The sequence below is a fragment of the Lissotriton vulgaris genome, chromosome 10, assembly GCF_964263255.1.
Source record: "Lissotriton vulgaris chromosome 10, aLisVul1.2, whole genome shotgun sequence".
In the NCBI taxonomy this organism is placed as follows: domain Eukaryota; kingdom Metazoa; phylum Chordata; class Amphibia; order Caudata; family Salamandridae; genus Lissotriton; species Lissotriton vulgaris.
This window is the reverse complement of record NC_141698.1, coordinates 199864561-200440201: the sequence shown is the minus strand read 5'-3', so window position 1 is coordinate 200440201 and position 575641 is coordinate 199864561. Positions and strand designations below refer to the sequence as shown.

Genomic DNA, 575641 nt, shown 5'->3' with positions numbered 1-575641 from the left:
GATAGCGATTTGAAGGGTGCCAGGGGTGTCCAAAGGACACCCTGTAGCACCCCTTAAATGCACATTTCAACAGGTGTTGCGCACACACATGTCCTAAGGACATGTGTGTGTGTAACATGCAACTTAGAAAAATGCTTTTAAAAGCATTTTTCTAAGTTTTTCGCTATTTACCACGAGGTTTGACCTCGCGGTAAATAGCGGCCGAAATTTGCGATTTTGCTATTTTAAAATGTTTCAAGAATAGCATTTAAGGAATCTCTAATAGAGATTCCTTAAATGCTATTCCTCGCAAATTTGCGAGTTTCTAAATAGTGATTTTTGCATTTGGGATGATGAATCCCAAATGCAAAAATTGCACTCGCAAAGGGCCAGATTCTCAGAATCTGGCCCTTTGCGAGCGCAAATATGATTGATGAATCAGGCTGTAAGTAACTTGCACAGAATCACAGGATGTTGAGCCGACGCCGAGGATCGCACCCGGGTCCCTAGCTCCAAAGTCGGCAGCGGTGTTGACCGATGACCTATAAATGCTTTCAATCACCACGTGACACTACACATTGAATTGAAAGGATTCTACTAATATGAGATAAATATCGGAAATTATCTAGTTTATGAATTCAAAATTTGCAAACATTCGTGACAAGAATTTTCAATTCTATTAAGGACAAGGAGGCGAGGATTATGCTATTTCATTTCTTTAATAGAAATGCCCAGCAGCCATAGAAACAGATAAAAAAACACAATACCCATAAACACTTGGGATATAACCATAGCATCTCTGCTATATAAGGCCATGTAGATAGTCCCAGTTCCTCTTTCTTTGGTGAGAAATTGGTCAAGGAAAACAGAAAGTCAAACACGGAAAGTCAAATAAGGAACACCATCTCCAAGCCAGGACAACGCAGGAAAGTCCAGAATGGCAGCGGTAGAAGAAGACAGGAACCACAATCCTCAAAAGAGCAGGCAGGAAAAACCAGGCCTCAACGAAGACAGGATCTGACTTGGGATCAGATCCTGAAAAGAGACACAGAGCGGTAATACACATTCTGTGCAACCATGAGCATACAAAAGAAGGGCGGGTAGAAAAAACAAGGCAATGGTATTTTGTCGACATGAAAAAATCCATGAACATATGTACAATAACAATAATGAATACAGAACCGGTGGGATAATCCTCGCATCCTTGTCCTTAATAGAATTGAAAATTCTTGTCACGAATGTTTGCAAATTTTGAATTCTATTTCAGGACAGGAGGCTCCGATTATGCTTGTTTAAAGCTGATCCACCACAACAGAAGCAACATGATTAATAGGCTTATAATAAAAGGTTTTGAAAACAGAATCAGAGGACCAATTAGCGGCCTTCATAATATCAAACAACGTAACACCCAATGAGAAGGCTTTAGAAGCCATAGCCCCCCTAGCTGAGTGAGCTCCAAACACAGACACATCAATACCAGCCTCTGCCATGAGACAACGTACCCAACGAGCCAAAGTAGCCGGTGCAACGGGGCGAAAGGGCTTCTGTAAAGCGATCAACAATTGACCTTGCATATCAGAACGAAAAGAAGAAGTACTTCGTAATCTTTGAGACATTGAACAACACACAGGTTAGGATGTGCGGGAAAAGATGGATAGGAAATACACGCAGTATTGGTCTTGGTACGTCTAGAGAGACGAAACATGACGCCGTCAGGAGTAAAACTGCATCCGGCTAGATCCAAAGCACGGACATCTGAAACCCGTTTGCAGGAAACGAGACACAATAACATAGGCAATTTGGCTGACAGCTGTTTGCGGGACAGCAAAGAATTGACCGGCCAAGCTTCCAGAAAGCGCAAAACAATAGACACGTCCCATAGGAAAACGTATTTAGGGCGTGGGGGATTCGCAAGGGGAATACCTTTGAGCAATTTAGCAACTAAATGATGCTCACCCGCGGGTTTACCGTCTACGTGGAGATGACCCGCTGAAATAGCCGAACGGAAATTGTTCACTGTGCGATAGGCCAGACCAGAAGAATCAAGCGAGGCCAAAAAATTGACCATCACAGAAACATCAGCTGATGTCGGATCAACTTGCCGTTGAACACACCAGTCACACCAACGCTTCCAATATCCTCTGTAGCGTTTGTGGGTACCAGGAGACCAGGCGTCACTGATGAATATGGAAGCGTCAGCCGAAAGGCCCGGGATCGCCCAGCATTCCCCGAAATCCACCACGCCAGAAGAAGGAGGGAGCCTGACAGAATCAGTGGATGCGGATTCTGAAGAGGATCCAGCAGGAGATTCCACTTCTGGGAAGAAGGAACGGTACAGCGCAAGCCAGTTCCAGGAGATCCGAGAACCATGCTTGAGCCCTCCACAGAGGAGCAATCAGAATCAATTCTGCTTGGAAGAGCTTCGTGTAAGCCAGGACCCTGGGAATCATCATGAACGGGGGAAAGGCATAACACAGCGCTGTCGGCCACGGTTGGAGAAAGGCACCCGTGGCTAGGGCCTCCGGATCCGGCCTCCAACTGAAGAACAGTGGAAGCTGAGTGTTGAGACGGGACGCAAAGAGGTCTATCTGACATCGTCCCCAGGTCCAGAGGAGATGACGGAACACGCGAGGATGAAGCCTCCAATCGCTGAAGTCCCTCAGATGCCTCGAGTTCCAATCCGCAATGAGATTGTTGGAACCAGGGAGACACTCTGTAATAACCGTGATCTTGTGTTGCAGACAAAAGTGCCAAAAATCCTTGGCAATCTCCGCCAGTAACCTCGACCGAGTCCTCCCCAGTTTGTTGATATAGCGGACTGCTGATACATTGTCCATACGTGAAAGGCAACAAATCGCAAATCGCAAATCGCAAAGGATCCCGCCAGGAGCTCCAGACAGTTGATGTGGAGGGAGAGCTCCTGGGGAGACCACCGTCCCCCCGTCGAGACCGGACCACACCGGGCCCCCCAGCCCCACCGACTGGCATCCGACTCGATCACCACCTCCGGCGTGGACCCGAACAGAGCCCGACCATTCCAAGCCTCCATATGATCCAGCCACCATTGCATCTCCGACCTCGCCTCCTCCGAGAGAGGAACATGATCCGAATACCTGAGGCCGTTTTGGAGATGACGAATCTTCAGGCGCTGCAAGGCTCTGTAATGCAGCGGGCCGGGAAGATTGCCTGAAGGGAAGAAGCCAAGAGTCCGACAACTCGTGCTAACGATCTCAATGACACAGTCGGTTTCGTAATAATGGCAGTCAATTCCCTCTTGATATATCGAATTTTTTGATTGGGTAAGAGAAGTTGATATGTAAGAGTGTTGACTTTGAAACCCAGAAAGTCTATCACTTGAGTCGGAAGCAACACAGACTTCTGGACATTCACCAGAAAGCCGAGAGATTGCAAGAGCTCTATGGTCCACTCCAGATGAGACATTAGCTTGAGCGGACAATCCGCCAGAAGGAGGATATCGTCCAAGTAAATGATCAACCGAACTCCTCGACTGCGAAGAGATTCCACGACCGGCCTCAAAAGTTTTGTGAAGCACCAAGGTGCTGACGAGAGGCCGAACGGGAGAACTTGATACTCATACCAAGTCCCCCGCCAGTGGAACTGGAGGAAGCGACGATGTGGGCGGTAGATGGGAATGGACAAGTAAGCGTCCATGAGGTCCAGACGAACCATCCAATCCTTCTCGCGCAGAAGATCCCGCAACAGATGGATTCCCTCCATCTTGAAGTGTCTGTAGACCACTCCCCCATTGAACTCCTTCAGATTGAGAACCAATCTTTAGCACCCTCCCTTCTTCTCCACAAGGAAGACCGTGTTGACGAACCCTTGTGGATGACGCAGGGTTGGAACAATCGCCCCCTTTAAGAGAAGAGACTGGAGTTCCTCTGTGATAAACTCCTGATCCTTTTGGGAAAAACAAAGAGGAGAGGGAAGACGAGATTGACCCTGGGGCTGATAGAACTTAATTTTGTACCCTTGAACCGTTTCCAGCACCCATGCATCGCTTTAGATCAAGCGCCAATTGTCTAGGAAAAAACGAATCCTGCCCCCCAGAACAACACTGCATGCAGGAATCAGGCTCATCTGAAGTTGCGGAATCTTGATATCCACCGGAACGTCCCTTTCTGTATTGGCCGCGGCCTTTTCTGGAGGGATAAAAGTTGGATTTTTGCCTGAATCTTGATTCCCTCCTCTGTGGGACTGGTACCCCCTCTGATTGGGCTGTTGTTGACCACGGCCGAACGAGCGCCCCCTGTATCGTCCGGCCTTGTTAAAAACCGGACGCAAGGTCCGGCATAGTGAGGCCTGGGCTTTGTCTAATCCACTAAAGGTGTTGACAAACTGGGTCAGTTCTTTCAAGAAAGGCTGACCAAAAAGCAAGCCCTGTGCAGCAGGGCCTGACTCTGAAGTGGAAAGCTCTCCTAGTTTGGGGTTGAGTTTTAAAAGGATAGAACAACGCCTCTCACTGGAGAGTGCGCAATTGGTGTTGCCAAGTTGGCAAATCGCCCTCTGAGCCCACTCGATAAGCTCATCCGGATCCACCATCTCCGATGACTGTTTGGCCATGAAACCAAGATCTAAAATCTTCGTAAGGGGACCCAGCATGTCAAGGACCTTGTCCTAGCATGACCGCCAGGAACGATCCAGACCCTTCTTCGGGTCCTTTGCAAACTTGCGAAGATAAGTCACCATTGTGGGATCCACCTCTGGTGTGTCTGCCAAGTTGTCCGCCAGGTCCGGTCTAGGGCACTCCGAACGGAGACGTGCACGGACCTCTTTCTCAAAAGGTTGACGTATGTGCTGCTGCACATACTCTGCCACCGCGGGGGATGGGAGCCAAGCTGTGGAATTGGGATGGACAATCTCTGTGGGATCAAAGGTGAGGACCGGAGGATGAGTGGGGGCATCCACAAAGTGTTCTTTGCACTTTCTCTTCTTCAGAGGTGGCTGAGTGTGTTCTGAGGAAGAGGAGGAGAGTTGGTCGTCATCCTCTACATCAACTGCCGCAGATGAGGGCTTTGCGGCGGACAGAGATTTAGCCAATCGTTGAAAGTCTGAGGAATGAGGTTTACCCGGGGGACTAGAAGACTTATGCGATGTAGGGACCCAACCCTGTTGTTGAGCATACTGGGTTAAATGCCTCTTAAGAGGATGTATTGCACAAACCAATGCCCTGTTCATGGAATGCTGTACACCCTTATCAAGGGCTTTCACCAAGTCACATTCAAAAGATTCCGAGGCCTCATCCTCATAGTCATTGTCATCTTCATAGTAATATTCAGCCATGATACACCAAAAGTGTAATTCTGCCCACAAGATGACTGAAAATAGAATTTGCCGAAGGAAAAAGTCAGGGGGGAGTGACAAAAACCCCACAGCAAGCCAAGGAAAGCCGCAAAACGCTTCAAAATCAATTAAAAGGTGGAGGGAGGGCTTGCCGTTTAACAAAATGCACTCTAGGCAGAGCCTATGCCAAGTTATTCCTGCCTGAAGCCTCTTCCAGCAACCGGCGTTCATATGGGGTTAAATTAGAGGCGGTGGGCGTGAGAGTCACATTGGACGTCCTTCAGGAGAAGCTCCGGTTACATTCAGTCACACGGAACGCCGGAAATCCCTACCGCGCATGCGCGGATACCGGCAGCCTCAAATCAAAGAAGAAGAGCTCGCACCAGCAACCCCAACTCCCACTCCACGGCAAACGACCCGGGCACAAAGCGCCCGGACCGCAAAGGAGGTGCACACACGCTCCCAGCTGCGCAACGCCGAAGCAGCACAATGAAATTGAAAAGCGGCACAGACACGAAGAAACGCGGGGCAAAGCACAGCACAAAGCGCGAGCAAAGCGCATATCAATAAGCAAGCAAAGCACATCAAAATGTAAGTAAAGAGTAGAAAAACACTTAACTGGCAGCGGAGCAGCAAAGAAAGAGGAAGTGGGACTATCTACATGGACTTATATAGCAGAGACTCTATGGTTATTGCCCAAGTGTTTATGGGTATTGTGGTTTTTTATCTGTTTCTATGGCTGCTGGGCATTTCTATTAAAGAAATGAGATAGCATAATCGGAGCCTCCTGTCCTGAAATAGAAATGTAACAGTCTAGCAGGAGAAGATGTGGGGTAACGGCTAGAGCTGCCTACTTTGGAGCTCGAAGAGCAGGTTCAAGTCTCGGCTTTTGCGTGTAGTACGCCAGACCAGTATTAGTGTTCAGCTTCCACAGGTCCTGCCTCGCAGCTTTTTTTTTAATTCACAGAATGTCCCTAGGTCACAGTTGCAACCACAGGGACCTAACCGTAAAGGACATCTCAGAAAACACCCCTCCCTGGAGTTGACAGGGTGGGGGAAGCCCACCAACACAAAACATGACGTTCCTCCTTTACCCCCAAATGATATAAACCAAGGAGAACAAGAAATAAACAAAAAGAAAAACAAGCATTTGCAATGCAACAGGTCTCGCATTAGTTAGAGTTAGAGAATTTGTCATTTTTTACATTTAGCTGGATATGTTTGCTGGTTTGTCTACTGTGTGTGTTAGGGAATGGCAGGTTTGTATGTATCTGTGGAGTAAGTATGTGTATTATAGCGTTCCATGCCATGTTTACATTGCCAGTGAGGCTAACAGTAGACATACACAGACACAAACATACAGAGAGACACATGCACCCATACACACATAGAGACAAACACACACAAACGCTCACAGAGAGACAGACACGCACATAGAAACATACACAGAGACGCACAGACAGTCACGCACACATAGAGACTGACACACGTATAGAGACACACACACAGACAGAGACACACATAGAAACAAAGATGCACACACATGGAAGAGACGTAGTTACAGAGACAAATGCACATATAGAGACGCCCACACAGATAGAGACGCACACACAGAAAAATACACTCAGATAGAGACACGCACACCGAGACAGAGATGTGCACCGAGAGACAGAAACACGCACATAGAGATGCACACACAGACACAGATACAGAAACGCGCACAAAGTAAAAACACACGCAGACAGAGATATGCACACAAGAGAGGATGTCACTGTTAGGGGATGCCATGACAGAGACGTGTGAGGTGGGCTGGCATGTACAGGGAAGGAAACATACATTCATTTTTTTTTTAAATTACAAGAGAACAATGGGAAAATACAGAGGGGGTGAACAAATACAAACAAGAGAGACAGGACATTCGTTCCTGAAGGTGGGAGCAATGCTGACCCTTCACACCGAGAGTGTTGTATTTCTATCTAGGACCCTATTCCCGATTCATGCCTGTGAGAAGGTGGCCTGATATGCAGTGGTCACGATTCTAGTGAACACTATGTATCAGTCCAGCAACCCTTATTGATGAATGGTTGTAAGTCAACCTTATAGACCAGCTATCCTAGTAGCGTGGATACGAGCAGTCTAAGGCTAAAGACTCGAGAGGGCGTGTTAAGCCAGCTGTTATACCACATATACCCCTTGAACACCAAGTGAAAGGACACCACACAAGTGTTATGAAAATAAACAGTTATTTATTAAGAATCACAACAGCCCTGTACTCTTTATGAGGACAGGGTACTAAGCACAAACCAAAACTCTTACAAAAATACTTAAGTTAGCACAGTATATACAAATGTCCGAGGGGCACGGAAAACCATATACTTGAAAAGTGGAATGCGAAATTACTAGCAGGTAAGTACAGTACTAATAGGCTTTAGAATCGCTAGGACTTGACTATAGAATCGTTAGATTACTTCTAGGAGACCCAGGGGACTCGGGTGCAGTGTGTGCACTCTCACGCGAGATGCGGGACAAAGTCTATGGTAGCTAGAATTTGCAAAGTTAGTGTTCTCGGGCGAACCCGACCTGGTAGGGAGAAAACGAAAGTAGATTCTGACCCTTGGATAGTGAGGCTATGCTGGGGCACCGAAATGCCGAAGTTACCTAGCCCAGGGGCTGCAGCTGCATAGGACTCAAAAGACGTCGGGAATCCTCGTTGACGGACCAGGAGCCTGGAAGAAAGAAGTTGCTGGCAGGCGACCAGTGAAGAAAGTTCGGTGGATCCAAGCCTGGATCGATGGAAGATGACACCTGAAAGCAGAGGGGACCAAGTTCGAGACTACTAGCCAGTAGTCAGTGGGCACCAGGAGGGCACCGGATGGTAGCCACCTCGACAAGGCGTGTGGGTGACGCTGGGCTCGGAGATCTCACGGACCAGGAGGCGTTGTCGGCGACCAGGAAGGAGGATCGAGCTGTCCCACGAAGATAGAAGCTGTCGGCGTCGCTGGACCCAGGATTGGGCCACAAAGCCTTGGCAAATTCAAGCCCACGCGGTGGACCTAAAATGGCGTCTGGAGTGGACCAGGATGGTCCGGGGTGCCTCTCTTAAAGAAGGAAGCAAGGGCCAGTCTGGAGCAACCAGACCAGCAGCAGTGATGTCGTCGGGCGTCGTTCAGAAGGCCACAAGCCAGCCGGCTAGTAGCCAAACAACGCGGTGCACAGCAAACAGCAGAAGGGCCCCACGCAGATCGTGGAGATGCAGGGAGGCTGACCGTGGGTGCTGGAGCTGCGCAGGGTCGGGGCTTCTCGGACCCCAAAGCACTCACCCGTGGAGGACACGGTGGGCTTGCAGTAAAGATGTCGTGCAGTCTTGGCGATCGTCGGTCCCTCGAGGTCTCGTCGCACTCACGGTTCTCAGCTTAGCTGTAGAGGTGAGTAGAGGTCAGAGGTGCCATGGAAGCCGGGTCTCGTCGAGCTGGGTCGTCGGATTCGTGATGAAGGACTTGCAGCAGACCGCAGTGTTCTTTAGGATGGTGCCTGCGGATGCAGGGTGACTACTCCTTAGCCACAAGGGAGAATCTTGATGAAGAAATCGTGAAGTCCTTTCGCAGAAAGTCGTGTCTTGATTCCAAAGATGATCTAATTTTAACAGGGGGCCCGCTCCCATCTTTATACTAAAAAAGGGGGCTGACCCGGTGACTAGGTCCTGCCTATGGGTGGGACTAGGAGGGGGGTGGTTACACCCCTCTGCCATGCCGGACTTTCCCCAGGCCAGGGGCTGGCGTGCCCCTGGAACTGGTTCAGACCGGCCTATGCGTAGTGAGCACCGGGGTGCCACTCAGCAGTCACCTTCCTGAAAAGCCCTGCCTACCCAGGATACACAAAACCATGTCTGGGACGGTGCTAGCACCGCCCCGGACAGGAAACCCTTTGTCCAGGCCTCCCTCGCTGGAAGGACTCCCAGCAGCAGGAGGTCAGACTCGTGTCTGTGGTGGCAGCATCCATTTTGTGGAGCTGAGGCTTCAGTTAACTTTAACCGGGGTTCACAGTTACATACATGTCGTGTCCCTCTAGAAGGGTGGAATGCTAACCCCGTCGCCAGAATTGGCGAGGGGTTAGTATTCCAATTCGTATGACACCTTACTCGACATGTTTTGATAAAGCAATACCAAAGATAGCATTTAACCGCGAGGATTATAATGCACTTAAGAGTATATGGTATGCGATATCATGGAACAGCTATTAGGACTTGGTTCCGCAAGCTGCAGACAGGCTCAGCTCATGCCAGAGCACCATCTCACTCGATTCCAAGCACTCTGCCTTCAGGATTGTCAAGGCCTGCCATAGGAGTGACTGATAGGAATCCGTGTGTCCATTTTAGGGTTAGGTATAGGTATACTACACCTACAGCAAAGGGTGGTTACACGCCTTTGCCCCAGCTGTCGTGCAGCCAGTTGTGTCAAATTTAGGAGGCCAGCCAGGGGTGGCATAATACATGCTGCAGCCCCTGGCAGCCCTGGGTACACCTATGCCCTGAGTTACAGGGTCTGATAAGGTGGCCCAGTACCAATTGGTAAATGCACCTAGGGTACATGTCGTAATTTAGAAAGAGAACAGCCAGGCTGTGGGTCTGATTGGCAGGCCCACAGCCAGAGGAAGTCGTAAACCAGTGAAACAAAAGCAAAAAATCTGGGTGATCATAGGATTGCAGACCCTACTCTCCTACATGACCCCCCCCCCAAACTTTGGGACAATAAGCTAACCTTGACCAGGTGAGTCTTCTTGTTCTAAGTGGAAATATCTGGAGAGCCCATCGGCATTGCCATGATCAGTACCAGGTCTATGTTCCACTGTAAAGTCCATCCCCTGTAGGGAAATGGACCACCTAAGCAGTTTGGGGTTTTCACCCTTCATCTGATTTAGCCACAAGAGGGGCTTATGGTCGGTCTGAATCTTGAAGTGAGTGCCAAACAAGTATGGCCTCAGCTTCTTCAGGGCCCAAACCACAGCAAAGGCCTCCCTCTCAATAGCTGACCAATTCTTCTCTCTGGGGGTCAGCCTTCTGCTTATAAAAGCAATGGGCTGGTCTTGACCATCAAAATTCAGTTGAGAAAGAACAGCTCCCACACCCAACTCAGAAGCATCTGTTTGGACAATGAATGGTTTGGAGTAGTCTGGACTCTTAAGGATAGGTGCTGTGCACATGGCCTGCTTTAGGTCATCGAATGCTTTTTGACAGCCTGCTGTCCACTGAACCTTTTTTGGCATTTTCTTACTTGTCAGTTCATTTAATGGTGTCACAATTGAACCATAGTTCCTGACAAACTTTCTGTAGTATCCAGTCAGGCCCAAGAAAGCTCGAACCTGAGTCTGGGTGGTTGGAGGAGCCCAGTCCCTGATTGACTGTATTTTGCTTTCCAGTGGCTGAACCTGGCCTCCACCTACAAGGTGGCCCAGGTATACAACCTGTGTCTGCCCTATCTGGCACTTGGTGGCCTTGATAGTGAGGCCTGCTGCTTGCAGAGCCTCTAACACTTTCCTCAGGTGGACCAGGTGATCCTCCCAGGTGGAGCTAAAGACAGCAATATCATCTGGATATGCTGCACAGAAGTCATCCAGCCCAGTAAGGACTTGATTCACCAACCTTTGGAAGGTGGCAGGTGCATTTTTCAGACCAAAGGGCATTACCACAAATTGATAATGCCCACCGGGGGTTGAAAATGCTGTCTTGGGCTTGGCATCCTCAGCTAACCTGATTTGCCAATACCCAGCTGTTAAGTCAAATGTGCTTAAGTAGTTGGCAGAAGCCAATCTATCTATCAGCTCATCTGCCCTTGGTATTGGGTGGGCATCAGTCTTAGTGACTGCATTGAGACCCCTGTAGTCTACGCAAAACCTCATCTCTCTCTTACCACCCTGGGTGTGAGGCTTTGGCACTAGAACTACTGGACTAGCCCAAGGGCTATCTGAGGGTTCAATGACTCCCAACTCCAACATTTTCTACACTTCAGTTTTTATGCAGTCTCTAACATGATCAGGCTGCCTGTAGATTTTACTCTTAACTGGCAGACTGTCACCAGTGTCAACCTCATGGGTACACCAATTGGTCTGACTGGGTGTCAGAGAAAACATATGTCTGAAAGACTGAAGAACCTGTTTACAGTCTTTCTGTTGATGCTCAGAGAGGCTGCCACAAAAGACAACACCATCTACTGACCCATCATCAGGATTCTGAGTGAGCAGGTCTGGGAGAGGGTCACTCTCTTCCTCCTGTCCCTCATCTATGGCCATGAGCAAACTCATGTCCTTCCTGTCGACATATGCTTTGAGCCTGTTGACATGGAGTACCCTGTGGGGACTCCTGGGAGTTCCAAGGTCCACCAGGTAGGTGACCTCTCCCTTTTGCTCAAGAATTGTGTGGGGCCCAGACCATTTGTCTTTGAGTGCTGCTGGGGCCACTGGCTCCAACACCCACACCTTCTGTCCAGGCTGATAAACAGTCAGGACAGCCTTTTGGTCATGCCAAGCTTTTTAAAGTTCTTGACTGGCCTTAAGGTTTTCTGATGCCTTCCCCATATACTCAGCCATCCTGGAGTGGAGACCAAGTACATAGTCCACTATGCTGGTTGCAGGCTTTTTGAGAGGTCTCTCCCATCCTTCCTTCACCAAACACAGGGGGCCTCTCACAGGATGCCCATACAAAAGTTCAAAAGGGCTGTAGCCAACCCCCTTTTGTGGGACCTCTCTGTAAGCAAACAGAAGGCAGGGAATCAGGACATCCCATCTACGCCTGAGCTTTTCAGGTAGTCCATGAATCATCCCTTTTAGGGTCCTGTTGAACCTTTCAACAAGCCCATTGCATTGTGGATGATAGGGTGTAGTGAATTTGTAATTGACACCACATTCCTTCCACATAGCAGTTAAGTAGCTTGACATGAAGTTTGCACCTCTGTCAGAGACAACCTCCTTAGGGAAGCCCACTCTGGAGAACACTCCAACTAGGGCCCTTGCCACCACAGGTGCTGTGGTGGTCCTAAGTGGAATAGCTTCAGGATACCTGGTGGCATGATCCACTACCACCAGTATAAACTTGTGCCCTGATGCTGTCTGGGGTTCCATTGGACCAACAATGTCAATCCCCACTCTTTCAAAGGGCACCCCCACCACAGGCATTGGTATAAGGGGGGCCTTTGTTGTGCCACCTGACTTACCACTGGCTTGGCAAGTGACACAGGAGCGACAAAACTCCTTGGTATCCTCATTCATGTGAGGCCAGTGAAAGTGTGAGACAAGCCTGTCCCAAGTCTTTGTCTGGCCTAAGTGACCTGCTAAGGGAATCTCATGGGCCAAGGTAAGTAGGAAACCTCTCTGAGACAAGGGTACAACCAGCCTCCTGGTCATGCCAGGCTTGGGGTCTCTTGACTCAGTGTACAGGAGTCCATCTTCCCAGTATACCTTGTGGGTACATGTGGCGTTCCCAGCAGCCTCAGCAGCAGCCTGCTGTCTGAGGGGTTCAAGAGAAGGGCAGCTTAACTGGTCCTTCCCCAGGTCTTCCCTTGAGGGTCCCCCTGAACCCAAGAATTCAACTTGATCAAGTTCAAACTCTCTGGGCTCAGTTTCCCTCAATTCCTGTAGGTCAGCCTCCTCTGAGACTTGATCCTCAACCTGGGGCAAGGGGGAAGGCACAGCCTTAACCCTACTGCTCTTCTTCTTGGGAGGTGTCTGGTCCATTGTCCCAGGATCCAGCACCTGTTCAGTGGGGCATTTCCTGACCTGTGACCTAGTCACAGCAAACACATGTGCTGGCAAACCTAACATTTCCATGTGAGTCCTCTGCTCCACTTCTGACCATTGTGATGACTCCAAATCATTGCCCAACAAACAATCCACTGGGAGGTCTGAACTAACTACAACCTTCTTTTGGCCAGTTACCCCTCCCCAGGAGAAATCTACAATTGCCATACTGTGATTGGTAGTGACATTGCTTGCATTGGTCACCAGGAATTCTGTACCTGGCATGATCTGTCCAGGGTCCACAAAGTTAGGTGTCACCATTGTGACACTGGCACAAGTGTCCCTATAGGCCTGAGCCATTTTTCCATTAATGAAAGGTGTCTGTCTGTATTTGCCCAAAGTATTGGGACTTATATCAGGGGACATATCCATATCCCCTGTACTGACAAGGACAGCCTGAGTGAGTGTACCAACTAAGTTGTCACACCCCTCAGAACCCAGGGTTAACCCTACTAAACCCTTGGGAGGTGCACTACCACTGCTGGCTGTACTAGGGGGCACAGGTGCCTTAGGGGCTGCAGTGGCAGGAGTCTGCCCTCCTCCTTTCTTGGTGCACTCACTAAACCAGTGAGTTTTACTTTTGCAGTATTGGCACCACCTTTTAGATTGGCCTTCTTTCTTCTTTTGGGGAGCCTGACCCCCACCCTCTTTGGGTTGTTGGGGACCTGTCGAAGACTTCTGGTCATTTTGTCCCCCCTTAGAATCTTTACCCTTCTGGTCTGCTTTCTTCTGACCACCTTGATTCTGGCCCTGGTTCTGTTTAACTCTTGTTCTAACCCATCTGTCTGCCTTCTTTCCCAATTCTTGGGGAGAGGTCAGATCTGAGTCAACAAGATGCTGATGCAACAACTGGTTCTGACAATTGTTTAAAATTTGTTCTCTCATCATCAAATTATACAATCCTTTATAATCAGTAACCTTACTGCCCAGCAACCAGCCCTCAAAAGCCTTAGTGGCACAATCTACAAAGTCAGACCAATCTTGAGACTGAGTTTTCTGGGTATCCCTGAACAGCACCCTGTACTGCTCAGTGGTTAGGCCAAACCCTTCAACCAGTGTATTCTTCAAGATTTTGTAATTGTTAGCATCCTCTACCCTTGTGGTGAGGAGCTTGTCTCTGCCTTTACCTTCAAAGGAGAGCCACAAGATAGCTGCCCACTGACTCTGGGGAACACCTTGCACAGTGCAGGCCCTCTCCAAAGCAGTAATCCATTTGTGGATGTCATCCCCTTGTTTAAAGGGGGGCACTATCTTACCAAGGTGCTTTGTATCAAAACTCCTTTCCCTATTGCTAGGTACAATGCTGCCACCAGTGGGGACTACCCCACTTAACTGTTGCTCTCTAGCAAAGGCAAGCCTTTCTTTGGCCAGGGCAAGTTCTTCCCTTTCAATCCTCAGATTGGCTGCCCTTTCTTTAGCTTCATATACTCTCCTCTGAGGGGATGTCATCCCTCTTTGAGAAGAGTTGTGAGAGCCATTGGTTTGAAGGGATCTGCCAGAGCCTCTTGATAGAGATCTGGCTCGTCCATTCCCAATGTTAAGCTGACCTGATAGTGGCCCCAGGGGTCCCCCAGTACCACTGTCATGTTTGCTTAAGTTGGACCTGGTTAGTCTACTGACTTCTACCTGTCCCTTGTCTGCCTCATCTCCAGAGGGATCCTCATTCTCATCCTCCTCCACATCTTCATTCTCAGTTGAGAGGTGGATGAGGTCAGGGTCACCTCTGGTTCCCTCAAGGGGAGGCATGCCTCCTTCTGGATTAGAAAGGCTAAGAAGCTTCTCAGCCTTTCTGGCATCATAAGTCTCTAGGAGACCAATCAGAAAGGAGGTGGTGGGGTTAGCCCCTTGCTTAATCTTCCTAGAGGTACATACTTGTCGTAACTCATGGAAGCTAAGCACAGTATATCTTGAAGGGATGACCTGTGGAGGGTCAACTGACACAAGGGGAGACTCAGAGTTTCCTCCTTTGTCCGACATACTGTTTCTAGTGTGGTGTAAGTGATGCACCTACCTACACTATGTGTTCACCTACTGATCCCTTGCTAAGAGTTGCAGCCAAGGTGTGCTAAGCCTTGAGGAGCTGCAACAGCTGGTTCAGTAGAACTCAGAGTATTCTAAGCTTAGTTATATGTACTAACAGTACTTATGTGATCTTTCAACAAGATATTCTTAGGATACGTGTGGTAAAACAACAGCAAGCTCAAATCCCAACCGCTGCTCACCAATGTGAGAAGGTGGCCTGATATGCAGTGGTCACTATTCTAGTGAACACTATGTATCAGTCCAGCAACCCTTATTGATGAATGGTTGTAAGTCAACCTTATAGACCAGCTATCCTAGTAGCGTGGATACGAGCAGTCTAAGGCTAAAGACTCGAGAGGGTGTGTTAAGCCAGCTGTTATACCACATATACCCCTTGAACACCAAGTGAAAGGACACCACACAAGTGTTATGAAAATAAACAGTTATTTATTAAGAATCACAACAGCCCTGTACTCTTTATGAGGACAGGGTACTAAGCACAAACCAAAACTCTTACAAAAATACTTAAGTTAGCACAGTATATACAAATGCCCGAGGGGCACGGAAAACCATATACTTGAAAAGTGGAATGCGAAATTACTAGCAGGTAAGTACAGTACTAATAGGCTTTGGAATCGCTAGGACTTGACTATAGAATCATTAGATTACTTCTAGGAGACCCAGGGGACTCGGGTGCAGTGTGTGCACTCTCACGCGAGATGCGGGACAAAGTCTATGGTAGCTAGAATTTGCAAAGTTAGTGTTCTCGGGCGAACCCGACCTGGTAGGGAGAAAACGAAAGTAGATTCTGACCCTTGGATAGTGAGGCTATGCTGGGGCACCGAAATGCCGAAGTTACCTAGCCCAGGGGCTGCAGCTGCATAGGACTCAAAAGACGTCGGGAATCCTCGTTGACGGACCAGGAGCCTGGAAGAAAGAAGTTGCTGGCAGGCGACCAGTGAAGAAAGTTCGGTGGATCCAAGCCTGGATCGATGGAAGATGACACCTGAAAGCAGAGGGGACCAAGTTCGAGACTACTAGCCAGTAGTCAGTGGGCACCAGGAGGGCACCGGATGGTAGCCACCTCGACAAGGCGTGTGGGTGACGCTGGGCTCGGAGATCTCACGGACCAGGAGGCGTTGTCGGCGACCAGGAAGGAGGATCGAGCTGTCCCACGAAGATAGAAGCTGTCGGCGTCGCTGGACCCAGGATTGGGCCACAAAGCCTTGGCATATTCAAGCCCACGCGGTGGACCTAAAATGGCGTCTGGAGTGGACCAGGAGGGTCCGGGGTGCCTCTCTTAAAGAAGGAAGCAGGGGCCAGTCTGGAGCAACCAGACCAGCAGCAGTGATGTCGTCGGGCGTCGTTCAGAAGGCCACAAGCCAGCCAGCTAGTAGCCAAACAACGCGGTGCACAGCAAACAGCAGAAGGGCCCCACGCAGATCGTGGAGATGCAGGGAGGCTGACCTTGGGTGCTGGAGCTGCGCAGGGTCGGGGCTTCTCGGACCCCAAAGCACTCACCCGTGGAGGACACGGTGGGCTTGCAGTAAAGATGTCGTGCAGTCTTGGCGATCGTCGGTCCCTCGAGGTCTCGTCGCACTCACGGTTCTCAGCTTAGCTGTAGAGGTGAGTAGAGGTCAGAGGTGCCAGGGAAGCCGGGTCTCGTCGAGCTGGGTCGTCGGATTCGTGATGAAGGACTTGCAGCAGACCGCAGTGTTCGTTAGGATGGTGCCTGCGGATGCAGGGTGACTACTCCTTAGCCACAAGGGAGAATCTTGATGAAGAAATCGTGAAGTCCTTTCGCAGAAAGTCGTGTCTTGATTCCAAAGATGATCTAATTTTAACAGGGGGCCCGCTCCCATCTTTATACTAAAAAAGGGGGCTGACCCGGTGACTAGGTCCTGCCTATGGGTGGGACTAGGAGGGGGGTGGTTACACCCCTCTGCCATGCCGGACTTTCCCCAGGCCAGGGGCTGGTGTGCCCCTGGAACTGGTTCAGACCGGCCTATGCGTAGTGAGCACCGGGGTGCCACTCAGCAGTCACCTTCCTGAAAAGCCCTGCCTACCCAGGATACACAAAACCATGTCTGGGACGGTGCTAGCACCGCCCCGGACAGGAAACCCTTTGTCCAGGCCTCCCTCGCTGGAAGGACTCCCAGCAGCAGGAGGTCAGACTCGTGTCTGTGGTGGCAGCATCCATTTTGTGGAGCTGAGGCTTCAGTTAACTTTAACCGGGGTTCACAGTTACATACATGTCGTGTCCCTCTAGAAGGGTGGAATGCTAACCCCGTCGCCAGAATTGGCGAGGGGTTAGTATTCCAATTCGTATGACACCTTACTCGACATGTTTTGATAAAGCAATACCAAAGATAGCATTTAACCGCGAGGATTATAATGCACTTAAGAGTATATGGTATGCGATATCATGGAACAGCTATTAGGACTTGGTTCCGCAAGCTGCAGACAGGCTCAGCTCATGCCAGAGCACCATCTCACTCGATTCCAAGCACTCTACCTTCAGGATTGTCAAGGCCTGTCATAGGAGTGACTGATAGGAATCCGTGTGTCCATTTTAGGGTTAGGTATAGGTATACTACACCTACAGCAAAGGGTGGTTACACGCCTTTGCCCAAGCTGTCGTGCAGCCAGTTGTGTCAAATTTAGGAGGCCAGCCAGGGGTGGCATAATACATGCTGCAGCCCCTGGCAGCCCTGGGTACACCTATGCCCTGAGTTACAGGGTCTGATAAGGTGGCCCAGTACCAATTGGTAAATGCACCTAGGGTACATGTCGTAATTTAGAAAGAGAACAGCCAGGCTGTGGGTCTGATTGGCAGGCCCACAGCCAGAGGAAGTTGTAAACCAGTGAAACAAAAGCAAAAAATCTGGGTGATCATAGGATTGCAGACCCTACTCTCCTACAATGCCCTTGTGTGGTTATAATTAATAATATCCTTATAAAGGCATAAGAATCATATCCATATTTAGTAATAGCCCATGCAGTCCAAAACACGGCAAGGCTACTCCCATAGACTCCTAGAAAGCGCAAGACGCTCTTTAAACAAACCAAGCCTCCAGCAGCCAGGGAAAACCCCCTGCTCTTGTTTTGATTTGCACAAGAACTCCTAGAGTCCAGGAAGAACTGTTAGTTCTTAGTGACATCTTATGTCCAACCTTACGTCAAACCCGGCACCTTTCAGGTATAAATATACCAACGTTGCCTTGAGCGAACACACGGTGGTTGGGAGCAGAGCGAAGTTCTACTTGCCCGGGAGCCCAGCTGTTATGAGAGCCGACGGAAACCGTCCCTCCCCTTGACGCACTGAGAGAGAAGCTGTCTTTTTCTTCAGCTGAGAAAATCCAGCTCCGGTGTTCCCAAGTCACCCTCGCGGGTTGCTGGGAGATCGAGTCCTGAGAAGCGAGATACAAGACCTCCTTCATTCTATAACCAAAGTACGGAGCTGATTACAACCTTAGAGAGAATTCTTGATTTCGATACTTGGCAAAACTTAACTTAACTTAAAACTGCAACTTACTTACTCCTTCCCAAGTATTAGGCTTAGGTCAGGTACACTGGGGTAGGCGTATCTTAGAAGCACCAGTTGAGTTTTTATGTATGTATATATTTTATCCATTTTAAAGTATCATATGGCTAAGAAACCATATCAATGCTTTTACAGTATTATTTCATAATACTACTTTTACTGTACGCACTTTACTTTACAATAAGTATTGCAATTGTGGCAATTCATTTCTCTTGCATGAGAAAGAAGACTGCTCAATAAAATAACACCTTTTATTGAAAACACCCGTCTCTCTATTTCTCTGCAATCTGGTGGAACTAAGCATGCACGACTGACTGAGTGAAATAGCTGTCTATTGTTTCACACGACTCTGAAGATATACTCTTTATTCTGGGGGAGCAAAGTTGTCATGTTTATGTGGTTGTCAGAAGCTAATCCTTTCTTGTCTAAATCAGGACGGTTAACCCTTTCCTGAACATTCGAGAAAGTTTCTAGTGACCTCTGAGCTAGCTGGCAAAACTAATTAAGTCTAACATAGTCAGTAGAGACCTAGACGACCTCAGTCCTACGTCTACACTGCTGTTTATGTTATTCCAATGAGCCTATTGGGAATATAGGAACTACACTACAAGAGAACTTTTTAAACTCCTTGCTTGGAAGGAGAGACTGTGTTGGCTCATTAGTATGAGGAGGAAATAGTATTAGAGAAGCTGGTACGCGAGCACTTAGTATCACTCCTGAAAATATTTCTCGAGCGAATGAAGAACACCCTTTAAATTTAAAGGAACACCTCTCGTAATTAAAGAGGCCGCTTTATGGCTCAGGGTGGTGCATGGGCGCAGGCACTGAAGGAATCAATAAAAGACTGATTTACTAACTGCACAGCAGGGAATCAATAGTAAGTGAAAGAGAATGAAATTGCCATTAGCGGGAGGGATAAGCGCTTGTCAGGCCACAGCTGCCGAAGCGAGGAACGAGTCACTCCCATTTCCACTTGTGCTGGGAAGAGAGAGAGAGACAGAGAGAGAGAGAGAGACAGAGAGAGAGAGAGGTAGGTTAGAAAGTTAGGTTGACACTGTCAGGCTCCCGAGCTGCAGCGGAGGCCGCAAAGGGGAGGGATGACTGGCGGCGGGCAGCGGTGCACACATCATTTCAACATACTGTGGTAAATAAAAAACCAATTATTTACGCCGTTCGGAATTTCTATAATTACCCAAGAAAATGGTAATGCACAAAATGAGGAGCAGAGTCCGTGGTCTTCGAGTTGAAAGGGCTTTATTCCAGAACTCGAGTTAAGGGAGAGCTCCTTCACCAAGCGGGTTCAGGAGTAGTCTACTTTACTTGGAACATGTCAGCACTTTTATACAATACGAGTACAATCAAAAAGAAGGAGTTTCCCTTAGACTTGATTCAATCATTTCATGATGTAGTCATACAGAAGACATAGCATGCTTGTTCTCGTTTAAAGAATAACCTGAATAGCATTTACACATAGACAAACATATTGCATCGGGGTGATTGAGGTAACAAGTTACAGGGTTGCTAGTATCTGAGGACAGAGAATCGAGGCATTGTCACAGGGTCATTTCTGTCGGAAAGGTAAAGAGGACGAGGCATTGTGCGTTCTTTACTTCGTACACAAGGGCGGTGATGTCTCACAATGGTATGTGTGTGCAACGGGGAAGAGGGAGAATGGGCTGTAGTAAACTATTCTTCTTCGTGGCTGTCTCGTGTGCTTGATTAGTCTTTCCCTTGGTTGTTAACCCAACCCGTGGCTGTCCTCGCAAACTAGGAGATCATTGACGAGCGAGAGCTGCTCGTTTGGTGACAGAGTTAGGGAGGGGGTTTTTCGAGTCAACCATCTGACTGACTCCGTTCGGGTCCAAAGGAAAATATCGAATGGGACGGAAACCTGTAGGCTACATGGTAGCCGGTTATTATTCTTTGTATGTGCCAGTACTATGAGAAAAAGAGCAGGCAAGAGGGGGTATAACGGGATTTGTGCTTGGAGTAGGAGAATCGGCTTGCCTGGTCGACGTTAGGGTGGATAGGGTGCATGATGGGACACCAGGCGGAAAAGGGAGCTTTTTAGTCAAATTCCACATTCCCTCCTTGTCCCATAGAAACCCTATTACAGAAATTCTTAACCAATTTCTATATTCATCAGGTCGTATACTTGTTCTTGCAACATGATCATTTAATTTTTCTTTCCTCTGTTTCGTGGACGAGGAGTACAGGAAGTGGCACACAGTCCACAAAGGGCGGGGCCACACTGGACACAGAGACAACAGGTGAAGATAGTGGCCAAAGCGAGTCCCAGGACTGTTAGTGCCTTCCACCCCCAGGTGGACAGGAGATCCCACAACCAGCCGGTCAGGGACCATGTGCCGGTGTCCATATCCAATTTGTCGGATAGAACGTGAAGGCGGGAGATAGCAGAATAAACTGATGGGGCGTTGTCTGGAATAAATACACAACAACTGGACCCTATTACCTTACACACACCACCACGGTTGGCTAACAGGACATCTAAAACTATACGGTGCTGCAGTGTCATGAGCCTGTCTGCAGCTACCTCAGCTGTAATGTTATTTAAGGCGCCAGTTGTTTCATCTATGACGGCCTGAACTACACGAGTTAGTTGCCGGATGTGGCGACTATTTGCCATAGGTCCCCAGAAAGGGAGAAAACCTTTAAAGAAGTCTCCAGCTTCTTGTCCTGTAGTATCTTCTGCATCTATGACCCCCCTTCGCTGTCTTCTGGCTTGGGTCAGAGGGTCAATCAGTTGGTAATTGGCAGGGGCTGTGTAAGTCGGTGGTAATAGGAATGCGATGTAGCACTTTCCAGACCAGCCTTGGGGCAACCAGGTGCGCGCATGGGGTCCACAAAAGAAATAAGTGTTTGGGGCAGTTACTATGGTCGGAAAATCGGGAGCAGGCAGTGTGTATGTCCTGTCACACTCGCTGTTCCCCATTAATTCCCCTTTTCCTTTCCCCCTTATGCAAAACCGGCCGTTTTGTGGTATTACCCAACCTCCTTGATCTGTCCGTCTTTGATCGACGGAAAACATTTCTCTGAAGGAAGCAATGTCATGGAACTGAGAATAACTAATATTTTCGTGATCTTCGGCCCTCCCCCAGGTAACAGTGAGATCCACCATTTTAGAAACAGCCTTTACTATTTTAGTCTTTACTTTGTTCCAATTACTCTTGTTTTTCAATTTGGTCGGGGGAATGTTTCTGACTGAGGCAGAAAATATCATGGCTAAGGCATAGGCGGACCCTGAATGACCAAACGGGAGGGAGAAAAAGGGCATTCCCTTATGTACGGAATGTGGCATCAAGCCACAAACCCAACAGTTTGTCTTGTTGACTATGAGCTGGTGTTTATGGAGGGTGGAAATGAATGTATTATTTATAAATTCCTTTCTTCTGTCCTCGAGGTGTGGGGGAAGATCAACATGGGAATGCATAGTGGTATTCTTTACAAGTGTGGAAGAATGCGGAGGGAAAACTGTACATAAGATCCATCCCGGACAGGCTGCTAAACAGCAAACAAGTAACATTGTAAATAGAAAGATCGAGAACCTGCTATGCAGTGATTTTATATAATTAGTCTTTTTCCATTGGCGCACCGCATCATTTCTCTTCATAATGTTTGGGGATTTAATATCAAAAGGTCTCTGTACACAAGATCAAAACGTCTCCCAGCAGCCGCTTCACCAAGAGCTTGTTCCTGGGCTTAATTAGCCACCAGTGCGTTATGATCAGATGCAATGTCGTTAGTCTGTTTTTGGTGAGATCGTAGCCGCGATCGGTATTCCTGTTGAGGAGTGAGTTCTGAAAGGGGTGGAAGTATATCCGGGGCGATTATAGCCGTTGAACAGGGCACAGTGTCTGTAGGTGTAGGTCCAAAAGATTTCTGACAGTGGCTAGCGTGGAGCCACCCTTTGCGTCCTTCTACTTTGACGGCCGTCCTTGTGGTCAGGAGGACTAGTTTGGGAGCTGTCCACCTCTTCTCCAGGGGGCTGGTACGATCGAAGTTCCGCACTAGGATCCAGTCGCCGGGCCTGATGGTATGTTCTCCAGGCGTGGTGTGGTCTGGAAATGCTGCTGTAACCTGTGAACGACAAGATTGGAGTGCAGACATCAAGGAAGCCAGGTAATCTGTCAACATATTAGAATCAATGTCAGTCAGTTTTCTAGGAGAAGGGACACCCCAGATGTTAGGAGGTCTCCCGAATGTTATTTCGAAAGGGGACAGTCCCGTCAGCGAATGTGCCACCATCCGCATGTAAAAGAGAGCGACCGGGAAGGGCAGTGACCCAGTATATCCCTTTTTCTGCACATACTTTGGCTAGTTTTGTTTCCAAAGTCTGGTTGTGCCGCTCGACTAGGCCGGCTGCTTGAGGGTGTCGGACACAATGAAATCTCCAGGAATATCCCAATAGTAGAGAAACAGCCTCCATTAGTTTGGAGGAGAAGGGCTGTCCATTGTCTGAGATACGAAAGCATAAAAGGGAAGGTGCACACAATCAAAGTCCAAAGGAAGTATAGTGTATTTTGTATCTTCTTTATTTAACAGTTTTCAAAAACAGGCACAGCCAACGCGTTTCGTTCCATTAGCCTTGTGGAACTTCGTCAGGGCGGAATAATTTAATTTTCGAGTTTTTGTCAATCTGTTTAAACAACCACTGTGGATAAGGCAGCAACTAGCACTGGGATTTCAAGGCATGTAACCTTCTTATATGCAGCGATGTTATTTAAGCTGGAAACGAGTGGGAAGGCCCAGTGGGTATTCAAATGCTGAATCGAGCAGAGTTCAGAAATTTGGAAGCTCAAGTATGGCGATTGTTCAAGGTGGTGTGGGCGTCTGTCAGGGAGTCTAATTTTCGCAAGGAAAGTTCCTTCCATTGTCTGAATAGACGAGCCTCGGTAACCCATACCTGGGGATGAATTCTCTCACTAGTTGTTTAGCGGTTGTCTGGGCACCATAGTCTGGGACGGGGTATGCTTCAGTCCATCGTGTCAGTGTACACACTACCACTAGAACATATTTGTACCCTCTGCATCTGTCCATCTGGATATAATCCATTTGGAGGACTTCGAAAGGATGGTTTTTATCCTGCAAATATGTATTGTGATTTTATGGTAGATTAATTGTTTTGTTTTAAAATTGATGTATACTTTTATGATTTCCTTGTGGAATCGAAATAAAGTTATTTGAATCGAATCGAAAGGATGATCAGGAGGCTGGAATCCACCCTGTTCTACTGGTACTCCTTTACCAGGATTAAATTGGCAACATATCATGCAAGTTTTTACTTTCTGTTTGGCTGCAGCTCTCAGATGTTTGTTAAACCAGATGTTCCGTAAACTATCCAGCATACCTTTCTCGCCTAGGTGAGCGGGGCTATGAACCGTGTCAATTATGACTTGCACCATGGAATCAGGGAGAAACCACACTGTTCGGTCTTTGGTCATCCAACCCTGATCAGTCTGGACCCCTCCTTGTTCAGTCCATTTCTTTATTTCCTCTGCGGTGGCATGTGTATGAATGTCTAGCACATCTTTCAAGGGGTCCCTCACTACCATAGTGACAGTCTGTGTGGGTAACTGAGAGTCTGATGTATTCACTGGATTCTGGGCTGTCTGTTTAGCAGTCTGGTCTGCTAAGTCATTTCCTTTAGATATGGTGTTTGTAGCTTTGGTATGTGCTTTGCACTTCAGAATAGCTATGGCTATAGGTAGGTGTATGGCATCTAGTAGGGCTTGAATCAGGGGACTATACTGTATTTTGGCCCCATGTGAGGTAAGGAAACCTCTTTCTCGCCATAACACTCCAAAATTATGAACTACACCAAATGCATATTGGGAATCGGTGTAAATGTTCACTTTCAATTGTTTTGCCCATATGCAGGCCTGTGTCAGGGCGATGAGCTCTGCTGCTTGGGCTGACAGGATGTCTATTCTTTGGGTCTCTATAATTTTACAGTCCGTTGTTACTGCATAGGCTGCCACTAACTCTCCAGCGCTTGTCCTCATGCACGATCCATCCACATAAAGTGTTACATCAGGATCTGGGAGTGCAACATCTGTTAGGTCTTGTCTTGGTTTTGTCACTACATCGATCATCTCCACACAGTCATGTTGTGTCATGTCATCTGAGCTTGAGGGCAAAAGGGTAGCAGGATTCAATACGTTGCATCGTCTGATCTCTATGTGTGGCTGAAAGAGCGTTAGTTCGAATCCTGTCAGTCTTGCTACAGTCAGGTGTTGTGTCTGTGTTCTGTTCAGAAGGACTTCCACAGAGTGTGGTACTTGTACTATCAGGGGATGTCCTAACACTATTGAATCGCTTTGTCTTATAGCCAGGGCTGTAGCCGCAACGGATTTCAGACATGCAGGCAAAGCTTGTGCTACGGGGTCCAATGTGCTAGAGAAATAAGCACAGGGTGTATTTCTTCCTGCTTGGTCTTGAGTGAGGACGGATAGTGCTGTTCCGTCACGTTCTGTTACGAACAGGGTAAAATGCTTGCTATAGTTCGGGGTGGCCAAAACTGGTGCTTGACACAGAGCTAGTTTCAGAGCTTCAAATGCTTGGGAGTGTTCTGATGTCCAAGGGAGAGTCATATGAGTGGCTGCTTCCACTGTGGTTAACTGTATGAGTGGCTTGACTATGTGGGCATACTGAGGGATCCATTGTCTGCAATATGAGGTGAGACCAATGAATGCACGGACTTCTTTCTGTGACTTTGGCTGAGAAATTGTCGAAATCAGTTGGATTTGTTCTTGTGTCAGTTGCCTACCCTCTTTGGACAGCAAATGTCCTAAGTAAGCCACTTGCTGTGTGCAGAACTGTAATTTTGAGGGAGACACCTTGTGACCTTTGTCTGTCAGGAAATGTAGAACTGTGAGAGATGCTTTTTCACATTCTGGTTCTGTCCTTGCTGTGACGAGGATGTCATCTACGTACTGTATCAATGCTGTGTTGGTGGGCATATTGATTACTGTCAAGTTGTCTTTTTAGTGCTTGGCTGTAGATGCTTGGACTCTTGTATAGCCTTGGGGAGCTCTAGTGAATCTGAAACTTCGTCCCTTTTTTTTTTTTAAGTAATTTTTATTGTAGACACACATTGCTCAGGCAAAATTCTCATATATACACAGTATCGTTCAGAGTGCTGTATCACGTGGTTACACTTCACATTTTACACAGCCTGCTGGCCCACATCCCGGAGGCCGGGCGGCGATAAGTTCTCAGCTCTCTCATGCCTGGTGTCAGTGTTGCAGGAGTAGCGTTCCGCAGTAGTGTGCGTGTGTCCACTTTTAGTCCCTCTTCTAAATCAACTGCTAAACTCCCCTCCAAACCCCCTCCCACTTACATAGAAACCCCCCCCTCCATCCCTCCTCCCCCCATCATCCGCTTAAGGGCCGCTTGATGTGGACTTCTAGGTTTAATCGCAATTCTCCTACGTCTACTGTCTCTGCCCTCTTTTGATTAATTTAAGTTGAGGCCCCTGCCCGCACTAAGGACCTCCATCTCGTCCATCACCTCGCTATCTCTGAGGGCCTGCACCAGCATCTCCCAGGCCGTCGTCAGTTCCAACGCCCTCGTGTTAGTGGTTCTGCGCGCCATCTGATATCTATGTGTACTATCGCAGGCCGCCCATTTCAGGAATTCTTGTACCACCGCCTATGTGTTGGGCCCGATCTTGCTTTCCAGTTTCTGGTTATCTCCCGCTTGGCTACCATCAGACCCATATCAATAAATTTGCTTGAGAGCTTGTTTTTGGGGGTATGTGGGAACCAATGCAGGAGGCATGCCGCTGGGTCAAATTTGACTGATCGTTCCGTCACTTCATTCAGGGTCTCTCCCACGTCCCGCCAGTAGTCCCAGAGGGCCGGGCAAGACCATAACATATGTACCAGCTCAGCGCCCTCAGCAGTGCAGCGAGGGCACGTCGCGTCAGTCGCGCCAAAATATCTCTGAATTCTCCCGGGGGTCATGTACGTCCTGTGTAATATATAATAATGGATAAGTTGGAATCTCGCGTTCCTTGTGCTGTTACGCGCCCGCCGCACTAACTGTGCCCACGCCGTGGCAGGTATGTCCCTGCCCAAATCAGTTTCCCACTTGGTTTTTAGCGTCTCTAGGGGTGGCTAATGTTCACGAAGCATCCTGTTATATAAACAAGTCACCGCCTTGACTGTTCCCTCGGCCATCATGGTGAATTGGCAAGCCATTGCCGTTTCAGGCTCCGCCAATCCCATTCCCCAGTGCTTCTGTATCGCTCTTGGTATTGCTGCGTGAAGGAGGTAACCTCCCCGTGGAAGGTCGAAACGTTCCTGAAGGGCCGGGAACGGGAGGAGCTCCCCGTTTTCAAAAAGGTCCCCTATTACCTGTACTCCCACCTCCTCCCATTGCTGCAATCGGGACCAGGCGCCTCCATGCGGCAACGCTGTTAGCATGCCCAACGGCATTTCCGGGGCATATGGGTGACGTATCCCCGCTCGCCTCTGCGCTCGGTTCCAGCACTGCCGAAAAGTGTTCTGCTCAAGGGTCAAGTCCCGGACCGCAATTTTCTGTCTCAGAGCAATATAGGCCAGTACATGCCGCGGCGTGCCTCCCAGTCTTCCGTCCTCCGGACCCCGATATACTCGCGCCACTTCCTGCGTGAATACCTGCAGTTGGGCAGCGAGATAGTAGAGCTCGTAGTCCGGGACTGCTAGACCCCCCTCCTCTTTCGGACGGGTGAGTGTTGCCAATGCCACCCTACATCTGCCCGCTCCCCACAGGAATGTGGTTAGCTGTGTTCAGAGTTGTCGAAAAAAGGAGCCGGGAATCCAGATCGGAAGCGTTCGGAAGTAATATAATAGCCGCAGCAGAGCCACCATCTTCAAGAGGGCTATCCTACCAGCTATGGAGAGTGGAAGCGTGGCCCAGAAGGCCATGTTGCCCTTCAGCCCTCGTACACACCTCTCTACATTGCCCTCGAACAAGGCCGTAGCTGAGTGGTAAATATAAACGCCAAGGTAATGGGGACAAGTCGGCTCCCAAGCAAGCAATGGCCGGTGATCAGGCCGAGCGGTATTTTCCCGCATCGGAAAAAGATTTGTCTTGGCCCTGTTAACCTTCAGCCCAGAGAGCCCACCAAACCGTTCAAGTAGCTCCTCCGCGCCGTCGAGCTCTGTTGTGTCATTTTCAAGAAACAAGAGGAGGTCATCAGCGTACAGGGAGATAAACTGCTGCTCACCTCTGGCCTGCACACCCGCAAAATACCGCCCATTCGGGCCTCAGCCGCCAGCGGTTCAATCGCTAGCGCGAACAGCAGGGGGGACAGGGAGCAACCCTGCCGGGTGCCTCTCTCCACCGGATACTGGTGGGAAACCGATGTCCCAACCCTCACTCTCGCTACTGCCGCTGCGTAAAGCACCCTCGTCCATCGGATATAGCCCTCTCCTAAGCCGAAGCGCTCCATGACCGTGTATAGATAGTCCCATTCTAGGCTATCGAAAGCTTTCTCGATGTCAACCGAAAGAACTAATGGGGTTCTGCCCTCCTCCTGCGAGTCCTCCATGAGGCGAACAAGCCGCCTAATATTGAGTGTTGTGTTCCGGGCAGGGATAAAGCCATTCTGATCCTTATGGACCAGGGTGGGCATGTGCTGTAAGAGCCTCCCCGCCAATATAGAGCTCAAGATTTTATAGTCCGCAGTTAGCATGGAAAGCGGTCTATAAGACGCGGGGCTGCTGCTCTCTCTGCCGGGTTGCAAAATCGGTATTACAATCGCTTCTCGCATTGATTGGGGGAGCCGACCTACATCTCCGGCCTCCTTGTAAACGGCTTGAAGCCGCGGCGCTAAGATGTCCACATACTTGCTATAAAATTCAATGGGCAATCCATCCATACCCGGCGTCTTATTACGGGCCATTTTCTTAATAGCCCCTCTGATCTCTCCCAAGTCAATGTCTTTCCCCAGTTCCTTCGCCTGCTCCTCATCTAATCGCGGCAGGGTAAGGCCATCGAGGAAAATTGTCGCCTCGTCTCCCCGGTCGCCCTGGACACTTCGGTACAGGCCCTCGTAATATTTTTGGAAGCCCCCAACTATGGCCGATTGGGTGTAGGATATACGGCCCTCCTCATCTGCGATGTGCAAAATGGGGGAGCGTCGTTTCGCAGGGTTTGCAAGCCACGCCAGCAGGGTGCTTGACTTATCCCCCTCCACATGAGAGCGCAGTGTATATGCCCGATGGTCGAAAGCTCGAAGCCGCTCTACCTCGACCGCCACCGCCTCCCTAGCCAAGCTAACCGTCTCCTGGAGCTCCGGGCGGCCTGGTCATCTCTTCTCTGCCTCTCGCAATTTCGTGTCTGCTCTGTCCAGATCCGCTATCAACACCTTTCTCACACCCACATACTTTGTTATGCACTGACCCCTCATCACCACCTTAAAGGCATCCCATTCTATTGCTCTAGAGGTTGCGGACCCCTCATTGTTAGTAAAATACTGGATCAAGCTCTCCCCCAGGGGCACCCCGAAAAGCGGATCCTCCAGTGTTTCCGGCCGGAGTTTCCAGGTCGGCACTCTGGGCTTTTCAATCACCCAGGCGAAATGAATCAAGAGCGGATTATGATCCGATATTGTCCTTGTTAAGTATTCAGACCAGGTAACGGACGGTAGCACTTCCTGCGAGCACAAAAACGCATCTAGTCTGACGTGGAGATCGTGCAACCCGGAAAAGAACGAATAAGGCCGATCGGTTGGATGTTGCGCGCGCCATGCATCAGTCAGCCCCCAGCTCTCCTGCCATGCACGTCTACACTTGGTGACTCGATGCACCGGGGAGTCCCTCAGGGGCGGGTGTGATCTATCCAGGTCCACATCCGCTATGGAGTTAAAGTCCCCCCCTATAAGGATCGGGCCCACTAGGAAGCGCGCTAGCGTCCCTGAGAGCTCTGCATAGAAAGCCAATTGTTCTACATTCGGGGCATACACACTACAAACGACAATGTCCCTGCCTCTCAGTTTGCCCTCCACCGCTACATACCTCCCCTCTGGGTCTATCAGCTGCCGTATCAGTTGGAAGGGTGTCCCCGCTATAATCCATATCAGGGCTTCCCTGGCATAAGCAGAGTAAGAAGTGTGAAATATCTGCCCACTCCATCTCCTCTGCAGTGCCACCCCTTCCTGCTTAGTGATGTGTGTTTCCTGTAGGAGCGCAATGTGTATCCTTCTTCTCAGTAGATAAGCGTGCACCTTATGTCTGCGCTGCATCGTGTGTAGGCCCCGCACGTTCCAGGTTATGCATTTCAATACGTTCGCATCAGCCATTGTCCCATAGATCAGAGTATTGCCTCCCCTCCACTTCCATTCCCCTGCGGATGATGGTGTCCCCCCCAATCCCAACATGAACTCCCAACTGCCCAGCCCCGAAACATTCCGGGGTCGGTGTCTTCAAGAAAACCCAACAGTCCCCAACTGTGTAGCCCCCCCCCCCTAGAACAGGCCCCAATATCGAGATACCAGACCCCATCCAAACTCCCTCACCTGATCAACCCAGGTTACTAGTACACGGCCGTAGCCGTGGGTGCCTTATGGGCTAACGGAGCGAGGCTTCGCCTAAAAGGGAGCCACGTGTCCCAACCCCGCACCCCTCCCCCTGTCCCCCATAACAGTGCCTAGCTGTTCGCCCAGCGCTCAGGCCCGGTTCAGCTTACCCGCTAGTCGGGGGAGTCCCCTCCAGTGTCCTTCTCATTACTCATCAGATATAAGTCAAATGTTCAGGATCTCTTCCGCTGTCTGCGGCGTCACCAATGGGCCTTTAGCATCATGGATCACTGATAGGTCCGACTCCGAACCCGAGGCTGAAGCATGCGTCTCTGTGTCCGTGCCCCGTTTAGACTGGGAGTCCTCTCCTCGTGCTAGGGTTTCCACCGCCTGCAGCGCCGCCCTGCGCTCAGCCTCGGTTTGCGAGGCGGTCGGTTTTCTTGCGCCATGTCTCCGCTTGCGCAGTCTTTGTGTCTTTCGCAGGTTCGCCGGTGCTCGCTCTCGCTCTTTTTCTCTTTCCTCCCGGACCCTGGCTCCGTCCGTTCCCACCTTGTATATTTCCCACCAGTCCCAAGCGTCCGCTGCCGAACTGAAGAACAGCGTTTTATCGTCCACCACTATTCGGAGTCTGGCCGGGAATAGCAAGGAGTATGAAATCCCCTCATTTCGCAGCTCCTTTTTAATCGTCAGGAAGGAGGTTCGTAGTCTTTGCGTTTCAAACGTGAAATCAGGAAACAGCGTGACTTTATTGTTCGCAATCTGAAATGGGCCAGCGTCCCGGGCTCTTTGCAGCAGCAGATCCCTGTCCTTGTAATGCAGCAACTTGGCCACAATCGGTCTCGGTGGCAGGCCAGGTTTAGGCGGTCCGGATGGAACACGGTGAGCTCTCTCCAAGGTGAAGAAGGGCGACAGGCCCTCTGGCGCCACTACAGCCTTAAGCCAAGTATCGAGGAAGGCTACCATGTTAGTCACTTTCTCGTTTTCCGGAACACCTACGATTCGCACATTGCTACGTCGACTCCTATTTTCCGCATCCTCAGCGCGCCGTTCCAAGATCTGGATCCGGTCTAGGGCATCCGTGAGTTTGCTCTCCAGGGATTTTTGAGCGGGAGCCAGGTCCTTCAGGGTGATCTCGGTTTCCTTCACCCTGTCTTTCAGCTTGTCGTGGTCTGCTCGGAGTAGGCCAAGCCCCGATGCCACTTGCGCAATGTCATTGTGCAGCGTTTCCCGCATAGTCGTTATGGCCTCCAGGATGCGGTCCTGCAGCCGCTGCAGGTCAGTGGGCTCTCCCGTGTCACCCTCTCCTGTCTCCGAGGTCGCCGCACCTTCCTGCTTGCCTCTCGGTTTCCCTATGGTATATAACATTCCACCACGTGCTTTTGCCCAGTGGCCGGTACCTCCGCAGGCTTCTCAGCGTTTCACAGGCACCTCCAGCGGCCGGCCAAGCTTCGCTGCCTGTTAGTCGCAGTCACAGTTGCAAACCTCGCTGCCCAAAGTCTGGATGATCGGGGATCCTGCGCTTGCTTCTCTTCTCCCTCTGCTGGCAGCGGGTAGGCGCCGCTTTCCGCTCCTTATAGGCCCCCCGGCTCAATCTGATCGGCTTTAGTTAGTTGGCTCAGCAGCAATGTCGGGCCCCCTGTTCTGAGGTTATCTAATGCCGCTTCATGTGGCTTATGCCGGCCGGAGCCCCAGCCGACTTGCTTGGTCGCCTCTCCCCCACCGTGTACCCGGCTCTGGTAGCTGCCCAGGTCTCACCAGTTCATCTGCTGTCTGCGCCCATCCCCCCGCTGCCGCTATGTAGGGCCTGGCGTCCCCGCTCACCGTTAGTCTCTGGGGGGGAGGGTTCAGGGCAGACACTTCCCTCTGGGCAATCAGAGCTCCGGTCGGATCCCCGTCCTCATGGCAGCCACTGGCACCCTCGAGCAGCTTCCTCCAGTCTGCTCAGCCATCCGGGTCTGTTCACTCGTTGGGGACCGGCCTCTCCGCGAAGCTGTAGAAGGGGCTCTCGCAGTCCCGCTGAGCCCTCGCAGGGCACCGCTTGTCTGGTCACAGTCGACGGCAGTTCTCAGCCGCAGCGCCGGTCACTGGTGAGCAGTCGGATCAGCCGGGGCGCAATCATCTTCCACTCGCGGTCGCCATTTTGGGCGCTCCGCCTCCTCGGCTCCGGTGGTCTCTAGTCGCGGCAGCTGAACTCAGTAAATCAGCGCCGCCGGCGACCGCTCACACGCTCCGCTCTCGCCCCTCAAGCTTCCGCTTTCAGACCACTTCGTCTTCGGGTCTGCGCTGGGCTCTTTTCAGCTTTATTCAGGATTATCCGGGGGTATGGGCGCGGAGCTCCGGGCTCACGCAGCCATTACCCTCGTCCCTTTATATTGAATCTGAATAGATATTGACTGTCAGGATGTATAGGAATGCTGAAAAACGCATTCTTCAAGTCGATGACTGTGAAAAATGCAGCTTCGGGGTCTATGGCAGTCAATAGTGAGGAAATATCTGGGACCACTGGATATTGTGGGATCACACATTTGTTCAGTTCTCGAAGATCAACCACCAGTCGGTAGACCAGGGGTGCCTGAGGGTCAGTCCTTTTGAGGACTGGAAGAACTGGAGAATTACAAACATTTGAATCAGTCTCTATCACCACTCCATGTTCTATGAGTTCTTGGATTATTTTTAGTAAGGCTTGTTCAGCCTCGGGTGGAATCTTATATTGTCGTATACGAGGTAGGACTACACCCTCCTTGAGCGTGACTTGATGTGGGGTGATGTCCATGTATCCGACATCAGTCGAGCTTTTTGCCCACAAATGTTGTGAGATGTCATTTAGTCTGGGGTCGAATTCTTTTACCGTGAAATGTCCTTTGAAATCTCGTAGGAACAATTTTACACCTTCCGGCGAACAGCATATCACTGCTCCTAGTTCTTTAAGTGTTTTAATTCCTAGTAAATTCTCTGGGCACGTTTCCGTAAGGACTAGATCAGTAGTACGTGTCAGAGGGCCTACTCCTAAAGAGACTTGTTCAGATACTTTGTTTATGATTGGTTTTCCTGAAAAGCCCAGAGATATATTATGTGAGCCAGAGAGAGGAACCTCTGGGACTTCCTTATGACTTATGGTAGTCCTACTCGCCCCCGTGTCTATGAGGAATTTTCTGTCTTGTCCCAGTAAGTGAGCTTGTACATATGGACCTTTCTGATCCACTGGAACTGGGATAAGGGGCAAGTCACTTTCTCTCTTAAGGCTGTCTCATGCACATGGTTCAAACTCGGGGTAATCTGACTGTGCGTACTGGTACATCTGTGTGGCAGCAGTAGTGGGCGTCTGAACCGGTGGCGGCATAATGGTTTGAGGCTGCTGAGTGTTACCTGGTCTAGGAGTGTGAGGGCGTTCTTTCGTCTTTCCTGTCGCTATGTTATGTTTCAGAACTGGACATTCCCTCACAAAATGGCCCTGCTGCTTGCAGTAGTTGCAAGTACCTTTATTGGCCCCCACATTACCTTTGGGGCCCGTATTTACTGGTGCCGTCTGTGCAACCAGAACCTTCATTTTTGTGTCTTTTACTCTTTTCTTTTCCTGTTCCTGTTCTTCCCTTATTCTGTTGTGGTGGTACTGTAACATCTGTAACATTTGTGAAGGGCTATTTGCTTGCCAGGTACTCTCAATTTCCAACACTCTATTTCTGATGGGGGGTAAGGCGTTGTCCACCAATTTGGACACAAAAAGATGAGGATATGCCTCGCTGCTATTTGCGAGTCCACTATTTATAGAGAAACATTTCTCTAATCTGGTGTAGTAATCACCCGTGTCCTCGTCTGGCTTTTGTTTCCAGGCAGAAATGGCATCCCAATCTTCCTTTTTCGTTGTCAATAACAGAGGCAAGACCTGTAGGAGGAGACTAGGCAGCTCTTTTACGCATTCCCCTAGACCTTCACCTGGTTTTCTGTCTGTCTCTTCTTGTTCTAGGGCAGCCCACGTAATCTTTTTACCACCCACCTCCCAGTCCTTTTCCTTCAATTTGTCAAATATGCCGGTAGGTAGAATTACCTTGAGGAGTATTATTATATCTGGATATGTAAAACTACCCATTTGGAGGATATCCTTCAACTCCCTATAAAATCCTCCGGGATCTTTTTCGTGGGAGGGCACCATCTTTTTCATTTCCAATATCTCTAACTTGGTTAGGGGAGTATACACATGTATTCGTTGCAGTGTACCATCTGGCTGGGGTATGGGGTGGACTTCTCGTAAGGGATATTGGCCTATACTGTAAGGTTCATGATTTGATGAGGCTAAGGTAAGTTGGAGAAAACGGAGGCGCAGGTCCAGAATGGTGTTGATCAATTCTGGTCCCCGAGACCTCCATCTATCTGTTACTACTTCCTGTAACAATTTGTATAGCTTGTCTGGTCGGTGGGAGTTATTCGCGTATAAGGTAGCCAGTTGTTGGACCATATAAATACCTGCTAGTCGTTGTTCTGCTCGGGGAAGAGCCAGAAACATTTGCACTACTATATCTGGGCCGTATACCCGGTGCTGTGATATCCAATGGGTAGCAGACCGGGCCAATTCTTTTTCTTGTTGGGTAAGGGGAGGCTCATTGTCCATCCATTCATCTAGGGCTCTTTCTGTGGACTGAAAAAGATCTTCAGTCCAGAAGGATCTAATCTTTTAATTTTTCGTGACACTCGCGGGGTTCGCCACTTGGAGCCAGGACAATGTCATGCTACACCCAGGAAATTCATTTTATCTAGTGTCGGACCCTCATCTTCCTCTGAGTCGTCCTCCTGTGTGACTTTCTCAGAGTGGATGGTGACAATTTTCTTAACCAGTCTTTTAGGTATTTTGTCGATCTGATGTCCCAGATCGTGTGCTCCTCTGTGCACCTGATCACTAAGGTCTATTAATTCAGGGTCTACGCTTCCATTATTTGGGTCTAGTTCCCGGATCAGACAATTTATGATGAACCGCAGGAGCAGTCCTCTGATGGAAACTTTTCTGTTTTTCATGACCTGAACCAGAGTATCCGGACCTTCACCTGTCCGTATGAATTTGTAAACTCTGTCCAAATGCTTCGTTATATCAGGGACCTTTTGGAGTTGACCCAGGGCTTGTCTTAATCTTTCCGATATCGTGGTCATTGGGCCACTACCGGGTTCGGGGTCGTAAGGACACTCAAGGGGCGGGACATTGTCTTTATCCTCAGCCCCGTTCCCGGACACTCCTAAATCAGAGGTTGAACCACCGGCTACTAGTTCAGGAGCACAGGTAGACGGGCGTGCTCTAGGCATGTTTACATAAGCGGGGGGTGGTTCGGACAGATAGGCAGGGAGGAAATTTTCGGGAGCAGTGGGAATTACTTTCACTGGGGATTTTGGATCTTCTTCTATAATTTCTTCTGACAAAACAGGATAAATGCCAGTAACAAGGGCGCTTCTCTCTCTATCTGCCTGTTCAGCTAAAACCTTCTCACCTTCTTCTTGTAATTGCTTTTCTTTAGCCTGTTCTGACATTCTCTTACTTTTCTCGACTTTCCCTAGTTCTTTCTGGGCCCTCCTATGTGCTTCCTTACGCCATAACTCAATGGCTTCTGTCTGTTAGGGCCTCGCCTTTCTTTTCCAAAACTCTTCCTCCACTCTCATAATGCATTCTATATCCCATGTACCCGTGGCAGGCCACCTATACGCCATTTCTAATTTCTCGGTATAGTCTACCCAAAGGTCTAAAAATAATATGGCACTCAATCCATGTTTGTTGTACATGAAATATCCAGGCGTATCTCTAGGCGGGATTTTAACTGGTTTCTCTAACAGATTCTTTTTGGTGCCTATTGTACGTAATTGGGAAAACAGAGGCATTCTTAAACTCAACAAATTACGGTTTTAAAAGACTTGGAATATACAAAAACAAACAAACACTTTATACACTAGAGTATAGAGCAACCTTACCGGGTCTCACGAATGAGACTCGTCTTTACCGTTTCCCAAATATGGAACCCGTCTTTATACTATCCCAGTGGTACTCACCAAGAAGCAAAACTTGAAGACCTGGTCATCGGACCCTTGACGCTTGCGCAGGAATTCGGGGCTCCAAAGACCTCGGACTCGGCGCTCTCACTGGTCAGGCTCTGGGTTGGGACGCTCCGCAATCTTCTTCACCGCCTCGTGTGGATGATCAGTCGCAGTCTGTCTCCTCCTCGTCTCGAGGGAGTTCGCGGGAACACCCCGCTGTTGTGCACTTGAAGTCCGTCGAAAGTGTGGAAGGGACAAGGACCCGACTTACATCGCCAGCGCGTAGGGAAGAGGGAGCGCCCCTGTTCAGGCGCCAATTAATGTGGTGAATAAAAAACTAATTATTTACGCCGTTCGGAATTTCTATAATTACCCAAGAAAATGGTAATGCACAAAATGAGGAGCAGAGTCCGTGGTCTTCGAGTTGAAAGGGCTTTCTTCCAGAACTCGAGTTAAGGGAGAGCTCCTTCACCAAGCAGGTTCAGGAGTAGTCTACTTTGCTTGGAACATGTCAGCACTTTTATACAATACGAGTACAATCAAAAAGAAGGAGTTTCCCTTAGACTTGATTCAATCATTTCATGATGTAGTCATACAGAAGACATAGCATGCTTGTTCTTGTTTAAAGAATAACCTGAATAGCATTTACACATAGACAAACATATTGCATCGGGGTGATTGAGGTAACAAGTTACAGGGTTGCTAGTATCTGAGGACAGAGAATCGAGGCATTGTCACAGGGTCATTTCTGTCGGAAAGGTAAAGAGGACAAGGCATTGTGCGTTCTTTACTTCGTACACAAGGGCGGTGATGTCTCACAATGGTATGTGTGTGCAACGGGGAAGAGAGAGAATGGGCTGTAGTAAACTATTCTTCTTCGTGGCTGTCTCGTGTGCTTGATTAGGTTTTCCCTTGGTTGGTAACCCAACCCGTGGCTGTCCTCGCAAACTAGGAGATCATTGACGAGCGAGAGCTGCTCGTTTGGTGACAGAGTTAGGGAGGGGTTTTTTCGAGTCAACCATCTGACTGACTCCGTTCGGGTCTAAAGGAAAATATTGAACGGGACGGAAACCCGTAGGCTACATGGTAGCTGGTCATTATTCTTTGCATGTGCCAGTACTATGAGAAAAAGAGCAGGCAAGAGGGGGTATAACGGGATTTGTGCTTGGAGTAGGAGAATCGGCTTGCCTGGTCGACGTTAGGGTGGATAGGGTGCATGATGGGACACCAGGCGGAAAAGGGAGCTTTTTAGTCAAATTCCACATTACACCTATAAAACATGGTACAGGCGAGCTAGACGGGCTGTGCCAGCGTACTGCACACGCACGTGTCCCAAAATGCCTTGGCTCTGCCAACCTGAACGGACCTGCCCCGCAGAACAAAAGAGATGGCCAGGGGTGGCTCTAGGCTCATGGCGGCCCTGGAGAGGGAGCATGGGTAGGGGGCCCCGGAAGAGGGGGTCCAGGTGGGGCGGAGCGCGGATGCCAGGGTAGAGGGGTGGGTCAGGGTGTTTGGAAGTGGAACAGACCCGGAAGCCGCCAAATCCCTGCCAGGGGCCGCCACGCAAATATGTATCCATCCTCAGACGATTATTATATTAAGGATATATATTGGCGTGATGGCCCCTGGAGTTTGGTGGCCCTATGCAGGCGCACAGCTTGCACATGCCTAAGGATGCCCCTGAGATGGCTGAAACACGCGTTTCAGACAAGCACCCACATTCTGGAAGTATTACCCCTCAGCAGCACCCCAACTAAAGTGCACGCTCGTGCCAAGTGTGCCCTGGCAGTGCCAATCGGTGTCCTCGTATGCATAGCCAGGGTGAGGCAAGTGGTGCCATCAGGCAGATACACGTGGAGTCACAGTCTGCAAAGGCCGTGACCACACCACGACGGCACACTGGACTGGCATTCTAAAGCCAGGGCGCATTGGCAGTGCCACCCTAAACTATGCAGAATGCGGAGGAGGCGAGAGCACGCTTTCTAGACACAAAGGAACGAAACTTTGAGAATAAGGGGTCCAGCTTGAAAGCAGCGCACGGCGTGCCCACGAACATCACGAAAGTGCCCAAAGAGTGACACCCTGTGTCTCCTTCAAAGCCACGTTAAGGAGAGACATGCCAGGCTGGCGCATAAAACAGCAAAAAGCACGTTGTGAAAAGTATAGCCCCCACCCCCGCGCTAGACAAGCGATAAGGTGCACTGGCCATGCCAACCAGTGGTCCCTGCGCAGCGCCCTGGCGCAGAGACGGTGCCATGTTATAAACACGTCTCTGCAGCACCCCGCGCGGGTCAGAGGGCACAGACAGCAGCCAGCAGTGACTGGCAGTGCCAACCCTGATGGCTTCTGCAGAGCCCACGTGCGGCCAGGCGTTTCCCTATCAGAACACGTATGTTCAAAGTGTTACCTAGCACCTCACTGGCGCACACGTGCCTTCGCAGCGCTCCTACTCAGGGAAGTAGACAAATAGACACACATAAATATTTATGTTACCACACCCCCAGATGCACCACACCGGCATATTCACCCCCCAGTGCGGGCACCGGAATAGTAATCCGGGCACTGCCAGGCGCTCCCTGTTGCCAGCCCAGGCCAGACGGGTGTACCTGTCTGGCGCGTCATAAAACAGAAAAAAAGAATACTTTTTGACAAAAATGCCAACCTTTTACAATAGCATCCGCCCCTTTCACGAAAGTACAGAAACACATGAAAAGTTCCCTTCCACTGCCAACTTTTTGCCCCGTATTTTTTTATCCCAAAAGGGGAATTATTTACATCCACATGAAAAAAAATAGATGAAATATTGCTCCCGCATGCCTCTTAGTGCAGTATACATTCAATCCACCCGCCAACCGGGAGCTCCCAAAATGCCAGGACAGCGAGTGCCAACCCCTGCCCGAGGTAGGTGAAAAGCTGGATGCCAGCGAAACACACAGCGAAGTAAATATTCTTTTCAGAAGCGAAGCCCCTACCATGCCAGAGAACCTAGCTCAGTCCAAACACATCCCCAAATAGTGCCCTGGCACTGCCAACCTGCTGCTTCTGCACAGCCAAGGGCGGGGGAGGGGAGGAGAGGAAAGCCCGCCCTTTTCTCTGCTCCAAAAAGTACTAGCATGGTTCTGGAAAAAGCCCAAAGTCTGCAGTTTTTGGGGTGATGCCCGGCTTTGAGAACCGTGTCCGGAAGGACCTTCCTGGAGCATGAGCCCCGGGGGACCCAATCTGTCGTGCCTCTCAGTGGCGTAGCAGGGAGGCCGTGGGACCCAGCGCGAGAGGGGAAGCGGGCTCCTGACTCCAGTATGGATAGTGAAACCAGCAATGGTCAATAGTTCTTTGGGCCCCCCAGACCTCTGGGCCCTGGTGCCACTGCACCAATGGAAGTTAACAAGATTGGGAAGTAAAATACAGCTATGATCAGGGTTCTGTGTGCCACTCTGGGTCTATGTGCCCCAGTGCCACTGCACCTGCTGCACTAATGGAAGTTACGCCCCTGATTTCAAGTTTGATAAATAAAATACAGCTATGATCAGGGTTCCGTGTGCCACTCTGGGTCTATGTGCCCCGGTGCCACTGCACCTGCTGCACTAATTGAAGTTACGCCCCTGATTTCATGTTTGGGTAGTAAAATACAGCTATGGCCAGGATTCGTGTGCCCCTCTGGGTCTCTGGCTTTCGGTGTCGCTGCTGCACCAGGGACAGTTGCGCCTCTGGGGGGCACGATCGCCTGAATGGTGGCATCGCCCTGATGTGGCCTCTTTACAGCACGTCACCACTGCCCTAGGTAGGGTTCAACACTACTCTACACTGACCCGTACACGGGTAGGGCAGCACCCCCATCAATCCTTGGAGCATTAAAAACTCTCTATGAATACCCCCTGTGTCCTTGAAGGGTCTGGGGCCCGAGCAGCGCCGGTAACTTTGGTTTCCAGCACTATACGGTAGGGTGCAAGACCTGTGCACCCGTTGAACCCCTGTGCCCCCGTGTACGCCATCGCTCCCGTGCACCCTTACCTCCAGTCTGTCACTCTGACCCCTAACACCTACGGGGCGTCCTTTAACTGTAACTCCAGGCGTTACCATAATGCACAGTATTGAGGCGCACCACCCTTGTGTCAGGGTTCCCCTGTACACTTCCGTAACCCCTGCATGTGCATTGTGCCCATAACTCCCTACCGCCTCCTGGGACCGCCTGCATGTCTATGCGCTCACTTAACTGTCAATCTTTCTTTAATTCTGACAGCTGCTGTCAGAATTAAAGACGTCAGCGCTTCGCTGTGAAATGGATAAAAAAAAAAAAGCTTGTGAGTGGTACGCGCCCGCGCCACTGCGAGCATATGTCTTCAATTATCACGGCCGTGATAATTGAAGATATATGGGCTTTGGTGCTCGTAACAGACACCAATAGGCCATAGGCGGAGCTACGCGACCGCCCATGGCCTATTGTGTGTACTGTTAAAAAACAGCACGCATGCAAAGCCCAATCAAAATGGACCTTGAAATGCACACGCACGAGCTGTGTGGAATTTCAAGGTCCATTTTTGAAACCCTAGTAAAAGGGCTTTTCGCTTGCGAGCCCTAAAAAGAGAGAGAGATAACAGAACCAGGACCACACTTCAGTGCAGTATAAAGTCCATTAAATGAGATGATCTTGCAGGGTATGGTCGAAGATGATATGTCTCCGTTCCTTGCCAATTGGCATCTCTCCCCAGTTCATCTTACATGACAGTAGTTGGTGAAGTGCCTATATCAGACGGCACAGTCGGCAGACAGCATCTCAATGTTTTTGGACAATGAGGGCTCCCGCCCCTGGTGACTCGAGTGGAACAGGAGGTTCAACGGGGAACACCTCTTCATCAATTGGCATTTACAATCTACCCAATGTATCTAGATCTTCCCCGGATCTGCTCACAAGGGCTAGCAAACATTTAAAAAACTAGACATTCCTTGTGATGGTCTCACCAGCTATATGAGCAGTGATAATGGTTCCTTTCACTGTTTGCACCTTCCAGGGATGAGGCTCAAAAGGTAGCATACATTTTCCTAGGAAATGTCTATTCGTTCTCTGTTCAAATCAACGTGTAAGTCGCGGTTGCATATTTAAAGGAAAAGGACCCTTCCCAGTGAACCTTGAAGAAACCCTGTAGAAGGCAGAAGTTTGGAAAGCCACCCCACCCGTGAATACCCTAGTACCCACTTTACCTGCACCAGGGAAACATAGGTGGGAATTAGTGTCAGAAACCGCAATCAAACCCAATGGAGCACTGCAGTAAGATGCCACTGCTGGAGAAGGAAAAAGTGTCCGGTGGAATCCGAAGGTGGATTCAGGATGAGAAGTACCTGCAAGCAGAGGGGACAGAGTCTATTTCACTCAGGAATTACCCAGAGACCTGGAAGACGAATCCCCACTGATGTCGAGTGTTGCAGGAGAGTTGACCGTGACCTTGACTTTGCAGCTGTGAGGACCATGCAAAGCTTAGGAAGCCAAGATCAAGAGCCGTGCACGAGCTGTACCACGTAGGATGTCGAGAGCAGAGGGATCGGTGTCCCTTGTGAGCACTGAAAAGCCTTGGCAGCGGCAACCAACATAGACGTCGAAGAAGGTGCAATGTCGTAACCATCAAAGTGCAAGGGACTCACTGTAGGAAGATGGCTCTGTATATACTATACCAAAGTGAGGTATAGTGTGCACAGAGTCCAGTGGAACCCCAATGGTAGGCAGAGGTAGAGTTTGATAGTACCTCACTCTCTATTTGTGGTAACGTCGTCGAGCAGTAAGGCAGTATCAGAGGACAATATTAAGCATTTGTTGTATTTCTCACACAAGGGGGTCAGGAGGAAGATTATGCTACACAATAGAACAATCTATCCTATATTACTTCCAAGAATCATTACTCACACAGGATATAGGGTAGCAATATGCAACTCAGAAAAAGGCTGTGACAGGGGAAGGGCACATCTGTGTTTTGGACGAAAACCCTCACTCACCCGAGGGTGACATACTTCATCATTGGGTTCCTCCAACACACTGGGACCGCAAGGTACCCAGTGTGGGCTACAACTTACCCAAAAGGAAAGGAGCGGGAGTGTTTTCTAAAGTTCTAAAGGGACTTAACCTAGACCCTACCAAGACTTTTAGTAATTTTGCAAATAATTGCTAATTTCAAAAATCAGAATTCTAAAGACAATTTAAGAGTTCTGTTGGGTGATCAGGTCTTAACCAGGTAGTCCAACAAATGCAAAGTAGTATATCCCACCGCTGATCCACTAATGTGGGAAGCTGGCTCTGTATATACTATACCAAAGTGAGGATTAGTGTGCACAGAGTGGAGTTGAAACCCAAAGGTAGGCAGAGATAAAGTTAGATATCACCTCACTCTCTATTTGTGGTAGTGTGGTCGAGCAGTAAGGCAGTATCAGAGGACAGTGTTAAGCAGTTGTTGTACACACTCAGTCAGCAAATGAATTAACACACTCAAAGACTGAACTTCAAACCTATTGTTTTTGTATGAAAATATTCTTTTAGTTATTTTATTTTCTAGAACCAAGGAAGCCTGGCACAGGCAAGCAATAAATACTTTACAATAGTAATGCAGTTTGTAAACAGTTTGAATTGAAATTGTTTATGCCCTTTGGTTTGACTTACAGTATGGTTTCAGAGAAATGCAATACTTTGTTAATACAGTACATAGACTTGAATGGGCTTTTCAGAAAAATTACAGGTAAGTTACTTTTGAGACTACTTTTCTTACTCAGAGTAGTATACCTGGATACTACTCTGGGACATTTCCTGTAAAAAGGTAAGTATAATCGTTTTTGTTAGTTAGTGTATTTCTAAAGAATTTCTATAGGTTTTCAAACTCCACACCTAGAAACTTTTCCAAGAAAATCAGTCATCATCATCAACAAACCTTATTCAGTTTTATGGGTAAAACCATAAAAGTCAAACAAATCTGATTAAAAACGTGTTCCATAATACAGGTTAACAGCGGTTAATACATCAAATTACACTGGGTTTATACATAAAATACATAGAATGCAGTGCCAAAATTAATCACAACTTGACCTGATGTCTTAGGGCTGCCCTTTAAAAATACAGAGTGTACAAAACAGTATCTGTAGAAAGAAGTTGTACAAGATAAAAGCTGGTCTAACCCTCCTGACATCAGCCTTTTTCAGGATAGCGATAATGACAAAAATTCTGTTCAGAACATAAAAACAGCAGAACATTAAAAAGTACATCATGTCCTGAAGATACTCTCCTTCGCCTCCACAGGGCATGAGACACTGACCTCTGTGGGAGCCACGGAGTTGAGCAAAGAGATAGTGGAAAAGATCGAGCCGAAACCTCGTCAATAAAAAATGATCGTAAATGTGTTTGAGCCCTAAAAGATATGGTTCAGTGGTTGGCATAGTTTTTAACACAATGTGCCAATGCACACTGGACTTGCACAGCTCTACTTACTCTCTTTTGCTATGGCTCCTTCTTAAAAAAAACTCTGGCCAATGCATAGTGCCTCTTACATATACTCACCGGATTAGTGAATAGTTGTGCTCTGCCTAGCCTCAAAAAACCTACTCTTATGTACTGAAGCCATCGAATACGCAACAGATGGGCAAGCGAATGACCTTCCTTTAAGATGTGTTTACTAAGTGTGTTTTCCTGCTTAGCCCAAATCCTGAGCCAAAATGCCAGGGGATGAAAAGACAATTCATATGAGAGAAAAGGTATCCCAAGTTCTTCATGTACAACGTACGAAGAAATACTTAGCGGCACAGAAAGGGCCTGTAGCAGGAAAGAATTTTCGGCGATTTGTAGGGCACGACCCCAATATGGCCCCAGATCTCGGTCCCGTAACTGGCCTTTGAAATACATTTTGCTTGGTAAATCTTCAAGATTGCCCCTATTGGTTTGCCGTCCACTCTGGTGGCAAAGTTAACAAGCATTTGCAATGCAATAGGTCTTGCATTTGCTCACTTTTGACCAATTGGCATTGTAAAGGACAATGCCATTTATTTATGCATTTAAAAAACACCTGTAATAATAAAAGGCATACAGCTAGATGCATCAAGCGAAATACAATTCGCAAAGGGGCAGATTCTCAGAATCTGCGACTCTGCGACCGGTATTTATGCATTTGGGATGCATCATCCCAAATGCATAAATGGTTATTTGCGATTGCATTTAAGGAATCTCAAATTGAGATTCCTTAAATGCAATGCATGAATGGAAAATAGCTAGCGATTTTGCTGATAGGGGTCGCTATTTACCGTGAAATCAAATTTATTGGTAAATAGCGAAAACTGTGAAAAATGCACTAAAGTACATCTTTCAAAGTTGTATGTTACACACACACATGTCCTTGGGACATGTGTGTGCGCAATACCAGTGTCCAGGTCAATTTAAGGGGTGCAACAAGGTGTCCTTTGGACACCCGTCACCCTTGAGATTGCATTCTCAAATTGCGATTAGCTAATTGCTAATCGCAAATTGAGAATTCCTCCCCATTCATTCCTATGGGCCTCTTGGCCCATAGGAATTAATGAGATGTCATTCCTTATTTGCGAATCGCACTCTGCGAGTCGCAGATAAGGAATATTTAGGAATTGCTAATATTTTAGCAAATCCTACATGCATCTGATTTTGCGAGTCCCTAAATGCGAATCCTTAAACTTTGCAATTAAGGACTAGCAAAATCGAACGTTGATGCATCTAGCAGTTAATCATTTACAATACCAATAGCTCAAAGCGAGACCTATTGCCTGGCAAATGCTTGTTTGCTACGCCACTGCCTGTCCCTTCAATATGTTGACATGATTTGCTGCTGCCAATACTAAAACCTCCTAAACAAATTGTTTTTTTGCAAAAAATTATTTGCTTTGCCAAGAAAAACACGTTTTGCAGAACTCGTTTGTTCCTGTGTTTAGCCATAGGAATGTGGCTCGCTCAACCCTGCACCGGAAGTGTCCGTTTTAACAATGGCTCTGAAAAACAAAAATGCAAACTGCAATCTGAGTCAATGGGCTTTGAAAGGCAGAAATATGAGTGTGAAAAGCTGTGCCTCTGATGTAGGCTTGGGAGAGGCTTGTTTCGACACGTCACATGGCAAGAAGTATGGGGGAAACTGATGTCTGCTCAGACCTATACTTTGCCGCTTGATCCAAGAGGGTCTGGGGGGAACGAAAAAATAAAAATACTCTGCTATTGGGGCGACGCCGGCTTTGCACATGCACACAGGTACACACCAATGGGACACACATGACGCTGCTTGCAATACAACCAGCAAACACGAGGTGAAGAGTGATCATCTCAGATTGCATTGCAAGTGGTGGCACCAGAGCTGTGGCTTCCACTGATGCAGCAGGGGCAGTGGCACCGGGGCCCACTGAACGCTGATCATTGCTGTACTGCATACTTCATAGAGAGGCCATGGGGCCCACGCCACACAGGTAACTCCACGGCCTAATATAATGTGATGGTTTACATGTTAATATTAGGAAACAGCAGGTTTGACAATGACCAGTATCACCCAGGTCATACTGGACCAGTAGCCTTTCTGTTTTCCGCTTTTGAATTATACAGCCCGCAAAATGCTTCACACGCACAGACACGCATGCGTGACCATCAATACATCATCTACTGAACACCTTATGTTTTTTTTCCAATGTAATTTTCTAACATTCCTTTCTCGTGGACAACTAAAGTACAGTATGTGGATGAACACAGCCTGATGACTGAGTGCACGGGTTACACAAACCTTAACTCATAGACTGAACAGAGGCGCCTGCAGACTGAGGCCCAGGAGATACCTACACCAACAAAAAAATGAACAATTGATGGACGGCAACACTGTCAACTCCCTTACCTGTCCAAACAGCCACCCCACCAGGACCCCAAACGCACAGAAACACAACAGCTAAGAACAAGCTGTCTCCGTCGAGCCGCAGAGGTACAGAAAGTTAAAGCGCACGATGCCCGTGGGAGCGCTCGGTGGGAGCCAGAGAGGAGACGCCATGCGTGCGCGCTGGCGGGAGCCTGGAAAGCAGAAGAGACGCCATGCGCTTGCACATCGGATGTCCGTGCGCGCACATGGTTTGTCTCCCGTTGCTACCAAAAGCCACAACAATAGAGTCTCGCCAAGGCGAATCAGCGCATGTGCTGTGTTTTCTAGGTGAGACCTAAGAGCTGCAGAAGATTTTACTAAGGGAGACCCGCTCTAGGAGTCATCAAACAAAAACCCTAAATAGGAAAAGACGTTAGTCGTGGGTATTGGTGATATTCTGCTTTTGTGGCCGAAAAGGCCTTCTCTTGAGAGTTAATATATAAGTGAAAAAGGAAGGGTGCTAGGATGCACCCCTATCCTAATGTTTATTTGCCGGGTCACTTTTGTGTCTTTTGTATAGAGAACAGCCGCCCTTGAGTCTCGATGAAGGTCCTGGACAAATAAGATAATGTTACTATCAGTGCCAATGGTATACATCAACTGCCATAGCTTAGACCTATTGACACAATCGAATGCTTGGGATAGGGCCATGATGGCTAGGTATATGGTGGTGGAACGTCCCACAGTATACTTAGTCAGACCCATGTACAGATTTAAACATTGTTCCACGGTGGAACGGCCTGGGCGGAAGCCATATTGAATGTCACTTAAAAACTTATTTTCATCAACCCAAGATACAAGTCTACCCAAAACAATGCGACCCACCACCTTTACCACAGAGTCCAGAAAAGAAATGGCCTGTAGCAAAGGGTACTGTCCCAGTCTCCCTTTTTAAAAATCGGGACAATGATCGACAAGGCCCAAGAGTCTGGGCGACCAACCTGGATTGCAGCATTAATGGCAGAGGTGAGGAACGGTGTCCAGGTGTCTACATGGGGGATGTAGAGATCAGCGGGGATCCTGTTATGCCCAGCGGCCATATTTTTAGACAACCCTAGAATACCGGCCCTTACCTCCTGCGTTGTAAAATAAGGTCAACCTTGCCTACCTCCCTTTCCTCCCTCTGTGTTAGCGGGATATCCGACCGAAAAATGCCTTCAAAGTGGTATACCCAGTCGTATTCTGTAATGTGGGCATCCAAATAGGTGCCATTATCCCCAGATAGAAAGTGACTATTAACCATGCCCCAGAACATTGAGCTATTGCGCGATGTGCTAGCCTCGTCTAAACCAGACCATGCCCCCCCTTCAGGTCAGACTTACGGGTAGCTAAAGCATCCTTATATGCTCTTCGGAAGCCTTTATCGGCCACCTTGGTCCCGCGGCCTAGCACCCAGACCCTTTCTCAGGGTCCTGGAAGCGTGGGAACACTCCAAATCGAACCATCTTGGCCCTAACTGCTTCCGGCCCCCACCTGGGGCCTGTAGTAACTTCCCTATAGCAGTAGACATTTCCCCAAATGCGTCCATAATGTGCCCCCTCTTTAAGCTTCTTCCTGCTTCTTCCACTTTTATTGGGGGAGCTTTTAGGCTCCCAGTCCATCTGCTTGAACTCACATACCCTCACAGGTCACACCTAACTCCTAATAATTCAATGTGCGTCAGAGAGACTGGAGTGAATTTGCGGAATGGTTTTTGCGTGAGCTCACAGCTCAACAATACTCAGTAACACTGAACTAACCACCAGTGGCAGTTGGTGAAGCGAGTGGGCAGCATAAACACAATAAAAAAACATCCTAATAAACAAAAACATTTAAAAGTGAAAAAAGAAAAGGTTTACTTACCTTAGCCTGCAGCAAGTCCTCCGTGTTCTTCAGTACCGGCTTCAGACTCCTTGGTGCGCGAGGTACCACAGTTCCCACAGGTGCTCATCCAATCCAGAGGCTGCTCTCATGCTGTTAAGCAACATGAGTAAAGCGTTTGGATTGGCTGAATCAGCCTGCCTCAGGGCTCCAAAGGGCACTGAAGGTCTGTGTCTGCTCTTCAACCCAGCTGTATAAGACAGCTAGGTTGGAGAGTTTGAACTGTGCATGTCAGTTTGGCCATAGCAAGGTAGCCGGCCCAACCGACATGCTCACTTTAAGTGAAGGGGCTACTCATCATTGCTGCCAATCAACACCAATGACGCACTGGACCCGCCCTGCCTTCTCTGTTAGGCTGAAAGTTGGTAAAATGAAATAGTAATACAATTCTTTGATTACCATTTTATTTTTCTATCTTTCTGCGCAGCAGTGTGTGGGGCAGCGCTCTTCCGCTCCTAAGGAGGAGCCGCCCCTGCTAACTACGCACTGGTCAGCGTAAAGCTCTTTAATACTTTCTCAGGGACAGTTAGCACTATATAAATACAAATCTTTGACACTACATATAGCATTTGTACATGTCACAACCTTAACCTAAATAAATTAAAGAAGAACTTACAAATTCAGATTTAGATGTTTTCATAAGAAATAACTCGATAAAATAGGGACCTGATAGATTTCTTCCAACTTTCGTAACATTTGAATCAATATTCACATGGCTTTGCTTTATACTTGACTTGCGTATCTTTTTTTAGGAATATGTTGAAAGTGGTTTAGCCCGGTTTGCACAAATTACATTTTTGTTTGGCTTTCTCTCTCAGTCAAACTAGTCGCCAAAATGCTGTTAACATGCACCTCATCTCTGGACATCAGACGTAGAGTGAGAGGAGTATATCACTATGAATGGAACCACACAAGGAGGTAGCACATGAAACATTTATTGTTGGATAAAGAAACCTCACCCATTATATTGTGGTTTGCTTCATCATCGCTATGCAGACCCCCTTCAGCTAAGATAGATTCAACATCTTTTCGAGGAAGTACTTCTTAAGGGTATTGGACGGATCCAGATCAGTAATATTACCTCAGGGTAAGCTCAAAGATATACATTTTTAATAGGAGTACCATATGCTTAGATTAAACATTATAGAAGGGATGTGAATAAATAGAATGGCATCAAGGTGCTTTTTGAGCATATTTTTAATTTGTACAGAGTTTTATATAGCGCGAACTTGACCCTTAATCGGGTATCAGAGCGCTTTACATAGCACCAGTTGCATTACATGAGGACACCGTCTTTTTTTTGCGATAGGCCCAGGGAGGTTAACAGGCACATGCATCAAAGAATTTTGCGATCGTAAACGGTGCGAATCGCAAAAATCGCCCGTTTGCGATTGCAAAAATTGCTTTTGGAATGCATGAAACAAGAAGCCCCTCGCCATTTAAACAAGCATTTACAATGCAACGGTTTCGCCTTTGTAAAAGTTAGAGCTATTGGCATTGTAAATTACAAATTTTTTATTTATGTGTTGGCTTTGAAAACAGATAAATCAAGCATTTACAATGCAACGGTCTCGCCTTTGCAAAAGTTAGAGCTAATGGTATCGTAAATGACAATGCCATTTATTTATCCTTTTTTCAAAACCAATACATAAATAAAAATGTTGTCATTTACAATGCCAATAGCTCTAACATTTGAAAAGGCGAGACTGTCGCATTGTAAATGCTTGTTTACCACTGGTCTGCTGCCTCAAATATGTTCTAGACTTATTTTGTGAAAAGGGGGTGAGGGTTGAAGAGGGAGAGAGAAAATAAGTGAGAGAGAGGAAAATAAGTGAGAGAGAGGGGAAAAGAGGATGGGGAGGAGAGAGGTGAGAAGAGGGAGAGGGAGGTGGGGAGAAGGGAAGAAAAGGGAGGAGAGAAAGAGGAGAGGTCTCTCCTCCCACGCTGCCCTGCACTGTCAAAGTCCCTGTGCAGCTTAGTGCACACCTAGGATGTTCGATTTAGATGTATAGAGTTTAACCAATCAGGGAATGTTCCTTACTCTACATGGAATTAAAGTACATGTATTACAAACGCATTGTGAATTAAACTCAAACATGTTTAAATCATTTGTCACTTCTTATTGCAAAGTTGATGAGGCAAGTCTTAGTGGATAAGTCTTAGGGAAAAAGGGAGTAAAACAGCAGGCAGCTTGACTTGGGGTTATTGGGTTCCACTGCTGTCGGTGCCAATGTTAATTGGAGACCAGCACTGGCTCCATTATACAGTACATGGTTCGCTAAAGTGACGGGAACAGTAAAACATCCTGCTATGGAGACAGTGACACATATGTGTTTATTGTAGTGGATATACTGATTTTGAATGTATTCCTAAAATAGGAACATCACTAAGTGTGCATTTTCCTTTACAAATTAAAAAATACTAGAGCCATTCTCTGCAGCATTGCTCACAATAACAATGTAGAAATGATGGGACCATAACACAGATGAAATGTCGGCTTAAGAAAAATTTATTTAGGTTAATATCTGTCAATTTCTTTGTTGATTTGCTGACACTCTTTTTATTGAGTTATTTACTTTTCTAGCAGATGGGAAAACAGTCACTTTCTTAACAGATGTTCTTTCCTGCAAAACTTTCCATAGCAAGAACTACAACTTCTCATACTGTCTCTAGTGACGTTGAAGTCAAATGGGTAAACTCTGTCTGAACCCTGCACACGCTGTATCTCTGCCAACCCTGGATACCATGATGCCCACGGTGGGGGTACAGGTGGGTTCCAGTAGTAAGAGGGTGCATGAACGCGCGTGGAATCGGGGCGTCGCTGCGGAGAGGACTTTATCTGTTAGATGCACTGTGCACAAGTACCATGGCAGCATCTCTCCTGTTAAAAGGAACCAGGCACCCCAAAGTCTGGTTTGCAGGTCAGACATCCAGTGAGTGTTGGGGTTGTGCACACTTCCCCACCTTGTTGCGTGAAGAGATGTAAGTGCTGCTAATGATACCAGCAATTAGATGGACCATTTATCGCAACGTTCAGGTAATGAGCTCGCTGACAGAGGTGAACACGAGACATCATTTAGCCAACAGAACATATGCTCGAAGAGCTGCTGGCATGACTCCAGAGCGGAACATGTGTAATGCAGGTGTAATACAGGGGCACTGACTTCTCATTGTAATTAATGCGGCGATCCTGACAACACTGCCAGGGAGACAACCTGGGAAGTAACGAGTGGACGCCTTCCTCTAGCACCCAGAGGCACAGAACCTCAACACAAAAGAGGTGTCCAAGAACGCAGGTTTGTCTGTCAATGGTTTTAGATGCCTTACCTTGGAATGTGCAGGCAGAGGTCCTGGGAACTCAGTGAATGAGCACTGTCTGTGGTATTCAGCAGCGCTCCTGTGTGATGACAGTATGTCAGGGTATGCTGCACATTATCACGATAAAGTGCCACCTGTTGTTTGACAGCCAGTATACTCCGTGCACGGGAGGCTGTCCGAGGTAAAACACCCCGTCATTTCTGCTCCACGTAGCCTCGCTTTAAAGCAGCGTGTCCATCTGCAGCTCGTCCGATATCATACTCCGTGCACGGGAGGCTGTCCAACATCAAGACTAACTGCTCTATAGCACATTTAAACGCGAGCGCTCTAAAACAAAAAACAAAATCACCAGACTCTGCGTATTAAAATATTTCCTTAGAGCCCCTAACAACATTTATCACTATCGCTTAGAAATAATCACGCTAGACAGAAAAAATTAACAAAACCTCATAACTTTACCTTCAGTATCGAACTGAATAAAAAAAAGTCAGGTCCCGGGCCGTCAGCCAATCACAGCGCGGCCCGGGGAATGACGTCACGGGGTGTCCCGGGCTGGCAGCCAATCACAGCGCAGCCCGGGACACACGGCAACAAGGGGCGGGACACTTTACAAACGTTTAACTAAGGTTAACACCATAAGACTCCGCTTCGGTTAGTAACAAGACATCAAACATGCGTGATACTATACAAACTGTAAAATTTGATGCTAATCAACGTCTCTGATCAGTGCCAGGGTTCACCTACTCATTTGGTTAAGCTACTATACATAACTACAACCGCCGTTTCACTAGCCCCAGCTAATTTCTAAAATACTCAACAACGGTCAACCCAAAAGCAGGAATTCTCGGCATCCATCTCCAGAGGTTGTAATCAGGTGCGGACACCAATGGTTATAACGTTCCATACTTTATGTTGGATATCAGAAACTGACGATTAGACCATCAATTACAGGGTTAGAGTGAACTATACAGGTCAAATCGCCAAAAGTAAGCGGACATTACTTAGCAGTGTCATACTTTTAGGCAACAGTACTAAGAACATGTGACACAGTACTGGATTTGCACAAACATGACCTTCCATATCTCCTCCTTTAATATTCGCCCTTAGAACCCGGAACAAAGTGAACAAGATGCATGCTGGGATGGGATCTGACTCCTCCAGCCGTAGCCCATCCAGCATCTTTTATAAGGCCCCCCTCTCCTCGGCCAGATCTCACACACTGACGCCACATTGTGCTTCTTTCTCACTGCTTCTTTTAATGAAACTTATTTCCCCCGTTGGCCAGAACTGAAGAAAACAGGAATCAATAGCTCTCCAGCAGAATATACGCAAAGGTCCTTTAACACGTGCCCAGCCCGCCTCTGTTCCTCGCTCGCCGCCCTCACCCGCCTCCCTGCACGCTTCCTAATGAAGAGGCGGCCCTTCAGCAGGACTGGCGCTTTCAAGCAGTGTTGTGGAAGGCAGGAGAAACGCTAGAATACAGTGCCGCGCTTGTACGCGGGTTAGAGACAATTAGGAAATGCGGATTTATACGCTGCACGACCCCTCGAGATGTGTGGCAGCCCTGGGATAATAGCTTCAGGAAGACCATGGCGGGTTGGCCCAGAAAGCATCCGAATAAGCGAGAATGAGGATGCATTTCCTTGTACGGCCAGCACTGCTGTGTGTATCCCCTGTAGCACACGGGCACTTATCAGCTGGGGGGTTGATCGAAATTACGCGAGGCAAAAGCCCTAGAATGGACCAGGGTACCTCAAAAACTTGCATACAATTTATTATATACATTGTTTTGTTTTTAACACAAATGAGTAATTAGCAGATTTATATAGCGCGGCTTAGGTGGTTAAATACAATTCGCGTTCTGACCGGGAGAAAGTGATTGACACTGATGTCTTCCAATGGATAGCCTCCATTTATGGAGCTAGCCAATGGAAAACAGAGGCGGGACCAAAGCCCCATATGTAGGATCATAAGATTTCGCCCTGGGCGGAGCACCTGCTTCGCAGGTGCTACGGCCAGGGCGAAACCTAAAAATCGCAAAATTAGCAATTTCTTAAATTGCGATTGCATTTAAGGAATCGCCATTTGCGATTCCTTAAATGCAATGCAAGAAAGTAAAAAGATTTGCGATTTCGCAATTAAGAATCGCAATTTACCATCACATGTAAGGTGATGGTAAATTGCGATTTTCTTGAAAAAAGCATCAAAGTGCATTTTTCAAAGTCTCATGTTACGCACACACATGCCCCTAGGGCATGTGTGTGCGTGACATGGGTGCACATATAAATTTCAGGGGTGCAACAGGGTGTCCTTTGGACACGCCTGCACCCTTGAAATCGCATTCTCCATTTGCGAATCGGTAATTGCGATTCGCAAAATGAGAATGTCTTCCCATTCATTCCTATGGGCCTCAAGGCCCATAGGAATGAATGGGGAGGGATTCCTTAATTGCGCCTCGCAATTAAGGAATGTTTAGAAATCGCAAATTTTTCAGCGATTTCTACATGCATAGACATTTGCGATTTCTTAATTGCGATTCCTTAAAAATCGCAATTAAGAAATCGATAATGACTACAATTATGCATGTACCTGTAAGTGATTTACCCAGAATCACAGAATGTACAGCGTCATTGCCGAGACTCGAACCCAGCTCCCCAGATTCGAGGTCGAACGCCCTAGCCGTTAGGCAAACTCCTGTCCCCTGAGGTTTGGGTTAGCTTAGAAGGTCAAGGAACCGACTGCAGACATTTATGCATTTCCAGTAAGTTGTCAGGTTCCTTTGTGTGTGGTTTTGGCAAAGCCATTTGAAGTGAAAAGTTGGGCTTGGTATAATGCCAGTAAGATACCCTGGTGATAAAAGAAAGTGCCACCAAGATGGGGTGTGTAACCTCTGGTCACCAATTTTTGACTCAACTTAAATTGCTTTGAGGATTAATGTGTCTGCAGCAAAGTGTAGTGTGTAAAACCTGAAGGTCACAGATTTGTAATCTATGTTAGACAGCTCAGTGGGTTTCTGTGATGTTAAGTTATATGTTATGTATTTTTATGTTATGTTAACAGATATTAGTTGCAAAGATTATTACACAATGTAAGAGTCGCCAGTTCCAATCCCGGTCAAATTGCTCCAGGGTTATGGACCCACTCGATACGCATGCAACCTAGAAGGTATGTATTCAAATCCTTGCAGGATACAACTCAAAAGTTTGTTCTTCTACGGTACTAAATAAAGGGTATATTGTGATGGGTAGTAATAATGACATAATATTAAGTTTAGAGAAGAATTCAGTTTGTGCTGTGTGCCTCTAAATGGCCATTATTAGAGTAGTTACAAGCAAGGCCCGCCGTTTACATGCAGAGATTGAGATGCCAAAATGCTCTCTTGATTTATATGGTGGACTCTATTTGAAGCAACATGATAGAGTGTGTCTTTGTTTTCCCTTGTGCTGTCTTTGTTTTCCCTGGTGGCTGCTAAGTCTGGCAGCCAGGTGCGAGTGTCCAGCTGTGGTCCCTTTAAATTCAGAGATGCTCCCAGCCAGGACGTACCTTGGAGAAAATGACCAATTGCAGGGACGAAGCTTAGTCAGTGAGGTTTGGGGGATGTGAGTCTCAAATTTCCAAACTATAAAGCAGTAGGCTGTAGGGTGAAATGTCCAAGGTTCTGGATGGACTGTTTCCATGAGGGTCAGTAGTGATTTGCATTAGGTGGGTCTCAGTCTAGAGTGACACAGTGGGGGCAAAAAGCGATAGGTTGGAATGCTACACCGAGTGATAGACAACACATTTCCCCATATCTGCGGAAACTGCATTGGCTTTCCATCCCTAAAAGGATTGAGTTCAAAGCCATGACCCTGGCTTTTCGGACTACTAAAGGCCTAGGACCAGCCTATCTTACTTCGAGTCTTCGCCCATATAGTCACTCCAGAGCTCTCCGCTCTAACACCAAACTGTTACTAGTCACTCCCAGATTTAAAAAGGCCCGATCTGGAGGTAAAACCTTTAAAGTGTGCGCCATCAATCGCTGGAATAAACTTCCGCTTTCCCTCCGCATGATTCAGTCGGAACCTGAATTTCGCAGATCCCTCAAAACCTTTCTTTTCTGCTAGGATCCCCTTGCTTTGTACCCACATTTGTCTGCTCATCAGCGCCGGGACACACCATTGGGGTAGCTGCGCGCTTTATAAAATACACAAATAAATAGCCACTGGTGATACTATTTACAGACATTAATCTCATCACTTTGTGGGTGTTTGATTGCCAGTAGTATGCCTGTCCTGTGCTCTCCATGCCACTGGAGTAAAGCTATCCTGTCTGATGAGGGGTGAAACCCCGAAACCGGTCCTAGGATGCTTGTTTACAGTCCAGGGAGGACCTGGACTGGCAGTTCGGCGGGACTGTTCCCATTGGGCGCAGGGTCAAGACTGATTTGCATATAGCTGGGTTCAAACTGGAATGGCGAGCAAATAAGCGATGGATTTAGGCCCAGATCTCTGTACTGGGGTGAATGTATGACATTGTTCTGCATTCTGTCCATCAATTGTTCTTTTTGCATTTGTCACCCTGAGTGGGAGGGGAATGCCCAAACGTGAGTCCTGTGCTCTCCATGCCACTGGAGTCTAGCTATCTTGCTGATGAGGGCTGAAACCCCAAAATCGGTCCTAGATGCTTGTTTCCAGTCCAGAGATGACCTGGCATGGCAGTTCGGGCTGGACTGTTCCCATTGGGTGCAGGGTCAAGACTGATTTGCATATGGCTGGGCTCAAACTGGTAAGGCATGGGGAGCAAAAAAATATGGATGTAGGCCCAGATCTCTGTACTGGGGTGAGTGTGTGACATTGTTCTAGATTCTGTCCATCAATTTTGTTGTTTTTGTAAAGTTGAGACTGGCACAACTCTCTAAACCTACTTCTGCCAATGTTTATGAATTCCAAAGTAGTACACTTTGCACCCATTCAAATTGTACTTCTATAGATGCAGATCTACTACTTTTTTTAGTAAACAAGTCACTATGTATATTTAAGATCCCATCCAAAAAAAACAAGTTAAAATCTCAAACCTCTTCATGACATGAGAACGATGAGAAAAACAGACACATACATAGTTGAAACCCTCTTAGGTCCCCCAGATTCAACCCTCAAACTATAAATGTATTTGAGGGGTGTGTCATTCCAAATACCGCAGCTGAAGCTACGTCCCTACTCATCCCGCCTGGTAGTTCGTCCTAGGAACTCATGGCTATGGACACGTACAACACAATGCATTAGAGTCCCTGCCCTTGGATCACTTATTTAACATGTATTTACACTGCACGCACTCTTCTTTGTCACCGCTACAACAAGCCTTAATGGTAGAGTTGTAAAATCAGTGCATATGGGCAGGGCTCCACGTTTCTAGGTTTTAGCTTTTAAAACATTTTATCAAGTGACTGACGGTCCAGTGTATTAAGCCTGAGTTGCAAATAGAGGAGGACGAGTAGGCAAATTAATATGGTGAGCTGAGCTAGAGCCAAGCCATCTGGCTTGTCTCCAAGAGTCCGTGCATGAACTGAACCATGAACACATTTAGCATGTATATCGTGCAACAAACACATTGTAAACATGATACAATCTCTTCAAAATTCCAAAAAAGGGTATTTCTTTGAAGCGTTTCTTCATAGTACATTAGATGATTTCACTGCATAGACAGACATTTTAAAATTGAACGTTTTCAAAAAAATAAATGCCCCCCCCCCCAAAAACAATGCCATTAGTGAACTAAGAGGCAAGTCAGTAGTAATGTAAACCCTAATCGTAGCCTACATTCTTATTATGGATGGAGTAACATTAATATTAGTCTATTAAATCAAATATAAGAGGTACTTGTACAGCGCACATCCTGAACTCAAGTATTAAAAAGCACGCTCGCTCATATTGGATAATAAAGAAAAAGGAGGGTCTGTGAAATAAAATATTTGTCTAGAGTCACACAATGTAGACAAGCACTGAAGCTGGTATTGATTCCAATCAGTGATGTAACACTAGCCCCCGCGGTGCGGGAGGCTCCCGAGCTCCAGGGGGCCCCCTCTGGCACTGTGCAGGAACAGCAGGCTTGAATGGGTCCGGGGTAGGCGTGGGCGGAAAATCCGTTCCGCTCGCGGATTTTGCGGATTTTCGGGAAATCCGCAATCCGCGAGATTTGCGAATTTCCCGCAAAATCCGCAAATCCGCGAGCAGCGGATTTTGCTCGCACTGCTCGCACTGTTCGCGTGAGTTCGCGCCCCGCGAATAAGTGCAAAATTGCAGAAATACGATTTTAGCAAAACTGAAAGTAACTACTTACCAGGTTCAAAAGTTCAGGCTCATCATTAGTAGCCATTTCCTGGAGTGCTTCCTGAGGGGCCCCTCCAGAGTTCAGTTGCCAGTTGAAACTAGTATGTGACCCTGCTCTGAACCTCAGAATAGTTACACATATGCCACAAAGGTCCTGAATTACAGCTAAGGGAGACAAGCAGGAGCCAGGCTGGAAGTTAAAATCCATTAATCAGCCCCTAATTCATTATTGTCAGTTGGGGCAGGGCAGGTGTTGTAACTAATTTTGCAACAATGAAAGCACTTAGCAAGTGCAAAAGATCACTAATCAGGGCGCACTAAGGAAGCAGGTGCCAGCTAAAAAAATATTCTGTGACACATGAATCAGCCCCAAATTAATTCAGGTCACTTGAGGCAGGGAAGGTGTGCTTTGCTTTGCCGAAAATAATGTACACTGGACAACCAGAGGGTGTGGTGATGAAACAGAGGGTGGCATGGGTGGGCCAGAGGGTGGCATGAGTAGTCAGAGAGTGGCAGTGGTGACAGAGAGTGGCAGTGATGAAGAAGAGTGTCCCAAACAGGCTGGACACGTAGAAACAACAAGTTCGCGAAACTTGCGACCCGACAGGTAAGTTCGCAATTTGCGAAAGTGTACAAAACCCTCGCGAACTGGCAGAAACACGGGCGAACACAAAAAAAAAAAAAATCCGCAAATTCGCGGGAATTCGCGGATTTTGCGGATTGCGAATCCGCAAATCCGCAAAATTCGCGAACGCGAGATCCGCAAAATTCGCTCATGCTTAGTCCGGGGCGAGGGGGCACCCCCTCCATGTAACTTGCAGGAGGCCCCCTCAAGTATCGTTATGCAACTGATTCCAGGTTATCTGGTTTCACATTCTGAAACTAAGCCACCAGGTGGGCAAATCACTTTGGGACATATTACCAAGGAATAGCAATATTTATTGCAAAATGCGCTCAGCGCATTTTTTTTTTTATCGCTGCCTATCGCTGGATATGTTAGCGGAGAAAACATGCTATTAGCAAAGTTTTTCTCCATTCTGCTAAAATATCCAGCGATAGCGGCGCAATGCGTGAATATCGCTGAGAATACAGCGATATTCACGCATTAGCAACAAAATGCTCTTAGCCATGTTATCCACCTCCCATTGGATAACATGGCTAAGAACTGGTCTGGGCAGGTGTTAGCATTTGGAGATATTCGCGCTTAGCGCAAATATTTCCATCGCTACGTCTGCCTTGCTAATAGGCGATAGTGACGTTAGCGACTGCTTTCAGTCACTAACTGGTTGGGTACACCCACTTTGCATGTCATTAGCGATAAACATCGCTGACATGCAAAGCGGGCCCCAAACCGCTCGCTATCGCCTAAAAGCTGTCGCTAACATCGGTTAGCGACAGCTTGCTAATAGGGCGATAGAATTATCGCCGCTTAGAGGCCTAAAACGGCCGATAAAGCCGCGATAATTGCCTATCACCCTGCTTGATAATATGCCCCGTTGTTTCTCTCTATCGCTTATATTAAAGGTTGCTGTTTAGTCTTCTTTTCTTGGCTCAGGAAGAAAAAACCAACACAGACATAGCTGACCTGACTTAGGGCCCTCAGACCGGACTACCAAGAATAAAATGCATTTATTGGGGGGTTGAAGCTATTGACTAACTGATTGCCCTTAATGGAAGGTATTTGGAGCTGAGTGGTAGTGGGCAAAACAGCCTCGAATTCCCCTTCAACTTGCAGGTTGCTACACATGGCACTCATATTGAATGGGTGCAAGTCAATGCCTAATTCAGCTTGTTGTCGCAGGTATGGCCGAACCACCACTCATTTTGGGGGACTTGCACTTCCTTTTCCTCATCAGACCTTGTTCCATAACAAGAAAAAGAAAAAAACAAAAGGAGGAAAGGAGTAGGAAGGTAAAGACTGAAAAACAAAGACAAAGGGAGAAAGCAGGAATGAAAAAAAACATGCATGAGTGAAATAAGGGGGCAGGGAGTGTTTGATGGTGGAAGAAAGGGGCGCTCGGCCCCTCCCACCTCTGAATCTTTAAAAACGCCAACTTGGAGCGCATGCACCGATTGACAGTGTGCATGTGATTGTTGAGGTCCTAAGGCGGAAGCCGGAACTGCTGCTCGAGTGAGTTAACGAACTATCATTCTTTCAGACCACCTTTTAAAAGAATTAATTTTTAAAAGTGTTATGTGTATTTAATGTGTACTTAGCTTTTAAAAGATTTAATTTTTAAAAGAGTAATTGTGTACTTGATAGGAAACTTGCGAACGCTCACTTGGCCATTAAGTTTCACTCCCCCTGTTCCCGCCCCAAGAACCCTGCTCGCCCTATCACAGCCGACTTGGCGCTGCCGGGGACTAGAACAAAAACCACCATCTTTGGTGAGGAGCAGGCGAGCGGCACAGCGCTCGGCCCCTCCCACCTCTGAATATTTAAAAACGCCAACTTGGAGCGCATGCACCGATTGACAGTGTGCATGTGATTGTTGAGGTCCGGAGGCGGAAGCCGGGACTGCTGCTCGAGTGAGTTAACGAACTATCATTCTTTCAGACCACCTTTTAAAAGAATTAATTTTTAAAAGTGTTATTGTGTATTTAATGTGTACTTAGCTTTTAAAAGATTTAATTTTTAAAAGCGGAATTGTGTACTTGATAGGAAACTTGCGAAGGCTCACTTGGCCATTAAGTTTCACTCCCCCTGTTCCCGCCCCACGAACCCTGCCCGCCCTATCACAGCCGACTTGGCGCTGCCGGGGACTAGAACAAAAACCACCATCTTTGGTGAGGAGCAGGCGAGCGGCACAGCGCTTGGCCCCTCTCACCTCTGAATCTTTAAAAACGCCAACTTGGAGCGCATGCACCGATTGACAGTGAGCATGTGATTGTTAAGGTCCTGAGGCGGAAGCCGGGACTGCTGCTCGAGTGAGTTAACGAACTATCATTCTTTCAGACCACCTTTTAAAAAAATTAATTTTTTAAAGTGTTATTGTGTATTTAATGTGTACTTAGCTTTTAAAAGATTTAATTTTTAAAAGCGTAATTGTGTACTTGATAGGAAACCTGCGAACGCTCACTTGGCCATTAAGTTTCACTCCCCCTGGTCCCGCCTCACGAACCCTGCCTGCCCTATCACAGCCGACTTGGCGCTGCCGGGGACTAGAACAAAAACCACCATCTTTGGTGAGGAGCAGGCGAGTGGCACAGCGCTCGGCTCCTCCCACCTTTACGGCTACAAATGAACACACCTCACAGGAAGCGCAGCGGACGCGTCAATGGCGCGTCGAAGACGCGCCAAAGACAAGCCCGTCTGCGCCCGTCCGTGCCTGCACGGGACTAGGGGCTGAAAACCCTGCCTCACCGGCCAGTTATGGATCAGATCTATTGCGACTGACCTCTTCCAAAGACAACCTTATGCTTCTCAATACAAAGCCCCCACAGTTGTTAGCGGGCTCCATGCGCCAAAGTGGAGCCCGCTAACATCATGGGCCCGTTTGGCTGTCGGACATGCAGGTGGGTTAATAAACCTAAAGATGATCTAACATCAAGAAACTCTCCTAATCTTGAAATATCTTGTATTTATCTGAACACAAGATTACTCCCTAAACACTCAATCGAAATTTGGGACACTCTATATCAATTGAAACCGGACCTAGTGTTCCTCACGGAGACCAGGCTTGACACCCACAGTACTCCGGATATTGCAACAGCGCTCCCCATAGGGTATAAAATCTTAAACCTCAATAGACCCAAAAAGAAGGGTGGAGGGGTAGTCTTGTTATTTAAAGAGAAGTTCACTTGTATCCAAGAAGTACCCAAACAGGATAGCAAACATGAAGTAATGATTTATTCAGTCTTCTTAGGCACCTATCTATTGATGGATGGAGCTATCATTTATAACCCTTCAGGGAGCACAGCTGAATTTAGTACCCAGCTTCTCTCTCAGATTCTTCCTGCTTGTCTAAAACATAAAAACATTTTAGTATTAGGAGACTTTAATGTACATTTTGAGTTGCATACTAATTCACTTACTAGGCATCTTGCAGATAACATGAAAATCCTAAATTAACACAACTGGTCAACCAGGACACACATAGAGCGGGACACAGGCTGGACCTGATATTTACGAATATCGAGACCACTACTATTAATAATATTGTGCCTCTTACATGGACTGATAATTATAGGATAGATTTTAATATCAGCCTACCTATAAAAAATTCGAGACCATTGATACAGACTCCAGCTACAACTAAAAACTGGAGTAAATTCTCATTGGAGAAGTTCCAACAGCACTTTCATTTTAATATTAATCCAAGCTCCTCCACTGAACAAGAAATATATAATCTACAAAAAAGTATTGGTGAAGCACTTGTACATTGTTCAATAAATACCACTAAATATAAAACCAAGCGAACGGTGTCAGAGAAGTGGTACGGTCCAGATCTCAAGGCCCTTAAAAGAAAATGTACTACGCTGGAACATAAATGGAGGTTAAGTAAAACCATGAATGACAGATCCATTTATAAAAAAGAACTGAAAGCCTATAATGCAGCTATACGGAAAGCAAAAAAAGATTATTTTTCACGGCAAATATTAGAACATAAACATTCCTCTAAAGAACTTTTTAAAATTGTCAGCGAACTCTGCAACCCCCCAGCCTCACAACAAATCTGTCCCCTTCACAGGAGGGATGTAATAAAATCAGCAATTTCTTTTTTGATAAAAAAGATAAAATTTATTCATCCTTCTCCAGTAATGACCAGGAAACGACCGAGCACCATGTTGATGCAGAGCCTTTCCCACTGGCCACCTGCTCTGTCTTTGGTCCTTTTTCAGAGGAAGAAGTAAACAAAGTTATGTCAGAAATTAAATCGGGTTCCCCATTGGACCCATGCCCACACCACATTTTCTTACAATTAATTCCTTTAATTGGTCCAATAATGACGCAAGTACTAAACCAGTCACTAGACCAAGCGGAATTTCCTGCTATCTGGAAAACAGCAGTATTGACTCCCTTATTTAAGAAAGTGGGTGCGGACATAAACAATCCTGCCAACTATCGGCCCATCTCACAGTTGCCATATTTTTCAAAAGTATTGGAGAAACTAGTGAACAAACAGCTATCAAATTTTCTGGAAACGAATGACTTGCTAGATGTTTCGCAGACAGGCTTTAGGTCGAACAACAGTACGGAGACAACTCTCCTGGCATTAATGGATGATATCAGAAGTCAGGTTGATGTAGGTAAAACGGTGGCCCTGATATTGTTAGATTTATCAACGGCTTTTGATACCGCATCCCATAACCTTTTAATACGAATGCTAGCCGCAAAAGGATTACAGGGAAAAGCCCTGACCTGGTTGAATTCTTTTTTATCCGACAGATCGCAATCTGTCCGATTAGGCAGCTATACCTCCACACCCCGTAAGATCAAGTATGGTGTACCACAGGGGGCATCATTAAGCCCAGCATTATTTAATGTTTATGTGTCATCATTAGCCACTATTGGAAAGAAGTGGGGTGTTAACATCTGCTCATATGCTGATGATACACAACTAATGATTGCCTTAAATGGTGAAGAAGATCCCAAAAACAGACTGCGTAGCTGCCTCTCCGAATTATCGAGCTGGATGCATAATCACTGTCTGAAACTAAATGCCGATAAATCGGAGATTTTATTGTTCGGCGGCTCCCAACAACCTTGGGATGACACCTGGTGGCCCAACATTCTTGGTACCCCCCCCAAACCAACTCAGATGGCGAGGAATTTGGGAGTCCACATCAACAATGTTTTGTCAATGAAAAACCACGTAACAACTATTTGTGGTAAAGGCTTTGCGCTACTGAAAATGCTACGAAGAGTGTTTCCATGGATTCCGTTGGAATGTAGAAAGATCTTAGTCCAGTCACTACTAATTAGCAGACTGGATTACGGGAATTCCCTATTCGTTGGCATGGCGGATTACCTATTTTCAAAATTACAGCTCGTTCAGAATGCGGCAGCAAAAGCCGTATGCAACAAAAGAAAATATGACTCCGCTACAAGTTGTTTAAGAGCCTTACACTGGCTGCCAATGAGAGAAAGAGCCACTTTTAAAATACTGTGCATCACCCACAAAGCACTGCATAATACCGGTCCAACCATCCTAAAAAACAGAATCAATTTCTATGTACCAAATAGAAATCTTCGCTCCCAATTTACAGCAAGAGTGATAACTACCCGAATAAAGAAGGTTAGGACGGGTGGCCGTGCCTTCTCACACTTAGCTGCAAACCTGTCGAACAATTTACCGACAGATCTGAGACTTATTGATGACTACCTTACTTTTAGGAAAAAACTTAAAACCACGCTGTTCCCTAACACTCATTAAAATTCTCATCGACCAGTGCCAGCTTTCTGTACATTGTTTAATTTTAGCGCCATGATATCCTTTTAGAATGAATGTTAGCGCTTTAAAAATACTTTTACCATTACCAAAGAGGCATGAGGTGGAATCAAGACACAGTGTACTGGCTCACTGTGCCAATTAATTGCTTGCCCTTGCCCTGATCAAACAGGCAAACAGTGGCTAACACTCTGCCCAGCATTTCACACTGCAAACCACTTGAACATTCCTTCTCTAAACTATGGGAGGATAAATAACATTTTTCTGGTTCTCTGCAATTTTTTACAACTTGCAGCAGCCACCCATAAGGGCTACTTTTAATTACAAACTAAGCTGTCTGCATGAAAGTGAAGCATTCTATTTTTTTTTTTATAATTCTATTTTATTTTGACAATGAAATAACACATAGGACATAATATGAATACTTGACATGATAAGTTGTAGAGCAATTTCAGTCGGCCAGTGTTCATAATAAATATCCACCATTGAGGGACATGAAAGATCCAGGTGCCCATAAATCATGACATCAAACACACACACATTTCCTGTTCAACGCCAAGTGGGTCATAATAAACCTCATTCAGGGTTCTCTCCTCAGCCTCCCGGACAATGAACCCTCATTCTCTGTTTTCCCCACCAACTCCAAGCCATAATATTTCATCCACGGTGTCCATATTTTCTTACATTTCCGCTGGCAGCCCCTAGCTTTGTATGTCACCTGTTCTGCAACTATGTACAGGTACAAACCTGTCCTCCATTCCTTTAGTGTGGGCGTTTGTTGCACACCCCAATACTCCGCTATGTCACGCTTGGCCACTACTAGTCCCAGGTTAGCTAGTAGTAATTTACGTCGTGGGATATCTACCTCTGTGGAAATACCCAAAAGGAGGAACTTCGGCTCCGTTTCTATCTGGACCTCAAGTATACTATTAAGCTCATCCACGATCTTCCCCCAGTATTCCTGAATTTCCCTACACTGAAAGTGAAGAATTCTTAACCTGTATTGCCCTGCAGCATGGTCCCAACCGTGGCAACTCACTATAGTGTTGTGAACCCCCATAAATGTAGGATACACCCGGATAGATTTCCTTTGCCCTGACCTGTATTTGCTTAAACCCCCTCTTTGGGCAAAATGAAAACAGGCATGTCTCTCTCACTCTTCCCTATAATTACTTAGGCTTATCTACATTTAGAGTATTATTGTGGGCTAGAAAACCCTGTCGGAGAACCTCTTATCATCAGGGCTTACGTGTAGTTTGCGGGCCCTCACCTCGATCGATGAAAGTAGCCGACACAAACAGCAATTGGTGTTTATAGTGATTAGATGTTTATTATGTACAATCAGCACAAAATCTTGTGTCTACTAATGATAAGACCTATGATTATTATTTCAGCAGCCATCTTGTAAAACAAAATGAATATTAGAAAAACCCAAAGCCTTTTATATCACAGATTCCTATTGTCTATAGTAATTAGTCGGAACCATACATATAAATATACCTATATCATTGCCAGCCTCTCAATAATGGTTTTGACTGAGTAGTTATCTCCATTTCATTCTATATTTATGCTAAACCATGTATTATCCCCGTATATCTCTAAGAAGCTTTGCAGTTGAATTGAAGCTCTCCAGCATTTTCCCCAAGCAACCAATCTTAGCATCTGCTCCTGCCTAATTCTTGGACCACTTTATACTTTCTTCATCAATGATTCTGTATGGAGAGAGGGGAGTAGAGTTGTGAGTGCAGCCTCTTGCATCTATCCGGCTTTATGAACAATGTCTACTAGAGACCTATCCAAAAGGCAGGCAACTGCATGAAAGCATGCTTTCTTTCACAGTAGCTCTGTGCTCGGCTGGACAATCTTGCTTGGCCATACAATCTTGCATTGTCGCGTAGAACGGATAGCTTCCTAGAAAGTAGAATGGAAGATTTTCTTTTTCTTCATTTTCAGTATTTTGTTAGCAAAACTAGTGTCGGCCTGTTTATGAAATAATATGGTGATCTAGCACACTCTGTTAGCTATTTTCACATTCCATATATTTGTTTCCTGGACCCTAATCCTTCCACACATACACTTTAAAGTTTTAGTTCGGTCGTGTTTAATGTACATGTGGGCCTCATTTCTATGTAACATGAACAGTTTGTAAGGGAAAGTCCTGCCACTAGTTCAATTATTTTTGCTATATGTTTGAGGTAAAAATAGAGGGAATGTAATTTTTTTCACTCACCTGGATTTTTTGCTCTGAAAGGCTGAACTGATGCAACTGTGTCACTGATACAAATAGGCAGACTATTCAGTCTCACTCATTTAAAATGAGTCTCCCACCTGCAAAATGAAATCCAGTCTCACTCCTGCACAATCTTAATAGCTCACTGAAATGTAATCTTGCCCACGGTTAACCTTGTTTACTCTTAAAACATAAAGGGCCAGTGGTCACAAATGAAGAATTGGGCCATTTGTGACAGCTAAAGAGCATTTTGGAATGTACTAACCCTATTTTGCGAGTCATTAACCTATTACCGACTTCCAAATAGGGTTTGCGCGTCAGTATTAGGAATGTCATTTCAAGGGCGTCCCTTCCTAATAACAAGTCGGAGGGGCATGTATGAATTGTTTGTGACCGGAATGCATCACAAAACATTCACATTTTTCAGATTCCGTGAAGGAGGTGGTAATTCATTTGCAAACGGGAAGAGATCCCCAAGGGACCCCTTACCCTTTTTGAATGTGGTCACCAACAATTTTTAAGATCAGGCAGTGGTCCCATGGACCACTGCCTGCTCTTAAATAATGAAAAGGAAACTTTTAATTTTTTTCTTTTTTAAATGCAACCCATTTTCCTTAAGGAAACAAGCTGCATTTCCCCCCCCAAAAAAATTCCTTTATTTAAAAAGCAATCACAGACATGGTGGTCTGTTGACCCCAGCAGGCTACAATCCCTGTGATAACAGACCATTCTCAATGGGTCGCAAAATGCAACCTACCTCATGAATATTGATGAGGAAGGTAATTTGCGATCCCATTTGGAATCGCTAAATGTTTCTGAGACACATCAGTACATCACATTTTGCGAGTCCCTAATTGCGACTTGCAAAACATCACAATTAGAGACTCGCAAAATGAAATGGTCATACATCTAGCTCTAAATTTTGTTCCAACACCACCCCATAACCTGTGGTACAAGTTCTCCCCAGATATTAGGGCTAGATGGATGTGAATCTGACGAAACTGGCAATCTTTACCCATGATCAACATCTTCTTTACCAGGGAATGTAAAAAAAAGTCTCTCTACCCTAACTCACTTTTCTGTCTTTGTAATGTTTGGTTAGCTGGTGCCTAATGTTAGTATTTGGTTTGACAGAGACCTTACTGTTAGTTCTACAGAATGTGGCGGCTTCTCCGCTAAGGCGGAGGAGCGTCGCCCCTCTGCTTTGAAGCAGTGAAAGAAAGGGAAAATGAAATGATAATAACTTGCTGTTATTATCATTTTGTTTGTCCTGGTTCGGAAGCTTGGCGGCATTGCAGCATTGTGATTGGCTCAGGGGAGCCTGTGTGCTTACGGATCACTGCACTGCATTGCAGCATTGTGATTGGCTCATGGGAACCTGGATGTGCTTCCTGTTTGATGCATTTGGCCAACCGAGGAGAGCCGACATAGGAGAGACACAGCAGAAGGTAAGTGTATTTTTTTTTAAGTCCCCCTTACCCCCCGGCACTGCTACTCCAGATGCGTGACATTGAACCGCTGATTCTACCCTTTAGCAGTTGCTGGCTATTGTGTCACTTTCCACCTCATTATCACAGCACAGGCTTAATAGGGGCAACAACTTTAACTCTGTCAGTTACATGTTAGTTTAGTTTGGCATTACTCATGAGATCTATGGGGTTTGTAGTCACACAGATCCAGTTCATAAGAAGTTGTGATTCCTTTGCTGTGTGGGAGGACCGACGTTGTTGTTCACAGGTTATGCAGTCTTTTTCTTTAGTGAGGACTTGTAGCATGTCGTGCAAAGCTGGAGTTATATGGAGCAGATTGTGCCAAAGCAGACCCATGGGGTAGGTGGATGTCTTTTAACACCTATATCTTTTTCCCCTTCAAATAAGCTACTGGGAATCATGAGACTAGGGATGCTTCCAAGGAGGTTGATCTTTAGGCAACAAGCGAACAGGAGTCTACCCACGGAGAACAGGAACAAACTCCAACCTCCAGCATGATCTTTGTGAAATGGTGAGTGCTGTCAGGTGGAAACATCTTTAAAATAAGGCAATAACCAAGATATCAGGTGAATGTGTAGTGTTTCAAGTGCTGGCGTTCCTGCGCACTCCCACTTTGGCTGCCAGGCACTTCTTTCAGGAGTGCTACTGCTAAAACATGTCAAAACATTGAAGCCACGGCGGTCCAGATAGTGGATCATCGCTTGCGGGTCCTAAACACCCCTCTATCTTCAAGGCATTCTTGGTAGACAGAAGGATAGTGCAGAATAAGGTATACTTATGTCAGTTACATATAACTGGTGTATTTCAGTGTTTTTTTTTATGTTTAAAAACGGTAGTGCTTTAGCGTAGGCTGCTAGCTTCACCGCCACGCCGTCTATAGGAATTCCTGTTATGTCTTTGTTCGTTCTTATCATATTGAGCAGTGGTTCTATCGTCAGTAGGAAGAGGGCCGGTGATAGCGGGCATCCCTGTCTAGTGCCGCGTTCTGAGGTGAGTAGTTCTGATGTCCCTCCATTTGCTACAACGCGTGCCTTGGGCTCGTTGTAGAGTGCAAGTACCATCTTCCTGTAGTTAGGTCCCAGGCCAAATTTCTGCATGCACTGGTCCAAGAATGTCCAGGACACTCTGTCAAATGCCTTCTCTGCGTCTAAGGCTATCATGACTGCGGCGTTGTCGCTTTTGGAGGCATGGTTGATTATGTGGCAGAGCAGTCTAGTGTTGTTGTGGGACATTCTGTTTTTGAGGTAGCCTACCTGTGAGCATTGTATGAGTTTGGGTAGGTGTGCATTGAGTCTGGTCGCTAGGATTTTCGCATATATTTTGCAGTCCACGTTTATGAGGGAGATTGGTCTGTAGTTCTTGGGGTGTTGCTTGTCTTTCCCTTCTTTGGGTATTACTATAATGTTAGCTTCTGCCATTGTTGGTGTCATGCGGCCTTGTTGAACGCAGCTTGAGAACACGTCTGTCATCATGGGCTTAAGTATGGGTAGGAATTGCTTGTAGAATCTCGCTGTGAAGCCGTCTGGGCCTGGGGCTTTGTTATCTTTGAAGCTGCCTACTGCCCTTTCTATTTAGTCGCCTGTAATGTCTTTTTCTAGTGTATCTTGCTGGGCGTCAGTGACTGCTGGCGTTGTGATATGTTCAAGGAGTGCCTTACCTCCGTCACTGCCTAAGGTGGTGTCTTTTTTGTAGAGCTGCTCATAGAAGTCTTTAAAGACATTGAGTATCTCCTTGTTTGCTGTCTGGGATTTGTTTTTGTTATCTGTGACTGCTGCTATCGAGTGTTGTTTCTGCTTGCTTTTGAGGTAGGAAGCTAGTGCCTTCCCTGCTTTGTTGGCGGTGCATAGATTTATGGCTTTGTACTTGTTTATCCAAGTTCCTGCCCTTTCACTAAGAATTCTTTTTAGCTCGTACTTCTTTTTCTTGAGTGTTGTGTGAGCATTTCTAACTTTTAGGTTGGCTATGTGTCCTGCCTCCACGTTTTTGATTTCCTTTTCCAGGTCGTCAATCTTTTTATTCCTCTCTCTATTAAGTCGGCCTTTGATGCAGAGTATTTTGCCCCTGATCGTGGCTTTTAGGGCATCCCATAGGGGGTTTCTGTCCATATCAGGGGTATCGTTAAGTACAAGGTATTCTTTTATAGCAGCCTCTATTTCTGCCTTGGCTGTTGTGTTCTTGAGCAGGTCATCGTCAAACCTCCACCTGCGTGTTGGGCGACATCCTTATCACAACGGAGAACCCAGAAAAGTCAATAAAGGCCCTCATGGACACCATAGAGTAGTATGCACATGTATCAGGATACAAACTAAACAGAGAAAAATCAGAATGCAAACCTCTGAACGTACACACCACGAAGACTGTAGTGGGAGAATCAGGGCTAACATGGCAGAAAAAATCCATAAAATACCTGGGCTTCTCTTCGAGAGAGATCTCAAGTCCACATTAGACCAGAATGAGCAGGTGATACTACGCAAACTGAAAGAGAGAGTAGAAGGATGGTCACCCAAACTCACCACATGGTGGGGGAGAGTGGAGACAGTCAAAATGATTCTCACGCCGATAGTGAACTATATGCTCAACATGCTCCCGCTGATTAACACAGTGGATTTCCACAAAAAACTGGATAAACTAATCAAAAACTTCTTATGGAAGGATAAAAAACCCCGAATTAGCCTGCAAAAACTCAAACTAGCCAAGGACCTGGGGGGCCTAAATAAAACAAATTTCAAAACCTTCCAAACTGCATGCATAGCGAAACAAGGGCTGTATTGGCTCGCCCCCAAACAAGACTACACCCCAGCATGGCACTCACTAGAGAGGAGACTACTAGAAGGAATGGAGCCCATCGCCCTCCTCACGGCAACCAAACACACCGCAATCACGCACAACCCCATACTGAGGAACACCAAGATGGCCCTCCTCAAGATAGACAGGATGTTGGACACAAGCGTGAGGAACACTCAGTGGGAGTCCATATGGCACAACCCCAAGATCAAATACAGGGATAGAACACTAGACATGCACTCCTGGTACAGGCACAGCATCTCCACAGCTAGTTAACTATACACCCAAGGGACACACACCACCTTTGACTCACTCAAGAACGAACACAAACTAGACAGCATTGAGCTATACAACTTTCTTAATATCAACGTAGCGATTAGCAAAGCAGACCTCAACAAACAAACACCTTCAATACTGCAATACCCTACCAACCTAAATAGAACGGGACACCAGGTAGCATACCTCTACAAAGCCCTGTGCCCAAGATCCACCAAACTTAACAACAAGGCCATGGCCTACTGGGAATCACTAATGGGCAGGGAACTCAGTGAGAAGGAAAAGTCCGTCCTCTGGACATCCACCTTGAGAAAGAAAGTAACGACTGCCCTAGACCAAACCAAATTCTGGCTGATACACAAAGCGTACTGGACCCCGCCCGCCTAGCCTCCATAGGAATCCGCGAAAATGACATGCTGGAACTGCAATAAACAGAAAGGCGACCTAGCACACCTGATCTTTCACTGCCCCAAGGTTAAAAAATTCTGGCGTAAGATAGGCAAACTTATAAACGACATAACAGGCACCCCACTCCAGCTCGAGTTTCACAGCTTAGCCACAGGCTTTATGACCCCCACAATCGAATCCAGAGAGGACAGAGACCTGATTGACCTCCTACTAACAGCGGCGGTCAAGACAGTACTGAACAACTGGAAAGACACAGGGAAGGACTCTTTCAAAACCTGGTTCAACTGGGTCACCTTCCTAAGGGGGGCAGACACCATAACGGCCAACCACACACCGGAGACACACACAAAGTGCGAAATGTGGCTCTCTCTGGACAACTACCTGTCCTCGCACAAGCCGCCGTAGACATCGCAGCAAGCAACGCTCCTGCAGGAGTCATAATCCGGTCCTAGAATAGTAACGCACGCCCTCCAGTACCATAACCAAACTAAACTCTCCCTATACCTCCCACCTTTTCCTCCTTCTCTTTCTCTTTTCATGCCACTTTGGGGGTGGACAATCAATGGCCGCGAAAGGGACAATCTCACCGGCCACACGAAGGCATACATAGCCCGACCGCAAATGCGGGGAGGGTGGGAAGGACGATGCAGAAAGCCGAGATGTAACCCACAAGAAGACACGAACAACAGGGCGCAATGCCAAGACTACGCAGCCAGTCAGAAATGCCAAATGCCAATGTTATGTTATGTGATATTGTTACTTCTGTGCCCCCCCCCCCCCCGGGCGTCTCTTCTGCCTCTCGTCTAATTGCTACCCATGTAAGTGTAATGCACTGTGTATATATAATTTCAATAACATTTTTTACTGAAATAAAAAAAAAACGGTAGTGCTTTGTCAGGGAATTTCTAAGGTTTTTATTTTAACAAAAGTTAACATTTTACTGTCTTCCTCACATAAAACTACATTTTAGCCTCTGTTTTTTCAGTGAAAACATATGTTACCTCCTAGTACTTCCTCCTAGCATGACCTCAAAGAAATTCAATGTTACATTACTTTGCAAATAACATAAAGGAATAGAGATCTTCGATTAATTGTGAAATGGTTTATGGGACCAAAGACAAATTATGAATCGCATAAGATCACAATTTACGGAATTGGTATTACATGGCTATTTTCAAGACAGAGACGCTGTTGTTAAACTTGTTACATTTTTAAGATGTGGTTCGAAAAGAGGACGTGTTATCACACTTTGGTTTTACTTCGTTGAGAGTCATGCTTTGTGAAGTAACATTTACAACCTGTGCTGGCATGATTTAGCTAATGAGGTTTGAATTCTTAAAGCAGGCATAAAAATAAAAATAAACTCTGTAATAAATGAATAAATAATGGAATAATAGAACATGCTTCATCAGTGTTGGTGTTTGTTTCTAGTCAAATATATTTTGTTACATTAAAAATTCCACATCATTTCAATGTTCAGGAAATGTATTGGATAAGGTCTCCAAATATCACTTCTATTAAAATATTTAAATGATTTGCTTGATCATCTCAGATTATTCCTATAAATAAAATTGGTTTTATTCAAGGCATGGGCACAGCCTGAAGACAAACTCTTCTTTATATCTATGTTTTTGGGGATTTCTAATCTGCTTTTGAACGAATTTCTAGAAATGTATTATGGGAGAAAGTCGCAAACTGGTGGATACCAGCAAAGCTACAAAGGGCCATACCTTGTTATCTTGCGGAAAAGTAGAGCACTCAAATCTCATGCACTGATTCCAAGGGAGGTGAATTTCACAACAATGCTGAATGAGCAAATATATTCTATATACTTAGGAAGTTTGACCTACAATCAAGAGTACCCATGACTGTAAGAGAGGGTTCATCGCCTCAGAGAGAAAAGGAAGGTTTATTGTTTGACAGAAATTATCAAGAGAAGCAATGTATGTGTACCAAAGATGAAAGATATAGAGTGAGAGAAATTTGACGAGGCCAGAGAAGGAGGACCCAATGCCTGACACCCAGGTTATGAAGGTCCACAACCCGGCAGTGAAAGCCCAGCAAATCAGGGTAACTTTTTGAGGCAAAGGTGGCAAGTCAGGGCATTGGTCTGGCATTGGGAGTCTGGTGGGCATTGAGTCGACTAGAACAAACATAACAGCTCAATATAACATGAGTGCACAAGTGGGAATGGGCGACACACCTATGTTCATGGTGGGCCGAAGTAAACCGCCTTCTGCTCTCAAGGTGCTATGAAGACTTTCACCGACCAATAGTTGGTTCCGACTGAGAAGAGACTACAAAGCTATGCTTTACAAAAACATCAGCTAGATCATTTGTGTTGCCAAACTCTCGAGGCTAGACAAATATCACCTCATGAAAAGGACCTGTACTTATTCTGTAAAGCAAACCTCACCCACTTTCCACATATTTAGGTCTGGATAATTTACAATTAATTGACCACAGCTCTCGGTATTTGGGGCACAAAGTGCTTTATTCTGGCATAAACTGCAGGTGCCATGTTTGGATCTTGCCTAGAGTAAGCTGCTGCCTTGCCAAAGCCATAAAATTATAATTAGTACAAACAAACAGAAGGGCTTTGTGTCAGTCCACTTCATCCATTGGTCTGTTCAGCTGTCATTCACATTTTGCTGCCTATCACACCGTACAGCATCGGTCCATGGGTTAGCCCACTTCAGGCATTGGCTGCCTCGCACATTGAGTGACAGCATTTTGCTTCATCACATATGTGTATCTGCCTCAAAAGAGGTGCACTTCAGTGCACGAGCAGACGGGCTTCTACATTAGTTCATCAAGGTTTTTTCTTTCCATTTATTATCCTTTATATTTTTTGTCATTCGTGTGTATTTGAACAATGTCTTTGGGTTATAATTCAAAGCCAATAGTACCTTTCATTTGTGCCAGTAAGACCCATATTTTCATTTGATGTCCCAAAAAATTGCAAGGTTTCCATACCTGTTTTAGGTACACTATGTAAGCAAGCATACGGTTCTAATAAAGCGCAAGCTAGGTATTTTTTGTTTTTAATAAAATATTTCTATTTCAGGTACATGGGCGCTACATTTCGTGGGTAGCATGTGTTTTTCTTCTTCTACCTTTTGTGACATATGCTTGCAATATGAACAATTAACCATCCCACACGCTTGAAAGGCCAGACCTATTGGCTTTGCCAGTGCTTGTTGTAGGTAGATATTTAGGCAAGGGTGATATTTTTGTACTTTCAGTTGGGGGTCATGTTTTCTGGGGTCCATGTCTTCATGTGGTACACTACAGGCTTACTGAGGCGCTAGGACCGAGGCGGATGGGGGGTGGGTTGCCATGACGCCCGGATCCCCCTGTCCTAATTCCAGGTTCATTATGTTCAGAAGATAACGAGTCGCCAGGGAGCCTTTTATCTGGCAGGGTGGCCCCTCATTTTTAAGCGGTTTATATATTTCTGTTCTCAGTGGTTGAGGCGCTTTGGGGATTTCAGTCCAGGTGCTTGGCGAGGCTGCACTCAGGCTATATAATTTATTTTTAACCGAAGGTGTCAGAGCATGAGGCCAGAGCGCTTTACATAAGAACCAGTTTCAATATGCTGACGACACCCAGTTGGTGCTCGCAATTAACAATAACTGAGAAAGGGTAGCAGCCAGCTGCCAAAAGGGCATGCTGGTCATCAGTAATTGGATGGCCAGCAATTGCCTTAAATTGAACTCTGACAAGACGGAGGTTATGACCTTTGGCAAGCTATTCCCCACCTGGTCCCACTCTTTGTGGCCCCCTGCACTAGGCCCCACTCCGATCCCAGTCACGAAGGTCAGGAATCTGGGCATCATATTTGACGACAGATTGACCTTTGCATCACATGCCAACTCGGTAGTTTCGGCCTCATTGCATAAACTCAGAATGATCAAAAAGATTTTACCATTTCTTCGATTGAATGCTGAAAAACCTTGGTCAGCACTATGGTTATGTCTTCCATAGATTATTGCAATGGGCTGCTTGTAAATGCACAGAATAGGTCATTCAAAAACTTCAAACCGTTCAGAACGCGGCAGCCAGAATGCTGTCTGAAACCCCCAAGTTAAATCCATCTCTCATGTCATCAAGAAGTACCATTGACTTTCTGTGAAAAATCAGATAATGTTCAAGGCATTATGTATTGCCTACAATGCCTCCCGCAAAACAGGATCCCAATTTCTTTTCTGTATTATTATTATTATTTTTTTCTTCCAAATATAAAACAAAATAAAACAAAGACTTATCTGGAACATCACATTCAGTTACAATAATAAGCAAACATTTTCAGATATCAGGATTTCTGTAAAAAACAATGGGCGGGGTCATTGAAACATCGTCGCGTAGATCGTTCAATAATGGTTCACTGCACACAATTAAGCTACGTTTGATGCGCTACGGTACTCAGTCCCCGCCACCCAACAGAACAGGATAAAGAAAGGCGTAGTGCCCCCAGATAGGAAAAAAACTCAATCCAGATAAATGACAAAAATATTCACGCCACAGCCTAAACTAACAACACTAACACCCATCCCCCCACCCTGCACCCCTGCATATGGCTTTCGCCGAACCCCAACTAGTAGTGTGCCTGTCGCCCCATCTAACTAAATAGTAAAAATAGAAAATGGAGGAGGGTACCTTTCGCACGTGCCCCCGGTCCCCCCTCCCTCCCGCCAGAACCAAGAATCCCCCAGAGTAAATCCACAAATCTATTAAGAAGCTAATGCAGTATGCAACAGGGGAAACTGTAAACACCGCCCAACCTTCTGCAAGCATCATGGTAGCAAATCCCACATCCATCAAGACCACGATGTCAAACCCAGTCAATCAGTCTCATCCTTGACCCTTCCGATCGGACAAGCGAACCCCTTCCGGACGAACTGCAGCCTCCACAGGATAGTCAAAATACAAGAAAAGTGCAGCAAAGTTCAAACTGAGATCAAGCTAAGATGTTAAGTCACTGAGAACTCCATCAGGTCCAAAGACTCTCCTCACCGTCATGAACTCCCAACGTTGTTTCCTCTGCCATCGTAATGGAACTGGCGGATCGGGGAGGGACGCGGTTTCAAGCCCAAAACAGTTCTCATCAAAAGTCTCCGGAAAGGGAACACCGATTAGTCCTTCCACAGTCGGCGCTGATAGTATGCTTGACGATCCATCCGAAGCACCGATCTCGCTCCTATCGGCCATCACACCGGCCGGAGGCTCCGACACCTCTCGTTGCACGGGGCCCGCTTCCTCTATCAAAATGGCCATCGTGGGTATCTCGAGCTGCTTCATTCCTTGTAGTGGAGCAGGATCCGGTCCAATCCACCCAATTTCAAATGAACGTGCTATCATTTTATGAATAAGGGCTTCCAAATTAGTATGAAGAGCCCCAATGGCCGCCAGCACAGTTCGCAACGACAGTTTATTCTCAGTCGGCTCCACCGCTCCTCGCTCGATAACGACCATTTTACACGTCCCCCATAGTGCCCGGTCTCCCCAGGGGAACAGTCAAAAGTGGAACGGACAACAGCATAGAGGGACTCAATGTTCACAGCGGCATCGATCTTCACTTCGCCACCGCAAACGAAGATCCCAACCCAGCGAACGCTGGTGGGTGGCTAACCGAGCCACTGGGTCAGGGACCTCCGCCCGCAGCCTCAGTCATGCATCGTCACCCCTCCTTCGATGTTTACCAACTCAGCAGACCGCCATCAAAATCGGGCCAAGAAAACCTTCACAGTAATAGACCGGACCCTGCCACACGTTCACGGCCGATGTTGTTCAACTGGAACCCAGCTGGGCCAGTACTCGAGACCCCGGCTTCCAAGCTGGGCTAGGCCACAAACTTTAACACAATATAACTCTGTCTAGCAAACCGGTAGAAATCTCGGGATCGCACCATCGAGCTGTAGTCCAGTTCATACACACGGAGGCAGGGCGTAAAGACAGGATAAATGACAGGATCATCTGGCAGGAGAAGGAGGTCGGCGGAGCCGGGAGCCTAAGCAGCCATCTTGTTCTCTAGCGTAGCTCCTCCCTCAGGATCCCAATTTTTAACGAATATTTTAGCTACCTATATTCCAAATAGGACACTCCGCTCGTCCACCGAATTTCATCTAAAGGTACCGCATACCAAAACCGTTTCCTGGGGCGACAGGCACTTTGTTCTCACCGCTGCAAAGCTTTGGAATACTCTTCCTGTGGAGATCAGATCATCTCAGTCCTCAACACGCGCCTATCCTTTTACACCCCCACCCGCCAGCTGCGATTGTCCAGCCAAGTCCTCGCCGCTGTTCCGCGCATCCACAAAGCCACCATGGGGGGTAGATCCTTCTCCTACCTAGCGGCCAAAACCTGGAATTCCCTCCCCATCCACCTCCGCCTTACACAAAACCACCTATCCTTCAGAAAACAACTAAAAACGTGGATATTCGATAAGTAAAATCCCCCCCCCCCCTTCCTCAAGCGCCTTGAGACCCTCTGGGTATGTAGTGCGCTATATAAGTGCTGACTTGACTTAACTTGCTTATTTTTAGAAAGATGATAAAGGCTGTTCAACCAATAACATACTCATTACTGTTTCTGCTTGTTGTCCGTAGCGCCGAGACACCCTCGGGTATTTGAGCACTTTCTAAATCTTAAAAATAAATAAATAAATAAATAAAGGCTTCAGTTGCAGGTGAACCCAGAAAACCACAACCGTGGTCGCAGCCATCAACCCCTGGACCGCCAACCAAGTCCGAGCCGGAGGAGACTGCCGACTCAGGAGATCCCTCAGAAGAAGCTGCAGAAAAGTGATTCGAGCAGGAGGGAGAAATACCGCCCCAAACATGATGTTGAAAAGTCCTCCGATAAACTGCAGTCTCTGAACAGGGACCAGATGAGATTTCACCAGATTCATCGTGAAACCCAGACACTGAACATGTCTAGGCCGCTTCCATTTTCAGAAGAGCCTTAGGAAGAGAGATAGCAGAGATACAACAATCATCAATATAGTGAAACATCGAGAAGCCCTGAAGATGTAAAACAGCCACAGAGGAGCCAATGCCTTGTTAAAAGTCCGGGGAGCTGGAGAAAGGCAGAAAGGCAACACCTGAAACTGGTAATGGACCTGTCCCCCATAAATCTCAGGAACCATTGGCTTTCAGGGTGGACAGGGATGTGAAAATAGGTGTCTTCCAAATTCAGGGAAGCCAGAAAATCACTCTGTTGGATGAGGGGAATGATGGGCTGCAACGTGGTCATCCAAAAACAATCCAGCTTCACTAACTTGTTCAGAGCCTTGAGATTCAGAATCCGCCAGTAATACCATCTGGATTTGGGACGAAGAAGAGCGTGGAATAGAAGTCCAGGCTGTATTCCATCTCCAGAACCTGGAGAACGACGCCTTTCGCAAGCAACACATCCACTCCAGACAACATAGCTGCTCTCTTCATGGAGTCATTTGACAATGGAGTAACCCGATAGTGGGTCTGAGGGGGAAAGCACTGGAACAGAATTTAGTACCCCTGACCAATGACTGACAGGACCCACTGGTCAGAAATCAGACTGGACCACTGATCCATGAACAAACCTAGCCAGGCCCCCACACTGGCATAGTCACTGCTGCCCAGCACATTGTGGATGCTGCATCTGAGGCTGGGACTGGTTATGGAAAGCAGCCCCCTGACCACGGGCCCATCCATGAAAGGGCTGAGAAGAGGAGAGAACACCCTGAAAGTTCTGCTTATGGAAATATGACTTCTTCTGGACACACTGAAACGATTTCAGCAACTTCTTCTCCTCTGCAGAATAATGCAACATTGTGTTCAATTCGTCTTAAAAAAGCCCGGGAACTTCAAAAGGCAGCTTATGAATCAAGGCCTTCTGAGAAGCCTCAAGGCACCAAGGTTTTGTCCACAGTGACTGTCTACCAGCCACCCCTGCCCTGCAGCCGAGGAGAAGACCCACAGAGTATCAAAAGTGACATCAGACATAAACTGTGCCAAGATAGGAGTGGGATCTCCCTGATCCCGAAGACAATCAAATAACTTCTCAAAATCCTTGATAAAGACCTGGGATGCGGAGTAAGTGCTAGCACAAACCCAAAATGAGAAGCGGCGTATGAACGTTTCAAGGCCGTCTCCATCTTCTGTTCAACTAGATCAGAAAGGGACGCCTCCTCTGAAGACAAAGAAGAGGAAGAAGCCATTGAGGACAAAATTTAATTGACCTTAGAAACCTGAGGGAACTGGACATCAAACTCCACCAAGCGATACCTCTTGCCCAGAAAGCGAGAAATCCCCTGCTTGTTGACTTGAAGCCATTCCTTAGTCAGAATCTCCTTAATGGCATCATGTAGGGGTAAATCATCCATCACCGAGGTACTATACTTGAAATAAAAGCCATCATTCACCAAAGATTTAGGATCAAATCCCAGGACCTCACGAAAATGGCCAACATGTCAAAAAATATTTTATCCTGGATATATTTCCATTGTCCATAGACAATTCCAAATTCCAATTTGGAATTGTCCAAGTCCTCATCTTCATCTTGTTTTGATTTCTTTGCAGAAGGCTCATTCAGCGCAGCCTGACCGTTGAATTAATTAAATCCTGCAAATCCGACCTAGAGATCTGCAACAGGTCATCTTCCTGCAGGTCCTGCACATGTTTCCACTTGGAAACAGATTTGGCAGGCACAGGGACCAACTCCTCATCCCCCATGATACCAAAACAGGAACCAAAATTGAAAAGAGGAAGTGCTCAGGGACCACACCGTATATATACCATATCCTAGCAATCAAGTCTCAAAAACCCACGAGAGTCCCCCCAAGCCATTTACAAAGAGACATGGCCAGAGGAGCCAGGAGCTGGTGGAAGCCCTCAGCACGGGAACGGTTGCCCTGACTGCAAAGAAATCTCCCCCGCCGCAGCCCAGCACAATCGATGGGAGCGCGGTCGGGAGCAGAGAAGGGACACAAGCTACCAGGACACCGGTAAGGGCAGAATGTTCACATATACAAAGCACACAAAAAACACAGTCAAACGAAAGACTTACAGTACCGCAGACTGTCACAGAAGAACAAACCTAGCGCTCTGACAGCATGCCGGTCGGACAGGAAAAAAGCAGGCATGGTGGTGGGAGGTGTTTATGTAGGTGAACAGACAAAATATCGACTCCAAAATATTGACTGGACATAATATCGAGTTTTAAATATAGACTGGACAAAATATCGACTGGACATAATATCGACTACAAAAATATCGTTTTTCAGGTAAGTGAAGTAATATCGACTGTTTAAAATATAAATAGCAAAAATATCGAATTTTTAATAATATATAATATTTTATAGTGTATTTTTATGTAATAATATGTGTGAAAAGTGTGTATTAATGTTATAAAATATTTTATTAAATGGAATTAGTTTTTTTAATAATTGCGTTATGTAGTTCTGTAGCGGGTTGTGGGTTTATAGGGGAATAGGGTGGGAAGTAATTTAATAATAATTAATTAATTAATATATGTTTGTAAATATTTATAATTAATAATTAATTGATAATTAATAATAATTAGTTAATTAATTAATATAATTTTGTACATATTTTGAATTAGTAATTAATTGGTAATTGATTAATTGTAATTAGTTAATTACATTAATTAGAGTACATTTTAATATATATAATTTTGTGTTATTGTTAAGTAATTAATTGGGAAAAAATAATATTAATTATTAAAATAATTACAGCTAATGTGCTAATATATTTACTTTATTGTTATTGTTAATTAATAATTAATTGGTAATTAAATAATATTGATAAATTTTGGGTAAAGGAGTATTTTTAGGGTTCAGGGTCAGTTTTTAGTTTTTGGGTAAAGGGGCATTTTTAGGGTTCAGGGTCAGTTTTCAGTTTTTGGGTAAAGGGGCGTTTTTAGGGTTCAGGGTCAGTTTTCAGTTTTTGGGTAAAGGGGCATTTTTAGGGTTCAGGGTCAGTTTTCAGTTTTTGGGTAAAGGGGCATTTTTAGGGTTCAGGGTCAGTTTTCAGTTTTTGGGTAAAGGGGCATTTTTAGGGTTCAGGGTCAGTTTTCAGTTTTTTGGGTAAAGGGGCATTTTTAGGGTTCAAGGTCAGTTTTCAGTTTTTGGGTAAAGGGGCTTTTTTAGGGTTCAGGGTCAGTTTTCAGTTTTTGGGTAAAGGGGCATTTTTAGGGTTCAGGGTCAGTTTTCAGTTTTTGGGTAAAGGGGCATTTTTAGGGTTCAGGGTCAGTTTTTAGTTTTTGGGTAAAGGGGTATTTTTAGGGTTCAGGGTCAGTTTTGGGTTTTTGGGTAAAGGGGTATATTTTAGGGTTCAGGGTCAACAAATAAGATTGTAATTTTTTTTTATTATTTTCATTCATTATTTAATTATTATAATTTAATTTAAGTATTTTTAAGTATATTTTAGTAATTAAAATTTAATATTAATTTAATTTAACACTGTTTTTAATAAAGTCGATATTTTTTACATCTATATTATTGTTAACGATATTTTGTAGTCAATATTTTTGTACTTACCTGTTTGTAGATAGAAAGTCGATATTTTGTCTGTCGATATTTTGGCAACGATATTTTTGCAGGTCGATATTTTGGCAGTCTATATTATTTCAGTGATCCGTTTTTGTAGTAAAGATTAAAAAAAATACTAGTCTGTCGAGAGACCGGATTGCCTCACTTGTGAAGGACTGGGACAAGGAGGACATATGAGGGGCTAATGGCAATATTTATGTAGAAATGTGAAAAAGATTTCCCAGCTATTACAACATGGTTCGATAAACTCTGAAATATGGCATGTGCCATAAAGGAAAGACCCAAACTTGAAATTTGCATCCAAGGACCTGGAATGTTGTTTTCTCATCTGCTACAGAGGTTAAGCAAATTTACCTGAATCCAATAGTCAAATCAAGAGTGCCCAAAAAGTAGTACCCCTCCAATTTATTAGTAAATTCATCATGCACGCATGAGCTGTGTATGATCTTGCAAGAGTGTTGGCATGCAGTGCCACCCCAACGGCCAACTTTTAAACAACGAGTAGAAGACTTGGACCCTGTCCTTACGGAGACATCCACTGATGTACGTATCATTTGCGAGGTATTTTAATGGGTTTGAAGGACTTTTGGTGCAGCCAACGGTAGAATGAGTACCCCGTAGGCATTAAGTGAATCTGATCAGGGTCTCTAATTTGTTGATGCGCTGTTGCTCTCTGCTCTCAACAGTGGGTTGCCAAAAGAACTTAGGGGAACTTGTTCTGTGAACCCTTCATTTTTCTATCTCTGCAGGTCGAAGGAGTCTAGTTGGGTGGGTGGGTGGTGGGGCTCTGGGCATATATGTCTGAAATGCGATTCAGCATTATGGTCTTGGAGCTGTACACCTACATGTCTACAGTTTCGCCACTCTCTTACCCATCGGTACTCTATAGAGTTGCACTAATGGAAAACACCCTTGGCTTAAAGAGCAGGCTTATCCTGCCCGAGTTCGGCTGCTCTGGTGGGGATTGGAGTTGTGCGTCATTGAAGTTGATGTACTTAACCCGCACTGGAGAACTGTCGCAGGAGAGCAGAGTTTTGCCAATTGCCCCCTCCCTGTTCGTTGCTGACGCGCAGGGTTACTGCTGACGAGGATTTCCAGGTCCGGTCTGACGCCTGTGGATATTCTGGGGTGGGGACTGTAACACTGGCTACTGTTTCTTACAGATGTATCGTTGCTGAGGGTGAGTGACTTGTGCGTTTGGCCTGGAGGGCCTGGTCTCTTGCCAAGATTTAAATATGTGTGTATGTTTTTAGGGGCAGAGTGTTCCATCTGGAGGTGTGGACTGCTTGACCTCTAGTGATGTGGTGTGGTGTGCCAGAGTTGCCGGTCTGTGCCTGAGGGCGCCAGGAGAGGCGGAGTTTGGAGAAGGGGAGACTATGGAGGAAAAAAGAAGCTATAGCAGGGGTGGCATTACAGGAGATTGGCTTTGTGTAGGAGGGGAAATTAGGTCTCTTGTGATGGTTTGGATCTAGTTGTTCGTGTAGCCTCTGTGCATGTGGGGCGCTCTGGTGTCTGCGGGGATCTTGTTTGTGCTCTATAAAACTTTCAATATGAATAAATAAAGGAAAAAAGAAACTATAGCAACAATTGAATTACAGGAGATTAGGTTTGTATAAGAAAAGAAATGATGTCTCTTGTGATAATTTGGATCTAATTGTTCGTATAACCTCTATGTGTGTAAAGCACTCTGATGTCCGCAAGGATCTTGTTCGCGCTCTATAAAACTTTCAAAATAAAAATAAATAAAATAAAAATAAAAAATGCCATACTGGTCCATTTCACATATATCACTTTCATAAGTAAGGTATCCGCTGAACCCGTTTCAGTGCAGCAAAAACCTCTGAGCAGGAAGAACCTAGTTTTCTTGCCCACCTTGGATGTAACATCCCTTGGCAAGCTTCAGGACCTTGCCCTGGTATTCTAGAAGTGGACAAATGACGAAGACCCACTTTTCCACAATTGCTGGGATCTTTTTTTAAGTCAGTCCTTACACCGCTAGAGCAAACGTCTGGGCACTAGATCTCTCTCCAGCCAGGGATTCTGCAAGGTTGAGTCCTCTGTGGTCCTCTGGGCCTTCTAGTAGTCAGGAGTACCTCTGCTTTTTGTGCCTCTCAGATAGGAAAACAGGAGACCAGCCACTTGACCCTTGGAGGCATTCCAGTCCCTGGGTGCCTACAGGAAACTCAGTCGTCTTTTTCCAGCAAGAGTCAGGAGTCATCTCTTTTCCAGCAGGGCCTACGTCCTCAAGTGTATTCTTCCCAGGTTCAGGAACGTTCTAAGAATGTGGTGGTGAGATGCTAGTCTTATCCTGTGCACTAGCCAGCGGAAAGAGAATTTTCCCAACCCAGTGTTGGCTATTTTAAGTGCCTACACTGCTTCCTTTTGTAGCACCACTTGTTCGCCTTACTGTAAAATTACACAGGAGCCCCTGTTTCAAGACAGCAGATCCATTTAGCCGCAACAGGCCTCTCTCCAGCTCCCTGGACACTCCCCTATTTATATGACCTCTCCTCCTACCTGACAGAGTGAGGCCTGGTTCTTCCTCCTGGGTTTGGAGAGTGCATTGCCCCTAGTTATGTGCCTGAGCAGTTTCAGATTGCACTCTGCTAGCCAATCCATAGTATGTGTTCCTCTTTTCTTTCCCACTTCCTGTATCTCTTGCTGTCTTTAATGTGTTGGGATTGTGTCCCACGCAAAGCAAAAATATTAATTAATACTATATAGACCACAATAGGCTGCTATATATTTTTCCTTGCCCAGCCGGACAAGGAATTTATTTTAAGTTGAATCAAAAGTTTAGAGTCTGAATACATTAGCAACAAACAATTTTTGCAGTAAGGCACAGTCCTGCACCGTACTGAAGAAGTAGACACAATGAAAGGAAAAGAAAGAATACAGTAGGAAAAAAGGTTCTTCGGGCAAAAGGAGTGAGCGTTCTGGGCACTTTTTAAATCAGTCTTAACAGTGTTTACCAGAGTAGCACATATATACAATAATATACAATGGTCAGATGTATGTCTACTAGAGAGAGTCGACGTTTCGATCCCGCGCTCCAGTTACAAGGGGATCATCATCAGGACTTAACACAATTAATTGCCTGGTTTATATAATACATACGCCTGTTGGAGAAAGAACAGGGAAGAAAAGAACAAAAAACAATGTGATTTAAATTAGGTTTGAAAAAATAGGGAGAAGTCAGCATGACCACGTTTTGCACACTATTTACAATATCCGTATTCGCAGTGATAAAGTGCTATTTACAGTTTTTCCAGTGAGCGTGCTATTTGGATTAAAAACAGTGGTGCTTGGTGGGTTTAAGTTGGCTCTAATGGTGACTAGCTTGGACCTCCGTGGTTGTGAGGAGGAGGCCAGCGTGACCAGGTACTGAATATGGCAGTGGTTCACTATTTACAACATGGCAGTGAACGATAGTCGGGTTGTGGAGGGTAGCGTGCAGCAAGAGCTCGCACTCGCATATGTAGGTAGGTAGTACCTCTGGCTTTTACTGTCACACAATGGGTGGTTGAAGCAGGCTCGAGTGCTTACCTCTGCGGGGGCTCGAGGAGGGGCACAGGGCGTACGGTGACGCTGCGTGTTCTGTCAGGGCTGAGGGAGCTCATAAGTCAGAGCTCGTGGTGGGTCAAGGCGTGCGGTGAAGCTGTGCACTCTGTAGGAGGAGGAAATGGTTAAGGGGCAATGCTCTTCACGGAGGAAGTGACTTAGTGTTGGTGTATATAATAACAAACATACCAGGGGCTCTTTGGGTGGGAGAGAATGACGGCATTTCAGGTGAGGACAGTCGTGGTGGCAACGCGGGCTTGGATTCCCGACGGTTGCAGAGCGGTCAATTAATTCAAGCGGTCCGCTGGGGAAGAAATGGCAGCGGGGGTTAATATCCAGGCTGGCGAAGTGTGAGAGCGGCAAGCCTAGGGAATAGAGTCTTACCAGAATGCTGAACGATGTCAGGATGCAGGCGGGCCAAAGCGCGAATCCGCTTCAGGTCTTGTGCTGCTATGGAGTCTAAGGACAGACGGGGGCCATCATGCCCCACGCAGGGTCTGACACATCCGTCAGGGAGGGGTAAAAAACAGATGGCATACTGCACGCAATTAAGTGTGAGTGAAGCGGACGAAAACCTGCAGTTAGGCGCCGCTGCTTCGGAACTACACAGAAGTTGCCATACCATCAACAGCCAACATAAATCAAGAAAACAACAGCAATGCCAGACTTAAACCAATCGCAAGAGGTAGGAGAAATTACACGGAGTTGAAGCCAATATGCAGATCACTTTAAGTCTTGTTCTGCCAAGGCGAGACCTAATGACGTATTACTATTAATACAGCGCAAATCTAGCAATAGAGCAATGGACAAGCTGTACATTAAGGACATGCTGCGTAATATGGACAAGCTGTACATTGGATAGGGGGGTTCTAAGAGGATCCACAACAACGTGTACAGCAAGTGAAGATTACACATATACATGTCACACACCTTACACTTGCGTTATTAGGCCCAGGGAGAATACACAATTTACCTAGAATCATGTAATGGTAAGTGCTGGGACGGCCACGTGGCAGCTCTAGCCGCTAGGCCTCATCATAACTTTGCCTAGGTATAGCCAGCTTCTAAACTCTGCCGTTATGCAATGAATCTGTCAGCCATGGCCAGGTGCTGGGATGTCACAAACTGCTAATTCCCCCTTGTGATCTCACCATGCCTATATGCTTTTTCCATCACCCCCAGAGGTCATCACAGACCCGAGGAAACAAGGAGAAAGAAGGGTGTCTGTTGGTTGCCCACTTTCTCCAAGCTAATTCCAGATGGTAATAATAGTTGCCGCTTATCTCTCTTTGCTACTTATTTTGAATACTCAGTGCTGGCAAGTTGGGAAATCAAGCTTGAACTCGGTTCCAGATGCTATTTTTAGGCCAGATTTAGCATCCGACTGATCTAAGGAAACATGTTGAATTTGCCCTGGTGTCATTTTCTGACACCAGGAAACATACTGCAGCAGCAGCAGCTGCACTTTGTCTACATTCTTTGCGGAGGAGCAACATGCAGGCAGTATGGGGACTTTCTTATTGTCACTGCCAGGTGGGCCCAAATCAAAAGCCCATTCAAAGGGCCATCAACCCTTCTTTTGTTCAAGTATTTCCCTGGGCGGGAGCTATCTGTAAACTATTACCTGGATGCCAAAGTACCAATGCAATGGAAAGCAACAAATGCACACAGCTTACTACTTCACAAGTAATTTAGCGAAATTATGACTTAGAAGCAGACTTTTTACTTTGTTCAGGCCCCCACGTCTACCCATTTAAGAGATGTACATTCACTGTAAGAATGCAAGACGTATCTGTGTGCATGAGTAATTACACAACGAATGATTTCAATGGCACCAACTATTCTTTTACAGACCTATTCATCCCAGTCTCAGGTGTCAAGAGGGCTTTACATCTCACACAGAGGCACAATAAATCATATAAGTGAGTAAATCAATATACAGGAAATGTTACATAGGATAATGTTTATTATAAGGGGTAAAAATCACATATCGTCCAAGGTTGTAAAATTATATGTTAAGAGTTACTGATTGGGAGAAACATTAAGTCAGGATATAAAACGTAACACAGTGATTATAGTTATCTGTACTAGCAAGATTTTACCACGTTCCAAAGGAACCCTTTCTGCAATCTTAGAAAAACTACAGATTGGGGAAAAACAATAGAATCTAAATCCATGTCTAGCAGCCCCTTGATGCTGGTAAGTAGATCGCTGTGCTATATTACAATGATTACAATAACAAAACGATCTCAGTGTCAAAGGCAGCAGCCCATTTACCTTTCTACATAAAAAACAAATCTGTGGTCTGCATGTTACATGATGTGCTTTGCATCAGACAGATTAACCCTCTATGTTAATTTGAGGTAAAACTCTGACTGCAAAATACACAGAACTCTTCCAGAACTGCATTACGCACCAGAGTTATTTTACCACTATTATAAACCACTCAAAATTACAGGGCACACAAAGACCTCTGCAGCAGGTGTCTGGACCCTATAAAATATTTTAAAATGCAGTCACTTCGTGGCAATTAAGTCATCTAGAACAGATTTGCTGCCACATTTGTCCTTGTCAATTTCCTTGCAGCAGATTTTTCTAAATTGACTGATAGACTCTGCTTGTCAAGCTCCTCCCCTTATACCACTGCCTTTACTGAGCCAATTCTTGACCCCCAATGTATGGGTTGGTTCTTGGAGTGTTTGCTTTTCCATTTTCAGAACTATGAAGGCCCATGGTGTCAACTCAAGGAGGTGCCGAAGGGAACACGGTGTGTAAGGAACTAGGGGGCATATTCGCAAGAACCTCGTTAAAATTATCGCCATTTTAGCGGCAGGAAACTGCCGCTAAATAGGCGATAATGGGCTTGCTAATATAGGTTATAGAATTCCCATAGAAGCCCAGGTTAGATGTCCTGCACATCTAACCTGGGCTTCTATTGGAATTCTATAACGCATATTAGCAAGCCCATTATCGCCGTTTTAGCGGCAGTTTCCTGCCGCTAAAAAAGCGATAATTTTAACGAGGTTCTTGCTAATATGCCCTTATATTCCAAATGACATTGTACTTAAACAAGTATCAGCTACAAGGGTGTCTTTTTATCAGAGCATTCCAAGTGAAAATCCATGAGTGGAAATCATTACCATTAAAAGACACAGAACGCAAACCAAAAGTCTGGGCGACCTACACATGCATAGACCTCATTATTAGAGAGCTCTGTAAAAGCTACAAATTGAAAAACATTCGTGAAAGAAATGTAACCCTGAGATCTGCTGCTGTGTCTCTTCATATACCTATATTTTCAAAAAAAAGGGCGAAGGAGATGCGATAAACAAATCTCGAAGGATACCAAGTAGTATGACGCCAAATCCCTTGGTGTCATACTAGACAAAAAACTTAATCTAATTCCCCACATCAATTCCATTGCGAAATCAGCTCGATACCAACTGCGCCTTCTTTGGGGAATCCGTCGCTTCTTCGCGGAGCGGGACCTTATAACCCTGGTGCAAGCACTGGTCCTCTCCAGACTCGACTACTGCAATTCTCTTCTTACTGGCCTCCCCAAATCCCACGTGTCCCCACTTAAGTCTGTTTTCCACTCAGCAACTCGTTTCATTTATGGGGCCAAAAGAAGCGATCACATCACACCGATGTTATCTACCCTCCGCTGGCTTCCCTTGGAGGCTAGAGCTATCTACAAGACCGCTTGTATCACCCACAAAGCCCTGCACTCCTCTTCTCCTCTCTACCTGGCGAATAAACTGAAACTCTCTGGAGGTTCTAGACCTTCACGCAATGCGGAGAATCTACTGCTTGAACCTCCCACTTTCAAGAAGGAAAGAACGATGGCCCAATCATTTTCAGGCAACGCAGTGAGAATCTGGAACTCATTGCCGCCTCAGCTCCGGACCACAGCCTCCTCCCAGGCCTTTAAAAGGGACCTCAAAGCTCTCCTCCTCCAGAGACACCTCCAAAAGTAACTCTCGTCTGTCTGTAGGAAGATCTCCCACTACTGATAATTTCTACTTCTCATGTCCATGGAAGTGCCTTCCCAGTGTGTTTTTGCGGTTAGAGTGTTTGCCTTTTATTGCAGTATTATCCATGTACTTGTGTTTGGTACCCTCTTGCAACTTGCACTCACCACTTTGCCCCTGTAACACACGGTTTGCTTCCTCTCACAGGTTTTTTACCTTTGATACTTGCACAAGTGCTACTTTTGCCTACGTAATCGTTTGTTCTTGTGCTTGAGTGTGTAACATATACTGCAGTATTATACCACAAATTATACTCTATTTTCTCTTGTAGCCTGCACACTTGTCACTTTTCCCTCCTGAGCACTTTTTACTACCTCATGTATTTTTGGTAGCCCACATTTTTACTACCTCATGTATTTTGTTTGCTCACAAGTGTCACAATTACCTTGTCTACCTCATGTATTTTTGGTTTCTCACAATTTTTACTACCTCATGTATTCTTGGTTGCTCACAATTATCACTTTACCGTATGTAACATAACGAATGCCTCTGCAATCTGTTGCTCGTGTAACGTTCTCAGTTTGTATCTTTTCTGTTCCTATTGTGAAGCGCTCTGACACCTTCGGGTAAAGTCCGCGCTATATAAAATTGCATAAATAAATAAATAAATAAATATGTCATATTCTTAAGCAGACAGGAGATGGCGCTCTCTGGATTGCTATTATTCTATTGTAGGGGAGCGCTAGCTCTCTTTTCTAATGGTTCTTTTTCTTCTACATACACCTCTCGCTCAGCTTGGTGGACTCTAGTAAAAGGAGAAGAGTGCGATCAGTTTCTAGTACTCGGTCCCTGATCCGGTGTCTCAGTATCATCAAGAAATACCAGGGCAGCGACTTGTGTTTAGTCAATACATCTGACTTGAGTATGTCACCATGGATGGGGTGGTAGAGCGCATGCTTCGCATGTATGGGACCCCCAGGTTCAATCCCCGGCATCTCCAGATTACATATCTGTGTTTCACGAAAATTGATTAATGTTAAACCATTATGCCTCCTAATAATTATTTACTATGCACGAAATATAAATTAATTCAGTAAACAGGAGGAAAACAGTGTTGAAAACGTGAGTTTGCTCGCACAGATTGCAAAAGCTTGCGGCCGTTTACCTATGACGCATTTCATGCACGTTTGTAATGCCTCAGAAAATGCCTCAGAAAAAGATGGCATACTAGCTGAACTAATAAAACCAGACAATGCATGTTTTCAATTTACGCATGGTTTCAGAGGAGGCTGTTGTGTTGGCTGGGGCAGATGACAGCTAGGGGCACGAGCTAGGGGGCCTACTCTCAGGGGGCACCTGGGGCTCTGTCTGCGGCCTTCACTTGGCCTGTACATTATTGAGGCATGGACACTGGGTTGTCGTTGTGGCTCTGCGCCGTAGCCAAGTGCCGGCGTACGTGCGGGCCCCCTTTATTAAACTCCGGTCACGTGGTGCACACGCTGCACGCCTGTTACGTCACAGGCGTGCAGCCACTAGAACACAACAGAGGCTCGTTCCACAGAATGAATTAAAGTCTTAATTTGCTTCAGTTCCTGCGTATCTGCCTGCTAGTGTGAGTGCGAGGTGGGAGTGTGTGAGGCAGAGGAGACACCATGCGTGTGCACATCGCCTGTCCTTGCGCGCACATGGTTTGTCTCCCTTCCGCACCAAAGCGACAACACTAGAGTCTCGCCAAGGCGAAGCTTCGTTCGTTAGACGAGACCTAAAAAAATATGGTTTGAGGATTATATACTCATACTGGTTCCTTCAGGAGAATATAGAATGCCTTCTGCCTTCCCTGTTTTTATGCAGAAGACGACTCTTTCGGTTTCACTTTCACATCTATCCAGGAACCAGTAACTCATGTGATCTCCAAACCTTCATTTTGATGATGAGAGCACAGCGCTCCAGAGGAGTGAAAATTGGGGTCGGGGGAAGTATGTATATATCTCGCCTCAGTGCGGTTCATGTCAGTACCGAGACTGAACCCTTTCGGCGATTTCTGTATTTTATGTCCCCCGTCCATGAGGATTCTTGGTGTGAAATAACTCAAGTAAATGGACTGGCAGCACTTGTGGCGCGCTAGCGCTATTAATAAAATTTAAAGCACATTTTTAACATGCCCGCTTGTTCGCTCAATCTGTCAGCGCTTTCCAATAAACAACAGACCTTTCGCTAATTGCTACGCGAGTTGTTTATAAGGAGGCATCTGGTTTTCTGTTGGTCTTGAGACGCATAGTTATTAGTGGGGAAGCAAAGTTTACTGGAAAGCCTTGCTCCGGGCTCGGCCCTTATTAATTAGTTCGGACTGGACTGTTCCCATGGGGCAACAGGGTCAGAGCTGATTTGCATATCGCCATTGTCTAACCCAGGGTGGTGTGGAGTGCAAAAAAACGATGGATTTGGGCCCAGATCTTTTGACTGGGGGAGTGTGTGACATTGATCCACATTCAGTCCATCACTTGTTGTTTTTGCAATTGCCGCCCTAAGTGCGCTGGGGATGCCCAGACGTGGGTCCCAGGCACTCCACACCACTTGGAGTCAAGCTAGCCGGGCTGATGAGAGGTGTTACCTCGAAACCGGTCCGGTCCTCGGATGCTTGATTCCGTTCTGGGAAGGACATGGCTTTTGTAGTTCGGACTGGACTGTTCCCATGGGGCAACAGGGTCAGAGCTGATTTGCATATCGCCATTGTCTAACCCAGGGTGGTGTGGAGTGCAAAAAAACGATGGATTTGGGCCCAGATCTTTTGACTGGGGGAGTGTGTGACATTGATCCACATTCAGTCCATCACTTGTTGTTTTTGCAAGTGCCGCCCTAAGTGCGCTGGGGATGCCCAGACGTGGGTCCCAGGCACTCCACACCACTTGGAGTCAAGCTAGCCGGGCTGATGAGAGGTGTTACCTCGAAACCGGTCCGGTCCTCGGATGCTTGATTCCGTTCTGGGAAGGACATGGCTTTTGTAGTTCGGACTGGACTGTTCCCATGGGGCAACAGGGTCAGAGCTGATTTGCATATCGCCATTGTCTAACCCAGGGTGGTGTGGAGTACAAAAAAACGATGGATTTGGGCCCAGATCTTTTGACTGGGGGAGTGTGTGACATTGATCCACATTCAGTCCATCACTTGTTGTTTTTGCAATTGCCGCCCTAAGTGCGCTGGGGATGCCCAGACGTGGGTCCCAGGCACTCCACACCACTTGGAGTCAAGCTAGCCGGGCTGAGAGGTGTTACCTCGAAACCGGTCCGGTCCTCGGATGCTTGATTCCGTTCTGGGAAGGACATGGCTTTTGTAGTTCGGACTGGACTGTTCCCATGGGGCAACAGGGTCAGAGCTGATTTGCATATCGCCATTGTCTAACCCAGGGTGGTGTGGAGTGCAAAAAAACGATGGATTTGGGCCCAGATCTTTTGACTGGGGGAGTGTGTGACATTGATCCACATTCAGTCCATCACTTGTTGTTTTTGCAATTGCCGCCCTAAGTGCGCTGGGGATGCCCAGACGTGGGTCCCAGGCACTCCACACCACTTGGCGTCAAGCTAGCCGGGCTGATGAGAGGTGTTACCTCGAAACCGGTCCGGTCCTCGGATGCTTGATTCCGTTCTGGGAAGGACATGGCTTTTGTAGTTCGGACTGGACTGTTCCCATGGGGCAACAGGGTCAGAGCTGATTTGCATATCGCCATTGTCTAACCCAGGGTGGTGTGGAGTACAAAAAAACGATGGATTTGGGCCCAGATCTTTTGACTGGGGGAGTGTGTGACATTGATCCACATTCAGTCCATCACTTGTTGTTTTTGCAATTGCCGCCCTAAGTGCGCTGGGGATGCCCAGACGTGGGTCCCAGGCACTCCACACCACTTGGAGTCAAGCTAGCCGGGCTGATGAGAGGTGTTACCTCGAAACCGGTCCGGTCCTCGGATGCTTGATTCCGTTCTGGGAAGGACATGGCTTTTGTAGTTCGGACTGGACTGTTCCCATGGGGCAACAGGGTCAGAGCTGATTTGCATATCGCCATTGTCTAACCCAGGGTGGTGTGGAGTGCAAAAAAACGATGGATTTGGGCCCAGATCTTTTGACTGGGGGAGTGTGTGACATTGATCCACATTCAGTCCATCACTTGTTGTTTTTGCAATTGCCGCCCTAAGTGCGCTGGGGATGCCCAGACGTGGGTCCCAGGCACTCCACACCACTTGGAGTCAAGCTAGCCGGGCTGATGAGAGGTGTTACCTCGAAACCGGTCCGGTCCTCGGATGCTTGATTCCGTTCTGGGAAGGACATGGCTTTTGTAGTTCGGACTGGACTGTTCCCATGGGGCAACAGGGTCAGAGCTGATTTGCATATCGCCATTGTCTAACCCAGGGTGGTGTGAAGTGCAAAAAAACGATGGATTTGGGCCCAGATCTTTTGACTGGGGGAGTGTGTGACATTGATCCACATTCAGTCCATCACTTGTTGTTCTTATTAATTACAACACTTAAGCCAGCCTCGTCTCCACGAAGCCCGAGAAATTACAAGTAAACACAACTTATTGACCAGCGGGAAAGAAACAACTCTTTGAGGCAAACTAAAAATGCCTTACGCACTTTGGAAATGCTCTCCCAAACAAAAAGTAGTGAAGAAACAATACAAAAATGGCTGTGCGCATTGTTAAAAAGAAGTGAGGCCAATCACTCGGGCAGGGGAGGAAGACAAATGGAGTGACAATGGTGCCAGCCAATAGGAAGGCTAAGTGACAGGGCATGTGGGCCATCTAGAGCCAAGACCTAAAAAGGAGAATAGGCAGGATCCCACATGTTACAGAGCAATCTCCCTGTTAAACTCAGTTGTGTAGGTGGTAAGTCATATAGTTTTAAAATGGGTAAAAGCATGGGCCCAAACTCATGATATTATTTGCCCTGTCCAATATGGATTTAGGGAAGGGATGGGCACCCAGGAACAATGTATGAACCTTAACCACTTGATAGTTAAATATGTAGTGGCGAAAGAGAGGTCCATTTTTTTTGCATTTATGGACACCTCAGTAGCTCCTTTGACTGGGTACACAGGTCAAAGCTTTGGGATATCCTGAATGTATTAGGACTGCCTTCCCATCTGGTAATTTCTCTTAGAGTCCTACATATAGATGTAAATGCTTGTGTTAGATATGGTATGGAGGGGGAGTGTACCCAAGCATTTAGTCCCCCTTCGTGGCTAAGGCAGGGTCGTGTGATGGCACCAATTTCATTTTTGTTATATATAAATAGTTTGAATATCTGACTGATGGACAAAGGGGTTGACCTGCCCAAGATAAAATCAGTTAGTGTGCCCTCCCTGCTCTATGCCGATGATGCAGTATTGATGGCTAGAACAGCAAATGGGCTAAAGCGATTGGTTGATCTTTTTGTTGCTTTTATGGATGGCTTGGACCTGGACACTACCATCTCCATGACTCACTATATGGTCTGTGGGAGGAAGACTTCAAAAACTAGACCTATTGATATCAACGGGCGAACAATTAGAAGGGTCCCTTATTTCCAATATTTGGGAGTGTCTTTTGACTACCAGAACAATTGGCTTACCTGCATATCTAACCGCTGCTCTAAATTTAGTCAAGCTTCCAGCGCTCGGTTTAGATTTTCCTCGTCAATAGGCAACACACCCATTCTGCCCCTACTGCAAATTTATAGAATGATATGCCTCCCAGTGTTGACTTACGGTGTGGCAATTTGGGGGTACCGTAAATGCAAGGTGATCCAAAACGAAGAGGACAGATTTAGTTGAAAATTATTTGGCCTGGGCATAAATAGTGCATCCTTTTTCATTCATGAAGAATTGGGACTGGAGTATGTGGAGGATCTAGTTAAACTGGCACCTTTGTTACTTTGGATCTCAGTATGGTGTGACAAGAGATAGAATTTTAACAAGACTGTGATTGAGGATTATCTCGCATATATGTATGGTCACAAGATACTGTGGTTAAATTATATCAAAACTGCCGCCCGCTCCTTAGATTGTATTGACATTTTTATTAGGCACAGTTTCTTAAAAAAGGCGATTGGAACATCCTCAGGGAATGTTTTTTAAACCACTTGAAGGGTGAGAGGGAAGCTAGGGCATTGGAGAAACACACCAATAGATCCTTTTTGCTCCGAAAATCAATAACAGTTACCAAACCCCACCTCACTGCTGTTGGACATCCTTGGGACAGATCATTGCTTACAAAATTTCATTTAGTCTCCATCCGTACAATTATCTGTTTTCCCCCCGGGTCAGTATGATCCCCATACACTCTTAACTTGCCCTTGTGACGGCTGCTCCCCCAAAACCTTGACACATTTGCTTTTATTTTGTAAATGTTATGAATTTGTGCGTAAAATGTATTTAATGCCGCTTTTAAAATCCAGGGGTTTCGACCAATTTTGACCCACCTTTTTATATTTATAGCTATTACCTGACCATGTGGTGATACTAGCTGTTATAGCCTATCTAAAAGGAGCCTTATATTGGAATAAAATTATGTGCGCCTAACTTACAATGATGTGACAATGATGTGACATATAGGTTGGCTTCTTTTCCCCTAAATTGTACTTAATGTTTATAGATTGTGCAATCTGAGTGTATGATGGTGGAATGCATATTTTAATGTTTCTAATGTATTTATTTGGATCTTATTTTTTTAAATCTTTTATGATTATGATACATAATCGAATGAGGATTAATTACTACTACTACTACTATGTTCATTTATGAGCAATTACAAGTCAGATGTTTGGGCATTTTAATTAATGTAGGCGATTACTTTTGTCCTGATATTCAGTCATGTATATCAAGAGAATCTTTTGAAAACTTCTAAAATGTGGATTTTGAGCCTTTAAATGTAAGACTCAGACAGCAAAATGAAAACACTCAAAAATTAATATATCTGCTTTAATTACATTTATAATCAGCAACTGAAAATAGTGAAAGGCCACTTTCAAAAGACAAAATTGCAGCTGCACATGGTTTCTACTAGATACTGTTGCTGACAGATGTTTTAGACTGCAAAGAAAAGGCTGTTAAGAAAATTCCTTTTGTGTAAAGTGTTGTCTTGAAACTGATTACTGGTGCCTGTTGTTTTCCGGGGGAGGTTTTTTCTCCCCGGAATTTTATATAGCGCGAACTTGACCCGGTATCGGGTATCAGAACTCTTTACATAGCACCAGTTGCGTTACATGAGGACACATAAATTTTTTATCCGGCACGGGGAGATTACGTGATTTGTACAGAATCACAGGATGTTCAGCATCATTGCCGAGACTCAAACCCAGTTCCCCGATTCGAGGGCGACCGCCCTAGCCCTTACGCCAACTCCTCTCCAGTGAAGATTTTTATCATGGAACATCCATAATCTCATGACGGAAAGCCCATATGCCACTGCCTGACCTAGAATTTTGACCATGGTTAATGACATTATGCACCATAGTAGAAATGGTTCCAAAGGTACAGAGATACATATGTGCAAGAGACAACTATGTGTGTCACTTCCTTATTTTTGTGGTAATGATCCGCACCCCCACGTCTAAGGCATCTCACACCTAAGATTCAAGCTGCAAATAAATGACACATTTAAATATCTGATAAAGAAGATACTGTTGTACAATAGGTGTTAAGGGTTCTAGCTTTCTCATAACAAAATATTGGCACCACAAAAGGTGTCAAACCGTAAGGGTGCATTGGCAGATAAAGTGGGGGTTGGTGAGGTGGGCGTGAGGAGAAATCATGCAGTTTGGAAAGAGCTGGAAGAGGAGAGTGAGGATGTTCATTCTAAACCTACTATAGGTAGTTCTCCTCTTTGAGAACTCCAGGATAAGCATTGAAAAAGTTCAGCCCAACAAAATCCTTCCTTTAAGGTCCTTTTTGTCTAAGTCATCTGGGTATATCTTTCAAATTTACAATTGTTCTCTGTTGGGTTCTATTTGAAGATTTGCTTCTATAGATACCCAAGACTTGCGTGCTGTGTAGAATACAATGAATTGGATCCAAACCTCATTGGGAATATAGTGAATCCGGTCCAGGAAAGGACTTCTGGCTATGCTCTTGACAGTTAAACCGCAAAATCGAAACTTTGGGGCTGATTACGACTTTGTCGCAGTTGTGCCAGCTCTCCCCGGCACAACTGCGCCAAAGCCATGCAAGGACCGCCCCCCCCTTAATACTAGTTGAACTTGTGTAACTAGAAACAGGAACTGCAATGGGAACAGCAAAAAAAGTTCCAGCATGGCATGGACAGTGCAGACCATGCCAAGCTGGAACTTTGGGGCAATACAGACAGGAGGCCACATTTTGTGTCCCTTTGAATGTATCCCTGTGGCGGGGGTCTGGAGGCCCTGTAGGGCCCCCTTTGTTCCTGCACCACCAGCGTTTTCATGGCGGGCTCCCGCCATAAAATGGCTGGTGGAGCAAGAACTTGAAATATGCTCAACGGGACTGGCGCAGTACCGCTGAGCATTTTAGCATTTTACATTGTGCAGCAGCTCCGCCACCGCCAGGGAACGACCTCCACACTCGTAATCAGGCCCAATTATCCAAGGATTCCCAGCTTTCCTGTTCGACTAGTTGTGGTGTGGTAAATGACTTTATTTTCCTGTGTCTGTGCCTCTTATTTGTGAAAATGTGATATGTGATATGCTTCAATACAAGCTAAATGCTAGTATGAACAACTGCACAAAGGGGGAGCATTTACAGTGATGATTGTCGTAATAGCCAGTGATACCAATGACAAGCATGCCCCGGCAACCTCAGGCGGGCTTGAGGTTCACAATAACCACTAATTATGTACATACTTTCAGTATTCACTGTATGTACATTTGTATTGCATGGATAGTCTGAAAATCTGTAATGGATCTGGCACTCTTGCATCTACTTTGGAAATCCCTGACCTAAATGATTAATTTGTTTCATTCCTCAATTAGTGCAAAGGGCATGATTTGATGTATAAAAATAGCATTTTTTATCTTCACACATATATTCAATGTCTCTATGATCTGCTGTTCTCTATTTCTGCAAATTTCTACCAAAAACACACATTTAGATTTCTAGCATATTGGTCCTCTTATTTTATAACACCTTTTGTCTTAAATTTTCATTAAAATTTCGGTGAAAATTGTGAGGTAAAAAACAGATATGGGATTACCGTTACCACTGGGCTTCACCTTCAAAACAAAGGGGACGATTACACTGCGATCAGAAAAGGCTCCAGATGGCATTCGGTTTGTCCAACCCGTGTCGGAATCCATGTTTCCGACCGACCCAGAAGCATATCCGACCGACCGATTACAATACAAGGTAACCAGTCGGTCATTCCGAATCAGTGCCGATCAGCATTCAGAGAGTCTGAATCGGTTGGAACCGAATCGTACAGTTCAACTGCTTGCGTTTCCGACCGACCGATTACGATGTCGGATTCCGACAGCCTTTCCGAATCGATCTGTCTGACATAACTTGGCTGTCGGAAACCGACTTTGGGGCCCAGAGCAGGCCCCCCTTCACCTCTGGGCCTCCAGTTGAAGACTGTGGGGGTACCAATGGGTCCCCTCTTTCCAACCATGCACAGTGTGGCAGGCACCATGGGGTGCCCGCCAAAGGGTGCAAGGTTTTCTACAACAACCCCTTTTTTCAATGGAAGACTGTGTTCTCGGTCGGAACACAGGCTCCCATTGAAGTCAATGGGAGTCCGACCAAACGGTGCTCGGAATCATCGGAAATGGTCAGTCTCCCCGAACCTGAGTCAGTCGGAAACGATTCCGGACAAGGAGTCTTTGGGAAGGCTTACTGACCAACATCCTAATAAGGCCCTAAGGCCCAGCTGAGAAAAACTATGCATAACACAGGTATCATGACTGTTCACATATTTTTCCTTGTGCAGTTACCACCAGTGTTCTGCTCATGGTAAGTGCGGATGGCTAACTCTAATATGGTTTGACTGTGCCACCAAGGTGTTAAACCATAAAGATAAGCAGTTTTCACACTGCGTTCCTAAATAACTCATATGGTAATGGGTGTAAATATGATTAGGGCAAAACTGGACAATTTGCATTGCACTGTAAATACCTGTTCGGATGTTCACTACTCTTGCACATTCTGTGCCTCAATAAAAATGTCAATTTTGTGGAATGCCATAAAAAAACAAACACTTAAAAAAGACACAATTAATTTATTGAAATACAATTTGATATCTTTCGCCAATAAAATAGGCCCCTTAATAAAACAAAATTAGGAAACGTGTAATTTCATGCAAAAAAAGGTTTACAGCGCTTTGCAAAGTACATTCAACAAATTTTGACAAAACCGCTGCCTATATTCTTTTAATGCACAGTGCGTCATTGGGCTTTCTTTAGTAATGCACATACATTTCAAAAGGGTTTAGAAAAATGACATCAGATACATGTATTACTTTACAGCATTACATTATTGCATAGTTTTATAGCAGAATAATACAAACACAGTAAAACTACTATTGGTCCTTTTAAATGCATTATTCCTATTGGACACAACAGTTACAGCTACCACATGACTTTATGTCATAAGTGACCACATTCTAGTCGTTTTCCTTCAACGATCCATTGTAACCTAGTACAGCTTCCCAAACTTTTTAGAACCAGGACCCAATTTTTAGAACAAACTTTCGCAACTGACCTAGCTTTAAAGGCCATGAGGCAGGCAGGTATTTTTTAATGTAATAACAGCAATTGTTTCTAAACGTCAAAACCTTGACCACATCCTTCAATATCAGACTGTGGCCAAAATATTGATCTGCCAATACAAATGGCAGATGGTGAACTGTACTGGACTCTGGAGCAGTTTTTAGAGTGGGATGCTAGTGGCATTCGTTCACTAAAATTACAAGGCTAATGAAAAACTTGGCGTTGATAATAGTGATTTTAGCAAATTTGAAAAACCCTTTCTGCAGCAGAGTATAGGGTAAGGCCCATCAATTTTTGGTTAAAACAAGGCCCAGTGGTGGATTCTGATAAATATATATATATATATATATATATACACACACAAAGTCATATTAATTTTATTTTAAGCATAGAAGATTAAGGGCCAAATTACGAGTCTTGTGGTTGAGTGGTGGTGGCGGTCCAGCAACCACCGCACTGGCGGTCCGACCACCACATTTTTAGTTGGGCGGTCGGACAGACCTGGGACTGCCGGCACCACCAGGGAACCGCGGTGGAACGGCAGTCAGAGTTTTCTCTCTGCCGGCAATGACATGGAGGTTTCTACTCCATGTCAACCCTGGCGGAGCGGAAACAAAGGGAGCCCTAGTAAGCCCCCTGTGCGTCCTCTGCTTCTGCATACACACAGGGGGGCATAACATGTGCCCCCTGTGTGCATGAACAAGAGTTTCTGCACGGCATGGACTTTTCAATCTATGCCTTGCCGGAATCTTGTGAGGCATTCCCATATTGGTGCCTTTTTCAAAGGCACTGCAGGCTTTGAAAGAGGCACTGCCCTGGGACTGCCATACCGCCTGCCAGACAACAATAACTTGTAATCTTGCGGGCAGGTGGCGACGAGTCTCGGATCGTGCGGGGAGCGACAGTAAAGTACTGGCTGGTCCACACCGCCGAAACTCGTAATCAGGCCCTAAGTGATTTCCCAGAATCAAAGGCTGTTAAGTCACCAACAGGAATCGAACCTGCTTCCCGTTAGCCAAATTCAGCAGCTCTGGCTGTTAGTCCACATCCACATTTCTCAATTTATAATAATATTAATACTAATGACACTTTTAAAGCACATAGTTACTTCTAACTAAGTGTCCCAGCGCTGCAGACCAAGATTCCCTGTACTACATACTTGTAGAAAATAACAGATCTATTCTTTCCAATTAGCCATATTTTTTATTTCTTTCTAAAAAGGAGTTCCATGGGGACTTGACGGACAGAAAGAGGCAGTGAATTCCAAAGCTTTGAAGACAGGAAACCAAAAGAGCTGCTAATAAGGCACATTCTTCTCACTTTTGGAATACAAACCCTGCGAGCCCCCTAAGATTCCTCCGAGGAGTATAGAGTTTGATGAAAGGCTGTATGTTGCTAGGGCCACTGTATGTCAAGGCTTTGTAACAATAGCATAGAGCCTTGAACGAGAGATACTCTGCTTCACACAAAGCCAATGTAGCTTAGCAAGTGAAGATCCCATAGAGATGCATTTTAGCGAGAATGAGTAGCAGGGGAGATGCCTCAAAAAAGGAAAAATATATTTAGATGCCGCTGGTACAACAATAAGATCATGAAAACGTATGAGGATTGAAGTCCATTGCTAGACAGCTGTGCATGTGTGTTTTTTTTTATTTAAAAAAAACATCTGTGAAAAATTAATTGTACTTTTCCATATTTTGTATTTGATGAAATTGACATCTTCCGACCATTTAGTTCTGGTTCGTTAGTGGGAGTGACAGGAATTTCCCCCGCTGTTCAGAACTCTAAATATCGGCAAATGTTAGGTCTTGAAATGTTCTGTGTGAATCTACTCCAATATTATAAATGGAAAACCAGTAATTATTATAACTGTGAAGTGTATCCTAATATGCACTCATACATTTACTGTGGTCAGATAACATTTCACAGAAATTGTTGCAAAGAGACATATTTCAAGAAACGCATTTCAACTGCCGCTAAATTTTTCTACATTTGCCTAAAGTGGGGAACTAGGTTAAACTGAGACTCTCTCTGACCAGCTGAATATAGTTCTTGAGTTTAAAGGGAAGGACTGGCGCTTTCATGATGTTATGCGCTGTATGAGTTGCTTTGTCTTTTCCATGATCATATAATATAAAGAATAATCCTGGGGCTGAATGTGAGGTGAAAATGCTGCACCTCAAAGACAATGAACAAGTAAAGAAAGTAGTTCACTGGTACTTCATTTCAAAGTTTTCTCCAAAGAAATAGAAATAAGAGGAAAATTCTGAATGGATGAAGACGTCAATCTATAGACTGCAATGCTTAGTTAATCTTTACTTGGACTGCAAATGTTAGTTTTTATTTGCTTAAAAAAAGGGATGGAAACATTCTAGCATGTCATTTAGGCATTATCCTCTACTCCTTTAAGTGGGATATCACACGAAGAGCCCTCTTACTTCATCACAAAGCAACCTCCTGTGTGGGAGGTTTTTTGGTCATTTGTCGAGCGTGACAACTAGTGAGATGTGCCACGAGAGAGACATTTACAGTAGGTAGAGAATGCCATAAATGTGCCATCACACTCCTAGTATTTAGAAATGACAAAGCAGTAACTGAGGTTGAGTAGAGTGGCTCTCTTTCAACACTCTCTCCTGCCCACAACCGCCGGCATGCAGCATTGGACTTCAATGAGAAGCGTTGGTGGTGCTGAATGTCTGAAAGATCAACAAGTCACCGGAAGGGCTGCCTGAGACCCAGGACATGTCCCAATTATTTCATGTCCTCAGAATCATGTATGCAAGTTAACTCCTGTCTCTGCATCTAAGACTTTCTCAATTGATTATATGATTTTACCACACAGTTTAATATCAGAGATTCATTTCTGACCACATGCTGGCAGACTAAGTGGCTCATAATCAGTACCCCAGTGCCAGCTCAGTTGGCCTCCCAGAGTTGCTGAGATTGGAGGGCATTGGTAACTCAGGGAGGTGGAGTTAAATATGATTATAAGTGGGACACTGAGGGTCCCTTTAGTAATGAGCATTTACAATTATTGAGAGAATTGGTAATCCCAGCCCACATTTCACTGGTAATTAATTCTACATTAATCCTTAGTACTTAAGCAAGAGATTTAGATGGTTTCCAAGTGAAATGCACAGGATCTGTGCATTTACCATGGATCACTCAATTTAATTTCGATGAGGCCAGTTACTACTACCTTCTGGATCATGGGGACTCTATGTCACATAAAGTTAACAATGGAAATTGACTAGACTTCTTCGGACAATGTGTCTTAAAGTATGCCAACCTTGTTTGAAGTGCCACCTAAAAAATATTGCACATCAAAAAAGAAACACCAGGGCAACCTCAAATCATACTGGATGTGGTGGAGAAGAACTTTGTGTCAGACATGTAGAAAAGACATATTATTGATATTGCTTTCAGGTTACTGCTAGTGTTACAGAAGTCATAACAATTAAACGTTTAAACATTCAGCAACATCTGTGATATAATTGCATATTTTTCACATCCTATTGATTATTTACATATTTATTGAAAAAAAATGTACATTTCAATTGCTCCATCGGGTCAGTCACGCAAAGGTAGGGCCTACTTCATACCCCATGGATCTATGTTTGCCTTCCCCACCAACTTCAGTTTGGTATGCATTGTTTACAGTGTGGTTATATTTGGCTTGGTGAGAAAAAATTACAGACTTTCTCAAATACAGCATAAATCGGCTGATATACAATATCACTCTCCATTATTTTCCCACTCCGGGAAAATTTCAATATCTAAAAATGATTATTTATCAAAAATCATATTGCAAAAATAATGCAAATTGCTACTATTATATATTACATGAATGCATTTTCAATACAGTACATATGAAAATGTAAATATATTTAACATTCCTTTCTAAAGTTCCATTATGTACATCAAAACACTGTAAGGTTAACAAAAAAATATAGGAATTGACACCAAAAGTATGATTCACATACATGAAAAACTTCATATTACATTAAACAGTTTTGTAAGTATTTCACGCCCAAAGTGGAAAATGTAAGTTCCAAACAACATACTTCATATAGCCCCATCCCAGGAAAGGCACTTCTCTCTACCTAGATTGGTAAATGTCATTTTGAGGGAACTGGGAAGTTTTGGGTTCATTCATATAAGAGAAGGTCATGTCTGTACGTTTAGCTGTCATTTCAAAGGCTGCAGAAAAGGTAAAAGTTCTGTAGCTATTAAGGGGCCTTCTTCAATTTGAAAAAAGTGTTGTAGAATACCACTTACCATCACATTAAAGAAGAAAGTGCTGTTACAGAAAACGAATCAGGAGTCCAACCAGAGGAAAAAAGTAAAGCAACAAGAAGTAGGAGAAAAATTACAGGGCAGACAAAGCATGCACAGGGCTAACTGATGCCAATGGGGGAACAGTATTTGTGAAGGACCCAGTGTGAAAAATTAAGATAAGGTTCAGAATGTAGGGGAAATTTGCAGTTTGATTAGCTGGCATTATCGTGCCATTAACTTTATATTTAAGGTGAACAATATGTAAATTGTTATCCTGAAATGGCAACTGTGTCCATGACTGGAGCAGCTTTGCGGTACAAAATGTGGTGCCACGTCCACCATACCATATCATTGTGTTCCGGGTGTCACTTCCATTATTTACAAAGATAGAACACCTTATGCCACCCCCCGCATAGCTTGCAACTAACTTTTGCAAATACCATATCTATTGTCTCCAACCTGCAAGGAGATTTCTCCCAGTGTACAAGTAGTATTTCTGGCTTTTTCTTTTCTAAGAGGCTATGGTAAACATGGCAGACCTGGAAAGAGAGAATGCCTGTAGGAATGATATCGAATGACCCTAAATTGAGTGGTGCCTCCATAGCTACTTCCTCTAGCATCAGATCCGCCACAAACGTTTTTGTGGCGTTTGAGCGGATGGTGGCTTCGCCATGAGGAACAATGCACTCCCCCATGTTTCAACTTAGGTGGGGAGAGAGAGATAAGGGTGGACAGCAAATCTGACAAATGTTCAGTGGATGGCTCATTAATGTTCTTCTTTAAGTGAGCTACTAAGTCTTTAAGGCGGGCACTTTCATGTTGAAAGTGACTGCTGCATCACTATATGTTTGGTCCACAAAATGGCACTTCAATATATCAAATTTTGGATTGGCTGTATATAAGTGGTTCTGTGAGGCATTTTTAAAGGGACTCAAGCCTTGTGCCATCTGCCTCAACAGGTAGTGAAGGCTACCAATACAGGGCTGCAAAACAAATATTCATTTCATGAGGACAAAGTTATGAATGCCCTGAACAGAAACCCGCTGGGCAAATCCCAGCTCGCCTATCTGCACATGCCTGGGTTTGGTCGTGAGTAAACTAAAAAACCTCTAGGTTCCAAAAGACCTGCTGCTTGTCTGTATAAGGCCGCATGCACCTTATTGTCAAATGCCCATCAACACAGATTGGCCTATCTCGAGGCATGTGCTTCTATTGTGGAATCATATATATCCAAGCCAACCAATCCATCAAGATGTCAAATAATCCAATTTACTTAACAGCCAATATAAGATGGCAAATATAAATCTATATTATCTTTACTGGCATACAGAGGCATCGCTAGCGATAGTGCAGCAGGTGCATGGGCACCACTACACCCTAACGAAGGCTAGCTTAATTTTCCTAACTTGTATTATAGTGCAGCAGGTGCATGGGCACCAGGGCATGAAGGGCCCACTACACCCAAGGAAGGCTAGCTTCATTTTTCTAACTTGTATTAGGGCCCACTGAACTCTTGCCCTGCCACCGCTGGCATGAAGACTGTACTGAATAATTCTGCAGTGCTACCACTGCTGCTGCCCATAAACCTTAGACAATGCATAAGTGCATATACCTATGTATTTTGTGTAGGCATGACTAAATGTGGATGGGTTTTCTATCTCCAGTCTTCCAATAGGCAAGATGTAGCAGACAGACAGATACATGAACATGGAACTGGCATGCAACCCAACACAAGTAATGTAAGCTTGAGAAGCAAAAGGCAAATCAAACATCACCCCGCATACAAACACAAATTCAGCACATTGATTTTGCATCAGCTATGAGTTTCAAAGACTATTTTATTCTTCTGGGAACTGTTAAAGGCACAAATGTGTTTCAAGCATTTACCGAACTGCTGAGAAGGTTGAAAGACAAATAAAAAAACATTTCCCCATGGAAGCTTGTGAGGAATGGTTTCTAGAGGGTCTTTAAAGGCAAGAGGCTTCAGTTGAAGGTGTTCATGGTCCTTTGGCTTGATGAAAGTGCAAGTCTCAAACAAAAAGCCATACATGAGCCTCAGAGTGGCTAGCATTTGATATAGTAATGTTGTCTTATAATGTCAATAGAAGCTCAAACTAAACGCTATTTGTTTTCCCGAAAAGTGATCAGCCAGACCGTGATCTTCGGACAATACCAATGCCATGTTTGTGTTTTGGGCTCTAGTGCTCATTTCTGCCTGCCGACTCATGCATTTCCTTAAACTGAGCCTTTTGTCTGCTGAAATCACAACAAAGTCCACTATAAAGACCGAGACCAGACCATTTAACAGTAACCTTGACTTTGCTTCTTTACGCCGACCATGACGCTCTCCGTGGATTGCTTTACACAACATAATTCCAGACCTCCTGTGTTCCTCTGGAAATGCAAGCAAAACGGGCTTACTTTAATCTATATTTTTAAAAAGTGTTGCTCAGTATGTGCATTTTCACAGGTGTAATTTGGATTTGAGATTTTGCTTCGCTCCACACCAATCACGAATGATGAAACAGTGGCGATTTTTCTACCCTGCCCAGAATCTCAACCAACTTCACTGAACACACTGAATTTGACTGGCCTTTGGGTTTGTTTCTCAGATGAGGAAGTGTTGGCATTTGGAACTCACGAGTGATCAAAGACTTGTGGATTACCAGAGGGGCGCCTGGATTTTTTTCACTCTTCCTATTTAGCCGATAAGCATCTAAATGGTACAGTTCACAAACGGGTGCCTCAGAAGTTCTTCTGCTGTGGGCCGCCTTTTCTCCTCCACAAATGTCTGTTTCAAGAAGTTTTTACAGTAGTCTGAGGCACAGTCTGGAAGCTTTGGTTTTGTGGGCTGAGTTGCAATTTTGAAAATGGCGGCCATGGCTTCATATTCGGCCCAAGGTGGCTTCTCTGTTAACATTTCTACCACGGTGCATCCAACACTCCTGAAATGACAATGTTTTTGAAAGAGTTTAGGGAACTGCTTGAAACAGCAATTGCAAAGAACACAGAAGTAAATAATAATTTGTTATAGCCATATATACTAATCTTATAGATAATCACAGCATGAGAATCTCAGTTGGTTCTCTGAAATTTGAATCTGTGAGCTGAAAGGAACACATTGATAGATGCAGGAGGTACATCATATATATACATAAATATATATATATATATATATATATATATATATATATATATATATATATATATATATATATACAAACACACACACATATATAAGTATATATATGCTATTTGTACAGTGCAGGCAAAAAAGGCTTGTGAGCTCCCACGCGAACCACAAGTCTAATACATTCTTTCTGCTGGTATCAGCGTATTTTCCTACCACACATGTTTGCATACATTGGCCTTATGGACAACTTCCAGGATCCAGAGAGCACGAAAAGTTTTTTTCTATTAGTTATAATTAAACTGAAAAACACTAGAAATAAGTATTTATAAAAAGTGTTATCAAAAGTGAGACTCCCATGAGCGGGAAGAACTTGAATTGCAAACATTACATTGACTAATGAGGGAGAACCTGCAAATAAATATCCTAAAAGTACCTTCAACGTATCTACTGTCCAGATCTAAACCTTCACTTTCTGGCCAATGTGCTCGAAAGCTGTGTCTAAACCAAACTAACAAAATTTACGAACAATCTACTTGACCGGCTATAGGTCAAGGTTTCAGAGTGGGCAGCAGTAATGAGATGGTAATACTTCAAATTGTCGATGATGAGCTCTTTATCATCGACAACGTGGAGTCATGCGTTCTCACCCTTCTCAATATCCAGTTGCATTTGACATGGTCAACTCTCAGACCTTTCTCAAGATTATTGGAGAGAGGATGGATCCGACAACATCAGTAACCTGTTGCAAACCATATAAATTCTAAATAGCACTTCTAACCTCTTTTTCCTTCAACAACCTGTCCCACAATTATACATTCTCTCTCCCACGCTTTTCACTTTATAAATGGAACATCTTGGGGCACCCCCCTAAACAACTCAAACATCTCCTACCACTTCTACCCAGAAAACTCTCACCTTTACCTGAAAGACTCCTCACTCAAGGACTTTGAATTTCTTGCTCAGACTCCAGAAAAGTTGGGTGTCTCACCCCCAACTCAAAGTTGGCTTTGTTACTTATCTCTCCTCCTAACAGCACTACTCTTTTACAGTATTGCCTAAACGCTGACGACGTGCTCCCCTGCCAACCCACCATCATCCGATATGCTAAATCTCTGATTTCCAACAAAGCAAGTACCTTAATCTTCAATCCCACATAAGCAATTCAGCAAAAGGAGGTCAACTACAAGTTAAACTCCTGCATAAAATGAAACATTTGCTTCCACCTGAAGATTTTAAATATATTGTCCAATCACTACTCTTTTTCAGATTAGACTATGGCAATTTGCTGCTAGTTGGGATCCATAAACCCCACCTTGCTCCCCTGAAAGGAGGCGCGCACTATGCTGCTAGGCTAGCTTTGGGATCCAGGAAGCACTATCACTTGACAGCTATCTTGATAAACTTGAATTAGCTCCCGATCGAAGAAAGAAGTATCTTGAAATTAGCATGCAACTTCTTCTAATCTCTAAACTTGAAGACCCCAAACTATCTGTACTGGAGGACAGTGCCTCCTTTGCAGCACCAACACCCTCTTACTAGATGTCTGAACTGCAAAAAGAACTTTTAAACAATCCAGAAAGTGCATGCGGACGCCATTTCCTTATCAATCAGAACTAACGTCACATCTGAGGTGTTCAAGTCTGAGATGAAAAGGTTATTGATTAAACAATTTCTCCTGAATAGGCCATGTCACCTTCTCCACTGAAACTGTCTCTCATGGGCCCAGTACTTATCTTAAGAGTTGGTGCTATTCATCAGGCTGAGTAACCTACATCTGTCTATATGCCTTCCTCATTTCTAAGTGAAATTATGTTTCTGTATTTAGATTTCTGTTATCATTACTGATGTTTTATCTGCATTGACATTTTATAAAGTGGCACAACACCATTGGGACTGTGTTTGCGCCACTTCCTATGAACATTATATTTATGGTAAAGTATACAGTTTCCATGTCTGCTGATATTGTCTATAAAGCTTGAAACTTAGTAAAGGACTTTGACACTCTTTAGGTCAAGTTTGCACTATCTAAACAAACACCATGAATAATCTTAGCACCCCCCAAATACATGCATCGATGCAGCCTCATACTGCACATCAAAACCTTCTCCATATTTCGCCAAAAGCTTTTTCGTAAGATATTCCAACCTCTTGCAGTAAACCATTATATGCAGCAAGCTTTCCAGACTTGCATTGTATTGTATTACAACATTTATATAGTCCTTACTACAACTGTGTGTGGCGCTGAAGCGCTTGCCTACTTGGGTAGCATTCTACACTGTATAGGGTGTGTGGTTGGAAGAATGTTGTCTTTGTTTTGAATCCATGTCGGAAGTGTTTCCACATTGTGCTTGAGGATCACCAAGGTGTGGTTATTGTGGTATATGATGTAGCACTTAGCAGTGTGATGGATGGGGAACTATGAGAGACAGGCGTGCAATTTATGGTTTTCAGTAAGGTGGCAGCTTAGAGCAGCTCTGCAGGTCCCTTTATGATATTTCTTATTTTCTTAGTTCACATAGCTGGTAACTGCACTGGGTTGTCTATTCAGAGACATTTTGTTTAAAGTTTCTGGTCCTGAGAAGGCATAGGTTTAATAAAGGCATGAATCAGAGATCTGCTTGGATGGCATATCTGATTGCCATTGTGAGATATCAAAAGGCAGTTGTTAGACCTGGCATACTTAGGGTGGTCCTCTCCTGGACTTTTTGCCCTTTACCTCCAGGTTCTGCTGATTCTTTTGTTGGCCTTAGGACTCTCGAGCACTTTACCACTGCTAACCAGTGCTAAAGTGCATGCGCTTCCACCCTAAACATGATGACATTGGTGTATACCTGACTGGCAAATTTATTGTACTAGTAAGTCCCTTGTAAAGTGGTATACCATATGCCCTGTATTTCACATGCTACTGTTGGTCTGCAGCACTGACTGCGCCACCCACAGAAGTAGACTTTCAAACATGTATCAGGCCTGCCACTGCAGTGCCTATGTGTGCAGTTTACTGCCACTTCAACTTGGCATTTAAAACCACTTGCCAGGCCTTAAACTCCCCTTTTACTACATATGAGTCACCCCTTAGGTAGGCCATAAGTAACCCTAACGGCAGGGAGCCATGTAAGTAAAAGGTAGGACATGTACTTTTATGCGTTGCATATCCTGGTAGTGACAAATAACCTATTTTATTTTTCCCTACTGTCAGGCCAACCACTCTCATAGGCCAGCACTGGCAATTCCTTAATATACTTTTTTTTGTTAAACTCTTTTTATTAAAAGCAAAGAAAAAGACATTACAGAAAGAAAAAATAAAGCTCAGGTGTGCACACTATATTCCAACACGTGAGGCATTGTGGCAAAGTACAAAATCAATTACACAGACTCTAAGGTAGGGAGTTTGGAGAGTCCCGTGCCTCTGGCACAAGTATCAACGTAGGTGGTTCACAAATTCCCCCTCTATGACTATTCCAAGAATTCCATATCTTGCCCCACTTCCTTGGGCAGCCCCATGCCACATAAATGGCTCTTTCTCTAATCATGCACCAATCAAGGTCCTCCACCCATTTGATGACTCGGGGCGGCCAACTGGCTCTCCAGTGCTGCGCTATGTTTCGTTAGCCACCATGTATGCCAAGGTCACCCACTGTTTCTGGTATGCATTCAAATCTGTAGGCTCCCACACATTCAACAGACACCTCTGGCCGCAGTTTCACCCCCAAGGCTCCCCCCAGTGTGTCATGGACTTTTGTCCAATACAATTGTATCTCAACACAGTGCCAGAGAACATGCATGAGGGTGCCGACCTCCCCGCATTTCCTCCAACATTCTCCGCTTACCGCTCTTCCCATTCGTACCAAACGGGGTCCAGTTATATAGGATCTGTGAAGTATTTTCAGTTGCACCAGTCGAAGCCGCATCTGGATGGCAACCACCCTGGGGGAGGAGACCGCTTCCGCCCAATCCTCATCATCTAGTTCTAACCCATCCGCACTCCATTGTGTTCTGAGCCGCACCAGTGGGTTCTCCATGTTATTAATCAGTTTCCTGTATATCAGGGAAATTGTTTTTTGAGGAAGAAGCCCATCCAGTACTCGGTCCTCCAGGGGCGATGACTCCGGAAGCACTGCACCCCTGGAAACGTGAGTGGTCAGGGCATGTCTCACTTGTCCATACCGGTAATATTCATTATCGTGTAAACTATATTGTCTTTTGAGGGACTCAAAGGTGAGCATTGTATCCTTCCCCCATACATCTTTTATTTGAGTTATTCCAATAAGGTCCCATCTGTTAAACCCCTTCAACTTCCACAGGCTACCCAGCTGCTCAGAGTTCGGGAGGGGATTGGCTAGCATCAATTTGCATTCCCAACCCAGACCTCTATTACCTGCGTGCCAGACCTGAATCGCATGCGCAGTTGGGCCAGTCAACGGAAACCTCCCAGGCCTGGAATACAGAGCTCTCTCTATCACCCCAATGGGGCTTGACCCCGATCCATGGCGTAGCCTGGATCTCCAGCGAGTCCATAAACAATATGGTTCACTGCGGCCAATTGCGAGACCCAATAGTACTTTGTCAGATCTGGAATCCTGATTCCGCAGTCGTACCAGGCGAGTGTCAATTTACCGAACGCTATACGCGCCCTACCTTCCCACAGGAGCTGTCTCTGGAGAGTCTCTATCTCTCGGAAATACACCGCCGGGACTGGGTCCATCAAATTTTGCAAAACATACAAAAACCTAGGCAAAGCCATCATCTTAAAGAGCGTAGCTCTCCCAAGTTAGGAGAGCGGAAGGGTCTACCAGCGCACCACGTCCCTCTTACACCTATTCAATGGGGAAGCTAAGTTATTAACATCTCGTAACTGCGGATCGAGCGAGATAAAGATACCTAAGTACTTGAATCCAACTGTCCCAACATGAATAGGGCATGTCTCCGGCACCCTCGGGGGGTCGCCCACCAAGACATATAACACCGCTTTGCCCAGTTTATTGCCAGACCAGAGTATCTGCCATAAATGGCCAGCACGTCTAGAAAATTACTAAAGGAGTCTCTAGGGTTCGTGAGATACAGCAAGACCTCGTCCGCATAAAGTGAAATCTTGTCTTCCCACCCAGGCGACCATCGGAATCCCCGAATCGATCTATCCCATCTGACCGAGGCTGCAAGGGGCTCCATTGCAAGCGCAAAAAGCAGAGGAGACAACGGACATCCCTGCCTTGTACCTCTACCTAAAGAAAAGTCTGCAGACTTGAAATTATTGACCACCACCCTAGCTAGGGGCTTAGCATATAATAAGCGAACCCAATCAATAAACTCTTTACCAAGGCCCAGCTTTGCCAACACCGCAAACCAATATTGCCACTCTACTCTATCGAAGGCCATTGTGGCGTCTAAAGATACCAATACTGCCGGCTCGTGGATCCTCGAGGCGCCACCAAGGACGCCATGCAGCCTACCAAGTTTAACGCAGTGTTGCGGCGAGGCATGAAACCGGACTGATCCGGGTGTATAAGGGATGGAATCACCTTAACCAGTCTAGTGGATAGGATTTTCGCTAGGATTTAAGGCTCTGCGTTAAGGAGTGATATAGGTCTGTAAGATGGGCATTGTGTCTTGGGTTTACCAGTCTTATGGATGACCACAATGTTGGCCACACGTTGGTCGTATGGAAGTTCACCCTTCTCCTTGCTTTCCAAAAACATGGCCTTGACGTGTGGGGCCTGTGTAGCAGCATTCAGTTTGTATAACTCTATCGGTATCCCGTTTGGGCCGGTCGCTTTACCAGACTTTAACTGTCTGATTGCGTTCGCAACTTCGTCGTCAGAAAACTCAGAGTCAAGATAGTTCTGTCTTTCTCTCACAAACTTGGCATTACAATATCCCTGATCATCTCGCTGTTGTCAGCTTCCGTAAATCCGTTCCCGGTCGTGTAAACTATCTTATAGTATTCCGAGAACTCATCCGCCACCGCCTGGGGTTCTATGATCTTACTTGACTCCCGCCCCTCCAGTTCGGGTACTAGTCTGGACGCCCTCTCTCCATGCTCAAGCCATGCAATCAGTTTTCCAGCTTTGTCACCGTGCTCATAGATACGACTCTGGACGGCGTTGTTGTTTTTTTTATTTTTTTAAACACTTTATTAAAGCAACTGAGGCAATCCACATTTGTGTGAACCAATCACATAACAAGTACAAAATGACATCATGTACCATACTGAACATTGCCAGGAAAACAGTGGTGTATTCAGTAGGATTGCGTATTTGACCACAGATAATGAAACAAGGCGTGTATTTTCTAATAAGGCAACAGAAATTTATCAAGAACATAATGGATAGCACAACAAAGGAAAGCAAGATAAAAGAAACAGAAATCATATATATAAGATTGCAAGACCAATATAGCAAGTCAGCTCGCGATGTGTCAACCATCCCATCAAACAGCACCCTCAACCCAGACACAGCAGCCCCCATCCAATACCACTCAATCCGGTCCCGGGCGGCATAGAGCAGCCCACACACCTGGGGGGTAACAATCAGATCCGGAGGACCGACCCAGCACAATACAGCTTCCATGCATATCAGGCATGACAAGCTAGAGACCACGAAGCGCAACATGTCACCAGACCATTAGAACTGAACCTCGTGCATCGGAGGGCACCTGGGAGTCACATTGGCGTCTATATTTGTCCGGGGTACAGCGAAGGGTTTCCCAGTGCCTAGCCCACCCCTGTTGGCGTGTTAGGATAAAGTGACTGAGATGGTGTCTCCTGGGTCAGTCTCGCAATGTAGTCGCGGTATGGACCCCAGATGTCCCTTGGGCGGGAAGAAGTTGGGAGTTGTTCCGATATTCCACACAATTCACATTGCAGTATGCCACACTCCGAAGCCAAGAGGCGATCGTCGGGGCGCGTCTTGAACACCAGAGCAGAGCAGCCTCCCTCTTGGCCAGTAGGAAGCAAATGGACGCCAATTTACGAATTTTGCGGGGGAAATTTGTCACATAGCCTAGGAGTGCGATTTCCGGTGTGACAGTTAACGGCAAACCCAATATGTCACCCAAAATCTTGTGTACCTCTACCCAGTAAGTGTGGAGTCTCGGGCAAGTCCAGGAGAGGTGTGCAAAGTCCGCCTGCGGGGCATCACACTTGGGGCATACATGGGGTCTATTGGCATCTATTCTGTGAGCAAGCGCTGGTGTGTGATACATCCTTCGCAGGAATTTAAAGTGTATGAGTTTGTGTCTACTGTTCATGGAGACCTCCCTGGTCATAGCACAACATGCTTCCCACTGGTCGTCTGAAATCTGCATGCCCAGATCATGTTCCCACGCAGCGCGCACCACCCCGTCTGATGATGGAAGAGAGGACAAGCACAACTTATAAAGTTTGGACACCACGTGAGCCCCTGAGTCGTTTTGTATAATGAATGTAAGCGCGGGATTGTCATCAGGCGGAAGGGGGAATGTGGGAAATGCAGCCCGTAACATCGCACGCAGTCTCGTGAGGATGAAAGCATCCATAAATGTTCGGTCGGTGAAACGGGGGTCTTCTGTCATAGAGAAAGCGTGACCGTCGGGGTACAAGTCACCGATCGCGCGGAGCTGGAATTTGGATAGCGTGCGACGAACCATAGATTCGCCTGTTATGGGGAGCCAGTGTGGGTTTGGTAAAGGAAGGGCAGGGGAGTACATTGTGTCTATGTGGAGCAAGCGCCTGATCTTGTCCCAAGCCCAGGCCGTCGTGGTGAGTGGGTGTATATCGTGCGGGTCTCGAGGGAGACCCCTGGGGAGGACTGCATTAAGTGCCACCGGGAGCGCCGCGTCAGCCTCCGGCTTCAAATGTGGAATTCTGGCATCTGGATGGTACCAAGTGTGGGCGCATGAACATTGGGCTACCAGGTAGTAGAGGTAAAAGTCCGGGACCCCAAAGCCACCCCTTTCGTACAGCAGTGTCAGTGTGCGCCAGGCTACGCGGGGGTGTCTACCCCCCCCCCACACCAACCGCAGCAAGGCAGTGCGTAGCTGTGTGAAAAAGACCTTGGTTAGAGGGATTGGGATGTTATTGAAAAGGTACAAAAAACGGGGGAGAATTACCATTTTAACAATGGCGATCCGGCCAGCCATAGACAGAGGGAGTCGAAGCCATCTGTCCGTGTTATCTTCCAAGAAATCCAAGGCTTGTCCATAGTTCAGGCGAATGATGGACACCGTGTCAAGATGCAAGTGGATCCCAAGGTATTTGATAGAGTCCTCGCACCACTCCAATGGGAGGGAGCAAGGCCACCGTGCGGTGGCGGGGGTGAGCGAAAATAGCTGTGATTTGTGCCAATTAACCTTGAGGCCGGAGTACTCACCAAATCGGGCAACTTCCGACAGTAGTGGTTGCAGGTTGGCCTCCGGAGTGCGGACATATAAGACCATATCGTCTGCATAAAGTGAGACCAATAGAGGGCCAGTGCGGAATTGGAGCCCCCTGTGGAGGTGTTTCTACTGGAAGTGCCGAAACCAGAGGGTCCATCGCCAGAATGAAAAGGAGAGGGGATAAGGGACATCCTTGTCGGGTGCCTCTGGAGAGGGTGAACCTATCAGTGATGGTGCCATTGAGGCGAATGCGAGCCGTGGGTGCAGTGTACAGCAATTCCACTGTCGCTACAAACATTGCGGGCATGCCCATCCTCCGCATCACTTCCAGGAAAAAAGGCCACTCTAAAGTGTCGAATGCCTTTTCGGCATCTAAAAATACCGCCGCCGGCGGAGTGGAGGGTTTGATCCTATGGAGGACCGAGAAAAGTGTACGAAGATTCAAGGAGGTTGATCTCTGGGGGATGAAGCCAGACTGTGCCGGCGAAACAATGGAATCCACCAGCAGTGCTAGCCGCATCGCCAAGACCTTGGCCAAAATCTTGTAATCAAGATTAAGGAGCGACAGCGGACGGTAGGAGCTGCAGACTGTGGGGTCGCGTCCCGGCTTGGGCAGCAAAACGATGACCCCTTCCCGAAGCGTGGGGGGAAGAACACCAGACTCCAGAGCCTCTGCATATACTTCAACAAGCCTGGGAACGAGCTCCTCTTTGTATTCCTGGTAAAAATGGGCTGTGAAACCATCCAGACCTGGCGCCGCGGACCCCCTCAAGGAGTCAATTGCCTCAGCGATCAACTCCGGTGTGATGGGATGAGCCAGAAATTCTTGCATATACTTCTCCTAGTAAACCATGGCAATTTCATTAATATACGACCCGTGGTCGCGGCAATCATCCGGTAGGGCAGATGTGTAAAGATGGCGGTAGTAGGTTATAAAGGTGTTGCAAATATCGGGGGTAGAAAAGTGGTGCCTGTCGTCTGCGTCTGTTATGTCAGTGATGTACGTGGCCTGCCGTGGCGGGCGTAGCAGTTGAGCCAGTAGTCTGCCAGGCCGATCTCCCTCACCATAGTGGCGCGCCGTGTGGTATTTGGCCTTAAACCGCATCTCCCTGTCAGCGGCGTCCCTGAACTCCAGTAGCAACTCGAGACGTCGAGCCTCGCGTTTCGGCAAAGGGTCCACGAGGACCTCACTTTCAGCCGTTAACAGCTCAGCCTCAAGGCGGTTCAGAGTAGCACGGATCTCTCGCGGCGCTCCAACATGTTTGGTGATGCAAACCCCCCGTATTGTGGCCTTAAACCCCTCCCACAACGTGGCCCAAGTGGTCACAGAGCCAGTGTTGATGTCAAAATAGTCCTCAATGGCAGTACGGACCTCCTCAGTAAAGACCGGGTCTGCTAGGACTCTCCCTGGGAAACGCCATTGTCGTTCATAGCCGCCCAGCCTAGGGATCAATAGTGTCAATACTACAGGGGAGTGGTCAGAGAGAGTGCACGGAAGCGTGCGTAGATCAGTCATCCAACCCGCTAAGCCCGGTGAAAGTAGCCAGTAGTCAAGTCTGGTGCTCGTGTTGTGATAGCTGGAGTGGTGGGTAAAAGCTGGGGCATCAGCGTGCCGTCTAGCCTCTATGTCTAGCAATGAAAAGTGTGAACAAATAGCCGCAACGGCCGCACGGGCAAGTGGTTTGCGATCTGGGGAGGGAGACGTGCTATCCCTGAACGGGTCCATCAATAGATTGAAATCGCCCCCCATCGCCAGCAGCTCAATGTTTGAGCGGAGCAGTGATAGGTACAGGTCGTGAAAACAGGCCGGGGAGTCAGTATTGGGAGTCCAGACTCCCACAAAGGCTATCCTGTAACCATACAGCACACCAGAGAGTATTGCATACCTGCCATCGACATCCACCTTACTCTCAGTGAACACAAAGGGTATTCTTTTATGTATCAAAATAGCAACCCCACAGGCGTACCTACTGTAGTTAGCAAACACTCTATGGGTACCCCAACCCTTCGCCAAGGAAGCCGTGTCAGCCTGCATTAGGTGTGTCTCCTGCAGAAAGAGGACATCTACTTTATGCCGGTCGGCATATTGTAAAACCTGTTTACGCTTGCGAGTGGTGTTCAAGCCGCGAACATTCCATGTCATCAATGTTAACCTGGAAGGCCCAGACTGCAGACCTAATCTGGCCATAATGTCAGATCAAGGAACGTAAGCAATGGGTGGTCACCCAGCAAGCCGATACCACAAGTCTTGCAATCAAACAAAAAAAGGAAAAAGAGCCACAGAAAAAGCGCACACCCCATCCCCCACCCACCACCCAGCCTCCCAACACCCCAGGAGAGGCAGATCCCAGAAATTCTCTGAACAGCAGTGCAGAATACCAACAGCCGGTTACACATACAAATAAAACATATCTGCAAACTTAAGAATAACAAACCCCAGTAAGAACGAAAGAAACAGGCATACGCCATAGGGGGAAGCAACGCCACCCCGGGCGGGCAACCCAGCTGCGCGACATACGAGATATTGGTGTGGAAAGCAGTCCAGCAGAGTCGGACCGGCACCCAACATAGAGAAGGAGCCGTGCCCCAAGCTTCCCGATATGATCAGCCTAGTCCAGTTGCAGCGAACAAGTCAGCACTGGCCTGCGAGTCAGATTGAGGTGGAGAGTTAGGCCTGGAGCCGGCGGCCGAGCCCGGACCCTTTTTGTAGGCATGACAGAAGTCTTGGGCCTCGGCCGGGGATTCAAAGAAGCGGAATCGGCCATTCACTTTCACTTTCAGCCGCGTCGGGTAGAGCATACTGTATTTCAGGCCAAGATTTCGAAGAGCCGCCTTGACGCTAGTAAATTTCCGTCGTGCCTCTTGTACCATAAGAGTATAGTCCGGAAAGAAGGACAATTTGCTTCCCTGCCACTGCACGTCTCCCATCTCACGTGCAGCTCGGAGTGCGGCGTCACGGTCACGAAAGTTCATAATCCTGGCAATAATTGGTCGAGGCAATTGCCCCGTGCGCGGTTTAGGCCCCAATGACCTGTGGGCCCTCTCCACCACAAAGCCGGCCGTGAAGGTGTCTTTACCGAACAGTTCAATGAGGAGACGTTCTACAAAAGTGTCAAACCGGCCTGTGGCAGTTGTCTCCGCAACACCAAGAATGCAAATGTTATTTCTCCGGCTCCGCGCTTCCAAGTCCTCATTCTTAATGGCAACGTCTTTAAGGATTCTCTCAACGCGTTCCAGTCGCTTCAGAGCCTTAGAGGACCCGTCCTCCACATCTGATGTTCGGGACTCAGCTAAGTCGAGGCGACGGTCGTGGGCCTGCACTGTGGAGCCAATATCAGACAGCTCCTTCTCCAAGCTGTCGAAGCGCCTGTCAAGCGCCTTGAAGCCAGCACGCATTTCCCCCATCATGGCGGCCATCAGGGATGGTGCATCGCCACCGTCCGGTATGCCAGAAGCGCCAGAGGCCGCACCAGGCGGGGGGTCAGTGGTGAGGAGAGATGTTTTATCGAAGCTGAGCTTCCTCTGAGAAGGATCCCTTTTCCACATCGTCGAGGTCGCGGGAAGCAGTTGCAGAAACAGCGCCAATAGCTAGCAACAGTAAGCAGTTGACCAGACGTGAGACCCACCTCCGAAGCCACCAAAGCGTGTGCAGACTCGGCGGGGTACTAGCACTGCAAGCAGGACCCAGGCCCTATGAGCAATGTTCGGTAGGGAGCGGTTAGGCACAGCCAGTTAAGTGATCCCAGGGCGGGCCCTTCACGTGTATGGGCCCTCGCCCCTGCAGACGTTATTGGCCGGGGAGCAACCCCTTCGAGGAGTCAGGGCTGTATGGAAGCGGATAGGAACAGACTCTGTGTCCAATATAGCACGGTGGGGCCGCTGTATGGTACCAGAGACTGCCGCCGGGACCTCCCGCAGCCGCGCACCCCACCCCCACCGCCACCTGCCAGGCCCCACAGCCACCACCCGCAAGCCCGCACGGGCCCGCAATCCAGGTCCCGGTCCCGGCGCTCACCCAGGCCTAAGGCCTCTGCCCCGCGCCGGGAACCAGGTAGCCCAGAAAAATGGGTGCCGCGCTGGGAGGGCGCTGCCCACGCGAGCCCGGCAGAGGAGACAGCAGGAAAAGGGGACGCACAACCGCTAAGGCCGAGCAGCACTCACCCGGCGCTCCAGCGCAGAAGGGAAGATGGCGCTGAGGTCCGGAGGCCTCAGGTCCCCTCCGCCGTGTGCCTAGTGTCCGGTTGCTCCCGCGGCATGGAAACTTCGCCTAGGTGTTCCGGAGGTCATTAGGGGACGGCTCCGCGCTGCTGGTGGGGCAATCAGACGCGGGACATATCTTTTTCGCCGTCGCTGGGAGCCCGCCCGGAGGAGCTTCACGGCAGTGCGGCCATTTCGTTCGCCGCCGTGGCCACGCCCCCCCTGGACGGCGTTGTTATGAGCCATTGCTCTATCCCTCACAAGATCTTTATACTCTTCCTGTCGAAGTTTTAGCAAATGGAGCCCCTCAGGGGTGGGCGACTCGACCACACTCCCATCCAGGAGTATGACCTCCGTCTCCTTCGGGGCCACAGCTGCTTGCTGTTTCTTCTTCTTGCCTGACACTAAGGACAAGACCTCACCTCTCGCCACCATCTTGTACGCCTCCCAGAGGGATTGTGCCGAGTCAACAGATCCCACTTTTCTTGGGAATAACGGTCCGACATCTGCAGCACCTCTTTTTTAATGGCCGGGTATTTCAGTTGCCAAGCGCCAATGGGAGCTATCCTCCCAACTTTTGGAAGGTCTAGAGCTAGCCGCACCCATAGTGGGGAGTGGTCAGAAATGCCCCTCCCAAGAAACCTTAATATATTTTTAAGTTGTAATTCCTGATCAGAGAGGAATAGCTTTTACATGTTTCATATCTTTAGAATGAAAATGATAAATCCTCCTTACTGGTAAAGTTGGATTTAACATTACTGTTTTAGAAATGCCACTATTGTAAAGTGGACATTACTCTGCACTTACTGCGCTATGTGCCTGACAGCCTGTCTCCAATACACTTCTGGGTTGGGTGACAGATACAGTTTGTGCATTCCCCCTAGACAGCCGCAAACACAGGAAAGTGAGCCTCGTATGCCTTCTGAGCACTCTTCTGAATTAATCTGTATTCTGATGGGTCTTCCTGGTCAGGGACAAATGAGAGGGGTTGACACTTACACTTCAATAGGTAGTGTCCGGTCCACACACAAAAGCACTGATTTACCCCCCATCACCCCCGGATAGCCTGGCAGTCAGGACTAGGTTGAAAGGAATCCTTGTGCCCTTCAAAGAGATGTTTTAATGTCACCCCCTATATCAAAGGCACTTTTGGGTGCAGTGTAAGTTCTGAGTCTCCTACCCTCTGGAATCAGACACTCCTGGATCTTGAACTGAAACCCTATTGGAAGGACTACTGTGCTGCTTAAAGGACTCATCTTTGGACTGTAGACTTAGAAGGCCTGCTTTTCTCTTGTGTTGCCCTGCCTGCTGCTCTCTGACTTTGCTGAGGGAGACCTGGACTTTGCCTTTTCTCCAAGTGATCTCCAATGGCTTGCTGGCTTGACTCCTGTTTTCTGACATCTCAGGGACACAAAAGACTTCCTGCTGGTGCAGCTGGACTCTGCCTTCTGCCTGAGGTGCTCTCTCCAAGTTCTGGGCCTCAGAAGTGGGTTCTGCGGTTGTTTTTCAAAAATACAGATGCATCGTCACCTTTGCACCAATAGGAACCAACACATTACCCTTCAACGTCGATGCAGAGGCTGTTCAAAGACAGAGGTTTCACAACCTGCACAGCCTGATTATGACGCTCTGCACGGCTCGATGATGTTGTTCTGCATGGCTTAACAATGACACATTGCCTTCACCTCAGCAAAGCTAGATGATGACACAATGACCCGACTGCATGGAAAAGATGGATGCATCAAGCCCTCAGTGTTGACGCTTTGCTCCATCCAAGGTACTTTTTCAACAGGACCTACATGGTTCCTGTAGCAGGCCTGCCCCCCATCGCGGTCAGCCTGAACCTTGGATTTGCACCGGTCCCTCGCAATCTCAAGTAACCTTTTGATGGATAGTCACTTCTTAGCACTGTATGCTTTATGGGATGATTATAATATCTAGTGGTAATGGCGCTACTCTTGGTCCCGGTTTCTGTTTTACACTCGCAATATTACTTTATAATGCTGCTTAGGGAGGGGGTTATCATCCCCAACCCCATCAGTCAGATCCTATACAAGATCCTAAATCAAATTTTTTTACAATATCCTAGCACACATAAATCAACAATTTACTTAGTAATTCTCATAAAATGCAATCTATTGTGGCAAATAATGACAGTTTTCCTTTTGTTCTGGTTGTTTTAATGCTCATTCCAGTTGCTCCAGCTAACACGTGTTTCGTCGCTTCGGGCAAGTAACACGCGACTTCCTCAGGGCTGTGTCACTCTTGTAGGGTACATCTAGCCTTCCTGCTGGTTATACTTCCGTCCCGGCCAATTTGCGGGCAGGAATAAATAGATATTTTGTTCTGTCAATTTGTAGGTGTCAGGTGGATCGTCGAATAATACAATCTGATATACGCGTGAGAAATCTAGCGTATATGTGGTCCTATTGAATGCTGTATGTAGCAGCTCCTAAATCTGTACTTATGGTGTCCCGCAGTCTCGTATTTCGAATCTTCCGGCTCTCCGTTCAGCCGTGGTGTTGGCTGGAGCAACTGGAATGAGCACTTCTTAGCACTATTTTGAATTTAATCTTCAAAAATTCATATCTTGACTTCTACTGATTGCATCTTGGTCATTTTGGTCTCATTTGCTCAAATACATATTCTATATTTTTCTAAACCTCTGTGGAGTCTTTTTGTGGTGTGATGCACAAATACTTTACACATTGCCTCTTTAGAGAAGTGTGAATGCTCTGTGCCAAGCTACCAGAGGCTGAGCACAGGTTATCTTTTAGTGTGTATTTAGCTTACCTTGACTAGAGTGGTGGCTCCTGTCTGGCCTGGGTGAATACCTCAGCCAACTAGGAATCCCATTTCTAACAGCAGTTATAACAGGTAACTAGTTGGGATCCCTAGTGGTACCAATTTACAAAAGTGGCATATGTCTAGCCTCAAGATCTCTCCACCATTACCCCGCTGTTTCAAGAGTATGAATGTGACCAGAACTCATACACAAAGATTTTACAACTAGATGAATCGGATAAACAATCATAAATGTATACTGAATGTATATTCCTTATAATAGAGCATTTAAGATGGTTTGACGCTACAGCATTTAGGCCGCCCTGGAGTTATCATCCTCTGACTGATTTTATGGCCGCCAGTTTAAAAATTGAGAGTCCTCGGATCGTATCACATAAAATAGGCACTAAGAGGGCTAAATTTAGACAGCCTCTGCCACACTTTTGGCTGACTGTTGTCATAAGTAGTTCAACTGCTGAGGCAGCTGTATTTTACCACCCTAGAAAGTGGTAAATGGTTGCTTATAACAGGAACTTTCAAGTCATGTGCTGCTTTTGGCTGGAAATATAGCAGCCTCGTAATATATCCAAAGTAAACAACTGTACATAACTGAATACCATACAAAAAGCAACATAACAGCACATTTAAAACATAGCAGGGCATATCACAGCAAAACAGAACATACCACAACTACCAAAATACAACACAATACAAATCATCCTGTAATAATGCAGCACAAAAACAGAATAGCCCAAAATACGAAAGAACGTATCACCACAAAAACAAAATGCTGCACTTATAATCATAATATTGCCCTGCTTTTCATTAAGCAGCTCCGTTTATATCTATGCTACAGTACTATCCACTAGGGTATGCCTGATTGAAAACCGCCTTGCTAAAAAGTGTTTAGGTGTTTTTGACCAACTTGATACTAATCTCTAGACCTGACATGCATGTATTATAACTGGGATAGCCTTGGTATGGTAGATTCTGCTACCTGGGTGCATAGATCCCCCACCAAATGTATTAATACAATACAGGATACAATATAGATTCCCTTGTATCTTCATGAAAAGGGTGCCAATTGTAACTTGTGCTCTATCCTGATCCCAAGTTTGTAAAATCATTAACCTGTCTCCACTTGGGAACCCTTCATGCATAAAAAAAACACTGAAGGATACTTGCCAAAAATGAAGAAGTTGAGTTTTGTCCTGATTAAATTGACAGTACATTTACATAGACAGCCAGGGCTTCAAGCGCCCCATGCCTGCTTGATTTAAGATCATCAGCATTGAATAGCAGATGAATACGCCTCACGCCCAAATGCAGGTAATATAAGGTGGTCTTCGTTAAAAGTGGATGGAAAACTCCTAGGAGAACATAAAAAATATCAGGGAGCTAGAACTAGAATATTGATCTGTTGCATCCTGCTGTTACTATATACTCTATTGGGGGTCCAACAGCAAGGATCTACAGTCATGGTTGGCAAAGTGTGGATATGTAACTGTGATAATCTATATTCTAGATGTGGAGGGGCGCCCTTGGAGATCATTCTATGCCACAATCGTGCTCTGGGGACAGCGTCAACGGGCTTTTGAAAAGTCTACCACTGCACAATCCAAAGGTGACGTCCCTCACCATGAAACACCCGCCCGTCAAAGTTGCGGCCATATCACTGGGTACTACTGCTGGTGGACCGTTTCTGTGGCACCAGGGGCCAAATCAAATTATCACTGGGGTGGTGCTAATTTGCAAAAAAAAAATGTTCAAGCAAAACAGGATTGGCTGCAGCAAAAGAATAAAGAAATGTAACTCACCCTTAAAATTTGCAAATACGATTACGCAAGCACACTATGGAATCTTGCCCATTAATGGCAGCTCTACAAAACTGCTCCTGCAAGCTCTATGTAAAACATGCTAGACGCGTTTCTAGGTTCTTTACACAATATGTACAAATATATATGTACATATTTGTATTTTGTGTGTACTAAGGAGTCAAAGCTAGCAACTATGCTTGCAGCCATATAGTTACATAGAAGATTATAGAGCCGCATAGAAGCCATTCCCCTCGTTCCTGTTATTCAATAGATATAGGTATACACTTTATCTTCAGATCCTTTTTACTATATGTTCTGATGACACTTAAATTCACATAATGCCTACAGCTTACGTCACTGAATGAAACAAAACCCTTTTCCGCCTCAACAGAGTGAAACCAGAAATCCTGAAACTAGAAAAGTCAAACTGCAGCACGCACTGCTACAAGCAGTATCGTCTCAATTTGGCCTGGATAGTGGAATTTCTCTTTTTCAAGTCTACATGATATTTTTCATAATTTTATGAACACAAAACATACTCCAAATTAGGCTTTCAGCACACCAATTGCTATCTCCTGCTCTTTTTTCTAGTCCCAAGAGCTGAACACTATTTTAGTTGAGTGCTCATCAAATGAAAATCATATTCTGCTGCTTATTTTATTTGTCCCCACTGCTCGCTCTACCATGTGGTGAGAGTGCCAGAAGATAATAGAATTATATAGAATAATAAACAATATAATTTGATAATGTGACAGCTTCATCTAGCAGACATACAGTTCTCTTGTTGCTGATGCATGCCAGGTACCAAGCGAGCTGTCTCTTCTTGGATCACACTTGACTGGCTGCGCTATCATCAAATGCGATCATAATATGGCCCACACATGTCTGAAATTACAGGTTCACCTTCTCAAGTGCACTTTTAAAAGCAGGTTCACACACCTTCAGGAAATTCCTCCTTTTAGGTCAATTAATGGATCAGAGATTTGTTCTACTGCCACGTCAGACCTAGAAACAGAACTGACTACATCTGCGAAAGGCTCAAAAAGCAACTTTTCCATTGATTTTCTAGTGTTCACTCAAGATCTCAGCATTTCTGTTTGTAAGGCTGGTCCCTAGAGACCACAGCTATAGAACAGAATACAAAGGAGGCTACTTTGCTGGTCAGTTCTGCTGTCTGTAGTGTTTTTTTGAAAGGGATTGAATAACCAGGAGCAAAGATGGACCCTGTCAAGGACTGATGATGACCAAGGTATATATCCTCCTCCAGTCAAAATGCAAAGATTGCTCAAGAGCTCAAGAAGTATCTTTCAATTAGCAGTAAAAACAACATCACATTTCTATTTAAACGACAAAATACTACTGAGAAACCATACACTCTAAAGAGATTAAATAAAGGGGCATGCATTGCCAGAAAGTGGAACAGTTCGGCTGTAAGGGAAGCCAGTCCTTCTCCATGGTTTGATGTGTGGCGTTTGTAGGTGGTGTTCCCTGCTAAGATTTTGATAATAGAGAATAAAGATGCTACTGTGGAAGCACCATCACAATAGACTATTGCTTTTTAGGGCAATCGTATTTCCAGGAAAAGGATAGTAGGAAATGCAGAGGGATACAAGCAGGAATACAACAGTTGAGAGCAGTTCTAGAAGTATGTGCCATCGGTTATGTCACATAATTCCCAATTTGGCTACTCCCTTACGTCACATTAAATAATTATTACACAGGATCAAACAGGTCGGGGGTCTGCGGAAAAGATGAGAGAAATTTGCAAAGGTGATTCATTTATATCCACTGAGACAAAAATATGATCTTGACGGACAGTGAGATTAAACTTCAGGTCCCCTCTCTAACCATTGTTACTAGACAGGCCTGGAGAGGGAAGGAGGAGACATGCCTTACCAGACATCTGCTTTCCTGCCATATCCTTCTCCACTGATCACCTCCGGGCTCATCCAATATGGCGTTCCCGTGACAGATTTGATTCCAGTTCCGGACATGCAGATTGTTTGAATGCGTTTCCCAGCCCCAAAATCTCCAAGCTTCACATTTCCGGCAGAATCCCGCAAAATGTTGGCCCCTGCAAAAAATACACCAGTAGAAAAACTGAAATCAGACTATGTTTCCCAGTGTTCCGATGAGCATTTGATAAAATCAGATTTATGATGAGCAAATAATGTCTCGCCCTGCCAACTATCCTGGAGAATGTTAGTTCACATATAAGAGATTCCTTGAAGATAATACTTTATCTTGAATTCTGCAACAAACATCTCCTGGCAGCTGGTATACTTGCCAATGTGGGTCTCCATCTACTACCTAGCTAAGACCAGCCAAGGTGAGCAATGCTGACTTATGCTCACTCACAGGCTTTCATGGTTGGTGGAAAAATGTTTCTGCCTTGATGACCAGACCTTTACGCATTGACTGAATGATCCGGGAAAGTTGAGACTCATGCGTGTAGGACCTGTTAAAGGTGGAGGCAGACGATTGGTCTGACATTGATAACGGACCAGACTGCAGTTGGTTCATCGGTTGTCCATATAAGTATGATATTTTATTATTATTTTTTCACACTGACAGCAGAGTGACATGATGTCGGTCCTGAAGAATGCCACGAACCTCTGGTCATCAAGGCAGAAACATGTTGACCTAGCTTTATAGGGAAAATCCATATCCTTATTCCTCACACTGTCTTTTAGTTCTATCGACAGGGGATACTTATTAAACTTATTTTCCTCTGATGAGATAGTTTTAATTCACTTTTGATTATAGTTGTGTACTCTGCCCTTCACTCATTATTACATTGGATGATAAAAACACCTCACGCTCCTCTCCTGATGGAGAGTCGTAGCACACATTGCGTACCTTGCGGTCACAATGCGCAAGAGGGAACCCAATGGTGAGGCATGTCACCTGTGGGTGACCTTGTTGTGAGATTATAGAAAACTTTGACTGACAGCCCAGCTGACCTTGGGTTGGCAGTAAATAAACATCAGACCATCTGCCCTCTTGAGGGCAAACATTTGGATGCTGGTTTTCCTGTTTGGGACCACCAGGGACAGTCAGATTGTCCCTATTAGGAAAAAGCTTGCTTACTCACACCGGATGGGAGAAAACGCCCAGAATGATAAGGACATTTATGTTTTTTTTAACAGAAATAATCTCCTGCTCCGAGAGTTTGGTTATGAAAAACAAAAGGTTTTGCTAGCGCACTGAACATGGAAATAAACTCTAAATATAGCGGGCCGTGGTCCACCAGGCAGCGTGGTACATTCCTTTATTTAAAAAGTCTCTTTGTCTGCCTTTCCTCTCCTATCCTCCTCTATTCTTGACGTCTATGACCAATGTTGTGATCTCTGTTGGCCATCTTTAATTCTCTTTTTTCTGGCCTGCTTCTCATCCTTCACCTATTTATACACTGGATTCTATCCATCACCTTCCTGAAATCCATCGCATGTTCTGTGCGGAATGGAAGAAAAGGAATAAACACAAAACATGCCAGCAGTCTCTCTCGAATGACCAATCATCTAGCCCATGATAGAAGCTACAAGGATCCTCTATACTCGAATCATCGCCTTCATTTTTTCACAAACCATCACAACCTCAGACAATGAGCAGTGGAACCAATGGGTTGGCTCCATCAATAACTCTAACAATGCTAACTCATTTGTCTTACCAGGGTGTCCCATTCATGCAAACTCGACTGCTGTCCCTAGCTTTTGATATTGCAGTAAATGTCCACAAGGTACACCAATGAACTCTTTGGCCTTGGCAAATGGCACAAATGTATTTATTTCAATATAGATGCCTCTGGTGACTCTATATCTCCTTGCTTTCCCATTAGTAAAACCACCATCTTCTACGCCTCTTTACAGGCTCAACATTCCCACACTGGGGTATTCAACGATAAATAACTGCGTTCAACATGCTTTCATAATTCTCAGGCCAAAAAGGGGATATGACAATGTTTCCCCTTAGTACACCCACAAACCAATCGTATTTTATGAATTCTTGCTTATAGTTTATTGGCATCCCACACCACTTTACCATAAATTTAAGCTATGCTTAAAAATTTCACTCAATATCTCTCACCAAGCCCTATCCTCCTTTTCGTACAGAAGGATGTACCATGTTACAACGCATACCATTACAACTACCTACCGTTACAACGCGACCATTACAACGCATACCATTACAACGCATAGCGCTTTGAGGTGCTGGATAGTGGTAAGTATAATTTACTATTCTAACTCCAGTCCCCGTGGACCCTAGGGAAGGTGTTGGATAGTAAATTATACTTATTCCCTATCCTAGAGCGCCCCCCAGCGCAATGCGTTGTAATGGTATGCATTGTAAAAGTCGCGTTGTAACGGTAGTGCGTTGTAACAAATGCGTTGTAACAGGTGTATACCGTACAGAAATTTGAATACTTCTGTCCTAACTTTATTTCATAGCATAATACAGAGCAAATGGGTAATTAAATATTAAAGAACCTTTAGTAAACAATGAGAACTGTGAGCATCACCCTTTCGGATATTTACAAATTAAACCAAGATTTAAAATAAAATGAAACAAGCACAAACAGAGTAAGTTCAGCCGAACCAAGACCTGACCTTTGATGTCCCGGTGCACAATCATGTTGCTGTGCAAGTAGAAGACGCCTTGCAGGATCTGCCTGGTGTACCGTCGTGTAACATTCTCTGTCAGGGCGCCATAGGCCTTCAATTGATCTTTAATGGAGCCCTGTTGGAGGAATGGAACACAGAAACAAAATCTTTGACTACAGCAAAACAGATCAAAGAGCAGAAGGAATTATTGGAAATCCTATTTCGTAAAGAAAATTCATTGTGACAGACTTTATGCGTATTCTTTATTCATAGATTAAAGTCACACTCTCCGAAATACTGATACAGACACTAAGACTGGGGGAAATCTTAATGGCGCTGGAAAAATTCACAAAAGGCCACATGTATAAAAAATCCATTTTGCATTGCTTAAATAGCGAATTTTAGGTAATCGCCATTTAAGGAATGGAAATTGGTATGTAAGAAAATAGCGATTACCTAATAGCAATTCCTACAGAGTCGCAATCACAATTAGGTAATCGCTATTAGGTAACACTACTCCATTTGTTACTATGGTCCTAAAGGCCCATAGGTGCAAATGGTTTTGCATTACCAAATTTGCGATTACTTAAATGGTAATTGCAAATTGGGTAATGCAAAACCAAGGGTGCCCGGGGGCCTAAGGCCCCCATGAAGCACCCCAAAAAAATATTGTGCACATGTAAAGCGGACACATGCCCTAGGGGCATATGTGCGCAACATGGCACTTTGAACAATTTATTTTTGTGCATTTTACAAAAATTGCACATGGTTACCATTGACTTGGACTCGATGGTAATAGCATTTCCTAAATGCAGTTTGCATTTAGAAAATTCTTGGTAAATGTGCTTACAGAATCGCAAATTGCAATTCCCTATTTAAAGCCGCAATTTTAGGTAATAGCAACAAATTGTGATTACCTAAAATGCACGGCCAATGTCTTTCCTACTTCTTGAAAGGCTATTTTCTATTCGCAAACGGCCGAAATTAGTGAATTACACCGTGTGCGAATGCAAAAAAAGTTGATACATGTGGCCCAAAATTCACAGAATGCAAACTTCGCGAAATGTCTCAAAATTTTGCATTATTTGATTTTCCTTAATTTCTTTTTACAGAACACCGAATTACACAGAAAGAATGTCACCAGAGAAATTGCTTGAGTTACTGCCAAGCATACCTTTAAAAAAAATGGAAAGTAGGCAACCTGTTAGTCTCACACTCTTTTGATCCAACCAGTGGTCTTGTGGCTTGGCAGATCTATGCATGCCTGATAAAGTCTGCTAAGTACATCCATCCAGCAGTGTTTTTAGAGCATTAATGGTTGCTGTTGAGTCTCATTCAAAGCTTCCTTTCTTCCATCAAGAATCTCATCTCTTAGCTTCAGCATAGCTGGACTTCTCAGCTAGGCAAACTGGACTTTGCTCAGGTAAATAGGGCCCCTCCATAGCAGGGTCAGAGAGTGGAATAGCAACTATGTGATGTCAGTGTTGGCTGGCGTCAATGGGAAGGGAGAGGCGAGCGAGTGCTCAAATAAAATAAAAAATATCAAAATAAACGGGCACAGGCGCTAATATAAACTTAAAATATATCAAAAGATACACTTATCTGACTACAGGACCTCCTGCTCCGGATCTCGTCGCACTGCACCCCACCACCGGCAAACTCCGTTGACCAATCTGAGCACAGCTCTCAAGAGTATGAGAGCAGCACCCTGATTGGAGGGAGTGGCCTGTCTCATCACTCCATAGCGCAATGGAGGCCTGCACTTTCTCTCACCCAGCTGTCTTAAGACAGCGGAATAAGAGGTTTTAAAGTGCTCATATCTGGCTGGCCATCCCAAGACATGCACTTTGAAAAGTGCACATACAACCCACCCTCCTCCCAGTCCCTGCTGCTATCATTCAGCAGCGGCCTCGCCCCGTCCTGACTCTCGTTCAATGGTAATGATGAATTACCATTTTATTTTTTATCTTGGGGCTAGGGGTATTTAAGTGGGCAACGCTCCTACACTCCAACAGAGGAGCCACCCGTGTGATGTGCCTGCCCAGTTGAGTGCAATCTACCACACAGTAGATGCTGCCCTAGTACAAGGGCCTAACAAAACTTGAAGAAGGTCCCCTAGGGAAGTATGTGCAGGCTCCTCCTCACGTCTACATAACTTTGAGGGCAAAGATGGTGGGGGGTATAGGCCTGCCCCCAAAACCCGTAGTCTGGTAGCCCCCTCCTACTCAGCAGGTGATGCTGACCCTGCCCTGGTTAGTACTGCCCACAGGGGGGCTGTCATTCTTAGGGGTTCTTTCTCTGCTGGGGGTTGTGTACCTTATTTGCACAGCAGTACTGCTTATATTGCCAAGAACTATGTGAATCACATACTTTACATTGTTGTTTTACATGCTATGCATTAAGGGCATTACCAGCATGGCAATCTATGTGTTACATGGATGAACATCTTTGCAATGTCTGTATTTTGAAAGATAACTGTCTGGGCTGGATCTCGAGCCTCCAAAATCTGGAATTTGAGGGTAATAATAACCTGCCCCAGAGACAGCATCAGATCAGCTGACATCCACACTCATAAGCATCCCTGACACAGAGAGCAGACCTAGGGGCAATGAGAAGACCTGCTCTACTCGGGCCTCTATGGTCACTCACCACTAATATGCAACTGATATCGAATATACAGCTGTTAGCACACTAAATATTTGAGCTTGTGTGCACACACATGTATATATATATATATATATATATATATATATATATATATATATATATATATACACATACACATACATACACAAACACATATATACATACACTAACATCTAACTGATAGCACACTGAATATTTGAGCTTGTGCGCTCACACACACACATATATCTATATATATATCTATATATATATATATATATATATATATCTATATATATATATATATATAGATATATATATATATATATATATATATATATATATATATATGTATGCTGCAAGGCTCGTCCTGCTTCACAAACTTGAAAATGACGAGGAAGACACAGGTTCAGTGCAATTTTAAATATTTATTCTTGTGCTTGCCATATCGTCACGATGCGTTTCGGCAGATCCCTGCCTTGATCACATGACAACAGTGTCGTGAGATACACCTCTTTTTAAAGTGACAGTGCTATAATAGGCATAAAGAAAATACTTTGAGTATTTCTTCACTAAACATTATTGTAAAATACATAATCCAAGTTTTTGTTCAAAAATGATTAAAAAACATACGTGCTTAAATGCATTGGCCCAAAACTCATAAATATTATTTTGATATTTGTTGTATTATTGATGTCATATTTCAGAGTTTCTTTGTTTCCTGGATTAAATCCAACATTGACCCCTACCCTCTTTCGGTGTCAATCAATCGACCCATCTTGCATCAAATGTTTCATTTATCATTGTGTGTATTTAATCTAATGCCTATAAAATCATATGCAGTGTATCCCTAGAACCCACCCCATAAAAAAAAATTAAAAAGTTTTTTATATATTCTTGTTAAACAAACAATCTGACAGTGCTCCCTAACCGTGTTAAATTCAATTAAAATCATTTCTAACCAAAAAATCATCCAGGTACTAATGCACAGCCCTTAGCTCCAGAGACCACCATAGCTTATGCTAACTTATATCCTATGGAAACAGATTTTCCTCGTTCCAATGTTCAAATTCCATATATATAATGAATGATTCCCACAATTAATCATATACACCTTCAGGTTATCCATTAATTCATTCATAAATAATTAAGAAATCCTAAAATCCGAATACAAAAATGTTCCATAGTACAAAAATATATATCTCTATTTGCAATAAAAAACATTCATAAAAATTCCTTTTATTTCATTTTTTCTACATATACCTTAACAGTAATATTGCAGAACCTGATAGCATGATCGACAGTATGATGAAAGGATTGGAACATCAACGATCACAATACATAATCTAATCTCATTGTACTTTCTATAGGTATTCTTAAATGTATTTAATCCATATATGTATTTAGATCTTCTCCCATATTTCAACCATTCGGTTGCTTGGGGTCTAATAAAAGAATATAGTGAGTCTCCAACCTGCGCAACACCCCCTCTCTGTCCCCTCCTCTTCTCTGCATCGGGACAGTGTCTAACAGGAAATATCTAAGATCTTTGGGTTTAGCACCATGCATGTCATGGAAATGTCTGGCCACAGGGTAACTTGGGTCATTGTTGTTGATTGCCCTTATATGCTGTAATATCCGTCTGTGGCCTGGCAACTTAGAACTCCCTACATATTTCAAGTTGCAACTGCATTCCAAGACATAGACCACATACTCACTCTTACAAGTAAGGTGATGCTTAATCATTTGTGGTTTCGCACTGAAGGTAGTGATATAAGAGGTCCTATTTACTCCATATGTACACGCCTTACATTGAGGGAATTTATAAAATCCCTTTCATGCCAGTGATAAGCCTGTGGAATCCTTATACTCAGGGCTGCTCTTTACCAATAAATCAGCCATGGAAGTGGCTTTCCTATATGTTATTGCAGGAAACTCAGGAAGAAGGCTACCTATTACAGGGTCATCATTTACCACATGCCAATTGCGCTGTATGATTTTGCGCAAGTCATTGTGCTGTCTATTGTAAGTCAAGATCAGCCTAGGGGAGTCCTGTGGTACTTGGGCATTATCAATCTCTAGCTGTTTGCGATTGTCCGTACCTCCTATAAGATCCTCCCTCATTTTGGCATGGGATTTGGCAATTGCAACATCAATCACTTTTGCACCATAGCCCCGTTCTAAGAACCTAGCCTTGCTTTCCTGCTGATGCTTTTTAAGTTCATCTTCCTGGCTACATATTCTCTGCAGCCTTAGCATTTCCCCGTACGGGATGCTGTGTATAAGGTGTCGGGGTGTGCGCTTGTTGCATGTAACAACAAATTCCCTGCTGTTTCCTTTCTGAATAACGTTGTACATATCTTACTGTCTACTATATTTACTGATACATCCAAGAAAGATACATGACAATTACTTATGTTATGCGTAAACTGTAAATTGATATCATTCAAATTGATTTCTCCAATGAAATCTATGGCTTCTTCCTAGGAACCTTTCCACACAATTATCAAGTCATCAATGTATCTCAGCCAAGAAACAATTTTGTCTGTGTATATGTTAGTATATTGCCTCCTGAGGACCAGCTCTTCCGACCAGCCCATAAAGAGGCAGGCGTAGCTGGGGGAAAAGCTGGCCCCAATGGCTACCCCTTGTACTTGGCGATACATTTGTTTGTTGAACAAAAAATAATTATGTTCTAAACAAAAAGTCAGTAGGTCCATGAGCATTCTATTATGTTCTGCAAACTCCATGTTTCTTTTGCCTAGGAAATGTTTTACTGCTCTTAATCCATCTTGGTTCCAAATGCAAGTGTACAGGGATGAAACATCAAGGGTGATTAGGTAGTATACATCTTGCCACTCAATCTTGTTGATCTTTGATAGGAAGTCTCCTGTATCCTTTACAAAAGATTCCAGCTCCACCACATGCTCCTGTAAGAAGAAGTCTATATATTTGGAAAGATTTTCCAGTGGGCTATCATGTGCTGCAATGATAGGACGGCCAGGAGGTTTCACCCGGTCCTTATGTATCTTTGGTATAAAATAGATTACCGGTGTTTTGGGGAATTCTTTTTTTAGTAACCTAAACTCGTTGTTGTTTAATAACCCCAAGCTCTTCCATGCCAGTAATTTGGTACATTGGTCATCCTGCATGCGCTTATAATTGAGTGGGGTGCTATTGACATAACATTGAGTATCCCCTAGTTGTTTGTTTGCTTCAATAAGATATTCAGAAAGGGGCCACAACACAATGTTCCCTCCTTTATCCGAATTCCTTATTACGACCTTATTCTCTTTTTTCAATTTGTCAACCAATAGATCATACTTGATTTCTTCATTTGAACAATGTCTTTTTGTTGCTTGGACTCTCCTGTTCAGTTTTTTCATTTGTGCCACTACTATTTCATTAAAAACATCTATCGAGTCCTTTATCATGATTGGCACAAATTTAGATTTGATTTTAAAGGGTCTTTCCGGTTTGGTATTGCTCAGGCTTCTTACCTCCTGTGTAGTCAATTCTGGGAACGGTGTTAAGGAAATCTCACTATCCTGAGATGCGTGTTATTAGGTACCGTGTTGGATGTATTGATGATGCTTTGAGCCACTACCATAGTTTCAAAGTCACTTGATGTAAGGTTGGTATTCTTGTTTCCTGTACCCACATTGGTTTTATTTTTCAATTTGCACCTCGATTGCAACTTGTGAAATTTCTGGAGCTTTAATTTACGGATGAAAAGAAAGATGTCGGCTCTGGTTCTTGTGTATTGGAAGTTAGATTCCGGGCAAAAAGACAAACCCAGTGACAATAGTTGCTTCTCTGCCACTGTGAGGGCTATTTCAGACAAATTTATGATGGTATTTGAGTTTGTTCTAGCATCCACCATATTATTTCCTCCTCCCCTCATTGACTGATTTTTGTTTTTCTTTTTCCACGAACCCCGGTTCCAACCTCCTCGTACTGTCACGTTTCCTCTGGGCGGCCCTCCTCTCCCGCCTGCTCCTCGTGCGCCGTTTTTTGCCGGTTGCACTGTTGTTGCTGAGCGTAGGGTCTCCCGCCTGCTTTGCCGTATGTATTCCAGCTCTTCCCCAATCGTTGGTTTTATGGCGTTGCTACTTTCCTCGCCATCCTCTGAACCACTTTCCGTGTACACACTGGACCCTGAGACTGAAGAGGTCTCAGGTGCAGAGCTCGCCGACTGTTGTACTGCCACAGTGGGTTGATTGAACACCTTTCCTGCATTCTTCCTCACCATTTCATATTTCCTCGAGAAGGTAAAGATCCTCCCGTTCTCATAATCCTCTTTGTCCCGTCTGAATTTGTACGTTTTTTGCACTTTAATTTTATCTTCCTCTTTTTGCAAGCGTTGTTCCATTTCCTCTTCATATTTCTCTTTGACTCCTTGTGGGTCACTTAGCGCCTCTATCTCTCTGCGCAGCATATCAATGTTGGGCAATATTTCTTCGCGGTCACTCTCTGCATACTTCACTAAAATCTCCACCAACCACACACACAAACACACACATATGTATATACACATATACACACATACATTATAACACATATATACACACACAATAATATACAACTGAGAGCACACTGAATATTTGAGCTTGTGTGCACACACACATATATATATATATATATATATACACACACACACACAAGTATGCATAAACACATAAATTTACACATATACACACACACACCTATACACACATAGATAGATAGATAGATAGATAGATAGATAGATAGATAGATAGATAGATAGATAGATAGATAGATAGATAGATAGATAGATAGATAGATAGATAGATAGATAGATAGATAGATAGACACCTGGCATATAATATCAGCCCACTGCCATAAAATAACGCCAATTCTTGCATGATCTCTTTTGTGGCACACAAATGTTGGTGGGCTAGTTACTCCTAGGATGGCGATGGGTATTATGTCCTAGTACGGTATTTAGTCAGTGGTGCTGCACCTCCTGCCAAAGTATTACCAATAGACATTTCTTCCAGTGGGGCACACTGTAGCAGACAAGAATAAGTTGCGAACCTGCATGGGCGGTCCCTCAGCATTGACACCTTCTATAGCATGTGAATCTATACAATGCTGAAGAGGCCCTTTTGGTTGAGAGATGCGCCTGTTCTGCATCCAGTGTTGTGTATCAGGCACATTTGTTTAGATACATTGCTGCGTGCAATGTGTCCCCCTCTCTGCAACGACACCCACCATGTGATGTAGCATCTGGAGGGCACATTGCTCTTGATACTGACCAACATAAGATGCCGGCGTGTCATCCACTCCTCAGACAGGTGTGTATGTGAATGTAGACTAACTCTGGGTTCCCTCACCCTCCCCTATGCATGCATGGTGGCCTCAACCTGGTACAGAGAGCCAGGAACACCAAAGTGTCACAAACAGAGTGCCATGCAAGGCGCTATGCCCCGACTCTCACTTTTATTTCAAATAATCTACATGCTAAGGAGGGATCCAATCTGTCTATCTCCCAGCCACAGGGACGTCAAGCTTGTAAAACCGTGCCCTGGCATGCTGGTTGGCGAGATCAGGAAAAACATGGGACTTGTGCAGGGGAAAGCTTGAATTACCCTCGGCTTCTAGTCTCAGTAGCACTATGGAATGGGGATCCGGAATGATGTGTGCAAACGTTCCATAGTGGGGTGAGTTATAAGCATAATCAGTCACCTGGACTAAGGAAACGCCTTAATAACGTCCATAAATGAGGACTATACACCAGGCTCCAGGTGTTGCAAAACACCGCAGCACGACTGGTACTACACCTTCCACCTCGATCTCCATCTGCCCCCATCTTAAAAACCCTTCACTGGTTACCAATAAGGAAACAAACACGTTTCAAGCTTATTTGTCTTACACACAAAACTCTACATGGAATCGGGCCACAGTACCCATTGAGAAAACTTAACTGGTATGCGCCAGGAAGGAATCTCAGTCAGGAGGAAAACATCTATTGACCCCCCATAGGGCTAGAACTGTCAGAAATACACCTTCGGGCTGTCACGGACAATAGGTTATTTAAAAAAAGGTTAAAAACCTGGATGTCCTAAGCACCTCTAACTCCATAGTTCATATCTGCTAACGCTTTTGTAACAGCGACATGAGACCCCAACAGGGTGATATGTCTGCGCTCAATAAAAACCAATAATAATAATAATACTGGGCTCTCTCAGTCTTCCTAGTTCCACGCTGGTAACTAAACAAAATGATCGCAGGGAGTATCCTGGGCCTTGTGTTGGAGTCAAAACTGCAAGAGCGTCAGGCACATGGGGCTCAGAGCTGCCAAAGGGCCACCCCGGGGAACCTATGGCCAAATGGAAAGCCCATGGGACAAAAACAAGCCACACATTAAATGCACCACTTAAGGGCAAAAAAAGACAGCCAACTCCACACCAGGGTCCCCAGGCTGATGCCCACCATATACACAGGAACGCCCCACGCTAATTCCAGCAGTGACTAAGGCAATTTGATGGCCTCATGTGTCACTGGGAAAAAGTCCTGTGGTGGTTGAAAATTGAAGCAAAACGCTGGAAAGTTAGTTCGTTCAGCTACACACTCCCAGCCTGCATCTAATAGAAACTGCAGGTAACAAATACAAATCTGGTAGGACCAACACAAACCTTTATCCTTTCACAGTCGATAAAGTTAGTCCCATTCAAACTGGTAATATTACCACCAGTTATTTTCACAGCTTAGAAACTACAAAATCATCAAGACTAGGGACATATGAAGAACAAATCATGGGCCGTATGTATGTAAAATCAAATCTGCAAATCCTTAATAGCGAATTTTACTGATTCGCTATTAAGGAATCGCAAAATTGAATGTAGGTAGGAATCGCTAAAAAATTAGCGATTCCTTAATATTCCTTAATAATGAATTGCAATTAGCAATTTGCGATTTGCGAATAAGGAATACCTACCCATTCATTCCTATGGGCTAGGAGGCCCATAGGAATGAATGGGAAGATATTCACTATTTGTGATTCGCTATTAAAGAATCACAAATAGAGGGAGCTATTTCAAGGGTGCCAGGGTGTCAAAAGGACACCCTGATGCACCCCTGAAATGTGCATGTGTGTACATGGTGCACATACATGCCCTAAGGGCATGAATATGTGCCACATGGCACTTTAAAAAAAGCAAAAAATGCTTCTTTAAAGGAAATCGCTAATTACCACCAACTTAAAGTTGGTGGTAATTAGCGATTCTCTAGGGCTAAAGTGCACTTTCTTTTGCGCTACTTACATTGCATTTAAGGAATCGTAATTTGTGATTCCTTAAATGCAAGAGCAAAATAAGGAATCGCAATTTTGTGATTCCTTATTTAGCTGGTAGGTTTAAACTCACCTACATTGCTCGCTGCCAAATACCGATCGCAAACGTTGCGAATTTTAGCGTTAGTGCTCGGTATTTGACCACCTACATCTGGCCCCAAATATGTACTCTCTAGATTAATTTAGATGATTATTAGCAGCTACTATTGCGCCACCCTTTTTCTGCAGGTATCCTGCTTGAAATATCCTCACCAACCTTAGAGCTAAAGAAAGGCCTTTCGGCCGTGTGTATGAGATTGGCAGATTTCCAATTATTTGTACCGTGATGAGGTCCACGCTAGCATCGTGTTGATACGTTGCGGAACCATGGACTTAAAACGAATATTTTGTACATTTTTGTACAGTTATAACTATAACCAGCAGATGGCACCGTTACTTAAGAAAAGGAAAAAGCCTAAAGCGATCACACTTTTCAAGTGAAAAGAAAAATAGCGACTGTCGGCAAAAAAAAAATATTCTGTTTTTGCCCTGATGCTCCATCTGATCGTATGAATTTATGCTAATAGCAGTGTTTACTAAATGAACAAACTTTACTGGCCAGTTCACTATTAGGCCGGAAGGGGGCGGAATGTTCTGGGACACAAGCCTTTCATCCCTTTAGCTTGTATCACGGCCTCTGTTCCACTTCAGCCCAGTTGGAGCACAAAGTTCGATGGCCTGACCACACCATGTTATGCAGTGTTAGGCTTTCCTGTTTTTAATGTTTAAGGAGCATTTTTGCAATAATTAACCTTCTATATCGAGCTGTATGCGACCTGGCAATGCCTCTCGCTTTATTTGTTTTTAAAATACCTTTTATAGAAAGATAACTGAGGCAGAAGCACATCAGCATGCACTGATGCTGTTCAAAGATTAGGATATTAGTGAATTAGAGCTTCCCTCGGCCTACAGAGATGGATAACTTGTGGGGAGTGACTAACTCGTGCCCGACTGGGATATCAAGGGTAGCCTGATACAGGGTCAGACTGGCTACCAGGCCTTTTGGTGCTGGGGGTTGATTTTGTTGATAGGGACCTGCGTGTGCTTAAAACCATTTGTTTTGCTTTGTTGATTTAGAAGCACACGCAAGTCCCCAGCAACGAAATCAGCCCCCACTGCTGTGAAATAAGCTCCCAGCTTGCAGCACACCAAAACACCCAGTAGCCAGTCCGGTCCTGGCCTGATACAAAACGTTTAGGGAATGAGGACAGAATATGGACTGACAGAAATCTTTTTTTTTTGCTTTTGACAAAGCGCCGCATAGCTCCAAGGGAGAGGATGTGGTGCTGCAGGTAAGAGCGGTGGGGCCAGGTGAGGGGGGATCTCGAGAGACGACCACGAGGGAATATTAAATAAATATTTGATTTTCCCTCGTAGTCGTCCCTCAAAATCCCCCTTGACCTGGCCACTCCGTCCACCGCTCTAACCTGCAGCGGCTGCTCACCATTGGGAAAATCATTTAGGGCCCGGTTTAGGGTTTGCCCTAGAGGGTCCGCCATCGCAAAGGCAATGGAGTGCCCTCTCCACCAAACTGAAGTTCTGCCCGCCTCAGGTAGAGTCAGGGGTTAGTCGCCCGACACAGTAAGGGCTGTCAGAGGTTTGGCATTTCATCACCTGCCCGATTTAGAGTGGGCGGTCAAACAGCCAGTTTTCACTCTCCGTCACCAACTGGGGGTAAGGGGCAGTGAAAGCTAGTAAATTACCGCCCACGCTCTTTGAAAACTCTCCGACCGCTGGTTGCTTTTTATTTTTAAAAAAGAAATTTCCTGCTTTAGGGATCTGTTTCTAAAAAAAAATAAGATATTGAATGTTTGCTGTGGTGCTCCATCATGTTGACAAAACCCTCTGTCACATTTTCAGTGCATTGACAGGTACCGGCGTGGCAGCAGTTCCTGCTAATGCAAGAGATGTGCCCTGTGGTGGCGGACACCTCTAAATTCGACAAGCAGGTGGTCTGTCAGGATGACAAAGTAATTTACCCTGTCACCGTGAAGGAGCAAATCCCGTCTGCCTAACTGTAAATAAGGCCCCTAATTTCTCTGTACGTAAACAAATATATATATATATATATATATATATATATATATATATATATATATATATATATATATATATATATATATATATTTAAAGGGTGAAAATAGTGGGACAATGAAACTACACCATATGTATTTGCAAACAACATTAAAGGTAGAGCTATTGGCATTGCTCATGACATTTCTTTTTTTTTCTTTAAATCATAAATAAATGGCATTGTCATTTACATTGCCAATACACAGCACTATGCACTCAACAGCACACAGCACTCTGCACTCAACAGCACTCACTACTCTGCACTCACTACTCTGCACTCTGCACTCACTACTCTGCACTCTGCACTCACTACTCTGCACTCTGCACTCACTACTCTGCACTCTGCACTCGGCAATCTGCACTCGGCACTCACTACTCGGCACTCACTACTCTGTACTCTGTACTCACTGTGATGGAATTGTTGGGTGAGTAAAAGGGTGGCTGGATGGACTGCATGGAAGGGTGGGAGGAAGAACGTAAGAATGGATGTGTTGAAGGATTGATGGATGAGTGAAGCGGCAGATGGACAGATAGATGGATTGATGGATAGAATGAATGGGTTGATGGATGGACTGAGTGAAAGGGTGGATGATTGAAAGTATCGATGGATGGATGATTAAAAGGATTAGTGTAAAGATAGATGAGTGAAAGAATGGCTGTAAGAATGGATGAGTGAGAGAGTCGATGGATGAATGAAATGGAGGATGTATGGATGAAAGGCGGGATTTATTGACAAGTGAAAGAATGGATGGGTGAATGAAAGGATGAGTGAAAGGGTGTTCGGAGGAATGGAAGAGTGAAAGGATGGAAGGCTGGGTGAAGGGTGGATGGATGAATGAGTGAAAGAACCAGGCAGCCCACACACACCCTCCATAGGCCACCTGAAGCGATCTAGAACCAGGCCCCCGCCACCTGAAGCGATCTAGAACCAAGCTGACCCCCGCCCCCAAAGGCCAGCTGAAGCACACACACCCTCCATAGGCCAACTGAAGCGATCTAGAAATAGGCAGGCATCAGGCCCCCGCCCACCTGAAGCGATCTAGAAACAGGCTGTCACAGACCCCCACCTCCACCCTTGCCTATCCTTACTTATCCTCTTCTCCTTGTCTTGGCGCCACGAAGGTACCTGCTCATGGTTTTTGGCGCTTAATAATCCACTCACATAAATAAGTCCACATTTTCGATCTCGCCATTTTTATGTTTAGAAAAAACACTAATTCACAGCAACAACGTCATCCCCGTTAAGAAAGTGTCTCAAACCCCTTGTTTTGTTCGGTAACAGCAGTCTGCCGAGCCATATTACAGCCAACAAACCTTCCAGGAATTATCAGGTAACTGGGTACAAGCTAGACCGCCCTGTGTACTCTGGGTACTGATGGGGTCAGAGGTCATCTGAAGGGCGTTGGGGGTTCGTTGTTGGCACAGAAGGGCAGAGCAGGCATCCACAGAAGCTGAGAGAGCTGCCCTATTCCAAAATATCAGCCCCCTCCCCCACACACACTTTTCTGCAACAAAAGCAGTAAAATGAAGATATTGCCATCAGTCCGCATGCCAGGCTGTACCCGAGGGCATCGTCTGTGAGCGTGTACCGTCCTAGTATCCCCTGCACGGCCTCTGGGGGTGTGCAGGGCGTCCGGAAGGCAGTGAAAGCGGCGTGTAAACAGAGGCCCCGCCGTCTGACCCTGAACCCCACACCCTGGAGGGACTTCAGCGGCAGAGTTTGAGGCCGATAAACCCGCTCTGAAATCCCAGCGCCCAGACTAGGCCGCATCTTGTGATAGTGGGCATACGACTTTGTCACTACTGCATATCAGATCTAGCTCGGCTCGTGCGCCAAGAAGTGGACAGAATCCTCGAGGCGAGGACTCCAGGGCCGGACAGCCGAGGTGGTACGAAGGAGGCCCGTTCCAAGCAGGGGCAATGCCAGTGTGTCCGGCGCCCCAGAGCAAGGAAGCGCCCCGGCCGCTGGTTGTATCGTGAAATGCAACAATAACCAGGGTTTGCCTCTGGGCCCCGGTGCCACTGCACCTGCCGCACCTATGGGAGCCGGGCCTGGTGGCTCAGAGAGACTAATGCGTCCACTGGAGGGGCGTGGGTTCAATCCCGGTGGGTCCACTCAGCCTTTCATCCTTCGGAGGCCGATGAAATGAGTACCATCGAGTTGGGTAACAATAAAACATCTGTTAATCAGCGTCAAGATACCCTTCTGAATGAGCGTGCGATTTACAAAATACACATGTTACGTTAAAGGAAGCCGTGTCCATCCTCCCATGACGTACACGGTGCCAGCACGTCCTGCTGCTTGAACCTCGCCCCGTGCACTGCTGGCCTCAGAACAGGAGGAAACAGACATGAACATATCTGGGTTTCAGAACACGACTGACGCAAATAAAAGTGCTGCTTTTGATGACCTCACGGTGATGAAAGCCGGAGCCAATCTTTGACGAGATTCCACCCTACAGGTCTGGTGGTTTAGAATGTCTCAGCTCCCACCCTTTCCAGCTGTGCGGTCTCACTTCTAAGGCGTTTACCTGCCTGGAGTATTACACGGTGAACTACAAACCCCAGGGTGCACTGCGTCAAGCACGTCAGGCAGGGTTGGTCCGGTCTTAAGTCTTCAAATGTTGATCCATTTTATTGGAATAATTGAAATAAAAGGCTTTGGAAACAGGAGGGGCTAAGTCTTTCATTCAGAGACATCTACCACTATGTAATTACGCCACATTTAGAGTGATGGTCTTTAAATGTATGCCAGGCCACACAATCTTTATAGCCTGCTTTTCAGTCTGTCCTTCTAGTCACCTCTTGTATCACCCATAACCCCAGTGCTCCCAGACTGGAATGTTTCGAAACGGGAACTTCTGACAGACAGGACATCTTTGTTCGCGTTGCATGCTGGTACTTGTAGTGTCACTCGACCCATTATTTCCCTATGCATAAAGGACTGCAGCTACCAGCATATGGTGACCTGAGCAGGTTTAGTAACTGTCACCTGACAGGGGACATCTGGAGGTACCTAGGGCCCCACAGACCCTCAACATGACAAAGCAAAATACAGCAGATACAACATGAAAAGAGCGAGTGTGAGGCTGGGGGGTAAGCCAGGGACAGCGGCACATCGTCACCCAACGACCCCTCTCCAGAGCGGGACAGAGAAGAGCTGAGGGCGGAGGGAGGGGGGGGGGGGGAGCCGGAAAGAGGAGAGCTGCGGGCGGAGGGAGGGGGACGGAGGAGAGCTGCGGGCAGAGGGAGGGGAGGAGCCGGACAGAGGAGAGCTGCGGAGGGAGGGTGGGGGAGCGGGACAGAGGAGAGCTGTGGAGGGAGGGGGGACGAGCAGAGCAGCTCTGTTATTGGCAGACCTCGCTGGAATAGTAAGGGCCCCTTCCAGCTTGAGCTGCGTTGGCTGAGCTGTCTCTCGATCTCATTACTGGAAAGGCCTGGGTGTGGTAAGGAAGAGTTAGAGTGCATCGGAAGAATTGTGTGTTGGGCTTAGCTAGCAATGGGATAGAAGCAGCACAAATGGTCGGAATTTGCGGTGCATCTGATTAGTGCGCTCATCCCATTGCTGGAATACGAGGTGTGCTCGATGCCAGGGTCTAGTCTCATTGAGTGAGACGTGTGTGGGTGCCTACAGATCACTGCAGCAGCGGGACAGTTGAGAGCTGCGGGGGGGAGCGGAACGGAGAAGAGCTGCGGAGGGAGAGGGGGCGGGAAACAGACAGGGGGAAGAAGGCACAAACAGACACGGACAGCGAAAATACACGGAGAGCGGGAGGGGGCGGGAAACAGACAGGGGGAAGAAGGCACAAACAGACACGGACAGCGAAAATACACGGAGAGCGAGAGGGGGGCGGGAAACAGACAGGGGGAAGAAGGCACAAACAGACACGGACAGCGAAAATACATGGAGAGCGGGAGGGGGGACAGCGGGAGCCACGAACAGCGAGACCATCCTCATAGGAAGAGAAACCAAATAATGGCCGACGGAGGGTTCCAAATTTTTCGGATTTGGGGGCGTGTTCGGTGGGCGTGGCTAAAAAGTGGAAAGAAGAACACCGAACACACATCCAAATCCGAAAAGGACGGAGCCTATTTGGAGTGATGGCTCTCTCCTCCAACGGCTGGCCTTCATTTAGGAAGCCAGCCAATGGGAGAGAGCCAAAATTAGAGGCGGGATGAAGAGCCCCTCTAAGAAACATAAGAGCTCGCTACTTCCGGTTCTGACGACCCGGATAGTACCTCGACCTAAAAATGAAGCCCAAGTGGTCAAGTGGCCCAGCATTAAGACCACATTACCCACAATGCACCAATATTCACATTATGTGACATGGAAAGTCCTCTGTATTTCCGATGCATTTGGGTGAAATATAAAACCACAATGCTGTTTGCTGCCACACACGAAGATAATTGCTTGGGATGGAACGTCGTAATCTGCCAGAAAGAGGAAAACCTCCTTCGTCTCCCTTTCTCTTAACCCCTTTACTGCTAAGGCCATTTACCTATTCTCCTCTAATTTCCATTGAAATCAATGAAAAGTGCATGACGAGTTACCCTTGTCATTAGCAGCCAAGAGGTTAAACAACACCCAATCATCACGGAAGTCCATTTTCGTTGGTGTTGGTTAGCGAGCGAGCCATGCCCCTCTTTTAAAAAATCCCAACTTGCTCCATTTTACTGGGGCATTCTTTGCAAAATGAAGGTAAATGTTGGTACTCAAATAGATTTCATCTTGTCTTTACAGTTTGTCCCTTTATTTAATAAAATGTCGGTGCATATCAATGAAGCTCTTCTAGGATACGATACGTCACTGTGAACGTGATGCTCTCAAGCATTCACAAACCTGACAGAGGGCATGGACACAACGTTATGCCACATGCTGGTGACACAAGGAAATAAGCAGAATATTTATGCAGTACATACAAATGGCAGGTTTGTAAACACAAGCACACTTCCCAACTTACCCCAGGCATGTACTCGACAAAGATGGAGAGTTTCCTTTCTGACACGTCCCGCAGGCAGCCATAGTACTGAACTATCCTCTCGTGGCGAAGCGTCTTCAGCAGCTGGATCTCACATTCTAAAGCATTTACTTCCTGGAATCAACCAAAAAAGACAGCAGTGAACAGACTGCAAGCAAATGCTAACCTAAGAAACATGTGTAAGAATCCTCTCTGCTTACAACCACACAGACACGTTTGTTTGTAGTACTCCAAACCTAAATCCACAGAAGGGGTTGGATAGAGTATTAATTAGAATCACTATATCAATGTCTAGCACACTTTGTCCACTAAATTATAAATGTAGGGTTTAATTAGGACAGTAAATTGAAACCAGCTAAACCCATGCATATTTATGAGCAGTGCTAAATTTGAGCCAGTGGTTTCGGTGCTCGGCACCAACACTAAATTGTCATCACCACACTTATCTGGTAGGTAGCAATGCTATGTTTCATAGGACTGTCCCCAAGGCACTGGAATATTGTTGGTAAAATCCAGATGTATGTGTTAAAAGTAAATCTTTACTCCGATTTTCTGTTGTATCTGTTCATTTATTAGTATTCAGGCTTCTGGTGAAATATGTGTTAACTTTACACAACGTTGTTTACAGTTAACACATGTTTCACCAGAAGCGGTACAAAAAGCTTGGCAGTTCGGGCTGGACTGTTCCCATGAGGCACAGGGTCAGACTGATTTGCATACAGCCATGTCTGAACTGGGGTGGCAGAGTGGGCTAAAGAACGGTGATGGATTAAACCCAGATCTTTTGACTGGGCGTGAGTGTTTGATTGATTCAGATGCTCCGTCCGTCACCACCCCCTTTTGTATCGCTTTTGGCCGCCATAAGTGTGGCAGGGTATGCTCAGACGTGAGTCCCTTGCTCACTTTGCCACTGGATTCAAGCAAGCCGGGCTGAAGACGGTTGGAATGCCAGAAACCGGTCCTTGGAAGCTTGTTTCCGGTCCAGGGAAGACATGGCTTGGCAGTTCGGGCTGGACTGTTCCCATGAGGCACAGGGTCAGACTGATTTGCATATAGCCATGTCTGAACTGGGGTGGCAGAGTGGGCTAAAGAACGGTGATGGATTAAACCCAGATCTTTTGACTGGGTGTAAGTGTTTGATTGATTCAGATGCTCCGTCCATCACCACCTCCTTTTGTACAACTTTAGAAAGTTGCCACTTTGTTCCTCAAAGTTTCCAGCAGCCGTTTACGGTTGCACATAAGCTGCTGTCCTTGAGACAGCTAGTTGTTCTTCCGGGAAGAGGTGAGAATAGACTCTCAGGAAGACAAACAAAGGACCAGCTGAGAGAAGAATGTGACCTCTGGCAGGAAGGCCAGAGTGGGTGTGAGCCCAAAAGGCAAGCAGTAGAGGTGACCCGGCTTTTGAAGGGCAAATGCTGGTCAGTCATGGAAGGGGATGCTAATTAGCTTTAGAAGACAGGCTGGCATGTCTGGCAGAGAGGGGGAAACCATTGCCAAAACAGATTTTCAAGGGGAGTGTAGCCCCTCTGGTAGTTACTTCCACCTCTGTGTTGGGCTAGGGAGCTCCACACACACAGGACAAGGGCTCTTCCATGTTGGGAGGGGGCAGAATAGTGCATTTTAGACTAGCTAGATGCACCACTTTTCAGAAAGCCATCACAGGCGGGAAGGGACCTGGTTGCCCATTGGCTAGTTAGTTGCCACATTGCTGAGGCTTGTAGTGGGCATAAAAATGGCACCCCTGACACCCAGAACTCCAATTACAAATGTACTTTAGAGAAGGCTGACGAAGGATTGCCCTGCTTTTTCCTGGACCCAGCAAAGTCAGGCTCCACCAAAGATGGGACTGCACCAGCTGTACCCTAGACTAGAAAAGAAAGAACTGTGGTGCCTCGTCATTGAAAAATTTCTCGCGAGCCCAGGTGATAGAAGGGGATTTCAGGAGTCTGTTACAACAAAAATCAAAATAAGTGGGAAAACACAATATCACATCGGAGGATCTCAAAACATGAATTCTTGTGACATCCTGAACAGTTATTTTCTTTCAGTGACATGTCATCGCACTAACGTTCTAGTAACTGTTAGCTTCATCATCGAGCCTGTCGTACACCAAGAGGATTTGTCTTTTGCACCCCAGAGATGTTTTGGTATCAGTGACATCCAAACTGTGTTTAAAAATACCAACTGCCCCTTAGGAGTAAGATTTTATTAAACATTAACAATTGAGGCAGACAGAACCACCTTTAAAATATGCACAACCATACCACAAACTCCTGAAAAGGACAAAAAGACGCACACTTACCAACCACATCGAGGCCAGTTCCAACCACATTTGTCAGAGAGTTGTCCAGCCCCTCAGCCTCAGAAAACATCATCATCTCCTCCCAGGTAACTCTGTGACACCCTTGTGGACTTCTTTCAAGACAAAATTTCCAACATCTACAGAAACTTCATGCCCAACCCACCACCGTCAACATTCTCAGCCACATCTCTCCCATGAATACTAACCCCAAACTCCTTAACCATCTGGGACCAGCTCACCACACAATGCACCACCACCATCTTGAACTCTATCTACTCAGGAGCATGCACGGACACCTGTACCCACTACAACTTCAACCTAGGGAGCAAACCGATCAGCAGCAACCTCACCACCATTTTCAACATGTCCATCGCCACTGCCACCTCTCCCAATGAATGGAAACATGTTGAATTCAAATCCCTTCTCAAGAAACCGTCCGCTGACCCCAGCGATCTTAAGAACTACTGTTCCATCTCTCTGCTCCCCTTTTTCGCCAAGGTCCTCAAAAAAGTCATCAACCACCAACTCGCGGAACACCCTGAGAACAACAATCTATCTGCCATCTTCCAACCAGGATTCCACACAAACCACAGCACCGAAACTGCCCTCATCGTGGCCACAGACGATATCAGAGCCCTCCTTGACCGAGGAAAATCTGCAACTTTGATCCTCCATGACCTCTCAGCAGCTTTCCATACAGCATCCTACCTCACCCTTATCAATAGGCTCCACCAGATTGGAATTCAAGGAGATGCCTTCAGATGGATCGCCTCCTTCGTCACCTGAAGAACCCAGAGAATCCTACTTCTTCCCTTCACCTTCAAGCACAAGAGCATCACCAGTAGCTTCCACAAGGCTCAACCTTTACCCCCATCCTGTTCAACGCCTACATGACACCCTTGGCCAACATCGTCAGATCCCAAGGATTGAACAGCTTATCCTAAGTCCATGACACCCAGCTCATCCTCTCGCTGTCAGAAGAACCCTCCACCATGAGGGACAACTTCCACAGGTGCATGGCGAACATTACAGACTGGGTGAAAGATAACTGCCTGAAACTCAACACTGACAAAACAGAAATACTGATCTGCGGGAACAACTCCACCCGTGGGACAACTACTTGTGGCCTTTCTGGAGTAGGACCCTGACCCACGCCAACAGACCATCCCCACAACCTCGGCATCATACTGGACAGCGAGCTCATAATGAAAACCCAGATCAACACAGTCTCCTCCACCTGCTTCCTCACACTCTGCTTGCTTCGCATGATCTTCAAATTAAATGGCTCCTAGTCAACACCAGGTACATCGTCAACCAAGCTGGAGTCACCTGCCGGCTGGAATAGGGCAACGCACTCCACGAAGGCATTGCCTCAAACCTCATGAAGAGACTACAGACCATACAGAACTCTGCAGCCAGAATTATCCTTGACCTCCCCAAGCACACCCACATCACACCCCAGATCAGGAAGCTTCACTGGCTATCCATTCAGAAGAGATGCCACTTCAAGTTGCTGATCCACACTTACAAAGCCCTGCACAACCAAGGACAAGCATACATCAACCACAGACAACTTCCACCAACCCTCCAGACGCCTGCACTTTGCTTCCTTTCACCTCGCTCACACCCCACGCATACATCGAAGGTACAGCAGCGGTCGTTCTTTTTCCTACCGCTCGGCCAAGTCCTAGAACGACCTCCCCTTCACCTCCGGACCTCACATTCTCTGATTGAATTCAGGAAGGGATTCAAGGCTTGGCTGTTTGACTAAGACACACCTCCGCAGCATGATTATCAGCGCCTGGATACCCTCACGGGTGATTAACCATGCTACGCAAGTTGTGTTGATGAGAGTTGTATGGTGCATAAAACTCTGCATCGTGGAAACAGCAAATGTCATATAACATTCCCAGGAGTATTGCAGCTAAAGCAGCTTTTTGGGTGTAATACCAGGAAAGTAGGTGAACTCCCAAAACTCATAAATAAATAGTTGTGCATGGGTGTATGTGTGTGTATACAGGTGTAGGTTTATGAGTTTTCGTTGCTAATCAGGCTTCATGCCTCCAGATAGGACTCATTAAGCCAGTTATCCTGAAAACCTTTCACTGATCTAGTCCAGCAGTGCCTCGACTGATGTTCCTGATTCGATCCCTTTTCAACTTACTTTCATTAGTGCAGTGACATACAATTTCTTCCATAGATCTGACAAATAAATGCCACTGATGCGCTGCTTTCAGTGATGATGACATCATGTGACTGATTACTTTTCCTCTTGGCACGGTTATTTCTACCAAAACTTTTTTTTTACGTTAACTCCTATTTTCATGGATTTCAAAAAGCAAATGCTGCATCTATAAATGGAACACCAGCAACAGGATGGAAAAACTCCTGAGCTGCTCTTATCAAAGCGATAAGACTACTGATATCAGAAGGCGATGGAGCAACAAAACAATGAAAGACTGTTTCTTTAACGTATCCAAAAGCTTTGGCATCAAGCAACAATTCCCTGAACCCACAGTCACTAAGTCCAACAAACTTATATTTATTGCACCACTACACACACTCATGCAGGCTACACTGGACTGAAAAGACCACTAATTCTATCCTATTCCAAATGCCACAGTCAAAGCAAACACAAAGCGGCCAACGCAAACCAATCAATTATTAACATCAGATTCATCAAACTGCCACCAACCTCCCAAGACCGGCTCCAACAAGATCTACCTGTCCTTAATAAAAAACACTCAGAAGACTTTTGATAACCAATCACATTTGACACCAACAAGCACACAACCAGAGACTTTGCATGTGAACGCGCTCACGCCAACCCTCCCCATCTGAATTGAATTAAATCAAATCCCTCCATCCTCTGCTAATCCTAGAAGGATGAAACAAGAAAAAGTGACATCTGGGGTCAAGAGAAAGTTTGCCGCACACCTCAATCCGGGTTGATCGTATCTGACTGACAGAGGTTTTACACCAGAGAAAAATCACATAATCCAAACCTGCAAACCAAAGCAGGGTCCTAAACTTAGTCCCTTTGGTAACAATTATTTTCCAGAAACTCAATCCCTCACTCCATATCAAAAATGGCTATCATTAACATAACAGGCAGCATTTGCCTGGCTTTCACACTGGCCCGTTCACCGACCATTGCATCACATTACTCTCCCAAAAGAAAGATGTGCAGCCAAATATCAAAACAATAATATTGATGTGACACAATATGGAGGACAAACTATTGTAAAAATATATATATGTCTAGGTAAGTCTAGATTTTCTACACCTAACTCCACATATATATATATATATATATATATATATATATAGTGTAGGTACATATATGTGGAGTTAGGTGTAGAAAATCTAGACTTACCTAGACATATATATATACAGCAGGCGCATTTTTATTACCCCCACACCCATTGTCCTGAAGAAGACCCGCCCTAGACCCTGAAGTAAGGCGTTGAAGGGTCGATACGTCGACGTGATTAACATCAACGGACCAGTTTTTTAAACATTCAGTTCTCAAGGCCAAGTGGAGTGGCGTGCTGAATATATTATAACTCACTATAGAAACTGGCCTGCTACGTGTTTAGCCAAAAAACACCCCGAACCTTCTCCCTTCCTACTTGTCACTCACTTGTTGTATATAACTCACTTTCACAAGTACACCACATATCACTTTGCATGCTTTGTATTCATATGCGCTGTTCATTATGAAGTATTGTTTAACTGTTTTGATTGATTTATGTGTATAAAAAGCAAGGATCTTCATGAATATAATTAATACAGTGATTAAAAAGTATAGTTTCCTATCGACCGCCCAGACTCATAACTGGTCGAGTAATAACAATGACCAGTGATATTTATGTAGGACTAATTATGAACTGAGGTGATGACGATAGGTGTTATTATGTCCCAAATCTATGGAACTCATCTTATTAATGTCAGTATGATAAAAGGCTGAGCTAGGGCTACTTGTCATACCGAGATCTATGCAATGGGGCATTCATTCCAGAATCTGTATTACGTGTGTCAGTCACACTGCACTTCTTGGAAAGAAAGGATATGGACTGACTTTTTTTTTTAGGTAATTAGCGATTGCAACTATGCCACAAAACCTTTCAAATTCGAATTTTAGGTAGCAAATTTCTAGTTCCTTCAAATCCTAGTACTTTTTAAAGGAGATTTCCCCTAATAAAGGCCTTTGTACAAAAAAAAGAAAGTTTCAAGTTATCCGTTTGTGTTTCGACATGCGGTTGCTCTGTTTTATCTATCACTAGGCCACAGACAGGGGTATATGTGCTCTGTCTCAGACATTGAAAACCATCCGTGGAAGGGAAACCGCTGTTGGTAACATTTCAAAATAGATCCATATGGTCAGACACATTCCTTGGGTTCTGCTTTCAGTTCCTCTGTGGTTGGATAATGACGCCACAGACGCAGCGGAAACCCTACTCCTACCTCTGAACTTTCAGTCGCTGTAGGGTTCATCGAGTTCATAGGCAGGGAGGGTGTATTGTTCCCTTGCTTGAAGGATCCCTCTGAGGACCTCATAGTGAACCCATAACTCCACCCCTCAAAACCCTCCCCATCATTATGGTTACCGATACCAGACATCTGTAACTCCAGGGGGATAGGGTTAAATGGGGATTACCAGTGGGACCCTGAGGATCCCCTGAGAAATGAGCAATTACTGAGTATTCAGCATTTCTGTTCCCCATTCTCCTGGTTATTCCTCATTCCACCTGGGGACTCCTTTTGACAGGTGGAGTCTCCAGGGGAAAAACACAAGGTCTGGAGAGTTACCACCGCTCTTGCAATTCCGGTGTGACCAGTAAGTAGTGTTGCTTGCTCCCATGTAATTACAGGTGACCTGGTGACAAGACCCTGAGAGTTGGGGTTGGAGATATGTCAGACTGGCCATCCTGTGTTTCACGGGGTGCAGGTGAAGATGTCCTTCATGTAGGGTAGCTGTGCTCATTCTGCTTTTCTGACATCGGCAAATAATTATTTCCTGGGGGTGCCACAGGGAGTTCATCGCTGCAAGCGTGCCAGAGGAATGCCCTGCTAATGTCCTCTGCAATACAGAAAAGGTAAAGAAAGTGAAAATACTATTAGAGATTTTTTTTTTAATCTTGGTCGGGGAATGTGAGGCTACTGATTGGAAAGAAGACCTTGATCCCTTATGGGAGCACTACCGGTTTCCCAGTACTGCCTGACAATTGGCGTCAAATATCACTGCGTCTGCGGTGTGTGGAAAAACATGGTGCTCCATGAGAATGAGATGCTCATATTTTGGACCCTTAGGAGATCTTCCTGATCAAAGGATTCACCCTACATAGGCCTAGCTTGCATCCCTCCACCAGTGATTAATTACTGTATTAAAAAAAAAGAAAGTAAAGGACACAAAGTTTCTTACCTTGGGTAGTGCCCAATGCTTTTGTTACCGAAAGTCAAGGCTGCCTATTCTTTATGTCACTTCCGGACTCTTTCTTCCTCAGCCCACACTCCCTGTCTCCTTATGTCATTCTGGGAGGCACTATTTCATTCCTGCTTTCTATCTTTGTCACTGTTTTCCTAGGCTTCTCTTCTTCCTTCTTTCTCCCTTTTCCAACTTATTCCTGCTTTGAGCCTGATGCTGAAAAATAGGTCACAGTCCCCAAATATGTGCCAGCGTGCATCGCCAGATCAACCAGCACAAACTAAACACTGTTCAGCACATCAGGTAGGCAGGGCCATGGCATCCAAAGTTGTTGAACATAGATGCCTGTCTTGCTCTTGTTGCTGTAAACACGATAACATTATGGGAAGTCACCATACAGAGCTGAGGATCAAATGACTTCAAAACTTTCTTAGGTGCCATTTGTTGCTGAGAAGTTCACCTCTTCCTCAAATGTCTTCATTGTTAGCATGTCTTTTGAAAGTCTCAGACCTTCCTCCATATCTGCTCACCTTCTACGTGCTTCTTGTTAAGTCTTGGGCACACCAAGGTGAATGGGAAGTCATGGTTGGTTTCAGAGCCATACCAAATAGTAATTTTGGCAGTAAGCACCCTATGGGTAAGAGTAGAGTGGCGCAGTACTGTCTTGGAGTCTGAAATGTAGGCACCCCAATGGTCGTTGAGTTCCTCAGTTGTGCACAGGACCTTGTTCAGCGTCCTTATCCAAGGTCCGGCCTACCCGCTGCCTGGCAACCAGCCCAGAGTTGGTATTGCCAACTGGTTCATGTTCTCCTGCAAGTCTTTTCCAGGAAATTTGTGCAACTGGTGATACAGGTTGGTAGGGGTAATCCACGCCACAAACATTTTACCAGTTTGGAAGTACAGAATTGCCAGCAGTGCCCAATACATCGCTACTGCATGACATTAGGTTTGGTAGTCAATCACTGCCAGAAGGGATTGACCATCACAGAAGTTACAAGAGTTGGCACTTAGTTGTCATAGTTACTAGCTCTCTGCTGGATTATATTGACAGCAGAATGAGTGTCTAACCATGCAAACACGCACAGGAGTCACATAACCTTTCTCTTTAACATTTTAATGGTCCTAGAAAACCAAACATTTTCTTTGATGTGACCTATGATGACTCCATAGAAGCCTTCTTGGCTGTCACTGTCCCGGGTTTCTGGTATGCCGGCCTTCTTGAGTAATGTCACTGTCCCGGGTATGCAGGCCATCTTTAGTAATGTCACTGTCCCGGGATTCGGGTATGTAGGCCTTCTTGGGTAATGTCACTGTCTCAGGTATCGGGTATGCAGGCCTTCTTGGATAATGTCACTTTCTCAGGTATCGGGTATGCAGGACTTCTTGAGTAATGTCACTGTCCCGGGTATCGGGTATGCAGGCCTTTTTTGAGTATTGTCACTGTCCTGGGTATCGGGTATGCAGGCCTTCTTGGGTAATGTCAGTGTCTCAGGTATCGGGTATGCAGGACTTCTTGAGTAATGTCACTGTCCCGGGTATCGGGTATGCAGGCCTTCTTGATACATGTCACTGTCCCGGGTATCGGGTATGCAGGCCTTCTTGAGTATTGCCACTGTCCTGGGAATCGCGTATGCAGGTCTTCTTGGGTCTTCTTGGGTAATGTCACTGTCCCGGGTATCTAGGCCTTCTTGAGTAATGTCACTGTCCCGGGAATCGCTTATGCAGGTCTTCTTGGGTAATGTCACTGTCCCGAGTATTGGGTATGCAGGCCATCTTGAGTAATGTCACTGTCCCGGGTATTGGGTATTGGGTATGCAGGCCTTCTTGAGTAATGTCACTGTCCTGGGAATCGCATATTCAGGCCTTCTTGGGTAATGTCACTGTCCCGGGTATCGGGTATGCAGGCCTTCTTGGGTAATGCCACTGTCCCGGGTATATGGAATGCTGGTATTAATATTCTTCGGCATCTCAGGAGTAATTCCATGATTGATGAAAACTGTTTTCCTCACACTCACTGAGGGCTGCTTGATCTTTACAGCTTTCTGGATGTAGTTCAGGTGAGTGAGTAGAACGCATACGACAAATGTTGATTGCGATTACAACACACCATAACCTAGGAGGGCTCCGGTGACACTCATAAATGCACTGCGCAGGAGTGTTCGCGGAAAGTAATGTATTTCTTCAGTAAGATTTGTGGCCGGGCAACCATCTTGAACAACAGTGGTTCCTGGATCTCCAGTCAACAAACATAAGCTGCTAGCACAAGATATTGTTTTAACTAAACAAAGCATTTCTATAAAAACTGAGGTCCAAGGTGGAGCAAAAATTCGACAATTGTCTGTATGAAATGAGGAAGTGCTCCAAAGTGGGGTTGGATCTCAGAATCAAAAACATAATGGTTGGAGGAGTACAGCTTCCGGAAGGAGGTCCAAAGAAAGAGAGGTTGAGACTTGACGGGCTTTGGGTGGGGTAGAGATAAGGTGAGGAATATGCAGTTGGCCTCTTTTTGCACACAACCATGAGGGCGGATGTTGACAGGATGAACTGGGTATGGAAGGTTAAACAAGCTTGCGTGGCAAATTTTATTTTTATTTTTTGGTGATTTATATAGCGCAAACTTTTGATAGGCACGGGGAGATTAAGTGATTTGCCCAGAATCACAGGATGAGGACTGACCCCGAGGCTCGAACCTGGTTCGCCAGCTCCATAGCAGGCAGTCTAGCCGTCAGTCCACATCCTTCCCCATTACCCTGTACATGGGGATAGAATGAGTAGATTATTATGCAAAGTAAAAGGCTACTAACGTAATCAAATATACTCATTATCAGGGCACTGGTGAGAGATTTTGCTGACCGGAATGGTCAGTCGAAGCACATCTTTCAAATGATCGGAATCTGATACTGAACCGCTGTGTAAGTTATGGAGAAGAAAAGCTCAAGACGTTTCAAGAAACTTGCATGGATGCATATAGCATAGAGTTAGAAATGTTGTATGTCGAGTCCGTATTTTCCCGTCTCTGTAAAAGATCACAGCACCCTTAAACTTTTATTATACACTCCAACTTCAACATACTCAGGGTGCGGAACGTTCTAAAGATCCTTCTAAAGCAACTGCCAGAGGTTAGATCATAAGGCTGCCTAATGCATGCCTTTAAGCTGCAGAAAAGGGTTGTCATTGGTTTCTTGCACTTGATGCACACAGCACTTAACTGATTTCTCATAGAAGAGCTTCCTAAAATACATGGCCTAGAAGCAAGCTATGCTTTCAATCAATTAATCAATCAATCAATCAAGCAGAACATTTGTAGAGCACACTACTCACCTGTGAGGGTCTCAAGGCGCTGCACTTTAACCACACTGTAAATCAATTTTCTTGTGTTTGAATTTTAAACAAGGAAGCTTTCAACATTATGGAGTCACAGGTTGATTGAGCCGGGAGAACTTTATGTTGGGGACTTAGTGATGTTCACAGTGCCAAAAGTGTTATAATTTCATAATAAATACGTTTCACTACCACTCACCTTGCTTGTTTCTTGACTCTCTGGGTCGAAGGGTACCTGTTTCACCGCCAGTTCTCTGCCGGTGTCTGCATCGTAACACAGAAAAACCTCTCCAAATGCCCCTCTGCCGAGTAGTTTGCCCAATCTCCAGTTCACAGGAGTCTGGGGTGCTGCAGTAAAACCATTGGAATTTTTAGAAAAACAATTGAGATTTAGATCACAATATATCTCCAACTGTGCAAAAGAATGAACCAGACCTTGAGTGTGCCCTGCAAATACCAACTATGCACCCATGTTTCGTGGTGAGATAAAGACACTGGTATATATCAATGTACAATAAATGGAGCAACTCTCCATGTTTCTCTGGCACAACCCACATCCAGGCTCACAATGTAGTGGGAGAAGATCAGTGCCCATGAAAGTGATACCATTTTGTCTTCTTAAAATTGTATCTTTTCAATAACCACTTGAAATTTATGGTGAAGGAAAAAAATGGGAAATGCTTAAACCATGTGGTACACGCTAAAATGTAAATTCCTCATGAGTGTCCACATCATCACCTCCAGCTGCATGGCTTTAGCAAGGGATTTCATGGGTGAGTAGTTGTGCTTAACAAACACTGATTGATTGATCCAAGACTCAAGGTACATATCGAAGGCTTTTCACCCATAATCACTTTGGAGAGTTAAATATTACTTGACTAAGAAAACTTTTTTTCCCCATCACTGATTACATACTGACAAAAGTCATTCATCACAAATCACAGATTGCGTTCAGATTATCGGTGCCCACAAAATGGTGCAATGTTTTGAAGTCGAGGAGAGAAAATATTTTGCCACCATTGGGTTTGCAAAGGACCATGGGCTAATCCACATTTTCAATATTAAAACTCAAGAAAGAGCACATGAGATGAACACTACAGATCAGGCCTGTATGACTTACATTTACTCGGAAGGGGAGACAAGGATTTGAAGAAGGGGGCAGTCTGCTCGCAGCTGTGCCACCGCTTCTTCCTGGGCTCGTCATACTGGGCGGTGGCGAGCATGTTGTCCTCATTAAAGCTCCTCGTCCTGCTCGTTGAAACAATCTGGAAAAGATTATCCGGTGGTACGTAACTCCTTGGAAAGGTTCTGCGGCCTATGGGGTGAAAGGCACAAGGCGAACAATCAGTCAAACTGTACAGAGATTGGCCCTCTACTCTACATCCCTACGCTAAAGCAGAACTCGATTGAGAAGAGAACAAAATTCAAGTGACTTTCCTTTTTAGTGCTGTATTGTTTGTAATGTTTGACTTTTGCTCTGCAAGTTTGCACACTGCTAAGTAAGTTCACACACTGGAAAGCAAGTCTGCACACTGGTAAGCAAGTCTGCACACTGGTAAGCAAGTCTGCACACTGCTAAGCAAGTCTGCACACTGCTAAGCAAGTCTGCACACTGCTAAGCAAGTTCACACACTGGTAAGCAAGTCTGCACACTGCGAAGCAAGTCTGCACACTTCTAAGCAAGTCTGCACACTGCTAAGCAAGTTTGCACACTGGTAAGCAAGTTTGCACACTGGTAAGCAATCTCGCACACTGGTAAGGAAGTCTGCACACTGCTAAGCAAGTCTGCACACTGCTAAGCAAGTTTGCAGACCGGTAAGCAAGTTTGCACACTGGTAAGCAACCTCGCACACTGGTAAGCAATATCGCACACACTGCTAAGCAAGTCTGCACACTGCTAAGCAAGTTCACACACTGGTAAGCAAGTCTGCACACTGCGAAGCAAGTCTGCACACTGCTAAGCAAGTCTGCACACTGCTAAGCAAGTTTGCAGACCGGTAAGCAAGTTTGCACACTGGTAAGCAATCTTGCACACTGGTAAGCAATATCGCACACTGGTAAGCAAGTCTGAACACAGTTAAGCAAGTTTGCATACTGGTAAGCAAGTTTGCACACTGGTAAGCAATATCGCACACTGGTAAGCAATATCGCAAACTGGTAAGCAAGTCTGCACACTGCTAAGCAAGTCTGCACACTGCTAAGCAAGTTCAGAGACTGGTAAGCAAGTTTGCACACTGGTAAGAGATCTCGCACACTGGTAAGCAATATCGCACACTGGTAAGCAAGTCTGCACACTGGTAAGCAAGTTCGCAGACTGGTAAGCAAGTTTGTACACTGGTAAGCAATCTTGCACACTGGTAAGCAAGTTCACACACTAGAAAGCAAGTTCACACACTGGTAAGCAAGTTCACACACTGGTAAACAAGCTTGCATGCCAAAACAACACTGCATTCTTAAATGAACGCAAGCAACAGAATATATTCTCCTTCTATAATCTTAAAGCTCAGAACTCCCAAGAATTCAAGATGATTGGCTCAATGGCATTTGTCATTCAGCCCAATACCTGGGACCAGTATCTGGCCAAAGAAGGACAATCGCACAGCATATGGCTGAAAATGTTGTTAATGTTTGCAGAGGATAAATAGGCCCTTTGTACTATGCTGAATTGATTTTACCATCTCTTACGGCACTCTTACCATCGCTATAATCCTTACGGCTCTGGGAAAGGTGATACTGGCGGGGAAAGGTCCCTCCTTTTCCATACTTTTCATAAAGTGGAATTTCATAATCTTATTAGGGAGAAAATGAACCAGTTAGACAAATTACACATTCTTAAAAATCTGAAAAAAAAACATTTCTCTGCTTCAGATCTGATTGGACAAACACAAGTATGCTATACAGTAGTGACAAAAACATTTCTAAAGCATTAAATAATGTACATTGATGTTCATCCCACTGCAAGTTAATGTATATATTGATATACTAACTCTTTAAAATTTCAGCTAGAATGCAGCCTACTGTGTTATACACTTTGGTTCATTTGTTGTGTGTCATTCACGCATGCATGCATGCATATGTAGGGTAATTAGCAGTGCATGCCGATGGCTGAGTTAAGGCCTGTGGCCTGACCCAGCATCCACCCCATGCAGGCAGCCCTTCCCTACGCTTACCACGGCCATTGGGCATGCACAGCAGAGGATTGGTCACAGGGCCTGCCAATCACCTTGCAGAGAGACAAACGCACACTGTGCATGGGGTTGGCCCAAAGGAGTGCCCCGGGCGATGGGGTCCCCGGTACCTTTAGAGGCTCTGGGGCATACGGACCACCTATCCGTTTAACCTAAGGTTGTCACCGGGATATGGGGTCCCTGGTGCCTTTTAAGGCTTGTGGAGGTTGGCCCGCTATCTCCACTACCCCCTTTTTTTAACAAAAATCTGCAACAGGGGTTGTGGTCCCCAAGGCATCTTAGAGCCTTGGGGAGGGAGGCCATGCACCCTCCTTCCCCTAAATTACCTACCCGCCGCCCCACCCGGGGCCTTGCCCACCGCAAGGGGGGGATTTATTTTTACTGCGCGGGATCACTTATTTTGTGTGTGTTCATTTTACCCTCTAAAAATACCCGTGCCACCCAAATACCCTTTCCCACCCTGAACCCTAAAAATACCATGCCACCCAAACACCCTTACCTACCCTAAACTCAACCCTGAACCCTGAAAATACCCTTGCAATCCAAGGACCTTTACCAATTATAATCCCTAAAAATACACTTGCCACCCCAATACCCTTACCCACCCTAAACTCAACCATCCCTAAACCCAAAAATAGCCTTGCCACCCAAAACCCTTTACCATCCTAATCCTTAAAAATGCCCTTGCCAACCAAATACCCACCCTAAACCCTAACAATATCATTACCACCAAAAAACCCTACCCACCCCATAACCCTAAAAAACGTGCCTGCCCTAACATACATACATACATATTATATGACTTTGTGTGGTAAAGGGATTTGTGATGTAATGGATGCGTGGTAAAGGTAATGTGAGGTAATGACCGCGTTGTAAATGCTGTTTCTCATCAAGGCCTAGCACACACTATAGGTCACCTATAAATAGCAGAGGGTTCCTCTTTCCAGGAATTTGAAGATGAAACCACAGTCGGTGTCATCTAAGAGAATGTGCTGACAATTCATGCAAGTTGTATATCCTCCTGCCTCTGTGCAATGTGAGCAAGGGTTTAAATAGTATTGAGTGCAATTCTCGTTTGCACTTTGAATCCGCTAATCTTACCAAAACTGCAGAAGCACAGCGACCAGGTTGATTTCCAACCTGGCCATGCCAGCCAACAGCATAGGTTGAAAGGTGCTTGCCTGTCTGATGCATGCCAAGCATTTTTCTGGCAGCTAAATGTACTTCTAAAGGGGAAATGGTATACACAAAGGCTTCCTGTGAGACACTGCTTACGGTACCAAAGGACCAGCACTAATAGGTCAGTTTATGAAGCCCATGAAACTGGTAAGGTGGGAAAGTCCTCTAACCCAACTCTGCTGAGCCACAGCACAGCAATCAGGAGCAGGTCTCTCAGAGAAGCATATGCTCTTCTCCCGAATAGAAGCAGTCAGGCCACATATCTAAAAACAAGCATTTGCAATGCAATAGGTCTCACATTTACGAGACTTTGAGCTATTGGCATTGTAAATGACAATGCCTTTTATTCATGTGCTTTTTTTAAAAACGGATAAATAAAAGGGATTGTAATTTACAATGCCAATAGTTTGAACTCTCGCAAATGCGAGACCTGTTGCATTGCAAATGTGTTAGGAGAGAGTAGTCCTGATTTGTCCTGCCAGCGAGAGCAGGCAGTACAAAGATCTTTGCTCGGAGGCTGTAATTAAAGCCTACCGAGCAAAAACACATGTAACAGGGGGTGTCGCCAAGGGAGGTTATAAAATGGGAAAAGGTGATACTAAGGAGGGACTACTAAGCCTATTGACTGATGAAAAGCCACATGTTACAATGGACAATGACACAAGCCAATGAAAAAACTGGGTGGAGAGAGGGCGGAGCTTCACGTCCATACCTTAATACAGCATGTCTTGCAGAGCAGCGCATGCGCCGCCCAGGCTCGACCTAACAACAATGGTTCCTGCATTAAATTATCAGAAAAATTCATTTTTGAAAGGTTTTTGCAATCTATGTAGAATTAAAATAAAAGAGTAGTAAAACAATGGGAATCAAGCAGTAAGCAGGTACATCACAAGCTGTGACCAAATTGTGATTGTTTACTCAATAGAGAACTATGAAGTATGTTTGTGAAAAGTGCTCAGTGCGCAAATATGGTAGACGCAGTGAGTAAACATACATAAATGGTAAAAAAAAAGGAAAAAGACGCTACTCTCAGACTTATGCCCAAGAAGCCACCTATCTGTTAATTCAAAATCATGTGTATAGAGGCATACATGGATTTTCTTTAGAGGTTGAAGTTTGTGGCCAATCTACAAGTTATTTGTATACACTTTATGTAGGTTGCCTCACTGCATGCATCACGTTTGAGAATCGTGAACTTTTTACAACCAACAACAGACGTCTACCTTATTTTTCCAATTTCTTAATTATAGTTTCAAAGTGATTAAAATATCACAATGTTACTTGCAGTATACCTAGTTACTGATTGATTCAACTTATTTTATGAGTTTCTTGTTTTAATTCTACACTGATTGTAAAAACCTTTAATCATGATTTTTTGTAATTATTTAACACAGGAACCAGTGTTGCTTTTAGATATATAGGCCACTTCCGGTGTCTGGTTAGCCTTAGGTATGCCCTTGAGTTTGTGGATATAACACACGGTTTGGAAACCGGCAAAAGTTGGTCTATGGAGTCTTGACAAGGTGGAGCATGACTTTGGGTAGATGTTCAGGGTCAGTCCAGACTTTCCTTGCTTTTTTCTGCAGTGGATTGTGACTCAAAGTTTTCTAATCTCCTCATCCCTCATCCCACAAAGAGCTACTCTCACTTATTTGAGAAAAAAAATATTTATATAAGATAGTACTTACCTGCCACTGATGCCGCCGCCTTGCTTCTCTCCCAGTCTTTGACTTCCATGGGCTGGTGCATACTGCGCTAATCCGGATGCTGGGAATGCTATTACCCAGCATGAGAGAAGCACTGGAATTGCTCTGAGCAGCCTGGTTTGGCACTCAGACAGGGCCTGTGTGTTGGTTCTCCACCCGGCTGTGCAACACAGCTCGGGTTGGAGAAATGCTAAGTGCGCCTGTCAATTTGGCCATCCTAAGACAACCGGCCAAACCGACACGTGCACTTAGCTGTGCCCAGCACACCCCCCTGAAGCTCAGGATAGCCCCAGCCCGCCCTCTGACTCGGCTAGCTTTATTTCAGTGAAAATTATTATGATAATAAAATTGTTTTATTATCATTTTATTTTTCACATTTGCCTCAACTGGCTATCAGCAGAGGGGCGACACTCCTCAGCCATAATGGAGGAGTTGCCCATTTGCTTATCCACCAAGAGTACCTTTTGGGTTAATGGGAAATATGAATGGAGGCATTCCGCATACCTCCTACTGAAGCTATAAGGATTTACATTTCTCCACAGGTATGGGACTGAGAAGGAAACAGGTGAATGAAAACTCCTGGACAAACCCACTTGGATGTCAAACTTCCCACACTTGAGAGAAAAGAACTGTAAAAGGGGACGGTAGAAGCTTGGGCTACAGAGTACCCCAAAGATACACTAAAAGACTTAGTTAAAGTTTTGCAGATGCAGTAAAGTCCATCAGGGTGGCAGAAGATATTTCGTCTGCCACCCTGCCAGACTACCGTCCGCCAGATTTAGCGGACACCACTGGGCAAACAGTAATCTCTATACCTTGACATGAGCTGCTGTCATGGCTTGTCCTATCTAGGTCCAAAATATTTGGTGAATCTCAGCTGTCAGTTTAATTGCCCTTCACCAAACTTTACCAAAGTTTTTGTTTTTAAAAAACAATCTCCCAAGTGTTTTTGTTTGTACTGAAAAACAAATAACTAGTGACCTTGACACCAAAAGAGTTTCTTCCCTAGGTGTGGAGGGTCATTGTTTGTGTTTTTCTCTCACTGCCTGGTGGTGAGAGACAGAAAAAAAGACATCATACCATCCACCTTAAATAGGGTGAACAGACTAATGCCGTTCGCCTGCCAGCCCTTAATCTGTTCGGTTGTAGTAGGCAGCGTTCTGTCGACAAGAGCCAACAAAAAGCCGAGGGTCCGTCCGATACTAAATGAGGCGGGTGGACTGTCAGTTTGGCAGACAGAGTACTCATTCTTGTTTGCGACAGAGTATCCGGGCTACCACACTGAAAACCATACTTTAAAACTCAATTTCCTTAACATACCACCTTTAGCCACAGCTCACAAACTAAGGGAAAGAGTGTCGGCAGGAAAAAGGGGAAGGAACAAAGGAGAAGGAGAGCTAGTAATAGCAGACACTCATCCAGACCCTCTCTTTATACACAGACATGGTATTAACTCTATGTATAGAATGGGCTTACTTCAAGTACAATACTGCAGGAAGACCCAATAAACCACTGTACTGTGCTATCCATAGTCAAAGTTGCCATACTCCCGGCTAGCCTGCAAAACTTGTGCACAAAGTATGATGGTTCCTGATCACTTCCTAAAGGATGGATGTGCCCTCAAAAAATGGAAAAACAAATAAATTAAAATATTTTAGAAGTTTTACAGGGAGAAGACTGACTTCCCACATAGACTGATCAGTGGAACATTGTATTTTTTAGAGTCGGGATATCATATATTAATTTCTTGGGATTGCCCTGCATGACAGCATGAATGTGTTCCAATGGGGGTTCCAACTCTGTTATGAAGAACTTTCAAACTGAAATAGCAACAACGAGGAGCACTATGACTACCATGTGGTCTGTTTATGGGTTGTCATTACACAGTCCCAACACTGTGAACTCAACCTTTCATCCTTCTGAGGTTGGTAAACTAGGTACTATTGATCTAGATAACATTTATCACCTAACATCATTTTCAAGGTCTAATACGTTTATAAAAATAGTACTACTACATTTTACTCCTGCTCTTCGGTTCACGCTGTAAAGAAATATGACAAAAAACGTACAAACTCTTAACACAATCATCAATAGCCAACTGTGTTATGCTGAGTAGAAAAAGGATGGGAGTATAGCGTTTTTCACTAATTGTTAAAGCTAAAATAGCAACTGTGGTGTTGGTGTATTATTCCAACACTGTCATCAGAACAAAGAAAAGGAAGGCTCCAAGTGGTAGGTTTCTCCATTACAGTCAAGTATAGCGATCGCCTTTATTGCTGGATATGTATTTTTATGAAAATGCTAACCAGGCGGAATCCACCTTTTGTTGGATCACCTACAGAGGAGAGAGTCAAAGAGATAAAAACAAAAAAAGCTTTGTGCTGGACTCAAAAGCAGACTAGATTTCGAACTTGAACATGGGCTGGCCTCCATTACCGAAACTGATAATGGTCTAGTCAAGAGCGGATGGCCCATTTTTGTATTCTGAATGGCTGCCCAGCAGTATAATATTAAGTTATTGTGGAAACTATGCTGGTGGCAACTGCAACTCCCTCAAAGTAGCCGATATCACACCCTTTACTAGGAGCTTGTTTCTGGGGCAGGAGTTTCAACCATCTGACAACAGCATAAACAACAGCTGAGTATTCATGTGTCTAGGAATACAGTATTTCATTAATAATTGATTTTGGTGACAAACGGTGGTGTATTTCAGGTGTTGCAAAGAAGTAACGCTCACCTTCCCACTCCATGTAGAACTAGAGGCCAGATGTACAACAACTGGTCGCAAAATGCTAGTCACACTTTGCAACTTGTATTTTTGTTACATATGGCAAACCTCTTGTGGAGGTTTGGTTTCTACCTTCTCAGGCAAAACCCCTTTTAGAGATGCCTGCATTTTTCATCACATCGAAACCAGAGTCCTCAACCAATATGGCCGTCACATTTCTGCCTCAAACCTGTACAAACTATTGAATTAAGAATTGATGCCTTATTCATCTCTGCATTAATGGCATAGAGGACGTAGAAAGGGGAAAAAAACTGTTTCACAGAAGTGGGCCCAGAGGCAGGGTGCATGGAGACGTGGTTATGACTTCCAGGAATCTGCTGCTCAGTTTGTCAAGCATCTGACAGACATAGGCTTGGGCTGTGTCTGCAACTTTTAGATTTTTTATTGATTTAAAACATGTTACTCATCTGTATGCTTTATCTTATACACAGAACAAAAGATGAAGTTGAGTTGTTCTCTGTAATCAGTATTTACCTTGAGTCCGACAGGCACTGCTCAAATGCTTGGTTCTTTTTAGCACTACTTTTTTTGCCAAACATGTGTTTTCAAAATACAGGCACATTGCCACCAGGGCAGTTTCTTATATTCAAAAATGCAATCGTCTCGTACAAGTTTCCATGACCTCATGTACTTGAAAATTATGCTTGGTAATGCATCAAACGTTCCAGTCTTTAACTTCCGTCAGCTTAGGCATGTTATTCATTCCTAGGACTTTAACTGTATCTGCTGCCAGTAACAGAACCAATGACACAAGCCAGCCATTTCACAGCTGTCAATCACCCACAAGTGGCTGCAACAGAAAAACCAATGAACCGGAAGCTTTCATTCGGCGTACTGAATCGCCATCAAAGTGCGTCAGTGCCGCGCGACGCACTCCTCTTTAACGTCTTGTGTGCACAGGTCATCAAAAGGCGCTAACGAGAAGCTCAGGTGGTGGCGGGGAGGCAGGGAAAGGTCTCCGGCACAGAGGCAATTGGACATGAGAAAAATGCACTTCCTGGTTTACACAGCCTCATTGAGGTGAGCCCAAGTATGTTGCTATGGGTGTATCATTATCATTGACCTCTCATTAAATAAAGATTTGTGTGACTGTGACACACATTTCATCTGGTTTTATAGGCATATCTTCTCAAAACATGGGATGTCTCCAGACACTGACAAACAGGAATCTCTCATGTTAGCAACATGCCAGGTCTCGGGTAGGATCTGGAGATGGTCAGTTACTGTTCATGGTACATTTTGGGACTTTAAATCCACCTGCACAGTCATGCGAGACCTCACCAGTAGAAGCCAGGCATATACTTTGCCGCAGCATTGCCAAATCGCATTCGAGACATCAAGTCACAAAGCGTCTGGTCTTTAATTTGACCACGCGTCAGGCACACAGAGCAGCCCTGAAGATCTAAGTGCTATTACTGTTGCCGGGCATGATCTAGAAGCCTCGACACATCATTGGTAATGGCAGCAGAAGCCTGACAATACAAAAGAAGTATTAGCAAGTCGAAAAGGAAAGTCTGGCATAATATGGGTCTGCAAAGACTATCATTTGCTTTCATATGAGGCTGGATGTTTACAGCAATCACGGATCATCAACAAATTTCGGCAATCCCGCGGAGAAGATGCGCCCACTGCAGGATGATCCCATCAGAAATATTAATAGATCTGGGAAAGAACAGAATCCTACCAATTTATTCTCATATTTTCCATTGGCATGTTGCGACACAAGGCCATCAATTGCTGAAAAATCTAACAGTTATGTTGGGAGATGATTTCTCTCCCTCAGCATTGAACCCATGCTTCATGGACATGTTCGGCTACCAGACAAACATCACTGTGAGGAGGAAACCCTAGGAAGCTGATTAGTTGGGGTACCTTCTGGATATGCAAACAAAAAGCAGAGTCAGAGAGAGCAGCCAAAAAAGGTCTCCGGCACACAGGAGACCATACATCTGCGACTGGATCCCCTGCATTTACAACTGAAACTCTTTAGAGCCAGTCCTGATATGTTTTTCAGTACAATGTTGTGATTCAGTCGAGCAGCCGATTGTTATTTTGTGTAATTGCTGAAACAAAGTACTTCGACCTAATTACTAATATCTATGATCAGTGGACAGAACATCAAATTCCATGCCTCCTTGAATGGGGGCAACTAAAGCAGGGGATTATGTCTAAGAAAAAGTCAACACAAACAGAACTCTCTGCTAAGTTCCTTATTCACAAACTCTGGGTATCTAAACTGAGTCTAGGTGTGAAAACCATCATCTTGGGTGAGGGGCTCGGTTAATTCCACATTCCTGATTCATGGAATCAAAATCTGCAACATTTATGCCCACAGAGAGAACTTGATACTGTTGACAATTGTCTAGAATGTAGAATGTCCAACAGTCATAACTTTAGGGGGCGGGTGGGGTAGGGAGGGTTGTGACTGGGTGATGGCCAAGCAAAATGCTAAAAAACTTATCAGCATGTGGGCACTGACAAACATTGTGCATTATATTTCACACCATGGGAAACATATACGAATAATCATGCAGAAGGTAGGAGTAAGTACATTTCTAGCTTGGTACAGCGAAGAGAACATCCTCCTGTTTCATGTGGGTGCAGACAAAATGGTTTAACTGAAGACCAAAAATGCATTCCTATAGTAGTAAAAATAATTTGATTCATATAGGCATGCAAGGCCACCTGAGGAGGATAGACAAAATTAAATGTTTGACAAATTTAGATACAATTCCAGACCTAACCCTTAGGTGGCAGAATATTGCACAGTATGTGAGTCTAGGCATAGGTTCACACTGCCAAACAAAATGGTTTGGTAGATGAATGTAGCAACTAACTAAACATGCCTTTGTAGATTCTCTAGGTACTAACCAATTTTAAGACCACGATCCATTGTCAAAATATTAATTTGTTCGAAGTAGAGCTCTGTTCTCGAAACATGCCATGCAGCTGAAATTCCATAATCTTGCTGCCATTAAATTGGTGATAATTGCATTACTCACCTTCACTCTTTGCCAGCAGCATAACAAAAGCTTGAGGCGAGCTCGGAGAGTATGTATCCAAGAGGTATGAGAGAGATACGGTATCTTTGCAATAGCTCTCTTGCAGTGGTAGTTAGCACTCTGCTTTATGTTGGCGTCGAGTACCACATTGGGTGTGACATCACTAGAGCCATATAAAAACACACCACCCCTGACATCAGTTCTTCATTCATTTGTTTCTGAAGTCTTAGAGAGAGAGAAAGGGACAGTAAAATTATAACTGGTAGATATGCAGCACACCAAACTAAGGACCTGATTTTAGATATCGGCGGACGGATTACTCCGTCACAACAGGGACGGCTATCCTGTCCGCAGGAATCTAAACCCCATAATATCCTATGGGATTAAGATTTCGGCAGACAGGATATCCATCCCCATAGTGACAGAGTAACCCGTTCGCCAATATTTAAATTTGGCCCTAAATTGGAACCTTATAAATGTGATATATATGACCACTCCTCAGATTGGAGAGGCATATGGGATTGGTGAGGAACCTGCAGGAAGTATCCACCACTTTTACACCAGAAGGTGAATAACTTCTTCTGATGGATACTTTGACATCATATTTTAATAGACATTGCACCAGTGCTTCTCCCAGGTAGTGGGTCTGAGAAAATTGTCACATCTAAAGCTCCTGGGTTATTGAGGCAACTTGGAGTTTTCAGTTCAAGCAGTAATGCTTAGCGAATGTATAAATCGATGCCCAATTTGCTGCATAATATGTATACTGGATAAGCACACCCCTACTTAAGGTCAAAGAAATTGCCTTTAGCCTGGTGGAATGGGTTCTAATACCTTCTGGAGGTTCTTATTCAGCAAGAGCATAGCAGACCTTAATGCAAAACTTGATCCACATATAGTCCTCTTCTGGACAGCTTTGCTTTTCTTGGTGCCCCCATATCAGACAAAAAGCATGTCATGATATAGGTAATCCTTAACCCTGTCGATTTAGTAGATGTCCACAGTATGGGGGTGGAAACTAGGCAGTCTCTGTTTCTTCTTAATAGAATGAAGTGGAGGATAAAACATACATGGGAAGTGTAATGAACGACCCACAAGGAATTGGGCTACCACCTTCAGAAGAATGGACATTTTAGTTTTCAAAACCAGCATATGTGGAAAGAAAGAGCAGAATGGGGCTCAGACACACAGTGATTGAAGCTCATGATATGCAACGCTGATGAGATGGCCATCAAAACACAGTTTTAATTACCAAAAACAACATGGACCACCAAATAACAGCATGAGATCATCTCACCCCCAGGACACCACCAACATCATGAACTCCATTCAATTAGGAGCCCCCACAGACCTCTGCCCGCACCACATTTTCTACCTCAGAGGATCAGCAGCGAGTGCATCACCATCTTCAACTTCTCACTCGCCAAGGCCACCTTTCACAAAGACTGGAAACATGCAGAAGTCAAACACACATGGAAAAACAATGTGCCGAACCGAGGAAATCAAGATCTACCGCCCCATCTCCCTTCCCCGCCAAGGTCCTGGAAAAAGCCACCAACCAATAACTCACTAAATAGTCAAGGTTTTGGGGAGGGTGGTTTTAGGTAAATTGACCACCTGGCTAGAGGAAACCAATACACTTTCACCTTTACAGTACGGTTTCCGTAAGGGACGTAGTACAATTGACCAAAGCCTAAATCTACAGTTGATTATTGGGAAGTACACCTTAGCTAAGCCAGGTTCATTGTTTATCGCTTTCATGGATCTGTCCTCGGCGTTTGACCGGGTAAACAGATCCAAACTGTGGGGCCAGCTCCTTAATATCGGAACAGACCCCAACATAGTTTATTTCCTAGCAGATCTCCATAGGGATCTTACAGCAACGGTCCGCTACGATAGAAAGGGGAACTGCACGGAGAAAATTAGCATTATTAACGGTGTGAGACAGGGGTGCATTCTTGCTCCCCTGCTCTTTACACTATATATCAACGACCTTGGCAAAGCTTTGAGTGGAGTTTGTAAGGATATCCCGAAGGCTGGGAAATATCTACTGCCTGCCTTACTGTATGCGGATGACGCTGCCCTCCTAGCTAGAACCTCACTAGGACTCCAACGCCTGCTGAACTCCTTTTATGCTTTTATGAATAAACTTGACCCGAGTGTTAATTTTGGGAAGTCCCACGTCATGGTAGTAGGTCACAAAGCCAAGTCAAGGAAAAATGTGATGTCATTATTTTGCAATAAACACAAGCTGTCACGAGTTTCTAGATTTCCCTATTTGGGGGTGGTCTTCGATGAGGGCTCCACGTGGAACCCCCAACTGGTGGAGAAAAAAACTTCCCTGGCACGTTCAATCTCAGCAGTACTAAGATTCTCCCGTAAACTAGGAGTGAAACCCATTGAGGCAGTACTAAAAGTATACGCCTCCAAATGTACTGCAATTGCCACGTATGGGGCCGACTTGTGGGGCTTTAAACAGGTCTCATCGCTCCAGGTCTCAGAGGACAATTTTTTAAAAACTCTTCTTTCCTTGCCTAATTCTACCGCAAATTACATAGTCCACCAGGAGTGTGGTGTAGGCTATCTGGAAGACAAAATTGCCCTGGCCCCCTTATTAAAATGGTTGGCAGTTTGGTTAAACCCAGAGCTTGATGTAAACCACGAAATCTTAAAAGATTGCTTAAGCCTGGACCACTGGGATAAAATCACCTGGTTGAAGTACGTGCAACAAATGTGTGTAAAACTGGGACGACCAGAATTGTTTGATAAACCTACAAGCTTGGTGAAAGGGGACATGAAATGGGTCAAAAATACCTTCTTGCTAAATAGAGGAATGGATAGAGAGGGCAGGGAGCTGCTCAAATCCTCTGTCAGGTCCCACCAGCTGATTGCCTCACCCGACCCTGAACCGGAACTGTACCTCAAAGTTGTGAATAACGCTAATCACAGGTACCTGTTAACAAGGTTCCGTTTGAATAAAATACATCTTTTAATTTCTGGCCGCCCTGTTTGGACTAGGAGTAAGGACCTAGCATTATGCAAATGTGATGGTTGCTCAATCATGGACACGGCTCATTTTTTGTTTTTCTGTGACCACTTCAAAGGTATTAGACTTAAATTTATTATACCATTACTAAAAGGAAAGGGTTTTAGGCAAGTGAAGCCAGCCCTGCTGTACCTTCAACTGTTGGCAGAGATTTGGGTCATTTTCAATGTGGCTAAATTTTTAACCATCGCAACGAGACTTGGCAAAAAGATTGCTTGGCCTTAGAGGACTTCTTATAAATATAAACTACTGTTTAAAACTTTAATCAAGGTCACTGATGTGTACACTGTTGTTTTTAAAAGGAAAAAATATCCTGCCATTATACTCTGTATATTTCTGTTTTTTATCCATGTTATATGTTATATTTTATCCTGGGTGGGTTGTGGATTGTTTTAATGCTTGTACACTTTTATGTTTTTTGTGATTTAAACCGAATAAAGTATCTTTTGAATTGAACTCACTAAATATCTAGAGCAGAATCTTCTCCTAGACACATCTCAATCCAGATTCTGCACCAACCACAGCATCAAGACTGCCTTGATAGCGGCAAGCGATGACATCAGAGCCCTCCTCGGACAGGGAAACAGATCCTCCTCGATCTCTAAGCAGCCTTCGACATCGTATCTCATCAAACCCTGATCAGAAAACTGCATCATATCGTTATTTAAGGTAACACCCTCAAATGGAGTTCCTCCTTCCCCATAGGAAGAACGCAGAAAGTCTGTCTACCTTCATTCACCTCCGAACACAAGGACATCATCTGTGGTGTCCCCCAAGGATCCTACCTCAGCCCCACCCTCTTCAATATCTATATGACCACTTTGGCCAACATTGTCAGGTCTCACGGACTAGACATCATATCCTGTACAGACAACTCTCAGCTCATCCTCTCGCTCTCAGCAGATCCCACCAACACAAGAACCAACTCCCATAGGTGCATGAAGAGCATTAAAGACTGGATAAAGGACACCTACCTGAAGCTCAATACAGACAAAATGGAAGTGCTGATCTTCGGCAACAATACCACCCCTTGGAATGACTCCTGGTGGCCCTCAGCACTAGGACCATCACCCAAACGGACCTGCCACACCAGAAACATCGGCACTATACTGGACAGCAAAGGGACCATGAAGTGGCAGATCAACGCAGTCTCCTATACCAGCTTTTTCACACTTTGCATGTTAAGAAAAATCTTCAAATGGCTCCCCTGAACACCAGACGTTCCGTCACTCAGGCCCTGATCACCAACCAATAAGACTACGGCAATGCCCTCTACAAAGGGATCATCACACACCTTCTGCAGAGACTCCAGGCCATACAGAACTCTGCCATCGAACTCAACCTAGACCTTCCCAGACAGACCCACACATTCCTCCAGCTCAGAAAACTCCACTTGCTCCCTATACAGAAGAGATGCCCATTCAAGCTGATGGCCCATTCCTACAAAACACTGCACAACCAAGGACAAACCTACATCAATCACCGCCTGAACTTCCATCATCCTACATCAACCACCGCCTGAACTTCCATCATCCTACCAGACAACTATGCTCTGCCTTCCTCTCACTCACCCACACCCTTTGCATCCACCGATGCAACAGGGGGGGGGACGTTCCTTCTCCTACCTTACATCAAAAACCTGGAACAACCTCCCTCTGCAGCTATGGACCTCCACCTCTCTACTGGAATTCTGGAGAGCACCTAAGACCTGGCTTTTCGATTGAGTCCCCATTTCCACCGTGACCATAATGGGCCTGGATACTCTTTTGTGTGATTAGTTGCGCTATATAATTCCACTGATTAATTGATTGAAACCTACTACTGGCAGCTAAGCATAGGCTTGAATTGAGTCCCCATCAGAAATGTTAGAACCAAATTAAGGTCACACTGAGGCATAATGAACAGGCAAAAGGGAAACATGTATAACAGTACCTTAACAACTCATAACTATCAGGAGCTTAAACAGAGCAGGTTGGTCTAGTAGAAAAATTAATACTAACAAAGATGAAATGTAACCTTTAACAGTGCAAAATGTACAACTGTGCTGGGCTAAAAAAAAGCACAACACTTCTGAGAGATGTACCATGAGAGGGTCAGGAAACAAATCAGTACCATCGCCCATGTGAACCGTCCTCTTAATGGGATGACATTCAGACAGAAAGATATCTATCACCTCCAGTGGTAGATGAAAGGAGCTCAGATGTCCCTGCTTAATCTCCAGGTGTGAAGGTGGAGGCTCCGGAGGTTGGGCTGCTTCCCCTCCGACTATGAGAGGAAGTAAGCTGTTAGTGGAAGAAGAGGGGAACAAAGATAGGTGTAGTAGGTCTCCATAACACACTGTCTGTTGTCAGTCTTGAGTGATCAGGATATCTGTGCCCAGACTTGGAGAAGGTTCCTTAGCACCCAAAGAATTAGAGGGATGGGAGGGTATGCACATAGTATGATAAAGCCCCATGTTATGCAGAGAGCATCCGCCAGGGCTCCTTGGAACAGAAAATGAAAAGCACTAAGCAGGGGGCACTGCATATACTTGTGAGTGGGGAAAAGGTCCACCAGAGGGGGACTCCAGGGAGCAAAGATGGACTGTACCACTTCCAGATAAAAGCATCACTCATGGTGTGCAAGATGACGGCGACTGAAGATGCCAGCTCTCATATCATGACAATTTGCTAGATGATTGCCAACCAGCTAAATCCTGTGCTCACAAGCCCAGGCTTAAGTCTCAATGGTTCCTGGCACAGAATCCAGGACCCACTGAACCTAGTTGTCCATAAGTATCTGTGTAGACTAAACTCAAAGGCACGGCAGCTTTAGAGCCTGATGAAATGCCCAAACCTCGAGCCACTTGATGGGAAAAGCCTGCTTCACTAGAGACCAAAGTCCTCTCAGTTCTCTAGCTCCTCCAAGTGGGCACTGCACTGTAAAATGGAGGCATCCATCACCATGGGGCTACTGCTGGCAGTTGCCAAGTCTTACCACAGCGGAGTTTCTTCATTACCAAGCACCATTGGAGGTCCTCCAAAGCATCTGGAGAGATCTTGAGGTTGTCATTTAGATTGCTGCTGTACTTGAACCATTGCAGACAGAAACACTGCTGTTACAACATCATTTGCCAGGGGACTGGGGTTGCCAGGAGGCAGCAAGGAGCAGCAGGCCTAGTAGGCAAAAGACCAACAGGGCCGGAACACGAGCTCCCTCCTGAAACACCAGAATTCTATCCCAAATGTCCCGTATCCCCGGAGAGGGAGGGAAGGCTCTGAGAAATGTTTTATCAAGCTCCTCCCTTATGAACAGAAGGCGTTTTGAGGGCACTAAGTGTGACTTAGGCAGGTAAATGATAAAGCCAAGTCAATCGGGAACCAGCTGTGGTGAGCCAGCCTTGAGGACGCAATTGTCCAGGTACAAGAAATAACAAGATCCCACTCCTGCACAAATGTGCAGATACCACTGCGATTACCTTGGTGAGACTCCCAGTGCCACTGTTAATCTGATTGGGAGACCGCAATTTGTTAGAGGGTGGAGCCCCCAAAAAATGTAAGCATCTCCTATGTGACTGCTGGATCAAACATGTAAGTAAGCATCTTGCAAGTCGAGGTTCACCATTCAGTCACCCAGTCTTAGGGCCAGAAGAACCTGTGCCGGGGACAATTTCTTCAATTCCTCCTTGCAGAGTAAAATATTCAAGTCCCTGAAGTGTAGAATGGGATGTAAGTATTTATGTATGCATGTATTTATATGGTAATTCTACACTGCAAACATGGGCCCTATTACAATGAGTACCCCGGGGTTGCGACTGGTGTTTGCGTCTGTTTTATGCGCCCACAGGGCACTTTGGTATTACAGAAGGGGGCGCAGGCGCTTGTGCATTCCCTTCATTAATACCGATAGTGCTGACCCACCTAAGGGCCAACGTTACCATCAGAGGGCATTTCCTCATTTGCATAGGGGTGTGACATTTGCAAATGAAGGAATTCCTTTGCCTCTGCGTGTGTGCCATATTACAGACGTGGGCGCAGAGACAAAAGCTGTCAGGGGGCACACTCACAGTGCACCACCTCCTAGGCCCCATAAATACAACGAGTAACAGCAGAAGAAGCTGGGTTGTAAATGGCTAATGCATTGTGATGCAGTGTTCTTTAAAAAAGGTAAGACTTAAACTCTTTCCTAAATTGGAGAAGTGCTGGAATGCTACTGAAGGATACAGGGATGTTGTTTCGGATCCTGGGTCCATAGATGGAAAAGCCCTGCTGCCTTGTTTTTTAAATTTGTTACACTTATCAGTCTGCAGCCTGATGGTGTCCTGGCTGCGGGTGTGCCGAGAACCACCAGAGATGGCGATCTTGTCTGCAAGATAAGTCAGGGTGCTGCTCATGATGGCTCTGTAAATGATGCAGCTGGTTTAAAAGATGGTGCAGGCTGGCAAGTAAAGCCAATGGCATTCCATCAGGATGGGCGTGATTTGATCATATTTCTTCAGGCCCTGGATGAGATATGCTGCGTCACGAAGAAAGCCCCTAAAGGATCCAGTGTGCAGCCAGTGAGCCCGTAGACTTGGGCATTACCACCATTCCAGGTGCGAGAGAACGAGCGCATTGACAACAGTCCTGAAGGTGCATTCTGAGAGAAACGGGTTGACTCTCTTTAGAAAAAAGAGCTGCTACCAGCCTGTCTTTTTTTGTTTTGTTGCCAATGTGTTCTTTGCAGGTGAGGTTGGTGTCTAGGGTGAATCCACGTAACTTGACCTTCAGTGAAAGTTGGGATTGGAAGCTGTCAAAGTTCATGTAATTGATCCAGGTTTGTACTGTATCTTATTTGTTTTTCTCTGCAATTGACAGGGATTATACCCTGGTTGCAATGAGCTTCAGGTTTTTGCTGGACATCCAGGTCTGGATGATGTGCAAGCCGCGTGTGAGCCATTGAATGTCTGAAACAGAGGAGACTTTCAAGTGGAGTTTGGTGTCATAGGCATAGTGGTGAATCTTAAAGCTGTTAATGGTGAGTAGAGCACCAAACGGGTTCATGCAGCCTGCCATCTTTCTTGGGCACCAGAAAGAACTAGATTAACATCCCTACCCAATTTCCTGCTCTGATACTAACTCCGCCACCCCTTTTGTAGCAAGGCTGGATATTCTTGTGGGAGAATGTGAATGTGCTACCCTGACTGGGAGGGGGAGAGAAGGGAATGGAGGAGTGGGAACGGGTGAAAAGGAATGGCGTACGCCATTACTATGATTTGTAGACTCCACGGGTGCTTCGTGATGATCTGCCAGGCCTTTAAATAGTTTGATACCTTTCTCCTCAAAGGCTGCATATGATCTCCTAAGGGAAAGCTAAAGCAGTTTTCAGGGTGGTACTGATGTGAAGGAGGAGTTAAGGGATTGCTGCTGGGCCTGTGTGGGCACGGATCTGCTTCAGACCCTATATTGTAAATAAAAATAAGTACTGCTGCAGTGCCTGGTTTAGCTGTTGGACTTGCTGGTACAGTTGGAGCTGAAGAAAGGGCATACCGCTTGTGTATAGCGCAGAACCTGCAGAACAGAAATTGGCAGGCAGGGGATACCACTCTATGCAACAAGCCAGTGCCTGACAATTTGAACCTCTTGATTGCAACTCCGCTGTTTTTTGTATCTGGCTGTTGAATTCTCACAACTCCGTGGCTTGTTGTGCTTTTTCTTTTATTTGAAGACTTGGAGGAGGGTGGCGATCTGGACTGTGAATGGTGCTGATAAGGTGCTTACCATGCATCCATGCCACAAACAGCTTTGTCTCCCACTCTGTTATGCCCTTGGATTACATGAGGCTGCATTGGTTATACAACTTAGAATTGTGCTTAGGGCCCAAGCAACAGAAGAAGACCTCTGCAAATGGTATGGTTTTTTGGGAAAATGTTCCATAGAGAGCACTCCTAGATCTGCATCGAAGGGCATAGAGAACTAACATCAGGAGTAGGGTGGCACTATATGGCTCCAATGATGTCATGTCCAGAGTAGAACTGGACACCGAGATGGAGCGGACCACCAGGTGCAGAAGAGCTATTGCGAAGTTTTCACATCCAGTCTGACACATGGAGAAATTCAAAAGGTGAGGAATAGGCCTATAGAAGCATCTATCAGAAAAAATAATTTCTCAGATGAGGACAACCATGTATTAAGTAGAGTCAGCCTTGCATTCTCAGGAGTGTGCACCCTGCTGATTCATGAGCATTGATACTGGAGCATCTAGCTACAAAGATGTTGCAGGCTGGTGAGAAAGGCGGGGGTGAAATTTGGGGTGTAAGACAAAGGCCTGGTCACTACTTTGCCCTGCAAGAGTATCTGACGAGCTGCCAGGTCAACATTAAACTATCCCAGGTATGCATCTACTGATATAATGGAAGAACTAGAGCATAATGTGCTCAAAATATTTGATACCTTTAATTTGATTTACAGAAATTAAATACCAAGGTGGTGCAAAGTAGTTGCTTACCAAAATCCCACAAAACTCTTTAGTTGCTGTTCAAATTATAGTTAGAAGGATTCAAGTAGCCGAATACAATTTCATTTTTACAAAGTCTCCATTAGGACTTATAGCAGTGAGAGATGTGAAATTTTGTTCACAGCGTGGTAAGACTCTGTATGTAAAAAGGTGCCTAGCGACCGATTACAAATACTGAAAAGAGGACATTGATATTGCCTTGTAAAGTCCTGACTTCAAAAGTACTTCAGGTGTACTACAAGACTAAGGCACAACTACTCATAGTTAAATCTTTGTGAATCATTGTGAATGTGTTCACATTTACATATTGTGCCTGCAACTTTAAGCAAACACAACAGGTGATGGACCGAATGTGGATCAATGTCACACACTCACCCCAGTCCAAAGATCTGGGCCCAAATCCATCGTTTTTTTGCACTCCACACCACCCTGGGTTAGACAATGGCGATATGCAAATCAGCTCTGACCCTGTGCCCCATGGGAACAGTCCAGTCCGAACTACAAAAGCCATGTCCTTCCCAGAACGGAATCAAGCATCCGAGGACCGGATTCGAGGTAACACCTCTCATCAGCCCGGCTAGCTTGACTCTAGTGAGTGGTGTGGAGTGCCTGGGACCCACGTCTGGGCATCCCCAGCGCACTTAGGGCGGAATATGCAAACACAACAGGTGATGGACCGAATGTGGATCAATGTCACACACTCACCCCAGTCCAAAGATCTGGGCCCAAATCCATCGTTTTTTTGCACTCCACACCACCCTGGGTTAGACAATGGCGATATGCAAATCAGCTCTGACCCTGTGCCCCATGGGAACAGTCCAGTCCGAACTACAAAAGCCATGTCCTTCCCAAAACGGAATCAAGCATCCGAGGACCGGACCGGTTTCAAGGTAACACCTCTCATCAGCCCGGCTAGCTTGACTCCAGTGGTGTGGAGTGCCTGGGACCCACATCTGGGTATCCCCAGCGCACTTAGGGCGGAATATGCAAACACAACAGGTGATGGACCGAATGTGGATCAATGTCACACACTCACCCCAGTCCAAAGATCTGGGCCCAAATCCATCGTTTTTTTGCACTCCACACCACCCTGGGTTAGACAATGGCGATATGCAAATCAGCTCTGACCCTGTGCCCCATGGGAACAGTCCAGTCCGAACTACAAAAGCCATGTCCTTCCCAGAACGGAATCAAGCATCCGAGGACCGGACCGGTTTCGAGGTGACACCTCTCATCAGCCCGGCTAGCTTGACTCCAGTGGTGTGGAGTGCCTGGGACCCACGTCTGGGCATCCCCGGCGCACTTAGGGCGGAATATGCAAACACAACAGGTGATGGACCGAATGTGGATCAATGTCACACACCCACCCCAGTCCAAATAAGTAGTTCGGACTGGACTGTTCCCATGGGGCACAGGGTCAGAGCTGATTTGCATATCGCCATTGTCTAACCCAGGGTGGTGTGGAGTGAAAAAAAACGATGGATTTGGGCCCAGATCTTTGGACTGGGGTGAGTGTGTGACATTGATCCACATTCGGTCCATCACCTGTTGTGTTTGCAACTTTAGGCAGCACATTTTAATATCCATATGAGTCCATTTCATCAGGTCATGTGAGTGGTTTGTGAAGAAATGGTGACGGGATATTGAGTCAGGCTATATGCAAAACGTATGGTGCAACACAAGTGTGCATTGTGCGCACAAATAACATGTACGACCTAAGGGGATATTTAATAATTAGATCTACACCAGGGCTTTTGAAGATTAAATTGATTTTTTTAAGAATATCGTAGGTCATTTGGAAAGACTATATAGGTGTTAAATTGTTATTTACAGGATTAAAAAGCAATGTTATTCAAAGCACATAGTAAAACAATCAAAAACCTTGAGATTTATTATTTAAAAAAATCTCCTGTGAAAACAAAAATCAGCAAATCCGCTTTCTCAGGACATTCAAGTGTGTGTCTATATTTAACCTAAAGAAATGAACTAATGTTTGGGATGTCTTTGAAACATGGTCATATGTACAAAAGTTAGTTCACTTGAATGCTTTGAAACTCTTTGGTAAATGTTCAGTGGGAGACCTCAAAAAGGCTTAAATGCAAAAAGTGTGCTCTTCTTACCCAGGCACTCCAAGCTGTCGGTGGTCTGACTCGTTCGCCTTGGAACAGCTGGCTGCGTGAAGGCCGGACTGGAAATCAGAATACAAACACCATGTTACCAAGCAAAGCCGCTGATACATTTACCAGTGTTACTTTCTTATCCATACTCCCCCACTGCTTCCAACAGAACACTGGGCTCTCTTCCAGATATTAAAAAAAACATACTAAGATTTGGAGGAGTCCCCAAAAAATGCAATTAAGGGATTGTTTCGCAAGAGTCTAATACATTTCCAGCAGTCCATGGAGACTGCAGTGAGCAGGCATGAGTCACAGCTCTGTCTACTGTCAAGATACAGCTTACAGTCACCATGGAGACAGTCGTTTTTGGATGAAAAGTGGTCCCTGTGTGGTTGAGTGACGTTTGCCCCCATCTTTGCTTATTTGTGGCCATCCTGCCTGTGGAAACCAACATAAACGTTGTCTCTGCCCGATGAGGATCTCGGCTCCCAGATACAGCAAGAACATGCTTAGCTTTCTAGATCTTTTTTACACAGTTTTTCTCAATGGTGTTTACACACACAAAACTTTCGTCCACTCCAAGCACAAATGTCTCTCCGCGATCAGTACAGAGACTCCACAACTGACAACACACCTGCATTAGAGTTTGGGTTTCAATTTCAATTTGAAGATAAATCTACTCCACCGTTCCATCCGCACTGAAAAAAATGGCTGCGCATCCTCAAAATGTCTTCCTTCCCATGTCCCTCTAACACTCACAAGGTCCCCACCATTTTCCAAGTATTGTCAAACTTAGAGAAGATCCTGGACGTCAATTCACCAAAATGTCAGGGGTAGCGGAAGTGACATCACACGCCATTCGACTTTTACTTTAACTCACACATGCCTACACATACACACACAATCACTCCTCCACACACTCTCTCTTACATATACACATTCTCACCCTCAAGCATGCACAGAACTTACATTTAAAATAACTTTTTACTTACCTCAGCTGCCAGATAGGGTCATATTCCAGCTAACTGTACACCATTTCTATACTACACTAATAGTGAATAATATCACATTATTCACTATTAGTGTAATAAAAAACAAAGGCTGAAAACAAGAAAAGTGGTTTCTCAACCAAAATCCATAAGGACGAGCTGCCCCTGTGTTCCTGGCAGTGCCTTTACCACCTCTGAAGTCAGGGGTCGCAAAGGCAGTGCCAGGGGTCGCATAGGGTAAGGCAAGGTTCGCAGCTGCAACGCCTAAATGACGTCCATGGAGAAGATGTGCTTAATATCACCTTGAAAAGGGCCTTTTTAAAATTATTTTTATCCAGAAAAATATTTCCCTTATTTTAAAGGTAAGCCCGTTTGTGCTGTATCACACCAAACACGGGCGAGGAACGGGCAGAGTCGTGGGTGTGCCACCCTAGAGTGGGTGAGGGCACAATACCCTGCATATTCCCTACTTTTGATGCCCTAATACAAGACTGGATCCTGAACACAGAAGGATCATGTCCTCCTTATCCTATTTTAATAATTGCATTTCAAGTTAGCCTCCTCGGAGAATTTATTCCATTTAACTGGTCACCTCTCCCTCCTTTCAGTGGCGCTGGAACTAGGGGTGCAGAAGATGTTCCCAAAGGTCATTGAACAAATTCAGATAAAGAATAAGTAGTAAACAGACTTGAAGTGGTTTTTTGGTAACATTTTATGACGTGTTTCATACAAAGAATACAAAATATTAATCGAGTTCTTCTGTCAAACTGCTGCTCATTATGTAAACGTACATCTATGTAGAACAGCCCGAAATAACTGGTGTACAATATTGCCAGAAAGGACAAGGCTATAGCATTTTAAAAGATTTCGTTCATATGTAAATTAGTTATTTTTTCAAGTTTCGCATTTTTTAAACGCATCGCCCTCTCAGTGCGGATGCTGCTTTGGGACGGGGGGAACCAGAGACTAGAGTTGCGAAAGCTCACTAGGGGGGTATACGACGGGGTGCTGGCCCTCCCGGACGTTCAGTTGTATTACTGGGCCTCACAGTTGCTGGTGGTTAATGACTGGGTCTACGCAGATAGGGCAGAGCCGGCGTACAGGGTGGATAGGCATGTTTTGCCGGGGGGCAACTGCAAGCCCCTCTTGTACACGAGGAGGCGCTGTAAGAACCTCCCGTCACATACAGGGGTGGTGATTCAGTGTTGGAGGGAGGCCAATAAATTCCTGGGCTGGGTGAGTACCCTTACGTGTAGGACGCCGCTTTGGTTTGGCGACCCGCTCACAGAGGTGTCTAGACTGACCGGCTTCAAGGGCTGGAGGCTAATAGGGATTGACTACTTGGGTGATGTGTGGAAGAGGAATGCACCAAGATCCTTCCTTTACCTCCAAAAAGAGTACCGACTGCACAACACCCAACACTACCACTACATGCGCCTCACCCATGCCTTACGAACATCCATACGCACAGACGCAGCGCTCCCAGAATATTCGCCACTCGAGGACAGACTCCTGCTTGACCCCATTCCGGAAAAAGCTAACCTCTATCATTTACCGCAAGCTCATAAATAACATGCCTGACACCCTGGCGACTATGTGGGAGAGATGGGAGGGTGATATTGGCAGCCTATAGGACGACGACTGTCAGGAGGCAGTGCAGAGCCCTCGTGAAATTGCGATTAGGATTCGCCTAGTGCAGCTTAAAATACTGGACCGGGTTTATTATTCATGCACTCAGTTGTTCTCCTGGGGAAGGTGCTTGTCGCCTTTGTGCACGAGGGGCTGCCAGGGTGAGGGATCCTTATTCCACATACTCTGGGACTGTCCGTATATGGACCAAAGTTGCACAAACAATGGAGTTAGTGGTAAAATCGTCAGTTCTGATGGATCTGAGGTGGTTGCTGCTAATGATAAGAGGGGCTACTGACTGGACCGGGTATAATGAGATATGGTTGGCTACTGCTGCGGGAGTGGCGAAACGAAACACAGCCCGCAACTAGGGGGTGCAGGCACCCCCTCAGTGGGAGCAATGGATCAGGGACCTGGATTGGTTCCAGAGGGCGCAGGAGACCGTCTATAAAGCCAGAGGGTGTGTCAAGAAATGGAAAAAGGTGTGGGGCCCCTGGCGTAGATACCGGGTGGAGCGTGCGGGGTTGGTTTAATGCCGTCTGTATTACTGTACAGTCTGTCACTACATTTGTACTGATGTTTGCGATATATCTTCTGATCACTGCCATGTATTGCATGAGACCTTGAGCCTTTTCAATAAAGAGTTAAAAAAAAAAAATTCTCAGCAGCATTTGACACTTTATCCCTAAATGTAGTAGAAGCAAATGTTTTTGTCTAGTCGAAACAAGGTAGACTTTTTTTTCTAAAATTGATTTATTTTTTAAGGCTGTTTTTCCTTACTCCAATAAAAATTGACACAATTGACCTCCCCTAAATTTGCACTGTTTGATGTGACATTTAGATTCAAAAGGCAAGGGATACCATTTATCGTCCTTCGCAAATATTTTTTCTTATTTATTGTAGAGCAATACGGTCGGACACCTATTTCCTCACATATTAGTTTGTACACATTGAGTTTCTTGCTTAAACAGCTTCTATCCAACATTTTCCCCAAACAGATTACAAGGCAAAACGGCATAACAGCAAACACAGAATCCACACCCCCTCCTGCAAACAACGGTGGTTAATGTGGTGCAAGAAGTACGTAAGATTCCTTATTGGGTACTGTATCATGGCACATTGTTAGCCCAAAAAGGAGGTAAGGTCTAGCAGAATTATGTCTGCTAGGGGATTTTGCCTCCTGATTTCACACTGTGAAGTAAGTGAGCACCACCGAGTTTCCTTTAATTTTACAAATTTTAATATTCCATACCATTTCTATTAATCCTGTGTTATATTTTTCTGACTTATAACTTTCTTTATTTGCCTCTGTTTTAGGCACAGTGCGGTCTGTGCGGGGAGGGGGGCGCGTCAACAAAAACTGAACTATTTTTAAATGACCTGAGCTTTTGTTGTAAGTAGAGTATTTCTCAAATTCTACGACATCCTGTAGGTATTACAAATATAAAACACAACTCACACCCTACTTTTTAGTAAATAGCGAAGGCTCACAAAAAATATTAGGTGACAACAGTTTCCAATTTTAATACACTAAATAATATTTAACACCACCTCCGAATGGATTATACCCTACAGAAAATTGCATAAAGGGAATTCATAAACATTTATCACATCTCATTCGGGATAAGGTAAGGGTCAATGAATTGGTAAGTGCCAGGCTGGGCTCAGGTTATGGTACCACACAGGAAACGGCACCATGCTACACCTACCCTGACATTTGCTGATACCAACCATGGTTAGCGTGCAGTGGCGATAATGACGTAACTGTGCTGTGCTCAGTATAGCCAGGCCCGGCAACAGCTTTGTCATGGTTTGGCAGTGTTAGGGTTGCCAGATATCAAAATGATGCTAGGGGCAATCAGATGGGCCACACATCTTTGCTTAGCTGGAAACTGTCTCTGACAATATTTTTAATGCTTTAGTCTGATAATATGAGATATATATTGGCTAGATTTTATCTGGCACAATGGCCTACTTGTGTTTTCTATTTTGCAATAACGCGACAATTTTGAGAGCGTCTTCGTCTCCTGGCCCAGTATTTATGCTTTGGCTCGGCCTTTCTACATGAAACAATTTCAGATATCACACACACTGGGGAGAAGCTGTTTGTAATGGAAATATAAATACTTGGGAGGTACCAAGGAATAATGCATCGGGGGTATTGTTGGAAATTGTTAAGTATTGGGTGAATTCTCGAGGTCTCTCTTCTGATTCTTCTCGTTTTGCAGGGTTTTGGGCATGCTGGAGAGAGGCCTTTCAGAGAAGCATGTGAACAATTAGAGCTCTAGCAACAGAAATATGCAAATTACTTCTAAAATGCCAGTGTCACTAGACTTGAGCCACACCCTCTTCATTTTTTCCAAATTCTTTTCGCTTTGAAGAATGGGGCACCATCAGTTCATTTTCTAAAGTGATGAAGATGTTTTTATGAGTAGATTCATTAATCCCAAAATAAGAAAAGCAAAGCTCACATATCAGGAGCTGGACTAAGACCACAAATTTATTTGTAAATGTTTACATGGACCAATCATTAGAACACCTTTCATTGGAAGGCCTCATAGTACAGTGGCCATTTAAATTAAGACACTACAGGTCTCCAGGTTTGTCCTTAAAACAACCATAACCAGTGAAGGAGATTAAGGTCTTGATTTTCCTCAGTCAAACTGAGTTGTCAATCCAGAGGGTAATTTGGTTGACTTCTTTGCACAAAAAGACCTAAATAACATTACTCTTCCACACCATGTTTAGCAATATATATTTTCCTGCATCCACATCCAAACTACACTCCTATATCCTACACCACTCAACCACCCCACCACAGTATGTATTTATCTCCATTGTGTACACTCACTCTTTAGGTAACAGCTGGATTTTTCTCAGACCCACTGCCTCTACTGAGGTGACAGTGATGGCCTTCACCCACTCAATACCGATCGGGCGCAGGAGTTGTCAATGTCCTTTGTGAAAATTAGGGCAGCAGCATAGGAGGTGCAACCAGGATTCCCACATATGAGAGCACAGCCTGCATTTTGTGTTTTCCCCCTTACGGGCCCATGCTGGATTGAAATCAGCAATACCTAATGCAGTAAGTCTCATAAAGAGTATTTTGCTTCGAGCTAGTGGTGTTAGGGCCTCACTTAGGTAGGGTTGGGCTTTATCTGGCATGTACAACCGTAAAATCACTGTAACAAAGCAAGCGCTAACTCACTGAACCACCTTGCTGGCTAACTCTGGTTTTGTGAACTGGAAGATTGTGGTAGCATGTGTTATGATAAAAAAAAGTTCTAACTATGATATTGTGGTATAACTCCTTGCATTCTATCGCTTGAAACTATCTAGTGGTTGTATAAAGGTGGACAAGGGATCTCTCCTCAACAGTTGCCAAATGCCCGGCCCCTCCTAGTCGGATACCATGCTTGCCTAAACTCAGTTCCAGCCTTTTTGCCAGCTCAATGGCTGTGTACTGTTTTTATATTGGCTTATGTGTGTCCTCAGAACCAGGGGCCAAGATAGAAACGTAAGGACACATCTAGTTTAGAACACTCATTTCAGGCCGCTCCACTGAATATACTCAGTCTAAAACGTATTTCTCATTCTAAACATACTTATGGACTTTCATGGGTTTGAGGCAATGGCAGACACTACTAGGAGATTTAATGCCCATAATTCAGATCCGTGTGGTTCTGAAGGCTTATGCTCATTATCACTTAAGCTAATTTTTGCTGGGCCGATATACAAAATAACGACACTCACTTCACTGCAAACACTCCTTGTGATGTGGAGACACTGGTGAATTGTTGTTCATTTACTGGCCATGGAAATAACAGAATTTAGCGTGTGTTGATATAGAGAAAAATAAGCATGAAAGAAAGTAGCTTATAGTCTGGAAGTCAACCAGGAGCTAAGGGTGTGGCATAAATACCAATACAATACACTAATTGTCTCTGTCTGTTTACTTGATACATTATTTAAATCCATTTTTCATCTATTCGCCATCCCCAGGACAGACTCCCTACAACAATGGCACAGAATACCATGCAAGAAAGTGTTTTTATGCTGCGTTTCTATTGTTTCTTAAGATTAAAACGTTAATAGTGATAGAGTGGAGTGGGTTCTCCCCATTATGAAGCATTGCTCAAACAATAATTCCAAAATAAAGGGGCATAAAACATATTGGTGGTGAACTAGGCAGTTACCTGTAACTTAGCCCCACCCCCATGCTTAAATATTGATTTCCCAAAATCACGTACGTGTAAGAGGGCACTCTTCCGAAGGTGTGGGGACTTCCCACCCATTGACTGAAGTGTAGACCCAGAGCATACGGCTAGGAATGTGAATGTGAGATTTTGAAGTTTCGCGCCATTTACATTATTTGAACTGTGACAAAGAATGTTTGTGTGGAATATGACTCAAGAGAATTAGGTTGCCCATAAGCTCTAATGGAATTCTTCTGCTGGAACTTCGGAGAAGTACTGGAAACTTGAAGAAGTGGGTATACTTCCTTGAATAATATAGCCTATAGCCTACCGTAGTGGGCTACAATGGCCATTAAAGGCTCATTCTAGCATTCAGCCCAGGCCTTAACAACGGAGTGGGCTTTAAATGGAGGGGATAGGCCGCTAAAGCGGGCTGTAAGCTTATTAGAACATTCTGTTCCTTGAGGGCTGAATGTCCTAATTAGAAAAACAAAGACAATTGCCTTTGGAGTTGACGGGGGTTAACATCCTCGATGCTCCGAAGCCTTTGTTTCGTAGCTGTTGCTGTGACTGTTGAACAGCTAGCTCAGTTGTGGTTAGAGACTCAAGAATAGGTACGTGTGCAGGCAAACCATTATGTTTGATCATGAAGCCCTCACCCACCAACCTAGTTGGTGGCATGCTTCATCATCGGGCCCACCACAGTGACACCGAATGTGTCCCGGGTGTGCTTCGACGCCAGATTACTGTGGAGCTGGTATTCTTGCTGTGTGTGCAGTGTAGTGAGTGAGAAAGTGATGGTTAAAAAGCTATACAGTGGTGCCCAGTACCCGAGGGTAAATGGATAAACTTTAATTACTGGGCCCCTGTTAGCAGCTAAAAGGCAGACAGACGCACTGGAGTATGGATTATGACCTCCTGCGTCCTGTGTGGTCTACATGTTTCAGCCAGGCCTTTTTTGCTTTAAAACTGGCTTTCCTCAGGACCAATGAGTATGTGAAAAGTGCAAATAAATACTTAATTTAAGTGATTGTGTTGTTTAGTTAATGTGTTGCACTCGCTAAGGTGCGTTATATGTCAGAGGGGGATTCCCTCTTACTTTAACTGGCTACTTGCTGTTAAAGCCCCTGGTTCTCACAGGCTCTCATTCAGCCAAACCAGGGAGATCCAGGAGCTGAGCAGCATTCCCCCTCCATCCTTCCGAGGCTCCAGTGACTGTGAGCTACGGGAAGAGGGAGGGCAAAGGCTCCGATATGCCCTGCAGCACGGCCTCGGCCTTTTGCTTTTCCTTGCCCAATCCATTTATTTCCCAGAGGCAGGGGAAAGAGCAGGGCAGAGGCTGTGTGTTATAACATTGAAATGTTGAGAGCAGTGGGCCCATACTAGTTTATTTAGGCTGCTGCTGCTCCATTGTCTTCAATGGAGCTCTCAACATTCCAGTGTTCTAATAAGCAACTGTTTTTTACAGCCATTGTCTTGGAATAGAAATTGGTTATGTTTGTAATGTGGAAAGTAAGTTTGCCTTCTCTGTGCATTTTGACATCCGCTATGATTTTTGTTGACTAAACATGAATTAATAACGTTTGTGTACCAGTCATTTTAGAGATCATATTGGGCTAGATAGGTGTGAAATATCAGCGGAATGAGTGTCCCCTGAAGAAACTGGTGTCTACAGTGCACAAATTCTGGCGGAATAGCTACGGTTCCATGTTTAGAGTTTGGCAGATGGACAACATCCCCCAATAAGCTGCAGATGTCCTGTCTGACTTATTTACAGTGTACATGGACTCAACACAATTGAAATAGGTCAGGTGGGACAAGCGGTTCTTTTTAGCGGGAAACGGCCTCTACAACGAAGCCGTTTCCAAGAAATCATTTACCACGCATGCACTACAACGCATGCGTGGTTACAACGAAAGGGTTTACCACGCATACCTTTACTACGAAATACGTAGTAAAATCATGTGTGGTAAATGAAAAGAAAAACGAAGGGGGGTTTGGGGGGTCTCCCCCATAAAAAAAAATAAAGGTCTGGGATAAAAAGGGGGGCTGGGGGTGTCTCCCCCCCAAAAAACAAAACTAACCCGAGGAGCCGAAGAAAAAGCCGAAACCGAAGCTGAAGCAATCAACGTCGTTAGGGAGGAAACGGAAAGTAACTTCCGCTTCCTCTTAACGACGTACGACCGACGTAACCAGAGAAGATGGAGGGAAGGCGAGTTAAAAGGTAAGGGGTATTTTAGAAAAATACATATATATATATTAAGGGTTAAGGGTAAATATAAGGAGTGAGGCTGGGGGAATGTAAGCGGAGAGTTTTAACCTTTATCAAGAGTATGCCCTCACCATGCATACATTTCCAACAAAAAACGGTGTAAATGTATGCGTGGTAAAGGAATATTCGAGGTAAAGGTTAAGCGTGGAAAACGAATTCCGTTGTAACGCATGCGTGGTAAAGGCATGCGTTGCAACGGAATTCGTTGTAACGTCATACATTCGTCAGATGCCCAACGCCCACCAATCTCTAAATAAGGTCCTAGCCTTTTATCCTTCAGTGGTCAATAAACAGAGAACCAAAGATACAGCTAAAAAAACTATTTTGCAAACATCTATAGATAATGCAGTATGAATGATATTTCTACTTTATAAAAACATCTTTTTATTTTTCTCTGGCTTTGTGGCAAACAAAGACGTTACTTGTTGGAACAGAAATGATATTTGATTTCTACAGTGGTAAACCTATATTCACAAGATAAACGTTAATAGTTATGGCTTGTAGCAAGGAAGGACAGAGAGAAAAGTAATACCTGTCCACGGATCTGTCGAGGGATTGGCAGCTGCTAGAAAGGGAATCGGCGGGGCTGATGAACGGATCCAGCAACTGCTGAGGACAGAGAAAGAGGCAGCCTGATGAGACAGTGTATAGCAAGCTGCTTGGTACAAAGACATCCAACAACAGCAAACAAGTGCTACACTTTCTTTATAAACTTGGTGGCAGTACCTTTTTTTGTCAACTTTACGACGTTTCTCATCAAATGCAAATGTAAAGTGGGATTATGGAAAATCATTCAACATGCAAGTTTGAATCTGATGTCTCTTGCCATATCAACATACTTCCAGGCTCAGGAAGCAGAAGGAGAGAAGTTACACAGAATTCAGAATGGAATATTGACAGTTTCCAACACATTTTGGCAGAATATTTTTGTTTAAATGCTGGAAAACATCAAAGGTCTTACCTAATAACCAAATGAATACAATTAATTTTGTTTCTTACATTTTCTTTTTTTGAGATGTTTGTTAAATGTGGAAATAGTTGAGGTGGTCAAAGAAGGCTAAAGAAATAAACAGGCAACACAGCAGGCACTTAAAGCAGAGTTTAATAAAAAAGGGGCGCTAGACAAGAACTGCAGGGAAGTAAAAACTAAACTTCAGAAAACAAACACTAAAAGGAGGAATCAACATAGTAACCACACATGTAGAGACAAGATCCATAGGAGCACTCCATACTTTAACAGATTTAAATAGAAAATTAACTTCGTTATTTGGAGGCAAGAAAGGTATTTGAACAAGTAACATAGTGCATCAAAACCAAGCATATCCCACGAGCTTTTAGTTGTAATGTACAAGATAATGTGTCATAATTCATATAATTTGGTATTAACATGGATGTTATTACATTTGTGCGATTATACCCAGTGACAAGTAATATGATAAAGGCATGTTCATACTATAGCCTTATAGCCCGCTGTAGAGGGCTATATTGGCTATTAAAGGCCCTCTCCAGCGTTAAAGACCCCGAGCCGAAGGCGAGGGCCTTTAACAAGGGAGAGGGACTTTAATAGCCGGTATAGCCCAGCTACGAAGGGCTATAAGGCTATTAGAACATTCTGCCACTAGAAGGCAGAATGTTCTAACAAAAAAGAGCAAAGCCTTATGGGAGCATGAGGGGATTGGAATCCCCTCTGGGTCCTTGAAGCCTTTGTTCACAGCAAGAGCTGTGAACAAAGAGACATTGGAATGTTGGAGCTCCGGGCATATACCAGCCATTATAAGCCCGGAGCACTCCATTGTTTTTAAGGGAGCTCCCAACATTCCAATGTTCTAATAAAAAATGCAGACTGGCCAGTTTCGGCCCCAGATAGCTATTCAGTGGACATTCGTCAGGATGAAAGTGATAGCTTTTTTGTATGAAAGATATTTCTGATGCCTTCTGTCAATGTGCTGTATTAATTTAAATGGTTTACCGCAACTGAAAGCTAGCCGCTAGTGATTATCAATCCTAAAGTGGACAATCAGAAGAAGACATTGGAGGTCGAGATTGCAATTTCATTAAAGCAATACATTTAAGCAATTGCAAAAGAATTAAATAATTGGGTAGAAGTCGTATTCTGCATTCGGAAAGTTGAAAACACTTCACGCAAACAATCTAGTCTTAGTCTTTGAATGCTTTTCCTACATAGGTGATTGACTATGCGTTCATTATATACATTTTCCTAGCTGATTTCAAACCAATAAATCCAGGTTAACAATCTGACAGGACACAGGGGAAAATGGTTTCTTCATACTAACTTTTTTCTTTTTCTAGAAATCACATTTTTACTTATTTTTACTACTGGGTGTGATTCTAGTGGCACTTACGTTCTGATCCATAGTCTCCGGAATGAACTCTCCTTCGCTGTTAATGCTGGTGTAGGAGCCCTGTCGAGCAATCTGCTGCTGTTCTTCTGGCACACTTCCAGGGGGCGGGGAACTCCGACCGGTCTGCAAGGAACCTACAAGCACCGTGAAAAAACTGTTGAGTCAAGTGGCAAGAGTTCCGCCAATTTATCGGCTGCTCCCATTTGTGTGTGTTGCAGTTGACCCTTTTGAGAAGATCAATCACACGCAGTCAGGACGCAATACAACAGAAAATCCTACACGCGACATTCAGTTGTTCCTGGGAAATCAAGCCCCAACGCATCATCTCATCACACAGCTTCATAAATGTTTGGTTTAAAGTTAGCAGATGAGTCAAAGTCAGTGAGGACTGCATGTTTCTCTGTGTCATGAGGCACACTATCTTTCCAGGAAAACAGCAAGGGGTGAAATGTCCTGGGAATGGTCCGTTCTGGTTTAACGGGTAATACTGGAATAAAACCAGATGTCCAAATGGGAAACCCTAACCCATTAAGGCAAAGTCCATGAATTGTGAGAAGGACAGAGCTGGATAATTAGATCCTCTTGTTGTAGTAATCCCAAAATGGGTACCACAGTCCAAAGTAACTGGCAGCTGTTTATTTTGCTATGTTTTTTTTTCTTAAGATGTAGAGAAATTCTACCAAAAGAGAAAAGGAGAAGACAGCCAACACATGTTTTGTATCCTCTCGGCGAGCAAGCCTGGGGCTTTCTCAAGGCGCAAAGGTTTTTGCAAGCGGATATAATACTGGACATATACAGTCGGTAGATCACGGAGGAAACAAGCTCTCAAAAGGCGGGGCGGTGTTTGCACGGTGCCGTCTTGCCCATGGGATTCTTACGCGATCCACAAGGTTCTGTATCTTAAATGCGTAAAGACCAAGGGGCAGATGTATCAAGATACCTATTTGCGATTCTCAAATAGCGATTTTTTGAGAATCGCTATTTGAGAATTGCAAAAATTCGCTATTTTTTAGCGATTTCTTAAAATTCCTTAATTGCGATTAGCAATTAATCGCAATTAAGGAATAATTTCCCATTCATTTCTATGGGCCAGGAGGCCCATAGGAAGGAATGGGAAGTTATTCTCAATTTGCGATTCGCAATTTGCTAATCGCAAATTGAGAATGATTTCAAGGGTGCAAGGGTGTCTTAGAGACACCCTGCTGCACCCCTGAAATTTACATGTGTGCGCATATGGCGCACATCCAAGCCCTAAGGGCATGTATGAGCGCCATATGGCACCTTTACAAATGCCAAAAAGTGCATTTGTAAAAGAATTCGCAAATTAACACCAACTACAAGTTGGTGGTAATTTGCGATTTCTTAAGGGCTAATCGCTAAATTGAAATGCTTGATAAATAGCATTTAAGGAATCGCAATTTGTGATTCCTTAAATTCTTACGCAAAATTAAGGAATCGCAAATTTTGCGATTGCTTAATTTTGCTATGCATTTTGCTTCATACATTCCAAATTGCTAATTTTTTGTCGCAAACGCTGCTTTTTTGCGAATCGCAGCGATTGCGACTCAAAATTACCTTGATACATCTGCCCCCATGTCCTTTCGAGTCATGAGTTCCATCAGCCTCTATATTGATGTGGCAGACCCCATAAATACGGAACATCAATTCGGAAGCTGACGGAACTCACGACTTGACAGGACTTGCAGATACATTTCCAGCAGAAAGCAGTGCATGCTTTGAAAATTCCTGTGACAAGCAACCATTTACCACTGTCTAAGGTAATAAAATACAGTGTTGCAACAGTTCAACTACTTAAAAAAAACATTGGGTCCAAACCTTTGCTGAACCTGTGCCTTAACTTAGCGCCTAGAGGACCCACTTCATGTGGTTCGTAACCACTAGTTACTGTTTAATTTAGAAACAGGCCTAAATTCAGGCCTGGCTCATGAAATTCACCAAATACACACCACAGATAACTTCTCGCAACAACACTACTGAAGCAAAAAAAGAAAAAAACACGATTTCTGCCATCCTTTAGTGTCAGGAAAATTCAGGCACAGAAACCTCGCAGCTGTATTAGAACTGTTTACAGCAACTGTTGCTGTATACAGTGTAAAAGGGCCGTGAAAAGTCAGAGTGAAAACCGTTGCTCCTTCTGCCCAAAGGGAATATGTGAAAAAACAGCAAGAGTAGTTAAACACAGAAGCAATGCTTTTTCTTAGCCTATGGTTTGAACCCTGTTTTAGCAGCACAGCAGCATTTATTTCCACAGGATTCTGATGGCGAGCAATAGGATTCTAAAGAAATCCGTATTTCAGTGCCCTCCAGAAGAAACCAGCATCAGAGGCAGTGCCTACAAGTCTATGACCCACATCCAAATAATCGCGACAATGCTGGTTTGATATTTATATTATCATGAGACAAACACAGAGAAAACAAACTATGACCACCTCATAGACCTCAGAAGAGCTTTGGAAACTTCTTATTTTTGAAGTTATTTTTTGTGCTTTAAAAAACTCAACTTTTTGAAATAAGACTTTTTTGGGTTGTCTTGAAAAGACACTACACATACTCATATGCCTGGGTGTAAGTGGGCAATGTTTGGGAATTCATAAACATTCTATCTAGGAATCCTTAAAGCTGCCCAGGTCCTGCAGTGAAAGCCACCTGACAGCCGCTACTTGCATAATGTGGACTTACAAACACAATACAACTTGGCATTGGAGATAAGATGTCCACAGTGAAATGTACCCTCTCACTCAGTACGCTTGAGGCGCAGCTGTTTTGGTCCCTGACCTCTCTGGAGAGGGAGTTCCTTCATCACTTAGCTAGAGTGAACCTCTGACTGCTTGTAGGGTTGAAGGGGTTCAGAGATAGGCACAAACTCTAGAGTTTGTGGGAGTTCACACACTGTCAACTGAAACCGCACCTGGATCTGCCTACCCGCCACCCCCTTGGGGTGTGGCAAGAGGTAGGATTAGCTTTGTTTTTACTGTTAGGTGAGAGTTATGATAACATTGAGTTTTAAGGTTCGGCACAGCTGTATGATAGAACACAACCTATTGTCTAGCTTTTTTTTTTTACTATAATGGCATTCTCAGTAATATTATTCTCAGCATTGATAAGTTTGGAGCAGTAGACTTGAAAAAGTATCTGATGTAGAACTATTTCAGACATAATTCTCTAAAGGTTACATCAGGGGTTCCCAACCTTTTCTATGCCCCGCACCCCAAGGGAATGTTTGATTAATGTTCACATCCCCTATAAAAGTCTCACCAGATTTATAATATGCATACAGTACATACTTTCCCTCTTTGTTGCACCCCCTGAAATGGCATCTCGCACACTCTGGGGGTGCGGGCACCCCAGGGTGGGAACCCCTGGGCTACATGTTTACAATATATGCCCATGTGCTCACTATAATGTAACGCCTGTGCAATATACAAAGGCGCCAAAGTCAATGCACCTGTGTGCCAGGTTTGACTCCCCTGTTGTACTCTTCAAAGCAGGTTCTGTTTACTAGTGTCTTTTTGGGTGGGTTCTTTGTGCAAATGGCAAAAGCATAGGCCAGACAATAACCAAATATCTGCAAGTGGAAGTAAGGAACCAGCCATTTGTCCCATTTAACGCGGCCGGAATAATGCCTATGCTTACCTGTCGAGTACTTCCGCGTCCTTTCGGAGTCCTTGTACAGAGAGCCCATAATGTCCCCCATCGACTTGGATATCCTCATGTCATGCTGCTTACTGTTATTGGGGTGTAGAAACTACAAATCATGACAAAACAGGAGATTTAATGTCACAACACAGCATAAAGAAGTACCACAGCACAACAAACAACATCCAAAGAAATGTGTATGATTCAACTGTGGCACTAAACCGTAGGCTAGTAAAAACTCTGTAGGTTATACCATGTCATGGTATGTAGTGCTCGACTGCCAGAGGGCTTTTCGTGCTGATCTGATGGGATGAGAAAATACACTTGCACCAAGTTAACCAGCTAGACCTTAAGCAAGAAAAACGAATTTAAATATCCTTAAGTTGTGTGAAGCGGGGAGAATGCTTTAGGACTACAGCAGCTTGCACTGAGAAGATACCACCACCTCTGCCGGTAGGAGTGAACGTTCAAACCACAAAGAGGCCTTCCATGCTTGAGACCACAGTGCATTCTGGAGCTCAACATTCACTTCTATTTGCAAGGAAAGGATACATCTAATGTCGAACATTGCACACTACACAATCTGATGAGCTCATTCGCTGGAAGCCAGTGCAGCTGTACAGGAATGGGCCATGGGTTGATGATGTCTGAAACATATGGCCAGTCAAGAGGAGGCATTCTGCAACTGCAGCAATCACTTAATGAGATGATGCATCCCACTGGATAGGGAAGATGTACAATGGTGGTCTGAGAGGTACAGCAAGTAGCTTCTGAAGCGGAGGAACCATCTGCAGATATCTAATCTTATAGAGGAATATCTAGAAACTGCTTAAATATGGTCGTATATCCTTGAGCCGACATCAAACAGAATCCCTCGATTCCACCAATTTGACAGGTATGGCCAGTAGCCAATAAAGATAACCTGACCAAAATTTCCTATCAAATCAAAAATGTAACCCAAAATCTGTTTCTAGGTTTTCCAACAAACACATGTTTACAAAGAGCAAAACAGGGGATCTGGGACGACCCCTATGAACCTCAGCAGTGTTCTCCTCTGATGTAGATGTCTACTCAAGGATGACAATTCCACCTCCGAAGTATCTCAGTCTACCAACTAGAATGTTGTGATGTATGACACTGAAGGCCTGGCCTGACCAACTGGGCTTTTGGGCATTTCCTCTGTCTATTCTTTTTACTTGTAGTTTATGCCATAAGTCTTCAAAACCTAGCTTTCGCTGGTACGAAACAGGTTAACTACCAAAAGACTTTTCAAGTAGTGGAAAGAAACTACATTTTACAAACAGAGTAAAGAATAGTTTTTGTATTTTGTACTAAAGAACGTACGCACACAACATGCAACACATCTTTGGAATTCGAAATATTAGGACACTCAGATTTTAAAATTTTCCAAGCCTGCATTTAAAATAGTTAAAACAGCCTATTTAAATTGACTTGAGATTATTTAGATAAAGCACTTTTTTCCATTTTTAATAACAAATCAAATAAATGAGAACAGATGTAGCATCAATTTTACACTGAGAGTTGAGTGGCACTAACTACTGAATGTCTTTAAGGTGGGTTTCGAGCCCTTGTCTTCGTGACAAAGAAAAACAGGGATACAAACCCTGTTCAATAGCCATAGAATGTTAGCAGTGGCATCTGCTACTGAACGGGAGGCGGCGCGTGATGGGGTTGGGGGAACGGTAAGGAGAAATGAAAAAATATATACATCACTTACCTGGGTATTGCCGCTGCCTCTCCTCCATCCTCTTCTCTTCTGACTCCTGGCAGCACAGAAGCACACAGACTCCCAGAATCCTCTAGCCAATCACAACGCTGCTGTCACCAGCATGACATTAACTTCGTGATTGGTCTGAGTGGCCTGGTTCGGTGTTCAGACAGGGACTGGACGCCAGGACATGTTCCAAACCCGGCTGCCCAATCCAGCCAGGTTGAGAACATGCTAAGTGCGAATGACTGTTTGGCCGGCCCAAGACGATCGGCTATACCGTCATGTACACTCCCCCTGCTCTAGCCAGCCCCGCCCCGCCCGCACCTAAGCGAGTACGGAAAAATAAAATAATACCTGCATTATTATCATTTTATTTTTCCTTTTGGAACTGCTCAGAGAGCAGTGAGCCGCCGCTGACTGTTACAGTCCCTATAAGGGAAGCCGAACAGTCCTCCTAGCAGCAACCAAATGCAAAGGATTCAGACAATACCCTCAGGGGTCAGCTGTGGGTCTGGTTCATATCTTTGGAACTACAACTTCACTACAAAAGCTGGTTAGTTTTGTTTGATTCTGGAGTTAACCCCAACCTTGGTTCTTTCCCAGTAGCAAGACCAGTAGCTCATGGGCTGAGTCAATAATGTGCACTGGTAATGGACACCCACACAACCCACAGCAATACCCTAAGGAATTTGGTACAGACATTTGGTCTCATCCTCCAAGCACCTCATAAGTCATTAAAACTGACATACCCACATTCCTAAACCGTGTTGCAAAGCTACACTAATTGTAGATTGTGAGCTATGCAAATGCCAATTAAAATAAACAACAACCGGTGTAAACCTGATGAGTAGAATACTAGCTCAGCCACAATGCATACTGTGTCCTCTTCTGATTCATAATTTCCGCTTTTATGGCCTCGACACATTGTAAATAAATGGCCATATATTAAAATATTTTAATCCATTATTAGTAATCAATAAACCCATGCTTAACTTGCTGACTCTACTCAAAATTACCCACTCCATACAGTATCAAAGACAGCCGAATATACGTTAACGAGAATTCTAGATTCGTAAATGGCGCCCAGATTCTGAAAGTGATACAGGTCATATGGGAAATGCATTATACACATGCACATAACTCAGTATAATGCAATGTGCTGGAATCCAGATAGCTTTAGAATTGTTTCATGGGAAAATAAAAATTGGGCAACAAAGTATAGAAAAGAAAACATAGCGCCACTGGAATATATTCTCAATTATTGGAATAAAAGTACAATATGATTAGTAATAAAGAGAATGGCAAACCATCAGAACTCCAGGAGTAGCGACTTCCGCAACAATGGACTATCCTGCGCACTCCGATACGCCCTCCTCTCCCCTGACCTCACTTAACTGTGCAGAAGGCGCAGAGACTCATGCTCACCGTGGACTTCTTCTGGGGCTTGACGATGATCCTCAGGCTCTTCATGGAGGGGCTCATGTCCAGTTGCTCCACTGCCTTGTCCAAATCTTCCTGGCACTTGAGTGGTATCAGCAGCTGGAACACACAACATGAATGCAGTAGGGTCAGATGTGGTGAGTGCAACCTGCGACAGTCGCGACAATGCTTCTAAACGCACAGGGTTGTCCGAGTAGGATCTCTTTTTTCGGATGTTTGGGGATCCAGGAAAAGATGAGGCTTGATTCGAGCGGGATGTTTTGGGTCACATGGAGCGGGGTGTTGCCCTCTCAGCGGGACCGACACATAAATGTGTCTAAAGCCAGAACATATAAAACGCTATGCACAATAAGCCAGCATTGGCTCGTTGCTTTATGGGAGCTGGCCTCGCAGTGGTCACATACTGTACCTTGCAGAGAGTCTGCTCCCTCTGGCAATGACATCGCCACACGCAGCTGCCATTTTACTTTTGTAGGAAAAAAATATATATTTAAAGAACTCATGCAGCCGGTATAAAATATATTTGGCAGACGATGAATACCAATTACTTGACAGGCTCCTTCTTTACGATCTGTGGATTCAAGGGTTGTAAGCATTTCGTACCCAAGACGAAGAATTCTACTCAGTACAGATGGCCGGTGCTTACCCAACACTCTGGCCGGGAGAGGCGGCACGTCGCTGGCCCTTGGAAAGGAGTAAAGTACACAGTGCTCTGTACATTAGAGGATCTTGGCCAAAACAAACAGCTTCAAACTGGCTCCACGTACTTTCATGCGTTTCCCTCTCTGGGAGAGATGAAGTCTAGTGTCTGTGGAACACTGAGGTTCAACTTTGAATCCTAGCTTCACAATATGACCGATTAGTGTGATCCTGAGCAAATCATTGCATTGTATTGTAATTGCATTTATATAGCGCCTATTAGCCCTGATGAGGCATCGAAGGGTTTTTTTGGCGAGTAGCACGCTACTCCTGAACCCATAAAGGATTAGAGGTGAAGTAGTATAGTGAAATATAAAATTAATTTGAGTGGTGGATATGTTAGTCAGTTATTTGGATTGAGAAGGATCATGAAAGGGTAGAAGAGGGGAAAAGGTTTGCATTTATATAGTGCTTGCTACCCCGATGAGGTGTTGAAGTGCTTTTTTCTGCCTGTAGCACGCTACTCCAGAACCCATAAATAGTCATGGTAAATTGGTATAGTGAAATATGAAGGTAATTTGAGTGGTATTGTGTCTTATTAAGCCTCCGATCTCTTGTGGAACAAAACAAGAAGTGCAAAGAGACAGGGCACCCCTCCCTCCCAACACTAAGCACTATTTGAAAACTGACCCTAGCTGCCAATAGCTTATGAATCTTTTTCTTACTGTTTTTTAAACACAGTTTATTGGCATTTACAGTGAAATACCAGTGAGGAGCATGGAAGGCACCATTGTGCATAACATGAATGGCTATGGTAAAGTCAGCAGCAGTCAACATATATATGCAAAACAGTTTAGGGCCTGCGCAAGGCACCGCAGGTCCTCATCCTTGCTTTTATCACATTAGACACCACATTAGTGCATTGTAACAACATGAGCCATACCATCCCATCTAAAACTGTAATGACAATCTCATTCCCCCACACCCACTAGCCCATACCAACTGCCACCCAAGGGGGAAAGTACAGATAGGTTCTTGTATTTCTATCGTCTGTTATGAGGCAGCATTCTGGTATGCCAGGTGGAGGGGAGGGGGGGTTGAAGCAGCCTGATTAAATGCTTACATTTGCTGTAGAGAATTCAGCCTGCTGGGCCCACTACCTGTCTGGGGGAGTGTCTGCCATCCACATAAATTGTAATCTAGGGTATGGGGGAGCCCCCTCGGTCATGGCCCACATCCTGCCCAAGCTCACCCAGCAGACCTTCCCAGGGGCCGCCATCTCCATCGGGACGCTTCCTCGTTTGGCATCTCTCATAGGGTTCATACTCCCATGCGCAGTCCAGTGTGTTGGGTCGCTACGCCACTTCGCCAACTGGGGGACCCTGGGACTCTTCCAATTAGAAGTTATTTGTCTCTTGGCTAACATCAGTGCAAGATCTATAAATTTGGTGGTCGCCCTGCATAGAATAAAGCCCCAAAAGGCACAACGAAGGCTGTATCACTAAATTGAGGTGAGTTATGTCCTTAATTAATGCCTTGAAGTTATTAAGATGCGTTACACACCATATGTAACAACTCAGAGCTCTCCTCGCCACATCTGGGGCAAGCCACCTAGGCGAGATGGAAATATTTGTTTATTTTGCTCGGAGTGAAATTTGCCCTATGTATTTAGTAGAGGTTGATTAGTTTAAAACGGGCGTTAGTCGACACTCGGGGGACATTAGTTTTAACCCCTTGGGCGCGGCCGCGATTCTGCGCCTGTGCGGAACATTCCGATTGCGGGTGCGGTCATGACGGCTGGGAGCCGTCATCAGCACACGAGCACTGTGTGCCATGACGTCTCCCGGCCGTTGTTAGCACGCAAGGGGTTAACCCATGTCCAATCCTCATCTGATATTGGGGTGCTGACATCCATCGCCCATTCATGAATGGGGTTGATCACATCCTCCTGTAGTGCATTAAATAAGCTAGTAATAGCTTTATGTTTACCTGAGTCTGGACACATAGTGGGGTGTCCTCAATGTATCTTGGGTTCAATATGGCCATCCCCCCACCTCCTTTGCAGTATTGCTAAGAGTGCCCCAACAAGTAGGAGCCATCCTGTCGGTAAGTTGTAGGTAAGCTGCAATTCCTCAAAAGATTGCACCTGCCTGCCAGCATATAGGTTGCCCAGTGTCTCAGTGCCTGATGTTGCCCAGTCCAGGAAGCGAGTCCGGGTATTTATATGTAAGAGGACCGACTTCCAACTTAGGGGCTTCTCCATGAATCTGTTTCTTACTCAACAACACCTGAGCGGCCTTGTACTATTTATTTGATGTTCATGGATTTTAAAGTTCAGATACTAATTGATTTTAATTGTACATTTATATAGAATGTAGTTTTTTTTTTAAATGTACCGGAAAAACAAGCATTGGCAAAGCCAATAGGTTTCGCCTCTGTAAATATATTAGTTTTGTCCTTGTTTTTTTAGACATGCTGTACAGCAGCGAGAACTGCAGTGCAGCATGTCTTAAAGTAAAATTACATCTGTATGACATGCCCGGCACTGATGGTATCATAGAGCTTTATTTTAAAACTTTATGACATGCTGCACATCAGCCCCTTTTAAGATATTTTTTTTAATACAAAAGATTTTGCTGCACAAGCCAAACCTAAAAATTGCCCATTAGCAAGGATGTGTTTTTTGATTACACATGTGGTTAGAACCTGGGAAAGAGTGATATGTCGCGATCACTACTCATATGTGTTTAGAATGAAAGGTGTTCGAATCCAACTCAAGAGAAAATACTTTTCTCAAGGAAACGGTATCAGTATTACCTAAAAAACATGCGACTCATGCCTGGGAAGGGCTTGAGATGCAGTGGCAGAGGGCAACATTGGCGAAGACCCAGATGCCATAGCTGGAAGTATAATAGATTCCCTGGATTTTATCTGGATAATGGAGCATAGCGGAACAGCAGCCATGACGCGAGAAGAGACAATTAATAAGGAAAATACACTCCATCCAAAACTTTTCTTTCTCATATTCTTTTGTCCCTTTTATAACGAGGATATAGTTTGGAAACTAAAATCCATCACAGCTAGTGCTTAATTTAATAAATAAATAAATAAGTGCAGGGGCCACCACCGACACTGCTGAATGCCGGGGGTTGATGGCCAAGGCTGCCAAGTCCTGATTCCACCTGATTCCTCTTTCTTTCACCACCCTCCGCTTACTGTCTTCTTTACATACCCTCCGCTTACTGTCTTCTTCACATACCCTCCGCTTACAGTCGTCTTTACATCTGTCCTGGGCATGCTTTTTCATCCCTGTTATCTCCCTTGGTCCCTCCTGTTCTATATTCCGCATCCCTTTTCTTTTCTCAATTTTTGCTCTGGATCAAGTCTAATAATGAAAAAATGAGTACAGATTTAAAAAATAGGGTGCTGGTGCAGAAATTGAAGCCCCCTCTTGAATGTGAAGAAGGGCCCCTGAGTGTCCCCTATCTCACAGATATTCATTGACATTGTGCTGAATGGGGGTCCCTGGCTGGTTAAGGGGTCCGTAAAGGGTCCCCTGCGCTGAATAAGCCTGCGTTAGACCTCTGTGCCCACCACCAGCACTGATTGCAGCCGTTCATTAACGGTTACGGCACGTGCTTGGGATGAATGGCAGGGCGGGAGGGAGGGGCAATTGGGGCCGCAAAGGGAGTGGGGGCAAAATAAAAATAAAATACACAGACACATGCTCCCAGCATGGCCCGCAGCCAATCCTGAAGCTACTCTCACATGAGAGCAGTTTCAGGATTGGCCTGAGCGCCCTCAATTATCACTCCAGGACATTCTGTGAGTCTCTCTGCCTGCTCTCTCCAACCCCAGCAATGCAGCTGGGATTGGAGAGAGGTTCACTGCGCATGACCATTGTGCGCAGTGAAGGGAGTGCACTACCACTCCCCTCAGTGCCGCCACCCCCCAGGCCCTGCCCCCAGACTCAGCACGAAAGGAGAAATAAAACGAGTGTCCTGTATTTCCCTTTCCTGATGTTTTTGAGGGGACGGCACTCCTGCGCCATAGAGGAGGAGCCGCCGCTGTTCATTTTGCCCGGAAAGAGTCAATGAAGACTTATGTTCTCTATTACACATTTCTAGTCAATGCGAACAACAATATTCTTATTAACAAAAAAGTTGGACTTTGCCACAGGAAGAGACACTGTTGGCATTGATGGGCCTACAAGCTTTTCCAGCTCTTTCTCTGTCCTATAGGGATTTTGAAACAACAATGTACAAATAAAATGGCAGAAAGTCTTGTTCCAATGTATATTAGGCGATGTATTGTTCCACGCGGAAGCCTTGTGTACAACCTAAGCCAACTTGGTGATCACTTCTCGAAACGAGAACATCTACAGGCAGCACTGGAAAATAGTGTCCATTCTGAGGACCACAGGGCAACGGAAAAGAGCCATACCATACAGAGGGGTGTACAAAGTTTATCAATGTAACTTTTTTCTTGACAGTATGTATCTGTGCACCATGAGATCATTTTCACCCTACCCGTACCAAGCTAAGAAAGAATGTATGCAGAGTTTATCTCCGTACCATGTATCTTTCGAAACATATATTGTCACACAATGTACACTTACTTTGAAGCAAATGTGGCAATGCTAAAGGCTTGCCACCTTTGTGAAGTTTCCCCATAACATTTGGCGGAGATTGCAACAAAAACATAAAACACCTTCCAGCCGCTCATGCCTCTCATAAGCAGTGCAACAAATAGAGCCCAACAAAAATCTGCCTCAACTGCAGTGTATCGTAAGAAGAGATGCAGCTCACACCTGCAAAGGATTTTATTTGGAATTTCTGAAGCGCACGATTGCCCTTGGGCGTCTTGGCGCTAACATTTCCCTGGGACAAAACCTGAGAGCCGTGAAAAGAAAAAATTATAATGAAAGAGTGAACCACCATCTAGGTACTTAAATGATCAATAGGGCTGTTTCATTTCAAGAATCTCTTTTTTGCTGAGGGATTTATGGGAACTTGCATAAATAGAGAAGGATACTGATCTGGCAAAGACACGGATTTTAGGGGTATCCTTCACCAGCTGCTCCTAATTAGGGATCATATGGGGAGGTGCCTGCTTAATTCTCGCCTCAATAATCAACGATGCTGTAAATTGTATAAAAAGGCAGCAGTAGGAACGAAAAAAATTGATACAGTAGAGCAAGTCCATCAAAAGGCCTAAAGTTCATAGGCCACCTCAAGTGTGGCAATAGAAGCTCAGTAGATCCGCCTGAAATGAACTAGGGGGCAGATGTATCAAAATACCTATTTGCGATTCTCAAATAGCGATTTTTTGAGAATCGCTATTTGAGAATTGCAAAATGGTATCTATCTAAAAAAAATCGCAATTTTTTAGCGATTTCTTATTATTCCTTAATTGCGAATAGCAAATTGCGAATTCGCAATTAAGGAATCATTTCCCATTCATTTCTATGGGCCAGGAGGCCTATAGGAATACATTGGAAGTTATTCTCAATTTGCGATTTGCAATTTGAGAATCGCAAATTGAGAATAATTTCAAGGGTGCAAGGGAGTCCTAAGGACACCCTGCTGCACCCCTGAAATTCACATGTGTGCGCATATGGCGCACATACATGCCCTAAGGGCATGTATGTGCGCCACATGGCACCTTCACAAATGCAAAAAAGTGCATTTGTGTAAGAATTCGCAAATTACCACCAACTTGAAGTTGGTGGTAATTTGCGATTTCTTAAGGAAAAATCGCTAAATTGAAATGCTTTATGCATAGCATTTAAGGAATCGCAATTTGCGATTCCTTAAGTGCTTACACAAAATTAAGGAATCACAAATTTTGCAATTCCTTAATTTTGCTATACATTTTTCTTCATACTTTCCATTTAGCTAATTTTTAATCGCAAATGCTGCTTTTTTGCGAACCGCAGCGTTTGCGACTAAAAATTCCCTTGATACATCTGCCCCAATGTTCCTTTGTGATGGGTAAACAGCATTTACGATGCTGTTACAATGCAGGCGTTACAACGAATGCGTCTTTTACGATGCTGTTACAATGCAGGCGTTACAAGAAATGCGTCTTTACCACGCATTACTTTACCACACATATCGTTAGAACGACATGCCATAGGGAAAGCGCCGTTGGACTTTTAAGTCCAACGCTTTCCCTACTGTTGGGCAGTCTGGAGTTTGAATAGTAAATTATAATTCTCCTAAGTCCAGAGCTTTCCCTACGACATGCTGTTGTAAGAATATGCGCGGTAAAGGAATGCATGCACATATTCGTTGTAAATACTGCGGGAGAATGACATGCATGGTAAAGGCATGCATTGTTTCGACATACATCCATGTGATGAGAGCCATCACTAAAGAGTGATTGATTGAAGTACGACCCAGAACAACGGTTAACCTCTGAAGAGAGAAAAACCTACCATGACTGAAATATTCTGACATTTGAGGATGGTACAATGCGCATGATGCGGGTGGAACTATAGTGCTTGGCGTTGGAAGGAAACAGTAAAATGGCCTAAAAATATGGTGCTGTGTTAATGGGCCTAAAAGATGCTGCTATTCGGCAGAGAGCACTTCCAATCCAATTTGCAATACAGATCCTCTCTTAAATGTGGGAGTTGTTGTTTGATTCTTGCAGTCAAACTACAAAATGATCACCATCACTTCATTCATGTCCTCCAGCACTTCGATCTGTGATGGGAAGCCGGGGTCGGAGTCGGTGGCTTCCAACATTTGGTCAACCCCTACTGGTTGCCCCAATTCTACGTGATCGAGTTTAAATCCATACACATCCTCTACCTTGCCCAGCATGACAGCAGTTCTCTTTTCGTCTCAAACAAACTCTGCCTCTGCGTATCTGCCCAAATTCTTAGATCCATCAGAGACAAACAGCTTGCCATCCCACACTTTTGCAAGTCACAGCTTACATCATCCCCCTCTATGGAATCCCCTACCATTGACAACTGAAGGGACAGACGGCCAATCAGAGGGAAGAGATAAACGATACGACTATTGTCAATAAATGGAAGTATGTAACAAACTGAACATAATCAGTTGAAGACAGAAGCTCCAATCGTTGCCCATCAAACTACTGCCTGGTCCAGACCTCTGCACAAATGATCTAGGTCACTTCTGTCCAGAAAGGGGATGGCCTGTGCATCCTGCTTGACAATGAGGTTCATAATAAACCCCAAGCAAATATAAATGCATTGGACGGAAAATGCTGATTTTGAGGAAGACTACGCATCACAAAGGGAAATGACCAATATCTAAGGCAGCAAAGGGCCAGATCAAGCCAGTATAATACAGCAAGCAAAGGGCAACATTTTAATGAGGTTGTAATGACTGTTCCACTGCACAAATAAGTAATGTCTGAAATATTAAAGACCACGTGAAATGCTGATGATTTATTGAGCTGTAGCAATCATATGCCAAGTGGCTAGTAAACTTGCTGAACTACTCCTTACCTCATTGTTTGCATAATGCAAGTCCATCAGCTGGCCAAAGGCATCGGTAACTTTCTGCAGCACTTCCTTGAATTTAACAGGCCTTCGAAACTGGATAATCCTGCAAAATAGAACGCATAAGAATTAGCAGAGGTGGCTTCTGAGAGGGTCACATGCACACAATCTTTGCATCAAGGTTCACCCTGTAGCGCTGTCAGCATCCCATTTAGCATCTGCCCTCATCCATAGACCCAGGACAAATAGAGAGGTCATCCATTGTCTTCACACCAATATTAGGGATGTAAAGGGAGGACCATGAGCAGTGCATGTTGCAAACACACAGCGCATGAATACTCAAGTAGAGCTTTGTCGGGCTGCACCCTTTTTTCGATCTGGAGAAAGACCACTACAGTACTTCTTGGCTCTCAAGGGCAGGGCAGCACCATACATAGATAGTGGCGAGACCCAATATCATGGTAGCTGGGGCTCTGGAGACAGCGGCACTCACAGGCAGCATGGTCTGCTACAGCCATTTGAGCCTCACTGCACAGTGCATCTCTACCGACTAAAATGGAAGGCACCATAGTACTAGTTGGGTCCCATTATTGGTGTAGTAGGGGCGGCAAGCACAGGTGGTGCAGGCAGCCAATCGCATATGCTTGTCATTGCTGAACACCTTGGGAGAACTAACCCCCAAGCTAGAAATAAGACAAAACGCTCGCCTCTACTATGCTATGGTCAGGGGAGGAACCTGAAGGGGAGGGAATCAAGTATTTAAAGAGTGTGGCAGAGGCTGTGGAATTGGTCCTTTTCAACGTACTGACAGAAAGGAGGACCAACTGCAGAACAAAAAGTGTAGACCTGCCCAATGCCTCTGGTGGGAGAACGGCAGGGCAATAACACCCTTCAAAAGCGACTTTAGCATGGCTACAGAGTGAGACCGGAAGGATTCAACAAGTAGCTCTGTATGGGGATGAGAAGCAACTCCCTTTGGACTATTAAAAACTCTGGGGCATATTACCAAGGGGGGCGATAGGCAATTATCGCCGATTTAGCGGCAGTTTTCGGCCGCTAAGCGGCGATAATCCTATCATCCTATTGGCAAGCTGTCGCTAACTGATGTTAGCGACAGCCTTTAGGCGAGAGTGAGCGGTTTGGGGCCCGCTTTGCATGTCAGCGATGTTTATCGCTAATGACATGCAAAGTGGGCATACCCAACCAGTTAGCGACTGAAAGCAGTCGCTAACGTCGCTATTGCCTATTAGCAAGGCAGGCGTAGCGTTGGAAATATTCGTGCTAAGCGCGAATATCTCCAAATACTAACACCTGCCCAGACCAGTTCTTAGACATGTTATCCAATGGGAGGTGGATAACATGGCTAAGAGCATTTTGTCTCTAATGCGTTAATATCGCTGTATTCTCAGTGATATTCACGCATTTCGTCGCTATCGCTGGATATTTTAGCACAATGGAGAAAAACATTGCTTATAGCATGTTTTCTCCGCTAACATATCCAGCGATAGGCAGCAATAAAAAAATCGTCACTAAGCCTATTTAGCGATAAATATCGCTACTTGTTGGTAATATGGTCCTCTGTCCCTTGGGTTATGCTGTAATAAACACAAACATCAGAGACCGGTTTTCTTTACGAAATCTCATCTTTCTGCATCAGCTTTCCGGACTGGGGATCACTGGCACAGAAAACCCCCACACAGGATCACTTACAGTAAAACCACAATAATGTCTTGTAGTACGTGAATTACATAATGGATAATACTTGTTTAAACTTTTCTTTATGATGACATTTTATGCATAAATGTTAATAAAGAATTACAAAACAAACAAAAAAACATAAAAGCGTACATGTTAAATGTAATAGTTAACAGACACTAGACAATATGTAAATGCTTGAACAAACCTTTTACCTAGTGGATTACAGCATTAAGTGATTTTGAGGGGCAAACCGAATGTTGGTAAATAGAATGTCTTTCCCACAAGTCTATGATTTTCTTTTAAGTCCATGCTTATTTTAGCATAACTGAAAAATAAGGCAGGCACTCCATATGGGCAATTCCCAGGTTCAAGTTTGAGAATTCATGCAGATTTAGTATTTTGCTGTACGCCGTACCCCAAACAAAAAACATTAACCAATTAGCAAAATTTGCAAGAATGTACTCCATTTTGTTTTAAAATTTTCGGATTCAAGGAAGGATCTTTCTTCTAATCTGGTCATAACAACGGATTGAATGGGGCGGCTGACCACGCCGCCAACCTGGGCAGTCTCTAAAAACCAGAACAGAGCAGCTGAAAAATCAAAACAATCTAACGATTCCAAAATGGTGGATGGTGGTCTTACAGTTGCTTCTAGTTCCACTAGTAACACAAGCCTTTCAGCTGCCATCAAGGAAAGATTACAGTGAAATTGCAAGTAATTAGCCTGAAACATTTGGTGACATTGGTTGCGCCATCCCTAAAATGTTTTCAGAAAACATACATTGAAGTTCTCCACTACTGTAATTTTTACTCAAATTATTTCTTGACATCCGCCATGAGTGTAAAAGTATTTTCATTTTCAAGATATTTTTAAAATTATTTTCCCCAACGGTGGTATTTCTAGACATTTGCTTATTTTCCATGAGGGTAGTAAGTAGCTTGTAAGTAACTTGCAGAAGTAGAAGAAACCTAGAAACTTTCTAGGAGCTGCTACAATCTTATCATAACAGGGTCAGATTCACAATTTATAATTCTCAGTAATGTGCAGTAATTTACTTCATCTAGGGTGTTGTTCATAGGAGGGCACTCTGGAAAAGGTTTGCACTCTTCCACATCCCATTTCTTGAGGAAGATTCTTACTGTCTCAGGTGTGTAGTTGTTTGTGTCCATTTATAGTATTGCATTGCATTGTTTTTCCATTTTTAATAGCGCTTACTACCCTTGAAAAAGCATTGAAGTGCTTTTAGCGAGTAGGACGCTACTGTGGGAATATAGGGTTATTGGTTAGTCGGTTGTTTAATTAGTTGATTAGATTTCCACTTGTACTCTTCAGATGAAAACCATTTAAGGCATTAGTCTATGATTCTTGTGAATTGATGTTAATGGGTTTTAGTCTTGTGTTCAAAAGACGAACCATTTCATTGAAGTACATCTAAGGTTTTTTGTGATTGATTTTTGTTTTGATTGCTTAGGTTAGAAATTAGAAGGCGAGGTTAGAATTGTAAATTAAGAGATTCATTATTTGAATCGAAAGAGTTGGAAAGTAACTGCTGGTGAAAGATTTGTGTAAATTATTTGAGAAGTGTGCAGATGGACTACAAACAAATTCAGAGATTGTTATGTTCTTGGAGGAGGCACATATAGCGACTGGTTGCTAGAAACCATGCGATGGCGTAATGGTGATTAAAAGAGTAGAGCAAACGAGGAGAGGTTGATTGTGCCGGGGCTTCCTTCCATGAGGAAGTTGTGCTCATTTTCATGCACTTTCTTAAAAGATCAACGAGGAGCTGCCCGATGACGAAGCATGACACCTTCTGGGTGTGTGAGGGCCATGGCTTCTGATCAATTGGATCGCCCGATCCTGTTGATCTTACTCTTTCCAACCAACAGCGCCCTCTCTATTCCTCTTTCATGAGGAACCGCACACTGTTTGTGGTTAAAGGGTCAATGGTCATGCGTGAGGTGCAATATATTCTGTAATCGTAGGCAATTTTTATCTGTGAGAACATTTGTACTGTGGAATGCGCGGTCGTGTACTTGAACTGTATCACCATGAATAAATGAGTGAATGAATGAGGGGGATTTATACAGTGCACTGCTACTCCGAGGAGCTCATAAAGATAAGGAAGCAAGGCGGCTGAGTTACTTTAGTGAGAAAAAGATATGTTTTGGGGCTTTACGGAAACCCTCTATGTCCCAACTCATTTGTTTTTGCCATGTTTCCGAAGATCAGGCAGGCCTTTTTTGAGGGAGTGTGAGTTTCTGTTGATACTGCATTCTGTAACAAGCTGTGTCCTTTCATGCAGTTACTGCAAGAGGGTGGACAGGCTTCAAACCTAAACTTTATTGCTTTGGGCGCTGTGCCTGAAAAGTTGTTATCTGAAAGTGTGGGAGCTCCAGATCAAGTCAAGAACTCTGACGTACGAAATTAACTATTTCTTCTCAATTGACTACCACCACACAAGGATCCTGGCCTACACAGTCCCCGCCGCACTGAAAACTTAAGGACATTGCACTGTACTATGCACAATCTTCATCTCTGCACCACAATAGGAGCTCTGTTTGGAATTCTGCAAAGTGCTCTATTGGTACAAGAAAACCCACGCCTCTCTCCTTAAAAACTGGGTGAATCTCAGCATCTTTGCAGGTTTGACTCCTATTTTTAACTTCTAAACAAAGTATAAAGTATAACTCTAAGGTGCATTTTTTTTAAACACAGTTGTAAGATCCCACCTTTAATTACTACCACTGCTCATACATGTGTTGTTGCCGGCTGATATGGTCAATAATGGGTGCACAGCTGTAACAGCGGAAACATTGTTCATCGCTGGATCCAGTGAAGGAGAGCAGCAGCACCACTGCGCTTCCGCCAACCCAGAGGTGACTGTCCAACACAAGAAGGTGATACAGAGGTCAAAGGGTGTAGTGAGAGCCACAGGTCAGTTTTCAAGCACCAGTGTCTCCTCATTTGCATTTATGAAGAGGAAGAAATGACAGTCCTTGTGAGCTAGAACCACTGTTGGTTATTGCCCTGAAACCAAGCATTCTGATTGGTTTCCTGTTCTCAACCTTCCACAGCTAAGCGTACTGTTGTTCTTGTCCATCCTGTAATGCTCTTCTTTCTGTCTAGGCACATCAACGGTTTCATTTATTTTCTTCAGTTGTTCTGGTACCTTGAAAACTTCCCGATAGTACACTTGTATGCCATTATCTTCCCAGTTTTTAATTTCACATTCTCTTCTTTTATGTCCATCCATCAATCTTTGCATTCTCTTCCACCTAATTTTCCTTAATGTTCTTTCTGGTCTCTGCGCCCCATCATTGGATTCTAATTTTTTACTTTACTTGCCCATGAAACATGGAATTCTTTACCTCAGTCTAGTAAATGTACTTGTTCCCTGAAACAAGTAACTTCTTTGTTATCTGTTTGTAAAGCTCATCTTAGATCATATATCATTTTCCTAGTTGTATCTTAAATCTTGAATTGAAATATTTTCTTTTTCTTTCTTTTACATTAAGGCTTGAACTTGACTTCATATGTGGTACAAGTTTGGGGTAAAGTGCTATGGAAATCAGTACAAAAAATAAATGTGTGCTTCACCACCTATTACTCAGGTAGAACTAGGATCCATAGCCTCAAAAGTGAAATGAAGAGACTGTTGACTCAGTCCTCCAAGCTTAAACAGGAATACCAACAAACATATTGTTTCTGTCAAAAACCGTCTCATATTCTGATCACACTGGGGTTTCATATTTATTTATGGCCCAGAGCAGCAAAAGATTTGGTGTAGGAAATTTCCCATCACAAATCCGTTTGCCACTGCACTACTGTATCTTACGGTAAGGAGGCAGGTCTTCCTCAGAAAAATACCAGAATAAGTTTAGCATAAGAATTTCTATCCAAAACCACCATCAACTCTGCTTCTTATGCTGGAGGTCGTTTTAAATCACGAGCATTGATAATGACCAGAGGCAAGAAAATCTCAACTGCATCAATAATTACAACAGGCGAGTCCTACAGGGAACTGTTAGGTCAATTGGCCGGGTGCAGTGGAAAACCTAAGCTGCTACTTTTCACCAAAATCTGTTCAAACCCTTGCTCCTGTCTGTCTCTTTAGCAAATATCATATCGATTGTCCAAATGTTTCCCAAGAATATGTTTGGGAAGATTATTATTGTGCCAAAATGGCCTGAGGTTTGAGCTTTAGAGAGACTGGAGACAGATATAAGTGGAGAGAGGAATCCATAAGAGACATGTTTACGAGAAGCCCACCTGACAATAAGTGCTACGCAAGCAAATGATAGACGGAATGTTGAAAAAATCATACACTCGCCCCCAGTCAAGAGATCTGGGTTAAATCCATCGTTCTTTTGCTCACCATGCCACCCCAGTTTAGACCCAGCAATATGCAAATCTGTCTTGACCCTGTGCCTCATGGGAACAGTCAGGTCCGGACTGGGAACCGAAACCGGCCCTGGCAAACTGCTTGGCCGGCCCCCCGGGGAGGGGGGCTGAGGGGGTGTGGCCAAGCTGTTTGCATGGGCCGGTTTTCGATGGTTTTGTCACTGGGGACCAATATTGCAGACCCCCGGTAACAAAACCGGCCCCCACTCTGGCGGCCCATTGGGGAAATGCCCGGTGCCCGCTACTGCCAGTCTGGCCCTGGGAACAATCCAGACCAAACGGCCAAGCCAGGTCCTCCCTGAACCGGAAACAAGCATCTTGGGACCTGTTTCTGGGTACGACCCTGCATCAGCCAGGCTAGCTTGAACCCAGTGGCACAGTGAGCAAGGGACCTACGTCTGGGCATACCCTTCCCACTTAGGGTGAAAAGTGCTACTCAAACAAATGATGGATGGATTGCTGAATAAATCATATATTCACCCCAGTCAAGAGATCTGGGTTAAATCCATTGTTCTTTTGCTCACCATGCCACCCCAGTTTAGACCCACCCATATGCAAATCAGTCTTGACCCTGTGCCTCATGGGAACAGTCCAGACCAAACTGCCAAGCAAGGTCCTCCCTGGACCGGAAACCAGCCCCACTTAGGGTGAAAAGTGCTATGCAAACAAAAACAATAGATATAGGCCCAGATTTCTGCACTGGGGTGAATGTATGACATTGTTCTGCATTCTGTCCATCAATTGTTCTTTTTGCTTTTGTCACCCCGAGTGGAACGGGTATGCCCAGACGTGGGTCTCGTGCTCTCCATGCCAATGGAGTCAAGCTATCCTGGCTGATGAGGGCTGAAAGCCCGAAATAAGTCCTAGGATGCTTGTTTTCGGTCCAGGGAGGTCCTGGCCTGGCAGTTCGGGCTGGACTGTTCCCATTGGGCACAGGGTCAAGAATGATTTGCATATGCTGGGTCCAAACTGGAATGGCATGGTGAGCAAAAAAATGATGGATTTAGGCCCAGATCTCTGTACTGGGGTGAATGTATGACATTGTTCTGCATTCTGCCCATCAATTGTTCTTTTTAGGTTTTGCCTAGCCAATGCGTACGAAGTACGCATGTGCTAGGAAAAAACCTAATGAGATATAGTATATGGGGCTTGGAATCCGCCCCGTCTTCCATTGGCTAGCTCCATAAATGTAGGCTAGCCATTGGAAGACACGTTTGTCCGTCAATGCAGGACCAGATTCGGGGGCGTTCCCGAGAATTTTTGGCTTTTGGCTACGTCACGCTACGTCAGCCAAAAGCCGGGAACGCCCCCGAATCTGGTCCGGCATTGCCGGCACCTGCCTTCCTGCTCGCTCGGCTCTTGTTCTACCCAGACCACCTTTAAACTCCTTCCGACGAAGCAAGTCCCTTTTCCATTTCTTTGCTTCAGAGAGCTGCTGTCTCTGACGCAGGGTGTTTACCCCATGCGCACGCATGCAAATGAGCTGTCAGCGCCTCCACGGTGCCCCGGATGCTGGTGTCGCAGCCCCACCCCTCCCCCTGTCTCCGGCTCCCCTCCCCCCTCTGCTGCCGTCTTACAGTCGTGGGTCAGGAGCAGCGCGAGCCACTGCGGCAGGAGTCCTCGTCATAGGATCTAGAGCGGCGCCCTAGCAGCCCCGCCCCTATCGCCGACCGCAGCCCGGGGAGCGCAGCTTCCGACACACCGGGGCACCATGGTAAGATGGCGGGGAGGCCCCGATTAGGAGGCCAAGGGCCTTGGGACGGGGAGGGAGGCAGGTGTACGACGCTGTTACTGCAGCACGTGGTGGTTTGTTTCTCCTGTACTCATTTCAAGCAAACGCCTCTGCTAGCTGCCATCCTTTCAGACGTTCTGTAGAACGTTGTGATCGTGGCTCCTTCCATTCTCTATTGTGATCTCACCCGGCGTTGCCATAAGAGACTTTCGGCGGCCGGGTCCATTGGTCACCGCTTCCCCCGGGTTCTCTTTCGGAACATCGTGTATCCCTCCATTGTGACCCGCGATGGCCCAGCTTCGGATGACCGATTATTCCGCCCAGAGCAAGGCGGGCACCCCGCCCTGCTCCGGGCCCCTAGGAAGCAAGAGCCGCAAGCTGCTGGCCGAGCAGCCTGCCGCGCTCAGCCCCTCGCGGACCGTCGAGCTCTCCCTGCCCCGCACGCCGCCCGGCACGGACCCGCCCGCCCTATGCACCCCCCGCTCCTCGGCCACCAGGAAGAAGCGAGCTCGGCCAGAATCCGACAACGACCCCCAGCCCGTGGAGACCAAGCGGTCCGCCCGCAAGAAGCTCATCCTCCCCGGGGTAGAGGTGCCGGCCTTTGAGCAGGTTGCAAGTCTGACCTCTGAACCAGTCCTTCAGTCGTCCACCCCTACATCCCTGGAGAAGAATGCCAAGAACCTGGCCAACGGCATCCTTTCACCGGGGCTGAAGCAGGACAGCCGATGGCAAGAGGACCCCGGTTTTCTGGAAGTGAAGGCTGAGCCAACCCGAAACCTGGCTGAGCTCCAATCGCGCATGCAGAGAATCCAAGAGCTAACCCAGAAACTGAATCTATCAACATCTCCGGTGACCAAGAAACCACCAACGACATCTGTTACTAACACCGCCTCTTCCCCCAAGGGTCCGACAACAGCACTGCCTGTAAAAAACACCTCTGATCTCAAGACTCTCCAAAAGCGGCTGAAGAAGTTAGAAGAGCGTAAACGGGTGCAGAAAGCCAAAAAGCTAGAGGAGGAACCCATGCTAATTAAGTCCGGTGACAGAGTGCAAAGGAGTGAGGAAAGCCCTGTTCCAGCATTCCAGCGTTTCCACACCCTTGCCCAGGATGTTCCCCCTGGACTGTCTTTACCCTACAAGTACAAGGTGCTGGCCGAGATGTTCCGCAGCATGGACACAATCGTGGGAATGCTCTTCAACAGAAGTGAGACTGTGACCTTCACCAAAGTGAAGCAAGGCGTGCAGGATATGATGCACAAGCCTTTTGAGGAGAGGAACATTGGTCAGATTAAAACTGTTTATCCCACAGCCTACCGAGTTTCTAGTCCCTTTTTATAGAGCTAGCCATGTTAATTTGCACATTTTTGTATTTTTATTAGCCTATTATGTTTGGGTCTAACCTTTGTGCCATCTGTTCAGCCTGTTTGTATGCAAAATATTGTTTTAATTAAAAAGATCCCACAGATCCACTATGCAGTATTTGCGCAGGGTGGGGAGGGGTGGTAAAAGGCAGTGGTTGCTGCATTAATGGAGGCGGATCAGTCTTCGCTGCGCTGCTCCCCGGGCGGGTTCGAAACTGCGGCTGCCTGCAACATTTAACCTGCTTCCTTTATGGGGCAGTTAAAGTGTTGCACGCGACAGCAAAACGCATCCAATAATGATGTGTGTTTCCTGATGACAGCCGTGGCAGCCATGATTTACTTCATGAGTTAGGTACTGGGGGTTGTGTTATTTGTTTGCAGTTGTCTATGTGAAGAAACGATCTGCTTCTGCTGAGGATCACCGGTGAAAATCAACCTGCGTGGAGCCGGGACACTGAGCATCCTATCCTTGCCCCACTTCTTCCTCTACCGGTTTGCCACCAGCGGACCGGGCCTCCATCATTGATGGACGCCAAAGCTCCGCTTTGCAGATTTGCTGCCCTGTCTCCGGTGTCGATGAGAGACGGAACAAGCTGTGCGGACCAAGAACCTGCGCCAGAAACACGAGCGAGTTCAAAGCGAATGAAACAAAGAGACACCTGATGTCTTCTAACCAGTGGCACAGGTGACCGGGCGAGCAGCGCACACCAAGGCTTGGCGACACAAGAGAAGGAACTCAGAGAAAGGATTCCTCATCCCAGCGCGACCTGTGGCAGCTGAGCCCTGCGGGTGGTGGCGCATGAGTACAAGAGTAGAGACGACTGACTGCCCCTGACTGCATAGGTCACAAAGCATCCCCCAGTGGGATATGGCTGGCGTACAATCCTGAGGTGTTCAGCAGCTGACGCGGTGTACGATCCAATCAAACACATTCATTTTCATTCCTGTGCTGAGCCCGGGTAGAAAATAACATTCTGGGGAACTTTACGGCTGTAGTAGCACTGATTTGCTCACACTTGCAACGTCTTAAAACAAACCAGCGACGGCTGAAGCGGCCTCCAATCAGAGCAGCCGCCTCGTTTTTAATGTCACAGGAGTTCATTGAGAATAAGGGACCAGGTGACCCCTTGGCTAAGCACTGCTGAGGGGCGGTGAGGGGAGCCCCTGGGTATAATTCACCTAAGGAGCCGGGCTTCACCGTTGAATCAGCAGCAACTCCTGAAAGATGGAGACCGGCCCTGTCCGCCTCCACCACAGGTCCCTAAACTCTGGGTACTAGGGCACAAGGCTGCGCGCCTTTTATGCCCATTCAGGGCATACAATGAATGCATTTAACCTGAAATTTCTCGGAGTTAGTGCATTATTTTGAGACAGAATGGCTTGAGACAGAAAGAGGCAAGCATTGCTCACGGTTTCAAAGCTGAACTGTCTGGAAACTGAGAGAAATATCGGGTTAAATCAATCCATTTTACTCTCTGCAGGTGCGTAAAACAAGCATATGCAAAGACCACTATGATACGATTCCTGCGCTTTATGCCAGCGGGACATCCCAGGCACCGGAGCGAGTCCTGTACATTAAATAGCGAGTGGAAACGGTGGCCCTCATGTCACTCTAAAGTCCACCAGTGACCAGGGGGGAGTGAACCGGTCTTGCTGCCGCCCACACTCTGCGTGGTAGCACACCTCTGTGAGCCCCTGCAGCCCCCCGCCCTGCTCTGCTGGGCCCTGCTGCTGCTCTGCGCCCCGGAGAGCTCCGCGCTGGCAGACTTCTCAGGTAAGACCCTCTCTGCTTCCTAGCCTGTCCTCTCCCAGCCTGCCCTCTCCCAGCCTGCCCTCTCCCAGCCTGTCCTCTCCCAGCCTGTCCTCTCCCAGCCTGTCCTCTCCCAGCCTGTCTTCTCCCAGCCTGTCCTCTCCCAGCCTGTCCTCTCGCAGCCTGCCCTCTAGCAGCCTGCCCTCTCGCAGCCTGCCCTCTCGCAGCCTGCCCTCTCGCAGCCTGCCCTCTCGCAGCCTGCCCTCTCGCAGCCTGCCCTCTCGCAGCCTGCCCTCTCCCAGCCTGCCCTCTTGCAGCCTGCCCTCTCGCAGCCTGCCCTCTCGCAGCCTGTCCTCTCCCGGCCTGCCCTCTCCCGGCCTGCCCACTCCCAGCCTGCCCTCTCCCAGCCTGCCCTCTCCCAGCCTGTCCCCTCCATGACCTTTCCCAGCCTGTCCTCTCCCAGCTTGTCCACTTCCAGCCTGCCCTCTCCCAGCCTGTCCCCTCCCTGCCCTCTCCCAGCCTGTCCCCTCCCTGCCCTCTCCCAGCCTGTCCTCTCCCTGCCTGTTGTCGTGTCCCAGTGGCAGCAGGCAAGAGCGTGCACTGCGTCCCCGAAGTAACAGCCCTAAAGCAAGCAAGAAGTACGCCCCCCTCCCACCAATCCCTGTTAGGTAGTGGAAACTGTCCAAACTGGGGTGCAGACATACCCCTCTCACCTTTCGGCCTAGTACCACTGCACCAGCCGCTCTACTTCCCTACTGACCGTTCTCCACTTCAGCCCCGTCTAAATTACAATTCCTGCTTGTGACCCTTTTGCCTGCTTGTGCTTGTTTTCGTGACCCTGTTGCCTGCGTGTGCCTCCGTGTGCCCCTGTTGCCTGCTTGTGCCTCCGTGTGCCCCTGTTGCCTGCTTGTGCCTCCGTGTGCCCCTGTTGCCTGCTTGTGCCTCTGTGTGCCCCTGTTGCCTGCTTGTGCCTCCGTGTGCCCCTGTTGCCTGCTTGTGCCTCCGTGTGCCCCTGTTGCCTGCTTGTGCCTCAGTTTTCGTGCCCCTGTTGCCTGCTTGTGCCTCAGTTTTCGTGCCCCTGTTGCCTGCTTGTGCCTCCGTGTGCCCCTGTTGCCTGCTTGTGCCTCCGTGTGCCCCTGTTGCCTGCTTGTGCTGTGTGGGTGTCTGTGGAAGGCTCTGTGTGGGTCTGTGGAGGGCTTTGTGTGGCTGTGTGTGTGGGTGGCCTTGTGTGGCTCTGTGTGTGGGGGGCTCTGTGTGGGTGTGTGTGTGGGGGGGCTCTGTGTGGGTGTGTGTGGGGGGGCTCTGTGTGTGTTTGTGTGTGTCATTTGCGAGAGATAAAGCTAGTGGCATTGTAAATGACAATGTCATTTATTTATGTTAAAAAAAACATAAATAAAAATAATGTCGAGCAATGCCAATAGCTCTAACTTTACCAAAGGCAAAACCATTGCATTGTAAATGCTTGTTACACCCGAGTGGGACAGGTATGCCCAGACACGGGTCCCATGCTCTCCATCCAACTGGAGTCAAGCTATCCTGGCTGATGAGGGCTGAGAGCCCGAAAGCAGTCCTAGGATGCTTGTTTCCAGTCTAGGGTGGACCTGGCCTGGCAGTTCAGGGTGGACTGTTCCCATTGGGCACATGGTTGGTCAAGACAGATTTGCATATGGCTGGGTCCAAACTGGCATGGCATGGTGAGCAAAAAAACGATGGATTTAGGCCCAGATCTCTTGGTGTGAATGTATGACATTGTTCTGCATTCTGTCCATCAGCTGTTCTTTTTGTACCTGACAATAAAAGATCAAGTGCTAAGAATAGGCAACATGTTGCAAGTCAGCACTTTACACATCAATAAAAAGAAATATATATTTAAGGCACTGCTTCTAAGTGCAGTGTTCCTGTTTGCCCTGCCAACATTTGAAATAAACTGCAAAGGCCATACCAGAGTGGCCCAGTTTGGACTGAACTGTACTGCTTTAAAATGGGCCTGTTAGCTGTTTTCAAAATTGAAATGGTCACCTTGATTATGTTTCTATTATTAAAATGTACTAAAAAAGAAAAAACTTTTTGAACAATAATTTACACCTTACATTAGAAAAAAAGCCAATAATAATAGCTGCCTCTGACAGGTGGGGTACCCTCGAGCTCTGCGAATTACTAAGGATCTTTAACATACTTGAGGAAGGTGATACAACTGATGCCCCATTATATATTTAAAAAGGGTCCCATGACGGTCTGCTGATCTGGAAATGGAAGTAGGGGGTTGCCACAGTGCTTTGTCAGGGTAGATGGGCTGCAGCCACCACTGAATAGAATGGCTGCCTCCCCTTCCAACATAAAAGTGCATAATTTTGCATAAAACCGGGTTACTGCCCAACGCTTTCAGTCATGTCCACGGTGACATCATCATCATTCACTCCAATGGAATCCTTGTTTGTGAGGATGGAGCCAATGAGAAGCTTCCGCCAATTTCCTGCTCAAGGGCTCATTTTCTTAAACTAATTATCTGGTTTCAAGCATTAAAAAGTGCCCATCAGGTAGTTGGCTGATGGTATTTTTTACAACAAAACTCTACATAAACTATTTATGTATTTTACCACTTGCTGTAGACCCATTTTATTTCTTCTCCAGTTATATATAGCGCAAACTCGACGCAAAGGTATTGAAGCGCTTTACATGAGCACCAGTTACATTACACATTCATTTTTGGTAGGCACAAGGGAGATTACGTGATTTGCCCAGAATCACAAGATGTTGAGCTGATGTTGAGACTCGAACCTGGTTCCCAACTCCAAAGTTGGCAGCTCTGACCTTTATGCCGCACTCTATCCTCATTGGCAGCAGCTGGAGAAGAAGTCTAAAAAATCACAAGAGCCCCATCGGATGGAAGCTATGTAATGAACATAAGACCGTTAAACGGAACGGTTGTTCCGATGTGTGCTGTGCGCAACCTCATTCGACCCTACCACGCCTCTAGAATGCGTATATTTTAATAATTGCGCATGATCAATTTGGAGACACTGACTCCTAGAAAATGCTACTAGAATTACTGCGAAGAAAAGTTTACAGCTGAGATGTGCAGCAGAGGAGAATGGATAAGTCAAACAGCAACCAGAATGCTAATAATAAAGCCACGTTTGAGGATTTGTTCCCACTTTCATCTGATTGATACTCATAGTTTCCCATCTAACTGTGTTAATGAGCTGGAAGAGGATTCTCCAATGTCGGTCTCCATATCCCCATCAGATAAATGTAGTTCTCTTAAAAATCTGGCATGGACCAGGTCCCACAGGACCGGCTTTGGAGAACCCTGATCTAGGCCATCAATGTCCCAAGCAGCGACAATGTTTGGTCGGCGGACAGAAGCAGTCTCCCCTTTCAATAAGTTGGATAGGGCAGTACGCGGTCTGAAGCACCACTAAATATCGCTTCTTTTTTTGCATGGTGCCAGTCATTCTATGTGACGGTTTCCAATCAACATCACAGCTTACTTTTTGACGCCATCTTTTTATTCCAAACTGCCCCAAGAGATAAAGTAGTGAGAAGTGAGCTACATGTCTAAACCTCACTTTGGGTTTTTAAGGACAACCCAAGCCTTCTTTGAGATGCAGCGTATTCACAGAACGAGGACTTTCATTTTTTTTCCCACTGTTCCAACTTTTAGTTGTAGCTTCCCCTTTTTAGTCCATCCACCCTGATGATATAAATGACTGGTGCATTTAATGTTAGAGGGCACTTCTGGCATGCGACATACTCGCTTTATTAGATATTTCACCTAACATTAAATATTTACCTGATTTTGCACCTAAAGCCATGTTTTATGGAGTGAAAGATCTTTTTTAACCCCGCTTAGGCATTGTCTTATTATAACAGCACAATTCAAATGCTTTTGTATGAGGTTACTTCGCCAAGGTACTATATTTTACATTTATTTTGAGGTTATCTGGTTTTCACTAAACGGTTGTGTACCTCATGCTTTTTGGGTCTCCCACTCAAGAACCCCCCAAAGGATCTCTCCCAGCATCCTTGGAGTATACAATGTCATGTTTTAGTGACCCGAGCACTCATGTCACTTCAACAAATCACAGGGTTTAGAGCTCCGCTTGATGTACAAAGCGGACATGTGCAAAGTTAGGACATGCTGTTACAAAGAGTGGCTTATAGATATAGGAATTGCTTGCCTCAAGAAATGCTTTTAAAAATTGAACAAAATGGTCTTAGGCACACCTCAACTGGACTTTGAGTCGACGTCACTGTGCCCTCCTAATAGAATACCAGCAGTATTGCTACTGCAAATGCAGCACAAAGACAGTGAATTCTAATATTAGTAAAGTCAATGGTCCCAGCAATGAAATACAGATCAGATTTCACTACAACAGCCAGCTGGATCTTCGCAGAAGGGTGCAGAGAATAGTGCAACCGTCAAACTAATTGCCAGTTGCCCTCAACCAAAGTCTGGCGAGTAAGCAAGAGCCACCCTTGACTAGGAATGAAGGCACTCTTGGAGTAACTCGAGAGACACAGAGCTTAACCTCTGCTAGATGGATCAATCATAGAAAACATGCACAGCACCTTACTCTGGGTTCAATACTGGACTTCAGTTCCCATTCATAACGCTGAGTTAGTCAGACTGTGCACAAAGGAGGCGGGCAAGCACTGTTCCCAGTGCCAGTAAGGATCTAGCTGTACGGTGGTGACCGGGGTGGAGCAGTGGGGGAAACTACGGAGTTTAAGAATTAGATACGAGTGTGTAAATGAGTTATGTTTAGAGCTCAGGCGAAGTAACTTTGATTTAAAATTAATAAAACAAGCACACATAAAAATGTATTAACAAAATGCACCTTGTGCAACAGTCAAACACACCAAGAAACCAGTCAAAGTTTTTATAAGGCAAAACGAACCGTCTGAATCACTTATATTTGACCATAAACGTGTGGATCTCTAGTTACTTCATTGTATACAAGGACATTCTCCAAAATGCTAAATAATGATGAAAAAATGGGTAATGGGTGACCAAGAATTACTTCCTAAAATAGAGAGCTTGTTCGTGAATTAAGATTTCTTTTTATTTGATACTCAATCAAACTCAAACATGTGATGACATCTCGACTCTGCCCATCTGAAAGCAACTTTAAAAAGTTTACTGTGCCACAACTGTACAATTTGGTTCTACTTGGGTCTCCACCTCGCCAAAGATGCAGGATCTAAAACACAAACTCCATGTGGGCATATAACCTGTACTTAAATATCTGTGCCCCTGGATATAAAGGGATAGGACACAGAAGTGGGGTTTAAATCGGCTGTACCCAGTCTCCTTCTTTCCCACCTAGAAAGTCTAACATGTATATCCTTAGTCATTTATTGGGATTACAGGTCAAATCTCACCAGCATGAGGGAGAAGGATGCCCCATTAAGACAACCTTGAATATTGAGAATTTGAAATATAAAGTTCTTGCAATATCACCTAATAGAACAGCTGTTGCCAGCATCTGTTTTATCTCTTCCTAACTCCTTCATAGTCTGCTGTAATCACTGTCCTGCTATACACTTAGCAACGTGCACTCCTACCACATCCAAGATCAGGCCATGGTCTACTACAAACTTGACTATTTCCAGACAATCACTGGTGGCACAATATGGCAGCTGGTACTTCCTAACTATCTTCTATTGTGACAAACCAACAGCTTCTGCTGAGCCTAAAACTCCTCTACGGGTGGTTGATTGCTTTTTGCGACTCATCATGATAACTCCCTGCACCTGAACTATCAAAGAATCCAGCACCATCATATTTAGAAGCACTGGAGAGGTGTGAGACGTGTGCTACAATGCTTAATTTGTAAAAAAAAAACATAAGTGCCAGGACTCTCGTCAGGAGGCCCCCGCAGCTTGCACCACCCATTGCTACTGCCAGCATTACCAGAGACAGTACTTACAGAACTACTAACCAGCCCACTGCTCTAAGTGTGACAGTTCAGACTATTCCAGGCTCCCAAAGCTATAAAAATGGCTTGGGAGGCAGGTATTAGCTGTTTTAATGTGTACTGAATTAATAAACAATTCCTGAACCGCTCATCTCTAGACTATACAAAGAGTGCCACCATGTGGCAGCTGTCATAAGTGCGGATGTGGACAATTAAGTGCTGGTGCCGAGCACTGGAAACCACCGGCTCAAACTAAGCTCTGGCTCTACATCAATATGTTGATGTCGTTCATTGGTGCATCACAGTGAGCAGCTATCCTGCTCTGGCCACCTTGTGGAGCAGGAACAGTATTCCCTCAAACCACCACTCCATTAGCACAGAGTCCCACCAGTTCATAGCACTTTAACGCTGGGGAAAGGCACGACCATTACGCTAATTACAGATGCTAGTTTTTTTTACTATATTTAGTGATATCTTACTGCTTCTTGGCCAGTGAGAAGATATTTCACCTTGGAAGAGCTCGAGAGACAAATACCTTTTTCCTTCTGGTTTTGTTAGGGCTCTTTTCTTCATTAAGTTCGTCCATTTTTCTCTTATTTCAGAAATAAAACCCTCTAGTAGAAAGTCATTGGGAGGTGTAAACCATACACAACCAAATTGTCTCTTAACATAGGAAAATCAATCCTGGTTTTATTACTGTATGAAAAAGGTCTTCAAATATTTCAGATGAGAAGCCACATTTTTATTCACAGCAACAATCAGTAATCTTTAATTCTTAAATTACTCAGCAGAGAGCAGGCCTTTGGTCTTTTGCGGTCTAATGGCTCTCTGAAGGATGATTGCCCAAGTGTCTGTCTATTTTCTGGTACTTGTGAGAAGTGAATACCAGCATGCAAGGGGATCTTTGCTACGCCCAAGGTCCAAAGTTTACCTTTCATATCTTCCTTTAAAATCTGAACAAAAATTGAAATCTTGGAAAAGGTGCACTAAATGAGACAAAATGAGTGGCAGGAATTGAAATACAGTTTAAAAAAAAAAAAAATTAAAGTTCAAACAAAATCAACATTAAACAGGAATGTCCATTGTGAAAGACCAACGAATCAAGGTACTCACTAGTTAGATTACCTATTTGCTCCTGAGAAGTACTGATACTCTCCCATTAAATGTATTACAGAAGTGCAGGTACTGTCCCTTTCAAATTAAAGACATGCAGGTTCTCACTACTTAGAGTACCTGCTTGCTCAAGCGAAGTGCCAGCACGTTCCAATGAAATGCATTGCAGCAGTGCTGAGAAGTGCCGGTACTCTTCCATTAAATGTATTTCAGAAGTGCTGAGAAGTGATGGTATTCTTCCTTTCAAATTAAAGAAGTGCATGTGCACACTAGTTAGACTACCTATTTGCTCCCAAGAATTGCCTGTATTCTTCCATTAAAAGTATTGAAGAAGCACTGAGAAGTACAGGTACTCTCCCTTTCAATTTGAAGAGGTGCAGGATAATCCCTGGTTAGGGCACCTATTTACTCAGGAGAAGAGACAGTACTATTCCATTTAATTTGCTTAATTGTTTTGTCCACCATAAGCGTGGAAGGGTATACTCAGACGTGAGTCCCTTGCTCATTGCACCATCAGGATTCAAGCAAGCCGGGCCGACGACGGCTGAAATGCCAGAAACCGGTCCCCGGAAGCTTGTTTCCGTCCAGTGAAAGAATTGGCTTGGTAGTTTGGTCTGCCCTGTTCCCATGATGCACTGGGCCAGGGACAGACTAATTTGCATATAGCCAGGTTCTGAGCTGGGCTGGTGCAGTGAGCTAAAAAACGGTGTTGGATCAAGCCCTGATCTCTTGACTGTGTGAGAGTATTCTGCTTAATTCAGAAACTCTGTCCATCACCACCCCCGTTTGCTTAATTAATTTAATGTATTGCAGCAGAACAGTTTATAGGAAGAACAAAAGTTCAAGGGTGGCATGACTAGGTCCGGTAACACAAGGGTAACAAATTATTTTGTCTAGATATTGAATCAATTTGGGAGCAGAGTTCGTAGGGCAACATGTGTATTTTTAATAGTTGTAATTGCAAGTTGGTATTCACACATGTACGTTCAGGTGCTCACATGAGTGAAAAAAGTGCATAACGTGACTGAGTGAAAGTGACAATATATGAAATGTCACACAGACAACAGAAAGAAATCCATAACGATATATACAAATAGGGGGATTTTCAATGGGAGGGTCGACGACGTTTCGATCTTTTGTTTTACAAATCAAGATCATCATCAGGACAGGGTGAGCAATATTTAGGGAGCTAGGTTATTCGTAAGGATTGGTGTCTGGTTTTCTGGTGAATATTGGTTTCTTTGCGGTCTGCTTAGACTATCATTCGAGTTGGATTTGCAACTCAGTGAGGGAAGAGTATCTTTTGCATCTAAATTACTTGTCCATGGATTTATAAAACCGTAGTTTCGCTCTTTAATTCAGAGGGGAAGCACGAATATTAATTTATGGAAGTTGGGGACGGGATGTGCAATCCAGTACCACTGTGGATCCTGGACTCTTGCCTCGGGTCGAGATTAAATCTCGGTGCTCCGTGGCCGAAATGACCTTCTTCGTCCTTGCGGCAGCTGCCGTGAATGCTGTAGCTGTGGTGCAGAGCAGTGCAGGCACTCTTCCTTTCAAATTAAAGAAGTGCAGGCACTCACTGGTTAGAGTATCTGTTTGTTCTTCAGAAGTGCCGGTACTCTTCCAAAAAATGTATTGCAGCAGTGCTGAGCAGTGCAGGTACTCTCCCTTTCAAATTAAACAAGTGCAGGCACTCACTAGTTAGAGTACCTGTTTGTTTCTGAGAAGTGCATGCACTCTTCCATTAAATGTATTGAAGAAGCGCTGAGAAGCACAGGTACTCTCGCTTTAAAATAAAAGAAGCTCAGGCAGTCACTAGTTAGAGTACCTGTTTGCTCAAGAGAAGAACTGGTACTTTCCCATTAATTTGTATTGCAGCAGCGCTAAGAAGTGCAGGTACACTCCCTTTCAAAATAAAGTAGTGCAGGCACTCAGTACCTGACACAGGGTCCCTTCACTCAACACGGCCACAAGGTAAAGATTCACTATCACAAGGTGAGCTGGAAATCCTTGCACTGAATGGGTTTCCAGCTCAGGCAATGAACGCTCAGCGCAGCGCAGCTGGGTTCCATTTAAATTGTCCTCAAGGCATGAGAAGCAGCTCCAGATGTTTTTAGGTCGAGCCTTCAAGACCTCTTGTATATACTTTATTAAGTTGAGCATTCAAGACCTCTTGTATATAATTTAGCATATACTTATATGTGTATGAACTTTGTGGGCTCTGGAGATCAGACCTATGACTTGTATGCTTCCGCTTAGGGACTTTTTTTTCTGTTCAACTGCCTCTATTTAACTTTCTTGATAGAAAACAACCAGTAGAGGCCAGTAAATTACCAGAATTGCTTTCTGCTTGTTGAACTGCCTCTAATTAACTGTCTTGATAAAAAACGACCAGTAGAGGTCAGTAAAATACCAGAATCACCTTAGCATTCTCTAGATCCCAGTCCATAGAAATCGTCTTCCACAGGCACCTGTAGACAATAATATTTTTGTCAAACCTTGTATTTTCAGTGATATGACCACCGAAGGCCCTGATTTTATATTAACCTGTCCGTGCACCCGTCGGCCATTGGCCGACGGGAGCACTACCTCCCTAGTGCTGCCGTCGACCAATGGCCAACGGAGCCCCGGCCACCTTGTAGAACACCCGCACTACGCCGAAATAACGGCTGCAGTTAAGGCGTTAAAAACAGAGCTTTGGACTATACCATTTCCAGCTGAAAAGCAATATTTCTCACCATGTGTTCCCATACCTGGCGTGTCACGCAGTTTGGTGCTTACTTTCCCTCCATGTTAAAGAACAGTAGATGTTTCGGTACCCAGGCTAAAATTATGGCTACAAACGCAAAGGGTGCCGGGAGAGGGCTTCAACAGTGTTCTATTAAAGGCTTGGTGGAGGGGTGTGAGGGGAAACCCCTAAGAATAGACCGGCAATAGCTGACAAGAAGCAAAAGAAAGATTTTTGCAGGCACATGGAGAAATGCAATACGTACAGACAGGAAACAGACGTTCCAAGTGCTCTCTCCTGATAAACAGTAAAAAAAAAATAATATACGTTAGGCTTACCTCTTCTCGTCGTCATATTCAAACTTGATCCGGGCATCCTGCTGAAAGAAAACATTCACAGTTCAGATGGGCGGAGTGGCAGACACACAGTGCGCAAGCTGGGGCTCCTCGAGGACCGGGAGAGGAGGGAGGGGGGGCAGGCCCGGACTGGCCGTAGAGGGCACTGGGCAATCCCCCGGTGCGCTGCATGGATGGGGGCCGGTTTTGGGCCCCTGAGGGCCTGCAAAATCGGCCCTGTAGCAAAATCGGCCGAAAACCGGTCTTGGCAAAGAGCTCGGCAGCACCCCCAACCCTGGGGGGGGTCGGGGGTCGGCCGAGCTCTTTGCCAGGGCCGGTTTTGGTTCCCAGTCCGGCCCTGAGGGGGGGGGGGGCTTGTTGCCCCTCCATGCCTGGCCAGGACAACGGAAAGGGATCGCGCGAGCCAGCGCTGACACTTCAGGAAAAACAAAAACTCTATGCATGACATTTTCAGTCTTTCCTTCCCCTTTGGTCTCCAGATTCTAAAAGCAGATGCTCCTGGGTTAGCAGGATGCAAGATATAATTTTAATTTATTGTGCCAGAAAGCCAGTCTACTTGACTGGCGTGTGATTCTAATGCAGGTCCTGCAGTTACTTCATGGAGGTTGTTGCAGGGCCTACTGTTTTCTCTGTGGAGAAGCCCCTTTTTGCTACGTCAGCGGTTCTTAAACTTGTGATTTCTGGGGACATCAGGGGCTCCCTCCTAATGACTTTTCTACCTTGAACCTCAAAGCAATGAACAAAAATACAGAAGCAAGCAAACATTAAACATATAAATACATTATTAAGTATTTTGTTTAATACATATAGAAAAGATAAGAAAAATCACAATTTTAATTCTAATGGAAAGTTAGACTGTTTCAGAATGTAGATGTATTTTTGAAAGGCAAAGGGATATTATAGGCTCTTGCATATTGTCTTGTCTTTTTTGCTCCTAATATATGTTCTCTTTTCTTTCAGTGGATACTAGTGCTTTTAATTGGAGTTACCAGTTGCCCATGCTACTCTTTGCTGTATTGAGCTGCTCCACCAATCAAGCTAAGGATACTGACTTAATTTTTAGCTTCTAATTTCAAATTCTTTCACATTTACAGAACGTTTTAAAAGATTAAATATTACATTATCCTAATTATGTATATGTGATTTATTAATCTGCTAATACTATTGGATTTTTTTAAATAGTCGCAAACTCTGAGTATGTGTCGCGGACCCCGGGCTAAGAACCAATGTGCCCTCAGCAAGGACGAGATTCCACTAATCCCGATCAATAAGGATATTTCCGTCACTATTTTATTTAGATATCTCCTTCTGAAAAGGTAGCTTACATTGATAAGTACAAAAAACACATTCCAACCAGGGACTGGCTGAGAGGGCGAACTAAACACATCTGAAATTGAGGAAATAATTACATTCACAAACATTTTTCCATTCAACCACAAATTAAATACAGAAACCACATCAATTATAGGTCGGCATTGATTTTCCTTTGATTTAATCTAAATTTGCTCCATGCTAATTGATACATGAGGGTCCCCCAAAGTCTGTACTTCGATCTAATAACTTGATTATTATAGGTGGTGCACTGCTCAACCAGTCACACTTTTTGTCCCTGTGTAGCAATAACAAGCATTAGCAAAGCCAATAGGTCTCGACTATTAGACCTATTTGCTTTGTCAATCCTTTTAGCCATGCTTTAAAGCATCGAAGCTTGTATGCAGCAGAGCTATTAAAAAAAAAAAAAGCATATTGACATGGTCTCCATGTCATTTTGTAAGCACGTGCAAAATGCATGCATGCATCTACAAAATTATGTGGGCATTTTGGTCCTTTAATTTTATTGATTTGACAGGGATTGGCAAATTAAAACAAGCACTGGCGTTGCCAATAGGTTTCGCCTTTGGAAAGTTGGAGCTATTGGTTTTGTATATGACATTTTATATTTACATATTGTTATTGACAATGCCAATAACGATATATAAATATAAAATGTCATTTACAAAACCAATAGCTCCAACTTTCCAAATGCGAAACCTATTGGCAACGCCAGTGCTTGTTTTAAATGACGCGGCATGGCACAGCTAAATTGGCCACAACACCCCGCTGCGCCATTTCCTTGTAATTATAGCCCCCTGTTCCTTCCTTCCCTCCCAGGTGAGGGTCGTCCCCTGCTGATCCTGGCGAGTGCGCGGGGTCAAAGGTTGCGTTTCACTCAGTGAAAGGCAGTAAATAAACTGGAACAGCCTCTAAATCAGCTCCCACCAAGACGTGAGTGACGGGGGGAGGGGCTCAGAAGGAGGGGGGCTGCCCCGGCAGGGGGCCCACGGAGCGCTGCAGGACAGGCCTTCCGGATGGAGGCCGGAGCCAGGTGAGCAGGGCGAAGATCGCGGTGTCAAGGTGCATTATGGTGTATATTTGTATATTTAGTGGATTGCATTGTTTGGTTCATATTTTCTAAACGGCCCGTGAGATCCCCGGGGCCAGTGTGGCGGGAGGAAGCCAGGCAGGACTTGCAGTTAAAGTTCACCATCAGGCGTCCGATCTCTAAACAGAAACAGCAGGAAAGCCTGTCGGCATAGCTCAGTGGGTTAACGCGCCTGAAAGTGAGATGTATCTGCAACCTGCAGCTTACACGCTGGAGGAGCCACTTGGGCCTTTCATCCTTCTGAGGCTAATAAAATGCTGCGCTCCGAGTTTGTATAATAAGATGACTCGCTCTTTGCAGCATTTCAAAGATAAAACGTGTAGCTGCGAGCACTACATACAAAACCTTCCATGCTGCACCCAATTACCCCACAGAGGCCAATGTACAAGCAACACGCTACGAATCCTGCACCACGAAAAGCGCCCAGGGGGTCAGTGAAAACGGTAGCGCTTCCGTGACCAGGACAAGGCCAGGAAGCGCTAGACATACACGGAGTAGCCACTTAAGAAGTGAGGAAGCGCTTCAGGGCACAAGGGGGTAGGGGTAGCGCTATGTAAATAATATTAAAAATGCATCTGATGCTCTGACGAACGGGGCAGACTTGGGGGGCAGGTGGGGGATGACTCCGCCTCCTTAACGTGGCACTGGGGGCAGTCGGTAGGTAGGCGCCAAGGGATGTGCTGAGAGCCTCCCGGGCACTGTGGCCCACACGTGGGCACCAGCTGCTGCATGGTGTTCGGGCACATTCCCCCCCCAGTGGGTGGGCGGGAGGGAGAAGGCAGGACAACGGGAGGGAGGGGGATTTTATTTATTTATTCTATTTATGAAGGCATCGAATACGGACAGTGGGCGGGAGGGAGGAGGCACGGACAGTGGGGGGGGCGGGAGGGAGAAGGCAGGACAACGGGAGGGAGGGGGATTTTATTTATTTATTTTATTTATGAAGGCATCGGAAACGGACAGTGGGCGGGCGGGAGGGAGGAGGCACGGACAGTGGGCGGGCGGGAGGGAGAAGGCAGGACAACGGGAGGGAGGGGAATTTTATTTATTTATTTTATTTATGAAGGCATCGGAAACGGACAGTCGGCGGGCGGGAGGGAGGAGGCACGGACAGCGGGCGGGAGGGAGGGGGATTTTATTTATTTCTTTTATTTATGAAGGCATCGAACACTGACAGTGGGCGGGCGGGAGGGAGAAGGCACGGACAGTGGGCGGGCGGGAGGGAGAAGGCAGGACAACGGGAGGGAGGGGGATTTTATTTATTTATTTTATTTATGAAGGCATCGAACATGGACAGTGGGCGGGAGGGAGGAGGCACGGACAGTGGGCGGGCGGGAGGGAGAAGGCAGGACAACGGGAGGGAGGGGGATTTTATTTATTTCTTTTATTTATGAAGGCATCGAACACGGACAGTGGGCGGGCGGGAGGGAGGAGGCACGGACAGTGGGCGGGCGGGAGAGAGACGGCTAAAAAAACAAGGCCAAGGGAGAGAGGGAGGGCGAGGACAGGGGAATGAATGGACGGGGGTGGGATGGGAGTGCGTGTAGGGATTCGGGAGCGTGTTTTCTGTGCTCTCCCCTTCCCATTGGCTGGAAGGTAAAACTCCAGCCAATGGGAAGAGGGGAGGTCGGTACTTAAAAAAAGACACGGAAACGCCCCCGAATCGCGTTTTGACTGGGAAAGACTGATTGACAACGCTGTCTTCCAATGGCTAGCCTCCATTTATGGAGCTAGCCAATGGAAGAAGGGGCGGATTCAATTCCCCCATATTGTAAACAAAAGCTTTCGCCTGGGCGGGGCACTGCTTCGCAGTGCTCCGGCCAGGTCGAAACCTAAAAAGGAGTGTGAAGGCACTGTTTCAAAATGCATCATGAAAGCGCTAAATACATTTAAAAATTAAAAAGATGACAAGCTTGTGGGAGTGGGTTGGAAAAAATGCAACATGGTAGGTGTGGGGAGAATCAACACAAGAAAATGAGAGCGATGTGGACCGTGGAAGGAGGGGGCGTGGAAGAAGTTCACATAAACAAGAGAGTGTAACACGAATGCGGTGAGAGACAGTATTGTGGAGAGGGGAGAAAAGTGCACAGGGGAGATAGCTGGAAAACAGATGCACTCCCAGCACTATGAAAAATAGGTGGGACAAACAGAAGATTGACAAGGTGGGACACAAATAAGAAGCAGGCAAATGAAAGTGACAGTAGAGCCAACCAATGGTTGGGCTGCAAGACTATGTATGTTCTTGGTAAGCCTAGAGTATGTCTTTTGCACCCAGGCTGCTTGAGCTTTCCCATTTGCTCGACCTAAAAATGGAGAAAGCAGATGCTCATCAGCCCTGGTGTGGGAAGCCTGAAAAATCTAATGAGTCTGCAGGACTAGCTGCCCACACCAGACAGATTCAAATCCGATTAAATAAGGATTTCACTTCTTAGTTACAACCCTCACATGTTCTTAACTTAGGCTGAAGTTGAGCCCATCAGAATACCTCCCTAAACAAACCGAATCACACCTTTAAGTAAAATCTGCGAAAAAAAGAGGAAATACACCAGACCAGATAGGCAATAAAGAAGAGGAATTTACTCTCTAAAATATGGCTGGCGTGAACTCAAGCATGATAAACCCCTTGTGAATTGGGCCTATTATGTGTGGTATCAAGAGGAATGGTACATAAGGAGGTGAATAAAATATTTGTATAATCAATTAAAACTTTATTTTATTATAAAAGATCATAAAAGATTCAAATTCAATTAAAGTAATATGAAGACCTCATTGAATTGCAAACGGGCACTGCCAGTTTTAAATAGGAACCCAATGCAAAACAAACAGCAGTTCAGACAGCAATTGCAAAAAACATAGCACAGATCTGGAATTGGTAACATTGAAATTCTTAAGCACAGGTACTAAAATCCATTTTAGCAAAGAGACAATCAAATTGACGGAAAAAAACATAAGATGTAAAAAAAATGGAACAGATCTCTCATCGCCAGGGTTCAAGCCAATATTTTCATATTGACCTAGTGGGAAACACAAAAATTGACAAACAGCACCATTTCTGAACCTGACCACAAGCGATGTTTCTCATAAAGGACAAGTGAACAGGAGCTATGGCTCAATGCTGCTGCAGGTTTGTAGTATGGGGTATTGCCTTAAGATTGGCTTAGCTGATTCGGTTGATTCTCTGTCCCGACGTCTACGCTCCATAAATTCGGTTGATTCTCTGTCCCGACGTCTACGCTCCATAAAAGGTTTCTTAGCCCATGCTTTATCATGCTTTTCTATCAAATGTGGAATATTAAATACCTCTCTACCAAAGTCACATGTTAACGAATGTACGTAAGATAGCCAAGGAATAGCCATACATTTGTCACTTGTTAAACAATCTGAAATAAACCTTTGGTTTAATTTAGCATCAGGATTTGACCAAATGAAGATCCAGAATATAAGTGGGGCTTATTTTATCGTATCGTCTAAATAACTTAGGCCTAACTCCTTGTGGCAAAAATAGTAGGGACAATTTAATGGTAGACCAAGGCAGCAGAGACAGAATCTGTTCTCTTCCAATGGCAAACTGAACTTTTGGTATAGCCCCAGACCGTGGCACCAAAAGTAGCAATGGGTACACATTGGACCTCATAAATTAGCATAAGTAATTCGATTGGCTAAGTGCCTATATTGGAAGCAATTTTAAAAAGAGGTCCTATTGATTGACAGACCTTAAGGCGCCTTGCTGAGACGCAAGGAAGCCACGAGAACCAGATGTCAAAGACCAACCCCAGGGTAGTGAAACTTTGGGATACTACGAAGGGCCGTATAATTGAGAGAAATTGAACACAACCTGGAGTCTTACACACCGCAGGCCACAATATAGGAGTTTAAGAGATTTATGCTGAGACCAAGATCACTAAAAAAAACCTGGCAAAATCCAGGATTTTAAGACTTTTCACTGTTCTAGCCATAATAACGGTGACGTAAGCATATAACAGCATGGGTAGTGCCCTCAAGCATATAGAAGGTACATTTTAACCTCAACTAGGTAAGACAGAACTAAGTCTGTTAAAGTACAAGATGGATAAGAGAGGGGAAAGAACACAGCCGTACTGTACTCCTCTCACCAAGCCCACAGGCCCAGAGAACTCATCATTGCTGCCAAAGCTAATATTTGTGTCACACAGGATTTCATTTCCCTTGGCCCAATCCAAGATTCTGCTATGCAGTAGTCTGCAAAAGGACCTGCACCATGGAGTCTATCAAGAAGATAGGCCTATTGGACAGAGGGTCAGATCTATCACCTTTATTAAATATCGGGACAATGGTCGAATTAGTCCAAGAAATGGGTAGGGCGAATTTGCTTGCACAATTTAGGCTAATATTAAGTAAAGGGGTCCTAGAGATACATTTTAGCCTCATACAAGTCCATAGGGACTCCGTCAGGGAGTGGAGCTTTGCCCGACGAGCCGAGTATTAGTAGTAATTTGGCCACCATTACAAGGCTGCAGGATTTTGGTGTATGGAATACGGAGGGGATAGAATCTCAGATTTCGGATGGTATTCCAGTTCAAAAACCAGCGAATGCACTTTAAGTCTCCTGAACGGGAATGGGACATGACCACATAGAGCCAGGAGTAGAGTCCCTTTCTGCTGGTTCTCACCACTTTCAGGGTCAAACCAGCTGACATTTTCAGCCTGCTCAGTACAGGTGGAAATGTCGGCAGTAGGGCATGTGGGCGTAGGGGGGTAAAGATCAGTAGCTGAAGCCAGGCCAGGGTAGGGTAGGGTAGGCTCAAGCTAGGTGCACTGAATGCACCCCCTGCAGTACAGCAAGGGTCAGACAGGGACCTGGCTGCATTCCTACCATAGCCTCTGCCGTGGCTTAACTGGGTGTAATGGCCTCGGGTGGTCTATCTCACTGAGTTACTGCTCCGGGGGACATATTGCCACACGCAATGAGGACCTCAGCGTGAAAAATATCCACATTACGATTCCTTTGAAAATGAGTTTCAATTTCTTTGTGGACAGTAATAAGAAGTTAGGAATGGGGTAAATTGCCATGACCATGCATTGAGAGATCTCTCCTTCTCCATCCCTATGTTAACTTTCGCCACTGCTGTGGTATTGTGTTTAACTCCTGCCTCCTCCCACTAAAATACAGAACAGAACCTCCATTGTGAAGGATACCAAAGGTGTATTTATTGTATTGTACTGGCAGATGTATAGCAGTTCATTTGTCTAAAGAAGGGCAGAAGCGCTTCAGTGGCAGGGAATAATGCTACACCCTGGGGGGGAAGTGCTGTCTTAACACATGGGCACACTGGGCAGTTACCTGGGGGTCCCACGAGCATAGGGCCCCAATGCAGACCAGAATTTAACACTAATTTTCCATTAAACATTTTTATTCCTGTGAGTGGTTATGTAGGCAGGGCCAGTGCACTGCTTTTCCCGGGGGCCTATAATGCCGCTAAGATGGTCCTGCTAGGGTGAGGGGTGTACTTGGTGGCATGGGTGTGTAATGCAGTGTGGGCTAAGCGGAAAGCGTTTTGGAGCGATGCATGACTGACGTAAGTGCTCTTATTCAGTAAAAAGTACTCACAACCCAGCAGGAGCCAGGAGTTGAATGGTGGCTGTTAAAGCTCCAGTGTCTGCACACTTTACACTCATCTGTGAAATTTCCAGAAGAGCTTGAATCATTTTCCCAGAACAAGAAGCCGCTTTCTGGAAATGGCACTCTGTTGATACAAGTTAAAACAAAATGGCGTCTTGTATCCGATTTAGTGTCTCAGTTACTCTCTCTCTCTCTTTTTTTTTTTTTTTACAAGAACTCCTTAGTTAAAATACATGCTGGGGAATAAAACAATAACTAAAATCAGAGTATCGAAACCATTCCAATGAAACACCTGGTACAATGGCGACCCAAAATGCTTAATATTCATAAGTCTTGGTAACTGTAAGTCAGTGATTTATTTTCAAACTTTATAGTCTTAAACTATTTTTGATAGTTTGAGGGCGTTTGGGGAAAGTGTGCATTAAAACATTTGTAAACACATTTTTAATGCCTTTAATTGTTAATGCGTTTAGGGAAGCCAAAATAAGCTGAGCCAAAGATGTTCAAAATACCAAAGACTGCAGGAGGCTGCGACTACAATGAGGCCACGTTGATATGGCGAAGTCATGGTAGCCCATCCGGTTCTGAAAGCAGCTGACTAACCTGCAGCCCACAAGGGAAATCACGGTGGCAGAATGGCCACCTGGATTTGTTTCATTTTTTTCAAAAGAATATGTTACCTATGCGCTTGCGAAGTCCCCATAAATTCCTTTTGTGTAATTTCGGAAACATTAAGGGCTAGATGTAGGTGGGCCAATACCGGTCGGTAGGGGTGAAATTTGTTAAATTTCACCGTTACCGACCAGTATTTAGGCATTTGAGATGTAAGGAGGATTCGATATTAACCCCTTCGCTGCGGGGGATATTCCCCTGCTGTGCTGGGGGGGAGTGGGGCGCGCACAGCGCTCACATGCTCATGACGAGCTGAGCTCGTCATGAGGCACGGCGCTCCTGTGCTCATGACGAGCTCAGCTCGTCACGGCCACACCGTTCCCGTGGAACGCTCAGCACAGCAGGGGAATTATTCCTGCATGCGAGCGTTCCACGGCTCGTCATGAGCATTCAAGGGATTAAGAAATCTGTAAATACCGATTCATTATGGCCTTGCATTTAAGGAATCGGTAATACCGATTCCTTAAATGAAATGTAGGTAGCACTTAAAACAGTGCACCTCAGCCTTAAGGAATCGCTATTTACCATCAACTCCTAGTTGGTGGTAAACAGCGATTTTTGAAGTGTGCCATGTGGCACATATCCATGTCCTTAGGGCATGCATGTGTGCCACATGTGCACACATGCACATTTCAGGGGTGCCAGAGGGTGTCGTTTGGACACCCTGGCATCCTTGAAATGCCTCCCACGATTACCGAATCGGTAATACCGATTCGGTAATACCAAATTTCTTCGCGTTGATTCCTATCAATGGGCCTCCAAGCCCATAGGAATGAATGGGTAGGGGATTCCTTATTACGGAATCAGTATTACCGATTCGGTAATGTAACGAGGTATACCGCCACGAGTGAGTGGAAACACTGGATGCAGGGGTTGAATGGTGGCTCATGGATTCCTCCCCTCCTTCTCTTCAGGACTCCCAGGAACCTTGGCAACCACTACCGCAAAGGGAGAGAATTACAAGCGGCGCCTTTAAGTGGGCGTGTACTACAAACGAAGAACCACCCCAGCCTGACGTGGACCTCGTGGCAGTGGGTAAAGACCAGGAAGAACACTAGTCGGCGTGTGACGACACCCAAGGAGACGGAGTGAGGAGTGCGGGAGAAGACGAGAACGGAGGACGGTACACGCAAGGAGGAGAAGCAGACGAGCCAGGAGGCCAACGGATCAACGCTTTCCCGAAGGAGGAGTGTGGCTAAAGCAGGTACGGCAGAAGCTTTCAAGTTGGGTGGGGAGGAGGAGTTCAGTACCGCCATAGAACTGGAAATACTACTGTTACATTACACCCGGTTGTACATAGCTGTACATAGTATAAATATACCTGAACCCGTCACCCTTGTCTACCTCCTTTCCCCTTCACACTTTACCCACCACGAAATCTCCACTATTGCCTGCCGGATATAGCACCAGCCAGCGGTGTCCCTCACTTCCCCGGTTCCAATCGGGATTGACACGGTATGAGGACGTGAGTTTAACGGTCCTTCTGTTTGTGTTTTTTCTACACGGCCACGTCGAGAGAGGGCTCCAAGGAACTGCCAGGAGGGCGGCTACCAAGACAGGCGGAAAACAACAGAGACAGCCTCACCACGGATCCCTCAGAGTTCGCCCGGGAAAGATTGACATTCCGCCGTAAAAAGCTGCATGTGAAAATAAAACCTGCATTACCAAAACAAAGCCTACAGCCTCTCGCTACCACCCCTTTGCAGGTAATAAGGAATATTAACGATTCAGTATTTTTTACTGAATTATTCCCTACATATGAAATACTGATTCCTAAATACCTAATCGGTAAAATTCGGTATTTAGGGATCGGTATTGCCAAGTTACCTACATCTAGCCCTTAGTGATATTATGCAAAATGTAATCCTGCTATTTTGCACTTGTAAAAAATTTTCTAAAGTACAAATTGCTTTCTCTTATTCAAATGGATACAAGGCTGTACTTCGCACTAAACAAAACAACATAAGAAAAAAAACACAGGTGCAGGAGACAAGAGGCACTTGTGTTCGGTTCTGTCCGTTTGTGTTGGTCTGGAGCATTGGCAAACATATGTCCGGTTGTGAGTTGGCGCAATGTCATGGAAAAAACAGTGTGACATGCCAGAAACGACACAAATTTCACTGGTGTAATTGATATTTCACCAGGGCTTATATCCACACTTATAGACTGTTTGGACAAACAGTAAGTTAGTGGATATTATGCAAGTTCTCCACATGGAAAAAATGGAGCTCATTCTCTGAGTTTTAGGCTTGTTCAAAGGGAGCGCAGTGCAAGTATGGGCAGTCATTCGCTGTTGTAATTTTTGCAAGAAATGGCTGTTATTTAAAGCAAAGTACTAGACTGTATGTGGGAGTGCTTTTCCCTTTTATGTAGCGCTTAATTTGCAAAAAATGAATAAATAAAATTATCAAATAAGGGGCGAAGTTTCTCTTAGGAGATCCCCACCGTCACTGGCGCCGAATCTTGGGTTTGCCAAATACCAAGGCTGACAAATCTTGAGTCAATCTCCTGTCTCTTTTTCCCACCACCCTTCACTCCAGTCTTTATGCCATTCTTATATTTTCTTTTTCTCCCTGCTTTCTTCCTATTATCATTGTTTATCTATCTTTCGCTGTCTTCTTCATTCACCCCTTTCTGCCTTTCTCTTGCTTTCCGACGGTCAAAGTCTGAAAATGACCGTTCCATACCGGTAATCTTCATTACTCCGAGTGTAGTGTTCCTCGCTCTAGCCCTCCCATTACTCCCTAACATGACGACTTTGGATTTGGTTCTGTTGGGGGAGCTGACGCTCACCATGTTAGTCATGTGGCGAGGAAAACTTACAATGAGGCAATGAAAAATAAGCCCAGTTCCCCAGAATGGAATACCAGTGCCAACCACCTGCAACTACAAGCACAAATTAGGCACAGGGCAAAGCTTACCCTCTGTCCACTGAAGATTGAGGCACACCAAAATTGTGCGACAAAGCACTTCAAGCGCTGCAGAAGTTAGCAACCTACTGAAACATAGGTTGATTCATTCCAGATGTTCTGGGTTACCACTGACACATTCACATTCAGTGACTGAAGATTCGTCTTGCAGTGATATCTTGTGAATCAGGCATGCATCTGCCCCCGGGTCACTGGGTACCACTGCTGAAGAGTTCCAGCCATTACCAAGCCAAGGATAGGAATTCCTCCTGTGATTGGCCACATCAGGAGTACCGGAACACTTCTGATTGGGCCGTAAGTGACAATGGGCCTGTAACCATAGCTTTAAGTGGGATGAAAAAACTGGTGATTCTCTCAAAGGGGTGTGGCCAATGTAATTAAGGGCGTGGATTAAAAAACATAAGCCAAAAATCTGTGCTTAGCCTAGTGTGCCGCCCAACTTGTACTTTGCTGTTTCTGTCACTGCATCCAAATATATGATACAACAAGTAACATCATATAAAAACTTTCTAAATAAATAAATAAATAAATAAATTCCTACAACAAGTCAGGACTATTGGCTTTGTCAATGGTTGTTAGTTGCAGAAGATAAATAAACAGCAACTATGGCTTGTATATCACACTAGCGGCCCGTCCCGACGTTGTCCGGGTATGAATTGCTGCCGGCCAGTAGTATATTGTTTTGTAGGATTTCGTTTTGATAGCATTTCTTATCTGTGACAGGCCTGTGAAACGCTCCGATTCACAGTGCACTGCTGATGCACTTAAGAGTGCGCGTTTAGTAGTGTGTGAACTCGAGTTTCCCTACTTTATTTTTTCTTGCAATATTATATAGCGTGAACTCGACAACATGGCATGAGCACAATTTACATTACAGAAGAACACATTCATTTGTGGTAGGCACGGGGAGACAAAGCGATTTGCCTGGAATCACAGGATGTTGAGCTGATGCTGAGATTCAAACGTAGCTCCCCAGCTCTAAAGTACGCAATTCTAGAACTTGTGGCGGGAGGTGTGTCTAAAAGTGTATGTCGGTGCTGGCCATCAATGAGAGAGACCTGTGCATTTTTCAAATGGGTGGTGTAAAAACATGAGTATGTTGCTGGAGATGTGGGCCGCCGTGCCACCAATGTACTTACAGGGGGAGGGTAAACACCCATTATTCCGCAACTTTCTTTCCGCATACCATCACTCCGCATAATTTCATTACGATAGTACCATAACTCCGCAATGCCATTATAACGCATGGCATTACATTTTATATGCTTTTACCACGCATACATTTACAACGAAATTCGTTGTAAATGCATGAATGGTAAAAGCATGTTTTTTTAAAATGTTTGGATAAGGTAAGTATGGGTATGGGGTATATGTTTTGGGGTGTTTGGGTATTTTAAGGGTTCAGATATAGTTTTGGGTTATGGGGTACAGGGGTAGTTTTAGGTTTTAGGAATAGATATGGGTTTTGGGGTACAGGGGTATTTTTAGGGTTCAGGGGTAGGTTTGGGTTTTGGGGTACAGGGGTATTTTAAGGGTTCAGGGCTAGGTTTAGGTTTTGGGGGTACAGGGGTATTTTTAGGGTTCAGGGCTATGTTTGGGTTTTGTGGTACAGGGGTATTTTAGGGTTCAGGGGTAGGTTTGGGGTACAGGGTTATTTTTAGGGTTCAGGGATAGGTTTGGGTTTTGGGGTACAGGGGTATTTTTAGGGTTGAGGGGTAAGTTTGGGTTTTGGGGTACAGGGGTATTTTAGGGTTCAGGGGTAGGTTTGGGTTTTGTGGTACAGGGGTATTTTAGGGTTCAGGGGTAGGTTTGGGGTACAGGGTTATTTTTAGGGTTCAGGGCTAGGTTTGGGTTTTGGGGTACAGGGGTATTTTTAGGGTTCAGGGGTAGGTTTGGGTTTTGGGGTACAGGGGTATTTTAGGGTTCAGGGGTAGGTTTGGGTTTTGGGGTAAAGTGGTATTTTTAGGGGTATGGGGTATATGTTTTGGGGTGTTTGGGTATTTTAAGGGTTCAGATATAGTTTTGGGTTATGGGGTACAGGGGTAGTTTTAGGTTTTAGGAATAGATATGGGTTTTGGGGTACAGGGGTATTTTTAGGGTTCAGGGGTAGGTTTGGGTTTTGGGGTACAGGGGTATTTTAAGGGTTCAGGGCTAGGTTTAGGTTTTGGGGGTACAGGGGTATTTTTAGGGTTCAGGGCTATGTTTGGGTTTTGTGGTACAGGGGTATTTTAGGGTTCAGGGGTAGGTTTGGGGTACAGGGTTATTTTTAGGGTTCAGGGATAGGTTTGGGTTTTGGGGTACAGGGGTATTTTTAGGGTTGAGGGGTAGGTTTGGGTTTTGGGGTACAGGGGTATTTTAGGGTTCAGGGGTAGGTTTGGGTTTTGTGGTACAGGGGTATTTTAGGGTTCAGGGGTAGGTTTGGGGTACAGGGTTATTTTTAGGGTTCAGGGCTAGGTTTGGGTTTTGGGGTACAGGGGTATTTTTAGGGTTCAGGGGTAGGTTTGGGTTTTGGGGTACAGGGGTATTTTAGGGTTCAGGGGTAGGTTTGGGTTTTGGGGTGCAGGGGTATTTTTAGGGTTCAAGGGTAGGTTTGGGTTTTGAGGTACAGGAATATTTATAGGGTTCAGGGCTAGGTTTGGGTTTTGGAGTATAGGGGTATTTTTAGGGTTTAGGGATAGGTTTGGGTTTTGGGGTACAGGGTATATTTATAGGGTTAAGATGGGTTAGTGTTTAAGGATGTTGGGGTATTTGAAGGAGTAAGGGTGGGTTATGATTATGGGGTGCAGGGGTATTTAAAGGGAGCAGGGTGGGATTAGCACACAATATGAGACATGGCATGAAGGGTGGAACATACCACACGCCCCCAGCGTTTGTCACGCCCCAGCACACGCCCACAGCACAAAGCAGACACGCCCACAAGTGACTACTTTGCTGGCACGGTTCTTTTACCTTTTAAATGTATATGGTGGGCGTCTGCATTGCCTATGTCCTTCTGCTGCAACTGCCCTTTCCAACGCTGTATTGGGTGTTCTGATTGGTGCTGTGGTTCCTGAGATTACCCGCCTCAAAGGTTTGGGCTCTCTCTTTATTATATTAGTAAAGATTGAAAAATATTGAACTTAAAGCCCTGGTGACACCACAACAATGTTGCTGCTCCTGAGTTTCATACAGAGAAGGAAAATCCAGAGAGAAAATGACTCTCTTTAGAGGATTTCCCTTCCCCTACAACGCTTACCTGGCATGACGTCATGCCGTAACTTCTCCGCTAGTGAGAAGTGAGCAGTGTGAGCAGCGCACATCAATGTGCCTGCTGTCACTGCAGTCCAGAAAACAAGGGACCGCCAGTGCCAGTCAGGGCCGTACTGGGAACCAAAACCGGCCCTGGTAAAGGGCTCGGCTGGCCCCCTCAATCCTCCCCCCCCGGGGGTTGTGGGAGCCGCTGAGCTCTTTGTCGGGCCGGTTTTCGGCCGATTTTGTTACAGGGCGGATATTGCAGATGTGCTGCAAAAACGGCCCTGTAACAAAAACGGCCCTCAATGGCCCCAAACCAGCCCCCAACCCGTGCCGCGCACCGGGGGATTGCCAGGTGCCCGCTATGGCCAGTCCGGCCCTGGTGCCAGGGCACAAAATAGAGCCCGATAGAGACCCGTTTCAAGGCCCCCTTTAAAAAACCGAGGGGCTTAGACCACTTAAAGCCCTGCCTTATGCGTGTACCAAACCATCAAGCCAAGCCTTTTTTGTTAGTAATATTTACAGTGTACTTACAACAACTAGGATCAGCCGTATTTCAGACATAAGGGTGCTGGAGCAAGAAAAAACTGAAAGCATGAAGTGATTAGGGCAAAATAGCGCTTAGAAGACGAGGGACGCAGAAGGATGGGGTAATACTGGCACAGGGTCATGAATAAAAATACTTCCAAATGAGAAACTGTTGGCAAACAATCACGGCACAACAAAGACCGTGAAATAAACTCAAGACCCATCGCCCAACAGAGGCACCCTGAGATCTCGACTACAAACTAACCGCTGCTGCTATGTATGACTGGTAGGTTTATTGAAGGACTATACAAATTTCCCCTGCTCTACGGAACACCTCAGTGGGAAATGTCAGGACACATACTTCAGGGGTTAGATATAGGGTCGAAGGCCCAAAGTCAATCACCACCATAGGGAAACTGTACCTGGCAAACCACATGAGCCAAGGCAGCCCACACATGCCCTCTGCTTGGAAAACCTGAATATCATAGCCTTAAATCTGCACCCCATGACCCCTAAGTACCTTAAAGCACCAAGAGGCAAAGACACCGGTGAACGCTGCACTATGCAAAACCATGTAACATAAATGAAATGGGCCTTACCTACTTAAACAAGCATTGGCACAGCCAATAGGTCTTGGCAATTTGAGAGCTACTGGCTTTGTGATATGAATGTCTTTCAGCCATGTTGTGTGGCTGTACAGATGCTGTTCGGCATGGCTGAAAGTCATGGAAAAAAGTGCTACGATGCGACCATCTCTGGCTGCGTCATAGCCTTCTTTTAGCGGGAGAGACAGGATAAGTTACACAACATGAAGGGAGGCATGCGAAACAATACAGGAGGGGTTGGTGGGACGGCGGGGAGAAGGTAAAAAAGTGCTATGACGCAGCCAGCAGTGTCCTCGTAATAGCACTTTGTTTTGTTATAGTGGGTGGAACAACGGGAGTGGGGGCAACACATGTAAAATGGGTGGGAGGGAAGAAGCCAACAAGACAACAGGAGGAAGGTAGCAGACGGACAGGGGATAAAGGTGAACACGAGTGAGGGTGGGGAGGGTAGCGAAGAAACGGATGGGGGCAGGGGGTGGGAAATAAAATAGGCAACATGGTAGGGGCCGGGTGGGAGGGAAATGAAGCAACAAGGTTAGGGTAATAGGGGGAGAAAACAACAGGGATGAGTGGGAGGGGAAATGAAGCGATAGGGATTGGGTGGGTGAGAGGGAGAGAAAAAAATTAACAAGGTTTTCAAGAAGAAACATGGAAGTGGTGGTTTGAAGGAAGGGAAAAGAAGAAACAGGGATGGGGTGAGTGGGGGAAAAGAAGAAACAGGGATGGGGTGGGAGGGACAAGAAGAAATAGGGATGGGTGGGTGGGAGGTAGGTAGGGAGGGTAAAAGAGAAACAGGGATGGGGTAGATGGGAAGTTCGGGAGGGAAAAGAAGAAACAGGAATGATGTGGGAAGCAACAGGGATGGGGTGGGATGGAGGGAAAAGAAGAAACAGCGATTTGGGAAAAGAAGAAACAGGGATAGGGTGGGTGGGAGGGAGGGAGGGAAAAGAAGAAGCAGGGATGGGGTGGGTGGGAGGGAAAAGAAGAAGCAGGGATGGGGTGGGTGGGAGGGAAAAGAAGAAGCAGGGATGGGGTGGGTGGGAGGGAAAAGAAGAAGCAGGGATGGGGTGGGTGGGAGGGAAAAGAAGAAGCAGGGATGGGGTGGGTGGGAGGGAAAAGAAGAAGCAGGGATGGGGTGGGTGGGAGGGAAAAGAAGAAACAGGGATGGGGTGGGTGGGAGGGAGGGAAAAGAAGAAGCAGGGATGGGGTGGGTGGGAGGGAAAAGAAGAAGCAGGGATGGGGTGGGTGGGAGGGAAAAGAAGAAGCAGGGATGGGGTGGGTGGGAGGGAAAAGAAGAAGCAGGGATGGGGTGGGTGGGAGGGAAAAGAAGAAGCAGGGATGGGGTGGGTGGGAGGGAGGGAAAAGAAGAAGCAGGGATGGGGTGGGTGGGAGGGAGGGAAAAGAAGAAGTAGGGATGGGGTGGGTGGGAGGGAAAAGAAGAAGCAGGGATGGGGTGGGTGGGAGGGAAAAGAAGAAGCAGGGATGGGGTGGGTGGGAGGGAAAAGAAGAAGCAGGGATGGGGTGGGTGGGAGGGAAAAGAAGAAACAGGGATGGGGTGGGTGGGAGGGAGGGAAAAGAAGAAGCAGGGATGGGGTGGGTGGGAGGGAAAAGAAGAAGCAGGGATGGGGTGGGTGGGAGGGAAAAGAAGAAGCAGGGATGGGGTGGGTGGGAGGGAAAAGAAGAAGCGGGGATGGGGTGGTGGGAGGGAAAAGAAGAAACAGGGATGGGGTGGGTGGGAGGGAGGGAAAAGAAGAAACAGGGATGGGGTGGGTGGGAGGGAGGGAAAAGAAGAAGCAGGGATGGGGTGGGTGGGATGGAAAAGAAGAAACAGGGATGGGGTGGGTGGGAGGGAGGGAAAAGAAGAAGCAGGGATGGGGTGGGTGGGAGGGAGGGAAAAGAAGAAGCAGGGATGGGGTGGGTGGGAGGGAAAAGAAGAAGCAGGGATGGGGTGGGTGGGAGGGAAAAGAAGAAGCAGGGATGGGGTGGGTGGGAGGGAAAAGAAGAAGCAGGGATGGGGTGGGTGGGTGGGAGGGAAAAGAAGAAACAGGGATGGGGTGGGTGGGAGGGAAAAGAAGCAACAGGAATGGGGTGGGTGAGAGGGAAAAGAAAAGCAGGGATGGGAGGGAAAAGGAAAACACAGACGGGGATATGGGAGTTTGCCTGAAAACACAAGCACCCATATGGAGTGCTTGAACCCAAAAAAAGAAATAGGACCAAAGATCTGAGCAGTGGAAGGACACAAGAATTGGTTCATGCTCCTGTGGAGGGCAAATGCAAGAAGAGGACATGATGCATACAAGCCATGAAGAACAGGAACAAAGCAAATGAGAGCAACGCTGAAGCTAACCAGTGGAAACTATGGGCAGCCTGTAAGTCAACTGTAAACAAAATTTCTCAAAGAGACAGGACATGCGCTGTCTAGCCGAGACCTAAAAAACTTTTTCCAAAACAAGCCTTTTATGCACCGGGGAAGAGGGACCCATAATTGCAGGAGCTCCAGTGAGCGTCTGCTGCCATGTCTCAATGTTTCAGAAGTGAATCTGCCATGGAGACAAATGATGTTTGCATGACGCTGGAACAAAGGGTGTGCTCTAGGAGCAAGTGCTTTCCCACACCTATACCTGCCTCACAGTGAAACCATTAAAGAGGCAACTACTTGAAGGGGAGTTCACTACAGAAAAACCTGGTGGTGAACATGGCAGCCGCCAGATGGGCAAACTGCAACATCTGGGGTTAAGGATGTTTCTTTTCCACAGAGTTTAGAAAACCTTTCAAAATGTCCTACAAAGTGCCTTGGAATTAGACTTTTATGTCCAGCTCTCTGCATTGTTCCCAACTCATTAAAACATGGGTCTCCAATAAGTAGCTCAGGAGCTACTGGTAGCTCGCAAACGCCCTTGACGTAGCTCCCCAAAGTGAAGCTCAGCCCAATACATCAATCAGAGGGTTTATTTACATCATCAAAGACTACACTGCTCATCTCAAGACCCTTAGAGTGGCAGTCAGCCAAACCAATGGCATAGCCTCATGCTAACACACAAACCCACCATGTGTGGGCCTACGAGGATTGCCACGTGACCATCTGAATCCACTCTCAAAAAAGCAAAGTCACAAGCGGGCTGGACCTGTTGGAAGCCCCACTCAACCTTTCAGTCTATGTGTAAGAACATTGGGCCAGGAAAGAAGAGTGGCAGCATTATCAGAGCAGAAGCCAAAGAGGAGTCACATGAGTGTGGGATGGCGGGAGCCAGAGAGAAAGTGTGTGATGTGGGTGCATGACCAGCCCAGCAAATTAAGCGAGCAGGGGCTAAAACCAAATCTGAGATCCACTTCTAAGCCTCACTATGAACACCTCTTTGTGTGAGTATGCATGTGAGCACATTTATGTGTGTCTCTGTGTGTATGGCATTGTGTGCCCCCCCCACATAAAAAGTTTGCTACCTGGAAACTATATCTTGTGTCAAGGGCCACAAACATTATATGTGGCTCCCATCATATGGGGTTCTTCTCTAGAACAATTGTGTCCATTCTTGGCATAGTAGTGGCCATGGCACAATAATGTTCAAAATTGACATATTTTGGACATTCTTGTTCTACTTGTGCATGCTGGCAGACATATGTGGCATATTGCGCGCATGACTGAATTTTGACCACCCTGGAATAATAATTTCCTCAAGGTACTTATTGTGAGCATTCTGGCCATTATGGTGTCCAGTGCTGGCACAGTGATGCTTCTGGTATAGCAGTGAGCATTATTGGCAATATAAAGACATCCATGTCATTATGGCATGCATCCATGGTATTTTATGCTAAAACCTGTACATCTGAAGCTGATTTTCTCTATATGAAGTATTTGAACATGTGAGAACACAATGATAATGCGGACCAATTTCAGAACGGCTTGCCTCACGCACAAAGCTCTGCACACTAGCAAACCCAACTATCTAGCTGCCAAACTCAAAAAAGCGGGACCGACAAGAAACCTCAGAAGCACCAACTCTCTGCTACTCATCCCCCCGAAAACCTGCAAACAAAAGACCTTATCTAGGTCCTTCACCGGAAATGCACCCAAAATCTGGAATGCCATCCCTATACATATTAGGACGAACCCTTCCTACAAAGCTTTCAAGAGCCAGCTCAAAGCGCTCTTCCTCAATCGAGTCCTCACAAAGTGACAACGGACCTACTTTAATTTCCTACCTCAAGACAGAAGACCCAGCAACTACGTTAAGATCACGCCTTACAACACCTCCCCCTATTCCGCACACTACTCCCCCTTATTTGTACCACAATCTTTCAACTCTGCATCGATTACTACTAGACGTATACTGATTAATAAACCTCCTTGGAATCACTGTTTTCCTGGACACTCTTGGTGTACTAGACTGTTAACAAATGTTGTAAAGCTCTCCAATACCTCCGAAAATAAAATAAAATAAATTAGTCGATGTTTGGGGACTATGTATTATCTAAAAATGAAAACTGGTATTTTACAGGCTAAAGTTATGTTTCTTTAAAAAATTGAGTTTGTTTGCCCAAGAATGGAAAAGGTATTTGATAGAAAAATATGTTGATTTTAGAAACTAATATGCTGACGAAGATGCAATGGTTGCATTTCTAAGCTGATAGTTGAATGGTCATTCAAGCTGAGCTAGGGGGTCTTATTACTGTGGTTACGTCCTTTGTGCCAACGGACCCTGCACATACTGCTTCGGCTGTTATTTCATTAGTCACGTGGAGGCATTTCATGCGGATAACACTTTCCCAACATTTCTGCTGGAATGGTTTGGTGGTCCCTAGGTTTTTGAAAATGGATGTGGACACTATTGTACTGTGACAAAATCTGTTAGAAGCCCAGGATAATTTTCCTTTAGCGGAAGTAGCTCTCGGTACAGAAAAGGTGGGAGACCCCTGCTTTGAAATATAACTCTGTCATATATTGCTAATTGGTATATCATACAAGTTTCAGGAAGAGCTTCTATCTGAATCCATTAGGAACCATTTTACATCTCAAAAGTATACTCAGTCATCAAGTAGTTTGTTACATTAAATTCCTTATCTCCTATATGCAGAAAACAACCCTTTTTTGCTACTTTTTCCCAGGCAAAAAGTCAAAACCAGCTTTTGCGCATACAAGGCATGTAAACAGCAGTTTTGAATTCCTGTGTTTATATGAGTTGATACATAAAAGTGAGCACCAAAAAGAGCGGGGAGGGGGATTGTCAATTAAAATTGGTCCGTCACATATCTTCCCGCAGTATACTACTACTACTACTACTACAAAAAAAAGATATGAGGTTCCACAGTATTAGCCCAAACCTAACAGTTAGGCAAGCTTACATTAAGAGGTATCCTAAATTCCATCTCTCCTAGTTTTGGGATGCTCTTGATAAATATATGTGGTAAACACTAGGAGATGGAGTATGGGCTACCTTTTACTACTAGCTTGCTTAATTGTCAGGTTGGGGATAATACTTTGGAACTTTACATCTTTTTTTATTTTTGGTAACACAAAGTGAGACCTAGTGATTTTGCCAATTCTTGTTTAAAGATGAGAGTTCTTCTATACAGTGGGGAACATATAGATATGAAACTATCAGCAAGAAACCAACACCAAAGAACACTTCTTGCCTGCCCTGAACTCAGTAAAGCTGGAGTATTTTTTGGCATATCAAGGAGACTCCCATGAGTTATAGGTGACTTTAGCTGTCTAGTACCCAAGGCCAGCTGTCTAGTACACTAGACTAGTATGCTAACTTTGTGGGTTAAGCACCTACCCAAAAGATCTATGGGTAACCTGCAGGTCACAGCAATCAAACCAATCATGAATTCTCCTAACATTGATATGCTCTTTATTAGTATTTTGAGTGTGGAAGCCTCATAAATGTCTCGATGCCCTAACTCTCCCTCAACAATGGTAATAAATAGCATTTTCCTGTGTACTTGTTTTGAAAAAGTATTTAACCAAAACCATGATGCAAGGGGTTAGGTTTGTGCAGTACGGTAAAAATCAAATAAAGAGGCCTCCTACCTATTGGGAGAGTTGTTTACGTGGGTAAAGTAGATGTAATATACAATGTGTTAGGCAGTAAACTGTTTTTTCTCCTATTAATTTAATTTTACTAGAATTAGACTTTTGCATTGTAGTAATATGTTTGCATTTGGGATTATTAATACAGTTGTGCTTAATAATGTGTTTTAATTTACCAATATGGTATAGATAACATTTAAATAAGCACAGAAAGAAAAATAATAAAATACTATTTTGGAAAGCATGGGGCAAAGTCCTCATCAACTAGTTATCTCAGGTTGAAGCCTACCAGACAGCATAGCGGTCTTGTTTGCTAAAGACATCTTAGGGCAATTCAGATAACGTCCCTGGTTATGCATTCTGCACATTGCTTACGATTTACTTTGTGGTTTGTAACTCACATTTTCTGGCTACGTGCTGGCTTTATTTGTTTTAGGATGTCCAGTGTGAGTTTGTCCTTCCCGAGGAGTAAAGCCTTTTCACACAACATCTCCTTATAATCTTCCACGAAGGCTCCTTTATGCAAATAGGCCAGCAGTAAAATAATAGCCTGCTCCCAGAAAACTCAAGGAAGAGGGTGACTAAAACCTTGGTGGTGTCGAGGCTGGACTACGGCAACGCCTTATACCTGGGCTCCCCAAAATATGTCACAGACAGACTACAGGTAGTAAAGAATGCAGCAGCCGACTGCTCCTGAAGATACCCAGGCATCAGTCAGTAAGAGCCTCCCTTAGGGAGCTAAGCTGACACAGTCCAGGATCAAATTCAAGTGCCTCTGTTTGGCCCATAGAGCTATGTACGGAAAAGGCCCCGCGTTGGTACGAGATCTGATCTCCCAGGACTCAGCTCGTCGTCATCTCAGATCAAGATCACATTTTCAGATGAACACCATCAGAATTAAGAGTTCTAGATGGGGTGGAAGGTTGTTCAAACACCTGGTACCCAAGCTGTGGAACAGTATGTACCCAGAGCTGAAAATGATTGAGAACGAAATGACCTTTAAAAAGAAGCTAAAAACATGGCTGTTTCCCTAAACAAATGTGCAGGATATTTTCCTGTCTTGTTTCATACTAGCAAATCCCTAAACCTGAACAAAATATTGTTCTCATCTTGTCAAATTTGCTGTGCATTCAAAGACAGAGGTCAAATGCCAGGCTCTGTCTTCTGAGAGAGCTTGGTGTTTACTTTTCTTTTTCTGACTTCAAAGTGAGAGGATTTATGTGACAAATTTGTTTTATATTAAAGAACTCTTTAATGAACCAATCAATTTACTTTGACTTTTTGGAGGCTTCCTTTTAGAGTTTCTTTAGTTCAGCCTTGATGATTTTGTTCCTCATCGTTTTTGCCTTCATGACATGATAAGGGTCAGAATCTGTCATCTTAGCTTTCTTCTCTATGGCATCAATCTTCCTTGACCATCTTGTTTGAGCCAATTTATCATTTACATTTTCTTTCTCCGTAGCACGTCTTACAAACTTCTGATGAGCGCTGTGGGGTAACTTGAGCACAAAGTCAGTAAGCTGCATGGAATTGCAGTGCATAGCTTGTGTTTTGATGCCACTACAAGGGACATCCACGAGTTCCCTGTTTTGGTCAATTATGTCAACAATTGCAACCAGCGTCCCTGCATGTGGGCCAAAGGAGATGAAGGCAACCTGGCCAATCTGTACATAACACTTGACCATGGTGGCGGTCTACGAGCAGAAAGATATTTATGTGACAATTTTGCTGGATACTGGAGGTAGGAAAGGGTTGTTTTCTAGAACACAACACTTAGATGAACTGCAAGTATTTCAGAAAATATCAGAAATAGTAAAGCACAAATTAATCATATTTTTTGTAAATTCTGAATTGTGTTGGAAACAAATACTTTATTATGATCAAAACAAATCAATACAGTACGTGATGCCATTGCAACACATTATCGTTTGTGCGTTGTATAGTTTTCTTTGTAAAAGTGTATGTCTGTGCAAAAGTAAAGATCATTTCAAATGAAAAGGTCTCTGTAATGGCCCTGTGCTACCACACCATGCATAATCCACTCTATGCCACTGCATTGCACTCTACTCTGCACCACTCCACTCTACGCCACTTCAATCTACACCTCTACTCTGCAAAACTCTACTCTGTGCAAATGCAATCTCCTATACACCACTGCACTCTACACCACTCCACTCTACTCTGCACAACTGCACTCTACACCACTCTGCAATGCTGCACTCTGTGCCAATGCACTCTACTCTGTACCACTCCTTTCCACGTCTCGGCACTCTATGCCAATCCACTATATGCCACTCAAATCTACTCTGCACTACTGGACTCCACCATTTTGCTCTATGCAATTACACTCCATGCCACTCTACTCTACGCCACTGCACTCTACCCTGCACCACTTCACACTACACCACTTCATTGTACTCTGAAACAATCTACTCTACGCCACAGCATTCTACGTCACTATTCTATGCCACTCTACTTCACTATCTGCCACTGCTCTCTATGCCACTTCACTCTAAACCACTGCACTTTAAGGAACTGCACTATACTCTCCATCACTGTACTCTATGCCACTGCTCTCTATGTCAGTGTACTCCACACCACTCTACTCTGCAGCACTGCATTCTCCGCCACTGAACTCTATACCTCTCTACTCTGCACTCTATGCCAATGCACTCTACACAACACTACTCAGTATCACTGCACTCTGCATCACTTCACTCTATGCCACTGCACTCTACGCTATTCCACTCGGCACCACTTTACATCACTGCACTCCATGCCACTCTACTCTGCACCACTGTACTCTATGCTACTGTTTTCTACGCCACTGCACTTTATGCCACCCTTATCTGCACCACTCCACTCTGCACCATTGTACTCTATGCCGCTGCACTCAAATCTACACCACTGCATTTTACAACACTGCATTGCATGCCACTGAATTCAATGCTGCTGTACTCTATCGGCCACATGCATCAGGGTATTTAGGAATCGCAAACGGTGCGATTCGGTAAAATGGGCCGTTTGCGATTCCTAAATATCTTTTTAGTATGCATCTTTCATTTTTGGCAAAATCGCTATTTTTAGCGATTTTCCAAAAATGCGATTGCTTCTAAGGAATCGCAAATTTGCGATTCCTTAAAAGCAATGCATTATTTTTTTTTAAATTGCGAATTGGCAATTAGGGGGGGCAAATTACCACGAGGGTGAACCTCGTGGTAATTTGCGAAAAAGATTTAAAATGCTCAAATTAGCATTTTAAACACTGTCATGTTACAGACACACTTGTCCTTAGGACATATGTGTGTGAAACATCCACTTTAAAATACATTTCAGGGGTGCAAGGAGGGGGTCCTTTGGACCCCCCCCTGCACCCATGGAATGCATTAACATTTTACGAATTCTAATTTGCGATTTTGCAATTCCCATTGATTCCTATGGGCCTTTAGGCCCATAGGTATCAATGGGAAATGCGAAATCGCAAATTAGAATTCGCATAATATTTGCGATTCGGTAAAAATTGCGATTTTTACCGAATCGCAAATATTATGCGAATAAATTGTTGCATCCCGTTTTGCGATTCCTTATTTGCGATTCTCTAATTTTCACAAATAAGGAATCGCAAAACCTTACATTGATGCATGTGGGGGTATGCCACTATATTCTGCAACAACCTACGCCAATGAATTTCACACCAGTCCACTCTGTTCTACTACATGCCACTTGACGCCACTGCACCCTACACTACACTACTGCACTGTATGCCACTGTGCTATATGCCACTCAACACCACTACACTCTACAACACTATACACTGCAACACTGCACACTATGCCATTTTACTTTGCACCACTGTATTCTAAGCCATTGCACTCTATGCCACTGAACTCTGCATCACTCCACTCTATGCCACTGAACTCTGCATCACTCCACTCTATGCCATTGCACTCTGCAGCACTCCACTCAATGCCACTAGACTGCATGCCACTGCACTCTACGGCACTATGCTCTACTGTACACACTCTATGCCACTACACTCTACACCACTCTACTGTGCAGCACTCTACTCTGCACCACTACACTCTACGCCACTGCACTCTACTACGCTACATTGTATGCCACTATACTCTGCAACACTCTAAGCCACTACACTGTACATCACTCTACTGGACTCCATTCTATGCCACTCCAATACCCTGCACCATATGTCACTTCACTCCAGGACACTCTACTCCACTCTTCGCCACACCACTATACGGCACTCCATGCCCCTCTCCTCTAGGCCACTGACTTTAGCCATGCTGAAGAGCAGCCAGACTGGTGTACAACATGGCTAAAACACATTGGCAAAGGAAATAGCTCTTGCATAGGTGAGGCCTATTGGCTTTGCCAATGCTTCTTTCTCTACTTCGGTACATTTCACGTCAACAATCAGGGCATAATTTCGTTCTCGCTTGCACCTCTTGTACAACAGATAAACTCTTCACGGAGTGAGATAGTTCTTCTTAAAGTCTCCCTCCAGAAGAGGAATGCTTTCTCCGTGGGCGAGCTGCAACTTCCGGTGCGAGGCCCTTATCTCAAAACCGCGTTTGCAGAGAATGAAAGTCCACTTTCCATGACCTCATTCGTCACCAAGGGCTAGCCAGGCAAAATCTGTATCCACTCTTTGAGCAGTAATAGATACCGGGTGGAGGGAACAATTACAATCCGACCTGTGAAAAGCCTGACTGGGGCAAAGAGGATACTCTCGGATATGACCCCTGACCTCACACACCACTGCAGGGCTCTTTGAAGGGACCATCTAGCGAATAATGCCATAATAATAACCCAAGCTGACGTCATCATACAAAGCACCATTTTCGAATTATTTTTGTAGGTGATTCCGAAAGCTTCAGTGTTTTCTTCTCTTCACTGGGTGACGGCCCCTTTAAATTCAGGCACAGATGATCTTGCATCGCACCTACCATTATTACTAGTGGCCAGGGGTGGGCACGAAGGTGGGGAATGCAGAGACGTGCATCCGCAGGGGCCCACACCTTCCCACCAGAGAAGCCTCTTTTTATCTCAAATAAAACCACAGTATTGTATACCATAATCTCTCTCCAAACTTCTATACCAGATGGCAACTAACACGAAACAAAAACGCTGACCAAGGAGGTATGAGCAAGGGAATAAATTATACTGCACAGATTTAAAAACTATTTTCCAAATCATGCCTATAAGCACAAAAACAAGCAATGGTAAAGTCAATAATCCTTGTGTGAGCCGAGCTTTTTGGCTTTGCCAAGGATTGCGTCATCATCATTGGCTAAAATAAAAAACAGCCAAAGTGGCCAGCCCGAGACTGATGACGTGTATGCAAGTATGTGCAATTTGCCTAATGATGCTGCCGGGACCATTTATTTATTTTTAATGCACCATTCCAATATGGCTTTCCTCCATCTCAGAGCAGTAAATAGCAGTACATTTTATAGAAAGGAACAGCTCAGTAGCAAATTACAGCTATCAGGCCAACCAAGAAAAATAATGTAAATAAAAATATAGAACAAAGAGGGGTTGGGGAGCCAGGGTGAGGGGTGGGGAGCCAGGGTTAGGGGTGGGGGAGCCATGGCGAGTCGTGGCGGAACACGAAAAGGAGCCAGAAGAAAGGGGAAAGAAACTCAGTGCTGCTGAGCAGCAGTGTATTTATATATTTGAAAACAACAAGGGGACCCAAATAGGTCGAAAGGGTCCTTGGGGATAATGCTATTCAGACAACTGTGGTCCCTTTAGAGAAAAATAAAAGAAGAATAAATATAGACTCAGTCGTAGCTATATTATTTGGACTTGTCCAGCCGGACAGAGGTCTAGTATTTACTTGTGGTTAGATATAAGAAATGTTACACAACAATTCACAAAGTGGGGCACAAGGCTGCACCCTACTTAACACATGTGCAACAGACATTTAGTGCCAATACTGGAACAAAAGGGCTTGTAGGCAAAAGTAAGAGGTTTGAAGCACCAGTGATTGCACAATGTCATGGTACCTCAGAACATCATAAACACCTTTACATTAATAGTACACAATAGTTTTTGAGCTTGTATAAGGTATAATGAGAAGTCGACGGCGTTTCGATCCGTTATCTTGATACACGGATCATCATCAGGACATAGATATTATGCCTAACAATTGCAGCCTCGGGTGCCTAAGGTTGGAAGATAGAGGCAAAACCGTCAATGCGGGCGACCGAACCGGTGCTGAGATGGGTCGGCTCAATTGCGTCCAGGGGCCAACGGCATGATGGCCGGGCAGAAGAGGGTATAGCAGTGCAGAGGGGCTCAAGGGGTAAAAAAAAAGCAAAGAGACATGGTGAGATTTGGGGAAGAAATGGAAGAGTTGGGGGTGGAGGAACAACACAGAGAACACAGGTCTGGCGGTCGGAAGGGGGAAGCAGCAGTCAGGGGAGAGTGCAGGGAAATGAATGCACCCCAATGCAGCGTTTAAAGAACAGAAAGAAATAGTTCCCTCATACCAGCCATGTAAGGATATACGTCATTCAATTAAAAGGGTGGTAAAGATGCTGTGCTATAGAAGAGGGACAAACGTGAGAGAAAGGAAAGCCATTGAATAGGAAGCTTCAAATGAGACTGACAAGAAAGCTAACCAATAAGCAACAGGCCCCAAACCCACTCTAGGTATTTGGACTGAGCGCAATAGGTCTTGGCTGTAGCCAAAGCCTAGATATGAGACACACCTCTGAACTAAGGGCCTCATTAGATGTTTGGCGGTCCATCGGACCACCAATTTCACATTATGAATGCGGCGGTCTCACAGCCACAGGACTGCAGCAACTGCAGGGGATCCGAGATCCCTCGACAGGACAGCCAAGCATAATATGAGTTTCCTCACAGCCACAGTTTTCATGGTTGTAAGCCCACCATGGAAACTGTGGTGGTGAGGAAACTAAGGGCCAGGGGATGCCTGCAGGGGGACACATGATGTACCCTTGGTCTGCATGCACCCCCAGTTCCTGCACTGCATGGACTTCACAGTCCATGCCATGCAAGAACGTGCTATGGTGCTCCCATTGCGGTGCCTTTCCAACTGACACCGCTGTGGGACCGCCAAAGCACCACCCGCCAACCACAAATTAACTCGTAAACTGGTGGCCGGAGTGCAGACGAGTTTGAAGTTGTGGGAGTGCGCGGGGTGTGACAGCCCTCTACCACACCGCGAAACTCGTAATCAGGCCCCAAGTCAGAAGGCCCATGCTCCCTCCTGCCACTGGACGTCTGCTGAGGTAAGATCTGTTGATGAGGAAAGAGGGAAATCTACAACAGAGGGCGCACCCTGATCCCTCACATAGGCTGGTCTGGAGCCTAATGTTGACCACAGGTAATGTGAGGAATCTTGTCCTATCATTTATGACATCAAAAGATCTCAAAGCACTTGGAATGGAAGGAAACAAAAAGACACGGCTGTCCCTTCAATTTCTGGATTTACTTCTCCCCACCACCAGTGATGCAACAGGCTTGAATGTGCAGAGAAGCCTGCATTAGATGAAGAGACTGGGGTTTCGGAGATGGAAGACAGAAGCTGAGGAGCATTTTGCACATCTAGTAGGGACTGGGGAGAGAAGGCTGCCCCATGTGGTGCATAGAGGGAACGACTAAAGCTACTGGGATAAAGAGGGAGATGACCATGTTTCATTAATTAGGAGAAAGCCCAAGCAATAAAGACTGGGGGAGAGAGCTGAGTAACTGGCAAATGGGCGGGAGTTCACACAGACCAATTAAAGCCATCTGCGTTCCAGGGAAAGAGGGAGTAAAGAGATCAGGGCCACTTTTGAAGAATGTCGATAATTAGAAGGCCTAAAGTTCCAAACCAAATTCTCCCCAAAACACATATTTCTAACTTGCATATTTTGAACAGGCAACTTAAAAGAATATGCCAGAAATGCTCTCAAAGGGACATATTGTGGGAAAAACAAACGCTGCTGGTGAAATAGCATTCAGTGCAGCTTTCTTTCCGAGTCAAAGTTGTTTTTAAAACAAATAGGAAAAAGAACGTCATGTGTGAAGCTGGCAGAACACTGCAACATCTTTATTTTTACTCTCCAAAGAAAAATGGCAATCTGCTGTGGCCCCTATCCAAGTAAAATAAACTGCACTGCACAACTGATTGGTTTGGGAAAATATAAACAAAACATGACCATAGCATGGCAGGCTCGAGTCCAGGCAGCTGGTCTCCATTGAGGCCCCTTGGAGCTCGTGGAGACCTGAGCCCTAGAGGAGTTTGGTAGAATATGGAGTATTGCTTTTTATTTACTTTAAAACCTGAAGTCTTATTTTACTTGAAAACATCAGGAAAAGTCCAGATCCCCAAGCCCCAGGGCCTGATTTAGTCACAATATTTTTGGGGCCCTATTTGTTGTTGATAAATACATCAGCGTTGCACCTGATACACACATACGGAGAGGATGTGGCTGGCCAGAGCTGCCAACCATTGCAAGTGTGGTACCAGGTTCGGGTCTTGGCTTCAGCTCAACATCCTGTGATTCTGGGCAAATCACTTACTTTCCCCTTGCCTAAAAGAAAAAAGCATTGGCAGAGCCAACAGGTCTCGCCTATGTGACAGCTATTGGCTTGGCTTTGCCAATCTCTTTTAGCCAAGTTACACAGCAGCATGTGTGCTGTTCAGCATGTCTAAAAGTTAGTGGCATGAAGCAGAATGGCATAGAGGACAGTGGAGTAAAGTAGCACAGAGTAGAGTGGTGTGGGGTGGAGTGGAGCAGAGTAGTTTATAGCGGAGAGTCGTGGAGTTGCATAGAGTAGCATAGAGTGGAGTGGTAAAGGGTGAAGTGGCATGGTGTACAGTGGCATAAAAGGGGAGTGGCATAGACTGGAGTGGCTCAGATTGGAGTGGTGTAGAGTAGAGACGTGTAGAGTGGGGTGGAGTGGAGTGGTGCACAGTGATGTAATAGGGAGTATAGTGGCATGGATTGGGGTAGAGTTAAATGGAGTCACGGACTGTGCAGTAGCATAGAGTGCAGTGGCATAGATTGGTGAAGAGTGGGGTGACAGAGTACAGTAGCTTGGAGTGGTGTAGGGTAGAATGGAGTGGAGCAGAGTACTGCCATGTACAGTGGCATGGCGTGGAGTGGCATAGAGTAGAGTGCCGCAGAGTGGCATTGTGAGGAGTGGAATGGCGTAGAGTAGCGTGGCATAGAATGAAATGGCATAGAGTTGAGTTGCATACAGGGTACAGTGGAGTGCAGTGATTTCGATTGCAATGACTTGGACTGGTGTAGAGTGGAATTGAGTCTTCTAATCAAATAGGGGAGAGAGCAGCTAGGGTCCATTCGGCTTCCATTCAGTTATCAAGTAATCAAGGGAGAATGGATCACTTGTCCTGTTTTTACCAGGGTCTAGGGTTCTTGCCGTTTAAAAAACCCTCATTTAAGTATTACTCATACTAGCGGTATATCTTGGTTGTCCGCCTTTATTTTTTACGTGAAAAGCATATCATTGGGTCTTTTCTGTGCTTTCCTCCACCAGGAGGGAGACCAACTGGTTGTTTGCAGTAGTGATCAGGGATGGTGATCAGGAATAGTGAGGGTGAGAGTGAAGTGAGATTAAAATTGCCTCCTTGCCACTGGTTCAAATTTATTTAGTCAGGGGTGGGGCAAGATTAAAAAGAAATGTGGTGCGCAAATAGAAGGGCTAATGATCTACAGCACCTGTGTCAAAAATGGGTGGTCGAGCGGTCGACGTGTTTCAGCCCCATGGGTGCCCAGTCGGGTCGGAGGGCTTTCTTCAGGACCGGATTGACAAGTCACTGTTGCATGGCCTGCTTAGCTAAGTAATTGCTCTTGCCCTTCTTCTTAAGGCGTCAAGTAGTGCACTGTATAGATTATTTTAAAAAAGGAGTCAGAAGATGATATTTGTGTTTTTATGTGGTAAACGAAAAAGGGATGCCCAGCACAATAGTGCATCGCAGATACTTTTGACAATGGGACAATATTTTTTTGGACTCTGTAAGAAACCTTATGCACATGCACATCTTTACTTTGGGAATTAAAAAGCTGCAAATACAACAACATGTTATTATAGCAAAGTAAAACCATTGATCTTGCTAGGGTGTTTAGTGAATGGTTCTAGCCTGCCATGAGGACAAATAGGACACATGTCCTCGTCAAAAAAGCTGTTCACCAGCAGTTAAAATGCCATTGTGGCAGAGTGAGTGCATTAAAGAACACACATTGTCTCTGCCGTCTGCAGCGTAACAGAAGGACATCTTGAACACCATCACCAAACAAAGGGTTCAATGTAAACATCCTCAAAATGACATGGCCTTGACAGATAGCATACCAAGGGTGAATCATGAGAAACCAATGAAAGTCAAAGGCTGAACTGGGATGACCCAAAGCCTACATTGTACTACTTACATGAACTTTTTCAATTTTCTCTCTGCCTGTGTTCCACTTTAAAGCCATCAGCTCTTCACTGCTGCTCTCTGGGGGTTCTCACAAGTTAGTGGGCTTTGTTCAGCACTTGCCAACCTGCCATTGGCAAGGAGGCCTTCTGATGCAGAACAAGGCAGTGAACAGAGTGCTTTAATTGAGGCCTGCTAGCTTTGGGTGCCTAGGAACAGGTCTGACTCCAACAGGTAATGAGCACTCTGGATATATAATCCATTTTCTTGCACTCAGTCATCAGGTTGGAGGACTGATCCTTAATAAGCAGCTATCTTGTGGACAAGTTACTTAGGTAGCCCCTTACACAAAGCATTGCAGTATCCTATCTTTGTGGAAATGAATATACTAATTTCTATACTTGGGTTGGGGTGAGTAGGACTTTCCTGTATTTTTCAGTCAAAATCTCATGACAGTGATTTGAACTCTTGTGACAAGTATATAGTATACTGCCCAGACACACTTCTCGGCTCCTCACTGTCTTGATTGAGAATTTAACTTTAAAAAGGGTGTTTTAGTTTAATCAAGCGTCTGATTAATGCAGACTAGACTAAATTGCCCCTTATTTACGGCACATCGTGTTTGAGAGTATCTACGGCTTATTTGGAGGTGGACATGCCTTCAGGCGCATGATCAGCTATTCTGGATTTTTGTTAAAGTGCTAGGCATGGATGAACCTCCATCCCTTATGACATGAGCAGTCCCCAAAAGATCTTCTACAGATAGGAAATGCCCCCGTCCTTCAAGACGGTTTGTGCAAGAGTCATTGTTAGTTGTGGTTGATGCTTACACATATAATACCACACTCAGTGGGCACGCCCTGGCGCTGGATAGCAAGCGCTGCAAAGCCAATAGGCCCAAGCGCAAAGTGATAAGGTATAAGTTGTTAGCACATTAGATTAAGACAAATGGGGGAGAGCCAGCAGGAGCTGAGAGATCTAGGCGTAATGAACAGAAAGGGCGACGACGGCTGAAATGCCAGAAACCTGTCCCCGGAAGCTTGTTTCCTTCCCAGAATAAGAATTGGCTTGGTAGTTTGGTTTGCCCTGTTCCCATCATGCACTGGGACAGGAACAGACTAATTTGCATGTAGCCAGGTTCTGAGCTGGGATGGTGCAGTGAGCTAAAAAACGGTGATGGATCAAGCCCTGATCTCTTGACTGGGTAGGAGTATTCTGCATCATTCAGAAACTCTGTCCATCACCACCCCCCTTTCCAAAATGAACAGAAAGGGCTACAGTTGTAAAGTAATCCCTCATGCACTTCAAGGCAGGCACTCAAGTGGGGGTGGAAGAATACATCAAACTACCAATAGCATTAAGTAAGAGATGACTACTTCACTTAGGATGAGCAAAGACAGATTCACAAAGTCTCCAGCCATTGGCTGGAAGAAATCATTTTTCTGTGAAAGAAAATGTGCCATCTGCATTTGCAAGTGACTCTGTACTCGAACATAAGGTCCTCAATTTAAAATCTAGTGCAACAAAAACGGGGCAGGTTTTTAAAAAGAATTCTGTATTTGATTCTTACATCAATGGAAAAGCTAGGATGTAATTTGCAAAAAAGTTCTTGTTCTCATTTGGCATGCTTTATTTCTGCATTTTTCAGTGGGTTTGCACTTAGTTGCCACCAGCTGAAAGCTATTGGTAGGAGCGAATGCAAACAGCACATAAGTACAATTTGCTGTCAGATTTAAATCAAAACAAGTGCAAAAATGCGAGAAAAAAAACAGTTTGGGCCTGTTTCACCACTATTACCAAGGTGTTGCTTGGGTGGACATATGTTTGCGCATCTAGGGCCCGATGTAGGTACCAAATACCGGTCGGAAACGGCCGATTTCGGCCGTTTCCGACCGGTATTTGGCCTACTGAGATGTAGGGGACCTTTTTTTGTCCGATTCGGTATTTTACCGATTCGGTAAAATTACCGAATCGCAAAAATACCGAATCGGTAATTTTACCGATTTTTTAAATTTGGGATGTAGGTGGGACTACTTTCAGTCCCACAGGCCCTTCAGATTCGGTATTTTAACACCCAATCCAATTGGGTGTTAAAATACCGAATCCAGGTGTGCATGCACATGTGTGCATGCACACCTATGCCATGTGACAGACAGACATGCCCTTAGGGCATGTCTGTGTGCCACATGGCTCACATGCCTTTTTTTGGGGTGCTGGAGGGTGTCAAAGTGACACCCCCTGCACCCTTGCACAAATCGGTAATTACCGAATCGGTAATTACCGATTCGGTAATGCCCATTGATTCCTATGGGCTTCAAGGCCCATAGGAAGCAATGGGGGATACCAAATCGGTATTTACAGAATCGGTAAATACCGACTCTTACAGAGTCGGTATTTACCGAATCTGAAATACCTACATCTCCCCCCCTCGAATTTACCACTTCATAAATACCGATTCGGTATGATTCGGTATTTATGAAGTGGTAAATGTAGATTTACCTACATCGGGCCCATGGTCCTGGCATTGACTGTGCACATTTCCACAGCAGAGCAGCTGTTTTATCAGGGCCACAGCACCCATTAGTGCAATATGTTCAGTGGCACTGGAGACCCACATATGTGAGGGGCTCACTGCACCCCACATATGGTTCCCTTTCAGTATCCAACTAGAAAACCTGGAGACATTGTCTTTGCTTGCAAAGTGATACTTGGCACTCTGGATTGGCCCCTGTGTATTACAAATCAGTGTGGGTCCCATTTACAAGCATGTAAAAGCTGTTTGTCTTCCTTACAAACAACAAGCAAGGATGCATGCAAGAGGAAAACAGGTGTAGCCGCAAGATGTTGCTGCTGCACACAAATTGAAACCACACTTTTCTTTTCAGCGACCAAGTGTTCAAAGCATTCTTTCTTTTTTTTAATTCTTTTTTCGACGTATTGGGCCTTGGCATGGAAAATCTTTGCTGGCTCGCACCCAGGAATCCTTTCACTTTAATAGACCCTTGTGAGCAAGGCCTAGCGTGGCTTTAAACAAACAGGACACCGAGGAGAAACAAGCCGCTTTCGGGCTGCTTTAGATTAAGAGCAGAGGTTGGAGAATGGAAAAACGTCACAGCGAAATGAGGTGAATCATGAAACTCGGCAGTTGTCCCAAGAGGCTGAGAGAATGAGCAGCCAGGCCTGAAGGAGAAGGGCACGGAAACACCATCTGGCTCCAGGGGTGTGTCAGAAGAGGACTCCTAGCTCCTGCCTTCCACTCCATTCTTCGCTGCACCGGGCCAAAAGGCCCAGTGGGGGGGTTAGAGGTCAGTCACAAAAACTTGCTAAATTGCAGACTTTCAGGCACATGCATCAAAGCCTTTTGCAATCACAAACAGTGCGATTCGCAAAAATCGGCCGTTTGCGATCGCGAAATTAGCTTTTGCGATGCATCAAGGGTCAAGGACCTCCCAATTTGAGAATTCGCAATTGCGATTGCATTTAAGGAATCGCATTTTGTGATTCCTAAATGCAATGCATTAAAGTTAAAAAATCCACAATTTTGCTAATAGGGGGAGCAAATTACCATGAAGTTGAACTTCATGGTAATTTGCAAAAACTTTGAAAAATGCACTTTTGTGCATTTTTCAAAGTTTCATGGGCATGTGTGTGCGCAACATATGTGCACAGATCAATTTCAGGGGTGCAACAGGGTGTCCATTTGACACCCTGGCACCCTTGAAATTGCATTCTCAATTTGCGATTCTCTAATTGAGAATCGCAAATTGAGAATGTCTTCCCATTCATTCCTATGGGCCTCTAGGCCCATAGGAATGAATGGGGAGGTATTCCTTAATTGCGACAAGCAATTTGCGAGTCGCAATTAAGGAATGTTAAGAAATCGCTATTTTTTAAGCGATTTCTATATGCATAGGCTTTTGCGATTCCTTAATTGCGATTCCTTAAAAATCGCAATTAAGGAATTGCAAAAGCCAACATTGATGCATGTGCTTGTTTTTATCTTAAGTTATTAACACTCCTTCGGGTGCATGTCTCTGGAGCTCTCCTCCAACCCTGATTCCAATCTTAGAGTGATTACTATGCACCAACAAAGAGTATGTATTAGTAACTAAAAGAAACAAGCATTGACAAAGTCAACAGGGCACACCTATGCAGGACCTATGGCTTTGCTAATGTGTTTTCGCCATGTTGTACGTCAGCATGGCTGCTGTTCAGTGTGACTAAAAGTTAGTGGCATGGAGAAGAATGGCGTGGAGTCTCGTAGAGTGGAGTAGTGTTGTGGTGTGGCCTAGAGTGTCTTGGATTGGAGTGGCATAGATTTGAGTCGCAGGAGGGGCATACAGTGGAGTGGCGTAGAGTAGAATGGACTGATGCAGAGTGTAATGGCAGTGATTGTTGCAGAGTATAGTGGCATACAATGAATGCAGCATCGAAGAATGCAGTGGCGTAGATTTGAGTGTTGCACAGTAGAGAGCAGTGGAGTAGAGTGCAGGGGTGAAGAGTGGAGTGGTGCAGAGTGAAGTGGTGCAGAGTACCGTGCTGTAGAGCAAATTGGCATAGAGTGGCAGAGTGGAGTGGTGTAGAGTGATTGAGAGTAGAGACTAGTACAGTAGAGTGCAGTAGCATAGAGTGAAGTGCTGCAGAGTGCTCTGTGAACAGAGTGGAGTGATGCAGAGTAGAGTGGTGTAGAGTACACTGGCATATACAAAAGTGCAAAGTAGAGTGGTATAGAGTTCAGTGATGTAGAGTGAAGTAGAGTGCATTGGCGTAGACAGCAATAGCATAGAGTGCAGTGGCATATGGTAGAGTGGTGTAGGTAGAGTACAGTAGTGGAGAGTAGAGTACAGAAGAGCAGAGTAGAGTGCAGTGGTGTAGAGTGCAGTGGCACAGAGTGTAGTGTAGTGGCGCAGAGTGCCATACATTGGAGTGGTGAACAGTAGAGTGGACTGGTGTAGAGTGCATTGGCATAGATTTGCAGAGTTTAGTGACAGAGTGCAGCAGCATAGAATTCAGTGGCGGTCAATGTAGCATCCTAGAATGCAGTGACGTAAATTAGAGTGGTGCATAGTAAGGTACAGAGACGCAAAGTCAAGTGGTGCAGAGTAGAGTAGCATAGGGTGCAGTGGCTAAGAGTGCAGTGGCACAGAGTAAAGTGGTGCAGAGTAGAGTGGCATAGAGTGCCGTAGAGTGAAGTAGTGCACAGTGGAGTGGTGGAGAGTTCAGTGGCGGAAAATGCAGTGTTGCAGAGAAGAGTGTCAGAGTGCAGTGGCTAAGAGTGCAGTGGCACAGAGTAGAGTGGTGCAGAATAAAGTGGTGCTGAGTAGAGTGGCATAGAATACAGTGTAGTAAAGTGCAGCAGTGTAGAGTAGAGTGGCATAGAGTGCAGTGGCATAGAATGGTGAAGAGTAGAGTATATTGGCGGAGAGTGGCATAGAGTGGAGTGCTGCAGAGGGTAGTGGCATAGAGTGAAGTAGTGCAGAGAGGAGTGGTGGAGAATTCAGTGGCGGAAAGTGCAGTGTTGCAGAGTAGAGTGTCAGAGTGCAGTGGTGTAGAGAGCAGCAGCATAGACTACAGGGCTGCAGAGTCGAGTGCAGTGACAGAGTGCATTGGCATAGAGTGCAGTGGAGTGGTGAGTGGAGTGGTGTAGAGTACAATGGCATAGAGTGGAGTGGCATAGAGTGAAGTGGCTTAGATTGGAGCAGAGTGCAGTGGGCTGGAATAGATTGTTTCTGTGTAGAGTGAAGTGGTGCAGAGTGGAGTTGTGCAGGGTCAATTAGAGTATAGTGGATTGGCATAGAGTGCAGGGGAATAGAGTGTAGTGGGACAGAGATACAGGATACTCCGGCAGTAATTGAGCGTGTAATAAAACTGCATATAACATAACATAACATAACATAACATAACAGGTGCAGAGTAGAGTACAGTGGCATGGAGATGTGTAGAATGCAGTGGCATAGAGTTCAATTGTGGAGAGTGCAGTGCTGCTGAGCAGAGTGTCAAAGTGCTGTGGTGTAGAGTGGCGAAAAATGCATTGGTGTAGAGTAGAGTGGTGCAGACTACATTGGTGCAGAATAGATTTCGGTGATGACGAGTGCAGTGACTTAGAGTGCAGAGACAAAGAGTGCAGTAGCTCAGAGTGGAGTGGCATAGAGTAGAGTGGCATGGAGTGGCATAGAGTGGAGTGGCATGGAGTGGAGTGGCACAGAATGGAGTGGCCCAGTGTGGAGTAAAGTGGCGTGGAGTGCAGTGGCATAGAGTATATTGTTTCATAGTAAAGCTAAGTGGCATAGAGTGGAGTGATGCAGGGCAGAGAAGTAGCATAGAGTGGAGTGGTACAAGGTAGAATGCAGTGGCATTGAGTAGAGTGGCACAGAGTAGGTCGTGAAGGAGGGCTGGTGTAAAGACCTCTATCGGGGGACATAATAGATTGCCTGTTTTATGTTTTAATGAGACAAGATGGCTCAGTAAGTTGACTGTTACCTAGGGAGTTGCAACAGACACTAGCCAGGCAGCACCCTCTACTTGTTGTTAGTGAGGAAACCTTGCACAACTGTTCCCTGTGCTATGCCCTTTTTTTACACAGCATCTTTATACTTAAGAGTGATAATAATGTATACATTTATTAAATTCCAAGATACTTGCAGGAGGTTGTGAGCAGTAAATGAATACGTCTGAAAATGCTTTATGGCAGATCTGATAAAATCAATACATTTAATTTAACTAGTCAAAATATTTGGAGCTGTGTAGTGCCATAGAATCAACATCCTAACAATATATATATTTTCATTCATTGCATTACCTTTGTTCGAGGTTTTATCAGTTCTAGATTGCAGAAGAGCTCTACGAATAAATGACTGCATCGACAAACAGTCTGTGCAAATCCATGTCGACAATTATCATAATACACGCAGTATGCAATGACATAGTAAGTGATGATAATAACTACAATATTTTTTCTCTTACACCTAAGAGGGCTCTGAGATTTAAATGTCCAATGTGGTATTTCTATTTGCCAGTTTCAGGATTTAAATTATCTCAATGCTTAAGGGGTAGGATATGATTTCTTCCAAAGGTGATAATGAAAGATGAGACAAATTCGTGTTAAGAGACTATTTCTAATAAAGCCTTGCATCTGTTCCCAATGGCACTCTTTTCCTAGTATAAGCCTTGGACTCAAGGGGTAGGGAAGGAGTCCGCTAAACAACTCAATTACATACTCCCTATATGCTGCAAGATCTGATATCACATCCAGGAGAGTGCAGTAAATTGGGGTTTTAATCACAGCAATGAGCTGGTTCCCCGATCTCCATCTGGGCACCTTACCCTACCTGCCCGCTCTAAGTCCCAGTGGACAGATTTGGCACAGAATGTATGTTGCTTACCAGTGGTGCGCGTAAGCCACTCCGTTGGTGCTACGTGCTCAGATTTCTGGCCAAAGCCTGAAGAAATGCCTCATAAATAAGACCTTTGGCAGTAAGTTTCTGAGAACAGCCCAGTAAAAGTGCTAAAACAGCAACAATCCGAGTTCATCTCAGGCAAAGCAATATCATCCAAGCCAAAATCTTGGGACTGTTCATTAACATTCCATCATAGTAAGGTTGCATTCCTGGGTGGGAACGCGCACCTCGCGAAAGTCTTTTTTCAAGAACCTAGAAGTCTTCTTGTGGCTTTGTGAATAATCGGTTAAAAAAGGCACTATCAGGGAATATTTGCAATCCGCCACATAGCATTGATTCGGACGATCCCCCTACCCCATAAAATGCCCTTACAGTGTACTATTGTACAATGTGTTTGAAGAATGTATCTCCTATTTAGCAAGTGTAATCTGCTTGCTCTGTGCTGCTTATTTTAGGTCGATGAATGTTTAATAAAAAAGAATTATAAAAAATAAAAAAGGCAGAATCACCTTTTATTGAGGGGTCAAATTTGTTCATAATCATGTGTGTTGATACGACAAAATCACGCACCCTTTGACTTCCTATTATATCATAACTTATAAGCATGACCACTTGTCCAAACTTTCTTCCCCTCAACAGATTCCTATTTTCTCAGAGGAGCCTGGGAAAGAAAATTCCTGTAAACTACAGAAAGTAAACAGTGTGGCTAGCTCCCTCGTTTGCTTTCTGCTTCTACCAGTGACGGCTCCTCTGCAATGGCTGAGTAGCGTCGTCGCCACACTGGCTCAGAGCCGGCAGCGGAAAAATCAAACAATATTTTACTATTGTTTTATTTTTCAGCTGCTGGTTGAGCCAGCGTGTGCAGGAAGGGGTGGGCCGGGCAATGGAAGGGGGAGAAGGGGTGGTAGGTGCACTTGTAAGTGCATATGTCAGTTTGGTCGCCCGTCTTAAGCTGGTGAATTTGACATGCGCACTTAGGTTTCTCCAACCTGGCTGTATTGCACAGCTGTGTTGGAGAAACAGCACAGACACCCTGTGCCTGAGTGAGCGTTAATGGTTTTCTTTGCACTGGGATACGGTTCTAGGACATTAAACTGTGGGAAACTTGCCATCGGATTCCTTGCACCTGTGACTGTCCAGTAGAGAAATGGCTGCAAAGTGACAAGAGACCACCTAAACCTCCCACTTACTTTTTGTTTATTTAGAATAATGGCCATTCTTCTGTGTTTTGTCACTGCAGCATGGTGGGCAAATGCAGGTGATGATCTGAACAGATTGTCAATGCTGCATGGGTGGCAGACGTGAGACATGATCTGCCGGTTGGCAGAGCTGGGAGATCATATAAGTACATATTCACACAAAAAGGGTCTGACAGGAGCATTATTCTATCCAAAATAACTGTACTGCTCCAAAATGAAAAGTTGAGATGTAGGTGGCCCATATTGCAAATTCGGTAATTTACCGATTCAGTATTTTAAGGAATCGGTAAATTACCGATTCCTTAAAATACCGAATCGGTAAATTACCGAATTTGCAATGTAGGGAGAGCTCAAATGAGTGCCTTTCCCATTTTAGAATTCGTTATTTACCATCAACTATACGTTGGTGGTAAATAAGGAATACCTTTGAAAATGCAAATCTGTGCATTTTCAACTGTGCCATGTGGCAGACATACATGCCCTTAGGGCATGTATGTGTGCCACACAGATTCAAAGACGTCGGAAGACCCAATAAAGCCTTGTAGGCTTGGGCAATGAATAGTTAAAGTGAGAGATAGCTACAAGGGATTTTTTTCATTGATCAATTTGTTTCAGTATGAAGATTATCAATTTTAGGTTCTTTGATGAATTAGACCCAATGTATCCACTGAATTACTTTGACATTAATCACCAATTATTAAAAAAATGTAAAACAATACAAGGTACTTAGGCAATATTCTATTTCTGAGCTGTTGGCTCTTAAACCGTCAGCGCATTCTTGCTATTATTGCTTCACTCCAGAGGGGATATTACATTCCCAATTTTGTCTTACATGCAGAGCTCCCCTTCGCTTCCCCGCTCCCGTTCCTATAAGACTCCATTCGCGCCTTGGAAAACATCTTACCATCCCTCCTAGAACGGGTTTCCTAATAAAAGCGCGCTCGCTCATTAAAAATAATGTTGCCTTCCACGAGTTCGTGGAAGAGAGACAGCCAGACTGGGTCTTTGTGACGGAAACCTGGGCCTCGGACTCCTCCGGTCATGACTTACTTCTGGCCATTCCTGATGGCTATTCTTTCCACAGGCAGGACAGATTGCGCCGTAGAGGTGGAGGACTTGCCATCCTCTATAAATCCTCCCTTTCTTGTACCATCAAACCCCTATCGATGCCCCAAGACCGTTTTGAAGCATTATACTTCTGCATTCTGTGTGCCCCATCTGTCTCATTCACCGGGATACTTATATACAGACCGCCTGGTCCTAGAGCTAGTGTTTGTGTAGATCTACTTAGAATCCTTGAACCCTATTTCAGAAAATCTCGTCTTTCTATTTTGGGCGATTTCAATTTCCACCTTGATGAATTTGGTTCAAAGGACACCTCTACACTAACTGAGTCACTTGAAGCCTGTGACCTCGTTCAGATGGTGAACAGCCCAACACACAAGGCTGGCCATATTCTGGACGGGGTATTTTCCAGTGACTCAAGATTATCTACTGGCCCCCCTTTGCCGCTGGTCTGGTCAGACCATCTTGCAGTGCAGCTAGAACTTGCTCTCCCTGCCTCAGTCACGGCTAACCAGGTCGCCACCACATATGCTCTCAGGAGAAATTATAGAAACATCACCGATGAAGCTCTTGCCCCTTACGTTCGGGCCACAGAGCCCTCCTCCTCAAGGGAGGCGGGTGAGGCAGCTCAAGAACTCGCAGACTCCATCACTACTGCAGTTGAGAAGCTTGCCCCCGCCTCTCTCCGCTATGTGGCGAGACAGAAGCCCACTGCTCCCTGGTTCTCTGAACATCTGAGACTTCTGAGGCAGAGCTGTAGGAGTAAGGAGAGAAGCTGGAGGAAATCTTGGGATATGAAGGACCGGGAGGAACACAAGTCCGCTCTGCGGGAATACAAACAGAGAGTGATCATGGAAAAGCAGGAGTATTTCTCCAATCTTACAAGTTCTCTAACTTCATCTAGAGAACTCTTCAAAATTGCTATTCACTGTGCTCTCTCCAACTTCCAGATCCAGTGGTGAGCTCACAAGATCTCTGCAATAACATCTCGGATTTCTTTTATAGTAAAATCGCGGATATCCACACTTCCTTTGAAGCCCAACGCCACTCCCTGGACGATGATGTTCCTCTCACTATAGCCAACCTTGATACTTTGGTTGAAGGCCCCTCCGAATCCTTCACCCAATTTCCAGCAATCTCACTGGAAGGACTTAATTTCCTGCTAGACAGGACCAAATCCTCCTCCCCAATGGATCCTGTACCGCTAAAAAAGTTAAAGGAGTGCAGAAACAGCATTCTACCGCCTCTGCTTGAAATCATGAACGGGGCTATTGTCCAGGGTTCTTTTCCGCCGGTGTGGAAGAAGGCTATAGTGAAGCCTATCCTTAAAAAACCGTCCCTGGGCCCGAGCCTCCTTAAGAATTTTAGGCCGATCTCTTTACTTCCTGCCCCGGCAAAGATGTTAGAAGCGCACCTAAAAACACATCTTTCCACTTTTCTTGAGTCTAGTGAGTATCTTGATAGCTCGCAGCACGGATTCAGAAATCATCATAGCACCGAATCCGCTCTCACTGTTGTGGTGGATAACATTCGCCGCAAAGTTGACCTTGGCCAAACCACAGTGCTGGTCCTATTAGACCTCACGGCTGCGTTCGATACTCTGTCTCCCGCCATTTTAACATCTCGGCTCAGGGAGGCAGGGGTTACTGGACCGGCCCTGAGTCTTCTTAACTCCTTTCTCCATGACAGAGAACAGAGAGTCATGCTCGGAGATTTCCTCTCCCCTGCCAAGTCATTGCAATGTGGGGTGCCACAGAGGTCGGCCCTGAGCCCGACCCTATTCAACATCTACGTGGCCCCCTTGCTAGACTAGTAAGATCGCAGGGGATGGAGGTGGTGTCTTACGCCGACGACACCCAGATCATGGTGTCGCTGGCCCACTCTGTCGGTCCATCCGCATTCAGCTTTAGGTCATGCATGCAGCGTGTGGAGGAGTGGATGATCCTTAACTCCCTAAAGCTGAATGGCGACAAAACAGAGGTCTTGGTCTTCGGTAAAGACCAACACGTGTGGTCGAGCGAGTGGTGGCCTTCATCTCTCGGCACCTGCCCCACTCCCTCCCAATCGGCCAGAAACCTCGGCGTCATCTTTGACACTTCACTCTCCATGACGCTCCAAGTGAATAGGACCGTGGCCACTTGCTGGGGTGTCATCAAGATCTTAAAAAGAATTCTCCACTATCTCTCCTTCCAGGCGCGCAAACAGATTGCGATTGCTCTTGTTGGCTGCAGGCTTGATTATTGTAACTCTCTTTATGTGGAGTCCAACAAGGGCCTTATCCATCGACTGCAAACTGTACAGAACGCCGCAGCGCTCTTCGTCCTGGCCCTTCCCATAGCATCATCTGCCACCATTGCTAGAAGAAATCTTCACTGGCTCCCCGTCCAGTTTAGAATCTTCTTTAAGCTCCTATGTCTCACATATAGAGCACTTGCGGCTGGCCCTGCGGACGCACTTGGTACCCTGCTCACCCGCTATGTACCCACGAGATGCCTACGATCAGCTGGGCTACACCAATTGGTAGTGCCCCGCATTAGGTTGACCAGATGGGGAGCGAGAGCTTTTTCTGTTGCCGCTCCTCAGCTTTGGAACTCCCTTCCGGTGGAGATCAAAGCCTTACCCTCCATCGACCTGTTTAAAAAGGCCCTTAAAACCTGGTACTTCATCAGAGCCTACCAATGAGATACTGTTGTCTGACCTGGCTAGTTCCTTTATTTGATGTAGGCGCCTTGACGCCCATTGGGCTAAGTTAGCGCGGTATAAGACACAATTCATTCATTCATTCAATGAAGAAAAGAGAAGAAGCACACAGCAAAAAGAAGTTATGTTTGAAATTGATTGTATTGAAATTAATCACAAAGGAAATTCATGGGGACAAAAAGTAGAACAAAACTTTCACATAAAAGTCCTGAAAAGCAGTATGTCAATATCAACTGGTCAGTTCATAACAATACATCAGCTCCATAAATATATAAGGAAAACCAAAATCATAAATGTTTCGTGGTATCCTTCAGTGCAATCAATGCTGAGGAGTTGATGTCTTTGGTCGACGTTTCGGTCTTGTGTGTTGTCATCTATAAGACCATCATCAGGACTTAATTTTTCATCAAATAAAACCCCTTGGGTACACCCAATGTGTAGGGCTGATCTTCAGAAATAGGTACTTATTCCAGCTTGATAATAATTCCCCAAGCGAATCTGTTGAGGTTCTTCTTTGTATTTAGAGCTTTATATGCAGATGTGGATTGGCTGGTATCCAGACAGATCAGAAAATCGAAGGTCGCTCTAGGATCCTCGATCACTTTCTCAGGATTTCCTCACAGTCTCCGGTCCCCGTTGTCAATTTTCTTGACCGGAGACTGCGAGGAAATCTGAGAAAGCGATCGAGGATCCTAGAGCGACTTTCTGTACATATTTAATATCACAATTTTCTGATCTGTCTGGATACCAGCCAATCCCCATCTGCATATAAAACTCTAAATACAAAGAAGAGCCTCAACAGATTCTGAAGATCAGCCCTACACATTGGGTGTACCCAAGGGGTTTTATTTGATGAAAAATTAAGTCCTGATGATGGTCTTATAGATGACATTACACACAAGACCGAAACGTCGACCAAAGACATCAACTCCTCAGCATTGTTTGCACTGAAGGATACCACGAAACATTTATGATTTTGGTTTTTTATTTATGGAGCTGATGTATTGTTAAGAACTGACCAGTTGATATTGACATACTGCTTTTCATGACTTTTATGTGAAAGTTTTGTTCTACTTTTTTCCCCCATGAATTTCCTTTGTGATTAATTTCAATACAATCAATTTCAAACATAACTTCTTTTTGCTGTGTGCTTCTTCTCTTCTCTTCATTGTACTGTTTTACATTTTTTTAATAATTGGTGATTAATGTTAAAGTAATCCTGTCGATACATTGGGTCTAAATCATCAAAGAACTTAAAATTGATAATCTTCATACTGATACAAATTGATCAATGAAAAAAATCCCTTGTAGACATCTGTACACAAGCACGATTCAGGGGTGCAACAGGGTGTTAAAGTGACACCCTGGCACCCTTGAATGATTCCCCCATTTTACTGAATCTTACCGATTCGGTAAATTTACCGAAAATGTATCTACATTCCATTTACCTATTCTTATATACTGAATCGGTAAAATTCGGTATTTAAGAATAGGTAAATTGGGATTACCTACAGCTGGCCCTAAATGGCTACATTAGACACAGGGAAGGAGGATAAGGACACCAAAGAAAGAAATGATTCACCTCCGTCTAGTAGATGGGACTATGTACCAGACTGTTTATATATGAATTGTATATAAATTTATTGATGGAAAAGTAAGACAAGATTAAAAATGTGTGGATGGATGTGATAACTGGTATAAATGGCCAGTCACATCCCTATGTGAAAGTGCAAGATACTGGTCTACATGTTTTAGCCTCCATGTGCAATTAGCGAGGCTCAATTCATTTGGGACAGGTAAAGACAGTTTTATTTCACTTTATCACCTTTAGAACTTCACAAAGAAACCTGCTCCGCAGTAACCAGGTGTTGTAGCACACCCCAGAGGCATTTGGCTCCCAGGGTGGGATCACAATGATGAAGCGTGTCACCAACTACGTTGGTGAGTGAGGGATCTTCTTCACAATAGTCGTGACTCCCTGTACCAAAGAACTTTGTTGGGAATCACTCTTCTGTTGTTTGGTGAATGTGTTACAAGGGGACCAACAGTGGCTCCTTATTTATTCCATTTCTCTCCTATTGTTTGGTACAACAGAGAAAACAGACACACACAACCTGATTCTTAATTTACCCAATTCAACATCGATGGCCTTCAAGGTCATAGCATGTTTGAGATAATCATTGATGAAGTCAATAGGCCTCGGCTCAGCCCAGCGGAGGAGGGGGGAATGAAGAGTGCTTGAAGGAAGAAACAGGAAAAGCTGTTAGAGAGAGCAAGGAAGTATGCACTAGGATGGCGTGCTGAATGGTAAGTTAAAAAAGAGTTAACTCAAATGATGAGCAGAGGCAAACAATCATCCGATCAAAAAACGGTGGGACTGAAATGCTCCCGGATGAACAAATAGAAGAACAGGAAGGAAAGCCATTGAATCAGGATTACACAATTTATACAACAGCACCATCCAATCATGAGGAAAGGGCTGACCCAAAGTCCGCACAAGTATATGAAAATCATTAGGTCCATCTAAAGACGGAAGCATCTGTAACCAAGACCTAAAATGGACCCTACCATTACTTCAGCCTCATCACTTCATCTGAACATCCAACCATCCCTGCAACTACATCATTAGTTCGATTTCCATTAATGAGGTGTACCTTTACTTCTATTTTGAAATGCAAATCAGCATAAGGTTTAATATAACGTCTTGTTTTCGTTATTTTCATTTAATATAATTCAGTATAATTTAGGGTTATAGTGAGTGTTAATATATTATAATTCAAACCTATGAACTAAATATAATTTATGGCTAAATTAATGTATGTTATTTTAATGTAGTGCTTCTGCTGGGGGTTTGCATGACATTTAAAATAAGGTTACTTATTTGTTGTATTTAATGTATGGTTATGATTATTATTAATTTAATATAACCTAATTAATTTTGGTTTGTATCAGTGTTCATGTAATTTATAATGTATTTTGGGTTACGATTAGTGTTGGTATTTGAGAAATATAATTACATTAAAGATATGTATGCTTAAAAAAATATATATATATACATATATCAAAACAATACCCTTTCAGGCTTAGAGTAATGCATAAATTATGCAAAAAAGAGGCAGAGAACTCTGGGTAGTTCACAAACTATACCCAGAGTTCTCTGCCTCTTTTTTGCATGAATATATAAATATATATATATATCTCTGCTTTCCGCGTTTCTTCACGAGAATCTCTCCTCAAAAACATGGACCATCAAGTTGGTGCAATTTATTTCTTTATTGTCGCAATGTCACTATATATATATATATATATACCTGCTTGGATCGGTGTGTGGGCTCGTTGTCTTTCTGGATTCATCAGAAACTCCTTCGGCGTAATAAATAAATATATATATATATATATATATGTCCGTTCCAACCCCTACTCCTCGGCATAGATACCGACTCCACGACGTAGGTACAGACCACAAAAACTGCGCTTTTATCCAATTAAAGGTGGTTTATTGACCTTCTGTCCCCAGCATGACGCGTTTCGGCTGCAACACGGCAGCCTTGATCACATATATATGTATGTATATATATGTATAATTGCATTTACATTTTACATTTATTTAGGACTACGGTTGGAGTTAAGGTAAGGGGAAGAGATAGGTGACTGCAGTGATATTCGCTGGAAGAAATGGTGACAGAGTAATTTTATGGGAAATGAATCGCTATCAAAATAATGACAACTGAAAAATGTAGCCCACCTTGGAAACCCGAAACCCTCCATGAGAAAAATAAACAAGCACATCACTATGACCCACAGTACAATATAATAAACATATGTGATACTGGAGTTCGATTGAATAGGTAAAGAACAGGGACTGGAATCAGTAAATGGACTGAAAATGGAGGTAAGTGCTGCAGTGGATAAGGCATAGATGTACAAGAGGGAGAGGTGGCACGAGGATAAAACAACAGTAAAACAATTGACATAAAACAAAAATGAAAATATGGAGAAAAACCTAAAGCTGAAAAGGTAACTAGAACAAGAATAAAGAGGAAAATGTATCACCATATTTTGGATAATTATGAAATGTTGCATTCTTCTGTAACTTTTCTAACACTACCAATAAAAACCCTGATTATGTCCATATTAACAGCATCATGCATGACCACAAAACTAGTAGTGACATCTCGATTATGCTCAAAAGTTGGCTTTCAGCATTGCAAAGTAGACATAAGCCTCAAAGGCTCACCTGTCTGCTGGAGAACAAATGATTTTTGTTGCGGCTGCTGTCCAGGAGACCACCACACCGGCCCAAGGCAGCCAGATCTTTCATAATCGAATTGAGGGCTTCTTCTTCATCTGCAACATAAAACATATCAAACATTAGCACCGTGCAAAACAAAGACTGTCCTAGGCTCTGCCACGCCTTGGTAACTCATTAAAGAACGCTTGGCACTTGAGGCCCTTGGGGCAGGTTTGATATATACAACCGGTGCAAACCTCCACTTGATATTTCATCATCAGATACGGTGATCTTCCTTTATGACCGGTTCGAAAACACAACAACACAGCACAAGGCAAGCATAGGCCACTAGCTTAGGTGTTTTCTCCTCAGCCGGACTGGGATCGTAAACCACCCCGGCAATTAAGGCGGAACCCGGTCCGGGCGGAGGGATCGGGGTGGGGGTAACTTTGATACTGTTACTGTTATGTTGTTACAAGGGGCGATATTGCAACACTGCTGCAAAACCAGTCACCAGTAACAAAAAAAGCAGCCCCCACAGCTCCAAAACCTGCCCGCCCTTCCGGCCAATGGGAAAATGCCCTGTGCCCGCTACGGCCAGTCCGGTCCTGCTTTTCTCCACATCCTGGAGGAGTCAGTGGCTCCTGGGCAGTTCTCAAGGGAACAGTTGTTCACCACTAGAGTTGGAAGACCATGGGCATTCTAGGGCTATTCAAAAGTGCCAAAGCTCCCATTTTGCCTCACAAAAAGTGAATTTGAGCAATCACAGCTTAATGCAGGAGACGGCAATGTGTTAAGAGCCCAAACTCAGTATGAGATCATCAGGGATCGCTCAATACTTAATGAAAGTCAATGCAGACATAGCTATAGTTCAGAAAACATACAGGTTCTCATTTACAGAACAGATTAAAAGAGCATTATAAAAACGGTAATCAAACAAAGCAAAAAAGAAGTGTATGATACCATCTGGATGTAAAGTAGGAACTCAAATGCTTCCAGCACTGTGACATTGAGGAATGGATTAGGATCACAACTGAGCCCGGGCATTGCCCAAAAAGTGACCCACGTTCCCGGATCTTGCGGCTTCATGAAACACCATTTGATTAGTCTCATTGGACTCATTTTTAGAGAAATGTTTGCTAACAGAAGCATTTTATAGTCTATAATCCCAGTAATAATGGAGAAAACTGCATTTTGGCCAAGAGGGGGAGGTAAAATAAAATGACCCAAAGGCCACAACAGCTGATCTGGCTAGTGTTGCTACATGGGCGTTTTTTGTTACCGGCATGACCGGTCTTATAATATCCTGACCAGTACGAAAATGAGAAAAGTCACCCAAAGCCGGATTTTTTTCCTCTGGTCAGTGTGCCCTTTAAACAGTAATCGTAAGGTGAAAGGGGTTTAAAATGTGCTCTAAAGCTGCCTTATTGATCTGTGACTGATAGCTACACTTAACAAATATTTATTATAATAATATAAAGAGTGCCCTTCAATTATCATGGTTCGGTCCTTGCTGAATCTTAAATCATTTATTTTATTCATTTATTTGAGAAGTTTTATAAAGCGCAAACATGACCCGTTAGGGTATCAGAGCGCTGTACAATGAAGCAGACATATTAAACTAGTATAGATGTGAATAGTAAATACTGTACATATACCATGTTACGCATACAAAATGAGAAAAAAAAACAAGAAACATAGTAGATATAAAGTAACAAAATTGCATAGTAGAATGGGAGTCCAGGGTTGTATAAACGAAATAATAGTCAATTTGAGTGTCTTCAGGTCTATTATTTAAAGTTATTTATTCAGGAGCAACCGTTTTTCTTCTTTTTTGAATGAGGAGATCGAAGGGTTAGGTCTGGTTTCAGGAGGAAGTGCATTCCATATTCTTGGGCTAAGACCAGAGAAGGAGCTGTTATAAGTTCTCTTCTTTCATGAACAAATGGGTAGTTATTTATTTATTACTGCACTTTTATATAGGTGAACTTGGCCCAAAGGCATTGGAGTGATTTAAATGAGCATCAGTTCCATGACACAAGACCAAATCATTTTTATTTTAGGCATTGGGAGATTGATTTGCCAGGAATCACAGGATGTTGAGCCAATGCCAGGACACGAACATAGTTCCAACTTCCCAAAGTCAGCAGCTCTTCCGTAATGTGACATCCTCTGTAGTTTGTTCTTTGCACAAGGTGGTCTCACAACAAGGCCTATACAGATACAGTCACACAGCCTGCACCAAGACCTGAAAGACCTTGTGGCCGAGGTACAACACCAGGACCCTAGGGAGGAAGAGCCCCCTTCGCTTACTCAGACCCTCCCCATTCCACCACAGCCTCAGGGCGATGGCCAGCAGGGGAGGGGTTAAAAAAAATCACACAGCTTCCACTGCTCCAGCAGGGGTGGGGCAGGTGGGTGTGATGCAGGCTGAAGGGTAGATGGTCCAAGCGTACGCAAAACCACCTAGCAATCCAGCGAGACCCCTGCATACACCCTCCATTGCCCACCATTAGCCTGATTGTGCTGACCCGACGGGGAGGTGTCAGAGGAAAGACACTGCCTCTGGTGGCCGAGGTAAGAATAGTCCAATGGCAAGAGCAACATCTGGCCCCCAGCAAGGCCGATTTGGGGGCTTATCCTCCACTGCCTACCATGGCCTGAAGTGCGATGGCCTGGCACGGGAGGAATGAAGCAAAGGACAGAGCTGCTGACACAGACACGGGATGGGGGGAGGGTCCAGGGTGAAGATGGCTCAAGGGCCTTATCACCAGCCTACCCTGTGGGGCTGCTGTACTCTTTGTCCCCCACCTCAGTTTGACCTCACGGCAGGGGAGGGGACACTGCTTCTGGGGGTCCGCCAGGCCCAATGGAAGCCAAGCTTAATTCTGCCAAGCTGGCACAGTACTGGTTTAGCAACGCCACTGCAAGCTCTGGCCTTTTAAACTGAGAGCCTGCTTGCCCAAGATGTTGGCCCCACATTAGAGTGGGCTGGCGGGGGATGAGAAGACAGTAAGGCTCTGTGGGCCGGTTGACAGAGGCCCTAATAAAACTGGCCCAAAGTTGACACTTACGCACTGGCCCATCACCCAATGCCCAACTGACTGCCTTCCCAATCCAACCCTGGTAACATTGAGCCTTACCGTCCAAGTTAACTGTAAGGAAATGCTGGACATACGTAATATGTGCTCAGCAGTGCCCCTGGGGCACTGGACTGCTCAATAAACCTTTTGCAGATATGATGTGAAGAAGTCTCCCAAGTCAGGACATGTCACTTGTAATAGAGAAATGAGATTTCTTAAAATGGCAACTACAAAGAATTGCTGCCAGCATCTGAGCTCAGACGACGTGATGAAAAATGCTCATCTTTGATACACATTTAGAATGTCTGTCATTTGTTAAGTTTTTGCAGTCACCTGAGAAAGAAAACATCATATGCACTGTTGTGCTATTTGTTTTTTCCCACTAGACTCCCAACATTTACCAAAACATTTTACAAGAACATCTCACAGATACATATGTGTCTTCCAGTCAGCTATCACAAAGCTATTCACCTGTTCTCCCGAGACGGCTCCTCCTCAGGAGCGGAGGAATGGCTCCCCGCTTGCTGCTGCGTACAAGGCACACACAAATAAAATGGGATTGCAATGTCATTTCATTGCCATTCCATTTTATTTTCTACTGGCTCGCATGAATGTGAGGGCAGGGGGCGGGGCTGAATCTTACATTGTAGGATTACAGCTGCCCCTGCAGTGCGCATGTCGGGTTGGCCTGCTCTCTTGCTACGGCTAGCCCGATATTTGCACTGTAGAACCAGCAATCCCCTGGCGCTGAAACAGGCCCCCAGCGCAAAATGAGCACTGGGTTAGCCTGCTCCCACCAATCCTGAAGCTGCTTTCAGCAGGAGAGCAGCTGCAGGATTGGTCGGATTTCCGTTTCACAAGCAGGAAGGAAGTCCTTCGCTTGCCTGCTCGTGGACACGATCAGGGATAATAGTGCTGCACCCATGGGAGCAATACTTGTAAGTTTGGGGCTATCGAACCCCACCACATTTATTTATTGGTAGCCACCACTGCTGCTATTATGACATAATACACATCCCACTTTGACCCAATTGTCCACAGTTGATAGGTCTTACCACATGCATCCAAAATGGTTTAGATATTTCATATATTTTGGCTATCATCAACCCCCCTCCCTCAGCTTCACTTCTATCCCCCAATAATACACGTCATTCACTCATGTCCAGCTGAAAATGTATAACCTGCTCCCAAACAGCAGAACATGTTAGAGAGACGTAGTGACAACAATGTGTTCACAACAAAGCACTAATATCATGTAGTCTACAATGTGTTTTCAAATCAACAGTACATACTGCTTAACAAATAAAAACCACAAATGAATGACAAGATCGGGCACAATGTAGATTCATACTGTAATGTAACGTAAGGTATATTTGTAGAGCACTGGTTATCACCCGTAAAGGTATCTAGGCGCGGAGTAGGTGTGTGGTGATGCTGGTCCTGAGCACTGCTTCTGTGGATGCGGGTGTGTGCGTGAGTGAGAGAGATGTTGAGCGAAGTTATCTGGTAGGTTTGTGGAAGTGAAGCCAGTGATTGAGTTATGAGGGTCCTGTGCTGTCTAGTGACTTGAATGAGTGTGTGAGAAGATTGAACTGGCAGCGCTTTTAGATGGGGAGCCACTGGAGCTCTCTGAGGAGTGGTGTAGTGTGGGGTCGATGCAGGAGGACGAGACTGGTGGCTGCATTTTGTATGGTTTGCAGTGTGTGAAGAAGATGGGTTGGGATGCCACCCTAGAGTGTTTTGCCATAGTCCAATCTGCTTGTTATTAAGACCTGTGTGATGGTATATCTGGGGTCCAGTGGGAGGCACTTTAAAGTTTTGTGTAACATTCGGGGGATGTGGAAGCATGTAAAGGTGAAGGCCCTGACCTGGGACTTCATTATGAGGTAGGTATCCAGGATGAGGCCTAGGTTCCTAGTGTGGTCATTAGGAGTGGGTGCGGGTCTGAGTTCAGGGGTCACCATATGGAGGCCCAATGTGAACTCTTATTACCGAAGATCAGCACTTCAGTTGTGTCGGTGTTGAGCTTGAGGCAGTTCTCTTTCATCCAACTGGCCATGCATTGTTTGAAGTTTGTCTTGGTGGTGATGGTGTCATCTGAAAGGGAAAACATATCCTGGGTGATGTTGATTCCAAGGGATCTAATGATGTTAGCCAGAGGAGTCATGTATATGCTGAAAAGAGTGGGGCTGAGTGATGATCTCTGTGGGACTCCACCAATGAGTTTCTTGGGTTCCGATGTGAACTGTGTGAGCTTGACTCATGTCCTCACGTTAAGGAAGAAAGCTATCTATGTGAGTGCTGGCCCTTGTATTTCCGCTGTGTGTACGCTGGCAATGAGTGTGTGGTGGGAGACTGTGTCAAAAGCGGTGGAGAGGTCGAGGAGGAGGATGGTGGAGGTTTGCCCATGGTCGAGAATAGTGTTTATGTCATATGTGGCATTGATCAGGGCTGTTTCGGTGCTGTAGTTCTTTCAGCTTCCAGATTATGAGTGGTCCAGGAGTTTGTGGCATTTTAAGTGGTCAGGGAATTGCCTGTCGATTGTCTTCTCAATGACTTTGGATGGGAAGGGGAGCAGCGAGATGGGTCGGAAGGTGTAGAGTACTTCGGGGTAGGGTTTTTTGACACAAGCAGTGACTTATGCATGTTTCCAGCATTCTGGAAAGGTGGCTATCTTGGGGGAGGTGTGAATGATGGAAGCAAGTACAGCCCTGATCGTGACTTTTCCAAGGTGGTAGATATGGTGGGGACAGTGGTCTGTAGCCACCCCCAGTGGAATGTCTTTAGTATTTCTACAGTATCCTCGATGGATAGATGGTTTCATGCTGTCAGTTGGTAGTCTTTGATTGATGAGGTTAGCAGGCTGGAAAGGTGGTTGGGGAGTAGCTGGGGTTCTAAGTTGCTGTAGATCTTGGTGATTTTTCGTAGAAGAAGTCGGAGTGGCTGTTGGGTTCATGAATTCCTTGATCATGGCAAAAAGTTCCTTACAGTTGTTAGAGCTAGGGTCAGGGCTTTTCCTTGGTCTGTTTCACTTCATGGTGATAGTGTCTAATTGCAGCCTTGTAGTTGTTTCTTGCCGTGGTTTCTCCATTTCCTTTTGAGTTGTTTGCAAACTCTCTCGGACTATCTGAGGTCCGCATTTTGCCATCTAGCTTCTCTGTTGTATCTCTAGTGTTTGGTGTTTTTCAGGGGTGTCAAGGTTTTGTAGCAGGTGGGGATCGAGTTTTGAAATTGTTTGTGTCGTTAATGACGTCAGTGGTGAGGTTTGGGTAGTGTAGTTGGAAGGCGTTTAGCCCTTCCGTATCTGTAACGTTCCAGCAGTGGCTTGGGGTATTTCTAGACTCCGTAGGGGTGGTTGGTAGCCATGTTATGTGGAAGTGGATGATGGGGTGGTCAGTCTATTTGAGTGAGGTGATTTGACTGACTTTAACCTTGTCGCTGGGGTAGAAGATGGGATCCAGGGTGTGTTTGGCCATGTTGGTAGGGCTTTGTACGAGCTGAATTAAGCTGAGGTTTTGTAGGCTTTTGAGCAAGTCTGGGGAGGTGGAGTCCATGGAGTCGTTAAGATAAAAGTTGAAAATACCTAGAAGTAGGAAGTCTTTGGTGCCCATGGCGAGGGGTGCGATGAGGTTTGTGAGAAGGTTGCTAAAGTGGGTGCAAGGTCCTGGGGACCGGTAGGCAAGGATGACTTTGATAGTGGTTTCGCCGTCTGTCTGAAGCTTGAAGTGCAGGTGTTTCATAAAAGTGGCTTCTGGGTCGGTGAATGGATGGTGGCGAGTCCTCCTGGTTTATGGGATCGGTCCAGGTGCAGGATTTTGTATCCAGTAGGGATAGCTGCTAGGATGCCCGTCGCCAATGGGGGGGCTGAGCCATGTTTAGTTGAGGAAGAGGAGGTCTGGTGCGTTGAAGTCAATGAGGTCCCAAATCTTAATGGAGTGCCTGCTGAGTGAGTGTGAGTTGAGGAGCATGCCTGCGAGTGACTGCTGTTGTACGGGGTGGGTGTCTGGTGCTGTGTGAGTGCAGGTCTTGAGTTCTGACTTGATGAGGGATGTGGTGTGTTTGGGATGTGGGAGCGGTTAATGGAGGCTCGTCAAGAGGCAATGCGAGCAGGCAAAGGGGCCCACCCTGGACTGAAGTTTGGCTTAGTAGATGCAATTGTTGCAGTGTCCAGGCTTGAGCAGGTGGAGTTCGTCAGCGGTGTAGCTACAATAGGCCTTTGGCCCAGGGTACTTGGGGCTGGGTGCAGTCCACGCATGGAAGGGCACAAACTGCCATGCCCACGCTGCGACCTCCATTAAGTAGAGCGTTGGAGAGTCCCTCGGGATGAAAGAAATAAATCTTAATTATGCAGCAGTACCAGCCTTCCCTGCCTTTGGTGTAAGTTTAAAGAGACTTGGTATAGTTCTTTCACAGTGTCATCATTTCAGAACTGAAGGTTTTACAGTATTATATACAACAAAGCCGTAGTTGTTGTTTATTTATCTTATGCAACTAACAACCGTTAACAAAGCTAACAGTCCAGGCTTGACGTAGGTGTATTGTACCTTGTTGAATAGTACATCTGGATGCAAAGACAGAAACAGCCAAATACCATTTTTTACGTTTTTGTGTTTTTAAGCCATGCCCTTAATTACATCAGCCATGCCCCTTTAAGAGACCCCCCAGTTTTTTTACCCAACGTAAAGCCCTGAGTACTGCTAATTTACATCAACAGAACAGCGCAGGACATCGCTCATCAACATAGAAACACAGAAGAGGACTAAGAAAATTAATCAAATGCAATTTTTAAACCCAGTATAATACCTGCTAATTACATTTATTTCGTATAATAGCGGCTAACTAGCCCTGCTTTGGACACATGCAAATGTTCTTCCCACTGTTTTCAGTTGACCCTCTCAAACAAGCATTTGCAATGCAATAGGTCTTACATTAGTTAAATGCAGAACTATTGGCTTTGCAAATGTAAAAGTAAAATGTCAGAGAAACAACTTTATTATTTTTTTATTAACTTTTGTAACAATGGTGGCACGCTGCGCGGCGTGTCGCCATTACTATAAAAAGGTAATAAATAAAAAGTAAAGTACATCAACAAGAATTGTTTGCCCACTGCAAATCCTTTTCCATTTGCAAAGCCAATAGGTGTGCATTTAACTGATGCGAGACCTATGGCATTGCGAATGCTTACACTGGAAACAATGCCTGCTCATGAAGCTGCATACAGGCTGTGCGTGGTGTGATAGAAGAGGAGCTGTGGGAGAGGGAAGGGGGCGTGAGGGAAACAGACTAGGAGCAGGGATGTTGTGAAACGGGGATTGCATAATGCCCATCAGAGTTTGTCGAGCGAAGCCCTAGAAAAATAAAGGCACGGCTGGCCAAACTCTTTTTTTTCAATATGTTATGCTTTTAGTAAGGAGCGCCGCATTCCGCCTGTGCCACATTGCTTATTAAAAGCATAAAATATTGAAAATATAGACTTTGGCGAGCTGTGCCTTTCGCTGGAGTGGGGCAAGGCTTACGGAGATGAAAAGAAAGGCACGCTTTTGCTGCCCAAAAAAATAAAAAATAAAATCATCACGTTGCAGGAGAGGTATCCTGCCTGCAGCAGCAGGCAGGCAAAAGGCATGTAAGAAAATAGTGCTAAAAGACTGTAAATAAAGCATACAAAGTAAAAACACATGTAAAAAGGCCAGTCTTTCTGGGAGGTAATAGAAGACAGGGAGGAACTAAAGAGGGACTAATAAGCCAAATAACAAATCAAAAGCCAACATTTACAAAGGACAGTGAAAGAAGTCAATTAAAAAGATAAGTGAAGTGTGAGCGGATCTTCAAGTCCGTAGCTGAATACAGTATGTCTCGAAGAGACTGCGCAAGCGCTGCCTAGGCGAGACCTAAACAAAGGGACCTGAAACAAATTTGCCAAAATCTGCCAGGACAGCTGGTGGAAAACCGAGACAGTCCCGGCAAATACAGGAAGTCTGGTCACCCTAATACATAACCAAATGAATTAAACAATTAAATTATCCCCTATGCATTTTTAACCCTGGATGAGTTCAATTGGTCATCTTTAGGGCAAAAGATTATGAATATTATCAACACAAGGAACAAACAAGAGGCATCTAGTAAATGTAAAAATGTGGCATAAAATTGATGGAAAATGTTAGTAGAGGAAACTTGATAAAAAAGTGTGGCATAGACCATTAACACCAAACAAAGTTGGAGAGGTGGAGATTATTAGCGAACTGCAGAAGCCAACTGCCCTGCATAGACTGTGAACTTCAATCGTCAGAGCCAGTACAGGTAGCGAACCCAAAGTGAAAAAAACAGTATGCTGTTGGCAAAACTACTACTAATTAGCATACCTGTCTCCAATACTTACTAGGGTCTAAGCATGTGGAGACACTGTATTCACAAAAGAAATCCAGTACCCAACAAGAAGCCGTACAAGAAAGCATGCTAATGCGGTTCAAAGAATGGCCACTCACTTGTAATTATCCAGATTTGAGAAACTGCACCTCTGGAATGCAGATGTAAACCAAGGTTGACCATGTTGGGAAAAGTTCATCGGAAAGAAAACAAACAATTGATGTGTGTAGAGAAAGATGACGTGATCCAAGACTTGTAGAATACTGAGATACCAGATCAAACTGAACAAATGGGGAAGAAAAAGGAGTGACAAGTCGAATTAAAGAGAACCAAGCCAGTTAAAAGCAGAAACCTCACACCGGTGACTAGTTCAAGTTCAAAGACTTTATTCGGTTTACACACCGGTGACTAAAAATTTGAAAAACAGAATGATAAACAAGTAAAGTACCTAATTGCAAACAATGGGCAACACAAACTTGTGACAGACTAAAAAGTTACTTGCAGGGCTAGAAAATCCAGGAGTAAATATAAAATAAAGAAAGAAACATATATATACATGTGTAATTAATAGCTCAATGGAGCCCTATTGATTCACCATCACCATTGTATGGCACACAAATGCAAGCCGCTTATACCATATTAATATAGGCTATGGAAATGAAAACAAAACAAATGACAGCATGTCAGTTTCTTTATTTTATATTTATGCAGCTTGAAACTCTGGAGAACATCTTCTCATTGTCTTAGTTCAAGCGCAGTGTTGCCTCAGCACCACCTAGGCACCCAACACCCCTGTCTCTTTTTCCTACTACCTGTTCCTAAGCCAGTCTATCGACGGTCTTTGTCTACATGGGACTTACATTGTGAGGTACAGCACCTACCCTACCCAGTATTTTTATTATAAATCATCACCTGGTAAAATTATTAATGGAAAAACAAACTGCACAGAGGTCTATTGTCGTGGCTGTGTCTAATGATAACGATGCCATTAGGCAGGGGCGGCCTTAGGCATGTGCAAGTTGTTCACCTGCACAGGGCCACCAAACCCCAGGGGCCACCACACCAATATATATCCTTAATATAATAATCCTCTGAGGATGGTTTCATATTTGCGTGGCGGCCCCTGGCAGGGATTTGGCGGCCTCCGGCTCTGTTCCACTTCCAAACACCCTGATCCCCTGCCTTTTCACTGGCCTCCGCGCCTGTGTTCCTCCGGGGGCCCCCTACCTACGCTCCCTGCCTAGGGCCGCCATGAGCCTAGAGCCGCCCCTTCATTAGGGATAGCAATAAAATATATTTCTAGCCAACTCCTTTTTTTGCCCTTTCGTGGTACTGCAAGTAAGATTTGCTATTTGGGTCCAAACTCAATACTAATCTATTGTTTTATCAACATCTGGTAAACGAAAGTTTGAGTCTGTCCTATCAAGATACAAACCTGCAACTTCCAGCTTTCCAAGAGGTCTCAGCAGCGACCCTTACCGGTCTAAGCTGTTTAAGTGGAAAAGTGGCCTAAATCAACAATTAATATTTGCGCTATATAATACCAATGCACCTTGTTCTCCAATGATTACCAGTGACGGGTACTGAGGCCTCATTAAAAGAGATCTTGACAAACAAAAAATTTAGAAATATGTATTTACAATACATATTTACACACTTACAAATAAGTATTACAAGTATACAATTATACAAATATGTATCTGCAAATGCATATTTACTCCTAGACAATTGACAAACAAATTCTGCCTTTTAGGTCTCGGCTCTAGACAGCGCATGTGCCGTCTCAAAAGAGACATATTGTATATACTTTGTGGGCTACAGCCCACCCGTAGGCTTGCCATTTGCTGGCACCATCATCACTCTTCTATTCTTTCTTCCAATTTGTCCATGGCATGCATGTGTCATGCATCTTCCTGTATTTAGCCCTCCACAAGAGCAGGGACCAATTACTACTATCCATCCTCTGCTCCCATTTAATGACCATTTTAGGGGCTCCTTTCACCTTCTTTTTTCTTTGTTAAGCCAGTCTATCGACGGTCTTTGTCTACATGGGACTTACATTGTGAGGTACAGCACCTACCCTACCCAGTATTTTTATTATAAATCATCACCTGGTAAAATTATTAATGGAAAAACAAACTGCACAGAGGTCTATTGTCGTGGCTGTGTCTAATGATAACGATGCCATTAGGCAGGGGCGGCCTTAGGCATGTGCAAGCTATTCACCTGCACAGGGCCACCAAACCCCAGGGGCCACCACACCAATATATATCCTTAATATAATAATCCTCTGAGGATGGTTTCATATTTGCGTGGCGGCCCCTGGCAGGGATTTGGCGGCCTCCGGCTCTGTTCCACTTCCAAACACCCTGATCCCCTGCCTTTTCACTGGCCTCCGCGCCTGTGATCCTCCGGGGCCCCCCTACCTACGCTCCCTGCCTAGGGCCGCCATGAGCCTAGAGCCGCCCCTTCATTAGGGATAGCAATAAAATATATTTCTAGCCAACTCCTTTTTTTGCCCTTTCGTGGTACTGCAAGTAAGATTTGCTATTTGGGTCCAAACTCAATACTAATCTATTGTTTTATCAACATCTGGTAAACGAAAGTTTGAGTCTGTCCTATCAAGATACAAACCTGCAACTTGCAGCTTTCCAAGAGGTCTCAGCAGCGACCCCTTACCGGTCTAAGCTGTTTAAGTGGAAAAGTGGGCTAAATCAACAATTAATATTTGCGCTATATAATACCAATGCACCTTGTTCTCCAGTGATTACCAGTGACGGGTACTGAGGCCTCATTAAAAGAGATCTTGACAAACAAAAAATTTAGAAATATGTATTTACAATACATATTTACACACTTACAAATAAGTATTACAAGTATACAATTATACAAATATGTATCTGCACATTCATATTTACTCCTAGACAATTGACAAACAAATTCTGCCTTTTAGGTCTCGGCTCTAGACAGCGCATGTGCCGTCTCAAAAGAGACATATTGTATATACTTTGTGGGCTACAGCCCACCCGTAGGCTTGCCATTTGCTGGCACCATCATCACTCTTCTATTCTTTCTTCCAATTTGTCCATGGCATGCATGTGTCATGCCTCTTCCTGTATTTAGCCCTCCACGAGAGCAGGGACCAATTACTACTATCCATCCTCTGCTCCCATTTAATGACCATTTTAGGGGCTCCTTTCACCTTCTTTTTTCTTTGTTAAAAACCCCTCCTTAGGTGAGCTTGTGTTTTTAAATCACCCTGAGTGCCGCACTTTAAACAGGGCTGTAAATTATGTTCTTATCTGGCCACATTTGATGATCATTCAAAGACTGAGATCAAATTCCAGATGCTGTTTTTAGAGGGTGCCTGTTCCTTGCCCCCCTTCCACTTCACTACTTGCCCCTCCCTTTCCAGTCAAGTCTGTGTTTATTTTTTCATCAGCCTCACAGTTCCTTGTGCTCATGTATTCACTTCGATAGGACTCATATCAGCCTCCCTTCCTTTCCAGACAGATTCTGTGTTTATTTATTCATCAGACTCACAGTTCCAAATGCGCAACACCAACTTCAGAAGACAATGCGCAACTTCAGAAGACAATTATATGCCCGTACGGCTGAGAGGTGAACAGTGCATCATGGGGAGGTAGTTCATGTGGCAGACTGCTGGGCTGCCCAGCTCCTTAAAAAATACAACACACAGGAACCCGGGCAACAACGAAAAAGTATCAGTAGTCAACAAAGGGGCAGTGTGGTGTCGCAACTGGGCACATGCAAGGGGCATGAAAAACAAACATAATACAGAGCGGCATAAGTAAACAACTGATAGTGCCCCCTCATGACAAGTCACTCAATCAATCAATCAAGGAATTTGTAGAGCGCGCTACTCACCCGTTAGGGTCTCAAGGCGCTGGGGGGGTTGCTACTGCTCGAACAGCCAGGTCTTGAGTTGCTTCCTGAAGGCGAGGTGGTCCTGTGTTAGCCGGAGGTGGGTGGGGAGGGAGTTCCATGTCTTGGCTGCCAGGTAGGAGAAGGATCTTCCTCCGGCGGTGGCTTTGCGAATGCATGGGACGGTGGCCAGGGCGAGGCTGGCAGAGTGGAGTTGGCGGGTTGGTGTGTTGAATGCAAGGCAATTGTTGAGGTACTTGGGGCCTGCGTCGTGGAGGGCCTTGTGTGCGTGGGTGAGGAGTTGGAATGTGATTCTCTTGCTGACGGGGAACCAGTGCAGATTCTTCAGATTGGCGGAGATGTGGCTGTGGCGGGGGATGTCCATGATGAGTCTTGCCGAGGCGTTCTGTATGCGCTGTAGTCTTTTCTGGAGCTTGACTGTGGTTCCGGCGTAGAGGGTGTTTCCGTAGTCTAGGCGGCTGGTGACAAGGGCCTGGGTGACCGTCTTCCTGGTAGCGGTGGGGATCCATCGGAAGATTTTTCTGAGCATGTGCAGGGTGTTGAAACAGGACGATGATACGGCGTTGACTTGCTTGGTCATCGTGAGGGAGGAGTCCAGGATGAAGCCCAGGTTGCATGCGTGGTCGGTGGGTTTGGGGGCGGTGCCCAGGGCAGGTGGCCACCAGGAGTTGTTCCAGGCTGAGGGGGGCGGTCCCAGGATGAGGACTTCCGTCTTGTCTGAGTTCAGTTTCAGACGACTGAGCTTCATCCATTCTGCGACGTCCTTCATTCCTTTCTGGAGGCTGGCTCTGGCGGTGTCCGGGTCGTTGGTGAGGGAGAAGATCAGCTGTGTGTCGTCGGCGTAGGAGATGATGTTGAGGTTGTGTTTGCGTGCGATGGCCGCGAGGGGGCTCATGTAGACGACGTTGAGGAGGGTGAGGCTGAGCGAGGATCCTTGTGGGACGCCACAGATGATTTCGGTAGCCTCGGACCGGAACGGGGGGAGGCGGACTCTCTGGGTTCTACCGGCGAGGAACGAGATGATCCATTCTAAGGCCGCGCCTTGGATTCCGGTGTCGCTGAGACGTTGTATTAGGGTGTGGTGGCATACCGTGTCGAAGGCCGCTGAGAGATCCAGGAGGATGAGTGCGGTGGTTTCCCCGTTATCGAGCATAGACCTGATGTCGTCAGTGGCTGCGATGAGGGCAGTCTCGGTGCTGTGGTTTGCTCGGAAGCCGGACTGTGAAGGGTCGAGGGATCCGTTAGTCTCGAGGAAGGCGGAGAGTTGCTTGTTGACCGTCTTCTCGATGACTTTGGCAGGAAACGGGAGGAGTGAGATGGGTCGGAAGTTCTTGAGGTCCGTGGGGTCCGCGGTGGGTTTTTTCAGGAGGGCGCTGAGTTCGGCATGCTTCCAGCTCTCCGGGAAGGTGGCAGATGCGAAGGATCTGTTGATGACGTCGCAGAGTTGGGGTGCGATGATGGCGTCAGCTTTGTTAAAGATGTGGTGTGGGCATGGGTCGGTGGGGGAGCCGGAGTGTATGGTGCTCATCGAGCGGGCGGTGTCTTAGGTGTTGACCGGGTTCCAGGTGCAGAGGGTGGCGGTTGGGCGTGCTGGTTGGGTGGTTCGTCTGTGCGCCGAAGCTGTCGTGTATGTCGGCGATTTTGCGGTGGAAGAAGGAGGCGAGTGCGTTGCAGAGATCTTGCGATGGTGTGATGTCGTTGTTGCAGGCGCTGGGGTTGGAGAGCTATTGACGATGCTGAAGAGTTCTTTGCTCTTGTGTGTGTTGTTGTCCAGGCGCTGTCTGTAGGTAGTTCTATTGGTGGTACGGATCAGTTAGTGGTGCTTGCGGGTGGCGTTCTTGAGGGCTGTCATGTTCTCTGTTGTCTGGTCCTGACGCCAGGTTTTCTCCAGGGAGCCGCAGGTTTTCTTTGAGTTTCTGAGGTCGTCCGTTAACCACGTGGCTTTCTTGCAGTGGGGGCTGCTGGGTGGTTTCTTCAGTGGTGCGAGTTCAACTCTTTAAGCCAGTTCTAACTTTTTAGCCAAAAGCACGTTGTATGCAGGGATTTCTATACATTAGCTTACAACAGTAAATAACACATGTCTAAATATCATTTGCATCTGTGAGTCAGACCCTGAGCTGGTGCCATTTTACAATCAGGATGAGTGTCACCTGAGGGAACCATATGGTTTTTAGGAAGGCCATATTACTTTAAACACAGGGCAGCTCATTTTGCCGACAACTTTAGACTCTGTGATTATGACTGCATGAGTTCCTCGGAAGATAGGCAAAACTAAACATCACATGACCTTTTCTGTCATCAGGGGACTCTGTTGCCATGGAAAAGACAACAAATGTGGTTTAGGTGAGCACTGCATCTGTCATTTGGTGCCGCACAGGACCAGACCATCCTACAAGTTGACACTAGTTCTCTGCACTGGGACTTGTCTACACAATCCCAGTATGCCACCCATCACGGGTGACTGTGAGTATGACAGATTATCAAATGCAGTGAGTGTATCACACTGAAATGCATATTTTTCAGGGGCATTTCTATGTTCCATTTCCATATTTGTTAGTATGTGATTAAGTAGCCCACTATCAGCCAATAGGACGGCATGATAGACAGCACGTCCTGTTATCCGCATGACTTTGTAAACAGTTTCTATGTTTTTATGTTCCCCGCCCACCTGCTGCCTGCCCACACACCGCCATTTTGAGATTGGCTCAGAAGGCTCTGCCTGCCAACCAACACCTCTAATGCAACTTCGATCTTGCCTCGCACTCTGATCTCTATGACTGTTCTCATCTAGCAGCTGAGCTCCATGGCATTCTCACTGCTGTTCTTTCGACTTTTCTCTATGGTAGTTCCCTTCCTGTGTCATTTTGTCTCTATGGCAGTTTGCACCAGAACTCTCTTCTCTATAGCTGACCTGCACTTGCTTTTCACTGCAGCGTTATCCATCTCCATTCGAGATGCATGCGCATTGTCTCTCCCACCTGCACTCACAGGGAAGTTCCTCATGGGGTGGTACCATTACTGGTGTTTATGCCCATGATTGCAGAAAGGAGTAACAGCACATCAGCTGCGGGCACTTGGGTGCTGCATCTGCCTGGAAACACTTACCATCTAGCCATGCAATACTGAAACACATTAACACTGACAAAGCGAATAGATCTCGCATGGCCGCGACCTATTGCCTTTGCCAATGTTTGTTGCTAAAATGGCATTGTCTGCTCTAACTCCACGTCTTGCTCAAAGCACATTCCTGATCCTCCCATGTTAGAGAATGAATTGTTAGCGTTTTTTCCAGCTATACCGAATCAGGACTACTGTACCACACTAAACACAAATCACTGCAGTAGTACAAGGCACAAAAAGGTTTGCGAGATGAGAAAAAGCCCCTTGGAAACGGTTTGGGCTGTCTAGACAGCTCTGTAATGATGGCTGGATGTGTCGAAATGCCATCACCAAGGGAAACTGCAGCAAAACCACAGTTATTTCATTCAGTACGGTTAAGCATCCCAGCCACATCTGAAGCAGAGTCAGTGCAGAATGTACAGCAACTAAAACGAGAATTTAATTTGCACTGAAAGAGCACCATTGAGTTGTCGCTGTATAATCCTTCACCCCTAGTGTGCCATACTTGCTACCTCCTTCTACGCTGGCTGTGCCCACTTCAGAAAAGGTTTGCACTCTGAACGCAAAGCGAATGACCAATTTATTAACGGAAAATTCCAATCAGATTCAAAGATTCAATACAATTGGATTTTTGTTTGTGTTAATTAACAAAAAAGATTACAAAACATGAATACAAAGAGGGCCAAAATAATTGTAAAACCTAAAATTAAAAAGCAAACTACAAAGCCTCAAAAATGCATATTATCAGTATAAACTAAGTATCAAATCCTTGGTCCAGAAAAAAAACATAACTTTGGAACAAACTGTATACTAAGGTGCAACATCTCCTGCCCCCAATATGGAAGTGTGTTCAGATTTTGTTTAAAACAGGAAAAAAACAAAAAGTAAAAATAATAAATGATTATGATCACAGTAATAATTTCCCTGCGGAGAACGGTGGACGAGCAGTGGAAAAAAGGGGCAAGAAGGGAAGGATAGACGGTGGCATCAATAGGAGGTTGAAGGATAGGCACGAAGGCCCCCTAAAAAGAAGACATGGGGAACAGATGAGGAAACCGGTACTGGAGGAATAAAGACCAGTTTAAAAAAACACTGGGAAAGTCAATAGGTCTGGCTTTAACTCCTTAGCTGCAGCGCAAATTCTGCCGCGGTGCAAGAGTTTTAATGAGTTGGCGGGGCCGAGTTGGCCACTGTACGTGCGCAGTACTACCGTGGTAGTGCTCGCGATGGCCGTTGGGCGACAGACGCACGCAACGGGTTAACGTGCCAACGTGAGTAAACACAAATTCTGTTTACAGATGTTGTATGCACAAATGCTGTTTAACACATTAAAGCCTGCCCTTTTGGCTTTGACAATGCTGGTGGAAAAGCAGAAAACATGGAGTGCTATCTGTATAGAATGCTTATAAAAGTTGAAGAACTGAATGCTGCAGAGAGCGGGGTAATAATGTACACTTTTCAGATTTAAAATAGACTCTAATGCATCCCAATAGATCGGGGGGATAGCTTAGTCAGTAAGATTGAGGGAGTGTGAGCTTCATTTTTTCCAACAATCAGGCTGGCATATAATGTTAAAAAACACTATACAGTAATCAAGGTGCATGAGAGGGGCCTAAGGAGCAGTGAAAAAGGGAGAGGAATGTGAATTGGTAGAACTAAGAGAAAACACAATATTTTGTAAAATAACCAACATTTTTGAGAACTTTCAAAACAGAGAGGGAGAGAGTGTGTGTGATTTTGTTTTTGTGTATATGAAAAAAATCCTGGTGAAATCAAACAGACATCTCACCATACCCGACTGAAAGCACCTGTATCTAACTATTTATCTGAAAATACATTTATTGGGGGGGGGGTAACACCCCAAACACCCCCTCTGAACATATGCCCCTGAATAGAAGTACTTCCAGCATAGAGCAATCAGGCACCAAATAGTCAATGTTTTGAGGTTAGAAGGTAATTCTCTGGGCAGAGCCAAAGAACATTTTTTGTAATTTCTTAAAAATTGGTAAAACTATGTTTTTCAGAGAGCTGAACTACTAAGATGGAGTGGCCTTTGAGGTGTCATTTGGAAGGACATTTTAAAAACTGAGTGGGGAGGCAGGAAGCGGAGAAGTAGTAAGGATTGAAATGAATGTAGGAGGGAAAACACAGCAGGGAGAAGAGGGTAACAGGGCTAAGTTCTCATGGGAGCAATAAAAATATATAAAAGTATTAAAAAGGGGAAAGAACTAACCAAGTGATGGAAGGCAGCATTGATATTGGGCTGGGTAACGTCAAGGAAGTACTGGGTTGATGTGATCAATTGAGAGACACTAAATGTATGTAAAAATGACATTGAAGGCATTCTCCATTTTGGTTTTGAAAATGTGATAAATGACATTTGTTTTGACATTATAACCATGTAAACACCTTTGAAAGTTCAGAAAAACGTGTTGGAAAAATACACTTTAATCACATTTTAGAATATTATGTTTTTAAGGCGAGTGTACCAAATGTGGCAATTCTGTCATTATGACAAAGTTCCTGCATTAAGGGGTTTAATGCAAAGAACCGAATTCTGGGCATTCCTAGGTGAGAGCCTGAAAAGGCAAGTGATATGTCTAGGGTATTCATATACCCCTTCCAGGTAGTTTTACAAACTGGAAACTGGCGTGAATTAAAAAAATATATAATTTCCAGATAGGAATAAGTTTTAAAGACAGCCATATTTACAAGAGGAATGGGGGAGGGGCATATTTTTCTACTGGGGAGAAAAAGAGAAAATATGTTACCTTAAAAGCACCCTTCTGCATGCAAACTCTTTCAACACTACTTTCATCCCACCCTTTACTAAGTGCTCCTGCTGTCCCCCATCATTTTTATTTTAATTCCTCTCCATTAGCCTTTCCTTCTTTACAACCCCCTGTTCTCCATTTCCTCATCCTATGCCCTGCTTTCTGATTTCTCCTTTTTACTTCCTTTCCATGCCTTGCATCGATCATACTGTTCTCATCTTCACTACACGACGTTCATTACTCAGAAGAGGGATTGCCTCGAGACTACTTATACGGATCTTCCTTACAAATTCCAGCATTTTGCTATAAGATATCAGCCTGAAGACTAATGTACCCTACAAAGTCCATACGAAATTGTTTATTTAAATTCTGTTTAACTGAGAAGCCTTGAGAAAGCCCTGGTCCTACTGACCACATAGGGCGAAACACGTGTCGGCTGTCGTACCACTCACAGTAAATTAATTTGCTGGAATAAAAGGATGTAACCAATAAATAACCTTCTTAAGACAACCTAAGTCAAATGTCTTCCTTCAAAAATACTCCAAAATTACAAAGGATAGTTTCAGAAATATCTCAGCACTAGCACTAACTCAGGAGGAGTACTTTCTCAATCTGTCGTCGTTTTGTCAAATAACGAGGCTGGAAAGATCCAGTGCCTCGAGCCAATCTCCTCCACCCACAATAAGTAGATAGAGGCAATACCATCCAGGACAAGGACCCCTGGACCTTTAGTGTATTCATGGACAATGTTACCTTAAAAGTACCCTTCTGCATGCAAAATCTTTGAACACTACTGTCATCTCACCCTTTTCTAGGGGTTCCTGCTGTCCCCCCATCTTTATTTTAATTCCGATCCATTTGCCTTAGCTTCTTTTCACCCCCCTGTTCTCCATTTCCTCATCCTATGCCCTGCTTTCTGATTTCTCCTTTTTACTTCCTTTCCATGCCTTGCATCAATCATACTGTTCTCATCTTCACTTTTATTCTTCCCCTCCCCAGCTCATATCTTCTTTATTTGTATTCTTTGCCTTAGACACTTCCTCCAGTCTGACCATATGCACCTCCGCCATACCTCCCTGTGCCTGACACTCCAAGTTTTCACATTTAACTTCCATTTTAGAGCCTTCTGCCAACTCCTCCCTAGATTACCATCGGCAATGCATGTGAGAGTTTGGTCTGTCCTTTAGCACCATTTGCTTTTTTTCTGCACTATTATTGACATTCTGTGAATAACTTCCTTGCTCCTACTGCTAGCCGCTTTAATGCCGAAGTGTAGTTCACCATGTGGTGGTTATATGTTTTCTCATAAAGTCAGACCCTATTATGTTGTAATCACAAGACCTGCTGATATTAATGGAGAGAGCTAACAGTATGATTTGAATATCATTCAATGTTTGACAAAATATGGAATATCACAGTCATTACTAGAGTCACAAATTACTGATACTAAAGGATCAAATTTCATTAAAAAAAGAGTAATTTTATTCAATTGCTCCCATCGGGTTACAATCTAAAACACATCATAATTAAAAATACGTCATTTTATCAATAGATCAATGACATAAGGTACACTAAAATATAAGTAAAAACAGTTTCTGTGACTGTGATATTCCATATTTTGTGAAACATTGAATGATATTCAAATCATACTGTTAGCTCTCTCCATTAATATCAGCAGGTCTTGTAATTACAACATAATAGGGTCTGACTTTCTGTTTAAACTTGCCCCCTCCCTAACCAATAACTTTAGGGGAATCGTCCTACCTTTTGACTGAGGTTATATGTTTTCTGACACATATCCATTATAAGGACTGAACTTTGGGATTTCTAGACCCTCTGGTATCACAGAGTTATTCAACGTAATAACTTGAGACCGAGAACCCAGTGGACTGTAACAAACGAACCACCTGCAAATTACATGAGTATGATGCATTCTGGGCAATAATCAGTCCTGTGGGACTAACACGCATACTTATTGTTAGTAGGTTTTAAACCTGCTTTCACCATGAATAGACACACTTAATACCACTAGAATATACTTTTCTAACTTAGTTGTATCAAAATCCTATTCAAGTCCATATAATGTGTGTAATTGGAACTATCAAAACAAGAAGAGTAGTGACAACAATAGTGTCTAATACAAATAATTGAAAAATGATAACGGTAATTTCGGATTTCCCTGCATTTGTTCCCAACACCCTCCCTTCTTGCTGCTAACGAAACTATCTTAGCACCAAAAGGTGGCAGTACAAGTTTCTTAGGTGGCCCAGGTCTTTTGAGCTGTGTGCACAGGTCGGTCAGTAATGTTGGAAGAGTAGATAGTTTATCGATGATTGGGCCGCATCCGCACCCGCTGCTGATGATCCTATTTGCGTCTTGAAGATGATCAAATTTGCTTTGGAGAAGCGTGTTCACCCACATACCTTAGTGCAACAACGAAGGTACAAAGTTTAGACTTCAACTGTCAGGTGTGTTGCCAACCTACGGTAAGCATAAGCAGTAAGTACAGCGCTCTGGACACAACTCTCCAACACCAAAATCATACACATTAAAACATAACCACCAAGCCTAGAGACGGGTCAGAGCACAATAACCAAAACATCGCCATAGAACAACTTGGATGTCAGTCTGCGAAGGAGACCCTGCAAAAAAGCGAGGGGCATCCCAGATCGTTGACAGAGATCCAACTCTTTAATAATGGCAGACTCTGAGCCAGACAAATGACATTACCATAACATAATTTAGTACTTTTGCTGTGATTACATTTTTTAAAACAATGCCAAGACAGGGTGTGCACAAGGTGGTTCCACCCATGTGAAAGGTGTCTTTGTCAATGGATTATGCATTAGTTAGCACTTCCTCATACCTAATAAGAGCATGTAACAGAATAAGCAATTGACAAGCTGTGACTGAACTACGAGACTGCACATTAAACAACACTGTACATGTTGACATTTGTTTAACCGCATCGATGCTGCAGCGATTTTTGCGCTGTGCGGCTGTTTTCCCTTTTCCGCGATACATGACGAGCTCAGCTTGTCATCAGCACACGCCACCCGTGGGTGATGACGAGCTGAGCTCGTCATCAGCATCGAAAGGGTTAATGGAGTCAGGGCATTGTACTGGTGAGATAGAGCAGTAGTGTGGAAGAGGTAATCGCTGGCTGCCTCCAGTCCTCAGTGGTTGGTGTGTAGGGAAGCGGCCCATCAGATCATCAATTTTTGAAGTAAAAAAGCGCAAACCACCAGAAAAAGCCCAACGCTTTAGCATTATTTCCCCCCATGTAGGAGAAAGTTCCAGCCATGGCCTCGTCCAATGAAGAGAAATTCATGAAGAACCATCTGTTAGCCAATCAGACTGAGATGAGAAGCTCATTAATCCTATCCAAGCTTTCTTTGCTCAACAATATAGCAGCCATCCAAATTATCAGGCTACAGGAGCTGCGCACCCGACAAGAACCTCCTTTGAATGTCCTTTATGAAATAAGAAACAATATTTCATACTTTTCACCAGCAATCTTCCTGCAGGGCAATCTTGGAAGCAAATAGTGTGGGAGGATCCTTATTTCTGAATAGAATTCATCTCAGCTCTGGCTCCTGTCTGTCTTGGCAACCCATAACACCTTAATGCTGAGACTTTTACCACCAAGGGATGTCTTTATTAAAAACTTTTGGTGGTGACATAATGTTTGTAAATATGCTTTACAAGAATGGTAGTACTTTAAGCTTTGATCCTCTACATTCTAAAGAAATCAGCATGGTGAACAACAATAAAAAAAATACATAGATAAAATGAGATGTGCCTCTAACTCCAGCATTGTTGTTGGGGGTTGGTTGCTGTGTTGTATGACAACTAACAAAAATAACCCCACGTCCACGAACGCTCCACTGCAAGTCCCTCAACGGAGGAGGAACATGGTATCTGCTGCTTCCAACCAATGGGCTTCCAACCGGCCTTGTTTCCGGAAATTGCACAGCCACTCCTCCAAATGATACCATTTTGAGGTCTACTGAAACTGGAAAGTGGTTGAAGGGAGGGAAGATGGCAGACCTAAACCCAGCCTCAGGGTCCCAAAGTTTTGCGTGAATCGAGACTATCAGACCTCCAAGTACAAGAAATTGAAGACCTTCAGAAGACCCCAATGGCGCATAAAAGAGGCAGGAATCTAGATTTCTTGTTTGAAAAATAAGTGAGAAGTTGTAACTCAAGAAAAGTGACCCATCTACGAAGGACGGCCTTTTGATGGAAAAAGTAAAGAGGAAGCAAAATCTGAGGGCCAATTTTACACTGTTCCACTGGGTAACACAATGAAAGACATGACCGAAGGCCAGCTCTGGCAAGGAGTGGGCCATCTTCAGTAAAGGTGATTGGAATATAGAATGGTTACCCAGCTAGCCACAGGTCAGCCTGCACTTTTTTACTTGAAGGGATCCAAGGAGCCATACACTCCAGCACCTCCCCCAGGTCTTGAGTGACACAACTGTGGTCAGATGACAACATGTGTAAGCTATACAGAAGACCACACATAAATAAGGAGTAAGCTAATCATTCTTCATTAACAAACCTCTAATAATCTGGGAGTCAATCTGAGCAACAGAATGAACCAACACGATCCCTCTATTTACAAATGGGAAAGAGTGATATTCCGCGTGTTGGCTGAAAAGGCCTGTGAGTTTGCAAATGGTCCAAAGATAAAGATGATATATATATATATATATATATATATTTGCAGGCTTTGTCAGTGTTACCACTGACGAAGCCTGCAAAGGCGAAACGCGTCTGTTGGGGTGAGGGGGGTTTGGTGTAATAAATCTTGAATTTGGATACCCGCGTGCCAGCCATTTTATTCCGAACTCGAGGATGAAAGTAGGAACGTGTAGCAGTATCGAAGCGTCTCACCAGCGCTGGCTTTTTGACACCCGGAGAAAAGTGGAGCTACGGCGGTAAACGAAACCGTGCTTGAAAAAAAAAAAAAATATATATATATATATATATATATATATATATATATATATATATATATATATATGTGTGTGTGTGTGTGAAAAATCAGTCAGTTAGGTGAGAAAGCAGCATACAGAGACTTGTAGATATTGAAGCAAAACAATACTAAAGTGAATTGATACACTAGGATAAAGGTCCTTATGCAAAAGCAAGACTTCACCGCTATTTCACTTATGCCTCACGAGAGATGTATGTAGGAAGGCCTGAGAGGCAGTAGGCAGCACAACTTCTTCCCTTATCCGTAGGAGAGAATGTTGCTTCCCTTTACTGATGGACCTAAGGGGGCCGATGTTTAAATATTTTCATAAACCAACAAACGGAGAAATACTTTGATCAGAACATATAGTCATCACCCTATTTTAAGTGCTGTATGACGCAGTAGCATAACGCATTTCAATTATTTCAGAGCAGTTTGAGAAACAGTAACCATGCAAAGTTGCATGGTACCAGAATTCAGCCAAAGAATACTGTGTGTGAGTTAATCATCAATACAAAAGGTTAACAGAGCAACAAAACAAGTGAGCTAAGTGCCAACACCATGGTGTACCAGGTACCCTTCCAATGAGCAAAGTGCCAGCATCAAGGTGTGTCCAGGCACATGCCCTATCTCTGGCAGTCTCTCTCTCTCAGTCAGTCAGTCTCTCTTGCTCAGTCTCTCTCTCTCTCAGTCACTCTCTCTCTCGGTCACTCTCTCTCTCGGTCTCTCTCTTCCTCAGTCAGTCAGTCTCTCTCTCCATCAGTCAGCCAGTCTCTCTCTCTATGTCAGTCTCTCTCTCAGTCAGTCAGTCAGTCAGTCTCTCTCTCTCTTTCTGTCAGTCAGTCTCTCTTTCTCTCTCTCTCTCTCAGTCAGTCTCCCTCTCAGTCAGTCAGTCTCTCGCTCTACTCTTTCCACTCTCTCTCCACTATCTCACTGTCTCTACCCACTGTCTCCCTCGCTGCTTCTCCACTCCCCATCCCCTCTCTCAGTCAGTCAGTCCCTCTCAGTCTTTCTCTCTCTCTGAGTCAATCTCTCTCTCTCAGTCAGTTTCTCTCTCTGTCAGTCTCTCTCTCTCAGTCAGTCTATCTTTCTGTCAGTCAGCCAGTCTCTCTCTTAGTCTTTCTCTCTCTCAGTCAGTCAGTCAGTCTCTCTCTCTCTCTCTCTCTCTCTCTCTCTGTCAGTCTCTCTCTCAGCCAGTCAGTCTCTCTGTCAGTCAGTCTCTCTTTCTCTCTCTCCCAGTCAGTCAGTCAGTCTCTCTCTCTCTACTCTTTCCAATCTCTCTTCACTCTCTCTCTCGCTACTCTCTCCCCACTGTCTCACTGTCTCTCTCGTTGTCTCTCCACTCCCCCCACCCCCTTTCTCTCTGGGGGGCAATGGGTACATTACTTGCAAGGTTATCTAGTGTCTTCTGTGAAGAAATACCTATTTAATTTTTTTTATTTTGTAAAATGCTAGTTTGTGATGGAAGTCATTAATAGACAGCACGTATGCAGTGAGATAGACAGCAATGAGTCAGCAAAACCCTTATCAGTCTATGTCCAAGTCAGTCTGCATCCACGAGGCAGCTTCCCTTAACAGGACCTTTTGATTTTACTAAGCCGCCACCTCTCTTCATTCATTGTTGTTATTGTGTCATTCGCATTTTTCTTCCGCCCACTAGAGTATGCAGCATGGGGCAATGGGGCAGCCCACTTCAGACATTCGCTAACTTCACTGTGAGTGACAACATTCTGCCCTTGCACAAGGAGCACAGCTACACACAATATAGCTCCCTTCAGTGCCAGTGGCGACTACAGTAATGTTTTTTGTTTTTTTTTTTACCCAAAAATTGTTTTTGCCTTTAGCTCATTTTTTTATTGTAGTAGGCCATGGAGCTTCCTCAAAATTATGTATATTTTTTAAATGATGACAAAACAAAGCAAGCTTTGACAAAGCCAAAAGGATGGCGGTCAATGCCAGACTTATTGGTTTTGTTAAAGGTGGGAACTAGTTTCAGTGAGGGGTGGGATTAAACATGCATGGGTTTGATTTTTTTCTGGAACGTTGACCGACCTGGAAGGTTTCTTGGGTCAGGTCACAGCAAGATCCGTAGTTGTGATCCCGGCCCATGTATAACTCTTACACGTTGCAAGTTGCGGTGAAATTGAGGACACTTTTCAGCTTTATTAAAAAAAAAAGTGATCACAAAGAGAAATAAAAGGTATGCCACTTTCAAATAGTCTGCAAAATTACAGAAAGTCTGCTACGTAAGTGAAAGGGTTTGCATTTTGCCTGTCAGGGAGACACTTCAATTAGGCTAAAGTGGAACCAGTCCCATTTCTAGCTATCTGATGATGGTGTTGCTAGTGACCCCGCAGCACACTTCTAAATAAATCGATTTTCTAACATCACAGACACCAGCATTCGTTGCTGTACATGCAATACCAAAGTCTGCTTGTCTCAATTAAATGTCCTTCCTATACTGACATTTTCTTATTAATAATAATGTGCTGCATCACGGCAGGGATCTCGGGGGGGAGGGGGGGCACAGGCACTGGACAAACGCAACATGACAGAGATTGCGCTCCACAACGGACCAGACACTCAGATTCTATGTCAGGACAGGAGGCTCCGATTATGCTTTCTCATTTCTTTATTAGAAATGCTCAGCAGCCAATAAAAAAACAGTATATAAAAAAAAAACCAATACCCATGAACCTCTGGGTATCACATGACATATCATAGAGTCTCTTGTATAAAAGGTGCCATAGAGAATCCCAAGTCCTCTTTCTTTGCTGCTCCGCAGCCAGTTAAGTGCTTTTCTTCTGTCTATATTGCTTATTAATTGTACTTGCTGCTTGTATTTGATACAATTGCTTACAATTTGTTACAGTTTAATTATTGCTGTGCGTTATGTGTACATTTGCTCTGGGCTTGCGCTCGACCGGCGCTTTGTTTTTCCTCATTTCGGCTGTTTTTCTTTGCTTACTTGCTGTTCGGCGCTTCCGCGTTCGGGAAGCTTGGTACAGGTGCTACGTGCCCGCACCGTTTCTGAAAGTGGAGCGGGAGTTTTGGGGCGGAGACGCTCGCGCGCTATGCGCGTGAGCTTCTCTTCTTCAGTTTGACAGGCGGCTGTTCTGCGCATGCGCGACAGCCATTTTTCTGGTGTTTGACGAACTATCGGCACCGGAGCTCGGATTTTCACGGCATTTTCGCCTCATAAAGGCCACAGCCTGCATCTTGCTCCAATTTTACGCCCAGACTGCAGGAATATTGAGTTTGGGCTGTATAATCCTCATAGGCTTTGCCTAGAGTGGCTTTTGTGAGCAAGTCCTTCCTCCACATTTGAAATTACCTTGTTACTCAGGTTCTGCCTGTGCATTTGACTTGCTTTGGGTTTGGCCACTCCCCTGCATTGTGCCTTTGGCCACTTTGATTTCAGTCTCCTCTGTGGGCATTATTGTTGCATTTTGTGTGTAACTATGGCGGACTATTTTGAGGAGGATGACTATTATTATGACGATGAAGCCTCGGGCTCTATGGAGCAAGATTTGGTTGAGGCTCTGGATCAGGGGTCCAGCAATCCGTAAATAAGGCGCTGGTTCGTGCTATAACCCCATTGAAACGTCATTTGTCCAAATACGCCCAACAGCAGGGTTGGTTACCCACTTCACGTGGTCCGTCCAAGTCTCCCTCAAATCCCCATAAGTAGGATTTTCAGACGTTGACAAGGCCTTTGTCTTCTGAGCAGTCTGCTTCTAGGTCCTCAGTGGGGGCTTCCACGTCCCAGGTTCATGATACTGACACTGATGATACAAATTCATCTTCTTCTTCAGATCTGATTGGTCCTCCACCCTCCAAAAAAGCTCATAAGGAGCATTATGTTGATGCACCCACGCATCCTCCCTTCCTCACTTTTGAACCTTCAGACATCATTCATCCCAATTCGTCTTAATGGCTACCGTCCCCAGCTGTCGCAGAATATGTTCAGGCGCATATTCGCCAGCCCTTTGAAAAGGATGTCAGGGCTCGCCTACGGTCTGAGTGCCCTCGTCCTGATCTTGCTGACATTTTAGCTGACACCCCGGAGGTTGACTCTACAATGGTCACATATCTAAAGAAATATGCTAAGGATCCAAAGAAAGGAATTGACCAGGCATGGCGTTCCTGTCAGGATAAGGTGCTGGATTTATTGGGTCCTCCTACTCAAATCTTGGACCTAGGTTTTCAAGCTAAGGAGTCTTCAGCTCTCGTAGATCCAGATGACTTAAATGAGTGGTCCCAACGTGCCATTTGTCAATTGGGTAATGCCAATTGTGTAATTTCGTGTGAGCTTTGCCGCTCCATCCTTCTTAAGTTGGACCCAAAGTTGGCGGAACTATCTTCATCAGAGTCCGGTCCTTTGGCTCAAGGACTTCTTTTTGTCCAGCCTTTCCTAAAGGAACTTACGAAGTTTGTGGCTACATTTAGTGGGCTTGATAAGGCTCAAGCTTCTTTGCGAAGAGCTTTTCAACCGGTTTTTGCCAGGGCCGGGCAACACAGGGGACGCTCGTTCGGCCGTGGTTCGCAGCAGAATTCCCAGCGGGGATTCCAGTCTCAAAGCGGCGGAGGTCAAGATGCAGGTTACAACAATCGTTCCAACTTCTACCCCTTTCGCAAAGGGAGAGGTCAGTACAAGAAAGGTCGATTCGGCGGACATCAGGGAGGTCATAACGATTCTAACGATCCAGTTGAGGTTAATTCCAGCTTCGGAAGTTGTGTTGGGGGAAGGGTCCAGTTTTTTCTACAAAATTGGCGTCTGATCTCCAACGATGCATGGGTGCTGGAAACTGGTTAAGGTTACAAGATAGAGTTTTACCAGCCCCTGCATCAGTCCCCATTATCCCCCCCACATTAGTTGTTTCCCTTCAAGATCAATAGTTCATTTCAGCGGAGATAGATTCCCTTCTGGAAAAAGGAGCAATCATTCGGACTACCCGTCATCCCAAAGGGTTTGTGAGGATGGTTTTTCTGGTTCAGAAGGAAAGGGGGCGAGTCCAGGTTGGTGCTGAATCTGAAGGTTTTCAACGGAGGGGTGGTTTATTGCCATTTCAAGATGGAAGGCATCCACCTGCTGCGCGATCTGCTTCGCAGAGGAGACTGGATGGTCCGTCTCGATCTCAAGGATGCGTACTTGTCAATTCCGATTTACGGCCCGCATCGTCGGTTCCTGCAGTTCCAGTGGCTAGGAAGCTGGTACGAATACAAAGTTCTCCCGTTCGGCCTCTCATCAGCACCTTGATGCTTCATGAAGCTTCTGAGGCCCGTCATGGAATCCTTGCGTGCTCGGGGAGTAAGTCTGATTATATATCTGGACGACAATCTGATCATGGCGGATTGTCCTCGCACACTCTTGATGCCTCTGGAGTGGTCTGTCACTCTCTTACAGTCTCTGGGATTTCTGGTAAATCCACAGAAGGCTGTATTCCTTCCTTCTCAGGTGATGGAATTTCTGGGCTTCCAAGTCGATCCCCTTTCTTGTCAACTCCTCTTGCCCAATCAAAAGCTTTGTTACATCAAGACGGAGTTGAGTTCTGTTCTCTCCAAACAGCTTGTATCATTGAGATCTATAGCTCGAGTAGTCGGTCTGTTGGCGTCCTCGATTCAGGCGATTTTCCCGGATCCTCTACACTACCGGGCTCTTCACTGTTTGAAGATCCTTCATCTCCAGAAAGGCCTGCGCTATTCAGATCTGGTCCCTCTTTCAGAGGAAGCAAGGTGGGAGATGCAGTGGTGGTTGGACCACATGAATGCCTGGAATGGGCGAGCCCTGTTCGGACAGTCTCTGGAGGTGGTGATAGAGTCCAATGCCAGCCTGTGGGGCTGAGGAATCTGGTGCGGTCCGTCGTCGACAGGGGGTCAGTGGTCTCAGCAGGAGTTGTCTCTCCATATAAATTGCCTGGAACTCCTAGTGGGGTCCTTTGCGATCCGTTGTCTTTCTCCTCACTAGTCCAATAGTTGCATTCTGCTCCGCATGGACAATGTTTCGGCGGTTCGCTATGTCAACAAACTGGGCGGAATGAAGTCCAGGATATTGGCAGGGATCGCCAAGGATTTCTGGCATTTTTGTCTCCAGAGGGGTATCACTGTTATTGCCGAATACCTTCCTGGTCGCAACAATCTGATTACGGACAGGAATTTGTGTCACCTACGGGACTTCAGCGATTGGAGGCTTCATCCCCGCGTATTCCGTTCACTCCTCCGGACTTGGGGCCAGTGTCAGATCGACATGTTTGCCTCTCTTCTCAAAATTCAGCTTCCCTTGTTTTACAGCTGGAGACCGGATCCAGAAGCCCTGGCCACAGATGCATTTCTGCAGACCTGGACACCGCTCCTGTGCTACGCCTTTCCCCCATTCATGATGATTCCCAGGGTCTTGGCTTGCACACAACGTTATCAGTCAGAACTGATTCTGGTCACTCCTCTTTGGAGGGCTCAGGCTTGGTTCCCAGTACAAAACACAAAAGAGCAGATCAAGTCTAAGAAAAAATGTGTGCCTACAACAGTAGCCGTGTGGTACTGGTGGTGCATGCGTGAGACAAGGGTTGCCAAAACCATTGGTTGGAAGTCGAGGGAGGCTGACACGATTCCCATCAGACCACCCATGCGGTGGAGTTTGCGTCATGTGGGAAAAGTATTGTCATGCCGTCCCACAACCGACCATATAGTGCCGGTGCAGGGATGGATGTAAAAGATATCATCATAGGCATGCATCCTAAAGTGATGGAAAACTGAGAAGAGTGCAGTGCTCAAATAATAGTGAAGATGAAATTAAAAATTTAACAGTCCGGACTCCTGGAGGCATTGCGACAGAAGTGCGGGTGTCAAAGATTAAAAAGGCACGCTGGGTAGCATGGCTACCCTCTAGCGCAGTGCGATATGGTCGACATGTTTCTGCTTAAGGGCATCTCGCCCAGCTTTCTTCAGGACCGATGACAAGAAGTCAGCTACTGCAACTACATACAGAGTGTATAGATGATGAATAATAAACCTGTACTGACAAAGTTACTTTTATATCGAGGGTATGAATACTTAAGTGTCCACTGTAGGGAGAGAAATGAATCTTCTTCCTGTTAACAAACAAAAGACACTGTATCAGACAACGCCAAGTTAGACACACACAACACGGCACGTACACATAGAAACCGTGCAGGCACACATACATGAAAAATATGATTTTTACATGAAATTAAAGCATATATGCTTGGTCACACCAAGGCATTTCCTCAGCGTGATACTCACCCAGCTTTGTGTGGGTGACGAGCCTCACCTCACCCGGCAACCGCTCGGGAGGAAGAGGCCCCGCTCTGTAGTGTAAAAATAGAAGACTCAGTAAGTACTTAACTTTACCGTGTCTTAGCCAAATGACTTAACACTGAGACCCAACAAACGTGTGATAGTGACCCCCCTACCAAACCTACCACTGACATTGCCCAGGGCGCGTACATCTCGCATATTTAATGACACTCAAGGGATAACAGTAATTTAGCTATTTATGTGGAGTGAGACCTTTTAGACACCATAGCCTGTTAGCAAACAGAGCGCTAAGGTGCTAGTAAATAGTTTCAACCTATATCAATAACTGGAAAGGGTTCCCATGTATCCAGTGTAAGGTTATCAGGGAAACAAAAAGATAGACTCTCTATCCCAGCGTAGAGTCTGTGACCAGTGTGAGACTCTCTCTGAACTCACAAAACACAATACGCTTAACAAAAGATTAAATGCTAATAGGGTAAAGTGGTATGGTAAAAAAAGCAAGGTTCAGTGTAGCCGAGCGTCTCACCTCTCCGTCGGTACCTTAGTACTGTCAGCGAGCGGAAGTGGAGGCGAGTGAAGGAAAACGCCCTCCCTCCTAAAGTAGCCTCGCTGTGTAGTGCGCTGACCCTCCGTCATCCACGGGCTGCGCAGGGTCGCGCGACAATCCCGAAAAGCTGCTCTAATCGAGCGCGCATGCGCGGAGAGATGTTATGCATTACTCTCTCGCGCATGCGCATTCGTCCACACTCGTCGGACCTCCTTGTTGCCATAGCGCACTAAATCACCCGCAGGCTCACAAGAATCCATCATAATGGTTCTATTCCTGCCTGGGTTGATCTAACGAGCCAAAGATTAGTTTTATTCGGCATAAATCAAAGTGGGGGGACATAGTCATGTGTCCATGAAGGAGACACTGCTCCTTGAACAAAAGCGGCGAAGTACACCACTGCGGGTTCAGCAAGTATATCAGGTTTTGTGGGATGTGAGCATACATTATAAAAATGAATTACAGTCAGATAGATTTTGACAAGGTCATCTTTCATTCACATGGAATCATGTGATGGATATGTGTAAAGGGACCGAGATAAGAGAATTTCACTTCAGGCACCTGGGAAAAAGGACCAATAGTGTCTGGAAATAGCTCTAGAGCCATTAATCAAGAGACAACTGTCTCATGATTGTTCAGTATATATTCAGTACAATGACTGGCCACCTAGAGGGTTAATTACTATTTAAACCTCGATGGATGGGATGTTATAGTCCCGGGGCATGCAGTGGAGGCAGGCAGGCAGAGGGTCACGCACACAATTAGGTTGGGTGAGCTAGAAGGAGTAAACAGTGTTTACATCCTGATTACGTAGACCCGCAACTGAAAAGTTGCACTAAATACTATAAACAAGAAGGGTGTGTGGGGGTCAAGGGGAAAGTTTTATGACCTGACTGCTCACTCCCCAATTACAAGATACAAAACACAAAAGAGCAGATCAAGTCTAAGAAAAAATGTGTGCCTACAACAGTAGCCGTGTGGTACTGGTGGTGCATGCGTGAGACAAGGGTTGCCAAAACCATTGGTTGGAAGTCGAGGGAGGCTGACACGATTCCCATCAGACCACCCATGCGGTGGAGTTTGCGTCATGTGGGAAAAGTATTGTCATGCCGTCCCACAACCGACCATATAGTGCCGGTGCAGGGATGGATGTAAAAGATATCATCATAGGCATGCATCCTAAAGTGATGGAAAACTGAGAAGAGTGCAGTGCTCAAATAATAGTGAAGATGAAATTAAAAATTTAACAGTCCGGACTCCTGGAGGCATTGCGACAGAAGTGCGGGTGTCAAAGATTAAAAAGGCACGCTGGGTAGCATGGCTACCCTCTAGCGCAGTGCGATATGGTCGACATGTTTCTGCTTAAGGGCATCTCGCCCAGCTTTCTTCAGGACCGATGACAAGAAGTCAGCTACTGCAACTACATACAGAGTGTATAGATGATGAATAATAAACCTGTACTGACAAAGTTACTTTTATATCGAGGGTATGAATACTTAAGTGTCCACTGTAGGGAGAGAAATGAATCTTCTTCCTGTTAACAAACAAAAGACACTGTATCAGACAACGCCAAGTTAGACACACACAACACGGCACGTACACATAGAAACCGTGCAGGCACACATACATGAAAAATATGATTTTTACATGAAATTAAAGCATATATGCTTGGTCACACCAAGGCATTTCCTCAGCGTGATACTCACCCAGCTCCAGTACTCCTGGAAATGTGTTGTGCAGTTCCGCTCCTTCTTCCCCAGAGGTGGAATCTCTTGTTGGATCCGCTCGGCAATCCACATCCCCTGGTCCGGTCAGGCAATCTCCTCCTTCTGGCATGGCGAATTTTGGGGATCGCTGGCACATCACAGGCCTTTCGCGAGACGCTACCAGATTCATTAGCGAGACTTGGTCACCCAACACTCACAAACGTTATGCAGGGTCATGGAAACGATGGTGTGTTCAACGGGAGGTTGATCCCGCTTCAGTGGATGTCTCTTTGATCATTAATTTTCTAGATTCCATTGCCTCTTCCAGCCTGGCATATCGGACGGTTAATAATTTCCGTTCTGCCATTTCGGCTGGTCATATCCAGATTGATGGTAAGCCTCCAGACGAGCATTCGTTAATTTCCAAATTACTTAAGGGCATTCGCCTGGCAAAGCCTCCTGGTCCCAAATACGAGTCCCTGTGGGATGTTTCCATTCTGCTACATTTCTTGGACGCCTGGCCCTCTAATTCCTTGTTATCTCGCAAGCAACTGTCAGCAAAACTAACTATGTTGTTATACCTCGTGTCATGCTAACGTGTGTCTGATGTGCGGGCTCTGGACCTAGCTGGTCGCAGTTTTACGCCTGAGGGTGTTACTTTTGTTATTACCAGACGTACGAAAACTAACACATCTTCAGTTACCTATCCTTATTTTCCAAATAATCCTAAACTTTGCATGATTCAATGTGTCAAGGATTACGAGATGAATACTTCTCCTTTTCGTCATGATATGCATGGTCAATTGTTGATTGCTTTGCAGAAGCCTTTTCGCCCTGTCGCCCCAGCTACATTGGCCCGCTGGGTCAGATGGCTCATGTCAGAGGCTGATATTGATGTCTCGACTTTTGGTGCATGTTTGGCATGTGGGGCTATGGCTTCTAAGGCATTCTCCTTGGGAGTAACTTTATTTGACATTATGAAGGCCGCTGATTGGTCTTCTGACTCTGTGTTTAAAACTTTTTATTACAAACCTATTGATCACATTACTTCTGTTGTGGTGGATCAGCTTTGAACAAGCATAATCGGAGCCTCCTGTCCTGACATAGAATTCAAAATTTGACAGGACACGGAGGCGAGGATTATCCCACCCATATTCGGCATTGATGTTTATCTTATTGTTGATCATTGCTGATTGCATATGCTATTTTTGCTTTATTTTTCCTTGTTTTACCCCCCCCCTTCTTACTATTGAGATTCTGAGTTCTGGATGTGCATGTTACGGCTCTATGTCTCTTTCAGGATCTGATCCGAAATAGAGATTGCTGTTCACCAAGAGTCGTCCAGCATGGCGGTTCTCTTCTCTTCCCAGTTGTCTACGGCTGCATGCATCCAGTTTTCCTTTCCTTCATGGATTTTGTTGTCTGGTTTCCTTCCTTCTGGATCTGCTTATTGTACTGCCGTCTGGTTTATTGTTTTTGAACTGTTCTACTAACCAAAAGAAAGAGGATTTGGGATTCTTTATGGCACCTTTTATACAAGAGACTCTATGATATGTCATGTGAAACCCAGAGGCTCATGGGTATTGTAGTTTTTTTATATACTGTTTTTCTATTGGCTGCTGAGCATTTCTAATAAAGAAATGAGAAAGCATAATCCTCGCCTCCTTGTCCTTAATAGAATTGAAAATTCTTGTCACGTATGTTCGCAAATTTTAAATTCACTAATATGGTGCAAACCAGGGCTCCTGCACACTCACGTCCACTTTATTTGTAATCAGCGTGGGGCTGCGTAGGTGCCGCTGCGTAGGTGCCGCTGTGTGCATTCAAGTATTTGAGCGAGCGTGTTAAGTCAGATGTTTGCACAGTGTTGGGACGTAACATCAGGCGATGCTCAGAATCAATGCCACCATTTCACTCGCTTCACTAAAATCTTTGTGGTAATAGGAGTAATAGGATACAATCTTTGAACCCCCCCCTTCATTGATTTCACAGAAAGACTCCTCACGCAACTATGGCACACAAACGTCTGCTGTACATTTTCTATAAACCCTATTGCGGACGTGGTAGCATGTAAACTGTGACTTAAGTACAAACACAATGCGCTACAAACCTACCAAGACCTCAAAAAAGCATTTTAATTTTACTACATAATGAGTCATATTCTGGAAAAATCAAGCGGGCAACAAAACAGGGTGCATTAGGCAACAGGCAGCAACACGGGGAGCTGCACAGCAAAGATACCTGTACAAGCCCATTATTATTGCGCTGTTACAGGTTTGGTTTATGTCTGGATAAAGAAATGGAATAAAACTTCACCCGTTTCACCCCAAACCCTTCAGCAGCCAAGAACAGACTTAGTAAAGGGCTTGACTCCTGACAGAAAGTACACCCTAGTACATTTATTTATGTATTTTATTTATAAAGTTTTATGGTGCATCTGGGTACTCGCAAACATGCCCGACGGCCACACTGATGCCAGCAATGCGAGGGTCATAGTGATGAAAGGTGGATGTAGGGGGACGCAAAGCAGATGCATGGTGTGAACAACAAACCGAGCCTTCACAAGACTTCTGTCTGCCACCAACGCTCTATTCTCATGTACCAAGAATTAGAAACAAAGCATTAACTTCTAATGTAAAACATGAGAGGGAAAGAGATAGTCATCTGGTGGCTGAATTGCAAAATGTGAAACCAGAAAACCTGGGATCAGTCCTGGCTTCTCCACCTGACGAAATTGAGTGATCTTAGGCAATTAGTTAATTTCACTTTGCCTCCGATTTCTTCATTACCACATATGAAAGCCCCATAAAATACACGAGTTCAGGATTTGTGTGCTGTACAAAACCTCCTCTTGTGTTTCATTTAATAAACTGTAATATGTCCAATTATATAACAACCGAGGCTTCACACAAGGTGCACCTGACAATGACTTGCCTCTTGCCTCACTAATGGCTTTGTTTTCAAGCTGGATGGAGCATGAATGTTTCCACGATCATGTTTGAAAACTATCACTGCTAATAAATGCCTCTCAATGCAGTGATATAATCTGATCTACTATGGTAATATGCTCATGCATGCTCAAAGATTACACTTTTTTGAAGTTTGCAGAGGGTTTATGTTTTTATATGTTTAGTAAAAGATGTCTTTAAGGCTAAAGGTGTTCCTAAAGATAAGCTGTCTAGTACACTTCCTTTTCTTCTTTACAGCTTCTTTAGTTAATGTGTAAATAAATATGCCCGTTTGTTTCACAGCTTACTGAATGTTCCTGCTGTTTTAAGCGAACAGAAGCCCAGTGTTACTTTCACCAGGCAATTCACCCGGCTTTACTTCGAGTATCGCTGCTCTAGTAGGCAGCAGAACATCACCTCATTCAGCCATCATAGAAGCACAGGGCAAAGGCACAGCATGTTCTTCTTGGTACACATGGATATGCTGCTAAAAAAACATATGCTTCCTGGTACTAGGACAGTCCCTGAAGTGTTAGGATATGTTTCGACTTTTTCTCACAGCCTGTAAACTGTATCTGGCCATACATTTGGAAACTGATTTTAAATTAAATGCTTGCAGTGCTTAGTTTTTGCTGATGGTTGCATGTGGTGGGCACCAGCACTTGTTTTTGACAACCGGGGCTTTTCGTTATCAAACTTAGGGAGAAAGGTAGAAGAGAGAGAAAGATGAAATATAGGAACGCTGACAAAAGAAACAAGCATTGGCAAAGCCAAGAGGTATTGCCTATGCCAAGCTATTGGCTTTGCCAATATGTTTTAGTAGTGTTGTACACCTGAGTGGCTGGTGTTAATCAGGGATAAAAGTTAGTAGGGTAAAGGAGAGTAACGTGGACTAAAGTGTTGTAAAGTGGAGTAGAATGGGGTGCTATGGAGTGGCGTAAAGTGGCATTGAGTGGCGAACAGTAGAGTTGATTAGCATGGAGAGGAGTGAAGTGGAATGGCATAGAGTAGCAAACAGTGTTGTGGAGTATCGTGGAGGGAGTAGAGTGTCAGAGCGGATGGGCGTAGAGTTGAGCGGCGTACAGTGGAGCACAGTGTCATAGTTGAGTACAGTGTCATAGAGTGGAGGGGTATAGAGTGTCATGGAGTGGTGTACAGCAGAGTGGAGTTGTATAGAAAGGGGGTAGAGTGTTGTAGAGTGGAGTGGCGTACAGCAGAGTAGATTGTCATAGAGTGGAGTGGAATAGTGTGTCATAAAATAGAGTTGAGTAAAGTGGCATGGAGTGGCATAGAGGGAGTTGCGTAGAGTGTAGTAGAGTAGAGTACTGTCACAGAATGGCATAGAGTGGACTATAGTGCTGTAAGTTGCAGTGGCATACAGTAGAGTAGAGTGTCAGAGGAGCAGAGTTTATTGGAGGAGAGCATCATAGAGTGGAGTATAGTGGAGTTTCGTAAAGTGGAATGTAGTAGAGTTGTCTTGAGTGAAGTGGCGTAAAGTACGGTGGTGCAGTGTAAATTGGAATAGAGTGCAGTAGCATAGTGTGCAGTGGTTTTGAGTAAAGTGATGCAGAATGCATTGGCATAAAGTGCAGTGACCTAGAGTGTTTATTGGCAGAGCGTGTAGTGCTGCAGAGTAGTGTGTCGTAGAGTGCAGTGGAGTAGAGTGGCATATAGTGCATTGGTGTCGATCGCAGTGGCATACAGTGGTGCAGAGTAAAGTGGCATAGGCTGCAATGGTGTAGAGTGGCATAGAGTGAAGTGCCAAATAATATAGTATAGTGGCATACAGTGCAGTGGTGCAGAGTAGATTGTCATAAAGCACAGTGGTGTAGTTGTTTATCGGTTTTAAGGTGGTGTAGAGCGCATTGGCTTCGAGTGCAGTGGTGTAGAGTACAGTGGTGTGGAGTAGCATGGAGTAGCGCGGTGTGGCGCACTGTGCAATAGAGTGGCATAAACTGCAGTGGCAGAGTAGATTGTATCAGGTAGAGTGAAGTGGCATAGAGTGTAGTGGTATAGAGTAGAATGTCTTACAGCGCAGTGCTGCATGGTAGACTAGAGTGTATTGGCGTAGAGTTCAGTGGCCCAGAGCTCAATGGCGTAGAGTGGCATCAAGTAGAGTAGCAGAGTATACTGTGGTAGAGTGCAGTGGTGTGGAATAGAGTGAAATGGAGTGCATTGGCATAGAGTGGAGTGGCTCAGAGTATACTGGCTTAGAGTGCAATGGCGCAGAGTAGAAGGGCATACACAGCAATGGAGTAGAGTGCAGTGGTGCAGAGTAGAATGGAGTGGAGTACAGTGCAGTGATGCAGAGCAGAATAGAGTGGCGTAGAGTGAAGTGCCGTAGAGTATAGTGGCATAGAGTGGTTTGGTAGACAGTAGATTTGCATAGAGTGTATTGGTTTTGAGTAAAGTGGTGTAGAGTGCATTGGCGTAGAGTGCAGTGGTAAAGAGAACAGTGTTGCAGGGAAGGGTGGAACGGCGTGGAGTGGTGTAGAGTGCAGTGGCGAAGAGTACAGTGGTGCATAGTGTAGTAGTATGGGGCAGTGTGTACTGGCATAGAGTAGAGTGGAGTGGTGTAGAAAGGCATAGAGTGGTGCAGTGATGTGGAGTGGAGTGGCATAATGTGGAGTGGTGCACAGTAGAGTGCAGAAATGTAGAGTTGTGCAGAGAAAAGTGCAGTGATGTGGAGTGGCATAGTGTGGAGTGGTGCACAGTATAGTGCAGTGGCATGGAGTTGTGCAGAGTGGAGTGGAAGGGGGTTACGCGGAGTATGCATGATATGGTAGTGTACTGCCATTATAGACAACACACCTTCAATTGAAATGACCATTACATTTGCACTCGCATATAGTTTTACTGATTAAAGTATACAGCTCACAAACGATAATGTGTGGAAATGTCATCACCCAATATATTGAATTGATCATAACTACAGTTTATTTACAGATATTTACATCTTGTTGTGTGCTAGAAAAAAATAATATATGTGCAGCCTTCCTCAAGCACTCCCCACTACCCAGCATGGCTGTCACATAAATCCTCTCACTTTGAAGTTACAGAAAGAAAAATAAACACCAAGCTCCATGGAAGACACAGCCTGACATTTGACCTCTGTCTTTGGCTGAACAGCAAATAAGACAAGATAAGAACAAGATTTAAAGGTCTGTTTACAGAAAGCGAGTTAGTGTAAGAACAGAGTAAACAAGGTTTGGGCGAAGGAAGGGATGAACTTGAGCTGGATAGCCTAAAGCAACAAATAGAAAGCCAGAAAATGTGTGTGACAACCCACAAAGCCAATGGTAAGCTACAGCCGAAATCCATTCCTAGGTCAACTTTCTGAATGTCACCAAGATGTGTAAGGCAAACCAGACACTGCAACCTAAAAAGCAAAGATGAAAAAGAACCAGCAAGAGTGAAATAAAGAGACTAGAATTGTAGGGTCAGGGAAAAGGAGACCTGAGGTGTAATCTATACTAGGAAGCGTTCATATTTAGCAACCCTGGTAGTGGGAGCGAGCTCCTAGGAAAAAGTGTGGGTCCCTGGAATTATTTATTTTGACATATGAAGCACTGATTCTTTGGTCAAATTGAAAAAAGCATTGGTGGGAGAGCCACCAGAAATCCCACAGAGTTAGTCTGTCTAATTATTGGTAATATGGGGCCGATATTAAAATAGTTTTCAAGGCCCCTTTTAGGTTGAAGTTCACCCCTCAGCTGAAATCCCTGGAAACTGGGACAGGAGGGAAGGGAATGAGAGCACCTACAAACCACACTTAATTCCCATCCTATCTCGAACTTTTCAACCTTGCAGGTGTTGACAAGTGACTATAGTGAAAGTCAGGCTGGTCACTGGGCTGCTATATCTGCCACCTGGACTGTATTTTACTAGTAATTTTATGTTAAGGCCGGTACAAATAAGAGAAAATCAACAAAATCCAATGTTTTAGTTCTTTTAAATGTTCGTAAACCAACAAATAAAAGAATAAACGTCATCATACATTTTTAGAGCTGCCTTGTCTCTTTCTAACTAGTTAATAAAGCAAACCAGAGTCAAATTTGGGATGCTAAAAAAAGAGGCGATTGTACACAAAATCATCTTCAAGTAGCAACTTCAAGGTGGCAGCCATACGTCTGGGTTAGATGCTGGGTTTTTTCCCACATTCCACTAAAGACAATTTCGTTTGCTCTTCTCCTAATAACCACCAAAGGCACTGAAAGGAGCATAGGTCGAATAACAAGTTTCTTATTAACCGAGGGTCACCTTGTTGGAATGAACAGCCAACACATGCCAACATCGGGTTCCCGGAAGGAGGTGCTCGCCTCTAGATCTCTACGTCATTGATGGAATGTAACACCACCTTGAGGATTCCATTCCAACTAAGTTAAACATTATCCATGGGGAGCTTGGAGTCAAGGTTACAGAGTCCAACAAACACTGGAAAAATGCAGCCAGAAGAGAAAGTGAGCTACTGAATGAGGGTGGAACTACCAGACACCGGGCATCAAAACACAGGCGTGCGCAGAACATAAGCTTGCTACAGCAAACTGCTGCACTTTTGTTTTTTTATTTGCGTACAACTGGAAATTTTAAATGTTGATAAACTGATTATCAAGCGGTCAGACTGTTGTGGGGGTGTGGGGGTCGCTCGCGCACGTGGCAGCAGCGCTGCAGCAATAATAACTAGGCAGGACACCTTTCTGTGCTTTCATCGTAGCTCCAACTGACTCGCCGGGCCACGCCCCCTTTATTTGTAGCTGGCTAATGTGACCTCTCCAGCGCGGGTAGACTGCACCGCTACCCCGCGCCGGAGGACATTACATTCCTTCTAACGTTTATTAAATACACAAACAAAACGAAACAAATAGTGATCAGTTGGATCTGTTACCAGTCAATAGAATTTCAGTCTCAGGATCATCACACCATGAAGTCGGCCAGCCTGGTGGATGGAGACGGGTTTCTTCTCAGTCCATACCTGGAGTGTTCTCCCCGTGAGGATGGCAGTGATGGGGTCATTCCTGGCGAGACTTCACTCTCCAGGGATCTCGCAGGAGAGCTCGGCAGACTTCCCGCTGGCGGTACCGGTAGTGGCAGAGTGTCCTGGTCTAGCATGTTCTCATCCTCAGTGGGGGGCATTCCTTGCCCCTCTGGGCCCTCTTCCACGGCCGGTTGACGCGGCCTGGCCCTCGGGTAGTCAGACGCTTGCAGTTCCGGAGTTCCGGCGTGCACCTTCTTGAAGAAAGAGATGTTGCGAGTGACTACTTCTGCTCCTCTCCTGGCTGTTACCATGGTGCCGGTTCTGCGGATGACTGTCCAAGATTTATGCTCAAATTGAAGCCGGAATTTTCTCCCAGGGTATCTATTCTTGATGTATACCTTGTCTCTCACTTGAATGACAGATTTCCGGGCCCGTCGTCTGGCACTGGCCTGGTCATTGGAGTTGGTCCGGTTGGCTAGGGTCTCTCCAGCGTAGATCTGAGATGGGGTCCAGCTTGGGTGATGTGGCATGGTGTCTCTCACTACTCGGCCCATGGTCGCCGGTCCCAGGGCTGCCTCGGTTATGAGATGGGGCATCAGACGGTATTCCCGCAGGAAACTGTAGATGGCCCTCTCCAGCGGTGACCCATCGGCATGCGCTATGCGTATTGTTTTGTTGAGAGTACGCATGAACTTCTCTACTTCCCCATTGGCTTGGGGCAAGAGCGGGGTCACCTTCCGGTGCTGAATTCCCCAGGTCTTTAGATAGTCCGCGAACTCTTGTCCATGGAAGGTTGGACCATTGTCTGTCTTCACCACTTTGAATATTACGTGGGTAACAATGGTATTCTCGAACTTGGTAATGACCCCCATGGCCGTCTGACTCCCCACAATTTCAACCTCCGGGTACTTTGTGAAATCGTCGATTATCACCAGTGCATAGCGTCCATCTGGGAGGTGTCCAAAGTCTACACTCACGCACTCCCATGGCCGTTGGGGGTTGTCTTCCGTGATGACAGGGTGAGGGCGATCTGGTTGCCCCGCTGCTTGGCACCATGTGCATGTTCTGACGGTCTTTTCACCCAGTGTGTCCATTCTCGGGAACCACACCTTAGCTCTCAGCCGGCTCTTGGCCTTTACCATGCCTTGATGTCCCCGGTGTGCGAGGTCTACTGCTTGCTGAGTCAGGCTCAATTGCATCACCAGTCGTGGCCCTCGGAGCAGACAGCTTCGGCTGTCGACCGAAAGTTCCTCTTTGACCCGCACCATTGATTCCAAAACGGCCTTTGCTTGCGGCGTCCGTCTGATCATGGTGGACTGAATGGGGCGCCAGTCATTCGATTGGACTGCGTTTACGGTCAGTTGTAGGCATTCATCATTCCGGGTGGCTTCGACAATAGCCTCAAGGCTAATAGGCAGAGGTTGGGTTCTTTCCAATACAAGCCGGACATATTCTTCAGTGTCTTCCGCATCCGCTTCCTCTGCTTTAGTGGCCGCTCGGGGATGCCTCGAGAGGTAGTACGCTGGATTGGATGAGCCCGGCTTGTACTCCACCCGATAGACATATCCCTGCAGTTTGAAGGATCAATTTTTCATTCCTCGGTGGAGGTTTGGAAGCTGACCCTTGAAACAGGGGAGTGAGGGGTTTGTGGTCTTTGGATACTGTGAATGGATGGCCATATACATAGACGTGGAAGTGCCGACAGGCCGAGTGGATGGCAATCGCTGCTCGCTCTTTTTAAGAATATCTCTGTTCCGTGTCCGTCAGTGAACAGCTTGCGTACGCTATCAGGGCCCATTCTCCATTTCCATGTGTAACGGGGTGAGGCTGCGTACTGAAGAAGAGTGGTGGGCACCCGGAACTGACCCAGTACAACCTCCTTCCTTACAGACTGAGTCATGGGGTACGGATCGCGACGAACATGAAGAAGTGGAACGCGGCTCCTTTAACTGGGCATACACGGAGGAGGAGGATCCTCCTCCTGCACACGTCAGCGAGACCGGATTGGCTAAAACTGAGGAAGTAATGTTCATGGCGTGTGACATCACCCCGAAGAGACGGCGAGGAGCAGAGACGGAGAACCGGAGACCGGAGATTGCAGAACCGAAGGAAGAAGTGGAGAACCCGAAGAACAACTGGAAGCAAGCGGAGGAGCGTCCGAGGCAAAGCCAGGAGGCCAACGACCCTGTGAGCCGCAGTGCCACTCTCCCGGGGGAGGAGCGTGGCTTTCCCAGGTACGGCAGCGTATGGCGGCTTGGGTGGGAAGCAAGCGTGTAAAATAGTGTACAGAACCCCTGTCTGTATCCTGTGTTACCCCCACCCCCCTCTCGTTTCCATTTACCCCGCGTTTACCCTCACTGTCTGTGTACATCCCATCCACTTCACTGGCGTGTGTTAGAGTTGTGCACGTTCACCGGTGATTCCTCTCCCGACTCACTACACCCGGTCCCCAGGTGCCTAAGACCCCAGAGGACAGCTGAACTAACGGCTCCCTTTCTGTTGGTCTTCTCTTTCCATGGGACACCGGAGCCGAGGTAGCAGCATACAAACCCAGACCCTGACCAGACCTTGAGGGGCAGTGCTATACCCAGAAGACAAGAAGGAAGAACACCCAACGCCAAAACGGATCCCAGTCAGTTCGCAAAAGAGAGACTAACGTTCAGAACGAGGAGAACATTAATGATGAAAACAAACCGAGGAATACCAATAAAGCCCTCTTTAACACCACGAACAGGTGTCCCTCTCGTTCCTGCACCACAACCGGATACCTCTACTACCCCTGGCCCCCTAGCCCAGCCCACAGTGGTGTCAGAAGTGGGATCTACTCCCTCAAAGCAAGACCCGATTATGGAACAAGTTATTCAAACCTTAATTGATGGGCAACAGAAACTGGAGTGGGCTATTGGCCAACAAATCAGTACCGCGGATGCGGACCGAGCCCTATTCCGCAACACCATGACTCAACAAATGGACAATTTACAAAAAGTGGTGCAGACCCCAGGAACCGCGGTGTCGGTAGATCGAAGACCTTTCGGACCTCATCCATCGGGGGTCTCCCTACAGAAGTACGTCATAGGCGAAGACCCGGACGCCTTCCTGGTCAATTTCGAAAGAGCTGCCCGCGCATGTGGGTGGCCAGAGGAAAAATGGCCTTTCTTTCTCGCTCCCTTGTTGACGGGAGAAGCACAGACTGCCTACCAGGTCGCTAACCATTCAGGAACGTCCACTTATACCGAGATCAAGGGGGTGATACTGGATCACCTTGGTATGGATGCCGAAGCCTACAGACTCAGGTTTCGGAAGGAGAAAGGAGTCACAGGGGAAAACCCAAAAACATTATATCTGCGTCTGAAAATGTCGGCGGAAAAATGGCTAAGACCCGAAACTCGGAGCAAAGAAGATGTCATGACAAGCATCATTTTGGAACAGTTCATGGAAGCACTACCCTATGGTACCCAAAGATGTTTGAGGCAACACCCAGGCCTGACCGCAGCTCAGGCAATTGAAATGGCGGCAAACTATACAAGGGCCGCTCCCCGAACCTTTCCATGGGAGACGGAGAAACCCTCCAAGACTTCAGTCCCTCCACCCAAGACGGAGAAAAAGAAGGCCGTCTTTGAACCCATAAAAACACAGCCCTTCCGCCCGGACATAACACCTTTAAGAGGGCCCCAGTGTTTTGTGTGTGGGGAGTGGGGCCATATAGCACGGCTATGCCCCAGGAAAAAACCAGCGGAGGAACCCATGGAAGTTGGGTACATTCCTAAGGCAGTGATGTACAGCGCAGAAATGGGGCCTTCCTATTACGTAAAGGTACGGGTGAACCACACTCCAGTAAAAGCTCTCCTAGACTCGGGCTGTAGACAGTCAGTAATAAGGGAGAAACTCGTGTATCCCTCTCAGATAGGGCAGGAGGGCGAAGTACACATTCGGTGTGTCCACGGGGACGTCAAGACTTATCCCATTGCACGTATTACCATACACCCAACAGGGAGGGAACCCTGTACAGTAAGAGTAGGAGTGGTGGGGTCCTTACCTGAAGAACTGATATTAGGGGTGGACAATCCACAATTCCTAGCCCTGTTTAAAAGGGAGTTAGACAGACGTCCCGCAGAGGCTTACCTGTCCACCGAACCATGGGTCATAAACAGGGGGTTTAAGTATGCACAGTCTAACGACCCAACACTTTTGAATGCGTGGGAGGCCGCCCACATTGCCCAGACTACCAACTTGTCTCAGGGATACCCCCGCTTTAGCATTGAAAATGAACTATTGTATCGGGAAGGGAAGCAGGGAGAGCCTAGACAGCTGGTGGTGCCTCGTGCATTCCGAGAACAGATATTGTTCTACGCCCACACTCATTTGACAGCAGGACACAGTGGGGCAGAGAAGACCACCCAAAATATTCTGCGCTTATTTTATTGGCCGGGTATCTATAAAGAGACAGAGGCCTATTGTCAACACTGTGAGGTGTGTCAGAGGAAAAGTATGACCAGACCCCCAGCGGTGCCGTTACAACCCCTGCCCATTATCGGCAATCCATGGGAGCGCGTGGGCATGGATCTCATAGGGCCCCTGCCCCGCTCCTCTAGGGGACATACCTATGCACTAGTGGTGGTGGATTATTCCACCCGTTTTCCGGAGGCATTTCCATTAAGCAGCCCCACCACTAGGAATGTAGCAGAAAAACTTGTTGAACTATTTTCAAGGGTTGGGTTTCCCCGTGAGATCCTGACGGATCAGGGGACTCCCTTTGTGTCACGTATGATGAGAGAGGTATGCAAAACTTTGGACCTACAACACATCCGCACATCTGCTTACCACCCACAAACGGATGGTTTAGTGGAAAGATACAACAGGACTCTAAAAACCACCCTCAAGAAACTGTTGACGTCAGAAAATAAGGACTGGGACAGAATGTTCCCGTTGGCTCTATATGTGGTAAGAGCACAGGTCCAGAGTAGCCTTGGATACTCGCCCTTTGAACTACTGTATGGCCGGCAACCAAGGTCCCTGCTCGAAATAACCAGGGAAGCATGGGAAAAAGAAGAGGCCATAGAACAGCGGTCCCTACTAGAATATACACAGCAGTTAAGGTCACGATTGGGGAAACTTAGGGATTTGGCCTATTCAAACCTGAAGTCGGCCCAAAGCCACCAAAAGCGGTATTACGATAAAGGCAAACGATGGAGAACCCTGAACCAAGGGGACTGGGCTCTAGTATTGCTCCCTTCCTCCACACAGAAATTCAGGAGTGAATGGAAAGGGCCATATCAAGTGCTAGAGAAATTCGGCAGTACCACCTACAGGCTACAAATGTCGCCCACCCGCAAGCAGACCTTTCACATGAATCTCCTAAAAAAATGGTTGGGACCAGTACCTCGCTCTTCCAATCTGACCCTTCCTGAAGGCAGTGATAAATCAACCCTAGCCTTCCTACCCATCAACCCGGAGTTATCCGACACAGAGAAACAGGAACTGCTAAACGAACTCCGCCCTTTTTCCCCCTTGTTCTCCGACACCCCTGGCTGCACCCACTTGGCAGAACATGAGATGCATACAACCCAGGGTAGTATAGTAAAACAAAGGGCATATCGCATTCCAGCAGCAAAAAGGGCGGACGTGAGAAAGGAAGTCGCTAGCATGTTAGAGCTCGGTGTCATCAGACCCTCAAAAAGCAACTGGTCATCCCCGATAGTCATGGTACCCAAGCCTGATGGGTCCACCCGTTTTTGCATGGACTTCAGGGCACTGAACGCCATTTCCTCATTCGATGCGTTCCCCATACCCAGGGTGGACGAATTGATTGAACGTATAGGGGAAGCCAAATACATAACAACTCTGGATCTGACAAAGGGTTATTGGCAGGTACCCTTAAGGGAGGAGGACCGCCACAAAACTGCATTTGCCACAGAGGAAGGATTATACGAGTTTAATATCCTTCCCTTCGGCCTCCACGGGGCGCCTGCCACGTTCCAGAGACTTATGAATACGGTGTTAACCCCACATACCAGCTACAGTTCTGTGTATTTGGATGACATCGTCATTTTCAGTCATACATGGACAGAGCACCTGGAACATGTAACCAGGGTTATGGCCTCTTTGAGAGATGCCCGATTGCATGTTAACACCAGGAAATCCAGGGAAGCTTTCTCAAAGGTGAAATATCTTGGGTTTATGCTAGGGGACGGTGTGATAGCGCCCCAGGAGGAGAAAATCAAAGCTATTACAGAAACTCCGTTTCCGTCAACAAAAAAAAGAACTCAGAGCCTTTTTGGGCCTCATGGGCTACTATCGGCGATTCATAAAGAACTTTGCCGATATAGCCACTCCCCTGACCAATTTACTCCAAAAAAATGTCAAGAACACCCTACCTCTCCCTCCTTCACAGGAAGCCAGGAATGCCTTCGCTCTACTGAAGAAAGCCATCACCACTAGTCCTGTGTTGCTACCCCCAGACTTTGAAAAGCCATTTACACTAGCCACAGATGCTTCGGACACAGGTATAGGAGCAGTCCTATCACAAATAGGGGAAGACAAGGTAGAACATCCGATACTGTACATAAGTAGAAAACTCCACCCTCGGGAACAAAGGTATCCCACCGTTGAAAAAGAGTGTCTGGCAATACGATGGGCAGTGGAGAAGTTACGTTATTATCTGGAGGGGAAAGCCTTTACCCTCTACTCAGATCATGCCCGTTGCAGTGGATGCAAAAGAACAGGACACAGAACGCTAGGATACTGCGGTGGTTCCTCTTCCTCCAGCCCTTTGCGTTTACGGTTGTGCATCGGAAGGGGAGGGACAATGGGATCGCTGATTTTCTCTCTCGCATGCCCATTCTCCCCGATCGGGAGAATCCAGGGGGGAAGGAGTGTAACGGGGTGAGGCTGCGTACTGAAGAAGAGTGGTGGGCACCCGGAATTGACCCAGTACAACCTCCTTCCTTACAGACTGAGTCATGGGGTACGGATCGCGACGAACATGAAGAAGTGGAACGCGGCTCCTTTAACTGGGCATACACGGAGGAGGAGGATCCTCCTCCTGCACACGTCAGCGAGACCGGATTGGCTAAAACTGAGGAAGTAATGTTCATGGCGTGTGACATCACCCCCGAAGAGACGGCGAGGAGCAGAGACGGAGAACCGGAGACCGGAGATTGCAGAACCGAAGGAAGAAGTGGAGAACCCGAAGAACAACTGGAAGCAAGCGGAGGAGCGTCCGAGGCGAAGCCAGGAGGCCAAAGACCCTGTGAGCCGCCGTGCCACTCTCCCGGGGGAGGAGCGTGGCTTTCCCAGGTACGGCAGCGTATGGCGGCTTGGGTGGGAAGCAAGCGTGTAAAATAGTGTACAGAACCCCTGTCTGTATCCTGCGTTACCCCCTCCCCCTCTCTCGTTTCCATTTACCCCGCGTTTACCCTCACTGTCTGTGTACATCCCATCCACTTCACTGGCGTGTGTTAGAGTTGTGCACGTTCACCGGTGATTCCTCTCCCGACTCACTACACCCGGTCCCCAGGTGCCTAAGACCCCAGCGGACAGCTGAACTAACGGCTCCCTTTCTGTTGGTCTTCTCTTTCCATGGGACACCGGAGCCGAGGTAGCAGCATACAAACCCAGACCCTGACCAGACCTTGAGGGGCAGTGCTATACCCAGAAGACAAGAAGGAAGAACACCCAACGCCAAAACGGATCCCAGTCAGTTCGCAAAAGAGAGACTAACGTTCAGAACGAGGAGAACATTAATGATAAAAACAAACCGAGGAATACCAATAAAGCCCTCTTTAACACCACGAACAGGTGTCCCTCTCGTTCCTGCACCACAACCTGATACCTCTACTACCCCTGGCCCCCTATCCCAGCCCACACCATGCAATTGTGTGAGCTCAGCTCCGAGCCCATATGGGCTGGCATCCACTGCGACATTGGTGGATCTGGTTGGGTTGAAGTATGACAGTGTCGTATCTGCAGATGGGGCTGATTTAGTAGCTTTGAAGGCCTGTTCCTGTTCGGGTCCCCCACTGCAAGTGGTGGAGGAATTTGTCAGTTCTCTGAGGGGCTTCGTGAGGTTGGACAGGTCAGGGAAGAAACGTCCGCAAAAGTTCCCCATTCCCAGGAAGCTTCTTATTCCAAGATATCAGATGGTGCAGGGGCTTCTTGTACATCTCGCACATTGTCTGGATCTGGGGCCACTCCTTGGTCCGAGAAGGTGTAGCCAAAGAAGCTGATCTTGTTCTTCAAGAATTGGCACTTCTCTCTGCGTAGGATCAATCCGGATTCTTTGATCCTTTGGAGGACCCCCGTAGTCTCCTGTGGTGATCTTCTATTGATGACGCGTAGATGAGTTGGTCATCACTTACATTCAAAACCCCTGGAAGTCCGCTGAGGACTGCAAGGATGGTGTTTTGAAACACCTTTGCTGCACTCGAGATTCCAAAATTGAGGCGTTCGTATCTACTCAGACCGACGTGTGTAGAGAAGGTGGTGATGTATCGGGAGTCCGGGTGTAGTGGTAGTTGGTGATAACCGGACCAGAGGTCCATCTTCGAGAACCACCTTGCGCCGTTCAGTTCTCCCAGTATGTCGTCGATGGTCGGGGTCAGGTGACGCTCCGTCTTCACCGCGGCATTTGGGAGGCGCATGTCCACACAAATGCGGACTCGCCCCGGCTGTTTCGGTTTCCGTGCCACTACGATCGGGAACACCCACGGGGTGGGTCCGCAGACCTTTTCAATAATACCTTGCTTCTCCAGTGCCTCCAATTCTTCTCCAACCTTCTTCTGCAGGTGGAATGCAATGCGCCTGTGCTTCAGCGCCACCGGTTGGACTGACGGGTCGATATGGAGAGAGACTTCTTTCCCTTTCAGGCATCCAATGCCTTTGAAGACGTCTTCGAACTCCTCCATGATGGCCTCTAGTTCTTCTTCCTGTACTGCCATGGCGAATGATATTAGCCTCAGCTCTTCAGCTGATTGTCCACTTATTAGCATACCGCTGCCTTCCTTTGTCACGTACACTATAGTGGGTATCTTGAGATCTTGATGTTGCAGTTCAGTCTTGAAGCATCCCATGAGCGGGATGGGTGTCTTCTGGCCGTACGCAAATACTCTGATCCTTGCCTCTCGCAGGGGTGGGCGTGTACTCAGTTTGTTGTATACATTGGCGGCCATCAGTTCAATCAAGGCCCCAGTGTCAATAGTGGCTCTCACCTCCTGATGGTGGACTTTGATTCTGCACTTTGGATGTCGTCACCTCTTCCGTCGTGGCTGATCAACTGCAAACACATAGTGAACCGGGTAGTCACTCACGTCGTCATCCATATCTTCAATGTCTCGTTCTTCAGCTACAGTCTGTGCTGCTTCCTTCTTTGATTTCGCCGACCGGCATACCGCCGCGAAGTGGTTCATCCACCCGCACGCACTGCACTTCTTTCCTCTTGCCGGGCAGTCTTGCATGCGATGTAGTGGGCCTCCGCAGTAGCCGTATTCCTTCTTCTTGTCCAGCTGTCGTCTCCCTGCGTTTTGGCGTACTTTCGGCCTCACCGCGTTCGCCTTCTCCGCTATATTGACTTGTTCCGTCTTGATGGGTCGGTGGAGGGCCGCTTCCATGTGAGAAGCTCTGGCTTGCGACAGTTCCTTTGATCGGCCCAGGGTGAGGATGTCCGCTAGTGGCTTGCCGTCTTCCTGAAGAATGTTTACTCTGAGTTTGGACAAGTAGCACCCTTGAATTATCCGACCTTGAATTTCTTCCTGTTCGTCGCAGAATCCGCACGTGCTGGTCTGCTCCTTTAATCGTCCGTGGAATGCATCCAACGATTCCTCCGCTTCTTGCTTGGCCTGGCGAAAAATGAACCTCTCGTAGTCTATGTTCGCCATCGGCTCGAAGTGCGCGTTTAGGGCGTTGAGAAGAGTGAAATATGTTTTGGGAGTGGCTTCTACTAGGGTTTTGTAGATGTGGTTAATGTCTTTGCCTCTGAGGTGGAGGAGTAGGGCTCTGCGCCTTTCCCGGGCTATGCCCGCCCCTTCAAAGTAGATCTGGAGGCGATCGGTCCAGTCTCTCCATCGCGGAGCAAGGGAGGAGGGTGCTCCGTCCACCACGAAGGGCTCAAGGGCGGGGATCGACGCCATCTTGCCGCAAACACAGTCACACCTCGCAGCACGTGCACTGCTTACCTCCTGGGCGCACTCGCAGCCGCCTGGCCGAGGGTGACGGTGATGCTGTCCAGGACTTCTCCTGTGGCCTGGTTGTCCTCAGCCTCAGCGTGGTGCCTTTCCTACCTCTTCTCCTTCTTTCTTCCTTTCTTTTTCTTTGTAACAGGGTGCAAGGGCACACTCAGGCATGAGCTCCTCCGGGTGTGCAGGAAGGGCCTACCTCTCACGTAAGGCACCTTCAGTGGCATCAGGGGCTGCCACAGACACAGTAGACTCGCTCTGGGGCACCCAGTAGACCAGCAAATGGCCAGGTCACACTCTGTGGGCTTAGAGCCCAGAATAAAGGCATGTAGAAGGCCTCAATCACCAGCCAATTAAGGTGATTGCCCAGCACCACATGGGATCATTTCTTCCCCTTGTCGCCAGTGTCATGGGGGTGTGGGTGCCGCTCCCACACGTGGCAGCAACGCTGCGGCAATAATAACTAGGCAGGACACCTTTCTGTGCTTTCTTCGTAGCTCCGACTGACTCGCCGGGCCACACCCCCTTTATTTGTAGCTGGCGCCGGACAACACGCGCCAGCGCTAACGTGACCTCTCCGGCGCGGGTAGACTGCACCGCTACCCCACACCGGAGGACATTACACAGACCATTGTTTAAATGGAAATATAAATGTGGAGGTATTCATAGCTGCCAATTGTCCCTTTTTTGCCAGGACAGCCCCAGCAAGTTGGAGATTGTCCCGGGTAATTTACTATCCAGGCAATTGCACTTCCAGTCCTGCCAAGTTTCTTGCAGGGAATTGTGATGGGAATTCCAAACTTCAGGCCAAAGTAACCAAGGTGAAAAAATTCTCCAATGAAGCAGAATGGGAGAATTTTTCCAACTCAGCTACTTAGGCCTTAAGTTTGAAATGCCAGTCGCAATTCCCTGCATTACACTCTTTCTTGAGTGGACCCTATACTCTGCACTATGATAAGTAGGCGGAGTTAAATTATGCTAACTATGTGGGTTGGGCGGAGATTTGGGCAGGAGGTGTGGTACATTTTGAAGTAAGTAATTAATAGCTGTGCTGCACAGTATCCCCGGAATTTTTCTTTCAAATGTTGGCAACTATGGGTATTTGCTACCTCACAGTGCCTGCTTACTACAGAGAAGTGCTAGTACTCTCCCATTAAAAGTATTGCACCAGTGCTTCGTTTCAAATTAAAAAGTGCAGGTACTCAGTACCTGCCCAATTAAAGCAGAGGGCATACAAAATAGCCACATATATCAATCATGGCGACGACAACCTATCAATGGTATTCTCTGTTTACAAAATAATACTAAGGTGCAAATAAAGTATTTTTACTATTCGTAGAGTATTTGTCTCAAAATATTTCCTATTTGGAAAGAGAGCTTTTCACCTCGTGGGAGACAATAACATCTCATTTTAAACTGGTACACCTACAATTAAATGCGGATATTGCACAAAACAGACCTACTGGAATGATCTGCTAGAGTACATGGTCTTGGCTTACTATATACTTCATTTAGGACGATTCACTCGCTTTTATTCTTTTTCTGTCATGCCTTATGCCCCGTGTCGGGGCATGGATGCTCTGGAAGGGGGTTTAGCGATATATAAATATACATACTAGTAAGATCACTTAGATGTGAACCTTGGGTGGCATTAGGGTCTCTGTCAAGGAAAAAAACATAATACTTTGGGTGTGACTTTTTTCTTTTTCTATTACTGTTCTTAGAGTGTGCACTTTACTTTTTCTCTACATCACTGTAGGGCCCAAAAAACTGCATTTACTGGCTTCTTCATCGACGGTGTAGCTACTCTTTTCAAATGTCTACATCCGAACCATCCACTCCAACTAGCACTACTCCAGTCTGACTGACAACCTCTCCAAGCTCCTCCGCTCCCACACCCACACACTGGCTGAAGCCTTAATGCTCCTCAGTAACCACAAACAACAGATAAGACACAGAAAAGACCATTGGATGAGCCCATGGATCTTAGAGCCTATGAATACTGCTGTAGAGGCTCACACATTTAGACGTACTTATCCATATTCCAAATGTACACCAAAGAAAGGGGTCACTAACAGTGATAGTATTCATTTGCCACTTGAATAAAGTCAGAGTTTTGTTCAATCTATGAAGATTAGATGTCTAATCTCTAAACTTTCTCTTCTTCAAAATTTCTATCTTGAGGCAAAAAATATAAAATCTAAAAAAAATATAAGCAAGTCAATGATACATTTTTTAAATCCGGCAAAATCTGACAAAGCCCAGAAAACCTCTGTTCAAAACATGACAGGCCTTCATATCCGCAAGGTAAACTACGATATGGGGGGGCTTAGTTTTCTAAAAATTCAGAGTAAAATGCAACCTTAAAAATGCAAGCAAGTAAATGGTAAAAACATCCAACACCTGTCAGAGGACGATTGTCATAATCTTGCTTTCTTGACTCACCCAATTTCAGATTACCATTAATGTGGTTCATTTATATCAGTTCGCCATTATTTCAGCATTTCTGTATATTAATGTTGGTGTTTTTTCTCTTTTGAAATAATTGTAATTATTTTTTTCTTAATATATTACTTTTTTTTATCTGTGGAGCATTATAATATATATATATATATATATATATATATATATATATATATATATATATATATATATATATATGCGGTGAAACTCTTCAGCTTTGTAATCCCTTTCCCGTAGGGCACAAAAGAAAGAGCAGGGACCACCAAGTGCAGATCCTTCAATTTATTTTCCCATTTTAGTCCAAGGTACAGCAAGATGGGGCAGCCATTACGCGTTTCATCCCAAACATGGGACTTGATATATATATATATATATATATACACACACACATTAAACATTAACGTTTATCACGTTTAAGTATTTTAAATCACAGAATACAGTTTTATAAAAAAACATGTTTCACGGTGTGAAATATGGGACCTGTTTCACGGTCCTCTGTGAAATATGTGTTTCATCATCATAATGACTGCCCTCAAATCACTCTGCAGAGCTCCACCACTGACAGGGCCACTAGAATTGTGTAGTGAGGTTATTTAAATCATGTGGCAAAAAAGGCAACTTATTCTGCCCTTTTTATGGTGATATTATTTTCATTCCTTTGAAGCTAGAAACAACTTTTACTGTGGAATTTGCAAATTATGGAAATTATTTTGCAAATATAGCCGATTTATAACTATCCTATAAATACTACAGCCACGGAATTGCTAAACCCACTGGCCCTCATGTCTGTCCATTGTTTTATAAACAATGTATTTATAAAAAGAAAACCTAAACATTCTAGCTCCAACGGATGCCCGCTGTCAGCTATGCTTTAAAATAAACTGCATTTTCAAACTTAAACCCAACATACAATATATAAGATAGGCAAATATTTCTATCTTTGAGTACTGGTGACATTTACACACCATTTGTCCTTTGTCCTCGTGGTTTATGAAGTCAAGGGACCCCTTGATGTCCACAGTGGACCATATTACACTGTCACTCATAATGTGTCTTATATTCTTCAGTTGCCAGAAAGTGAGGGAGAAGGTGATGCTGTTGATATACAATTGGAGGGAGGCCTACAATAGCAGTGCAGCTCATCTGGATTTTAACCTGAATTTTACAAGGGCAGTCCAAGGGAAGACAAGCTTCTAGGGTGATGTACACTGACATGCTTGTCCACCCTCATCCATCGCCCTGTCACAGGTTGATATAAAGAATGCCCATCCATTTCTGTCTTAACAGCTGCTTCCTGTCCCATGTTTGTGACTCTCAACCCCAGTATCAGAGTTTAAATCCCAGTGGCAGGGGCTCTCTGCCCAAGTCTTGGTGTCTACCTTGAGGAAAGGCTTATGTCTTCCTGTCCAACCCTTTGAACCCTGCACTCTAAGGTTCTGTGTCTCTTGTCGTGCCTGCTGTACTCAAAAATCTCAATGTCCGCGTCTCCCTGTCCCATGTTCAGAGCCTTCCTGATTCTGAGACTGTCTCTCCCCATCCCAGTGTCTGTTTCTCTTGACCTTGCATCAGTTTTCTCCATGAGTCAGGATCTAAGTCTGCTCAGCTCATGATCATCTCCTCCTGCTCCAGAGGCTGTGCCCAGTTGTTTCACTCTGTGTTTCTAGTGGGACTTTTGGTGTTGAGGTTTATGCCCTCTGCCCTCAAGCGCAGATCTCCCCGTCTAAGTCTTCATATTTCACTGCCCTGGAAATGTCTGTTTCTACCTAGTGCTGTGAGGCTCTTTACCTGCCACAGCCGCGTCCCTGTCGTATTTTCCGCCTGTCACTATCTCGATTTGTGTGTCTTCTTGTTCCATGTCTGTGTATCCTTGACAATGACCATGTTTTACTGTCCAAGGGTCTGTGCCGCAATACCCAGTAACCTTGTCTCTCTGCTATAGCGTCGCTTATTCAGTGTCCATTTCTTCCAGACCTGGTGCCCCCAATTTCCAATCTCATTGTCCCTGTTTCGCTATATAATCCTGTGCCACGTCTTCCTGTTCCAGTGTCCCTGTCTCTCTCACCCAAGGACCAAAAATTGTTCAATGCCTTCAATGCGATAGGCCTCACTACTGAAAGCCAGTGCAGCACTTGCAAAGTCATTGATGGAGTCCCATGTTGGCAGGTGGAGGAGTTGCCTAGCCACTGTGTTGTGGACACCTTGGAGAAGGCCGAGAAGGAAAATTGGTGCTCCTCAGGTAGATGGCATTGGCGTGGCCAAGCCGAGGTCCTTGGTCCCATCACAGAACCCCCTTAGCCAGTCATCTGCTTTACTGCTCTCATCAATATATCCCTTTACCCATTCTTTCTATACCTCATGAATTTTCTATCAGAGGTTATGATGGCGATGCTGGAGGCTTCATCTGTTGCCACCAGAAGTCAGCTGCTTTCCAGTACCAGAGTCTCACCCTATGCCAGGATGTAGGCAGTCACATTGTCACTGCTGCACACTCCCAATGCCATATTCCGACTAGATGAAGCAGTCATCCTGGGCAGTTGTGGCCGGCATGCATCGCGTCTCCTCTCTCTGCTCACAGGAAGGAGAAGCAGACAGCCTACCTCTCCTCCCCTAAGCCAATCACAATGCTGCAATGGCAGCGTTGTGATTGACTGGGACACCGGCTGAACAGGTGTGTATGGGGAGGCCGTGGCCGTTTTCTCCATGCAGGCAGCATGCAGCCTACATGGAGAAAATGGGAGAGTGTGCATGACTGGTTTGGTCGGACCTGGGGCCGACCAAACAGTCAGCACCCACAACATTGGGCTAGCCATTCCTCCCCTACCCGCCCACCCGCCCACCCCCAACCAAACCCTTCTTTAGCTTTCTCGCAGTGCGAGAAGCAGAAACATAAAATGGTATTTATACCATGTTATGTTTCTGCTTCTCGCACTGCGAGAAAACAGTGGGGAGACGCTCCTCCTCCCACGTGGAAGAGCCGCCCCTGATCCTGGGTGCCCAGTCTGAATATCTGCCATGTTCATGACTGCTCTCACAACTACCCCCCATCCCGCCCCTTGGAGTCCGGGCCGGACTGAGAATCCAAAGCAGTCCTGGCAATTTTGGAAGACCTGCCCCTGAGAGGAGGGTTGGGGTGGGGGGGGAGGGGTTTGGGGAGGTGCAAGTGTGAAGCACTGCTGCTTTTGTTACTGGAGGCCTATATTGCACCACCGCTGCAAAACCGTCACCCAGTAAGAAAAAAACATCCCCACCCTTCCAGTGTCCCGGGATAATGCCTAATGCTTGCTACGGCCAGACCTCACCTTGGAGTACCTTGCATACTTACCTAATGATGCTGACAGACCTATTAGTGCTTCTGCTCTTGGGTCAGATTGAGTTCCTTGCGGCCCTGGGGTCCCATGGGACAGCACGTGTCAGGGGTGATGGTGAAAGGTATAAGGTGGCTAGATAGACAGGTGAGGCTGCCCCTAGGTTGTGGTAGAACAGACGTGTTGACCCATGCAGACTTGGAGATCTTCAATAAAGGGCATAAAAATGACGGACAGAGAGACCTTGGGAGCAAGGCAGACAGTGGAGCCCTGTGAGGACCAAATACAGGCAAATGATGAGCAAACACACAAGGAGCGACAATGGGATTGAGGAAAACGGAGACCTGGAGATACTAAATGCAAGCGAATAAGGAACCTTAGTTGTCAGGAAGTAACCGTATAAGGGTTTGGATATCCATGGTAATCCGCTTAGTACAGTTACCTCGCTCTTCTTCTCAAGGCTGATCGTATGATGAGAGAGCTTAGCTTCAGTGTTGTGTCTGCAGTGCTGAGAGCAGCTGTGCTTATGCTGTAGCTCGGCCTCAATGTTCCTGGATCAACCGTGGGACCATGCGGCTCAGCTTGGTTATCGCCCGACGACTAGTTAAAACATGCTTGCTGGGTCCATATTTAGGGATTCCTTAATATCGAGAGAGTACTGCGTAGACCTTCCACTCCACTGTTATATTTTTTCCCATATCATTTTGAGGAGAATTTGTGACACTTGGGACTGCAACTTTACATCACTTTAAGCACTTTTCTTAATACAACAGTGCATATTTATTATCATAAACATGATACTGTTTTCCTTTATCATTGTGGTATTCTCTTCAATCTATTATTATTTGTTCTGCTTCTTGTATTTACTTTAAACGTTATACAAATATATGAGTGCACCATTTCATAAATTAAAGTGCTCAAACATAATTCTCTATTGGGACTCAACAATAATAGGAGACCCAAAGCACTGGGGGGCATAAAAGGGGAGGGGGGCTGGGGGGTGAGAAAGACTGGAACACAAGTTCTAGCTGCACTATATAGAGCTACACATTTGGACGCATTATTAATACACCACTGCTTATAAATCACCACTCATGAATATGTGTAAGAAATCTACAGTGGAGCTTTGGCAAAAGATCACTATGGGTCCCATTCATAGGGGTAAATTTGGTTGTAAACGTAAATTTACAAACAAAATTATTTTTTTTGCTCTTGCCAAGAATTCATATAGAGATTTGTGGAAGTCGTAAGACCATTCACATTTATGGAGCTCTCTGACAGTAGTGTGGAGTTCCTGCGCTTCACCGTGAAGGTTTATGAACACCCACAAACAGGTACTTATGTGGTCATTTACAAACGTTCTCTCATTCCCCTTTCCAGATTGGAAACAGTGGGATTTTTACAGTGATGTTGTTAATCCATTTCCAGAGTGTGTTCGGAAATGAGTTACCCCTATATTATGTGTGGGTGTACAAGAAGACTTTTCACCATGGGAATATATTTTCCTTGCATTCAGTAAGGAGAACTCGGCATAGTGGGACCCAAACCTCGATGGGAATGTCATATCACCACCCCAGGAATAAACATGGAAACCTGAGCTTGGCACGGCTCTCCATGTGGATTCCTGGGAATATTTGTGAATCGCAGAATGTAGAACACCTACACCCACATTAAAGTTTAAATCCTCAAATGTAGATTTACTACTTTGTTTGTGAATCGGGCCCTACATTTTCAGGGCTCCTCCTTATTGAACAGCCTTCGGCTCCAAGTTAGTCTTGAAAATGACTTCTTCGTATTCAAAAAGAACTTCAAAACACACCTCTTCGTCTGAGACTATTACTAGTTCATAGTCATCAAAAAAGAATGAGACCATCGCTTAGCATTCTTTAGACCTACCTAAGGCCAGCCTACCTAAGGCCAGCTTTTACAATCACCACCGGTCCTTTGTGGACTATTTCATACGTTTTCTCACATACAAAGAAGGCCTTGATTGGCAAACTCAAACTTGTCCTTTATCACAAGCCCGCTTACCTTGAACATCATCTTCCTGGATGGGACCGATTTAGAGGGTTCTGATGCTGTCATGCCATGATTAGAGGCACTTAACAACCCCCCAGAAACAAATAAATACAAGGCTTGCATCTTTTAATTAATGTAAAAAAACAATACTGTATTGCAAATTTTTACCTTGGATATGGAAGGACATCGCCTCTAAAAGGGGGCCCTTCAGAGGAAACCTTTTTCCTCTCTATAACATTGTTTTAAAGTTCAAATACAGGCCACGCCGCATCTATACAGTGTGTAGTAAGGCTTAGGGGTCCATTGTCGCAATTGATAAATTAGCAAGATCTTCGCTGCCATAAACCTGCTTTTGCGCACGACACTGCAAACATCTATTGCCCAAAACGTATTTGTGCCCCTTTTACACATGAGAACTGTCTGCTTTGCAGGTTCTTTTCTGTGCTCTGAGTTTTAGTCTGCACACGATGTTCAAGGTTAAACAACAATGCCCCTTGTTATTAGTTTCTGATCTGTCGCTCGCACCTAGACATAACAGTTACACACAGCTGCACCCCTGGAAATCGTGTACTTTAATATTGCAAACACAAGCTGTTTTTACACACACGGAGAGACACCTTTCCAGAGAGAAGGCTCGTGTTTGTCATGCGATGTGAACATTGCATCCAGGCCTTAAGGTATGGGGATCTGTTGACAAAGCCCAGAGGTCTTCTGTTTTTATAATAAACTATCTCTTGTCACTGGGAGGGTGGTTAGGTCGTTCTGTCTTTTCCCATTGTTTGCCATAACTTGACATCCCCGTTTGTATTCTATGGAATTGTAACAATGCTGACTATATTGTGTTTATGCATTCTACTGCTAGTTTTGGCTTGTGTTCTGCACCATAGAACGAGTTAGTTGAAATAAACATTTTAAACTATACTGCGTCTCTGATTACTCGCATTGTGGACAAGTATGAGTGGCTAAGCGAAAGAGTGTCTGGCTTCCACGATTCCCAAGATAGAGTTACATCTTCTGGGTTGTCTAATCATTGGTAGCTTCGCTGTAGACAGAGAACGAATGAGACACTATAGCTAGTCAGTAAGGGATTTTGGCTACGGATGTGGTAAGATGGCACACCACCTATTCACTGAGGTCTTGTTTTCCTGTGCATAGTTCTGTGTATGTGCAGAATCCCCGCAACAAGTACTGTTTGTAGCCTCCACTAAAAGTGCACGTTAAACAAAATAAGGACAAGACAGTAAACATGAGACTACATACTGCTGTGGAGCTGAGCATCAAATGCCAGTCCTACATGGAGACTCTTACCAAAGAGTAACTCATTTTGTATTGTTGATCTATTTCACTGCATCTTTTGAAAATTTAGAAATTCTGAAATACTTTGGGAGACATATATCCTTTTGAAGGTTTTGCTTGACAGCGCAGCTGTTGCCAGGCAATCATGTGAGAATCCACAGGAGAGGGCTTTGGCTCAGTTTACATGTTGGGAGCCAGGAGTACATGTTTTGATTGGGCAGGCATTGTGTACTTCCACAAAAAGTGCTTGTTACACAGCTGATAATTTTGCTTATTTTTCCAGCTGCCTGAGCTTTAACTTCCAGGAGCATACACATGACATAGTAATGATATTAAAGTGTTTTAGATAACTAGATAATTTATGCTGGTTTTCTCCTGCAGCAGCACAGATGGGAGGTCAGCCAACCTACATGGATGTCTAGGTCTAGCTTGACAGTGCAACTGTCACCTGACCTTTTAACCTTCATCAATATTATTCACCAGCTCTTTCCTTCCACACAAATACATAACCATTTCCATGCATTAATTCACACTGCTTCACATTACCATTCAATATTCCTTTAAAGCCAGACCTATTGGTATTTCAAATGCTTGTTAGGTCTGGCATTAGTCAAACCCTTTTGATTTTACTAAACTATTTGCATGACGTACTTACTTGGTATGCTTCACAAACAAGAACAACCCAAATGTCTGTGTGAACCTGGGTAATTAACATGAATAAAGCACCAGTGGGTGACACTGAACCCATTCACAAAACGATAATGCATAGAAAACAGCAAAATTACTGTAGTTGATACGATTTCCCACAAAAACATGAATCTGGCTCCTCTTAAAAGTATTGGTTTATTCACATAGCATAAACCACAACTTTAAGTGGGTAATCCAAACAGTTTTGGAACTTTAAAGAGTAGGCCTGTTTTCACATGTCATGAGTGGCAAGAATAACATCACAGATCTTTTGATGGGCCGGCTAGTGCTTTGACTCTGAGGGCCCAGACACGCACTGGACTTGGCTCTCCCAGTAAATACTGGAGCCTTCCCAGTACCTAAAAGCGTTCAATGTATCTAGATCGTTCACCTGGAGTCAGTTTCTTGAGCAGGAAATCCTGCATTTACAATTTATGACGTTAGTTCCCATTGCCATTTTTAGGTCTTTTTAGGTCGAGCCTAGACGAAAGCAAAGCGAAGCTTTGCTGTCTAGGTCGACAACTTATGTAATCACTTTCAGGGGAATGTGGACAGCAGACTGTCACAAGCGTCTCCTGCCGGAGATTCTACCTCGTGAGCGCGCACGCCCAGCCCGGCGCCGTGCACGTCCCCTGCCACAGACACACACATGCACACGCAGGCAGGAAGGCCCACACACACACAGACACATGCGCGCAACCCCCCCACCGCACACACGCAGGAGCGCACCTACACACACGCACGCACACACACATACAGAGACACCACCCCCCGCCGACGCCTACATAGAAGCGCCTTACTTACATACTGTAGCGATACGCAGCCCCCACGTGCTACTGCGAGGCCACCACGGGCATTCTGCGAGGGTCTGATAACACTCAGGGGGCCCCGTCGGACGTGGTTGGAGCCGCTCAGGGCAACAGCAGGGCATGGGCGGAATCCCTCGCGGGGGTATTCGGGACTCACCGGGTCGGCTGGCGCTCGGCGGCGGGGCGGTCTCTCCTTCTCTAGCGGGGGCTCCCTCTTCTGCACGGGGGCCCCCCGCCATGACTGGCACGGCATCTCCGGTCTCCCTCATGACTTGGGAGACCGGAGGACAACAGGCAAAGCTTCCGCAAGGCAGTGGGAGCGGACCCACCTCTTCCCGGCCCCGCCCACAACCAGGCGGCGGGCCGGACATCTGCTTCCGGTGTTTTCCTCCGGGCTGCGGCGGTGATTGCTCTCTGTTATTTTATCCAGTGGCCTTGCCGCTCGAGGGGGGTGCTACACAAATACCCCAGGAGGAACTAGTCCAGACATGGCTCATCCTCTGATGCCTTCGGTTTCCACCCCATTGGAGTTTATTAGAAGGGACCCCCACTCCCCTCTACCTCCGTGATGGTGAAGGCGAGTGCCATTGCCCTGTTTTTGCGGTGCCCTCTCTGTGCTGTGTGCCCCACTGCCACACCTGGTTTTGGTTGCTTTCGCTCGTGCCTTCGCAGTGCGTGAAGCGGTCCTGCTGTCTCACCTTTGATGCCTACGTCGTCTGTCTGTGAGCTGTGCCACCGCCTGGGGGAGCTACACAAGGGGTGAATCTGACCTGCGGGGGTGAGGGGATAAACCGCTACCCATGTTTAACATGCCCTTCTCTGCGGGGTCTGGGTGACTTAAGAGTGCACCAAACACTTCTGTTATTTGACGCTTGTCATATAACAACAGCTTTCTGTCTCATTGGAGAGTCAGGCCAGTGAGAGCCTTGGGGACGTGTACACCACCTTTTGGGAATCATAAATGTTCATTGTAAACACAAGACCCTTGCCCTCGCCATCACAACGCTCGGCAAACATGGCTTTCCAACTGCAGGACTTCCGGTGTGACCGGAAGTGCGTGGGGTAAAAAAAATCTGACCAGTCCTCATTCTAGCCCAATTGCACCTTTAGAGACGAGTGCATGTGAAAGGGTGACGACATCCACATCTGAAACAGTGCGAAATAGGGATTTGGGCATTTGGCAGTGTTTGGGGAGCTTGTTTGGGCTGCATTTCGGGCACCAAACACACTTTACACACGCCCCCTTTCTTCCTCTTTCCATATTGCATTATGGGGCATGTAGTTTCAATTGTAGCCCCACGTTATCAATGCAAATCCATGAAAAACTGTGCCGGAAAACATCAGATGGAAATAACATAATTGAGGAGGTGCTAAATATTTTTTAATCTTATGCCCAAAAATGATGTTGATCGTTTTTCAAGTATGAGCAAGATTTCTTTTCTGCACGTTTAATATAATGGACAGACTTGCCGACCCTCCCGATTCACGCTGGTCTCCAGCCTGCCGATTCATGCATCTAGAAAACCGATGGCAGCACGTAATTGAATAATGTGCATCTCTTCTTTCATTCGAGGAAGTGGCATGTCTTGCATTGGGTACGTTCATGAAGACTTGTTCATGCCGTTCACCTTTTGACGTCATGAACAATGTCAAAATGTAAGGATGTCCGACTATTGTACTGAGGCATTATGTTTAACTGTTCTTAGTTAATCTGTTTTCTTGCTGTGAGCAACACCGTTTCAGTGGCGTTGTCTTGTGGGGCCCGTTTGTAATTTTAATAATAAAAGTATTTCTTTCAACTACTCGCTTTCATCGTGGGTTACTCTCGACACGACACAGTGGAGAATGACAGGGATACCTCGCGGGGTCTACACTAAGAAATCTTCACTTTGAGAATTGTGACCAGAAGGCTTTGCAAGTTTGCAGAGAGTGGGTGCAAGTCTTGAAGGGCGAGACGGAAAGTCACACTCAAGCACAAAGCCTGCTGGGCACTCCAAAGGCTACACACAGGAGGTTCTGGGGGCATGCGCGTGCAAGCGTGCCACCCGAGTCTGCCAGGTACAGACTCTATCTGTAACCTGTCAGCTCTGTGGTAGGGGAGGGGGAGGGGGGAGTCAGGTGCTCACATTATTGTAAGTCCTGTGCGTTAGTGGAAATGTTAACCACAAATGGCACTGTCTGCAGTAAGTTTTACAATGAATGGCGCATAGTTACATGTACTGGTCAAATCGCATAATTTTGAGAATATTCCCAGCATTAGGAGAATCATGCTGGCATAATGTAAATTTCCCCCAGTCCTAGTTAACAGTGACTGACTCCACACATTTTTGTTAATCAGACTTTATGCATATTTGCAGATAACAAAAAAAAATGTAATATCTAAACTGAGTTGACTGAGCAGTAATTAGTAAATAATTGCAAAATCATCAAACTAGTCACCATGTTAAAAAAATGGAGCAAAAATGGAGCATAGGCTCTTCAAGTGTTTAGCAAATCATCCTTGAATCACAAAGCATTATTCCATATGGTTAGTGCTTGAAATCCATTTTCTAGTCCTTCTCAGATCATCAGGAACAATTTCTTCTTGTCAAGTAATCAAATACTTATCCTGAGATCATCAGGATCAATCACATCTTGTGAAGTCATCAGATACTAATTTTCAAGTCATCCTCAAATCATCAGGCTCAAGTTTCTAAACTCTGCTGATGACTTCAAGAGCTTGATGATGTCTGATGATGTGAAAATGACTTCTAGAGTAATTGAATGATCCTCCAATGACTCTTGGATGGCTTCTAATGTAATCCTGTTTGACCTGGGTATAGAGCAATCTGGTCGTGCCCAAAGTGCAGGCATTACATGTAAGTGCATGTACTGGATTTTTGATTCCAGTACGACCCTAATTGTCAACTTGCTCTCGTGATCTGAGAGACAGCATTGTGTGTAAGAAAGACAGCAGTGTGTGAGAAACAGCAGCGTGTAGAAGAGAGACAGCAGTGTGAGAGACAGCATAAATGTGTTGTAGGGAGAGGCAGCAGTGTGAGAGAGACAGCAGTGTGAGAGAGACAGGAGTGTGAGAGAGACAGGAGTTTGAGAGAGACAGCATTGTGTGTAAGAAAGACAGCAGTGTGTGAAACAGCAGTCTGTGTGAGAGAGGCAGCAGTGTGAGAGACAGCATATGTGTGTTCTAGGGAGATACAGCAGTGTGAGAGAGACAGCAGTGTGGGAGACATTTTAATTATGTTTTGGTTTTTTAAACAAATAAAACGCATTGTTATTTGCAATGTCAATAGCTCGAACTCGCGCAAATATGCGACCTATTGCATTGCAAATGCAATAGGTCTCGCAGTTGCGAGAGATTAAGCTATTGGCATTGTAAATGACAATGCCATTAATTTATCTGTTTTCAAAACCAACACATAAATAAAAATTGTGTCATTTACAATGCCAATAGCTGTAACTTTTGCAAAGGCGAGACCGTTGCATTGTAAATGCTTGTTTCTATTAGTGGGCTTACAGGCAGCCCACCTCCTACAATTGGTAAACTTCAGCGTTGCTCTCATTTTCTTCGATGCCATTCGTCATGGCATACGGGCATCATGCCCTTTTCTTGTGTTTGGCCCTCCCATTGCTCATGGACCAAGTATACTTATACTGCTTCCGGTTTGAAGCTAGTTTTCAAGAACTCCATAGTTGTACTTGTACTTTCAGGCCGTCTCCCTTGTACACATACACACATACCCCTAAAATGCATGTGTGTGTACATAAGCGAATGTATTTCTTAAAAAGTTGTTAAAACCCAGACAGCACTTGTTTATTTATATATTTGTACAATCCAATGGTATTGGAGCAGTTGCTCCAGCTTCTAACTTGCCATTGTCTCCCTTGTACACATACCAATAAAATGCATGCACATGTACATAAACAAATACATTTCTTAAAAAGTTGGTAAAACATGAACAGCACATGTTTATTTTCTTTTTGCATGATCCAATGGTTTTGTAGCGTTTGCTCCATCCTCCGTCTTGCCATAGCGCTAACACGAGCTGATGGCATTGGAATGCTTCAGTGCTCAACAGTTACAGTCCACAGCGACAGATACATTTTTGTCGCTGATCCAGCTTCAATTAAAGTTCTTTTTTTTACCATTTCGTTGTTGCTTCCTCTCGCCCTCTCCCGTCATTATTGCCCACCTCCCCATCCCCTCCTGCTTCCCTGCTTGACCTGTTCCCCCACTACTACCTCCTTAGTCACTGCTGCTTTTATTTCTTTTTGCACCCTACAATGGTATTGGAGCACTTTAAGTGCTCACCAGTTACGTTACACAATGACCTATTCATTGTCGAACGTAGGAGAAAGTGTAAGTGATTGGCCTAGAATCACAAATTGTTCAGCCGACCCCAAGATTCACACTGGTTACCCTGTAGGCAAGCTCAGGTCATTACGCCACCTCCTCACTTCACTCCAAAGCTCCTCAACTGTTTCTCACTATCACTTCAAAATGTATTCAGCAAGACCCTGTCAGCACCAAACAAGCATTGACATAGCCAATAGATCTCAGCAATACCGCACATCTGCTGTTCAGCATGGTTAAAAGTCACTGCAAAAAGTGCTACAATATGGCCAGCACAGGCAATGTCATAGCTCTTTGTGTTAAAAGGGGCAGGACAATAAAGTCAATATGGGGGGGCTTAGAGACTCGGCATCGGCTCAACATCCTGTGATTTTGGGCTGTCAGTGACTTTTAGAATGCTGAATAACAGATGTGCTGCTAGACAACATGGCTAAAAGGCATTCTCATTGACAAGACCAATAGTTCGGGCATTGCCGAGAACCTTTGGCTTTGCAAATGTTTGGTAAATCTGGACTGAGGTCTTACTGGGGTGGTAGCCTGGGTTTGAACTACTCTATGCTTGTTGGACTCAGCAGAAGAGCCTAAATGCCCTTCTATCTTTTTCTGGATCTCAATCGGTGGCTGCACACATGTGCCCAACTTCTTCCAGAAATAAAAAAATGGGTAGAGAACCATACAAGAAAACGTGTAGATGCAGTTGCTTCCCAAATGCATTTTTTTGGTGCCTACCTAACACACTTAAAAACACACCTACATCAAGGCAAGAAGCATTATACAAAGGTAACAATAAAGCCCTAATAAGAGAACTTTAACCCTCTTATAGTTTTCCTCCCATTTTTTTGAATAGCTAAAACCAGTGCCTAACTCAAGCAAATCCTAGTAATTTAGCCGAAAGTTTGAGTTCCGGTGTGTATAATATTTTTATATGCAAGTTCAAGACGTATGATAAATGATTCATTGGGGAGTCACTCAGAAACAAACATGGCAGACCTTTATAGTCTGAGCAACATGGTTTTAAATGTTTGTAATAGTCTTGTTGTTCCTGTCGAAAGATCTCTTTTGATATGGGATTCATGTAATCTAGGTGAGAAAAGGACCACTGATTGAACTAACATCCTGCCTTTATTTTTGAGCAGTAGAGATCAGAAGATTTGCAGAACACACAAGTGATTCTTGTCTTGGACAATGTGTCAAGAAAATGCCTGCAGATGTGGGCTTTGAAATAATTGTTTCCGGGATATTATTTTTGGCTAGCTCACTTTCCCTAATTAGATCATCTCAACTTGCAAAAGATGATGCAACCATCAGAAACCATTGTTAGAAATATTTATATTGAGCAAGTAGATTGCCATTTTTAGCTCATCTTCTCCTAAGCTGTTCCCAATCGTTGTGATTCAGATGTTTCGGTACGGTCCCATTAAACGAGTAGAGGAACATTGAAGGTAATTGGACGAACAATCATACCGATTTAACCGATTGTAAAATCAGCAGCATTTCCGCATACACAAGGTGTTCAATAATTCAATGCGGTAATTAGGGTCACTTCTGATTTATATTATTGCGATCCCTAAATTTTCATTTTATGACAATGAACCAAATAAATTGACATTTTAGGGACATCAATTCGGTTTTGACAAGAAGGCCTTCATTCGAGCCCTTTCTGCCAACGAGAGCTCCATCCTCTTGTGTCAGATTTCGCTGTGCCGCTGGATTCAAACCAGCTTGGCTGATGAGGGTGATACCCCGAAACTGGTCCTAGGAAACTTGTTTCCGGTCCAGTCCAGGGAGTACTTGGTCTGGCAGTTCGGGCTGGACTGTTCCCATGGGGAACAGGGTCAAGACTGATTTGCATATGGCTGGGTTTAAACTAGGGTGGCATAGTGAGCAAAGAAATGATGGATTCTACCCAGATTTCTTGACTGGGGATGAGTGGTTGAAAAGTTTCAGCACTCCTTCCCCAATATTGTGTTTGCTAGATTTTTGACCCCCTCATTTGTTGGAGTGGTCTTTTTACCAGCTTCATCCATGCCTCCTGAATTTGTCTTTCTTTTCTTTTCTGTCCATTGTGGCCCCCTACTACAGACAATTTCTTACAGTTTACCTCACTCTCTTCCAGCTTCCCTGTTCTTCATCTTCCTATTCCATTGTTCGACTGCAGTACTCTACCCTTCTCAAGACACCTCAGTTTCTCTTATATATATATATATATATATATATATATATATATATATATATATATACATATATATATATATATCAACCACTCCCGATTTACAATCAAGAAATCGGAGTCCGACACAGTGCTTTAGCTTTACCCTTCAGCCGTTTATTTTTCTTCCGCTTGATGCGTTTCGACACACCTGCCTTTATATCTTTTGCCACAAATCACAACCTGTTTCCAGCTGAAATGACGAGGAGTAGACCCTGGTTTCTGGTGCCAATTTTAAAGTGCTTTATTGTGCATATTGTAGCCCAGCAAAATCCGTCATGACGCGTTTCGCTTTCCACGCGAAGCTTGATCACATGACATGTTGCTGCCGTGGAGGAGGGTTTTTAACGTAACACTCACAGGAAGTGGTGATTCAATGTGCAAAAAGAGCATGAACATTGAAAACATACTATAGGATGTTTACTCATAGCATAATTCAAGACATGGTTTCTGAAAACAACGGCCATATAGTATATAAATATTCAAATGCATAAAAAAACCTATTCACATTTTTTATACACAAATTTTCAGAATAAATATATAAATGAATACATTTCATCAATTATGACCTTAAACAATCTTTCTAACAAATCCAAAAAGATTTTCTTAAAATATGTTTTTTACAAATACAGTATCCAACAGAATTGAGCCCCAGTGGGCCGATTTACACAAATTACCACTATGATAAATCCTGAAAAAAAAAATCCTTCCAACTCTCCTTTCTACGTGAATGAATGTGCAAGAAAATATATAAAAGTGAGTGTGTTTTACAATTCATTTAAAGTGTCTAATTTGCACATATTAAAAACCGGGACATAGAGGTCTTTTCTTTTCTTAATTTAAGATCTTATTCATTGTTCAAAGACCTCACTCGAATACACACCAGTGCAGCTAACTAGAATCGTATACTTCAATTGTACTCAAATATTATCATGAAACTCAAAACTACAGACAGGTATACATATCTTCACTTGCATTTAACCCTGCTGGGTTCTTGCTGTCTAGGTCTAATATGTAGCGAGTTTCAAGGAGGCGTAACTTAGCTTCTCTGTCGCCTCCCCGTTTAAGTGGTGGCAATGTGTCAATTACAAAGTATTGAAGTAATTTGGGGTCCCCTTCATGTTTCAGCTCAAAATGTCGAGCGACTGGATAGGCCTGGTCTTTTCCTGTGATGGCCCAAATGTGCTGGAGTATCCGTTTGTGAGCTGGTAATCTCGTACTCCCTACATACCTCAACCCACACGGACACTCCAGCACATAGACTGCATAGTCCGTTTTACAGGTTAATCTCTTAGTGATCAGGATAGGTTCAGTTTTAAAAGGACTATTGTACTGGGTTTTGTTACATCCATACCGACATGCTTTACACGTTGGGCATTTCCTGAATCCTTTACTTAACGCCATCCATGTCCTGGGTAAAGATACTTCGGGGCTGTTACTCACCAAGGCACTTCCCATAGAGGGAGATTTTCTGAATGTTAATGAAGGTTTATTGGCTCCTAGGTTCCCAATGACTGGGTCACCCTTTACCAAATTCCAATTCCTGTAAAAAATCTTCCTGATCTCTGAATGTTGTCTGTTAAATGTTAAGATATCTCTTGATTGTATATTAGATTCAGTACTGGCCCCAACCTCCTGTCTTACTTTGGGAATAAGCGCATACTGTCTAGTCATGCGTTGTGTGCGCTTAATGGCATTGTCTAATACCTCGTGTTTATATTCCCTGGCCAAAAACCGTGACCTGCTAGCTTCCTGCGCTTTGATGCACTCTGCATCAGCACTGCAAATCCACCTGATACGCAGCATCTCCCCGTAAGGGATACTGCGTATCAGGTGGTGCGGATGGTGACTTGCCGCATGCAGCACTGTATTGCCCGCGGTTGGTTTCCTATATAACTTTGTGGCCAGGCTTTCATTTTTCACATGTATCTCCACATCAAGAAAACAGATGGACCTCTCATGAATGGTTGAAGTAAACTGAAGGTTTAAATTATTGTTATTCAAATCATTCACAAATGTTTGTGCACTGTTCGGAGGGCCCTTCCAAATAAAAAACAAGTCATCAATAAACCTAAGGTACACAACTGCATGTTCCTCCATGGTCGCTCTGTGTTGCCCTAAAAGGACCTGCTCCTCCAACAGCCCCATGTACAAACATGCGTAGCTGGGGGAGAAGCAGGCTCCCATTGCGACTCCCCTAATCTGATGGTATACTTGATTATTGAAGAGGAAAAAATTCTGTTCCAGACATGTTTGCACCATGGTTAAAATCATTTTGTTACGTGATGAAAAGTTCATTTGGGGCTTATTCAAATAGTGCTCTATTGCTTTCAGTCCTTCACAATGTCTAATTGATGTATAGAGTGAATTAACATCCAACGTATTTAACAGTAGGTCTGAATTCCAAGTCACTTCCTCAATTTTGCGTATAAAATCAGAAGTATCCTGTACATAAGAAGATAATCCTTTCACCCAGTCTTGCAGAAAATAATCAATGTATTTAGAAATATTTTCTGTTGAACTATTGATGGCTGAAATAATGGGTCTTCCAGGTGGTTTTTCAATACATTTATGGACCTTCTGTATCATATAAAAAGTTGGAATGACAGGGTGTTCTTTCTTTAGGAAATGATATTCCTCCACTGAGATTAAACCCCCAATTCTCCAAGCCAACAGTTTCTGGTGTTGGTCATTCCAGGCTGATTTGATTGCTTGGAAATTTCTCTTTTTATAGCAGGACAAGTCATCCAACTGTGATCCCGCCTCCTCCAGATATAGTTGGCGGGGCCATAAAACAACATTGCCCCCTTTATCCGCTTATCTAACAATGATATTGCAGTTAGATTCTAGTTTGTTTATCAACTGCTTATAACATCGATTTTGTTTGATGATAGCAAAATGTCTTTTGTTGGTGGCAATATGTAGTTTCTTTAAGTCTTGGATGACCAATTCTTGATAAACGTCCAAATTATCCTGAAGCATGATTGGCTGGAATACCGATTTTGGTTTAAATGAAGTCCTGCATTCCCTTAAGTCTTCTGTTGATTCCAGTTCTATCATATTTGTTGATTCCATCTGTTCTTTTTGTAAGGACCAATTGTCTTCAAAGATTGCACGATCACCTGCAGTTAACAAAGAAGGGCTCGTTGGGGTTTGTGTTCGTGCCTTTCTGTTAGGTTGTAAACAGTGGAATTTACTTAATTTGAGTTTCCTCACAAACCTGTAAGTGTCCATCCGTGTGTTGGCATAGTTAAAGTTGCATGGGGGACAATAAGTCAATCCTAGTCCTGGGACTGCTTCATCACCCCGTGGAATCGATTCCATTTCCCTCTTGTCGCTTTCTTTCCTGTGCCTTTGCTTTCTTTTATGGCATTTTCTTCTCTGACCTCGTTTGAAATTGGCCCTTAGGTTTTGTTGCCAGTTGGTAATCGCGGCCTCAGCGTGTCCCTCCGGTCTTGGCAGAGGCAGCTTACCTCCTGCACAAGGGACAGCTTTGTAAACCCCAACATTTTTGCTCTCTCGGCATCTCCTTCGGGGTCGCTTTCGGTAGCAGAACTCAACTTGGTGGATGAGGCTGACATTGAGGCGGTTTCATTGAGTTTTGGCGGTAGTTTGCCTGTTCGTGCTTTAACCGCATCATATCTGCAAGCGAATGTAAAAACCTGTCCGTTTTGATAATCCGCTCCATCCCTTTCAAATTTAAACGCCTTTCTTCTTTTAATCACCTCCTCATCCTTAGCCAGTCTAATTGTCATATCTTCTCTCATTTTATTGATATGTTCACTTTTGTCTAATTTTGCAATTTCAACCTCCAACAGTTCAATTTCAGTTTGAATTTTGGCACGATCACTTTCTGCATATTTAACCAAAATGCCCATTAGCCTACTTGACGATTCTAGATCAGATTCTGCCCACTCAGCCAACATTGCTGGATCCGGGTTATCATAACTGGGCGCTAATGTTATGCGAAGTCCCCTTGGCACTCTTCCAACCTGTAAGTAGCAAGACAATGACTTGTGTTCCCACCACTTAGATTGTTCATTACGCATTAATTTTTCCAATTTTTTGAACATATCCCTTATAGTGGGATTTCCGGCGGCCGCACTGGTGTGTCTATAGGATGACAACCCCACCCCCGCCGGGAGGGACAGTCATCTGTGCTGCCAGCCTAGAGAAGTGTGTTCAGGCGTTCACTATTCTTACCATGGCAGTTACAAAGAACACAGAACTCTGTTGAAAGACGACTGCTACTTGTTCATCTACTTGACCACATTTCACTTGTCCTAGGAGCCCACCATTGACTCCCAATTTTCCCTAAGAGACTCTCTACATTGCTTTTAGCCCATCAATGGCAAAGGCCCAGCTTTCTTTGTAGTATTGTTTATAAGCTAATTACAGAAAAGAAAACACACTTCTCTAGGCTGGCAGCACAGATGACTGTCCCTCCACTGAAGATGAAACATTATCGGTGAAGCGTCCTTCTCAAAGGCAGCTAAGCTCTGGACCTTTCTTCCAAGAAGTTAAACCACCTGGAATTCAGGAATACTGTGAAGACCAGGCTGTACCCAAGGTGCTAACACAATGACTAGAACTAACCAGCCTCCATAACGGTGGTACCCTCGGATGCTTCTGGGAGGATCCTGCAGGGCACATTCTAAGGCTGCACTATAATGCTGAGGATCACAGCAATCTTGAGATGGTGCCTCTTCCTTGATATCGCTAAAGGATCATTTGACTGCCATATGATGACTCTGCCAGATGATGAGCCACTGTCCCCATGATCCAGGCTCTTTAAAATGTGTTTCTTCTCTGAAATTTTCTTTGGCAAACAGAACTGACTATACATCTTAATCTAAGGCTCCTCCTCAAACATAGCTCTATGTATCCCATCTCTCAACATAAATAGAGCAGGAGTGATTATCTGCGTCGTGCCATCAGTAAAATGAGGCACTGCGCATACTGAGAAACCGCCATCTTAAGCAGGTAGAGCCCATGAGAACCACACATTTGTATGGGACAGATATGAAAGGAGTGTGCAATGCCGGCAATTCTTTTAGGGGCTCTGCCTTACTTGGAAGAGACTATGGTTCATGTCTCCTCCTAGAGCTAGACACTTTCTATGCAACTGGCCCCATCTTTAGTAAGTTCAAAAGTTGTTGAGGGGACATTTCAAGACTATAAGGAGATAAGGCAATGGGCAAACTTTAAGTAAGTAGATGGAAGAAGAAAATAAACCTCCAAAACTCTCCCTTTCAGGATTGCCAAGCTGGAGAGTAAGGTAGCACACAATAGCTCCACCTCGCTGATGCCACCCCCAACCCCACCCAATACCCCTCCCCGCTCCCACGCTCTTTCGGGCACTTCAACAAATGTTTCTGGGTAGACCTCATTTTACATTATCTAACTGCTGCCAAGGCATTAGTCAAATTTGGTTTCACAAAAGCTGAAATATGACTTCTTTGCCTGACTGAGTGCCACACCATCACCAAAAGGTACGGAAATGTTTTGTGCACTCACTCGCCTGAAGTTACAGAAAGTTTCTAAAATCTGGATTTCCCATTCCTCCTTCAATTCTTTGCGTCAACTAATGCTGTAAATGACCTGTACTGAGAGCCAGGTCTGTGGTATCCAGATGCTTGCACATGAGCTCATGGGTCGATGACAAGCAGTGGTCCAGTCGTTGATTCATTAAAGCTGATTTGGTTTGCCTAGACATGCCGGCGAGGTCTATTGTTTGAGGAATTAATCATGGGTGAAGACTAGCCAAAGACCACCCTGACTTACCACATAATAATACCTAGTAATAAAATCTGCAATTACTCGTAACCTTTATATACTTACACTTTAATTGGCACATTCTATCCTCGTGGTCTACAAGTGGGCCATCAGCTTAGTAGCAAGCATGAGCTGGAAGCCACCGGATTTGTCATATATGAGAATTTGGAGAGGGCTCCCCTTTTCTTAAACTCACAATAGCTGGTCCCAAGAAAAAAGGACAAGCATTGGCATAGCCAATTGGCCTCGCCTTTGGGACCTTATAAGTATTTAGCTATGAAGCACGTTATCCTGGGTGCTACAACATCTACTGTTCGACACACTTCACCTTCCGACGGATGGTACTGAAACCCTAACTGCATGTGAGGAGGAACAGAAAACTCATTTTGTAAGATGCTATGAAGTGTACATCTTGCTCACACAGCCAGGGCCAGACTGGGAACCCAAACCGGTCCCGACAAAGTGCTCAGCCGGTCCCCCAGGGGAGGTTGGGGGTGCGACCGAGCTCTTTGCTGGGCCTGTTTTCGGACGATTTTGTTACAGGGCCGATTTTGCAGCTATGCTGCATAATCGGCCCTGTAACAAAAACGGCCCCCAGGGGCCCAAAACCAGCCGCGGGGGCGGCTCTAGGCTCATGGCGGCCCTGGGCAGGGAGCATAGGTAGGGGGCCCCGGAAGATGGGGTCCGGGCGGAGCGGGGAGGCCAGTGCAGAGGGAAGGGGGGGGGGGGCGGGGCAAGGTGTTTGGAAGTGGAACAGAGCCGGAGGCCGCCAAATCCCTGCCAGGGGCCGCCACGCAAATATGTATCCATCCTCAGAGGATTATTATATTAAGGATATATATTGGCGTGGTGGCCCCTGGGGTTTGGTGGCCCTGTACAGGTGCACAGCTTGCACATGCCTAAGGCCGCCCCTGCCGGCCCCCACCCTTGCGGCGCACCGGGGGATTGCCCAGTGCCCGCAACGGCCAGTCCTGCCCTGCACACAGCACCCAGGTACATATGCAGGCCACTGATGTTGGGTTGCGTTCAGTAACAGACGCTCTGGAAATAAAGGCATAGAATAAAAAACCCTATATGATCTGAGACGGGGGAAGGAGCGGCCAGGCACGGGACATAAACGACACAGCTGCAAATATCACCTCCTGGCACTGAGAGGGGACAGCGGAGGAGGAACGGATGAAGAGAATGGAGGAGAGGACAGGAGAGTAGCGAGGGGTGAGATAGTAAAGAGGGAAAGGTCTGGAGAAGAAGAGAACTGATAGAGGCGAGAGTAGGAAAGAAAATAACAGAAGGGTGAGAGGCAGTGGTGAATGAAGGAGGGGTAAGAATGGAATGAATGAGTGAAAGGAGGAGGGGAAAGGGTGAGGGACAGACGCTGAATGGAAAAGAGCGAAGATAAAGTAGGGAGAGGAAGATAGGGAGATAGGGAGAAAGTGAAGGTGCAGGACGGCGCGACGAAGGGTGTGTCAGACAGTGAAGTGAAAAGGGGACACATGGAATGGCGGAGATGGGAGGAGACAGTAAAGGGCAAGGGAAAGACGATTTGGGAACTGTGAGGAGGCAGGGGCGGCTCTAGGCTCATGGTGGCCCTGGGCAGGGAGCGTAGATAGGGAGCTCCGGTAGAGGGGGTCCGGGCGGGGCGGAGCTTGGAGGCCAGTGAAGATGGGGGGGTCAGGTTGTTTGGAAGTGGAACAGAGCAGGAGGCCGCCAAATCCCTGCCAGGGGCCGCCATGCAAATATGTATCCATCCTCAGAGGATTATTATTTTAAGGATATATATTGGCGTGGCGGCCCCTGGGGTTTGGAGGCCCTGTGCAGGTGCACAGCTTGCACATGCCTAAGGCCACCCCTGGAGGAGGTGTGAGAATTGAGTGGGAGTAGAAGGGACCAGCCAAAAGAGAAATGCATCGTAAGAGAGATAAGGATAGATTCTACACTTCAAAAAGATCCTCATTGTTTTGTGAGATAGAACTGCATTGGTATAGATGCCAGCTTTGTAAGGTTGTGACAAATAAGAGGCCTAAACACTACCGTGCGTTTGGAGTGGGTGCAACACCTGGGAATGTCCAAGGCTTTGCTGGCACATGAATGCCCCTACATCCTGCCAAAAAAGAGTTATTGTAATTTGGTGCTCTTGTAAAGCGATCTAGCGCCCATGGGTCAGCGGTGATACACAGAGCGGTAAAGCCCCTTTGTTGTGCGCTCTTTACTTTTGACAGCTTCCTCTCTCTGGGTATTTTAATACACACGGCACCCCCTAAGCTGGTAAAGCGGGCCGATGCAGATTTTTTTTAGTTTAAAAAGCTTTATTAAAGTAATTAGAAACGTGGGTACGACATATAACAAAGCATATAAAACACGTAGCATTAATTTAACAACTGAATAAATAAATTGGTGGAATAAGTATCATAAATTTTTTTATCATGAATCTAAAGATAAGTCACAAAGAAAAAACAATAATAAAATTTGTACCTAAAAGAATAAATAGGAAAATCTAAAGAAGAAGGAGGAAAAGACAGAAAAGGAAGGAAAGAAGAAAAGAAATTGGAGCTATAATAATATCTTCATCTAATATTACAGTAGAACAATAATTTTATAATAAACACATTGTTATCCAAAAACAGAGTAATAGTTGCATATGTGACATATCGAAGGAAATGGAATAAAAATGATAAACGATAAAAGAATAAGGTACTCATGGTGGTTAATAAGATTTTTATACAGCGCTTATAAGCCACTTCTGCCATTTCGAAGCTCTGTAATTATCAGGTGGTACTTTTAACCAATGCAATACAGCTAATAAAGGGGTCTAAAACTAAAGACCACAAGATTGATCAAATGCTGCTCAGCTTGGGCTGGTCGGTGAATTTAAATACTATTTGCTGTAGGGACCCCCTTCAAGGCCCTCCCCTTCCTCATACGGTGTCATTGTTCTTCAAGTTGGCAGGTATGTTAACATGGATTTAGAATGACCTCAAAACCCTTCCCCTGAATGCGCAGACCTGGCCATGAGCAAGGAAAAGCCACAAGTCGCTCTGTCACGTGTACTATACAAAAGTGTATATATTGCTATTATAAATATAGCATCGCTGGTATCTATTAAACCTATACGAGTGAAGTTTCTCAAAAGACACCCTAAACTCGTTCATTTCATGGTCCTTCGCACTTTGATAGTCGAGTAGAAGGAGCCGCGATGGAGTGAAATAAGTTGCCTACTATCACACAGTTTGTTGTATTAAGGAAGCTGGCTTTGGAGTCTAGGTTCTCCTGGTCACACAGTCTAGAATTCAGCCACTAGGGGACAGCTTGCATCACAATTCTAAAACCTAGAACAATGTATTGGGATTCCAATGGGATTTCAGTGTGTCCTCATGTAATGCAACTGGTGCTATGTAAAGCGCTCCGATACCCGATACGGGTCAAGTTCGCGCTATATAAAACTCTGTAAAATAAATAAAAAAATAACTCCATCTTTCATGAATTAACATTATTTTACACAGTGTTCAACAGCTAACCTGCAAACATACCCGCTACTAAATCAGTCTGATCATTTAAAAACTGGATCATTTGAACATTTTTTCAGCAGGAATTCGTCTCAAAACGGCCAAAGCACAAAAGAGAATGAAACAATCTATGTGGATTAAAAATAACCCTGTGCTGGAGAGTAATTTATTTTTTTTAAAATGATCAATTTACTGCTTCAAAGATAACTAAAGAGAATATCAGTACCCACGAGAAGACAATTAAACACATTAGCAAAATAAAGAGGTTGTGCTCAGATTAGAAGGTGACACATCCGTGAGGTGCAGTGTGTTTGAGATATACCTTCAAATATATATCCTGCCTTGGTACACAAAGAAAAGCAGCATTTCCGATAGATTTTCATGCCTACGTATACCCTACTGGGCTGTGGATCGCTTATTCTTTCATTTAAAAAACTGCATTAGGGATGGAGGGGGCAGTCTTGTGATGCGAGGCTCCTTTCTAAAATGTCATGCCAATCTCATGGGACAAATATATGGCTATAATTAAGTATTTGCCCGAGCCAAGCTCTAACCTCGCTTGGTTTGCCAACTTGGAGCAGTTTACAAATACTGAGCAAATGGAAAAAGTCTCCCAAAAAAAGAGGAACTAGAATTAAACATCTGTGCACAAATTACAATTAAAACCGATATAATTTAGGGCCAATCAATGTTAGACAGGGGTCAATGGGAACTTGATAGTGCAGATCCTGCAATACCACACTTATGCTATCTTTTAACTTGCGGCCTAATGTTTGCCATTAGTGAGGGTTGAATCAATTTCAATGGTGGGAAATCTATGCATAGGGCATCACAGCTATAACACACATTGGTAATGCCAATAGCTCTGGCCTCTTGGGTTTGCCAAAGCAACTTTTTAGATTTTCCAATTCGTTTTGGGCCATTTGCTTAATCATCTTGTCATTTATCATCTCTAAAAACGAACAAAAAGTATACTGACAGCATCATCAAACAAACCCGCCCAAAAAACCACAATAAACCCCAAAAGCTTCAGGTTAAAAAATGCCACAGCAGTTGTGTGCTTACGTGTCATGACACTATAACGGCCCTAGCGATCTCACGCATGGATCAAAAAGCAGCAGCCATTTTGTTTTTATTTACTGTTCTAAGATAGCAGACTCGTGGAAGTGTAAATTAAAACAAAATATGGACAAAAACACATTTTTATTCTTTTAGGATGGAGTGGCTAGGCAGCAAACTGTAGGTGCCAGGCCCTCAAAAAATAGAAACAAAGGGGCATGTGTGATGTTTTCGTTCTTGTTGGGTCGGTTTCTTTTTACAGGGGTGCTTACAGTCACAATTCGACCAGCATACATGGTTTATTTAGGGTGTGTGGGGATTCTCTGCATTGCATTTTTTGAAGAGGTCTTTCCCAAGACTTCAGCTCTGAGAGCGCACACCGATGGATGATACACTATAAATTGTCCTCAGGACACACAGAGTTCTCACTCTCAATGTTAAAGGGCTAAATAATCCTATTCAGAGACGAGTCATAATCTCCTATCTTGAACACTCAAAGGCGGATATCTGTTTACTGCAGAAGACTCACTTGTTTTCGAGTGATTGGCATAGGCTCAAGACTAAGGCTTTCCCCCAGCAATACTTTACTTCCCTGGCACACAAGACGGCAGGAGTAGCGATTCTTTTTTCACGCTCCTTTCGAGGAAAAGTGGGTGTCAAAATAGCAGAGATTAGGGGCTGTCTCCTTGTTTACCGGATCCACATGGGGCCACTCACTTTAATTTTAGGGTTCATCTATGCGCCAAATGATGGGCAGGAACAGTTTACACGAAGAGCAGTAGCAAAGGCAATCGCAGTACAAGACCAGTGGGTGTTGATTGGAGGAGATCTCAACTTCGTGTCCCACAACGATTTAGATCACTCGGCCCACAGGGAGGGTGAGGCGGGAGCTATACCGCTCATACTATCTTTTATGGCTCAAGGGGATGGGCCTGAGAGATCTTTGGCAGGAATGTCACCCACGGACGAGGGACTACACTTTCTACTCTCACGCACATAAAGCTACGCCTGCCTAGACTATTTCTTATAGCTCCAGGGATCTACAGATGGCAGCCACATCCATTGAAATAGACCCACGGTCACTTTTGGATCATTCCGCCATTCTATTAGATCTAAAGCTCTCAGTATTTGCTGATTCCTACAGACCAAGGTGCTTGCGGGAGACTCTCCTTCAGAGACCGTCCGTCGTCCAGGAGATACAGAAAGCAATTTTTGATTATTCAAGCCTCAATGATAACCTGGATAACCCTGTGTCCATGGTCTGGGATGCTCTAAAAGCAGTCATCAGGGGAGAATTCATAGCAATCTCAGCAGCAGACAATAAATTGAGGAAGGCTACAAGGACACAATTGCAGAAGCAGGTGAGGGAGTTGGAGCGCATTCATCATCGACTGGGGTTCTGAGGATTTGGCGCCAATTGGAAGCCGCTCAGAAACAAATAGAGGGTTAAATCTTAATGGTGCTGAGTACTCCCTACTTTGGCCTAAACATTCATTCTATGTAGGGGGGAATAAATCTGGAAGGCTGCTGGCTAATAGACTCAGAGCTCAGAGTCAAAAGGCTGGGGTTGATTCAATATTGACTAAGGAGGGTAACCTCGTTGATGGCTCCATCTCCTCTTGGTTCAGGGAATTCTATAAGGAACTTTATTCAGCACAAAGTCTTCCCGAAAATAACCCAACATAATACTGGAGTGCTTCCAATGTGTCTCACCTAAACGATGATCAAGCTTCTGGGCTTCACGCCCCGATTAAAACAGAGGAAGTTATAGCGACCATCTCGAGGCAGAAGCCCCTTAAATCTCCTGGTCCAGATGGCTTCCCGGAAACTTTTCATAAGGTTTTTTGTGCCTCACTAGCTTTCCTTCTCACCAGGGACTATAATTCTATTAATGGCCCCTCCTCGCTCCAGCCCTCAATGACGGAGGCATCAATAGTAGTCATTGCTAAGCACGGGAAGGATAAGCGTCATTGTGGGTCCTATCACCCCATCTCCTTTCTAAATGTTGACGCTAAGCTTTTCACGGGCATCCTTGCAGCTCATCTTGCCCCCTTGATGCCAGGTTTGGTGACCCAGAGGCAGTGTGCAGATAATACAAAGAGTATTCTACACCTCAAAGATAAGGCTTCTCGCTTGAAAGGGATATCATGCTCTTCTCTATGGATGCTGAAAAAGCTTTCGATTGCGTACACTGGCCTTATCTAGTCTAGGCTCTAGCTCGTTTCAGCTTTGGAGAGCAGTTCCGTGCCTGGATATGGAGTAATTATGGAGACTCCAAGGAGTTGGTTAGAGTTAATGGTACTAGTTCTGCCCCGTTCCCGATATGAAGAGGCACACAGCAGGGGTGTCCTCTGTCACCCCTGTTGACACGCTACCTGGAGCTGTTTGCCCAATGGGTGAGAGATAGTCTTGATATAACTAGAGTATGTTTCGGAGGGGAGGAGCATGTCATCACACTGTATGCTGATGACATTATTGTTGCATTAGATGTCCCAGTCATCACATAGTATGCTGATGACATTATTGTTGCATTAGATGACCAAAAAAAAGCTTTTCCTCACTTTCTAAGAGAGGTGAGATTGTTTGGAGACGCTTCTGGTTTTCATATTAACCTAGATAAATCCCAAGCCCTTAGCTTGACCGCCTCACCTGACTCCATGGCTCATCTGACCCGAGAATACTCGATTCAGTGGACAAAGGGTTCCGTCTCCTATCTGGGAATTCAGCTTTCCTCGACGCTGGATGGGACTAAAATCTTAACTATCAAGCCTTAGCCAAGAGGGTGAAAGCCGACCTTGCCCTTTGGAAACTGTATCTCCTGTCTTTATTGGGATGGGTGGCAACCCTCAAAATTACTATTCTCCAGAGGATTCTCTTTTTGCTCCAGACTCTCCCCCTGTGTCCTCCACAAGGAACGATACAATCTTTACAAGAGGCACTTCAGAGTTTAGTTTGGCTGGATGGATGTCCTTGCATGAAGCACGAACTTAGCTGGCGCCCGCCTAGAGAAGGGGTTTGGGTGTCCCGAGCCTCCTCCACTGCTTCTACGTGTTCCACCTTCACTACCTGGTCGAGTGGTCTCGTCCAGATTTCGAAAAGCCATGGATGTTCATGGACGAGCTATAGCGGGTACCTCGCTGTGGAAGGTCCCATTTTTGCCTCGCACTCATCGCCCGGGAGGCCTATATCTAGCCCCGATTACTGGTCGAATACTGAAGACGTGGGACGGTCAGGCAGTTTGAGTGGGTCTCTGATCGTCGTTCCCCTCACCCTTAACCCCCGTGGTAGGGAACCAGAATTTCTCTCCGGGGTTAAATGGCACTTTATTTCAGGCATGGCAAGGGAGGGATGTCGATCTATAGGATATTTCTTTGATTTAGAGGGCTGCAAACCGCTCGGCAAGATACAAGCAGATCTGGCTATCTAGGAGAATGAAAGGTTTTGTTACATGCAAATTAGACATTGGCTTATGCAACCTTCAATTAAGGAAGATGCACAAGATTTAAAAAATGGCATATTACAAAAACCATAGGCAAACATCTTATTTCAGAACTTTAAATATGTTGCTACCTACTTCGTCCAGACAGAAGTCCCCGGCACAGGATTGATGGGGTGCTGAGTTTGGTAGGCAGTTGACTACTAAAGAATGGCAGGATATATACCATTGAGCACGTCTTACCTCCAGCAGTATCGCGGGTATAGACACAGCCACAAAGATCATCACCTACTGGTACTTGACCCCCGCCCGTTTATACCGGGGTGGCCCAACACTAAGTAACGGATGCGTGAGACGGTGTGGCTCGGGGTGTACCCTTTTACATGTCCTCTGGGAGTGCCCGAGGTTGGCCCAGTTCTGGAATGAGATTTTGACAGATATAGACACTCACTTAGACACCCAGATACCTAGATCACCGGACTACACTGTTTTGGGACTTACCAACCCACTTAGCTATCCAATTAACTCTCGCAGGGGTAGACACATTAGCCTCGCGCTTGGAGTGGCACATCAAGTTATCCTGGTGCTTTGGGGAACAGATAAGAGTACCAACAAGGCAGAGCTCGGTATGGTAAGACTCACTTTGACGTTAACAATGTAAGGGGATTCTTATAGACATATTTGGCATCCCTTTATCACTCTCCTTTCTCAAGAATTTACTGAACTGACTTACCCTAAATACTTGAGACTGCTCTGACTCACAGGCAGAGAATCCATCCTAGTAATTTATTTTTGGCTCATTGTCACTTTCATTGTATGGATTATTGCTTTGCACCCTTGGGGGAGGGAGGTTGGGGGGGAGCTGGGTTTATTAAACAATTGCAATTTGAGGAACTTCCAACTGATACTACCGATTAACGACTCCCCTAACACCATTCTTGAATTCCAGGAAACCATGCTGTTCATCCGTGATTGGATGAACAGCAACCACCTTAAATTAAACCCGGATAAACCAGAAGTGATCCTCACAGGAGGCGCACGGAACCCATGGAGCTCCAACTTCTGGCCTAAAGAACCTGGTCAGCCACCGCCCCCTCTACATCCACCAAAACCTTGCGAGTCATAATCAATAGAGAACTCACCCTGAAAAATCAAATCGGGTCTGTGATCTCAACATGATGCTTTCAACTTAGGAAAATAAGAAAAATCAGTAGGTTCCTCACCCAGGAAGCGAAAATACAGACAGTTCTCGCTATGGTGATATCACACATCAACTATGCCAACTCTCTTTACCTGGAGTGCAAAAAAACGATGGATTTGGGCCCAGATCTTTGGACTGGGGTGAATGTGTGACATTGATCCACATTCTGTCCATCACCTGTTTTGTTTGCAATACCGCTTGGAGTGCAAAAAAACGATGGATTTGGGCCCAGATCTTTGGACTGGGGTGAATGTGTGACATTGATCCACATTCTGTCCATCACCTGTTTTGTTTGCAACTCTCTTTACCTTGGCATCCCGGCCTATCTCACCCACCGCCTCCAAATGGTTCAGAACCAGGCGGCTAGGCAGATTTTTCAAGAAAACAATCGTCAACATATTACTCCTCTTCTAAAAAAACTACACTGGCTCCCAGTAGCCGAGAGATGCGCATTCAAGGCAGGTTGCATTATATTCAAGTCCCTGAACAGCAAGAGCCCAAATTCATTAACAGTTCGATCAACAGATACATTCCCACCCGCAATCTACGATCCGCCCACATGCACCTCCTGAACATACCTCCTTTCAGGCTAAAACGTGCTGGGGGACCTAGATTTGCCATCCTAGGCCCCAAACTCTGGAACTCCCTGCCCCTTGAGATCAGATCCTGCTCAAATCTCATGAGCTTCCGTAAACTGCTAAAAACATGGCTTTTCAAACAGGCATACTAGTGACATCTTAGCCTAACCCTTCAGAGAAGCGCCAATAAACCAACCTGGTGTACGTGCACTATACAAGTAAATTTTAACATAACATAACATATGGTTAGATGTTATCCACTGTATTGTGCAGTTCCATTGAAATGCATCTTTTACTGATTATGTCTTGCAACAATAAAAACAAATATGAACCTAAAAAATAGAAGAGAGACAAAGAGGAGTAAATAAAAGTGAGCCAATAAAAGAAAAATGTAGCTCTCTGAATGTAAGCAGCGGAAGGATACAATGATCCACTCAAAAGGATTGTAAGGAAGCTATGCTCCTCAGCAGAAAGAGACACAAAAAGAAGAAAAGCAACTGAATAAGATGCAAGCAAATGAGATTGACAAGAAGGCGAATGAATGGGAAGCAACTGGCTGACGCAAAGCCCACTGTAAGTATTAATATTGCCAACAACCGGTCTTCAGCAGCAGCTGTAGGCGAGACCTAAAAATCTGACCAACGCTGAGCTCACCAGTTCACATGTGATTTTAAATAGATACCCAATCAAGACATTTACTTGAATAATTCAGTTGCGTTGTCTCTTTAAAAAACGCCTGTCCAATTTTCTAATTCTATCCTAACCAAGCCATAATATAAACAATTTATATCTCAGCAACAACACAACTGTCTGGGGGAAACAAAAGTTAAACAGATGTCTAAAAATAATTATTAGCCAGAGAGAGAGAACAGGAGGTTGTGCTGGGAAGGGAGGATGGAATAACAGAATCACTTCCTTGAGCTCACCATTTATCAGCCAAAGAATAAGCTTACGAAAAAGTGTACAAATATGAATGCATCCATTATGAGAGCAGTGAAATCAGATGAAAACAAGTGCTAAATTAAATTTTTTTAAATCATTTTATGAATCTAATCATAAAAATAATAGAAATGGTAGGGGGGTTAGAGGTCTCCTGACACCTAGAAATTGGCCTGTCAGAGTTACCCTATCCTCATGCACTTTTTGTCCCTCCTTTGCACTGATGAGGGTTTGGGAGACCCTGGATGCAAACCTGCCAAATTTTAAAAATGTTCACAATGTGAGGGAAGAGCAGAAGCCTGCAGAAGAGCCAGATCTTTCGAGCCCTCACAGTCTGCGCATTGATCGATAGACACAGGAGGGGGCAAGGCCTCATTCTATATTTATTAAGCATGACTTAAAACCCCTAGGTGTATCCATGGGCAGGGCTGGGGGCCGTCAGGGAGACTATGGGAGCTATTGCGCAGAGTCACATGATGCTGAGCTGCTGCCGGCGAACGAACCCTGAGCCCCACGCTCCGCAGTCAGCCGCTCTGGCTGCTGCGCCACACTTCTCCCTTAGTAGGCCTGGGTTGGGGGAGGAGCTCTGTGCTTGAGCAGCCACTCCTATCCAGTTCAAAAACAAACAAAGAAATGGTTTCTGTTAAGGGATCTTATGTTTCTGGAATTTGCAAAATCTTTAATGGACTTTAACTATGCAGCGCCTCCACAATCGAGCATGAAATCTCTGTGTAAAATTGGCTCTCCAACAGATGGATGTGTGAAGCGCTTTAAAATATTTATGGCACACTGGGGTGCAGTGGGAGTTGGCAGATCTGTGAACTTAAGATTCACATTTTATTCATTGCTTTAGTTTCTTACTTTCTAGACACAATATTTTTTCTTTTTTTAGATCTTTCTATCTTATTTTTCCTTTTTTTGTAATCTTTTAACCCTTACACACTATTTCTTTTAACATCTCTTTTAATTATTGTATATCACTAAGGGATAGAGCACAATAGAAGGTAAAACGTAAATAAATAAGGATTTAAAACGCTAAAAGTTATTTCAAGCTAGTTCTCATGTCCTAAGAGACTATGATGGAAGCAAAAGAACTCAGAATAGAATAAAAAAATTAACTTGCTAAAAAAGAACTATTGCTTTACAAGAAATATTTACTATTTTGACAAAAGTTAAAAAAAATTGAAATTCTAATTAAAGGCATATTGCCGAGTTTTGGGTGAGGGTGTATTTTGGCCAGATGCCCTCTGGCGTTAGGAAGACAACATGTCAACCAGACAGTCTTAACCTATAGAAAGAAAGGGCGGTCATTGTTCGACGTCAGTATGCGGAGCGGAAAACATTCTTCACCTGAAAAGCCATTGAGCATTTTTCCCAGGTGCAGCTTTATCTTCCAAGAGTTCACTTTTCAACCACGCCCCATATTAAACTACCACTTTGGGCAACACGGCGTTTCAATGCTAATGTAGAACAAAAGTCCTGTCACAAAAAAAACATCCATGGGAAAACTGGTCTTAGAAGCTTAACTGCTAAGTAGTTCCAAATAGTAAGTGACAGCTATAGTCAACAAGCGACGGCCTCTCCACTAAGGCGGAGGAGCGTAGCCCTACTGCTTTGCAGAAGTGAAATAAAGGAAACATAAAATGATAATAACTTGAGGTTATTATTATTTTATGTTTTCCGGTTGCTGAAGGTTTGCAGGGGAGGAGGGTCAGCTCCGATGACAGGGGAGGAGTGGTTTGCCCACTCCAAGTGCGCATGAATGTTTGGCCGGCTCTCTAGGCCCAACCAAACTGTCATGCACACTTAGGATATTTTTCAAGCAAGCTGTATTACAGCCTGCGTGGAGAACATTCCCAGGCTCCCATTCCCTGGCGAATGCCAAACCACGGCGCTCATACCAATCACAACACTGCAGCGTTGTGATTGGCTCAGGGGAGCCTGGGCGCTTCCTGTTCTGGCCCTAAGAAAGAAACAGTGGAGGAGAGACAGAAGAGAGATGCCGCGATCGGGTATGTTTTTTTCTTTATTTTTAAACCCCCTTACCTCTCCCCCTCCTCCACGCCCCGCAGTCGCCTCAGATCCGTAACGACCGCCAATGTAATGAACTCTAGATTTGAAGAGAAAGGCACATAGAGCAGCGCTTTTTGTAGGAGAAACAGATGTGAGAGTGTGGACCAACATTTTTTACTCAGGATTCTTTTGTCTAAGTCATTAAGGCCCATGTGTACGAACGCCTCTGTTTATAGACAAAGAAAAAGAAAATCACTTTGATACATCAGGTTCTAAGGGGCAGATGTAACATTTACTGGTCACAATTTGCAATCAGTATTTTTGCGGTCAGTAAACAGTTTCGCAAACCAACCTTTGTACTAACAGGTGAGTTTGTAAATTTGTTAATTACAGTGGGTCGTAATTCGACCTACCTCAGGAACATTAAGGAGGTAAGTCACAAAATGCAATTTTCTCAGACTGATAGCTATCACAGAAATTGTGGCCTGGTAGGGTCACCAGACCACCATGTCTCTGGTTGCTTTTCAATAATGTAAACTTTTTTTTTGTATAGCATCCATTTTTCCTCAAAGAAAACATGGCTCAGATTTTCTTTTTGAAAAAAAGTTTATTCAAGAGTTGCTACTACCCAACAAACTTATCTTTTTAACATTAACGAAGGGGGTCCTATAGGAACCCCTTCCCTTTTGTGAATGGCTTACCATTCCAACTCAGGAGTTTGTAATTTTTCAATGTTTAAGAAAAGATTTAATTCACAAAATATTGATACGGTATTTGGAAAGGATACCTACAACACGACCCTTCCAAATCCCAAATCGGTATGGGAGCCGCAATACAATTTTTGGAGTCAATAAAAGTTTGCAGGTTCCTAAAATGTGAGTAGTACATTCAAAAAGGATTTTTGCGATAGCAAACTCAGAATCAGAGTAAAAGGGACTGTAAAAATGCTTTGTACATTTGGCCCTAGTGTAAGTGCCTGGAGCTGAGAGGATGCCCACAGAGAATGTTTCAAGTGGCCAAGGTAGGGAACTAATATACTGTAAAGTTCTTAGGGCAACTTCAACACATGTTTAAATATACATGATGGAAATATTTATAAGAGACGAGACCATCACTCAAAATTAGAACAATATACATATGTATTTTATTAAATACTATCTCCTTCATGTATTCAACTCCAGTCTGGATGGTATACACATTTTTATTACCAATCTTCAACATTTCGTTTAGGAAAGTGGGATCTTTTCTCTTTTTCTCATTTCTTCTTGATCTTTTGACTGGTTTTTTTTCTACGTCTAAGGTTTTTAAATGTGGAGAGTCTATTTAGTCTATATATGTTGTCTGGGGCTATAGGCCCACTTTTTTGGAGAAGAAACACTCACCCAACTCAATTATATTGATATTCACAGAGAAATAATTTGGAAGTGGCATTCCTGAATAAGGCAGGTCTCTGCCGAAACGCTCGTAGAAAGACGAACAATTGCCACATCTCTCATTGGTGCATCTCTCACTTTGATGTATAAATAGTACAATCATGTTAACATAACTGGAACATTATGTTTTGCCTGTTTGAAATGATCGCATTTCAGACGCATTGATAACTTTGAATAATCTATTATGTATGTGATATGCATGAATGGGTATATGGATGAATGCAGTATGTATGTAGATTGAAATGGTGATTTCTCTGTTACAAAAGTGTATATAGTGAACAATCATTGGAGATAGTATTTAATAAAATATATATTTGTAGTTTTCTAATTTTGAGTGATGGTCTCTTCTCTTATAAATATTTCCATTATGTATATTTAAACATGTGTTGCAGTTGCCCTAGGAACTTTACAGTATGTATTTCCCTGCCTAGGTGAACTTCTCATTAGTAGCAGGGGGCTCCGTATCTTTTCAGGGTATGAAACTAATACATGGGAACTAGATCCTGTGCTTGAACATTCCTACGTAGATCCTCGTTACATAACATGATTAGTGAGCACCTACATCTCTCTGCCACAATTGCATTCTTATCCAACACATCGTGCTCCATAGATATCCAAATCTGGAACATTTCGGAATGGAAATTGTGTGCCTGACACGTGTACTGTAACAAACATGAGCGATTTTGTTAAAGGACCAGGAAGCGGTTTGCGGATACATACATATATAAAATGACCAGTTTTGCACCCATTAGGGCAACTGGATTGACGTCTAAAAGAAAATACTATTTCGAGGGATTTGAATTTTCTTCTTTGCATCTATTAGTCCCTACTTCGGTTCTACATGAAAGTTCATAGCTGTAAATTAATTTTTCCTAGGAGTAATTAATATAAATATGGGTTGCATTTGGGACAGAGAGGTAGCGGGACATTAACCGGTGTAATTTCGCAGTACCGCGCAGACAGAAAATATACAACGTTGAGTACATGTGACGCAGTATACATATACGCAATCACTGATCAAGATTGGTAGTTACATGCAAATGACATTTCTGTGTTTCGTTGCCTTCCACCTGTTGCACTGTATTCCATCACTATCACTTTTATAATTACTAAAACGTCCAAACTAACAAAGGAAATATTGCTTAATGAAACAGACATTAAATAAGTATTTTATTAAATCCAGAACCTCTTTATGTGCTTACTGTAGCACCCCTATATCAGTGCAAATCGCCACTATATACAACACTAATGGACACCACAGTTTAAAAATGTAACAGACGGAAAAACACAATTATTGGCTTTGGCTAAGGTATCCATTGGTAAAGAATATTTTTGTGGGCTCCCTTATGTCTACTATTTGTAGCAGCAAAGAGGAAAACTGTTTTCATCTACATATTGAAGTTGCTGCACAGGAAGATCAATATTTCTGAAGCTATTTTGCCATGTAGCATGGTGCCATGTGCTGACATTCTCTTAGATAGGTTAGCGCTCTAGTTTTTTATTGTCTGTGATGTGCAAGCTGTTCTTTGCAATATGCTCAACCTTAAAGTGGTTAAACAAAGTGACAAGCCCACAGGCGGAAGCTGCAAGGCAATTTTCTGCATTGGAAAGACATAGAGAGAGGTACAGAGAAGACTGTGATTCCAGTTCCATCTTAGCCGATAATATATAAATTTCTGGCTGGCCATCACCACAAGGGTAGACTGCCTGGAAACAGTCCAAGGATATGCAACCGAAACACAGATCAAATTTGCACATTTCCTTTTTTTGCATATAAAACAATGAAGAGGATCTGATCTGGATAAAATCTTAAGCAAATATATATTGAACAATGTTCTGTCTACTTAATTAAAAGTAATAAAATGTTATTGGGTAAATGTGGTCTAGTCATAAAGACCTAGGTTTCAATGTGTAACTACGATTATGGGCAAACTACTTTATCTCTTGGGACCTAAAACTGCCAATGTGTGTAACATAATAAGATATGTTTAATTGTATAATATAATTCTGTAACAAAGATATATATAGTTTTCTGTCTTGGAGCTTCTTTATCTAATTTTTTTAAGTCAAGATAAACCCCCCCAAAACTCAAAATGTATGATTCAGTATGTCAGAAACTTCTTATTCTGGCAAAACTATTATTTCCAGATTTGGAGGCTCAGAAGTATTCTTAATGAGGGATGAGACCTGTCAGCTGTTCCTTCAATGGTTCTAAGATTACTTGTTGCTACACTTGCAAATATCACTTGCTGCTCTTTCTTCCATCCAATTGTTCTCAGATTCGAAAACCTAAACGAGAAATCCATCTGGTACCTCACTCAACCTTTGACTTTTTTCCTTTTTTGTCCTGGTAGCCATGTGAGTCATTTACTCCAAAGGTTTTAGGCATGGAAGTAATAGTAATTAAGCTTTCCCAAACGTTGAATCACTACCACAACTTATTCCCCTGCTGTTATGCCAGTATTTATATGCCCCGCCCACCTTTTACATTACTTCCTGGTTTTCTGGTTTCTTCTCAGCCAAACCTTACAGACCGCACCTTTTGGTATGCAAAGTCTGTGGTAAATCAAATATCCCCCGACTCAAAAATTTGAAAAAATACCATAGCTCATCAGCAAAATTTGCACAGATTCATACTTACTTTTGGACTACTGGAGAAACGTATACAATAAGGCGTCGAGTAAATCGGCAAAACCATTTGACTGGTGACAATTTCATTTTCAACAAGTTCAGTGCAAAATCATCTTTGGTCAGGTGCAAAAAAATATATATTAGTAACAATCTTTTTTAAGAAATTATATACAGTAATATATGTGCTACATACCCATGTTTGCATTTAGATCAGGCAGCATGCAGTCTACTGGGCTCCAAACGAGGATCTTTTGACAATTTCACAGGACCAATCTGTATCAAGGCAAAACACAACAATTTCAGATAAGTTCTCTGAAGAGACAACACACAAAGACAAATTGATATATATGTTTAAAAAACAATAATTGTTTTTATTCCCAATTCCTGCAATGGGCTACCCACACCTATTATATGGAAACAATTAACGACTTAAATAAAATATACATAAAAGGAATCCGATTTTTGTTAAATTTACGTTCTTCCATCACACAGAGCAAAATAAGATTGGCATTAACCTTGACATGGCTAACTTTTAAACACTTTGCTGTCATGATAAAATTACATCTGTGAATGTATGGGGCAGATGAAGATTCCCTGAGGTTTTTGATATGCAAGTACTGGCAACCATGGGCGATAACACTTCTGTCGGAATCTAGTTGAGATTAACAGGATAAATACAGAAAACTATTTGCCACCATTAACAGACCTTTTAAATCTGTCTCGTATCAAGCGGAAGAGACTAATAAAGCTTTTTTATGATCTTTGTGATCAAAATAAAGTTATGATGAAAAAAAATAATAATAAAGCTCATCATGACGAAGAATGCAAGAGCTGATGACCTGTCTACTTCAGGGTGATATAGACATGCACATTATACAACCGACTCGTACTTCAGCAAAAAACAAGAATACTTATAATCTTGAGTCCGGTTGAAAATTAAAGTATTTAAGATTTTGTTTCATGCTTATTCACCTCTGCCAGTTTGAAGGCTCTTGGAACAAAATAGTTTGTCTTATAATGTTAAAAGTAAAGGGCGGGTGCCGCAATTATAGCAAAAGTGAAGCGCTGGTACCGTGATTATAGCAAAAGTAAAGAAATAGATGTTTTTTTCAATTTTTCTTTACTTTTGCTATAATCGCGGCACCAGCGCTTTACTTTTAACATTAAAAGTAAAGCGCGGATGCCGCAATAATTGTTGCTTATTTATTTTATGCAACTAACAACCACTGACAAAGCTTATAGTCCTCGCTTGTTGTAGGTGTAATGTTACACGTGTTATCATATATCTGGATGCAATGACAGAAACAGCAAAATACCAGTCGGGCAGCACACTATGCTAAACACAGATTTTTAGTTTATGGGTTTTAACGCCCCTAATTACACCGGCCACAGCCCTTTGAAAGACCACTAGTTTTTTCATCCCTCTTATAGCCCACTGTACCTAGGCTCTGGCGAATGGCAGAACACTGTACCACGAAGGTACGAGTTCAAGAGGTTATGTGACCTTTTGAACAATAGTTGATGGCTGCTTTGATACATTATCATTTCACTAAGCAGCAGCATGCAGCAGCTAGCTTCGGTGCACTCTTCTCTCTGAAAGGGATAAGGATGGGGGCATCACAGCATAGTAGTTTACAATAGTGTGGGCAGCCGACCATTTCAAAGGCAGTACTAAAATGTGTACCTCTGCATCTCCACAGAAAAACACTTTAGTATGCAGATTCCTTCTTATTAGCGCCAAGAAACTACATGGCTTTGACCACTACTCTTTAATCCACTTCCCCAAAAAACAATAATTGTTCTTCCCCAGCACTGCTGGTGTGGTAGATGGGAAGTGTGAAGGTAGGGGCTGTAGTTTCTGTCGCTCAGTTGAAGAAGTTTTAAGACAAGGTTTTTCCTTTTGTGTGTCAGACTATGGCTGCTTTCGGATTTATCTTTTTGACGTATAAAGTCACGCTTAAACTCCCTACTCCCTCTCAAAACATCTTAATAGTCTTTGCGAGTCCCAGTTTTTAGGTGTGGCTAGATTAAGCTTCAGCTGTTCGCCAAAAAGTCTGGCAAAACACTTATAAGGTCCCGAAGGCGAGACCTATTGGCTATGCCAATGCCTGTATGCTAAAGTCTCTCAATTCATTGGGAAATTGACCACATTTTTAGATCTTTCATACTGCTGCCTTAAGGAAATGTAATTTAGTGAAAACGTTTATGAATTGATACACAGTGGGGGGTTTATAACGTATGTAATATATGTTAAGTTTTGATTGTAATGCATATTTTAATATTTTTATACGAGAAAATACAAATACACAGTGGCATAACAATAGCCCCCGGGGCCCACCGTGGTGCTGGGGCCCCCAAGCTCTCGGGCCCCCTCTGGCAATGGCAGGTCCATGGCCTGAGAGCTCCGGACTGGGTCCGGAGTGTTGGGGGTCCCCTGCATGCACTTTTCAGGGGGGCCCCTCAAGTTTCACTACGCCACTGCAAATACAAACATGCACACTTATTATTCGCACAACCCTTATCTCTCAAACCTTGAGTTTTGTTTGAAGAGTTGAGGCTTCAAGCCGGAAATCATGGTTCACATTTGAGTCTGAATGAAACTCAATGGCCCTATTAAGCATAGAGTACAATTGCCGATCCAATGAATGATATATCGCATGTCTCCTTGTGCAGTGGAAAGGGCCTATTTTCATCTAAAACCAACAGACCATCCTAGGTGGGAGCAGGGGCGTAACACAGGCCCCTGCAGCCCCCACGGTGCGGGGGCCCTCACCCTCCAGGGGGCCCCGTCAGCACCGCACTTCTGCTGGGGAGCTCTAGATTGAGTCCGAAGGGGACACCTTCACGTACCCTGCAGGGGGGGCCCCCTCAAGGTTCGTTACACCACTGGGTGGGAGCTGATGTTCCTCGAGTGGCTCAGCACGATGCTTCAAGAAGACAGAAGGGATGTCCCTCATACAGCCCTACTGCGCATGTGACTCTGAGGAACCTGCATCTGTTTACATGGTAACTGAGGAAGGAGCCGCGGCACAAGTGTTCTGCACATCACAGCTTTAGACACAAGTTTACCTGTAGAGATGTTAATAAGGAGGAATCTGAACACTTGCAGAGAAGTGGCCCTCGACTAGCATAGACCGGCCTGAAAGCCGTTCCTGCAACCTGCTGATCCAGCATAAGCGAGTTTACCTTCTCGTCAGTCCACCAAAGACAACCTACACCCCTTTTTTTGAATCACACAGAAGTTGCAGGTCCTGTGATCTCACTGCCACACCAAAGTCCTTAAGTGACTTGAGTCCTAATTACATGCTGCAGACAAACCATTGCTTGGAGGCACATGAGCACCCAGCTGGAGGATTCCTCAGACAGTGAAGGGAGGTGTGAAGGTCATGACGTCAGTTTGCAGTGGTGATTGAGTAAATAATTTGTTCAGGCCTTAGGCATGAACTACAGATGTTTACTCCACTCGTAGCGCTGTTTTTTGCCAAGTAGGTTTGACAGGTCCACAGACTACTTGGGGTGCATGTAAAACAGTGCACAGGCATCACAGGAGGTTGACACTCTTTGGGACTGATTCACAAAAGCATTTTTCAGTACTGGACGTAGTTACTACAAGAATACTCTTTTACGCACTCTTACATGACTTTGTGAATCAGCACGAAACATCCAACTCCCTGTCAGTAAAAGTGCAAAGAAGACATAGTTCTTTCTATTTGTACTAATTTTATACGAATATTCTCTGAATATTCCTGTTTTCTTCCCATTTAAGATGTTTGGGTTCATTTCACAAAGGCAGCCGCCTTGTTTTCCTCAAACACTGCAGTCGTGGTAGAAAGCACAGCCAACAGTGAGGGAGAGGATGGATGTCATGTGTGTGTCTTCTACGTGCCTGTACATTGTGCATACTCTTGCTTACATCACCACTGAAAGTGCATCTTGCTGTGACCTAAATATTGTAGCATCAAATGGGCAAAAAGTTGGTTACGGCTGCAACATGGACTGGGTTAAATAAACAATGGGTCCAGACAATCACAGATGGCTTCCAGTGGGCCACTACTCAATAAATAAGTATTGATAAAGACAATAGGTCTGGCGTTGGCTTTGTCAATGATGGTTTTGTTTTGACATGCTTTTTGTAAAACGTCCTCATTGGTGAAGCTGCAGGGCCCTCGTCAATCCGGAGAAAAAAATGGAATAAAAGTAAACACATTTTTAGAGTAAAAAGCACACATTGGCATAGTAGTCCCTGGCACTGAAGGGACTCTTTTGTACGTGGATATACTCCTTGTGATAGAGCAAACCTCAGTCATTGACAGAAAAGTTAGCCAATGGCTGAAGTGGGCTGACCATACTGTGCGCTCTACAGTGGTGAAAAAAATGTGAATGACAACAGACGAATGGATGAATGGGGGCTGACTGAAAGCCCCTTTATGAAAGTACATTATTCATATAATTTTAGTAAAATCAAAAGGCAATGTCTGACACCAGACCTACAAATGCTACAGCTTAGATCGGTCGCATAAGGACGAGGAGGCCTGATGTATGGTGAATGACAGAAAAGTTGAGTGAATGAGCAGAAGGAAGTGATGTAACAAGTACCAAACTTAGATGGGGCAGGGGAAGGTTAAAGGATGTGGGCAATCAGAACCTTGAATGCTTACACACGTTTTAAGAATCAGGGACCCATTTCATGCTTTCTTTTCTGCGCATGTAGGTGGAACGTGTGTGTGTGCAAAAAGAAAAGCAATTAAAGATAATACATTTCACATCCTGATTCAGAAAAGCAAGAATTGTGAGATTTAATGATTCAGAATTGCAGTTACAAAGTTTCAATGGGAAAAATTCATAAAATGTAGGGAAATAGGTTTTGGGGAACGAAGGGTGCGAAATGCAGTGCCTGGCAAAAACCCCGAGAGGTTATGGGTCTTGCTAAACTTCTTGGAGGCAGCTGCTTATCCTGGGAAATGTACTTCTCAAATGACAAGGAAAAGTAAGTGCTTTTCCAGCTAGAGAAAAGAGGAAAAAAATCATATTTCACATTTAATAAGGGTGCAGAGATGAATGAAAAAATATTTGACCTGTGTAAAAAAAAAAAAGTCATAAACTACTCATAGATAAAAAACATATGTCAATCCGAATCCTTTACACACGAGTACATACATTAGGTCAGAGCATTCCTGGTAATCTGTGACTGTCATTTACTTCCACCAGAATTCTCTGATCCCAGGAAACCTGCTTGGACTGTAGATTTTTTTTATTTCGCAGCCAAACATTGTGAACTGGGCCTCTCTTTGTTTACTTTCCGTTTGACGAAAAATAGACCATTTTCAATGGTGAAAAAGAGACCAGGCGGCTGCGAGCCTGATTCAGCCAGAACCCTCACTCGGGTACCCACATGTATACTAAGTGTTGGATCCCTACACGTGAGAAATGTTTGATGTGAATCAGGTGCTACCAATGCCTTTTGTAAGTGAATGCAAAAGCAGGCGATTATTTACCACTGTGATGTATAGAGGGTCCTGAGTTAGACCCTTTTAAAGCCCCCTAGGGCACCTAAATTACCGACCTTCTCAAGCTTCTCCAACAATATTGACTGAACTCGCAGCAAACCCACCTCCTTTACAACTTCAGTGTATGAACAATTGGGATAGAAATGGTTGCAAAAAATACTATGTGATTTTAATAATTCAACACTTGACCAGACAAGCATTTTCTAAGACAATAGTCAGTCCTTAACAAACTGGTTTGAAAGTCCATTTTGTGTGTTTTAAGTATATGCCACAAAAATTAAAATATGAAAAAGAAATTAATAAAACATGACTCATAGCATGGCAGCCACACGATTGCAATAAAAATTTAAATAAAAAATATATATAACCATTGCCTATAGTTTAAATAGCATAGTATCTGTGCTTTCCTGCCCGCAGGCGCACTTAAAAATGGTATAGAAACCATTTTTAATGCTCACCACAGTAAAATATGACTCTTATCAACACAAAAAAGCTGCTTTTGTCTTTGAATTTCTGTGACCCGAAGATATAATCTAAATATTCTAAGCTGACTAGAAAATATAATAAAAGGGATTAAGAATGGAAAGAAAAAAACATTGCTAAAGTAAAGTATTGGAACTCACACCCTGCCACTGACGTGTACTTCTTTTTTTAGATCTACACATGTGACCAGAGATCAGGATACATTCTTTACTCACAGTAGAGTATGGCCAATGGCTTATATAGGCAGCACTATTGCCCCATACTGTATGCTCAAATGGGCAGAAGCAACATGTAAATTACAGATGAACAGACCAAGGCTAACCCAAAGCCACCCCCCATTTATGTTTATACTAGCAGCCCGTCCCAACGTTGTCCGGGTATGAATTGCTGCCGGCCAGTAGTATATTGTTTAGTAGGATTTTGTTTTGATATCATTTCTTATCTGTGACAGGCCTGTGAAACGCTCCGATTCACAGTGCACTGCTGATGCACTTAAGAGTGAGCGTTCAGTAGTGTGTGAACTCGAGTTTCCCTACTTTATTTTTCCTTGCAATATTATATAGCGCGAACTCGACAACATGGCATGAGCACAATTTACATTACAGAAGAACACATTCATTTGTGGTAGGAATGGGGAGACAAAGCGATTTGCCTGGAATCACAGGATGTTGAGCAGATGCCAAGATTCAAACGTAGTTCCCCCAGCTCTAAAGTTCGCAATTCTAGAACTTGTGGCGGGAGGTGTGTCTAAAAGTGAATGTCGGTGCTGGCCATCAATGAGAGAGACCTGTGCATTTTTTCAAATGGGTGGTGAAAAAATATGAGTATGTTGCTGGAGATGTGGGCCGCCGTGCCACCAATGTACTTACCGGTGGAGGGTAAACACCCATTATTCCGCAACTTTCTTTCCGCATACCATCACTCCGCATACTTTCCTTACGAAAGTACCATGACTCCGTAATGCCATTAAAACACATGGCATTACATTTTATATGCTTTTACCACGCATACATTTACAACGAAATTCGTTGTAAATGCATGAATGCTAAAAGCATGTTTTTTAATGTTTGGATAAGGTAATTATGGGTATAGGGGTATATGTTTTGGGGTACTGAGGTATATGTTTTGGGGTGTTTGAGTATTTTAAGGGTTCAGATATAGTTTTGGGTTATGGGGTACAGGGGTCGTTTTAGGGTTAGGTATGGGTTTTGGGGTTCAGGGGTATTTTTAGGGTTCAGGGCTAGGTTTGGGTTTTGTGGTATAGGGCTATTTTTAGGGTTCAGGGGTAGGTTTGGGTTTTGGGGTACAGGGGGTATTATAAGGGTTCTGGGGTAGGTTTGGGTTTTGGGGTACAGGGGGTATTATAAGGGTTCAGGGTTAGGTTTTGAGGTACAGGGGTATTTTTAGGGTTCAGGGCTAGGTTTGGGTTTTGGGGTACAGGGGGTATTATAAGGGTTCAGGGCTAGGTTTGGGTTTTGGGGTACAGGGGTATTTTTGGGTTCAGGGCTAGGTTTGGGTTTTGGGGTACAGGGGTATTTTAGGGTCCAGGGGTAGGTTTGGGTTTTGGGGTACAGGGTTATTTTTAGGGTTCAGGGCTAGGTTTGGGTTTTGGGGTACAGGGGTATTTTTAGTGTTCAGGGGTAGGTTTGGGTTTTGGGGTACAGGGGTATTTTAAGGGTTCAGGGCTAGGTTTGGGTTTTGGGGTACAGGGGTATTTTAGGGTTCAGGGCTAGGGTTGGGATTTGGGGTACCGTGGTATTTTTAGGGTTCAGGGCTAGGTTTGGATTTTGGGGTACAGGGGTATTTTTAGGGTTCAGGGGTAGGTTTGGGCTTTGGGTAAAGGGGCATTTTTATGGTTCAAGGGTAGGTTTGGGTTTTGAGGTACAGGGGTATTTATAGGGTTCAGGGCTAGGTTTGGGTTTTGGGGTATGGGGGTATTTTTAGGGTTTAGGGATAGGTTTTGGTTTGGGGTACAGGGTATATTTATAGGGTTAAGATGGGTTAGTGTTTAAGGGTGATGGGGTATTTTAAGGAGTAAGGGTGGGTTATGATTATGGGGTGCAGGGGTATTTAAAGGGACAGGGTGGGATTTGCACACGATATGAGACATGGCATGAAGGGCGGAACGTACCATACGCCCCCAGCATTTGGCACGCCCCCAGCACACGCCCCACAGCACAACAAGACACGCACACAAGGGACTACTTTGTGGCACGGTTCTTTTACCTTTTAAATGTATATAGTGGGCGTCTGCATAGCCTATGTCCTTCTGCTGCAACTGACCTTTCCAACGCTGTATTGGGTGTTGTGATTGGTGCTGTGGTTCCTGAGATTACCAGCCTCAAAGGTTTGGGCTCTATCTTTATTATAGTAGTATAGATCTATGCATTTTTAATTGATGAATTGATTTGATTACATGAGGCTAGTGAAACAGCATAAACTGTCCAGAGGCCAAACCTTAAAACAGAGTTAAACTCTTTTTTTTTTTAAAACCAGCATTGGAAAAGCCAATAGTTCTTAGCCACACTTCACAACATCCAGGATGCGTATGCAGTGTGGCTCAAGTAAAAAAAAAAGCCATTAACGTAAATGCCTGCCTTATTTTGCAAGCAAGCACACCACGCATGCACATGTCTATAAAATGGCACTGGCATTTTTTTGTTTCGTTTAAGTGATCAATCAGAGTTGGATGAGTAACTAAAAAGAGAATAAAACGTGCACAAAAGCATTTTTTCTAAAGGAGGAAGGGAGGGGGAGCAGAGCCAACAAAGGGGAGGTTGGAGAGATCATGGTAACAACACAGGGGCGTTTGGGAGGAAACATGAAAGTAATGCATCAGAGGTTGGGGAGACCCATGAGAAGGTGGGGAGGACAGAAGGAATATCATGGTTGGGGAAAGCAACACGGAGGGCGCAGTGGGGGAAGCAATGGAAAGAAGCACACAGGCAAGTGCAAGGATGGTTTGAAGCAGTAACAGAGCAACATGGAGTGCAGGGGAGAGTCGTAAACCAGGGAGATGGCTCAAAACGTTCGCGCTATATAAAACTTTAAAAATAAATATGCACTCTCATGGAGTGTTTAACACAGAAGGAAAATGTATTGCATGAAAAACAAGCAGTGGAAGCAGAGAAAGCCAATAATCAAAGAGAATGTAAAGAGGCAATGCGACAACGTAGGGAAAAACACAAGATTGGCAAGCTGGGACACTAATCAGCAGGCAAATGAGATTGACAAGGAGAGTCAACCAATGGTAAGCAATGGTTGGACTTCAAGTCCCTCTATGTTCTTGGTAAGCCACAATATGTCTTGCAGCAGATAGCATGCACATGCACTGCCTTCTAGGCTCGACATAACAAGACACTATCTGAGAAAGAAACATTATTTTCTGAAATGTCCACTCACAATAAAAACTTCCACACATTCTCGTGCTATGCCACAATTGCTACTTTCCACTCATGCACTGCACTAGTCTCTCTTAACCATGTAATTTTTACAGATGACTACCATTATTCCTATTAGCCCTGTGTGTAGACCTGGTACACATGAGTAGCGCATCTAGGGGCATATTACCAAGGGTGGCGATAGCCAAATATCGCCGGTTTAGCAGCCGCTTTGCATGTCAGCGATATTTATCGCTTATGACATGCAAAGTGGGCGTACCCAACCTGTTAGCGACTGAAAGCAGTCGCTAAAGTCGCTATCGCCTATTAGCAAGGCAGGCGTAGCGATGGAAATATTCCCGCTATCGCCAAAAACTAACGCCTGCTCAGACCAGTTCTTAGCCATGTTATCCAATGGAAGGTGGATAACCTGGCTAAGAGCATTTTGTCGCTAATGCGTGAATGTCGCTGTATTCTCAGCGATATTCACGCTATCAGAGGAAAAATTATCGCTTTGGAGATAAACATTTGCTAATAGCACGTTATCTCAGCGATAATTTCCGGCGATGCATAGCGATAAAAAAATTGTTGCTAAGCCTAGTTAGCGATAAATATCGCTACTCGTTGGTAATATGCCCCCTAGTTAGTCTATGCATCCACTTGCAACATTTTATGCTCCACCTACAAATCTGTATAATGGTCTAAATTATTCATATCTCTTCCAGAATCTTTTTGTCGAAATCTCCTTTACATCATCTCTCATATGATAAAAGAGATAAGTCCAAGATTATCATATTATTACATTTACATGAAGGGAAGCTTTTTGGTTCATCCCCTCTGCACACATTTGTGAAAATCCAAGGAGACTTCCTCCACCAGCTATAACTCCTGAGCGACTGTGAGGAAGGGCATTCCAACATGCTTGGCCTACTGGGTGCCTAGTTTTCTTTGGGCTCCTCTATATCATCTACATCTGGATGCCTAGTTTTCTTTGGGCTCATCTATATCACCTACATTTACTAAAGTGTCGAGAGGAACGCACAAGTCCTAAGGTAATCTTGACATTCTTGAGCTTCCTAAGCCACCGTACCTTACAGCCGAAATCTGCTCATTCTCAACGCTGATTTTTGTATTTACAATTGTCTCATTAATAGGCACGATTAGGGAACACATCCATCTACTGCCTACAGTTGAATTTCCCTTCCACGTGGCCGAATGGTTCAAGAGGATTCAGTCCTTGCACTGTTTCTCACCGGGGAAGGCTAGAACCAGCAGGGCGGGATGTTAAGAACCATTGGGTCAATTACACCACCAGTGTGGATAATTCTTTAAATGCGTTTTGAAGGTGTAAAAATACATGGTTGTGCTAATGTTGGCCAGGAACATAGGTACACAATGGTACATGTCAAAACAGTGGGGTAATCAGTATCCCTATGGTAGTACGGGCAGTCTTGAGGAATTGTGAATGTATGCGGAATGTGTGTGTAAGCAATCGCGCCATGTCCACGAATGAATGAGAGATGCAGGACTCATGCTGGTATTCTGCCCTTTGATAGCGGATCATGGGATGGTTGCATCTCTAGGTAAGCCCAGATGATATACTGTGGTAGTACAGAATTTGCATAATATGATTTTGCGTAATTACATAAAATCACACCAAAGGCAAAGCTGGCATTTAGGGCTATATTTTAGAGTGAATTGTGTACTTAAATCAGGGTTCATTTTGTGCAACAACAACAAAATAGCACAATGAACAAAAACCACTCAAATTCTGGTTCTTTGTGTTGTTCCTATACTCCAGCGATAATGTGTTGCTGTAATTTCATCATGCGGCGTTATGTGTAACTTCCAGGGTTTTGCCTAACAAGTGATAGAGCAGAGGTATTAGCTCTCACTACTTTAAGACAATTTTCACAGAAATGATTTGTGACACCACTTTACATGAAAATGACAAAACGTGTGCTAGGCTCCATGTTTGAAAAAAAACTACAAAAGATGGTTCTGATTTAGATACTGTGTCGTAAAAGCATGCAGAATGTTAGAAGTAGTTTTGTGTTACAATTAACATTCAATAAGGAGAAGTGAAAATTAAACAAACTAAATGACATGTGATTGTGTGAATACATAACAAAGATATAACAGAAATGTCCTATATTGGAATTAAATGCTTCATGTGTTAAAGATGAATAGCATAGTTTGTGTAGTAGCTACGCGAACTGCGAAGTGCACTGTGCAAAATGCTGTTCGCACTTATTGCACAATGCCGGACGCTTGTCCACACTGTGCAATCAGTGCAAACTGCATCTTGCACAGAGCAAGCGGTTGTTTTCTGCCGCTCGAGTAGATTTCTACTCGAGCGGCAGCTTTCTCAACGTGGACTGGTAGTTTCTCATCGCGAGCGGTCGCGTGCATACGTGACCACTCGCAATGAGAAACCTGACCTCCCCGCGCTGAGAATCTCGCCGGGAGGTTTATTTTCCACTCTCGCGATCGGCAACTTGATGTTGCTGATCGCGAAAGAGGAAAAAGTCTCGCCGGGACGTCATTTTGCTCGCTTGAGGTCGCCAACTTAACGTGGAGAACTGCGAGAAAGCAAAAAATGACTGCTACGCTAGGCGTGTTTGCACTGTGCTACATGCAATTCGTGTAGTGCAAGTAGCGCAAACTTTGCAAACTACGCGAGCGTAGCGTAGTACTTCACCCAGGGTTAGAATGTGTAACGTGGACACTTAAAATGGCAAAAGAAAAGTAAGTGCTACACAAGGTTATGTTAAAATAGCATTTTGTAAATCATAATAGATGTGCTATTAACCATGAATGCTTTAATAACGTATAATGGGCAAAGGAAACCTCCAAAATTATATGTAAGTGAAACTGATATATTACATATTTTATGAGTACCCTATACTTACATGTATTAATTGCAATCTTACTGAAGTGATATTAAGACTTTTAGCTGAAAGATGAATACATTATTTTATGTAACTCGAGATTCATATTTTAGCACAATTCCAGCGTGTATGAGCTGTATTTTATGAAGGCCTCAACTTAGCTTCCTTTCCTAATATGAACTTATGAACTGAATAGGCTGAAGCCTATGGGAACGTTTCGTAAAGTTACCACCTTGTAACTTCCGATTGCCTTCCTTGACATTTGTAGCGCACTCGATTAAACTTGCCACAAAAGTGCTACATCCTAGAGCAAATGCTTGTGAACTGACTGATAAAGGGTGAAAGCATAAAGTTATCTACTTTCTGAAGGTTACAATGATTGTATGACTAAACTACAATTGCTCTTAGAAAGTCACGAATAATGGATTACTTAATTCTTCCGGATCTGTATACTTTTTACTTAGTACATCATATAATCCTATTGAGGGTGACCAATGGGACAGAGTGGTCTGACAAATTTGGTGATGTCAAGGGGTGTAAACCTGGAATCAATGGAGTATAATTGCTCCGATTTTGGAACTGATGGGGTGGCACCTTTTAAACCTCTTCGGCATAGAGACTAACAATTTGGACTTCCAGAAACAACGCACACTTTGACGAAATACTACGATATGCTGCCGACTGGTATGCTAGTGTAGTGGAATCTTTTCAGCTGAAAGGGTTTACGTCAGAACAGCTGTTGCATTGATGCTGCAGTATTAGAAGGAGGCAGATATTATGTCTTGAATTTACTAGATATCCTAATTTGGTACTTACTGAACATGCCTAAAGGGTTGGGATGAGACGCAACTGATTTCCCTGTTCATTAACCTTTCCTAAAATAATAATCTCCCTCGGCTGAGGAAGATCAAATCTATTTGTATTTGGATCTCGCAGAGTTAGTTCAGTTCAGTTCAACAAGCTTTATTCAAATTCAGTCAAAATTCATAAAAGCATACAGAATAAAAATACAGTAAAAACAGACATAATTTATAATCATTACAAGGTCACTATCTGTGCGAAGTTAACAACAAATCATTAAACCAATAAAATCATTTTAACAGTTCATCGTATACTACCCCAAGCAGCTTTGATGCATGGCGTGATTGTAACAATTTCAATTAGTTCGATAGTTTAATAAGTCAGGGAACCAGGTCTATGCCTTAAAATAAGGGAAATCGGTTGTGGGTGGGTATATGCTTGCTCGCTCCATGACCACTACTACCCGTCCCAAAGTTATTTTATTTGTGTGATCTTGCATGGGGCATGTATGTAGTCCTTGGGTAAAAGTCATGCAGTTCCCATGTTCCGATTGAGCCATCACCCATCTGTGGCTGGCAACTTCGGAGGTGTTGGATGACTCGAGGGTCCCTAAAGTTGACCAAAACCAGGTCTCCCGGTATGTCCTTGGGAATAGATCCCAACCACCCTACCCTTCTAACATTTAGGATCGTTCCATCGATATTGGGTGGTAGGGGTCTATTCTTTGTCAACCAGAAAGACACCTTGTTTGCCAGGTCTACTGATCTTTCAATTTTATTATTACTGAACTCGGGGACGCCCGAGAGGATGGATACAAAGGGTGCTGCCTCTGGTGGTAAATCTATATGTTTAGCCCTTCTTTGCATGTTACCATGGTTTTGGAACTTCCCCTTTTTCGACGTGGTTGGTTTAATCTGCCCATCTCTAGGTACAGGATTCTGGGATTTTGGGGATTTTGGTATGACTGTTGTGTTAGATGTGTTGGGGGCAAATGCATGAGTCCGTATGATATTTTTTTTTATAGGGAGGATGGGGATATCAGTAGTCGCAGGGTCTCAACTCGATTCTTGTTTTCAATACTTTTAATAATTGTTAGGTTAGCCCTAGTGTTTTCCTCTATGGAGCAGAGCTTTTCCCCTATAGCCTCAATTCTTTTTACCAGTGGGGAAATCAAAGACCTGACCAAGAGCTCAATCTGGGCCAATAGTTCAGGTGGTGTGGTCAGCTCCAGATTTGGACGTACCTCAGATGTTTTTTGGGTGTTGTTAATGCCTAAAAGGGGGCTTTGGTGCAATCTTTGTATTTTAGCTGATCTTCCCCTCTGTTTAGGCCCTTTGCGCTTTCTATTTAGATAGGGTACCTGGACATTTGCTGGTTGTTGTATAGAGTCTGTGGGTGTTGGTAGCAGAGGAGTACCAGGATGACTTAAGTGTAGTTGTAGTGTGGTAGCAGAAAGGGGCTAGTATTTTGCAATGCACCTACAGAAGCGTTTGTTAAGTTATTCCCAATACCGACGTTGGTATACCCAGTCTTGCAGAGCAGATTTAGTTCATCCAGTAAAGAAAAAATTTGTGTTTGGTCTAGTGACTCCATAGCTGAGTGGTTGCTAGATGTGGATTCTATACAGAGACTCTTTTCTGCTCTTTCAATGGCAGACTCGATAGACGATGTGGTCCTAATTAAAAAATTGTCCAAAGTCCCTTTACGTTGCCCTCCCTGATGGATGTTATTCGTGTGAAGCCCATTATCTGTCATAGTGTGGATAGCTATATGGAGATATATAGATATGACAGAAGGGTAAGCAAAAAACGCATGTACACCAATGTTCTGACAACAGGGAGGTAAAAGGGTAAACTAGTAGGGGATGCCGATGAAAGTTTAATGGCAGTCACAATAGTGGATTAGTTAGAACACTGTTACCTCACAATGAGCAAGGGGCACAAATCGAATGGGGGGGGCCCGTCCCGTCCTCCTCGTGCCTCTGAGGGCCACAGAGGGCCCGCCCTTTGCCCGGGCTTCGCCCGGCGCTCCCGCGCGCTCCCACGACGCGGGACTGTTGAGGGACTTTGAAGCGCCTCCAGGCGCGGAAGATTGCTCTCGCGGCTTCCTGCCGCAAAGCACGCCGGGGGTTGTAGTCTCCCCCGCTCGGCGGCCGCAGCACGGTGACAGAGGCTGCGGCGGCGAGGGGAGACAGCTGGCAGGGTCCCGCTGGCAAAAGAAAGTTAAACAACCCACCCCAGGGTTGTCAGGTCCGGTTTGGCAAGGACGTCCGCTCCCCGAGACTGTTGAGGGACTTTGAAGCGCCTCCAGGCGCGGAAGTTTGCTCTCGCGGCTTCCTGCCGCAAAGCACGCCGGGGGTTGTAGTCTCCCCCGCTCGGCGGCCGCAGCACGGTGACAGAGGCTGCAGCGGCGGGGGGAGACAGCTGGCAGGGTCCCGCTGGCAAAAGAAAGTTAAACAACCCACCCCAGGGTTGTCAGGTCCGGTTTGGCAAGGACGCCCGCTCCCCGAGACTGTTGAGGGACTTTGAAGCGCCTCCATGCGCGGAAGTTTGCTCTCGCGGCTTCCTGCCGCAAAGCACGCCGCGGGTTGTAGTCTCCCCCGCTCGACGGCCGCAGCACGTGACAGAGGCTGCGGCGGCGGGGGGAGACAGCTGGCAGGGTCCCGCTGGCAAAAGAAAGTTAAACAACCCACCCCAGGGTTGTCAGGTCCGGTTTTGCAAGGACGCCCCAGTTAGTTAATGCTTTATTTAACCTGATCTAATTTGAATTTAGGGTTGTATGCTATTCATTTGAACTTAAATTGAAATAAAAAAAACTAAGATTAATTAATCTGCTGATTCTGACTCATTATTTGTTTGTGGTGAAACTCATTTTGATTCAGTGGTTATATCAGGAAACAAAATGTGGGACCTTGAGTGATATACATAATATTGTAAATTAGCAATTATCTCATTCCCAGTACTCATTTGATAATTTCTCAATCCTCTACCGAGTGATCTGGTATGGTAGCTAAGGTTAATTTGGAATAGGAGAAAATTAGACCAATGATAGTTAGAAATTAGAAAAAGGCCCAACATGTTAACACTACAACACAAGCGAAACACGACATTTCCGAAATTGTGTGAGGTTCTGCAGTGTAATGCAAATTTCGCCCAGACCTACTATAAACTTGAGTGTTTTGCATACTTTACAATTCCAAAATGCACAGTGCAACGCAAAGTATATACTCACACAAACATTTATGCAACTATTTCTATGGTCTGGCCAGGCCAAGTGTGTCCCTTCAACAACAAAAAATATGGGGAAGTTGACGAAACGTCTGTAAGTGCGAGTTAACAAGACCCACCAAGTGACTTCCTATTTTGACCTAAAGAATAAGCGATTTAGAGAAGCTTTAGCTATGATGTGACAGGCTAAACCTCCTTGGCACTACAGCTCACATTCAGATCCTAATAGACTACAACCTGATGCAAATGGAATGAATTTCCCCTTTTTCTCTAAATGGCTGATGAAATGGCACTAACTGATGGCTCACCACTCTAGGGAAGGATGTACAATGGTTGGCAATCTAAGGAATAACGCTTTGAGGAGGAGAACTTGATTCGACAGTGTTGGCAATCTGGTACTTACCAAGCACTGACTTTCAAGCCAAGTGTTGTGCAGCAAGTATATGCTACTTCAGAAGAATGCAAGATCTGCTGTTGCTTTTGTGGCAAAGAGTAGGATTTCAATGCCTTACTGTAGCATTATCGCTGACTGCCAGGGGCTACGCTGTTTGTTAGTGGACATGAACCCTAGTTATGGTCCCAAACAGCAGACGAGGGCATACAACGAGGGAGAGGGACTTTTTCAACTTGTATAGCCCAAGGCAGAAAGTCTATATTGTTATTATAGCATCCAACCCACTGAGAGAAGACTAAATTAAAGGCGGAGAATCAGAAAGGCAAATGCGTCAGTGTTGGAGCAGAATGCCTTTTACTAGCTATTGTTGACCCCGAGCCACTCTATCATCTTTAATGGTATGATTCACAAATTAGAAGTTTCATTTTATTAACAGTGCCCCTCCGCTGAACGGCAGAGGAATCTCTAGATCAGGCCTAGTTACGAATCAAAAAATGCTGCTGAGTGCAGTCAGATCTCCATGGTGTCTCAAGACTGGAAAGATGAGCTGTAAAACACATCCCTGCAGCCCTTGCAGTGCAGAGGGGTGGGGGGACAAACTTTCGGGAGCCACCTCGAACCTTTAGCTCTTTCCGTGCTCATGACGAGCTCAGCTTGTCATGAGGCACGGTGCTCCGGTTCTTATGACGAGCTGAGCTCGTCATGAGCCGTGGAACGCTCACACGCGGGGATAATTCCCCTGCTGTGCTGAACGTTCCACGGGAACGGGTGTGGTCATGACGAGCTAAGCTCGTCATCAGCACACGAGCACTGTGCCTCATGACGAGCTGAGAGCACGGGGCGCTGTGCGCACACCCCGCCCCCCAGCACAGCGGGGGAATTACCCCCGCTACAAAGGGGTTAAAGGGCCCAATTCAGCTCAAAGCCAAGTAGTCTCAGTGAGATACAGAAGACTAAGGGGCCACTCTTCACATTCTGCAGGGGGCCGGGCATTATTTTGCATTAGGCCACTGGAACTGACCCTGAGTGCACATGACAGACAAATCCTGAAGGACAGAGTTCCATATACTCACCTGCTTTAAAAGACAGTAGCAACAAGCACTAGAGTTATTATGGCCACACATCTCACAATGCTTAGCAAATGTGACCGAGATAACAACATGATTTACAGCCCTGCTTACAGAAACACCATTGGAGCAAAGCTAAGCTCAGAGCAAGAATGTTCTGCAAAGGAAAAGAGAATCTTTGCCACACAGAAGCAGGAAACCAAGAGAAAAAAGTCCCCCAAGATCAAATAAGCACAACAAAGTGATACTGAAGTTAGTCCTTGCTCTGTGGGAAGGAAAAAAAAATAATAATGAATATTTGTAATGTACACGGCTACCTTGAACAAGGTGTCCCGTCGCTAACATAGCAGACATCAGAAAAAGGAGCGACCAACACATCTAATCCTTTTGCTTAAAAAGCCAGGTTTTCAGCGCTTTTCTGAACTCCAACTCTGAGTTCAGCATGCGTAAGTGGGGAGGCAAGTTGTTCCAAACCTTGGCAGACCCCACTGAGTAGGACCAGCCACCCTGCCTGACTTTGGAGAACAGTGAGATAATGTCACAGGTTGGATCTTGAGATCCGCTCTTGGCGGTACGGCCAGAGTCTTTTCCTCAAGTAGCCCGGGACCATGCCATGGTAGGCCCGAAAAGCATTTTTAGGGCGTTATATTCAATCTTCTTGGCAACCGGAAGCCAGTGGAGATTTTTGATGTGCGGGAAAATATTCTGGCTCAGAAGGGCTTTGCAAATTAGCCTGGCAGCTACGTTCTGAACCCTTTAGAGCCTCTTGATCAAAAATCAAGGAAGGCCCAGGTAGAGGCCATCTGCATAATCGAGATGAGAAGTCACCAGGGCACGGACCGTGGTCTTTCTGCTTTCTTCCGGCAGAAAGCCCAGAAATGTTGTGATGGTTCTCATCTTCCCAAAGCAGGCTGCTGAAACTTGCCTGATTTCGGCTGAGAGGGCTAAGTCTTTGTCCCACCTGACTCTCAGGTTTTTAATTGAGTCTTTCGGTACAAAGAGAAAGAGAAAAGGAGGGACAAAGAAGCAGGACTAACCACTAGCACACCAGGATTTTTAAAGGACACTGAAACAAGCAAACTAGAAGTACGGGGAATGGCTTTAAGCCCACAGATATGTATACTACGGTATACATGAGGTCGTACGCTTACGCTTGACCTAAATAAATAATAATAAAAGAGCAGTGGGGAAGGGAGAAGAAGTGAATGCTGCTGCTGCTGAAGACAGTGAGCAGGGAGGGATGAGGAAGCAACAAAGGAACCTCGGGTGAAAGTAATAATAATTTAAAAAATTTAAGCGGAGCGGGACAGCACCAAAAAGAGAGCATGGAGGCAGGAGAAGCAGCACATACCAGCAGGGGGAGAACAAGAAAACACAAGTACTCACACGGAGCGCTGGAAGCAAAAAGGAAACAAAATAGACCCCGGAGCATAATAATGATAATCACATTTGTAAAGCGCGAACAATCACGGGTAAGGGTCTCCAGGCGCTGAGGGCCATCAGAAAGATTAAGCAGGCTATTGCTCAGAGTCACATGGTGCTGGGCAGGGCCGGACTGAGAACCAAAACCGGCCCTGGCAAAGTGCTCGGCCGGCCCCCTAGGGGTGCGACCGAACTCTTTGCCGGGCCGGTTTTCGGCCGATTTTGTTACAGGGCCGATTTTGCAGCTATGCTGCAAAAACGGACCTGTAACAAAAACGGACCCCAGGGCCCAAAAACAGCCCCCACCCTTGCGGCGCACCGGGGGATTGCCCGGTGCCCGCACCGGCCAGTCCGGGCCTGGTGCTGGGCTAATCTGCCACAGGCGCCAGGGATCGAACCGTGATCCCCAGATTCCAGAGTCAGTCGTCCTGTCCGTGGAGCCACACCTCTCCTCTTCTAATCAGTGTAAGTATTCAAAAGGTGGGTAAGGAAGTTATGTTCGAGGGAAAGGTCACACACTAATATGGGAAGGGAAGACACTGAATAGGAAGCAAGTAAGGATTAACAAGAAAGCCAATCAGCGATACGGAATCTGCTGACCCAAAGCCCCCTGCAAGTATTGTTATTGTGCAACATTGGCTTTTTGAACCCCCTGCTTTGGTTGCTTAAGTTGGGGGAACCACTGAAAGTTGATTCGTTTTACAGGTCTGAAAACAAAAGCTCATAAAGCGCTCTAAAAGCAGTGCAGGGCAGGGCTAAGAGGTGGGAGTCACATGCTACTATGTCAGCCAAGTTCAGCAAAGGAGAGAGAAAGAAATGATGCAACAAAGAAAAGACTGGTACAGAGAGCAGCAAATAGTGGGTGTGGGAGGAAGGCAAGTTAGTAAAAGTAATGTGATAAATGAAAGAATTGTGATAGTTAGAAACTGGAAAGGAGAAACAAGAGAAAGAAGAGAGGGTGAAAGTAAGGAAAGGAGGAAGGAAGGAAGGAAATATGAAGGAGGGATGGAAAGGTGAAAGAAAAGTGAATGGAAGAAAGGGTGAGGGAAAAGAAAAAAGAAAAGGCATGTGCAAGGACCGATAGCTGAAAGGATGAATGGCTCAATGGATCAGTTTGTGAAAAGATGTAAAGAAGGGAGAAAGGATTAATGAGGGGTGAGTAGGTGAAGAAAAGGATGGGCAGACGTGTGAACTGACTAATGGCTGGAGAGTGAAAGAGTGACCAGACCTGTGTGAGAATGGAATGGTTATTGGATGGATGAAGAAATGGAAAGGTGAAAAGGTAGATGGATGGGTGAAAGAGCTGATGAATGTGGGAACAGATAGATGGATGGAATTACAGTGGATGGTTAGAATAATGAAAGGATATATGGCAGGATCGACATGTGAAAGGGTACGGTTGGAAAGATGGCAGGGTGGATGAACAGATGATTGTATTTAAGGATGAAGGAAACTGTTCTAGGAAGAGTTGAACGTACTTGATTCGCTCACTCCGTCTTATTAGAGCTTTGGGCAGTGGCATAGCAAGAGGGGGCAGGGGCGGTCCGTCGCGGAATCACCAGCACCCCACAAACCCGCCCACCCCCGCTCTTACATACGCCCACCGTAGGGACCACCACGGGAAGCAAAAGGTCTAGCAAAGCCACTGGCTTTGGGGTAAAGTGGGGGCATTTTAACTATCTGGCTACTTCCTTGTTGAGCACTGTAGGTGTTCGGCAACTGACAGCTAAAAGCTATTTGAAGGCGAGACCTAGAAATGGAAGTATTTCATAGAAGTGTCTTCACTTTAAAAAAATTATAATATAGGTCGAAGTGTGGCTCTCGAAAGGCACAGGTAGTCCACCTGACAACTAGCATATTGGGTTACTCAACAAATAAAAAAAACTTGCAAAGAAGCTCAATTTTTAAATCTTCATGTGCATAATTCACACAGTTGTACAGTTATCTTGAGTTGTAAACATGTAAAAAATGTAAACAATTCTAAACACCGCATAACTTGGTAAAGCGGTTTTAAAATGTTTACTGTTTTAAATTGTACAACTTTTATATTAGTTTTAATTTGTTTCAATAGTTTTAAACATTTGTAAAGTTAAAGCTCAGGCAAGTTTTTGCTCTTCTTAAATTTCATTTTCCCAGTGTTTTCAAAAATAGATAGTAAATTGCTGTAGCCCTAAATAGCGCATGGCTTTCAGTGGAGCTGCTCACTCTCAGCAACAACAAAAAAACAACAAAAAAACAGAACAGCTTGAAGCAAAGATGTTATCTGGGGTGTAAGATAAACTCGTTGACAATGTGTCACATAAACCCCCTGACCTGAGCAGTTCTGGCTGAGAAGCCGCAGTGAAACCTGCACAACAGGTTCCATGGCTGGATCCTAACAGTCACAGGGGCGGCTCTAGGCTCATGGCGGCCCTGGGCAGGGAGCGTAGGTAGGGGGCCCCGGAAGAGGGGTACCGGGCGGGGCGGAGTGCGGCGGCCAGTGAAGAGGAGGGATCAGGGTGTTTGGGAGTGGAATAGAGACGGAGGCTGCCAAATCCCTGCCAGGGGCCGCCACGCAAATATGTATCCATCCTCAGAGTATTATTATATTAAGGATATATATTGGCGTGGTGGCCCCTGGGGTTTGGTGGCCCTGTGCAGGTGCACAGCTTGCACATGCCTAAGGCCGCCCCTGGAACAGATGTGCCACAGTGAACATACCAACATCTTCAGTGGGAGAAGCCCTCTGGCGAAGGCTTATAAAGCTTAGTTTTTCCACTGTTTGACAACCCCGATGAAGGAACAGCCAAATAACACCAGAATATTTCTAAAAAGGGACTTCCCTGACCCATCTCACTGCCAGGGAGCAAAATGTACAGTCTGCGCAGTTTAATAAGCCGTCAAGTGGAAAAAATGTATTTTTTACAAGGCAAACCACAGAAGCTTCCTGCAGGTTTCTGGGCCCATTTCAGTTTTCTATATTGTGACTCTACTGAAAGCTTAAAATGTGTGAAGTCGTTTTTCCAAATACTGCTGTCAAATAACGAGGCGCCCGTAAAGCCCAATGTTTTTGGGCTTCCTACCTTTATCAAATCAGTTAGTCTGTCGAGCTGTATTTATTGGGTTGCAAATTATGTGGCAACCCGTGCAATGAGGTTGCAAACCAAGCACGGCTATCAGTCAGATTTGTGGTAAAATGTGCACACTCAGAAAAGTCAGATGGAAAAGCAAAAGAAAACGATCTTATAATTAGGCATTGTTTAGCCACACAAGACCAAACACGCATGCTTTGACGACAAGGTTATATGTCAGAATATCGATAACAAAAATATTATCTGACAAAAACATCATCTGACCAAATTATCATTTATAAAACGAACGTTCCACAGGCTGTAGTTTTTCTACTGTTAAATACAATGGGGAGGAGAGGATAATTCAGTAACTGATCATTAGAACACTATAGTTTTGTGGGCCAATTTTTAGGCCACCAAATTCTGGTACCATACTGATGAGAGGTAATTGTATAGCGCAGCTAATCACCCGAGAGGGTATCCAGGCGCTATCAGCTAAGAAGCAGTTCTTTGTCCGAAGGTGCGCATAAAAGAAAAACATTAACTTACCTTCCCGCCGGGTCCCACGTCTCTGCTCCTGCTCTCCACCAGGAACAGGAAGCACAACCATTCCCCATTGACCAATCACAATGCTGCAATGCAGCGTTGTGATTAGTCTTGAGCATCCTGGTACGCCGCTCAACCAGAGAATGGGGGCCCGGGCATGTTCTCCAAGCAGGTTGTAATGCAGCTTGCATGGAGAACGGGGAAAGTGAGCATGACTGGTTTGGGCGGCCCCAACATAGACCGACTAAACAGTCATTGTGCACTTAGGAGTGGGCAAATCACTCCTCCCCTGCTCCGAGAGCAGAGCAGCCCCGCCCACCCGCCTGCCCACAAAGCAGCACAAACAACATAAATTGATAATAACTGAAAGTTATTATCATTTTATGTTTCTACTTCTCATTGCGCACTGCTTGAAAGCAGTGGGGGGACACCGCCGTTGAGTACATGTTATGTTATAAAAGGAGGAATTCCATCAAGAACATGTAAATTACGCGCAACGTTGGAAATCCCGAACAATCTTCGTCAAAAACATCAACCCCGGAATTTTCTTGTTAAGCCCAAATTTATGGAATAACAGAGCAAAGGACATCAGACTCTCACCCTTCACACATCGCTTGTTGCAAGATTATTGTGGCACACAGAATTCTCCCTTGATAATCCAGACATAATTGTCCTGCAACAGTACAACTCTCCATTTTTACTTTTTAATTGATGCTAACGTACTACCTTGGTTATTTTTTAAGTCTTTTGTTACCTTCCATTTAGGCCCCAATTAAAAATACTTTAACACACTGGTTAAAATACCCCCTGCTGTGCTGCAGATTATACAAAATACTACAAGTTACAGAAGGGGTACACGTCCATATACAGAGACAAGCAGAGCTGATAGGTCTGCCTAATATTTTCAGCACATGGTGACTTAGACATGCACAAACACTGTTTTCATGTATTGCATTCCAAAACACTGTTTGGAAAGTTAAAGCAAGACCTATTGGCTTTGACAATATTGTGGAAAAAGTAGTAAAGGGATCGTTTTTAGTGTAGAATTGGTAGCAACAGGCCGTGCAGGCAGCTGTGCTGACAGCTCAGTCGTAATGATGTGATAGGCCGAGTTGCTATATAAAATCAAATTACGAACTCAAGCTGGACAGCCTAAAACAAATAAAGACAGGTAATAGGAAGCCAGAAGATGCGAGGTACTAACCACACAGTCGACAGTAAGCAACAGGCATAATGCATTCCAAAGGAAGCTTTCTGAATGTACCCAAGATGTCTTTAGCAAACCAGGCATCTATGCTGTCTAGTAGGCTTTGACCTCGAAAAGGATAAACTCCATGAAAGCAAGAAGTTATAGTATACTTAGAATCATGCTTCACAAGGGGAAATATATAGCAAACAAATCCAAGAAACTAGATCAAGACCAAGTGATGGACATAGGTTTGTAGATTATACAGAGATCTTTCTGAGGTTGGTACCAGAGAGGCGTATTCAGCCAACTCACTGTTGTATTCTCACCAGAGGCCGCATCTCAGCACACTATATACATGATGGCTGCAAAGACGGAGAAGCCATGGAACAGAGGTACAAGTGATGTATAGGAGATGGTATGGCCCGCAAGTGAGAAGGCCACAATGATGAAAGGCACTGAATATAGGATAATCACCGGAGATGTAGTAGGCGATCACCCAAAAAAACAGAAGGAGAAAGCAGGAGGTCTCAAAGATGAAAAAAACAATAGAACCATGATGGTGGTGAGCACACTGAGGAATGCAAGTTGTGGCGACAATTCCACTACGCAAAGTTAAAACAGAAAGACTAAATCATGCTGAAAAAGCAGCATGGTACAGCGAACACTGGAAAACAAGTGTAGGAGGGACAAGGAAGTGAAATCCACAAGAATCCCCTGGAGGGAGTGATAGCAGTTGCAATGTAGGTAACATTTGAATAGTGGTGTAGATCATGACAACTTAGATACTATGCAGCCAAAATTAAAGTTGAACCCTTATGGCACAGAAACTCTTTTTACCAGTATGGGCTAGGAGTGAGGTACAAAAGATCACAGGAGATGTATTTTTTTGTTCTCATGTTGGATTGGCTAGATACGGTCAAAGCGGGTATAAGTATGGATTGATATGTATAGAGCACCAACCTAGCTAGGGAAACGGAGCACATGATAGGAGAACAGGACAATTCTAGACATTGTAAGAGGAATCAGAAAATTAAACCAGATAGTGTGCAATACGAAGGGAGAGGTAAGAAAGGGCATCTTAGCTGTTAGTCTTACATAATGATATGCTGGGAGGCTAATACAGAGGATTGATAAAGTGCTTTCTAAAAAGACAGCTCTTTCAGTCCATGCTAAATTTCAGGAGTGATGTAGGAAGCCTGATATGTAGAGGAATTTCGTTCCATATCCTGGAAGCTTATACTGAGAAATCTGGTTCCTTGGTCACGAGAAAAGCAGTGGGAAAATCAAAAGGAATTCTAAGTGCAAAGGGAGAGGAAGAAATAGCAGAAAATGTGAGGTTGTGTTAAAAATTATCATCATTGGGCCTTCAAAATTCACATTTGTCCAAGTTGGGGTGAAAAAGTCCTTTGCATTGTAATGGGCATACATTACTGTCCTAAGAGTCCACTGTACTGATGCCTGAATACCTAATGCTGATTTTTGTTGTCTTAGGCAAACACGGGCAATGCATGTGCGCCATGACATAAGCCTGTCACACAAATTGCAATCTTGTTGAACCGGGAGGGGCACCCAATGTGCTAACCTCATGGTGGTGAGAGGCTGCTATAAAGAACAAAAAGAACTAGAAGGTCTGAAAGGAGAAGAAGCTAAGTCCTCATGGTCCTCAATGAAAGCTACGCACTGATATTGCACTGAAACAGACCATAGTGGTCGATAGACACTAAGTGTACAGAAGAAATCCTATCAGCCCACCCTCTTGGCGGAGCCTCGTCATGTAGGACATCTAGAACCAAGTTGGTGTATCCATGCCCAGATGAATTGGCTAGATATCACGCTGTTATGGTTCACAAGATGGAAGTGTCCACGCCACTGGCGGTACTGGTACAGTGCAGTGCAGTGAAAAAAAGTGAGTGAGTGATATTAAAATGACAGTCAAGGCAAAAGAAAAATCCCTTTATTGTTATTCACCTGGACGTCATATTAAAAAAAGGGTGCAAAATAGTGTGACAAAATCACTGTCTACTTTGCTGTGTGGTTGATTAGGCCAACATGTTTCTGCCATCAGGTGAAACTACACCGGCATTCTTCAGGGCCACTAGTATGAAAATTGCTACTGCAAAGATACACTCTATTGATAGTGCAAAAAGTGAAGTATCAGACCAAAATAAGTCTGTCAAGAGAAATGTGGTCAATTGGACCATCCTACCGTATCCTCTTGAACCATGTGCTGATAGAGGATGCAGTTCCTGCAAACAAAGACAAAGAGAAAAAATACTATTTGTTGTTCTCTAAACATGACAGACTACCAGGAGCAGTCAACCCTGGAAGAGGCTATCATATCATGCAATGAAGACCAAACAAGACTTAGCTAGGCCAGTCCAATCTATGACGGCCGGTTGATTAATTACTGGTTGCACATAGGGTAAACCACAGAGAATTCTGAATACAGTTTAGAAAGATAAATAGACTTACCCAGCAATGTGTGGGAGTCAAGCCTCACCTCACCCGGCAACGGCTCGGAGAATGAGGCCCCGCTCTATGCACAAGAAAAATGTGTATAAACATACAGATAGACTGTCAGAAATCTGATCAGTATCCTCAATCATTAGTATGTATTCAAAGTTGTGCATGCAAACAACTGGTTGTAAGTTGCCCATAATGATCACAGTACCATTGGGAAAAAAGGGGTAGGTATAGCATCAAGTGTTGAATTGTGAAGGTAATGACTAACAAGGAAGATGGAGTGTTCTAAGCATTACTCCCCTCATAATGTTAATAAGCATTTTCAACCCAAAAGCTATCTTGATATTCTGTTTGAAATGCAGTATAGTATTCACTGAAATGAGAGGGATGGCTCAGCTGGCTCTATGCTGCAGCCTATTCTTGAGGGATAGTCTGCCCTGAAACTTAACTAATAGAAAAGATCAGTATAAAAAATTACCCCTCTAAGTAAGTATTTACAGGCCAAAGCGCCGAACCGGCCGAGCAAACATCTCCATTCTATCCCAACAGACGGAAGAAAAGCGCAATTGGGCCAGCGTGTGGTAGACAGCGTCGAAACAACTCACCTCTCCGTCAGTACCTCTCGGCAAGATCCAAAGCCGAAGGGGAGGCAACGAGGAGAAGTGAGAGGCGCATTTAAATACCCCCTTAATTGGTGGAGGTTGCGTTCATTCGGCTCAGCTGATAGGCCGATGCCGGTCCTCCAGTGCGAAAATCATCGTCAATGCGCATGCGCGCCGGTGAGCCACTCGTATTAACAGTGTGGTTCGAAACCGGAGCATGCGCAGAGCAGGGATGTAAGCGTTCATCGTAAGAGCGCCTGCGTGTTGTTTGATGTGTGTTCATTTACCAATGTTGCATGCGCGTTCTCAGCTAGTGTTTCAGTCCAGAGTCGGCGCTTAGGAAAATAAACAAAGGTGATGAACAGCCATTCCTGCAGCATAATACGCTATCGTGTGGCTACTGACTGCACATGTGATGTTTACAGACAGGAGCACGTCGGCGCTCGCGAGAAAAAGCACAGATGATGAATAAATATTCATATAGCATAATAAACTCGAGTTTGACTGCATATTTGATGGTACAGTCAAAAAAACGGGGCACTGCAGGACCAGTTACGCACATGATCTATAAAATGTTAGAGATGTATTGCAATTTCGACGTTGAGATGTAGAAGGGAGCAAGTCTTAGTCGCTATTGTATGCAAAAGCCATATCAGTGTGGGGCACTACAGGAATGATTGATCATGTAGGTAGAACTTAGACATATGTAAAAGCCACCATGATGTACAATGTCAAATATGTACTGCAGGAACAGGCTATGCATTGGACTCAAGGAAGATGGGACCATCTCGTGTGTGTGTTGTATCTACCAAAGTCCATTCTAGGGGTAAGACTGGCATAGATCGATGTTTTGTGAAACGGGCTATGTATTGCACAGTTTACCTAGGGGGTCCCAGATGGTATTAAAGACAACGAGCCGTACAGTAAAGGCACAGATTCCAGTGAATTGACAATACATTATGGTCCGTGCCCTAAAGGGTAAATGAGCTGTTCATATGGACACCCATGGGATATTGTCATTCAACCCTGTCACATCAGTTTTTAATTTGAAAATCCAACGTTGTTCCTGGATGAACAAAAACCGTGAGACATCTGTAATGTGTGCAGGGATAAAGGGTTGTTCCAGGACCACCCACCTCAAATCATCTGCTTTGTGTTTCTTAGCTAGAAAGTGATTCGTTAGGCAGGTAGACTGTTTATTGCAACGTATCGTGCTCTTGTGTTCACTAATACGTAATTTGACTTTTCTGGTGGTATGTCCGATGTATGCTAGACCACAAGGGCATGTGATCATATAGATCAATTTCTCAGAGTTGCAGTTCGTGTGGTTGATCAGTCTCCATGGTCTGGATGTACCGATGTCGATAGAAAGGGTCTTCTGAGTCTGGGGGCAAATGGTGCAACCACCGCAAGGGTAGTGCCCCCGGACCGGAGCAGTATTCCAAATGGTGTCAAGAGTAGTAGTGGTATCTCTTCTCTTGGTCTTAGGTCTGGTATGAACCAGACTATCTCTGATGCTGGGCCCTCTTTTGAAGGCAAACAAGGGCCTGGGTATTGCACCAGATGCTGTGTTCAGGATCTTCCAATGCTTCAGCACCGTTTTTTTGACCACATTGGATAGGGTACTGAAAGTATGCACCATCGTAATCCTGTCAGAAGGCGTCTTACTGTGTCGCTGTTCAATCAGTGCCTCTCGATTATTGTTGAACGCTCTTTTGTGCGCCCGACGTATCAGATGATTAGGGTAGTGACGTTCCTTCAGGTTCGACGATAGCTCTTTCGCGTGTTGTTCATACAAGGTGTTCGAGGAACAATTTCTCCGAACCCTCAGAAATTGACCTACCGGTAAGTTGTCACGTAGTGACTGCGGGTGAAAACTCCGGTACGATAGCAGTGAATTCCGAGCCATGGGTTTCTTGTAAAGTCGACTTTGTAAGCCTCCCTCTCCCGGGAAGATGAGAAGATCTAAAAATGGTAGCTGCTCTTTGCTGAATTCCATCGTGAAGTGGAGGTATTGATTTCTAGAATTCAACCAGGTGTGGAAATCGGTGACCTCAATACTTGTGCCTCTCCATATGACAATGATGTCATCAATATATCTGCGCCAAAGCAACACCTGTCCTAAGAAAGGGTTGCTGTGGTTCAGAACATGGTCTTGCTCGAACTGGTGCATATATAACTTAGCAAGACTAGGGGCAAAGACACTCCCCATTGATGTTCCGGAGACTTGGAGGTAGAGGTCATCCTGGTATTGAAAATAGTTCTCCATCATGGCCAGTCTGGCGTACTCCATGATAAAAGGTATTGGAGTGATAGTATCCAATGGTCTTGACTCTAACAAATTCCTTATGCAGTCCAAAGTCTCTTGTTGCGGGATGCATGTATAGAGAGACTCGACGTCGAAACTCACCAATAGGTCAGTCTCGACGTGGAACTCGGTCTCTGCAAGGAGTCGTAGAACATCACCGGTGTCTTGCAAGTACGTTGGTGTATCTTTAACGATTGGTTTGAGAAAGAAATCCACAAAAGTGGATAATGGCTCAAGTAAAGAACCAATCCCCGAAATAATCGGGCGGCCCGGAGGAGGTCTCTTCTCCTTATGAATCTTCGGGAGACAATAAAAATAAGGAACCACAGGATGTGTCGTGCTGAGATACCTGGCTTCTTGAGATGTAATCCATCCTTCACAGGATGCTTCTTCAATAAGGCTTTTGATGTCATTGGAGACCCTCATGGTGGGATCTTCTGTAAGCCGGCGATAGGCTTTCGAGTCATTAAGTTGCCGTTTGCACTCCCTGTGATAGATGTCAGTATCTTGTATGACAATAGCTCCGCCTTTGTCGGCGGGTTTGATGGTGATGGTGGTATCTTTAGACAGGCCCATGAGTGCCAACCTTTCGACTCTAGTCATATTGGAAAAGGTCCTTTTGTTTGTCTGGTCCATGTTCATAATGTCATGGGTGACTGCTTGCTCAAAGGCAATAACCCTTGCAGGAACTTGATGGTTGAGTGGCGTGTATGTGGATTTGGGTCTAAGACCTGTGTTACGGTCCAAAGAATCCTCCAAATTGATGTTATCATTAGTGGTTTTGAAAAAGAAATGTAAACGGATTTTTCTGTAGAAGGATTCCAATTCACACCTCAAATTGAAGGGGTCTCCTTCATTGGTTGGAACGAATCCTAGTCCTTTATTGAGGACTGAAGTCTCAGTAGGTGTAAGTATCCGGGTGCTGAGATTGACCACGAGATCACTGGTTTCTTCTAGGATTGGCCCCCTCTGTTGTTCGTGGTGTCCGGTGCCCAATTCACTGACTGTTGGCCTCTTCTCTTTCCGCGGCTTCTGCCTTGGCCCTGCCATAAAAAAGACTGGTCAAAGTAGAGATTTGGATTGAGTGGGTAGTTTGGAATTTGATGGCCCATATGGGCCATCAAATTCCAAACTACCCACTCAATGGGCCATCAAATTCCAAACTACCCACTCAATCCAAATCTCTACTTTGACCAGTCTTTTTTATGGCAGGGCCAAGGCAGAAGCCGCGGAAAGAGAAGAGGCCAACAGTCAGTGAATTGGGCACCGGACACCACGAACAACAGAGGGGGCCAATCCTAGAAGAAACCAGTGATCTCGTGGTCAATCTCAGCACCCGGATACTTACACCTACTGAGACTCCAGTCCTCAATAAAGGACTAGGATTCGTTCCAACCAATGAAGGAGACCCCTTCAATTTGAGGTGTGAATTGGAATCCTTCTACAGAAAAATCCGTTTACATTTCTTTTTCAAAACCACTAATGATAACATCAATTTGGAGGATTCTTTGGACCGTAACACAGGTCTTAGACCCAAATCCACATACACGCCACTCAACCATCAAGTTCCTGCAAGGGTTATTGCCTTTGAGCAAGCAGTCACCCATGACATTATGAACATGGACCAGACAAACAAAAGGACCTTTTCCAATATGACTAGAGTCGAAAGGTTGGCACTCATGGGCCTGTCTAAAGATACCACCATCACCATCAAACCCGCCGACAAAGGCGGAGCTATTGTCATACAAGATACTGACATCTATCACAGGGAGTGCAAACGGCAACTTAATGACTCGAAAGCCTATCGCCGGCTTACAGAAGATCCCACCATGAGGGTCTCCAATGACATCAAAAGCCTTATTGAAGAAGCATCCTGTGAAGGATGGATTACATCTCAAGAAGCCAGGTATCTCAGCACGACACATCCTGTGGTTCCTTATTTTTATTGTCTCCCGAAGATTCATAAGGAGAAGAGACCTCCTCCGGGCCGCCCGATTATTTCGGGGATTGGTTCTTTACTTGAGCCATTATCCACTTTTGTGAATTTCTTTCTCAAACCAATCGTTAAAGATACACCAACGTACTTGCAAGACACCGGTGATGTTCTACGACTCCTTGCAGAGACCGAGTTCCACGTCAAGACTGACCTATTGGTGAGTTTCGACGTCGAGTCTCTCTATACATGCATCCCGCAACAAGAGACTTTGGACTGCATAAGGAATTTGTTAGAGTCAAGACCATTGGATACTATCACTCCAATACCTTTTATCATGGAGTGCGCCAGACTGGCCATGATGGAGAACTATTTTCAATACCAGGATGACCTCTACCTCCAAGTCTCCGGAACATCAATGGGGAGTGTCTTTGCCCCTAGTCTTGCTAATTTATATATGCACCAGTTCGAGCAAGACCATGTTCTGAACCACAGCAACCCTTTCTTAGGACAGGTGTTGCTTTGGCGCAGATATATTGATGACATCATTGTCATATGGAGAGGCACAAGTATTGAGGTCACCGATTTCCATACCTGGTTGAATTCTAGAAATCAATACCTCCACTTCACGATGGAATTCAGCAAAGAGCAGCTACCATTTTTAGATCTTCTCATCTTCCCTGGAGAGGGAGGCTTACAAAGTCGACTTTACAAGAAACCCATGGCTCGGAATTCACTGCTATCGTACCGGAGTTTTCACCCGCAGTCACTACGTGACAACTTACCGGTAGGTCAATTTCTGAGGGTTCGGAGAAATTGTTCCTCGAACACCTTGTATGAACAACACGCGAAAGAGCTATCGTCGAACCTGAAGGAACGTCACTACCCTAATCATCTGATACGTCGGGCGCACAAAAGAGCGTTCAACAATAATCGAGAGGCACTGATTGAACAGCGACACAGTAAGACGCCTTCTGACAGGATTACGATGGTGCATACTTTCAGTACCCTATCCAATGTGGTCAAAAAAACGGTGCTGAAGCATTGGAAGATCCTGAACACAGCATCTGGTGCAATACCCAGGCCCTTGTTTGCCTTCAAAAGAGGGCCCAGCATCAGAGATAGTCTGGTTCATACCAGACCTAAGACCCAGAGAAGAGATACCACTACTACTCTTGACACCATTTGGAATACTGCTCCGGTCCGGGGGCACTACCCTTGCGGTGGTTGCACCGTTTGCCCCCAGACTCAGAAGACCCTTTCTATCGACATCGGTACATCCAGACCATGGAGACTGATCAACCACACGAACTGCAACTCTGAGAAATTGATCTATATTATCACATGCCCTTGTGGTCTAGCATACATCGGACATACCACCAGAAAAGTCAAATTACGTATTAGTGAACACAAGAGCACGATACGTTGCAATAAACAGTCTACCTGCCTAACGAATCACTTTCTAGCTAAGAAACACAAAGCAGATGATTTGAGGTGGGTGGTCCTGGAACAACCCTTTATCCCTGCACACATTACAGATGTCTCACGGTTTTTGTTCATCAAGGAACAACGTTGGATTTTCAAATTAAAAACTGATGTGACAGGGTTGAATGACAATATCCCATGGGTGTCCATATGAACAGCTCATTTACCCTTTAGGGCACGGACAATAATGTATTATGGTCTCGACGACTTCGGAGGGCTGGAAGTGGTCCCCCGCCACACGGCGGAGGAGGGCACTGGACATCGAATGCTGTCTTATGTAAAGCGCTCTGATAACCTAATCGGTTCAAGATCCTGAAATGTGCAACGTAACTGATTCTATGTAAACTGCTGTGATAACATGTAACGGAACTGGTGCTATGTAAAGCGCTCTGATAACCTAATCGGTTCAAGTTCGCGCTATAGAAAACTCTAAAAATAAAATAAAAATAAAGTATTGTCAATTCACTGGAATCTGTGCCTTTACTGTACGGCTCGTTGTCTTTAATACCATCTGGGACCCCCTAGGTAAACTGTGCAATACATAGCCCGTTTCACAAAACATCGATCTATGCCAGTCTTACCCCTAGAATGGACTTTGGTAGATACAACACACACACGAGATGGTCCCATCTTCCTTGAGTCCAATGCATAGCCTGTTCCTGCAGTACATATTTGACATTGTACATCATGGTGGCTTTTACATATGTCTAAGTTCTACCTACATGATCAATCATTCCTGTAGTGCCCCACACTGATATGGCTTTTGCATACAATAGCGACTAAGACTTGCTCCCTTCTACATCTCAACGTCGAAATTGCAATACATCTCTAACATTTTATAGATCATGTGCGTAACTGGTCCTGCAGTGCCCCGTTTTTTTGACTATACCATCAAATATGCAGTCAAACTCGAGTTTATTATGCTATATGAATATTTATTCATCATCTGTGCTTTTTCTCGCGAGCGCCGACGTGCTCCTGTCTGTAAACATCACATGTGCAGTCAGTAGCCACACGATAGCGTATTATGCTGCAGGAATGGCTGTTCATCACCTTTGTTTATTTTCCTAAGCGCCGACTCTGGACTGAAACACTAGCTGAGAACGCGCATGCAACATTGGTAAATGAACACACATCAAACAACACGCAGGCGCTCTTACGATGAACGCTTACATCCCTGCTCTGCGCATGCTCCGGTTTCGAACCACACTGTTAATACGAGTGGCTCACCGGCAAGCATGCGCATTGACGATGATTTTCGCACTGGAGGACCGGCATCGGCCTATCAGCTGAGCCGAATGAACGCAACCTCCACCAATTAAGGGGGGTATTTAAATGCGCCTCTCACCTCTCCTCGTTGCCTCCCCTTCGGCTTTGGATCTTGCCGAGAGGTACCGACAGAGAGGTGAGTTGTTTCGACGCTGTCTACCACACGCTGGCCCAATTGCGCTTTTCTTCCGTCTGTTGGGATAGAATGGAGCTGTTTGCTCGGCCGGTTCGGCGCTTTGGCCTGTAAATACTTACTTAGAGGGGTAATTTTTTATACTGATCTTTTCTATTAGTTAAGTTTCAGGGCAGACTATCCCTCAAGAATAGGCTGCAGCATAGAGCCAGCTGAGCCATCCCTCTCATTTCAGTGAATACTATACTGCATTTCAAACAGAATATCAAGATAGCTTTTGGGTTGAAAATGCTTATTAACATAATGAGGGGAGTAATGCTTAGAACACTCCATCTTCCTTGTTAGTCATTACCTTCACAATTCAACACTTGATGCTATACCTACCCCTTTTTTCTCCATGGTACTGTGATCATTATGGGCAACTTACAACCAGTTGTTTGCATGCACAACTTTGAATACATACTAATGATTGAGGATACTGATCAGATTTCTGACAGTCTATCTGTATGTTTGTACACATTTTTCTTGTGCATAGAGCGGGGCCTCATTCTCCGAGCCGTTGCCGGGTGAGGTGAGGCTTGACTCCCACACATTGCTGGGTAAGTCTATTTATCTTTCTAAACTGTATTCAGAATTCTCTGTGGTTTACCCTATGTGCAACCAGTAATTAATCAACCGGCCGTCATAGATTGGACTGGCCTAGCTAAGTCTTGTTTGGTCTTCATTGCATGATATGATAGCCTCTTCCAGGGTTGACTGCTCCTGGTAGTCTGTCATGTTTAGAGAACAACAAATAGTATTTTTTCTCTTTGTCTTTGTTTGCAGGAACTGCATCCTCTATCAGCACATGGTTCAAGAGGATACGGTAGGATGGTCCAATTGACCACATTTTCTGTTGACAGACTTATTTTGGTCTGATACTTCACTTTTTGCACTATCAATAGAGTGTATCTTTGCAGTAGCAATTTTCATACTAGTGGCCCTGAAGAATGCCGGTGTAGTTTCACCTGATGGCAGAAACATGTTGGCCTAATCAACCACACAGCAAAGTAGACAGTGATTTTGTCACACTGTTTTGCACCCTTTTTTTAATATGACGTCCAGGTGAATAACAATAAAGGGATTTTTCTTTTGCCTTGACCGTCATTTTAATATCACTCACTCACTTTTTTTCACTGCACTGCACTGTACCAGTACCGCCAGTGGCGTGGACACTTCCATCTTGTGAACCATAACAGCGTGATATCTAGCCAATTCATCTGGGCATGGATACACCAACTTGGTTCTAGATGTCCTACATGACGAGGCTCCGCCAAGAGGGTGGGCTGATAGGATTTCTACTGTACACTTAGTGTCTATCGACCACTATGGTCTGGTTCAGTGCAATATCAGTGCGTAGCTTTCATTGAGGACCATGAGGACTTAGCTTCTTCTCCTTTCAGACCTTCTAGTTCTTTTTGTTCTTTATAGTTCCAATAGGGGTCTTTGAACTCGGATGGTCTATAAATATATTCCCCTTGACCCTCCTTCAATAGTTGTTTTTCGGTGAGAGGCTGCTGCCTTCACCTGGAGTTAAGCAGCACGAGTTTGGTGGTGGGAGCACACCGTGTAGCGATCAATAGGAGTGAACAGGTCCTTTTCAACCTGAGTCACTGGAGTGAGGTCTACAGGCTCACTCTTACGAATGTCCCACTGCTGTGTGCATAACTCATTCTTGACCTACATCGGTTTGATATATAGTACTGCATGGCTCAAGAGCGGTGTACCCATGCTGGGTGTATGTGTGTCTGGTAAGGGTACAATACAGGGATAGTACTGAGCGGTGAGTCATCGTGAATGCATATGCTGGGTGTATGTATGCCTATGAGTGGGACAGTACATGAAGGACACAGTGCTGTGCAGTGTGTGTAGGTTGTACACATGGACTTGGTGTATGTGTGCCTGTGGATAGTACAATACATGGAGGGTCCCTGGTTCCATTTTTGGAGCCCCAGGCCTGCATGGTGAAATATGAGGAGGTAGAGAAATTCCCCAGACAGATTTGTGAATTGATGCATTCCTGTAAGCTGGGCAAGACACACTAGAGAGAGGAGAGCCAGGTTTCTTATGTGCACTTCAAGGGGGCATTGATTCCATGAGGAACCACAAGGAAGGGGCCTGGGCATATCTCACGAAGAAGATGGGGCTGATAAGAGAATCATAAAGAGTAGGGCTGGAGCCCTGGGCTAACCTTTTGATACACATCATCATGGCAGACATCCAGCTGTGAACTCTAGTTGCTCCCGTAGACTGTGTAGTGGGGCAACAGCTTTGGAGTAATTCCTGCTGTGGCAGACTGCTCTCAAGAGAAAGAAAAGTGCAGAGAAGTGGGCACTTCCAAAGAAGCAAAACCCTAATAATAACTTCAAAGACAGAGAGCCCGAGATGTGAAGACAAATACAACAGAGAAATAATGCCATTGGTGGAGCAAAAGCCCACTCTAAGGTCTGATTACAAGCAGCCTGCAGATTTACAGTAAATATTTTACTGTTTTCCCCTATTAAATTCCTGCTGAAATGTAACGAATGGTAAGATTTTAAAGCACTCGGTAATTACCAGTACAGTAAATACCACGCAACTCAGAATTCTGAAACCTATGCAAACAGGGGATTGCACAGGGGTCAGAAAACACCAACCCACTAATAATCAGTGTCTCTGAATATTTAAATTAATTTGTGACAATGAGTAATGCAAAATGAGGATGTCAGGCTAGACCTACAAGAGTCCTGTGACAGAAACAGGTAAACTATGATCAGGACGACTGAAATTATGCAGCAAGAGAGCACCAAATTATGTGTACGGGTTGACTAAATTATGCAGCAAGAAAAGGCAAATTATGTTGCATAATGCAACACATTTTTTGACAGCATCACTTATTTTGCAATTTTTGCACAAGGTATACTGTCTAGGCAAGAATTTAACCACATCATACCAGTTTAACAACCAAATAAATAAATAAGCAATTGAAAGATGACCAGTTAAATCTTTGCATAGGGTCTTCCACTGTGTGCAAACATATCTCTAGTGACTTTTGATCTGTTTGAGCTGGAAGCATTTTTTGGTACAAACCTATGGCCGCAAAATCGCATAACTCCAATGGCCCTAACTAGCTGTCACCTTCATGGAAGGGCCCCACTATTTCACCACTTTATAAATCAGGCAACAAAGCCTCTCCAAAAACTACCATCTTATCGCCTTACTTGATGTAGAAGATAAACATTTTACAGGCATCCTACTTGCAGAGTTACAGGAATGGACTGTGGACCATGGTATTATTCCATACAACCAGACAGGGTTTTGCAAAGCAACCGGCACAACCACTAACATCCTAACAATGTCACTCCTTATTGACCAAGTGTACTGGGGTGGCCCGGTTGAATGCCTCAAGCCCACCCTCAGACAAGATACTACCAGGCCTCTTATGTGGTTGTTCTTTTATTTGGTATACACTTGTCACAATGGGGGGGGGGGTCCACAATACTCTGGATATCTCTTAAAGGAGTAAAGGCAGTCTCAAAATAGAAAGATAGAATACACTCTCTTCTTGTCTCTTGTTCCCATAGTTCACTTACGCGTCGGGTGCAGTCCTCAGGAGGGATGCAGAAACCCAAAAGGAAACACAAATAGATGTTCAGGCTGATGACTTTCTGAATTAGATGGGGGTTTTTGGGATTGTGCTCTTTCACCAGTGCCCTACCCGTGAAGTGTCTAGGTGCATGGAATATCAGTGTTCAAGGCGTTGTGGCCCGCAACCCCTCCCACCAATCTTTAAAAGAGAAGGAATGTGCAGTGGGCCCTTGCCTGGGTCCAAAACTCTCCTGGGCTGTGGGGATGGGAGATCCAGCCTCCTCTTCCCTCCTGGGAGTACTGGTCTCTACATCAATGCTCCTGGAGTAAGTCTTGACTCCTGGGTCCTCTTCCTCTCCTCCTGGGCCATCCACGATCTCCTGTGACTTTCCTCCTGGTTCCCTGTCCTCAAGCTATCCTCTGGTTCGTTCCTCTTGCGTCGCTCCTCCTCTCCTCCGTTCTCCAACAACAATGCACGCCCTGTCGTCCTTCCTCCTTCTTGTCCATTCGTTGTTACAGCCACGCTCCCACGACATGTATTCGATCATCTGGACCGGGTCCCACACTTCTGGGTTGATCCGTAAACGCCGCCATGTTGGAGTTACTGCTATGCTCGCTGAAGTCATGGCTGGGGCTCCTCACACCAAGCTAAGGCGACAAAACAGGCTTTGCATTTCTATTTTATAGATTTTAAAGCCGCTTTTGATAAAATTGATCGAGCAAGGCTGTGGAAAAAACTGGCGGGCCGGAATATTCCAAATTCTCTCCTCAAAATGATAATACAACTACACACTGATACCTGGGTGCAGGGTAAGTTGAGTAATGGTACACATCTATTGAGGTGTATCCCTACGACTAACAGGCTCAAACAGGGCTGGGTGCTCGCCCCAACTGTTTAAATTGTATGTTGCAGATCTAACTAAAATTCTAAATTTACCCAACACTCATGCTCCCAAGATAGGCGGCAAGGCCTTGTCTAGCATTCTATATGCAGACAATGTGGTCCTGATCTGCCATAAGAAAGTAGGACTGCGGCACCTGTTGAATGCACTGGAGAGCTATGCTACAGAGAACTTATTGGAAGTATATCTTGACAAAACAAAAACTATGTCAATAAAAAGCTGTGCAAAAGGCTCCCATGCATGTCATAACCATTGATGACGGTGGGTTGTTTTCCAACCAGCTCAAATCAATCAGAAGGAGAAATGTGGGGCTAGCAATATCGCTGAAACAACTAAAAACTAAGCTGGCAAGTCCCAGGCTCTCCCCCTGCTTCAGGTCGCCCAAGCAAAATTCTACCAACCATCTCATATGGAAGCATTGCTCTGAGAGGGAGGGACTCTTATGACTCTTGACAACACTACGATTGGAGCTTATAGGATTATAGGATCCTCGTTAATATACCAACTTATGCCTCTCAGATCAGACTGGAATTTGGGCTCACCAATCAGCACCTTGCATGATAAGGGGCCTACCTAACGAGCTGGCACAAGATTAGGGAATTCCTCTGAGAATAATTTAAACCATTATGGAAGGAGCTGCAGCTCAGCTCACAGCGGCCAGCCAGGAACTATTTAAAGAGCAGTCTGGCAACTACAGGGCTTTCCGTACTTTGGGAGACACCATGACCCTTTCACTAATAGACGATAAAGCTACCTTTGCAAAACAGAGTCATGCATGGATGTCTATTCATAGTTACAAAACCTATTTCAACCTGGGGTATGCACGGGCCATAAAAGAAAAATTTCTCAAACACCGACTAGGGAAGTTGCCATCTATCCTGCATCTACCACCATGGCAGAGGGGGCAAGCTACAACTAACTGTCGTCTATGCAAAAAGGGAATGGAGGACATGGCACCCTCGATTTGCACCTGTATGCATTTTAAGCAAGAAAGGGTCAGATTATTCAAACCAGAATTTAATGCCCATGGGATCCGCACACGACGGCAAGCAGTAATAGCGTGCTTTATCTCCAATGATCCGCAACTAAATTGTAAATTAGTAACGTTTTTCACCATTGTAGACAATAAAATGGAAGAAGCAAGGGCATTGGGGACCCTCAAGGTCAGCGAGGAAGGAAGAACTATGCAACCCAAGGCCAATTAGAACAAGACGTTTCTATTAACCGTTTACCATCCAAATTCAGATTTTTACCCTTGAACGTTTTACTTATTTATAAAAATTGATCAGAGTATGAAATTTGAGCTTTTTATAATTTGTAAAAGGTTTTTATTAATCATAAAAAATAACTGATGCCAAGTAAGATAGGGTTAACACTAGAGGTTGCTGAGTAAGCTGGGGTAAAGCTGAAGGCAATGTAGGGGGATCAAAAAGAAAAGAGCAAAGCAGGAAACAAGCGTTCGCTATCAGCCACCACGTCTCTTTACTACTGTGTTTTGTCTTTATCCTACAGACAGGCAGTGACGCACACGGCCGCATTCACAATGGGCAGAGAAACACAAAAACCCCGGAGCGCGTATGAGGTCACGCTCGATAACTCAGAGCCACGTCGTTCTGGAAACGGGACGCACGGCGGGTGCACGCAGCAAGACAGCCTCCAGAAGAAACAAAACGATGAGGAAAGAAATGTCATTATCATTGCATACGTCAACTCTTAATTAGGCGCCGAAAGTCGCTTCAAGGCATCGTCAGGTGTAGTAAACCCTATATAAACACAATTACAAATTAATCCTAATATTGTAGCCTCCCCTCCTTGGAAACAGACAGGCAATATCTTTTTATTTATTTATTTATTTTTAATACAAGAGGCCTCTCTGTGTTGCCCTTACAGACACTTTTTTTTGCTCTTCGGTACACAGCAAGGCTTCTTCCAAACTGCAGACCTAATAAGGCAAGAATGGAACGGGGAAATTTAGAACAAAATGCGAACGGGGCCAAGAAAGGAATTCGGGAAATGAAAGGCAGTTTGAGGTTGTTGTTTTAAAAAAATATATATAAACAGAGGTTAAATTCACTGGCTCCGAGAGTGCAGATTAAGCTTTTCATTCGCCCCTCAGACCAGTGGTGCGCAGTTCACCATTCAGACGCCATATGTATTTTGTGTTTGTGTATGCACCTTTCGACTGGGCCTACATAAGACAAGCCTCCTGAATGGCCCTCGTTGTGATGGGGTTTCTTTCACGCCAAGAATATCAAGTACAAAATCAGAGACTTTTGAAGGTGTTCTCGTCGAGGTCACAGACTGCATACACAAGGGGGGAAGGAGGTTACAGCTCATTATACATTCTGTGCGAGGAACGGTGAACTGAAAAAGCTTATATTCAACCGAAAATGAAACAAAGGTCATGCCCGGCATGAGCATTTACGTAAATGGGTGTTTTATGCACCAGCTAACACTGCCATTCAAGAAGTGCTTGAAATGAAAATTTAGAAGTGCAAGTACTCTCATTCTCCAGCGCGGCCAACTTTCCAGACTGCTTATGTGTGGCATTTCTGTATTTTCAGTGTGAATGTGCATGGCACTTCATTGCCTAAAGTGTGATACTAAAGCATGTAAAAACCAAGGGGCAGATTTACAAGAACTGACGCATCTCAGCATATCAGCAGAGAGATGCATCAGTTAATTTGCGTCACAAAAAAAAACCTTGCACCTCCGTGGATGTGACGCATTTACACAATGCAGCACACCGTGGCACAAGGATTGACAGATGCGTGATGCATCTGTTGGAGTAAAGGCAACGCATTGCTGGAGTCCTGTCGCAAGCACAACGCAACTCCAACAACGCTCAGGAATTCCTATTCCTATTATGCTGCGTCCAAATCTTGTAGATTTCACTGCGTCACTTTTACCAGGTTTTCTTACGTCGGAACACCCACCCTGCATACATTATACCTAATGCAGGTATAATGTAGCACAGGGCTTTACAACGTGACGCATCTACCTTGATGAGTCACGTTGTATATGTGTCGCAACGTGGCACATTGTTTACAACGCAGCTGCATCACAAAAAGTGACGCAACAGCGGCATAAAAGTGTTGCAAGGAGCTTGTAAATTTGCCGCTAAGTTCTTATGTCTTGTACACATACCAAACATACCCCATATGGGGGAGAGGACGTGGCCTGACAGCTAGGAGAGGACGTGGCCAGACGGCTAGGGCGGTCGACCGCGAAGCTGGAGAACTGGGCTCGAGTCACAGCAGGGGCGTTCGACATCCTCTTAATCTGGGTAAATCACCCAATCTCCCCATGCCTAACAAAAAACAAGCATTTGCAATGCAATAGGTCTCGCATTTGCGAGAGCTTAAGCTATTGGCATTGTAAATACCAATGCCTTTTATTTAGGTTTTAAAAAACAGCACATAAATGAAAGGCATTGTCGTTTACAATGCCAATAGCTTAAACTCTTAAAGATGCGAGATCTACTGTATTGCAAATGCTTTTAAAAGTGCCCCGTGCCACGCTTTTGCTTTAATGGCAGCCTGCCCCTTTCTTTAGAGGAGCCATGTCTAAAGAAAGGTTCTTGGCCACCATTAAAGTGAAGGCACGGTAAGGGGTGCTTTTATTTAACAAATCGATTTACAAAAGGGGGTGGTGATGAACAGAGTGTCTGAATTGAGCAGACCACTCTTACCCAGTCCAAAGATCAGGGCTTGATCCATCACCGTTATTTATCTCACTGCCCCATCCCAGCTCAGAACCTGGCTATATGCAAATCAGTCTGTCCCTGGCCCAGTGCATCATGGGAACAGGGCAGACTAAACTACCAAGCCAATTCTTTACCAGAAAGGAGACAAGCTACCGGGGACCGGTTTCTGGCATTTCAGCCTCTTCGGCCCGGCTTGCTTGAATCCTGATGGAGCAGTGAGAAAGGGACTCATGTCTGAGTATACCCTGCCACACCTATAGTGGCCAAAATCGATTTACAAAAGGGGGTGGTGATGAACAGAGTGTCTGAATTGAGCAGACCACTCTTACCCAGTCCAAAGATCAGGGCTTGATCCATCACCGTTATTTATCTCACTGCCCCATCCCAGCTCAGAACCTGGCTATATGCAAATCAGTCTGTCCCTGGCCCAGTGCATCATGGGAACAGGGCAGACTAAACTACCAAGCCAATTCTTTACCAGAAAGGAGACAAGCTACCGGGGACCGGTTTCTGGCATTTCAGCCTCTTCGGCCCGGCTTGCTTGAATCCTGATGGAGCAGTGAGAAAGGGACTCATGTCTGAGTATACCCTGCCACACCTATAGTGGCCAAAATCGATTTACAAAAGGGGGTGGTGATGAACAGAGTGTCTGAATTGAGCAGACCACTCTTACCCAGTCCAAAGATCAGGGCTTGATCCATCACCGTTATTTATCTCACTGCCCCATCCCAGCTCAGAACCTGGCTATATGCAAATCAGTCTGTCCCTGGCCCAGTGCATCATGGGAACAGGGCAGACTAAACTACCAAGCCAATTCTTTACCAGAAAGGAGACAAGCTACCGGGGACCGGTTTCTGGCATTTCAGCCTCTTCGGCCCGGCTTGCTTGAATCCTGATGGAGCAGTGAGAAAGGGACTCATGTCTGAGTATACCCTGCCACACCTATAGTGGCCAAAATCGATTTACAAAAGGGGGTGGTGATGAACAGAGTGTCTGAATTGAGCAGACCACTCTTACCCAGTCCAAAGATCAGGGCTTGATCCATCACCGTTATTTATCTCACTGCCCCATCCCAGCTCAGAACCTGGCTATATGCAAATCAGTCTGTCCCTGGCCCAGTGCATCATGGGAACAGGGCAGACTAAACTACCAAGCCAATTCTTTACCAGAAAGGAGACAAGCTACCGGGGACCGGTTTCTGGCATTTCAGCCTCTTCGGCCCGGCTTGCTTGAATCCTGATGGAGCAGTGAGAAAGGGACTCATGTCTGAGTATACCCTGCCACACCAAACGGTGTTGGATCTAGCCCTGATCTCTTGACTGGGTGAGAGTATTCTGTTTAATTCAGAGACTCTGTCCCTCACCACCCCTTGTTGTAAATATTTTTGTCCACCCTAAGCGTGGAAGGGTATACTCAGATGTGAGTCCCTTGCTCATTGCACCATCAGGATTCAAGCAAGCCGGGCCGAAGAGGCTGAAATGCCAGAAACCGGTCCCCGGTAGCTTGTTTCCTTCCCAGTGTAAGAATTGGCTTTTGTAGTTTGGTTTGCCCTGTTCCCATCATGCACTGGGACAGGAACAGACTAATTTGCATACAGCCAGGTTCTGAAACTGGGATGGTGCAGTGAGCTAAAAAACGGTGTTGGATCTAGCCCTGATCTCTTGACTGGGTGAGAGTATTCTGTTTAATTCAGAGACTCTGTCCCTCACCACCCCTTGTTGTAAATATTTTTGTCCACCCTAAGCGTGGAAGGGTATACTCAGATGTGAGTCCCTTGCTCATTGCACCATCAGGATTCAAGCAAGCCGGGCCGAAGAGGCTGAAATGCCAGAAACCGGTCCCCGGTAGCTTGTTTCCTTCCCAGTGTAAGAATTGGCTTTTGTAGTTTGGTTTGCCCTGTTCCCATCATGCACTGGGACAGGAACAGACTAATTTGCATACAGCCAGGTTCTGAAACTGGGATGGTGCAGTGAGCTAAAAAACGGTGTTGGATCTAGCCCTGATCTCTTGACTGGGTGAGAGTATTCTGTTTAATTCAGAGACTCTGTCCCTCACCACCCCTTGTTGTAAATATTTTTGTCCACCCTAAGCGTGGAAGGGTATACTCAGATGTGAGTCCCTTGCTCATTGCACCATCAGGATTCAAGCAAGCCGGGCCGAAGAGGCTGAAATGCCAGAAACCGGTCCCCGGTAGCTTGTTTCCTTCCCAGTGTAAGAATTGGCTTTTGTAGTTTAGTTTGCCCTGTTCCCATCATGCACTGGGACAGGAACAGACTAATTTGCATACAGCCAGGTTCTGAAACTGGGATGGTGCAGTGAGCTAAAAAACGGTGTTGGATCTAGCCCTGATCTCTTGACTGGGTGAGAGTATTCTGTTTAATTCAGAGACTCTGTCCCTCACCACCCCTTGTTGTAAATATTTATTTAACAAATGCATGTTTGTTTAGTTGACAAACGTTTTATTTTTTTTGTAAAAGCGCCTCAGACTGCGCTTTCACTTTAATGGCGGCCATGTCTCTTTCTGTAGGCGCGGCTGGAGTAAAGAAAGGTGCGAGGCTGCCATTAAAGTGAAATTGCGGTATGGGGCACTTTTACAACCAAAATAAGCATTTGTATGTCAAGTTGACAAATAAATGTTTTTTTTTTGTATAATCTGGCAGCATTACGGGACACTGCTGCAGGACACACGCTGGCCTTTCAGGGCGGAAGTACGTCTTTTGAGAAGTGCCAAGCTGCACATGTCCCTGTGTCAGGGGAGCCCCAGCCTAACCAACAGCCCATTCAGGCTTTCGCCGATGCAGCCTCTTCTTCACTGCCTAGAGGCCTTGGAGAGCCCCAGTGTGCGGTTCTGTGCAGCAGCAGTGTCAATGGCAAGAAAGGCCAGTGCGTGGATTGCTCACGCCTACGTACACCGGAAGCCCTGCAGTTTTAAGTCCCTTGGTGGGGGCCTGATGCTCAATGGCATGTTGCCAATGCGTCTGCGCTGACGCCAGTTCCAGGAGGCTAGGTCAGCGTGGGCCGGCTGGAGAAGCTACATTATAAATTACAAGACCCTGGAATGGCAGCAGCTGCCTGTGGGCCCAGTCTCATTGTCAACAGTCAGACTGGCCTCTGCAGCATGAAGAGAGATAGCAACTCCGCTGATTTGTGTGGCAATTTCAGCCCTAGAGCATTGGCGGCTCCCCTGCAAAGGCAGAGGAGCGTCGCCCCACTGCTTCAACTGCAGGCTGAATACAAAAAAAAATATTTGGCAATAACATTCGTTATCAGCATTTTTTTTGTATTCAGCTTGCAGCTGAAGTCAGACAGGCCGGGCTGGGCTCCCGGCGTCATTGGGGGGAAGGGGGGTGGGGGGGTGTCCGCACCTAAAGTGCGCATGATGATTTGGGCCGGCCAAGCTGTCATGCGCACTCTGCATGTTCTCCACCCAGGCTGCATTACAGCCTGGGTGGAGAACATGCACAGCCTGCCAGCCCCTGTCCAGCGCCGAACCATGGCACTTGGACCAATCACAACACTGCTGTAAGGCAGCGTTGGGATTGGTCAGGGGATTCTGGGAGGCTGTGTGCTTCCTGCAGAGTGCAGACAGAAGGACGGAGGAAGAAGTGGCGGCAATCGGTGGTATAAAGGTAAGTGTTATTTTTTTAAATTATTTTTCCCCCCGCCCTACCACCCCTTTTCGGTAGCAGCCACTACTGCCATAGAATTGATGCAGAGATCCTACCTAAAAAAAGTGTTACTCTAACACATGATGCTTGGCACTTTGCCGAACTGAATTTCAGAAAGCTGCTTTGATACTTAGAAGTGCTGGTCCTCACCAGTTAAAACATGGCACCCTTGCTGATAAGGGTACTCTCACTTTCATTAAAGAGGCAGTACTTAGTACCGATCAGTACCTGCCAATTTAAAAGACTGTACTTAAGTGCTTGTGATTTTGGCAGGTACTGATCGGCAGTTGGGAGCACAGGGTACAGAAAGAGTGACCTGCCCAGGATGGCACAATTTGTTCAACTGGAAAAGGAGGTATAAGATCCCACAGCAAGTCCTTTCTCAACAGTTTGCAGCTAATTTGACGAATTGCTAAGTCTAATGAAAATACGTTTTGATTTTATTTTTATTAGTTTCGAACTATGTTTGCACATTCAGATTGTGTTTCAGAAAAACAGAAACCGTGCCTAATAGGAGCGCTCCAACATCTCCTCTATCCCCCAACTTTGAAGCACCACACAAAGGCAGCCACTACACACATCACATTCATACAGATTAGGTTGGAAGGTAAGAAGTACCACCACCAAATAGACCCCATTAAAAAAAACTCCAATGTGATTTGAGAACAAAATCTTCCAGTTAAGAATATCTGCCCGAGGAATCACAATGTCGAGAACCAAAAACAAGGGAACCCTACTCACTTGGAACCCGGGTACTGAAATTATTATCAAAAAACAATGACTCCTGTGGACTAATGGAAAAACAATCTAGATGTAAAAATGAGCAATGGCAATGTAATGGGTTAATGTGTTGTCAGAAAGAGAAGGAGTCATACACACCTTATAATTTGTATTTCAGACACAATTATTATTTATATAGTCTTTGAAACAAAATGCATACAAGGTAATTAAACAATCATCTAGTTTTAGTGAGTGGTGTCCCAGTCAAAAGGCGGAACCAAAAAAAGTAGAACCTAACAAAATAGTGACATATTTGTGACATATATATACAAGGTTCCGCATACTTCATAAAGACGACCATTGGGAGGTATATATTGTATGAACTGTGCTTTATACAATGATAAGTGCTGGTGTACAATGGTTCGCTTTTGAAAACTGTAAACAGCATTTCGACCCTGTGTGCAATGTAGGGTCTCTTCCGGACCTAAGATTATAGGGACACCTGAAGGATAGTTTGCGCAACCTTGTGTAGAAGATGTGGCACAGTGAGTGTAGTAAAGAAAGTAATACTCACATGGGACCCAGCCGGGTGGCCATGTGAGGGTAGAGGTCGGCTGGCAAAATTCGATATGCCACAACCGGAAAATTCAGCATATAAGGTTTTGGAAGGCACGATGAGTGTATAGTCCAGGCGTATACTCCAATTGAGTGTATCTGCACGTTGAAGTTGCAGGCTTCTTAAATGTTTAGTGATTCTTGGTAGTTAAATCTGTCACAATGGGGGATTCTTTGTGTTGCCAATAATAAGGGTTACTTACATCCAGTGTGGGGTCTCATTTAGTCACCAATCTATTTGTGCCTGCATCTGATACCTTGGGAACAGAACAGCGTCTGTCTGTCTGCCTGGGTTCAATGACCCACAGTGGCAGGTCGATGCCTGCATAAAGCTCCAAGAGGTCAAAAAGTTGGCAAACAGTGCATTGTATATGCACCCAGTACAATAATATAACGCCATTGTATTTTTACTAATTTCATGATTCATGCATTGGAACTTGCTCCCCTTTGGGGCAAGCATTGTGTCCTCTTATTTTTCAACTAAATAATATTAGAACATTGGAATGTTGGGATCTCCATTGAAAACAGTGGAGTGCTCTGAGCTTCTAATGGGCGGTAGAAGCATTCCAGTGTGTGTTCACAGCTGTTGCTGTGAACAAAAGGCTTCACGGAGCCTGAAAGAATTTCAGTCCCCTCGGGCTCCGTGAGGCCTTTGTTTTACAAATTAGAACATTCTGCCCTCTATGGGCAGAATTTTCTAATAGCCTTAGGGCCCCGACGTATTTATTTATTTTATTTCAAAAGTTTTATATAGCGCTGGCTAGACCCGGAGGTATCAGAGCGCTTTACATGAGCATCAGATCATAGTCACAGGTTACATCGTTACAAAGGTTACATAGTTCGTACAGCAAGGCCACATAGTAACTTGTAAGGTTGAGATAAACAATAAGCACAAATATGAAAGGGGAAAAGCAGGCAAGGTGAGAGATTCAGAGGAGGGGGAGTTTGAGCAGGGGAAGTACACAGATATAGAAGGCGGGAAAGAGGAGGGTAGGGTGAAAGACACAGCATGGGAAGAGGAGGGGAAGGGTGACGGGGACACAAACCGGTAGACGAGTCAGGGCAAACGTCCAAAGTCCGGTAAGCTGTGATCCCAGGGGAAGTGGTATCACTTCCCTAACTCTGTTGCGAGAGGCTCCCTTTGCGCAGTGGACCCTCTCAGAGTGGTCTCTGAGACTCCAAAGCCTACATACTAGATCCTTCCTCAGAAAGGGGAGAGGGAGTGCTTTGGCAAGGATTGCCATACCAAACCTCAAGTGTGAGTGGCTCCCTTGGCGCAGTGGACTCACTCAGCGGGTTCGCTGAGACTCCAGACTGTAAATATTGGATCTTTCCCCAACAAGGGGAGAAGGAGTGCTTAGTCAAAGGGCACAAAGGACAAGGGGGTAGGCAGAGTAGCAGGCAAGGGGAGAGATTCGGTGGAGAGGGGATAGGAGCTAGGGACGAGACAGTAAGGAGAGACGAAAAGAAGTCTGTCTAAAGACCAACTGGGTAGGTGACGACCAAGGAGGGAATCCACGGCCCATCTCCCCTATAGCTAAACCAAGTAGCTCCATCGGGCATCGTAGCGGTCTCTACCTGCCGTTAAAGATCCACTCCCTTGTTAAAGGCCCTCGCCACGCTGGATCCGTCCTTTAATGGCCAGTAGAGCCCACTATGTAGGGCTCTCTAAGGCTATAATAGTACATTAACCACTAGGCTGTAAATATAATTTTGCTTGTGGTCTTTTTTCCTTTTCTAGTGTTTACAGTAGAACCGGTCTTTGTCGCCATTAGACCTCCTTCACGGCTTCAGGAAGCGATTTTACATAGAAACGGCACACCTAATTGATACTGTCATTCCAAACATAGCTGTACAGGGTGAAGGAAGGCGGTTACATGCCAACAATACTCGGCGCAGGAAGGAGTTTACATGCCAGCAATACTCCAGCAACATAATAGTGAAATTCAAGATTGGAACGACTCACAAATATGTGATCTTGTCATCAGCTATGTCAGAAACTTGGGATAGGGTGGGGCCCATTACTTTTGCGGGGCGTTTCTTAGGTCCAGAATCCAAGAAGCAGCTCTTAATTAAGAAAATGTACTCTAGAGAAAATGAAAACATAATATTTGGCGATACTTAGTGCTGTTGTTGCGAAAGCTCTATTAAACAACAACACACCAAGCTTTCTATTTTATTAACAGAAATAACACTTTTATTTTGTTTTATAGGCATGCATGGCTTAAAAAAAATATATATATATATATATATATACGACGCAGAACAGATGGACCCGCTGCATCCAAGTGTCCCGGAACTAAAGTGGGCACCATGCTGCTTGCAGCACTACGTTCTTCGAGGAATCGAAAATGTTCCTGTGACCGCCTGATCACACTCGGCACCATTGGGGAGTTCAAGGTATTTTACCTGATTGGGAGCCCAGTCCGTATTGACTGCATCTGCCCAGGGGATCGTTTGTGTGGTGTATCAGGCTGCAGCGGTACGAGGGACCAAGGAAAACGGCAGTGGACATTCTCTGGTGCCATGATTGCGTGCCTGCCTCCACCTACCTGCTCGGCTGCACGAACCCATTGTTTCACTCACTCCTCCACGCCACCCGCCTGGACTGACCGTGATTGTGCATTCTGGGAATTGCGGTCCCATAATTTACTCGGACTGCTTGGGAGTGACAACTTCATAAGGGGGAGGAGATGCAGGTGTTGCCAAGCATTTCAGCAGGAAGGAGTTACCTGGGAGAGGCCATGTCACGGTGATTGGGCGCTGAGGAAGGCTAACTGAGCCGAAATGCATTCGCCGCCACTGGACACTTGAGCATTAAACGAACTGTTTTCCCGAACTCCCTCTGGCCTCGGAGTTCTTCTTTGATGAGGCAACTTGTACGTTATATATATATATATGTATATATATATTTATATCTCAGGACAGAGCAGGCAAATAAACGTACTTTTTGGCACTATAAGGTGGTCCGTTTCCGTCCAAGCGTGCATGCTAAGGAGTGATGGAGTGCTGTGATACATATATATATATATATATATATCAAACTCTTCTCACTTGGAAAGGAATTGGATCGCACAACAAAACCTTCTTGTGTTGCAATATTAACGTTTATTCCAGATTAAGCTCCCAAACGCTTCAAACACCAGCGCGTTTCGATCTCCCACTGAGATCTTGTTCACGGTGTCGACCTTCACAAACTCCATCGGTTATAAAGCATATGTTTGTCATAATGCCCTCCCCCTTCCCTCCAGGCAAGGCATTCTGGTCATTGTGGTGCTTCTGACAAGAACAGTGAGTATTTACAAAACGTGAATTATTCAACTAGGTTTGCATTTAAAAACCAAAATTGTATACTGTTGTGAAACATTAATTGTAAAAATACCAGTTTATGCTCTAATGTTAATTTCACATTAATTTAAACAATATTTAGCTGACTTAGCTCAAAAGTAATTAGCAAGTTTTAAAGTTCATTTCCTTAATGCCTCCAGTGGCAAAAGAACGTGTTCAACTCTTAATATATATATATATATACATACATACTTGGGTGTGCCCTGTTGGGCCGCTGTTTAGTAATACCAACAGTGATGTCCAATAACATCCCTGACTTTAAAATCAGTCACAAGAACAGGTGTAGCAAACTGGAATGGCGATCTATGGCTATTTTAGGTCTTACACAACACAACTGGCACTTGGCATAGAGTTCTTGCTTCTCCTTAATCTCCTAGACAAGCACGAACGGTAGGACCGCACAGGCCTTTATTCCACCGGGCATTTCTCCAGTGGGTCAGAGCCCTTGGAGGCCGGAATTGATGGCACGGGCACAGTGTCGCTTCTTGCTGCCTCTGTCACTTTTAACTGCAGCAGGTACGTGCAAGAGACCAAGAGAGAGGTAGGAGGGTAAATATAGAGAGAAAGCAATCAGAGAGGGAGGAAAGAGAGAAAGAGGAGAGAAGGGGCGAGGGAGAATGGCTAGAAAGAAAGATTGCGCGAGGAGATGAAGGGAGTGGGCAGGCTTGTGCATTTCTGCCAGGGCATCCTTTGATTCTGCAGTCCGGCCCTGGGGAAGGGCAGGGGTATGGAGCATCAAGGCTGCCACTGTAGTTGTTTTACAAGATTATTTCATGTGATTGTTTACCTCGTTTGCAGTCCTCGCTTCCATTTACCAAAACAGTGTATTCTGGGAGTTGTAGTCTTGGTTCAGTTCAATAGACCCTGTTGGATCAATGATCTTGAAAACATTTATTTAAAAAGGAGTTGTGAGGGGCTGAACAGGTTGTTGTATCCCCTTAATGCAGAACCGTGCGGTGGTCCAAACAGGATGCTTAGCGAACAGGAGCTGTGCTGTGTCGCCTGGGCTCCCGTAGATTTCTCTTTCTGCCCAGTGGGTGTTTATGGGAGTCCTGGGCCACACCATGTTTCAAGAAGTGCAGAGTTATCATTCTGTTTGTGTATTATGTGTGAAGCACAAGCAGTGCCAGGGGTCTAGCTTCAGGGCACATCAAACACTGAAATAAGTGGAATAAGATTAAATAGAAAATACACAGCTAATAGGACAACCCCTATTGAAATAATTAAAAAACAGAACTGTGAAGTAAATTAATAGGAAAGAAAGCAAAAAGAAAAGTTTAAATGTCCAGTTTCATTCCTTAAAAAAATATTTAACCCTACAGTTTGAGGAAGTGCTCCTTTAATTTCTGTTTAAGACTTGCAAGGTTATTTCCTAGCCTGGGGTATTTGGAAAGATGATTCCAAAGCTTTGCCCAGGCCTCGTTGTTCTACTCCCAAATTTAGGTATTCACCATTTGGAAACAGGGGCTTTATGCTGTAAACAGTAAGGCTGCATTCTGGCTGGTTGTTTAGGCAAAAAGAGGTTTGTCAGGCATTTTGGGACTGGTCAGCGAATAGCTTTCCAACGCAGAGACATAGGTCCATATGTATCATTTCAAATTGCGATTGCAAACATCGAAATTCTGCGAATTTCGGCATTTGCAATCACAATTAGGCTTAATGGTATGTATGAAAGCAAAACTGCTTCGCAAAATAAGGAATTGCAAAATTTGCGATTCCTTATTTTGCGATTGCATTTAAGGAATCGCAAATTGCTATTCCTTAAACGCAATGTAAGAAGCACAGAAAAAGTGCAATTTAGCCTTAAGGAATCTCAAATTACCACCTACTTCAAGTTGGTGGTAATTTGCAATTTCTTTGAAAAATTCCCTTTTTTGCATTTTTCAAAGTGCCATGTGGCGCACATACATGCCACATGTGCACACATGAAAGGGTGCAACAGGGTGTCTGTCCTTTGGACACCCTGGCAGGCTTGAAATTGCATTCTCAATTTGCAATTCTCCTTTTGAGAATTGCAAATTGAGAAAGTCGCAATTAAGGAATATGTAGGATTCGCAAAATTATTTGCAAATCCTACATACATAGCATTTTTGCGATTCCCAAATAGCGATTCTCTAAAAATCGCTATTTGAGAATCGCAAAACCTAAGTTTCATACATTTGGCTCATAGTCCTCTGTTGAAGTTGATATTCCATGGTCATCCAAGCCAATAAACTTCTACTGCCAGACACAACCACATTTTCTCAGACCAAAAATTATGTGAATGGGCTTATTTAATACCAAATGATGATTGAATATAGAGCTATTCTGGCGATTCAAATGTATGGCTCTACTTTTTTAAAGTTTGGACATGACCATTGCATGACCTAGTTGTTTATTATGGTCTACTGTCAATACAAGGCAGATTTATTTTACAAGGCTTATTGATAGGTGGAATTTAGCTTATTTTAGTCTCTTGGATTCAGAGGTCAAAGATTATCCCAAATCATGTACCAATTTAACCAGGACTCGTGATTGGCGTCCGAGCACCAAGATAATGAGATGTTGGCGTTCTAGCCGAGCACCAGAGTTTCAATAGTGTCACTGTTCCAGCTCAAGCCATTTAGAGGCAAAATCAACCAACCTTTTTGTATGGTCGCAAAAATCCGATATGCTGTTTAGGAATACAGAAACTTTCTTGCCATGCACTTAACCATTTAAGGAGCTGGTAAAATGGGCTAGTGATTCTATACAGAGTTGGAATGTAAAAGGGGTGTGTTTTAAGCGTCCCCTCCAGATAGTGAATCGGTACTTGATGTTTTGAGATCGAAATATGGTTAAAAAATATTGAAAAATTGTAGGACTACAAAGTTAGGGTGGTTAGTTAGCAAAATGGAAAGAATTCCTCTCAGTACTCCATTTCCTTTGTAAATGTACATAAACATTTTTGGGGGAGAGTAAATAGTAGTGTAATGGAAAAACGTTCTTTTTTAAAAGCAGCCCCATTTCTTTTAACCCCTTAAGCGCTGCAGTCGGCCAACGGTCGTCACGAGCGCTACCTCCCCAGTGGTGTGCACGACCGTTGGCCGACGGGCCAGCGCTCGTTATTCGAACGTTCAGCACTGGGTGCTGAACGTTCGAAGCAGCTAAGGTGTTAAGGCAATAGAATGATTTCAGGAAAAAAAATGATCACAGACATGGTGGCCTGCCGATGCTAGCAGGCCACCATTCCTGTGTTAACCACCAACTGTAGTAAGTGGCAATTTACAGCCTACCTTAGTAATATTCATGAGGTACGTCTGATTATGACCCATTCCAAATAGGAAACATTCTTTACTGGGTGCAAAAATACCAGTCGCAATTAATTAATTAATTGCAGTTATTTGTGAGAAGTACTTAGGGCCTGATTTAGTTCATGGAGGACAGATTACTCCGTTACAACGGTGATGGATATCCCGTCCCCTGAAATAGAAATCCCATGGGATATAATGAGATTTATATTTCTGCGGATGTGATATCCATCACTGTTGTGATGGAGTAGCCATCCGCCAAGATCTAAATCAGGCCCCTCATCTTAGTATATCTGACAGTTACTATCTTCTAGCTTTTAGTGCCAAAAGCAGTCAGACGTTGTGATTGCTTTTTCAGAATTGCTGCTTATATACTTATATCAGTTAGTAACTGGAGGTCATTGCCGTTCAATTGACAAAGCAGGCTCCTGTTCATAAGACAGGGTCGCCTGGGGCACCACAGTATAGTGTGATCAGTCTGGAGGTCTATTGAACTGACTAGATTAGTTTTGCCCTTGAACCTTGATGAAAGATCTAACACACTCCCGTTCTAGCCCGGAAATGTCAGGGTCAGTAGCTTATCAATTCCTGGTTTCATTCCTTGCGCTTTGATGCTGGTAATTTTTTGTATTCATTGAAAATCCTGGGTGACACTTCCCAGAACACAAAGAAAAATTGAAAGATGTCCCACTGACCTCCGATAAGGGACAACTTGGGATTGCGGGATGTGAAATGAGTGTGACAACTAGACAGAAGTACCTACAAAGATGCATTTATAAACCCAGAGAGCTCAAGTGTCCTAGGTTCAGATATGAGTAGCTCCTGCAGTTTGTGTTTTAACTTTTGGTTTCCGAATCTTGCAGATCTGTTTATTGCCATATAAGTCCAGGCATACATGAACGAAAATACAAAAAAAAAACATGGACAGTATAATGTGTCTATTAACACTTGGTCTTGAGTCCATAGGTGAGTAGCTGATCCAGTCCCAGGACCATATGTGAGTAGTTTATTCAGTCCTGGACCATGTGTGAGTAGCTTATCCACTTTAGGAAGGACTAGAGTTCTGCGAGGGGTTAGTGAGTATTCAGATATTTGGCTGGTCTCATGTTCGAACTATATGTATTCCAATAAAACGACACAATAAGAACACATTTGTACGACTCCATCCTTGCTACGAGGTTGTGATCAATCATATCACACATACTTTGTTATGTGCATCGGACTTTGCTTACACTTTAGGAAGGACCCTGCTATGTCTGATCTATTTTGTTTCTGCTCCTCTCTCCTCAACTATTCCAGGTCAGATTAAGACACTGAAAGTACTGAGACACAGGTAACATTTAGCCAGTTTGTGCACAACCACTGATTAAAATGAGTATGTGTCTACATAAGGATGAAGTGTCTTTTAATGTGGGTGCATTTTTAAAGGCTGCCAACCGGGCACAAGCTTCGATCTACTGATGAGATATGCTGCTACAATTTGGTACTGAACAAGATATTTTATCTTTTTAACTGAGGCATTTGATGTATTGGTCAAATCCTAATTCAAATTGTTATGATGCAAAATGTTTCTATCATTTTCTGTTCATGAATAACTTTTATGGCTGCTGCAATGCTGCCGAATAAAGTTTTGAATTGAGTGTCACTATTGAGTCACTGAGCATTCAGGGCCATTCTTATTACAAACCGCAGATGATACCCAGACACTCATTTTTTGTTGATGATTAACTATTGATATTGGGAAATTACTAATAGAAATTTGCAGATAATACCTGGCCACTATTAATACTGACAAATGATTTACCCAAAACACTGACGGCACTGAGCCAGTAATACTCCTGGTCACTGATGCTACCCAGCCTCTAACAATACTGAAGTTCTCATGCTGCCTTTTAAGCTGCAAGCCAATGCCACATGCCGGCATGGCGTACAGTCAATACTTTCCTTTTGGTCAAGGCACTTTTCTCAGGAGTATTCTTTCTCATTATCCTTTTCTTGTAGCCCTCTTTTTTTAGAAAGTCTATGAGGCCCAGTCACAGGCTTTAGATGTTGGGGGGACACATTTCACAGTTTGTGATGGGATAGAGGACATCATCACGCAACTCCTCACCACCATCAGGAGCACCCACTTCATAACAAACTCCGGACCACGGGGGGCTCACGGTTCAATCCCCGGCGGCAGGTTAGCCCAGGACCTTGTGACTCTGGACAGTAGCTCACTTAATCTTCCCAACGGCTCCCAGCACCGGGACAACTCGCCTGAGGTAGCTGAGTGCTTTACAAATGCTGGTATTATTATTTTATTATTATAACAAACTGTAGCCCCCTCACTACAGAGGACACCGCTAGAATCATGCAGACCATCCACTCAGGGTCCCCCTCAGGCCCCTACCCTCACCACATGTACAACCTGGAAGCACACTGATCGGTACCAACCTCACCACCATCAACTCCTCCATCCTCAGTGGAAACTTCCCGAACAGCTGGAAACATGCGGAGGTGACTGCTCTGCTGAAGAAACCCTTGACAAATCCGAAAGACCTCCACAGCTACTGGCCCATCTCACTTTTACCCTTCCTGGACAAGACCCTGGAGAAAAAGATCTACAAGCAGCTCTCTGCCCATGTTGAACAGCACCACCACCTGGACTTCACCCAGTCAGGGTTCTGCAGCAACAACAGCATGGAAACCCCCCTCCTAGCAGCAACAGACTACATCCGATCGATCATGAACAAGGACAAACCGCCGCACTAATCCTTCTTGACCGCACTGTGGAGTTCGACACTGTCTTCCACAATACTCTCAACGCCAGACTTCAGGAATCGGGAATTCAAAGGTCCGCCCTAAGTTGGATCGCCTCCTTTCTCTCCAATAGGACACAATGAGTCAGACTCTCTAGCTTCACCTCCGAACACAAGAAGCTTGATTGCAGCATCCACTTGGGCTCCGCCCTTAGTCCAACCATGTTGAACGTTTACATGGCATTTCTACCCTGCATCATAAGAACCCATGATATCAACACCGTCTCCTACGACAATGACACTCAACTCAGCCTCTCCCTCATCGACACTAACATCACCACAAGGAACAACTTCACCTCCTACTTGTCTAATGTGGCCAAGTGGATGCAAGAGAACTGCCTCAAACTCAACACGGACAAAGCAGAGATTCTGCCCTTCGGAAACAAGAACTCCCCTCTTAATGGCTACCCAACCTGGGTCCCTCGCCCACCCCACAGACTTTTGCAGAAACCTCAGCAGCATCCTCGATGACAAGTTCTCGATGAATGAACAGGTCAACGTCGTGATCACATCGTGCTGCCACGTACTCAGAATGGTTTGCTAAATTTTCAAATGGCTTTCCAGGCACACAAGGCCCACAAGACACAAGGTCACGGAGGCCCTCATCAGCAGCAGACTCTACCACAGCAATGCACTTTATGTCGACATCTCCAACCAACTCACGCAAAGACTCCAAACCATCCAGAACATCGCCACCAGACTCATTCTAGATGCCCCCAGAAGCATGCACACTACTACCTACCTTGCAGAACTGCACTGGCTACCCATCTATAAACACTGTGAATTCAAGCTTCTCATCCACGCCTACAATGCCCTCCAAAATGCAGGACCAGCCTACCTCAAAGACCTACTCCAACTCTACCAACCCTGTAGACAGTTTTGCTCCACTCTCTCTCTCTTGCACGAATCCCCCACATCTGCAGAAGCAAGACAAGGCACACTTTCTTTTTCATCACCATCAAAAGCCAGAACGCGCTGTCCCTACACATCAGGACCGCCATTCCACTCCTCAGCTTCCATAAGAAGCTGAAGACCTGGGTGTTCATCTAGGAGCACCGCCAGCCCTATGCTCCTGCTCCAGCACCTGAGTACCCTCATGGGTGATAAGCTGTGCCATAGAAATATACATAGCAAAGCATAACATCCTAGCGCATCTTATTCGAAGCCCTGTTCGTCTTCCAAGCCGCGGGGAAAGAAAATGCAGTCACAAAACCGGGAGTTGGCATCACTTCTTCCTCATTAGACATTCTTGAGGGTCACTAGGCTTTACGTCACCCCACCTGCTTTTACAAGTATTTTCCCAGGGGAGTGGGGGGAAGGGGAGGCAGTCATAATTTGAGTTTATTCCATAACTAACCAATAGAATGCATCAGCTGCTGAGTCTGCAATCTTGTCAAACCAGACTAAATCTTAGATACAATAGACACTTGAATAGTTCAAAATAATGCACTTTTTAGGCACTTCTGGTCGAGGAAATTCCTAACAAGCTTTGGTAATGCCAACAGTTCTGCATTGGCAGGCTACCTTTTGGCATTGTCAGCGCTTGTTTTTTCATGGTTTTTTTTGCAAAAAATGATCATTTATTATTGAAGATGCTGGGCGATTAATCAAAAAAAAATAAAGGGATAAAAGCAAACTTTTTTTTGTCTCAAAAATCACAAATTGCCTTTTTAGTCCTTGACATTTAAAGAACACTATTTTGTGTGATCTGCTCTTTGTGAAAGGGAAGAATGCTATCCCTCATGGTGAAGTTTCCGAATGGCTGAAGTGGGCTGACCATGCTACAGTGTGCGGAAATAAAATCTGATTGACAGTCTAACAGGTCAGTGAATGAAGAGGGCCGGCTGAATGCCCCAAAAGATATATTATTATTTGAGGTGGGCAAGCCAACACATTAAATGGGCGGGCCAAGCCAGTACTGAGCACTTCCAGCCCGTGCACAAGCTGAACCCTCAAACATTTTTCCATGTAAATCATTCAACAAAAACCACTTAAAATATAATAAAGTCTGCTCAGAATTTGAAAAAGTGTGTTTCTTTCACAGGCCGAATCTTTGACATTAAAAGGTCACATTATATCACTGCTGTGAGAAGTACTCATTAAAAGTGATAGTTTTAAAACATGATCTTATAACCATCCTCGCCCTGGTGACACTGCCATTAGTGAACTAGGAGGGAAGGCAGTTGTCATGCGAACTCTGTACATGGCCCAGATTCTTACAAATACAGCAACATTATAGTCTATTGAATCAAACACAATAGGATTCTTGTACAGCTGGTATTGTGAACTCACATTTTTGAAGGTGCTTTCATATGTGAGAGTGAAAAAAGGAAGATCTTTAAAATAAAATATTTGCAAAAGATCACACAATTTGGTTAAGTGTGGAAGCCATGATTAATCCAGGTTTTCTGGTTTCTTTTTTTTTTTTTACAAACCAGCCACTAAATGGGGATCTATTTGTCTTTCTTTATTGCAGTCGCGGCCGGTGCAGGAAAGAGCGGTGGAGTCGGACGTGGAATACGACAGACGACGGAAAGGGGAAACATTTTTTTTTTTAGAAAACCACTTACCTTGCGAAGCGCAAAGGGGTTTTCTTTTTTTTTAAATTTTGTGGAGCACGCGGCAATGCGGAGAGCGCACGGTAAGCATTTAAGATTTTAATTTTATTTTACCTATTCCATCATCTGTCGACTCACCCCCCTGCCCTGCCCCAGCCCCACCACTCTTACCTGCACCGCCCGCTACTGCATTTTGCCTCAAATGGTAATGCTATCTTTTTACCTCTTTGTGCATGAGATTAGAATGAAGGTGGCAGGGCACCAGCCACATGAAAGCTCGGCTCATTATGGGTTCGACATTCGAACAGACCTGAGCTGCGCAGAGCCAGGCTCCGGCATGACTCGAGCTTTCAGCGCTGCCCTAACTCTCTAGCTATAGCCAGACCTAAAAAGTCATAAAACACTTGAAAAAGCCAGTGATATACCCTTGCATCAACATGTAAATTGCGATTCTCATTAACATGATTAGAGAATCTGGATTTCATTAAAGACACGGAGGCTGACATTATGCATTTTCCTTTAATGCAGACCCAAGCAGCCGCATACATCACAATAAGCAAGGTTCTAAAACAGAATAAAGGCAACACATAAAGTCCATGGGACAATAATAATAAGCCTCTTTTAACCCCTTAAGTGCTGCCTCGGTACATTGGCCGACGGCAGCACTACCTCCCCAGTGCTGCGCACGACCATTGGACGTCCATTCAGCACTAGTTCCAATGGACAGCGCAGCACTGGGGAGAGATGTTTAATAGCATCTATGAGGTTAAATGCGGCTCCAAGCACATAATTTGGCTTTATTTTCTCTACCTTAATGTATTTATCTTAATCCTTACTTTACCTTTCAGGGCGTATCTATAGCGTGGCCTATACCCCACCATCCCTACAGCCCCTCCCTACCGATCTCCAATGTGTGGAGGTTTTTACCCCCTTTTTTCTATGATTTATATTATGCCTTGATTGTTTTCATTTTATGGTATGCCTAACTTCCTTTCCTTTCAGGTGCGCGATTTAACACTAGCGCGTTTTAACAATAGCGCAATTTATATTGGCGCGTTTTAACATTACTGGCTGTCTTCGTTGTTAACAACAAAGCTTTTTCCCCGCGCGTCTTCACTCTCGAGCTCACCATCTTGAGCTCGCCTTCCGAGACTCAGCCCTTTCCTCCATTTCCCGCACCGCGACTATAGACGGTAAAGAGGAAAGTACGTTAGCAACGGGAGTGCTGCGTCCTCCCATTGCTTAGGCTCACTTTTCTTCCCCTCCGGCCTCCAGCCGATCGCGAAGCCGATCTAGCTCGAGGCCGGTGGGGTTACCATGCCAACTGAGCGCTCGAGCGCTCGAGCCCTGTCTTCTCTGTTTTTCAGAGAGTGTCAGCTGTTTTAATCGCCTCTCTGCAAAACATTCAACGGAAGATGGCCTAAAAGAGAAGAATAACCCCGAATTAATTATTATTTAAAGGGGAATTTTATTGGAAGGTGATTGAATCCCTATTTAAAAATAAAAATAAAGAAAGGGGAATTTATTTAAAGCCCTTTAAAAACACTTCCTTTGGGAACTCAACTGAGTATCAGCCCCATATCAAGGATTCTATCCTTGTTCATTTTAAATCAGGATCTTACCCCTGCTATTTACGTTTTTTACGATACATTCCCCTGTCATGTCCGAATCAGATTCCGATGGGGCTTCTGCCCCTACCACTAATGTAGACAAAGAGGCTTTTAAGAAAATGCTCCACTTGGAGGTTAAATCTTGCATGATGGAGAGTTTGTCCAAATTAATGAGGTCTAAACGCTCATTCCCATTAGAGGACGTCACTGATCCTCAGTCTAAATTTGATACATATTCAAGGGGCAAGAGACTAAGAAAAAATAAAAATCTGGAGAGCAATTGTTCAGGAGGTCTTGGCACCTCATCAGGCAATGGAGGTCTTGGCACCTCAACTAATGGAGGTCTTCGCACCTTTAAACCCCAGGGTGCCCTTGGCGGCACAAAATTTAATAGAACCTCTTACACCCCTGAAGATGGGGACTCAAATGATTATTCTGAACTTATGGACGAATAGGTCCTTGACCTTAATGAGAGCGAGGAGGGCCTTGATGAATTCATGGAAGATCTCCCTTCCTCCTCCAAGAGTGCAATCCTTGACCCACTGGGAGAAGAAATGCTCTCTCCACATAAATTGAAACATCCCTATATTAAGATAGAGAAAATAAAGCCAACTTATCGGCTTGGAGCCGCATTTAAAAGAGGATTATTATTATTGTCTCATGGACTTTATGTGTTGCCTTTATTCTGTTTTAGAACCTTGCTTATTGTGATGTATGCGGCTGCTTGGGTCGGCATTAACCCCTTCCATGCTGGGCCGTTTCCGCCGCTTTGCGATAAACAAACGAACAGGGCGGGGCCGTGACGAACCCCAGCCGTCATCAGCACACGAGCACCGTGGAGCGTGACGGCTGGGGTTCGTCATCAACATGGAAGGGGTTAAAGGAAAATGCATAATGTAGCCTCCGTTCTTGTAATGAAATCATTCCACAAATCAGCATAAAATGCAGTTGTGACAAGCATAAAACCTTGATAAAATTAGTTATAAAGCACGCACGATAGACTGAACTTTGTTTTACTACTTAATATCAATGGTTAATATTTCTTGATTTAATAGTACTAATCTGAATGTTATGAAAAGGCCTCGCTATCATCTTAACCTGTGACATGCAACCTCCATAGCTATCTGAGTGGGAAGGGCAGGTTTGACACAGCAGGTGCTCAACCACCTGACCTATTTTACATCAATCTATATTTAAATTTCCATAATTCATTCAAATATAGATTGCTGGTTAAATAGCTCATAGGGCGGATCAGCTGCAGTGTCACACCAATCAGACCAGAAGGTAATAGCGCTTATGTCTACGAAAGCAAAACGCTACACACATAACTTTGGCATAATGAAGTAAAGGGACTTGTTAGCAAGTCCAGCCTTTCATCTAACAAGGGAAGATGGGGCGGGACGGAGGATGTCTTCTGCAGAGTGGTGCTGGTCAGGAAGCCTGCGCGGAAAATGTAAACAGAGCAGTAAATCTGCCAGGACCTGTAAAGCATCCTGCCCGTTCTCTTTGCGTTTTTGGGTGGAGTCCAGTCTTAGTGGGAGACTTAAGGGACATTTGTCCCAGCCTGAATATGGCCACGCCCACAAACAAAGCCCTCGCTTCGCACAGATTGTCCTAACCATTGAAACTCCCTCTATTTGCAGAATGCCCAGGTATTTCCAAGATGGCGATTGTATTCGTATGGCAGCAGACCTGCTTTGTAATGCCAGTCTTATAGGATGTATGTGTGTATGTCCAAAAGGAGCTATAACATTTTCCCTCTGTAAGTTCAATTTATGTGCAGACAGGATTCAAAATTCATTCGCAATAAGACTAAGGTTTCCCAAGATTTCCTATTATTTTTTACCAACCACCCGTCTGTTGGTCAATCTACTACACACGAGCCAGGTATTTAACTAAAGACGTTGGGGCAGATTTACAAGCCCCTTGTGCCACCTTTGCGTCACTTTTCCCATGTTAAATGTGACGCAAGAGTGGCGTAAGGGGCTTGCAAATCTGCCCCGTTGTCTTAATTCTTTTTTTATAAATTTCAAAAACAGTTTTTTACTCAAAACCTTTTTTCAGGTTTTTTACAGTGAAAGTAGTGGCATATATACAAGTATATAAAAAAATGACAAGGATATTTACGAGCAGACTGAAAACGTATACAAATATCATGAGACCAAAAGTGGCGGAAATAAATAAAGTACAATGACAAAACATTCCATTATAATTTACAAACACGGACTATACATCGTGTGTGTGGTGTATGCAAGTGTCCAACTTAGTTTACATTCTGGGACCTATTTTCCTTGTATCCTCATGTGTTCTCGATGTTGGAGAAGAGATCCTACTGGGGGCAGAACAAGGCTGATTTATTTTGTGAACCAAGTATCAAAGTCTATACATTGGTTTAGGGTGCCTTCTAAGGTCCGATTCCTTATGGGTGCCAGCTCTTGACCTCCCTTTTGTTGTGCCAACACGTTTCGACCATCTGGACCTGTAGGTAGAGTTAAAGGAAGGTCTTCCTCAGGCCAGTATATGTTCGTGGAAGAACACGGTGGTCAAATATTATGGATTTGCCATTTTCCAATGGACCTGGTCGATACCCCTTTTATTAAGAGTGTCTTCCTTATGGGGCGAATTGATCTTGCCCTAGGGTCCTCAAATTTGTTTTTTGAGAATGCTGCAGCCGTATTTCTGAGCGGAAAGGCTGGGGCTGGGAGTAGGGGACTGCTTCTCCTTACTGCCGTCAGGGAACTACTCTCCTAAAGTACGCCAGAAATCGTGTGCCACCGGGATTCCTCCAAGTCTTATAGGGTGTAGTCATTCCACCGGCTCCTGCTCTACACTTCACCATCATCGGCATAATCACCTATCAGAAACTATAACTTATTACATGCCCATTCAATACTTCGTCAAATGCGCCCACAGGTCTTGAATATGGTACACCTCAGAGTGTAGTCTACATATTCCTAATCTAACCCCCTCCCACCACACACACACAGACTCACCAGATAAAACTAGCAATCAATAAATAGTATTTGCTTACTTTACACAACCAGTTGTATTGCCACGTTTTATTGGTTATATTAGTTACAGGGCCACTATGATAATGTATTAACGAGAGGGCATATTATGCAACATATTGACTAAAACATCTAGCGAGAGAGGGCAAATTATAGGGCATAATCCAGACAATTCTGTGGCAGTATCACTTAACTATTCTATCGTTGAGAGCACATTACAGCATTCATCATCTGGAAATTGACCAGTAAATCTTTGCATATGGCATGCCACTGTGCAGAACTATGAGCTGAACTTTTTAAAGTAACTTTTGATCCGTTTGAGTCCGAAACACTTTTTTTTTGTTAAGTTTCAAATTATGTAGCAGATGAAGGTTTATGTAAAAATGCAGTGAATCCATGATTATGCAAAAAAAACACAGCAACTGCAAAATTGTGCAGATTCAGTGCCCCTGGTTATTTACGCTGCTGGTCATAAGGGGATAATTTTGGCTTTGGTCTTGCAGAGTCTATGTAGAGGTGGGCAAGCCAACAAATTAACAAGACGAGCTGAGCCAGAGCCAACCCAAGTGTCTGGCTCGAATCTTGGAGCCCATGCACGAGCCGAGCCCAGATAATATTTGCTATGTAAATCATAAAACAAACATTATGTAACATATGAGACAGCCTCCTCAATATTCACAAAAGTGTATTTCTTTAACATGTGGAAGCTTTCACATTAATAGGACACATAATAGCTCTGCACTGAGAAGTACTTATTAAAAGGGATAATTTTGTACAACTGGTAGTCTGAACTCACATATTCGAAATTGCTTTCATAATTGATAATGAAGAAAAGAGTTTTGGATAAAATATTTGTCTAAGATCACACAACTTAAGCGGGAAAGCTGCGATTTAGTCAGGGTTTCTGGCTCCACTTTGTAAAAATCAGCCAGTAAATGGACATCTGAATCTTCCCGAATCTTCCCGTATGTTAAGGTTTTATTTTCACCTCCTTTTTCTGCAGTTTTGAAATGTAGCGCAAACTCAACCAAAGATAATGGAGCATTTACATGCGCAGCAGTTACATTAAACAAGGACACATGCATTATCGGCATTGGAGATTACGTGATTTACCCAGAATTCAAGGATTCTGGTCCGATGCCGAGACTCGAACCTGGTTCCCCAGTCTACAGCTCTGGCCCTAAATTACATCCTCGTAGAAGGACGGAGGTAGGCAGCAGCCACATGAAAGCTCGGCTCGTTATGGGCTCGAGATTCCAACAGGATGAGGCAGGCTCCAGGCTCGAGGTTTTAGTGGCTCCCCACCTCTAATTCTATGCCAAGAGTTCTGCAGAGCTATCCTGCCTCTCAGTTCTTAATTTGAAAAACAATACGTTCAGGGCTCACGTCAGGATGCTACCACAGCTCACATTACGCATTGCCCCTGCCAGTGCTGCCAACAACAGTACCAACACAACTTCTAACAATCACACTCCTTCCTACAAGTGTGACAATTCATAGTCTTCCAGGTCCCAAAGCTATATGAATAGCTTGGACCCAATATATTAGTCATTTGTAATGTATTTTGAATTAATAAACAACTGTTGTGCTCATCTCTAAATCAGACAACAGCGCCACCATGTGGCAGACAGCCATAAGTGCCGGTGTTGACAATTAAGTGCTGGTACTGAGCACTAGAAACCACTGGCACAAATTAATCACTGCTCCAGATTCTCTGGATAATCGGGAGTCTAGGGAAGGCACATTTTACCACTCAGGAACACCATAGGGTAGAGGATCTCTGTTCCTAAATTCTTTTGGAGTTTCCCATAGTCTATGTATTCGCTCCCCAAACGGAGGAAGCCTTATCGTCTGTAGGCCAGTCACCCTCAGGGACGGGTGCACACAGAGCTCTTTGTTTGTTCATCATGGCACAAAAGAGCACCAACCACCTCCGACATGATATCAGGCTAAGCCACTAACTCGCTGTGCGCAAGTATTCTATGCTCGAGAGGTATGTGCAATTGGCCAACTGATGACAACTGCACAATACCAAAGCCAGTAGGTCTGAGTTTAATGTAATACCATGTGCAGTGTTAGCACATTAGAGTGAGACCCATGGTTGAAAGGAGTCGACCTAAGGGCTCCATATATATTGCTAGCAATAGGTAGCTTGACGCGAGCTGTCAAAACACAGACCTAAAATGGTCCTTACATTATCTTGACAATCACCTTCTTAATCAGCATCTGCTTAAAAAATAAACACTGTGATGTAATCCGCATTTTGATAGCTCCACAGCAATCGATAATTAATGCGTCTCTTTAAATAATAGGCCATACATTTACGCAAGAGCTGTAATAGCAGATGCTGTAACTTCCCAATTCAACGGGACTTAATTGGACACCTCCAGAAGATTAAGCTCTGATTCGGCTTTGCTCACATTGAAATCTTAGGCCTGCAGGTGACACCCAGGTTTCTGTAGCAGACGCACCAGCCCCGAGTTACCCATTTAAAGATGGCGCGTGTAGACAGCCACACACATTAAATACCATGGTATTTAATGGTACAGATTTCAGGGCTTTGTTACTTTTTACAGTTAGGACGGGGTGGATTTCTGCACAGATTTCGTCATCATCCACCCCCTCCTTTCTCTCTCTTTACCTTTGTGCCCGGAAGCCAAATGATGAGTCACACATTCCGATATCAAAGTGTAAATATCAGGTGATTCAAGAGGGAGTGGAAGGGTCGAGCACAAAGTAGCCAATCGACAGCCCGTAACTGAACGTTGCCTGCTGGCTGAACGCCCTGCCGGCTGCACTAAGTGGCAATGAAACCCCTAGTTGCCAGTAAGTCAGCCATATTCAGGGCCCTTGGAATTATGCGGCAGAGGAGGACCAAATTATCCAGCATGGTTGACTAAAGTATGCAGTAGGAAAAAGCTAATTATAAGGCACATAACATGGCACATTTTGTATTAGTATTACCTCGTTATTTTGAATTTTTACACGTAATAATACCTTGGCACAGGTTTCACCCCATTAGTACCACTATGATAAAACCAAATAGAGATAAACAACAGAAATGTGACCAATCAACCTTTGACGTAGGGCCTTCCACCGTGTAGCAACACGTGTTACTGCAGTTTTAGCAACGTTTGATCTGTTTGAGCTAGAAACAATTTTTTAATGTAATCTGTAGTTTAAGCAGCAGATGATAGATTATGTGGCAAACACAGTATTTCCATTTCCAGGGGCGTAGCTTGGTGATTAAAATTGGTTGGTTGCGAGCATCAAAATTCCTAACAATCAAGCTGGTTTTCTTGCTAAAATATATGAGAAGCAGGGCATGGCGGGGTTAGGGGCAATGGAAAGAAAAGCAGTGCGGTGTGTTAGGTTGACTCAAAAGACAATCCAACATATCACAGAATGCAGCGCGGCAGCCATTAATGCTGCACTATGTTGCGTGACAGTAAGGGACCAGGAGAGCGCCACATCTACAGAGATGCCGTACCCTCCCCTCTCCCTAGTGCCGGTGCAGACATTTGCTGCTGTGCGTCACGCAGACTCCTTTGCACCGTAGCGCAAGGGTTTGTATACGAGTGTAGCATCGGTTTTGCACATGAGTGTAGCATAGGTTTTGTACTGGAAGTGTTGCTTTTCACTAAAAAGTACTATGCTTAGACAAGTTTGAAAACTGTTCTTACTTTAACTGTGTGCTATAAGGTGCAGCACATATGCAAAGTCAAAAAAGAAAGGAGAAATGAAAACATTTCTCCTTTTAACACTCGCTTTCAAAAGGCGTTAATTCTTTACACAAAACGCTGTCTCAGTTTTTTGGTAGATGGGGTTTTCCGCCTAAAAGCGTGGGTGGGTGCATGGCAACGCCCATGTAACGCATCCTTGATGCTAAGTAATGCAAAGCAGCTCTTCGCTCTACTGTGTGCATTTTTAGACAATTTCCAGTGCAAAACAAGTTTTGTGCTGGAAAGCAAACAATAAAAAAAAACATTCTGTGCTGGTTTGCATCCCTTTGCGATAGAAGAACAGTGCACATTGTTGGTAAGTCTGTCCCAATATGTTGTAAAATAACCAACAGTTTTAGGAACTTCAAAACAGAGAAAAACGTGTGTTTGTGTGTGTGAAAGTGTGTGTGTGAGAGAGACTGTGTGTGAGAGGGAGAGAGAGTGTGAGTGAATGTGTGTGTGTGTGTGAGTGTTTTTTCGTCTGCATCTGCATATAAAAATCCTAGCTGAAATCCAACAAACACTTCACCATACCCGAATGAAAGTACCTGTAGCCAACTATTCATTGGAGGATCCATTTATCAATTTATTAGGGGAGTGCAACACCCCAACAAACCCTTCCCCCAAGCTACGCACCTGTCCATAACTACAATGAAGAAGCCACAGCTACAAAAATCGCATCGTTTCAGCAGCCTTGGCCATACTGCAAAGACAAGAAGATGAACTGCAAGCCAGGTAGAGACTCAAAGGTTCAGAAATGCCAGGCACAGTCTGCTGCCACTCCCAGGGAGCCCTATTTAATGATTTATTTGTGTGCTGCACGCAGGAAACTAAATTGCCTGCAGTCTCCTCTGAAGAGTTACTAGTAAAGCAATTAATACTTTTAGATCCATACTGTCTGAAAAGCAGCTGCTCGGGGAAGGCATACATATATATATATTTTTTTTTTGTAACAAAAGAAAGTTTTTACAGTTTATCTGAATCTAAGGCCCTGAATAGAACTGGCTCATAAAATGAAGGTGTAAATTACCATCGCGCTTCTTTGGGTTACTGCGGGGTGTGCCAGGGCTTAATTTGTAAAAACAAAATGAAGTGGCAGGGCCCTTCTTGGAAGGCTACTGCATCCTGCCCCACCATACCCTACCAGCGCTGCCATTGACACTACCAACATAACAACTAAGCATCGACATCCTGCAAGTTTGACAATTCAAACGATTTCCGGCCACAAAAAGCTATAATAATGGCATGAGAGGCTGGTATTATTTGTTTTCAGTGTATATTGACTCAATAAACATGGTTGCTGTGCTCATATCACAATTAAAAGAGACCATGCCACCATGTGGTGGGCTGTCACTAGACCTGATGCTGACAATCAGGTGCTGGTCCCGAACACCAGAAACCACGGGCACAATTTAAGCACTGGGGTGTGCAAACTAGTGGTAGCACAAGTTAAGCCCACTTACGGTGTGGGTACCCAGGACTGTGGAATCGCGCTAAATTCCAAGACAATTCCGCAAGTTACTGGGTGAGCAAAGCACCGCTTTGAGCTATCGGCTCCATCAACTTGCAAGCGGTTTTCCTAACAACAGTTTTCAAGGACAAACTCCGAAGTCAGGCACAATTTGCGCCCGACTAGTAGTCCAGTTTTATCCGTTTTACGGGAGTTTTCTGGCAACATGTGAGTTGTGGCCAATAATCGTAATCAGGGTTTTAGTACCAAGGATTTCCCTCAATTGTCAAGGCGCAATCAGTTCTAGAGTTTGTACCCCAATGCTGCAAATGTGCATTTTCCTTTCGTGTGTCGTCAGGGTTCTGGAACCCCAAGTAGCCCCTTCCTGTTACACCCCAAAATAAAAGTTTACGCAGCTGGGAATCATTATCTGTACATAAACTGAGCTTGTCCTTTTATACATTTATTCAGCAGGCACAACATATCAGATATAATATGCTAGGACACTGGAAGCCAGTGCAATGTCTCAAGTCTGATTCATACCTGCCAACTTGCAAAATAACTTCACCGGGGGAAGGGGCAGAGCCTTGGAGGGGGCTGTGCTTGATGCCAAGAGCTCTATAAGAGGTACTCTGCCGCTCACCAAGTGCCTCACCCCCTCAAATACAGGGACATGGAGGCTGTTACCGATGTCCTGCAGTGTTTTCACATCTTTTAATTCATTTTTCATCTTTGAAATCAGTTGCATACAACTTGCGAAAACAAGCATGAAATCCCCCGTTTACAATGGTTTTCAGCTAGTTTTCCCTGCCACCGCGTGATTTCGGCTCTTCACTGGATGACCGTGTGAAGGGAGGCGAAATGGTGTTCTACACGGTAAAACCATGTGAGTTGTTAGGTATGCTGATGTGATGCTGATAAACCTCCTAACCCTCAACACTTCAGGAGAAGCCACATTATGCACCCATGATGACGAGCAATCTGAGTCTCTAGGAGGCCCTCTAATCAATGCTTTAGCATAATCTCACCTAAGATTAACACAGACCCAACATATACTAGATGTTTGAGCTGATCAATAAAAAGGAAGAATGGCTGGAACTGAGAAAGCGTAACACACTACTGAGATAATATACGCATCAAAGGCTTCCCCAGCCCCCTGCGGGAACGGATTGCCTTATTTGTGTTGTTGTTTGCCGATGGTGAGCACTGACATTCTTTGTTCAGGACCAAGATTTATGTTTCATCATCCGATATTGACTCTGAGTGAAAGAGAGGAAGGCAGACAAGGGAGAAAGAAGGAGGAAGAGAACGCTAGGAAACAGCCGCGTAGCTAGGGGGGGGGGGGCGAGGGGGGCGGTCCGCCCCAGGCGGCACCATTTTTGAGGCGGCCACGGCCGCGTGGCTCGATGCGGCCGTGGCCGCCTTTATAATTTATATAGCCCCAAATAAATTATGAAGGCGGCCACGGCCGCAACGAGCCTCCAGTGCCGCAGCCAGTTTAAAAGCAAGTGCAAAGCCACCAGCGCTGCAGCCTGCACTCCTTTTGACCTGCGTTGGTAACTGCTGCAGAGTACTCACAAATGCGGGATTTCGTTTTCAATTATATTGCCAAAAAAGAAGTCCCGCGTTTGTGTGCACTCTGCAGCAGTTACCAACGCAGGTCAAAAGGAGTGCAGGCTGCAGCGCGATTTAACAGAATCCCGCGTTTGTTCCTCTCGGCAGGGGCGGTTCCTCTAAATGGGATTATACCCTACCCCCCTCTGTGACCATGACGAGATGGAGAAGGGTGGGATTAGACGCCACTACACAAAATCCAGCAAACCAGGGAAAAAGCCAATCTGTGAAGTGGGGCCTGACGACCAGATGAAGGTAGGAGAAATACAGCAATCACATGCAATGTCGTGCATCTGTTTTATTGCGTGCATCTGTTTTATTTCATTAAACTTCAGATGAATTCAACACTGCCTGCGTATTATGGCCGCACCTTACAGTTTAACTTGGGCCTCTAGGTGGGATGAATCAGTGTCCAGCCCAGGGTAGCCCTGATGACACAAAGGCAAGCAGATTATACACGCTCCCACACCTTCACTTTTTTTTATTAATGTATTCAAGTTCGTGTTTTTTAGAGTTGCCAGCCACACGTAGGGACGAAAACATAATTCTTGAGATCAGTCAGTGTCACCCTCCCGATCAGCCCCCTCCCCCCCTCGCCCCCCAACCACGTGTATCCAGTCAGTGTCTTCACAAAGTGCGGCCGTCTGTCGGAACTATCAGGCAGTCTGAGCTGGCATCTTGTTGTTTATGGGGTCACGTGCAAGGGCGCCTGGCGGTTTCCCAGCTTGCCAGCAACTGGGCAACTTGTGTCCTCTCATATAAGGTGGAGCTGTAGGCCTCGCAGACGGGCCTGTGTAGCAAAATGGTGAAGTATCTAGATGATTTTGTTTTTGCTGTGGTATGAACCACGGGGAAGTCAGGCGAGAGCATTTCTTTAACATGGCTGCATGCTCCTGGCCTCCCCAGCCCCCCAGACAACATAATGACTGTCTGTCTGTGATGCTGCTTGCCACTCTTCTTATTGTTCACACCCAAGTCAAGTCAAGTCAAGTCAAGTCAAAAGAATTTATATAGCGCGGTACATACCCAGAGGGTCTCAAGGCGCTTGAGGAAGGGTGGGGGGATTACTTGTCGAATATCCAAGTTTTTAGTTGCTTTCTGAATGCTAGGTGGTTCTGAGTGAGACGGAGGTGAGTGGGGAGTGAGTTCCAGGTTTTAGCGGCCAGGTAGGAGAAGGATCTACCTCCCATGGTGGTTTTATTGATGCGAGGCACGGTAGCAAGGGCTTGGCAGGAGGAACGTAGCTGGCGGGGGGGGGTGTAGAAGGAGAGTCGAGTGTTGAGGCAATCGGGTCCGAGTTCGTAAAGTGATTTGTGTGCGTGGGTTAGGAGGCGGAAAGTGATCCTCTTATTGACGGGGAGCCAGTGGAGTTTTTTCAGGTGACTGGAGATGTGGTCTTTACGTGGGATGTCGAGTATAAGTCTGGCTGATGCGTTCTGGATGCGTTGGAGTTTTTTCTGGAGTTTTGCGGTGGTGCCGGCGTATAGGGTGTTTCCGTAGTCCAGGCGGCTTGTAACCAGTGCATGGGTGACCGTTTTTCTGGTTTCGGTGGGGATCCAGCGAAATGTTTTTTTGAGCATGCGAAGAATGTTGAAGCAAGATGATGAGACTGCGTTGACCTGCCTGGACATCGAGAGTGAGGAGTCTAAAATGATGCCCAGGTTCCGTGTGTGATCCGTCGGGATGGGTGCTTTTCCAAGAGCCTCTGGCCACCAGGAGTCATCCCAGGCGGAGGGGGAGGTTCCTAAGATAAGGACTTCTGTTTTATCTGAGTTAAGTTTTAGACGGCTATGCTTCATCCACTCAGCTACTTCTTTCATTCCTTCCTGAAGGTTGGTTTTGGCGGTATTAGGGTCTTTGGTGAGTGAGAGGATCAGTTGGGTGTCATCTGCGTAGGAGATGATGTTGAGGTTGTGTTGGCGTGCGATGGTCGCGAGGGGACTCATGTATACGTTGAAGAGGGTGGGGCTGAGTGAGGATCCTTGTGGCACGCCGCAGATGACTTCAGTGGCCTCTGACTTGAATGGTGGGAGGCGGACTCTCTGAGTTCTTCCGGTGAGGAACGAAGTGAGCCATTCCAGTGCTTTTCCTTGGATTCCGATGTTTCTGAGGCGCTGTAGAAGGATGCTGTGGCAGACTGTGTCGAAGGCTGCGGAGAGGTCGAGGAGGATGAGGGCGAGCCTACATACCGCTTACAGATTTCTTTTATGGTTAAAAATGTGGTTAAATTGTTAAACTTTGCCCGCCCTCTGTACTACATCGCCAGCAGCAAAAGAGAACCCTGCTGCAGCTGGGGGAGCATCTGCCATCCTGACACCGCAATAATGAAAATGTCCGTAAAAAAATAATCATGTCTCATTAACAGTAGCACTGTGCATTTGTTTTGAGGTATAGTTTTCGCCCTTTGACCAAATATTTACCTCTAATTATATTATTATCCGTATGAAGTTATATTCATAGTCTTAATGAGCCGCACTGATTTAAATTCGTGACTACTTCTGCAGCCATTAAGAACGTTTACACATTTTGGGTCTGTAAACGAAAAGGAATATATGTGAAAGCTATTGTCAAAAGCGATCTCACTTTGCACTGCAGTCTATAGCATATGAGAAAGGCTGAATAAGCTATGAACAAATTAAACTTGCATGAAAAAAGATATAAAAGAGCTGTCTTTAATTCGTTTGATGGATTACATATGAGGCAGCGAAACATTACTCATAAATACCCTGAAAGCATATCAATCTCACACAGGAGCAAACTGAAAACATGGCAGCTATGCCCATGCCAGCCACAAAGCAGAGCACCCACCCCCTAACTAAAACAACTACTGACTGCCCTCCGTTACCGAGGACTGCAGTCACGCATTCTGTCTCCCATTAGTGTCCTTCCATTTCTGGTGTTTTGCAGCAGTTTTAAGATATTCTTAGAGTTTTTCGTTACTCAGTGGGAAGTAATTGCTAATATTTGTGTTTCCTTCATCTTCATTGCTTGATTTTACTTGCGAGAAAGTGTCACTCGTAGTTCTTGAAATGTCACTCATAATTGCATTGAAACTATGAAAATGTCACACATAGCAATCAGAAACCTTGGCAGCTATGTGAATGTGGTGGTGCCCCGATGGATGTTATCGATTATATAGCCTGCAAAACATGTAAAGGAAAGAGGATAGGCGACGTACTGCAGGAGAGATGGTTGTGTGAATGAAGTTTAAAACACTATTACTGACATTTTAGATATGTTTACTTTAAACTTATAAGGTTTCTTTAAGTCAGGGTATAAGTTACATTAAAAAGTTGCTGCTTTAGTACTACAGGAACATTTAACACTGTGTGACCAAATAGCCCGAAATACTAAAAAGGGCCTTTCACTTGCATGTGTTGAGAATAGGAGTACACATCATTTTAAAATTCACAAGACAGGCCAATCTTTGTCCCCCATTGCTTGTTGAGTCCTAGGCATCTGCAGGCAGGACAGCTAGGAGGGTGTGGTATCCAGTGTGCTAACCGTCCTTTTTCCCCAGCAACCCCCCCCCACCCCCCCCCCCCAAGGGGCGGCAATCTGAGGGGTAGCCCCGGGCGCCACAAGCTCTAGCTACGCCCCTGCTAGGAAAACAGTGAGGAAGGCAGGAAGCCGAGATGGAAAAAGAACCTGCAAGAGTCAGATAAAGAGACCAGAAATACAAGGTGATGGAGCAGACATCCAGACAGGGCTGTATAATATTGCAGTAGGAGTCTAAAGATGGCGGAGAGTAGAGAAGCAGGAGCTTAGAGAAGGTCTAGCAAGTGAAGTGCATCTTCATGCTTGTTTAACGGAAGTATGCTTCAGCCCATTAAACGAATGATGTGGGCAGGGTGCTCCTGCGCTCCGGGCCTTAATCTGCTAAGATTCTTCTGCCTCATGTTTTTTATTTATTCCATAGTCTGGCTCAGGCTAAAGACGGTTGAATGGTTCTTATGCAAACAGGTCTAGGAATCAGGTCGTGCAGGCAATGTGAATGGAAGCTGAAGGCTGCCCAATGTTTCCAAAGATTCTTGGGATGGCCCTTGGTTCCTCCTGTAGAGGGTCAGGCTTGCTTGCTTGGTGCAATGCGGGGCTCTGTTCTAGGACTGCTGTTGTCATCTATTGTGGCCTAGTGGCAGAGGGTGGGGGAGGAGTTATATAGCAGAGGGATGGAGGGACCGAGAAAATAAACTCAAGACAGAGGGGATTTGATCACTGAAGTTGATTCACAAAAATATCAGGGGTGCTAAAGTGATCCCATGCCCCTTCTGACTGCATGAAGACATCTTAGGGCAAACACCCAAGAGCCTGGATACCCTATTGGGTGATTAACCATGCTTTATAAATCCTGATTGATTGACACCATGCTTCCTGGTTAATCCATCAACAACCTTCTACTTCTGCTGAAGGGCTTTTCTATGAGGAAAAAGAGGAAACTACAAAAGATGTATTTATATATTTATTTATTTTATAAAGTTTTATATAGCGCGAACATGATCCCACAGGATATCAGAGCGCTTTACAATTTGAGGGAGAGGAAGGTAAAATTTGCAGTACAATCACCAAAGGGATACCAACCCAAACAAATCAAATATGCACATCAAACAAGGAGGTCACAATCGAAGGGACAACAAAGGATAAGATAATGATTGGAACATAGCGAGCTGGGAGGGGAGCAAGTGATTAGTAGAGCAGAATAATATCAAACGCAGACCTTAGGGTGTAGCTCCAAAGCATTAGAGCAGACTATTTATAACCCTTTTAAGGTAGGAACTAGTTCATGAGGAATCTTTTTACCAATTTGCAGGCAGTCTTAGAGGAGATTCTGCGTATTTCCGGTGGGAGAGAGTTCCAGATTTTCGGTGCAGAGCCAGAGAAGGCTCAGTGACACGTTCTCTTTTTGCAAAAGATCTGTAGTTTCAGGATGAGAGAGTTAGCACTCCGAGAAGGTCTACCCCGCTGGATAATTCTAGCTTTTCCCGCTAGATAACTGGGGGTTTTGAAATGGAGGGCTTAGTGAGACAGACGGGCAATCTTTAGGTGAATTTTTCCTTCACAGGGCAGCCAATTTAGGGATTTTAAGACTGGGGAGATAAATGGTGCTCTCCAAGCCACGTGTACCACACGTCTGTTCACAGATTGTTCCAAGCAGAGCTGTAAATTAGAAATGCGTCCATCTACCAGGTCAATGACACTCTTTTTATTGACTTGGGCAGGATTGGAGGTTTGGCAGAATGGAGGGGATTGGAACTGGCGCCCTTAAGATTACTACAGATCTCATTACTCGGTGGGATGCATTCGTCCTGTGTCAGGCTAGGGCGAGGGACTCCTGCCATCCTCTGTACACCAGCTCGGGAGATGTGGAACAGATGCACTTTCCAAACAGCTGCGCAGCTATCAATGGTGCAGCAGGTACAGTAGCACCGGGGCACTTAGGCCACAGGCTCGGGGGACCACTGAACACTAAATTTTACTTCCCAACCACTAATGGGGGGTGGGGCATTGCCCTTACTTGAAGGGGGGGGGGGGGGCTGGCACTCTTGCTATACTACTAGTTGCAAAATGCAGATTGTTTCTTTAAAATGTAACCCCTGTTGACTAGACTACCTTGAATCGACTTGAAGGAAATCACAATAGACCTGAGGTGGCGAATCAAAAATCCGTGGAAAATATATCAGTTTACACTATGATTGCTTTATCTCTCACGAAAGATCGTTGGAAACACGAGATGTGCCACGTGCATTCTATGTACATGTCCTTTATCCTGTAAGCTTATACAGCGTGTCTATGTGCACTGACATTCTAGCCCATCGAAATATTAGCACTTTGACCTTGGAGTTAAATACTTTATGATTCTTGCATTAAAGTGGGTCCTGCAAAAATAACACAGACGGGGTGAACGGGTACATTGTTGCTAATTCATATATAAATAAGTATCTTGAAGTGTCCTGTGACATTACTACCACTGCCAGAACATGTCCATTGGTAGATGCAGAACCACTTTGCAAACGATCACATCCATGGCCATAACACCAACATGACATTTACACGACTTCCGATGACCTTGACATGAATGTAGCATCTTATTTTGCCAAAAATGCGGTATAAATACAAAATCTGCGTATTCGAGGCAATTGTCATCACTGTAATGGTCATCTATGTGGTAACAAGTCTCCAGTATACTAATGTGGGCTTCTTTCAAAACCCGCAAGAGAACTCTCGCTCTAGTAGAATAAAAAATGCATCATTTTTTCTTGCTTCTTCAATTTCTCAGACATATATGTTTCAATATTCACTGTGATTCATATTTGACAATTAAATTGCTATTTCTTTAAGCACTCAGCATCGTTCAGGTATGAATGTCACCAAACAGAACAAAGCCCAAAACCTTATTAGATAGCGTTTGGGTTTTGAATAGGGTGCTCAGCTCTCTCCAGGTCATTACAGCTTCCAGTCCTCAACTTTCGCACTACCCCCTAATGCATTCTGGGTGTTTTAGTCTTGCTTGCTTTTATTTACCTCATTAGATCTGAAAAGAATGATTTGTTCGTGATGAATTCTAGACTGGAGACAGTACTCATAATTACCTGGAGTGAGGCATTCACCATATTTAAAAAAAATACCATCATTAGCATATTGTATTTACGATACCCCATAGCCAAAGACTAACCTAGTGGGCCAATATTTAACCGACATATACGACTCTTGAGATTTGGACTACAGTTATTGAGGTTTTTTAAATAAATGTGCCTCCAGGGCCACAAGTCACATATCCTGTCCAAATGTAGTTTTCCCATTCCTTAGTTCTCAGGTGTTAAACTGAGACCCTGGATTTTGGGGCGCCTGCGGACCCTTGAGCCTGGCAGACTGGGAGGCACACAGCAGTCTCACCCGGCTTCGTAGCAGAGCGTACCAGGGCCGGACTGGGAACCAAAACCGTCCGCGGCAAAGTGCTTGGCCGGCCCCCCTCCACACTCAGGGGGGGGGGGGGGGGGGGGGGTGGAGGTGCCGCCAAGCTCTTTGCCGGGGCCGGTTTTTGGCCAATTTTAATACAGGGCCGATTTTGCCGCTATACTGCAAAAACGGACCTGTAACAAAAACGGCCCCCAGGGGCCCAAAATCGGCCCCCACCTGTACGGTGCACCGGGGGATTGCCCGGTGCCCGCTATGGCCAGTCCGGGCTGGAGCGTACTGCTTGTATTCCGCCTGTAGTCCGAGATCAACCATGTCCACGGGCATAGAGACATCATAATCAAGAAAGATGCTTTAGGCAGTACGCACATGGACTCTAGAAAATCAGTTTAAAGCTCGGACAGGCTCAAAATAGTACTAACATCCTCACAAAATAAAATGATGGACAGAGTGTTGAAACTTTTCAAACTCTCCCCCCACAACCACAGATCTGGGTTTAATCCATCGTTATTTCGCTTGCCACGTCACCCCAGTTTGCAAATCAGTCTTGACCCTGCTCCCTATGGGAACAGTCCAGCCCGAACTGCCAGGCCAGGTTCTCCCTGGTCCGGCAACAAACATCCGGGGATCGGTTTCGGGGTATCACCAGCCAGGCTATCTTGTCGCCAGTGGCATGGAGTGCACAGGACTGACATCTTGGCATACATGTCCCACTCGGGGTGACAAATGCAAAAAGAGCAATTGATTGACAGAAGGATGAACAATGTCAAACATTCACCCCATACACATCCAAAAAGTAAATGTGTTTATGTGTTTCAAAGAAGCAATGTATTGGCAACACGTTTCAACCTTGCGGCTGTGAAGAAGACCGCAAGGTTAAAACATGTTGCCAATAAACTGCTTCTTTGAAACAGATCGTGGAGTGCGAGCCTTTTGTGTTTCAGCAAGTAAACACAGTCAACAAAATAGGGGACTGCACGATTTCTTTGTAATCTCTAATAATTCATGTTCTTATTATAGGCGTGTTTTGAGGTCGGATGGTGTCTTTAATAAGAAACCCGTCTCACTACCTGCATGTAATCAGCAATTACAGTGGAGTAGTGATGACACGGTGACCTGCTATTCATGGCAGCACACAACGGGTGGGTGGTTCACCTTTTCTCAGAATCTGTGAGGAAAAAACCCTCTAAATCGGAAGCTAGGAAATATCTAAACTTGCACCAGTTACGGACAGCGCCAAAAGCCTGCGGTCTGCTGTCTGATCACCTCTCCCCTTCACAAATCCTGGAGGGAGGGTGTGCTGTCTCCCTGCCTCGATGAAGTAATTTTCCTTATAAGCCTACACAAATCTTTTACCTTACAGAGAGTAGATTACTCAGCAAAAACACACATGGCAATACTTGGCAAAGCAAATACACCTGTACCTTGGACTATGTTATTTTTTTTTTATTTAAGTATTATTTTTTCGCGAAAAAATAGACATTGCTGCACGTTGGATGTCCCCCACTCCACCTACCCTATCAAGAAGGAGGTGAGGTGTAGATTGGTGTGCGCAACAAGAACATGTGGTCTGTTAGGTCAGGGGCTGCCCCCATAAACATGGGCGGGTGGGTCACTTTACCTGAGAATGTATGGATCTAGACTCCTGGACACTGATGACCCTAATTATGGTGTACTGCTTGAGTGTCGCTGCCGCTGCACTTTAATTTATATTGTGATGCATGTGTGTGTGTGTGTGTCAGCTGTTCATCTTAGCCACTTTTAGTGGCCTAAAATCAATAAAATCGGTTTATAAAAACAAAAGCATTATTACATATACAAGAGGTGACCAACCACCCGCTGTGTGCTGCCCTGAATGGCAGGTCACTGTGTCATCACTACACTACTCTACTGTAATTATTGATTACATGCAAGTAGTGAGACAGTTTTCTTATTAGAGGCATCTTCTAACCTCAAAACACGCATATAATAAGAAAATGAATGATGAGAGATTATAAAGAAATAATGCCGTACCATATTTTGTTATATCATGTATGCATTCATTTGTTCAATTCATAGCAAACTTGACCTTTGTGGACAATATGGCGTTAACACTAAACAACCATGACTCAGTACTATCCTTTGTCATAAACAGCTTTATGCTTTTTGGTTGTAAAATGCTGTTCACTAGCTTCCATGAGTCACCATATTAAATGCAACTCCTTCAGACTGTCTGTTACATTCTGCTTCTGAGTTTAGATCTCAGTTTTGTTCATTTGTACTAAACAATCCTAGCTGCAAAGTGCTTTTGTCTTGGTTAAACAGCCAGGTCTAGTCTGAAGTCTGTACTTTGTAACTATAGGTAAGTATGAAAAAGAAAGTGCAATACAATAGGCGAAAGAGGAATCTGGTTATCAATAAAATATGAAGAACAGTGTTCCATCAGGACTCATTCTCAGACAGTAATGATCTGGATAGAGGTGTGAACAAATTCTACATGGCACAATAAATATATGAAAGGCTCAACAGCAATATATATTTCTTAATTCAGAGGTTAAAATAGACAAAAAATCGAATAGTTCATGCTGAAAATAAATTGTTAGCAAATATATAAAGTGTCGACAACGCAATGATCAAAGTGCACAAAATAAGAGTGCAAGAAAGATTACAAATAAAAACAGCAATGAAATGCAAAAAGAGCAAGGGGAGGAAGAGACACGGTTGTAAATGGTATCCTTATGTAAATTATAATGATCTATTACCCATTTATCAATCACCCAGTCAAAGATTGATAAAGAGCCGCAAATCACCTGTGAGGGTCTCTAGGTGATATTTATCAACGTTTCGACCCATCTGCTGAAATCAGCAAGACCATCATCAGGGCAAAGACATGCACCATGAAACACATCACTGTGCAGTTGGAAACAAAAGGCGCAACGGTAGGATCAATGATTTAAGAAGCCAAGTAGATCCCTCGTCACCACCAAAGACTTCTTCACAAAGCCGAATCAAAAGGCCCTTTCATCAGTAAATAGACTTGTTGAAAAAGTGTTACCAGCAACCGGCCTCAACCCTCTCCACCACTACCCTGCACAAATCGTTTTGCTCAGCTGAGCTGCCCCCAACCTTTCCCCTAGTGTCCTTTTCAAGCGTGCAGGCTGTTGCTGGCCACGTCTAGCTATACTGTGTCTAGCTTCCCCCAATATTCTTTCTATAGCATATAACTAACTGTCTTCTAACAGTCTTAAGTATCTGTATCCCTGGATATGTTAATAAGATACACCCTTAAGTCACACTTAAGTGAGGATAGAAATAAACTCCTTTGATTGGCCAGAGCTTCCATATAATAGTCAAAACCTAAAGTTGAGTATGCACTTATAACTATTGGACTCGAGAAACTTTTTATCTTAATTTATCTGCTATGGCAGTCTGTGGATCACTTGCTGCAGCACTAACAGCAGCTGGCTGCATCTGACCACAACGAGCATCTCGCACCACCATTCAATACGGACACTTGTCTTTTTTGCAAAATGGCCCCATAATCCTATGCACATTTCCACCTGGAAATTGCCGGTACAAATATACGTGGAAAACGGCCCGAAATGTCAGGAAACATGTGGAATTGGTTCAGAAAGGCTCATTCCTGTATATTAGACCTGAAGGTTACCTTTGGCTGGTTCTTGCGTGCCTTTACATGTTATTTTGAAATTTCGAAATCAGTTTCAAGATTCTCTCTGTACAACTGTTTCACCACAGGCCATAAAGGACTGATTCTGACCCCAAGTGCTTTCATTTCATTCACTTCTGGCCCAGCATTTCAGTACCAGAGAGCAGGTCGGCCAGCACGATCTGGTACATGGAATGACCATCTTTACTCGAAATCCAAAGATGTTGTTGCTCCGCCTAAAGCTAAACCAGACAGGAAATGGAGGTGCAAAGCTAACAATCTACCAATACTTCCAGAAAGTGGCCAGGACATTAACTTGGTTGTGGCGGCCCTGGTTGAGACCAGAAGCAAAAACCCAAACTTTCAATTTATAGAATAATTATCAGGAATTATTTGGAGTAATCTAAAATATTAAATATTAAAATAGAAAAAATAGGTGAACATTTTTACAAGTTGGCTTATGTCAAAGTGACATAGGCCCATATGTATCAACATCCAGATTTGCGAATCTCAAATAGCGATTTTTTAGAAATCGCTATTTGAGATTTGCAAATTGGTATGTATGTAGAAAAATCGCAATTTTTTTGCGATTTCTTAAAATTCCTTAGTTGCGATTAGCAAATCACAATTAAGGAATAATTTCCCATTTATTACTACGGCCAGGAGGCCCATAGAAATGAATGGGAAGGTGTTCTCAATTTGCGATTTACAATTTGAGAATCCCAAATTGAGAATAATTTCAAGGGTGCAGGGGTGTCCAAAGGACACCCTTTTGCACCCCTGAAATTAGCATTGGTGCACATGTGGCGCACATAAATGCCCTAAGGGCATGTATGTGCTTCACATTGCACTTTGAAAAATGCAAAACAGTGCATTTTTCAAGGAATTCGCAAATTACCACCAACTTGAAGTTGCTGGTAATTTGCGATTACCAGCGGAGGAGTCACTACTGATTGCAAACGCTGCTCAAAATTGCAACCGAGATGCGCGCCAAGGATAGATTGTCTGCCATTTAAGTAGCAACTAATTCGAAGGAACTCATTTAGTGTAAAAGCCCTGTAGAAATTCACACTCCTCCTAAAATGAAAAGGTGACCGGACAATTTCTGGGATTGTTTCCCGCCTTGAATGAGCGATGCCAGTCACATGGGAGGTAGCCGCCATTATGGCCCTGGAGTCTGCGTCACACTCAGGAGACACACGTATATAGACTGCCCACAAAGTAGCCCTCGCTGACCCTGTGGCGTTGGTCAAAGAGTCAAGCTCGCTATCTGAATCTTATTCTAAACAATTGAGCTACACATCAAAGTTATTATATTTCCTGTTCTGTTTTTGACTAATTCTTCCAATGTGAGGCTCGATATTGATGCAGAATGCTATGTATATTTTTGTAGGAAAAACTTACATTCAAAATTTAACTTAAATAAAGTCAAGATGGCGGACACTGATAGACATCCGTTCCCCATTGGTGGATTTGCGGAAGGAAGAGACAGGATCAGACTGGGACAGAAAACAGACCTGGGCACCGAAATAAAAGTGGCCTACCATTACTAAATTAGATAGCTAAAACGTGGCAATGTTTTCAAATCGGTGTAGTTTTGAACTTGTAAAGACACTCTGTATAAGTATTTTGCAAGGTATGGAAGACTCATGGATTTGAGCTTGCTGCAGTCAATGTTAATATAATGGACATCAACTAAGCCTCACGCATGGATCTGTTAAGCCACCCCTTCGGGCACTGGCTGATTGCCTATAGGCCAGTCGGGCCCGGGGAAGATGGCAGCTAGTAGCATGGTAAGAGGATTCAGTTGCGGTCGAGTAGGTTATGATCTCTGCATGAGCTCCTTTTGGGTGTCTCAATCTCCTCCATGTCAGACTAAATCTTTAAACACCCCCCAACAATTCTCGTCTCATAGAGTATGCACTGAAAACATGTATGGTGTTGGCAAGGACCAATGCTCAGGTTTTTTTTGTTGCAGGCAGATTAGGAGCAACTCACTAGTAAGGGTCTATAAATGCAGTAGCGGCCAGCACGTATCGAAGGTAGGGGGCGGTGGCGGGAGGGGGGGGAAGCGGTATTAAAAAATAAAATAAAAAACATACCTTCTTGCCGCTTCCTTCGCCCTGTCTCTCCGTAGTCCTCCCTCACTGACCTGAACAGGAAGCACACCTAGGCTCCCAGTCAGCCAATCACAACGCTGCCTTAGCAGTGTTGTGATTGGTCGGAACGCCAAGTTTCGGCACTCAGACGCTGACTGGGAGCCTGGGCATGTTCTCCACGCAGTATGTAATGCAGCCATTGGGCATCTGCACCGCCCCCTTACGCAAACTACAGAAATAGGAAGAAAATAAAATGATGATAATATGAGTTATTTTCATTTTATTTTCCTTTTATTTCACTACTATAAAGCAGTGGGGCGACACTTCTCCCCCTTAGAGGAGCCGCCACTGCGTAAATGCACATTATCTGTGCTGTGATCACAGAAACGTCCTTTTTGAGGGCAGGGTTACCTGACGCCCAGAGGCTTCGGGTTGGCTGTTCACCAATCATTGCCTGCACCCCGTGCGATACAAGCATTTCGGAAAGTAATAATTCATTCACAAAACTTCTTCCTCACTCGCTCTACACTATTTCCTCCTTTCCTGTCTCCAAGTCCCTTTTTTGAATCTCTCCATGCCCCCTCGGTGCTTTAACAGGAACTGAGGTTGGCATGAAGGGCTCTGCAAGCAAGATATATTAACAAAAACATCACCGCGGTGGGCAAAGAAAACGTTTTTTCTGACACAACAATATGTGTGATGTGAGCACAGTGATGTCTGGTGTGGGCACAGTAGTTCATGTTGTCTTTGTAAAGAGATAGCTCTTCTGGTGCAGGGTTATAAATATTATAAAGTCCGTTGGTCACAGAGTCTGAGAGATTTGTGCCTGTGGATTTCACCAACTCTTGTTCATGAAAAGTATTTAAAAAAACCTACTCTTTACAGCACAGAAATATTTTGTTAGGTAATATTCAGAACAAGCACTGGCAGTGCTAAGAGGGCTGGTTTATACCTGAACGTAAGGGCCCTTCAGTCACTGCGAGTTCAGACACTCAACTCATCATACGTGCACTCTGTCACTCATTCATCCTCTCGCTGACTCATTCATCCTTTCACTCACCGCAATACAACTTCCACAAACTCAAGACATAGGAAAGTTAAATTCAATGATTAAAAGTATGCATTTTGCCTGCATGCGCTCGCACCGTTACGTAGTAAAGAGATACGACTGACAAAATCTGAAATGTGGCATTGATGGCTTGTCACCAAAACCAACTCACACTTACTGTATTGTGCATAATCTTTCCAACAAGGCATAGGGTTCAAAATACGCACTCTTTTTCAGCAGAAGCACAAAACCTTTGCCCAATCAAATGTGGCAGGAAGGAAGATCCACATGTGGGTGGAGCCAAAACCCTTTTATTAGCAGTGCTTCTTAACACTCCCCTTTTTCTATTGCTCACCAAAGATCTGGTGGCCACTGTGGTATCATGCCAGACCCACAACTGAAACTCCTCAAAATGTGATGTACAATACAGTTTACATTTGTCAATCCTTTGGTAAACAAAAGGGCAACCGAAGTGCCGTCTGTCAATCTAACAAGCATTGGCATAGCCAATAGGTCTCGCCTTTGGGACCTTATAAGTGTTTTGCCAGACCTATTGGCAAACAGCTGAAGCTTACTGTAGCCACACCTAAAAACTGGGGCTCGCAATGACTATTAAGATGTTTGGAGAGGGAGTGGGGAGTTTGAGCGCGACTTAATACGTCAAAAAGAAATATCTGAAAGCAGCCATAGCCTGACACACAAAATGAAAAGCCCTGTCTAAAAACTTCTTCAACTGAGCAATCGAAACTACAGCCCCGCCCTTCACACTTCCCATCTACCAAACCAACAGTGCTGGGGAAGAACAATTATTGTCTCTTTGGGGAAGTGGTGTAAAGAGTAGTGGTTAAAGCCATGTAGTTTCTTGGCGCTAATAAGAAGGAATCTGCATACTAAAGTGCTGTTCTGTGAAAATTCAGAGTTACACATTTTAGTGCTGCCTTTGAAATGGTCGGCTGCCCACACTATTGTAAACTACCATGCTGTGACGCCCCCATCCTTTTCCCTTTCAGAGAGAAGAGTGCACAGAAGCTAGCTGCTGCATGCTGCTGCTTAGTGAAATGATAATTTATCAAAGCAGCCATCGACTATTGTTCAAAAGGTCACATAACCTCTTGAACTCATATTTTCGTGGTACAGCGTTCTGCCATTCGCAAGAGCCTAGGTAGAGTGGGCTATAACTGGGATGAAAAAACTAGTTGTCTTTCAAAGGGGCGTGGCCGGTGTAATTAAGGGCGTGGCTTAAAACACATAAGCTAAAAATCTGTATTTAGCATAGTGTGCTGCCCGACTGGTATTTTGCTGTTTCTGTGATTGCATCCAGATATATGATTCCACGCATAACCTTATACCTACAACAAGCCAGGACTATTAGCTCTGTCAGTGGTTGTTAGTTGCATAAAATAAATAAGCAACAACTGTGACTTTGTTGTATATAATATTGAAAATGCTCCCATTCTGAAATGACGAGACTGTAAATAAAATAACTAAAACCAGTCTCTTTGAGGTTATATTAAAGGCTTTGAGCAGTGGTGGTACTGCTGCAGGGTTAAGATTTTTATTTCACCCTGAGGGTGAAGGCAAAAATAGAGAGCCCGAAAGGTGTCCGTCACAGCACCCGCATTTACGAACTGGCCATGCTGAGCACCGGCAGGACACAGCCCTCTTAAAGCACTGCCTAGGAGCTCACCTATGAAACTAACACCTCAAATAAACTGACCACATAAAACTGAATGGGCATACCCATACTACAACACATAAAAGGGAGTGTATTTAGTGTGGGTACCTCGTGAGAGCTGCTGGTTTCAGCCAAAGCTGCAACGGCCCAATACGAGTAATATAAAGTGATTTATGGTTGAAAGGCGGAGCTGCACAGTTGGAACACTCCGCTGCACGCTCCTCGGGGGTTCCTTCCATCAGGCCAAATGTCTTTGTAAACCAGCGAAGCAGACAGTTTAAGTGCTCTTTTAGGGCTCCCTCACCAAATGTTGCGGCTGGGGGGGGTTGGAGGGGGGGCTGCTTTTGCATCACTGTGAGTTAATGCTCCTACCTCATTTGCCCATTAGCCACATATTCTCACCAGATTCGAGTAGCTGCAACCCCCTACCCTCACCTCACTCCAGAGTCCATCCCGCCCTGTATGAGGAAGATTTGAGACAGGGGATCCGTGAAGGGGACAACGTTTGTCATTGTCACTGGTTACTGTAATGCAATACTAGCACCTTGTGGGACACATCATTGTAAAAGAAATGACCGTAACTGGAAATTCCCGGCCCCTGTGAAGTGAGAGGTCAAGTTGGAGGGGAAAAACTGGGCCTTGCCTGCACCATTATTGAAGAGACACTTTCTATGAGTTGCTTCCTTCGGGTCTACCGCTCTTTAAAGAAACCGTTCAAATACATCCATCTAATTCCCTCCAATAAACAGTTATCTACAGAAGGAAGCAGGTTTTTCACTGTTAACTTTTGCCGGAAGCAAGCACTCTCTTATCGTGCAAAGGGGCTGTCCATCTGCTGATACACTTTGACACCTCGTCGGTGGCATGAATCACTACTTAAAAGCAAAAATAATACAATAGAAATACCTGACCCAGCGAGAAAGGAACTATTTAGTTTGTCTGTGCATCGCTGCAGTCTTCTCAGCGGGAAACACACTGCTGCTAAATTCTCAACATTGGCACCAGGCGAACAGAGCCGAGAACCAGACCGCCATTAAAGTGCACTGTGTGATCGAGGCAACTCATCTATGATATTTTCCCAGAGACGCAGTGATTTTAAGCACAGTTCAGGAGCATCAAGTCAATCAATTCTGCCAGAAACTTGCTCCCTAAAGACAACCGCAGCCATTGGTTACATACCGCCTGATAGAATTGTGCTATATATCTATAAGCATTAGGAACTTTCTTTCTACCATTGATGAGTTTAGTCTCCTCGTGTTAAAGAACGCCGACCTAAGATCGGCTAAAAGTGAAAGTAAGACAGCAGCCCACCGTGGAACAAGCTGGAAGCCAAGTAAGAGGAAATAAATAATAAACAAGAGAGGGCGAGGGTGAGACAGGCAGGAGAGCGAGTGCTTGAAAAGTGCAGATGCGCGCAGCCACGCTAATTGCAAACAGATGGCCCCTGCGCACCGCTGCTCGCTCCCGCAAGGTGGATGCCAGCACAAGCACGAGTGCTTGAAAAGAGCTGACCGATTCCAAAAGGTCATCTCCTTGGTGACACCTAAAAACCTTTGACATCATGTGTTCTTGTATGTTGAATGGCTTGTTGAATTGAAACTATCTCTACATTAGTTCAAGGGATTATGAAAAACCTTCAGCACCTCAAAAAATATATATTTTTTAAACTGTTCATATTTGAATTCCATTTCAATAATGTCATGCTTTTTATAAAACAAAACTACCCTTTTCCATGCAATATATTTCGAAACCCTGCCTTTATAAGTTATGGACAAAGTGGTTTAATTTCTTAGGCTTATTAATCTTCGGCTTCCAAATCCTCTCGTAATAAGTATCAACAGTCCCTGCCCCATGTTTGGCAAAGTTCTTAAGCTATAGGCAGGAGGCAGCAAACACCATACTCTTTCCCGATGTCTCTTGCATCAGGCCAATTTTTAGTTCTTTTAAGGTGAAAGCCCTGCCTTCAAGGCATTTCGATAATGTATTTGCAGTGATGGCAATCGTCTGCGGTTTCTCACAGGCCTCCAAAAGAGAATTTGCAGCCACCCGGAAGGATTACAACGTAACATGATTGCTCAAGAACTCTTGAGAATCATTATTAGCATTCCACCTCTAACAGAACCAGTTTTTAAAAATGTACCTAACAATAGCATCTATATGGTTCAACTTTGAAAGATATGGAGAGATCCTTCTGCCAACATGCTACCAGTAGAGGTTCCTAAACCTTATACTGAATTGACCAATCTACACAACAATATATGCCCCAAAACAGCTCTATGATATGTTCAACATTTTCAAAATTCACAGCATACTTGCAAGATCCTTCTCTAGAGGCATCTGAAAGCCAATTTGGAGAGCCTTCGACTGGTTACCGATAGGACCATCCCTTTCTCCTGTAAACCAGAAAACCAGCCAAGCTGTTGTATCTTACAACCCACTCTCACATTGACGCTGCAATGTTCCAAAAGTGCAGAAACAAGTTAGTTGTGTTACTGGTAACCCATAGGGTGTATACAGCTACAAAAACATAAGCGCACCATACGCTAAGTACCTGATTATATGTTTATATGCTGTACATAGTTCTTCAACACATTTGTTCTGACAAACCATATTTGGTCACCGGAAGGAAATTACACCCTATACAACATAGTTGGGTGAAAGCATGGGGAACAGGTATGTCATGAATTCCTTTGTACTCTCCAGATTCCAAACTCAGATAGAAAGGCTTGTTCGCTGCACCATCAATCAAATTATTTTTTCAACCGAAACTGTTCTTTTGACCTAGTACATGCTAGTACTTAAGATTGCAATAGTTACTAAAGTATTTTCTTCCCAGACAAAAAATAAAACTAAAAGCATTAAAAAAAAAACAAAAAAAAAGATATATAGAAATTACTAATAAATGAAAGCAATACCATTGTATTAGGGCATTGCCAGTTTTCCACCGACAATTAAGAAAAAAATACACTGAGAGACACGTATTTTAATAGCACTATTGAAATAAACAAAATAATGCAGATTGGTTAAAATGCTCTTTTTATGCATTACATAGAAAGTTTTAATGCATTTTTGGCATCTCCTTGCCTAGTATCAGATATTTCAGTAATTTTGGCATGATGGTTGATGAATAGTGAGTGTTGGTTGTTCAGCATGCAACACCAGAACATTTTTGGGGAGTAATAACCTTACTTTAGAGGAGAATAACTAAGGTCCTCATTACGGGTTTGGCAGTCCATGAGTCGCCATGTCCGCGGTTGCGGTCTGACAGCCGTGAGCTCGGTGGTCAGACTGCTGTATTATAAGATTGTTGGATTGCCTTTGCAAAGACCGCAGTCGGACATTTGACACGGCCAGCACACTGCCGACGGCCGGGGTCACAGTCGGGGAAAAGCAGCTTCCATAGGGCTGTACTGAGGAGTCTCACAACGAGTTGGCTTTCTGACAAGCCGAATGCAGCGGTTGGACCACCGTCATCAGATCAGCAGAAACTAAAGATTTAGGGTGCAAACTCACCCCTTTACTGTTCTTTCAGGCAGAGGTTGACTTGGATTCCTTTCCCCAGGTCCCCCCTTCACAGCAGCATCTTCACCCCAAGGAATGCGACCCAGTTTGCGGCGATCTACAGGTAAGTCCTTTTTGTACCATATATACATTGCCTGGACCGCCCACATATGGGTCAGAGTCCGGCAATGGGTAGGTGATATTTTTCTACATGTATCCTGCACTTGTGTTGATTCGACACATATGCAGTCGAAATGCTCACACAGGCATTAATACATATGGAAAACCATTACCCATGTCTGCAAGACTGACACAGCCATACTGCAGGCCCCGTTCAAAAAGAATTTCCAAGTAATGATTGGAAAACTGTAACAGTTGGATGGTTCCGGTCAAACTCTGCAACTCATGAAACAGACCCTCTCCCATTAGAGACTAATAGCTTCTCTCCTTGACAGGACAGCCAGGTCTTGAGCTTCTTCCTGAAGGAGAGGTGGTCTTGGGTCAAGCGCAGGTCGGGAGGGAGGGAGTTTCAGGTCTTGGCGGCCAGGTAGGAGAAGGACCTTCCTCCTGATGTCGCTCTTCGGATGCGGGGGACGGCAGCGAGGGCGTGGCTGGCTGATCGGAGGTGGCGTTTGGGAGCGTAGAAGTTGATTCGGTTGTTGAGGTAGCTCGGGCCTTGATCGTGTAGGGCTTTGTGTGCGTGGGTGAGGAGACGGAAGGTGATTCTTTTGTTGACGGGGAGCCAATGCAGGTCTCTCAGATGTCCGGAGATGTGGCTGTTTCGTGGGATGTCGAGGATGAGTCTGGCTGAGGCGTTCTGGATCCGCTGGAGTCTCTTCTGGAGCTTGGCGGTGGTTCCGGCGTAGAGGGCGTTGCCGTAGTCCAGTCGGCTGGTGACGAGGGCCTGGGTGACAGTCTTCCTGGTCTCCGTGGGGATCCACCAGAAGATCTTCTGTAGCATGCGCAGGATGTTGAAGCACGACGAGGAGACGGCGTTGACTTGTCTGGTCATGGAGAGGGAGGAGTCCAGGATGAAGCCCAGGTTGCGTGCGTGGTCCGTCGGTTTGGGTGCGGTGCCCAGGGCGGGGGGCCACCAGGAGTCGTCCCAGGCGGAGGGCGAGGAGCCCAGGATGAGGACCTCCGTCTTGTCTGAGTTCAGTTTCAGGCGGCTGGTCGTCATCCACTCGGCTACATCTTTCATCCCTTCGTGCAGGTTGGCTCTGGCGGCGGCGGGGTCGTTGGTCAGGGAGAGGATCAGCTGGGTGTCGTCGGCGTAGGAGATTATGTTGAGGTTGTGTTGGCGTGCGATGGCCGCGAGGGGGCTCATGTAGACGTTGAAGAGGGTGGGGCTCAGCGAGGATCCTTGAGGGACGCCGCAGATGACTTCGGTGGCCTCTGACTTGTACGGTGGTAGGCGGACTCTCTGTGTTCTTCCGTCGAGGAAGGAGACGATCCATTCCAGTGCCTTCTCCTGGATTCCGACGTTGCTGAGGCGCTGCACTAGGGTGCGGTGGCAGACAGTATCGAATGCCGCGGAGAGGTCTAGGAGGATGAGGGCCGCTGTTTCTCCGGTGTCCATCAGGGCCCGGATGTCGTCGGTGGCGGCGATGAGGGCGGTCTCGGTGCTGTGGTTGGCTCGGAAGCCAGACTGTGAGGGGTCGAGGGATCCATTCGTCTCGAGGAAGGCGGCCAGCTGTTTGTTGACAGTCTTCTCGATGACTTTGGCTGGAAACGGGAGGAGCGAGATGGGGCGGTAATTCTTGAGTTTGGTGGGGTCCGCTGTAGGTTTCTTGAGTAGAGAGCTGAGTTCGGCGTGCTTGCAGCTCTCAGGGAAGGTGGCGGTGTCGAAGGAGGTGTTGATAATGTCCCGCAGGTGGGGTGCGATGACAGCGTCGGCCTTATTGAAGACGTGGTGAGGGCAGGGGTCGGTCGGAGATCCGGAGTGGACGGAGTTCATCATGCGGACGGTGTCTTCCGTGCTGATCGGAGTCCAGGCGCGGAGGATGGTGGTGGGCGGCGTTGCTGTGGTCGTGGCGTGCGTCGGTTGAATGCTGAAGCTGTTGTGTATGTCCGCGATCTTGTTGTGGAAGTAGGAGGCGAGGGAGTTGCAGAGGTCTTGCGATGGGGTGATGTCGTTGTTTCCGGCGTTGGGGTTGGAGAGCTCTTTCACGATGTTGAAGAATTCCTTGCAGTTGTGTGCGTTGTTGTCCAGCCGGTCCTTGAATGCAGTTTTCTTGGCGGCGCGGATCAGTTGGTGGTGCTTCCGGGTGGCAAGCTTGAGGGTGGTCATGTTGTCCGGTGTTGGTTCCCTTCTCCAGACTTTCTCGAGGGCTCGGCAGTTGTTCTTGGAGCTCTTGAGTTCGTCGGTGAACCATGGGGCTTTCTTGCTGGCGGGTCTGCTGGGCGGGGTCCTCAGAGGGGCGAGTTCGTCCGCGCAGTTGCTGATCCACTTCGTGAGGTTGTCGGCGGCCTGGCTGGGGTTCGCTGAGCTGGCAGGAGGGTGCTGGCTCAGGGAAGCGGCGAGCTGGTCGGCTGTGATCTTGTTCCAGCTTCTTCGGGCAACCTGTTGCTGGTGGTGGTGGATCGTCGTTCTTTTGAAGGTGAAGTGGACGCAGCTGTGGTCCGTCCAGTGGAGTCCTGTGGCGTGGCTGAAGGCGATGTCTTTGCTGGATGAGAAGACGGCGTCGAGTGTGTGTCCGGCGAGGTGGGTGGGGGTGGACACCAGCTGCTTGAGTCCGAGGTTGGCGAGGTTGTCGAGCAGGGTGATGGTGTTGGTAAACTTGCCTGTGAGTAAATCTACTACTAACAGGGTCTCTGGAAGGGGGAATTGACATCACAGGGCAGAAATGTTCTGTAAGTTTTGAACACTTACAAACTAACATGTGCTTACCTTCCTAACTTTGAAAAGGTGAAATTTTTTTTTTGTCCTGTCAAGGAGAGAAGCTATTAGTCTCTAATGGGAGAGGGTCTGTTTCATGAGGAAAATATGTTCCCCATGTCGTAAAAAAAGAAAAACCTTATTAAGTTCACCTGCTCATCTTTTTTGTTTTGCTGTTCGAGCAGTAGCGGCACCCCCCCACCCCCCCCCCCCCCCAAGCGCCTTGAGACCCTATGGGTAAGTAGTGCGCTCTATAAATGACTTTGATTGATTGATTGAAGTTTATGTGACTCAATAATTTTACAAGTGCAATTCCAACTTATCACAACAGCAAACATGGCCTTGCACTTTTACTTATACTCAAACTAACATTAACAAATAGTTTTGGGTGTTCTTTATTTTTTGTCTTACTTTGACACTTTCAAAATAGATAAGCATATCTATATCTAGTAAGCATTTAATTTTCATGTATCAAGACCTGGATAATTTGGTCACCTTGAGATAGCATATCATAGGCTGCAGTTGTCCAGTGTTTTCTAAGGTGATTGCCAAGACAGTTTTTAAACAAATTGCTAATTAGTAAATGTATCTTACAGAGATATCATGGACAAAAACTGGATCCTTGGACACGGGCCATTCACAAAAAGCCTTTTCAATATTCCCTGCCCACCCTCTGTGGAAACAGGCATCAATTTAAGGTGCACCCACAGGTTTCTGTGATCCTCTGACGTCTGTCATTGTAGCAAGTCTGCTTGACACTGAAACCACTTAACAGAAAGCCAAATAAATGGAGCCTATTTAGCGCCGAGACGCCTACGGGCAATTGTACGCGCTGTATAAATCTCGATTATAAATAAATAAATAAATATTGAATAACCTTTTGAACGCTCATACATCATGGCTTACCTTTCAGCCAATTTTTTGCACAACCTTGATATATGGGTTACATTTGCCAGAAACAGCAGCATTTAAAGAAAAAAAACAATGCCATCTATTTTTTTAGGAGATGTAGTTCAGTGGTCAACCAGTTCATTACAAAACGTATGCACCATACTTCAAAAGTCTGCTTCCCAAATTATCAAATTGTATGACCCTGGGCAAATCACATTACCACGTGGTAGTCAGATTTCAGATCTGTCAAAGCTTAGAGTGCATACAAATACAGTTAGCACTAGTCCTTAACTAACAGAAACCTCTTCCTTGTTCTACCCACCATAGAATTTGCCTGAGAAAAATTGCAGAGAAAGAGAATGCTGTCTAGATAGGGAAATCTGTAAAGCACAAATAGTGCTAAATTTATAAAACAGAAAAGTAGTGCCTAGGTCCAGCATTTTTCTGGGGATCCGGCTGCCGGCGCTGCCGAATGCCCAGTATGTTGAATACAGAGGTGCCTACTCTTGATTGAACCTCATGCCTTTCTTCCACCACCTTCCACTTTCTGTCTCTTTGTCTCACTCTTGCAAGTTCTTTTTCATTGCTGCTGCCTCTCTTTGTCACTGTTTTCCTATGTCTCTCTGTCCCCTTCCATCCTCCTTTTCTGCTCTCACTCTCTAGCCCTGGGCCAAAATCTGATGATGCAAAACATGTCTTGGTCCTTGCACACAACCGGCAACCACTAGCGAAAACAATATACTGAGAGCAACACTGCGAACAGAGCCATCATTAAAAAGCATACTCCTCTAAGAGCTGCAACTTGCTCTTGGTATTCAGGAATCACCGCCCATCTCTGAAAATGTCCTTGATTCTATTGTCCTCCACTTGAATTTTTGAGTTTGTGATTCTGAAGCATGAAACACTATTTTAAGAACATACTGGTGTTGAACAATAAAATGATGCATAACACCAAAAATGTAATGCATTGTATCACAAGGGTATTTAAGTAGCATTTCATAACCTCAACCGAAGTGCATTAGCCAATGGGTAGCGTGCAACGCCATGGAGGAGAGGGCTTTGCTGGAGGAGTATTTGATTACAGCTTGGCCCACATGGGATGCATTTTTTCTGTGGTGTGCAATGTCTTTTACAAGCACATGAAATATCCACTTTTGTTAAAAGTGTAACTCCTGTATAGAGGACTACTATTCTTTAATAGTACATGTAACGCACAACACAATCTAGGCACTAGGCGTTCAACATTGCTCCACGAAGGCCAGAGCCATGGCAGTAAAAACAAGGCCCATTTTCAAATCGCCCGGAATAGGCGCGCGCTGCGCGACACTGCATGCGCAGTGTACGCTAGGCCCGAGACCTAATCACACACTTATTTTCATAAGTGTGTGATTAGGTCTAGGGCCTAGCGTACACTGCGCATGCAGTGTCGTGCAGCGTGAGCCGATGAAGAAACTGTGAAGCCACACACATTCGGACAGTCCCTCTAAAATGAAATTAAAATTAATTTGTTTAATGCACATGACAGGAATCCCTGTTATTATGGTGGATTGCTTAATATAACAAGAATTGACCTTGGCCAAGAGGGAACTCTCAAGATGATCAGCAAAAAAGTTACAAATACGTTACATGTAAATTAACCTAAAATATGTATTGTATTGTTATTGCATTTGTATAGCACTTACTACCCCCAATGAGGCTTTGAAGCGCTTTTTCGCCGAGTAGCACGCTACTTCGGGACCCATAGAGGATTAGTGTTGAATTAGTATAGTGAAACATGCAAGTACATATTAAGTGGTGGATATGTTAGTCAGTTATTTGGATTCGGAAGGGTAGAAGAGAAAAGAAGGTTTGTATCTATATAACACTTCTAACCCCTCATCGGGTGTTTAAGCGTTTTTTTTTGGCGAGTAGCACGCTACTCCAGAAACCCATAAAGGATTAGTGGTGAATTAGTATGGTGAAATATGAAAGTAATTTGAGTGGTGGATATTAGTCCGTATTTGGAATGAGAGCGGCCAGATAGAAGGGAAAGAAAGGTTTGCATTCATATAGCGCCTGTCACCCCTGATGGGGTGTTGAAGCGCTTGTATGGCGAGTAGCAGGCTACTCTGGAACCCATAAAGGATTAGTGGCGAATTAAATGCGCAATCACTCACAGAGTATTACAGTGCAAAGGACACATTACGCGTTATCACCACAGTACACACAACTGACATGCGAACAACGCGGTTGCCTGCCTCAGACACTGCATGATACCAATACAATGACTTTACACAAGGGAACAAACTCTGGTGATAGGAGGCAGGGCGGTAACTATCAATAGTGCAACAGGTGCAGCAGCTCGGGGTTCAGGGGTGTCAGAAGCCCACTTCACTCCAGTTAGTGGAAACCAGTGGATTGGGTTGGGGGTGCGGGGCAATATCTTTTCTTGTACTAGGGCCCATGGTGACTTTGCTAAGCCGCTGTTGGGCCCCCAGTGCATAAAATACCATTTGGAAAAAAAAACGTTTTTTAAAATATATATTTACAATATGTGTAGATGAAAAACGGATTGGCGTAAATCATGGATGAAGTGGTGCAGAGTGCAACTGGCTTGGATACAAAGCCTCCTCATCACGGTCACGTGGAAGCAACTCTTTTCTTAGTGTGTTTCCTACTCTTCCATCCATAAATGAAGCGTTATCTACACACGACGTTAAGATTTACTAGCAGCTATCCTGGAACACTGCATTTCATTTATTTACAGAGGGACTTCATTGGCCTGAATGATTTATTTGGCTTAGTGTAGCAACGCAGGTATTCTATTTGTAAATTAAATAAGAACATAATATAAAAGATATTTTTTTTTATCCAAGTATTCCATTATAAGCAAAAACGACCAAAAAGAACATTTTAGATGACCCAACTTCGGAAGAGAAGTTTCATAGGCACAGCCCTCCCTCCAGGGGCAGTGTGGGGCCATGAGTAAAGATTCATTGTGGACGATTGGGATGCGAAGTAGACACACAAGTACAAGATAACTCCATTAAAAATAAATTGTGACAGACCCGAACTGATAAATTCATATAAAATGATGAGTTAACAAATCAAATACAGGGCTGTTAAAATCCTAGAGTGATCGACAGCGCTACATAGCACCTCCACGGGGGCAGCCGGAGGAGAAGGGGGTGCCACTACAGCTACAGCAAGAAAGAAGAATGGAGAGAAGGAAGAAATGATATTAAAGACTCAAATAAGGATGAAGAGAAGGAAATGTGAAAGAACGACGAGAAGAAAAAATAAGAAAGGAGGAGAGAATGATGGATAGAGGAGTGTCAACCAGATGAAGACAAAGAAGCAAGGAAGGAAATTAAGAAAGAAAATATGAATTAAGTAAAATGCAAAGACAGGGTTGAAACAGAAATGAAAGAAAGGAAACAGGCAAGAAAGAAAGGAAAATGGAAACAAGTACAGATGAAAGAAAGAAGAAGAGATGGAAAGAAAGTAAGAAGTAAGAAAAAAACATAGATAGGTGTTAAGATGGAAGGAAAGATTGAAAGATGGAAACAAGGATGAAAACATTGAACAAATTAGATGAAGGCTTCATTTTTCCTCTGTACCCGCACTGTATTACCAGCGAGGGCGCAGAGGCTAGCATGCCCTTAGGAGATGCACTGAAAGTGCCCCACTTTGAGTGCACCTCCTAAGGGCATCTCAAGGGATGAGTAGGGGTTCCCTTGGACCTTCCCACAGATACCGGCCCTACAGGCGGATGCAGTCACGTACTGCACCCGCCACCCGCCTGCGAGGGTATCTCTGATCCCTTATGAAAGTGCAGGGAGTTGCCACCTGCACAGAGAAACACAAAGCAGCTTTTAAATAGCTGCTTCGCATTTCTCTCACCTTTTTGGCTCTTCAAGGTCTCTGGTGATGGTACTCATGGTTGATTATGGGTGGACATCACAGCCTGGTGAATAATCTAAGCCCCTCTGCTACCACATTCAGGCCCAGGCAACCTTAAGGATCCTAAATCTCGCCCACTCTCAGGGACAACAGCAACTAAGGCTGGCGTTGCAGAATATGTTGGCATCTAAGGCAGTTTGGGCTGGACTGTTCCCATGAGGCACAGGGTCAGACTGATTTGCATATGGCCATGTCTGAACGGGGTGGCAGAGTGGGCTAAAGAACGGTGAAGGATTAAACCCAGATCTGTTGACTGGGTGTGAGTGTTTGATTGGTTCAAATGCTCCGTCCAGCACCACCCCCTTTTCTACTGCTATGTTGACATCTAAGCCTGTTTTTCTTTTGCTGGGCGCCGCAGGGGCCCAACACGTGCTAAAGTTATGCTGGGAAAACGTCTCATGAAATACTTCCTGTCAGAATAAGTCAATCTACATGAGACTTTGGCTAAGGATCGAAAGGGGACCCAGCAGTATGACTGCATTCCACAGATCCCTTCCTCTCAATCAGTGAGATGAGCACCATCAGTGGTGAGACTTAATTCTCAAAGTGCAACCAATGACATACAGGCACTTCATCCTCTTAATTGCTGTGACTGTCCCAGAAGTGGCTTTGCTGTGCTACTAACAAAATACAGTATTTTGATTTAGATCTTATACATGGCAGGTGTGGCAACTTAAGATGAGAAATTGTCATATTCCTTTAGTCACCTAAAATGGTAATCTAGGAAGACACCAAATATTTATGTCAAATTCAGTTACAGAGGACCTCATTATCTGAAATCAGGGGTGGGCCCGATGAGGGGCCAATAGCCTTGCATCTAAACCGGCGATCACAAGTTATTCCTCCAATAAAATGTAGACTATGGAATACCGGTTCAAAGCTGCATATTTGCCCCCCTCGTCTGGATCGAATACTGGGCCCTGATTCCATCCTGTCCTGCCTGAGCGTGGAAGACCCGTGGGCCCCGGACCTCTGTGCATGGTCTGTAGCTGCAACTGGTTCTTGGGTGAAGGGCAGGTGGTGGAATAGAGGGCGGAGATACAACTAACAGCCCCAGGCCCTGCCAATGCTTAGGGCTTCTCCTGTCTGTAGGAGTGTCTATGGGAGAACTGGATATGGAGAGCATTTGCAGACACCCAACCTGTCCCCCACCAGCCCCAGGGCCTGACAATGCTCAGGGCATCTCCAGCCTGTAGGCGTATCTATGGGAGAACAGGATATGGAGAGCATGGGCAGACACCCACCCCACCCCACACACTCCCAATGGGGCTCGGTGGTCAAGCGGTTGCCAAACTGTGCCTCGCCCTGCATGCTCTGACCTGCCATCACCTTTACTCCCGTTCTACCGGGCAAGGTGTTTGTGGGCACAGTATAGAAGGCCAGGAGTTTGCGATCTGGGATTCCCAGGCCAATAACTTTTATGCCCAGCAAATCCAGGCCCAGAAACAACGTTCAGCTCAGAATGGCCCTGAGCGGTTGGGTATCCTTCGGACCACTCATAACAATGGCCTGAGTCTACATCCTGCCAAGCAACCCTCTTGCCCTTACTCAGCATGAAAGGCCCACTAGGCTGTGACAGAACTTAACACTGTCCATTTCCCATTTACATTAAAATTGTTACTCCCAAATAACTTTGAGCCCTGGATCCTCAGGAACTTTGTCTACCTCTTACAGGGCCTTTGAGGTTTCTCATTTTGTAGTTTTGATGATTTTATTTGAAAATACTCTCGTTTTGGCAAAAAAGTGAGAAAAAATCTAGCGCACAAACAACAGAACAGAATCATAACCGTGCAGGAAGCACCTGCCAGTCAGGCGCTCAGTGTCACCTTCTGGTGTGATCTGCATTTCACAAATTCAAATCCCGGAAAATCCAATTCAGTCTATCCTCATCCAGAAGTCGCAATATCGAGTACTATAATACTTGGCAGCGGTGACGCCTGTTGTTTAAAGTGCTTCGAAACAGGAATTCTCGTGTTTAAACACTATTTATTGGACAGGTTATTATGATTACCCATGATGCTTTATGCTTGGGCCTTGCTCGTGTGAGAGGGGAGAGAGAAAGAGCAAGAGATACTTTTTTACTCAACAATATTAAGGTATGAAATATTTTTTTATCCTTAGGTCCAGAAGCACGGAGGCGGCATAATTATATAAAATACATTTTACACGGTATCTAATTGGCAAATACATACTTCTTCATCCTTATAACTTTTTTTTTTAAATCAACAAAAACGGTTAATAGAAACCTAGTAATTATTCTACTTGCAATAGATTTATCAAACCACTGTCTTAATCTTCAACACAATATGCATTCCTAAAATACATGGGATTAAGATTTGTACGCTATCCAAGCTGCTGATTCTGTTTTACTAACCACAGTATCAAGTTTCAACCAATCATTGATTGGTTGAATTTTAGTTCCATTTCAAATTTATTTAAAAATAAAAAGATTTAAATATTCAGCCTCCGTTTATTTCCGAGAGCTAAAAACAAAAATTATCTTTGACCATTTACAGTACTGCTTACAGCTTAATTTCACACCTTTTAGATAAAAGTTCTTTCCATGAACTTCATTTAAGCAATTTCTTCCAGATTCTAGTTTTAACTTTATTTATCATTTTCCAAAGTAAGGCAAACAATGTTGCACAAATCATAGATGTACATGTGTGTCCACTATATCATAAAATAGGCGTATCAGACTGAAATATATGAGCAAACACAACAATCAAGCGAAGGACAGAAGGGGAGACATAGGAATATTGGGGCTGGACAAAGCGAGGCATAAAGGGTTACGCACACTTATATATAACAAACAGACATTGGTCGATACAAGGAGCCATGTAATGGGCTAACAGGTTCAACAATCATTGTCATCGTCGCCATCAGGCTCCAATGTTAATAGGTAGTCCCGAAGGGGTTGCCAGATGTCAGTAGGTTTGGAAGTTAGAGGTTGTAGGGAGGCATAAAGTTCGCTGGTGGTGTCACAGAATGTCATATCTTTTAGCCAGGCACCTGTGGTGGGGACCCTACTGCTGCCCCAGTTTAAAGCTTTTTTTTTTTTTTTAGTGTTCTATATAGAGCGAACTAGACCCGAAGACATCAGGTATCAGAGCACTTTACATGAGCACCAGTTTCGTTACAGATAAACACATTTTTAGGCACTGGGAGATTAAGTGATTTGCCCAGAATCACAGGATGTTGAGCGTCGATGCCGAGACTCAAACTCGGTTCTCCAGCTTCGAGGTCGACCGCTCTAGCTGTAAGGCTACATCCTCTCCCCATTTACCATTTGACCCACAACAGAGCTATGGCTGTAAAGGGTTGCAGACCCAGATTCGGGGGTTTAGCATATCCCAACAATGGCATCAGCGGATCAGTGTCCGTTGTATGGTCAGTCATGGCGGGGATCAAGAAAAAATAGCCCTCCAGAACACTTGTATAACAGTACAATTCCAAGTTAAATGCACAAAATGGGCCTGGTCTGCCCCGCACTTGGGACATTGATGTGGTCTCCAGAATTTCCTCCAGATTCTAGTGCATCGCTAATTCATTCATTCACAGATGCAGCCGCAACCTTCTGCCGGGGTTTCACTGCTCACTCCCAATACCCTCAGAGGGGCAACAGGATTTGGTAAATAGTCCTTCCATCAGGAAAGGCCTTGAGCCAATATGGTTTCATGCAAATCTTGCCTCTCAGAAGAGAATAACAACCATTGTCCAATACAAATTCATGCACATAGGCGCTCCTTTCAAGTGTTTAATGTGCGCCGGTGGCTGTAGGTGGTTGGTGAAGGCCCTCCTTTTGGGGACTGGGGTGTTTTTTCCATCATGAGACTTTGACCTAGAGCAAAAGAGAGAAAGGCATAAAAAGCAGAAAGAAAAAGTGAAAGATAGGAAAACAGTGAAAGCAGGGATGAAAGAACGAGATGAAGAGACAGGAAGTGTGAGGATATTGAAGAAAGGGGCATGGAGCAGAATTCAGATCAGGCTGCCTTGGCCTCCAACAACTCCGTCATTCATCAGTGGCAGTAACTGGCTCATTACAAACAAGAACTGGCAAAGCCAATATGTCTCACCTTTTAGGTAGGCCCAGGTGAAATTTCAATTATGCCAGTGTCATTTGTGAAAATTCCAGAATTTCTCAAAGTTCTGTGAAATTATGCCATTATGCCACTTGGTGCAAGTGGGGATCACTTGCGTAAAAAATCCTATTGTGGAAATGAGCGGGACAAACACGAGTGGCTCCATGATGGGGCACTTCTGGGTTCCTCACATCCAAAATTGATGCAAGGGTGCACTAAATAATAGCACAAAATCCCAGATAGGTGTTTCACCTAATTTTCCATATTTTTCAGAAGTTTTGCATAATTCCACAAAAGGATATGACATGAATATTCACACACCCATACTTTTTTGTTGCAGATGCTGTTCAGCTTCGCACAAAAAAAATTTGAAAACAGAAAGCGATGAAATATACATGTACGTATGTGTATGTGTCATGATACAGCTAATAGTAAACAACAGCAGGAGAAAAAAACGTAGATACCCAGTTGAGAACTGGGTGAGTATAATAGCATACAACAACGTCTCAACAGGTTTTAAGTTAGCAACTATTTGCACAAGGTAAAGTAATTACATAAAAACAACAGAGAAACACCAGGGATTGATTATCGCGGTCTGTATTCATAAGTAAGCATAAGAATAAATTTGGACAGCAATAATATTACTACTCTACGGATGTGCAATCGATGTAAGGTGGACACATAGTGCTCGTGGAAAAATGGGACCTGCGCATGTGAGGCACAAGGAAGAGTGAAGGTAACAGCAAAAGGGCATTAATTGAAAATGGTACAAAACATGAATACTGGACGAAACAATTTTACAGAAGCATGTTAAGTGCCAGAAGCTGTAAATCCGCTGGTTCATGTTGAAGGCTTTTGTCAAGCACACAACCAAGTTTAAATGTCTGTCAATGAACTGTGCACATATTTTTGAATATATCAGTGTAAGGAAAGAAAAAACAGCACAATATTTTGTAATTCTGAAGTGTGGTGAACACAAATACTTTAATATGATCAAAATAACCCACGGCTCTAGGTGATGACATTTCAACGCATTATCATTTGGGTGCTTTACACTCTCCTCCGTTCTATGCCACTCCACAACAATCTAGTACACTCTATGCCACAACATTCTACTCCACACTACGCAATCCCTTCTGTGCCACCCATCACTTTACGCCATGACACTCCACTCTATGCAGCTCCAGGACTCTCTATGCCACTCTATTCTATGACACTCTGTGATGATGTAGTCCACTATACACCACAATACTCTACTCCACTGTACGCAAATCCCTCTATGTCACTCCACACCACTTTACTCTATGCCCTTCCACTCTACGCCCACTCTACTCCACTTCAAGACACTCTACGCCCCTCCATGAAACCCTGCTCTACTCGATGACACTTTATGTCACTCCATGCCACTCCACTCTATGCCACTCCACAACACTCCACTCTATGCCTCTCCATTTTATGACACTCCACTCCACCCCACTCTCCTCTACACCACTAACTTTTAGCCATGCTGAAAAGCAGCCACTCTGGTGTACAGCTTGGCTAAAACACCTTCGCAAAGCCAATAGCTCTTGCATAGGCGAGACCTATTGGCTCTTCCAATATTTATTTTGTGTTTATTTTCACAAATTAAGACTGGTCTCCCTTCATAAGCACAAAAACTAAACTGCCAACACACAAAGCACCACCCTGTGTCACACAATATTGTCTCTCTTCATGTGGAACAACTTCCCACAATAAAAGTGAGGGCAAGCTGGAAATCCCTGCACGGAGAGGGCTTCCAGTTTGAGTGGATGCTCTGCACAGCTGACGGCCGTCAGGGGTTTTGCTGCCTCTTTGGGATATGAGGGTCAACTTTAGAAGTGTTGTATGGTTTTTGGGAAGAGAGTCTGTTCAGGCAAGTGATGGGCACTAAACACTACTCCAATATCACCCTCTCTTTGGCAACTCCACTACTAGTAAGGAAGTGACGTGATCAACCACTTGGCAGTGCTTCTTGGACCCGCCCCCTCGTATCTCATTCGATGGAAATCTTTAAAAGGTTTGCGGGCCTGCAAACGGTTGCTCAAATAAATAACAAACGTAGATGCAGTTTTAAAACAAGTATATTCAGTGAAGCACTAGCAAGAAAATTAGTTTAAAAAAAATGTCAAGAGTCATGGGGGAGCACGTTTTTAAGAAAGAATGTACCGAGCAGCACAGCACGAGCATGACAGCAGCACCGTTTCCAACAGGGGCCCAACAATAGGAACCAGCGCAGGCTGAGTCAGGGCTATCAGGCAGGAAGTGCATAATTACAGAAAGGAAACCGCATAGCTTTGGCAACTGCTATCAGATTTCGGAGCTGTCTGGCCTGTCTTTGAGATTCTATTCAAAGTCATTTGTCACCCTCCATGTAAAGCATAACTCCCTATTAATAGGACTTATGGAACAGGCCCGGTTTCTGAACCCCAGCCATTCGTTCTGCGTCGGTTCCTTGGAAAAAAAACAGACAGGCAGCACAGATGGCACTGCTGCTATCCGCCGGCCCAGCACTGAAAGGCTTCCTCTGAGATGTCAATCTACAAGCAAAACAAAAACAGCCCAGAAACAACAGGGATATCCAAAGAGTAAGGAAAACAAAGCACTTTTCCCTTAGCTGGAAGGAACCGATATGAACTAGTCTTTTTTTCTGTTTTTTGTTTTTAAATCGACATGGAACTTCGGTAACTCAACCTGTCGATAGAACTCGCATTCTGTACAGATTTTGGAAACAAGTTTTAGTTTAAAGGTATTTAGTGGAATTCTTCCAGTGAGTTAATTCTGATTACAGTTTGTTAGCAGTGTATGAGAGTAATCAAACATTCCACCAATCACATTTGAGGTCTCAGCTAGACCGCCCATCCACTGTCTCTAAGATGTGTTGTGTTCTACTTGTGGGCTTACAGACTGCCCATCTCCAACTCTGCATCAATCTCATTTTCTTTGATGCCATTCGTCTAGGCTTGCAGGCGCATTCCCTCTTCTTGCGTTTAGCCCTCCCCATAGCGCATGGACCAAGTACATTTCTCCTTACACTGCCCCCGGTTAGTGGAGGTATTTTTTCTTTGTTTTCAAGCACTCCATAGGAGCACGTGTGTTTTCAAGGAGTCTCCCTTGTACACATACACAGATACCACTAAAATGCACGCACATTAACATATACAAATGCATTTCTTAAAAAGTTGTTAGAACACGAACAGCACTTGTTTATTTATTTTTCTGCATGATACAATGGTATTGGAGCACTTGTTCCGTCCTCCATCTTGCCATAGTGCTAGCACCAGCCAATGGTATTGGAGTGCTTTCAGTGCTCACCAGTTACGACCAGTGGCGGCTATAGGGGTGTTTGGGCGCCGTCCACCTGCTTTCTCGCCGTGCGAGAAGCAGAAACATAAATGGTAATAACTACCATTTATTTCTGCCTTCTCGCACGGCGAGAAAGCAGAAGTTCCTGGTTGGGGGTGGGCGGTCCTGCTTGAGGACAGGGGGCAGTGGCTTTTCACTGTTGTTCATACTGACTGTTTGGGCAGCCTGAGACCGCCCAAACAGTCAGTATGAACAACAGTGGACAAGTCACTCCCACCGGCCCTCGAGCAACACCACCCACTCTCCTTGTTCTTTAAGCATGCTGCAGCACTGCTTACCCCGAGGATTTCCAGGGCAGCCGCGCATATTCCCCTGCCTAATCATGAGGCATTTTATACCATGTGTTAGGTGTGACTGTAGAAAGTACATTCTGTTTTTTTGTTTACATTTTGGAAAGCATTGCTTTGGATTTTTATAAGTGCGTTAGCTGAATAATGAAGTGTGCCATTATCACTGCAAGCAAAAACCTTTAACTCTGTGCTGTGATGAGGTGTAGACGGTGCAAGGTAGGCACCCAGCCATGTTTAAACCAATTAGTTTGACTGTGTATCTAGCGTTCAGTGTGTGAGGGAAATGCTTCAGGTTGTGTCTGTGTAAATATTTAACATAGTGCAATATTCTGCCACTTTTGGCATTTCTAATCTTGCAAAATGCGTGGACTACCGATGGCTGCCGCCCAGTTTCAAATGTTCATGAAGTGACTGTAAAGTTTCAGTGATTTCAAGTCATTACTTGCCAACGCATCCTTTACCGTGTGCACCTTTTGCGTTCTGCTTCTTGTGGTTCTACATGCAGGTCTATAGTGTTTCTTTATTGCAGTGGTCTCTTCTTGCTTGGCCTTGAGGTGGGTGACAATCTGACTACAGTACACCAAACTCGAATCAGCTTAACTGTGCAGTGTGTGCACACTGTTTTATTTGGATACAGACAGAATAGCTTGGAAGGGCGGTGATAAATTCTCGCTTTGCACAGGTGTTTCTTTTGCTTGCCAATAATTATTTTCCCTGCTTTCCGCCATGTGCAGATTTCATTTTGGGCCCGAGGATGCTGATGGTAATTAACTGCATCAGGTCTATCAATCTGGTCTCCCACGGAGTCTGCAGTGGTCCTGGAACAATTAAAATGCTCCATTTGCCCACTCTTTTTTTCAAAATGTTCTCTTTGGAGAGAACCCGCCTATCCCCTAAGATCCCTTTATGTAAGTCGGACTTGCTCGAGATGCAACACTCACGCCCTCACTTTTACACCCTACCACTTTTAAATGTCACCAGGCGCCAATGGTTATGATATTCATTGTCGTAGGAGTGAGAAGTGTAAGTGATTTGCCCAGAATCTCACATTTTTCAGCCATCAACGAGATAGGAACTTGGTTACCCTGTTGGCAGCTATGGCCACTACTACACATCCACACTTCACTTAAAAAGCTCCTCAACTGTTTCTCACTATCACTTCCACATTTGTTCAGCAAGACCCTGTCAACACCGAACAAGCACTGGCAAAGCCAATAGATCTCAGGAATGCCAGAGCTATTTGCCTTGTCAACGTGAATGTCTTTTAGCCATGTTCTCTAGCAGAACCTCCACTGTTCAGCATGGCTCAAAGTCATTGAAAAAAACGCTATGATGAGGCCAGTGCAGGCCACGTCATGGTGCATTTTTGTGTTAAGAGGGGAACGACAATAAACTCAACATGGAGGGGGAAGAGACTGGGCGTCAGCTCAACATCCTGTGATTCTGGGTTTTCAGTAAATTTCAGACATGCTGAACAGCAAGTAACAGTAAACTATTTTCACAGTGCATCAATATCTCATGATATAGGAAGTGCTGCGTCCTCCAGCAGACCAGGAGACATCCCGCTGTTTGTGGAGAGGATGAATGATTCAACCTGCAGCTGGAGGAAGTTCGAAGGGAATCCCAGAAGTCTTTGGTGCGGGACATGGGGTGAAGTTCCCGATCATTGATTTTGGCTTGAGCACTACAAATGATCATGTCCTGTATCCAGTGGTCGTGCCAGGGCACCGCATTTTGCATCTAGTTCATAGCCCCTTTGTGCTTGGCCAGTACAAGAGCCATTGCATGCTCAAGGCTCAATTTTAAAAAGAACAATCAGTGGCAGAGCTAAAAGGTTTGGCAATTAGCCACCAAGCGCTGACAAAAGCGATAGAAAATAACTGCTGCAGTGCAACATAACTAAAAAAATCATTTGAGTGCACAAATAATTAGTGTCATAAAAAATGACTTATGTGATGACAAAGTGTACTTTTCAGATTTAAAATAGCCTGCATGCATTTTTGTAGAGGTGAAAAGATGCACCACGCCCAAAAAAAGACTCCTCTATGATGATTCAATATGTGATGGGTAAGTTCTCAAGCCAATGGTTGATGGTTCCTGAGCCAAAGAGGGCAATGATTGAAGAGAGCCAAGCCAAAGCACTTTGGGGCATGTATAGCAGTGAAAGCGCCATTACAAGTCAAGCCTAAAAACTGAAAAAGGACAACATTTACACTTTAAGTGGAAGTCCTCATCATAGTAATCAACTTTGTGCAAAGTACATTTCTGAAAATTACTGGATTCATTTAAAAAGTAGCTCACAACAAACTGTCCACCACTCACAATCTCCATGGTAGTGTGTCTCATAAACCTAAATATTCAGAATCTCTGTCTTAACCCCCGTTTTGATTTTATCATTTACCAACGGGAAAGCAATAGTGAATTTGACACTCTAAACCTGAACAATTTTGCAGAAATTTGGTAAAATAACAAATGTGAAATAGGTGCAACAACGATATTTCAGTGGTGGCTAGCCGGAGGTAGCCAAATAACTCCTCATCCAGACTACAATTCTGTGGCGGGACAGAAGAATAGCTGGGTCTGATTAATACAAAATGATTGTCTGACTGTTGCAGGAATATCTTCCATTATAGCCAAAGGCTTATAAATTGAGGTTTTCTTGCTTTTTAGGCGTATGATCTTGTCGAATCTGCAAAACCCACAAGTGCCTGGCTGGGAGTCCTTGGTCAGCTATACTGAAGGTTAAGACTTGTTCCAATCATGAAGATATTAGTAATCCAATTCTGTATTGACCAACATAAAAAAGAAATAAACTAGTTGCCCAGTCAAATGAGACCTGGATCAGGATGCAAGAGCTAACCTGTCCTCTTCCTTATGATGGTCTTTTTTGAGTCGGAGCGCCAGGATACCCGTAGGGTGGCAGTTCGCGCTATATAAGAACCCAATTCAATTCAACCACTTGTTGGTCCTCTGCACACTATGACAGGGTCAAAGGTACCGCTAACGTCGCTTTGGGGACCCATGCTTAAGGCTGAGTGAACGGGTCTTTCTCAGTGCTATGCCATACAGAAGAGTGTGTTGAAGGATGGATTCTGATGAGGAGAAATGAAATTACCTAGATAAGCAATCGCTCTTAGTGGGTCTGCTCACCTCCTCTCATCGCACATTGCCTGGGCCTTGACAGATGGATTACTGGAAGTATTTCAGGATGATGTGGGTGGAATTCCTTTGATTTCTTGTGTTAGATGTGAGGCTCTTCTGAGGAAGATAAACCAGGTATAGGTGTCCATGAAGCACCGTGAGGTTCCGATTGTCAAGTCGGTATCAACCTGTTGAAGTCAGGCTCTCTCTATTATGTCCAGTTTCTAGCAGTCGGGTAGGAGATCGTCAGAATCGGAGGGCTTTTTTGGTTCACATTTTAGGTGCCAGCCAGTCAAGCTGTAGTACATCTTTAATGGATAGCACACGGTCAAGAAGGGTGTTCAGGGCCCAATTCAGACATGAGAAAAGCAATACTTTTAAAACGCCTATCTCAATGTAAAGTTTGAGGATTCTATTAGTCAACTAGAAAGGAAGAACGTAGTGGTTGCCAGCATGGAGTTAGGACAGCCATGTTTCTCTGCTGGAAGGCTTATTCCACAACTGCGCGTTTACAAAAACGTGTTCTAAATGGCACACAACACTTAATTCCCTCCTCACCCAGGGAAGGGGAGAGGGGGTTGTCAATATATATTATAAGAAGACATCACTGGATCCCGCCCTAGGGTACAACCATGATGTGCCCCCAAACTCTATACTATCCTCAACCGGCTGCCTCCTCTTTAAGGGGCTGCGGCAGGTATCCCATTGACTCCTTGTGTAGGGGAGAGGCTTTATTGGTTCATCATCAACCAGCCGCTCCTCGGGCCTCGGTTTGTAAAGTCCTGAGCACGTGTCATAATAGGTGAAGCTTAACAACTTTAACCAGTGTCTTGTTAAATCAAGTGTATATATGGTGCAAACAAATTAACATCTGGGATCAGTTTCCTATGTACTGAAGAGAAATTGTTATAGGTTTGTTGTCCATCAACTCAGTACGATGTTTGTACTACATTTACCATGTAAGTTATGTATATAACTGAAGACACTCATGCTCCTTAGGCTAAACCATACTTTTTGACAATCTGTGGTTTGATGGTAGATAGGGAAAGATAGAGATATAAATAGCCTCTTGGTCAAATCATTGCATATATGTATGTATGTCTTTTATGAAATATGAAATAATTTATTGCGAAATAGATATTAATTAATTTATCGTGAAATAGCAATATAAAAGAAAAAAGAAATGGAATAAAAAAGATATATTTTTATAAAATATGAAGTCTTTTGCTACATGAATTGAATCCAGTTCTATGGTTTGAGCTCTACATTTTGTATCTCTAGCACTATGCCCGGTGCACTGTGTTTTCCAAGCAAGTATTTTCCCTGTTAGGGTATTATCCTTTTTTACAGGGGGCCCCTATGGTGTTTTTCAAGTTAAGTCATAATAGTGCCCTACATTGCAGGACGCTGGACATACTTGAATATAGAAATCACAGGAGGGAAATGACAAATGGGAGATTGGGACAGCTGGAATCGATAGCTGCTGGCTTTTGCTCCTACAGCTTGCTTCAGTAGCTGTAACATTAAAGTGGTTAACGATCAGGCAACTTTGATCTCATTTCCTCATTTTCAGCCTAGTTTCAGTATATGCCTCTGCAGAAGTGGTAAGACTAATATGAATTGCTTAGGGTGGAGGCCAAGCCACGAGCATTCAAGAACAATAATTACAGTATCCAGAAACAATCATTTATTTATTTATTTGCAAAGTTTTATATAGCGCTGGCTAGACCCGGAGGTATCAGAGCGCTTTACATGAAGATCAGCGAGCTACAGGTTACATAGTTATATCAGTTGGATCAGCGAGTTACCGGTTACAAATTTACAACAGTGGTGAACTGTAGAGATAATGTTTAAATCTCTGGTAAATTTCTCCTCTCTGGTACCTCAATAATGAAAAGCAAGTACTGGCAAAGCCAATAGGTGTGGCATTGTCAAGCATGCATTATTTTCATTTTTATTTATTTTTGCAAACATTTGCAATAGATGAAACAAACCCATAAATATAAACAAAAATAAAAATAAACAAGTGGCCCTACCACCAATCCACACCAGCCCAGACAATGAAGTTCATCCCTTTTCAGGCAAACGGGCTCATGTAATCAAACAAAATGCTGTTGCAGTGCAAAACAGCCAATAGATGAAGTGAGCCAGCTCATTGCCTCATGCTGTATGAAAACCTGATTGGCTGTCACCACATCAACAAAGAAAGGTAGTCATTTCAGGGCTCAGGACTCAGTCCACTTTCTTACAACAAAGTTTTTTTTTTAAATATGGGGGGCAGGGTAGGAATACCCTACCCCCTCAGGCTTGGGGGGGGGGGTCCCAAAAGGAGCGCCCTGGGGCAAAAACCGTATCTCTTTTTTCTAATCAGTGGCACAGACCCATGGAGCATTCCAGCCCCCGGGGCCGGTATTTTTAAAACCTGGGCTGAAGCCGCTTGTTTATTATTCACTGGGAGTATCCCATTATGTCATTTATGGGCTACTAAACTTATATTTTGCTACTGGTAGTGCCCCAAATCTGGGCTGGGGCACCACCAGTATTGTATTATGTATTGTGGGGTTCTGCAGGGAGTGCAGCAGCCCTCCAAAAATATTTTTAAAATGACATTGTGTTTCCTGGGGTCTATAAAATATGACGCCAGGAAAAGTATTTGCTGGTTTTAAGCTTTCTCAGAGCTGAAGCTTATGCTTGTCAGCTTGAGAATGCTGAGTACCTTGTGGTTGGTTTTACGGCTGCATTATATGGCCTGAGGAATGTAAATAAGAAGACCTGCATGTATATTTATTATTTTACAATGAATGCTTTATTTACCAACCAATAGGCGTGCCTATAATATAATGAAAGAAATTTACATTTTCTTTAAAAATTAAAAACTTGAAATTCACTGAAAATCCCAAAGGTTAAAGGGATCTTCAAGTTAAACGAAAAAGCAACTGTAATTCACAAGTATAGCTATCTCACGTAACTATAGCTTGTGCCCTAAAGTAACAAAAACTTGCCTCGTCCTCTTCATGCACTGCTAATAACCTCACATAATAAATCACTCATGACGTTCTTTGACATCATTGATAGCATCACTGAAACATCTGAAATAACGTAATTGATGACAATCCTGTGCATGGCGGGAGCACAAGTCACAATTACTTTAGGGCATGAGTTACAGTTACTTAAGAACACTAGAACTGGCGAATTTCAGTATTTTTGTTAGTTTATCAGTGATGTCATCAATAATGGTGTTTGAGATGTCATCGGTGATACCAAAAATAACGTCCTAGAACATCCTGAGTGATGTAATATGTAAGGTCGAAAGCAGTGCATGGCAGGGGCACAAGTTATAGTTAGCTCTGCTACTTATAACTGGTGAATTTCTGTGTTATTTGTTCAAAACGTTAATGCCCCTGATACATTCACCTTACTAGAACTTATATTACACCAAGTTTTGAAATGCACCGCTCCAACAGTCAGATTTACACCATATGTCGGTGATGAAGTCTGTGTTCAAAAGAAATGTTCCAAATAAGAGAACGCTGAGTCCGTAATTGCAAAAAAGTGTTCAGAATTCCTTTAATATTCCAATTGAAAAACCAGCCAACGCGTTTCGTTCCATCAAGCGGAACTTCTTCAGGGCGTAATGGTAGTTGACGAATGTGGATATTTTCTGAGCCGGGATCACGAGATGCAGTAAATATCTATGTCCTTTATCTGAATTTTGATGACTAGAATAAGTCACAGGATGCAAAGTGCGAATATGGTAGTCACCTTATATCTTCAAAGAGAAATGCTCCTTGGGAAGGCCCTCCTGCTTTTTCATCCACAGTAACGATAACGATAATTTACTACAGGCTGTTGACCTTAGAGCATATGGTGTGCGTGTTATTCATTGTCACTTATTTGGGCACGTGGATCCCTAGTCGGCTCTGGCGATACAGTCACATTGAGGTAGTTACCTGTCAGGGTCCCATTCGATACCCCCAGTCGGCGTCTCTGCAATTCACGCGCCAAATCTTCTCCGAACGGTATTACTAGAACTTAGTTTTGCTTTTTCAGTGAATATATATATGAATATATATATATATATATATATATATATATATGAATATATATATATATATATATATATATATATATATTTTTTTTTTTACAAATTAAACACGGTCTGAATCGGTCTGCGTGTAGTCGAAGCAGCTAGAAAAACTTAAATGGCATATACACCTTTAATCCCCAGTCTTCAACATGTAATTAGGTAATATTTCAATTTTAAATAGATCAACAGGGTGATATTCTGTTATCACTGAGGCTGCGGCCTGCTTCTGCTGTCAGTTTTAAAAATATCAGTAAAACCAACATGCTTAAATAACCAAAGCGCATTCTGAAACAACAGAGAGCCCCTTCCCACGCCTGCTGCTATGGTAGTTTGTTTTGGATGCATGGAAAAACATTCTTTAAAACGTCCGCCAGTAATCTCTGCTTCCTGAAGCTTGAATGAGTCACCCATGCTCGACGTGGGCCGTATGGACAAATCAGGCACACTGTTAACCTAACGTCAGAGGCGGTATTGAGCATTTCATCAGCCACCACACTCACATCCTTTGCAATATCTCCTGGGCTGAGTTGCACTCATAAAGCAGAAATGGCTCTCAACGTGCTTTGAATGCGGACCCACCTCACAGACTGTCTTGGGGTCAAATGCTAATTTACAATGAGGAGCCTATATATATTTGTGTTTTTTTTTTGCTTATTTATATAGCAGGAACTTGACCCGAAGGTATTGGAGTGCTTTACATGAGCACCAGTTACGCCACACAAGGACACATTCATTTTTTGGGAGGTAAAGGGAGATTAAGTGATTTACCCAGAATCACAGAATGTTGAACCGACACCGAGGCTTGTACCTGGTTCCCCAGCTCCAAAGTTGGCAGCTCTGGCCGTTAGGCCACACCCGAACCCCATATTACGCCACACTCAAGAGAAAGCTGGGCATGAACAAAAAATGCACAACGAGGCCAATCCACAGCAGAGATACCGCTACAACATGACAGTAAAAGCCTTTAAACAAATTATTGTAAAAATGATGGCCATTTAAAAACGTCATTTCAATATAAAATTTTAAAAGAGGAATTATTTAACGATTCAATTTAGTACATTAGATTATAGCCTACCCCGGTGGCACCTTGCTTTTAACAATTCCTAAACATAGCAAGGTTTAAGAAGGATGTTTCTCCTGAATATTCTGTTTTGTCGTGACCAACTCACGAGGCAGGTCTGCTTGTGATGTGCGCAATATGCTGAGTGCTATCCTTTAATATGGAGCAACATTATAGATTATCAAACCATGAATGAGAGGTATTTTTTTGGGGCACAGTAGATTTTTTTTAATATTCTTATCATTGAAAATTGACAGCAACAGTATAACAGTGACACAATAATACACTAACTTTTTCATATAAAATATCGAAGATGGGTAAATAGGCATTTGTAACGAGTATATGGCCTGGTCATATTCCGGCAACACCTACGACTATTCATGCACATATCCCAACAAGTGATGTCCAATGTCTCCAGATTCTAGCTTGCTTGTAGGGGCAACCTCTCGCCACATAGATCAATGATTCCACAGTGGCGCATTCGCCCATTTCCCGGGGGGGAATTCTCGTATTTGTGCTTGCGGAGTGGCAGAATGCCAGATTTTGGTTGAATAATTTTTAGAGACTGGCAAATTACAGTCAAAGAAAATAAGTTGAAGCAATGTGAGATGTATGAGATCAAACAATTTGGTCAAGTGGGAAAGCCCAAATTTCAAGCTGCAATTTAGCCACTGGACATTACCTCATCATGTATCCAGTTTTACACCGTGATCAAAGCTTGGAGCATTCATTATACAGTACTAAGTCAATTAGTGCTGACAGGCAAACTACAGAAATTACTTGATAAATGAGTCCTACACTGAATAAGAAATATTGCTAGAAAGAAGAAAGGCAAACCAAGCATTATTTGATTTGAAGCAGGCAGATCACTCCCTTCACATGCTGGTATCATTGGCCTCTCCTCACTAAACAAGCACATATTTCAGGCGAGGCCAATACTTCAATTTAGACAAGAAAAGAAACCAGCAAAACAATGAGCTCAAAGATCCATGAAGCTTGCTCTCTCTCAGATTACATTTGGTTAGAAGTCCTGCATAGAGCAGCTGGGCTGCCCTCTGTAGCTGTAGCTGTAGCTTCTCTTAGTGATCTGCTTTTAAATTGCAATTTCAGTGAAAGAAGTATTGCCCAATTTCCTACAGGATTCTGAACGGTCTTTCTAAACTTGCATTAGGGAGGAAAGACAGGGGTACTGCCGATGAGGTTGGCCTGTGGGCACCCACACAGAGATGAGAAGACGCAGGGCCTAGTCTGAGGGCCTGATTTAAATTTCGGTGGTCGGGTTACTCCGCCACAACGGTTACGGCTATCCAGTCCGAGAAAATATAAATCCCATAGGAAATAATGGGAGTTATATTTCGGGGGACGGGATATCCATCAATGCTGTGATGGACTTACCTTTCTGCCGAAATCTAAATCCGGCCAAAGTCTTTCTACCTCTTGTTGAGGGCTTTACAAAAAAGCATTTGCAATGCAATAGGTCTCACAATTGCGAGATTTTGAGCTATTGGCATTGTAAATGACAATGCCTTTAATTTGAATTTAAAAAACCTGCATTAACAAAAGGCACAGTCATTTACAATACCAATTGGCCATAGTTTCTAAAATGTGAGACCTATTGCAAATGCTTATTGTTTACAAGCGCCCCATGCTGCACTTTCACTAGAGGCCCGCCCCTTTCTGTAGACGAGCCGTGTCTAAAGAAAGGTCCGCAGCCGCTATTAAAGTGAAAGTGCAGTATGGGGCTCTTTTACCAATAAAAGCATACATTGTCAAGTTGACCAACAAATGCTTTTTTGTAAAAGCGCCTGCGAAAGCGCGCCTAGTGCACTGAATGTTGCAGGAAAGCATGTAGTGCCTGCAGTAGGAGAAACCATTAAATAAAATAGTGCTTACTGAGTAAATAAGACGTACAGTGTAACAGCCGAAGTAAAAGGGCTAGTGCTCATGGGAGGTTACAAATGAACACTGGGCGGTACTAAGGAGGGAATAATAAGCCTAATAACGAATCATAAGCCAGCATTTATGAAATACCATGACACAAGCCAATGACAAATATGGACGGAGAGTGGGCGGGCTTCAGGTCTATACTCCACTCCAGCATGGCTCGCTGAGCAGTGTATGTGCATGCACTGCCCAGGCTTGACCTACAAATATCAACATATCCCACTCTCTGAACTCTGAAGTGGCCAAAGCGGCACACAGAGCTTCACAACAACTGTCAACAAATAAACAGCAGGAACACTAGGAGGGACCATTTTTAACCCCTTGAATTTTCATGACGAGCTGAGCTCGTCATGAGCCACAGCGCTCCGGTGCTCATGACGAGCTCAGCTCGTCATGAGCCGTGGAACGCTCGCATGCGGGGATAATTCCCCTGCTGTGCTGAGCATTCCACGGGAACAGGTGTGGCCGTGACGAGCTGAGCTCGTCATGAGCACAGGAGCGCCATGCCTCATGACGAGCTTAGCTCGTCATGAGCATGTGAACGCTCTGCGCGCCCCCCTCCCCCCCAGCACAGCAGGAGAATATCCCCCGCAGCGAAGGGGTTAATGAAGTATCCTGCTCCTTGATATTCAGACCACCATGTCCATCTATTGCCCCGATTCTGATTTCAGTGTGACGAAGGATAACATGACGAGGGTATAAACACCAGGTTGATCCTGAGAAAGCCATATCATACCCTCTGTAGTCCACTCATGCCGGGGATGAAATTCGTCAGACAGTTCTCGCTCACATTTGTATTCACCCTGGCTCAGTCCTGATTTATAAATGTGACAAATAAAAATCACAGTAAAGGGAGGTAAAGAGCCAGCAATAGCTGAACATCTCACACATGACATGGGAGACCTCCTCATCTTCTGTGTTTGCTGTCAGCATCCTGCAGGTGGGTCAGCTAGGGAAGTTAAGCCTCTTCATCAATGAACAGATGTGAGATTCCAAAATGGTGCCACACGCATTGATTCCTATCGTAACCAATGACTTGGACTTAGGTCAGCGGTAACAATGGCTAAAGTGAGGAAAACGCATCAAGTGTGGGAGAAGGAGCCTTTTGATGTAAATAACCTGACCACTGCACATCCCTTCGATGGGACATGAGGAAATATGGCAAGCCCTTCGCACTTAGGGGTCGATTAGGATCGCGGACGGACTTGCGTCCGTCCGCGACCCCAGAGCAGGAGGGAACCTCCGCATGGCATGCGGAGTTCCCTCCTGTGCAATTAGGATGTGACCGCCACCCTGGCGGTCACATCCTCTATTTTTAACATTGCAGCGGGTGCAGCTTCAAGCTGCACCCACGGCAATGTTAAAAATGCACGCATTGCATTTGCATGCAGAAAGAGGCAGGCACCGCACGGTGCCTGCCGCTTTTTGCATGCAAATGCAGGGGGGTACCATAGGTACCCCCAATGTGCACCCCCCACCCCCCCTTCACCTAGGGGGCCCGCAACGGGCCCCCGCAGTGAAGAACCGTATGCTTTTCCACGGCGGAAAACCCGCCGCGGAAAAGCACTTTTTAAAACCCATCCTGATATGGCGGACGGTGTCTGAGAGACACCGTCACCATATCAGAGCTTTTCCGCTGCGGTTGTAAGCCGACCGCGGCGGAAAAGCTGCGGACGGAAACCAGGACCCACCAGCCATCCTAATGTGGCGGTGGGTCCTTGGTCAGTCCGCTGCGGTTTTTCCGCATCCTCTGGGCCGGCGGTGGCTTCCGCCGGCCCCGAGGATGCGGAAAAACCGCAATCATAATCGGCCCCTTAGTGAAAAAACAGTTCCCCAGTGCACGCTTCATAATCTGAGAAACATTTTAGTATAGTGGGCAGTAACTATTTTTTTTTACAATCAATTTTCAAATGTACATTCAACGTTTTTCAAATGATTTTTTAGCGATATCCCTTGTTAAAGGGCTGCTGCAGTGACTTGTATAGATTTTCACCACTGAGAAGGTTTTGTTTCTACTGTACATTATAGTTGATAGGGTTTGCATTTTTGATTAATTAGCCATAACACTGACATTTACTTTTGGATTTGTTGAACCTACAGGGTGGGTGTTGATCAGTGCAAGTTTGTATACACACACTTTATCAAGTACACTCTGGGCTTGATATGTAGGGGATCATGAGAAACGTTCCTGTTCTACTGACTGCACCCGACTACAGGGGAGTCTCTACTCCCACCTTTGAAATGCAGATCAGGCTGCTGACTGCAAAGAGACAGGTGGGCCAGTAGATTCAAATAGCCAGGTATGTCTTACCTGTGACAAGGTGCCCTGACCTGGTCTGCGTCTGGCACACCCAGATGAAGGTGCACCTTTGCACAGACCAAGGCAGGGTGCCCCATCTCTATACCTGACCTGCTGGTCAATGGAATAAAAAGCTGCTGAGACATTCAGCAGAATCAAAGAGCTGGAGATCCCACTGTCACTTCAATTTGGGAGTTTTCCTCCAATATTGAGTAGTGAAGTCTCGGTTCCATGCCCCTGTATGAAGCCAGGTTGGAAGATAGTTACTAAACCACTTGATTTCAGGCGAGAAGACAGTTTGCCATTGATGTTGGTTTCAAGTGTCTTGGCAACACAAGACAAGCCAAGATTGGTCTGTAGCTAGAAAGATTGTCTGGATCAGCAGAGTGATTTTGTAGGATGGGAGTGATGATAGCTCGTTTGTGTTGCCATCACAGGCTGGTTGCGTCCACCTACATATCTGCTCAGCTCGTCATCAGCCACTGTAGTCGTGTGCGGATGACGAGCTGAGCTCGTCATGTAACGCGGCTTTTCGTAAATTGCCACACACAACGGGAAAAGCCGCCGCAGCGATGCGATTAAGGATATTGTTCTACTGGCCCAGGTACCGCCTTCCCCGTGCCTTTGTGAGGCATGGTGAGCGTGAGGCCTGGATGGCTGGAGCTTTTCTTCCAGGGCACAAGGAGTCCCCAGCCTCACAAACTCCATCTTAAAGGCAGGCGGGCAACTGCACGTCAAAACCTCATGTACCATAAAAATAATGCACATATAATGCGGTAGTGACAATAACACCATGATAATACTGTGAATATGATCACTGGAACACTGGGCCAGGAACCTAAATGTAGCACAATAGTGTGCTTTGTGAATAATGCCAACATGCTAAACAGAATCAATACAGCATTGTGTAAATTGTTCAGACGATGCCTGTCTTTTAACAACATCCTCTAGTAGCCAAACACTTGAACTGCTGGGATATAATTTGCCACTAGCAGATATATTCTTTACTAGCTTCCTGATTGTTCGGTCCTTTCGCAATTTGAACAAGTGACACGTAGATTTCTATTGCTGATTGCACAACCCACAGAGCTATCACACCAATTTGCTTTAGACAGACTACAAAAACACCCAACGGGCAGTTGTGGTTTTGATGTGAACATATCTGCTGGATAACGCACTAGGTCTAGAATCCCAAATTACCAATGTTCAGCGGCGGCTCCTACCCTGAGGTGGAGGAGTCTCGCCCCACTGCTTTTTAGCAGTGCAAAAAAGGGAAAATAAAACGATAATTACACCATGTTATTATCATTATATTTTTCAGTGCGTGCCAGGTTAGAGCAGGGCGGGCTGGGGTGTCGGGGGTGTACTGGTTGGAAATATGTGCACTGAAATGTGCATGACAGTTTGGCCGACTGTCTTGGTCCAACCAACCAGTCATGCGCACTTAGAATGTTTTCCACCTGGCTGTTTTGTACTGCCTGGGTGGAGAACATGCACAAGCTCGCAATCCCTGTTAGAGTGCCGATCAAGGCCTCTCAGACCATTCACGATGCTACTGTCATGCTGGTGACAGCATTGTCGTGATTGGCTTAGAAGAGCCTGTGTGCTTCCGGGAGTCAGGAAGAGAAGCAGAGGAGAGACGGCGGCCATGCAGCTGTAAGAGTTATATATTTTTTTCTCACCGCGCCACCCCATTACTTACCAGCCGCCACTGCCCCCGATACTAGTGCATGCTATGAATCTAAGAACCACAATTGTGTATCTTTAAGCCTAGTCGTCAGGATTGCAGTGTTTCCGCATGAACCAGAGAGCTACTGTCAGCGGTACTGTGTATTTGTGGGCAGTGTGCAGGATATTCCATGAATGTTATCTACTGTCATACCAAGTCAACTCTTTCTCTTTGCTACTAACTGGCCACTTGCCAAATGAAAGTTTCCATATTCCTTCTTTCACTTCCCTTTCATGCTTAACCTTTCTCCTTTCCGTAATATTGGTTTCCAAAATAAACGCTGACCATTTTTTATCATCTCACGCAGGATACTGGGTTTTTCCGTTATTAGGTTCAGTCAGTTCTCATAGCGCCATTTTGTGCAGACGGCAATGTTTTTTAGGCCACGCCCTTTTTATACTTGTGACGTTTAAACTTAAACACAATTTAATCTGCCCAGGGGAAACATTTTTACTTCAGAATTTTTTTGCAACACCTGCACGTTATCATGCATATTAACCTTCTGCAAACTCGAGTTTTCAATAAAGGGTGTCTTAAAAAATGTATACTTTTAAATCAGGGCCACCCGGGGGGGGGGGGGGGCTCAAAGGGACATGGCCAATGTAATTAATGGCATGGCTTAAAAACACCTAAACTAAAAATCTGTGCTTAGCATAGTGTGCTGCCCGTCTGGTATTTTGCTGTTTTTCTCATTGCATCCTGATGTACAACAGGTAACATTACACATACAACAAGACAGTGCTATTGGCTTTGCCAATGGTTGTTAGTTGCATAAGAGGAATTAGCATCAACTATAGCTTTGATGTATATAACATTAAAAATGCTTCCATTCTGAAATGAGACTGTGAAAGAACTATAACAAGTCTCTTTGAAGTTACATCACAGGCAGTGAAGGGTGGCACTCTGCAGAGTTAAGATCATTTTTTCACCTTGAGAGCGAGGGAGAAAATGGAGAACCCGATAAGGACCCGTCTCTGCACCTGCTTTTTAGAACTGACGGTGCTGAGCACCATCAGGACCCGGCCCACTTAAAGCCCTGCTTCCACTACATTTATGATGTTGGTATTGGCCACTGATATCGGAGTGCATAATGTGGTTTGAGACAATTTTCTAATTTCTTCAGATTGCACCTACCCCCTTCAGATCTGTACCAGCAGTATGTAAATAAAAAAGGCCCCTACAAAAATACAGTGTTCAAAGAATAAATCTATTAAAGTTCACAGTATAGTGAGGGAATCCAAGATGGAAGTCATGGGGGGGGCAAGAAATGATTGTCCCTCCTGGCGCCACCAGTATAAATCCGGCCCTGTCTTTAGCCACCTCCTGCGTTGACACGCTTCATACTTAAAGTGGTTTAAACTGTATGATATACACTTTGTAAACTTGCATGACTCTACCTAATGTCATTTGCAAGGCAAAATGAGAATTTGGGAATGTACCTCCACACTCGTAATTTCTGACTTTGTAGTTCTGAATGAGAAAATTGCACAACACTACCATCACTACAGTACTAGAATTTTCAAATTAGCAAATCTCATTTGCAAGGCAAAATGAGAATTTGGGAATGTACCTCCACGGTCCTAATTTTTTTCGTTGCACTTAGGAATGCGAAAATTGCACAACACTACTATCACAACAGTACTAGAATTTTCAAATGAGCTTATCTCATTTGCAAGGCAAAATGAGAATTTGGGAATGTACCTCCACACTCGTAATTTCTGACGTTGCATTTAGGAATGCGAAAATTGCACAACACTACTATCACTACAGTACTAGAATTTTCAAATGACTAAATTTCATTTGCAAGGCAAAATGAGAATTTTGGAATGTACCTCCACACTCGTAATTTCTGACATTGCAGTTCTGAATGAGAAAATTGCACAACACTACCATCACTACAGTACTAGAATTTTCAAATTAGCAAATCTCATTTGCAAGGCAAAATAAGAATTTGGGAATGTACCTCCACGGTCCTAATTTTTTTCGTTGCACTTAGGAATGCGAAAATTGCACAACACTACTATCACAACAGTACTAGAATTTTCAAATGAGCTATCTCATTTGCAAGGCAAAATGAGAATTTGGGAATGTACCTCCACACTCATAATTTCTGACGTTGCACTTAGGCATGCGAAAATTGCACAACACTACTATCACTACAATACTAGAATTTTCAAATGAGCAGATCTCATTTGCAAGGCAAAATGAGAATTTGGGAATGTACCTCCAAACTCGTAATTTCTGACGTTGCACTCATGAATGAGAAACTTGCACAACACTACTATCACAACAGTACCAGAATTTTCAAATTAGCAGAACTCATTTGCAAGGCAAAATGAGAATTTGGAAATGTACCTCCATGCTCGCAATTTCTGATGTTGCACTTATGAATGCGAAAATTGCACAACACTACTATCACAACAGTACTAGAATTTTAAAATGAGCAAATCTCATTTGCAAGGGAAAATGAGCATTTGGAAATGTACCTCCACATTAAATTCTGATTTTGCACTTATGAATAAGAAAATTGCACAACATTACTATCACAACAGTATTGGAATTTTCAAATGAGCAAATCTCATTTGCAAGACAAAATGAGAAATTGGGAATGTACCTCCATGCTCGTAATTTCTTATCTGCATCTAAATGGAACTTAGATTAAAGAATCAGATCTGATATGTTTACTTGCGAGTAAATTACTTTTCTGTGGATTTTACTTAAAAAGTGTAGAAAAGAGAACTAAATATACTAAAACCAAACCATATTAAACATTGACATTTCATTTTGCTTGACAATGGACTTGTTTCACATTAAATCTCATGTTCTTACTTTAGCCTTAAGCAGTCTGCACAATGAGGGTAATGAATACTGAAAATTGAGTCGCAAATCCGCCAAGGCTTGTTGAACCCTCCCAGCATCCTACCCTACAGAGTCCACTCCCTCTCTTCCCTATGCTTTCGACACCCTTAGCCAGGGTCTGCTTTAAGGCGGTGCAACAGGTGTGGCCGCACAGGGTGCTGACTTGGAGGAGGGGCAGTGACCTCACGGGGGCGGGGGGGGCGGCACTGTGTTGAGCAATAACATACAATTTAAAAGCACCTGCTGCAGAATTCCTTGGGCGTCCAGCTTTCAGGCAGCAATAAAAATGTCTTGATAACTCTTGCGATTAAGGTTCCTGCTCGAGAGAGGGAGATCAGAGTTTGGTCTAGTAGCATTTTTGACTCACTATAAAGTAGCACAGAGGGTTAATATGCCTGCTGCAAAGATCAGATCTGTGTTTTAGATGGTTATCTGCGTGGATTAGTAAAGCCAGCCTTTACCAGCGCTATAAAACAGATGAAATGTATGTGAGAGGGGTGGCTATGAAGAGATGAGGAGCAATTTTGCCGGGGGATAGTGAGGGAATCCAAGAAGTCGGGGGCGGGGGGGGGGGGGCAAGAAATGATTCGTCCTCCTGGCGCCACCAGTATTAATTCCGGCCCTGTCTTTAGTAACATTCTGCATTGACACGCTTCATACTTAAAGTGGTTTAAACTGATGTACACCTTGTAAACTTGCATGACTCTACCTAATGTCACCAATTTCCTAAATATGTGCATATTTCAAGCGCCATGCTTGGGGCAACAAAGATTGTAAAGCTTCCACCATACTTATTGGACATAAAGACACTGGGCACATACACCATAAAGCACTGGAACACTCTTGGGCGACTCATGCACCAGCTCTAATGCTTAAGTGTCCTATGCCTCAATCCTTGTCCCTCCGCTCCATGCTTTGGAGCAGCAAATGCAAAAACAACAGTTGATGGACAGAATGCAGAACAATGTCATACATTCACCCCAGTACAGAGATCCGGGCCTAAATCCATCATTTTTTGCTCCCCATGCCATTCCAGTTGGAACCCAGCCATACGCAAATCAGTCTTGACCCTGTGCCCCATGGGAACAGTCCAGCCGAACTGCCAAGCCAGGTCCTCCCTGGACTGGAAACAAGCATCATAGGAGCGGTTTCGGGCTTTCAGCCCTCATCAGCCAGGATAGCTTGATTCCAGTGGCATGGAGAGCACGGGACACACGTCTGAGCATACCCGTCCCACTCGGGGTGACAAATGCAAAAACAACAGTTGATGGACAGAATGCAGAACAATGTAAAAGAGCAGGCTTAGACCACGTATTTGGTCCTCGTGTACAACATAGACCAGCTTCGTTACATGGCAGATGCACTCTTTCAACCAGCGCACTGCCACAGTGCCACTTCAACGCCACATACATGGCATAAGTGCTATAGAAATACAACATCAATGCACTGTGTGATGACCCGTCAGACTGGCAATTTTAAGAACTCAAATGGACTAGCAACAGGCCTGGGGCTTCTCTGCATGTCTGACACATGTGGCACCCTAATGTGCTCTCGATCTATGTAGTTAGGGCAACACTTGACTTCCCACACGTATACTGCTACAGTGGACCCTCTTCAAAAGTAGGGTTTCGATTTACCCTTGGCACCTGCAATTGGTCCACTGGGCCCTTGACTCCAAGGCTTCTAGCGGCTCGGGACCCTTGGCGAGTAATTCTCAGCGCTTGATGTTAACCACAGGCCTGTTACACAGGTTTCAAAAGACATTTTATTTCAAGATATTGAGGCCCTGCTATTAAGGCCATAGCAACAGTCATGTTATAGCCCAGGAAGCAAGGGGAACACGGAAGTGGTGAGCATGCAAAGTGCCACTGTGAAACTTTATTTTTTTTCCTCTGAAAAATGCTTCAGAATCAGTCCTGTGGTTGAAAGTGGGGTATATTTATTTTCCGCTGCATATAAACTGGGTTGTCTTTTCTGTTTAGACTGGTACTGCCAGCTTACTTTAGAACTCTGAAAGCAGGTCCATTAGTCGCACTTGTGAAAAGTGTACTCGTTGAACAAGAACTGGTGGGACCTGGGTAGCTTCTGTTGAAAGGTTTTGGACATGTTGGTGTGCTTAGAATAGCTGTGACATCTGCCTAAATTTAATTGCATAAGTCTAAAAATTAAAAATAGCAACAAGAAAAAATAAAAATATATTTTTTTAAAGATCTTTAAGACTTAGGCCTGCTTTCGTATTGAGGCATTTTGTCTAAATTCATTACAACTAGGAAGTGAGCGATTCGTAGTGGAAATTTGTACACCCATAATTTCACCTGTATTCTGTGAGTAAAACAGTGAATGAAGGCCTAAAGGGTTGTGTACAGAGAATGTCCATTTGTTCCTGCACTTTATAGAAAATGCTGCGGTTTCATTAGTGCTAACCCCAACATTAAACTGCTAGTTTTTTTGGAACTCACACAGAGAGCTGTTTTTTGAACAGCGGCGGTCTTCAATTAAAAAAAAAACAAGCATTTACAATGCAATGGTTTCGCCTTTGGAAAAGTTAGAGCTATTGGCATTGTAAATGACAAAATGTGTATTTATGTGTTGGTTTTGAAAACAGATAAATGAATGGCATTGTCATTTACATTGCCATTAGCTTAATCTCTGCAGTCACTCTGCAGTCCCTAGCACTCCATAGCACTCCCTAGTCACTCTGCACTCCCTAGCACTCTGCACTCCCTAGCACTCTTCACTCTGCACTCCCTAGCACTCCCTAATCACTCTGCACTCCCTAGCACTCCCTAGTCACTCTGCACTCCCTCACATTCCCTAGCACTCTGCACTCCCTTGCACTCTCCACTCCCTTTCACTCTCCACTCCTTTGCACTCCCTAGCAGTCCCTAGTCACTCTGCACTCCCTAGCACTCCCTAGACACTCTGCACTCCCTAGCACTCCCTAGTCACTCTGCTCTCCCTAGCGCTCCTTAGTCACTCTGCACTCCCTAGAACTCTCTAGTCACTCTGCACTCCCTCGCACTCCCTAGTCACTCTGCACTCCCTCGCACTCCCTTGCACTCTGCACTCCCTTGCACTCTGCACTCCCTTGCACTCCCGAGCAGTCCCTAGTCACTCTGCACTCCCTAGCACTCCCTAGCAGTCCCTAGTCACTCTGCACTCCCTCGCACTCTCTAGCACTCTGCAGTCACTCTCCACTCCCTAGTCACTCTCCACCCCCTAGCACTCCCTAGTCACTCTGCACTCCCTAGCACTCCCTAGTCACTCTGCACTCCCTAGCACTCCCTAGTCACTCTGCACTCCCTAGCACTCCATAGTCACGCTGCACTCCCTAGTCACTCTGCACTCCCTAGCACTCCCTAGTCACTCTGCACTCCCTAGCCCTCCCTAGTCACTCTGCACTCCATTGCACTCCCTAATCACTCTGCACTCCCTAGCACTCCCTAGCACTCTGCAGTCACTCTGCACTCTCTAGCACTCCCTAGTCACTCTGCACTCCCCAGCACTCCCTTGTCACTCTGCACTCCCTAGCACTCCCCAGTCACTCTGCACTCCCTAGTCACTCTGCACTCCCTAGCACTCTGCAGTCACTCTGCACTCCCTAGTCACTCTGCACTCCCTAACACTCCCTAGTCACTCTGCACTCCCTCTGCACTCCCTAGCACTCCCTAGTCACTCTGCACTCCCTAGCACTCCCTAGTCACTATGCACTCCCTAGTCACTCTGCACTCCTCTGCACTCCCTAGTCACTCTGCACTTCCTAGCACTCCCTAGCACTCCCTAGCACTCCCCAGTCACTCTGCACTCCCTAGCACTCCCTAGCACTCCCCAGTCACTCTGCACTCCCTAGCACTCCCTAGTCACTCTGCACTCCCTAGCACTCCCTAGTCACTCTGCACTCCCTAGCACTCTGCAGTCACTCTGCACTCCCTAGTCACTCTGCACTCTCTAGCACTCCCTAGTCACTCTGCACTCCCTAGCACTCCCTAGTCACTCTGCACTCCCTAGCACTCCCCAGTCACTCTGCACTCCCTAGCACTCCCTAGTCACTCTGCACTCCCTAGCACTCTGCAGTCACTCTGCACTCCCTAGTCACTCTGCACTCCCTAGCACTCCCTAGTCACTCTGCACTCCCTAGCACTCTGCAGTCACTCTGCACTCCCTAGTCACTCTGCACCCCCTAGTCACTCTTCACTCCCTTGCACTCCCTAGCACTCCCTAGTCACTCTGCACTCTCTAGCACTCCCTAGTCACTCTGCACCCCCTAGTCACTCTTCACTCCCTTGCACTCCCTAGCACTCCCTAGTCACTCTGCACTCTCTAGCACTCCCTAGTCACTCTGCACTCCCTAGCACTCCCTAGTCACTCTGCACTCCCTTGCACTCCCTAGCACTCCCTAGTCACTCTGCACTCCCTAGTCACTCTGCACTCCCTAGCACTCCCTAGTCACTCTGCACCCCCTAGTCACTCTTCACTCCCTTGCACTCCCTAGCACTCCCTAGTCACTCTGCACTCTCTAGCACTCCCTAGTCACTCTGCACTCCCTAGCACTCCCTAGTCACTCTGCACTCCCTTGCACTCCCTAGCACTCCCTAGTCACTCTGCACTCCCTAGTCACTCTGCACTCCCTAGCACTCCCTAGTCACTCTGCACCCCCTAGTCACTCTTCACTCCCTTGCACTCCCTAGCACTCCCTAGTCACTCTGCACTCTCTAGCACTCCCTAGCACTCCCTAGTCACTCTGCACTCCCTTGCACTCCCTAGCACTCCCTAGTCACTCTGCACTCCCTAGCACTCCCTAGTCACTCTGCACTCCCTTGCACTCCCTAGCACTCCCTAGTCACTCTGCACTCCCTAGCACTCTGCAGTCACTCTGCACTCCCTAGCACTCTGCAATCACTCTGCACTCCCTAGCACTCTGCAGTCACTCTGCACTCCCTAGCACTCTGCAGTCACTCTGCACTCCCTAGCACTCTGCAGTCACTCTGCACTCCCTTGCACTCCCTAGTCACTCTGCACTCCCTTGCACTCCCTAGCACTCTGCAGTCACTCTGCACTCTCTAGCACTCCCTAGTCACTCTGCACTCCCTAGTCACTCTGCACTCCCTAGCACTCCCTAGTCACTCTGCACTCCCTAGTCACTCTGCACTCCCTAGCACTCCCTAGTCACTCTTCACTCCCTTGCACTCCCTAGCACTCCCTAGTCACTCTGCACTCTCTAGCACTCCCTAGTCACTCGTCTCTCTGCACTCCCTTGCACTCCCTAGCACTCCCTAGTCACTCTGCACTCCCTAGCACTCCCTAGTCACTCTGCACTCCCTCGCACTCTGCACTCCCTCGCACTCTGCAGTCGCTCTGCACTCCCTAGCACTCTGCAGTCACTCTGCACTCCCTAGCACTCCCTAGCACTCTGCAATCACTGCACTCATTTACAATGGCAACAGCTGAGCATTGATGTCTGCGTGCTCATACTGTTCACTTCTCACTAGTGGAGAAGTTACGGCATGAGGAGGTCATGCCAGGTGAGCGGTGTAGGGGAAGGAGAATCCTTTAAAGAGAGTAATTTTCTCTCTGGATTTCCTTCTCTTTTTGAAACGAAGGAGCAGCAACATTGTCTTGGTCATGGTCTTGTGTCACCAGGGCTTTAAGTCAAAGCTTTTCCAATATTATATGCAACCCATAGTTGCTGCTTGTTTATCTTATGCAACTAACGACTATTGACAAAGTCAATAGTCTCGACTTGTTGTAGATATGTTACTTTCATATATATCTGGATGTATTGACAGAAACAGCAATATACAGGCCGAGCGGCACACTATACTATTAAGCACAGACTTTTAGTTTACATGTTTTTAAGCCACGCCCTTAATTATATTGGTCATGCCCTTTTGAGAGACCCCCAGTTTTTTTCATCCCACTAAAGGCCCAGCCTACACGATTTACTTCTTGCCCCCACCCCCAGAGAAGGCTATTTCTCTGCTCTGATTACTTCATCCAACCGTCACACCCTGCTGCACTCACGCCCATACCTGCACACTCCTCCGGGTTCTTCTTCTCAGTGGGACCACTCGCTGGTATGATCTCTGTGATCGGGCGGAGCGGCCTCTGATGGGAGGGTCCAGCTTCTTACACAACCCGAAAGTAAAGTCCAGCAAAACCACACTGGCCACAAACCTGTCTGTAGGTGGCATTCGGATCACCACAGCAACGGGGCTGCTGGCGTCTGAGGTCACAGAGCTAGAGAACACAGCAGGGCAGAGATGTCACTCACGACGACTGAGGTCGTGTGCCGTGCTGACGTCACGGCCAGCCCGTCGAAGATCAAACCGCGCAGTCGAGTTGGCCAGCTGTGACGGGAATGGGGCAAGGGAGAAAGCCTGGACAGAGAGAGGTAAAGAGAGGGAAGGCACAGCGAGGGAGAGGCGCAGAGAGGCACGGAGGCACGGAGAGGGAGAGAAACAGTGAAGAGGGCCGGGGAGGAAGAAACAGACGAGGGGGTAGAGGAAGAAAGGACAGCAAGGAGGGGAGAGAACGGGAAAGGCAGAGAAAGTAGGCATTTATGGGTCATTAAATTCAACGGGGAGACTGGAGGAAACTCAGACAACACTGGCTTTAAAGAAAGAGAGGACGTGAGGTGGAGTGGAAAGAGAGAAAGAGGCAGAGGGTGCACAGGGGACAGTTTGGAGAGGCAGAGAAAAGAGTCAGGGGGAGACCGAGAAAGCGAGAGGCAGTAAACAGGCAGTGAGAGAGGAAAACGAGGGGTGCCTGTGGGGAGGGGGGGGGGGGGGCACAGAGAGTAGAGGGGGAGAGGGCAGTGAAGAGGGTAAGAGCACACATGCCAACATTTCAGGAGAGCAAAGTGGGAGATTTAAAAAAAAATCGGGAGAATGGGACTTTGAATCGGGTTAATTGCATGTATGGGCTTTGGAAGTGTGCTGCTGTAGGATCGGACATTTGAAACGTAAATGCACATTTTTTTCTTACCTTTCAGAAGCATGGAGCATAAGGCAGGCCGAGAGGGTGAGGCAAGTGTTGGGCACTGGCCTGATTGTTGGCAGAGCATGCACCCCCCACCCCCCTGTGGCAGCCCGGGCTGAAACAGCCCCCCCCCCCTTCCCTCCTAGTACTTCGCAGGTCTTTAAAAGACGATTCCCTTGTTAATGACGCTTTGTTGGTTTTTCACCCCTTCGAGAGCCCATGCATCGCCACTCTTTGTTGGAAGAATTAGCGCTTTACACAATGCCAAGCCCTGTCAGCTGAAACCCACGAGGAATCTGGTTTTTGCTTGTAGGAATCGGGAGGCTGGAGACTAGCCTTCAAATCGGTAATCTCACGCCTGAATCGGGAGGGTTGGCATGTCTGGGTAAGAGTGAGGCATGAGGAGGGAGAGGCACGTTACGGAGGGTGACAGGCAGGGGAGACTGGGAGCAGAGAAACGAGGGCGAGGCACAGAAAAGAGAAGAGGGCAAAGCAGGGAGAGAGAGAAAGGGGCAAAGTGAGACAGCAACATCGGGAGGGCACTGGAATGGATGAGTTAAGGAAAGAACTGGCGAGAAAAACACACTGGTGAGAGAAATGTGGAGGGGGTCGAATGATGGAGGAAGAGAGAAGCAAAGAGAAGAATAAGAGACACACACCAGCAGTCTATTGAGACTGCGGACACACAGCCTGCTGCAGAGGGCCCCGGGGCCCCTCTCAGAATGCGCGGGAGGTGTCTGCAGTCTCAGCTGAGATGACACCATAAGGGACACACACACACACCAACAGTTTATTGAGACTGGGGACACACCGCCTGCTGCAGAGGGCCCTGGGGCCCCTCTCAGAGTGCGCAGGAGGTGCAGGACACCATAAGAGACACACACACACCAGCAGTCTATTGAGACTGCTGCCGAGAGCCTGGAGGGTCTACCGTCCCAGGGGTCCCTCTCAGAGTGTGCGTGAGGTGTCTGCAGTCTAAGCTGAGATGACACCTTTAAAGAGACACACACACCAGCATTCTATTGAGACTGGGGGAACACCGCTTGCTGCAGAGGGCCCTGGGGCCCCTCTCAGAGTGCTCAGGAGGTGCCTTCAGTCTCCGCTGAGATGACATCATAAGAGACACACACACCAGCAGTCTATTGAGACTGCTGCCGAGAGCCTGGAGGGTCTGCCGCCCCAGGGGTCCCTTTCAGAGTGCGCAGGAGGTGTCTGCAGTGCAGTCTGAGCTGAGATGACACCATAAGGGACACACACACACCAGCACTCTATTGAGACTGGGGGAACACCACCTGCTGCAGAGGGCCCTGGGGCCCCTCTCAGAGTGCGCAGGAGGTGCCTGCAGTCTCAGCTGAGATGACACCATAAGAGACACACACACACACCAGCAGTCTATTGAGACTGCTGCCGAAAGCCTGGAGGGTCTACCGCCCCAGGGGTCCCTCTCAGAGTGCGCAGGAGGTGTCTGCAGTGCAGTCTCAGCTGAGATGACACCATAAGGGGCACACGCACACCAGCACTCTATTGAGACTGGGGGAACACCACCTGCTGCACTGGGCACTGGCACGAGAGGGCATCTGATGTACAAGACCCGGTCAGGCAGCTTGTGGGGGCACACCAACCTCTGGTGGACACGGGGGTGCTGCCTGTCCACCCCTGACAGGCTTCTCAGAAGGCACGTGCAGTCTCAGCTGTGGAGAGAAGCAGTCTGAGATGGAATGTCATCTGAGAATGTAAAACTAGGAGAGAGAAAACATTATTTGGAGGTGAGACGGCGCACTGCACGGCAGCACGTGTACAGCGGGCACCATCACCATGTGGGGGGTCCTGGCCCCCATCCACGCCTATAGCATGACAGGGATACGTCAGATTATGTAGATAAACGCCTACACCACAACAGAAACAACACTACGATGCACTCCGGCGGTGACGGGCACTGCCACTCCAGCCCGTGCCCGGCAGCAGAGGCTGGGAGCGCGTGGAGGGGGCCGTGCCCACCGGTCACGTGACGTCTGCTCTCCAAGCCGCAGGTGAGGAGTGAGCCGGACACAGACCAGGCCACCCTCTGCGGGTCAGCATGAATGGCGCCTTCATTTACAACAGTGCTGCCATCTAGAGGTGTCTGGCGGTTATGCACAGGGAAATGGACGCTCGAGCTGTGTCTATAATGCTAGGGAGCACAGAAAACACGGAGAAGACAGCACTAACTCCAACGTGTGATTAAACACAGCACTAACTCCATGGTGTGATTAAACACAGCACTAACTCCATTGTGTGATTAAACACAGCACTAACTCCATGGTGTGATTAGACACAGCACACGCAGCACTAACTCCATGGTGTGATTAAACACAGAACACAGCACTAACGTCATGGTGTAATGAATGCATGCGTGGACACAGGCACACTGTAGAAAACGCCACCGTTTTTGTGCCTGGAGGAGGCAGGCTGATGGGAAGCACTGTATGCAGACACAGGGGGATGTCAAACACGGCGCTGTTTCCTCTCTCTGTTCAGAGTACAGGCAAGTACAGGCACCATATAGACACAGAGTTGTGTGACTAGTGTTCACGCAACCAAGCACACAATGCGAATAGTTGTGTTTAGAATAAGTGTGTGTACAATGTCACACAAGCCGATAGGAAACACTGCACTATTTGAATGATATGCTTGGTATAGGATGCACACATTGCAAACACTGCACTGTTTGAATGATATGCTTAGTAAGTCAATGCAGGCACCCTACGCACCCCTCGGCACCCCGGAGGCAGCGACCTTGCTGCTACCCACCTCCAGCACCCAGACTTCTCACCGGGAGGTGGGGGGAAGGGCCAGGGGGGGTCTACAAGTCAGTACGCATATGGGAGGTCAGTCCACACTCCCATCCGCCCTGGTTAACAACAAGCCAACAAGAAATTCGGGCCAATCTGCAGTCGCCAGAGCCGGGTGTGTGCCGTGCCAGTGCCAGGGCACTGCGGATGCCAAGCCCGCCGAGGAGGACGTGCTGTGAGAGACTGAAGGGGGAGTGAGGGCGGCCGACCCCGGGAGAGGGAGGGGAGGAGGGCTGCCGATCTCGGGACACAGAGCGAGACTGGGGAGGACGAGTTGCTGCCGATAGGGGGGGGGGCGGGCAGCACACCGAACGAGGGAGCAGGGCAAGGGGAAGCAAGCTCAACAAACGCGGTGAGGGGGTGTGCAGGACAGCAAGCACTCACCCGACGACTTCTTCCAGCGGCGGTCGGGGGAAATTGAAACCAAAAGCGCAGGCCAAAAAAAGTAAACGCCCACCGCCGCATGACGTGGGCAAAAGCCTAAAATTCTCGGGAACCCCCACGAATCTGCTCCGGCTATGACGAACAGATCTCTGTTCCAATGGCTAGCCTCCATTTATTGAGCTAGCCAATGGAACAGAGAGGCTGTGACCAAGCCACATACTGTTCACATTAGATTTCGCCTGTGCCGAAAAGCTGCGCGGTGCGCAGCTTTCAGCAGGCGAAACCTAAAAAACGTATCCAACTCGATATTGGCATTACTTATTCTGGGAATTAATTTGAATCTTTAAGTTTTATGTGAATGTCTTTTTTTGTAAAAACCTTTGAAAATTGGTCGCAGCTGCGACACGTCATTCATCCTATCAATGTCCCTTTCTACTGCGTGTGACGGTAGATGCTTCTTTTTATTCAAGTTTTTCAGCTTGTTTTGAAACTGCTTAGTTTTCAACTTTCCTGGAAATAATCAAAGCACTTAGGGCCATATGTATCAAAGGGTTTTACCCATTCTGTGTCTATGGGAAAAAGTGTTCATACATATGGCCCTTAATGTAATAAAGCACAACATAAGACAAAACAGGAGTACTCAAGCTGCCACAAAGACTACCATCCAAATTACACATATGATTAAAAAGCGCTTTGACACCTCGTGAGGGGTAGTAAGCGCTATATGAATACATTTACAATACAATATGCTTATGCTTTTGTGTTGCTTACAAGAATTTACGCCCAGGAGTGGGCTTTCCTCCATATTACCACCACTAACGTGCACCAACAAAAATGTGTTTGTCCAACCATGGCAGTGTTAAGTAAAGCAAACCATAAAGAATTTATTCGGACAATCGAAAGAAGGAGAAGGTACAAGAAGGAGGCAGGGGGAAGGAGAGTTGAGGAGCATGATTTGTGAGGAGGGTAGGAAGTTGAGGCTGAAGATGGTTAATGAGACTGATGAGTGTGGAGAGGTTGAGGTGAGTTTACGCTGAGGTGTGGAGCGAGAAGGGTAAGGTGATGAGGGAGTGAGGCAAGTCGGAGGTGAATTTGAGACGAAGAGAGCCGCGTAAGGAGGCAATGGCAGTGTATAGTAGCAGCTCTAGGCCTTCATATGGTCCCATCAAATGCCTAGTGTGGCAGTTTTGCAAGTTTCTGTATGGAATATAATTGCAATTCCAACTGTGGTTATTTTAGTTGAATTCAGGTATGGATTGTTCCTTAAATGTCAATCTGATGTGTGATTGACTGCAAAGCATAATAGTGGTGCAGTGCACTGTGATGTGTCAAATTCCTGCCACCAGTGCTGAAATTGTGCCAGTGGTTGCAAGTGGAGGGCATCAGCCCTAATTTCTGGGGCTCTGGATTTACTTTTCATCATCATATTTTGACCCAGAGTAAGAGAGACAAAGGATGGATTTCAAGCCTAGGTGGACCGGATGTGGCATCACACGGAGAATGTCAAAGACCAGACTAGTCTTTTTTTATTTCTATTTTTACTGCATGCCAATTCTTACTATTTAAAAAATAGTATAAATCCGGCCCTGTCTTTAGCCACCTCCTGCGTTGACACGCTTCATACTTAAAGTGGTTTAAACTGTATGATATACACTTTGTAAACTTGCATGACTCTACCTAATGTCATTTGCAAGGCAAAATGAGAATTTGGGAATGTACCTCCACACTCGTAATTTCTGACTTTGTAGTTCTGAATGAGAAAATTGCACAACACTACCATCACTACAGTACTAGAATTTTCAAATTAGCAAATCTCATTTGCAAGGCAAAATGAGAATTTGGGAATGTACCTCCACGGTCCTAATTTTTTTCGTTGCACTTAGGAATGCGAAAATTGCACAACACTACTATCACAACAGTACTAGAATTTTCAAATGAGCTTATCTCATTTGCAAGGCAAAATGAGAATTTGGGAATGTACCTCCACACTCGTAATTTCTGACGTTGCATTTAGGAATGCGAAAATTGCACAACACTACTATCACTACAGTACTAGAATTTTCAAATGACTAAATTTCATTTGCAAGGCAAAATGAGAATTTTGGAATGTACCTCCACACTCGTAATTTCTGACATTGCAGTTCTGAATGAGAAAATTGCACAACACTACCATCACTACAGTACTAGAATTTTCAAATTAGCAAATCTCATTTGCAAGGCAAAATAAGAATTTGGGAATGTACCTCCACGGTCCTAATTTTTTTCGTTGCACTTAGGAATGCGAAAATTGCACAACACTACTATCACAACAGTACTAGAATTTTCAAATGAGCTTATCTCATTTGCAAGGCAAAATGAGAATTTGGGAATGTACCTCCACACTCATAATTTCTGACGTTGCACTTAGGCATGCGAAAATTGCACAACACTACTATCACTACAATACTAGAATTTTCAAATGAGCAGATCTCATTTGCAAGGCAAAATGAGAATTTGGGAATGTACCTCCAAACTCGTAATTTCTGACGTTGCACTCATGAATGAGAAACTTGCACAACACTACTATCACAACAGTACCAGAATTTTCAAATTAGCAGAACTCATTTGCAAGGCAAAATGAGAATTTGGAAATGTACCTCCATGCTCGCAATTTCTGATGTTGCACTTATGAATGCGAAAATTGCACAACACTACTATCACAACAGTACTAGAATTTTAAAATGAGCAAATCTCATTTGCAAGGGAAAATGAGCATTTGGAAATGTACCTCCACATTAAATTCTGATTTTGCACTTATGAATAAGAAAATTGCACAACATTACTATCACAACAGTATTGGAATTTTCAAATGAGCAAATCTCATTTGCAAGACAAAATGAGAAATTGGGAATGTACCTCCATGCTCGTAATTTCTTATCTGCATCTAAATGGAACTTAGATTAAAGAATCAGATCTGATATGTTTACTTGCGAGTAAATTACTTTTCTGTGGATTTTACTTAAAAAGTGTAGAAAAGAGAACTAAATATACTAAAACCAAACCATATTAAACATTGACATTTCATTTTGCTTGACAATGGACTTGTTTCACATTAAATCTCATGTTCTTACTTTAGCCTTAAGCAGTCTGCACAATGAGGGTAATGAATACTGAAAATTGAGTCGCAAATCCGCCAAGGCTTGTTGAACCCTCCCAGCATCCTACCCTACAGAGTCCACTCCCTCTCTTCCCTATGCTTTCGACACCCTTAGCCAGGGTCTGCTTTAAGGCGGTGCAACAGGTGTGGCCGCACAGGGTGCTGACTTGGAGGAGGGGCAGTGACCTCACGGGGGGGGGGGGCGGCACTGTGTTGAGCAATAACATACAATTTAAAAGCACCTGCTGCAGAATTCCTTGGGCGTCCAGCTTTCAGGCAGCAATAAAAATGTCTTGATAACTCTTGCGATTAAGGTTCCTGCTCGAGAGAGGGAGATCAGAGTTTGGTCTAGTAGCATTTTTGACTCACTATAAAGTAGCACAGAGGGTTAATATGCCTGCTGCAAAGATCAGATCTGTGTTTTAGATGGTTATCTGCGTGGATTAGTAAAGCCAGCCTTTACCAGCGCTATAAAACAGATGAAATGTATGTGAGAGGGGTGGCTATGAAGAGATGAGGAGCAATTTTGCCGGGGGATAGTGAGGGAATCCAAGAAGTCGGGGGCGGGGGGGGGGGGGGGCAAGAAATGATTCGTCCTCCTGGCGCCACCAGTATTAATTCCGGCCCTGTCTTTAGTAACATTCTGCATTGACACGCTTCATACTTAAAGTGGTTTAAACTGATGTACACCTTGTAAACTTGCATGACTCTACCTAATGTCACCAATTTCCTAAATATGTGCATATTTCAAGCGCCATGCTTGGGGCAACAAAGATTGTAAAGCTTCCACCATACTTATTGGACATAAAGACACTGGGCACATACACCATAAAGCACTGGAACACTCTTGGGCGACTCATGCACCAGCTCTAATGCTTAAGTGTCCTATGCCTCAATCCTTGTCCCTCCGCTCCATGCTTTGGAGCAGCAAATGCAAAAACAACAGTTGATGGACAGAATGCAGAACAATGTCATACATTCACCCCAGTACAGAGATCCGGGCCTAAATCCATCATTTTTTGCTCCCCATGCCATTCCAGTTGGAACCCAGCCATACGCAAATCAGTCTTGACCCTGTGCCCCATGGGAACAGTCCAGCCGAACTGCCAAGCCAGGTCCTCCCTGGACTGGAAACAAGCATCATAGGAGCGGTTTCGGGCTTTCAGCCCTCATCAGCCAGGATAGCTTGATTCCAGTGGCATGGAGAGCACGGGACACACGTCTGAGCATACCCGTCCCACTCGGGGTGACAAATGCAAAAACAACAGTTGATGGACAGAATGCAGAACAATGTAAAAGAGCAGGCTTAGACCACGTATTTGGTCCTCGTGTACAACATAGACCAGCTTCGTTACATGGCAGATGCACTCTTTCAACCAGCGCACTGCCACAGTGCCACTTCAACGCCACATACATGGCATAAGTGCTATAGAAATACAACATCAATGCACTGTGTGATGACCCGTCAGACTGGCAATTTTAAGAACTCAAATGGACTAGCAACAGGCCTGGGGCTTCTCTGCATGTCTGACACATGTGGCACCCTAATGTGCTCTCGATCTATGTAGTTAGGGCAACACTTGACTTCCCACACGTATACTGCTACAGTGGACCCTCTTCAAAAGTAGGGTTTCGATTTACCCTTGGCACCTGCAATTGGTCCACTGGGCCCTTGACTCCAAGGCTTCTAGCGGCTCGGGACCCTTGGCGAGTAATTCTCAGCGCTTGATGTTAACCACAGGCCTGTTACACAGGTTTCAAAAGACATTTTATTTCAAGATATTGAGGCCCTGCTATTAAGGCCATAGCAACAGTCATGTTATAGCCCAGGAAGCAAGGGGAACACGGAAGTGGTGAGCATGCAAAGTGCCACTGTGAAACTTTATTTTTTTTCCTCTGAAAAATGCTTCAGAATCAGTCCTGTGGTTGAAAGTGGGGTATATTTATTTTCCGCTGCATATAAACTGGGTTGTCTTTTCTGTTTAGACTGGTACTGCCAGCTTACTTTAGAACTCTGAAAGCAGGTCCATTAGTCGCACTTGTGAAAAGTGTACTCGTTGAACAAGAACTGGTGGGACCTGGGTAGCTTCTGTTGAAAGGTTTTGGACATGTTGGTGTGCTTAGAATAGCTGTGACATCTGCCTAAATTTAATTGCATAAGTCTAAAAATTAAAAATAGCAACAAGAAAAAATAAAAATATATTTTTTTAAAGATCTTTAAGACTTAGGCCTGCTTTCGTATTGAGGCATTTTGTCTAAATTCATTACAACTAGGAAGTGAGCGATTCGTAGTGGAAATTTGTACACCCATAATTTCACCTGTATTCTGTGAGTAAAACAGTGAATGAAGGCCTAAAGGGTTGTGTACAGAGAATGTCCATTTGTTCCTGCACTTTATAGAAAATGCTGCGGTTTCATTAGTGCTAACCCCAACATTAAACTGCTAGTTTTTTTGGAACTCACACAGAGAGCTGTTTTTTGAACAGCGGCGGTCTTCAATTAAAAAAAAAACAAGCATTTACAATGCAATGGTTTCGCCTTTGGAAAAGTTAGAGCTATTGGCATTGTAAATGACAAAATGTGTATTTATGTGTTGGTTTTGAAAACAGATAAATGAATGGCATTGTCATTTACATTGCCATTAGCTTAATCTCTGCAGTCACTCTGCAGTCCCTAGCACTCCATAGCACTCCCTAGTCACTCTGCACTCCCTAGCACTCTGCACTCCCTAGCACTCTTCCATCTGCACTCCCTAGCACTCCCTAATCACTCTGCACTCCCTAGCACTCCCTAGTCACTCTGCACTCCCTCACATTCCCTAGCACTCTGCACTCCCTTGCACTCTCCACTCCCTTTCACTCTCCACTCCTTTGCACTCCCTAGCAGTCCCTAGTCACTCTGCACTCCCTAGCACTCCCTAGACACTCTGCACTCCCTAGCACTCCCTAGTCACTCTGCTCTCCCTAGCGCTCCTTAGTCACTCTGCACTCCCTAGAACTCTCTAGTCACTCTGCACTCCCTCGCACTCCCTAGTCACTCTGCACTCCCTCGCACTCCCTTGCACTCTGCACTCCCTTGCACTCTGCACTCCCTTGCACTCCCGAGCAGTCCCTAGTCACTCTGCACTCCCTAGCACTCCCTAGCAGTACCTAGTCACTCTGCACTCCCTCGCACTCTCTAGCACTCTGCAGTCACTCTCCACTCCCTAGTCACTCTCCACCCCCTAGCACTCCCTAGTCACTCTGCACTCCCTAGCACTCCCTAGTCACTCTGCACTCCCTAGCACTCCCTAGTCACTCTGCACTCCCTAGCACTCCATAGTCACGCTGCACTCCCTAGTCACTCTGCACTCCCTAGCACTCCCTAGTCACTCTGCACTCCCTAGCCCTCCCTAGTCACTCTGCACTCCATTGCACTCCCTAATCACTCTGCACTCCCTAGCACTCCCTAGCACTCTGCAGTCACTCTGCACTCTCTAGCACTCCCTAGTCACTCTGCACTCCCCAGCACTCCCTTGTCACTCTGCACTCCCTAGCACTCCCCAGTCACTCTGCACTCCCTAGTCACTCTGCACTCCCTAGCACTCTGCAGTCACTCTGCACTCCCTAGTCACTCTGCACTCCCTAACACTCCCTAGTCACGGGCGGAGCGGCCTCTGATGGGAGGGTCCAGCTTCTTACACAACCCGAAAGTAAAGTCCAGCAAAACCACACTGGCCACAAACCTGTCTGTAGGTGGCATTCGGATCACCACAGCAACGGGGCTGCTGGCGTCTGAGGTCACAGAGCTAGAGAACACAGCAGGGCAGAGATGTCACTCACGACGACTGAGGTCGTGTGCCGTGCTGACGTCACGGCCAGCCCGTCGAAGATCAAACCGCGCAGTCGAGTTGGCCAGCTGTGACGGGAATGGGGCAAGGGAGAAAGCCTGGACAGAGAGAGGTAAAGAGAGGGAAGGCACAGCGAGGGAGAGGCGCAGAGAGGCACGGAGGCACGGAGAGGGAGAGAAACAGTGAAGAGGGCCGGGGAGGAAGAAACAGACGAGGGGGTAGAGGAAGAAAGGACAGCAAGGAGGGGAGAGAACGGGAAAGGCAGAGAAAGTAGGCATTTATGGGTCATTAAATTCAACGGGGAGACTGGAGGAAACTCAGACAACACTGGCTTTAAAGAAAGAGAGGACGTGAGGTGGAGTGGAAAGAGAGAAAGAGGCAGAGGGTGCACAGGGGACAGTTTGGAGAGGCAGAGAAAAGAGTCAGGGGGAGACCGAGAAAGCGAGAGGCAGTAAACAGGCAGTGAGAGAGGAAAACGAGGGGTGCCTGTGGGGAGGGGGGGGGGGGCACAGAGAGTAGAGGGGGAGAGGGCAGTGAAGAGGGTAAGAGCACACATGCCAACATTTCAGGAGAGCAAAGTGGGAGATTTAAAAAAAAATCGGGAGAATGGGACTTTGAATCGGGTTAATTGCATGTATGGGCTTTGGAAGTGTGCTGCCGTAGGATCGGACATTTGAAACGTAAATGCACATTTTTTTCTTACCTTTCAGAAGCATGGAGCATAAGGCAGGCCGAGAGGGTGAGGCAAGTGTTGGGCACTGGCCTGATTGTTGGCAGAGCATGCACCCCCCACCCCCCTGTGGCAGCCCGGGCTGAAACAGCCCCCCCCCTTCCATCCTAGTACTTCGCAGGTCTTTAAAAGACGATTCCCTTGTTAATGACGCTTTGTTGGTTTTTCACCCCTTCGAGAGCCCATGCATCGCCACTCTTTGTTGGAAGAATTAGCGCTTTACACAATGCCAAGCCCTGTCAGCTGAAACCCACGAGGAATCTGGTTTTTGCTTGTAGGAATCGGGAGGCTGGAGACTAGCCTTCAAATCGGTAATCTCACGCCTGAATCGGGAGGGTTGGCATGTCTGGGTAAGAGTGAGGCATGAGGAGGGAGAGGCACGTTACGGAGGGTGACAGGCAGGGGAGACTGGGAGCAGAGAAACGAGGGCGAGGCACAGAAAAGAGAAGAGGGCAAAGCAGGGAGAGAGAGAAAGGGGCAAAGTGAGACAGCAACATCGGGAGGGCACTGGAATGGATGAGTTAAGGAAAGAACTGGCGAGAAAAACACACTGGTGAGAGAAATGTGGAGGGGGTCGAATGATGGAGGAAGAGAGAAGCAAAGAGAAGAATAAGAGACACACACCAGCAGTCTATTGAGACTGCGGACACACAGCCTGCTGCAGAGGGCCCCGGGGCCCCTCTCAGAATGCGCGGGAGGTGTCTGCAGTCTCAGCTGAGATGACACCATAAGGGACACACACACACACCAACAGTTTATTGAGACTGGGGACACACCGCCTGCTGCAGAGGGCCCTGGGGCCCCTCTCAGAGTGCGCAGGAGGTGCAGGACACCATAAGAGACACACACACACCAGCAGTCTATTGAGACTGCTGCCGAGAGCCTGGAGGGTCTACCGTCCCAGGGGTCCCTCTCAGAGTGTGCGTGAGGTGTCTGCAGTCTAAGCTGAGATGACACCTTTAAAGAGACACACACACCAGCATTCTATTGAGACTGGGGGAACACCGCTTGCTGCAGAGGGCCCTGGGGCCCCTCTCAGAGTGCTCAGGAGGTGCCTTCAGTCTCCGCTGAGATGACATCATAAGAGACACACACACCAGCAGTCTATTGAGACTGCTGCCGAGAGCCTGGAGGGTCTGCCGCCCCAGGGGTCCCTTTCAGAGTGCGCAGGAGGTGTCTGCAGTGCAGTCTGAGCTGAGATGACACCATAAGGGACACACACACACCAGCACTCTATTGAGACTGGGGGAACACCACCTGCTGCAGAGGGCCCTGGGGCCCCTCTCAGAGTGCGCAGGAGGTGCCTGCAGTCTCAGCTGAGATGACACCATAAGAGACACACACACACACCAGCAGTCTATTGAGACTGCTGCCGAAAGCCTGGAGGGTCTACCGCCCCAGGGGTCCCTCTCAGAGTGCGCAGGAGGTGTCTGCAGTGCAGTCTCAGCTGAGATGACACCATAAGGGGCACACGCACACCAGCACTCTATTGAGACTGGGGGAACACCACCTGCTGCACTGGGCACTGGCACGAGAGGGCATCTGATGTACAAGACCCGGTCAGGCAGCTTGTGGGGGCACACCAACCTCTGGTGGACACGGGGGTGCTGCCTGTCCACCCCTGACAGGCTTCTCAGAAGGCACGTGCAGTCTCAGCTGTGGAGAGAAGCAGTCTGAGATGGAATGTCATCTGAGAATGTAAAACTAGGAGAGAGAAAACATTATTTGGAGGTGAGACGGCGCACTGCACGGCAGCACGTGTACAGCGGGCACCATCACCATGTGGGGGGTCCTGGCCCCCATCCACGCCTATAGCATGACAGGGATACGTCAGATTATGTAGATAAACGCCTACACCACAACAGAAACAACACTACGATGCACTCCGGCGGTGACGGGCACTGCCACTCCAGCCCGTGCCCGGCAGCAGTGGCTGGGAGCGCGTGGAGGGGGCCGTGCCCACCGGTCACGTGACGTCTGCTCTCCAAGCCGCAGGTGAGGAGTGAGCCGGACACAGACCAGGCCACCCTCTGCGGGTCAGCATGAATGGCGCCTTCATTTACAACAGTGCTGCCATCTAGAGGTGTCTGGCGGTTATGCACAGGGAAATGGACGCTCGAGCTGTGTCTATAATGCTAGGGAGCACAGAAAACACGGAGAAGACAGCACTAACTCCAACGTGTGATTAAACACAGCACTAACTCCATGGTGTGATTAAACACAGCACTAACTCCATTGTGTGATTAAACACAGCACTAACTCCATGGTGTGATTAGACACAGCACACGCAGCACTAACTCCATGGTGTGATTAAACACAGAACACAGCACTAACGTCATGGTGTAATGAATGCATGCGTGGACACAGGCACACTGTAGAAAACGCCACAGTTTTTGTGCCTGGAGGAGGCAGGCTGATGGGAAGCACTGTATGCAGACACAGGGGGATGTCAAACACGGCGCTGTTTCCTCTCTCTGTTCAGAGTACAGGCAAGTACAGGCACCATATAGACACAGAGTTGTGTGACTAGTGTTCACGCAACCAAGCACACAATGCGAATAGTTGTGTTTAGAATAAGTGTGTGTACAATGTCACACAAGCCGATAGGAAACACTGCACTATTTGAATGATATGCTTGGTATAGGATGCACACATTGCAAACACTGCACTGTTTGAATGATATGCTTAGTAAGTCAATGCAGGCACCCTACGCACCCCTCGGCACCCCGGAGGCAGCGACCTTGCTGCTACCCACCTCCAGCACCCAGACTTCTCACCGGGAGGTGGGGGGGAAGGGCCAGGGGGGGTCTACAAGTCAGTACGCATATGGGAGGTCAGTCCACACTCCCATCCGCCCTGGTTAACAACAAGCCAACAAGAAATTCGGGCCAATCTGCAGTCGCCAGAGCCGGGTGTGTGCCGTGCCAGTGCCAGGGCACTGCGGATGCCAAGCCCGCCGAGGAGGACGTGCTGTGAGAGACTGAAGGGGGAGTGAGGGCGGCCGACCCCGGGAGAGGGAGGGGAGGAGGGCTGCCGATCTCGGGACACAGAGCGAGACTGGGGAGGACGAGTTGCTGCCGATAGGGGGGGGGGCGGGCAGCACACCGAACGAGGGAGCAGGGCAAGGGGAAGCAAGCTCAACAAACGCGGTGAGGGGGTGTGCAGGACAGCAAGCACTCACCCGACGACTTCTTCCAGCGGCGGTCGGGGGAAATTGAAACCAAAAGCGCAGGCCAAAAAAAGTAAACGCCCACCGCCGCATGACGTGGGCAAAAGCCTAAAATTCTCGGGAACCCCCACGAATCTGCTCCGGCTATGACGAACAGATCTCTGTTCCAATGGCTAGCCTCCATTTATTGAGCTAGCCAATGGAACAGAGAGGCTGTGACCAAGCCACATACTGTTCACATTAGATTTCGCCTGTGCCGAAAAGCTGCGCGGTGCGCAGCTTTCAGCAGGCGAAACCTAAAAAACGTATCCAACTCGATATTGGCATTACTTATTCTGGGAATTAATTTGAATCTTTAAGTTTTATGTGAATGTCTTTTTTTGTAAAAACCTTTGAAAATTGGTCGCAGCTGCGACACGTCATTCATCCTATCAATGTCCCTTTCTACTGAGTGTGACGGTAGATGCTTCTTTTTATTCAAGTTTTTCAGCTTGTTTTGAAACTGCTTAGTTTTCAACTTTCCTGGAAATAATCAAAGCACTTAGGGCCATATGTATCAAAGGGTTTTACCCATTCTGTGTCTATGGGAAAAAGTGTTCATACATATGGCCCTTAATGTAATAAAGCACAACATAAGACAAAACAGGAGTACTCAAGCTGCCACAAAGACTACCATCCAAATTACACATATGATTAAAAAGCGCTTTGACACCTCGTGAGGGGTAGTAAGCGCTATATGAATACATTTACAATACAATATGCTTATGCTTATGCTTTTGTGTTGCTTACAAGAATTTACGCCCAGGAGTGGGCTTTCCTCCATATTACCACCACTAACGTGCACCAACAAAAATGTGTTTGTCCAACCATGGCAGTGTTAAGTAAAGCAAACCATAAAGAATTTATTCGGACAATCGAAAGAAGGAGAAGGTACAAGAAGGAGGCAGGGGGAAGGAGAGTTGAGGAGCATGATTTGTGAGGAGGGTAGGAAGTTGAGGCTGAAGATGGTTAATGAGACTGATGAGTGTGGAGAGGTTGAGGTGAGTTTACGCTGAGGTGTGGAGCGAGAAGGGTAAGGTGATGAGGGAGTGAGGCAAGTCGGAGGTGAATTTGAGACGAAGAGAGCCGCGTAAGGAGGCAATGGCAGTGTATAGTAGCAGCTCTAGGCCTTCATATGGTCCCATCAAATGCCTAGTGTGGCAGTTTTGCAAGTTTCTGTATGGAATATAATTGCAATTCCAACTGTGGTTATTTTAGTTGAATTCAGGTATGGATTGTTCCTTAAATGTCAATCTGATGTGTGATTGACTGCAAAGCATAATAGTGGTGCAGTGCACTGTGATGTGTCAAATTCCTGCCACCAGTGCTGAAATTGTGCCAGTGGTTGCAAGTGGAGGGCATCAGCCCTAATTTCTGGGGCTCTGGATTTACTTTTCATCATCATATTTTGACCCAGAGTAAGAGAGACAAAGGATGGATTTCAAGCCTAGGTGGACCGGATGTGGCATCACACGGAGAATGTCAAAGACCAGACTAGTCTTTTTTTATTTCTATTTTTACTGCATGCCAATTCTTACTATTTAAAAAATAGGCCAATCCCAATTGCCATTGCTATCTTTATTTTCAGAAAACGAAGTACACAGAACACATATTAAACTGAACATTGACCAAGGTAGAAGGCGGCAATGAGAAAGAGGGTACTGTCAAAGGAGGGGGCAAGTTGTTTTCTATCGAGCTGGAATGGCTGGCTTCTCTGGCTCTTGTTTTATTCCAAACATTCTAGCACATGGAGTTTACCAAAATAAATTCAAGATGGAAACCATGACCGGATGACGGGCAATTCTGATGGTATTTTATTTTCTGCCAAATTAATTTAACTTGCGCCTTGACATTATATCCGTCAGGAAGTTATGTAAAATGAACATATTTCTCTTGGTGTTTGACGCATACTTTGCATTTTCCTCCATAGGGATAGGTGTAGAAAACTAGGTCAAGAACTGCTCCGCTGATCTATTATCCATGTATGCAATTTATATTGCTAAACTTACTGGTTCAACTCACATGACTTGGTGATGGAGACAGATTTTTGTGTGCTATAATTCACTCATATTTACCACCTAAAGTAAAAAGAGCAAGATGTGGAGGACGATCATTCGGATATAATTCGGCTACCCTTTGGAATCTTCTCCCTATTGCTCTTCGTCAGGAGCCTAATCTGTTGTCTTTTCGTAGACTTTTAAAAACATTGCTCTTTAAGAACTGCATCTAATTCTTCTTGACTACTGGTTGACGTTGACCATAGCCCTGGGAGGCCTCAGGGTAGCCATTGCGCTTTACAAATAGTATTTCATTCATTTCATTCATTTAGTTATGAAGACAGCACTAAAAGAAAGACTGAGCACCGTTTACCAGCCACGGTCCGAGCAGGTAACATCGGTGGGGCGGTGGGGTTGGGTGAGGTGGGATTTCGAGGGAAAATTTTAAAAATAATAAATTTTCCCTCTGCATGGTCCCTCGAAATCCCCCTTACACGGCCCCACCGTTGTTACCTGCACGGACCGTGGCTGCCATTTACTTTTTCCTCAGCATGGCACAATCCCAAAGAATACTAGCGCGCTTATCAGAAAGTGCAGGAGAAGGCACATTAGTTATTGGCACAGGGGGCATGAACAGTATTGTTACAGCTTTATATTTCAGGAAATGAGTACAATTTGCAGGTCACTTTGTAGGTACAATATGCAACATGGTCTAGGACCAGCATGTAGTCAGAGGAGATAGTTACAGCCACACTCTGTGCGTAATTTGTAGAAATAAATAGTATTACTATTATTATTAACAATAACAATAGTAATAAAAACAATAGTTATAATAATATAAGTAGTGATAAAAACCATAATAATAATATTAACCCCTTAAGTGCTGCCGTCGGCCAACGGTCGTCGCGAGCACTACCTTGCCAGTGCTGCGCACGACCGTTGGCCGACGGGCCAGCATTTGTTCTTCGAACGTTCAGCACTGGGCGCTGAACGTTCGACGCTCCTATGAGGTTAATAATGACAATAAAGATAACAACAGTAATAATAATAATAATAATAATAATACATTTTCTGTACGCTAAAACCCACAGATAAAATGTCGGAAACAGCAAAATGCATCAAAATCTAAAAAGGGAAGTTATTTATAAAATATAGAGGACGTTCTTATAGCATGGAGAGTACTACCAGTGAGAAAGCGCATTGGAAATGCATGAAATATTATTGAAATGCATGCTATGACAGGGCTGCCACTAAAAATGAAATAGTGAAAGCCTTAGCGAACATACTTATTCTTCCTAATATTACTGCACTATTTTACAGGACCTAAAAGACGTCAGAACGAGCTCACAAGAGCCAACAAGAATGACACATTTAAAAAAAGTATACACATGCAGGGGCCTATGGTTTTTCCTTAGGGGTGCATCAATAGCACCGACAAATATAGGGATTGCCACATGCCAAGGCTGCCTAGCCTTGATTCTACCTCAGGAGTCTTTCTTCCACCACCCTACACTCCCGGTGTCTTTAGCTCACTCTTCCAGGTTATTTTCATGCATGCTTTCTCCCTTTGTCACTGTTTTCCAACTTTTATCTTCTTCCTTTTATGCTACATTGTCTGCCTATCTCTGTCATGAACTCAGTGGCGGCTCGCAAAGGTAACGCTGTGGGGCGGGGGCGGGCTGGAAGGGGGTAGTGGAGTCCAACATACGGTACATTTTATTATCTCTCTTTGATAAATGTTTATATCAAATGTCAATGCAACATTTTGTGCTTTAAACTGTAGCAGATAGCCTCTGGGTTACAGGGCTCTGCATTGTATGTGCCACTTACCGCAATAAAACATTTTCTAAAAAAAAAAAAATAAGAAGGGAGAGCCTGTGGAAGAAAGGAAGCCATGCTTGAGAATAGCTTCAGGTTCCCCATATGTTAAGGCATCTGAAGCTGCGTAGAGTGGGGGAAGGAAGCTGTAGAACAGTCACCACACACATTCCTCTCGCGAGTTCAGATGGAATAAGAAAGGAAAGGCCTTCTGAGTCATACATACAAGGCTGATGTGTGGCTCTTGCACGCGATGCACGCGAGCCAGGTTCATGTTTTGTGAGAGGTTTGAAAGAAATACCCTGAAAAGCGCATACAGCAGCTTAAGCATACACAGAACTTAATTTGTAAAAAACATAAGTGCCAGGACCCTCGCCAGGAGGCCACTGCAGCTTGCATCACCCATTACCCCTGGCAGGTCTGCCAACGACAGTACTAACACAACTACTGTCATCACACACCTGCAAGTGTGGCAATGCAGACGATTTCAGGCCCCCAAAGCTATAAGAATCGCTTGGGCGGCAGGTATAGGTCATTTTTAAGTGTATAGTGAATTAATAAACAACTGTTGTTGTACTAATCTCTAAATAAAACAGTGCCACCATTTGGCAGACTGTCATAAGTGCCGGTGTTGACAATTAAGTGGCGGTGCCGAGCACCGGAGACCACAAGCACAAATTAAGCACCGAGTCTATGACACTGATAATACACAAGTATGCCACATTGTGGCTCAGAATATGGCAATCTTTGACCAGTTTGTCCTTGAAAAGGTTAGTTTGGCCCAATTTGGCTTCAAATAGGTCAAATTTGGAACAATGTTTATGGGGTGGAGGCGTTACCCAGGCTCTTTTAATTTAAGTAAAAATATATGAATGATATAGTTACCTAAAGAGCCCTTGAACTAGCCCTTTTCAGGTCTGTTAGTGTGTTATTCACTACACCATACAGCATGTTTCAATGGATCAGCCCACTTCAGCCATTGGTTAGCCTCAATATGATTGACGGCATTCTGCCCTTACACAAGAGCACATCTGCACACAAAGGGGTTCCCTTAAGTGCCAGGGACTACAATGGCAATATCCGCTATAAGATTTTTAAAAAAATCTTTTTGCCTTTTAGCCAATTCTTTTTTTTAACTTGACACGGCCCAGCAGCTTTCCTAATAATAAAGTGTTTGCAAAAATCATGAAAAAACAAGTATTTGCAAAGGCAAAAGGCTGGCGGCTAATGCCAGACCTATTGGCTTTGCCAATGCTTTTTTATTATCTGTCAGCTACTCTAGTACTTCCTTTCCAGAAGATGAATGGTTAAAAAAAGATGATCAAATGGTGAAGTTAGTTTTAGAAACAAGGGGGTTTAATATTTTAATTACACAAATTAGGATGGAGAAAATAAGGAAGAGAGCAAATGTGAAGAAGGCAGCACTGAGCTGTTTCTTTTTAATAATATAGTGTTTATCATATTTGGAAGACAAAGTGTCAAAAAAATATATCAGCAGCACCCTCAGAACACACCAATGGAAGATGTGCACTAAAAAATTCTAATGACATAACAACTATAGTGCCTTGTTTAGGAGAAAGACTTTTTGATATTCAACTGAACCCCATTATAGGCAGTGCCACTGGAATTATGTAGCAGAGAAGACCAAACTATGCAGCAAATAAAGGCAAAATATGCTACATAATGTGTCACATTTTCCTATAGTGTTACTTCGTATTTTTGACATTTTTTCAAATCTCAACAGTGAACAGTGTCTGGGCATAGGTTTCACCTCATTAGCACCAGTTTGATATCCAAATACATAATAAGCAACTGAACTGACAGCCTTGATAACTTCAAGGATATTGGACAGGGAGGGGAAACCAAGTGTTTGTACGTTTTTAATGCTCAAAACTAATCCGACAACGGAACCTTATCTTGTGGGGCCTCTATCAATACACAAGAGGTTTTTATGAACTAGATTTCGGTTGAACCTTTTTCACCTCCTGCTAGCCAGGCCCAAGGGTTACAGTAGAGGTTAAGTGCTAGCTCCCTCTGGCTGCGACGGACAGTCTCCACAGGCTCTGCTGCATTTTATGTTATTATGTAAGTTTTATGAAACCCCTCGAAGGTGTTTTCTGGTTCCCATTAAAAAAAAAATGAATTTTACTCAGGCCCGTCCTGCCCTTATGTATCTTCAACTGCTGAAAGAGGATTGCATTAATTTTATAGTGGGGTATTTAAAAGCTACAGTGAAATCCAGGACCTGTATGGATGTTTAGACAATGGATGACCTATGTAGGATCCATTAGTTTCGAACGGCGGTATTCATAGTACGGCCCGCAGGCCATTTGCGGCCCGCCAGACCTTCCCTTGCGGCCCCCATGGAAATCAACAGCAGTCAGGGACTCAGTGCCATTACTGCTGTTGTGATTCCTCGGGGGCCACGTTTGCCGAGAAGAGGTCAAAGGGGCATGCGCAGACAAGTAGTGTCTCGCATGCTCACCTGCGGCACCTGCCCTCATCTGCCCCTGTGAGGTCATAGGCTTGGGTCACGGCAGGTGAGGATTTTAAAAGAAGGCACGCAAGTTGCTACCTTTCTTTATCTGCCCTTATTTATTGCGAGTGGTTTTGCATATTAATTTACGTGAATGCGAGAGTAGATGGCGCTGTTGTGACCAATTGTGAGTTAATCATCAGCTAAATTTACTTTTATGCGAGTTTGTTCTCACGGGGTTAACTGGCAGGGCTTTTAGTGGGCCAGGTACTTCAAAGCAGATGCTGAGACGGGTAGCTATCGGGGGCTCCATTTATGCCTTCAGGGTGGAAAAAAAATATATATATATATATATATATATATATATATATATATATATATTGACTCGGTAGCAAATGAGATGCGTGACTTGGACTGCTTACAGCCCTCTTGCAACTATCGGAGTTCCAATGCTTCTGGGCAGTCCCCTTCTTATCCAACTCCATTGGTCACATTAGATACCCCTCTTACCTAAATTACTACAGAGCACCCTAGAATACACTACCACGTCCCTAAATAACGTGCATGCTTTGTTGCATTGGGCAGAGGCAACCACTTCCTTTTAAAAATGAAGAAGAACACGCCCTCCGGTTCTCCTCACCACACAAAATATTCTTCGAGGAGAGAACTATTAACTGAAAATAAATTTCCAAATTTGCAGTTCACTGATATTACTTCCGGATGGACTGAGTGAACTCGAGTGATGAAGTAGAGGTGGGCGAGCCTCAAATTAACTGGGAGAGCGGAGATAAAAGTGGGCTCTCTAGCTTTAGGAGCCCATGCAAGGAGTCTTGAAAATATATGGCTTGAAATAATGCAACAAGCATCAAGTTAGACTATTATAAGGTGTCTTCAAAATTTAAAAATGGCGCTGTTGTGACCATTTTTGCCTTCAGGGTGGAAAAAATATATATATATATTAACTCGGTAGCAGCACTACTGCTCAGAAAGCCTTTGACAGTTCAAATCAACAAGTTTTCCATTCTTTCAGTCTCACCATTTCAGACGTGAAGCATTTACAATATTATATACAACAAAGCCATAGTTTTATTTATCGTATGCAACTAACAGCCACTTGGGTCTCCATTTTCGCCCTTAGATAAATCTCAACTCAACAGCAGCTCAAAGCCTTTGATGCAATTCCAAATAGGCTTGTTTAAGTTCTTTCACAGTTTCATCATTTCAGAACTGAAGGATTTTCAATGTTATATATTATATACAACAAAGCCGTAGTTGTTGCTTATTTATCTTATGCAATTATGGGGGTCTCCATTTTCGCCCTCCGGGTGAACAAAAAAACTCTCATCTCAGTAGCAGCATCATTGCACAAAGATTTTGATGTGATTTTAAATAGACTGGTTTTACTTCTTTCACAGTCTAATCTTTTCAGAACTGACGCATTTTCAATATTTTAATTTATATACAACAAAGCCATAGTTGTTGCTTATTTATCTCATGCAACTAACAACTATTGGCAAAGCCAATAGTCCTGACTTGTTGCCGGTTTAATGTTACTGGTTGTATCCTATTTATCTGGATCCAATGACAAACAGCAACATACTAGTAGGGTGGCACACTATGCTAAACAAAGAGCTTTGTTTACATGTTTTTAAGCCAACCCCATAATTTTATCGGTCATGGCCCTTTGAGAGAACCCTCAGGTTTTTCATCCCACTAAAAGCCCTGTAACCAGGCAATCCATGTCATTTATGTGTTAATATCGCCGTAGTTCGATCTAAAAATCTATTTTTAGGTTCTGTTTTGTGTCTGTTAATAGTAGAGAAATACTGCTATTTAAAGAGAGAGAGAGACTGACTGGCTGACTATGAGAGAGACTCACTGAGAGAGAGTCTGACTGAGAGGGAGAGACCAACAGAGAGAGAGAGAGACTGGCTTAGGGAGAGAGAATGACTGACTGACTCTGGGAGAGAGACTCACAGAGAGAGAGTGACTGACTGACAGAGCGACTTACTGAGAGAGAGAGACTGAGAGAGAGAGACTGACAGAGAGAGAGACTTACTGGTTGAGAGAGAGAAACTGACAGAGAGAGAGAGACTGACTGATGGAGAGACTCACTGGCTGAGAGAGAGAGACACTGACAGAGAGAAAGAGACTGATGGAATTGGGGTCAAAGTGTGTATAGAGCTATCCAATGCCTCTTAAGATTACTATTGTCTGCTAATATGAATATATTGTCAACATGTGCACTTTGTAGTTATATCTGCTCTTGAAATATAGCATTGTCACATTGTCTAATGTTTTGAAACAGGTTTTTTTTTTTACTCTAGCCCCTCCCCCCACTGACCCTGCCCACAATGACCCCGCCCCTACTGGTGCAGCCCTCGGCCACAACCCACACTGTAATTTTGGCCCCCGACAGAAAGTTTGTGAGTACCCATCGTTTAGAAGGCCTAGCTTGCACTATGAAACAAATATAATAGGAAGCCATGTTCTTCGGGCACATTGCACTTAGGTTCTGAATATCTCTGGAGGCTGGGTATTGGGTTTTATCTATGAACTGTGTATGGGGTCTTACTTTTTAATGTATCACTGTTTTTATGTATATGTAACCTTTGTAATTTTTATGGTTCTCCGATGTGAAACCGAATAAAGTGTACTTGATTGATTGATTAAACTGAACTGACCAGTTAGCTTTTGCGTAGGACCTTTCACTATGCAGCAACACAGGATGCTGCATTTCTGAAACTTTTGATCCGTTTGAGCTAGAAATAAAAAGTTTTTCTAAATCTACAGATTATACAGAAGACGGAGTAAATTACAAATGCGGAAAATTCATAACTGTGCGAGAAAACGACAAAGTTATAGAATCGCATCATTTCAGTGGCCCGGCTTAAAGTTAACATTTGCCCCAAAAATATCCTAACATTTCTGCTCTTACGTCACTTCTTATAGTGCAATCTACTCCAAATGCTAGTTATGTGTGACCCTGAATCTAATGTAACTTTCGAAGGTAGATTTCAATTCCAACACCAATTTCAAGTAAAGTATCTCCTTTACTGTCTCCTTATCTCTCATCCTGATCTCTTATCCTTGTCTCCTGACCGTCAAAAACATCCTACACTTCTCCACAGCCCCTACCAAAATATTGCCTTGAATTCTACGGATCTGAACAATTTTCTGGGAATTGAAATACATTTTGGTAAAATATCCAACGTTTTTGCATATACTGCAAACCTATTTTAGCCGCTGGGCAATGACCTGTGCTAGCTAAATGATAATATAAGGACCACTGGAATTATGCATCAGGGAATTACTTCATTATTTTGTCATATTTACACTTTGTAATACTGTCTGCGCAAAGATTTCACCTCCACCTCGTTAGTACAGTTTAATAACCAAATGCAGAAATAAGCAACTGAAAGATGACCAATTAACATTTGCAAAGGGCCTTCCACTTCGCACGAACACGTGCTGCAAAGTTTTTAGTAACTTTTGATCCGTTTGGGCTAGATAAAATGTTGTTGTTAAAATCTGCAGATTAGGCAGCAAAGGATGGATTATGTGGCAAATGCAGAAATTCCATAATTATGTGAAAACAACGGTGGCCGCAGAATTGTATAATTCCAGCGGCTCTGATTATAAGGTGCTAAGTATGAACTCAGTAATGGGGAGAAGGAATTAGGGTAAGGACAAATGTTACCTTCGCTCAATTAATTTAAATATTATAAATTGGCTGGAGCAACTCTGCCTCTGGTACCCAGAACTCTAGATGAGCCCTGTCTGTAATGTCTGCACTCCAATTATTTTGCCTAAAAACGCAATGCAACTAAACCCACAAATCAAGCCTCTTCCTGTTAGTCGCAGAAGAGGGCACAATGCTTAAATGGGCATCTATGCTTGAACATCTCATTTCCTAAGTAATGTTGGTGTACATTTAAGGGAGTGTGAAGATGCTTTAAAGGGTAGGGGTGGCCAGCATTCCAAACCCTAAATTCAACAAGTCCCTACCGGTTATTAATAAAAGGGATATATATTTTCATGTTCTTCTACGATATTAATTTAATCTAAAAACATGCACCACTTATGAGGGGTATAAATTGAATAAAAAACTCCGAAACCATAAGCTTCTATTTTTTCACAAAACAAAAACCTATTTGTAAACGAATTTTGAATAGGTATAACGTTTGTGATAAAGACATTTTCTGCCTTTGTGAGAGATTTTCTTCTTCAGCTGACAAAGAGCTCATCAAGCGACAATATCACAGTAAAAATTGGTGAAATTGGTTTTTATTTATTTTTTTTACTCTTGTGAACAGCTGGTGCAGCCAAAATGCCAAGATTACGCATTATCTAATATCTATTGGGAGTAACTTATCCAGCCCTGCCTTTTTTTTCCTTTTGTTTTTGTGACTTTGTTTTGCATACTATAAAAGTAGGACTACAAGTACCAGAATGCAAAGGAATGCAAGCCTTTCAGGGGTGGCTCCTCCGTAGTGGCAGAGGCACCGCGCTCCATTCGTCACATATGTTTCAAGAAACAAGGGAACCACAGTAATCTGACCAGGGGTAGTTCAGTATTTAGGGAAAAAAAGGGTCAAGGGGAGGCCAATGGTCCTCGTGTGGCATAGACCACTGGAGTACTTTAGACAGTGTTTGTCGGGTGAAACAAGGAGACGTATTCCAGGCGGGAATAGTTTATGCAATGTATGCTGGGACAAAAGATTAGGTATGAGCTCCCTTCCGCGATTGGCTGACTTCACAGTGATGGTATTCTGGGGGGGGGGGTTAGCCAATGTTTCTAGGTATATTGGTGATGGCCCAGCAGCTCACCCTACAATAAGGCTTTCTAAAAACCACAAAAAACAAAAAACAAGCATTGACAAAGCCAGAAATGGTAGCAGCCAATCCCAACCATGCTGGATTCGTCAATGCTTGCTTGATTACATGACATTGGCGAGACAGCAGCAGCTGTTACTAAGCAAACACAAGGAGATGATGGACGGAGCACTGAAACTTTTCAGACCCTCACCCCCAGTCACAGATCTGGGTTGAATCCATCATCATTCTTTAGCTCACTTTGCCACCTCAGTTCAGACCAGCAATATGCAAATCAGTCTTAACCCTGTGCCTCATGGGAACAGTCCAGCCCGAACTGCCAAGCCATGTCTTCCCTGGACTGGAAACAAGCAAACCTAACGTCAGAAGTAAATGAGCTTCTCACAGCTCAAAAGGACAACTGCACCTCTCTGCGAACGATGCATCTCACTCTCAAACCTTGAGTGTGGGTAATCCACTTCTATAATGCTATGCGTTAATGACCATTTGCCTTGTATTTAATATTGATGTCTTTGGATTCAGAAGACTTGTTTTTTAATCCTGGCTTCTCTACTTGATGGGTTTGTGTGATAATGGGCTAATGTCTGCTGTCCACCTGTTACTTTAATAGCTAAAACTGTGAGCACAAAGAAAGAATATGAAGCACTAAATAAAATAGGTAATATTTACTCCGCCAATTTTGTGAAAACTAGGTTCAATTGAATACCCATGTACCCTTGGAGTTTGAGCCAATACAAGCACTGGTAAAGCCAATAGGCTTCGCCTTTGAGAAGCATTAGCAGATTTTTTGCCTGTGCAAATGCTCAACAGCAGCAGTAAAAAAAGAAATGCTTGCTACTGATGGTGAGGAGCATCAGTGAGAAAAAAACATCAACACAAAACCAAAATGATGATGTATGCGCACACCTGATTTACCAAGCATTAAGGCGCATTTATGAGGCCACGGCCATTTTGGCTTTAGACCCCTGCATGATGATATATGTGTGCATGTGCGTCACCACGCACGCATGCTCATACTTAATGATGTGGTGGTGATTATGTTTTTTTTTATTTGTCATTCTAAGTTGTTGGACACCGAAAGAAGACGATGGTCGGAGTGAGGGAAGCAACAGACGGGCTGGGGTGAAAGAGCAACAGACAAAATCCTGGGGCTGGGATGTGAAGGAGATGGAGCACCGGGTTGGGAGATAACAAGAAGACACATGCACTCCCATGGAATGATGACAGCCAAATGAAGAAGTAATAGCAAAGCCAATAGGTCTGTGCTTAATATACTTATGCATGTAGGGAGAGGATGTAGCCTTACGGACAGAGCTGCCGACCTCGAAGCTGGGGAACAGGGTTCGAGTCTCGGCAACGACGTTCAACATCCTCTGATTCTGGGCAAATCACTTACAGCCCGATTCATCATTGTGAAGTTTTGCGAGTCTGAAATAGCGATTAATAAGGAATCGCTATTCCAGACTCGCAAAACGGGATTCATGTAGGAATCGCAATATTTTTTGCGATTCCTACAGGTTCCTTATTTGCGATTAGCTAATTGCTAATCGCAAATAAGGAATGACTCTCCATTCATTCCTTATTTGCGATTAGCAATTAGCTAATCGCAAATGAGATTGCGATTTCAAGGGTGCACGGGTGTCCAAAGGACACCCTGTAACACCCCTGAAATGTAAATTCACACAGATGTTACACACACACACATGTCCAAAGGACATGTGTGTGTGTGTGTAACATGCAACTTGGAAAAATGCATTTAAATGCATTTTTCTAAGTTTTCGCTATTTACCACGAGGTTTGACTTTGTGGTAAATAGCGGTTCTAAATTGCGAATTCGCAATTTTTAAATGTTTCAAGAATAGCATTTAAGGAATCTCTAATAGAGATTCCTTAAATGCTAACCCTCGCAAATTTGCGAGTTCTTAAATAGCGAATTTTGCATTTGGGATGATGAATCCCAAATGCAATAATTGCACTCGCAAAGGGCCAGATTCTCAGAATCTGGCCCTTTGAGAGCGCAATTTTGTTTCATGAATCGGGCTGTTAATCTCCCCGTGCTTAACAAAAAAAAAATTAATGTGTCCTCATGTAACGAAACTGGTGCTCATGTAAAGCGCTCTGATACCCGATGTCTCTGGTCAAGTTTGTGCTATATAAAACTCTGGGGGGAAAAAAATGTAGCATCAACCTAGTAGACTGATACACAAAAGAGAGCTCTGGCAGGAGATGACAGAAAGAACTATAGTTGTAAAGTAGTCCATCATGCAGTTCAGTGCAAGCACTCAAGAGGGTTTGGGTACACCCAAATAGCTGTAGCAATAAGTGAGGGATGAAGTATGTGCCGAGCAAAGGCATAACTGGCAATGTCTCAGGCCAGTGGCTGAAATAGGCTGATTGAAGAAAGCCAATGTTTGAAGGGGACAGACCCAAAGCACTCCCCTAAGTATATTGTTAGGACTCGTTTTGTTTGATAGCTTCACTGTCAATAAAACAGAACAAAAAGTAGTTTCTTGAATGTAAGTAATGGAAGAATAAAGCCACCCAATTAGAAAATGGTAAAGAAGCAATGCTCAGGGGAGGGACAAACACAACAAGAGGTAGGTAAGTTATCAAATAACAAGCAAGCAAAAGTGAGTGGCTAGCAAGTCAACCAATGAGAAGCAGTAGGTTGACCCAAGTATGTGTTGGGATTGTACAAAACAGGCCTTTCAACAACATACAGCCGAAGCGGTCTGCAGGCGGGACCTCAAACAAGAATAACAACAGTGAAGAAATAACATGTAAAGGGGACTCGTTGCTGCAGCCTGCAGTGTTATCTTCCCAGGGTAAGGCATGAAGTGGATTTTCCGCATGCCAAAGAAATCTTCCACTATTCTGCCAACACCCAAGCCCTGTACTATTCAAACATTAACGCCCAGGCTTATCTCAAAGGCGCTCTTCATAGGCAACAGCAGAAAAGAGATTTCAGAGTAAGACATAGGTGTGTCACTTTCCATACTGCAGTGCTGCAAAAGAAGCAGGGGTCAAAGGCTAGGGGGGTGGGGGTGTTTAAAAATCAGCTGTTCTGACTTGAAGGGAACTGGGTTGTTTTGTCCGGAAATACATTTCAGCACACATGTGCAGCACTTTACAAATCATGACTAATGACAGCGCTTACACCTCGTTGATAGGCTAATTAATTTATAGTTCATATGCAACCCTCCCCTTCTAACTGTAGATACTCTTGCTTATTTCCGAAGTCCTACACCCCTCTTTTTTTTTTTTTTTCTTCTTTCTCCATCTTGAAAATCGACACCGGCCAATACTTTTCAATGTGAAGTTGGAACCACCCCCCACCCCTTCTGACAATGCACCCTCAAACCAACCCCCCACCACCCAGGCCACAAGTCCTAAAAAAAAGAAGTGGGGAGACGCTGACGTCACGACAGGAAGTGACGTCACGGAAGGTGGCTTGCACCATCAGACTCATTGCCTCCCCTCGCTCACCCCTTGGATGCGATTGAATCAGAGAAGCCAGCGCGTGAGCAGCGTTCTGAATGGGCTCCGATCTCTCCCTAGAGAGGCCAAAGAGTGAATGTGTGGCTCCATTTGGTCCAGTTATCGAGCTCCTGGTAAAATAAGTGGGGGGACGCCGTCCACCCGCGTGGTACCCCGACTCGAGCACTGCCACCACCCAGATACCTCCTTTCTACTGCTTAGGTGTTAGGTCGCGGAACAAATTAACGTAAAATTGCCACTTTTAGGCAAATGCCCCATTGTCTTTTTTTAAAGTGCCGGTGCTTTCGACAAGCCCTTCAGTAATGTGCTTCAGCCAGGGTTTTAAGTGGTCCAGGTCCTGCCGGTGCTCAGCGCCGGCAGTTCTAAAAAGAAGATGCCGAGACGGGTCCCTGTCGGGCTCTCCGTTTTAGCCCTCACCGAACAAATACATCTGAACTCTGCAGCAGTGCCTCCCTTCACTGCCTCTGATGTAACTTGGAAGAGACTCGTTATAGTTCTTTCACAGTCTCCTCATTTCCAGCACTGACACATTTTCAATATTCTATACAACGAAGACATAGTTGTTGCTTATTTATCTTATGCAACTAACAACCACTGGCAAAGCCAATAGTCCTGTCTTGTTGTAGGGGATGCGTTACATATCTGGATACAATGACAGAAGCAGCAAATTACCAGTCATCAGCACAGAGTTTTAGATTACTTTTTAAGCCACGCCCTAATGACATCGGCCACGCCCCTTGGAGAGACACTCTAGTTATTTCATCCCACTTAAAAGCGGCTTCAGCTATCATGAATCCGGTGGGGGTGTGATGTGCTGTGGTGGCTGGCAGCCAACAAACGCGAGACCAGGCGCACTGCACATCCAGGCCTTGCTGGGCAGCGGTAGCACGGACCGGTTCATGCAGTGCAGTGCTGCACTGTTATGCTGGACGTGTTCCTGCGTGGCCGAGGCCGCACTCCCAGATATGCACTCTTTTGCTGGTGAACGTCGGTAAGGTCAGTGTCTGCAAGGCCAGCGCTGCGCTGTAACGACGGGGGCCCGTGGCGCTGTACTCTCTCTCTCTCTGCACATGGCCTGGTGACTGGCCAGCTCGACCTTGCCTGCTTCCTCAGGAAAACAAACACAATCTGGTCCTGACCAGATCTGACTAAACCCACTCTCTCTCACCTAGTAAATCCTCAGCTATTCACTCACTTGCTTTATGTCCAAGATAAGAACAACGCACTCAGGCGCCGGGAGGGATGGAGGAGGCAAGGCCTTCCAGAATGCCACATACACTCACCCCCCATCGGGCACTCCAGTGAGGGGAAACTATGAGTGTGCCTCCTGCGATTTTTTTTATTAAACGCATACATTAATTAAAGACACTGTGAAATGCATTAGGCCTTTTTTGGTAAATAACGGTGCACGAATTAACACTATTTATACATTTAGTTAAATCATTTCTAACAATCACTCACAAAAAAATATGTACCCCATTTTCTGGGACCACAAAGCAATCAGAAGGGCCTAAGGGCGATGAAAAAAATAACAAGAAAAGAGAAACTATTTTTATGTAATGTGGAAACTATGCCATCCGGTAATACCCCATGCTTTGGGGCAAAAAAAAAGGTCAATAATCCATCAAGACCCGGGCCAGTACATCTGTGACGTGCGACAGCTCAGAAGCAGCAGATTGACCGTGAAATCAAAGGTGATGGTGGTTTTAAGGGGCTCCTCAACAATTTTGTTTAACGGTATCCCATCATTTTGCCTTGTTTAACTGTAAAATGTATATGTTTTTTTAGTTCCCATACTAATAAAGCCCTAAGGAGGGATTCGGATTAGGGTTAAAAATACGAAAGTTAATTCAAAAGGATCAACAGGTCTTCATTCCCTGTCGGAAACCACAGGGCGAAAAAGCAGAAAGGCTTAAACTTCGTTTTACAATATTTAAATATAAATAAAATAATGTATTTACTTTAATGCTTAACAAACAACCCGAGTTTCCTTGAGTGTCACAGATTTCCATAAAAAAAAACATCTCTCTGGCCCAGAACGAAAGGGCTAAATCACCATGAATGTATTTATTAACTATAGAAAAAATGTACACATATTACACTAACTCGCCCCGTTATTGTCACCAGGCCCAAACTGGCGTACTGAATATATATATATATATATATATACTCGCGTACGGATATGAAATAATATATTAAGTAAATAAAAAATATCTTCTCTGTTATGTCCTTTCAGTTATTTTCCTGAAAAGCGGACTTTCATCATGTATAGTGTCAACATGCCTCTTCAGGGCGCTTCCACAGGCTATACATACACAGGAATACAAAAAATGAAGTCGCGGATTTCGGAAAGAAAACTAAGGGAAAGAAAACTAAGGGAAAGAAAGAGCACGTGGTGCACGAGGGAGCCAGGAACATGCTCCACAGCTCACAGTGCATCGCTCCAGATTTATAAAGATTACTCGAAAGTGACGTCAGAAAAAGGCCCGGGGCAAAGCTGCTAAATGGCCCAATGACGTGGGTGGCGCTTTATCCACTGCTGATCTTCAGCGAACAATTGCTATATGGCAGTCGAGGGCCTATGCCTACAATCGGAAATCTTAACCCACAAGTCTCAGAATGTGAAGTATTTGTGCTTGCACACAGGAGTGGCCTTAGATGTCACATGTGGCGGGGAGCCATGTTCCAGATCCAGTTAGTCACCCCTACTGCCCCATCAATACAGACACACGGCGCGGGTCAGGTGTTCATGCATTTCTGATTCTGCAGCTCGCAGCAGCTTGCGTTTTGGCATCTATAGTTTAAAATGGCACACAACAGAACGCGACTTAAACTTATACACTACAACTGGTTCAAAATGGGCAAACTCAGGAAGTGTACTATCTCCTGCAACACTCAGAGGCCAGCTCTTACTGCCCAGCAGGGGCATATGTATCACGAGTGCAGCCGGTGCAGTGGCACCGGGGTGCGATAGGCCCTCCAGTGGCCATTTCGCAACCCGAAAGGAGCATATGGCTCTGATTATGCGTGTTGGCATTGTGCCCACCGTGGCACCTTTGCCACAGCACTGCAGGTCACAGTGTGGGCTGCAGGCTTCGTTTAAGGCGCGCACGTGACGTCACAACTTACCCCTGTCACCGCTGCTGTCGTGACGTCGAATGCATGGGGGGGCCTCCGCGACAGGGAATGTCCCGCACGAAGTAATCCTCAGAGAGCCTCCTCTCCCTCGGTCGCCTTTCCTGTGTCGACGACACTTCGCCCCTCCGAGCTGAAGCCCCCCGGCTCTGCTCACATCCTTCCATTAAAATCCATAGTTCGCCACAATCGCGCGTCTGCACGGGAAGTTCAACGTTCAGGTCCAAACCCCAGCCCCACGGTGTATCCGCGACTCCTGTGCACCGCTGGACAAAATGACGCTTTTCTGTAACGCCGTTTGGGGGGGAAAAGCCCGAAAGTCTTTTTTTCAGGCTACAGGAAAGAAAACAAGAAACTTTCAGCTCAACTATTCGCAGCAACAGGCTGCCTGGAAGTTACTGTGATGTCAGCAGGCGCACAGCAACAGGAAACAGTGATGACAGGAGACAGACCGAGGGGAGGAGGAGAGGCTGGTCTGTGGACCCAGGGCAGCCACTCAGGCAGAAGGGGCGTGGACCGTATGCTGGGAAAAGCAGTCTCGAGTTTACATGCGATGGAAACATCACCCCTGGCTGTCTGCTGTAATCTCTTGCGAATGCAGAAGCGAGTGGCATTGTCATGGCTGTGAAGCGACTTCATGCCATGCCTGCTACCGAGTTCCGCCGGTCCTGGCTTTTAGTTAAGCGCACTTTGTATTGTGGGACTTATAGTTTTGCATCTCCAATCATGAGCATGGATCTGAAAGACGAAAAGAGCGGTACGTAAAAAATACTTGTCTTGCACAATGGTCCATGGCCCATCTTTTTGGTCATCAGAACTCCTCATGCAGGGGTTTCTAAGCCCAAGGGAGTAGCTCGAAAATTTAAAACAGCCCCCACATGAGCCATACCTCTACAACGAGCACGCAAAGTGAGCATACCTACCTGCCTGGCCTTACTTAGAAGGGTTCGCTTTACCTTTTCATCCCCTGCCCATCCATCTATGTATCAATCCTATCACCCTTCTATCCATTCATCCATTCATCTGTCACAACTGCAAGGGTTCTTCACCTACCAACACCCACAAACCCTGCAGCGGCCGCCACTGCTGCCACTCCTTCCCCATTGCTGAGACCCAGAACCCACCACAACCCTCCTGTCACAACACCACCCCACCCAAAACCCTGCAATGCATCCTCCTCAACGTCCGCTCCCTTCACAGATACGCTGCAGAAATCCGGGACCTCCTCAACAGCACCAGCCCCAATGTCGCCTTCTTCACAGAAACCTGGACAAACGCCCCCTCGGGATCAGACATCGTGATCGCCATTCCCGAAGGATACAAGATCAACCGGAAGGACCGCCCCAACCACCCCGGAGGTGACATTGCCCAAAAATCTTACCTAAATGAGCACCCACACCGACAAGTCCACAAAACTGATGGAACACCAACACTTCAAGATACAGACAAACCCGACCACCACCCGCCGGGGCACCCTCATCTACAGACCCCTCATGACCCCGCACACCTTTCGATGACTCCATCACCGACATCATCACCCCGCAAGCCATCACCTCCACGACTACACCTTCCTGGGAGACCTCAACTTCCACCTCGATAACCTCCAAGATCCCAACTCCTCCTCTCTTCTGGACAACCTCTTCAACATCGGACTCAAACAGATCGTACCAGAACCCACACACTCAGCAGGACACATCCTCAACCCCATCTTTACAGTGGGAATCTCCATCACCTTCCTGGGAGACCTCAACTTCCACCTCGACAACCTCCAAGATCCCAACTCCTCCTCTCCTGGACAACCTCTTCAACATCCGACTCAAACAGATCGTACCAGAACTCACACACTCAGCAGGACACATCCTCAACCCCATCTTCACAGTGGGAATCTCCATCACCTTCAGTCACACCTCCGAACTCCCATGGGCAGACCATTGTTGCATCCACTTCACCTTTAAAACAACCATCACCAGCAAACATCCCAACCAGCTCCCACACAGAAACTGGAACAAGATCTCAGACGACCAGCTCACCACCTCCCTCAGCAGCTCCACTCCAACCACTACAGATGACGACCCAAACACTACAGCCCAAACCCTGTACAAATGGATCACCTACTGCGCCAACACCATGCCCCCCCTCAAGAAATCCACCAACACACACGTCAAGAGAGCTAGCTGGTTCTCCACTGAACTGCCCAAATCCAGACGAACCTGCAGACGCTTCGAAAGATCTGTAGAAACTCCAAAACAACAGTAGCCCATGACAACTTAAAAGCAGCTGCCACCGCCCACCATCAGCTCATCAGAAACACAAGGAAGAAAGCACTCCAGGACAGAATCTCTAAGCACTCACACAGCACACAACCGCAAGGAACTTTTCAGCATCATCAAAGAGTTTGCCCAACCCAACAGTGAGACTACAAACATCTCCTCCTTACCAGGAGTGCTGCAACAAACTCAGCTCCTACTTCCACCACAAAATCAAGCCCATCACGACAACTTCGATGACGAGAACAATCATGCGGAACCCACACCTTCCACTCTCTACACCACGCAGCCAACACTTGACAGCTGGAGCGCTCTCACCACCGAAGACACCCTGAAGACAATGAAGTCAATCCACTCCGGGCCCCCACGGACCACTGCCGCCCTCACATCTACCACAGAGCCACTGACATCATCGCCCCTGAGCTTCAGCGAACCATAAGCCGCTCCCTCGAGACCTCCTCCTTACCCGACAACTGGAAACACGCCGAGATCAACCCTCTCCTTAAGAAACCCTGGGCTGACCCCACCGACCTCGAAAATTTCAGACCCATCTCTCTGCTGCCGTTTCCGGTGAAAGTCATCGAAAAAGCCAGCAATAGCCAGCTTGCCTCCTACATTGAAGAAAACAACATCCTCAACACCTCCCAATCTGGCTTCAGGAAGAACCACAGCACCAAAACCACCCTCCTCGCTGCAACAGATGACATCTGCACCCTCCTTGACAGAGGGGAGACTGTGGCCCTCATCTTCCTGGACTTCTCTGCAGCCTTAGACCCAGTCTCCCACCGCACCCTAGCAAGCAGACTCCACGATGCAGGGGTCTGGGACAAGGTCCTCGACTGGATCTGCTAATTCCTCTCCAGCAGAACACAGCGGATCAGACTCCCACATTTCCTCTCAGATCCCACACCGACCACCACGGAGTTCCCTAGGGATCCTTCATCAGCCCCGCCGTGTTCAACATCTACATGGGCCCGCTCACCCCCCATCGTCAGATCCCAGGGGCTCAACTTTGTATCCTACACAGATGACACCCAATTCATCCTCTCCCTATCCAACGAACCCAACATATCCAAACATAACTTTCAAGAAGGAATGGAAGCAGATGACAAGTGGATGAAGAGCAGCTGCCTACAACTCAACGCTGACTAAACCGAAGTACTCCTCATGGGCCCACACCTCAATGCCTGGAATGACACCTGATGCATCCCCGCCCTCGGGAACTCGGCCACCCCTACAGACCACGCATGCAACCTCAGATTCATCCTGGACCCGAACTCAAGATGGACTGCCAAATCAACGCTGTCTCATCCTCCTATTTCCACACCCTCCGACTCCTACGAAAGTCCTTCAAACATAGAAAGATTGTCACCCACACCCTCATCAGCAGCAGACTTGGCTACGGCAACGCTCTCTACGCCGGAATAAACAAGAACCTCACTTGTAAACTACAGAATGTTCAGAACGCCTCTGCCAGACTACTCATCAACCTACCGTGCTACTGCCACATCATTCAACACCTTCATACACTATATTTGCTCCCCATCGAGAAGAGAATCACCGTCAAGCTTCTCACCCATGCCAACAAAGCCCTCCGCAACACCGGACCTGTATACTTGAACCACGCCTCACATTCCAGGCACCCCAAAGATCCCTCCGCTCAGCCTAGCTCTGCCTTGCTACGGTGCCTTGCGTCAAGAAGACCAGAACAGAAGGTCGTTTCTTCTCCTTCTTCGTGGCCAAGGCAAGGAACACCCTCCCGCTCCACCTCAGACAAACGCCAACACTCTCCAAGTTCAGGAAGGACCTCAAGACCTGGCTCTTCGACAGATCTCCTTGAACATCCTGGACCTGCGCTCCCCGAGAGCTTTGAGACCCACTCGGGTGAGTAGCTGCGCTTAACAAACTTATGATTGATTGATTGATCTGTCAAACCTTTCACCTTTCCATCTATCTAACATCCCTTCATTCACCCTTTCATACATCCTTTCACATGTGCTGTCAGTCCATTCCCCTTCCTTTAACTCATACATCCTTTTTTTCTCAGTATTTTCCCTCTTTCATCCCTACACTCGCTAATCAAGGCCGGACTGGCCCTACCGGGGCATTTCCCCGGGAGGCTGGAAGGGTGGGAGGCCGTTTTTTTTTAGTACGGGGCTGGCTTTGTAGTTTTACACTGTGGGCCTCCAGTAACAAAATTAGCAGACTACCATGCTCCACACAGCACTCACTTTCGTTCCCAGCCTCCCTGTGTGCAACAATAAACATGTCAAGATACCTCTGGTGATAAATCTTTCTGCTGGAGGGAGCTGGAGTTTTATTTAATGGCAGTTTTAACTCATCTAAGGTAGCACAGGGGGTTAATATGCTTGCCGCAAGGAGTGTGCCATGCAGATCACATAAATGTATTTTATGTGCTTAGTCCTGTGGGTTACTGCTTTTGTCACAGAGATCCTTTTGTTACTGTGCAGGTCATAAGTTACAATAGTAATCTAGCACAGTGAGCTATAAACTGCCTTCAAAGAGCTGCATGCAAACTGCATGATACAGGTTAGAAAAGTATGTTTTTTCCAGTCTATCATTATCCTAATGTTGCTAATAAAGGTTTGTTTGGGGACTGCATGCGTTACTCCTTTTATACGCCAAACGACAGGTCGCACTGCACTGGGGCAGACCGGCCCTCCCCTCTCTTGAGAGCTGGGTTAGAGATGTGACTTACGGCCACACACAACTGACGCACTACTGGGAGACCATGCCCACCGCTTCCAGACCCACGGACATATGGGGCCCGTTTATACAGTGGACGACTGAACGCACGAATTTAGACACCCCGGGTACCTCACGTGCTACGAGTGTCTCAGACGACATGGGCTGAAGGTGCGCGCAGCGTAGGTTACTGATTGTGTTTCCCGTAATCACGCGCTGACACTGACAGGCCCTGCCCAGACGCGCGCTAAGCGGCCGCTGCCCCCACTGACCCGGATTATGTCCCTGGCCCCCCCCACTCCCACTGGACCTCTTGTGATCTATTCATTGCCCCTCCTCCCCTCCCCCCCCAGCCCCCCCCCCACACGCCCTTTGCCCTACATGTGCACAGGCATAATGCCATTACACGCCTGCCCTGACTTTGGCTGGCCCTCTTTCTAAACGATCTGTGGCAGCCCGAGGGGCCCTTTTTGTAGACTGAAGTGTTGTGTGGATGCTGCTTCTACGTACTTGCACCTATGTTTGAAGTTTTTGGTTTAACTTGTTGGGGGTTCCTGTTGGGAGAAAAACGGTGCTGAGGGACACATCCTATCCATCGACCGCTGTAGCGGGTGATTGACCGCTGCGTACTCAGAGGCGGCTGCATTGCTTCTCGTTATCTTTTAATTGTCAACAGCACTGTAAGAAAAGTAAGACCGTTTACTCGCTGAAGTCGCACTGCATGCGCTAAAGATTTTATTGTGTTTCATGTTTACCTCTGAATGACTAACTCGGCCGGATGACGGCATCTGATCTGCTTATTTGACATTTTTGTATGACCTACCTGATAGCGGCCTGCCTCCGGGTTGTTGGCATGACGCAGTGTGCATCTTCTTTTCCATTTGTTTATAATAAATGTCTTACAACAAAAAAAATAAAAAAAAAATAAAAAAAAGGTTTGTTTGGGTAGAAAGGCATTCTTATTCGTAAATGTAACCCTAAACAGCTTTGCTACGGTTTGAATCCTGAGTTTGTGCTTCCCCAGCTCAAGCACTCTTAAAAAATGGCTACACCTTGTAGTACCCTTGTCTTATGACACTTTTTCTATGCTCAGACTTAGAAATATACAAGAGTCCCTGATTTACCAAGCAATTGGGAGAAACACATCCACAAATTAATGCAGAAGGATGAACTCACAAACCCTTAGATGCCATAACCACACGTATAATAATTCACAATAATAGAGGAAATGAAATCAAAAACAATTAAAATGGTATATAGAAAATTGTACAATTTATTCAAAAGATTATACATTCATAAAAAATTATTTGTGCCATGTGAAACAATTAAAAATGTGTGAATACACATGGAGAATAAATAAAAGGTTATAAGCAAAGTTGTTGACGCAGCGTTTCGGTGTTATGATACGACCTTCATCAGGACAAGATTAAAGTTTAAAGACTGTCTCAATTGTTTTTCCTATCAATGTTACTGATGTACTCTGTAAAAAAGAAAAAAACAGTGACTGTATCTAATTGTATGTTTCTTTTTAAATTAGAATCTTGTCCTGATGAAGGTCGTATCATAACACCGAAACTCTGCGTCGACAACTTTGCTTATAACCTTTTATTTATTCTCCATGTGTATTCACACATTTTTAATTGTTTTACTTGGCACAAAGATTTTTTTATGAATGTATAATCTTTTGAATAAATTGTACAATTTTCGATATACCATTTTAATTGTTTTTGATTTCATTTCCTCTATTATTGTGAATTATTATACGTGTGGTTATGGCATCTAAGGGTTTGTGAGTTCATCCTTCTGCATTAACTTGTGGATGTGTTTCTCCCAATTTCTTGGTACATCAGGGACTCTTGTATATTTCTATTCCATTACTCCTTGTCCCCTATTGGATTCATAAGGAGACCTCCCTATTTTTTAACATTATACTCAGACTTAAACATCTATTATTCTTTGGCTTTATGTTTGTTTGGTGTAAAGTGCTCTAACACAATAATCTGGTATGAGAACCGCTATAAAACAAATGAAATACAGGTGAGAGCGGTTATGGATAGATGAGGGGCACTGTTGGAGGGTGATAATGAGGGAACCATTTAAGGGCCCCAATAAACATTGTGGTATCCTGGTGCACTGTAAGCCCATCTTTTACTATGCTTGAAAAGCAGTGCTTGAAATGGAAACATAGAAGTGTGGGTACTCTGTACCAGAGTGCCTGCTTGTTTCCGAGAAGTGGAGGTACTCTCCAATTAAAAGTATTATATATTTTTTGATACGTGCCGATACTCTCCCTCTCAAAATAAACAAGCATTGGCATAGCCAATAGGTCTAGCATTTGGGATCTTATAAGTATTTAGTTATGCATAATATCCTTGGTGCAACAACATAAACTGTTGCATGGCTAAACACTTATAAGGTCCCAAATGCGAGACCTATTGGCTATGCCAATGCTTGCTTCCTCTTTCAATGTGTGCTGAATTCTACAGCATGCATAGGGAGAGGACATCACCTTAAGTGATTTTTTTTTGTGCAGGAAGGGGCACCTTCCTGCACAAAAACAATCTCCCCATGACGCCTGTGCCGGCACATGGCAGCAGTTTACGCGCCAGCGCAGGGAAAGGCAGGGAGATGCGACATGTTGCTGTAAATAAGTTGCATTCCTGTGCCTCAAAACTCTCGCAGCGTGGCGCAGCAAATTAACTTGTGGCACCTTGCTGAGTTAGTTTCTCATTAATAAGCCCCTCTGTCTCTAACCCATACCGGGTGACACAAAGAAGCAACAGAGAAGAAAACTAGACCTTCGGATTCTACACCTGCAACACTTCAACATGACTCCCAATGTCAAAAAGAAGTCATTGAGCAGTTGGAAGATATTTGCTTTTCTCCTTAAGCGCCCAATGGAAAATTCCCCCCAATTAGTTTTTATAAAGGTGGAGCCTAGCTCCCAGTGTTGCTATACATCAAAATGTGCTTTCTGCAACATCAGGTCTCTCTTGGGGCTGGGGACATATTGTACAAACATCCATAATAGAACCAAAAGATAAAAAAACACATGCAAATTTCACAATGATGGTTTTAGCTTTTTTGTGTTTAGGCTGCTTTAACCCCTTCACTGCGGCGGCTATTTCGCCGCAGTGCTAAGGGGGCAGGGCGGAAATGCGGCGGGCGCATGCTGGTGACGGAACCGCTCCGTCACCAGCATCGGTTGCGCTGTGCTTATGACGGAGCGGTTCCGTCATGGCCCCCCGCTCAATAGAACACTCAGCGCAGGCGCAGAATTCGCGCCGCGCAGGAGCGTCGGGCGGGCCATGACGGAACTGCTCCGTCATCAGCACAGCGCCACCGCAGCTGATGACGGAGCGGTTCCGTCATCAGCATGCAAAGGGTTAAATGCGCTGAGGGGGTAATCCTTCGGTATCTCCAGAGCAAAGAATTAACGGCGAAAGTAATTGGTGCCGACCACTTTCAATTAAACGAGATACTATTTGGGGAGCTGGTCATTCCCCTGGAAGCCTAACACATGCAAGTAATGAGGTAAAGTCACTGCTTTATAAAAGGTCTTGGCTCATTTGCCACCTGATTTATAATCAGAGACAACTAGCATTTGCGAGGAAATTGGCGCTATCTGAACGCATGGAGGAATATTGTCTTGTATTGTATTGTAATTGCATTTATATAGTGCTTACTACCCCTGACGAGGCGTCAAACAATTTTTCTGCGATTAGCATGCTACTCTGGAACCCATAAAGGATTAGTGGTGAATTAGCATAGTGAAATACAAAAGCAATTTAAGAGGTGGATATGTTTGTCTGTTATTAAGAAGGATACTTGAGGGATAGAAGAGGAAAAAGGTTTGCATTTATATAGCGCTTGCTACCCTTGATGACGTGTTGTAGCGCACGCTACTCTGGAACCCAAACAGGATAAGTGGGGGATTAGTATAGGGAAATATGAAAATAATTTGAGTGGTGCAGATGTTAGTCTGTTATTTAGAATGAAAATGTGTTGTGGAGGGATAGAAGAGGGAAGGGTCTGGAAAGTATTTTCTTTAAATATTTATTTATTTTTTGGAATTCACAGCATTATATACACACACTCACATACACACACACATATACACACACATATATATATATATATATATATATATATATATATATATATATATATATATATATATATATATATTACCTACTGGCGGTCGCCAGTAGGTAGTTATAGTTAGGATTTTTTTCAATGTTAAATCTCAAAATTCTATTTGGAATAACTTTGGCACCGGTTGACGAATCTGCCTGAAAATTTCCTGAAAATGGCCTCGTCGAGCTCCGGTCCTTCCTTGAAAGTTTGGGGGGGATACGTCAAGCGGGGGCCGAGATAAAAGGGGGGTCCCAAAACGCGTTTTCCCCATGTTAATTTCCATAGGGCGGTCGATTTCACTTTTAGCCCGAACGGCTGAATGGATTTCCAGCAAACTTGGCAAAATTGAAGGGACTGGTAGCCCGATGTGCCTTTGCTATGTCTCAAGATATGTGCTGCAGTGGATTTTGAGTAATTTAGGTTCAAAAAAATATATATATCTATAGGCGCTCTCCGGTGCGCGCACCGGGGTGCGCTCCAGGCGCGACACGCGACTTGCGCGCAGGAAGCTGATTGGCTCTTGGGTGTCTGTAAACATTCTAAACAGTCTGGAGCGGCCGCCATCTTGTGTCTCGGTAAAATCGAGACACAAGGGGTTTGAAAAAAAAGGGGCAAATGACCATAAGGGGGAAGAGTAGACCCCCTCTGACCCCCTAGGTTTGATGTGGGGGCTAAAATAGGGTCCTGCGGGGCATTACATTTTTTATTTTTTTTTTCGTTTTGCGCGGGGGAAGCGCATGGTACGCGCACCGGCGAAGCACGGGGAAAATCCAGGACCATATTTATGAAGGCCTTGCGCTGCCAGTTTTGCGCCGCCTGTGCGTCAATTTTTGTGACGCACCAGCGGTGTAAAAAAATGCGCATTGTTACGCAATATTTAAAAAGTGACGCATCTATCTAGATGCGTCACTTTTTAAATATAGTGCAACGAGGCACATTTTTTTACACTGCTGGTGCGATGCGTCACTTTTCTGTGCGCACTCCTTATGACATTCCAGATGTGTCATATTTAATGTATGACGAATCATGTTGCAAGGAGTTACAGATACATCAGTATTTCTGACATCTGTAAACATAAAAGTGACGCGAGGCAGGCGCAAGATTTTGACGCAACAGCATCCTAAAAGTGACGCAGAGAAATCTCATAGATTTCAGTACGTCGTTATTACCAAGCTTTTTGCGGGGGAATGCCCCCTCTGCATACATTATACCTGACGCAGATATAATGTGGCGCAGAGTTTTAAAAAGTGACCCATGTACCTAGATGCGTCACTTTTTAAAAATAGCGTCAGGTATAATGCATGCAGAGGGGGTGTTCTCCCGCAAAAAGCTTTGTAATAGCGACGCAGTGAAATCTTTGAGATTTCACTGCGTCACTTTTAGGATGCTGTTGCGTCAAAATCTTGCGCCTGCTTTACAGCAGGTGTTAGACTGACGCAAGACCTTTCACATGGTGCTTTTTCCATGTGAAAGGACACATTACTGGAGTTGCGTCACTTTTGTGACGCACTCCAGCAATGCGTTACTTGGAATGTCATAAGGAGTGCGCACAGAAAAGTGACGCATCGCACCAGTGGTGTAAAAAAATGCGCCTCGTTGTGTTATATTTAAAAAGTGACGTATCTAGGTAGATGGGTCACTTTTTAAAATCAAGCGCCACATTATATCTGCGTGAGGTATAATGCATGCAGAGGGGGTGTTCCCCCGCAAAAAGATTTGTAATAGCGACGCAGTGAAATCTTTGAGATTTCACTGCGTCACTTTTAGGATGCTGTTGCGTCCTTTAAATATAGTGCAACGAGGCACATTTTTTTACACTGCTGGTGCGATGCGTCACTTTTCTGTGCGCACTCCTTATGACATTCCAGATGTGTCATATTTAATGTATGACGAATCATGTTGCAAGGAGTTACAGATACGTCAGTATTTCTGACATATCTGTAAACATGAAAGTGACGCGAGGCAGGCGCAAGATTTTGACGCAACAGCATCCTAAAAGTGACGCAGAGAAATCTCATAGATTTCAGTACGTCGTTATTACCAAGCTTTTTGCGAGGGATTGCCCCCTCTGCATACATTATACCTGATGCAGATATAATGTGGCGCAGAGTTTTAAAAAGTGACCCATGTACCTAGATGCGTCACTTTTTAAAAATAGCGTCAGGTATAATGCATGCAGAGGGGGTGTTCCCCCGCAAAAAGCTTGGTAATAATGACGCAGTGCGTCACTTTTAGGATGCTGTTGCGTCAAAATCTTGCGCCTGCTTCACAGCAAACCTTTCACATGGTGCTTTTTCCATGTGAAAGGACACATTACTGGAGTTGCGTCACTTTTGTGACGCACTCCAGCAATGCGTTACTTTTGTGTTTACAGATACGTCAGAAATACTGACATATCTGTAACTCCTTGCGAATTGATTAGTCATATATTAAATATGACATATCTGGAATGTCATAAGGAGTGCGTCCAGAAAAGTGACGCATCGCTGTTTTCACGTAGCGATGCGTCACTTTTCAGAAATGAGGCCTCCAGTTTATTCACTGTGTCATAACTTTCTTTTCTAACACTCACCTTCTTTCATTCCTCCTACTTCACTTCCTTTCACCTCTCATACCTTTCTGTTCTTTCTTACTCATTCTCCTTTCAATTATCAATGCACTATATTTCACTTACTCTTCATTTTTTTAAGAATATAGCTCTTTGATGAGAATTGGAGGTAGTTCTGAAAAGAACTTTTGGTTTTCTTCTTTTAACTGAACAGGAACAAAAACAGGGAATGGAAACTGCTCAAGAGGAGCAAAAAGAAAACAAAAAAATTAGGGGTGGGAAGGGCAGCGATGGTTCTCCAATGCTCGAACCATGAGCAGGACACTTTACTCCCCATAGGTGAGGAGTTGATTGCAGTATCTGCATCTGACGACCCCATGGTTAAATGCAGGTTGTATGTTTGGCACCTGCTCCTGCGATTGCTCTCTCCCAGAAGAAGTTGCTCCTCCGGTTGATGTAGAGGCCCCATCTCTGGGAACCTCTTGTGCCAGAGCCCTGACACTTTCCCGGGCAAAATTCTGGGGGTGCCTCCTCTCCACATGTCGGATCATGGTAAAGTTCCCAAAAGAGTACTTTTTTTGGGGGTTACCCCGTGACAGGACCTGTTTGCAGATCCTGCACTCCACTTTTGGTGCATTCACCTTTTTCTGGTCTGCTGGAAACTTAAAAAATTTCCAAATGAAATGCTCTTTCACCTTTGGTTGAGGAGGCTCTTCATCGATGAATTCAGGCTCATCTTCACTGCTGGATGGTCTGGCAGCCATGATTAACCAAGAAATATGCAAGAGCAAAAAGGCAGGTCTTTCAGTCACAAAAGTGAAAGAAGAAGTGAAGGAAATGGGTGGGGATTTCATTCATTGTAAAAAAAAACTGTTAGCAACCAATGAAAAGTGTTATTTCAGGGTCACATGACCCGACGCGTTTACGCTGCGCGCTCCGGAGCACTTCCGGTGCGTTTACGCAGCGCGATCGTAGGCGCTTCCGGGGCGCAAACGTGGCGCGATCGTAGGCGCTTTTGCGTGCGTTTACGCGCCGCGAACGTAGGCGCTTCCGAGGGCACTTACGTTGCGCGCCGAAGTGACGTCATCAAACTTTTACAGAAATGCAGAATCATTTTCCTTATTAAAAAAAACTAATTTTATTTGTATGGTACGAAATGTTTTGCATTATTATTAACTTTTCATTCATATTTTTTTTCACGAACGACAGTAGCGCTCTGGGTGCGCTTTCAGATGAGCTCACGGAAAAGCTTACCGGAGAGCTTAGCTGAAAGCTTCCCGGAGCGCGCACCCAGAGCGCAAAAGAAAAAAATTATATAAAAAAAATGAATACTTAAAAAAAAACAGCAAATTGTAAAAAAAAAAAAGGTTAGAAACTCGATATACAAAGGAATTAGCATTTTAAAAACCTATGAAATTCAATGAAAAAACCATAGGTTTCACACCAGTTATAGTTAGGAATTAGCATTTAAAAAACCTATCAAATTCACTGAAAAAACCATAGGTTTAACACCAGTTATAGTTAGCTGGAAATTTTACTGATATAAAACCATTGAAATTCCCACGTTATAGTTAGATGGACTCACTATAACTTGCGCGTGCAATGCACTGCTGATGACGTCACATATTACATCACTCATGACATGGTCAGTGACATCACTCATGACATCACTGATGACATCATCCTTGAGACAGAGTGACAGACCTCCTTTCAGTGTAATGTAACCCATGAAACACATATTCAAAAATAGAAATTAACATTTTCAAAAAAATGGAGATACACATAAAAGTTACAACAACCAATTCAATAATTCCACCATCTATATACACATCCACTCATTCACCAACAGTTCTATATAGTCACTCATACATATACTCACTCATCATATGTAGTGATACACCTATACATCCTGTTACACACCAACAGTCATCCAAAAGTTACTCTCACACATACTCACACATGCAAGTAAACTATTGAACATCCATTTATTTGCATATACAGCTAAACACACACTACCACCTTACTTCTAAGGAAACTCACACATACTTACTCTCTTAAACAATCACTTATAGAAACACATAGTTATTTAAACAGGAACTCTTACAATCTCTTACTCTCACATATACTCACTTATATACATCAATATTCACATATACTAGATTAAAACATATGTAGTTACTGATAAAGACACTAGTGAGACAGTCATTCACGCAGTAACACACACATATACACACTCATCCACCCATACAGTCCTGCACATATGCTGTCTTCAAAACACATACAAAGAGAGAGTCAGTCATTCATGCATCTATGTGCTAAGTAATACCCCCACCAAACCATACAAACACTCATACTCATACTAAAAAAACATCTAATAACCCATATACCTACACATGTAGCTACTCACCAACCCATGCAGCCACTTATAAACAAAGTGAAACACTAATACATATATTTAAATATTTAAACATTACTCACTAATATATGTATTCACTAACATACACTTAATAAGCCAGTTAACCAATCAATTTTTTTTTTAAAACCATCCATTTAGACACTTATTTAAACATTTATTCTTCCATCAACTTTTACATATACATATATAAAATATATTTATTTTTCAGAAAGACACACATTCACTGGATGGTGTCATCAGTGATGTCATGAGTGATGTCACTGACCATGTCATGAGTGATGTAATATGTGACGTCATCAGCAGTGCATTGCACGCGAAAGTTATAGTGAGTCCATCTAACTATAACGTGGGAATTTCAATGGTTTTATATCAGTAAAATTTCCAGCTAACTATAACTGGTGTTAAACCTATGGTTTTTTCAGTGAATATATATATATATACATACACACACATATATACATTTACAAGCACACACATACCCACATATACACCCCCCACACATATACATACACACATATATATATATATATATATATATATATATACTGACACACACATATAAATAATAGTGAAGAAATTGCCTTACTGAGTACAGCAAAAGCCTCTGTGCAGATGTTTTGTCTTCTCTTTGCTTTCTACATGCGACTTGTATGGGAACCTCTAATACATCCTTGTACTGTTAATAACAAAAAACTTGAAGTTTTTCCACAATGTAATTTATTCACACGCAATTCGTTTCCAGCAGCATCCAAACATGTTTACCATTCTCTGTCAGCAATATGTTTTCAATGATGTGTTCTTTTTGATCTACGCTCGGAAAAACCATTATGGATGCTAGTCAGGAAACTCAGAGAGCTAATGTGCCTCTAGAGACCCATTGAGACCCAGGGTATTGCTGGGAAAAGGGGTCAATGTACGCCCAGCATATGTATGGCAAAGCATAAGTTCCCCAGACAATCCCAAACCACGTTTTGGAGAGCAGATTAGACAAGCTGTCACACATCTTACATATAATTTGCTCTTCCACTGTGGTAACCATCTATCAAGTAAATGTGACAAACTTCCACCAAATATTGCAAAGCCGATCAAGCTAAATAAGCCACCAGTTGTCCTGATTTCTGTGTCAATGTTTCTTTAATTATATATAATAATGATTTCTAAGCTACATTGTCCGGGCGGCAGACCACTCCTGGGCTTAGCTGCGGCCTTGAATCCTCTGTTATGGAGCTGGCTGACCACCATCCTACTATGGTTGGGGGAGCTGCAGGACACTGGAATTGTGGTAAGGGATTTTCTGGCGCAGGAGACGTCCCCTTGCCGCCCCCAGGCCTGAAAGTTGCTGCTGGTCCTGGGCACACTCGTCCGAACCCTCCATCCCAGCCCTTGGTGTGAGCAGAGCCTCACTTCTTTTTTACCTGCAGCGCGTGGCCTCGGAAAAGAGCAATGGCGGTAAGCAGGCTTAACAAAAAGCATTGGCTTTCTCAACTGAACACCAGGTGCCGAGTTGAAATATAAAGTACAGAGCCTGTGTACATAAAATGTATGTACCTGGCGGCTCACGGAGCGGGCGCCATAGTACATTTTTAAAAAGCAACACGATCTCGGTTTTTGAATGCACAGGACCTCTGCAATGTGTTCCTGCAGTGGCAGACGAGCTTCCTGAGAGCTGCAGGCATGTACTAGGAGCACGAACTGAAAAAAAAAAAACAGCGAGGCATGTAATTGTAAGCTATGTGTAGGTTCTCTTTTAAGTTACGGCTCTTGTTCCTGAAGGTGTAACGAAGCACAGTGGTATTCATTGAGGATAGTTTTTGTTGTCCTTGGTTTTTGTATTTCATGAATATGTGTAAATATATCTAAGTTATTGCTCACAAGAAACAAGTGATAGCATGTAAGACGGGAGTTGTGTGCATGCGCACGTGACGCGGCCGTCAAAGTGAAAGTGATCGCGATCGCAGGCTGGAAGGGTGCCCGCGAGCGATGCACTTAATGAGCCATGACGGAAGCGCGTGCCTGCGCGCGTAACCGCAAGCTCTTTGCCGCAAGCTAAAGCGTGTGGTAGCATTTTCGGAACCCCACTCACTAAAAGACTCGCCAGAACAGCACATGCGCTAGCTCAGGCGAGACCTAAAAAGTGCTGGTACTCCGTACCGGGCAGTACCAGACCATTTAACGCACTGTTTAAAAGCGGATACAATTGAATATATAATAAAAAAATTGTTGTAGAATTCACAATTTTTTTCATTCCCCCCCCAAAAAACCCCAAACCCTCTTTGAAATGGTTGGGCTCGCTCACTATGTTTGCTCGCTACACAACCTAGTGGCGAGTGTGACAACATTTGCTAGTGCTGCTTTGGGTTCCCAGTCTGGCCTTGATGCTAATAATAACCTCATGGGTAATTGGCGAGCTATATAAACACCAATAATGTAACATACATCCATTTTCCCTTACACCTATCTGTTGTTTCACTTTTTCACTCTATCCTTTCACCCTTTCACTCTATTCTTTCACTCTTCCACTCTATTCTTTCACTCTTCCACCCCTTGATTCCTACATCTGTGTATCCTAATGTTCACCTATTTTATTTAGTTTCATTGTTCTTCCTTTCTGCCTTTCTTTTTTTTCTCCTGTTCATTCTTTACTTTCTACCCGTATTTTGTCTCATGCTTTTTTTATTTATCTTTCTCTCATGCACTCTTTTTCTGTTTGCTCCTCTCTTGGTCGTGTCCCCTTTGTTCATCATTGTTATTTTCCTTACTCTTTTTCCTTTGCCTATGGCCACACGTCTCTGTCATGGTGTTCCCTATTCATTATTTATTACCAATTTGCCTGCAGACAGCAGAGGCCACAAATGACTAATTAACGTTTTTTTTTAGATCAAGTTCAACATCCCGTGGCAGCCCTGCTAAATCGGAGATTCACTACGCCGCTGTGTAAGCCTATACCAGCAATGCTAAAAACAAAACTACTAGTATCAGAATGCAAAATGCTGTAAGTAGGATGGGAGGGCCTAGCTGAAAATGTGGCAAGTGACAGAAGGCGTATTGTGAGATTTGCCATGACATAGAGCCACCTGCTAAACTATGGAGCACGGTTTTCCAGAGTCATTTATTAACCCGGGGTCACACTGGTTTCAATTAAAGAAGGAAAAAGACTCCAGGACCCAAAATACCAAATCTGCAACAGGAAATGGGCCTTACCCATGCCTCCTTGTCTCTCAGTAGGCGTGAGCGAGCAGTGGAAGGTTTTGGTCTAATGCAACACGGTTATTACATTTGGAATGGGTTATATTTTAATAATGTGTTATTTTGGGGAAAGAAGTGGGACAGCAATGAGTTTCAATACAGGCCATTGATTCGAACCAAGTTACCAACAATGCTGGATGCACAGGTCAATTGGTAGAGCGTATCATAACACTGTTGGATACATAGGTCAATTGGTAGAGTGTATCATCATATACTTTTCCAGTGGCGGCCGGCATGACTCGCGGGATGCCGGGGTGGGTGCAGCGGGGGGGTGGGGTTACGCAATGCAAAAAAAAAATATCTATATACACACTTATCTTCCTGCTGGGTCCCTTGTCTCTGTCCTGCTCTCCTTGTGGGACTCGAGGACCAGGAAGCCAGGAAGAACAGCCAGGCTCCCCAGACCAATCACAACGTTGCAATCTAGTGTTGTGATTGGTAATCACCCAGGCTCCCCTGACCAATCATAATGCTGCAATGCTGCGTTGTGATTGGTTTTGAGAGTCCGAGTATATCGCTCAACCAGGGAATGGGGGCCTGGGCTTTTTATCCACACATGCTGTAGTGCAGTCTGCATGGAGAACAGGGAATGTGCGCATGACTGGTTTGGGCGTCCAGAGAGGGCTGACCACACAGTCTTTGCGCACCCGCCCGCAAAGAAAACATAAAATGATAATAACTCAAAGTTAATATCATTTTATATTTCCTTTACTTTGCACTGCTCAAAAGCAGTGGGGCAACGATCCTCCGCCGTAGCGGAGGAGCTGAAACTGTACTTTTTTAATGTCTTTTCCTTCTTCTCCCTTTAATCCCTCCTGGACCTCCCACACTTCTATTTTCCTAAATTACAGGACTACTAAAGAATGTAAACAATAGTCACTGTTAGAAGACTCCACGGAGGGCTGACTTCGATTAACATAAGGCAGTTCGTACAGATACTTGGCTCATAAGATCTGAAATAACAAGGTTAATACTTTAAACAAAAATTATACTGATGACCCGTTGTTACCAAAGGTTTTAGAACCAAGATCCAATTTTTAGAATGACAAATTTTTGCGATGCTCCTACCTTTTTAACGGGCACAGTACGGGTAATTTTTTTAATGTAACAAAAGCATCATGTGGTAGCTCCAGTAATTTACAGACAGAACATGTTCCATTGCAATCGGCACTACATTTGCACAAACATAACGTTTTACTGAAAAAACTATATTGCACACCAATAAAATGGTGTGGAAATAGGCTTTCAGTGAATATTTATAATGTGTGCATCACCAAGAAAAGTGTCTTGGTTTGTTTTGATCCTATTAAAATAATTGTTTTCTTCACACTTCAGAATTGCAAAAAAAATTGTTTAATTTTTTCTTTACTAACTGCTGATTGTGTACAGTTCATTCACACCTACTTACAATTTGTTATTTGTTACAAAAAAATACACCCCATAGACTTTCATTTGACTCTGCCTTTACCCCACAATATTGTCATATAATTTACTTTAGTTATCTTTCTCTGACTCCAAAGTGAGATGAACTTGTAAACACCAATCCCCATGTTAAAAAAGCAGCAATTTGTCCGAAGACAGTTGGACATTTGACCTTTGTCCTGAAGCACAGCAAATGTGACAAGATAAATACATAATTTAAAGGCATCTTTATTGCTTGGACGTTCACAAAACATCAAAAATCGACTTGCAACTCACAACTGGGCGTGTTCCACAGTTTGGGAAACATTGTTGTTGACCATATTATACCTATGAATTCATTTTCCAGTACCATCTCCCTATTGAGTCACCCTTCTCCTCTGTTTCTTTCTTCCACAGAATTTTGATTAACCAGGCCTGATGATAGCCATCTAAGGGTTGCTCAAAATGAGTGTCCCCATTGCCAGTTACACCTTAAAATTGCAAGAAATTACTCCATATTAATTCAAATTTTAAAGTCATTTGATCATTCAGCGGATGGGTCACTTTTTCATAGGAAGCTATGTGGGATATTTCCCCTAATCATGTTTCCAACGATGAACTCCATAACCTCAGTATGCAAATCTTAGCTATTGCTGTTTTCGTGACAAACCACCTGCCATGTTTGGGTGTGATTTCTGGATATATTGAGGTATAGTGGATTAATTTCTGCAGATGCTTTTAGTGTGCCTGTCATACCTAGAGTAGCTGTCGTCATTCTTCCGATTACCACTCAATATGCCCAGAGCTGGGGACACTCCCAGCAGTGCTTAATTTGAGCCAGTGGTTTCCAGTGATCAGCATCAGCACTTAATTGGTTTCCGTGCTTGGCACAGGCACTTAATGGTCAACACCGCAATTAGGACTGTCACATGCTGGCGCTGCTCATTTAATTTAGAGATGTGCAGAACAACGGTTGTTTATGAATGCAATATGCATAAATAATTACTAATACCTGCTTCACCAGCCATTCCTGTAGCTTTGGGGACCTGGAATAATCTGAACTTTTGGACTTGCAGGTGGGAGAGATACTTAATAGTTGTTTTGGCAGCGACGACAGCAGGCGATGGGTGGTGCAAGCTGCAGTGGCCTACTGGTCAGAGCCCGGGCACTTATTGATTTGCAAATTCATTCATTCAAGAAAACTTTATTGCCACTATTATAGCCATAAAAGCATACTAAATTTACATCAATTCCAACTCCATGCTAGATTAAAATTACAAGATCATTGGAAACATTACAATCTAGGCATAAATAAAAAAAAATGCCACTAATTAAAACAATACCATCATCATTATGGGAATTTCATTGGTTAAAACATGCAATAAGAATATAATTTAAGTAAAAAGTGTTCATTAAAAAAGCCTGTGATCGCATTCCAGCCCAGTATTGTATACTACAGTAACTCTTTTGGGTTTACCTCCGTCAACCTCGTACTGACAATAAAAATTCCAGGATTTATTCAAAGTGGCGGGTATGGGAAAAGATGGGAAAAGGTGAAATGCTACAAATTACTTGTGGTCTGATCTAATTTTAACAAATTCCTTCGTGTTGACCACATAGAAAATTGAAAGTTCGAAATTGCAACCACATAAACCGGGTCAGTGTCTGATTTTAGGATCCTAAAAAATTCATAATAGTTCCTAACGCCCAGGTTCCTACAGAGTTGGATAATCCATTTCCGACTAGCCTGTTTATATGTCACTTAGAAGAGCATTACATGAACTATTGTCTCTTCCTCCACATGACAACCCATTTGCAAATTAAGCACTGACTCCCAGAGTTTGTGCATATGCAATAATGTCTAAATGTCCACCCACAGTAGTATGTTAACAGAACACTTTAATATATTGCATAGTACATATATATTTCCAGCATAAACTGTTACCAAATCAATGGAAAGTACAAAACATTATACAACAATCTAACACAATAATAGTACAACCAGCCAGAGACCTTTCAGTGAGAATGGTAACTTCGTGTGAACATAGTCAGTTAAAGCAGGTAGGTGGACGTACTGCACATTAATAACACAAAGTCTATTGGCTAAACACATTACCTAATGATTGCAATTCCTTCTTTTTGTTTGAGAAGATCAGAAATACACATAGAACACCTGAGCATTTAATCAGACGAATGTAATGTGTGACCTTTTGTCCAATGAGAGTTTTTAGGTCTCGCGACCTATCGATGTGCGCAAGGGCATCGAGCGGAGCGAGAATTCATGTGGCGAAAACATCTTCAAACCAAAGGGCTTTCAGCCCCGCGGTTTTCATGAAGTTCACGTGAACATGCACGCGCATCGCATGCAAGCCCAGCCTCTCCCGCCCCCATCCGGCATCAGGCTTCTCCTCCCCTAGCAGCACTCCTCCCACACCAGCAACTCCCCCCTCCCACACCAGCACCTCCCCTCTCTTTCCACGCAATCACAGCCTCCCCCTCCCACACCAGCACCTCCCCCCTCCCACACCAGCACCTCCCCTCTCTCTCCACACAATCACAGCCTCCCCCTCCCACACCAGCACCTCCCCTCTCTCTCCACGCAATCACAGCCATGCCGCACTGCCGAGCCTGGGCTTTTCCAGCTCTTCCCTCCCACTCTCTCACTCTCCCGCCCCAACCCGACTTGTTCTTGTTCTGAATGCTATAAACTCAGTGCTGTGCTGGTTGCTCGCTGTTGCACTGCTGCCAGAACTAGCATTTTCAGATCAAAGAGTTTTTGCAGCACACACAACTGATGTGGTCGCAGGGACTTCATTAACTGCAAATGTACGAAGCGCCGAGCCAACTGCACAGAAAGAGCCAGTCTCTTTGAATAACAGTCAAAAAGAGCCACAAATGAAAAACAGATCCCTTGAGTCATCTGATCACCTGCAGACGAATGACCGCTTTGGTTTCAATGACCTCGGTTTTTTTTGGTTCTTGTTTGTGCGTAAATATTTGAAACAAAACAGAATACGACTTTAACCAAAACCCATTTTTTCCAGCTTGCAGGCACATTGTTTAAGCGCTTTCAATGCTTTTGGTTTCTATTACAATCAGAACTGTCCTTGCTACTGTTGCACGTGGAATGTTGTCTGCACCAGAGTGTGGGATGCAGTGTCATCAGAATGCAAAGGCTACACTGGACCTTTGCGTTCATCACTAATGTCCACCCCTTGGGTGGCTGACATGAGTGAGGGCCCACAACTTAGAGGGATGTTGTATGATACTTGCCTGGTCATTGGATGGGCATGCCCCATTCAGGAGTATCTTATAGAAGTTCTGAGCAAATGCATTAAAGCAGGAGTGCCTGGAAGAGACCGCGAGCTGAGAACGGGCACTACCGTGGAGGGCCCCACTCAGGCAAACTACATTCAGAGTGGAAGGAAGCAAAGAACTCTGGCCTTTTACGTGACCAAACAAGCACGCGCATCAGCCTCCCTCCTACTCGTACTTTCAGTTTCTCCCGCCCCCATCTGGCCTCTCTCCAAGCGCATCGCGCTTTCGCACACAGGCATTCCGCCTGCCACACTTCTCCTCCCTCGCATTCCCGCCCCCCACCAGACTCTCCCGCCCCTATCCGGCTTGTTTCCTTTATCGCTGTATTTTCTCTTGTATCCTCTTTCCGCTGCAATTCTCACGTATAGTTTTTCTTCTTTTTCGTTACATTCCTTTATTTTCCTTTGTGTCTCCCTTTTTCATAGGTAATCTTTCCTATCCCACTGTTCTGTCGTTCCTTTTCTCTTTCTTTCGTGTGTCTTTCTTTGATTTTAACACAGTCCCCACTCGTTAACTCAACTGCTTTGTTTAATTGTTTAACACACAGTAACTGTGTCACCGTTGACCATCTGCTCTTGAATGATGGCATGCTTGCCCAGCTCCCCTCCCAGCGCTATTTATGTCACGTCTTTCAAGAGCCATGTGTCTCAAGTTTCGCTTTGACATATTTCCGCTTAAATGCTTGCATGTTTTCATTATACTAAGCACGAGAAAGAAGCACTCGTCGGTGTTTTCAGAAATGCACGCGCTCCCTTGGCGTGTCAGAGGTTGCTGCCTATTGTGAAACCTTACCCTCTCCTTGCAGGCCAGTCCAACTTTGCGCAGTTTCTCATTAACTGCTCGCCCTCTCTTGGGGAAATATTTTCGAAATGGACTGGGCGCCCCCACCACACAGATCAGAATTTTGTGCCTCTGTGGGGCCGCCCGTTCGCACACACTATAAGTCCAGCTCAGTAACTCCTTCAAAAAATAACACGCATGATATAAAACATCATCATGGCACGATGTCAGAGGGGATAAGGACATTATGCCTCTTTTTGCCTAACCTCCTTACGTGTCTTCCAAGAAACACAACAACTCGGCTCCAAGTTAATGGATAAAAACACGTGCAGACACACAGCTCTGGGGTTCAAAGACAGATAGGAAAAAATCCGATCAGCCTCCGGACAGGTGACACTATACAACAACACCCAACAAACGAATCCAGAAACCCAAATTGTCCCTGTGTGGACGTGTAATCACAACACAGAAAACATCTAAGCCGAACATTTCTACCCAAAATATGTACAATCGCCCTGTAAAGCTGCAAAAACAATGGCTGGCTCACACAACCACGCAAACGTACTGTTTAAAAGTGTAGGACACGCATTCCTGCTACTAGTGTCTGCTTTTTAACACTTATTATTCATGCGGAGGAAGCAATGTATAGATACTAAGACTGCTAATTAGAACAACGTTTTTCATCATGTGTTATGCTCTTGTATTTAAGTGAAACCACAATATAAATGAACATGACTGAATTGCAGTGTGAAATTAAAAAATCTGAGATTAATCCCGTCTCCCCTGCTTCACCAATGTCTGTGATCCAGGGAATTTTTTGTCTCACCAAGCCGCCTTTGTATTATCACATATGACCGTCCCATCAAGCGCACGATTTCGGAATGAGCACTGTTCAAACAAGCACTGGCGTTGCCAATAGGTCTCGCAGTAGGAAAGTTGGAGCTATTACAATTGCAAATAACAATGCCTTTTATTATTGTTTTCATTTTAAAAACATAAAGGGCTTTGTCATTTACAAAACCAATAGCTCCAACTTTCCTACTGCGAGACCTATTGGCAACGCCAGTGCTTGTTTAAAAGGTTAATGTTCATGATCACTTGTTGTTTTTGATTTTAACTAGTAAATTATTCACTTCTACATTGATTGTTTTGTTTCCAAATCGCTGTTTGTATTGTATTGACATTAATTTCAGATTACTAAAATCAGTTTAATCGGATTTTAGTATCTTAATTTACCCCTGGGAAGTGTGAAAATGTGTGGGGCAAATGGCATACTTTTTGAGGTTGCTAAGTATGTGGAGATGGTGCTGGAGTGGGAAGGGAAGGGGGGATACTGAACCTTTGTTGTATTGCCTGCTGTGGACTAAAATTGTGAATGCCATAAAGGCTGCATTTCAAATGTATAACCACGTCTCATTTCAGAAGCTGTCTGTTCTGATCAAGTGTATACTAAACGACTGCTTCAAATACTGAATTCACTGTATGACGAGTGATGTTCAATAAAAAGAGTTGGAAAAAAAGAGGCTTTGGTGGTAGAGTTGTTCTAATGGTTCATTTAGGCAGGGCTCATGTTTCCATCCTTACATTTTACAAATAATTTTATCAAGTGACTGGTGGCCCCATGTACTAAGCCCGAGTTGCGTATAGAGGAGAGCACTCCAGCATATTTAAGAGGGCGAGCCGAGATAAAGGTCTGGCTTGGCTCTAAGAGTCTATGCACAAGTCAAGCCCTGAAATCATTTGGCATGTATATCGTACAAGGAACATAACGTCAAAATATGACACAATCTCTTCAAAATTTAAAATCATTTCTTTTTTGAAAATGCGGAAGAGTTTCACATTAGTACAGATTATATCACTGCACAGACAGATATTTAATAAAAGTAATAGTTTTTAAACTTAGAAACATTAATGGCTCGCCCCTCAACGACAATGCCATTAGTGAACTAAGAGGCATGTCAGTAGTTATGTAATACCTAAATGTGGACTGGATTCTTAATGTAGATGGAGCAACATTATAGTCGATTAAATCAAAGATAACAGGTGCTTGTACAGCGCACATCCTGAACTCAGGTATTTAAAAGTGCACTCATGTGTGAAAATAAAGAAATAAAAGTTCCCTGTGAAATACAATGTTTGCTTAGGATCACACAATTTGGAGAAGCAGTGGAGTCGGTATTGATTCCAGGTTATCTGGTTTCACATTTCGAAATGTAGTCACGAGATGATAATCTCTGTCTCTCTTTCCCTCCTGTTTTACACCAGAGGTCACTGTTTTGTCTTTTGTTCTTGGCACAAAAACCAATACAGATGTAGCAGCTCTGACTTCGGGCCCCCAGACCCAATTACCAAGTCAAGAAGGCATTTATTTGAGTGGTACGATACACCCCAGGATATGTCCAGGTTTTAAAAGTTGCAATTAGAAGATTGCTCTTTGAGTGAATGTGGAACTACGTTCTGGAGTGCCCTTACCAGCTTCTTTACGTGGTAGCCGCAAATCTTCAGAAAAATGCTGAATCCACACCTACAGAGGATACACTATTTTTATGGTGACTTTGCTAAATTTACCTGTGGTGGTGATGGCAGTTTTTGATAGTCCATTAGGTCAAATGTCTATTTAATTTGCAACTGGTGGCCTGTTTCTAGACCATTTTAGAGACAACAATGTAGTGGTTGGGTCTTTGGAAAAGGGAGTTGAGTAATAAAATGAAGGTGTGGGACATACAGGTAACAGTTCAGTGGGATATTACAATACAGTATCTCAATAAAGGAAAACAATCATAAAATTGGAAATCAATGAAATTCTCCCAACGAGCTATGCATCACAGGTAAATGTACACAGAGTGTTATTCTGGAGAGCGAAGCGATACCAAAAGGGATGATGGACGGAGCGTTTGAGTAAATCAAACACTCACCTCCAGTCAACTGATCTGGGTTTAATCCATCACCATTCTTTAGCTCACTCCACCACCCCAGTTCAGACATGGCCATATGCAAATCAGTCTGACCCTGTGCCTCATGGGAACAGTCCAGCCCAAACTGCCAAGCCATGTCTTCCCTGAACCGGAATCAAGCATCCTATGACCAGTTTCGGGTTCTTAACCCTCATCAGCCAGGCTATCTTGTTCCAGTGGCAAAGTGCATTTGTCACCCCGAGTGGGACGGGTATGCGCAGACGTGAGTCCCGTGCTCTCCACACCACTGTAGTCAAGCTATCCTGGCTGATGACAGCTGATAGCCAGAAACCAGTCCTAGGATGCTTGATTCCGGTCCAGGGAAGACATGGCTAGGCAGTTCGGGCTGAACTGTTCCCACGAGGAACAGGATCAAGGCTGATTTGCATATGGCCATGTCTGAACTGGGATGGTGTGGAGTGCAAAAAAACGATGGATTTAGGCCCAGATCTCTGTACTGGGGTGAATGTATGACATTGATCTGCATTCTGTCCATCAACTGTTGTTTTTGCATTCTGGAGAGTGAGCAGTAAAAAGGAGAGGGAGAGACATGTTGTGGATAGAGGTGGAGGGGGAAAGAAAGGGTATGGTGGAGTAGGTAGGTTCCACCATGTCAGACACCCCTGCTATGGGGCATGGCACTACAGTCTTTGAGGGTATTGAAGATATTGAAGGTCTTGAAGGTTTCCAACCTTCTCATCATATTGCATACCTGCCAACTCACACGGTGCCACAGTGTGACACACGATATCATCTCCCAGCACACGTCGCCCAGTGAGGAGCCGATATTACACTGTGGCAGGGAAAACAACCTAAAAAACACTGTAAATAGTGGTTTTCCAGCTTGTTTTCAGGAGGCTTTGCACTGCTGATGTCCATTAAAGAGTGGGAAAACACCCCAGGACCAGCCTCAGCAAGCTTTTTTTTTGTTTGTTGGGGGGGAGGGGCTTGGGGGCGGGGCGGGATTCAAAACTACCTCCTAGGTACTTCTTAGCACGATGCCCTGCCCCCTTCACGGCCGGTCCCCTCCTCACACTGTGAGATTGTTATTCAAGTTGGCAGGTATGATATTGCCACTATGGTAGCTAGCAAATCAGCCCTCGACCATTAGGACAGAGAAGAACGCAGTAAAAGAGGAAAGGCCCTGCGGGGACGTGCTAGCAGGATTGTGTTGATTGTATTGTTGCTGTGAACTCTGCTGCAGATTCCTCCAGGACTGGTCAGTACTTAAGAAGGCCCTCCACTCGTAGGGTGTACTTTTACCCCCATGAAACAGGTGGTAACACCTAGTGACAGGGTTTGGCACTAATCTATACGGGAGCTGGGTAACCAGTAGGGCAAATGGGAAATGTGTGTGGTACTCGTGGAAAGGGACCATGCAAAATCCATCTCAACCTCTAACATATAATTATTTTTTTGTTGATTATTTTTATTGATTTTAACAATATGAAATTTGTCATTTGAAAACGCTCAGCGATCATTGTCTCATCAATACATACTATGTTCTAAATCGTATACGCCACCTAATAGCTGTAAAGTAATATAGCATATAGAAGCTAATCTTTATCTCAGGAATGTTCCATATCATATTATGGGGAAGCGTTTCTCTGTGTACTCGTTATGTTAGATTGATCAGTCCATTTAGTTGTGACATTTCACTGATGATCTCATGGTATTATGCCCAGATGTGTAGTTGGTTATGCACCTTGTCTCTTTAAATTTCTTGCGCATTTGGATTTCATCCTATGACGTCTGGTCACATTTCAGATGTTGGAATGAAATTTCTTCAAATGCCATTTTGGTAAATTGCAGGTTTATGTGTCTGAACCTTAACAGTTGCTGAACAAAGGCGGTTTCTCATCCTTTATCTCCTAATGTAGATGAGATAGTATCTAGTTACTTTTGTGTCTTCTATCCTGTGTTTTTCTTGTGTGGAAATGGGCATGTTCTCATCTTGAGCCCATTTTAGCAGTTCTCTTTTCCACACAGAGATTTGAAGGGTGTTTGGGGCTTTCCACATTAAGGCTATATTCCTTGTAGATAGCATAACTGCCAGGTCCACAAATCTACACTCCAGCTTTTCCTCATCGGTCACGTCATCTGTCTGAACAAATAAATGTTAAGTTTGCATATGTTAGGTCTTCCCTTGAGTGTTGTAACAAGGCTTGGGACTAATCTCCATTATCTTACAATGATTGGCATGTCCAGCGCATGTGGAGGAAGCCTCCGTTGTTCACGTCTCATAGAGGGCAGGTGTTTGGCATCCCTGGGTATAGTTTGAATAGGCCAGGAGTCTCCAACCAAAATGTTATATTGTATTAACTTAAATTGTGCATCTCTTGAGACCTTGGCAGGAAGTGCAAGTATTGAAGCCCATTCTATGTGTGATAGCTCTCAATCCAGATCCATGCTTCCTTTGTACCTCCAGATGGTCCAGTTTTACAAGCATTGCTTCACATGCCACGGTAAAGGGAAGAGGCCATCCTTATTGCTCTGCCAATGATGAAGAGTGCATACCGTACTGCAGGTGTCATGTGAGCTACATATCAAGAACTGACTCACTGGCATAGAGTGTATTTGTCTTAAACTCCAATCAAACAGGATTCCAAGTGTCATAATTCCAGATCCCTTCCATGCTGCATAGCTGATAGTTTTCAGCAAGTCCTTAAAATTTGGCAAGCCGCTAACAATAGCTCCTGTAAATCCGCAGAAATGGTCTTTGTGTGCCTGAGGCACCGCTTACAGCAGTGCTTAGCTGTGATCAGTAGGATCGTATGTTGTTGTCGTTGGTTGCATACACCGAACATTGCTTCTAGAGAGATTCTTGCTAAGTCTGGTCCACAAACCACTTGGGTTGCAGATGGACAGTAAGTTTTGTAGGTTGGCACCCGAGGCCTCCCTCGGATGCAATTGTCACAGTAAGACTAGCTCTACTATCTACCCAGGTGAGCTCTTTCAGTAAGGGATCCAGAGTTTTGAATACATTCTTGGTAAATATCACAGGGATATTTACAAAGATGTATATAAAGTGTGGCAGGGCCGCCATTTGTGAAAGTGCGAGTCTGCTCATAGCGGGGAGAGGTAGGTTTTTCTACAATGTGCCCTTGGGTTGCAGTCAGTATTCTAGTGATAATCCAAACTATGATTTCGCGATCCTCATGATAAATCTAGATTTGCAGATATCTGAAGTTTAATTATTTAAGCACCAGCATGGGTGGGTGAAGTCCAGTCTGGGAATCTAGAGGGCAGAAAAGGAAAAAGCAGGAATTATTTGGGTTTACTCTTATGCCAGATAGACTTTCAAAGTTTTGCCAACCATGGTAATAAGTGGTTCACGATTACGATGAGTATAATTTTGTCTGCATACAATGAAATTATATGTCTAGAATTCTTCAGTAATATGTCCCTAATAGGTCTTTCTTCCCTGACGTTTCGGCCATGGGTTATATCACCGGAGCAAACAAAAGTGGGAACAGTAGGCATCCGTGAGCTGTTCCGCTTCGCACTGTTATGACCTGCTCTTACTAGTTCAAGCTTTTGGGTCGGAGTACAAAAGTCATAAGCATACCAAGTTCTCCTTTCCAAATCGCCTCTATTTGATATTAATAAATAGGTATTTCCAGCTTAACATATCAAAAGCCTTTTCCAGTCAATGGGGGCCGTAGCTGCCATAATGACTTTCATGCAGGTGCTATTTAGTAAATTGAATAAGCGTCTTATGTTCAGAAAGGTGTTCCTGTCTGGCACGAAGCCTGACCGGTCATGGAGCATTAAGTCAAGCAAGAAGCAAGGCATCCTGTTTTCTAGTACTTTGCCCAATATCTTGCAATCCAAATTCAACATGGATAAAGGGTGGTAACAGGCAACATTCAATAGGTCCCTGCCTGGATTAGGTGATTTTGTTCTTACTCTTGTGGCGTACGTATTCGGAACGATACATCATTCGGGCATCCGGAGATAGAATTAAACCGGCCTCAGGCCATATCCGTGGTTTGAATGCCACAACTATACATCCTCGGCACACACAGGCCATTTCCTTTTATTGTGCCTTTGCACCTGTGGGAGGCATTTGATCACCGCACAGTGTGTGCAGAAGTAAGCTTACATTAGTAGTTGGTGGTTATTTTCCAAATGTAGGAAGGTGGATACCTGACTATGGTTACCCCAGATTTTTTGCCTTGTGTTTAGCTGGTTTTCGAGTTAGTTGGCCTGTGATCCTGCTAATCAGGGTCCCAGGCTATCTGTTCTCTCTGTAAAATGGACTCCATGCACCCTAGGTGCATAACTAAATTGGCTTGGGTCACCTTATCAGCCCCTGTACAGTGCACTATAGCTGCCCAGGGCATAGGTGCATCCAAGGCCTACCAGGGGCTGCAGCATATATTTTGCCACCCCTGGCTGGCTAACCAAATTGACACAACTGGCTGATCACTCAGCTGGGGCAAGGTTGTGTAATCACCCCTTGCTTTGATATAGTATACCTATATCTAAACCTATATCTGGACACATATATACCTATGTCACTCCTATGGCAGGCCTTAACAATCCTGGAGGCAGAGTGCTTGGTTTTATGTGAGATGGTGCTCTAGCATGAGGTGGGCCTGTCTGCAGCTGTCGGGACCAATTCCCTTAGCTGTTCCGGGATATGGCCATACCATATACTCTTAACTGCATTATAATCCTCGCGGTTACTTGCTAACTTTGGTTTGGCTTTATCAAAACATGTCGTGTAAGGTGTCATACGCTTTGGAATACTACCCCCTCGCCAGTCCTGGCGACAAGGGTAGCATTCCACCCTTCTAGAGGGAGAAGACATGTTACTTTGCTTAAACGCGGTTAAATCTAACCAAAGCCCCAGCATCACAAAATGGATGCTGCTGCCACAGACACGAGTCTGGCCTCCTACTGCTGACCGAAACTCCAGCAGGGGAGGCCTGTACAATAGATATCCTGTCACAGGGAGGTGTCACACCACCCCAGACAGGAGATAGTGGATTGTAGCAGGGAGGGTTGAATGAAACTAGACACTGCCTGGGGAGCACAAGGCTTCCCATGCATAGTCCAGTTCAAACCGGTGCTAGGACCCTCCAGTCCCAGCTCTGGCGTGAAACTGGACAAAGGGAAAGGGGTGTAACCACCCCCTTCCTGGGTCCCACCCATAGGAGGGACCTAGCAGGTAATCCAGCCCCGTGATTTGGAATAAAGGTAGGAGCTGTGCAGATGCACATCAGATTATCCTGACTGAAACTTATGAAACGAAACTCTGGACCCTTCGACATCGCACTCGACGTGGAAGACTGAAGAATCTCCCTTGTGGTCAAGGAGTGACCACCCTGTGCAAACAGGCACCATCCAGCGCCTCACTGTTTGCTTTGTTGCAGTTGCCGTCGGAACTTGAGCAACAGAGATCAACAAGACCCAGCGTTCCTGCCTTCCAACAGCCCTATCCACAGTCCCAGCAAGTCTGAGACCCGTGGAGGTGACCTAAAGCATGGGGCCGGCCATCTTGGAAAAACTACAAAGTGCTGACCGTGCAGCTCCCGAGGCTTCTTCGACGCTGAGCATTGGGGTTTGAGAAGCCCCGCCCCGAGCAGCTTTTACACCAAAGCTCCCCCCTCCACACTCACGAGTGCTGCGTGGGGCCCTTCTGCATCTTTCTGCTTGATGCGTTGGTCCGGTAGCTTGCCCGTTGGCTAGCGGCCCCAGTACCGACGAACCTTTGAATTTGCTCTGCCAGTCTGGTTGCTCTAGACTGGCCCTCGCTCCCCTGAAAAGGAGCACCCGCTCTGAGCTTGCTGATCCGAGTAAGAAGCGATCTTCGAATCCTGCGTGGGTTGCGCTTGCCAAGGTTTGTTTGCTCCAATCCGGAAGCCGACACTGCCGACAGCGAGAGCCTTCGTGGGACAGCTAGTGATCCACTCCTGGACATCCTCGGTGCCCCAGAGTCCACGTGGCAGCGGAGATAAGCTTCTCAAGAACCACCTGATTGCGCCCAACATTGCCTGGTTCCTTCCTGGTTCCACCCTGGTCACTGCTGAGTGACCCAGACTATGTCCCCTCTGCTTTCAGGTAATCTTCATCTTCGATCCATTCAGGTACTCTTCATCTTCGATCCACCCTTGGATCGCACCGGACACTTCTCTTCTGGCCGCCTGCAGCATCTTCATCTCCAGGCTCCATAGATCTACACGACGAAAGCTGACATGACTTTGCACCTGTGCACCCGCTTCCTGTGGGTGAGGTAACTCTTGAACGCCGGTGCTCCTGTAGTGGTATACACCTCTAGTGTCTAAGTCTAAAGTTTTGTACTGCTAGTCCAGTCGGAAAACTCTTAAAACTGTAACTCGATAACTTTTACGCACCATTGACTTTGCATTGGTGCATGTGTGTGCTTTTAGCGCTGCACCCGAATCCCGCGGGCTTTTCCCGGCTTCATCACTGCTAGTCCCGATTGGTCCCAGCGATTCCCCAGGCCCTAGGCCTGACCACTGTTCGATTAGTGATACTTATACCACTTATTTAGTATATGGTTTGAGTGGCCCCTGGCCTCATCCAAATTGTGCAATTTTCATATGTTTTACTGTGCTTTTGTTTAAACGCTTGTGCTTCTATACTCATAAAGAGTATAGGGGATTAATCTGAGAATAAATACATATATTTTTATAATATATAACTTGTGTGGTGTTCTTTCATTTGATATTACAGGATTGCATGTGGTAAAACATCTGGCTTGACATGCCCTCTTGAGTTTAGCCTGAAGGCTGCTTAGTCCATGCTACCCCTAGGATAGCTTGTCTATAAGGTTGACTTACAACTACCACCATAAGGGATTGTTTGGACTGATACAAGGTGCCCCCAGAATTGGAGACATCATATATCGGGCCAACTTCTCACACCAGGTGATCATGGTCTTTGGCATTTCACAGCCTTATTTGTGAATCAGTGAATCACTTCTCCCAAAATTCTACATGAGAGTGGTTCTGGATAGTGGACTCAGATCGTTATAACATTTACCTTCATTTCATTACTCATTATATATTTAAGGGTTCTCATTTCACTACATTGGTGGATTTTCCTGAAGAAGGCGGGTCAGCTCGCCGAAACACAAGTAGAAAAATCAATTATTTACATCAATTGAAAATATATTCTCCAGCTACATAATTTGTTTCACATGTTGCAATTCAATTCAGAATGATGTGCCATAATATCATTAGTTCTGTGCGTTTTTTAATTGTTTATATTACATGGTTATAAGTGTTTATATATGTGATACAATTATGACTTTTGTCATGTTTTATTGTGTTACTTTGTGGATATGGCGCATTGTTTTCGTATTGTTTTTGTGCAATGAAATATTTATCTAATTGTATAGGGGAGGTATCCATTACCCTAAGAATATGATTAAATCTGATGTGTGATATATTTTTGGGACAAATTTAATAAAGTGCACTGCTTTTTTTCACAGGCTCTGATGGCCTAAATCTATTATAGTAATTTCAATTTATTGCACTGGCTGCCAAGTGTTTGTTGCTTTGTAGGAGATGGCACAACCATGTCCTACAATCAAAGGGAATTAGGCATCCTTTTTCCTCCACTGCCAAGAAGGGCCGGACTGGGAACGCAAACTGGCCCTGGCAATTGAGGCAGATCGGCCGCAGGAGGGGGTGCGGTGGTCCTGGTCGGAAACACAGCAGCTGCTTTTGGTACAGGGGGCCGATATTGCAGCGCTGCGGCAAAACCGACCCCCTGTACCAAAAACGGCCTCCATCGGTCCAAAACAAGCCCCCAGCCTTGCGGCCCACTGGTAAAAGACCCGGCGCCCACTACGGCCAGTCCGGCCCTGCTGCCAAGTACATTACTTAAAGTCTAGTATGTTTTGAACTATCCTGATAGGTAATGTGAAACTCACTTGAGAGTCCATCGCTTCTGGAGGACTTCCCACTGGCTGGTCCTGTGATTACAAATCTAATTTTATTGACAGTGGCAGGTGTGGCTCCTCCATTTGAGCAGATGAGCTTCGCCCCACTTGATTTCCCCAGAGACGAAGAATAAAACGATAATGAAGTTAATTACCATTTTATTAACGTCAACCTGTCCTGAGCCGAGTGTCAGGATGGGACGGGTCCTGCTGAGTGGCAGCAGTGGTGTGCTGCCTGACTGTGCACTAGTTTATAGCGAGCACGTCCCTTTGGTCGTCCGTCTTTCGACAGACAGCCTGACATGTGCACTATAAACCTCTCAACCAAGCTATCTTAGACAGCTGGGATGAGATCCTACACAAGCCTCCAGTGTCCTCGGGAGTGCAGAGCGAGGCCACTCCCTCCAATCCTGGCACTGCTCTCATGCAGAGCCAGGATTAATTAAGCCCAGCTGGACGTGAGTATAACACAGATACACAGATGTTCCTTTATTGGTGGTCCTGTAGATAACTTTGTCTGGAAGCACATCCATAATTGCAGGCCAAATTTTGATGTGCTCCCCCTTCCATTCTTATGTGGCTACATGGCTATTCCTTTCATTATTCTAACCTGTCTAGAGGACCCTTCTTAAAAGTCAGACATATGTAGGCCACAACTACATTTGGGTGTATCTTATTAGATTTTGGACAAATGTTTGACTGGACAACATATAAACCTTCTTGTTCCTCTCCTGCTCCGGTGTCACTGCTACACATTCCTCTAGAGTCTCTTCTGACTCCATTTGGATGCCTCCTGTTCTTTCACTAGCTCCTCTGACACTGCATTACCACCACTCGCTTCTTCCCCGTGTTCTTCTGTGGAATCACCTGTGAGATTAGAAAATCTCTCTCACAATCTTCTCCTAACCCCCCTGCTTCATCATATCAATTTCTCTTGCTGCTCCAAACTCTGCATCAAAAGAAATGAAACCAGAAACATTGAGAAGTTCAAAATGTTTCCAATCGTGGAATGCTGCTAGGTCACACCAATATGACAGGTATAGGGACTTAGATCCGCTTGATGCTGGTTTAGCAAAGGTCTCCAGCCGGATGCCTCCTACAGTCCCTGCCTTTCCCTACTAGAGGCCCAACGCTTCTGTGTGGACACCACAAGCCCAGCTATTCCTGACGCTTTCCTGCACACCTAAGTCCATGATTGATGCTTGGGCCCACCAGCTGACATCCTTCACACACTTGCAACGCAATATCTTATGAGAGAAGAAGGTTCCTCCTGCGATCCACGAGAAGTTGGAAAAATCGTTCAATTCTGTTTAGGTATGGGTTTTGACAGCAAGTATAACTTTCCTCGTGGTTGAAGGAGTCTTTTTCTAGACAATCTTGCTGCAACATTGCTGCAGCCAGGACTCTGCCATGGGGATCTCAGATTTCCATTGACAAGAACGAAAGTCCTGTGGACATTTTGGATTAGAGGGAGGCTTTCTGAAGTCATGTGTTGTTGAAAACAAATGGTTAATTATTTCCTGAACATTTATTTGAACTCCTGAGAATGGTATTGAACTACCTAGAGTTGCTTATACCATGATATTGCTAAAGTATATCCATTCTCAATTACAGTTAAGTTTAGCATTCTATCTGACAAGCTAGGTGAGATAGCTCTTCATCTTGTAGAAATCAACGTCAGCTTGTATACTTCCTTGACCCCCAGATGTTACAAGGCAGAGTGTGGAGTCCTGTGTCTTTGTTTTCTCTTTTATCCCATACCCCTTCCCCCACTTCAGCCATTGGCCTTCATATGTTTGTGTATGAGGTGGCAGACAGCGAGGAGCATTATTCCCATTGGATCCTATGCACATTTTATGTGCAACCTGACATATTTTATGTATAGATATGCTCACGGGGCGGGAAGTGACCTTTCCAGGAAGGGACACCTGCAAATTGAAGTGAACACCCCAAAACACAAGGTTTCTCATCCTGAAAACACGTAAATATTAACCTTTGTTAAGAGCAGTCATAAATCCTTCAGAGAACAGATGGACAGTCTCAAAGACTACAATTAGAATGCCCAGAAAATGCACAATGTATGCAAATAATAGGAGTAATCCTGAAAGCGTAAACTTAAACTTCCCTTAAAAACCTTTAGGAATGTGTCCTTAGATTTAAATGTGAGTCTGGATCCTGTGTCACACTCACTTCTATTTTGCCGTCTTCTTGATATCTGCAAATGGAAATTCAGTATGTAAAGGAAACAGACCACATGCCTACAGCACAATTCCTATACTGACCATGGGTCTAGCACCTGCGAACCGTCTACCAAGTAGGTTATGGGTGTGGTGTATTTATGCCTAGAGAGGCATGGCCGCACTCTCAAATTAAGGCACCTCATTGAGGGCCACAATTTACTATATTTTGATACACAGCATTGCAGCAGACCTTTCTGCTGCAGTGCTGTGCATTAAAAATAAAAGTACAGGAATGCACCGTCTCTACAAGAACCGGCGTGTTCCTATCCTTCTCCCCTACGCCGGCACACAAACAGCAGCCGTGAGCCAACGCAGATACTCTTGCGCCATGGTGCAAGGGTGTCTGCCTTGCAGTGATAATTGTTGTTGTACAGGAAGGGACACCTTCAAGCACAAAAACATTCATTAATGGCTTTTTGCTCCTTGGGGGTGCTCCATAACGAGGCATTTCAAAGAACAACACAACAAATATAAGTCTGCTAAATTTTGTGTACTGAACGGTATCTCTATATTGGAGGGAGGGGGCAATAGAGTCCAGGAGTTACGCAAACTTAGAATCCAAGATGATTATAAAGTATGAGACTATGCACCCTTTGGGTCTTAATAAGGATGAAGAATTAGCAGTCTACTTGGGGCAAATCCGTAACATAGACTCATACTGTTTCTATTAGGTAGATAAATTCCTTGTAAATATTTTCTGAGCGAACTCAGAATTGTTTGTTTGCTGTTTTTAGTAAAGAGTTATATGAGATCGAGACTGATCTTTCCTTGTTTTTATTGTTGTAGGTAACATGGAGATGACCTGAAGAAGGAAACGTAAAAGAGCTTGAATATATCTTGGTCGATTCAGGATAGCTGGGTGACCTTTTGTTGATAATTGTGATGAAATGTGCATTAAATTGCTTGGAATATGACTAAAAGGGTAGCCAACTGAGGTGGAATTGGATGTATAGGAAACTGGAGCTGTTTAATGTGGAGTTGCAAAATGAATGGCATGTCAATATAAGGGATTCGATTGCCCACTGGCGCAGAATTGTTGAAATAAGGTTACAATATGCAACATGAAATGTGTTTCAAGTGAGCTTAGAAGATGCGTGAAATATGAAAATGTATATTAAACAGTACCATTAACTGGTGGTATGAACAGGACATTATGAGAGCCCAAAGCACATTAATTATGAGCAGCGACCAGAATATACACCCAGTTTGCTATGACTATAAATATATGATCATGTAGTGCCACTTGAATTGATCGTAAATTCATGTTAAAATAAGTGGTAAACAGAGATGCAAATAATTCCATACCGTTTGTAACATGAGGTTTAATATTATAAGATGGCCGCTGCAAGTATTCCTATAAATTTATTCCACGTAGTCCTACTGTTATGGTGATGGAGTCACATATATATAGTCGTAATCAGGGCTTTAAGTGGGGAAAAAAACTGGGGCTGCTCTAAAAGGGGCGGGACAAACCTCTTAAATGGGTGTGGCCTATCCAAATAGGAGCGTGGTCTAAATAAAGGTAACTAGTGTAGCTGTACCCCTTGCTCTGACAAGCCGTCAGCTCTAGGACTCCTCAGAGTGTCATCAGATTTGGAATTCCTGCTCAGGCTCGCTCTCTCCCCTCCTTACTACAGCAAGGCTATGTATGGATAACGCCATAAACCCTCCCCAGTACCCCAAGACCGGTGTCGTCATCCCAGGAAAGGCCCAGGCAGACAACTCCCGTACAGGGTGGCTTCACGTGAGGCTGAGTGTACTAGAAGCACTGCTCCCAGAAGGTAACGCAGCTTCACAGGGGTGAGTTTTAACGAAGCCACCACCCCCTTCAAAACATGCCACAAGTCCTCCTACAACGCGGTTCTCCTGGCATGACGCAATGCCTTGACCTCCACTACTCAGTAGTGAGCTAAATTAGCTTGTGCACATCGATGTGCATGCTCTCACTGAAGTCTAAGAAAAAGAAAAAAAAACTACTAACTCTGTGGGGCCCGAAAATAGAGCCTTATAGAGACCTGTTTCGAGGCCCCCTGAAAATAACTGCCAGTGCTCAGACCCAGACAGACCCGGCCCACTTAAAGCCCTGAGTTTAGTAGTATTTAGCCCTATGCTGCAAATGTCAATAGTACAACAGATGCAACACCCAGTGGGTCTGAGAGCCAAGTTCCCAGGGTGTGAAGAGCACCATGTCAGACAGTGTGTGCAAGATGGGGACAGGACGGCTGTGTACCCAACCCCCTGAGGAACTTACAACCCAAGATGCATCTAGGGATAATGTAAGCTCCTGCGAGGTGGGAAGCAGGTAGCCCCCTGAACTGTGCCTGGCTCAAGGCCTCTGTGTGTCTGTGAGGCAGACAGCCTAGGTGCTGTTTTGGGTGCGCGTCACGCCATTTTGCATGTTGATTCTCTGGCACTAAAGCAAAAGGGCATATACCGCAAGCAGCAACATAACACTGGCATATAGTACATAAAATGTAGACTCAGGGCTTTAAGTGGGCCGGGTCTGTCCGGGTCTGAGCACCGGCAGTTATTTTTAGGGGCCCTCGAAACGGGTCTCTATCGGGCTCTATTTTCGGGCCATGCAGAGGTAGTCCGTTTTCTTTTTCTTTTTTTCCACGACAATTGTTACACACATATCAAGGTGCTTGCGGATCGGCAGGCCTGAGCACTTCAAGGTTAACCACTTAATATGCTTTAAGTTACTCCTTAAATTGATTGACAACTAATAGGAGGAATTATACTTCATTATTTTGCACCTAAAGCTAGCAAAGACTTGCATTCTTTTCTTTGGCACAGCAACATCTTTTAAAGTTGCTGCCGAGTGGGAGAAAAATGATCTGTGGCCTGTGTATGAATCCTGAACCCTAGCCTAAATACGATAGTGGGTGAGGCTGTAACCTCATTACAGCAGCAACGTGTATCTAATCAGGGACTTTGCAACAACTGTTAGTGATCGTTTGTGTATTTTTATTTTAAGCTATTACATTTTTGGGGGCTAATTATGACTTGGGAGAGTGATTATTTCATTTTCTCCGTCCTCACACTTTCACTTGCAGGTTTCATGGCGCTAGAAAATGACTAAACTTGGAATTCCCTCTCGACCCTCCTATCTGACATAGTCTCTCTGTCCCTCGCGCAGCCACCATCTTTTGACGGTGCTTCAAAGCGGGAGAGAGATGACCTCGGATTGATTCTTGAACCACAGGTTGACCCCTTGATTGTGTGAGGCTCCGCCCATTTACTGGCAGTCCCTTTCATGGGTGTAGATACTTTGCAACAAATATATATTGGCGCTCAGTGGTGCGTAATTATTTTTAGGGATTGAATTTGTAGTCTTTGATTTCTGGCACAGAAGCTCATTTGGTTTTACACTGCTCTTTTTTTTCCATTAGCAGTCTTTGCCCCTTCCGATCTCTAAATGTATATCCTGTTGCTGGCCTGTGCAATTGATGTAAGAAGGGGTGAAACAACGACAAAGAATTATTAACATGCACAGGGTCTTTTAAAGAACTGTGAAGTACTCGGGGGCGGCTGTGTGTGTGCCCCGGCTGCGACAAACGCCGGGGGGGTGGGGGGGAGGAATTTAGACCAGCCCCTACTTAGATGGCCACACCCATTTGAGGTTTGCCCCGCCCCTTTTAGAGCACCCCCAGTTTTTATTTCCCACTTAAAGCCCTGTGTAGACTACAAGATCATGCAGCGGGGTGAGTATAATGGAGAGATCTGGGGTTAACCTCCAGGTCACATGGTCAAATCTTTGCACAGCGACTCAGCCGTTTATCTTTCCACGTTTGATGAATTGATTTGGCTGGCAGTCACGGCTGTTATTTAAATAACCTGGTCTGGCAGCTCTTGTGTAGATTTCACAGTCAAGCCCGCTGAAAAATGCTCATGCAGTCATGAGCAAGGCGTAAACGTGTGGGCACTATAGATATTCTCTTCTGGTTTGCTTGCGTGATGGCTCTGCGTTATGCTGAAAGCAGTGCTGTCTTCAACTGAAAACACTGCCCGCACCTATTGTCACCCTGAAAACAAGACCGCGAGCTCTAGGGTCACTTGACCCGGCACGGGGTTGCCGTTGGAAGTGCAATCTTCCTCTATTCCTGTCACAAAATGTTCCTGCCGTATTGTTTTAGCATTCCCTTTGATTTTTCCGAAGCAGAAGGCTTGTCATGTAGGCAGGGCCGGTTCTAGGATTTGCGGGGCCCTGGGCCAAAAGGGAATGTGTGAGGCCCTTCTAATTTAGATAAGTGACCCCTTGCAAGGAGACCATTCAGAGACACTGCGGGACGCCCATTGTCCAGCATTTTAGCGCCCTCACAGTTTTAAATTTTAGCCCACAAGCAATTCTCAGACCTTCAGTTCGATAGGTGTGAGAATTGCTAGTGGGCTAAAAGGTAAAACTGTGAGGGGCTAACAGCTAACATGCTGGGCAATGGGTGTCCTGTATTATCTCTGAATGGGTCTCCTTGCAATTGGGACAATAGGAAGCATCTCCCTCTCCTAGGACTCCACATACCATCCCTGAAAGACCGGGGGAGGGGGGCCCCTCCCATGGACCCTAATTGCAAGGTAACACCTTTCATTAAAATGGATCGCCAGGGAAAGAACAGAACACACCACCAGTGCGGGGGCCCATGCTAGTGGGCTGAGTGCAAGGCCCTGGGCAGCTGCCCACACTGCCCATGCCTAGCGCCATACCTACATGTAGGCAGAAATCCGGAAGTTACCTTTGACGGCTGTGCATTATTTCAGAAGGACGCACTCAAGTTTGATCCTCTCGGAAACCACAAACAGATATTGCAGTGAAACGGGATCTGTTTTATATTCCGCTCCCCGAGGATGCCAACATTGAGCTGTGCACATCAATGTGCATGCTCTCACTGAACTCCCAAAAAATAAAAATAAAATGGACTACCTCTGCGAGGCCTGAAAATAGAGCCTAATAGAGACCCCTGTCGAGGCCTCCTAAAAATAACTACCAGTGCTCAGACCGGGACAGACCCAACCCACTTAAAGCCCTGTATAAAATGACGAGGCAAACGCAACTGACCCGTGAGCAAGGAGCAGAGAGCTCCGAAACGCGTCAGGCGTGCTGCTTGTAAAAAATGAACATGCTGAAGGAATTGAGCTGCGGTCCAACTCTTCTTATATGCAATCCACATATTGGAGGTGGGGAATATTGCTGCATATATATATATATAAATAAATATATATATATATTGATGTGATCAAGGCTGCTTCCCTGCAGCCGAAACACGTCATGCTGGCGAACTCCATAATGAAATAAAGATTCATGCACTGAATTGCTGGCTTGGAGCACGTTTTTGTGGTCTGTACCTGTTTCAGGATTCCGAGGATTCAGGATTTGTTCTGTTTTATATATTTATATATATACCAACAACGTCTGTTTCCAAGGAAAAAAACAAATTGAGCCGCAACTCACAGCCACTGTTCTTTTCAAGACAAATGATTTATTTTCTTTTTTCAAGCACAGATATATCTGTGCTTGAAAAAAGAAAATAAATCATTTGTCATGAAAAGAACAGTGGCTGTGAGTTGCGGCTCAATTCGTTTTTTTCCTTGGAAACAGACGTTGTTGGAATTGCAAGTGGCTTGGTTCTGCCGCAGGAGTAACGCACCGTATGAAGCGCCATTGCAGGGAAAACAGGAACCAGATTGTTGGAATATTTATATATATATATGACCAAGGCCTCTGTGTAGGCCGAAACGTTATGCTGCCGTGGTGTGCTGAAGAATAAAAGAAACTCACCTGCATTCTGGGTCTTCCGTGTTTTTTCCTGTGTGTTGGTCGACTACTGGAGCCTGTCGCAGAAAAAAGTGCAAGTGCGGAAATATATATATATATATATATATATCGAAGAACGACCACTCCAGGTAAGGAAGGATCAGAGGACACAGCGGGGTCTGTTGGAAGCTTCCATTTATTTCAATGTGGACATAATGCATTTCGGCACCAGCGTGCCTTCCTCAGACGTCCATGCCAAAGTTTGTGAACTGCACCACCCCTTCAAGGTTCACGCTGCAGCCTTTGTAGTCAGGAAGTCAGCTACTCCTCCCAAATCGCATGCAGCTGTGGTTCCGTGTGTGAAGACCACAGCTCCCATAGTGCAACAGTTCGGTAAGTACCGAGGTGGAGTGGGGTTTTGGAAAGTTCTTGGTGAGTTCGTGCAAATAAAATTATTGGAGTCTTCCTCGGGTCCCCGGTCGTTCTGCCACCGTCCCTCAGGATGAACGTAGCCATGCAGCTTCGGATACTGTGACCCTGTTGCCCCGTGCAGTCACGAGCCGCTTGTGCGGTGGACACAGGACAGCCTGAAGTCTTGTGGCGGGACTGCGGCGTACCGATAACTCGGTGCAAAGAAAGAGCCCAGCGTTGCCACTGGAACCAGCAAAGACGCAGCCCTGCTTGTAGAACGGGTCCTCCAAACGCGGTTGCCAGCTACCGCGTGAAAACATCGAAGAACGACCACTCCAGGTAAGGAAGGATCAGAGGACACAGCGGGGTCTGTTGGAAGCTTCCATTTATTTCAATGTGGACATAATGCATTTCGGCACCAGCGTGCCTTCCTCAGACGTCCATGCCAAAGTTTGTGAACTGCACCACCCCTTCAAGGTTCACGCTGCAGCCTTTGTAGTCAGGAAGTCAGCTACTCCTCCCAAATCGCATGCAGCTGTGGTTCCGTGTGTGAAGACCACAGCTCCCATAGTGCAACAGTTTGGTAAGTACCGAGGTGGAGTGGGGTTTTGGAAAGTTCTTGGTGAGTTCGTGCAAATAAAATTATTGGAGTCTTCCTCGGGTCCCCGGTCGTTCTGCCACCGTCCCTCAGGATGAACGTAGCCATGCAGCTTCGGATACTGTGACCCTGTTGCCCCGTGCAGTCACGAGCCGCTTGTGCGGTGGACACAGGACAGCCTGAAGTCTTGTGGCGGGACTGCGGCGTACCGATAACTCGGTGCAAAGAAAGAGCCCAGCGTTGCCACTGGAACCAGCAAAGACGCAGCCCTGCTTGTAGAACGGGTCCTCCAAACGCGGTTGCCAGCTACCGCGTGAAAACATCGAAGAACGACCACTCCAGGTAAGGAAGGATCAGAGGACACAGCGGGGTCTGTTGGAAGCTTCCATTTATTTCAATGTGGACATAATGCATTTCGGCACCAGCGTGCCTTCCTCAGACGTCCATGCCAAAGTTTGTGAACTGCACCACCCCTTCAAGGTTCACACTGCAGCCTTTGTAGTCAGGAAGTCAGCTACTCCTCCCAAATCGCATGCAGCTGTGGTTCCGTGTGTGAAGACCACAGCTCCCATAGTGCAACAGTTCAGTAAGTACCGAGGTGGAGTGGGGTTTTGGAAAGTTCTTGGTGAGTTCGTGCAAATAAAATTATTGGAGTCTTCCTCGGGTCCCCGGTCGTTCTGCCACCGTCCCTCAGGATGAACGTAGCCATGCAGCTTCGGATACTGTGACCCTGTTGCCCCGTGCAGTCACGAGCCGCTTGTGCGGTGGACACAGGACAGCCTGAAGTCTTGTGGCGGGACTGCGGCGTACCGATAACTCGGTGCAAAGAAAGAGCCCAGCGTTGCCACTGGAACCAGCAAAGACGCAGCCCTGCTTGTAGAACGGGTCCTCCAAACGCGGTTGCCAGCTACCGCATGAAAACATCGAAGAACGACCACTCCAGGTAAGGAAGGATCAGAGGACACAGCGGGGTCTGTTGGAAGCTTCCATTTATTTCAATGTGGACATAATGCATTTCGGCACCAGCGTGCCTTCCTCAGACGTCCATGCCAAAGTTTGTGAACTGCACCACCCCTTCAAGGTTCACGCTGCAGCCTTTGTAGTCAGGAAGTCAGCTACTCCTCCCAAATCGCATGCAGCTGTGGTTCCGTGTGTGAAGACCACAGCTCCCATAGTGCAACAGTTCGGTAAGTACCGAGGTGGAGTGGGGTTTTGGAAAGTTCTTGGTGAGTTCGTGCAAATAAAATTATTGGAGTCTTCCTCGGGTCCCCGGTCGTTCTGCCACCGTCCCTCAGGATGAACGTAGCCATGCAGCTTCGGATACTGTGATATATATATATAGCAGAAGGACGTCTTCAAAGGTAATCAACCAAAGACGAAGCGAGACCCAAAACTGGTGCAATTATAGTTTATTCGTGCTCAACACCATGCCGCCATTAAATATATATATATTCCACGTACTCGTCTAAGCTCCACACGTTTCCTGGAAAAAGACGAAGCGAACCTGATATATCAGTGCTATTGCATGTTTATTGAAAGCCCAGCACCGCCGCCATTACGCGTTTCGATCCTCGTGGGACCTTGATCACATGACACGCTACCAGGTACTTTCCACCATTTTAAAGTGACAGTGCAGCATTTTATAATGGACATGGAAAACATACTTAATAAATGTTTTTTACAATGTCGTCTCAACAATAAATACATTCTTTAATATTGAGTATAGTGCCATAAATAGTAATAAATTATGTGCAAAGCCTGACAAACTACGTCTCACAGAGTCGACTTCAATTTAAAATCAAGTCTATACCTGCAAATGACAAACAGTTATTTTACTCAAGAAAAGGAGATGTAGGGGGGGGCGCTAGGTGGCGTCAGACCAAGATGGCCTGACCGGGCATTCTAACCCCTCCTTCAGCTATCCTGTCCAGCCAGACCTCATCACTTGTCTTCCCAAAATATCGGGGACACCGCGCTTAGTCCAGCGGTACCCGACTTGTGGCGGAGGAGCGCCCTGGGGCGGAAATGATTGCCGGAGAACCAGCGCCGCGCTGACGTCCTGGTGAGCCGGCGGCCTGTGACGGATTGCTGCATCAGGCGACCCCGGGGACTGGAGGCCTGCTCCCGAAGCTGACGACGTCCTGCCTCTCACCCTGGCGCTGCATGCGACTGTGACAGTGCGGAGGCGAGGCGAAGACGGAGCCGTCGCTGGACCCTCCTGGACCCTGGTGGCGGTGAGCGGTTCCGGGGGGGAGAGAGCGCCCTGATATTGGCGGGGACCCTACGCGCGTTCCCCGTGTAAGGCAGTCGGATGTGCTTTGCTGCCAGGGGAACAGTGTGTTTGACCTGCGGGAAGTGGGGGCTGGAGATCGGTATCTCCTGCCTGCCGCCGCATCGATCAGAGACCTGGCCTGTCTGCCGAGGCTTGCGGGCTGTTGCAGGCGTGCGGTCTTTCTGGGCGCCTACCCCACTCCCCACGTGGCGCGGCCCTCGGGCCGATAATTGCAAGTTTGGAGCCCTGTTGACCTTACCTGAGGGGAGCGGGCGTACACCACTGCCCTTCTTGTTTACTGCCGCGGGTCTGCCGGACTGCCTGCCGACCCCCCCCCCCCCCCCCCCCCCCCGCTGGGACACTGTGATTACTGGCTTGGACCTTCTCCTTCTCCGGAAGCGGCGCATGGTCGCTCCGGCCTACAAACGCTCCACCACAGCGCGGTTCGTGACCTCCGTGTGGGACATCGGTCCACGGGGGCCCGCGTCACGCGCTTTTGACCTGCTGCTGTATAACGCCTCCCTGAAGAGTGCGAGGGGCCTGCACAGCATTTTCCCGCATACGTGGCCCTGGTGATTGTGTCCCGTACCTGAGGCCACAACGTCGCGGCCTACGCATAGACTGCGACCCACACTTGCTCCTCCGCTCTGGCTGCGGCACCTCGGTTCTTACCCCCCCCCCCCCCCGCCCCCCTGCCTGACTGTGGATAGGCGTGCACGCTGCTTGCTGCCTGAACCTGTTTATAACGCTCGGGCAGTGCTGGCCCCCCCCATCTGCCTAACCCTCCTAAAAGCTGGCGGCAGCTGCTCCCACTGCGTCGCGGACGCCAAGGAGAGACATGGGTCGCAGTGATGCAAGGCAGTCTAAAATTCCGTTTGAGGCCAAGAAAACGTCCAAAACGACGCCGGAAGACGGCGACGGCCCCACC

General features: G+C 45.1%; 2 protein-coding genes and 1 pseudogene across 5 annotated transcripts; 1 reads left to right on the top strand and 2 right to left on the bottom strand.

Annotated features, from left to right (window-relative positions):
* Positions 1–106002: 106002 nt before the first annotated feature.
* On the bottom strand, positions 106003–530163 carry LOC147684983 (mitogen-activated protein kinase kinase kinase 3-like). 4 transcript variants are annotated; one of them, XM_086940880.1, is made up of 17 exons: positions 529747–530163; positions 368876–368955; positions 277135–277244; positions 228087–228127; positions 207044–207143; positions 198904–199017; positions 195744–195855; positions 192090–192223; positions 190259–190335; positions 180644–180711; positions 159837–159929; positions 158261–158455; positions 157340–157488; positions 146070–146201; positions 129063–129192; positions 126352–126529; positions 106003–107120 (listed from the first exon to the last, which is right to left on the bottom strand). In XM_086940880.1, the coding sequence occupies exons 2-17, from the start codon at positions 368901–368903 to the stop codon at positions 106892–106894; spliced, it is 1890 nt and encodes a 629-aa protein (XP_086797006.1). In that variant the 5' UTR covers positions 368904–368955; positions 529747–530163; the 3' UTR covers positions 106003–106891. The 4 variants fall into 4 exon arrangements, with proteins under 4 accessions (XP_086797006.1, XP_086797008.1, XP_086797007.1 ...); XM_086940882.1 differs by having other exon boundaries at positions 190259–190332; positions 529747–530157; XM_086940881.1 differs by having other exon boundaries at positions 228087–228124; positions 529747–530138.
* Positions 215044–216210, top strand: LOC147684985 (DNA replication factor Cdt1-like). Its single transcript, XM_086942276.1, has one exon. The coding sequence runs from the start codon at positions 215161–215163 to the stop codon at positions 216208–216210; it is 1050 nt and encodes a 349-aa protein (XP_086798402.1). The 5' UTR covers positions 215044–215160.
* Positions 251391–251807, bottom strand: LOC147684984 (large ribosomal subunit protein eL14 pseudogene; annotated as a pseudogene).
* Positions 530164–575641: the final 45478 nt, after the last annotated feature.

What these genes read in the sequence shown, in the direction of transcription:
- LOC147684985 (XM_086942276.1), top strand. Translation starts at nt 215,161, where the DNA reads ATGGCCCAGCTTCGGATGACCGATTATTCCGCCCAGAGCAAGGCGGGC.
- LOC147684983 (XM_086940880.1), bottom strand. Translation starts at nt 368,903, where the DNA reads ATGCTGCCTGATCTAAATGCAAACATGG. An exon ending in CTCGACAGATCCGTGGACAG is followed by an intron (nt 180,712 to 190,258) that starts GTATTACTTTTC and finishes TCTGATTTCCAG; the next exon opens with TCCGGCCTTCACGCAGCCAG. An exon ending in GTCTCCCCTTCCGAGTAAAT is followed by an intron (nt 157,489 to 158,260) that starts GTAAGTCATACA and finishes GTTTTACTGCAG; the next exon opens with CACCCCAGACTCCTGTGAAC.